The 449,733-nt window shown below is 20.0% G+C and overlaps 11 protein-coding genes across 42 annotated transcripts; 5 read left to right on the top strand and 6 right to left on the bottom strand.

Annotated features, from left to right (window-relative positions):
• Positions 1–2,939: 2,939 nt before the first annotated feature.
• Positions 2,940–48,820, bottom strand: LOC550941 (ABC transporter G family member 20). The gene is made up of 15 exons (XM_026445674.1): positions 48,092–48,820; positions 13,678–13,810; positions 12,378–12,622; positions 10,587–10,764; positions 10,419–10,509; positions 9,712–9,915; positions 8,535–8,620; positions 8,194–8,425; positions 7,068–7,245; positions 6,592–6,707; positions 6,449–6,519; positions 6,281–6,369; positions 5,070–5,246; positions 3,622–3,708; positions 2,940–3,190 (listed from the first exon to the last, which is right to left on the bottom strand). Exons 2-15 carry the CDS (start codon positions 13,776–13,778, stop codon positions 2,979–2,981), a joined length of 2,067 nt encoding a protein of 688 aa, XP_026301459.1. The 5' UTR covers positions 13,779–13,810; positions 48,092–48,820; the 3' UTR covers positions 2,940–2,978.
• LOC724865 (ABC transporter G family member 20) lies at positions 21,617–107,319 on the top strand. Of its 2 annotated transcripts, none has more exons than XM_026445673.1 (12): positions 21,617–21,731; positions 97,920–98,130; positions 101,208–101,478; positions 103,097–103,519; positions 103,787–103,876; positions 103,985–104,097; positions 105,335–105,720; positions 106,020–106,135; positions 106,205–106,275; positions 106,391–106,479; positions 106,545–106,721; positions 106,786–107,319. In XM_026445673.1, exons 2-12 carry the CDS (start codon positions 97,922–97,924, stop codon positions 107,085–107,087), a joined length of 2,247 nt encoding a protein of 748 aa, XP_026301458.1. In that variant the 5' UTR covers positions 21,617–21,731; positions 97,920–97,921; the 3' UTR covers positions 107,088–107,319. The 2 variants fall into 2 exon arrangements, with proteins under 2 accessions (XP_026301458.1, XP_026301457.1); XM_026445672.1 differs by lacking the exon at positions 21,617–21,731 and adding an exon at positions 84,110–84,584.
• Positions 107,320–107,624: 305 nt separating this feature from the next.
• LOC551316 (DNA excision repair protein ERCC-1) lies at positions 107,625–108,840 on the bottom strand. Its single transcript, XM_623714.6, has 5 exons — positions 108,716–108,840; positions 108,517–108,626; positions 108,252–108,446; positions 107,985–108,170; positions 107,625–107,885 (listed from the first exon to the last, which is right to left on the bottom strand). The coding sequence occupies exons 1-5, from the start codon at positions 108,786–108,788 to the stop codon at positions 107,682–107,684; spliced, it is 768 nt and encodes a 255-aa protein (XP_623717.4). The 5' UTR covers positions 108,789–108,840; the 3' UTR covers positions 107,625–107,681.
• Positions 108,841–109,409: 569 nt separating this feature from the next.
• LOC724789 (STAM-binding protein) lies at positions 109,410–112,526 on the top strand. Of its 4 annotated transcripts, XM_006557937.3 has the most exons (9): positions 109,410–109,454; positions 109,657–109,790; positions 109,899–109,997; positions 110,198–110,419; positions 110,529–110,702; positions 110,782–111,079; positions 111,187–111,299; positions 111,386–111,488; positions 111,555–111,620. In XM_006557937.3, the coding sequence occupies exons 2-9, from the start codon at positions 109,765–109,767 to the stop codon at positions 111,618–111,620; spliced, it is 1,101 nt and encodes a 366-aa protein (XP_006558000.1). In that variant the 5' UTR covers positions 109,410–109,454; positions 109,657–109,764. The 4 variants fall into 4 exon arrangements, with proteins under 4 accessions (XP_006558000.1, XP_016772063.1, XP_006557999.1 ...); XM_016916574.1 differs by lacking the exon at positions 109,899–109,997 and having other exon boundaries at positions 110,242–110,419; XM_006557936.2 differs by lacking the exon at positions 109,410–109,454 and having other exon boundaries at positions 109,599–109,790; positions 111,391–111,488; positions 111,555–112,526.
• Positions 112,527–116,551: 4,025 nt separating this feature from the next.
• On the top strand, positions 116,552–121,802 carry LOC100576614 (probable ATP-dependent RNA helicase ddx42). 4 transcript variants are annotated; one of them, XM_026445531.1, is made up of 10 exons: positions 116,552–116,762; positions 117,113–117,324; positions 118,746–118,786; positions 119,888–120,043; positions 120,375–120,506; positions 120,649–120,852; positions 120,939–121,013; positions 121,129–121,378; positions 121,460–121,532; positions 121,593–121,802. In XM_026445531.1, the coding sequence occupies exons 4-10, from the start codon at positions 120,001–120,003 to the stop codon at positions 121,596–121,598; spliced, it is 783 nt and encodes a 260-aa protein (XP_026301316.1). In that variant the 5' UTR covers positions 116,552–116,762; positions 117,113–117,324; positions 118,746–118,786; positions 119,888–120,000; the 3' UTR covers positions 121,599–121,802. The 4 variants fall into 4 exon arrangements, with proteins under 4 accessions (XP_026301316.1, XP_026301319.1, XP_026301318.1 ...); XM_026445532.1 differs by lacking the exon at positions 116,552–116,762 and adding an exon at positions 116,993–117,017; XM_026445534.1 differs by lacking the exon at positions 118,746–118,786 and having other exon boundaries at positions 119,905–120,043.
• A 765-nt stretch (positions 121,803–122,567) lies between these two features.
• Positions 122,568–123,897, bottom strand: LOC410636 (CDGSH iron-sulfur domain-containing protein 2 homolog). 2 transcript variants are annotated; one of them, XM_394113.7, is made up of 4 exons: positions 123,757–123,897; positions 123,494–123,585; positions 123,115–123,231; positions 122,568–122,885 (listed from the first exon to the last, which is right to left on the bottom strand). In XM_394113.7, the coding sequence occupies exons 1-4, from the start codon at positions 123,851–123,853 to the stop codon at positions 122,796–122,798; spliced, it is 396 nt and encodes a 131-aa protein (XP_394113.3). In that variant the 5' UTR covers positions 123,854–123,897; the 3' UTR covers positions 122,568–122,795. The 2 variants fall into 2 exon arrangements, with proteins under 2 accessions (XP_394113.3, XP_006557994.1); XM_006557931.3 differs by having other exon boundaries at positions 123,745–123,879.
• Positions 123,898–124,491: 594 nt separating this feature from the next.
• Positions 124,492–264,490, top strand: LOC411463 (PH and SEC7 domain-containing protein 2). Of its 6 annotated transcripts, none has more exons than XR_003306153.1 (14): positions 124,492–125,163; positions 211,110–211,176; positions 223,395–223,448; positions 246,010–246,379; positions 248,720–249,935; positions 252,086–252,315; positions 254,819–255,012; positions 255,638–255,830; positions 256,786–256,955; positions 257,670–257,886; positions 258,598–258,742; positions 259,069–259,212; positions 259,346–259,506; positions 260,185–260,540. XR_003306153.1 is itself a non-coding variant. In XM_026445494.1 (14 exons), exons 1-14 carry the CDS (start codon positions 125,029–125,031, stop codon positions 264,390–264,392), a joined length of 3,333 nt encoding a protein of 1,110 aa, XP_026301279.1. In that variant the 5' UTR covers positions 124,492–125,028; the 3' UTR covers positions 264,393–264,490. The 6 variants fall into 6 exon arrangements, 5 of the variants coding, with proteins under 5 accessions (XP_026301279.1, XP_026301280.1, XP_026301277.1 ...); XM_026445494.1 differs by lacking the exon at positions 259,346–259,506 and adding an exon at positions 264,371–264,490 and having other exon boundaries at positions 260,185–260,360; XM_026445495.1 differs by lacking the exon at positions 259,346–259,506 and having other exon boundaries at positions 260,185–260,360; positions 260,456–261,349.
• LOC413973 (probable tubulin polyglutamylase TTLL9) lies at positions 164,427–169,912 on the bottom strand. Its single transcript, XM_026445498.1, has 4 exons — positions 169,338–169,912; positions 166,862–166,996; positions 166,297–166,587; positions 164,427–165,033 (listed from the first exon to the last, which is right to left on the bottom strand). The coding sequence occupies exons 1-4, from the start codon at positions 169,741–169,743 to the stop codon at positions 164,585–164,587; spliced, it is 1,281 nt and encodes a 426-aa protein (XP_026301283.1). The 5' UTR covers positions 169,744–169,912; the 3' UTR covers positions 164,427–164,584.
• A 1,992-nt stretch (positions 264,491–266,482) lies between the features above and the next one.
• On the bottom strand, positions 266,483–297,793 carry LOC411466 (histone-lysine N-methyltransferase 2C). Of its 17 annotated transcripts, none has more exons than XM_026445479.1 (36): positions 297,192–297,792; positions 295,788–295,975; positions 295,461–295,668; positions 295,151–295,321; positions 294,834–295,058; positions 294,518–294,761; positions 293,919–294,036; positions 292,864–293,789; positions 291,032–292,769; positions 290,806–290,967; positions 290,600–290,726; positions 290,298–290,512; positions 290,082–290,206; positions 288,646–289,401; positions 287,112–287,247; positions 286,929–287,032; positions 286,145–286,829; positions 285,893–286,063; positions 283,443–283,652; positions 283,097–283,378; positions 281,439–281,984; positions 281,168–281,337; positions 280,397–280,549; positions 279,064–279,463; positions 278,777–278,964; positions 272,216–278,681; positions 271,434–271,874; positions 270,686–270,962; positions 270,337–270,596; positions 270,047–270,264; positions 269,335–269,712; positions 268,881–269,231; positions 267,792–268,757; positions 267,295–267,477; positions 267,078–267,208; positions 266,483–266,991 (listed from the first exon to the last, which is right to left on the bottom strand). In XM_026445479.1, the coding sequence occupies exons 2-35, from the start codon at positions 295,939–295,941 to the stop codon at positions 267,116–267,118; spliced, it is 17,847 nt and encodes a 5,948-aa protein (XP_026301264.1). In that variant the 5' UTR covers positions 295,942–295,975; positions 297,192–297,792; the 3' UTR covers positions 266,483–266,991; positions 267,078–267,115. The 17 variants fall into 17 exon arrangements, with proteins under 17 accessions (XP_026301264.1, XP_026301261.1, XP_026301270.1 ...); XM_026445476.1 differs by having other exon boundaries at positions 266,483–267,208; positions 297,192–297,293; positions 297,545–297,792; XM_026445485.1 differs by having other exon boundaries at positions 266,483–267,208; positions 279,064–279,225; positions 279,289–279,463; positions 297,192–297,791.
• Positions 297,794–298,050: 257 nt separating this feature from the next.
• Positions 298,051–301,291, bottom strand: LOC411467 (RNA polymerase II-associated protein 3). Of its 2 annotated transcripts, none has more exons than XM_026445566.1 (9): positions 300,990–301,290; positions 300,535–300,808; positions 300,207–300,417; positions 299,922–300,083; positions 299,729–299,856; positions 299,423–299,526; positions 298,600–299,360; positions 298,374–298,544; positions 298,051–298,306 (listed from the first exon to the last, which is right to left on the bottom strand). In XM_026445566.1, exons 1-9 carry the CDS (start codon positions 301,142–301,144, stop codon positions 298,227–298,229), a joined length of 2,046 nt encoding a protein of 681 aa, XP_026301351.1. In that variant the 5' UTR covers positions 301,145–301,290; the 3' UTR covers positions 298,051–298,226. The 2 variants fall into 2 exon arrangements, with proteins under 2 accessions (XP_026301351.1, XP_026301352.1); XM_026445567.1 differs by having other exon boundaries at positions 298,165–298,306; positions 298,374–298,538; positions 300,990–301,291.
• Positions 301,292–304,256: 2,965 nt separating this feature from the next.
• Positions 304,257–444,418, top strand: LOC102653951 (ras-related and estrogen-regulated growth inhibitor-like). Of its 2 annotated transcripts, XR_003306152.1 has the most exons (6): positions 304,257–304,503; positions 327,692–327,748; positions 355,308–355,384; positions 413,263–413,444; positions 441,534–442,039; positions 443,775–444,418. XR_003306152.1 is itself a non-coding variant. In XM_026445473.1 (5 exons), the coding sequence occupies exons 1-5, from the start codon at positions 304,443–304,445 to the stop codon at positions 441,790–441,792; spliced, it is 636 nt and encodes a 211-aa protein (XP_026301258.1). In that variant the 5' UTR covers positions 304,257–304,442; the 3' UTR covers positions 441,793–442,462. The 2 variants fall into 2 exon arrangements, 1 of the variants encoding a protein (XP_026301258.1); XM_026445473.1 differs by lacking the exon at positions 443,775–444,418 and having other exon boundaries at positions 441,534–442,462.
• The last annotated feature ends 5,315 nt before the right edge of the window (positions 444,419–449,733 follow it).

Raw genomic sequence — 449,733 nt, 5'->3', positions numbered from 1 at the left:
CAACTTTATCGGAAAAATTTTACTATTGTATTTTATTACTACTTTAAAATATATGTGATTTTTGCGGGCAGCAAAAGATTTAGCGTCCCTTGGATATAAGAATGGATTTATAAAGAAAAATTAAAATAATTAATACATATTTTATATACGTTGGCAAGAACGAAAGAATGAAAGAATGAATGAAAAAGAAAGAATGTTAGAAATTGAATAAACGCAAAAGAAATTGAATCATCAATTATATTTTTAAAAAAAAAATTTTCTTTTCTAATTACAGTCGATAAGATTGTTTGTAAAAATTATGAGTATCTAGATATTCTAGATAGTTCAATTTCAATTTTTTCTTCTGTTGTTTAATACATTGTTTAATATATTAACGTTTAATATATTATTAATTATAATTAATGATAAATAATATATGATATTTTATTCACAGTTGATTTACATTTCTATTTTTATTTCAATTAGAAAATCTTATGAATTTTTCATTATCGGTCGCTAATATGTTAACTTATTAATTTACAATATACTGAACTTTACACTCTAATGGATTTATATATGTTATCTTATTTTTAAATTTAACATCAATATGAAATTTATGTAAAAGAAAAAAATATGTAGAATATTTGAAATTTAAAATTTAAAAAAAAATCTATCTATATGCAATAAGAGATTATAGCATCTTGGAAAACATTAATGAGCTTATTAGAAGTTCACAAAATGTAATTAAAAGTTAAAAAACTTCATCTTTTATAAAAAAATATCTAATTAGTTCTTAAAGAATAATTAAAATTTATTAGTTTATTGACTGCAAATTTAACAAAGTTGTTTGACGCAACTTCCTAGAAAGAATTTTATTAATATATATCGTGAGTCATATTAATTTTTATATTTCGGAAATAACTAAATATCCAATGATTTTAGAGATCTCGATTTCAAAACAAATAAAAGTTGGTATATAAAAATGTTTATTGAAACTTACTTATTGAACTAATGAAGTTTAAATTTGAGAAAACGAGACATAGATAGAAATCTATCATCTATAATTCTATCATCACTTCATTCTGTTTTCATTTAAAAAATAAACTTAATAAATAATATAGTATTATAATAAACTTAATAAATAAGTTTCATTTTTGTATATTAATTTTTGTGTTCATATTGATCTCTAGAATCAATCTTCCAAAGAAATGCCAATATATTAATATTCCATAAAACAAAACAAAAATATTTATTTCGTTTTCTCATTTATCAATAGAAATATTGATTTGTATTGATCTAATTTATCAATAAAAAATATATCTCTTAATGTACATATATATCATATATTACATATAAATATAAATAATTAAAATTAAATAATAGTTCTTAAATATAGAATTCCATATTTTCAATCTTTTTTTATTTGTTTTATTCAATCATTTTTTCATGGTTGATAGCTTAACAATAATTTTCAATAATAATAAATCAACATAGAACATTTTATATGAGCAGTTTTATTATAATAATTTTTAGAATTAATTTCATTAAAAATATTTATATTTTTTCAAAAACAAAAAATATCAGAAGTTCATTTTCAAAAATTTAGTAATTCTAATATTAAAAAGATTCTGCGGATTTAAATATTTATATTTTATGTATTTATATAGTTTATTGTTTGTTGATTATCCAAAGCAAGATAAATCTATTGGAGTGCAAAAATCAAATGTTATAATTCTTTAATAATAATATAATAATAAAATGATAAGTAATCGCCAAAAAAATCTTCCATCAAGTGAATAACACTATTTTTCTTAAGTTTAATTAGTAAGTATATTTAGTTGTGATTCAAAATAAAAAAAAATTAAAATAGAATTTGAGATTTGATATTAAATTTTATTATAATTGCGTGATTGCATGATTTATTTGGCGATTTCTCTAATCTAAATACCAGGCAATTCTAAATCATGTTTAATAATATATTATTAAGTTTATTTTAAAAGATTATTGAATCGATTACATAACAAATTTTATTGATAAAATTATCATCAATATTAAAACAAAAACAATATTTGCTTCTTCAAATGGATATTTTTTTTAAATGAATATTATACCATTTTAATTTTTTATTTTGAGAAATTTTATTTTATTTTAAGAATTTTTATTTTAAGAAACATTCCATTATCGGTGGTCGATGTGACGTATCCCAATAATATTATCAATAAATATATTCCAGCCTAAGAGCGACTTAAAAAAAATAAATAAATAAAAATAAAAAAATATAAAAAATTAACACGCATAGTTCGCACATTGTATATGTTTGTATACTATGTTAATCTCTGATAATAGTGACTGTTGTAACATATATATCTGTGAAAGATAAATAAGTATGTAAAAGGAGATCAATAAATCAAAAACAAAAAATTATATTTTATTGATGCCAAAATTGCTTCATCTTTATCCTATTTATTTACAATTTATTATTTTACAATTAATTCTCTCTAATCTAATCAATATCTTTTTAGATTAAACCTTGATATGGATTATTTTGACGTGATTCCAGAACTATAGAAACAAGAAATTTTAACAAAGAATAAAATTAAGGTAAATTTTCTAATATATAGTATTTGAAATATTTCTTTTATTAAATTATCAATAATTCGTATAGTTTTTATTTGACTATCTTATTTTATCATAGAACGGTAATATCTGAACATATTCTCTTTTCTTATAAATTTAAATTTAAATTAATTCTGATGTTAATGTTTGTTTAAATTACATCATATTTTCTTATTATATGAATCATTATCAAAATTTAAAAAAAAAAAATTTTAAATATTATATACAATTTTTCTTACAATGAATTAATCTAAGCAAATGGATTTAGATTAAATTAATTGTGTAATGATTGTAAAAAAGATACTTTTACATTATTACACAAATAAAATTATTTTATATGTTAAATGTTTTTTTTTTACATAAATCGTTTTATATTTATTATTTTACATCTTCTTCTTTAATAAAAATAAGGAAAACATTAAAAGACCCAAAATCCATCCAATAATCACAAAAAATCCTGTGAATATTTCTGGTTTATCGATAGAAATTCCTTTTTGCATGACTTTCCTTAATGATATTCCTGGCATTGACACAGGCATACTTAATGCAAACCACCGAAGACCCATTGGCATTGCTTCAATCGGCCATATTAGTCCTAGAAAATATCAAGAATTTCTGAATAAGTATTATATATATATTTTTTTTCATTCAAATCTAATTTTTCTTATTCTTTCTTTTTTCATATATTCTAAGTTTTTTGTTTTATAAAAATTAATTTAATAAGAATTTAATAAGATGTAAACATATTCAAAGTAAATATTAAAAATTATACAGAATAATACAGAAATACAAATTATAATTAAAAATTAAATTATTTAAATAAATATATATATATATGTTTTATTTTAATATATATAATTCTCTATATATAATTTTCTAAATTATATATAATTATATATAAATAATTTTAAATAATTTTTAATAAATAATTATTAATATATAAATATATGTAATATAATATACATTACATATAATTATATAAATATAAATATAATAAATATAATTAAATTATATTTAATGACTCACCACTAAGGAGTGTTAATGGATAAGTGGTCCCTACTGACATGTAGCAAGCCAAAGATTGATTATTAGTTACTACTGATATAAAGAAACCTAAAAACAATTTTTTTTATTATGAGATAACATTATAATTGAGAATTAACGAAAAAATATTATTAACATATAAAAATTTAACATATAAAAATTTATAATTATATGTATAAGGATATTCTTGAATACTTAAATAAAACATAAAAAATATAAATAATCAATAAATTTAAATGAAAATTCTCTTTCAAAAAAAATATATAAGAATTTTCTAATTCATTCTAAATGAAAAAGATGCATTTGTTAAAATATAATTTAAACAAAAACAATTAATAAATTAACACTTCTATTTTTACAGAATCAAAAAAATACTAGATAAAAATAGTAGAATATAATTTTTAATTATCTTTTAGATGTTCAGATCTTTTAGATGTTTCTTTTAGATATATAATATTCTTTTAAATATGTATTTTTATATCATAATAATATAAATTTACATTATATCATTACTTAATATTCATTATTTATTATTATATGTAATTGAAAAATTTTTATTTGTAATTGAAAGATTTTTTTTTAAAGATGTATCATATCTCTTGATATTCGTTTTAATTAAAAAGATATTTGTTTTATTTTGTCTTTTTTAAATTATATTTTTTTTCAAAGAATTCATTTTTAATTGGAAAAAATTTTAAAATTTCATTATTTATACTTTTTATGAAAAAAATATGAAATATTAAATAACATAAATTTTTAGAAACATCAAGCAAAGATGATAATTATATTTCATTGTTCATTAAAGTTATTGATTTAAAAAGAGATTAAAACAAATTATCATTTGTAGAATATTGATTAATAAAACTCTTGAATTATTATTATAATTATTATTATTATTATAGATTGAATTAATTATGAAAGCAGATAAAGAATTAATCGAAATATGTTATGATTGAAAGGATAAATTCTAAATACCAAAATTCGTTTTGTATTATTTCAAATCTAGTTAATTTATAAATATTTAATTTTATATTTTATGAGATTTGAAGTCCTTAAAAGCATAGTTTCTCAATTATTTCATCTTAAAATATATTGAATTGTTAATTATTAAAATTAATAAAATATTTAATAAACAATATCAATAAATAAATATCAATAATACAATATCAATAAAATTTAATGATCTGAATAATATCACTTTCAACAAAAAGAAAATTATAATTCGTAAACTATTGATAACTTCTAATTCTAAACATAATTCTAATTTCTAAACAATTATGTTATTATATACTATATATATTATATACTATTTATATTTTTATATAAAGATATTAAAAACTTCTTCTAATTTTGATTATGATATTTATTTCTTAAAAATATATTTATCTTTTATAATAATTTTAATTAATATAATAATTTTAAGTACTTACCAGCTGCCATTCCAGCAATTCCTGCGAATAGAGTCATGAAAATAACGACAATTATTGATCCTTCGCAATGTGTATCGTATTTTAAAAAAGTGAGTAACAACATGAATGTGACTTGAAGTATAATTATGAAACATTGCCATATCATATGAGTAAAGAGAACTTCTGCCGTTTTAACACCTGTTAAATATTAATATACAGATTAATTATTTAAAATATAAGTTATATAGAATATATAAATATATATTTTACATTTATATATAAATTCTAGATATAATATTATCAATATTATAAGTTAATATATATAATAAGTTAATATAATATAATAATATATATAAATAATAATTGACTTGAAATGATTATTTTTCAAGTCAAAAAAAACAAAAAAATTATATTTTTTTTTTTATAAGGAAAGATCTTCAAATTTAAAAAATTATAAAATTGAAAATATGTAGATATTATACAATTTTTTTTTTGTCAAAATTATTTTAAGATCAAATCAACTTTTGAAAATTCGATTTCGATTTTTCGTATAATTCACAAACTATACGAAATACAAAAAACGTTTTTTCAGATAAAAATTGTTTATTTTCATAAAGATTATCATCTGTAAAATATTTATTAATTGTTTATATAATTAAAAATAGTTATAAACAAAAAAATTAAAAATTTTTTCTTAAATTTATCTTTAAAATATAAAATTTTAATCAGTTCTATATTTCAAGATTATTAATGAAAAAATATAAATAAAAAAAAATTATACTATTTTATTTAAGAATCGTTTTAAGCAAATTCGTTTTTTTAAATTGCTTATACGAATAATTATTTAACATCTGTACGTGTTAAATTAAATTATCATATTAAAACTATGCTTATTTATAAATTATAAATCATATAATGAACAGAAAATAAGTATAACATATAATCGTTAAAATATTGTTATTTTAAATATATAATAAAAAAAAGATAATAATTTAAACTAATAATAATTATCATTTAAAATGATAATTCATTATGAGATACTATAATATATATAAAGTGTTGCTCGAAATTATACTTATTAATTGTACATATAATTAATATGTTCAGATGAAAAATTATATAAGAACGTTGATTAAAATAATGTATTTATAAAACTTAGTATTTAAATTGATCTTAAATAATTTATTGTTATGAATATTTTTTTTCCAAGTATCATTATAATAAAAATTTACCTTGTACTAAGATTCTATTCCAAACGCCAGAATGACGATCACTTATAATTATAGTTGAAGAATAGGCTGTTGCCACAATGTGTAACATTCTAAAAAAATAAAATTCGTTTATATGAATAAAGAAATGTTAATTAATAAAAAAATTCTGATTTTTATAATGGAACTCACATTAGTATATAAGTTGGAAAAACAAAAAGTTCATAATGTGGTTCCAATGTACCATAAACAGGATTTTCAAACTATAAAATATAATATAGATTAATATTACACATTTGAAATTTTTTAAAAAGAATTTCATTAAATATACATGCCTTAATAGGTACTTTGCCATATTTCTCTTCAATTCCACACTCTTTTAATATATTCTGATATTCCGTGAAAAAATCATCGTATAGTTTTCGTTGTGCAAATAAATTAATTTGTCTATCTAAAAAATTAAAAAAAAATATTCAATTAATATTTAAATTATGTATAATATCCTTAATTTTTCATAATTATTTCCAAAGAATATGAATCTTTTATTGGTAATAAATTCAATCAATTTTTAAATGATTAAAATTGTTTATTTAATTTATGAATTATTATCAATGAATAAACAATTTTAAATCGTTAAAAGTAATAATAAATCTCTGATTTTACTTATTTTTACAAATTTTCTTCGAAAATAAAATCAAATGTGTGAAATATAAAATATGTTAAAAAAAATTAAAAATATTTATTAAATAATTATTTAAAATAATTACTCGATTCTGAAAGAAATAAAACTGAATAATTTTTGTTAGCATACTTGGATTATATAAGCCAACATGAATTTGAGAGATGGAAATCAAATTATCAGGCATGTTTAAAGGATCTTTTATCCTTTCTTCCAAAGCAAGAGAAAAATTCTTTTCAAAATGCATTATTCCAACGCTTGAAAAATCTGGAATTTCTAATTCCGCCTGTGTATAGTTTTCGTAGAACATCTAGCAATGAAATATAATTAACCATTATTATAATACAATTAATCGTTATTATACAAAATTATTATTTCAAAATGTTAATAGTATTATTTTCTCTCGCATGCACGAATTATAAATTCTGTATCGAAATAGATATTTATCAATTACTTAAAATAAGAATAACACAATTTTAATTATATTGTTAATTAATTGTAATATATTCCATTATATTATTCTTAATATATCGATATTGCTATATTAATATTTTAAATATTATATATATAATATATAATAATACATATTATATAAATTATTAGTATTAATTTTTTGCATTCGAAAAATGATTACTTGATACAATCAGTTCTGTATAAAAATTAGAAAAAAGTTCAGTGACAAAATTAAAAAATATTCTTAATTACTTAATCCTAAGTGAAATGCATAAATTTTACATTTTATAGAAAAATTATAAGAATTTTTTCAATTGTTGAAAATTTTAATAATGCTTTATATATTCCAAAATATATGTTTCTTATAGAATTGCAATACTTGTTTTTTTTCTTATTATATTTATAAAAGTTTCATAAAACTTGTCATAGGTATATAACGTGATTTTAATTAAATAAAATAGTAATATTTGCATTTCTACATAATATAAAATTCATTTCTATTTTTATATTTTAAAAGATATTCATCATATTTGTTGAAAATATAAATTTTTTTCAAAAATTTTTCGAATGTAAAGATTAATTATCTAATTATCTAAATCGTTATATAAAAATATCTATATCATTATATAAAAATATAAAATTTTAAAAAAGATTAAAATTTGCAATTTTATTTTATAATTTGCTATTATATGTATTAAAAGAGGAAGTACAAAAAATTTATATTAAGCAAAGGAAATTTGTATTATGAAAATATTAATATTGATTATTAATCGATTTCTTAAACTACAAAATAATATTTGCATACCTTCTCTAAAATAGTATTATTTATTCCTTTTATAAATCTACAGCTAATATCAGTAAAATAGCAATTTTGTTCATAATCATCGTACGTAATATTTCCTAGAATTCTTCCATCATCACAATTTCCTGCTTCTTTATTTACGATAAATATCTTTAAATCTTTCGGATCTCCACCAATTCCATTGAAAAATGTTATTATTTGTATCATTGGTAATAGTAACGCAAATAAGATTCCTCTAAAAATAAAAAAAAAATAAAGAAAAAAAGAAATCAAATTAATATTTTTCTAATTCAATTTAATATTTTTCAAATATTTCTTTATAATTAATATATCACAATAATTACCCTGGATTACGTATAAATTGAAATATATTCTTAAGTAGTAAAGCATACATCCTTGATTGCCAACTGCTTTTTAAAATTCGTTTAAACTGAAATAATAATAAATTTTATTATTATTATTATTATTATCAAAAATGATTTGTAAGTCGATATTTATTAGATCTTAACATACTGAACATACTTGACACTGAATTAATAAACATTGAACTTGCTATACGCAAAGCACAGAAATCATTTGACATTCAATATTTTAAGGAATTCTTTTGTTGTTATATATATATTAACTTTCCTAATTTATTATTTATTAATTTACATTTACTAATTTTTTATATTTTTTTCTTATTTATCACTTTTTTTATCATTTATAATTTTTTTACATAATAAATTATGTATTATGTATGTTTTGTTATATAAATAAATATATATATATATATATATATATATATATATATATATATATATATGCTTTATTTTATAAGCAAGACTTTAAAAAAAGTAATATATATATTTATAAATTTTATTCTGATTGGTTTTTTTAATGATCAAACTTATCTAATAAATAAATGAATCAATTATTACTTAACATTAATATTTTTAATATCATTAAAAGAAAAAATATGAAAATAATTAACTTGACTTATATTTTTAAAGCAATATGATGCTAATACTGCATTGAATAAAAAATCATCTGATATGTTACGAAAATATCGATATATGTTTAATATTTTACGAAGATTTTAATACTTTAACTTTCATTTCTAAATGTTACAAGTATTAATTCTAACATAGCTTGGCAAAGTAAACGAATAGACATAACTAGAGAAGGCAAGATGCAATACAATCACCTGATTATAACATTCAAAAATGAAAGTATTGAATAAATATCGAAATCTTTGTAAAGTATCAAATAGTTATCGAAGTATTCATAAAATATCAAATAAATATTGTTATCTTTATGAGATATTAATTTTTTATTCGATATTGTATTGATTTGATATTAAAAAATGATAATCACCTTAAGAGGCATTGAAAAACATCTAAAATTTCCATGCATGTCGATACTGGTTCGAAATTTGCTATTGATATCGATACAACCATTTTCCAATCTATCATCTATCAATATTATGTACTAATTTCCAGATTTTTTATTTTTGAATAAAACTGAAGATTCGTTTTTCACCTCAGGATCTCTCGAAAGGGTCATCACTTCATGCATCTCTTCTGCAGACTGTATCGTAGGCTGCTCGAAACATGAGTGTGGATTTTGCGATTGCTGTTGGCTTAAGATCAAGAAAGCTTCCTCCAATGAATCGGTTTGAAATCGCGTCAATAACTCAGTCGGTGATGATTGAGCTAACAATTGTCCACCTCTTAGTAATCCAATCTAAAATTTACAATAGATAATAATATAGTTTGTTTTTTTTTTATAATAATTCGATTTATGTTTTTTATGACATTATGAATCCTTTAATATACTGAATAAGTCATATAATATAATCGTGAAAAAATTAACTAAACTATCTATTATTATATAAATAATAATTTTTTATGAAAAATAAATCTATATTGATTAATACATTAAAAAATTTATGATTGAAATATAAAAAAACAAATGACTTTTATTCATATTCTTTTACATCATATAATTTTTTCATACGACAAATAATTTATTCATTATTCAAATAATTATATTACATGATTATATTACATATCCCAGTCATAATATTACTTTTAAAACAAATTTATGATCTATAAGATTGAAATATGCAACTGTTTTTTTTTTCGAAAAAAATTGAAAATAATTTAATTGTAATTAATAACAAATTTAAAATAAGAAAATAAAAGAATAAATAAAAAGATTATTATTAAAAAAAAATTATAATTTACCTTGTTTGATTGTTTTGTTTCTTCGATGTAATGCGTAGTTATTATCACAGTAGTACCCATTTTCGTGATTTTCACCAAATGATTCCAGATACTATGCAAAGAATCTTTATTTACATCAATTGCAATTAACATTATGTACAAAGTATAAAGAAACAAAAATATACTTGCTTTTCACATAAAAGTGGATCTAAACCTACAGTAGGCTCATCAAGTATTAATAATTCTGGTTTGTGAAGCAGAGCTACCCCAAGCGATACTCTTCTTTGTTGGCCACCGCTCATCTGTTTTATTAAACGATCCCTTGATGGTAACTGAAGTAAATCCTTCAATTCCAAAAATCTATTTTCTGAAAATAAATAATTTTTCTATGAACAAATTTGATAAACAAATTAAATTAAAAAATTTTTTTTTTAGAAGTTTTATGTAATTTTATAAAGATTAAATTTAGAATCATTTTTAATTATTGTCTTAAAAACATTAAAAATTATTTTTTTTTCTATTGAAGATTTTATTAAAATATTATTCATTGTTATTTTTCTATTGTTTTTTTTTTTTTAATCAATTCTAATAGGAAAATATAAATATAAAAATATATGATTTTTTCAAATATAATTTATAATTTATAAATTATTAAAATAAATTATATTACTTATTACTTATTATCACAAATATTCAATATTTATTGCTCTTTTTTATTTTAATTATTTTATGATGCGAATGTTTTATATTGATTTGAACATATCATATTTCGAAAATTATTTTTTTTTACTGTTATTATTTTAACTATTAATATTATTTTATATACAAAACGATTATTTAAATATTATAATTTAAACATCATTATTAAATATATTATATATTATATATTATTATATTATATTATATATTATATATTATTTAATATAATATATTATTTAAATGAAAATATATTATTATTATATTATATATTATTATATTATAATTCAAAAATAAATATTATTTTTAAAACATGTTTAAACAAATAAAATATTATATTTTTATATATTATATTATTATTACATTATTATTCAAATACTTCATGGAAAAGAAAAAATATTATATAAAATTTATAGAAAAATATTTATTTTTTTATAACATATTTTTTTAATTTAACTTTTTTTTATTTTTTTATTTATTTTAAGATTTTATCATATTAAAAATTACTTTTTCTTTCAAATCTTGTTTCTAAATCAATATTAATACCAATAATATTCGTATAAACAAATAATTTTAAAAATTATAATAAATAATTTATTATGTAATTATAAAGCAATATGATAATTAAACAATTTTTTTATGTAAAATACAGGATATCCATAACTATTAGTGAAGCTACAATGCGAAAATTATTACAGAGAGAAAGAAATTAAAGAACAAAATTCGTCGAAAGAAATCTATTTGAAAAATTATTATTGTTCTAATTTAAAAAACAAAATGTAATAATATTCTTACGAATTAGTTGAAGATTAAGTATAGTTGAGATATCTAAAAGAAAACTTTTTTTAAGTAACTAAAATAAACCTTTCTTATCGATAATTTTTATTATCAAATTACAATTGTTCATAAAAAAAAATTTCTTTCATTTTTAATCATTTACAATATTATTTTATAATCAATATATTTACAAATAGATATTTTTTTAATCATATGATTTTCAAAAAATTTTCTTTATATTTTCTTTATATTATTCTCAATTTAAATAACAAAATAAAAAAATATTCGTTTATGATTTCTTTCATAATTCATTTTTTGGAATAATTATATATTTCATGAATGCTTTTTACAATCCAGGTCAAATCTGGGATGCTTTATATGATAAATTTTGTAAACGAAGTAAAACAACATTCGAATATTAATGCGAATAATTGTATTTCTATATATTTGCTAAATTTAATTTTTATCAAAACTTTAAAAAAAAATTACTTAAAATTCTTAAATTACCAATTTCTTCACTTCCTAGGCCATTGATTCTCCCAAAAAAATGAAAGGAATTTATTGCAGAAAATTCATCGACCAATGCAATATCCTGAGGCATATAACCAACACGAGGTCCTGGGATTCCGGAACTTTTACTTCCAGGTTCACCACCAAGTACCGTAATTTGACCACTGTCTAATTTTTTGACGCCAACTATGCAAGAAAGTAAAGTACTTTTGCCACAACCACTGGCACCTAGTAAACCATATCTAATAACATAATAATAATTAATAAAATAATTAAAATTAATTCGATTGGGGTATGATTGGGTAACATTTTTTGTTAGAGAAAAGTAAAGATAAAAAAATGAGATGTGATTTTTTCTCAGAAATTAAAACTATAGCTTTTGGATTTTTTTATAGAATTAAATGAATATGTATTATTAAATGAATTAAATGAATATGTACAATTTGTAATATTATATATCTTATAAGTTTCAAATTCAAATTTGATAAAATAAATGAAATATCTAATTATCTATTAGATACATATGTGTATGTAAAATTATAAAAATAGAAATTAATTGATTCATATTATTAATAAATAAATAATTTTATAAGATATGATGTAAAATTATCATGTAAAAATTTATAAAATAGTAAAGATTTCAAATTCAAATTTGATAATAAAATAAACAAAATTTTACAAATATATTATATAATATATTTAATTATCTTATATAATGTAAAATTATAAAAATAGAAATTAATTGATTAATATTAATTAGTAAATTATTCTATAAAGAGAATTTTCATTATTAAATTGAGATTGAAAACTTATATAATTACAATTTTAACAATAATCATAAATGAATAATTATTCAATTTAATGCAATTTATTATATATAATAATTATATTTAATAATTAAGTTTTTTACAGCATAAGTCATTTTATTTTTAACAAATCATGAATAATTACAAATAATTAATAGTAATAAATTATTTTATATAACAATGACAAGTTTGATAATAATCAAATAAATCATTTTAAATAAATTTTACAAATGACAATACGATTTATAAATATAATATTCTATTTATAAAATTGTAAAGAAAAAAATAAAAAGATACTAACAAGTTATAATAATTTTATTTATATAAACTTATTCGAGACAAGTTATTTCATTAACTGAATTAAAATTTATTAATAATAATAAATTATTGATAAATAAAATTTCATTTTATTAGTTTTTAACTTTTTATTTTAATTTTAATTTTATATTTATATTTTATATAACTTTTATATTTATTATATTTTTACTTACATTGTATTCGAAGGAACAGAAAGATTCAAGTTGTTTAAAATAACTGCCTTCTCTCCATATGCTTTCCTAGCATTTTTTACAATTATCGCATATTGCACCATTTTGTTTTTCACTATATAAAATTGAACACAATCTGCAAAAAAAATTATATAACATGAGAACCATAAAAATCAAATTCATTAACTTCATTGTAGTCAATGATTAAATTGATCCCTCATATTTTGACGGCAAAATTAGAAATTGATCAATTTGATTCCTAAATAAATCGTTTCATGAATTATTTTAATCTCGTCGTTATTAAATATTTATAAAAATATATATATATTTAAATTTTATTTGTTGTAAATCTAATAATTAACGAAAAATATTTACAAAAACATTGTTGATAAAAATTTTTCTTTATTTGAAATATTCGAAAAGAAAATAAATTTTTAGATAATATAAGTTTGTAATAAATTAAACTATTTCAAAATTTAAAAATAATTAAAAAATAATTAACCTTTCTGGTATCTTTGGATTTATTTGAATCATTTTATATTTGATTTTTATTAAATAGTATTATTATAATATATATTATATTATTGATATTTTAGGAACTTTCAATTTGCAATCTATTATTTCCATATATTTTATTGATATAATAACAAAAATTCATCTTTCATTTTTTGTTTTTGTTTCTTTTATTATTTTTCCATGGATATTTAATTTTAATTTGAGAATTTCAGTAAATTTTCATAGATAAAATATTTCATTTAATTTTTGTTGTGAGAATTGAGTTATTAGAGAAACTAGAATGAGATGACATTGTCGTGAAATGACATTTTTTTATATTTTAGATATAATAAATATAATACGACAATAAATAATTTGAATTATAAAAAAATATTTTTGCATAATTTTTTTTAACAAAAAATTACCAAGGTTAAAAACAATTTAAAGTTTCTAAAAATTATATTTACTCATTATCTATTCATTAAATATAATTCACAAAAAATCTATTGGATGATATATCTTTCTTTTTTATAATATATTTTTCATTATAATGACTTTTTTTCGGATTTTCATTAGCAATATTCTTTTTTATTTTTAATTAGTATTTAGTATTTTAATAATTAGTATTTAGTATTTAGTATTATAATTTTTACATAATATTATTACTATAAAAAAAACTAAAGTATTATATAAAAATATAAAGTATTATTAATATTAATAATATATTAATAATATTAATATTTTATTAATATTATAAAGTATTATATTATAATATTATAATGTATTATATAAAATATTATTATATATGCACAAAAGTATTAATTAAAAAATTGATAAAATTATTTATTAAATTTATACTGATTAAAAAAAATTAATTATTAAATAATTAATTCATATTATATAATTTCAAAATTATTATTTTTGATGAATAAAATTTAAAAATGCAAGAAAAATAATTGTATTATAGAATTATTATTCAGTTGTATATATATTTTGAATGATGATTTAATAATATATAAGCATACAGAACTTCTAACAAAATACTTTATTTATATATATATATATATATATATATATATATATTATTTATATATACTTTATTTATATATTATAAATATATGCATTTAAAAAAAATATATAAAAATATTTATACTTAGAATTTTATTTCATAATTATTTTTATAAGCAAGCTAATTATTTTTATAGATACTGAATCTATTTTGTCAATATGTATATTTATGTACATCATATTTTAATTTTTCCTTATCTTTTTTTTACTTTTTTTAAATATTATAGAATGAAGAAAAGATTGAAAACAGCAATACAAACAAACAACAAGCTTAACAAGCTAACAAGGACAATTTTCCTAATAAATTAAAAGATTAAAAGATTATTAATTGATAATTAATAATGCAATAATTAAAAATTTTCAATTTTATCATTCTTTCAAAAATAGATATATTATTATATAAATATATCATTATATAACATATAATAATTAATATATAAAGATACATATAATAATATATTATTATATACTATTAATAATGAAATATTATTAAATCTGTTATGTGGATAAATATATTATTATAGACATTAAATGTACTTAGAGGATATATAATATAATATTCCATTTAAATTAAACATATAAATTACTTTCATTATTGCAAATAAAATAATAGAAATAAATGTACATAGTTTCAACACATTTAATAATAATAAAAAAAATTCATTTTAAGATTTCATTGTTTTTCATTTCAGGATCATCATTTTTTTTATATATAAACATATATTTTTTAATATGCATTTTAACCACGATGAATTCAATAATGAATTATGATTTTGAGATGATTTTAAAGTTTATTATATAATATTTAATATCTATAATAATATATTTTAGGTAAAAAAATATGTTAACAAACATATTATTATCATAAATATTAAATATATAGATTGTTAATCGTAAAACATCTTTAGAGGATTAATTTTAGAAACGAAAACAAATATAAAATTTAATATAGAAATGTCAATTGAGATTTATTTATTAAATTATAAAATTAAATTTATATTATAAGCGGAAATAGAATTACTTATTAACATAATAAATTTTATATTTCATAATATAATATTATAATAAATAAATAAATAAATATTATAATAAATAAATAAAGATATATATTATTAAATAAATTAATCTATTATTTTAATAAAAATACGTATTCAAAATGACATTTTTTATGAGAAAAATAATTCATTTTGATATATAAAGAGCCAAAAAATCCAAATTATTAATTTTTCCCATTTTTATTAATTTTTCCAATTTTTACTAATTTGATTTTAGTAAATTATTTGATTAATGTTTTAAAATTTAAAATATAAAATGATTTACATATTTTAATAAATTGATTATTAATTGTACTTCTGTATGATTTATTTTTCTTTCATCACAAAAAAGATTGTTTTTATAAATTTAAGATTGATGAATTCCTTTACGCAAAAATCTTGCAACTAAACATCTCACTTATTTTCTTAATTTAAATTGGACTTATGATAAAAATTATATAAGGTTTTGTTTCAATAATTTTTTTTAATATAATTTAATTTAGAGAGTTTCAAGCAGTAAATATAAAAAAATATCTTATTTTTATTATACAATATATATGAGATAGTAGATGAATAGAAATCATAATCTTACACACAATATGTTAATGACATCAAACTTTCATTAAATCTTTTCACTTTCAGTATAAAATTTTCTTAAGTAAAAAATATCTAATATTGAAACTATCGGTTCTGTTTCGTTTTTCAAAGTTAAGATATTTTAAAATTATTTCTATTTTTAGTGAATTTTTAATTTTTTATATAATATAAAATAATGATAAATATTTTCAAAAATAAAACAGAATAAAAAAAATTTCCAATTCATTATCATCAATTGTTCATAGTTTTAAAACAAATTAAAAAATTGAAAAAATTATTATTCTAAAAATTAAAAGAATATTATAAAATTATTATTCTAAAATTAAAAGAATATTAAAAATGTTTTAACTGATTTCAATAATATATATATATTTATTAACAATTCATATTATATTCATATACAATTCATATAAAAATTAATAATTTATAATATTGGAAAAAATAAAAAAATATTACAATAAAAATGCACAAAAAATTTTTTTGTGTAAGATCTTATTTTCGAAAAAATTAATTTTGAATATTTGTTGCATATGTATATATATTATTAGCTTGTTTTTTTTTTTTTTTTGTTTGATCAATATTTCCAATATCACGAATCGGTTAGCATTCAAAAGAGATTTTTTAAATAAAAAATATCAAATTTTGATCATGGAAAATAATTTGCTCATCTCACTCTCTAGACTTCATATCATTCAATTTTTATTCATGAAATCATATTAAATTGTTTATTCGAGAAATTACAAGTTTCCAAAAGAAAAGAATTAATTTCATATTTAATCAATTTCATATTTAAGCAAAAGACGTAAGAAACATTTACAGAAATTTATTTCGTAAAAGGACATGATTAATATGATTAATATTTCCAACAACTCTTTAATAATTAATATTCTATTTTATTTTGTATTTTTTTATTATTTAATATAATGAATACAAATCTAAATCGAAAGAATAAGATCGAGATACATTAGATCAAGATATAATCAAACATTTGGCAATTATTTAAAGTCAATTTTTTCGAAAATAAAACTTTATATAAAAAAATTGTATTTACATTTTTAATTTATTTTTTTATATAAAATTCCGATTGTACTATTAATTATTAAATATTTTATATATAATTTAAAATATGTCAAGGTTATCATTCTAATCAACTTTTTTCGTAAATGTTACTATCGCGCCATTCGATTTTAATTTTCGAGATATTTAAAAAAAATTTTTATTAAACTTATTGTTAAATTAATAGTAATATATATTTCACAGATTTTAATGCTTGTATTTTGATATTTGATATTTGTAAAATTTATTATATTTTTTCGAATAATACCTTAATAAATTTCATTTTGATTTGTTGATTTATTTCTAAAGATATGGATATATTTATAAATAACTTGCGATATTTCTTGCGAAAACAATTTACAGAAATATATAAATTTTTCAAATATTATTGCAATTTATTCTTTGCAATAATTTGTGAAAATGGTTTCTAAATTTTTTGCTCAATAAATGTCAAAGATGCCTACATTATTCATAGTAAAAAGTATTGCAAGTGAGAATCATAAACTAGTAAAAGGTGACTGGCTCGAAATAACTAGACAAGTTCTGTTTAAAATGTCAACTCATCAAGTTAGATGTGCTGTATATATATATTAAAAAAAAAAAAAAAGAAAAACAGAAAAGTCTAAATAAAAAACTGGATTATAAGAAAAAGATATAAAAAATTTGATATTTATAATATTTTATTTTCTAAACTGAAAATGAAGTACATAATTCAATAATTTTTTACGTATGAATTTAAATGATTTTGAATATTTTTTGAAATTTATAAAACAATAAAAAAATTCGTTTTAATATTAACAGAATATATTGAGGTTGTCTCCTAGAGAAGATTCTTCATTCTCTCGGACTCATTTTTTGCAAATTCGAAGAGAGAGAAAAAAATCTGATAGTTTCGTTTTAATTGAACATAATCATTATAACATAAATATAATATATATTTTAAAAGTTAAAATTAATAGATTCTCATAATTATCTTAGACACATTTTAGAAACATCTAGTATAGAAAAATATCTATTTATTTTTCTATATATATTAAACACATTACATAACTAAAATCTTATAGTAATAACTAATAATATTTTATTAAATAAACTTGTTTAGTAAATTTCTTTTCGTTTTTATTTTTCCAATTTAAAATGGTTTTTCGAACTAATTTGAAAAATCTAGTTGGCATTTCATGTGCTAAGTCAAGCAACTCCGAAAAATTTTTGGGATCATAGAGGCATTAATAATATAAAAAATTTAAAAATTAAATAAAAAAATATATTTTTAAAAAATATAATTATATATTTTTGATATTATTTTTTCAAAATATTTTTTTATAAAATGAAATAAAATTATGTAAATAAAATAAAATGTAAAAAATATTGCAAATTAATTATTAATATATTTTACAAAATATTTTGCAATGGTATCAATGTTGCTGATATTTAAACAAAAATTTAAATTTATTTTAATTTTTGCTAATAAATAATTTTTCAAATATTTAATATTATTATTTTATATTATTGCAATTGCAAAATATTGAATTCAAAGTATTTTATTCTCTACAAATTAAAATTATTATTTATTTCTATAACTTTTCAATAATTATTCAATAAAAATTTTTCAATAATTATGTTACAATTTGATAATAATGCGCAAATAATTCGCATTGTATTAATCTTTTTCAATTCTCTTTTTTATCTTCTACTATCAATAAAAGTGTTATCATATATTGAAAATCTAAAATTTTATCTGACAAGATCTTTTTATAAAAATTAATTATTTTACTACAACGATCACCAATCTTAGTATTGCAATTTATTTTTTTTTTTAATTGATCAATTAAAAAATGGAGAAAATATGTTTCAGATAGAGTTAAGATGATAAGAAGAAATTATATGTATCTATTATTGCTGATTATATGTATATAATCTAGTCTAGAACAATTTTCATGCTCTTATAGGCGTAAATTAATTCCAATTTTCTATAATTTATACATACTATTATACTCAATAGAAATTCAATAAAATCATAAAAACTATCTTCGTGCTGTGAAAGTTTTAAAGTCATACCTAATGTTATTTGATTCTTTTCCGGGTTTGTATTTATTCAGAAATTCTAAATGCGAAAAATCTATAAATTATAAATTTAATTAAAACTTTGAATATTCTTAGATTTTATCATTCTCAAAACAACAAACAAAATTATATATACAAAATATTTCATTATAAAATAAATATTTACGAGTAAATTTTAATATAGATTTTTAATTTTTTTAATTTTATTAAAAAATCATTATAATAGATATAGTATTAAAAAAACTCAAATTAAAAAAACAAATTATTACATTATCGTTATGTCAAAATTTCTATATATCATATTTTTACGTTCTGCTATATATAAGAAAAGATGAAAACATGATCAATCATAAAATGTTTTAATAACTATCTAGATTTATACCATATGATATCTTTTCATTCGTTTATCAATAAGACTTCAATTGACTTCAATTGATTCAATTTCACGATTATTCAAATCTCAATCATTCAAGATCTCGATTATCAAATCTCGATAATTCTACGTTTTCTTTTTATTAACAAATTTATATTTTCGAATTTCTACGTTTTTATTTCTACGTTTAATTTTTTTTCTATCAATTTATTAGATTCTTCTTTGTTAGTTATCTTTTTCAAACTGATAATTATTAATCATTATAACTAATTAAATTTAAATATTTTTTAAATGTAAAATTAAGTTATAAAAGAAATTTATATGAAAAATATACTTCTAATTATTTTTTTATAGACTTTGATTATACAATAAATTTCGATTTATTTCCAATTTATATTCTTCGGTTAAGTTGCTTAATAGAAATCTTACAATATCTTAAATTTTATCTTAATAATAATTTTATTTTAATTTTCAATCTAATATATATAAAAATATATATTTTTTTTCGTACATAATTTGAAAATTAAAGCTGAAGATCTTATATGTAAGAAAAAATTATTAATGAAACTTTGATAACTTTGATATTTTAAAGTCATACTTTTTTAATAAATTTAATAAATTAAAATATCAAACTTCTATCTTTATTTTTCTTAATTTTAGTAAATCCAATAATTAATAAAAAATATATACTTTTGCATATAATTTGAAAACTGAGATCGAATATTTTATATATGTATAAGAAAAAAAATTACTTAATAATAATTTTGATAATATATTTCTTTATTTACTTTCATTTTTACTTTTTTCAATTTTATTCAATAATTTTAAAAATCGAAGATTAACAGAATATTAATAACATTAAAATAATTAAATTTCTTTAAATTATTAAAAATCCGTAAAAAATGTTTTTTTCATGGTTGAAGCAATCATAAAAATTTAATTATAAGGCAATTGAGAATGTTCACCTTGGTCAAGGAGCATTGACCCAAGGTTATACTTTTTCTCATGGTCACTTACAGGCAGAGCAAGTTGGTGCATCATAGCTTGAATGCGCAGAGGAGTTAGAAGGTTCTTTTGTAACGGTTAAACATCCGTATATAGTGTGTCTCAGCAAGAGTAACAAATTTATATAAAATCGTATATAGAATGAATATATCATATTCATTTCCATAACTTCATTTCCATAATTAATTTCAAAATACTACCATTAATTATTTTTTGTCGTATTATTATTGAAGTGTTCATCAATCATTTGTAACAAAATATATACGGTCCAGTGAATTATCAAGTTTATTGTGTTTTTATATATTTTATAATTTTATTTTTATTTTTGAGATTATACTAGACATACTTGTGATAATAATCAATAGGTAAGTATATTAAAATATTTATCTTTTTATTTTTTTTTTTTAATTAAATTATTTTATTTATTATTATTTATCTTTATTTTTAATTGAATTAAAGATATTTAAGTTTTTAAACTAATAAATTAAAATATAATAATAAATATAATAATAAATTAAAATATATAACATCTTCAATTTCATTTATATCTTTGTAAAGAAAATTTAAATATAAGATCGAAAATGTATAAATTAATGTAAATTAATGTATATCAATTTAATAAAATTCATTCAATTAATCAATTTATATAAAATATAATTTCAAATAATCATTATTAAAATTTAATTTATAAGTTCCCTAATAAAATTAGAAAAAATAGATTTTATAATAAATCAAAAGAAATAAATATTTTTATTCCTTTGAATAATAAGATTTTGTAAATAAACTTAATTTTGAAATTTATAATATTTATATATATATAAAAATAGAAAATAATACATTTCAATATCAATTTATATAAATACTATTTTGATTCATTAAAATATAAAAAAATATTTCAAATATATTTCGAATAATTACAAATAATTTTTAAATTTAAAATTTAACATGATATAATGTATTGAAATCATATTATATACAATAAAACATATAAAAAGCGCAAATTTTACATACATAGATACAAAATAAATATATAATTTTTAATTTTTATTTTAAAATTATATTTTTTATTTTTAATTCATTTTTTTAATTTTAAATACAAATATAAATAATAAATAAAATTTCCTCTTGATTTAAATATTAAGAAATAGTAATAAAAATAATACTAAGAAATATTAAGAATATTTTGAAATAATATTTACTTACAAATATTTTTCAATTCCTATTATTTTTATATCTTATTTTTATAATATAATATTTCTCAAGATTTCTTCTCTCTTGATTTTATTTTATTGATTTAATAAATTTGTAATTTATTAAATTATTTATTTTATTTGTAATTTATATTATTTCACTTTCCATTGAGAGAATGAATTAACACCATGATACCAACACAACAACATTCTTTGCTCAGAATAATTTCTCAAATATTAAAAAAATTTGTTGATTTCAATATAAAAACATCATAATATGATTACTATTATTTTATGTATTAATAATATGTATTAAATAAATAATATTTTCGTGTATTATTGACTATTAATATTATATTTATGAGATTAGAATATCGATTTTAAAAACAAAAATAAAAAAATTTAAAATAATATAATAAAAATATTGATTGAGATATTTATTAAATTATAATCAATTGAAATTTGCGATAAAATTAAATGAAGCAAGATAAAACAATTTTAGATAAAATAAGACAGCTCTATTTTAATCATTGTTATTTCACTCTCTTTCCATCTATTGTAATTTTTAAATACATCTATTTAAACGCAAATTTCGATTTATTAAATAGTTGCTTAAATTGCTATAAATTGAATAAATAAGCTTCAACTAACATTTTTATACATCAATTTTTTTTGTTTTTAAAATCAATTTTCTAAATCACATAAATATATTGACATTTCGTATATATTCTGTAGTTATCCAAGATCAAACCATGATTTATGTATAAATAAAATTATACATGAGCATTATAGCATGTAATCATGCTACCTACCTACTTTTTATTTTATATAAATAAAAATATTCTTTGCAGATGAAAATATATAAGTTAAAAAATCATCGAGACTGATGATACTTATAAAAAATTATCTAAATTTACTTACTAAATTATTATTTTATTATTATTATTATTATTATTATTATCATTATTATTATTATCATTATTCTCATTATCATTATCATTATCATTATCATTATCATTATTATTATTATTATTATTATTTTAATAATACTTATAATACTATATATTTTAATATTATAATATATTATTTTAATATTATAATATAATAATTATAAAAAGTATTTAATAAAATTTTAAATGATATGTATATATCATTGATATGTATATATCACATATCATCAAATGATATGTATATATATATTCTTTTCTTTATTTATAAATGTGTATATTGATAAAATTTGATTTAAAAAACTTAGAACACCCTATATATTATTTTTATCGCTCAAATGTATGTATGCATGGAACTGGTTTTGCTTATGTGATATCGATATAATTCTTATGACCTTTGCTTTCATTCTGGATTTTATTTGTTTAAATTTATTTCTTTAAAAAAATTTATAATTTCTTATTTTATTTATTGATGATAAATTCGCGTGATATAAAGTGATTCATATAAATGATTCACATATCTGAAATCTCGAATATAAAATCTTAAAAATGCAATACATATTTTAAGTTTAAAAATACTTTTATGAACATATCAAAAATCAAGGTAATCCTTTAAAATAAAATTATTCATTGATCTTGATCTCTATAAATATCTATGTAAATATCTATGTAAATAATTACTAAATGTATATAATTCGAAATATAAAAAATAAAAAATATAAATGAAAATAATCATATTATTGTTTAATTGAAAGAAAATTATAATTTTTTTAATAATATTCATTTAATAAATTATAATATAATAATATTATATATATATAAGAAATATATATATCTTGTGTTATCTGTTATAACTTATTAACTTTTCGTTAATATTAATAATATTAATAAAATTAACTTCTTTTAATTTACAAAAGATAATTACAATAATATTCTACTATTCCTAATACTCCTAAAAAATATTGTAAATAAACGCAACAATATATAAAATTCATTAAAAATAATTATCAATAACATTTTTCAGATATGTGTTTATTTTATAAACATTATTAAATTGTGTTTTATAAACATTATTAATAACAATATTAAAAATTTGTTGAATCTGTCAAATTTGTCGATTTCTGAACAATTATTCAATTTACTAAATTTTTATAATTTTACTAATTTTTTTCGAGATCGATGAATGATATAATTAATTTCAATTAATGGAATTAATTATCAAATTTGAATTGAAATAGATAAACAATCTTTGCATAAATGAAGATAAATTGTTATTCAAATTGTGAAGTATATGTAGAGAAATTATTTGCTAAAAACTCAAGAGAGATCAATTTCTTTCATATAATTTTGCCACTATATGGTAGGTTTTGAAGAATCTTATAAATATTTTCTAGATTTGCAATGTGATAGTTTTCTTTGGATCCAAAATTAGTGTTATTGATACTTGATCTAATTATAAATATTTTCAATTATTTTCAATCAAAGATAGAATAATATAAAATCTATATTATATTAAACGGAAATATTGAATTAATTTATATAAAATAAATGCAAAAAAATAATTTAAAAATAATTTTTTATTTAAAAAAAAAACAATGAAAGAAGAAATTTTAGTTAGAAATAGAGTTAATACTACAGTTAATACTATTTTCAATATTTTAATGCATAAAAGTTATAAGAGATATAAAATTATACAAAATATTAGTTTATTTAAAAATATAAATATAATTTAAAAAAAAAAATTATTTCTTTGTAAACTTAAAATGATAATTACTTTTTCTTGAATTTTTGTTGATCAAATACTTTTTTTCAACTATCATTTTTTAATTTTTAATTGTATTTTTCTATATTTAAAAATTATAAGTGATCACAATTTTTAACATTATTGAAAATTCAAAACAAATATTTATATGAAATATATTATTTATTATTATTATAATAATAAAGTAAAGCTATGAATATAATATATATAATATAATATAATATAATAATAATATAATATATATATATATATATATCAAATATATCAAATATATATCAAAACATATTTCATATATTTTATATATCATGACATTTTATATTTGAGAAATTAAAATTTTTTTTAATTATGCTTGCCGAAAGTATTAAATATTTTATAAATTATAAAATTAATATTAATAATTATACAAGATTATTTTTATTTATAAGAATCATATTGTAAGAATAATACTTGTTATATTACTAAAAAATATTTAAAAAATTCAAAGTAAATATATATAACATTATATATATATATATATATAAAACACAATAATAATTATATGTAGAAATTATTCTTAATACATTAATTATTGATAATGTGAATATAACGATATTTTGTAAAAGACAAAATTTAAAAGAATATGACAACAAAAATATTTTGTGCGGAAATATGTTAAAAATGTTTAAGATAAATGATATCCTATAAATAGAAAAAATATCATAGCAATTTAGTCCATCAAGAATTTACCCAACGTGTTAATGACAAACTTAGAACAAATTTATGCAAATTGTGATAATATCATATAATTTGCATGTTATTTTTGTCCTCTTTCCCAATGAATTATATTTTAGAATCTGTATTTAAATAAATTAGCATTTACATATTATATTTAATTACATTTTCGTTTATCAATTATTTCAGAAATAGAAAAAACAGAATACAAAATCAAAATTATTTTAAATTTATTTTATTTTAATACGAAATAATAAAACTTGCTTCTTATGTTAATTATAAGGTAACGTATATATAAGGTAAGATATATTAATATAATCCCTATAACGCATATAAATATTAATCCCTATGCAATGATTAATCTTTTACATAAAAAAATAGGAAACAGATAATAATATTTTTCTTATATAATTTTAATAAAATTTATATAATAAATTTTATTAAATTAATATTAATAAATTTATATATATTTCAAATATATTTTTTTTAAATATATATATAAATTTTATTATATAGAATTTTTTCTAATTTTTTCATTTTTTCTGTATTATTACTAGTGGAAAAAATGTTTCAAATGAAAATTAAATCATATTGAAAGAAACATATTATGACATTATTAATTCATACAAAAAATAATAGCTTTTCAAACTTTTTTATAATTTTCTTTGTCTTTTATGTAATAAATTTCATAAAATTTTATTTTTCATAAATTGTAAATTTATTAAACTAATAATCCTTAAATTAATATATAGATTAATATTTTTTTATATTGTCAAGGTGTATGAATTGATATATTATAAAAAATATATAATTACAATTAAAAAGTTAATTTTCACATAATATTTTGTATTCACTCACGAAACAATATGCCTTCTATCATACAACTTTTATTTGAAACATTCTTTTTATTTATATTCATTTGTTAGTTTTTTTTTTTATGTAAAGAATTACTATCTGTATAATAATATTAATAATATACATATACATTCAATTATAATTAATTTTCATTCCCTCTTAGGTAATAAAGCTTATTTATTACAACAAATGAATAAAATTCTGATTAATATACTTCAAAATATCATTTATTTCATTATTTTCAATGTTCTGAGACGTTTATATAATAGTATAATAATATTAATAATTTATTTATGAATATGATATGATACATTGGTCCATGATATAAATGATTTTTATAATATTTTTATTATATTTATGTTTACATTTTATGTTTAGATTTTATTTTTTATAATTAAATATTATTTTATTATATTTATTATATTTATTAATAATACATTTATAAATACATATAGAATATTAAGTAAATATTTACACTTATGTAAATGATTTTGATTCAATATATATACTGTATTGTATTTTTGATTGTCTATGTGGAAGCTCATTGCGAATTATTTCGTATCTAAGAATATACTGTTCGTCATCTTCTTATAGCAAAACAAAAGAATATGTTAGACCTCGGTAAAAGATTTATATGATGATGTATTGACATTAATTTTTTTTCTATATATGAGAATGAAAAACTATTATGAAAATATTATTATATGAGAAATTGAATTAAGAATTTATTCAGTTAAGAATAAAATTTAGCATAGACAATATATAACAAAACAATAAAAAACAAAAAAAAAGAATTAAAGAAATTAAAATGTTATGAATATTAATTAAAATTTATTTAAAAAAAGTAAATATAAATGACTTGGAATTTTTAATCAAATTCATTAAATCCATAATCGTTAATTCAGTATTAAAAAATAAATTATTTGAGATATTTTAATTTTATATTTTGTTTTATTTATGGAATATTCCCTAACATCGACTTACTTTCCTAACTATTATGACTAAATGATTCTAATCATTTAGATAAAGAATCGAGTAAAAGATAAAATACAAAAGTATAAATGTGTATGTAAAAATTACAAAATCTAATGCAAAATCTTAACATTATAAATTATTTAAATTCAAATTTACAAAAATAGTTAAAATATAAATACAATATAGTAGAAAACAAGTGCTATTTATCTATCCTTATACTTGTTAATATTCAATATATTTTTTTAACAAAAAAATACTTCAATATCTATTGCTAAAAGTTGATTAAATGATTCCCTTTCTAGCATTTTAATTTAAATTTTAAAAATTAAAAAATTGATTTTATATTAAAAATTGATATATCTGTTTCTTGAGAAGGGATTAATGACGAATGTAGAAAATTTACATTATTTTTAAACTATATCATTAAATTTCAATTTTGAAAATTTATTTAATACTATTAATTAAAAAATAACAACTCTATAATTAATCAAGAATTATTGTAAAATTGTTCATTTTCACTTCGATATATAACGAATTTTTAAAAATAATATTGATCTGATTTGAATAATTAATAAAATGAAAAAAATAGTAGAAAATTATAAAAAAAATATAAAAAATGTAAAATATAAAAAAAAGAGAATAAAAAGATCTCATCAAAAATAATGGATAATAGTTAGAAGAAATTTATTATAATATTTAAAATAATACGTCGTAATTAAAAAAAAATTGTAAAAAATATTATTTAAAAAAGCTACAATATAATAAGAAATTTATAATTTTTTTTAATTCATTTTTTTACGTAAAATCTTTTAATAATTATGAAACAGCATAAAAATTGGATTTTTTTTTATTTCAAATACAAGTTTTTGTAATTTATTTTGCAACATAATATGAAAGAACTTCGCATTGTATGTATAATATATGTAAGATGTTATAGATAATGTATATTATATATTAAAAGAAATAAAATGGAAATAAAATGAAGAGAATTTAAAATATTTTATCTTCATTAGAATTTTAATTTTTTATAATATAATTATCCAATTTTTTTTTTTTTTTTTTATGAAATAAGTAAAGATTTAGCTATTCGAATATAGTTGGATAATTTTTAAAAATGATATATGTACATATATTTCATTATTTTTCATGATGAAATTTTTCAAAGAAATGTTTATAATGTAATATAAAAATTTATTACATTTCATATAATGACATGATTATGGATTAATAAATAACATATGTAACGAGACAAATATATGAAATTTTCAGATATAAATGAAAAAATAATTGGATTTTCAAAATTATTTAATATATCCATTTTTATATATATAAACAAATACATCACAACATTTTAATAATGAAAATTGATTATGAATAAAAAACATATTATAATTTAATGATATTTTGTGTATAAATATATAAAGCTTTTTAATGATATAAAAATATACATAATTTTTGCACATGAATTTATATATATTAAATAATTATATCAGTTTTTTCGGAATTATGATTATTTTAACATATTAATGAATTTGGCATATGAATTTGTTATCATTCATTAAATATTTCTTTATTTTTTTTAATTTTTTATATTTGAAAATATGATTATATAAATAATGATCAGAATAAATATGATTGTATACCTGAACTAGAATTTTTAATCTGTACAAAGAGATTCAAAAATTCTTTTTTCACATTATGGAGAAGCAAAATATAATATAGTAATACAACGAAGCTTGTATTTGAAATAAAAAAAATTTTTTTATATCTTTTTATAATTATTGAAACTATTGATTAAGATTTTACTTAAAAAATGGAATTCAAAAAAATTGTAAATTCTTTATTTTTAATTTTTTTATAAGCATTTGATAAATCTGTTACTCAAATCTGTTACTAAACAATAATTCTTATTAAAAGAATTTTTGAAAACTTTTTTCTATTTCTTACATATAATTCACGAATTTTAACAAAATCGAAAAACTGAATTTTCATAGTTAAATTTTGCCGAGAGTTTGAATACTAACAAAAATTATAATTAATATATATATATATATACGTTCAAGATCTTGTTAATTAAGCAATACAATATCTTGGAAAAATTTGGAATTAAAATTTCAAGGATAACATTTTTTCATTACATAATTAATATTAAAATCTAATTAATATTCTAATATTTTAATATATATTATTATTACTCATTTCATATAATTTATGTATAAAAATTATATCTTTATGTGTAAAAATATCATTAATTTTTTTGTTTTTGCATATCTACTTTTCTCTCTTGCCTATTTGTTGATCTCTCAAAATTAATTCTATTTTCAACAATATATTTTTATTTTATATATCTTAGTAATATACTATTATAATAATAGTATAATAGCAAAAAAATAATAAGATTATAAATATAAAGTATTAATATATTAAAACTAAACATTTTTTATTTTTTTCTTCAAAGTATTAATAAATTTTCAAAGAATTCAAAGCTCAAAACAATAATGATTTTTAATTTAAAAAGGAATTTATTTTCTCAATTTATCACTAATATTTTTTTTTAATCCAATAAAATTAAAATTGCAAAATTCCAATCCATATTCAACAAATTATGGTATTCAATTAAACACGATAAGAACGATTTTTGAGCTCTTTTAACAATTAAATAACCGATGTAAATATTCTATTAAATTCTTCATAATAGTTTAAATAAGTATTTCTTATCAACATGTTAACTTTTATAAAGAAAAACAAAATTATTTGATATGAATTAGATGGAATAGAAACAAGAAATATTCTTTTAGTTAAAAAAGTTGTAAAAAATTTATTGCTGAAAGAAAAATGAAAAATAAAATCTCTTAATGAATATTATCTCAATTCTGTTGAAATTTGAATGTTAAACATGAAGTTATGTATTATGAATGTTAGAAGTCAAATAGGAATACAAAAAAGTCTAATTTTAAAAATAGTATTATTTTAGTCATAAATTTGTTTAACGGCAAACTTAAACAATTACAATTGAATAGCTAAAGATGTAAAATATGATTATATGATCAATAGAGATAAAAAAAAGTGGAAAAAATTCTTGGAAAAAATAAATTTTAAATGTTGAAATTTGACTTTATAATAAGTTTAAAAATTAATAAATTCAAAGTTTAAACTTATAAATATATATTTAGAAATTTCTAAAACTAGGACAGCTTATTAGAATTGTTTTAAATTAAAACTGGAAATTTAACATAAAATTGAATAAAATATTATTTATTATATTTATTTTTATATACCTATTATATATTTATTTTTTTTATTATATTTAAACGATTGAAAAATATCTTATTCTCTTTTTTTCTATATATATATACTATATGAAATCTATAATTGTTTATCTTTTTTTTATATATATAATCTAGTGATAATATAAAGTGATAATATATCTAAAATATATTCCACTAAATTATATAACAAGTAATTATTATTATATTAAATAATTTATATCATTACAATTTTTTAATATTTATCTCATAAAATATTCAAATTTAATCCTATTTCATTTTTATTTTAAATTTAAAAATTTTTTACTTTTATCTATATTTGATTAATACATTACACATCTCTACTATATTTATATATCTATATCAATCTATTTTTTTGTTATTTTTCTAAATAAATCTTAGTAATTCGAATCTTTATAACCGGAAAACTTTAACAATATTAAATTAATATATAATTAAATTATAATTAATATTAATATTCATTTGTTTCTATTTTAATTTTTATCAATATATAAATTTCATATAAATCGAACTATTTGTGAATATAAATCAAACTTTTATCAAACTTTTAGTATATTAATGTTTTTATAATTTGAACTAATTATACCTTAAACATTTAATATTATTTTTTTTCTTTCAATTATTATAATCATTTCAATTATTAAAATGCCAGAAAAAAAACCAACAAACACATAATATTTTTTTTTATTGGAATTTAAATAATTGAAAAAATATTAACAATATATATAACGTATTTGAATACGTCATTTTATTTATTAAATCTTTTTTATTTGAAAACTTTATCTGAAAATATTTATGCATATAATTTATTATGCATATAATATTTAAATAATTTATTTAAAAATTAACCATTGAAATCATAGATTACCTTATTTATAATTTAAAATAATGATGTTATGTTAATTAATTTGAATATATACAAATAATATATATATATACAAATAATATATATATATACATATATATATATATATATATATATATATATATATTGATTGGAATTTATTTAAAATACTTTTTATTTAATCAAATAACTTTTTCAAATAAAATTTCAAATATTTTCAAATTCTATGTTGAATATTGCCAATTATATCTATATAAATTTTCATATATTTCATAAAATATTTTATAAAATATCTCACGCATATAAATTGAAGATACGTATTATTAAAAAATAAGTATAAAAACTATGACTACAAATTAGAATTACATCAAACTTTTTTGAGAATAAATATGATAAAACTATAAATATTAGTAGTATTAACTAAAAATAAAAAATTTATAGTTTTACCATATTTTCTATAAAAAAAATGATTGATTAATTAATTAATTCAATTCAATATTTTATATTAAATTATTTATTATTTTATTTAAATCAAATATTTGAAATTTATTTTAAAATAATTTTGTTTGAATGAAGCATAAAATAAAATTACATTTCATATGTCCAATATTTAAAATAAAAATTAGAAAGTATTGAAAATAATTCATTACTTTAATTATATGAAATAAAATATAAACAATTTTGGAATGTGAAATCTCAATTATTCAAAAATGTTAGATGTATTATTAATAATTATCTAAAATTTGAATTATGGAGATTTGATTATACAAATATTTGATTATACATTAAATAATTTACATATCATCATTTTATAACTTTTTATATTTTATTCCTATTTATCTCATAAAAAATCATATTTAATTCAATTATATTATATTATATTATATTATATTATATTACTAAATTATAAATTATAAATTATCTACTTCATAAATTAGCACATTATATTATATATTTATTCATTTATATAAATATTAAGTTCTTTTTTCTTTATGAATTATTTATAAAAATTTAAAATATTTTACAATTATAAAATAAACATTCACATATAAACATTCACATATATAATACGTATATAATAAGATTTTTAATTAAATAATTTTTTAAAGAAAATAATTGAAAACTTAAATTTATTCACTGAAAATAAATAAATTTTGATTTTTATAATATCAATTACATATTATCATTACATATTTACTCATGAGATTGGACAAAAGTCTATTCGATTAAATGGATAAAAATTAAAAATAAATTTTATTTATCGCGAAATAAATCTGTGTTTATAAGAAAAAATATTGCACATTATAATTTATAAAAAAAATCGAATATATATAATCGAGTTTACGTAAACATTATTTAAATTATAACAAAAATTTAATTATTAACAAAAACAATTTAAGATTAAAATTAAATTAAGTGGTTCATTAAAAATCAAATTTAAATCATGAAATCATGAAATTATTAAATAAATTTTTATTTAACATTAATTGATATATATTAATAATTGATATTCTAAATTTAATTTTATCACATTTCAAAATTAAATAGTATAATTTTTTTTCATTATTTTTTAATTATTAATATAATAATTATAGTTTTAAATAAAACAAAATTTCAAATTATTGAAAAATCAAATTATTATTCATAATATTTATATTTATTTTCTTATATGATAATATCATAATATTATTTTATTTATTATATAATTTATTTTTTTTAATTGTAATAATATATATATATATATATATATATATATATATATATATTATATTTTATTATATTTAATTATATTATATATATATTAATTATATAATTATAAATTGTATATAATTTATTTAATATATAATATAAAATAAATATTTAGAGTTATATAAATGATTTTGATTTAATATGTATAATATGTATAATATTGTATTGTATTTTATTATATGATTGTTTACATGTGGAAGCTTGCGAATTATTTCGTATCTAAGAATATATTGTTCGTCATCTTTTTATAGCGAAACAAAAGAATGTTTTAAACCTCGGTAAAAGATTTATATGATAATGTATTGACATTAATTTTTTGTCAATATATGAAAATGAGAAACTATTATGAAAATATTATTATTTTAGAAACTAAATTACGAATTTTTTTCAGTATGAGAATAAAATTTAGCATAAACATATAAAATAAAAAAAAAAGAATTAAAAATACTAAAATGTTATGAATATTAATTAAAATTTATTTCAAAAATAATTTAAATGATTTGGGATTTTTAATCAAATTCATTGAATTCATAATCGTTAATTCATTAAAAACATAAAATAATTAAAAAATAAAATAATAAAATAAATAAAATTACTTGAGATATTTTAATTTTATATTTTGTTTTATTTATTGAATATTTTCTAGATCTAGTTACTTTTCTAATTAGTTATGACTAGCGATCATTTAGATAAAGAATCGAGTAAAAGAAAAAATATATAATGATAAAAGATAAAATTATAAATGTATATATGAAAATCCAATGTTTACTATGGATTAACATTATAAATTGTTTAAATTCAAATTTACAAAAATAGTCAAAATAAATACAATATAGTAGAAAACAAATTCTATATTTGTCTATCCTTATATTTGTTAATACAGATACATATACAATTATACTTTTTCTGATGATGAAATTTTTGAAAAAAAATATTTGTAATGTAATATAGGAATGATACATTTTATATAATTGCATGATTATAGAACAATATACATATGAAACAACGAGATCTATAAAATCTTGAATTTTTTTAGAGATATTAGAAAAATTAGTAGCGTAAAAAATAGTAGCGTAGTTTATTACATAATATATATATATATTATTACATTACAGAATGTATGTATTATATTATTATATATTATATATTATATATTATTATTATATATTATTATATATTTATATATTACATAATATATAAAATAAATTTTCTAGATTTTAATTAATCAGAATCATAAAAAAGAAAAATACAAGAAAATTGCCATTTATAACTTTTTCATTTATAATTCTAATGAAAATAAAAATATACATTTTATACAAAGAATTCTATTAATATTATATATATATATATATATATTATGTTATATCTATTGTATTGTAAAATAAAACAAATATAAATTATAATAAGTAATGAATTGTAATAAATAATATAAATTATATTAATATATATAAATTATATTATATATATTTATATAATAATATAAATAAAAATTATAAATTAAAATAGATTTTTAAATTGTTAAATGTTTATTAAATAAATGTTTATTAAAGTTAAAAAAAATTTGTAAAATAATATTATTCTATAGAATGTATTTATAATCATCAATTGTATTTTATAATTATATTAAATTTTATCTCAAAAAATTCTTTCTTCTCATATTTTTAACAATTTACTTATAAATGAATTTAAAAACGCAAAAATGTTAAAAATAAATATGATAATATAAAAATGAAAAAATTATTTTATAATCTGAATGAATTAATTTTTTTAAATAAGTATAAGTTTTAATTTATATTTTTCAAATAATGAATTTATTTATTATTAAACATTATGAATTTATTTGTGTAAATCTTACAAATTTGCTTTTTATTCAAACTATGTATGTAATGTGTTTTTTAATTTCATTATCCATTATTTTATTCGAAGATAATGATAAATGTAATTTGAAAACGATTCATTTATTGAAAAGTAAAATATTGCAACAAGTTTTTTAAATACATCATAAAAATATAATTATTATTTTATACAAATTTACATTTGAAAAAGAATTCAAAAATAAATTTCTGAATAGATTTAAATTTTTTTACATCAAAATGTTTTTACTGCAAAATAAACTTATGAAAAGACATGAATATTTTTCAAGGTGAATTTTAATGTCTTCATATGGAAAACATTTTTTTCATTTAAATTTCAACTAACTTTGAAATGATAGATTATAGATGTAAATTTTAACACTAAATGAAAAAGTTGCGTGGGTAGAAGTATAGTAAATAAGTAAAATAAAATAATTATATTTTATATAATTACATAAAAATAAAATAAAGTAGAATAGAGACAATAATCTTATAAAATAAAATCCTGTTTGAAAAATATGAATATAATTACATGAATAGAATATGATTCAAAATCAATTTTTTAAAATAGAAATTATAATTTACATACAAGAAATATTGATAGATAATATTAAATAATTGATTATAATTCGTTATAATACATTTCATCAAATTTAAATTTTTTTTCAAATTTGATTGACATATTAATATTAATAATCAAATCGTTCATATCTTCACAAATAATTGTTTTATTTTATAATCATTACTACATAATTGTTTTCATAGTAATAGAAAAAAATTTTATTATTTTTTTAAATTTGTAATGTTATCATAAATTTTACTATTTATTCTAATTATTAATAATTAATAATAATTATAATTAATAATCGAAATATTGCAATTAATAATAAAAATTAAAAATATTGCAATTGCAACAATGAAAAAATCATAATAATAGTATAAGTTACATACAAATTATTTTGAAAAAGTTATATAAATATAAATTGATTTTTCTGAGGAAAGAAATAATTTTTGATCATATATATTTATATTTATTTTTAATATTATATTGGCTTGAAATTATTATTAATATGTTAAAATAATTTATATTATATCTTAAAATAATGTAAAATTATAATTCCATCAATTATATAACATTATTATGATTATATATCTCTTATAATCGTTAATCAAATATTAACCATCAATCAAATACCAACCAATTGCCGTTCCTAGAAGAATAATAATAGATACTTTTGTACGAGCCAAAGGATAGCTACAGATCTTTTATTATATATGTATATGAATATATTTTATACATATATAAAATTTTTATTATTATGTAATGATATAAATGATATATTATAATAAGTATATTGTGACTATCAATTTTTTAGACAAACAGATTTCAATTATTAATTTTATACATTATATTTATATGATCTCTAATATTACTCGTATATAAAAATAAAGTATTTTTATATACAGGATAACATATGTAACATATTTAATCATAATTTGGATTTATATATAGAATATTCGACATTATAAGTATCGTATTTTGTTTGGTCAGTTGTATCGAAAAACGAAATGAAAACATGGAGTAAAAGCTTTTATATTTTTTTTCGCATTTATATTTGTATTTTTTATATTTTTTTATTAATTATAATATTTATATAATTTTTTAATAATATCGTCATATTTTTTTTTAAATTTCACAATATATATTATAACATAAATGTATACAAAATATTAATTAAAAATTTTTAATTAGTATTTATCAATAAACATTTTATTGTTAAATAAATTTAATATTTAAATACTCTATTTTTTTAAATCTTAAATATATATGGATTTGAACTGATACTATACTTGATATTAAAAAATATGACTTTATACAAATGAATTATTATTAATTGAATTGAACAAAAAATAAATATATATAAAAATAAAAACTTTTCTTTAATAATTAATATATTACAAAGATTTACTTAACATATTTAATTGCAACATATGTAATTTATACGTCATGAGAATTTTCTATTCTATGACAGTTAATCCATATATTATGAACTTTTGCAACAAAAACGAAAAATAGTTTTTCGGTTTTCCTTTTGTATATATGTTCAGTACAATTATTTAAATTAAATTAAATATAAACATCAATATGCACAATCATTTTAAATTTCATTGGATTTTTTGCCGTTTTATGATTTTTTTTTTTTTATACTTATCGAAAATTAATATCTAAGAATCCCCGATTTTTTATGATAGATATAGCATTAAATATATTATTTATCTTATTAATTAATAAATTAAACTTTAATTTTATAAAACATAATATAAAATATTTATAAAGCAATAACAAACGGAGTTAACATAAGGATGTAAGTATAGAAAAAGAGAATTTTAAATGTTAATCTCATAGTAACATTTATATTATATGCATAGTTTAAATATTACTTTGATAACGAAATCATTAGATGTTCTTCAAAAATGATTTAATTTTTTTTTCTGTTTTTTCATATATGATTTATATTAAAAAAGAATATTAAAAATTTAATTTTGAAATATTTAGATTAACATAGTCAAATTTTATCAATATTATAAGATTTTCATAGCAAAATATTAAATAAATTTATAGTACTTTATTTATTTTAAGTAATCTAATTTAAATATGATATCATATCATATAATTTATCATATGAAACATAATAAATTTCTTATCTAAAATTAAAATTAAAATTAAAATTTTATGTTCATTAATCAATCAGCAAATATAATTTAAAAAATGGACATTAGCAAAATTTTAGAATTAATTAATGTTAAAAATAGATATTATTAGCAAAGTATCAGAATATATTAAAGCATTATATGAATAATTTAAAAAAAATTTTAAATGAGAAAATTATATTAATTTTAATAAATATTATATAGTAAAACTATAAGGAACTTACTATTAAAGAATAAAAAAAAACTTATATAAGAAAAATATATTGTTATTTTTTTATAAATCAAATGATATCTGATAAATTTAAAAATTAATTTTTATTTTTTCATTATAGAGAGAATAAAAATTTCTGTAGAAAAAAGATTTACTTTATTAGATATATGTATAAAATATTTAATTTAAAAAATATTAAATATTCTTTTTATAAGATAGATTTAGATATTTTAAAAATATTTTGTTGCGTGAATTTGGAAATTTTTTTATAAATAAATATAGATAACATTATAAAAAAAACTTGAACTATTTAATAAAATATCAAATTTCAGAAAAATATTTCTTCAAAGAAATCTTTAATTATTTTAGATTATATCAGTAATAATAAATTTATATCTTCATTTCCTAATTTTTGTATAATTTTAAAAAATTCCTTTTTTATCTTACGATATAGAATTAAAAGAAAGAAATTTTTTTAAATTAAAATTGATTAAAAATTATTTTAGATCGTCAATATTGCAGAAAAAATTAACTAATTTTGTATTATTATCTGTAGAAAAAAATAGTTGGAAATTTATTGAAAATAATTGATGAATTTATATTATGAAAAACAACAAAAATAAATTTATAATAAAATTAATTTATTTTATTTTTATTATACTGATATTAAATGAATGTTAACTTTGTTTTATTAATATTTTTATTATATATTAATGAAATAAAATGTTAAAAAATCTTAAAGATTTTTTTTTAAATCTTTATTTTATTTTATAGAAATAAAAATTAAAGAATATTTTTTTGATATTATATATTATAACAGTTATTATATTATAACAGTTTTATAATGTAAACATTGCATATCAAATCTTTATAATAATAATATTAAATATTAAAAAATCTAAATAATATTAAATACTATTTACAATATTATTATTTTTAAATATTATTTTTACAATAATTCAAAAATAGATTTATACTGTATATGTAATATAATAAATGTTAATTTTAATTTTTTTTTTCTATTCTTAAGATCATATATATTAATATATGTAAATCATCTATTATTGCGAGTATTTTTGATCTTATATATAAAAAAATATAATTTATATTGTTTAATAATCTACATCGACTATTATTCTTATTATTCTTATTATTTTCTTATTTTCAGGAAATAAAACACCACGAACTTACATGGATAACAGGGAACAAAAATAGGCGAGTGTAGAAAGTAAATATTCGCCGTGGAGAAATTCACTTTGAAAGGATGACATCTCTCTTTTTACATACAGATTGGTCATGTATTATTTTTTTTCGATTATTTTCTATCATGTTTTGGTTGATTTTTACGTAACTTTCATCATATAATGAAAGTAAATATCTTGTGCGATAGCATAGATAAATTGATCGTTGATATACGAAGTTGATTGTACATACGTGCTATTACAATGTTGTATCATTAATATGTATAACATAAAGTTAGGTCATTGCCTCGTATCAGAATTGATGTTTTTATTTTTAGTTATGCTTTCGTCTTTATGTGATATTGATGAAATATCATTATTAATATGATGTTGATAATAATTTATTTATCACTTAATATAATATAATATAATATTAATTTTTCTATGAATAGATTTATTATTAATTTATAAATAAAGTATTATAATTATTTGATATTAAATACCTATTAATTTGATATTTTTAATTTTTATCTTTGAAAGTGTTAATATATCAATAATTGATGTACATAATGTAATTTTATATTATAAAATTTATATTAAATAATAAAATTTTGATAGAAATAGGTATTTTGTAAACTTATCTATCATATTTATACATTCAAATTTCAAAAAATTTTATTTTTATTATTTTAATATTTTAAAAGCTTTTAATGTTTTATTTCTACTTACTTTATTTTTTATTAATAAAATATTTTTGACATTTTATACACATTTATTAATAAGTTTAATATAATTTAAAATTATTATAATAATATTATATAATAATATTATAATAATTTATTTATTATATTAAATATTTTTATATTTAATATATATATATATAATATATAATATATATATAATATATATATATAATATATATATATATTAATATCTGTATTTTCACTATATTTATGTTTGCTATATTTATTTAATATAATATATATATTATTATTATATGATGTTACTATTACTATTTTTATATAATGTTGTTTATATTATTTATATATTATATGATTATTTATATTAATTATTATTTATAAATTAAAGTTTTATTTCTAAAATTTTCAAAGAAAAAAAATGGAAAATTATTTTGAAAAATTGTTTAAAAAATGATTTCTGTTCCTATAAATTTAAAAACATTGATTATATCAAGACATTGAACAAAGCCATATTATGAGGACAATTCCATTTTTAAGAAGAATTTAGAAGATCTTTAATTATATATATAAATTATATATATTGTTAAAAACATTTAGATATGGTCTTAGGATTTGAGACATTTTCCAATAAATCTCAACGACAAAAAAAAATTGCAAACACTTGTGGATTAATTTCCTACGAACAACGGACCCTGTAGGTAGCATAGCCTCTCAATCTATAAATTTTGCTTAGGTTGGGGGGTGTCGCTCAATCAACTGTGATAACACGATCCATGTTATTGGTTGCTTGTGTGTCCCACCGAAAACCTAATATCGTGAGATGAACATGGAAAGAGTTTTAGAGGATACGATCATTTTGATAAAACCTTTTTAAAATCTTTCAAAGAACTTTTGTAACATCAGAACTTCTTAAATCTCCAAAGTTTACATCTTAGAATATCCCAAACTTATGAACTTTGTAACTTCGAACAAACATAATTTTGTAAATTCAATAATAAACATAAATCTTCATTAGTATATAAACTTTGATCTTGATCGTTTTAGAATAGAACTTTGTTAAAAGCGAAACTTATTTTTACAATAAATTAATTTTTTTAGTATATATCATAGCTCCAGGAATGAGTTTGAGCTAACATTTTGATCCTTCGATCCAAATTCGAATATTACCGAAAATTTAAAAGATGTAAAATATAAAATCCGTGAAATCTGTCTGAAATGAAATCTCTTAGTGCAACACAAAAGTTTAAAAATATCATAACAGACTAGTAGTAGTCAAATATCATTCTGTTCGAAACCAGGCAATTAATATTCAAGGATGTTTGCCTTTTGTTGAATTCCAGATCAACGAATATCTTCACGCATTTAAGGGATAAATGAATAACATTATTTTGATCATTTCAACTTATTTTTCCGTAAGTTCTCTTTACTAAGACAATATGAATGCGGCATTGAAATCTCTCATTAGAGAATACAAATCTACATTGATTCGCTTCAATTCGCTTCTTATTTCAAAATATATGATTAAACTTTGGATGCATCTGCGCTTCGATTAAATAAAATAATTCCAATCTTCAGAGCCTTTAATAAGATTCAAAAGGCCATAGAAGAACAGAGAGAAAGTACGGAATTGGAAGAAATTTATCCCGCAGTACGAAATGAAAACTCATGTTGCGAGATACTGCTAAGAATTTATAGTTCAATGATAATGATTTGATTAACAACCTATTCAGATTGTACCTGCCAGATTATATTTTAATTTATTGCGGCATTAAATAGTAATATTGATACATTTATTTAATATTAAATAGTATTAAATAGTAATACTTACATATTTTAAAAAATTATTAATTTTACAAATTATTAATAACAGAATTACCGATATTTGACAGAAATCATTAAGTTAAGTATAGAAACACATTCGAGTTATTAGTACACAAGAATAATACAGTGACAAACATTGAAAAATTTCATTACTTGATTGAATTCTTTTGTCAAAGATACTGCAATGAAAATCATACAATTTCTCGGTGTTAAAAATAATTACGCGGTTGTATGGACGAACTTAAAAACAAATTCAAGGACAAAAAATTATTAAAAATTATATGCGAATACTTTGAGACTTAACTACTGCATAAAGAATCGTTTTATGGATAGAAATGGTTACTAAACTATCATGATGGGCTCAATCAAGTATTACTAAAGACGTTAAATTATTGGATTTAACAAAATTTTTAAACTCGGCGTAAATATTTAGAAACGATAATTGTAGAAAAATCATTTCCAAATCCATAAACGCAGATACTCGAACACAAATAAAACAGATAATCACATATATTGCAATTCCACAAATTTTCTGTGCGTTTTATGTAATAAATCGCACAGTTTTTCAAAATGTGCTGGTTTTAAACTTCTAAATGAGAGTTTTAATTGCCTAAATACTGAGCATCAAAATAAAGAATATATATGTGATTTTTGTAGAAATTGTGTCAAGAAATTTGTATACTTTTATACAATATACTTTTATATAACAACAAATGAATTGAATCCGTAACAATCATTGTATTTTTATCTTTGACAATAATAAACAAGGGAATAACGATATGTAATAGAAAAAATCTGCGGCTTTATTATATTTTTCAATTCATTTCAATTATTTATGTCAAGTGGAACTATAATTTTACAATAATAATCATAAGGAATCAATACGAATTCAAACAGGAGTGCGGAGTATCGTTAGATAAAACACTGAAATAATTGTCAAGTAAGTAAATTTCAAATATCAAAGTAAATTTAAAAAATTAAATTCCACTATGCAAGCAAAATACATTCATATTTATATTAATGACAAACGGATGATCTCATAGACAAACAAGATATTTTTGAAACAGTAATTTGAATAATCGAAGATTTAGAGATTGAATAAATTAGATTTAAAAAACACTTTGTAAAATATTCGTAACAAACATGAATATTTTATCGAAAGAATTTTATTTAATAAATCAATAAATAATTCAAGGGATTTAAACAAAAGAGTATCACTATCACGAAATTATGGAAAAATGAATAAAAAGCAATAAAAAAAAATCACTTTTTCTATCGAAATCCAAATAATGTAATTCCTCGAAGTCTGAAAATGAAAATTGGACCAATGGCAACCTTGTGATGGAACGACTATTGCAAAATTTTACAACGAATAAGAAATATTTCTCTTCTGAGAAAAGATAATATAATCACAACTTTCAATATTAGAATTGATAATAAAATGAAATTATTATTAAATTTTATGGATATTTTATGGATTATCGTACTTTATCTCTATCTATGCACAGATTTATGACATACAATGAAATATTAAATATATTGCACTCAATATATTTATTTTCGTACATATCTAGATTTTTCAAGATGGATATATTCAGAACTTAAATTACACGGATTTCAAGTGATAATTTTCTCCATAAATTTTATCTAAAGATTTCTTTCAGAAGAGCTTTCGAATAAGGCCTAAAACGGTACACAATAGACTATCGTTTTTATAATTGTCTGCTACAAGCGTATATTCAGGTATAAATTACCTGAAGAGTAACTACGTGAGGAATAATTTACGAATATACTTTGACCTTGACATTTATTGCAGGAGGACAATGCCACACTTGTACCCTAAGTAACGGAACTTACTTTAGCAAAAAATAATTTACAAATTAAATTATTGAAAAAAAAAACTAATATTTCGTATAAAAAATGAAATTCAAAGACAATACAAATTTCACGCATAAAAAAATACATATGATCTTTCTTGGTGTAGTTCGGAAAACCTCTTACGGGGTTTGTGGAAAAGCGATATGAAATTATATTCGAAGCGAATTATCGAAGATATGATATTAATATATGAGAAATTATATATTATTTTAATATAAATAGAAGCAATCATTAATTCCTGCCATTTAATAATTAATTCCTTATTATGACTATAATAACCTAATCTCTTGATTACTTTCTGATCAGTGATTCTCTATGCCCTTGTAAAATTATCTGTAATGAAGAACAAACTGAACAGATCTTAGATAATTTAGGAAAGTGTACAACATTAGAGGCAGAATGAGATAGGTGCAATAAAAACGACAACCGTAAATTTGATAAAACGATAAAATTTAACAATGATCCTTATTTGGGATCTTCTCTTTTTATAACGATTACTTGGAACTCTTGGAAATAGAATTACCAAAATAATAAATAACTATACAATATAATAAATAATAAATAAATAACATAATAAATAATAAATATTTAAATTTATAATATTATAATAAATAAATAAATAATAATAAATAATAAATAACGATTTAAAATAATGGTTAATGAGATAATTAAAAGATCGATGATCAAGGTCTTCTACCTCAAACGAACAGAATTTTAGAATCTTGTAAATTCAATAATAAACATAAAACTTCATATAATAACTTTATTTTTACTATATAACATATACTAAATAGTATTTTCAAAATAGATTGGACTTAATAGATTAATTCTTAATTATAATATACAATTGTAATTACATAATTACAATTATATACAATTAATAATTAACCAATAAAATAAAAATACATAATTGTGATTAATTATTATATTACAGTATATAATAAATAATAAAATAATTGTTATAATTGTTATTGTTATAATAAAATTTTTAGTAAAAATATACTGCTATTATCATCTAAAACTCATTAATTTTAATAAGTTAAATAAAATTGAATAAGAATCTAAAAAATATTGGTTCAAATATAAAATTTCACAAAACGTATATAAAATTCAGAGTCATTTTATTAATCTGTTATATTATATTAAATTATATTAAAAAGAAAAAAATTATTATTTATAAATATTGATTACGAATATTAATTTAATTTATTAATTTAAAATATTAAAAAATTAAAAATTAACGAGGAAATTCTATTTTTGCTTTTAGTTTTCTTCAACTTTTAATAATAATTCTGAACAAAATAATTTTAAAAAAAATATATAAAATTTTAATTATAAGATATTAACTATAAGAAAGTTCAACTTAATATAACTAATAATTATTTCTATTTTTAATATTTCGATAAAGCGATTCTGCAGAAATAAAAAAATATGGTTTCTCTTTCTCGTGATTTTTTTTTTTTTTAATCAAATCATCAATTTCTCTTTATATTTCACGGTAGTTACAATGATATTTTCTTCTTATCTTTGTCAATTATAAAATAAGTAAATCAACTATTTTCTTCGTTATTTCTTTTAATATTTTTAAAGATTCTTTTTTTCTTTTTGCTAATAATAAATTACTAATTATTATATTATAATATTAAAAGATTGAAATTAATTAAAAAATTAAACTTCTTTTGATATAAATTTTGCTCCTCTTGTTAATTAATAAAAACTTAAGCTATTACAAAAAAAACAAAATAAAATTAAAATAATCAAATATGATATATTTAAAAAATAAGATTTTATATATTTTTATATATTTTTTATTTTATAAATAAATTTATATTTTGATATTATTATAATATTTTGATAATTGAATAATTTTTTTAATTTTAATTTTAATGCATATGTTTCTTATTTCTTGATTTCAATTAATCAACTTCAATTAATCAAATTCATTAAATCACATTTTTTATTTTATAAATCTTTTTTCTCAAAAAAGATAATCATTTTTATTCTTAGATTAAACTATTAGAAAAATAAAATTAATTCAATTATTGTCTATAATTTTATGAATTTTTAAAAAAATTATTATATCACTATATTTTATTTTGATTTTGCTCTCTTCTGCTCTATTGAAACTATTACGAATTCTTTATAGAAAGAGACACATGGAATATGAGATATTAAAAAAATAATATTTTAAAAAAATTATCAGGAAATCGAAAAAAAATTTATTTATTTATTAATAAAAATATTAAATATAATGAATTATAGATTTTTATTTGATATCTTGCAAAAAAAAAGATATATAAAATTTATTAATCTAATTAAAAATTGAACTAATTGAAAGATTTAAATGAAAACTGATAATATTTTAAAAATATGTTAAAAATATATATATAATATGTAATAATCTGTTTATTTTAATATAATGAAAGGTGTTAAACTTGATGACAAAACTGCGGCTTTCTAACAAAGATTATTATGAATTGCGACTTAAGTGTAAATTAACTAGTATACAAAATGTTCTCTTCCTCTTTTCCTTATATAATATATATCATATAAGATTATTTCAGAAATATTGCAATCTATTAGGATATACTATAATAAACTAATCTCGTATTTTCTATTTTCGTTATTCAATTTTCATCTTTATTGGAATTTATGATTTTTTTCTTTAAGAATAAGATAAATTAATTATTGAATTAATGATTATGAATTAGTAATTATGGTGCAATTAAACTGTTCCTTCCTTGTTTCCTCTCTCTTTTGTAACACTTCCGCGCATTCTTTCAAAGATTACGAGTTTCATTATTAACGAAATTTAATATTATATTATTAAAGAAATATAAAATTGTAAAACAAAATTATAATAAATATTATAAAAATGTTATTTTATTATAAGTTAATCGTCAAAATGAATTACAATAATAAAAATTTCATACTAATCTATTATAAGAAAAATTTTTACAAATGATTTAAATTATTTACAAATAATAAACTATATATATTTTATTTTATAAGAATATTTTAAAACGATTAATCAATTAATAAAATTATTTTTTATATCAATAAAAAAAATCCTGAGATCATTTTTAGATGTCTATATAAAAATTTATTTATTTTTATATAAAAAACATAATTCTTAAAATTAAATAAATTTTATTTTTAGAATTATAATTATTAATTTAAATATTAATAGAACAATACTGTTTTGATTAATATAAATTCCTTTTTTTCTTTTTTATTTTTTTTTTTTCTTTTTCATTTGAAATCAAACACTACTTATCAGTTCCACTTATATCATTTGTTTTGAATTGATTGCATTTCATTTCACTTTTTTTTTTAAAGATAAAATCATAATATTCGAATATAAATTAATTATAATTAATTTATATCTTATGAACATTAATTAAAATCGCAAAATTATTAAGATTCATGTTGAATTCGTGAAAGTTGGATACATTCCAGAAATTATTCCATTAGAATAATTTTATGAAAATATGAAAATTTCATTATTATTAATACTTACTATTATTAGATCCAATTAATATCTTATAATCGAATTTTGAGATCAGAATTAATTTATTCTTAAGTATTTTATATCCATGATATGAATTTATGATATTCACAATAACTTAAAATAAAAGTGAACATGTATTCAAATTATCAATATCTACATTAAATATCTATTCTTGATTCTTTCTTAATTCAAAATGATTCTCGAAAATAAATTATATAATGATATTTATTTTTATGATAATTATTTTTTAATAATATGTACGTAATATATAATGTAATTTAAAATGATGGTAATGATATGCATAATATATTTAATTAATGTTCCCACAATAATTATTTCACTTTTTAACCACATTTTTCATGAAAGTATTTTACTGAAACATTGCGAAAAATTAAAATGATAATAAGAATCGAAAGAATAAAAAACTTGAAAAAAAATTATGGTAAAATTTTTGCTATTCATTCTCCACATATTATTAAAAAAAAAAAACAATTTTATTGATATTCCAAAAACAAGCTGAATTTTCAATTTACTTACCTCACTAAAGATGATTAATTCTCGAACGTAAACAATCGAATTCTCTATTTTAGATACACTAAAGTTTTATCATTTGTTATCAAAAATCAAAAATGATTAATTATTTTGGTATATTTTTGTATTATGTATTATATTATATCAAATATTTATGTATTATGTATTATGTTATGAACACAAAAATAACGGATAAAATTACATTAAAAAAATATTTAATATCTAATCAACAATAGAGATCATAAGATTCACTAGATTCGCAACTAATTTTTCTTTGCTTCTTATTTTTCGAATATTTCTCTTTGTACATCCAACTTTCTCGAATTTCTTCACCGAACACTTTTCTCTTTACTTCGCGAATCTAATCTTTTCTCTCAAATAACTTTTTGCGCGCGAATTGCATTAAAATATATATATATATAGTTCATGAAACATAGTTGATGACTTGATAGTGATAGTTTAAAATGAACAAAATTATTGATGATTATCAAATTTTTAAAGAATCAGAAAATATTAACATATTAAAACACATTTCCACGAAAGTAAAATTTCCCTAACGTCCGATCGTCGCACTGTCGAACACCTGACTGCCTCGAATGCTTTAAGAAAAGAGATCAAATCCAAGTTACCGAGAAGAGTGGGGGAGACTATGAATTGGTAACCCGCCTGCAAGTACAGAACTGGAAAGTTAATACTCGAATTAGCACAGGTATAACAGGAAATTTGTTTGTGTCACTTTTTTTCAGTCTAAATATATATATTCTTATTTAGGTGAATATATAAATGAAGATATTTTGTATATATTTATCAAAAAATAATCGATCAAGATTCACATATTACATTATGAAAATCTTTCTTTCAATTTTTATTTATTTCAAATATAAGTATTTTAAGAAAAAGGAAAAGTATTTTATTTTTTATTCTTAAAGTTTATGAAAAATTTGATAATCTTTATTCCAAATCTTTATTATAGAAAAAATATATCTTTATTATAAAGTCTTTATTATATAAAAAAAGTTTCTATAAAATAAAAATAAGCAAAAAATGAAAAATATATTTGAAAATTAATTTGAAAATCGAATTTGAAAATTTGTTTATTATATGGATTCTCGAATGTATATTATATCGAATATATTATGTTCAATCTCGATTTTCTTTTCAAAAACAAGAATTTAAATGATAAAATTTTATTTTATACTTCTTACATATTTTCATAAAATAATTTTGTATCGATACGAATTCAATCGTATTCATTATTCAAAATCAATTAATTCCATTTATACTTTTATACTTTTTCTGAAAAATAAGATTGTAACATATAGTTAGAATTGAAATTATATTTTAATAAAACTACAATTATGAAATTACGAATAAGATATTGACAAAATATTTTATAAATATAAGCGAAGTATAGAATTCTATTTTCTATAAAATGATTTTATAAAATTTATACATAAATTAATATGAACTTCATTCAAAATTAATTTCGAAACAATAATTTTGAAGAAAACTTATGCTATGAAACTAATTAAAATTTTTTTCAGCATATCAAATATATCAAATATAAAATTTTTTTAAATTATGACATGCGATATTCTTAATGATATAATAATTTATATATATATAAATGAATAATCAGTTTTTATTTTCATATAAAACTTTATATTTAAAATCTAAGAAAATTTTATTTTGTAATTTATTTAATAAATTAAATTAATCAAAATGTTATCGATAATTCAATAATCTATATCATTAAAATGTTATTAAAGCTCAGAATACATATAAACGACGAAAGCGAACATTACTAATGCGCAGAAACATCGATTTTGATGTTTCTTGAAAATTGAAAAAATCTAAACTTCGATCGACATGAAATTTGAAAAAATGGTGAAAAAGAATAAAAATTTAGTTTTAGATATTTATTAATTTCTGAGATATTAATAAAAAACTTTCAATACAATATATTGAAAATTACGAATACAAATATTAGTAATATATTGAATATTGCTTATCTAAATGTTATTAATGCAATAATTTTTATTAGTAGTAATAATAGTTATCATATTCGAGCATTAATAATGATATAGTATCTTTGTTACTAGTATCTTTACTTACTTCATATTTATAGAATATCCCATTATTTTAATATATATTTTTAATATATATTGTTTTAATATTTAATATATATTTTATTTAAATATATATATATTTTAATATTTAATATATATTTTATTTAAATATATATATATATATATATATATATTTAATTTATCACATATTACGATATCAAATAATAAGTAGTAAGTAGAAGTGGAAAAAAATTAGAATAAAATCATTTGATATAAAGATATAGCAATTATTATAATTTTGAATTTATTTCCAATAAAAGCAATCATGTAATATTAAATTAAAATTTAAAAACGATCCTTATAAAGAGAAACAATATCTTTTATAGAAATGTTTTATAGAAATATTATTATTTCTATAAAATATCTATAAATTTGTAAGTTATTTAACATTTAAAATATATAACGAATAAACCAGTTAAAAATCCATTTCCTCGTCGATTTGAATCAATGAGAATTAGTTTCAATCTTAATTCTCATAGCTTAAGCCAAAAAATCTGCGAAATGCAAAAATAAAATATAAATTACTTCTGGAACAAAATTAGAATAATTGAATATCAAATAATTTTTTATTATGTATGGTTTACATTGAAAATTCTTTATTTAAATATTAGTTAGATTGTATAGATAAGAATAAGATTATTTAAGAATGAAATTAAAAATAACAATATGAATTAACAATATGACCATGACATAGAATAATATAAGGTTATCGATAAATATCATTAAGATATAAATAACTTATCGATAATTATAATAAATTGTAAATAAATGTTATAATTAATACGTTTATTTTTAGTCTTTTCTATTAATATATGTACATCAATATGTTATTACAATTTTCGATAACTTTGTTACATGTAAGAATAAATGCATTAAAGCGAAAATAAGAAAGAATGAAAAAACTTATTTATTTTATATATATATAAATATACCATATATAGACAATATATTTATATATACTTATTATAATTTTGTTTTATTTATATCTCTATAATTGAACTCCAATAAATTTAAATCAAAATCAATATTTTTTATTGTCACTTAAAAAATAAAAGTTAATATCTCAACGGCTTATGAAAAAAAAATATATATATATAGTATTTTGAATATAACTCATTAGTTACAAAAAAAAATGCAATAAAAAGTATAAGCTTCTAAAAATATAATCTAAAAATATAATTCATAGAATATGATTTTCATAGAATCATAGATTATTTCAAAGTCAAATAACAAGATCACTATGTAAATCACGTTTCTCGATACTAATTTCAATCATATAACTTTCATTTGCATTCAAATTTGAAACATTTTAATATTTATCGAAATAATTATCTGTAGATAATTAAAATAGAAATATTTTATACATTTTATATAAGTTTAGATAACAATTTGTAATTCAAATTATATAATAAATTGTAAAAATTAGTAATAATGTTTTATATAAAATTTCTTATATAAAACATTGAATATGTTAAAATATAATATATGTATAGCAATCTTTTATTAACAAAATATCACAGAAGATAAAATTATTAAATTAAATCATTAAATATTTTTTCTTTTTTTTAATATAAATTTGTAAGTTACAAATTACAATACAAGATAAAAAAAAGTTTCATAAAATATTCATATTTTAATATCTTATTACTATTGTTAAAGTTTTATTGTCCTATAATCGTAAAAAGTATTAGATGAAATAATATTTAAAAAATTAAAAAATAAAGACAATTTAAAAATCGAAAGATTTTTCTTTGAAAAAGAAATTGTTATATATATTATTTATAATGATCTATTTGTATACGTACAAATTTTCAATAAAATCAAGATTTTCGAATTAAGTTATTTTCATTATAAAACAAGACACGAAAACTGTTTATAAATGAGTATAGTATATCTTTAAAAAAAACAAAGAAAAATTACTAAAAAAATTTATTCTGAGTATAAATTCGTTTAAACTGCAATATTTTTTATTATCATAAATATATATTAAATATAATACATATTTATATGTATTAAATATAAATTGTAATTTATATTATATATTGTAAATTAAACCATTAAGTGAAAAAGAAGAATCGCTCAGTTTTAAAACTGTGCATATTGTGAACAAATAAATGCACTTTAAATCTTGTACTATAAAAGTTATTTAATATTTTTCTTACAGTTTTTAACAAAAACTATATAAATCAGTAATTTAGTATTTTTAATAAATACTATATTAAATCTTTATCGTATCTTGCTTAATAATATTTGTGACATAAATACGACGAGTAACAATAATAAAAATAAACATAAAATGCTTAGATTATAGCGTATAATTTCAGAAGGGATATGAAACAATAGCAACGGATGGACGTATGTTGTATGCCTTGACTGAGATTTAAAATGTTTATAATAATATATTATACTTATATATAAGGAATTACCTATTTGCAAATATAAAATAAATATAATTATATAAAATAATAAATATAAAAATAAAATAAATATAAAAAAATATTTATATTTATATAAAGTACGTGTTTCATGTATATTTCAGTAAATCATGCATCATGTATTAGTGCATTTTTTTGTGTAATTTTTAAAACATAGTTGTTAATTTAAAGATTATATCGATTTAAACTTCGAAGTTGTTTATAAGAATTTTAAAATATTATGTAAATATTATATAAATAATAAATTCAAAAATAATCTATATTATTATATTATGTTATTATATTATGATGTATATTTAAAATAATAATTAATTAATCAAAATTATTGAAGTACGTGAAATATGTATATATATGTATATATGTACTTTCAACGCACATTCAAAATCATTCATCTTTACATTATATTCATACGACACTTTTTGAAACTCTATTCTGAAATTAAAATAAATATAAATATAAAAAGTTTCATTTAGTAAATTATAAGCAGTTTAAATTTGCATTAGAGCGAGCTATAAAAAAAATAGAATACAATCTCAATATAACAGAGACAGAATAATCTCATTTCTGTCTTAATATAAACTTCAATTTCTTATAATATAATTGTATATTAACTTTTTATATACACATTTTATATATATATTTGTATATTAATTTTTTAGCTTTAGTTGCTAGAATTAATCCTTCAAAGAAACTAAAACTAACTTTGATCATTATTGCACTATAATATATTAAATATTCTAATAATACAAAATTTTTATATATATTGAAAGTTATATATAAAGATGTTATAACTTTTATGTTAATATATTAAATGCTGCTTTTAATATTTAAATATTACTAATGTAACTTTTCATTATAATAATTGAATATCGAATAATCAATGGCTTCATATCAATAAGATATTCTATCTATAATTCACCAAAAATCTGATCGATTTTAAGGAATAAAATACATTAAATATATCAAACATTAAATAATATTAAATATCATAAACAATAGAAAAGAACCAATTTAAATAAAAATATTTGACATACAAGTATAACCGTACAATTAGTTATGAATGTTATTTATGTTATGGACATGTTTCAATAAAAACGATTCTGTAATGAGTATTGAATTAAATTAGAAATTTCTATGAAGTAGCTGTTAATATTTGATTTTTCATAAAAGTAATTAAAAGTTTCACATACTTAAATGAGACTTTTAGAGCGAAAACATTTATATAAGATAAAATACACCATATAATACTGAAAATTTTTCATTAATATCTCGAAAACTATATAAATATATATATAAACTATAAATATCCAAAATTTTATATTTGAAGTTTTTTCCATATTGATCAATTATCTTTGTTAATCTTGTTATCTTATGGAACTTCATTCAGAAATAATTATTTAGAATTGATTTAGAAAATTTGTTTTGGTTTCTAGACTAAATTTTCCAATAATATTTTACAAATATATGAATATCCTATTATTACAATTGTTGTACGCAATTATAATAATAACAATTATAATAATATATAATATAATACAAAATAAAAAAATTAAATAATTAAATTAAATAATTAAATAGATAATTAATAGAAAAATTAAATTAAACAATAATATAATTTTTTGAATTTTATAATACGAAAATTTATATATATATATATATATATATATAATTATAATAATGTATTTCATAATATTAATGTTATAATACATATTACTTATACTCTAATAATTTGAAATTTGTTTATAATTTATGTTTTAATATTTTTATCTATATTAAAACTTAAATAATTAAATTTATATTAATTATATATTAATATATATATATTAGTAAGTACATTAATAATATGTGCATTATATATAAATTAGATAGATAAATTATTGTAGATTTTTATTGATTGGCAAATTATATAATCACATTATATTGTTTCCATTTAATAAATTTTAAATCAAATAAAATAAACTTCATTAGATGCACTTTAGCAGAATACTTAGAAAGTAATAAAAGTATTTTAGAAAATAAAAAATTTTTTGAAAAAATAAAAATAATAGATAAATCAATTAAAGATTATAATTGAATATACAATCTGGAATATACAATGGAATATTTAATCTGGATAAAATTTTTATAAAATTTGATATAGAAGAATATATACAATTTTTGTTAATTATATTGAATTGTTAATTATATTATACATGAAAATGACAAAGTCCAAAATTTTAATTAATAAGAGAACAAAATTTTGAACAATAAATTTTTTCCTACGCATTTTCTCGTTCTATTTCTATCTCACTTTATTTAATGCAAATTTAAATTGTTTATAAATAATAATAATAATATTTAATAAATAAGTCTCAATTAATATTTTTACATACCAATTTTTGTGTTTATTTTCATTTCTAAAATTGACCAAAGGTATTCTATATATATATATTAATAGTATATAAAATATATTTTATACATAAAATAGATATGTATAAGATCCTATCTGATTCAATCATCTTGAATATCTTGTTTTTGATAATATTAAAAAATATTTCAAAAATAATTTGAATACTTTCAAAAGAGAACAATTTAATGATTATTTCTTTATCATTATAATTCGAGTTTTAAAAAAAAATTTTACAAAATACATATTTTTCTACAAATTATTTTGCCTTGTTCATTTTCTTAATTCTAAAAAGATTTATTGAATAATATTGAATATATATATATATTTATTGATGCTTTTTTGAAATATTAAAATTTTGTTCATCTTCTAAAATTAAAATTAAAATTAAAATAAAATTATTATTTTATTCATTATTAAAATAAAGAAATATTACATAATTTGATTAATAATATATTTCAAAATATTCACCGTTAATTTGGACAGATTTCAAAAAATCGCTTAATCATCAAATTTATAACATCGCAGAATATATATACGCACTGCAATAATTTCTTTTTTTACATTTTGCATTATCGTTTTGATTTGTAAGACTTTACATCTCAAAATATGACATTGTACACAATTGCACAATTGTGACAAGCTGCAATAATTTATTTTTTCATATTTTGCATTTTCATTATTATGCATTATTATGCATTGCATTTTAGTTCTTAATATCAATACTTTTTTGTTTCTATCATTTGTTGTGATTTAAAAATAAATATCAATAATAAAAATATAAAATAAAAAATTATATGAATTCCAAAATTATGATCAAAATATAATTATGTAATATTATAAAAAAAAAGATTGATATTATAAAATATAATACTGAATATCATAAAAATGCAATAAAAAGAAACATATATATGTATATTATTCTGAAAGATTTTCAAATAAAAATTAATCATTTTAATTGAAATTTAAAAAAGCAGAAAGTTTTAAATCGAAAAAATTATTTGAATTTGATTTAGTGTTAATTTAAGATCAATAATCAACTAATTATAACATAATTCAAAAAATTTTTTTAATCATAAATAAAATGAACAATTTTTTTTAATTTTTTATGATATTTAATTTATAATAAATTATCAAAATAAATTATCAATTATATTATATAATATCTTTTAAACTTTTCGGCTAAAATAATATTCTTTTATTCTAATAATATTCTTAATAGGAAATGTTCAATTGAATCAAATAATAATAATTAAAAAATAAAAGATATAATTTCATTTAAAAAAACATCAATGATCTTCTTATGTTTTTTATACATTACGAAAGTATCAATCGTATCAAATTATATCTCTTATCATTCCTAGCATATTTTTAAGTAATTTTTTATCAAGCGAAATATTCCAGTGATTAAATTAAAATAAAACATTTTATATAAATTACGAGATGATTATTATAATTGATCGATAGAATTTCTTAAGATTCCTAATTAATAGATTAAGCAAAAAAGATAATAAAATTATTCAGAAGTTAATCGATGTCTTTTCCTCTAATTGATGAGAAAAAATACATAAATATATGAGTAAATAAGAAAAGCAAAATATTATAAGGACAGAGATAAAAATTTAGAATCAACACCATTTCTAAAGTATCTATTTTTTTATCAGAAGATATGAAACATAGATAAGGAGAAGAATAGAAGATTAAAATAGGATTAGAATTGATCACCAACGCCATCTCTCGTATACCATATATATTTTTTTAAAATGTAAGATAGAATAAGAATTGAAGATCGATATTATCTCTTGAATATTTAAATATCAAAAATATCTTTAATATTTAAGAGATAATGTTAAGAGAATCGATTCTTATGAAAAATTTCATTACGAATATAAATTAGATGTAGATCAATATATTTTTGTGTTTCCAATTTTTTAAGACTCTAGATTCCCATTACCATTTTCACTCGTATCATTACCAACAGTATGTAGAATTTGATTCTAAGCATTTAATCTGGCAAGAATTATACCATATTTCCAATTGAACAAATAAATGATACTTAAAATAATAAAAATAACATAATTAATTGTTTAAGACTATTTTGTATAATAGCAATGAAAAAGACAAATCCAGATTAATAAAATTTCTTGAATTTTTTTAATTATAATAATAATAATTTTATTTTTAATAACTATTTTTAATATTTTTAATATTAATATTAATATAATAATTATTTTTGATTAACATTTTTATAATAAATAATTATTTTATAATATTTTATAATAATATGAATAAATATGTCACATATATAGAATATGAATTAAAGTAATATTTAGGAAAGAAAGGAGAGAATTCTAAATATAAAATTTTAATTTTAGAAATTTAATTCCAAGATATTAATGAAAAATTTTTAATAATATATTTTTAATTAATATATTGAAAGCTGTATTGAGAAATGTTATTAATACATTAAATGTTGCTTATTCAGATTTTAAACACAATTATAATATATAATACAACTTTTTTCGCTAATTATCATCTAAAATTGAGTTAATAATTAATAAACATAATTTTAATTCCCTTTTAGTTTGCATGACAAAAATCATTTGTCTGTATAGAATTGTAATAATGTTTAGTGAATAGTACTTATGGTTCACTTGGCTCTTACTAATATTTTAATAATTATTTTATATTAATAATGAAATATTATTTCATTCATGAGCAGAAGAAATTGAATTAATATCAAATTTCAATTGAAATTAATATTAAATTTCTAAGTCGATATGGCAATCATTTGATTCTTGAAAATATAAATATAAATATTACATTTTATATCTTGAAAGTCTATAAGCTAATTAGTTTATTATTACATCTAATCTGATTTTATCTATCAGAAATATATTTTTCAATAAAATAGTTGAGAGAATAAAAAGATAGTTATATTTTTATACTTTTCTATCTTTTTATTTATTTATTTATATGTTTCATTTAAACTTCTAAAGATGGCACTAATTGTCTAATTCTTGTCCTATCTCTATCCTTTTCTTATTACTTATTTGCTTTTCTTGTTAGTATTATAGTAGTATAATTCTTGACATGTGACTAGAGACAAGGCATTAAATGGCTGTCGTTTGAATATACTTTTATCATTTCTTTTATCATTTTTAAAATTAATGATGTGTCTTGTTTTTTTAATGTAAAAAATATAAATATTTTATATCTCTAAAACAATTATAAGAACAATAATAATATATTCTAATATACGATGCAAATTTTTTGATACAAAATATTATTCGATAACGATAAAATTTAAATAAGTAAAAGTTTAATTTAGTAACAAAAGAAGTAAGAAGTAATTTTGAAATATCAATAATCATTTACCATCAATAATTATTTTTTTTCTTATCTTATCTATTGTAATTTTGTATCTGTCTTTTATTTTGTATTGTAATCTATTTAATTTTGTATAACATTCTTAAAATATACAGTTAATTATCTAAACATTATTTAATACTATCTATCGAATACATATATCATATAATAAGGATTTAATATTATATTTATATAGCATTTCATATATTTAATATTATATAACGATATTGTATCAAAATATGAAAATATATTGAAACTTCAAAGTTTTCATCCTTTCAAAGAGATTTTCCATTGTTAAAAAAATTATACTATGTATGTATATTATCTAAACTATTATATATGTTTTATATATATATATACTTTATATAGTTATTTAATTTAATGATTACATTTATACATTTATGATTACATGAATACATTTGAATATTTCAAAACAAATAAATTAAAATTGTTATAAAAATAAAGAATTTTAAGAAAAGTTGCTTGGTTCAAATGAAGACTCTATATTATTAAGATTAATATCATTTCTTTATAAATAATATTATAAAAGTAATAATAATAAAGTAGTAAAATTAATTATATATATATTTTTATATATAAATATATATATATTTTTATATTTATATATATCATATATTTTATAAATAGTTTTTAATAAATATATTCATTTTCTAAAACTTGTTAAGAAATAAGTTATTTAAAATTATTATAAAAAAATAATTTATTTTAAAAAATCATTGATTTTTTAGCTTAAAATATATTTACATATAACTATAAATATATATATATATATATATATATATATAAAAGATATTTTATTTAGCTTAAAATATAAAAAATCTTTAAAACTTATTACTATAAAAAACAAAGATATTATGAATAATATTGCATGTTTTTATTTCTTTCATTATAATTCATAATTTTTTTTTCCATTAATATTTTATTAATTAAATTATCCAATTTAATAAGTATAAATTTTAAGGATATTAATCTTTATACCATAAACATCAAAATTAAATGGAAATTCATATATAATATATTCAGAAAACAAAAATACTTAAGAATAATTTTAAATTTATTTAGGTACAGAGTAGATACACAGTAAAAGTTTACAAAAACACATTACATATTTACTTATATATATATATATATATATATATATATATATATAATATGTTATAAAAAATATATATATATATATATATATATATAAGGAGTAACAAATATCTCATAATTATTGGTGATTTCATTCATTTCAATAAATTATGTTAAATTATATCATCATATTAATTTTATATTAATTTTTTAATTTTCATATTATATTAAGGTTATTATCCAAATTATTTTTTTCTAATTAAACATAATTAAAGTATATATAAATTTAATTTTGGTTAAGTTTCAACATAATATTAAATTAAATTCAATAAAATTTATTGCTATCGAAGAAATTGGATTAAAAAAAATAATACATAATATAAAATCTAATTCAAATTTAATTAATTCCAAACTTAAACACAATTTATACTTATTTAATTTAAATCTACTAAATAAAATATTTAAGAATATTTATAAAATAGAATATTTATAAAAGTATACAATATGTAAGTATTGTATTGAACATATTTTTGTTTTCATCTCTAAGAATAAAGTCATAATTTCAACGAATTTGAAAATCATTGAAATTGATTAATTGTTCAAATAATCATTGTAATCATATTTAATATATAATATACATTTATTTTGTATATTACATATATTGTGTGCACAATTTACATATCAAAATTATTATCAGATCAAGTTTTTAAAGTTCTTCTTTCTAAGAACTTAACAAATAACAAAATTAACTTCTAAGATTTTGCAAGTTAAAATTAATAATTATAGACAAGTAGATTAAAATAGATTACAGAATAGAATATATCTTATATTATGATATTCTTTTTTTTTCAAAATATTAGAAATATTACAAATATTATAAAAAATAAAAAATAAATAATATAAAAATTAATTTTTTTTCTAAATAATTTATAAAAGTATTACATCACTAAAGTATAGAAATAAAATTTATGTAATATTAAAAATAGTATTAATGTATGTTAAAAATAGTATTAATTATAAAATTATAAATAAAGTTAAAAAAAGAAAATACAAAAATGTTGAAAATAATAAATCATATGCATAATAGAAAATAATTAAAAATTAGGAAAATATTTGTAAAAAACTTGAAAATATCGTATGAACTATTTTTTCGAAATTAATATTTTCGAAAATATCTTATCAAAAAATTATAGATATTGTACATGCGTATCATAAATATATCTAGAAAATTTTTATAATATACAACATAATAGAATAGAATAGAATATATTAATATTAATTAAACTGTATTTAATTATAAAGGAGAATTAAAGAAAATTAATTATAAAGAAGAATAAAAGAATAATTCTGTTACAATGAAGATAGAAAAAAAATACAGAAAAATTTTTCTTGATACGATTTATCATAATGTACAATTTTTTTCAAAAATATACTGGTGCAGAAAATATAATATGTTTTTTTTTCACATAAATTGATTTTCAGCATGATTGTAAATAAGATCGATTATTAAAAACTTCATATTATAATTTATTAAATAATATATATTATCAAAGCTATTTCACGAATATATTAATAAATATATTAATTGTTACACTATTAATATTATAATGTTATATTCTATATAATATCCAATATAAATTTAATATTGTATTATTAATATCTTATATATATAATTCAATTCTATATAAATTTTCCTTAAAAATTTTCCTGAAAAAATTAAAAATCATAATCATAAACTTAGAATTATGTTCCCGACAATATATTTCAAAATCAATGTATTCTTTTAAATAATTATTCAGTTTTTATAAATATCTCAAAATATAAAACCGAGTTTTAATTGTATTGTTCTTTAATTATATACTATTTAATTGTAAATAATAATATGTGTTTTTATAAACACATTTCCTCATAAATTTTAATATGAAATATTTCAATATTAATTTATTGCGATTTTGAGAATGCATGGATTCTTCAGATTTGCAGAATGTGAAAATAAAATATAACACAATTTTTGCGCGATCAAAATTGCAACAATAGATATTAAGTATGATAGATATAGATGATGTCATTATATTATTTTTCAATTTTTGTAATTTTGATCATCTAAAAAATTTGTAGAATGTCTAAATTCTCTATATAATTCTCTATATATAATGAAATAACTTTATCTATTATATTCCTAGTTACTATGATATATTTGTAAAGATTAAATTAATGTGTATATTATATATTTTTACATATTGACAGAATATAATAATATAATATCAAGAAATTTTTGTAAATATTTTGAAAATTAAAGCCGATTATTAAAAATGTATAAATATATATGAAATATATATATATATATATATATATATATATATATATATATATATATACTGAAAATGTTATCTTTAATGATATACTTCAAATTTATTAAGATCAGTGAAAAAAAAACTAATTGGTAGATAATTTGATTTTGCAATTCATTAAAATTCTTTCAATGAAAATAAATTTGACAGTTAATGGCTAGTACATATATAAGTCTATAAATTTTTAGATTCTAAAAAATGTAAATTCAAAAATTTTTTTGAAATATAAAAACTAAAAATATTATAAGTTTCAGTTTATAATATTATTAACCAGTTTATAATATTAGTAGGTTTATAATATTATTAACCAGTTTATTCCAGCCTCTAACTAAATGACATCAGTATGATGCGCCGAAAAGAAATATACCTACATTTCTATTATACTTTACAATAGCGGAAAATGAGATTATCATTTTTATTCAGAATTTTAGCCAATTAAAGTCAGAAAAAAAGAATTATATATATATATATATATATATATATATATATATATATATATACACATACATGTATACATGTATGTTTTATATTTTTTCATAATATATCATAATTATTTTTTTCTGATAAATATAATAATAATTATTAAAATATATTTATTATTATTAAATATATATAAAAAAAAAAAGTTGATAAAAATTTTATAAAAATATTTTCGAATTTCTAGCTTCTAAGATAAGATAGAATGCGAGCATATCAATATAAGTGACATTAATCATAATGTTGGGAATGCAGATAACTTGACCATTTATAGTTTAATATGTTCTCTATTTAGATTGACGTGTATAAGAATTATATATATTTAGTTACCGATGAAGTTCATGATAGTTCAGTAATTATAAGTAATATCTTGTCTAAATCGAAAAAGAATATAAAAAGAAAATGCGTGTAGAGAAATTTAAAAAAAAAAAAGGAAAAAAGAAAAAAGATAGAGAAAATAATATAGGAAAAGGGAGAATAAGAAGAATTCGAAATAAGAAAAATTAATTCTGAAAAATCAATGATAACATATATGTATATATTATATTATTTAGCTTTTAATTTTGTATTAAAAAAAATTAAAAATGCAAAAAGGAATAAATATAAATATATATTTAATAAATTTTTAATTTAATTATATTTATATCTAATTTTTTATAATTCTTACATTTTATTATACAAAATTCAATAAAAATAATATAATATATCAGAAGAAATATATATGTACTATATATTATATACAATATATAATACAAAATAAATATAAATATTTAATTATAATAATATGTATAATTATAATATAATATAATAATTATTAAAATGTATAAAATTATATATAAAAAATGTTATATATCAATTTTTATCAATATAATATAAATAATGAAAAAAAACTTAATGTATTTTTCATATACATTTCAAAATAAATGATTATGTTCAAAGATTTCCATATATTTTTCCTTTTTTCTTAATAGAGCACATTGGATTGCCAATATTAAGTATAAATAATAACAATTTATTTGAATTATTAATAATAATGTATAATTTTATATTGAATTATACTTTGGAATTGTTACAAAAAAGGGCCATTAGATAAATATTTAAAAATAAGTATATACATTAAAATATATCTGATTCTTGTTATATAATAATCCTCAATCCTTTTATTATCTTTAATTAATAATATTAACAAATTAAAAAGTTAAAAATAATAATTAAATAATTAATAAATAATTAAAAATAACATGAATTTTTTATTATTTATATCAATATAATTTAATAAATTTTATTTACAATATTATATTTGTTTAAAATTTATTATTTTTCGAAAATTCATTAATAAATAACTTGAAAATTGTAATTATAAATAGACTGTGATCAAATTAAAAAAAATAAAAAATATATATAAATTTAAAAAATACACGTATATATTTACAATGCACGTATTTCATTAATTTCATGTACATTCTAATGATGATAAAATATATCTTTATTATAATGTGATTCATTTGATATTATTCAAAATGCGCAATTTCTATCCATTTAAACGTTGAATAAATTTAAATAATTTTTATTTATTCAGATTAAAAGAAAGTAGTATAGTTGAAAATATATTAACTAGTTATGTAAAAAACATCGTCATGAGATAAATAAAATTAATAAGAATAACTCGTTTTAAAGCAACTACGTTCTACTTCTATCAATATAGAATATATGAAACAATATTTTTAGATCATTTTTTTTTATAATCATTCTCTTACTCAATTTGCACCAAAAAAGATATCTTAATAAAATTTTTACTTTGATTAATAATTTTTGATTAATAAGTTAGATTAATAAATTTTCATTTTAAAAATGATTGTTAATTAACTGATTGTTAATGATTGTTAATCTAATTATTATTAGATACTTTTTAATAATTATTTATTAGCTTACTATTTTACTTTATATATATATATATATATATATATATATATATATATATATATATATATATATACATATTTAAGTCTAAATTTATTATAAAACATTATATATATATATAATCAAAAAAATTAAAAAGTAGTGCACTTTAAAAAATCTTTTATTTAAAAATGCTATAAATAAAATTAAATTTTAATAGAATTTTAATAGATTTAAATTTAAATTTAATAGATAATAAATTTTAATAAAAACATTTAAAAAACAAATATTTATTATATTATTAAATTATGGAATATTTTATAATTTTAAAATAATTGAAAATATTACAAACTTGAAATGAGAAAATCATATTTATATGATATTTAATTGAAAACTTATGAAGTTAATGTCCTTAATTTATTTATGTCAAAATTAATAATTTATGTCAAATTAAATAATAATGAAAATGCTATTATAAGAAACAAAAATGAACAAATGATATAAATTTGATTGAAATGAATTCTGAATAATATATCAGGATATTTTACTCATTGTTTTAATTATCATTAGAATATATATTTTTTTGTGGAAAATTTAGTTTCAAATTTTGTCAAAATTAGTCAAAATTTTCTTGAAATTTTTAAAATTTGATTGTAATAAGTGTAATATTTAAAAAAAAAAATATTGGATATTTTATTATATATATTTTATTATAAATATCTTTTATTGAAAATTTGTCAAAATTTAAAAAAATATATTATATACTTAAAGTAAATAAAATAAATATTATTTTTTTATAATATTATTTTAATAATAAAAGAAATAATAATAAAATATAATAATAGTAATATAATAATAAAATATTCTCAGATTTTAAAGTTTCAAAATTTTCAGATTTTAAATTTAATATAAATCTTATATGTTTATTATTTTAAAAGAAAAATATTTTGTATTTTATTATATTATATTTTTTTTTATAAATTTATCAAAAATTGAGAAATTTAGATTTAAATATAATATTATTATTTTCTTATATATTATAATAGTAAAGTAATAAATAAAAAAATATTCCTTTTATAAGGAAGTTTAGAAACATGTATTCTTTAATCAAATATTTCACAATGATACGTATTAATTTTTCAATAGAAAAAAATTATAGAAATATGTAGAAAAACTAAATAAAACATCTGACGTCATTTATGGCATTGATGCAATTTTTTATCTTTTTTCTCCACTTCATTTTAATTATTCATTCACTTCATTTTAATTATTCATCAATTTTTTTTAACTTTTTTAAAAAAAAGTATATATGTATATGAAAATTCAATATTGAAATAAATTATTTATTTCTTACTTATTGATGCTTATAAATGTTTATTATTTTAAATATATTATTTAATATTTAGAATTTATTAAATTAAATGAATATAATTTATTGTACACACTGAATTCATTTAGATAAACTTCTTAAAAATTTTAATTAAATTATTTATTAAGCAATAATGCTAAAAAATATTTAATATTATATAAAATATATATATATTTTTTTATTAAACTTGTTAAAAATTTAAAAATTTATATTTAGTTTTAATTATTATACAATTAACAGTATACATACGTATAACTAATCTAAAATTTTACATAAAATTATTTATACTATAAAATTTAACTTTCCTACATCCTTTAATTTATTTTTAATCTAATAATATTTTACTATAAAAATTTAACAAATTTTTAAAATTATTAATTTTCATAATTTTTCATTTCAATATAATTTTAAAATTTTTCTTAACACATTAAAGATTTTTCAAAATTTAAATGCAATATAAAAAATTTAAGTAACAAATACATTTATTTTCGAATTCTTTATAAAAAATTTAAATATATAAAAATATGGAAATATATCTTTATATAATATATAAAAATATTTAAAATATTTAAAGCAAAATATTCATTATAAAATTTAAAAGTTTAAATTTCATTTGTTTAATATTAATAACGTAGATATTGGATCAAAATACAATATTAAATATTAGAAATTATTTTGTAATTTTACATTATTATTAATATCGACATATCAATCAAGTCAATAATTTCGATGATTAAACTATTTGATGGAAAATAAGATATAAATATTTATAGGCTGATTGACTGAAAATGAAAACTGGTTTATCGTACTACTTGCTGACCTTGCAGTTCTTCGCGAAATATGTCAGTGCCATTGTTTCAAGATTTCTTATCTTTCATTTTAATTTCACTTACATGTGAAAAATTATCAAATTTGAAAATTATTTAAAAATAAAGATTTAAACAAAAAAATTATTCAAAATTAAATAATATAATAATTATAATAATTATTCAAAATTATAATTATTAAAAAATTATTCTTTTAGAGATATATAATATAAAAAATATTTAAAAAATATATATAATATAAAAAATATTTTTTAAAAAGTAAAAATAAAACTTAATATTTTAAAACTTGATATTAAAGATATGATGTTTTAAATAATATAAAAAATTAAAATTGATTTGAAACTTTTATTTTAAGTTTAATTTTTAATTTTAAATTTAATTTAAATTTAATAACGCGTTAAATTTATCAATATATATGTTGAATTAATATAATAAATAACAGAAATAAATACATAATCTATTAAGATTTTGTTTAAAATTTTTTTTGGAATTGAAGAATAAATATTAAAATAAAGTTAAATATTAAAGTAAACATTGATATTCTATTAATCTAATTATTTTAATTTTTATTTTTGAATCATCTTTTCATATAGAATTATTTACTTCTTTATTATATTTATTTAAATATATTTAATAATTTTGTATATAATCAATAATAATCAAGTGTTATTATACAAAATCTAAATGATTTTAATAATTTTTCATGTACTTAAATATTGTGTTAACTTACTGATTGTACTTTTTATTTTGTTTTTGTTCATTATTCATAAATGATGATAACTAGTAAAATGAAAAATATTTCTAATCCTATTTTGTGTTTTTAATCCTTATAAGAAAAGTAAAGTATAATTATATAATTATTGAAAAAAACCAATGTAGATCAAACAGCATTATAATTCCTAAATTCGATAAAAATCCATTACATCTTTCATAACTTTATTTTAACTTTTTTTTTTTTCTTAATGAATACAATATAATCGATTTAAAAAATATCATTATATTTTTCTTTCTTTATATTCAAAGAAGCGAAAAGTCATAAAATCGTAATTGATACTTAATTTTTAAAACATATTTTTTTATTTCTTTTAAAACAGGTAATTAAAACAAAGCAAATATTAATATTAATATTATTCTAATATATAAATTCATTTTATAAAATGAATTCATTATATAAAATTCAAATTTTTTTATCACATTATATAAATGCTATTTTGTTTTTTTTATTAAAAAAGATTAATTAGTAATCATTATACAATTTTGATATACTTTTAAAATTCAAAGTTTTTATATTATAATTATATTATTAATACTTTTAAAAAAATAATATTTTGAATTTTATAAAATTTAAAACATATTTTATTTCGAGTTTTCTTTTTTTAATCAATTATTGAAAATTAATATTTTATTATTTTACTTTTAAATAATTTTTATTTAAAAATATAAAATTTCTTATTTTTTAAATTTAGCATTTTGTGTTTTATTTTTTCCTTCATTTATTCATACCTATCGTGATATAGCAATAGATATTTTTCATAAGCAAACTTTGTAGATACTTTACTCCATGTCATCTCTTTAAATATTAATATCTTCTTCTGGTTACGTAAATGTACGTTTCCTTTCTTCTAGAAATTCATATAACAGAAATGTGTTATACAATAATGGCAAAAAGTAATTTTTATTTCTTTATTTCTAATTTAATTAATTTATTCCTAATAAGACAAATATATCCTGAATTTTCTATGAATTTTTTTCTTTTTTTGAGAAAGAATTTTATTTTTCAATATCATTCTATATAAATAGAATATGTAGATTTAAAAATTATTTATATAAATATATATAAATAATTATTTAAATTTTTGAAATATCTTTATTTTGAATTTAATAACATTATAAATTTAACTATATTTTAAACGTTATTATTTATATTAACAATTTATAATATAAATTTAATTTATAATTTTATAATTTATAGCTTATTTTTCAAATTACTTTCTTCTTTCACTGATTTAAAGAATTTTTATATTTTCATTTTATTATACTTATTTTATTAATTAATAAAATCATATTAAATTCTCATCTATTAAATGAATATCTCTCAAATATTTTATATTTTTATTGTGTAACTTGAGTAGAATACAAAGTTCATGTTATGATTGACACACAGACATATGATGACACAAAATATAAGAAATAACATTAGCTTAGTCTTTGTAAATTTCGATTTTTATGTGACTAAAATGAATAAGAACAGAAAGTATATTTTTCATGAACTTGTCTTTAAATGATTTATGTTATGTACACTTACGTGCACATATACATATATATTTACAGAATTCTTAACATTCTTCTTGATATTAAAAACTTATTTTGATTCATGATAAACATGTTGACTAATAAAATGATGGAAGATTCTGTTTTTATGTTTAGAAATATTGAAATATATAAAATACTATTAATTCTTTATTTTATTAAATCTTAAAAAATTAAATTTAAAAAATTAAAGAGTTAAAAGATAAATCTGTGAAATAAAATAAAAATATTTAAAAATAGATTTTAAAAATATATATTATATATCAGAATTTTCAATTTAGCTTAATAGATTAAATAAATTACATTAGATTTTATAAACTTTATGTCAATTATCTAAAAAGAAAAAATAAAATTTATAAGAAATTAAATTAAGTTTAAAGAAGTTAAGTTTTTATAAAAAAATTAAGTTAATAAAAAATAAATTATGCATTATACATTACACAACAGTATATTATGTTTAATATATATTTAAAATTTTTATTCAAACTAATTAATATAATTGTGTAATTTAATTCTCTTCCAAAATCAGATACTATATTAAGTTAAAAAAAAAAATTAAATAAAATATAAAATAGAAAAAGTTACAAGTTTAGGAATACATATAAAATTTCTAACTAATTTGATTTGTACAATTTTTTGATTTTATATTTAGACAAATAAATTCTATATTTTTTATGCTAAAAATCAAATAAAAAAATAAAAAATTTTCAAGTATAATATAAATGAATGTAATATTAAATGAAAATATATAATATTTTTACATAATTAATTTAATATGCATATGCATATATAATAAAATAAAATTTCATTATATAGATCGTAAAGATTTTAAAATTTATATCAAAACAACTTGACTCATCGTATATTTTCAAGCCAATTTCGGTATCTATTCTTTTTCGTTCAAGGCCACACATGCAGTTCATGTCGTTTAAAAGCATGCTAATAGTATTAGAGCCTTTAAATCGAATCATTTCCTTGACAAACCATATAAAGCACATTCTAGTAACAAAATACGCGTGTATCGATAATCATATTGCAAACCGGATATTCTCATTCGTCCAAAGATAAATTGGAATGGCATTAAAATAATGTATTCATGTCAACTATGATTAAATTTCAAATTCCTATGTAAATGCATATTTTTTTAGCAAAATTAGTGACAAAGTAAAATTTGAACAAAATTTGAACAAAAAATATTTTGTATTATTATTAATTTATTATTAAACCAAAAATGTAATATTTTAATTCTGAAATCTGCAATAATCATTTTAATATATTTATAAATATAAAATGTATTAAATATATATTGAAAAATATATTATGAAATTTCTGAGTTATTATATCCTTATTAATACTTAATACTTTAGATATAATAATTAAATATATCAATATTAAATAAATAGTTAAATAAATAAATAGTTAAATAATATCAATATTAATTCTTTTAAATACATATCATGCCTGTGTATATCTATATAAGAAAATTTATAAAGAATTCTTCAATTTTCTTTAAAAGATATTTTAATCAATTTAGTTTAGTTATTATAATAATTACACAGATATATCATAAGTAGATATATCAATCTTGAAATTTATAAAATAAATTAATAAGATATAATTTCGTAAAATCAATTTTTCTCTGCAATATTTTCCTTTTTTGAAAAATCTTTTTTCAAATATATTATATTGATATTCTATTATATTATATTATTATATTTTATATATATATATTTCTTAAAAAAAATTAATTTTGTTTTTAATTGAATTTTAAAGTTTTATAAACTGATTTGATTATTAATCTTTATTATTAAAAAAGTAATTTAAATATTGTACTAAGTAAATTTGATAAAGCATATTTTATAATTTTTATAATAAAATAGTTTTAGACTTATTGTCGAGTTATTTCTTTATAAATATATATATAATTGATTTTTGAAATTTTACAAGTTTGCTTTTTTTTGATTTTGAAATATTAATTTCCCATAATTTATCTCAAAAAAAAAACAAGATCAAACTTAAATTTGCATAACTTATATATTGCAATTATTAATATTTTTTTATTATAAAAAGTGAAAGTAGATATATTTATATTTATACTTATATTTTATACTTATATTTTTATATTTTATTGACACAAAAAGTTAATAAAAAATTTGATTAAAGTTTATTTATTAAATTACAATGAATTTTGCGTTAAAAACAAGATGGAAATAGAGTGAAAGTGCTTTATATCTTTCATATCACTGTTACGCTCTATTTCCAATTCATTTCATTTAATAAAAATTTAAATTATTTATAACTTATTAAAAAACTTTCAATCGATATTTTTTATATTTATTTTGATTTCTAAAATCAATTCTCCAAATATTCCAAATATTATATATAATATACTAATACTATGTATTACATATAATTAGAAGTTTAAGATAAATGAAAATTTTATCAATGTCTATTACATATTTTTATCAATATAATTTTTGATTCTCAAAAATCTCAGAATTTTTAATTCTTTATGAAATATATCTCAAGCTGGAAAAGCTTAACAATAACTCTATATTAAATATATATGTGATAAAAACTGTGAAAAATAAATTTTTCTCTTTGCAAAATCCATAATTCCTTGCAATTTTATTATATTATTAAAAGATTAAATCGTTTCTTTTTAGCTATATAACAAAAAAAGAAAATTAATTATCTATCTATTTATCTTGTGCAGTCGTTTAATTTTTTTTTTTTATATCATATGAATACTTCTGTATTTTTTTAATATTACTTTTTTTTCGTAGCTTGTTACAAAAGAAAATTACAAATTGATTATTCTTTACAACAATTGTTACATAGATAGATGTAAATGCATAATAACACAGTTTCGCAATTGATGCATCAAGCAACATTCATTAAGATTTTAGGAAATCAAATTAAATCAAATTACTATTCACTTATCAAGTGCTATTTATTTATTACACCGAATATTTCGATACAATCAGTAGTAACAAGTGTGCAGTAAAGTACATATGCAATCAAATTTTCACTTGGTGAACTGAATTCATTAACTGGCATTCAATTTACATCACGTTGCTGCTATTGCTTTATACAAATTATATTTTTGAAACAAATAGATTATTATAACGAAAAATAAATAACGATAGTCAATAAAAATGAAAAATGAAGTTTAGATTTGTAAGATTTAGTCCTTATTGAAAAAATAAAAATAAAGATTGAAATAATTTAAACTACAAAAGAAGAAACAAAACTAAAAATTGATAAAATGTTATGTAATAAAATTTATATTGATTGTTATTTGATATAATTAATTTTAGATCAATTGGTTCGTTATGATAAATTTTTTTTTATTTTCTTTATAAGAAAATAAAATGGAATTTTGTTATTCAAAATAAAATTTTAATTTAAATTTTAATTTTAATAAAGGTAATATATTATAGGTAATATATCAATTGAAATTAATATTTGATTATTATATAAATTATATAAATTAATATTATAGATTATTTTACATTAAAATACACAATTAATTCAAATGATTAATATTAATTGCTACTGAATAATATTCTTTCATTTTGTTTTTAATACAATTTTAAAAAAATAATATTAAAAAATTTTATTTTATTTCAATATTGATATGAAAAATATAAATCTTATAGTAAAATTTTATTTAAAATTCCATTTTATTTTTTTTAAAAGAAATTAAAAACTATTAATTAAAGAACACAATAAAATAGTGCATTTTTTTTAAATATGAAATAAATATAGAAAATAATACATTTAATTATAAATTTAAGTTTATTTGATAATACTTTATTTTAATAATAATATATAGTAATAGTTTTTAAAATTATAATAAGATTAAGTATTTAGAAATTTACAGATATTTTATTAAATACAACTTTATCTATAATTTCTTCAAGTAATATATATCTTATAATATACTCAATCAATATATTACTTATATTTGTACCATTTTTTTCTCTAATTCGTAATGTAATAAGGAATGAAAAAAAATGAAAAATAAAAAATGCTTGGAACAAGAATCATTCGTATTAATTAAAATTAAATAAAAATTACAAAGACAAATTTGCTTTCATTCATTCTTTATTTGACTTTATTATTCAGACTTCTTTTTCGTAAACATTAAAATAGTAATAAATAATTTTTATAATAGCTAAAAGGAAATGAACAGTACTATTCAAAATGAGAATCCATTGATGCTTTATTCTTTGGAAATTGAAAATAAAAGAAAGAATTCAAAGAAATAATAAATGGCAATTATGAAAAAAAGAATAATATTGATTAATATTATGAAAAATAATGTGATGTTGATTTGCAATTGTATTAATTAATAAATATATTCAATATATTTATTAATGATATTTATTAATTATTAAATATATTTATTAAAATATATTCATTATATTTGTAAAAAAATAATAATATTGAATTATTATAAACAATAATAAAAAAAATAATGATTTTAATAAAATTGTCTTCGATTTTTTAATCGAGAAATATTTTTAAAATAAATAAAAATAAAATGATGTTTATTTATTACAATTATAGTTATATATTATAATTTTAATTCATCCATAACTTAATGTAATGAATATTTTGAAAAATATCGAATATTTGATTTTATAATATAAATATAATGTGTACATATATATGTAATGTAGTTCAATTCAGAATTTTAATTAAATTTTTATCTATTGAAAATATTAATAAAAAAAAATAAAAATAATACTTAAAAATTTTTATTTTATTTTAATATTATATTATATTTATATTATTTTTATTAAATAACATAATATTATACATTTAATAATATTTGTATAATACAATTCATATTATCTTATCAGCAATATAAAATTGAATACTATTATAATACCATTATAATAAATAAATATTATTGTTACATATTGAATAATTTGATAATTAAAAAATAATTTCTAAAAATATTTATTTATTATTTAAATACAATTTAATCTAAAATTGATAAAAATGAATAATATGACCAATATAAATAAAGAATTTAAAATGTACATAAATATCTTTTGTAAAATAAGTGAGGAAAAAAGAGATCAATTCATTAAGATCAATACATTTCCATAAATGAAAAAATAGAATAAGTTGTTCATATCTAGTTAATCATTCATAAGAAACTATTTCAATGAATTGAAACAGTTTCATACAACTAAAAAAAAATTTATCTTTTTCTTTTGCAAATTTTATAAGTATTATGTCCTCGACTGGCGAAGGTTAACACTCTTGAAATTCATCTTATGCTTTCCATTTTATTTTTTTTATTTAGAATTACATGGAAATAAAAGATATGTCATATTCTTAAAACGAAATGAGAAACTTATGTAAAACGACGAATAATATACAAAAATAATATTATATTTAGAGATTAGATTATAGATAAAGAAGAAGAAAATTTTGAAATCTTGTAATTCTTTGAAATTTAAGAAATTTTTTTTTAATTTTTAAAACTTAAAACTCAATAAAAAATGTCATTATTAATAATTTATTTGAATTTAAATTTTTAATTGATACGATTTCATAAATTCAAAAAAATTTATATTAGATAAAAAATAAAACATTAAATAAATTTTTTACATCAAAAATTAGTTATAAATTTAAGTTTTATTTTAAGAATTTTAAAAATTAAAATTTCTTTAGATTTTATTTCTTTTTTGACAAAATAAATTTGATAAAATAAATAAATAAATAAATGAAAGAAAAAAAAAAAGAAAAAATAAGCATTTGAAATTGAAACTTTAAATAATTAAGACTTCATAAAATTTCAAACTCAAATTTCGTGAATCGAAAAATCAAATTTTTAGAGGATGCATTTACATTTTCTTAATAAAATCATAAACATAAATAATTGTCAACTCAAGTCTTTCATATGATTAAATAAAATTAAAATTTTATTCAAATATAAATTTTCAATATTTAATTTGATATTGAATTTAAACAAAAGATCCTCAACCTATTCTAATCAAGGTATTTATCAAGAATTATTATCTTTATCAAATGCTAGAACGATAACCTTAACTATTGACTATTAAGTTGTATGTAAAGAGAAAGGAATCTTATAACTCGACTTCTGCCTTCACAAATATGAATGTAAAATTTTGATTATTTTTGCAAAGATGAACGAAAGAAGTTCATTCTTATATATTTTTTTCAATCTAAGATTCATCAATTAAATATTTACAAAAATAATCATCTTTGTACATTTTATTAATAATTAAGTAAATAATTAATTAATAATTAAGTTAAAAAAATAAAAATTTATTATATTTTTTTTTTTATCATTTTTTTACCATAATATAACAATAATATAAATTATAATAAATTAAAAAAAATTGAATCTAATTTTTAGATTAGAATATGAAATTTGTAATATAATTCTGTTTTATATATCTATTCAAGGAGATTTTATAATTAACATAATTAATCAAAGAAATTAAAATAAAAATGAATGAAAACTATTAAATTAAATTATAAAACTTATTTTGAATGTTTAAACTTACAACGAAATTCAACATCTCAATTTTTTGATAAATAATAAAGTTTAGTAATTATTATTGTTTATAATCAGAATATTAATATGATATGACGGAAATACATCTAAATTACGTAATAATTTGTGATCACATTTGTAGTGTGATACATAGATGTTTATATAATTGCAGAGAATTATTTGAATATATAATATATTACAAAGAACATTTAATGTTTTTTTTCTATTTTATTTGATTTATAGTCAATATAAAATATAAACATTTCTAATGCAAAATTATTCATGTTTTCTTCTATGGAAATAAAAGAAAATGTTATATAATATACAATATTTTTAATTTTAAAAGATACTAGAATTTTATTTTATATTATTTTATTGCATACTTATGTTTTATATTACATATTTATAATTTTTGTTTGTTTTATTTAATATATTTTGTAATATACTATTATTTTGTCTCATAATGATTGATAAAATTTTATATTAATATTAGAAAAATAGAAAATTACTATTTATTTAATAAATTAAGATATTAAGTTTAAAATAATAATAATGATATAATATATAATAATGATATATATATATATATATATATATATATATATATATATATATATATATATATGATTTGTTATAATAATATATGATTATATATATAATTATTTAGTTTAATTATTTTTTAACTATTATAACTTATTAACTATTATAAATATTTAAATTAAAATTGTCCAATTTTAATCTATATTTAAATAATTTCTTATATAAGTATTTATATGTAAATATTAAATATATATTTTTTATTCAAAATAAATATTAAGAAAAATAAAAATGAATAAAAATAAGAAATAATAATTATTCTAAATAAAAAACAAATTATTAACTTTCATTACCTCGATTTTCTGATATCTGTTATATAATAATTATTCTAAATAAAAAACAAATTATTAACTTTCATTACCTCGATTTTCTGATATTTATTATTTGAATATTAGATTATTAGTGACAAAAGAAATTAAATACATATCTAATGTATTCTATATCAATTATACTAGATTGAACAAATTGTAAATAATATCATATAATGACTTAAAAATAATGTTAAATATGTTAAATAACAATGAACTTTTCATAAATAATTTTCATAAACAATATTTTTAAGCATTCATAAAAACTTAGATAAAAAATAAAATAAATGAACTACAAAATTATCAATGTAAAAAAGAATAACTTGGCATCTCAAAAAAATGGGAAGAAAATTAAATCGTTAAAAAAAATTAAAAAAATATTAAAACATTTGATTAATGTTAAAAAATTATTTAAACAAATATTAAAAAATATATAAATAATAATAATAATAAATTATTACTTCAAAACATAATCATAATTTCAATTATTTAAAATTATTTATTAAAGAAATCCGATTTTCCTAATAATAATTATTTTGATCAATTGATATTTTGTTTTAATATATAAATACAAAACTTGTATTTTCTTCCATTATTTATATAGAATATTATTTTTTTTTCAATAAAATGAATTGAAAACCAAAGATTATATAAATAGATAACATATAAATACATAAAATAATAAATAAAAATGTTAAAAAAAATTGTATTTTTATTAATAAACATAAATTTAATAGAATTTTTTCATTTATCTAATAATATAAAATAATATTATATGATTGAAAAAATATATTAAAATTATTTTTTAAATTTTAAATTAAATGAAATGATAATGATAAAAAATGAAAAATAAAAATTAATGGAAATGTTATATAATATTAGAAACGAAAATCTGATAATTAAAAAATAAAAGAAATTGGAAAAAAATATTTTATACATATAAAATTATTTAAAGTAAAAAAATAGTAGAACAAATATTAAGTGAAATATGAATTGTACTTAAATAATTATTTATAAATATCGTATTAATTACAAAGTAATGATCATGTCTTGATCACTGTAACAAAAATTCATAATTAATAAAATAATTATTCGAATTACATAAAGTGTAATTATTTTTACATTTACGTATCGTGTGAAAAATAAATTAATGTAATACATACATTAGGTTATACAATACATAAGGTTATACTGAATATTAAAATTCTTGATCTTATGATTCATATTTCTTGTTTCTGAAAAATTTAAATGAATTTTATATCATAAATTATTTAAAAGAAGAAAGAGATATAAAATAACAAAAAAAATGGAAAACTTAAGGAAATTTAATAAATAATTTGTAATTAATCATTATCAAATCATTAGCAAATCTTAAACTGAAATAAAATAACAAAGGAAAACAGAAAGTATTTTATAGTTTCCTAATAATCATTGGCAAATCCTGACCTGATTTCTATTCTAATTTCACTTCGAAACGCTTCTTTCTTGCAATTTGATATTAAAATTATGTTCTTATATTGCAAAATTATAAAAATAACATATTAATTAATACATATTAATATTTTATTAATTGTATTTATTATATCATAATAATTATGTAAATTATTAATTATTATTTAAATGTTTTCATTATCAGAAATAATTTTCAAAAAACATATATTTATTATATATATTTATTAATCTTATAAAGAATAAAAAAATTTTGTTTTTAAAATTTATTTATATGTATTTATATATATTTATATTTATATTAAATTATTATATTAATTTATATATATGTATAATCCAATAATGTTGGATTTGATTTGAAATTATTTTTTTAGTTTTTCAATATATAATTCAATATATCTCAATATTTTCAATATATCTTTTAAAATTTCTTAATATAAAAATTATGTTAATACATATTATAAAAATAATTTTTTTTAGCAATAGAAAAATAATGAATAATTAATATATAAAAATCAATATAATCTATAATCAACAATCAATAATCAATATATAAAATATGAAAATCCAATATATAAAAATAAGATCATCAAAACAGCAATAATTAAAAAATATTTTACATTTAAATTCTAAATTTTAATTGTCTCAATAATGATCATTATATATATATAATGAAATAAAAATAGAATAAAAATAGAATTGATCTGATAAAAATAGAATTCATTTGAAATAATATATTGATGAAGTTTTACATTTATTGTAAACTTATATAATTTATTGCTTATATACTATAGATTAAAATTCGGACTATCAATAAAGATAATACAAATAAAATAAAAATTTAAAATAAAAAAATTGTATTAAAAGATGTATTCATTTTTTCCAAAAATAAATTTAGAAAATGAAATAAATGTAGAATAATATCTTTATGTTTACAGCTTATTTTTTAAGAAGATCGAATTTAAAAATTTGTCGAATAATTAATTCAATTATTTATGTTCACTTATAAATATGAATATAAGTTTTGGCTATTTAATAGTTATCAATAAACATATTTCAATTTGATAAACTTCTATGATTATCATATCATTTAATTGATTATCATATCATTTAATCATAATTAACCAAATTTATAAATTTTCCAATCTAATTTATTCAGAAACGAAGTTTCTAAAGCAATTTTATTCTTCTTGATTTTCATTTTATTTTAAATCATACTATCTCTCTGATGTCATGACGTCATTATATTTGATTTATAATACATGTCAGCAATTCTTAACTTGGTAAATTCTTAAAACTCACGAAATCTTTATGCAAGTAAATAATTTAAAAACTTAATATTTATTGCTTCATTTGTTTAAAATAAATTTTTCTCTAAATTTGAAGATTATTAGTGATCAGTTTTAAATAAAAAAAAAATTGATATATTTATATTATAAGTTTTGATTTTGAGTTTAATCTTGAAGATTCTTTTATATGAAAATAAAAAAATTATTTAAAGAAAATTCATAATAATAAAAAGATTAAAAATTCATAAACAAAAGATTAAAAATCTTTTGTGTATATATTTATATTAGTAATATAGAAGAAGATGATCAAAGTTAGATCTAGAAATCTTCAATGGTTTTCCTTGTATAATTTTCTTAATTTTAATATTTAATATTTTATCTATATTTTATAATTATTTATTTAAAAATTTACTATATCAAAATTTATAAAAAATTACAATGAAAAGTATTTTAAAAATTACAAAAAAATACAAATATAATAAAAAATGCTTCAAAACAAGTCTCTTATTTCTTACATATTAAGATTATTTAATATAAATATTTTGTATACAGAAAATTAAAATATTTTGATCATATAATAAAATGACTTATTATTTAATATAAATCTCGAATAAATAAATCTTCTTTTTCCAACATTATTTGTAAAAATTGAAAATATAATTATAATAATATAATATAAATATAATAATTTTCTATTGCGATTTGTTTTATTGTTTATCATTATTTTTTAACTTAAAAAGAATCAGAAATAAATCAAAATATTCAATAAAAAACGTTACGATTTTATCTAAATCTAAAATTAGTATCCGATATAGGAAAAGATAATTTAAAAAATATCTTTTATTATTATTTTTAAAAAATTTAAAACACTATATAAATTATTATTTTTCTATTCATAAATTATAAATAGCAAATAAATGCTTATTAAATTCAAAATCAAATTATTCAAAAAAAAAAATAATGAAATAATTTCATAGTATAAAAATCAATACATCACTCTCAAATAAATAAAAAATAAATAAATAATTATAATTTATACATATTGTATATTTATAATATTATTAATATTTAATTATTATTTATTATATATAATATTATTATATAGATAAATTATGTATAATATATATATATATATTTAATTATAATTATTACATGAATTATTATTTTAATGTTTGTTTCACTTTTTATATGTTAGCGGCACTTTAATAATATCAAAATAAATCAAAAGTAAACATTCAATTTTGGTCATTTATTTTTTTAAGATTATTTTTTTAATTCAAAACATTATTTTCAATCTAATAATTTATTAGAAATGAAGAAAAAACTAAACTTATAAAATGTTTGTAACATTTATCAATATTTGCTATCATAAATTCGTATTCGAGCAGAAACTTATTTATATTGGCAACTTTTAATTATACAATTGAGTTCATCAGTTTTAAAGTATTTACAGTTGCTCGTATAAATATAAGATAAATCAATTTGAAATAATTTCTAATTATTCAATCAAAATCCATTCATTTATTTTTGATCGGGTAACTTAATCGTTCGAAAACGCGCCTTTATCTGCTTTATCGGCTATTCAGTGATTTCAACGCCTGCATAGAAAAGCTCGACGAACATGCTATTTACATAATCAACGTTCCAACGCATATATTTCTCATAGAAAAGTAAATAATTTAAAGAATTATGTATACATTTGACGTATAATCTTTTGCAATTACGCAAGCGATGTTACTTTTTAATACGTGAGCAGAAATTGTATGAACTATTTCGATTTAACCGAGTTTTCCAAGGTTTTATAGAAAGAGTCTATATTTTTATTCAAAACATGTTTTTTATGGAATTATTTTGAATTATTTTATAATACTTTCATAATTTCATATGAATTCTTCTATATGTAATAAGTTATATCATTATTTATACGGAAGTTAAGATATTTTCTTATTATCAGATAGATTAAACAATGAAATTACTTATCAAATTTTTCTTTTTATGCGAAGAAAATAAGCATATAAATTTTCTTTTTATATATATTTTTTCTAATTTTACATTATAATGATAAAACAACATTTTATAGTAAAAACTCCAAATTCAAAAATTAACATTAATATTTCAAAAAAGTTAATCTTAAAAATGAAAGTGCATAATTATAAACTTATCTATATCTTTTTCGAATAATGAAACATAGATTGAAAAAACTTTCCAGTGTCTGTAATTCACTTTCTCATAACACTGATATTATATTTTAAGTTAAATAGATTCTACAATTGTTCAATTGTTAAACATTATTAAACTTGTGATTAATTATGATATTATATTTATATTATATTATAATATTAATGGGAAATGAGAAAACTATTTTTTAAAGAAATAATGATTTTATTATCCTAGAATCCTCAACAAAAAAATACTTTAAAGAATTTAAAATGAATAGATTCATTGTCATATTTAATATTAAATCTTGACTCAATATTAAAATTGATATAGAGAAAAAATGTTTACAATCGATAAAAACTAAAAATTATTTTGCTAAAATTGAAGAACGAAAAAAAAATTTGCTTGAACAGATATAAAAAATTCTGAATGAATTATTAGTATTCTAATTGAATTTAAATTCTTTCTAAATGAAAACATATCAAAATTATTAATTATATATTAAATTTATATTTTTTCATCTAAAATGATTTTAATTTAATTAATTTCATTAATCTAAAATGAAATTTTAAGAGAATATTTATTTTTTCTTCTTATTTATAAAAAAAATAATATTTGTTTTTTATTCTTTTGTTTTTCTTGTATGTATATAGGAAAATAAAATGTATATATGAATGTATATATATATATATATATATATTATAGGAAAAATTTTTTTGATTTTTGTTTTTGTTTGATTTTTAATATTATAAAAATTATAAAAATAGATGAATTTATAATTATTCATTGTATTTACTGTATTATTACACATATTATTATATTTATTTTGTTTATTGTATTTCAATAAATTATCGAATTACATAATTATAACATAATAATTTTCAATGGTATATTAATGTATCATAAGAATTTTAAATTTGTACATCTTAAATTTTTGCATATAAATTAGAGAAAAGTATCATAATAAATATTATTACTTTCAAATTTTTCAATATTTTATTCCTGCTTTATTAGCTATTCAAAGCAAAATGAAAAGAAAAATATTATTTCTTTGGAAATTAATTACATAGGCTATATTACATTAGTTATATAGTTCCAAAAATATTGGAACATTTGTAATTTCGTGATCGATCATATAGCATATGCTACTGTCGCGACTCGCCAAGCTACGTACTGTAATTGATCAACATTTTTTTATTAATAATAATCGCTAAGTCATAACAAATGTAATATTTCTTTTTGGAAAAAAAATAAAATTGAAATTTTTCAAGAATCTTGTCTATTGAAATATTCATTCAAATATTTTGGGGACACCATGTATTAAATATATTCTTTCATGAAATAGAAAAATAATCTATGAAATTTTTTTTTAAAATTAAAATTTTTTTTCTAAATTCGTATATATTTTAAAATTAATTTGTACCTATCATATAATAAAAAAATTGGTTTTATGATATAACAAATAAATTTTAATAATTTTAGAAATTACAAATTGAAAACTTAATTTTTTATAAAATTTATAATTTGAAAAATTTTATAAAAATTTTTATAAGTATTTCTGATATTAAAATCTTATAAAAATGATATTACATTTTTTAAATTTTTATAATTTATTTATTTTTTTTTTAAATCTAATCTAATTTTTTAAATTTTTTTTTTAATTTATTTTATTTTTTAAATTAAATCTAATAAAAATTTTTATAAAAAAAATATATTGATAAAAAATTTCAAAAAATTCTTTTATCTCATTGATTTTATTTCTTAAAATTTTTTTACATTTATAAATAAATCAGAATATATCATAAACTTAAGAATGAATCTAATCTTAAATTCAATCAAAAAAACAAATTCCTTTTTTCCAATGATTCCACGAATTCCGACTTGCCAATAACCTGACTTGAAAACAACTAAAATATTTTCAAGGAATTCAAATTCATTTTTAAATTTTCAAAAGTATAAGGAAAATGTAAAATAAATTTTTCATTTTATCGAAAAAAAATTATGAAATTTAAATTCCAAAATTTAAAAAATAAATGATTTGAAATTTAATATTTATATTATGAATTGTTATATTTGTTTAAATTTTGAAATTTGAAATTCAAAATTTCGAATTCTAAACATTAAATTTTAAATTTCGAATTTCGAATTTGCAATTTAAAATTTACAATTTAAATTTTAAACTTTTAACTATAAGTTTTAAATCCTAAATTTTTTATTATATAATTTAAAATCTAACATTTAAAATTGGAAAACCTGAATTTTGAAATTTGGTATTTGTATTATAAATTTTTTCTAAATTCTGAATTTTTAAATTTGAAAGTTTTTGAGAATCGAATTTTAAAATCTAAAATTTTAAATTTGAATTCTGAAGTTTAAATTCTGAATTTTGAATTCTGATTTCTGAATTTTGAGAAATAACTTTTAATTTTAAATTTAGAATTTGAAGTTTGCAATCTATTTTGAATTATAAATTTTGAATTTTAAATTTTCTATTCTATAATTTAATAAAATATTTGTACGAAATAAATAAAAAATTTAATTATCAATTTTAGAATTTACAATAAATATATAAATAAATATTCATATTCTATTGAAATTTATTTTTTATGTTATAAACAATTTTATTTTATATTAAATAAAGAATATATAAAATATGATATAAATCTATTTATTCTACCAGTATTTTCGTTTTATCTTATAGTAAAGCGAAAAATTAAATTTCGAAAAAATAAATTGAATTCCTTAAAAAATAATATTTCAACATTTTTGCATATCAATATTTATATTTATTTTAATTTCAAAAAATCATCCCTTAAATTTTTCACTTAATTCCAATGATATTATAATTCAGAGCAGTGGTCAACTTTTTATTAATTGATACAGATGGTACATGTTCTTACAAAAAAAAAATCTCAATCCGTAAATACGCAGCAAACCAGTATTTTTAATAGCTATGGTTCGCAATATTCCCCACTGCGAACTGCCCGTTCCTTCGGCGGTGAACACGGTTGAAGGTATTGCACAAGCATTTGATTCTTTATTCTGTAGCTAGCCAAGTCAGTTCTCAGTGATACTTCGGCCAGGTCACTTCACCACCTGTTTTCTGATTCATATTTCTCGACCGGTGCATAATCTATGTCATTAATAACGGTTCCAATAATCTTAAACTAATTATAAAATTTCAGAAAAGTGAAATAATTAGAAATCATTTATTCTTTATTTCATATAAAGAAAAAGTAGATTAAGAAAAAGCTATCAGTTTCTGGGAATATTGTTTTGAATAAAACAATAGAATGTTATAATAAAAGAGGAATTTGTCAAGTTGATTTATTTTGATAAAGTGATTAAAGAAGAATGTCGGATTAATAGTGAAATTTGATCGATGATTATGGAATTAGTGGTGAACAATCGAACCGCGAAGTGTAACTAACTGAAAGAAATTTGATTTAATAATCATTGCTTGCTAAGAAAGAAGTTTATTTGACGTTACTGGAGTCCAGTGTTACAGGTTAGTGATTGCATGCTTGTATTTGTGAGATCAAAGAGTGAAAATGAGAGAAGATGACTTAATGATGACAAAGTGAAATAGGAGAAAAAATTGATGTTATTATGGTTATTGCAGACATCGAAGAATTATTATAAATAAATAGAATTATAATATTGGAATTACACTTTTAAAAATAATTTCAATTTTTGAAAAATTTTTATAATGATTTAATTGATGTATTTAAATTAAGAAAAATAAGAGAAATTTTTTAATAAGCATTCGAAATTAAATTAAATATTATAAGAATTTCAAAAATGGAAATAATACTTTTCAAAATTGATTAAAATTTTTGTAAATAATTTATAAATAATTATTTTTCTAATATAATATAATAATATATAATAAATAATAATATAATATTCATAATATATAATATTATAAATATAATTATACATTACTTAAATTATATGTATAATATATTGCTAAATTGATTATTAATATAAATAAAATGTGAATATTTGTATAAAATTTGAATAAAAATTTAAAGAATGCATATGCAAACATGATATGCAAAAAAAAACAATAAAATATCCAAAATAATATACGTATTATAATATTTAAGAAATAAAGCGGATTTCTATTTAAAACTTATTTAATTATATTCATTAAAATGTGATTTTTTATAAAAATCTATAATCTAATTATATGACTTACAACTTATGAAAAAATAATTTTTTTTACATGCTTTCTCTAAATCATATATAATGACAAATATAAAAATACAAATATAAAAGTAATGACAAATTGAAATATTTAATTATTTATTTTACCATTAATAATTGATAATTATAATAATAATTACATGGTTCACATTGTATTGTGTAAAAAAAAGATCACATAATATAAGTATTTTTTATGATTCGCTACGTTATTTTATGCAAAAAAGTGGAACTTTTATCCGAAATTTTATGTCTGAATTTGCATTTTTATTTCGATGAATCGCATGAAAAATTATGCAAATATGCCATTATTACTGTATAGTCTGTATGTATATAATATGATTAATCAATAAAAATTTATAATAATAATCATAAATTTGATTCAAATCTTTGAAATATAATTACATTGAAAATCTTATTAGTAATATAAGAAAAAAATCATAAGAACATTTAAAATTTCTTAAAAGAAATAATAAATATTTTAATTTTAAAAAAAAAATGAAAAATTAAAAGAAATAATTAAAAGAACAAATATCATAGAAATATATATTTGGAAAGAATTTTTAACAATTTTGTATTTCTTGATAAGTCTTCTTAAAATAATCTTTTCAAAAATTATTATAAGTACATATGTATAATATAGTTTTTATTTTATATTCATGGATGTGATATATAAATGATTTAATATAAATTATAAAATAAAATAAATAATTTAAATAATATAATTTATATATTGTTATTTATATATATATATATTTATATATAATATAAATATATATATTGTTATTTATATATATATGTATTATATATAATATAAATATTTGAACTTAATAAAAATTTTAAAATAATTAATATATCGAATTTGAATAAAAAAATTATTAATATACAAAAGAATAATTTGAATAAGAAAAATTTTAATAATCAACTGACAATTATTTTAAAAGAATTGTTCTTATTGAATTTCAATAATTCAAAATATAATATTAATAGAAAAAAATATTCAGTCGCGTATGTTATTTGCTTATGTATATATTTATGTAATAAAATATTAAATTGTTTTTGTCAATATTTAATTTTTTTTTCTTTCCTTTCTTTTTAATATCTTAATTAGAACTTTAGTTAGAATTAATAACTAATAAAAACTTTTCTGAATACTTAATATTTATTACAATTAATGCATCTCAAAAATATATATTAAAATGTTAAAATAAATATCAATCAATATTAATATCAATCAATACCATTATCATTTAATTTTATTATTATATTTTACCATTTTTTTATTTTTAATATTTATTATCAAAATTACGAAATTTTTAAAAGAAATTAACAAAAAAATACATATTTCGTTATATTAATTATTATATTTAAAAATTTTGTTATTAAAAATATTTCTAAGAATATAATATAATAAGAAATAATAAAGAATATGCAATTATACTGTAATATGTAACATATTAAAATATAAATTTTATAATATTATATAATTATATATTATATAATTTTATAAAATTTTATATAATATTATATAATGATATGATATTATAATATAATGATATTTTTAAATAATTTTTAAATATTAAATAAAATATATTTCACAACTGATTTTTATTCACAAGACTTCACAATTATCTTAGCAATTTAAATTATAATTGTAATGATTACAATAAATAATTGCGATTTAAATTGCTATAAAAAACAGAAATAAACAGAAGTAATTATTTAATAACAATATAATAATATAATATAAATAAAATTTATTTTAAGTGATGATTTTATAAAAAAAATAAGTATAAAGGACATATAAGTATATATGTATAAGGATATATAAGTATAATGCAGAAAAAAATATATTTAATGATTATTTCTTTCATATAAAATTTTAATAAATATTATAATCAATGATAAATTAAATAATAAATGATATAAATAAATAAATAATATGTATAATATTTATTGTATATAAATTACTATAATAATAATAATTAATATTGTATGTTAATATATAATTAATATAATATAATTAATATTGAATGTTAATTGCCGAAATTAAAATTCATTGTGATTCATTAACATAATCATAGTATCTCTTTTCAAAATTGGATTCAATATAATAATTAAAATAAAATTATATTATTGTCTAATGATTAATAATCATTGATTAATTAAAAAAATAATTATTATTGTCAAAAATCATAATTAATTTACTAATCATTAACCATGAGATGATTACATTTTTGATTATGATTGATTATATACAATAATTTTTTAATATATATTTATTAAAAAATACATATTATAATTTAAAATATTTATTATTCACAGAATATATATCAATATTTTAGAATATAAATTGTTTATAAATATTCATAATTTATCTTTCTATTCTAAATTATAATATTTCAACATTTTCAATAGAAATTTAAATAAAAAAATTCAATTAAAATTTTATATAAAAAATTTTAAAAATCGAATGAATTTAAATCCAGAAAATAAGATGATTACGCAATATAGATCATTAGATAGATTCAATTCAGACATTCAATTCATTTATTTATTTTCCAATTATTTAAAATTTTCTTATATCTTATAAACAAAGATAAATATTTACATATTTATATACATTTTTTTCATTTTATTTTAGATTCATGACTGATAAATCTAACAAATTAATCTAAAAATTATGGGATATTTTGTATAATTCTCAATTTAAATTGTAAAATTGTTAAATTGAATCTGATAATTTAGTTTATTATTTATTATTTTTATAATTTTTTGATATAATTAATAAATAATAAAAATAATAAAAATAAAAAATAAAAAATAAAATAAAATAAACAGTATTTATTATTATAATATAATATGAGAATAATCTCTCAAGAAAACAGTAATTGCACATTATACATACAAAAAAATATTTTCTGTGAATAAATATTCAAGAATGCTTAAATTTATTATTTACAAGTTAAATATATACAACATATACGTATATTTTTGCATCATCTCAAAATTTAATTAATAATAGGTAAATAATAAAAAAGAATGTCTTTTGCACAAAAAACTAGAAGATTAAAATCATATTTTTTTTTATTATTTTCTTTATTTTTAAAAAAAATTATATTTACACTATTAATAATTATATAATATATTATTAATAAATAATCAATTTTAATTTTTTTTCATCTTATTATACAAAGATTAATTTTAATAAAAAATTCTAAAAATTATAATAATGATATAAATATTACAATAAACTTTTTTCGTTAATATCATTTTTATATATACATAGTATGACGTATTCACATAATACGTGAATTGCATATTTAAATTTTTTATAAATTCATAAACATGCACAAATATGTAATCTGTAAATTACAGATAATATATTGCTTTTAAACAATTTTAATTATTTTCTTTATTTTCTATTATTGAAATTTTATTTCTTATTTATTTTATTTTTTTTGTCAATTATAATCTTTAGCTAACTTTAATTATTAAAAAATAATAAAATAACTACTGGTATAAAATAATAAAAATAAAGTTATAAATTATAAAAATAAAATAAAAGTTTTTTTCATATTTATAAAATCAAATTAAAATTATCAGAAGCAAAAATCATAAAATCATAAAATAATTAAATTAAAAAAAAAATAAACTTGCAACACATTATTCCAATATTTGTAATGCATAGTTTCTGTTTTATTATACATATATCATTATTACCAAATAAATTATAGATTAAATATGTAAATAATTCTTAAATATTCTGACTTGATGATTTTGATTGCGAATATGATTTTTAAATTTTTAAAAATTTTTTTATTTATAAGATACAATCATAAATTTCTTACTTGGAATAATTAAAATGATATTTCAAGAATAAAAATAAATAATATAATTAACTAAATTACTGATTTTTATATCGATATGTAAAAATATAAATTAATTATTATTAATTTATTATTTATAATTGGTTTATATCTGCTTTTTTATTATTGATTTCATAATCTTTGTAAAATATATTGCATTATGTATATATATATATATATATATATATATATATATATATATATATGTATAAATAAAGAATAAAATAAATATAATTAAACATATGATATATGCATATTACATATATACATATATATATATGTATAAATAAAGAATAAAATAAATATAATTAAACATATGATATATGAATATTATATATATACATATACAAAAAAATATTTCTATATATAGTATATATATATATACTATATATACAAAAATAGAAATTTTTTTTTTAATTATTATAATTCATGTATTTATTTACAAAAAATATTTTATTTAAAATGTTTAGTATATTTTTACTTATATTTTTATATATATTTATATAATTTTATAATTTTAACATTTACAACAATTACTACTAATAATAATTCATATTATTATACATATTACATATAATATTATATTATATTAATTATAATTCAATTATTATTTGTATCTTTAATTGAAAAGTAATATTAAATAAAAATATTAAAATATTTTCATAATATAAAATATTTAATATATAATAAAAAAATATATATAATATAAAATATAATATATTATTAAATATTATAAAATATTTAATATATAATATATGATAATTTATTAATTATTAATTAGTCTATATTTTTCTAATAAATATAATAAATATTTTATTTAAAAAAGAAATATAAATTTTGTAATGAATAAAAAATCATATATTGTTTATACTTTAATTAATTAAATATAAACACATTTTTATTTTATTCAAATTGCTTAAATATTCAAATAAAATCTAATCTGATTCATAAAGATTTCATCTAATTATTAGTTATAGAAATTCAATTATCTAAGCTTATATCTAATCACTTTCCTTTTGTTTGGACTTTCGTATAGACAATTCTTTTTCAATGAATTTGGATTTAAGAAAGATATTTCAAATTGCATAATAGACTCTTTAATTCTTTATATTTTTATTTTTGCAATATCAAAATTTTATTTTTTATATATTTTTTCTTTTAAAACTTTGTCTTTCATAAAAGAATTAGATTTAGAAAATTAATTCTAGATCAGAATCAACAAAAAATTAAAGGATATTAAACACATAAAATTTAGATTAATTAAAAATAAATATTTATCTTATATATTGCATATAATAAAACAATTAATTAAAGTTAACTTTTTTAGCAATAAATTTTGATTCTTTTGTTAAAAAATATGCAATTTAAAAATCATGTATAAAAATTATTGTGTACTTATAAAGATAATTATTAATAATTATTAATAATTATTAATAAAACTATTGCACAGATATATATAATTTCAAATATGAATATTTAATTGAAGGAAAAGATTTCGCAAAAAAAAACACAAATACAAGATATTGATTTTTATTATTTGAAATAGAAATTAGAATAACATAGTATTCTTAAAATATATATAGCATAGCATAAAATATAATAATAAGATATCTTTATTATTCAATATTACTTAATAAAAAGAAATAAATGTCAAAGTAAATGAGTTAAAATAATTATTATGAAATTTATTCTTGCTCAATTAAATAACATAAATTATCTTTTTAAAATAAAGAAATGAAAATTATAAAAGTATTATATTATAAAGCTAAATATTATGAAATTAATTTTAAATATGTTTGTATACATCAATATATATAAAAACAATTATATTTTTTATAATTTTAATTGCATTAATTATAGCTTTCCTTATATTGAAATATTTAAGCCTTAAAATTATAAATTACATATCATAATAATTAATTTTTAATGCAATTGCAAAATATCAAAAATCATAAATCAAAAAAATTTCAAATATGACAAATATGTTTATAACAAATTTTATTATAATTACTTTAATTTTTACATATTATTTAAATCATTTTTTTATTAGTAAAATATTTCTTAATACATATATATATTTCTATATATATAAATATTCGAATAATGATTCAATTCCGTATAAAAATTTTTTTAAAACCATTAAAGATCTTCTTGTAAATAAAATTCAAAGGAATTTAATATAAAGATTGCAATAATAAAAAATATTTCTTAACATGGAATATTTTTTTCTTTTACAATTTTTTTGAATTTCAAGTATGCTTTCTTCTAATTGATTTGCATTGACGAAACTTAAGTTAAAATGTTAAGATTGAATTATGGTCACATTTGTCAATACCACAGAGCTTAATGAGGTCAGTTTGAATGGATTTCACGATGGCTTTTTTTTTTTTGACAGTATGTGGTTCTGATTAAACACATCCGGTCAATCTTCGAAATGAAAATATAATGATATTGCAAAATCAGATTTCGTAAACTGTCTTGCACTATAATATAATCAGTATTTTAATTGTATAGAAACCAGAAGAAAGCTGATATAAAACATTATGATTTGCAAAATCTTTTATATAATTTTACTAAAAACTAAAATTTTGAAAATAATAAATTTTTAAATTTAAAAAATTTTTAAATTTGTTATATAATAATTAATGAAATATTGTGGAAAATAGAAATAGAAAAAAGAAATTCACATGACTTTTTATATTTATAAAATAACAAAAAGTTTAATTATTTAAAATAATAATTTATTTTAAAGAAAATGAAGTAAATATATATTTATAAAATATTATATAATGTTACATAATGTTATATAAAATTATTATAAATTTAAAATTAAAAATTATAATATAATATATATAATATTATTTGTATGTGTATATATATATATTTGATCTATGTACATCATATGTACATAGAATGTTCCAAAAATATAAAAATATAATTTAGTTTAATTTAATTTAGTAATTTAGTTTAGTTTAAGGTAATATCAAGCAGCATTTTTCTTTGTTAAAGAAAAACTTTGTTAACTTTTATTTTGACTTCATTAACAAGTTACTAATATATATAATATAAATAAAAATTATATAAATGTAATTATATAAATTATGTAAATGTAATACATATATAATTATATAATATAATATATATTATATAACATATATAATATAATATATTACATTTACATATATATATATATATATATATATATATATATATATATATATATATATTGTATATGTATATATATATATAAATATATATATGCATAAACATATCCAATATACATATATATATTCATAATATATATATACATATACAATATATATATATTTTCCTGATTTAATTGGAAACATTTAAATATATATTATACAAAATTAATAACTTTTCTATTATAAATTGATAAACAGAGGAATTTTATTTCTATAAATTAGTTAAGAATTATAAAATTTTTTTGCAATTGTTATTTGTTATTAATGCTATATATAAATAATATACTACATAATGTAAAAGTAATGAAATTTAATTCATTATATTTTATTTCATTAATGTACCTGTACATTATGCAAAAAGAAATTATAAATTATTAATATATCAATTTAAATTTAATTATTATTTTTAAAATTATTATTTTTCATAATAATCTACTCTTCAAAATATATTAAAAATTTATTATCTTTATCACTATTATATTATAATTATTATAACATAATATGTTATAATTATATATTATAATTATATATATATATATATATAATATATATGTATATATAATATATATGTTATAATTATATATATTATTGATTTACAATTAAAAATTTTGTTATAAAAGAAAATTCATTTTTAATAACTTTTAAATTATTATATGTAATATAATAAAAAAAATTATAAATCATTGTAAATTAAATACAAATGCAAACTAATATGTTAAAAACGATAAATGTCAGTAAATATCAATAAAAACAAACGATTATTCATATTTACTATATTTTGAATTGTTTCACATATTAAGAATTAAAATATAAATTGTTGTAATTTTATTAATAATATAACATGATATTATTTATCTCTACAAGAAAAAAGAATTTTTGAATAATAAAATTACAAAAATAAATTAATGAATGAATTATGTATTTTATTGTTTATATAATAAAAAATTATTTTTTGATATTTTGGGATAAATCCATGAACAATTCCAAAAATTAAAATTAAAATTTATCAAATCAATGATTATTAATAATTATGTAAAAAAATATATTTCTTCAATTAATTGACATAGCTTTTATTTTTTATTTTTTTATTAACAATTAACTATACCATTGATGTTTTATTAATCAAAAATTTTCTATTCAAAAAAAAATTCTATTAATTTTTATTATATCTTTTAATATTATTAGCAAAACAATAATGATTTGAATTCTTAATAAGCAAAACATCCAAAAAACTCATACATAAAAAACACAAAATCTATAATAAATCGACTTTTTTTTATTAATATCTGCATTTAGATTACCACATGTAATAACAAATATAATTCTTTCTAATTATGTTAAATTAAAGCAATAATTTTATATGTTTCTTTTTTCTAATTTCTCTAAAGTTGTTATAAATGAATCTAATTCTTTCTTATTACAAAATCTTCAATTTCTCTACTCCATCCTATTTTCACTTTTGGTATTTCTAAAACTACGTCTCGTCCTTGAAAACATCCATTCGAATGGACTGCGTCCACTTCTCAGAATCGAAATTACACAACGTAGTTGAAAAAGTAAAGAAAAAAAAAGAAATAAATAAAAAAAGCATAAAAAAAGTGGTAAAAGGTGTGAAAAAAAATAACTATTAGTAAAGGATCGATCCAATATTTAAATACTCGATAAATAGAAGAAAACATGTGAGAACGAAAGCGTTTCTTTGAACGCGCTCGAAACCACTTTCTTCGGTTGGCTGGTCCAGCCAACGAGATAGGTGAGAGTGAGTTTGTTACAAACGTTACATCACTCATGAATTACATACACATGATTGATCATTGATTACGTATGAGTGAGCTTCCATTGCTTTGGCCTTCATTACGATCTTTATACGTAAGATTTTTCAGAAAGTCTTTAAATTATAGATTGAGAATGAGTCATGGTGATAATGAGAGAAAAGTAGATTTTCGTTTTTACATGAATGTGGATACGTTAAGTTCAATTTTGGCAAAAAAATTATTATTTTTTGAAATGAAAAAAACTTCTTTCTGAAAATATAAATTTTTTGAAAATGAATATTTTTTGAAATTAAGATAATCTATTCGAGAAAGAGTTATGAAATGATTAAAAGATCGTTATTTTTATTTGTAACTATTTATTATTAAAATCTATTTAATTTAATATTTGATATTTAATAAAAATTTATTTTTTTATTATTTAAATTTTATATTTAAAATTTACAGTACTTATTATTTTAATGTGAGAATATATAAATAAAAGTATCTTATAGTTTATGAATATCTTAGCACATGAGTATTTTGGTAAATATTGAAAAAATATCAAATATTTATTATAAACATACATAATTATTATAATTATTTTATGTTTACTATAATAGATTTTTATATATTTTTATATATAACTAATATTTCATAAATTTCATTTTTATATATCATTAATATTTTACTAATATTTTGATTCCTAATTAAATATGTGATTCTTCACTGAAATTAAAATATTTATAGGTTATTTGAATATTATAAAAGATCATCTCAAAAAATCTTAAGAAACATTGACTTAAAGACAATTGATAATTTTATAGAGAAAGTAATTAGTTATTGATTGAAATTATAAATTCTTAATAAAAAAATATTTTTCAAGTTTTTATAATAATTTTTTAGAAAAAAAAATTAATCTATTTATAAAATAAATTATTTCTATTTAAAAAAAAATTTTTTTAATGATTTTTAAATTTGAAAAAACTGATGCAAAAAAGAATTTGCATGAAAATATTTTTATTAAATTTATTCTATAATTTCTTAATCTAATGAAATGTTTTTATTGATTTATAATTCATAAAAATTCATAATAATTTATAATTGATTTTTAAAATTAACGTTATTTTAAATTATTAATATTAAATTATTGATATATATGAAATAAAAAATATTTATTGAATGATTTTTAGATTTGAAAAAACTAATATCTTTAAAAATATTAATAATTTAAATATTTTTTTATAGCGAAATATATGAAACTTTTATGTTAAATAATTTTATTTTGTATCTAATAATTCACATGATATATATAGAAACAGTTGCATTCAAATATTACTACAATTAATCACTTTTACTTTGACTCAGCTATTATTTCAACTAAAAAGTAATATATATAAATCTTATTAAAGATTATAAAATTACATAATAATCATGTACAATTATATTTTAAATCGAAATTTTAAATCAATTTTTTAAAAAAAATATTGTTTATATTATTAAATATAAAATTTTTATTAAATAATAAAAATATTAAAATAAAAAATAAATATTTGTTATTTTATTTGATTTCAAATATCACTTCAAGTTCCAAATGTTAAGATTTCTTTAATTATTTTTTGAAACTTAAAATATATTTTAAATAGTTTATGAACTATAATATATAATAATATAATAATCTATGAACTATATCAAGTATTTTTTTTAAGTAATTATGATTATATAACTGAATAAATAAAATAACCTCATTTGATGTCATTTTAGATATTAAAAAATAATTTATATAAAGTAAATTGATATTTAAATATATATATTTATATACATAAGTTTAAAATTATAGATAGATTCAAAAGGAATTTGAAAAGATAAATATATGCTTTTAAAAAATTTATATTAAAAAAAATAAAAAAAATATTTGAATTAAAGATTATATAAATATAAAAAATAATAATTTAAATAAAATAAATGATTCACATAATTTTTTTGCCAAAATTGATCATCAAATGATGATTTATGAAAAGATTTAATTTTAATTATTCAGATTTAATTAATTTGATTAATTTGAACAAAATAAATAAAATAAACAAAAAGATTTAAATTATTTGTATTTAAAAAATATTATTAATTTTATATTAATAAAACTTATTAAAGATAAACATAGAAAAGATATTTACTAATTTCAATAATAAACTTATATTAATAAACAAATTCAAGTTATTTTAATTTAAATTTGAACTAAATTCAATAAAAAAGATTATACAAATTTATAAGTAATATTATACGTAATATATATATATATATATTATATGTATATATATATATATATATATATATATATATATACACACATGTATTTTAAATATATAATATACATAAATATATATAACTTAAAATGTAGATATTGAGACAAATTATAATTTTATATTACATTAAATGGGAAAAATTACAATTTTAAATTTATAAAAGAATTAAACTTTTTATTTGATGATATTAAATACAATTTTAAACGATAGAAAAATATAAAGAAATATATTTCAAATAAAATAAATTACAAAATTTAACACATTACAAATTATTTGAATTTAAATCAAACCAGCATTTTTCCATATTTAATCATATTATCTTTTAGTACATTTTTTTTTTAACGGTAGTGTATCATAGATAGTGTATTATAGATATAATATATTAAATATTTTTAATATATTTATAATTCAAATATTTGTAACATAAAATTTTTAAAAAATCTGATAAATTAAAGTATATTATTATACAAATAAATAATAAATAAAATTATGAATATTTATTTATATATATATATATATATATAGTTCGAATATTTAATTATTTTAAATATTTAATAAGAATTTAGAATATTTTAAATAATAAAAATAATAAAAATTTGAAAATTGTTTAATAATTAAAAGATATATAATAATTTTATTTTTTGCATTAATATTTATAACAAGTTGCTTTTTGTATATTTATTATTTTTGTTCTGAACATTATTAAAAAATTAAAAATATATAATCAAAATATTTATCATATTTTTATTATCAATTTTCCATAATGAATTATTATTTTATTTATTTATTCTAAATTTTTCATAATATAACATTTTAATAAAAATTTAACATTTTAATATGCGCAATTTTTTATCATAATTTTTTTATTATAATTAACGATTTTTTTATCATAATAAACTAAAACTTTATTAAGCTTTCCGATTAGTTGATCTATTTTATCATTTTCCAAGTTATGGAAAAAGTTATAGATATATAAGTGATATTATTTTAAAAATAATAATATTAATATATTAATTTAATAATATTTTTAATAAATATTTTCTATATTTAAAAAAAATATTATGATGATTTATACAGATAAAAAAATTATAATATAAATATAATGTATTTAATAATATATTAATGTAATATAAATATTTAAAATAATTTTATCATCTTGAATATTTATTTTCTAATTTTTAAAAAATTAATTGATTAATCACTAATTAAAATAATTAATTATTCTATATTGTATATATATATTAGGTTAACTATATTGTTTTATATAATATAATAATTATTATCATATACAATTAAAATTACATAAAATTAATAAAAATTAATAATTATAATTAATTCTATTAATCATTAAAAATTTAACGGCAATTGGATCACGAAAAAATGTAAAAATTAAGACCAATAAGTTGAGAAACACTGTTTTGACAGCGATCATAATAAGCGTCAAATGCTTCATCGATTATGAATCACTTTCACGGAAATACTAAGTAATTACTTCTTTTACCTTGTAGAAATGGAGACTACCAACGAGCCACCGGTCATACGGACTGCTTCCTTGGAATTGAAAACCCGAAGACCACAGATGCAAACACAGATCTCTTCCGTGGAATCGATGCAAAAACAGGCAGTCTGTGTGAGAAGAGCTTTCAAGAAATATGGCAACAAAAATAATCCGAATATTATTTTAGATGGGCTGAACATGACTGTGCCAAAAGGCACGATGTAAGTTTCGTAACTTGATAAAAACAGCTTTTTTCACGTGTAATTATGTGGTAAAAAAATTAAAATATATAGAAGAATCTAACACTAAAATGATGATATCTGATATCAAGCAAAATAATTTTGGTAATTAATTGATAAACAATATTTCAAAATAGCACTAATTGGTTATAAAATATTTAAAGACAAAAGAATTGAAATAAATAATAATATTGTAAAAAATATTTAAAAATATTATATATATATTTTAAATATTTTTTATGTATTTAATCCTATATATATATAATAGGTATACAATTTAGTATAATAATATGTATATAAGTATAATAGATATTTAAAAATACTTAAATATCTGGAAAAATACCGAATAATATGAAAAAATATTAAACAAAAAATTTGGTATAAAAAGATGTATTATAATTATTAATATTAATAGTTTTTCTAGATTGACGCATAGAAATCAATTTACTTTTTTTAAATGAAATTATATAATCTTTAATCAATTGATATAGTTTCATTTCTTATAAAAAAAAAATATTACATTATATTGTAAATTAAAAATTTTTGAAATTCATAAAAAAAAACTTATTACGTAAAAGAATAAGTACTCTTTTGTTCTTGTTTTTGTTTGTTTTTTATATCTATAAAAATAAAAAAATACTAAAAATTTCGTGATCGATTTTATCGTCTTAAAAAAATTTTTTATTGAAAAAAAAATGATATATAATTGCATCGTTACTGTACTAAGAACTTTCATTAAAATCATAATTTTTAAGTTAGATAAGATTTTCTTGTAAATATATAATGTGTAAATATTTTCTGAAGAATAAATATATGTGTAATGTTAGATAAATAATAGTATATAATATTAAATAATTAATTAAAAAATGATGGTAAAATTTTTATTTCATATACTAATGTACAAAAAATTTGAAATATTCTTTATAATATAACACTAAAGTTGAAAAATTTATAAATTTTTTTTTTATTTTTGTTGTTATAATTGCTAACTATAATTCTAAAATAAGAAATCGTTTATTATATAAATATTTATTTGTTTGAAATATTATGAAAAATAATAATAATAAATAATAAAATAAAAATAATAGTTAAAAGAAAAATGTTAATTCATGTTAAACTACATTTATTATATTTAGTAATATAGTCATATATAATCAATAAATCTAACAAATCAAAGATCGAATGATGATGCAGAAAAATATGTAAAATAGAAATTCTATATCATTTATGAATTCTTTTTCTTCGTTTTACTAGTTTAGTAGTTTAGTTAACTAGTTTAAAAAAGATTTTAATTATATAAAAATTAAATTATGTTATACATGTGCTTAATTTTTTTTATTTAAAAAATTATTCTTTTACTTTTTTTTAGTTTTTTTTTTTTCATTGAATATGTTACAATACATTCCAAATTTTAAATACATTATAAATAAATATTGATAATACATGATGACTAAAATTTTTTCTTTCAGAAAAAATAAACAATTTTCTACGTAATAATTTTATTGAAACTAAAAAAATTTCCATTGAAAAATAAATTTATCTTTGTTTTTTATTTATTAATTTATTATTTATTATTTATTTATATATTTTATATATTTATTATTTATAAATTTATGTTTGTTTTTTATTTTTGCTTCCCAAGTAATGAAGAAGATTTTGAATAAATAACGAAACTATTAGTTGCACTTTGCGTTATATGTATATAAAATATAATGTATTAAAAGTTTAAGCTAAATATTTAAAAGATTATAATTAATTATTGAATTAATGTGAAATTTGTTTTTTAAATTATAGATAAAAATTATAATGATATAATATCATACTAATGTAAAATGGTAATTATAATTTCTGATAACTAATTGTAAAAATAATTTTAATTTTTAAATCAATATTTTTATTTATTTAGAGAGATAAAATTAATTGCAGTATAAATTTATATTTTGATGCGTGTATAATATTTTCTAATATCAGAATCTTACAAATAAGTTTCAGTTCTGATTAAATTCAAATATAAATAACATATATATAATAAATATTTGGAAAAAAACAATAATAATATTAATATATTTAAACTTATGAAAAAAAATTTACTTTTTATGTATATTCAATTTTATAATTTTATTTCTATCTTTAAAAAATTTAAAAATAGAAATATTTACTAAAACAATGAATATAATATCATTAATAAAAAAAGAATATTTCATTGATAAAAAAAATAAAAATTAAATATTTCCAATATAATATTATTTTTAAATATTTACAAATTAAAAAAATAAAATGCAATTACAAGCATTATATTAAATATGTTATTTAAAATCTGTTATATAATTTTAATTTCTAAAATTTAAATACTACTGATGAACGATTTCATTTTTTCTTACATTAAAATATTTATAAATATCATTTTGAAATTTATGAACACTCATTCAAAAAATGCTAGCTTATATAAAATGAATACATTTCAAGTATAATTATTAAAATATTATTACTTTCAAATAGTATTTAAAATTCATGGAATCATGAAATTGATTCCTAATCGTTAAAATTCATATTCATACAAATACATATTGAATTTAATCCCATCTTTATATTATTTTCAATATATTAGGAATTAATCCTTGAGTCTATTTAAAGAATAAAATTTCACTTTAAATACTTTAATTGATATTTCAATTGTTTTTAAAGAAACATTTAATAATTAATTTAAAAATCAAATGATAAAATAAATGATAAAATATTATAAATATATATTATATATTAAATAATAAAAATAAATATTGATAAATAAATAAATATTAATAAATAATTTTTAATTTTTTTAAATTTTTATTAGAAAAATTTAAAGTAAAAATAAACTGAAAGACAGTGTAATAATGAAATTTTTTTCAGTCTTAATGTATATATAATAATAATAATTAATAAAATTAAATTTAATCTGATAATATATATAATCAATAGTATAGTATTATAATAGAATATAATATATGTTAGTATAATATAAAATAAATTATAATTATAATAAATTGTTACATTATTATAATTCATATATTCATCTACAGATATGGTTTACTTGGTGCAAGCGGTTGTGGAAAGACTACGTTGCTCTCTTGCATTGTGGGTCGAAAACGACTGAATTCCGGTGAGATCTGGGTGCTCGGTGGTCGACCAGGCTCCAAAGGATCAGGTGTTCCAGGCCCACGTGTGGGCTATATGCCACAAGAAATCGCATTGTATGGAGAATTCTCCATAAGGGAGACATTCATTTACTTCGGTTGGTGTGCTGGCATGAGTACAAAACAAGTAAATGAAAAATTAGATTTTCTTGTAAAGGTATGACTATTAAATCTTAATTTTAATATTACGTATGACTATATTTAAAAAAAATAAAAAAATAAATTAACTTTTAATAAATCAAGATAAGCAAGATAAAACAAGATCAAAAACAAGATAAACAAGAAAAATGAATTTAATATGTGACGTGTCTTAAAGAAAAAGAAAATAAATTAAATTGAATTAATAAAAAATTAAAATTGTCTGGTTTTAATATATAAAATGAGCAATGTATAATTTTAATATCATATATTTTAATATATTTTAATATTATATAAAAAGTATTTTTAATTTGCGTATATTAATATATAAATAATTAATTTCAATAAATAATGTTGACATAATCTTTTTTATTTAATCGAATGATAAATACAATGTTTCAACTAACGTATTCATAATGATGATGATTATATATATATATATAATATATATATATATATATATATATTATATATATATATATATAATTTTGTTAAATATTATGCAAAAGTATATCTATTTAATATGAATTAATCACAGAGAAAATACAATATTTTTTTATAATTAATGAATTGAAATAATTTAAATAAAATTAAAAGTTTGTATTATATAACAATTTTTTTATATAATGTATATAGATCTTTAAAAGTAGATCTTTAAAAAATATATGTATTATGATGAAATAATAATATAAATATAAATAATTACTTAAATATTTGTGAATTATAAATTATAAATATTTAGTTATTAATCAGTTTTTTTTAATTATTTTGTTTAATTATTATTTTTGAATGATAAAAATTATTTAAAAATATATTTAAAAAAAAGAAAACAGTATTTAAATAATAAAAACACATTTAAAAATATGTTAAATTAAAATTATGTAATTTAAGCATATTTTATTATTTACTAAATATAATATAATTTAATATATTTAATATAATATATTTAATATATTTAATATAATTTATATAATATAATTTAATATAATTATTAGCATGTAATTAGTAATAGTGAAGAAAACTTGCTTCTAATTTTAGATTTCTAATTCAGATTTAACATGAAAAAAATAGTTTTTATAAAATTAATTATTTTGAAATGTTACAAGAGCTTTCAAGTTTTAATTTTTTTTTTTAATTCAGAATATATTTATATTTTCTTTGTATTTTTTTTATTTTTATTATTATCATTTTTTATTTTTTTATTATAATTATAATGTTTTTTTCCTTAATTTTAATACAATAAATATTGATAAATATTGATTTAAAACATTATGAACATGTAATATTTAAAATATAAATAAAATTAAAAATACTTATAAAATGATATTATTTTTTGATTTATTCAATATCTAAAATTTTTTTATCTAAAGTTTTTATATAATAAGATATTATTTACTGAGAACAAGAATTATATTATTATAAATTTTTTAAAAAAATTATAAAATCCAGATTTTAATAATTTAAACATTACTATGAAAGAAAACTTTTATTTATTAGAAATTAATAATGAAAAAAAATAATAAATATACATATTTTTTTTTTTAAGAATATAATGTATGTGTATATATATATATATAATTATAAAAAAATTCTAATATTCAACTACAAAACAAAATAATTTAACATCGTTTCAACAGTTTTTACAGCTACCATCAGAAAATCGTTTCGTGAAGAATTTATCCGGTGGTCAACAGAGACGTGTATCTTTTGCCGCAACTCTTTTGGCTGATCCAGAATTGATGATTCTGGATGAACCTACAGTAGGTGTAGATCCTGTTTTACGACAAAATATCTGGGATCACTTACTTCACGTGACAAAGGACAAAAATAAAACCATTATAATCACCACTCATTACATCGAAGAAACAAGACAAGCTGGCATGATAGGTTTAATGAGAGGTGGTAAATTACTTGCTGAAGAATCGCCAACGAAGTTAATGGAAATTCACAATTTAGATACTCTAGAAGATGTATTTTTAAAACTAAGTAAGCGACAAAATATAGGTCTTCGAAGAAGAAGTAGCATCCTCAGCAGTGTTACTGGTGTTCCTCCTGAAAGTGTATGTTTTTCATTTTTTATATTATTGTGTTTTTTTTTAATTTTTTAATTAATTTTATAAGTTTATAAGTTTCTTTTATAACTTTTTATTTATTTAAATTTTATTTAAATTTGCTATAATATCCGCTTCGTCAATTTTTCAATATAAAAATTGATTTTTAAAATAATTTTTTACATAAGTATATTTTATTCTTTTTCAATAAAATTTTTTAAGAATATTTTTAATTTGACATTAAAAATTTATTTAATTTTATGTTTTTTTTTTCAGACAAACGTAGATGACGAAATGAGTGGTGAATTTGGTGACAATATTAGTGTTTCTAGTAAAAGAAAAAGCATTGTAATCGATGAAGGAAATGTACGTTCATTTCTTTGTTTTTTTTTTATTATGTTTTTTATTTTAATTCTCTTCTACTATTTATTTTTTTTTCTGTGGAATTTTAATTTAAATAAATGATTTGAACAGATTCCAAGTATGCCACCAGAAGAAAAAGGCACCACGAGTTTTAAGATGATCGATCCACAACATATGAAAGCTCTTATATGGAAGAACTTTTTATGGATGTGGCGAAACGTAGCGTAAGTATAAATAAAAATAAATAAAATTTTTACAATATTAGTATTTTTTTAATCAATTATTATATAAAGTATTATTTTTATTCGTAGAAACTTTTGATGAATTTTAAAGATTAAAATAAATACAAAAGATACATAAAAATTAAGAATTATTTATTAAAATAAAAACAATTTAAGTTCAAATGAAACAAGCTAAAAATAAAATATGATGTAACAGATAAAAAGATTTCACTCTTTTTCTAACGTTTTATTTAATGTAAACTTCAATTAATAACTAATTAATAAGTAATTCTGATATTTTTGTATATCAAATTTTATGTTTATTTACATTAATATTAAGAATTCATTTTTTTTAAAAATTAAAAAATAAAATTTGAAGAAATAAAAAAAATTTTGAAAAAATATATATGGAAAGCTATTGAAAATAAAATAGATATACATTTATCATGAAAAATATATTCATAAATTATATGTTTCATAAATTCCAAAAATATAATATTCCACTATTAAATTGAAAATGAAATTGAATAGATTAAATATTTAGTAGATAATGATTATTAGTATATAATTATTTTTAAATTATTCTTATTAATTACAAAATAATAAGTAATTTGCATTAGTTATAAAAGTAAATTAACAAAAAATAAATCCTGTAAGAAATGAAATTTTAAACACAAAATACTTAATATAAAAAAGACTTAATATAAAATTTAATAATAATATTAATATAAAATTTTGATAACTGCAATTGATTATGATTTTTTGAAGATTCAAATTTACACAACAAAATTTGTATTATACAAAAAATATAATTTAAAATTAGTTCTTAAAGAAATAACAATAAAATGTTACTGAAAATATTTGTCAATTTATTTTTCGTACAATATTAAATAACTTTTTACCATATACGCTTTAATTTTACTTTAATAACGAACTTTTAATTATTTGTGCCATTTCAAAAAATTATAGCAAAATATTCTAATAGATTAAATTTTATATCTGAAAATCTTAAATTTTATATTTTTATATATTTTTAATGAAAATTGAATAACATTCAGAAAAAAAGAAAGAAATGTATCAATATATTTCACATCAAATATTTATAATCTATTAATTTCATAACTATATTATATATTTATAAGCACAAATTATATTTTCTGATGAAATATATTCAAAAACAAAATAATTTAAATATAATATTTTAAAAATTATATTATATTTGATATTATTTTTTTTTCAGCATGATGTTATTCATTATCGGTCTGCCAGTTGTTCAAATTGTTTTATTTTGCATTTCAATTGGCAGAGATCCAAAAAATTTAGAATTAGCAATAGTAAATTATGAGTTGAATAATAGCATGGAACCTTGTATACCAGCAATAGATTGTAATTGGACTCATTTAAGTTGTCGATATTTACATCATTTAGAGGAAAGATCGATAAAATTTCTACCATATGATTACGAAAAAGATGCTAAAGAAGCTGTGAAACGAGGCAACGTATGGGGTGCTATAATTTTTCCCTGGAATTATACAGAATCTTTAGAAACAAGAATTACATATGGCAAAAATACTGATGAATGGAGTACAGAATACTCTAACATGAATATTTATATGGACATGTCTAGTGAGTTTATATATCAAAATTTAATCTAATAAATAATTTAATTTAATAAATAAATTTTAAATCTAATTAAAAATCTTTTTTTTCGAATTTTTTTATCAATTTTTCTAATCTATAACTAATAGCTAATAAATTATATAAAAATATATAAATTATAAAATAATAAAATTAAATAAATAATAATAAATATTATATAATCAGATAAATAATGATTAATAAATATTTATATAATCAGATAAATATCGATGAAATTTCAGTGAAAAAAAAGAATTTTTTTTCTTGATTCTTTTTTTTTTTTTTAGATCAACAAATTAGTCAACTTCTTCAAAGAAGTATTTACCTTTCATATGAAGCATTTGTTAAGGAATTATCAATTGCTTGCAATTATAGTGAGAAAATAGCAAAAATACCAATAGATGTAAGTGGGAAAATTTAAAAAGATATTATGATACAGTAAAAAAATTTATAAAAATATATATTTATACAGTTTAGAACACCAGTTTATGGTCCTCTGGATCCAAATTTTACCGACTTTGCGGCACCTGGTGTTATTTTAACGTAAGTGTTTATCAATAAATATTATATTATATATTTAAAATAATATATATTTTTCTTTAAACAATTTTTTATTTTTAAAAATTTTTTTTATTCTATAAAAGTTTTTATATTGTAGAATAATTTTCTTCTTGTCGGTTGCACTGGCTTCCGGTTCCTTATTGTTAGAAAGAAATGAAGGTCTTCTTGAAAGAAGTTTAGTTTCTGGTAAATAAATTTATTATGAATGAAAATGATTGAATATATCTTATAAACTATTTTTTTAAAAATAGGTCTTACTGGAACAGAAATTCTTTTCGGACAAGTTATAACTCAATTTACAGTTATGACAGGCCAATCTATTATGGTTCTTTTAGTTACATTTGTTGCTTTTGATATCACTAATGAAGGAAACATTGGTTGGATTGGTACATTGACTATTCTTACTGGATTATGTGGAATGTGTTTTGGTATGAATAATTTTAATAATAATAATTATCATTATTCATTAATTTAATTAAGTTTAATTTTTAGGATCTGTTATTGCTTGTTGTTGTGAAAGCGAAAGAACCGCTACATATCTTGCAATGGGTGCTTTTCTACCTATTGTAATGTTATGTGGAATAATATGGCCTATTGAAGGAATGGATCATGGATTACGATGGTTTAGTTTTATTTTACCTCTTACAAAGAGTACAGCTTCATTGAGAGCTATGTTAGCTAGAGGATGGTCAATTTCAGAGCCTACCGTTTATAATGGTTTCATTGCTACATTTGTTTGGATAATCATTTTTATGACTTTGTCTATATTATTACTTAAATTTAAAAAAGGATAAAAATTTTTAACTTGTTTAAAATATAAAATCAAATGATATATTAAATATCGTGAATGAAAATATTTTATAATACGAAATTTGTTAACATACAAAAATTTAAAATATATAATAAAATTATGCATATTGTGGGAAGAATATATAAAAATATCCTGCAGATATAATACATTTTTTTTGCTCAATATGATTGTTATTGAAAATGTGAAAATATATATTTGTATAATATAATTATAAGTAGGATTCAAAATAAATGTAAAATTAAATTAATAATATTTTTATAAAAATTGAATCATTGATATAAAATAATCATACCAATGATCTCTTTCTTTATAAATTATAATAAATTTTATTCATATTTTTTTATATTATATAATGAATAGTTATTTTTATATATTATTTTATTCTTATATAAATACATTTTATAATATATAATATAAAAAAATGTACATACAATTAAACATAGAAAATAAAAATATATAATAAAAAATTTACAAATTTTATTTTTATTGAAAAAATTTCACATAATTCATTAAATATTATAATCATTATATGTAATATTTTATGCAAATTCATATATTATTATTTTATTTATCTTCATTATTTTATGGATTTTGAAGGACGTAAAAATTGTTCATGCAATGTTTTATGGATTCTTTCTGCTTTTTGTAATCCAATACCAGGACAAAGAGCTAGTGTATTTGATTGTGTTTTTATTAATTCACTTAATGTTCCAAAAGTTGATAAAAGAGTTGTGGCATCTGTTTTATTAACTGATCGAATTGTTGTCAAAGCATTAACTAACTGGAAAAAAATATAATTATAATAAAATAAAATAAAAAAGTCTCAATATTGTTATTAGTATATTGTTATTAAATATTGTTATTAATATATTATACATACTTTTTGATATGGTGCTGTGTCACTTCGATCCATAATTGCATCAGGTGGTTTATTTTCATAAATTTTATATGTTTCAATAATTTTTCCTGCATCTTCTGGATTCCATGCTAACATTAATGTCAAATCTGCTAGAATACAAATCCTTGTTAAATGTTTTAAAGCATGATGAGGTTCTGGCACATCTACCTATAATATTTTATTAATGTATATAATATAATTATTTATTATTACATATAATAATAATAATTAAAGTGAATTAAAATGAACCTGTACTAAAAGTACTCTTAAATTATACATGTTTCCTAAGGTTTTCAAGCGTTCATGAATATAATCAGGATTAAGTTGATGATAACGTATTGACAAAAAAAGAGCACAAGTAGTTTTTCCCATAACATAATCTGGTATAATTTCAGAATATTCCCAAGGGACATTATTTATAAATTTCAATAATGGATTACCTTTCTATAAAATGAAATAATATCTATAAAAAAAATTATTAAATAACAAAAAAAAGTATATATATGTATCTTACTTGTTTTAAACTGACTAACAATGTACTAAATTTTAAAGAATCTTTGGCTTTAGAAGGACCAGGTATAGCTTCATTAAAAAATTCTGATTTTCTTAATTCATTAAATGCAGCTGTATATAAAATATTAATATTTAATATTTTCAATAAAACTTTATATATTAAATTTAAATTTAAAAAAATGATATATAAATTAACTCACATTGAAAAGTAGAATCAATTTTAATTTGTTTAGGTGAAGAGATTTTTTCTTCAATTTTATCTGTATTTTCCATACTTAGTACTTATTTATTTCTATTTCCAAATTATTTAAATTATTCTTATAACCTAAAAAATTATTAAAGATTATATTATATATATATATATATATATATATATATATATATATATATATATATATATATATATATAACAATGTTATTAAATTAACATTAATATATTAAATATAAAATAAATAACATTAGGATAATCTTTTATTTTATGAATTTTTATTTTTAGAATAATCTTTTATATATAATATTTTATACAAATTATGATAGAATTGAAATAATTAGAAAATAAGTTATTTACAAAATTAGCAAATAAAAACAAATATAACATATGTATAGGTTATTATTCTAATAAATAAAATAATGAAATAATAATAATAAATAACAAGTTATTAATAATCAAATTTTATCTTATAGAATAACATTTTGATAAATAAATTATATATGCCAATGAATTAAAATAATCATTATAAATAATTATGAATTTATTAAAATGTCATCGCTATTATAAATATTATAAATTATATATATTATTTATAAAATTTTCATAATGAATCTTCATTAAAAATGTATAATTATTACACCTTTAACTAAAAAAAAAAATTAATAATATATAGTATCTTTTATTTTTCTATTGGTAACACTGTCAATTGATAATATTTGATAACATATGTAGGTATTAATTTCACATATTTTTTTATCAACTGGATTATTATTTTGACTATATTTGACTATATTTTTGTTAGAAATAAAATGGGATAAATGTTCACGTATATTTTAGAATTGAGAAGACTCACTAATAACAAATCTTTGTAGATGTAATAAAATATTAATATATTCATTAAATCTAACCTAAAATTTTTAAATGAACAAGGAAACGTCAGAGATTAAAAATGCTAAACATCCTCCTTGGAAGGATGTTGGCATATCAGATCCACGAGCACGATTGAAGTCTCTTTCTGACTATGCTTCTACTGTGGAGATGGATCGTAACATTCCACCACAAAGGTAAAATTACATATCTTATATATTGTATATTAAAAAACAAATTTAAGTAAATCTAATGTTATTAATTTAAATAAATCTAATGTTATTAATTTATTTAAATTTTCTTAGATATTACCGTTCTGGTGTAGAAATGATTAGAATGGCAGATATGTGTATGAAAGATAATAATCTTGAATATGCATATTTTTTATATGTCAAATTTATAACGTAAGATATATACATATATAGTTTTAACATATAATATAATATAATTTATTATATTTTATTATATTTTAATTATTATATAATTATTTATAATTTATAATTTATTATATTTTAATTATTATATAATTATATATAATTATTATATTTTAAAATATCAAAAATATTTAAAATATATTAATATATTTAAAAATATATTATCACAGAATTTTTGTTGAAAAAATAAGAAATCATCCACAATTTGATACAGTACCATTAAAGGATAAGGAACATAATCAACAAACATTACGGAAAGTACTTCCCAAGGCTGAGGAGTTAAAGAAACAATTATTAGAACAATATCAAACAGAGTTAAATAAATATATGGAAGATGTAAAAGAAAGAGAAAAAATTGAAAAGGAACGACAAAAACGAGAAGAACTAGAAAAGTATTTCATAATATTTTAGAAATTGTATAATATTTAAATTCATAATATTTATGTACATAAATTTGTTTAGATTGTTTAGATTAATATTATGTACATAATATTTGTTTAGATTGAGGGAAGAAGAAGAAAGGAAGAACAAATTAGCTGCACTAGCAGCTGTTAAAGCAGCAAAAGCTGCTTTAACTGTGACCATTGAAGATGACAAATCTAAAAAAATATCCACTATATTATCAAAACCAATAACTCCATCTATTGATATAACTGCACAAACATCAAAAGAAAAGTAAGTGTAATATAAAAAAAATACTAAATTATAACAATTTATAAAAAATATTAAGTTAAAAATTTATATTTTTTACTAGACCTATTATAGATCGCTCAACAAAACCTTCTTTACTTTGTGACACTTTTACTTTAAGAGATATAATACTGCCAACTAAATTAATGCATAACTTTCTCATGTTGGCTTTTACTAATACCATGAATAATAAAGAAACTTGTGGTATACTAGCAGGAAAATTAGAAAAAAATAGATTACTAGTTACTCATTTATTAATTCCTGAACAAACTGGATCTCCAGATTCTTGTGTAACACATAATGAAGAAGATATATTTGATTATCAAGATCAACATAATTTGATTACTCTTGGTTGGATACATGTATGTATTTTTTGTATTATCTAAAATCATTATTTAAAGTAAAAACTAAATTATATGTCAATTGTATAAATTATATTCCAAATAGAAAAGATAATTATATTTCACAGACACATCCTACACAGACTGCATTTCTGTCTAGTGTAGATCTTCATACGCATTGTGCATATCAACTTATGATGGCTGAAGCAATTGCAATTGTTTGTGCTCCTAAATATGATGAGTAAGTAAAGATTCAAATAGATTTAAAACAATATAAAAAATAAAAGAATGAAGTTTTCTTAATTCAAAAATAATTTTTTATTTTAGAACAGGATTCTTCATTTTAACTCCAGAATATGGATTGGAATTTATTGCAAATTGCAGAGAAACTGGATTTCATCCACATCCAACTGATCCACCATTATACACAGTAATTATATATTATGCAATTTGTGTAAATATTATACATATTTAAAATTATTTTTTTTTTTTTCAGAAAGCAAAACATTGTAAATTGGACGTAACAGCAGTTATAGAAGTAGTGGATTTAAGAAGAAAATGACATCTTTTAGATATGTATACACATATTTTCACATGTGTATACTTTAAAATGTGCAATTAATGTATAACAAGTTATATGTATATTTAATTATCAAATACGTTATATCAAGTAAAAAAAGTGAAAAATTGCAAACACTAGCTTAAATAGCATAAAGATTTAGCAGTTGCAAAGCTTTCAATATTTTTATGATAAAGTATTTAAAGAAATCTTTAATATATTTAAAGTAAAATTATGCATTTAAAATCGGTAGAATGAAATTAGTTAATCGCAATTAATATAACGCAATATTTAAATGATAAATTATAGTAGATTAAAAAGAAGAATTTTTATATAATTTAAGAGATTTAAACAATTAATGACTAGAAATTATTTTGACTGAAACTAAACATTATCATTAAATAATAGTATTAAAATTTTCATTTCATGAGCATTGAAAATTTTCAACCTCTTGTAATGAAAATAAAAAATTTGTTTACATATATAATTTATATAAAAATAGAATATTTATAATAATGAGATATAAATGTGCTTCTATTACTTTTTACTCTATACTATTTATATTTATTTACTCAGGTAATATGTTACACTATGCGCCAGAAAATAAATGTACGACAAAAATTTTTATATTAGCGGTGCGCAAAATCTGTGTATAAGTTTACGTGCCTTTCATGGAAAAATAATGGTGTTCATAACCTCATGCTAATCATATGAAGTATGTTCCGCGTTTAATAATTGTAGATACTGTACGACATTGTCAAATAACATTAATTATGATCAAATGAATCAATGGAATCGTATCATTACGTAAGATCGTAATCGAAAAATCAATAAATGCATTAATATACTGTACTAGTCATAATTTAATACATGGGCTTATTATGAAATATATTGATACTTTGAAATCAATATACCAATTTTGTGTGATGCTTCTTTGTATGTATTTTATTAAAATACTGTATTTAAAAACTGTACAGTTCTAATAGATATTGTTTTAAATGATATTAATATAAAAGGTTTGTACTAGTAAGTACCTGAGACAATTTTTGTGTACTTAAAGGTTAAATTACATATTTACATATTGTTTATGAGACTGTACTATTCACTCTCATAAATATGCAATATTTTGTATATAAATAATTATTCATTCCTTACTAAATATAATTATTCAGTTTATAATGATAAATATTTAAATTGCCAAATCGTGATCAAACACGTAATACATTGAGGGACGTAAATGCTAATTAAAAGAATTAATTCTAATTATAGAAAATAATTTATAATACTGGCCTATGTTCGTACCAAAAAATATTTAAATATTATATTGACTACTACATACATATTCAAATATTATAATTATAATAAGTAATTGAATGTTAATAAAAAATGTATATATTTCGGAAGAAAAAAAATTATAAATTAATAATATAAATATAAATAAAATAATATAATAAATATATTATTTTTCATTCTTTATTATAATCAGAATTCTTAACAATAAAATAAATTTTTATCAAGCCTTATAATTCATCTGTACTTTTTACGTGCATTAAAAACATCTACTGAAAACAATTATTTGTTATTGAGAATATAACAAAATGAAATTATTTTTTAGAAAGAAAAAATAAAAAAAAATTATTCATAATCAGGATTCTAAAGAGAATCCATTTATAAGTATATATCAATACTTCCTGAGAATCCATTAGATATATACTAATACTTCTTTTCATTCACCTCTCCTCATGTATATCGAATTACTTACATTGAAGGGTTTCGCGCTTTACAGGTTTTATCGATGGCAGGGTCAATCTATTTTTATATAGCTTATATTCTTCATTTTAACGTTTACAGACTGGATATAAATCTATGCATAAATATTCTCTTTGTGCATATTTCTTTATTTATGATTTTGATTCTTTGTATTATTTCTTGATCATTTTTTAGCGTTTATTGATATATTAATATAATGTTAGAATATTTATTTAATAATAAAATTTATTTGGAATATTAATAATTTAATAACAATTATAAATTATTTTTGAAAATACTTATTAAAATAGATATGGATAAAATGTAAAATCTATATTTCGTTTGATATAGATAATAAATAAATATTAGATAATAATAAATAAGATAAGATAATAAATAATGTAACTTTCATTTTAAAATATTTTCTTGATCTTGATAGTTATTGAAATATTTATAATATTACTATTAATTATGCAGAAATATTAAATATGTATTTATTTTTGTATAATTTCTAAAAAATAAAATGAAAAATTATTAATATTAATTATAGCGGATTAACTTTTTCTAAATATAAAATTGTAAAAAACATTAATCACTGATATTTAATCTTTATAATTATATATTTAATTAAAAATGTATACATTAATATGATGATAAACTATTTTTACTTAATTATGCATATAAATATTAAGTATACAAAACTATGTATTGAAATTTAAGAATTAATATTTCTATAATTTTAGAATAATTATAAAATAAATAAAAATTTAAAAATAAGAGATAAAAAAACTCTCTCATTAATATGAAAAATGCAATTTCCTTTTGAGAAGTGAAATAAACCTTTATTTTTATTTTACATTCTCGATCTTATCCGTTACATGTTTAGAATAAAAAATCTCATAATTCAATTTATGAAATCATTTATAATTTTAGATAAAACATTCAAAAAAATGAACTAAAGTGCATTTAATTTCAATATATATATTCTAAATATTCTTTAAAAAAAATTGTAATACTGTAATATTTAATATTTAATATAAATAAAATAAATATAATATATTCTATATTAAAAATATTGATTATTAATTAATAATTATTTTTCTTATAAATTTTATTTTCTATAGATAGTCAAATTTCGAAAATAATTAAGAGATATAAAAAAATATTCAAATAAAAATGAAGAGGACTATTATATAAGTATAAATATCCTTTTTACCGATAAAAAAATATGAGAGATTTCAAGATGAAATGGAATATTATATATTTTTATATATAGCATAATAGTATTAAAATGAATCCAACTCATGACAAAACTATTTTATTTAATAATATAATATGAAATTGTTGGAAAGTTATATATATATATATATATATATATATATATATATATATATATATATATATATATATATTATTATTATACATATATTACACATATATCATGTATTATTTTTTAAAATTAATTTATTTATTGTTTGACATAATAACAATAATAAGTTTATTGATAGTAATATAAAAATAGTTTACAAATTTTCTATAAAATTTCAATTTAATATAAGTTTTTAAAAAATTAAAAAATTAGTTGAAATTATTTATGTTTAGATTTATATATAATTTGCTTTATGATAATTGCATACATCTTTCAAAATTGCTATTATAATTTTTTAATTATTTAAAAAATTAAGAAAATAAATTTTAAGATCTAAAGATTAATTTCTTCTAAAGATTAATTTAATTGATAATTTAATAAATGCATGATCACTTTGTTTTAAATCATTTGTTTTTCTTAAAAATCGCTTAATTGGAAAAATCTTTTAGCAAGGAAAGATTAATCAACGATGGATATGGATAAACAAGAAGAGAATATAAGCAAATATGTAATGGCCGCTTACCTTTCAAATTTGTTTAATGATGTATAAAATATCGTAAGATAAAATATTTACGATACCACTCTGTTTTTAATCTTTTTGTTATTGTCGGATATTGAATAATGGAAATTTCAATATAAAAAGTAAAACTATTTCAATATGAGAAATTAATGTATTTTAATTGTTATAAATTAATATATAATTATCTAATAATAACTAATATTCATTGAGAATTCAATTATTATATAATAAAAATTCTCAAACAATACAAAAAACTTAAGAATTAGAACAAAATGACATATATTTATAATAATGAGTGCAAGTTATATAAAGGAATACATAGATATAATAAATAATTGTCAACAACAATGTCTCTGAGATTTTCGAAATTCTTTTTACTATATTCTATACGTACAATTTAATATTTTATTTCAAATAATGTTTTAAAGTAGCATAATTAAGATAGTTAAGTTAAATAGTTGAAATTTTCAGCTTTACCAAAATTATATTATCAATGCATTAATAAGTTATTATATAATATATTAAAATTATTGATTATTTAGAATCAATTTGCAATTATAGATATCAATTAAAAATAGAGCAAAGGATCTAAATAAATAATCTAAATAATCTAAACCTAAATATTTATCATTAGAATATAATTCTTAAAAAAAAAATTTCTTCTTCAAAATAATCTAATTCTTCATGTTCTATTCATAAGATATACATATATATAAATTTATAAGTGAACTATTTATAAATAATTTGAATAATCAATTTGGCTTATCCGAATAGTTTGAGTAGATTTCAAATTTTAATGATTGGTAATATATATTTGCATCATCAATTTTATTAGGCAATTATATTATTTCTATATGATAAATTTATAAATAAAATAAAATATCGTAAATTGTCAAAATAAATTTTATGTTTTGTTTTTTTTATGTTTATATATTTGCTCTTTATCTTAACTCGATTAATGTTTAATTTAAACTCAACACAAACTCAAGATAGTTAAGTCGAAAATAAGCTAAAAAAAGAATTCAAAAAGATGTCACTATTGTCGATACAAAATTATAATTTTAATCCTAACCTACTTTAGTAAATAATTTCAAATAATTATATTAAAATTTTTTATCTTTTAAGACTACACTTATAATACACAAATAATTAATTTTTTAAATCAATTGATAATTAAATACTTGATACTTTATTTTCTTTTGTTTTTACATATTATTTTAGCCCTCTCTTTCGTTGCTATTATGCTGTCACTATTATACTTACTATACCTATCTCTCCAGTCGCATAGAACGTACAGTAGTATGCTGTTTCTTTCAAGGGAAAGAACAACTCTTAGTGTAGTGGAAGTTAATTTATGCAGAAATTTTAATTTAAAATTATTAATACGTTAAACAATATGGAATAAAATAATAATGTGTAATTCGATGAATTAAAATATTTCAAAATTTATTTATCATGTATTTTATTTTTATTTTATTATTAAAAATGTACTTCAAATACAATTAAGGTGATTATAGTATAAATATTTCTATTGTAAATATAACATAAATAATTTTAATGTAATAATAATATAAATTATAATGATATTTAAAATTTGTTTATTTTTTAAATTTATTTTTAAAAGTTTCAAGCATTTTAAGATTAGATATTTATCTATTATGATCATTTTTTTCTGATAATAAAATGATAATAATTATGATGTTCAATTAATCGATCAAAAAGTGTTAATTCTTTAAAAACTAATATGTATTAAAGAAATGTAGTATGTTAAGATTTTAACTGTTTATTAATAACATATATAATTCAAAAATGAATAACAAGTGAAATAATATGTATATATTTTTTTTTCTACCTTAGAAGAAATAACAATTGATTGTGGGATGTTGCAATTACATGGATTATCGGTGTAATCATTGAATTGTGAATCTATACAAATTATACGACGATTATTCTTCGAGTTTTATCGTTTGCCCTTGTTTCCCGGTTCTTTCTTAAATGCATAGCAATTCTTCACTAAACGACTACAAATAAAGAAAAAGTGGAACATTCTACTTTCACGTTTGACGAAGGTATGAACTTTTAAAGAGTATATTATATATTGAAAAATAAATTAATATATCGCTCTATATGGATTATTTTATTGATCAGAATTTTTCATGATTGTAATTTCTGTGCTTTATTTCATCAAAATTAATGAAATGATTATGATTATGAAATATAAATGTTATATATCATAAAATGATATATTCAAAATACGTGACCAACGATTACATTCTATTGCTTTTGGTTATTTAACATGTAATAATAAAAGTGACGTACTAATTAGACTGTAATACACTATAATTATCGACATCATTATCAAACAATTCTGCATGCAATTAAAATTATTTTTTTATTTTTTTTTTTTTCATTAGTATAAAATATGCTAATATAAATAATATAATATAAATAATATAAATAATAAAAAGAAATAAATATAGAACAAAAAATAGATCAAAGACTAAAGAAACAATAATAAAATTATTTTTGTTACTTTGAAATATTTTTTTTATTTTTTTTACTGAATATTTATCAAATATTTATAGTTAACAATTTTCCATTATATTTATATATGTTCAGAAATTATTAAAATTCATATTATTTTCGTGAATCATTTTGTGCATAAATATGCATATACTAATTATATAAGTTTCTTCATTTATAAATAATTTCTAAGAAAATATCATCATTTTAATTTATAAATAATAAATTAATTTTAATTTTATAAATAATCAAAAAATTGTAAATCATTTAAAAATATTTCTTATTTTCTGTTCAATATATTTCTTATATACTATGCGTAATAAGATAAGAATTTCAATAACTCGTAAAGCTAGAGAAGGAAATTTATTTCTGAGAAACAATCACTATTAAAAAAACTTTTACATTTTTGACATAATAATGCGTTATGGAGAGAATTTGAATCGACAGATTTCCTGCGCATACAATATATTAATTCTGCTACTACATTTTTATATTATAGCATCATATTTTTTGATTTTCATTTTTAATGACATATCAATCTTTTTAATATACATATATAAGATTTTTTTTATAATTTTTTATTCTTAAAAAAATACAATGGAATAATGTATGAACATAAAATAAAAGTGAATATTCATTGATATATTCACATTATATAAATAATATAGCGATTTTTTTTAACATTATAACATTTTTCATTTTTCTTATATGAAAAATAAAATATATAAATATAAATATGTATTATAAACATTATGATTAATTAATTATATAAGTCATATTAATCATATTAATCAATTGAAATAAAGTTTATTTTATTAATTTCATCAAATAAATTTTTCAAATGTTATTCAGTTTAAGATATAGACAATAAATATTGTAATATTATGAGAAGTATATATCATATTGTAAATTATTTATATACAAGTATAAATAATAATTGATTTTTTTTTTATTTATTCATGGATAGCAAATACTCTGAAGTTCAAGGAGAAAAAAAATTAATAGCAGGTAAGAAACTCAATTGGTATAGTAGTAATCTAAGAAACAGAAGCTGATCAGTCAAATATATTTTTGTTAAATTTTATTATTTAAATTTTTTCTTTTTTACATATCTTAAAAATATAATGTTTATAACATGTGCTATTTTGAAACAAAAATACTCATATAAGAGTATATTTATAGATGGCGTTACTTTAGATAATTAAAATTTGTTAAACATTCAGTCTAATAGAGATATATAAGAATAATAAAAAATAAAAGATAGATAGAAATAGAAATATAATAATAAATAAAAAATTTTTTTATAACACGATTTTTGGCTTATAAAAATATACAATTCATATAAAATTCATAGTTTTGTTTTAAATAATTATTATTAATAATTATATTATCATAAATCATTAATTTTATTTATTATTAAATCATATAAATATTTAATAAAAAATTTCTGATTACATTGAAAAATCACTCATTCTGAAGTAAGTAAATTAATGAATTTTAATTATATTTTTAAAAATTTACTTATTTCACTTATTATATTATATATACATATTTCGAATTCAAAATATTAAAATGAGATTTATATTATATAAAAAGAAATATATTTTGAAAGATTATTATTAAATTTAATATTTATTTTGATAAATTTATTATATTATATTTAAAAAAAAATCTTAAAAGAAAAATATAAATAAATATAAACACAAAAAAAATTATTTTGATATAAATATATTTAAATTTAAATTTTTTATTTTATTTTAAAATATGCTAAATACACACACACACGCACGCGCATGTGCGCACGCACGCACGCACACACACAATATTTAAAATTATAATTTACAATTATGTTAATTAATCTTTTTTATAATCGAAATTAAAGCATTTAATAAAAAATATTTAGAAATTGATATTAATTATTTATTGATCTTATTATTTATTTAATTAAATATATTTAAATAAAATATTGAAGACACTATTAATACTATTTTTAATGCTATCATACAATTAAAAATATATTTGTTTACCTAGTTTATCTAAGATAATAGATAAAACCAATAGTAGATGGTGGGGTTCTAAAATTGATAATTGTAATCAATTTGATTTCAGGTTCGATTCTGTCATAGGTGATTAAGACTTGGGAAGCAATAATAAAAAGTGTGTGCAAAAACGCAACAGTTTAGAATTCGAGAGATAAAAAATAGAAATAGCAGAAAAAAAAAATGTTTCAATTGTCGGTGACTTTTGTTTTGATGATTTTATTTGGTAAGACTGAAATGCTATCATATTTTTATTATATATCAATGATTAAATGAAACATTTGTTTAAATGTGATACTCTAGCTACAGATAATGATCTCCTCAATATTTAAACAATCGAATTAACAATAGATTTATCAAATAATATAAAAATAAAAATATACAAACTTCTTTTATTTTTAAAATCAGAAATAGTTTTACGTAAAGTGTGTGCCAATTGATGAATATTTATATGTTGTTAATTTTTATATATATTTATTTATATTATATTATTATTATACTTTGTATATATATTTTTATAATAGAAGAAGAATGATTATTTTATGATTCGTTATTAGTTAGTAAAGTGTCTCCACTTCTACAAGATGAACAAGAAAATAAAATGAATATTGACATAAACTTAAACAAAATGGCTAATATTTTGAATAATAATAAAACAATTAAATCTTCAATGAAGACTATAGAAAAGGGTAGGTAGAAATAACTTTCTTAATAATTTTTCTTAATTCGATTAAAATGTGATCAATATTCTTACATAATTTACACTTAATGATAGATAAATTATTGTTGTAAAATGTACTGAATATTTTACTATTTTTATTTTAAATATAGAAACAATAAACGAAAACAATAACTTTATATTAAAAAATTCAATCAATACAGTTGTAAGCACGAGTGAAATAAAAAAAAAAAGAAATGAAATACAAAATTGTAGTTCTACAAAAGAACAACTCGACATGCTTAATTGTAATGTGACACCACACGATGATGATGATGATGACAACACAGAACAAATTCAATCATTAAATTTTACAGGTTTTTATTATAATTATATGAAATTTAAATAATTACAAAATTTTTATATTATTTTATTATATATTATTTATATTTTTTTTTACAAGAATCTACGATAACAATTGCGGATATTACGAGTATTAATGTTGAAACAGATCACTCCATAAATAATAATAATTCAGGTATAAAAATATATTTTATCGCAATAAATTATTTTGTAAAAATAATGCAACCATTAAAAATTAATTGCATATTTTAAACATTATTTTAAATAAAATATATATTTTATTATAATAGATACAAGTACAAATTTAAAACATACTACTAATATTAATGAAGCATCGATTGATTTTATATCGCCATTGCTAGTAGATAAAGTTGTTGCAAATATAGGCTCTGAGGATATTGTTGAAGCTATGAAATCTATCAATCATACAAACAACAAACATATGTCTTCAGGAATTATAGCGTTAGTTACCGCAATCAGTTTTGCTGTAGCAATTGCATTGCTATATATTGGTATGATCGTTTGGAGGCGGTATATTGAGTGAGTATAAAATTTATCATTGTTTTTATTATACGATAATATAAATTATAAATTATTTTATTTAATATTTATATATTTTAGATATCGATATGGACACCGAGAATTACTTGTTAATGAATTAGAATTTGACACTAATGATTTGCGACATTTTGAGGTATGTTAAATAAATATTTAATAGATTATATATATAATAATTTCATTTTATATGTTATAGCTGTGATTTAACAAATGCAATAGTTTGTAGAGAAGAAAAAAAAATAATAATAATTCATAGCTAAGGCTGATAATATAACTATGAAGATTTATTGATCTGTGATATTAGGCATGCATTATCAAACAGTCAAGACACCAAATATATTTGGATAATATTGTATATTTCTTATAATATAAATGTTTTATATATATTATGAATCTATTTTTTCAACTTGTTGATCGTTTTTTCTTTGTCCTATAGAAATTAAAATAATATTCTGTTAAACAATATAATATTATAAGTATCAATTAAATGTTTCATAAAAAAATTAAAGATATTAAAATATCTACCAATTTTTTTTTTAAATTAGTCAACCAATAATCTTCATCTTTTTGCAATATTTAAAGTTGTTAAAAATGTAATAAATTAAATCTTTGTAATGTATTGTTATCATTTTTTCATTTGTTTTTATATTGTAAAATGAATATGTAAATATTTTAATCAATTAGTGAATTATTTTTTTAATAACATTTTTATTTTTAAACAATTTAATTAAAATAAAATAATATAATGTTTATCTATTATATAGAAAATTATTACATTTATTGGACATATTTTTTTAGAGAATGGTTCTAAAAATTAAAGTAAACACAAAAGTTGATATAAAAGAATATCATAAGTTATAAATAATTTAGATTTGAATTAAAGTGAAATGAAAGTGAAATGAGATATTTCTATCATCTGATGTGTCTTTCACTTCATTTAATGAATTTCAGTTTTTATTTATAAATTACATAATAAATAAATTTCTATTGACATTTTATATATTTTTATTATTTATTTATTTATTACTATATATTTATTTATTCATTTTATATATTATTATTATTTATTTTGATTTTTAAATCTTTCAAAATATTTCAAAAATATATTAATATATTCATAATTATATGATCATATGTAACTTAAGTTACATAATTACTGACAAAACAAATATTTATAAGAATAAATATTTATTTATAAACTAATAACAAGTAACAAATGCGTATTTTGCATTTTGTACTTAACATTATTCTTTTATTCATTTTGAAAATTTATCTACATTAATATTTAATGCATTTTTTTATGAGATACCTACATTTTTGTTTGCAGAAATAGTTTTTTTCTTGTTATTAATCAGATTGAAAGTACATACAATAACATTTGTGTATGGATTGGCACACATTAATCTTTCTTTCTTGTAATTACAAGAGGACCCACATTATCATTCATTTCTTCATTATGACGTCCATGAGCACCATCGCAATATGGCCACTGATATAATAAATATAATTGTAAATATTAATCATAATTTTTCTGTTAAATTTTATTAATATTAATATTTTTTATATGCATATAATTCATATATAAACAAGTCATATAATTACATAATATCTATTTATATGACTCACAAAATTATTTTTGAATATTTGAAATATAGTTGATTAGAATGAATCAAATACAAAAACTTAAATAAAAATTTTTAAAAAATATATAAACTTACATTTTTAGATCTCCAACAACGACAAAATGCAGCTTTTTCAGTAATATCTTCTATATCAACTGAATCTACTACTTTATTTACATCTTTTTTTACACTGAGATTTACAAGTCCACATGGCTGTATATAGATAAAAGATAGATGACGTAATTTATTAATTATTTAATACAAGGAATTCTTTGTAAATGATGTTTATTGTAAATATAAATTTATGGATTCATACAAAATATATAACATTTGTATATAAAGAAAATAGAAATGAAAATATAAATGTCTGAAGCAATATTGTTATATAATCAAAAGAAAATAAAATATAAGCTAATATTTAATTACGACGTCCTTGATATTTTATAATAATAATAGGCAAATATATTATACTTACTGGTCTAGCCAATGGACAAAATGCTTTATATGACATGTAACCAATACCTGCTACTAATGCGGTAGGTGGAATTAAAGCAATCCAATCTCGTACTAAATGAAAATGAAAAAAAAATTCATAAACTCATACTTATAAAATTGATATAGAGAAAGTGGTACAGTAGTAATTTGCAATGTCACGATTAAAATTTATTTCTAAAAAATATTCAATATGATTCTATTAAATTATTAAATATATTATAATTATATTACTTAATTTCTTACTTCCAAGTCGAAACCATCCTCCTATTGAATCTGGAATAGGTAATCCAGCTAAATAATTTGGAAGAGTTACTTTAACGAGATGTGCTATTGGCATCATGATTGTTACTACTATAGTCAATTTACAATTTTAAATACAACTTGTGCTTTGTATTTGAACTATGATTATTTTTTTCAAATTTACAAAGAGAAATATGTAAATTAAAAATATAAAATACTTTTATATGCATTTATATAATATATTTTAAATACAATATATAATACATTGCATTTTTAAACACTTTATCTATATAAAATTATTATAATATTAAATAAAATAACAAATTATTTAAAATTTGAAATATTTAAATATAATATTACATTTTTTTATATCTGATTCTTCTGTATCTATCACTTTTATTTCTATATTCAATTATTTTTAATTATAATATATACATTATATAATATATAATATATAAACATGCATCGCATTGTGTACATATTGTAGATTATAAATTTTTTAAATCCATAAAAATTTAAAAAAATTTTTTTAAATTTATCTAATTTTTAAAATCATTATAAAATATACTATTATAAAATAATACAATAAAAAGTATTCATATTATATGTATATTTTTTTAAATAAAAAATATATAAATACTTATATATATTTTTAATTCTATTATTGCCGGTAAATTTTGATTAACGTAGTAAGAAAGGTGAAGGACCGGTAGGGTTCGTGAGATGCCTTGTAAGTGGCGCCATCCAGTCGTGAGGCGTTCGCCGGGCAGAGTGGAGGTGGTTACGTTGTCCGCAAGGATATGTGGTCGGTTACCGCGACGCCGCCGCGGTTCGCGCAGGCACAGGTACGAAGTGCGCGCGTTTTCGAGGCGGTATCACGAAAAGCGCAGGAGTGGCGTTTCTACGTATCGTTCCGATATCACTGCTACAGTTCATCGTTGATGTACAGTGGGTAGTAGGAAGTTCGTAAATCGGCAAAAAAAGAGGAAAGACGAGAGGAAAAGAAGAAGAAAGAAAAGAGATAGAGCGCGGTTCTATCGCGCGGTGCAGTGTGAAAAGTGTTCGCGAAGGAGGCTTTTGCTTCCTCTTGTGTGTGCGTGTACGTGCGTGTGCCACAGCAAAAGCACGTAAGAACGTAACTAGTGACACACGGAAGAAGGAGAGAGAGAGAGAGAAAGACGAATAAACACGGGTCGTCGGATAATCCTTGTGTACGGTGTGCGGGTTTCGTGAATGTGCGTCAAATGACAGTGAGGTGATCAATGTGCTCGAAACATGGCTGAGGAGCTGGTGGTCACCCTGAACCGCGGCGACTCATCCGGATTTGGGTTTTCGCTCCTTGGTACCGCGGGTTTGCCGCACGTCATCTACGACATCGTTGAAAATTCGCCGGCAGCAAAGAGCGGCAAGGTGAGTATTTGCTTTGATCATATATTCTATACATTTGTGATTGTCTATTGCGTATCACAAATAGAGAGAGAAGTTTGAAAACATTTAAAAATAGGATTAGGGAAAGAATAACCCCAAGTTTTACTTATACACATATTACATGCTTATCGAGAATCCTGCGAAGAAGGCTCCTCAAAATAACGCCCGGTGTATATCGACCCGTGTTATTATCGCGAGCACCCTCTGTCGCCCTGTCTGTTTCTTGACCTTTGATTATTTTTTATTTTCACATTTTATAAGTCGTGTTGCTAATGTTTCTTATATTAGATTGTAACATATGAAACATCTAATTTAATATTTTATATTCTCTATCAGGAACAATCTTAAGATTGATATAATATCGTTCAGGATTGGAAAATTACAGTAAACTGAGGTAAAAGAAGTTGACATCATTTCTGAAAACAATATTTATATATGTCGCATAAGCTATATCCTATAAAATAGAATGAGATAAAGCAATAGAGCTTTGTTTTAGCGAAGCGAAATGGAGATGCAAATGTTATACTGATTTGGAAAATATCGTGTGTATGTATATATTATTTATCTGCAATATGATTTATATAAAATACTGAATGTCGATATATGCTTTTTTGTTTTGTGCATTTTAATTTTTTTTAATTGAAATATTATCAACAATCTCTTTATAATGATATAAATATACATGAAATTCAAATTGTTTTCTTTTATTTTATAATCAAAAATTGTGATATTATTAACATAAATTAAATAGGATGTTATTAAAAAATTATTATTACTTTGTATCGGTTTCTTAAAATTTTTTGTAGCGATATTAATTTTGAAAATAAAAAATAAAAATCTTGAAAGATTTTATGAAATTCATAAATAATTATCATCGATAATTTTAATCGAATTTAGTCGAAAAAAATAATATTATATTTCATATCTTAGTTAATATATGTATATTATATCTTAACGTCGACAGTGCAGGGATGCTGATTGGTTGGGTGGGATCGGTTTAACGGCCACATTCCAGCCTGTCGGTCGGTCTCTCTGTCCGTATGCTCTTTCTTCTTTCCTTTTTCCCTTCTCTTTATATCTATCTTTATTTTTCTTTTTCTCTTTCCTGTTTCCTGGGGAAGGTATTTCTTCTCAAAGATACGAATTGGAAAATTTGAATCAAGAAAAATGGATCTTTTATATATTCTTATGAGCTTTATTTGATATCATTTATTTGATATCGTTTTTTTTAAAATGGTTTCTCATATTTTCAAATCTGAAATATTTTCAGTTAGTATTACAGTCGCTATAACTAAAAAAACGAAATTAACTTATTTTATATAAATAATAAATCAATTTATAGCATCATATTTAATTTTCCAATATCTTTTATTTATATTTATTGCATATATTTTATTTTTTAAATTTTAAATATTCTAGTAATTTTTCATATTTTTATTATAAAAATATCAATATTAATGTTAAAGAAAATATATTATTATAATATACACACACACACACACACACACACATATATATATATATATATATATATATATATATATATATATAATCAAATTTTTTAATAAAAAATCAAAATCAAATGGTATTAGATTGATTTCAAATTATCGAGTAATTTGCACATTTCAAATATGTATATTTTTGTAAATTTATATATGCATATATTTTTTTACGATTAATAATTTTTTTCGTAGTATCTCATATTTTTTTATAAATCGAATGTATTCTTTCTCTCTTCTTTTTTTATTTTTCCCTTTTTTATTTTTTTATTTTAACGTAAAATAGATCGATTATTTGTTCGTTTGGTTTACTGACGTCAATAAAAGAATTTTGTATAGCAGATGCAAAAGAGATAGATTAACCGTCATTATGTGGACCAGTTTCACAACGAGTTCATAAACCACAATTGTGATTGTAATATCGTAAATAAAAAGAACCATAAAAAATAAGTTTAATGATTATTATAAATAATGTATTTTTTTTCTAATTATGAAACAAATCAATGTGAAACATTTTTTTGAAATTTTAACAAATTTTTTCAAAGATTGAATTATTTCTTTCTTTTTTAATTTTATGAGTAGACATTTATAGATTAGTTTTATATGAATGCAAATGTATATTTCTATGTATGGAATATAGAAGTGTAATACATTCAAGCAATCAAAGCGAATGTCTCAAAAAGAGCAGAGCGCGCATGCGTATAATTTTTTGTATTCCGCATAACTGTCATTCGCAAGAAGAATGCGTATAACAAAGGAGTAGTCATTACGCGTGATTGGAATGTTACTATGTGTATAATATAATTATCTCTTTTTCCTTCTTTTCATTTTTCTTTTTTTTTTGGAATTCTTAAAGTTCTATTAAGTAAAGTGATGTGATTAAAATATATATATCATATATATATTCATGTGATATTTTATGACAATAATTCTAGATTATTGTAATATATATTATAAATATGTGTAGTATACATTTCATAAGTATGATGGACTTTGGATATCTTTTTAAAAAAACTCTTTATATAAATATGGCAATGATGAATTGCAACTCAAAATAGATAACATTAGATAACATTACTTATTATGGAGATATGAAAATATTTTTTATTTTGATACGAAATATAAATACATGAAAGAATATAAATTCGCAAAAGTCAGAATTGAATAAAATCATTTAAAAAAAATAAGATATCATTCATCATTGTTATTGGATTGTTACTAATGCATATTTTCCATAGAAGATAAATATTTTTATATTAATATAAGAATATTAACAATATTGTTTGTACTAAACAAAATAAAAATTCGACATCATCGTTTTAATGATTTCTTAATTTACATTGATATTTTCCCCACAAAAAATTGGAAATATTTTATCGGATTTATTTCGTCGGGCATAATAATATAAAAACGAAACTGACGAATTGAATTATTTGTTTTATTTTAAAATATATAATATATAATATATATAATATATAATAAATATAAATATATAATATATAAATATATAATATATCATTATAAATACCATTGTAAATCTTGGAAGCAAATTAAATCATATTTAAAATTCATTGTTTAATTATTACAAAAAGCATATATATTTAATATTGTTTTCTCGAAACTATATGTTATAATATTTGTAAAATTGTTTTCTTGCATTGTTAAAAACAATATCAGAACGAGGTTAGGACAGTTGCCATTTAATGAATCATTGGCAAATTTCACGCTTATATATGTTATTATTATATATATTATGCTATTTGTACCGCTTACTTGGAGTTATTATTTTTATATAGGAATTAATAATTGCAATATTGAATTTGAAAAAAAAATGCAAATATAAAATGCAAATAAATAATGAAGTATTAAATATTTAAAAAATATTGAAATATATGAAATATTGAACATAAATATTTTTATTAGGAAAGAAAATGTGATATATTTAAAATATTAATAATAATTTTAATATTATTTAATTCGTAATATCGTAAATAATAGAATTAATTAATTACTAATTTTTAGATAATTTTAATATTTCCAACTCAATGTGTATAGAATAAAAAGGAATAAAAAGGAATAAAACTCAAATAAAAAGGAATTGAATTTTAATTTTTTAAAATTTTTCAGTAAGTATTCAATCGTTGCAATCATAATTAAAAATATTAAAAGAACATTAAAATAATTTATTTAATCAATTTACTTATATTAATTTTATAATTTTATGATTTCATATTAATTTTGTAATGATTTTAAGATTACGAAATGTTATATGAAATTTTAGATTTTAATAATATATTTAATATGTTAATTCGGTATATTGAAGATGAATGTAATTTGAAATATTCTATAAAACTTATTAAAAAGATTATTGTGTATCAATGTGAATTATTAATTAATTAATAAATAAAAATAGAAAAGTGCATACAGTGAGTACAAATTGTTTCATGTATCAAATGCAATATACAATTTAAAATTTCCAAAGTTATACTTCTGATTATTGTATATAAATTTTAAGATTTAAAATTGATATTTATCTAAAATGATTATTCTTATATTGATTTTTTATTTTATTTGATTAAGTTATAAAAAAAATAATTTTATTATTACTTTTTTAATATTATAAAATAAAAATTGAAATACTATTATTCTAAATTATTTATATTGTAATAAAATTATTATTTAATTTTTCAATTAGATCAAAATTTCAGATATTATTATTTGAAATATAAAATTTTATTATATTATATTATATTATATTATATTATATTATATTATAGTTTTTCTATATTATTCACTTTATTTCTTTCATTCTTTAGAAAGTTTTTATTTATTTTAAACAAACAGATATTTTAAATATGCTGCATTTCCTTCATTAATTTTGAATTTATTTTATTTATGTTAATTTTTTTTTAATATATTGAATTTTGAAAAGTTTAAAAAATTTCAATATTTAATTATTAAAATTTTAATTTCGTTATTTACATACTTTATTAATAAAAAATTTTAAATTAATTATTAAACTAATTATTAAAAAGTTTTTTATATTACAATCAATTTTAATTTTTGTTTATATAGATATTAATATTTATTGATATTTCTTGAAGAGAAGAATTTTTTTTTCTTTTTATTTCTTTCTAGAAATATATTTTTTATTTAATATTTCTTTTTTTTTTATTCAGAATTGAAAAAAATTATTTTTAAATATAACTAATGATTCAATCAATTCGATGGCTATTATTTGAAGGTACTCATAGCTATTTTTTATTGAAATAATGCATGCTTTTATATTAAATATAAATGATTTCTGTGTTAAGAATTTTAGATATTCAATTAATCAAATAAAATTATAATAAAATTATAAAATTATAACAATTTTATGTATATATATAATGTCTACAATTTTTCTTCATTAGAATCAAAGAAAATTTTTTTAAACTTATATTTTTATTTAATAAAAGAAAAATTTATTCAAAATCATAAAATAAATATAACTTTTTGTAATCAATATTATTTTTAAAATAAATTTATCGATAAAATAATTTTTAATTTTCAATAAAACAGAAAATTTATATTAGTTTCAACAATACAATTAATAATACAACAATGAAAAAATAAAAATTTTTTCACATTTTAATTAAAAAAAGAAGTAAATATCATTTATCTTTTAGATACATACGGATTTTACTTTTTATTCCTCCATTATTTTCAAATATAAACATAAATTCGAATAATTAATCTAGAGTCTTAAAATCCAAAATTGATCAATAAAAAATTTTCCATTTTTGCCGTAAACCACAGTTAAAATAGAAATTCCGAACAGCAATGTAATTCTTCAATGTAATTCTCTATACAATCATGTTTTCACGAAATATATTAACAAACTATATCATTTCAATGTGTATATTTATAATATAATGTGTATTATTTTATAATATAAAATATACAAATATGCATAAGCATATTTTTGTTATGCGATGTATACTTCTGATCAACTTTCTTCTTCCTTTTAGTTATGAAATTAATTTTGACCTATTTGTTTTTAGTAATTAAACAACGTATATATGTACCACGTGATAAGATACACGTAATCGCAAATGTGCTCGTTAAAATGAAAACGAACTTTGTTTATTCACAGAATTGAGTTCTTTTTAATCTTTTTTTTTTTTTTAATAATGATAATTTTTCGATTAGTTTAACTCTATTAGTAAATTAGCATTGGATAATAGAGCGTGATTGATATGATTGATACACTTGAGAAATAATTGATAATTTAAAAAAAATAATTGAAAATATAAATTGGATTTTGTATATTGTACACGTAGAAATGTATTATTATTAAATTTTATTAATATCACTTCCAAGCGTTCCAATATGGAAAATATTGTAATATCTGAAAAATATTTATATAAATCTTTGACTATTCAGCATTATTTCTCTACAAAAATACTTTTAAATCTCTGAAATATCATTTAAAAAAATTTTTTAAATTTATATAAAATATAAAAACTGTTTTTATAAGATAATTACTAAATGAAAAATTAAGATTTTTTTAGTTGATATATATATAATTTTTAGATTTTTCTTTATGATTTTTTAAAGGTAAAATATTGGAAATGCAGCTAATATTGGCGATTTGGCAATGTAAATTAGTGATTTGATAGCTCATTGAGGAAACAATTCTGGCAGCAAAAGTTTTCATTATGGTTTTATTTTTTTTTTTCATTTTCATGATGGATTGTATGTAAACTGCATGCAAAATATACTGACTTATAAAATTTTTCTTCTTATGCTTCTTTTTTTCATGAAAAAATCATCAAAGACACTTGTTTATCTATTATTTCTTATCACATTATTATTTTATATTTGTTCGATCATAAATAAATGTATATACGTATATGCATATACATATATGCAGTTATGTGAAAAATTATTTCGTTGTTTCAAATGATTATAAAAAAAATGTCATAAAATAAATACTTATATTTTATATTAGAAATCTCTTTTATTAGAATGTCAATAGTTGATTGATACCTTTGGAAAGATTATAATATCTGAAATGAAAATTTTTTTTTTGATTCATAAAATATGTGATATATATATATATATATATATATATATATATATATATATATATATATATTAATCTAGAATATATTATAATTTCGACAGAAACTATTTTCTATTTACCAGATTAGCAGTTTTTTTTTTTAAATAATTATACAATTTTAATTTTTTTTATTTTATTCATATTGTATAATTATATATATCCATATCGTATCATCATTATGTTTAAATATATATATATATATATATTTATATTATATATTTTAATATATATATATATATATATATTTCTTTGAATTTTTTTGTGACATAATTATAGTCAAATCACTGACGGATTTTACGATTTCACTATATCGCATCTCGTTTGAGGTATAATTCACTGTTAGAATAGTATTATGCAATGGTTGCGTGATAACATATACGACAAAAGAAGTTGAAGTTTCTTGATAGAACCTGCACGCGAACCTGAACAATTAGTCTGACGCGCGGTATACGTCGTCGAATTTCTCGAATTTATCGATTGATCGCCTTGATAGCTGGAAGACGAATGATCCTTCCTGGTTTATGTAATTAGGGTTCTTGAGCCTATTACCATGTCTCGGTAATCTTGTGGATCGGAATAGCGATTGATGATGTAGGATCATTCGAAGATTTGTTATATGTATATTTAGAAATTTAATGTAATATATTTAATTATTTATTTATAATTAGTAGCATAATTTTCTTTTATATATATCTACATTATATTTTTATGAAATATGAAATTATATTTTCTTATTATTTATATTTTCTTTCTTAAATAATAATAATTTAATCATTAAATATAATTTAATTTAATCATTAATATAATTAGATTTTAAATATATTATATATTTAAACGATCAGAAGTAAATTTTTAAATCTGTAAATTTTAAAATCTGATTTTTTAAATCTATAAAATATATAATTTAAATTTATTTTATTGATAATTGATTATTTGATTCATTTATTATTAAATTCTGAAAATTTAATTATTAAAAAAAAATATATCTAAATATTATCTAAACAAATATTTTCAAGTTCTCAAAATATTATTTCTTAAAAATATTTAAATGTTCAGTTTTTCAATTTCCATAAAAATATTTCTAAATCTGATTACTTAAGAAAATAACTAAATTTTTTACTAATCAATATTAATTTTTTATAAAAATATCTCTAAATTTCTTAAAATTAGATTTTAAAATCTGAATTTTTTAAATTATAATGTTTTTTAAAAATATTTCTAAAATCTGATTTTTTAAAAAAAGATATCTACTTCTATAATTATTTAATCTTAATCCTTCATAAAGATATTTTAATTTTTAAATAAAAACATTAAATCTCTAAATTTTTATATTTCTTAAAAATATATTTATAAAACACCGTAAGTCATTTGTAATAAAATCTTCATTTTTTTATTTACATCCTATGTGGAGCAATGATATTATTATTGACTTTATTATTATACCATGTTTATGTAAAGTAACAACACGTTGATTTGTAGAAATGAATATAGCGGGTTAAAGATCGAATTTAAACCTTTTCTATATATCTATAGATATTACTAGAGAACTGGTAAAATCGAATCTGAGAAGCCGTAGTTATTTATCCGCAGCTTCTGCAATATCGGATCGACGTTACGATTGATACTTATATCTTACATCGTGCACTTATCTGACGTATTAATTTCCGCTGAATTTCCAAGGGGTAATTCGATCTAAATCGATCACGATCGAAAGTGGGACATTGCGTGTAGACCCTCGTGTCAAGGTATATACTACCTCTACGACACTTTATTTTTTACGATAGTATTTCCCAATCTTGTTTGAGTGTCGAATTTTTTTTTATATTAATCTCCTGATATAGAATAGAATAATTAAATTTAACGAAATAAGAAAAATAAAAAATAAAGAATAAATTTGCATTTCAAAATGTAATTTTAATTTAATGAACTTAATTATTTTTTTTTACTTTAATACATATGTTCTTTTTATCAATCTGAATATTAGAGGATAAGTATGTTTATATAATAGAACTTCACGTTTATGTATAAAAATTCTACAAAACTTTTTTTTTTAAAATAGATATATAATAATTTATCAAATATTATAAATTTGGAAACAATTTTATAATAAATAAATATTTGTGCATTTACAAAATTTGAATGTTCAAAAATTCACCCAATGCATATGATATATAAAAAGATATAAAATATTCAAAATATAACATGTATTATTATTATTATTTTGAAAAATGAAGTGAATCTCTATTTAAATTATATTTAATTATGTTTATAAAAATTTAAATTTGCATAAAAATCTGCATTCTAATAATAATAATGAATTATTTTTTTATTTATTTTCTAGATACAAAATAAAAGATATAATTTATATTTCTAATTGTATTATATTATATTATAAAGACATTTATATCTACATATATCATTTAAAATGAATTATGTACTTATCTATTAAACTATTCATTATTGAAAGAAATGTTTCAAGTAAGAGTTTATTTTGTTTCTAGGAGGACATATTATAACAAATTTTACGTAATTGAACGTGTCTTAGATATTTTAAAATAATCTTTATTTTTTAAAATGGAATTATATATTTTCAATTATATACGTTCAGTATTGTATATGTTTAAATAAATTTATAATCTCTTTATAAATTTATGAATTCATGATGAATTCATAGATCTAAATATATTAATGTCCTAAAGTTATTCAAGGTCATTTGTTTTTTATTATGCTTCAAAATTTATCTTCATCTAGAAATTATTTTTCAATTGTATTCGAAATGATGATCCCAATCAATGCATTGATTTACTTTATCTCTAAAAGATATCTTCATCTTTAATATTGTAGAAATAATTTATTAGTAATTATTCTTTATGATTTTTCATATTATTATAGATAGAAATATTTCTCTTTCATAAATTTGATCTTTTATGAAATTTCTTCTATGAAATTCCATGCTCATAAAAAATACATATTATATCTACATGTTATATCAAATCAAAGATCTAATTATGATTATATCATTAGTGTAACTTAAAATTATATTCAAAATAAAATTTTGAATCATATTTACGATCAAATCAACGAAATATTTTAATGAATAAAATCTTGGAAATTCGAAAATAAGTTCTGAACGAAAGTAAATAACTCTGAATGATCTTGGAAGACCAATATATTTAAATCAATGAATTATTTATAGAATTATATATCTGTATGAATAAAAACATGTAATTTTATTAAAAAAAATAAAGATCATTATTGAAATTTTTTTTTAATAACAAGAAGTTTAAAAAATAATTGTATTCATTTCAAATGGGATATCTTGTATAAATGAAATGATGTAAATAAATGGAACTTGTAAATTAAACTCCAACTTTCAGTTATATATTTAATATATTTATTCATATACGTAATATATATATAATGTATTCAATAATAATATAGTGTTAAATAAAATTAATCATTAACGATTACAATTAAATTTTTAATCAGTTAATGATTAAATTAATCGAGAAAGATATTTGAGATCTAATTGAGATTAAAATAGGATTTAACCATTAATATCATAAATAATTTTATTAATTTAATCGCGATTTTTTTAACGATTAATGTTATTTTATGATAATAATTGTAATTTCATTACAATTTTTATTTTATCAATATCTAATTCTTGTCACAATTGATGATAATGACAACATTTTTGATACTTATCTCTCGCTCTTATTTATAATTATAATTTTTAATTATTTATAATATTAATAGTATATTATTAATAAAATAAAGTAATGTAATTAAAATGATTTAGAAAATATTTTGTGATCTCCATAATAATTTTATTATTCAAGTTTTTTAATATTATTCATATATCAATTCTAAAGTTGATGAAATATTAATAATTTAATTTGATTCATTTTTGACTTATTTCAATTTTCAATTTGATTCATTCTTTTACATTCAGGGATTTTTAGAATAAAATTAAGAATTAGTCATTGTTAAAAATCAATAAAAATATTTACATAAATTCAAGAAAAATTTTTTTTAAAATAATTTCTATATAATTCTTCGATTATTAAATGAAATAATATAAATTTCTCAATTGAATATTTTATATTAGTTTATTTTTATTAGAATTTTTTTTATATATTTGTTTAAATTATTTTAATATTGAAAAATATTTAATAAAATTAATTAAATTTGATGTGAAATATAGTTAAAATAAATTTTAGAAAAATCCATAAGAAAATGTAAAAATTTGATTTAAGATTTTAAGTAGATTTCCGAAATTTAAAATCCTAAGAAATTTAAATCTCTAAATGTTCAGAATTTAATTTTTTTTCTCTAAATATATCTTAAATCTTTAAATATTAAAATTCGATTTTTTCAAAATATCTAAATCCATAAAGAAAATCTTTCCATAAAGAAAATTTATCCTAATAATGAGGGAAACTATGAAATTATAATTAAATTTATTTAGTTATAAAATTCACATATATTTTTTTTTGAATTCTAAGAAATAAGAAATAAGAAATAAGAAATAGATATGATGAAATCATACGTATAATAATAAATATAGTATCAAATATACATATAAATATCTTTTCAACTATATTTATATATAATATATTATCAGAAATATATATAATAATATATAATCAGGAATTCATTATATTCCCAATATAAACACGAAAAAACTATTCCATGATTATTTTTCGAAAGCACAAAACCATTTATGTGCAGCTTGTAATATTTGTGTCTATTTAAATCAAATTAAAAGATAATGTGATTATTTTTTCGAAAAATTTTTATTAATAAAATATTTGAAATAAGTTTTTCAAAGTTAGTAGTTTTTTCATTAGTATTATTATTCTTATTATAAAAAATAAATGTTTTTTTTCAAAATTAATTTTAATTATTTTTAATAATGAATGATGATAAATAATAAAAAATGAATAATAATTTCTATTAGTTTCTTTAATTAATGCATTCAAAATCGAATTAAACAATTAATATTTGTTTGAATTCAGAATTACATATCGTTTAATAAATATTTGCTATATATTAATAAATTTTTTAATTATATCTCAATTTCGCTATATATTAATAAATTTTCAATTTTCTTTATAATATCTCAATAATGATTATATTAAAGAATTTGTTTCATTTTTTAATCACTATTTTAATTAACAATAAGTTTTAATAAGTTTTTATTTTAGTTTATATTTAAGTTTTATATATTATGTATTATATCTATTTTATTAAATTTTTTATAAATATATAATATATAAACGTATTAATATGTAATAATACGTCTCTATCAGAATATGTAGAGCATAAAAAATAAATTCAAATTTTTTAAGAAATTTTATTGTCTTTTTTTTTTCGTTTATTCAATAAAATAAAAGTGTAATACTAAATAATGATTTTTGTTGAGTTTAAAAAAATTGTAAATAAATTAAAATAAATATTTATTGTAAAAATGATTCCATACATAAATATTATGTAATTAGAAATATATAATATTTTATTTAATCTAAAAATTATAAGTATATTTTTATTATTTATATATACCAAAAATCAATATAAATAAAATATTTATTTTTTATTTCATTTAAATAAGCATCAAAGATAAGTATGTTTCATCTTTTTTATATTTTTACTTTAAATGATGAAAATAAATTGAATTTTTTTTATGTTATGTTATATAAAATTTGAAATAAATTAATATAATAAAAAAATAAATAATATATCTATGAATTCAATATATCGTAATATTGAAAATTTATTATAATAATAAAATTATAAAATTAATTTCTTTTCAAAATAATAATAATAATTTTTTAAAATATATAACATACTCTAGAGATATTATATTTATATATATATATATATATATATAAATTACTATTTTAAAGAAAAATTTAGTTTCAAAATTCTGTATTATTTGAAAAAATAAAAATATTCATTTTTATTTATCTATTTCAAAAATCTATTTTTTTAGCTTTATATCAAATATAGTTTTTAACGATCTATTGTTCTACAAAGTAGCGACACGGAAGAAAATAGCTTGGCATGAACTTTGCATAAAAATATATCTTTGAATCGGGTGTATAGTATACGTAACTTTGAAATATAGTTAAGCAAATTATTGTGTGATTTTCCTCATGTGTGATGCTATTTTATCGAAATATATCATTTTAATAAAATTGAATAATGAATGGTATTGAAAAATAAGCTATAAACTGTTTGTTATTGGACAGATATGTATTCATAAAATTGCCGATCTTTTTTTAAGATATTTCTATTGTTTTTTTCTATTACTTCATTAAAAAATGTGAAAATGAAAAAAGATAAATATATTTTTAAATTGTTATTATATAACGTTTACATCAAAACTGCATCAAAGCAAGTTGTAATTGGTTACATACTTTTATCAAATTTCAAATTTATTCATTTCTTTTAAATTCAAGAAAGCAACTAAAAATTACAAAAACTTTTTAAAGTTGAAACTATTAAAAATGTATATAATATATGTAATTTCTTAATTTCTGACTAAATTTTGTATATTTAAAAATTTTTTTTTTCTCTTCTGTCTTATTAGTCTATAAAAGATATAAATAAAAAATAAGATAAAAATATTTTAACTTAAAATTCAACTAAAAATTTTTAACTTTGAAACCGCAAGAAATAAATGATATATAATTTTTTAAATGCAGAAATTAAAAATAAATTATTTTATATCTTTTTTTTTTTATTTGAATTGATTATTTGAATTGAATTGATTTTATTTGGAAATCAAATGTAGAATCATATAGTTTTGAAATATTAGAATTTAATCATATTCCATATATAGATAAGGTAAAACTTCTTCTTTTCATCATTATTATATTTTTATTACATTTTTATTTCAGAAATATAAAAATATAGAAAATATAATTCTTTTTATGTTAAAAGAGAAAAATTAAATAAATCATATTTAAATAATTGATTCAAATAAAATATAATATAATATTTGTAGAAATAAAATAATATATTTATTTATATATATAAATTATATAATTGCTCAAATATTATATTTAAATAATATTTATTTCAAATTTAATACTATATTCTTATAATACAATATTATAAGATTGAATAATATTGTATATAATAATATATAATAATAATAAGATTCGATTGAAATTAAATATATCATAACAAGATATCAAAAAATGAATAAATAATTAATTTAAATTAATTATCGTTGTTATAGTAATAATAATAATAATAATAATAATAATAATAATAATAATAATAATAATAATATCTTATTCTATATTATTTATAACATATTTTTTTCTATGTAATAATATTTATACATAATTTATATATAAAAATCTTGGATACTATAATAATAAAAAATTGAAGGAAATTTAAATATTAATTAGAAATTTTTCTCTAAAGAAGAATTAGTTTCTCAGAAATTAATTTTACAGAAGCTATGTGTCTAATGGAAAATTAGAAACAAATTTTTTAGATATTATTAGAAAATATTATTAAAAAAAAATCATAAAATTTTGATTTTTTTTTCATCCTATTAAATATAATTTTATGAATTTCTCATAATATAAGTTAAAGATTGTTGAATTAATGAAATAATTATTTTTTTATTAATTCGTATCGTACTATATATATTGTATATAATAATTTTATAAATTATCCACTACGATTCTTTATTTTTTATATTTAAACACATTGATTCTCTAATGTGCGCCAATGTCATTGTCATTGTATTTTTAAATGTGCAATCATGCATTGTATGATTAATTATTATGCCTAACAAGACGCACGATTATCGGGGAATTAAGAAATTACTGGATTTCATCAGTACGCGAAAGTCGTCTACAGACATGAGTCGAATGTGAAAATCTTGCTTCTTTTAACGGTGAAAATCGTTAGTTTAAAGGGAAAGTTTCATTCCATTAATAATTGATTTTATGCATATTATTAGTGAAATTGCATTTGAATAAAATTATAAACTATCTAAAAGTTTCTATTGTAATATAAAATATTACATATGTATATATACACACACATATATATATATGTATATATGTATATATGTATATATGTTTACATATATATATATATATATATATATATATATATATATATGTATATGTATATATGTAAATATACATATAAAAATTTTTGGAATTTTGTATAGAAATTTTTGATTTACAAAATTTAATTTTAATTAAGAATTTTTTTATAATTAATTAATTGATTAATCATAAATTATAATGTGATAATGAAATATATTATATTTATTTTATGTTTTAAAAATCACATAAAAAAAAATAAATAAATAAAAAATACTTAAAAAAATATTGAAATATTATATAAAATATTTTATATAGAATTTTTAAATATTTTATTATAATTTTTTATATTTATTTAATATTTAATATTTTTGAGTGATTTATAAATTTTATTCAATAAATTGAGAATAGGACACTTAAAAATAGAATATATATATATATATATTATCAGTCGAGTATATAACTTTTTATAAAATATCGTATAATTATCATAGCTTCATAAGATTTTTCACTGTTATTATACACATGGAGATAATGTAATATTTGATTTTGTGATTTCATAATATACATTAATGAATTTATAAAAGATTTCTATTTAATAAAATTTTCAATATTAAAAAAACTGATTTTATATTTTATTCAATAAATTTATGATTGGATATAGAAACTCAGTAAAACATTTTTTTTGTTATTTTTTTTTATTTCTATAAAAATCATTTAGATTTATTTAGAACATTGTATATTTTATTCGTGATAAAATATTTCCAAGATGTAAGTTAAATGAAAAAAAAGAAAGTTTAATAGAGATTTTTGAAGAAAATTTGAAATAATATTCATATTAACTAAAAAACAAAACTAAATATTTATATCTAATATAATATTATATTATAATATCTAATATAATTAATTATGTTGTAATTATGTTTATATTTATATTTATATTTGTTTTTACAAAAGCAAATAAATTCAATAATTTTTTTTTTCAAATTATTTATAAATTTATAAAATATAATTATAAATTATTATTATATTATATTTTCAGATTTTTTTTATTTTAAGATATTTGATATTCTTAATATAATAATATAATAATATAATAATTTTATTGAGTATATCATGTATTTTTAGTAGTAAATGCTCCTGGTCAAGAGTTCATTTGTTACAACAGAGTCTTATTTAACTGTCGTCAGCGATGATAATCAAAGCAATCAGGGCAGTAAAACAGATCACCTTGATTAATAACATATGTTAATTTGTACTTTGAATTTAAATTTAGATTAAGTTTTCAAAAAATTTTTCAAAATTATTAATACACTATTTCTTAATATTCAATATTACATCATTGTAAATATTCTAAAATGACTCGTACAAAAATAAAAGTTAACAAAATTTTTTTAGTTAGAACCAAAAAAAATTTATAAAATTCTTATTTAATATTACAGTGTATGTTGTTATGATTTTTCAAGCATTTTTAAGTAATATGAAAAAAAAATTATATAAAAATCTAATTAAACTAATCTATTCTAAATTGCAATATTAATAAATCATAAATTTAAATTTAAAAAAAATTTATATAATGAAAAAAAATTTATATAATATATTTGGAATAATTTTGAATTCAAATATAAGATTTAAATTATAATTTTTTTAATTATGATAATATTTTGATAATACTTTACATGTTTTATATTATATTTGCAAGAATAATTAAAATCTTTATATTAAGTATTTAATGAAGTTGTACGAATATTTTCAAATTTTAAAAAAATTTATTTCCTTATTTAAATGATCCACATTTATTGATAAAAGAATTAAGATATAATATAAAAGAATATTTCACATATTAAAATTGAAAGAAGTTGATTAAATAAATGAATAAAATATCAAATAAAGAGAAATCAATATCGAAAAAAGCATTCACTAATAATGTTTTCTAAAAAGGAGAAAAAAATATAAATATTTGAATAATTGAAATTTAAAAAATAATAGACGCAATATTTTACATGTATATTCTAATATTCATAAGAATTCAGAAATACTAAAAATGGATTGTTTTCGTTAGAAAAAATAATATAATTTTAGCGAACATTTCCAAAGATATATTTTGCGCAGTCGCTTTCGATTGCGCGCCTGCGCGTGCGCATGCACGTGTGAGAATTCAAAGATTCGTCTTGGTTTTAATTGGTTCTCGTAAGTTGCGTTTCACTGGCACAAATGCCCGGCATGCCATGCGCTCGTTTCTTCTTTTCTTTTCGTTTTTTTTTTGTTTTTCTCTATTCGTGACTAAGTTCCGTTTGCTGCCACTGTTTCTCGATTTCTGTACTTCTACTCTCATGTGTCCGCTTTACGAAAAAAAGAGGTCAACGACCTTACGCTAGAGGTAAAATATTCTTATCTCGCGTTGTCACAAAATAAACTATGATAGATAAAAAAAAATAGATTTTCGAAATCGTTATTGCTATATGCTATAGATAATCTATAGAATTATTCTATAGGATGGTTTTTAAGAATTTGATTAAATTTTGTTAATATGATGTGTTAATTTTTTAAAGATAAATAGCACATCCGAAAAAAAGAATACTTAAAAGGACAATAGAATTTTTACCATTTTTTTTATATTATAAATAAGAGAGATATGAAGAATTTATAATTAGAATATAAAATTCCATTAGAAACGAAATTATATATCCAATTTCAAAAATTGATTCAGCATATTTTTTTTTTTTATTTACTATATCTTTATGATTTTGTATTTACTATTAAAAAAAATTTTGAAAAAATAAGAATATTGTATTATAGAATTATAAATATCTTTATTTTGAAAGATAAAATCTAATAAACAAAAAGTTACGCTAATTTTAATTTTTTTTAATATAAATTAGATATTGCTTATACAAAAATTATTTCTTTTCATGAAAAATGGTTGATTATACTTTTGAAAATTATTGATTTATATTTTTTTTTTAAAGAATTTTAAAAAATTTTAAAGAATTTTAATTTTATAAAAATGCATTTTTTATGAAGAAAATCTATTAAAATTTTATTTATTTTTTCTAAAATAAAGAATAATTTAAAATTGAATAAATCTAAAATTTTCTTATATCTCATATATTAAATGAAGAGAATTAATATTTGAATATTGTCAAGTATCATAAATGAAACTTATTGCTCAAGTAGGATAGGCAAGTAAGTAAATGTAATTGTAATTTGATCTTATTGTTAGTGTTAAAGTATGAAATATAAGATGTTTCTCATGTATCTGGTTAAATTTCAATGATATAATGTATTACTTTTAATAACATATTTGTGTATCTTTTAATACAATAAAAAAATGTTTTAATCAAATGTTAATAAATAATTAATTTAATCAATAATTTAATAATAGTTTAATAGTTAAATAATTTAAATAATTTAAATAATTACAAATAATTAATACTATTACAAATATTCTATTTTTGAATTGAACTTCAAATTTAATGATTATGAAATTAAATTACATAATTAGTTTTTGTGAATTATTTAATTTAAATAAGAGTATGTCAATTTTTTATAATTTGAAAATTTGAAAAAACAGTTTGTAATGCTTTGTTTTTTATTCTATCTTTATATCTTTTTATTATATTTTTATTCTATATCTTATTATAAATATAAATTATCTTTAATAATTATTTTAATTATTCTATTAATATAATGTTATAAAATTATAATATTTTATTTTTACAATATAAACGGAATTAATGTTACTATCAAAGTTACTGAGATCTTTATTATTTTACGATGCAATTATTTATGTGTATTTGTTATTCAATCTAAATACAATATTCATTATATTTCGAATTTCAATGTATCTCAATAATTGTAGATATATAAGTATTTTATATGTATATAAATATGGTTCAAAAATTTTAAATGTCATTAAAGGATCTTATTTGGAAAGATCTAATGTATTCGAATATTATTATGAATAGATATTATTCATTGATAAATAATCCTGGAATCTATTTTATTTATACATTGTACTATAATAGTAATAATAAAATAGTAATAAATAGGATATAAAATATTTATAGAAAATATTTTGAAAGTATTTGATTAGTAATAATAATAATAGTAATAATAATAGTAATAATAAAATAAATAATAAATATAAAACATTTATAATAAATATTTTGAAAATATTTGATTAAATAATACTAAATATGATAAAATACTAAATACTGATTAAATAATAAATTTAATATTAATTTAATAAATAATATATTCTATTAACTATGATAATAGATTTAATTAGATTTTATATTGAAAATAGAAAGAAATATAAAGTACAATTAAAGTTTAATTTTTTATTTTTAAAAAAGTTTAAAATTTCAAATAATTAAATGTAGTTAAATATTTTTTTGTTCTTTTAATTATTTATAATTAAATTAAATATTTTCGAGGCACTGTATGAATAATGAAATTAATATATTTTTCATATCATTTGATGAAAATTTATAATATTAAATATGAAAAAATATTTTTCTGTTAAAAATAACACATTTAATCGTAAAAAAAGAAATAGTAAAGTATTTTGACATATCTTGCATGCAATTATTTATTTATGATCTTATAAAATATTTGAAATTAAACTAAATATATTATTATTATCGAAACATATTAATATATTTAATTTCATTAAGCAAAAATAAAATTAATTAAATAATTAAATTATTAATATATAATTGTTTATTATGATAATTGTAAACATCTAATAAATTAATTGTTTAGCATATAAAAAATTTAAGAAAAAATTAAATTTTATTTAATTAAATAAAAATAACAATTATCAAAATAATTGTAATTATATTATTGAAAAATTAATTATTTTATTATCTAATTTACTATAATTTACTATTCTAAACAATATAATATTATTTATTTTATATGTTTCATTATTTTTTTTTAATAAATTTTTTATTATATTATTTAATTGTGTTCAAGTGAAAAACAAACTTGAAATTACATTTCCTTTATTGTAATAAATTATTGTCGAAAGTAGTGCCATCGTAGAAAACAAAAGAAGAGAACTTTTGGAAACTTGTCTCGAATTGGAATGATCTAAACGTGCACATTGCCTTCAACCTGCGCTTGCACTGTCTGTAAACTGTTTTTTTTACCTCGAAGGCACGGCACGAATCTCGAGGAACGTCGTAGTAGAACGAAGAAAGAGGTAGAAAGAGAAGTTAATGCGCCAAAAAGAGAGAAAACAAAACATAGAACGTTCTGTTTCTTGCGCCCGTCTCTCTTTTCTGTGGCCCGTTTGGCACGAGACTGAAGTGAATAGCGAGCAAACGATATCTGAAAAACGGAATGGGATGCAACATCATGCATTGTGAACGGTGACGAACGGTAGAACGAGTCGATATATCTTTTTCTCGAGGTGAAGTATCACCGAAGTAAATATCGTCTTATCTGCACTGCGAATAGAAACGTGCCGCCGGCAAAAACAAAAGACCTTCCATTCTAAATCTCACGAAGTTCGATAGCATACCATCGTGTGTGAAATTATCGTGTGGAGATGCTTTTCAACGATATCATGATTTTATTTTTCACTGCGAAATCATTAATTTTAGAATGCTTAATTTATTTTAGTCTGTTAGTCTTTTAGGACAAATGTTTGAATTAAGAAAATATATGTATTATAACAGGATTTAATTATCAAAATATTATATAATTATCAATGCAATTTGAAATGATTAATCTAAGATTAATGTTTAATAATTAATGTTTCTTAAGAAATTTATAGTATGAATCGAAATTTTTTTAAAATAATATATAATTGTATATGTATTATATGTATACTATATCAAAATCGAATGATAAAAAGCTAATATATAAATTTGCGATTTTAATATTATTGATTTGAAAAGTATTATATTTAATAAATATAAATTATTTATTTCTTGTTTATCTTTTTCTATTTAAAGAGTAAATAAATAAAAATTAAATAGAAAAATAAATTTTTTTTACTAAGAAAAATTATTTTAGAATATTTTTTATTTGTTTTTCAATAATAAAATTTATATAATTTGTATAAGATATTAAATGAGATCATATACAATACATTAAAATATTGAAACATTAATAAGTTTTCAATAATGTTTTGTTTAACAATATTCCATATTTATATGGAAATTGTTGTTTTTAATATAAACATAAAAAATAAATAATTCAAATTTATTATCTCGATCAGAAATGGATCTATTGATATTTATGAATAAATAACTTTTTTTCGTAATTATTATATAATAATATATTAATAGCTATTGAAAAAAAATATTTTCGAACGATGTTATTATATATTCTAGTTATAAACATGACCAAGGATAAAATATATATATTGCATTTTCTTTATTAAGTCTTTATTGTTAAAAGACAAAATTCTCTATATTTTTTAATTGCCTAATATCATTATTTATATTCATTTAAATTTTTTATTTTAAAAGTTTCTTATACAATAAAATAAAAATAATTTGATATAACAAATAATACAGTTTTTTTTAAATATTAAATCATAAGTCATTTGATTTTAAGAAGACAAGTATTTATTTGAATACGTTAATTTTGTCGAGAGTTTATGTTTCCTTAGGACAAACACTATGAACGAACTTACTACGGAAATGGGTGCGGCAATTCTACAAGTATATTATACGAAGTCCAGGGCCGTGTTTTTCGCTAAACATTGGAGGGGCTGTACTTATACTTTTCGAAAAGAAAATAGAAAAGTTGAAAAGCTGAGTGCAGCTTCATATTAAATGAAGTCTAATGTACCATAGAAGTCATGTTGAAAATTAATTTTAAAATAACTTTATTTATTTTTAAAAAATATTTCTTAGAAATTGGAAAAAAAGATTGATAAATATATTTTTTTAAAAATTTAATTTAAAATTTTATTTAAAAATTTACTTAATTTATATTATTATCATTTTATAATAGTAATTTTAAATTTTAGAGTATAATTTTTAAAAAAGCTTGAAATATTTTGATTTTTTATTAAAAAATTTATGAAATTTTTTTTATATAAAATTTCTTAAATTTATGTAATATACTCATTTAAATATTTTCAAATTTAAAAGTTTTAATTTTTAATATTATAGTGATAATACTTAAAATATCTATAATACAATTTTCATTTTTGTAATATTTTCATATTATGAAAAAATAATAAAAATATTGAACAGAATTAATGCCATAATAAATTTCATATGAGCAGAGGTCTGAGTAAATTAAGACACAGCAGTGATATCGTTTGACCGATTGTGTTTACTGACGCGAATGAACTAGCTATTATACTGTGTATTAGACAAACATTTAGATAAATGATATATCTAATAAGTATGTTTGCAATGTTTCATAATATCAGGTGCAGAATCGTAAAATGCTTTTAGGGTAATAAGAGAGTTGAGAGAGTAATAAAGAATGTAATTTCGATTCAAAAGATTTTTGTTATTTTTTGATTTATTAAAAATAGTAAATAATAAATTCTAAATTGATAATGCTAATTACTAAACATTAAAAAACATACATGGCAAGAAAGCAAAAAAAAATGTTTTAATGAAAACAAACTTTAATGTAAATAATTTAATAATAATTTTTAATATTGGAGAAAATATATAGCATAATATAAGAATAAAATATGAACTGAATATGTAAGATAATGTTCATAATATTACTTATAATGAATGATATGAATGATAGAAATGAATAATTATTAATTCAACTAAACTAGAACGCTAATATAATTTAATATTCTCATTTAGCAAATAATCTTATCTAAATGCGGACTATAAAAATTTTATAAATAGATATATCAGAATTGAAAACATATCCATTATTTGCTTAAGTAAATAAACCAATATAAATTTATTTATAATAAATAGAATAAATTCTGAAACAAAAAGAATATATAAAATATTTTATAGTGAACTGTTTGAATCTATATCAATTATATTTGAATTTATATATTTTTTGTGAACCGAATATTAACAATATTTTGACAATATTTATCAAGTTGAAATTTTTTTAATATTTCAAATTATTTTCAATAAAAAAATTTATTTAAAAGAAAAATTAAACAAAATATATTTTTTGTTATATTTTTTTAAAAAAATATATTTTTTGTTTAGAAATGTATATGTAAAAAATATATTTATAATTAATAAAAATAAAAATCTTAAGTATGTATATATATAGTATTAAAATTTTGTTCTACGATAATAAAATATTGTTCAAATTGTAACATTGGACTAATAAATATAGTCTATATAAATTATGCATAATCAATCAAAGAAGTTTTTGTATATTTTATACAAATTCAATAACAAGTTGTAATATTAAAATAATAAATTAATTTTATATAAAATTTTGTAACTATATAAAGTATAAATCAATTTTTAAAAATTTCAATATATTTTCTATTTTGGTTTTGTAAATATAATAGTATGATAAATAAATAAATTTATAGAGAAATCTTTTTAATCTAATATTTAATAATAATTTAATATCTTAGTAATCTAATTATAAAATATTTAATTTTAATACTTTATTACTACTTAAAAAAAATATTCTTAAGTGAAATTATACAAAAGAAAAAAATGAAAAAAATTTGAGATTTAATTTTAATCTTTCTAAATAATATTTCATGTGATAAATTTAGATACAAATTTTGCTTAATTTTTGCTATTTGGTAGTCATTTTTATCATATTTAATTTATTGATAACGTTAATTAAATATTTGATAAAAAGTTAAATAACTTTTAGCAAGTTTAAAGTTAAGTTTATTAATATAGATTATTTTTGATTTAATAATTACAATATTCCATATTTCGAGAATTAAATGTAATTATAGTTTCAAATTTTTAATCTTTAAAATATTTTTATAAATCTTTATAAATCTTTCATTGTAAGAAGATATATTTCATGATTCTTTGAGGATTAAATATGATTATGATTTTAAATTTTTTTTATATTTAAGTTTTTGAAATTTTTGAATTATGAAAAATTATGAAATTATAAGAATTGAATCACATTTAATCAATTCAGATTATTTTATATATTTTGAGAATTAAATATAATATTATGATTGAGGCATTTTCGAATCGCTTATTGTTTTAAAATTATAGGTATTATCAAGATTCTGATATTTTCGAATTCTCGTACATTTTTGAGAATATAAAGAAAGTTCAGGATGGAAACTTTTCACCTTTGCACTTTTATCCATCGTCTTTGAGCCGTTGCTTTATTTTCTTATCCGAAGTAGAGCATCGATTCCGGCTATCGAAACTGATTTATACTTATATTCGGAAAAGGGCCCGGAAGATGAAGAGTGCTTTGCTAACTGAGGAACATCATGTGATGATAACCGTCTCCTTGGTGCCGTCTGACATCTTACTAGACTTGAGCCTTCTCGATACTTATCGAAAAGAATCGACTGCTCCATAGGGTGTAGCTAATTTCCGTTGATTCACTTCGTCTGATGCTTCACTTGCAATTTTCTCGAATCAAAAGAATGGTCTTTGGTTTCGTATCTTTGTAGGTGAAATTGGATTTGACTTAATTGCAGACACAAGAGTTTTGATAATCAAATTGTTTGATTATTAAAGATTTGATCAAGGAAAAAAGATTTTTATTAGTTTTGATAGTTTAGAAAATTTTGATTAAACATTGAGATAAAAATAATTTGAATATTTCAAATTATTTTTCAATAATGTCACGTGAATATGCTAAATTAGAAACATGAAATTTATTTTAAATAAAAATTAAAAAAAAAATTATTTTAAATAACATTAATTATAATTTGATGAATAATTTCAAATGATGTTATTTTGTCATTTTATTTGATGATTAATTAAAATTTGAACAATATTTGGAAAAATAATAAATTGGAAAATTAATTATTTGAAGAACTATCTTATATTTCATGATTGAAAAATTCCTGAAATAACATTTAAAAGAAGTAGATATATTAGATATAATATCATAAATATAATAATTTTCGAATACTGTTATAATAATAATAAAAAACAATATGTTTCATACATATTAAAAAATGGTTATTTTTATCAAATAAACTTTTAATTGCAAGTACATTAATTTATTTGTTATATATAAAATACTTCATAAAATATGTTATTTTAAAATAATTAAAACAAATAATAATGATAATCAAAAATAGTAATAATATATTTTGATATATTATGATATATTAAAAAGTAATTATTTTCATCAAATAAAAGTATTAATTTATCTTTCATATAAAATACTTCATAAAATATTTGTTAAATTTTTGAATTTGAAAATTGTGTTTCAACAAAGTTTTAAATCTTTTACTTTTCCAATAATAGCGTTATTCTAAACAAATTTTATGTAGAATTATAAATGCTTGTAATTTAATTTTTTGTAATTAATTTTTTTGTAATTTAAAGAATGAAAATATCTACATTTTTTCGATTTTTATTATCTTATAAAATTAACCAATATGTTCCTTTTACTAGATAATTGAATTGTTATTTTTAAGATTAATGCTATTATTAAAGAATTTAACAGCAAACATATTTTTAAAGTGATAAAAACTTTTAATATGAAATAGTAAATAATGAAATATTCACATAAATATTTGATATTTTATTATTTATATTAAAAAAATTTTTTTTGGAAAAAATTTATATTCTAAAAATATTATTCTTAGTATTATGACAAAGAAAACTTCTTTTTATAATGATTAGATTAAAGAAATGATAAACAATATTTTTTATTATCAGTTATATGATTGCAAATAAATCACAAAAGTACATGGAATGTAGAAATTCAGAAAAATTTTTTTAAATCTATTATAATTCAAGATTTGATTTATATTACTTGTATAAAACATCCTCTTACAAAAAATTGAAAATCATTTGATCTATAAAAAAACTTATAAAATAATTATTTTATTCATAAAATTATTATATTAATGTTATATTAATCTCAAAATTTATTGATAAAAAATTTAGATTCGAATTTACATTACAGATTTTCTTTTTTAAAATATTTATAAATTAATATCATAATATCATTCTAAAATATTCACAATTAATTAGATTTAAATTCTTTGTAAATTATTTAAAAAAATTTGAAATAATTTAAAACAAATATTAAAAAAATAAAATATTTTTATAAATAAATAAATACTATTTGAAAATATATTAATCATCAAGTATATAAAAAATACAATTTATATTCGGATTCGATAAATAAATATTATATATTATAATATTTAATTAAAATAAAATAAAAATATCAAAATAACAATGTTTCTTTCTTATTTTTTAAGATATTGAAAATGAATTAAGTTTTTTTATGTTATGTTATATACATAATGTTATATTTATATTTATCGCGTTTTATAATATGTTATATTTGTCGTAAATTTATTACAATCTATTCTATTCAACATTCTTCTATTATTAATTATTCATCAACAATCTTTTGATTACTATTTGAAATCGTCCACTCCCCTACGAAACAAACTAACCACTTTTGTCCACGAACCACTTGTCGGCACTTTAAGAAATGCATTAACTCTTCTGATGACAAATGGTTTGATCGATTTGCTACTCTTAAGCCATTCGATCGAACATGATAATGAGGTTGTGAGAAAAAGTATTAATTAAAGATCATCAAGCTGCTGAAGGTGATGCTCTTTATCAAAGAAAGAGGATATCGTTAATGTTCCGCTGCAGTTTAACGAACGATGTTGAAGAGCAGCTTCTGGGGATAGAAGATCATGGAGACAGTTAGAAAGAAAAAACAGAATTAGAAAAGAAAAAATAATATAGAGAAGAGATAGAAAATATATAGAAAAACTAAGAAAAAAAAATAAAGAAAATATAGAAACATAAAGAAAAATAGAAAAAGTAGAAATATAGAAAATATAGAAAATATAGAAAAAAAGGAAAAAATAAAAAGAAGGATAAAAAATAAAAGATAAGTAATAGAAAAATGAAATAACAAATAATTAATAGAAAAAAATGATGATAAAATATAAAAAACGATAAATAAAAGAGAGTAAATAAAAAAAAATGAAAAAAAATAGCAGAAAAATATGAAGATAAATGAAAGGAATAACAAAGATAAAGGATAACAAAAAAAAAGAGAAATTAAGGAAAAATTGACGAAAAAAAAATGAGAGATATAAAAGAGATGAAAATAAATTAAAAAAATAAAGTGAATCAGTAAAAAAAAAAAATAAATAGATTGATAAAAATAAAAAAGGAAAAGAGATAGAGAAAATAAAAAAAAATTTAAAAAAAAATGAAGAAAATAAAAAGATAAGAATAGAGATAGGGATGAAAAGAATAAAATAAAAAAATGGAGGAAGACAAAGAAATAACGAGAACAAATAAATAAAGAACGAAAATATAAAAAGAAAAAAAGGGAAAGAAGAATATAGGGATAAAATATAGAGAATATAGAAAATATAGAATATAGAGAAGAATATAGGGATAAAATAATAAAAAAAAACTATACCAACTAAAAAAAAAACGGAGATTTAAAAAATAAAATAGAAAAAAAAGATTAATTGGAAATAATGAAAGATAAAAAAAAAGAAAAATAAAAAAAGTTATAGATAAGATATATAGATAAAAAGGGGGGGGGAGAGAGAGAGAGAGAGAGAGAGAGAGAGAGAGAGAGAGAGAGAGAGAGAGAGAGAGAGAATGGGACAAAAAGCTAAAGCATTATGTTGCGTTAACGTAACATTACTGCGAAATGGGTTAAGGACGTTAAAGCCAACCCTCGTCATCAATCGAGGAAAAAGTGGGAGCAAGCGGAAGAGGATATACCCTATGGCGATGCTCCACCGAAGAGAGGAAATTCTGTGAACCAAGCTTTATCTACAATTATTCGAGGTTAGACAATCTCTACGAAAAATTCGCAATCGATTCTTATTTCTAACTTATATACGTCCATATTTATATATATATTTTTCAATAATATATATATTTTTTTGTTATCCATCGAAAATATTCTTATAATCTATTTATAAGCTAATTTTTTTTAATTTAAAAAGATATTCTTTGCATTCTTCATATTTTTTTTATTATGATTTTTCTCTAGATTATTTATCTATAAGTTATGACGTGTAAATATAAAATTCATCAATAGTGTAGTGATTATGAGGAGTTTTAGAAACGAAATATGCAAATATTTCTAATGCAAATGGAAATATATAGATTAATTTTTTTTTTCTTTTGATTTATTTAATGCATCTTTGTTAGTTTGATTAATTTGATATCATCATATGTAATATGAATATTATATATAATTTACGATAATTTGTATCTATAAATATAATTATATTTTTTAATTTCATGACGTTACTTATCGAATTAATATTACACTCGATTTATTATTGCTAATAACGTGCATCAAATTTGCGATAATAAAAGTATTATTTTCATTATTTATATTAAAGATATAAAATTTTTAACATAATTTTTTTATTACAAATATTAAACATTAAAAAGTAATCAATTATTTTTTTGTATTCACAGAACATAGAAATTTGTATTTTAAATATACATAATACATAATTTTAAAGAATTAATAATATTAGATCTACCGGAAAGTTCTGTCCGAATTTATGACATCATTTTCGCCATGTAAGCACATGTTTATTTATTGCATGTTCGGCTCTATATTTTTATCGCTTAATGTATACATACTGACGTAGCAAATAAACTATAATAAAGTTGATTCACATTAGTCTTAAGTGTGAAACGATAGTATACCCATGGCGACTGATAAAGTTCATTTACGCCACTGTATTTTATACAAATTCAGCATTTCAACAAGGAAGAAATGCTACAGAAGCATGTAGAAATTTATTGAAAGTTTGGTGAAGGTACAGTTTCTGATAGGACATGCAGAAGATGATACGAAAAATTTGAAACAGGTGATTTCGACCTTTCTGATAAGCCACGTTCTGGGCGACCATCTTTGATCGACGACGATGTTGTTAAGGCAATGTTGGAACAAGATTCTTTTCTGACAACATCGGAGATCAGAAAGGCTTAATTCAGCTCAACAAACCATTTCTGACCATATTCGGAAGATAGGATTAGTGTAGAAGTATTCAAGATGGGTGCCACATGAATTAAGTCAGAAAAATTTGGATGATCGAGTTGTCATATGCACATCTCTGCTTACTCGGAACAAAATCGAGCCCTTTTTGAACTGGATGATAACTGGGAATGAAAAGTGGATTACATACAACAACATTGTAAGGAAAAGGGCATATTGTGAACCCGGAAAATCTCTAGCCCTTCCACCTCTAAACCAAATTTGACTCTGAATAAGAGAATGTTGTGTATATGGTGGGACATTCGAGGACCAATACATTATGAGCTTTTAAAACCGAACGAAAAGCTCAATTCGGAGAAGTATTGTCAGCAACTGGATAATTTAAAGACAGCGGTCCAAAAAAAGAGGCCGGCAATGTTCAATAGGAAGGACATCATACTGCACCACGATAACGCCAGACCACATGCTGCTTTAGGGACTCGTCAAAAAATTGCAGAAGTAGGGTGGGAAATTCTGTTGCACCCACCATATTCCCCGGACATAGCATCCTCTGATTATCACTTGTTTTTATCCTTATAAAATTTTTTGACGGGCAAAAAATTCAAAAATGAAGAAGATGTCAAACAAGCACTGGTTCAATTTTTCGCATCAAAAGATGAAACATTTTTCAAAAATGGGATATATAAATTGCCCTCACGCTGGCAAGAGATCATTAATAATAATGGCAATTATATTATTCAATAAAGTTAATTGGCGGTAAGAAAAAATTTGTATTTTGTTTTATTCCAAAAACGGACAGAACTTTCCGGTAGATTTAATATTTGTTAAGAGAAATAAAATAATAATTTTTATTTTTTAAATTTAAAATTGTATTCTTTTAATAAAATGTTAAGTTTGTAATAAAAATTTTTTATGGAACTTTTATAGGACTTATAATTAGATATCAAATAAATTTAGTATTCACTTGCAAGTGAATTTACATTTATCTTAAATATATATCTATTTATTTTTAAGAATATCTATATTTTTTGAGTATAATAGATTATTTTTGAGAGATTTCTTTTTATATATCTATTATTATTAAATTTTAATAAAAATTAAATAAGAAAATATAATAATTGGATCTTTTTATTTATAATTGGATTTTATCTATTAAATAAGATCACATGATATTATTATATTTAATTTTATTATTTGATTTTGTTAAGTACTCTTCAATATACGATATACGAATCTTCATTGTATATGCAGTTCTCAATTATTTCATGAATGATAAATCTATAATATCAAGAACACCTGTGTCTCTTGATGCACAATTGCTTAATGAATATATAAGACCAAATTTCACTTGAACAATTTATAATTAATATTATAAAAAACATTCATTCTATCGAGCAACTTCTATAATATAAAAATTATTATATCGAATCTATAAAAATAGCTACCGATTACGTAGAAACTCGTTTAGCTAAAAAAAAAATTAGAAACTGACCTGTTATTCTGATCCAAAGTGAAAGTGTATTTAATACCAAGTCTCGTATCATTTACGTCAATGGTTTCCTTTTGATATATGTATGCAGATAAAAGTTATACATATATTTGAGAACTATAATATGTAGATTATATGGATAAAAATTTTATGAAAACAATCTTTTTATTTATATAATAATTAAAATTTATTTATTAAAAAAATATATAAGAATTTAATTTTCATATTATATCACTTTCTATTAATCTAAAGTAACTGAAGGAATTTAAATAGAAATTTATTTCATTTTCATTCCTAAATATTGCAATGAGTATTTTATAATAATTATTTTGGATATCTTATATTTTTTCTATATTATTCTATACATTAAAATTTCCTATGAATATATATAAACATTTACAATTAAATATTTAAAATGAATAGATTAAATTTACATTATAAAAAATATAAATATATACATAATATATACATAATATATAATATTTTATATTTTTAGTATATATATAGTTGCAATACAACAAATCAACTATCACTTTTTAGAAGAGATAATTGAATAATTTTGGATTTCTGTTATTCAATTTTAATTAAATTTTCAAAGTATTTTAATAGATATTTTATTGAATTATTTTAATTGAATTTAAATTGTTCAAATATTTTGTGTAGTTACATATATTTACATACTTATTTTATATATATATATATATATATATATATATATATATATATATATATATATTGTCTATCTTTTAATTATATATTTTCAAATACTTTTTTCTATCTTTTAATTATATTTTCGTTTAAATATATATTTTAATATGTTAATAATATTTCTCTCTCCCCCCCCGCGCGCGCGCGTGTGTGTGTGTGTGTTATACCATTAAACTATACACACGTATAGAATTGGAAAAAAGATAAAGAGAAACGTTTAGTAGTAGCAGTAAATGATTTCATTTCATTTCATAAAATTACATATGTATATTTAATCTGACAGAATCTGGCATCGCGAAGGTTAAATATAAAATTAGCTGTATCTGATTCACATTTTCAGTATAAACATAGCTATACTTATACTATTAATTTATGTTATAATTGAAAATTAACATAACGATTTTAATATATATTATTTATATCACATTGGATAAATACGAAATTGGCGCGAAATAACTATTGATCTCGTATAAAAATGATTTTGTTAGGAATATCCAAGAATGCGTAGCTTTATTTATATAAATTTTATACGAAAGTTTGAGAATCTTATTATTTAGAGAATCTTATTTATTTTATATAAAATATTAAATAATAATAAATAAGGATCTCAGACTTTGAGAGTTTCACAAATTAGTATAATTATATTTGAAAAGTTATATTAATATATAAATTAAAAAATAAAGTAAATTAAATATTAAAATTAGTATCATGTATATATTTTTCTTTATTTTTTGAAATTAAGATCATTAATATATTCTTAATCTAAATATTTATTCAAATAGAAATTTCAGTTACTTTTTTTATTCTTTAATAGATATCTTATTGCTTTCTCGTTATTGCTCGCTTTTAATTTTTGCTTCAATATTTCAAATTATTATGATCTGAACATGAATCTTTAAAAAATATTTATTTATAAATCAATTATAAAATCAGTTTCATTTTCCGACTTTCCTTACTATAACATGTACATTATAATGAATCAACTAATACTTTTCACAAATAGTATTTAAATTCTCTGTTATTCAATATTGTCAAATTTTAAATGTTCTATATATGTACTATCTTTATAATCTTTATAATATTATGTTTGTGCATAGATTCTGATAGATTCGTTTCCAGTAACCAAAATCGGTGTATCATATCACACATTTTTATTTATTATTAATAAGAATTAAAGATAGCTAAAAAAAAAAATATGAAAAAAATCTAAAGTAACAGATTATGATAATATTTGTAATGCCATTTACAGTTGTGGAGAAATAGGATATCGTCTGAGAATTGGGTCATCTCTGAATGGAATTTTGATCCACATATCTGAATACATACATGTGAATATTAGGATGATTCATTCAAATATTTGGTAATGCTATCCAAGATATTAAATTATTATTATTTCAAGATATTTCAAGATATTGATATTTCTTATTTTTGAAATAAAGTTCAGATTGCAATGAATATAATTTCAATATTTAGATATCTATGTTTCTCTAATTGTTTCTCTAACTCAGTATGAAGTAATTTGAGAAAAGATATCGAAATTATTTAAATTTGCAAGCATAAATATATATACATATATGTGTAGATCTTATTACGAAATCTGAATTATCAAATAAAAAATCAATATTACCAGATTCATTTAAATGAATGAAATTTCTAATATGCAATAAATCAACAGCAATAATTTTTGCAGCTATTGAAAAATGATTAGGCGTATTTCTAAAAATTGTTATTTTCAATGGCTTTGACACATGTAAAAATGAATGCTCATAAATGGATAAATGTTACATTAATGGATATAAATTATTTATCTATATTTTCAATAATGACAAAATTTTGAGAACTTCAATATTTTTTTATGATTTTGTTGCTAATATATATATAGTTTATACAAAATAGCAACATTAGCAACAAAATCATAAAAAAATATTGAAGTTCTCAAAATTCTGTCATTATTGAAAATATGGATAAATGATATATATATATATATATATATATATATATATATATATATATATATATAATAAGGATTTTTATATATTTTTATATCGACGAATTTGAAATCGATAAGTGCGGGAAATTTATTTTACAATTCATTGGAATCAGATTATTGAAATAAATTATTATTTAAATAAATATTCAAATAAAATTTGTATTTTATATTTTATATTATTATATTATATTTATATTATATATTACATATATAAATTTCTTTAATATTTGTTAATTTATTTGATATTTATATATTATTATTTGATTTCATTGGAAAATATATAAAAATATATATATATATATATTATAATATACTATAAATAATATTAAATATAAGCAGCATTCAATAATAATAAAAAAATAGTTTATTTTTTTGTTCAATGACAGAATAATTTTTCTATGTAAAATATTTATTTTTCAAAAATATTTTTTATTTAAAACTAATAAATATATACATTTTTTCTATTTTTTAATTTGAAATAAAATTTTTATTTTTTATATAAGAAGATTTTTATTATCTTTTATTTTTTATTATTATTTGAATCAAATTATATAAATTTTTTCTGAAATAAATTATTTTCAAATAATTTATATTTCTTATATAAGATTTTAAAATTCATATCTTTATTCCAAATAAATTTATTTTTATTATTTAATTATTTTGTTTTTTATTTGTTATTTTTTAAAATAAATATTATTAAATTTTGAATAAAATATAATTTTTTCTATTATTTTTTTTTAATCTCTAGAATTTTTATTGCAATTTTCTTATATATATATATATATATATATATATATATATATATATATATACATACATATTTTTATATCTTTTTTACATATATTTTGTATTATATTATTTTATTATTTTACACATTACATTACATTGATTTTTATATATACTTTTTATATATACCTTATTGTTTTGTAGAAGAAACATAAATATAAAATTATTTAAATTTATTATCTTATAATAAATATTTTTTTATGTGTATAATTGTTACATAATATAACAGTTTATTGGAAGTAATTACATTAGAAAACTTTTCTTCTGTATTTAAATTCATGTTATGTTTCTTTTTTATATTAAAGGAATTTTTAAAAATTTGTGAATTAGTTTATTTATGAAATATAAATAATATATTTTTCTAATATATATTTCATTATATTTTTTGACAATTTTTATTTTTAATAAATTATTTATTATGTTCTTTTAATAATATTGGTCATTATTATCATTGTTTAATGCATAAAAAATTAAAATTGTTTATAACATTATATAATTTATATATAATATTATTTAATATTATATAATATAAAATATTAAAAAATATAAAATTTTAATATATAATATTAAATAATATTATATATATTATATAATATTATATATTATATAATATATAATATTATATTTTATATATATAGTATAATAATATTATATTTTATATATATAGTATAATAATATTATATTTTATATATATAGTATAATAATATTATATTTTATATATATAGTATAATATTATATATTATATAATATATAATATTACATAATATATATAATATTATTTAATATTATATATAAGATTATTATTAAAATTATATTCTTCATTACAAAATGATTAATAAGTATCAATATAATATTATTATATAATCATTTTATTTATTTGTAATAACGCAAAATAAATATATTGTAATTGTATATAATATATATTATTATATATATATTTATATATTTAATATATATATATTATTATATATATATTTATATATTTAATATATATATATTATTATATATATATATTATATATGTTATATATATATATATATATATTATTATATATATATAATATCTAGTGATTTATATAGTATCTAGTAATTTTTTTCCAGACATAAATATATTTTATTCTTATTCATTTATATAAATTAATAAAATATAGTTGAATAATAAAACTATTTTTATGAAATAATATATATATATATATATATATGTATATATAATATAATAATATAATAATATTATAATAATATTATTATATATAATAATATATATAATAATAAAAAGATTTTTGAGTGATTAATTTAATATTGCTATAATTTATAATAATATAATTTTCAAATTCGTTCAATATAATTTTATCTTTCATAAAATGATCCCATGTTAATTTGTACAAGAAAATATTAATATTTCGTGGCATTTTAACAGATGTTTCAGTTTTTTATGTTATATGTAGATATTTAAATTTTAACTCATAAAATGAAGATGAGAACAAAGAAAAATAAATGGAGAAAAATTGAGAGGCTTTGGGAGAAAAGAGGGATGCAACAGCAATCGTAAAATAACATTTAAATGAGTTTACTCTCTTTTCTCTGCTACAGAATCAGGATAATACGAGTGCACTCACGGGGTTATACGACTTTTTCGCTAAATTTAGTTCCTGGTAGAAAGAGTGGAGAAAACAACGATGAGAAAAGCTCTGTCACGTAAAAGCCGAACTACCACTTTTTTCAGCATTTTTTTGTGTTCATATATACAAATTCTCCGTCAAATGAAAATTTTGATAAAGAATATATTATAATCATTTATAAAGAAATATTTTAAACCATGGTAAATAGTTTTGAAATATTAATATAATATAAATCAAACGAAATTATTATTTTCTTGTTAAAATCTTGTTATATTAATTTTGCTATTTTTATTATTATTCTTTAAATGCAATAAATATATAGTAATAATAAAAAAATTAAATTTAATCTCATAAATATTTAAATTTTATGGATTTTTAACAATTATGTTAATTTGCATGGAATAATTTATTAGATAAAATGAATTAAATTTTTTATAGAAAATTCAATCATTTTATATATGAATTCATATTATCTATTATGTTTTAAATAAATCGAAATCATATATAAAAACTAAAAAAATTATTATTGCTTTCATAAATAAATTACTTTGTTTTTGTTTGTTTCATATTATTGAATAAAACTTGAATAATAAATCTTTTTCTTATATTATTTTTTCTTTCTTATTTTTATTAAAATTAATCAGTTTTTGATTTGATTAATTTTTGAAATTAATCTTTTTAATATGAAGTAATTTAATATTTTTTTCAAAATATTTTTATAAAAAAATAATTTTTTATTCTAAATACGCGAATCAATATTAATATTATAAATAATTTTTTACGATATTGATATTAATATATCATATATGTATTTATTTTGTTTGTTGGATATATATGTTATTTCTAAATAAAATATTCATTTTTTTTAGCAAAATGTTTTTACTGGAATCGAAAATTTTATTTGTACGTAATTTAAAACGTTGAAAAATAAATAGTACGGAGTATATTAATTCTAATTTGAAATGAATATCGTGATTGGACTGTTGTCATAATTTGTCGTGAATATTTGGGTTCATTTGCTCTCATCGTTTTATTCGTATATCGTTTCTGAAAAATATTGCATTGGTGAAGTTTTAAATCAATGAAATTGCATGGATAAAATAACAGAAATCTACATGACCTCAATTATTTGTTTCTATTTCTGGTGATTTCCTCATTTATTTTTTTTCTCTTGTTTATTTATTTTTATTTTTTTCTTCTTTATTTTGTAAAATTTCATTATATTTTTTCCATATATAATTAGATAGTTTCATAATAAATATCATTTTAAAGTAAATGATTTCAATGATGATGTATAATTTCTTTTAGTGGAAATTTTTAAAATTCTATTATATTTGGATCGATATATTTTTAAAATTGTAAGTTGAACATATTAAAAATTTGCAAAAATAGACATGTAATAATATTGTTGACGAATAAAATGAATCCTGAGCATTTTTTTAACGATTTGGAAACTAAAATATATAAAATATATGTATATAAAATACAATATTTATATGATTTTTTTTATTTTAATAATTTTATTTTATTAGTGTGTAAATTTATTTCTCTTTCAAATATTGACATGCATTTCTGAAACATTTTGTATCGGAAAATTATAAAATTTCGAGGATCAAGATCTCATTTCTATCCAAATTTTTTCGATTCATCTCGAAATATTTGGATTTTCGAAATTTAAATAAAATGGCACATTTCTCACGATTATTATTGCAAATAAAAATGAAGTGAAGCTCGATTTTTTTACGGATATTTTTAAGTTATAACCAGTTATAAATAGTAGTATATATGTATACTTGTGGAGAAATAATCTTATTTGCAACGATTTCTATCAAACTTTTACGTCATACATATTGAAAAAATTGGGTTCATGGAAATGGAATAAACTATAAACGATTATAATGCTCATGCGAATGTGTACATGCTATGTGCATATGTGTACAATCTGCTATGAATATGCATACATTTATGCTCATAGCGCAGGCAAATTTGCGCTTGTAGTTTTAACGAACTGGTACACTGCCGTTGTTGCTACCTAGTTACAATGAATCAGGCAAGAAAAACGAAACCTCGATGACTGCGGATGTGATGGATGCGACATTATATTCGACAACTATGCTGCGTTTAATTGAAAATATTATTTTTTTTTCCCATCACTCGAATAATACTTCATGTGGACAATGACTTATTATCTTTTTGATTATTGTTTTAACTATGTAACTACGTGATTCATTGATTTGTTGTATGTTTTGCGTTACATATTTATTAATTCTTTGAATAAATTTGAGTCATGTATTTTTTGAGTCATAGTGTATAATAACAAATCGAAGTGAATTGAGACAATATTTAGACAAATTAATTTAAATGCATCATTAAAGTTCAAGAAATATAGCAGAAGATATATATTGCAAACATAAAATTAACAGGAATATTGTCTGGTAGTATACTTACACATATGTCTATTTTGAAAAATATTACATTTTTTAAAATTATTTGTAAATAACTTATTATTATCTTGAATTTGAATTTATATAATATTATTATATATATAATATTTATTTTTTGTAGCATATAAAAAATTTTAATAATTTAAAATTATTTTAATATTTACTTTATAAAAATAAATTAATTTTTACATGAAATTTATTGATTTATTCTTATTCACGGTTTATTAGCATGTATACAAAAAAATTAAATTTAATTCATATAAAATATTTCCTAATATTAAATTCATACTTAAGACGTTAATGATGTTTATATTGTTTAAAAATTTTTAAAAGAATTTAAAGAAGATGTTGGCATTGATTATAATAATATGAGTTCTAATGTGAAATTCGAGATATTTTAAATATTTCAAACGATTTTAGAATATTTTTTAAAATTTTTGAATTTTGAGATTTTTATAATATTTCAATATACATAATAATGTTTGAGATTTTTTTAAAAATTTTTTATAAAATCTTAAATGAAATATATGGTGCTTAATATTTTAAATTTGAAATAAATTTATTATTTTTTTTTAAATTTTAAAAATTTTGAAATTAAATATAATATTTTCCTTAAATATTTTATACGTTAAAATATTATATTTCATACGTTTAAATATTAATAAAACATTTCAAACGAAATAGCATACAAAGTAAAATATGGAACAAATTTTTATTAATTTGAATAAGAATATTATTAACAAGCATGCGAGTACTTATAATATATTCGTTTTTTAAGATTTTTTTAAGATTAACTTTGTAACATTTGAATTCTTTTCAAAATAGAGAAGAAATAACTCGATTGAAAGTATTGACCTCGATAAGCTTGCACGAAGTAGAATTGCATGAATTACTGTTGTCATTTATAATATTAACAAAACAACGAAATTTATATTTTATTATAAATGACAATAATAAGAAGCCAATAATGATATTTCTTTATATTTATTTATCTTTAATTTTTTATATTTAAAAAAAAAATAAATAAAAAGTTATAAAAAAATTTAAATTGCTATTTTTTGCATTGATTTGAAAATTAAGAATTAAAATATAATAAATGATATAATAATAAAATATAATAATATACAGTATTTGAACTATTAATTAAAATAAAGTTCAGAAAAAATATAAGTATGTACAAAATATTAATATATTTTGATAGGTAGATATTTTTAGAGGGTTAATTTCAAAATTCAAAAGTTGGTATACAAAAATCGATTAAAAGTATTTTGATCATTTTTATTAGAGAGTCTATTGACTCTCTAAAAAAAAGTATCTTACGAATATATTAACATAATAATATATACTATATAAAAGTATGTTACTTTTATATATTACAAATAAATAATATAATTTTATATCTTACAAAAAAATAGATAATATAATTTCCTTTTACATGCTGAACTAATCTCACGTGTAATCTTACATAAACAAACTGTTGAATCTCATCATGTCACACTCAAACAAATTATTAAATCAACAAAAAAAACTTTTAATTACAGTCTCATACCAATCAAAATATTAAAATTCTATAATATATATAATTCATCCCCGTATTCCTCGATCTTGTTTCTTATTCCATTTTTCCTCCAAATAATCCCTCAGTTGATTCAGTTGTTCAATCCTATCGTTTCGTGCTCCGAGGAAAATGTTAAGTTTTTTCAAATCTCCAAGCGGTTCGCCGCAAACAGACGAATTTGGACAAATGGTCCATACTGGGCCATCGTTCCACAATAGATCGAATCCACCGATCCTTGTTTCCCTGCCGCAGAAACGTCCCTCAAAGTCGAGAATGTTCAACGTATCGTCGAGGAGATCGAACTTGAGCCGATAATCTTCGCTGTCGGTGCCGGTCAAAGCTGGCGAGGCGTTCACTTCGAGCAACCAAGGCTTCAGATTCTCATCGAGCAGTATATCGTAGCCGTATAACTCGAACGAGTTTCTGCCTTGCATGATCACTGACTGCACGGAGAGCAAGCTGGCCATTATTACTCCTATGGGATCGATAAACGGTTTTATAAAAAAAGATTAATAAATCGAAAAGAGGAGTGATGTTTCATCTCATCCTGGATGAGATATTGGGATTGGTTGAGATTGTATGAGGATTTTCTTTCTTTTTTCTTTTTTTTAATATTACTTGAAAAAATTGAGGATTATTTATGGATGAATGATTGGATACGCTGTTTCATTTTATGTAGATTTTCGTTTTTTTAAATCAAGATATTTATTTCATGCAATATTTTTATAGGTTTATCTTTAAATATTAATGGATAAAATTTATATTAGATATGATTTTAAAAAATTCTTGTTTTTGTTGTTAATTAAAATTTTTTATCTACTTTTTTTTATTTTTCAAAATGTGTTAAAGTATTTGAAATATTTCCATATGTCATTTAATTTTTATATTAAGTTAAGAAGCTTATATTATTACAATAATTTATATTATTATATTATTATGATAATTTTAAATTTATCTATTCTAACAAAAATAATGAAGATGAAATAATAAAATTTTATATGTCTTGAAATAATAGTTAGAATTTTAATTAAAAAAGATATAGTATTTTTAGATATTTTTTTAAATCGATACAAAAACATCCATTTAATATTTCTTTACATTTATAGAATTTATTTTTTGAATTAAAAAAATTGTAGAAGTTAATTGAAGATTGAGTTTAAAGTAAAAAATAATTAAATTATTAAGTTTGAAATATTAATTATCTATGTCGAGTTGATTTTTCTAATTATTAAATTAATAAGAAATTGAAAGTAAATTATGAATTTTATTTGAATATTTTTATAATCTTCATATCTTTAATCTTATATTTTCTTTTATAGATCTATGAGCTTAAAAAAGTATAGAAAAATAATCAAATATTCTGATAATAAAATATTATATTATTTATTATTCGAGGTTTCCAATATTTAATAAAAATAGATCAGATCAAATAAAAATATTTTCTTAACTCTTTAATAGCTAATTCATTCAGCAGTCAAAACATACATAATATAAGAAATAATAATATTGAAAAATAGATAATATAATATTATAAATTTCATAAATATGAAAATTAATATTCGCTGATATTGAATAAGATGATCGAATAATATAAATGATTATGATTTTATTATTCTAAAGAAATTTTGCTTTATTTACAATGTATATTTAATATTAAAAATCATAAAACAAATCATAAAACGAGAAATCCAATTTTATTTTTTTTTTTCTAATAATTGTTCGAAGTTTTAATACTAACCAGCGATTCGTTGAAATAAAATTTCCACCTGCTTTGGCCCGTGTCTCGCAGTCAAATATTCTCTGACCTTGATCAGCGCCCACTTATACCCTTTCTTTGAATGATTCTTCTTTTCATCACCATGGATCTTGAGTTGTATAGCCATATTGGTCAAATGCACTCTGCTATCGTCGATATTATCGAGGTCGAATAATTCGCTCGATAATCGTGCGAAACCCTCTCTGGCCAGCCATGCTTTCAAGGGATGAAACGAGGTCACCAGAGTGTAAATACGTAGATCGAATTTCCTTCCTAAAATATAGAAATGTTTACAAACGCTCGGTCCTATTCGACATTGGAAAAACGACTTCTGCTCTCTATGACTTGTAAGGCCATCGAAGAAAGTGCTTTTGAACGATTCTACATTCAAGCATTCTCCTTTCGGCGACGCCATTTGGCACAATGATTTCAGCTTCCGGCTATCCATCTCTTTTGAAGATACCAAGGCATCCTCGACAACACAGCCATTCTTCGATGGCGATAAGCGAAATGAAAGGCGAGGAGAGTTGATGTGTGAGGCACGAACCTGCCAGGAGGTAAGGATTCTCCACGTATTTTTGCACGATGAAAGTCTCAATTGGGGATAATTCGATCTGCGAACCACCGAATTCCTTGCTGCGCCATTCGGATAAATCCTTTAGCTTCCTGAATAGGAAGATACCTGTTAACGTGGGGATGTATGTATATTTTGAAGTTTTTTGTTTATTTTAGTGATATTTTTGTTGTTCGATTGTGAATTGCTTACTCGAAGTTATTAATAGATTGTGGATGATAGCTAGATCGATCATATCATTAATTAGTGAATTCATTAGAGAGTATATATTTAATATATATATATATATATATATATATATATACGTATATATATAATACGTATATTATTGATTGTAGAGACAGATGAAGTGCATTGAATTAAATGCATTCACATGATAAGCAACTTTATTGTAAACTATGCTGTTTCTTATACGAATAATAATCACACTTTAATATATTTAAAAGCTTGTTAAATGATTAAACTGACATTCTTGAAATTGAAGAATTTATTTTCATATTTTCTAATATTTTCGAAAAATTTTGTGAGACGTTTTTAATAAGACATTCGATTTTTTTTTTTTTTTTAATAACTTCATAATTATAATAGTTTCTTTGATATTCATTTTGTTTGAGAATTCGATAACTTGACAACTTTCAAATTTTTGATTCGTATTTTATTAATATAATTTTTTATTATCGAACGACCTAGTCGTCGATAGTATCATTATATAATAGTATTATATTATAATCATAATCAACAATACATAACAATGTGCGAATTAAAAATTAAGATTATGGTTATTATTGAAAATGCACATTATTAAAGAAAGATATTATTATGTTATTATTATAATATTATATTATTATATAATATTATTATAATAGGTTATAACATAAGTTCTATCCTAAAATATATCTTTTAATACATATGTATATACTTTAAATAACAAATTCTTAAATTTAAAAATTGTGAAAATGTTAATCTACAAAGTGTTTTGTGAACTGTGGACATTCAATTAAAGATAATTCCACATATAATAATAAGCCGAAAAAAAAATTTTTTTTGTTTGAGATTTCATTTTCGAATATGTAAAATTGGCTAATTTCTTAGATATAAATGAACTTAAAAGAAATTATTCTAGATGTGAAAATAAATAAAAAATGTAGAATAAAATTTTATTGTATAATTTAATTGTATAATAAATTTGATTTTCATAAATATATAGAATTACCTTCTATTTATGGATCATTTATATCCAATTAAGAATTAGCCAATTTTGAACTTATTTACTGAGAATGAAACTTTAAATAAAAAACTTTATCTTTATTTTTTTATTGATTTATTGTTACATATAGAATCAATCTTCAATTCATATTAATCACACTGAATTTTCTATCATCTTCATTATGTTGATGCTAAAGTTATTCATATTAAACTAATTTATAAATTATCGTTTTAATATATATTATTTAAATGTAATATTGTTAAGAAAACTGTATTTACAAAACATTAATATGTTTGTATAATATTTTTAGAAGATTAATTCTAGGGGTCAAAATAAATGTTAATTATAAAAATTATAAATATATAAAGATCGATCGACTCTTATTTATTAAGTTATAATATATTATTTATAAGTTATATATACATATAAAGTTTGTATTAGATGAATCAAAACAAAGATCATTGTCATTTTATATTTTTAAAAATTATTCGTATAAACTAAATTTTAATCGAGTAAAAAATTTAAATGACTGGAATTAATTTGATTTAAAATTATCTTATATAAATAAACAAATGATATTTGTTAAGTTATTTTATAATAAAAATTGTATCAAATTTAAAGAACGTAGCAAATAAGCTGTTCTATAAGCAATATTCCTATTTTAGTTTCAACATTGTGTGATTTCACATATGCAAATAACATTCTTTTGATTTATTCAAAATAATTTTTTTATTTGTATTTCTTGCTACATTTTTTTTAGCAATATATATTAGTAACTGTTGTAAATCATAGAAAACTTTTTATGTGTGAAACTAATCTCTTTTGTTTTATTATTTTTATTTAGCAAAACTTCTATAAGATAAAACCATCTATCAATCAACTATTAGTTTTATTTAACAATATAATATTATATTAATAAAATTTGTATAGAATAAAAAATATGATAGATATTATTTAATATTCTAATACTATTATATATGCTTGTAATATATATTTAATATTTGTTATTATTATGAAGAAATTTTTAATATATTTATACATAACATATTTATATTTTGTTCATCAATATTAAAAAATTAATCTGTTCCTGCAATAGAAAAGTTATTTTTATTTTTATATATAGTTTATAAATTATATTTAAATTAAAATCTTTATTTTCTAAAACTTATAAAATGTAAGAATATTTTTTTAAAAAATTTCATATCATAAATAGAATATTTTTCACAAAAATATAAAAAATACCTCTGCCCTGTGATCTTCCTGCAGGTTTCACGATCCATGTAGAACCAGGTTGCTTATGATATTCTTCCGTGAATAGTCTATAATCGTTCGGCAATTCAAAAGTCAATGGCATACTGTCGCACATTTGAGCCTCGTCGATCTTCTTCGATTTTATTAACAGTTTCTTGTATCTCTTCATGTTTCTGTAGAGATAATTCTTCCGCGTCAATTCATAATGATTGCGGAAATGAGGTATCTTTTGATGGGTAGCCAACTTCATGTCCAAAGCTTGGCGAACATCATTGATCTCACACCACCAGAGATGCCAGTTCTGGTCGATGGGGTCTGTTACCTTGAAAAGAGGTTTTGAGGATTCGCGTGGGAGAACTTGTCGACGTATTAGTATCAGGAAATGTAATTTATTCATGGATATGATTAGGACAATTATGGTGAATAATAAATTATTTCCTGCTTCTGGAAGTAGTAACGTGATGAGGAACTTTTTGAATAACTTTTGGAATATTTTATACCGATCTGTGTAATTTGAATGAATCAAAAACTTTCTCTTACTCTGTAATTAATCGAATATATTCACGAGTGACTTGTATTATTATAGTTAATTAATTTATTTATTTTTGATTTTCATTTATAATTGTTGAATGTTTATTCAAATATATTTTTCAATTTATTTTATTTATTTGATGCTAAATTAGCAATTTGGTTATTGATTTATATTTATATAATTATATTTAATTTATTTAAATTAAATTTAAATTTAAATTAAACTTTTCTATAAAATAATGATACGTTATAAAATATAAAAATAGTAATAATTAAAAAATACATTTGATAAATATGCGTAATAAACATAAACATATTATAATAAACATAAATATTTTTATAAATATTTTTCGTTGTTATCTATTCTATTTTTTAACCAAAAACTAATTATCTTTATTTAAATTATCTTTCTTACTTCTGTAAAATTTCATAAAGTAAGTTGTAAAATTCATTTTATTACAAAATTATTCTTTTTTGTGGATTTCCAATATAAATAATAAAAAAAAGAAAAATGAGATAATTCTTCTCTTTTATCTTAGTATGTGTATTATAATCAATTTTATACAAAGATACATTTTTTTTATCATAAGATTTTTTAATTATTACTTTAATTATTATATATTAAACTTTTATTATTAAAATTATATATTTTTTATATAACTTATATATATAAAACTTCTTAATTTATTACTAAAAATTTAAATTTCCAAAATTAATATTTTAATTATTATATAAAGAACAGAAACCTGTTAAAAAAAACTACAAGCTAATTATATTGCAAAAATCCTAAACATAATATCAAAGGATTAAATTCGTATACAACAAGCTTCACATTAGACAGTCTAAATTCAAGGGTAATATGCGGTCATCCTGTAGAACAATGTGGATTTTCGCATAATCACGAGTTTCCTTCACATCCTTTTTTAAAGCGGTTTCGTTTAAGGCATGAAAGATCAGGGGATATACGCGGCCATGATCCGTTCCCACCCCCCGCTCGTTAAGGCCGAAGCGTGAACAGGGGACATTCCATTACCTGGATCCATCCTCTAGCCAACATCACTCTAACCTGCGTCGAGGGGAAGTCGCACCGGAACTTGATGACCTTGTCGTCCCCGTTCAACCTCTTCTTCGTGGTGGTCGTGGCTGTTGTGGCCGAATGCCTTGCGGATACGGGTTCTCTTCGGCCTCTTTCTTGCGGAAACGAGTTTTCTTCGGTCTCATGGATCAGTTCTGTGTTCTTGGACATTTCTCAATGGAAAGTTCATGAAGCGAAAGTTTTGTTTAATTAATAGAAATTAATAGTTAAAGTCAATTTGATTATTGGTTAAGATGAATAGACTGATATTGTTGCGTAATTTTATTTAATCAAGTTCAGAGTTTAGATTTTTGGGTATAATGAAGATTGTTTGATAATTTTTTTCATGGATTTTCAATTGAGTTATAATATTGAGAGTCTTTGCTAATATTATATAATAATATTAAGTTCAAGTTAAAGTAATGAAATTCTTGTTTGTAAATTTATATTTTATTATTTTTGGAAATTAAAATTTAATTTGAAAACATTAATAATAAAATAAATTAATAAAATAAATAATAAAAATTAATTTAAAATTAACGCAACATATAATGCTATGTTATAAAATTATATTATATAATTAACTTAATAATATTATATAAAATTAATTATAATTTTAAATAATTTAATAATCTTTTTAACAATTTGATAAAATGTTTACTTGCTTTGAGATTCAAATTTGATAAGGTGGAAGCAAAAGATTATTATAATAATAATTGATATAAAAAAATATTTAACAATTAACTATAATTAAAGTGAAATTAGATAATAATAATCTGTATCTGTACTATAGTATAGAATGTAAATAATTTACATTTGTAATTACTGCCATAATTTAATTTAAAATATTCAAAATTAAATAAAATATATGTTCAGCATTGAATACATAATAATGAAATATTATTTATTTTATAGTTTTATTGCTAATTATAATTAGTTTATTATAGTTATATATATAATAGTTACTTATAATAACTATGAAATTATTTTATTAATCTATTATTTATTAATTATCTACTATAAATTTATTTTACATATTAGTAGACAAATTTAATTTAATTAATATTGTAATTTGATTCGAAAAATAATATTTGATTTATTAATTGTATTAATTGTATATATTTCAAATTAATTATATCAAATTTTTTTAATCAATGTTAATTATTTAAATAAAAGAATTAATAATAGAATAAAAATCTACTATAGTTATCATATATCGATGTATATCTCATATATATAAAATATATTTTAATTAATATTATTATTTATAATAAATATTTAAATACATATAATTTGATTTCTTTTATTATTGAAATAATTATTAATTATCAATTTTATTTTAAATTGTTATATATGAAATTATATAATTATTTGATGTAAAATGACCAATTTGCGTTTGAAATTTGATTAATAATTGTTTTACATTAATTTAAAATTTCAAAGTAGTTAAATTGAATAATATTTTATGAATTATTATATTACAAAAGATATTATGTATTATAATAAACTTTATGTACAAAATTTTACATACAATTTTTTTTTCAAAGATTAATAAATAAAATTAATTAAAAGAATAAATAATTTGTTATTTCTTTGAACAATTTAAATTAGAAAATATAATTATAAAAAACAAGTATAAATAAATATTTTAGAAGTTAAGTTATACTTAATCTTTTTCAATAAAGAAAATGTATTAAATTTATTGGATCAATAATATTGTTAATTAATATTATTTCCAATGATGTTATTAAATATTTTACTAAAAAAGATTTTATTAAGAATATGATTATTTTATAATTTATATATATAATTTAATATAGTTAATTTTATTTTAAACATACTAAATATCTTGAGACTTGTAATGATAATGTATATCAAAAAAATGTGTATTATTTGTATTAAACTGAATTAATATATATATATATACATTTAAATAAACCACATAAATATATTTAATATTTTTTTGTGTAAATTAAATATTTCTAATTGTCAAAATATGTTCAAATGTCTTTGAACATGAATGTGACTGAATAATATTAATGAATAATATAATATTATGATCATTGTTTCATACTATGTAAAATATTGAAGATAATATGTATTGCTAACTAAATAATTAAAGATTAAAAACTTAAAACTTTTTTATTTTCATTTTGTAAAATAATTATAACAATATAATATTAAAAAATATTAGTAATTAATAGTTTATAAATAATTTTTTAATATTTTTAGAAAATTTCCAGAATTAATTTCCAGAAATAAAAGAATTTTTCTAAAAAATTTACTTTCATTTCTGTCAGTTTCTTACCAAATTCATAATATAAATTTCAATTATATATATATACATATATGCAATTTAATTTGTCTTTTAATATAAGATTAAGATTTTTATCATTCTAAAGATATTTAAAAGATTCTAAAAGAAATTCTAAAAATTTATTTTATTATAAATAAAAATATTACGAATAAAACAAGAAAATATTGGATAAAAAATTAATAATTAAAATATAATATAACTCAATGATAAAATATAAAAATTTATAAGTTTTTGGATGAAATATATATATATATATATTTAAAATTTGAAAGAATATTTTTGTGAAAATTTTTTGCAAATATTATAAATTACTTAATTTTATAATTATTTTAGAAACATTAAACATATATTGAATGTCAATTTATATTTAAAAAAAATAAAAAAAAAAGATAATGATTTTAATGAATCTGATTTTAATTTATATTTTAATTTATTAATATTTTATGATCGTTTTTATTTCAGTATATATTATTTTGTTAAATGGGCAAATATATTGAAAATTAAATGTATTTTATAATTAAATTATATTATATATATATATATTCTAATTAATAACTTTTATTTACTTTTAGTCTTATTTTAATTTATAATCTTTTTGTTCTCAAGTTATATGCAAGTATGTGCGTTACAATATATTTTATATAATAATTTTATTTAAATATCATTGCAAAAAATATTTTACATTAGATATATATTATAAGTATAGCATCACAGTCTTTTACAAATTAATCCGTGAATTAATTTTATTGGAATCGCATATTACAGAATACGAAAGAAATTTACTAACGTTTTATATTGTTTTATCTTCACTTTGCTATCCTGGTACCGGCATGGTGCAATATCGCTGGTAATATTGGAGAGGAAGAAAGCTAGATAAATGGCTGTTCATTAAACAAAATTTTGTGAATTTCCTGTATATTTAATAATAACATGATTATGAAGAAATAAAATAATAATGACTCAAATGGGGATACGAAATGATAGATAATATAGTCGATATGCCTTCTTCTATTTTTCATTTGAAAAAGATTAAAAAATCAGATGAATAAGATTGAATAATTAATCTTTTTGAATATATATATATATACTTAATATTTTAAAACTAACAATTATAATATGTATAGAAATATAGATAAATAATTAAAATAATAAAATTGAATGTCCTTAATTATTAAAATATGATTATAAGAATAATTATTAATTTTATCATATAAAAAAAAAGAGATAATATATATATATATTGTATTATATTTGTGGAACACTTCTGGTGATCAGTTCTAAAAATATATAAAAATATATATTATTAAGGCTTCTTTATTAAGTTTCTTTATTAAATAGGTAATTTTAGTATATGTTAAATATATATATATATTTCTCTCTGAATAAAAATGAAATAATTTTGGAAATTGCATATTCTTTTTAAATTATATAAAAAAATGCAAAGTAAAAAATTTGAAATCAATCAATGTTATTTGATAATTTTTTTAATAATTTTAATGTTAATAATGAAATGAATTATTATTATATTAATAATTCAATTTTTTAATAATAATAGTATAATTTTATTTAAAAGTTGATAGAAAAATTAAGAATTTGAATTTTTTTAATTTTAAAATAATTATATTTATATATACTAGATAATTCAATGAATTATTAGTAAGTATATGATTTAAAAATATTAGGATTACATATTTTAAATTCACAAAAAAACAGAAAAAATATTATATCTTTATTAGAAATATTAAAAATTATTATATATATTATTATATATAAAATTATTATAATATTATAGATTATAGATTATATTATAGATATTATAAATATTATAGATTATAATATTATACAATTAATTAAGTTTATACAATAAATATTAGAAAAATGAAAATTCAACGCATTTTTTTTCTTTCAAAGTTTGTATTGTGAAATATTTTTATAAGAATTTAAAATTTTATTGAAATATTTATTTTTCTTCTTAAGCATCAAGTTAATCTGTTTGGAAATCGGAGATATCATAAATATTTCAAACACGGTGCAATGCTTTCATGATAATTTCCATTCACTTCAAGGAGTGAAATGTTCTTCATTCTTTATATTATTTTTTACATAAGTATTAAATTATGAAAGTGAATCAGATATAAAAAATTTCTATTATAAAAAAATAATGTTTTATATTACATTTTTATCAAAATTATTTATTTCCATATATCAAATGGAAGATATCTTATTAAATTATACTAATTTATTTGAAATTTATTAGCTATTCATCATGCATTTATTTTCTTCGCTTTTTATGCGAAATAATTTTTTTTATTTATAATATAATATGCAATTGTATCATATAATAATTTTAAATTTACAAATTAATTTTTTTTCTTTTCTATCCAAAACATTTAGTATTCAAATAGAATGAAGAATTTATTGCGATATTATTTATAAAATGGAAATATCTATTTCTTTCAATCTTTCTTTCATCTTGATAATTATTTTTTCATATTTTTTTAAAATATAAAGAAAATTATATCCATTAAATAATTAAATATCTATAAAAAATATTTATAAAATATATTATTAAATTAAATTAAAAATATATATTTAAGTAATTATATTATGAATAAAACTTTGTTATTCTTTTTTTTCATATTTTACAAAAATAAAAATAAAAACATTAAATGTTAATATTGAGAATAATCTATATAATATAATAAGAATTAGATAATTGTATAGAACAATCTATGGGCGTATATGCATAATAATCATTTTTATCGATTATGAGAAAAATTTTCCTAATACATGACGAATATCATTGATATATTTATTTTAATTTTCTAATTTTTATTATATATTATATATATATTTTATTATATACTAAAACTTATGTACTAATAAATAATTAACTATATAAATAACTAATAAATATTTTTTATATATTTTTAATATATTTTCTTCTAATTTTTTTTTCAAAATGAAGAAAAATAAGAAATGCTAAATACTATAATAATAATATCCTGTGTAACATATAATATTTTGTTAGTTATTTAATATTTTATTTTAAAAAAATCAAAAATGCCAAATTAAAACAAATTTTAATTTTATGTTAATTATTTTTTTCTTTATAAATGTTAATATTTAACTCAATTATATTTTTCAATTCGATTATACATAAAAAGTAGAAATATTATTTTCTTGTTATAAAAGAACAAGAAAATATAAGAATTAAATAAAAAATCAAGAGGTTATAAAAAAAATATAATTTAACATTTATTATAAAAATATATAAAAATTCATATTTTAGAAAAATTAAAAAAGTTACATTAAAATAAAAAAATAAAAATACTCCGAAGAGAATAAATAAAATGAAAAAAAAATTAAATTTATTTTTTATGAATATTAAATTTAAAAAGTTGATAACTTCTACTGATATATTAAAATAAATTTACTTCCTGAAATTTAAATACTTTTGACACATATATTATGCTACGAATTAGAAAGATATCATATTCTTAAATTTGATTTATTTTGAATACATCCATACTTTTATATTACATCATTGCATATAAAATGATTTTACAAATCTAAAATTATTTAAAAATAAATAAATATATCATAGAATATTTATTATGCGCTAGTTAAAATTTAAAACTAAAAAATATAATATTGAATATTATTATTATTATAATATTGTATAATATTGTATAATATAATATTATTATATATATAATATTGTTATAAAAAAGTAAAATGTATATAATAAATTATATTTTATTATATATAAATGATTTCTTATACTTAATTTAAAATTGAATATTATATATAAAAGATATATAATATAATATAAAAAAATTAGAATTCACAAATATAATTATGATTATATAATTATGAATATATAATTATGATAATAAAATTAATCAAATCAATAATTTTAAAAAAAGTTAAAATAGTCAAAACTTGTGTATTAAAAATTCAATCATTTCATGTGCAACAATCTAATATCAAAAAACATCTTCCTAATCAATTTTTTTCATATCAACAAAATATTCATTTTCACTTAATTTATATTCTTTACATATATATATATGTATATACAAAAGAATTAAATCCAAGTATGAGTATTCAAGGAAGCTATATATACAAAAATATCTCTACATTTTTCCATTTTTTTTTCCTCTAATCCCCAAATACATTCCGTATACATTATACACATTCTCATGTGAAGAGAAACTGGTTTCTTCCTTTCTGAATAAATTTTGTGTCACGGTACTCAAGATTAGCAATGTTTGTTCAGCAACCAGTAAAAAAGAAAAAAATGTACAAGCTCAAGGATGGCCGGGTGCGATCATATTGTAATGTGTTTCCTGGTAAAGTTTCGTTGTATCAGTTGTAACGGTAGTGCATGTGCGATGTGCCGGATACATGTTGTCGCAGCTTGCATACGCGATATACAGAAACGGTAATCGGTATATCATCTAGCCGCATTGTACTTACCTGTTCTTTCAGATGTTAAGATCCTCTTCTCAGAACTCGAGACGTTGATCGGGTTGAGGATTGTTCAAGAAACTTATGTCGAAATGATGATGAATGGAAATACTTAGATAAGAGGGTATATCAAGTAAAATAATACAGGATAAAAGTGTATTAAATTTTTAAAATATTTACAAAATATATTAATATAAATTTTGAATATCACGAAAAATAAATATACATGTTTTAGTATATATTAGAGCGAGATAAAAAAAATAAAATTATTTGATTATTTTTTAATAAAAATTTTTCATTTCATCTTTTAAATTCAATACACAAAAAATAATGAGAATTAATAAAAATAATAATAATTTTTAAATAGTTTGTAATATTTTGAAAAAATTTAATTAAATTAAATATTAATTTAAATATATAATTATAAAAGATAATTATATTATATTATACTTATTATATTTATTATTAGAAAACAATCATTCGATCATCAGTCGATTTACAATATTTCAATAAAAGATACTTTTATTAAGTATTTAATGAGATTTCCATTAATGCTAAATAGTTTTGATAAGATCAGTTTTCAACAATATGATTAATGATATATTTTGTAAGTATAAAATATTATAAAATAAAAAGTATAATATAAAATGTAATATAATGATGTAATTATTTAAAATTTTAAAAACAACAGAATATACTTATTGAAATAAAACATAAATATAATAAATAAAGCTTATGAATCATTTTAAAATATATTATAAAATGCATATTTCATTGTTATTATTCATTTTTTTTTATTTCTAAAATAAATAATAACATATTATGACTAAAAATCATATTAATATCATTGTTAATATGCTATTTGTCATGCATTCTCTCTTAATAATAAAATATTAATAAAAATATATAACTTATATACTTAATTATTAATAAAAATATTTTCTAATTACTTTCATATTTTTTTTAAACTATAAGTTTAAACTATAACTTTACTTAACTAAACTATAACTATATATATATATATATATATATATATATATATACATATTTGCTTTCTTAGATAAAAAATAATCCAAATAAACCAATAAAATTTCTAAACATGTCCTATCATTCTAATCCTTTAAATAGATAATAGTTAAATCTTTTTCTTTTTCTTTTGTAACATCATAAAATTTTCTATTCAATTTTGTTCTATTATTTCAATTTGCCGATAAAACATTACTGGCGAAAACGCGTGTTTCGGTTTGGCGAGTCTCTCGGCCGATAATTGATACCGATTGTATTCACGTGAGAATTGGCCGTACGCACGTAAGCCGATCGACGCGTGATCCATGATCCATCGAATGCTATTCTCGAACGCGCCGACAATGTTGATCGTCACGGTAAGCAGAGCCACGTGGCTGGAAAATAATAGCTATTTATATGATGCCGTTATCGGACGAGCTGCGTTTCCGCTTGACGCTTGCTGCGTTGATGATGGCTCTCCTTGATGAACGTGCACCGCTCTTCCGCTTTGAGTTTTTATAAGTTTCTTTATGATATTTTTAATCTACTGGTGTTGATTGGTTGCATGCATACGATGTGTAATATTTTTTTTGATTCTTTATTTAGAATATATTAGAGTATTTCATAACTAATTTAAATAATAATTAACATTTATATTATTTTTTATATTTATAGTAATTAATATCAATATAATTAATATTTATTGTTTGAGAAGGTTATTTAACATTTTAATCTCACTTTTAGAAAAATGTTTTTTAATATTATTTTTTTAAATTTTAAACAATATTTAATGAAATGGAAATATTTGAAATTATTTTATAAGTTAAAAGTGATTGTCATAATTTGAGATAAATAATTAAATAATTTGAGATAAATAATTAAATAAAAAAATAATTAAATAAATAATAATAATACACAAATTATATATTATAAGAATAATTCATTAAAAGTTTAATTTTATTTAAATATATTATAAATTAATAAATTAATGATAAAATAAATAATAAATTATAAATTATATAAACAGTAGAAAATGAAAATAGAAAAAAAATAAATAATAATTTAAAATATAATAAAATATAAATATTAATTTAACAATTATTTAACATTTAAAATTCAGATTAACTATCAAAATTATATACATATATATATATATAAAATTTGTAATTTGCTCAAAAATACGAGATGAAAGCGATCAATCAAGCGATTTTATTATGTTATAAATTTTTGGTGATGAAAGTAGTATAGTGATTGTGGAATCAAGGATTCCCTAAGATGAATAATAGATATAATAGGAATAATTGGAAGTGTTCACATCTGATTTTGATGGGTTTGTTGGATAGGCAGTAATATATGGATTATTAGACATAACCATGTGAAAAAGATTAATAGTAAGCATTTAATAATAAAGAGATCTAAATTGTTAATAGAGTGTAGTATTTCAAATATACATTTCTATTACTATCTATAAATCACTTCTTAATTTCATCAATTCTTATATATAGTATATATAAGATAGAATAGTACAGAAGTATAATTACAAAAATATAGTATAGTATAATTACAAAAATAATAATTAAAAAATAAGATAAATCATTTTTATTAACTGTTTTATCAGTATTTTAAATTTTTAATCAGTATATTTAAAATTTTATTATAAATTTATTAATCATAAGAATAATAGAATCTTATGCAAATTTTGATATCAATATTTTATTTAACTGATAAATAGATTAATAGAAAAACTATATATTTAATTTTTATAAAATTATATATAAAATTTATATTCAATTAATATTTAATTTATAATAAATTTCTTATAATTTTATACAAAATAAACTAGTATATAGTATTTATAAAATTAATTATATTTTTTTAAATTAATTCTTTTTAAGTCATTCTTGATTGAATTAAAAAAAAATATTTTTTATAGTTATATTTCCTATTACTATTATTATTACTATTATTTTATTTGTTAATAATTACATGTTAAGAATTAATATGTTTACTTAATTGGAATACTAATTATTATTATATAATATAATATAATTTGTATTATATTATATTTATATTATTTTTTTTTTTGTGATAGAATGATTGATGATTTTTAGAAATTATTTAGAAATTATTTTAATTTTTAGAATTTAATTAATAGAATAATTTTATTAATAGAATCTTCATTGCCTCAGAATAAAAATGAAAAAAAGAAATGAAAAAGAAAAAAAATATGTAACGAAAGATTTTTATTAATATTAAGTGAAGAGAATTTAATAAGCAATCAGAAAAAAAGAAGATATAACATAAAATTAATAATTCGTAATGACATCTATAAACATTCAAAACATATATAAATATATAACAGCGAGAAAATATAATCATTTTTTATTTTTGCAATTCTAAAAATTTTTACATAATTTCAATTAAATTCTTTTCTTATATGATATGATTTTAACTCTAATTGTACAAAATATTAAAAAGAAAGTCCGAAATTTTAAATGCTTATAATATTCATGAAGAAAAGAAAAAATATTCAATCAATATAGATCGAACAATCTTTTCTAAATAATTTTTTTCTAAATAATAAACATTCGATATCGATATTAATAAGTTTGAATGATAAATATAAATATAAATGTAAATCCTTAAAATTTTTTTGTTTAACATAGTATATTTTCTTAAAATTATAATATAAATTTTTATAATATTAACTTTTTCTTTACCTTTAATAATAAATAATGCTCTTCACATAAATAATAAACAAAACTTTATCTATTAATTTCTTCTTGCATTCTTCTAATGCAAGATGTTGCTTCATTCGCGGTTCTATTTGCATCTGCGGTTCAGCGGTCGAAACGGATAATATTATGTATAATTGTTTCATTTGCGGTTCCAGATTAAAGTACAGTTTGTCTCCGCAATGATTTGTTTTATTCTCTTTTTTTTTTCTTTTTTATCTTTTTTGACTATAATATAAGTACACATGCAACTCGAGAACAGACAAATAACATTCTGCTACTTTATTTATCACAATCTTCTCGCAAACAAACTTCTTTAGAAACGCAGGAATCTGAACAGTTATATATTAATTTTTTAATAATGCGTATTTGAATAGTGTGATTTTTTTTCTCTAACACTAAATTTACGGAACTCGTTAATTTGACGGGTTTTTGATTTTATGTTTAAAAATTTTGAATATGCAAATATTATTCTTTAAACATTATTATATGTTGGTTTTTAATAATATATTGCAGTAAATATTTCCTTTCGTTTTCTCTGGAACAATTATATTTTATTATTTCTAAATGTTATGTATCTATTTTTTTCATGTGTTTTATAATTGTTTTTAGATTTGGTAGTCATCAATGCTTGGATTTACAAAAAGACCAAAATTGTAATAAATTGGAGTAAATAAAATTTGAAAGAATTTTCTCTTTCAATTAGCTGAAGGATGGACAGTGAATATTACGACAAAATACTTCAATTCAGTGTCTAACTATATTTGCATTAAATCTAACAAGTATATATGCGAAAGTATACATCCAAAATAAAGTTTACATATAAAAAATGTATTGAAAACAATAGTAAATAAAAATTTAGTAAATAGATTTAAAATAAATAATTTACAAAAAATTGCATTTTAATATATCTGTCAAAAAAACGGATTTTAGTAAAAAAAGATATATAGTCAATGTTCGTAAATCTAGTGTTAAATATCTAGTCAATTATATGCTTATTTAATAATTATTCTATTCAGATTCTTTTTACTTGTGATTTATACTTAATATAATTATAAATAATAATATAATATGATTTTATTAAGTTATAATTTTTCTTTTTTAACATGATTTAAAATAATTGCCAATAGATAAAACATAATAGATTTAATTATATATAGATTTAACTAAAGTGATCTTAAATTTGAATGAAGTTCTTCTTTTTTTATCTTTTTTATATTTTATTTTTATTTTAAAATATTATAAATAATTATGTCTATTATTAATATTTATTATTAATAGTTAATAAAAAGATTTTCCCAACAATTTAATTAAAAATAAGAAATAATTAAATTATTTTATGCTATCAAGATAAAACTTTATTTATTTATTTATTATATAAATTATAATATAAAATGATTAAAAAATGTTTTTAAATTATTCAAAATTTTTTAAATCATTAAATTCTCATTAAACATAGACAGAATAAAGCAGTGAAAGTGTTAAATTTTTAGTATTAAATTTGAATATTATAAAATAAAATAAATTATAAACATTTGGAAAAAATATATTTATGATTTATTTGCAAATAAAAAAAATGTAAATTCCAATTACATTAAATAAGATTGACTATTAAATAGACCTTACTTCCTATTAAAAATTATGAAAAATCCTAATATGTAATATGTATAATTTCGATAAAAATATATAATAAATGGCAATATTATATTTTTGCAAAAATAAATTGTAATCGTTATTAAGGTTGCATATATAAAAAAAACTTCAATTCTTTTTTTTTTATATTAGATAGAAAATTTGAAATAGTAGAAATTTTTCTATCGGAAAATATGAATGAGTGAATATGAGTGAATATAAGTTTTATAATATATTTGTAAATATTTATATCTCAAGTTCATAAATACTGATATTGATATTTCTTGCATCAAGTCATAAATATATAATCAATATCTTCAATTCTCAAAATGCTCGTGGATCAATGATATATTCTTCGACACTTGTCCAAGGAAAAGATAATTCTTGTCATGTGAACCATGCGTAAGCAAAACGAATCATGAATTCCAATCGTCATCCCGACTACTTTTCGTCTACCGACAATGAGTCAGAGCCATCTCTTGATTCGTCATCGTCGAAGTGTACGTATGTCCTCCTCCTCCGAGTTGAAGACTCGTCTGCACGCGAAATTAATTCCAGTCCCTTCCCCCTCTTACCTCTCCTCTTCGGTTGCGCCTAGCCGGCGTCGAATTTACATTTATTTCTTGCCGCATCGGCCGCTCTTTGGTCTGCCCAAATTTCCATATTTCCAGCCTCAACGTCTCGATATCGATCGTGTTCGTCGTATAAACCTATTCGACGAAGCGAGCAAAGTGCTCGGCTAGACGACGAGAAATGCTTTGAACGTGGTGAAACGACGAACAGAGAAAAAGAAGCCCCTATTGCCTTCGTAAAAATGGATCTCCACCGTGAATCGTAATAAGGGGGATGGAGGCACTCAGTTATTCTCAGTTGCTTTCTTACTCTTTTCTTCGAAGGTGCTTCATTCTTCTTTGTCATTGTTACTCTTGTCAACCTTTCTCTCGCGCTTAAGGATTGAGAACGATGTTGAAGCGAGAAAGAAGATTGCTCACGAAGATGATGGAGATGGATATTAAGTAGAGCTTTGATGATTTTCAAAACTATTTTCCCATTATCGAAGTTGCATTTCTAAATGTTTGATTTTTGTCTTTGAAGTTGTGGTTTTGATTGTTTTTGGAATATTTATAAAATAAAATTGTTGAAAAATATTGGAGAATACTCCTTTAAAATTCCGCGAGAGTTGATAAAGTTATTGATAAAGTATGATGATGTCATGGAATTATTAAATATATCTAATTTTCTATATCTATATATCTTTTTAATTTTAATTATCTGTATATTTAATTTTATTAAAACATAGATTTTAGAAATAATATATTTTAATAGATTTGAAATCAGATAATGTATTTTATAAAAATATTTTATTTCTTTGTATTTGTCTGCCTTTATGTCTAAAATTATTTAGAAAAAGACTTTCATATATAAACAGAAAAATTATTTGTTTTGATATAATTTATTTATTTATCTAAATATAAAATAAAAAAAAGAATTTTATATATATGTATTCTCATAAATAATTTTAATATAAAAGTATTAAAAACTGGAAAAATATAAGAAAATAAAAATACATATAAGCAAAGAAAAATAAATATGAACAAATTCTATATAAATAATTTTTAATTATTAATATCATGATAAATGTAAAATTATAAAATTATTTTAAAAATTATTTAAAATTTTTTTAAAATAAAAATATTAAAATTTAATAATATATTAATAATAGTAAAATTTAAATATATCATATAAATAATTATATATTTTGTATACATGTGATTATTAAAATTATATATTATGAGACAACATTATCTATTAAAATTATATATTACAAAAGAAATAATTTCTCAAAAAATATCTATATATTTCAATAATAAATCCTTCATTTGAAAAATTTATCTTGTCTTGAAATTTTAAATGTTTGCTTTTTTTCTTTGAAGTTGACTTTTCGGTTGTTTTTAGCTTACACAAGGTGTGCTATTAAAGATAAACTGTTTGTTGTGACATTGCAAAAAAATTTATTGCTTTTGAATTTTATTTATTTTGTTTTATGGAAGTGATTTCGATGATGAATATTTTATCCAATAATAAAATATTATTATTGTCAAAATAATTACTTTCTTTCATTCGATTTATTATATTGCTAATTTAAATTTGTAATTATAATCTTTCCTTTATTGATCAATCAATATTTCCTTTTACTCTATTTCGTCGAAATATAGTAATTATAAATAACATAAATAATATATTCACATTATACTATTGTATGTTATTTGATTTTTTGCTTTAATCATTGATTTATAATTAATTTAATTTATTTTATTTAATTATAAATATATATGTTTAAAGTAATTAATCAATTATTTTATTTTATTTTATTTTATTATAAAATAAAAGAAAAATAAATCAGAATAAAATAAAGAAATAAGATAATAAATTAAATATTATATTTAGCTAAATTTCAAAGATCATAAATTCAAGAAAAAAATAAGTTATCAGGATTTTACTTGTGTATATTGAAAAGATAAAATTATCCAACTCAACAAGGATATCAGTCATGACGTTAACGGGAATACCGTATTTTATTGGTTTGTATTCTTAAGAGCTCTGCCAACTTTGTGTTGTGTAAGACGATAATGTCGGATAAATTTAGATTTGCAAATGTTTAATTGAAAAGGTATAATTTATGTTTTTGTTCAATATGGAAATACCGATAATGGTTTTTTCTTTAAGTAAAATCTAAGACAAAAATAGATATACATATAATTTTTATTTTTTGTATTAATTTATTGAATTAAATATATTATATACGTATATTACATATTGTATTATATATATCAATTCATTAAATAAAATTAATGAAAAATTAAAATAATTTTATACATTAATAATTTTCAGATTTGTAAAATTTAAATTCAAAATATTCGAATTTTCTAAAATTCAAAATGCTTATTATTTTTTTCTGGATAGAATAAGGATAAGAATTAAAATTTTAATAAATATCGATTTTTGAAAATTTTCAAATTTAGCTTAATTATAAATAATGCTTTTTGTAATATTTTTATAACTAGTATCTTTTGATTTTGTAAAAAATTAATTTTTTTTTTTATGTTTTATTTCTTTTATATAAAATACTGAGTGGAAGAAATTAAAATGAATTTAAATGAATCTAAGAATCTAAACACAAATAATTAATTTATCATTGATTAAATAAATAGTAATTCCTTATATGATAAATAAGCTTTAAATTCCAAAAATAGAAAAATATTCTGAATTGAAATTGAAGAATTTGATTTTCTTTTGTTTCAAAATATAATATTCTGAATTGTAAACAAATAAATTGTTTGAATTTAGCAAAGATTGTTAAAATAATAAATCTAATAAAATTTTTATTTTTCTAATAATTACTTATACTAATATTAAAAGAAAAATCGTTTTGAAACAATTCAATTATGTAATTTGAGTCGGAAAAAATATTTTCTGGGATTCTTCGTGGGAAAAAGTCGAATGTCGCAAGGATTGGAATGCAGGGAATGACCCATTTTGCGATATAAATGGATTTTACGATCGGAAGTTGCGTTGAATCGTAAAAATCGAATACGGGAAAGTCTGGTGTAAAGAGGTTCAAGAGACTCGTTAGAATTTCGGGGAAAGAAATTGACTGACAGATTTACTGATGAGTCTTCGAAGTCGTTTAACATTTTTTAATGCTTAATTGTCTGTTAAACTTGTTTAAGATTGATAAGACAAAAAGATAACGAAAAATCTTTTGAAAAAAATTTAAAGATAAAATATTTTATTGTTATGAAATAAATCAAATGTTTATAACAAAAATGATCTATATTGAATTTTAATTATAAAGTTTCTATTATAACTTCCTAATTTAATATATACTTCTTTGATATTATAATTAATAATAGATAATATTTATGTAACGATGTATTAAATGTGTGTGCAATGAATATTTTATTAAAGAAAATTTTAATTTCTTTTCAAGAAAAATTAAAGATTTTGAATTATTTTTATATTTTTCTGTAAAAAAAAACGAAAATTTATTTTTTATATGAATTTTTAAATTGCGTGATTGCATAAAATTTAAATATTTTGTTATTAAATAAATATTTTGATATTTGATTTCACTTTCCTTAAAAAATATTATTGAAAAAATAAATTATCTAAAATAAGTATTAGAGGAGAAAATATCTTAGCCTAAAATGAAAAATTTAATCTTTAGAATTATTCAAAACGATTTGTCTAGAGATTACTTATCTTATAATGAGAGATTTTATCTTTTAATGTGGATCTTATCTTTTAAATAATTGTTTCATTTCTATATACACAGACATAAATCTATCTTATATTTATCTTTATATGTAATAAAATAATTGTGATGAAATAATTATAGCTTAAATTAAATTAATTTATTCTTATTAATAATATTATACATAATAATAATAATAATAATAATAATAATAATAATAATAATAATAATAATAATAATAATAATAATAATTCTATGATCGAAAGTGTAGTCTGATTAAAAGATAAAATTATTCACTCATTATATTATTCGTACAGAATCATTAATTCTGGAATTAATGACTATTATAATAACTATTATATAACTAATATAACTATATAATACTATATAATACTATATAACTAATTAATAACTAATTAAATTTTAATCAAAATAAAACATCTTTTGTTATTTAATATATAAATATAAAATTTATGAAATTGTATAAAAGACTACTTTTATATTTATAATAAAAAATGAAATACATTACATCTACATCTTCTTAATGGTTGCATAATTTTATGCAGGAAGAATTTTAAATTAGTACATAACGAACGTAATTATATGTAGTTAAAGTTATGAATTTTGATAGATGAAAACTATAGATATAAAACTATAGATATATATTTAAATTTAATTTAATAATTTTTATCGATATTTTATTAATTTTTTTTAATTAATTTAAAATTTTAATTTCTTGTTACATTCTTCTTTGATAAGAATTTTTCGATGAAATCTATTTTTATTAAAATGGGTCGTGTTGCCTTTCGTTAGCACTGACATGATATAAGGTATGTCATTTCGATTTAAATTTCAGGGTCCTCAGCGAAAATGAAAGTGAATATCTGTTTAAAACCTTGAGAGCATATACTCTTTATTGCATCACGTTTTATTTCGGTTCCTTTATCGTTCATTTTACATGTCACAAAAACATGTGGGAATTTGAATTTCTTTGTAAATTTTTTTTTAAATGTTATAATTAAAGCATATTTTAAATATTTATAAATAATAAAATAACAACAAAATAAGACAAATATAATTTTAAAAGATATCGTTGCTGTTTTCGTATTATTTTTTGACAAAATTTTGAGTATCTATTGTAGGGATTTTTTTTTTATTATATTAATAGTTATATTAAAAACGAAGTCAATGACTCTAAATATTTTTTATCATTTTTTTACTTTTTTTTTTAATAATAACTGACGCTATATTATTTTTCATATTATATTTATTGTAAATTCTATTTTGCTAATTAAAATAATTTAAATTCTTATTTAGAATTTTTCATATTTTTACTAAAAAATTTTTGTTTATAATGATTTATAATGATTTAATGACAATATGAAATATAATGATTTATATTGTCACTTTCAAATACATATTTAAGAATTTAAATTTATTAATTAAAAAATTTCTATTTATAATTTTAACATAATTTTTTATCATTAATTTTTAAAAATTTTTTCTTTAAAATTTTTATTTAACAAATCTAAATTATTAAAAGTTTTAATAAAATTTCTGCTCTCTTTTTCTTTCATAAAATAAGATAAAATAATTATCATTTTTTAAATTGAAATCATCATCAAAAAGAAATAAAAAAAGAAAAATTAGAAAACTCCAAATTTAATTTTAAAATCAATATATACACATTATTTATGATATTACAAAAAATATGACAATTTTATTCATTAGAAAATCGTAAAATTCGCAAATTATACAATATTATTATTTAATCCTTTCGATCAGAATCGAGATTGTAATTTAAATTCACTGCGCCGAGAGATCTCCCTCTCTTGGGAGAGGATGATAGATGACCTTGAACAGTCAACAGGAGATGGCACGGTTATTCAATGATCGGAAATGGTTCGTCAATGGCGGTTAACCTAACGGCTCTTATTACGCAAAACAGTCGACGTTTTACGTTTACGATTGCTGTGTTACGCACGAAAATATGTGCTGCTTCTTTCAATAACTATTTATAAACTGGGTGTCGCCGATTATGAACAGCGTTACGACAGTCAATTATGGTTCATTGTAATGATATTATAGATGCATTCCTAATGAAATTTAAACGGTTCCATTATATTTTTCTGATAACGAATGAACTTTTCGATCCATTTATTTTTTTAATATTTTAATCACATATGTATAGTTATATAAATATATGGGAATTGAATACATTTATTACAAAAGTAACTACTTAAGAATATTTGTATTTTGTACACTTTGTATATGCAAATACTGAATCTTTTTATACAATAATTAATAATATTAATAATACATTGATAAGTTTTAATTTATATATTAATAATGATTTATATATTATAGATTAATTATTTTTAATATAATTTAAATAAAAATCTCAGAATAAATATATATTTATTATATATAAAAATCAAATAAATAAGAGATTTGAAATAAAAAAAATATTAAGAAATGTTGTAAAAAATGTTAAAAAATATTGCTTTTTCTAAACTAATATAAGCAATATAATTTTTTAAGAAAAAATGCAAATAAGTTATGAAATTGTGTTGAAATATTAATAAAGTTTTAATGAAATAAAAATCTCAATACAATCTCAATACAAATCTCAAATATAATAATACAATTATAATTTATTATTTTTTTTAATGTGATAAATAATTATACATATAAATTTCATTCACAATTGTTTATAATAAGCATTGATTTTTAGAAGATTATTTTAATTCTAATTTTATTTAATTTTTAATCATCATTAAAAATATTATTATAAATTATAATTATATATATTATATTATTAAAATTATAGATTATATATAGATTATATAAAATAATTATAGATTATATTATATATATTATTATAGATATTATTATAGATTAATATCTCATATTTGTATCTTCTTTTCTAATGAACATAAAATTATAAATTATTGTTAATAATTTAATTAATTTATTTATATCATCAAGTTAAAATAAAATTTCTTTTATTTTTTTTCTTTTTTTATTATATTAAAAATATCAAAGATTATTATTTTATCAAATATTATACAAAAATTTCGATCTATTTTTGAAAAAATAATTTTTCAAAGTGTATAATTGTAAATACAAATTATGTATCTTTTATAATTTTATAATAATAATAAAAATAAAAAAAGTTTTTTTAATTTTTTAACTAATATATATAGATAACAACTAAAAAAATGATAAACAATTTTTATTTTCTGATAATAATTATTCACAATTAATCACAATTTAAAAAGTGATATTAATTTTATCATAGTATGATTGTAATAGATTTCTTGTACAAAATTATGCAAGAGAAATGAATAATGAAAATGAAATTGATATCAATGTATTGATATATCATATTTTTCAATATTTCTCTTTCTTTTTTTTTTTTTTTTCTTTTTTTCCCATTCGATAAAATGCCGCAGAAATTTGGCGCAGCGTATCGATATCCAATTGATCGATGAAAACGGTATTCGGCAATGTCTGTGTAGAAAAGTAATTCAGGGCATTAATGTCTTTGGGCAGTTACAATAGCGATGTTAATTGGCGCTTGGCAATCAGCTTTAATTAAAATCGTTTTTTGCCATCGTCATAAGTAAAAACAATATCGATGACCATGCTACTGTGATCAGTTATTAAATGATTTGGATAGTAAAATATTTCAGAATCAGAAGCAATTTCTTCGTCAATAATATTATATAGCTACTTTTTTATAGGAATGCTCATTACAAAATTATAATTATTAGTTATTATTTATAATTATTATTTATTTATTTTCATTGTACAGAATGTTTATCCAGAATATTAATTAATTTGTGGATCATTTGTAGAATGTTTATTTTAGAAATCAATTTTAGAAATAAAAAAATACGCAAAAGTAAATATATAAAAATATCGATGAAGACTTATTTATTCAGTTATAAATAGTTTAAATTTGTACTAAATGAAATAAGATGGAAATAGAGTGAGACAATAGAGATGAAATAAGAGAAGAAATAGAATTATTTATTTTATCTTATTTCATCTTACAATTAGTTTTTTTTCACACAGATTATATATATTAAATTATTTATAATTTAATAAATAAATCTTAATCAATATTTTTATATATCATTTTTATATATTTTTGTGTTTGATTTGATCTCTAAATTTTTTAAAAATATCTTTAAGTTTAAGACTCGCTTAAATTTCCGATTCATATTATAGCTTTTTGTAAAAGTTACTGTTGTAACTGCTATTTATGTTATTTTTGAAGGAATTTTATTTATATCTTTTATTATAATTACATTATCATATTTTATTATTGTATTCTATAAGTGTATCAAGGTCATTCTCTTTAGTCAAAAACGGTGGCGTTAGTTGTTTCATGACGATAAAACTAGTGCTAGTTTTTTTTACATTTTTCCTACCTTACATGGAGGAAAGAGGTCGAGAGTAATTTACATATTACGAAAGAAGGTCACATTTCAAAGAAAATAGAAAAAAATTATTTTATGTCTTTTATAATATAAATATTAAAAATAATTTTTTAATTTTGTATTATATTTGTATATATATTGTATTTATTGAAAAATAAAAAATATATTTTTGAAATCTGATTTTTAAATGATTAAATATATTTTTTACAATATATTTTTTAATATATATCCAAAGAGATATAAAATCATGCAAGAGATTGAACATACTTATATTTTTTTTGTATATGTATGTTTTATATATAAAGAATTATTAGAATTATTTCAATATATCAAATATAATTTAAAATCAATTAAAATATTCAAAATATAAAAATACAAAATACAAAAAATATATTTATTTAAATTAATTAATTTGTTTTAATATATTATATAATAATTATAAATATGAGTTTTTTTTAATTTTTCTGTATTAGTTCACATTACATTATTATTTTCTCAATCTATTATATTTAATATAAAATTACTACTATCAAAAAATACTACTATCAAAAAATATTGATAATATCATTTAGACATCATTTACTAAATACTATATTACTATATATTATATTTCAGCAAATATAATTCATCTCATTAAAATTTATTCTGATATTTAAAGAAGCGATTTCATTGAAACAACAATTGAAATATTTTATTGCTTGTTATTGTAGCATATTATATGAAATGTTCAAATTATTAAAAAGAAATTTATATTAATTTATTAAATTATTAATATTAAAAATATTATTAATATTAAAAATACTGAAATAGTATATTCAAAAAAACATTTGGATTTCATTCTAAAATTATATTTATTCCTATATTATATGTTTATAACATATTGAAGAAACAGGTATTTCGATTACAATTACAAAGTATTATAATTACATATTTCTTATTCTTCTTTCATTTACCAAACAGAAACAGACAATAACAACTTTTGTTACTGATAAAAAGAATTTCAAAGATACATGGAAAAACATTCATATATTTTTCATTCACTATTTTTTTTCTATTATTTTTTTTCAATAAGTATACTAATGGAAGCAAAAAATTATGAATAAAAAATAATTTCTATAATATTAATTATTAGAAAATTAAAAATTTTAATTTGTTGTTTTTTAAAATATTTTTTAAAATATATTTTTAAATATATTTAAATCTCGTTTAAATTATTACTTTTTAAATCTTATTTTTATTATATTTTAAATGCGAATTAAAAATTCTTAGAAGAATAATTATCTTTATTGAGAAAATCTCTATACATTTTAGATTTAGTCTATTCTAGATGTTAAATTTCTTTACTTAAAAAAATGTTATATAATAAAAAATATTTAATAAAAGCAAAAGTAAATATTGTAAAATACCGAACAAGAATTTATAAAATGATAATTTGATTAATGAAAATGATAATTTGAATGATTTGCGATACTTACTATGAAATTTATTTAGATTTTAAGCTTATAAATACAGCTTATACAAATACAAAATGATAAACGTCTCAAATCATAATAGTCATTAATATTTTTGTAATTTGTGATTGTATCGATTAATTCAAAAATGAGTGATATACTGATACTTGTGATTTCTGCTAATTATTTATTTAAAAAAAAAAAAGAAATATGATGTGAAGATATATTTGTGAATGTGTCATCGAAAAATTTCTTTTCAAAAAAAGTAATACATAATTTGTTTAATAATATTTATATAATAGTAATTTACATATTACTATATTTTTTTATAATTTCTCTTTGCTATTAAAAGTTACAAATAGCAAAGTTACAAAAGAATCAATTGATATAATTTTATATTGATATTAAGTTAAGTTTTCAAGTAAATTCTGAGAATTATAATTTTAATTTTTTTATACTATTTTTTATATTATATTTTCTTGGATGGAATTTACTCAAATTACTGCAATTATTCATATATTAAAATATAGATAATGTCTAGATAAATTTCAAATTATGTTATATTTATATTATGTTTAGATTAAATTGTGATTTGAGACTTATAGACTAATAATATGAAAAATATATAAAAAGTTTGAATTTTTATAGATGTTATTTTTTTGAGATTATTAGAATTTTTAAGGTCATTGTGCACGATATATTGAGATACTTAACAGAGAATATAAAGTGATGTTACGTGAGTGTCATTTTCGTTTAGATCTTTGGAATTCTATTTTTTTAGAAACATTTCAGTATAACTGGAGTGTAAATATGATTTGAGACGATATTTCCTAGTTATATTAATCTCAAATGATAATTAACATCATTTTACACTCTAGAAAATTTATTACAAACAGTCATGGATTAGTTTTCTAGGAATAATAAACTCTATAATCATAATCCTCAGTCTAATTCTAGGAATTTTCCTTAGATTGGAGGTGTTACATAATCAAGAGGCTGGTCTGTGGTCATTGGCCGCTAACCCATGGAAGATCCGCAATTCTTCAAAATAAATATGGAAGAAACCTCAGAGGATATGAGTATTTTATAAAATTCAAAGAAAAATTAAAACGAAATTATTCGAATTATTGAATAATCCAATCTAAAAAAATATTGAACTATCAAACTATTAGAATGTTTACTCTCGAATTTACAGAATTTTTAGAATCTCTTAAATTCACACATTCATTCCATAACGAACTTTCATTGGATTTTGTTCTTTGTTCATTTAAAAATTTTAAATAAAATTTTATTAACAACAGAATTACATAATAAATCAATTTTATTACTATATATCATAGTTCTATGAACAGGCTGTTAATATTGGCAAATTAATAATGTGCAATAATTTAATATTAATATTAATATTGGTATTTCATTTTTTCAAAATCTAATTATATTTTTTAAGATCTAATTATATAATATTACTTCTTTGATCTTAAATCAAAATAAAGATTATAATTATATATTATTATAAATATTATAATTATATTATAATTAATCTTTTAGAATTAATAATTAGGAATAATATTATAAGTTAATAAATTTGTTTCAATAATTGTTATATATACATATTATCAAATATATATATATATGATATTTTGTATACATTTTTACACATTATATTTAGTATATACAATGAATATTATATACATATATTTCTATATAGTCTTATATTTTTTGTTAAGATTCGAACTCGAGTTCTCTTTCTAGATTAAGAAAAGTTACGTGCAAATCCATTTCAATGAAGAATAAATCAATACATGGACATATTCACTAAATATATTTTTATGTATAATTCGAAAAGATAAATACGTTTCGTTCTATCTTTGTCTCATTTTTAAATTTAAATTTAATTTAAACTTAATAAATAAATCTATTTATTGTATTTTTGTATTGTATATCAATTTTGATTTTTGGCTTTAAGCAACATATTTCAAAATTATTAAAATCGATAGTATTGTTAAAATATTATCTCATCAACAAATTCATTAAAAAAAAAAATTTGTTGCTATTGTTTCATTCTTAAAGAATATTATTAATAGAAATTCCTATCAAAATTGAAATTGATCAGTATATCATAAAATGAAACTAAAATCGCGATAGTTTAATAAGTAAAATACAAAATAACATTAAGCATAATTAATAATTTCAAAATTTCTTTGAAGAATTTTATTTCATTTAAATATCATAATTCAATATTGTTTTTTCAATCATAATTAATCATTTATGTACGCAGTTGCCCATATTCGTTATGCGTATTCTACTGCTATCTAGTTGGACAGCAGCCCGAGGAAAGTCAATGTCACGGCATACAAAAATACTACTATTCGGCTGGCATCGGGACGCCGTCTGAATTCTGATCCGTGACCGAGATTCTCGATCAGTCGGGATTTCGCGGGCCACGTAGTTGCGGTGTTGTTGTTGTTCTTCCTTGGCTGCATCGCATAACATTGAGACGTGCTTTCCGCCAAATGCCCAATTTCACGTATTGCCTGTGGTGCTGCTGCCGGCCCTTTGATCGATACTTATCGAAGCGCGGAGATAAGTTCGATTACGTCGAGTATATACCTTTGTATCAGGTGAACACGCTTTATTGAATGGTATATTACACACTCTATTGCAGTATAATATATGTAATTGGTAGATGGACCATTGATGATATTTTTCTCGATAATTTTTTTTTTGTATTTTATTTAACCCTTTGAGTAGTGTAGGATAGTATGTACTATCCTTATTATGATTAACTTTGGTAAAGTTGGTAATAGAATAAGTAAAGTGTAAATGATAGAAATTCTGGATAAAATATATTTAATGAATCATTTAGTTATAATATTTAATTCAATAGTTGAAATTTAACGAACTCCATGAAAAGTATTATAATTTGCATATTGTTTGTACAATTAAATCAGAATTTAATCAATTAAGTTTTAAATTGTTCAATAGAGATATATTAATTAAATATTTTTTATCTTTTTCTTGATAAAAAAAAAGTCATAAATTGTATAAAAACGTCAAAATTTTTGCTTTAAATATTAGTTAAATTTAATTTCATCAGTATAAAAATATAATTAATAATAAAGTATTAAAGTAAAAAAAAAAAAAGAATATTTCATCTTTTATAAATATGTAACTTTTAATATATAATAATGTTATAATTCAAAGAAATATATAATTTATAACCAAAATTGCAACTTAACTATTTGGAACTCAAAGGGTTAATTTATTTTAATCAAAAAATTTTTAAAATATTACCACGAAGTCGATAAGTATATGTTTTGCACAGTTTTGTTTCTGTTATTGTTGAATGATTTTTCTTCTTTGTATATTATGTTTTTTAATGTATTTTATATATTTTGATTTGATCAGTTGTTTGAACTTGTTTGAACACGTGTGATAAAATTTGCTTGTATTTTGATGGAATATATACGAATTCTCATATTAAAATGGGAAGTTGTTATAACGAATGAATATTTTAGGAGTAAAAGCTGGGACATTTCGAGTATCTGACTTTCCTTTGGCCGCTGTCCAATTAGTTAAAAATATGTAAGAATATAAAATCTAATGGACTTTAATGTTTTTATGAGTTGACGAGATGTTTATACATTATCATATAATAAATTATATTATGAGAAAAATAATGTTAATTATTATGAATATTATAATGTAACCAATAATATTAATCTGACATATAATTTTCATAAAAAATAAAATTTAATTTATTTATTGATTTCCTTGTATGTAAAATAAAGAATTAAATAGATAATAGATAATAGATTAATTGTAAATTCTGATAAATTTAATTGTTTTAATAATTTTTTAAATGAGTAGTATGAATGAAAAAAAATAATTTTTACTTTTTATATACTTTTTATATATGAAATAATTTCAACATATAATTAATTTTTTTATTTTATATTTTTGAATGAAATGTTCCTAATATTCACGAAGAAAAATTGAAATAATTATATTTTAAAATTAATTATTCTTGTATTATACTTTAATTCTTAGTTTCTGATTAAAATAACATATCTTATTTTCATAATATTTAATTACATATTAATCATATAAAATAAATACATCTATATTGTATAATATCATATTGTAAAATATTCCATTCTTTAAAAATTCTATGAAAAATTTTTAATAAAGTATGCAAAATATAAAGAAGTTTATGAAAGCGACTGTATTGAAAATGATTTCATATTGGTACTAAACTCGGTTTTCTCTAGTTTATGACGCAAGATGATTTCTTTTATATTGTTTATAGTAAAAGAATTTTTATTATTTTTATTATTTATATTTATATTATTATTTTATTTTATTAAGAATTTTATTTCATTATTACTGGAAAATTCTAAATATATATTCAAAATTTATAGGTTTGTATTAAATAAATATAAATAAAATAATGAATAAAAAAATATTATAAAATTATTTTAATTATTAGATATTAAAAATTATAATTTCTTAAGCTTTTCTTTTATTTATTTTTAAATCAAACATTTAAATTAAACATTTTACATTCAAATTAAACATTTAATATGTAATTTTCTTCATTTACGTAATATGAAAATGAGAAAATAAAACTATTAATAAAATTTTCATGTTCTTGATAATTTAAAACATTTTAATTATATAGAGTCATTTAATTAATTATATGTTTAATTTATTTATAAAATATTATTGTATATAAAAATGAATTAAAAAATATAATTTTTTATTCAATAATCAATATTCATTATTTAATTATTTAATATTCAATATTTTTTCAAATTGTACAATCAAATAATATATATTGTTATTGAAAAAACTCAATCTTCATCTTCAAATTAAATGAAAAAACGAAATATTAAAAAATTAATTATTCTATTTTATGCTCTTCCTGTTTACTAAACATTTTTCGTTTGAAACATTTTTTTGTATAAATAGTTTACAAATTATAAATTCAAAAATTAAAAAAAAAAATTGAATGATTTATCCTGTGACTTATATAATGATTTATATAAGAAACATAGTTAAATGTTAACAGACAAAACAATCTAAACGATATATTATAGCTAAAAAAATATTCCATTATGAATTTTATAAATTTCTATGATTAGAATAAAATCATATTTTCCTAACTTTGCATTAATAATTTAAAATTCATTCAATTTTAAAAATTCATAATCTTTATTAAACATATATATGTATGTATATCTTTTATTTTATTTTTTAAACTAAAAATTATAAATATATGTTTTTATACATTTTTCGTTTAAAATTTCGTTTAAAAAACAGAAAGACATTTTAATTTTAAAAATATATTAGATTTTACTATTTGACTACTATAAAAATACTAATTACAAAATACATATACATAATTAAGTAGAAAACAAATATGATATATTAACTAAAATATTTTTTCATTGCAAATTTCTCATATAAGATTCTTATATAAACCTATAAATATGGCGAGACCCACAATTATATAGTATACAATCGCCCACGCGTAAAATCAGCATGCATAAAACTGTAAGAAATCAGTACTCGATACTAGATAGTTGGTTGAGGGCGAACTTCTCTCACGAAATTGTTTCGCAACACTAAACTCAACTTGAGAACTTTCACGGGACATGGATGAACTTTCTACGCCTTATGCCGACGATGTTATCAAGGCTTGGATTTATCAGAAGGAACGGGTATTAGAGCGTCACTTAATGAGGTCGAGATGAATTAAGCTGATGATGTGAGCTTTTTTGGAACAATGGAGCAATAACTCTAGTACTTTAGGTAATAAGCCTCTCTTAGATTGGAAGACGTCTGAAGAATCTGTTTCAGATTCCATTGGGATATTCTGATTTTTATTCTATTTTTTTTTTTGTTGAATTTTCGTTTATTGAAGGAAAAATATGATTTAAAGAAATTAATAAAAATATGATTTAAACAAGAAAAGGAAAAATATGATTTAAACAAGAAATTAATAAAAATATGATTTAAACAACAAATTAATAAAAGTATTATTTTATTTTTCCGATAATAATGAATTGATATGAATTAAAAGATGAAAATGTTTACGATTCACGAATATTTATTTTAAATTCTCTTTTTTTAATAAACAAAAAAATTTTAAATGTTTTTAAAAAAATTTTAATATAAATTTAAGATGAAATACATTAATAATTATTCTTTGATATTTATTTTGCACATAAAAGATATTTTTAATAATAAAAAAATATTAAAAGAATCCTATCAAAAATAATTTAAAATAATAAGTACAATAAAAAAAAAAAAATTTCCAAAAGAGAAAAAAATTTCTTTCTTATAAGAAATTTTACTTGATTTTTAAATACAGATATGATGGCTAAAGCATTTATATAATTTTTTATTTTAAAATTTTTAAGTGTTTTTATTATCAAATTTTACACTTTTTTCTAATTGTATGAATATATCATTAAATGACTCAAAATTTAATATTCGTGGATTTAATTAAATATGCGATATTTTTATTTCTTTTTTAAGATGATTTTAGGTAAAAAAATATAAAAGTTGGTATACAAGAATACAATATTGATTAAGACTTTTATTAAGTTATAAATAATTTAAATTCGCATTAGAAATAGAGATAGATATAGAAAATGAACTACATTCATCTAATGTGAATTTAAATTATTTATAATTTAATAAATAAGTTTGAATTAACATTTTTATATATGATTTTTTTGTGTGTGTACAATATTTTGGTTTTTAGAATTGATTTTCCAAAGATATTTTATAAATAAAAATTAAAGTAGATATTTTATGAACTCATTGTATGATAATAGAAATAGAAATGGAGAAACAATGTTTCATTAAATATATAGTACAGGTATATATATTTTCATAAATAGGAAAAAATAAAAATAAAAGGAATATAATAAAAAGAATTTAATGTTATATTTTATTCTAAAATATTCTTCATTTTTTAGTTGATAACTTTTTTTAACCATTAACCTTTTATAACGAAATTATATTTGAGAATTATAATGAGGTATCCGATTGCAAATAATAGACATAAAGTATATATAGTAACTTGATCATCTGATATTATCATCTTCGCTTACATCAATATTATTTTAATATCAGTATTATTTGTAGCAAATAAGGATGAAATAAAAATGTTTTTGAAAAAAGTATATTTTGATATTATTAGATTTTTTGAACGAAATATTTAAATATTTAAATATTATATTATTCCTTCAAATTTGACAAAAGTCGAATTAAAATATTTAAAATTTTTATATATATAAACTTTTTTATAAGGAATGTGAAGCTGAATATGAATATGTAGTGTAAATTAAGAAATATATATATATATATATATATATATATAAGTCAATTAAAAAATAATATTTAATTTTCATTTTATTTTCTATATACAGAAAATTTAACAATCCTCTTTTCTTATCAAAATCATTTAATCTTTATTTGAAATTTTTATCTATAGATAATATTATTGATATAAATCGAAATAATCTTATATTATTATTTTGTATAATAAAAAAATAAATACTTATACATAAGATATATATTAATAAAATTGCATATCATTTGCAAATATATATATGTATACACACATATAAAATATATATTAAAAATTGTAGCACAAATAATAAAATAATTTATTATTTTATTATTTTATTCAATTGATCTTAAATAACAAAGTATATAAAATAAAGCATACAATAAAAATAAAATATATGAAATGAATATATAGTGAATAATAAAAAATTGCACATAGTGTAATAATATAATAATAAATAACAATAAAATTAATATATAATTAATAAAGTAACACAAATAAAATATATAAAATACTTAAAAAATATATAAAATATTAAAAATACGAAAAAAAACAAATAAAGCAAAATACACAATTAAAACAAAATGTCATTAATATCATGAAAATAAAAGTACATATGATAGGAAAACGTATGTATGTATATATATATATATTCTAACACTGTTACAACGCGATTTCACACATCGATCAGTGGCATGAGGACACGAAGGTCGAGTCAGCCGACAAGCCTCGTAAATCAATTTCAAGGGTGCACTCGTGTAAGCGTCAATGCATTCCGCAATAGATTTCGACTAAACGGGTCAGAGAAAGATCTGACGGTTCTGAAATTCGGTGTAAATACGCCAGATCTGGTCAGCGTACAAAGCGTTTTGGAGAGATGTAACATCCATTTATAAATGCGGGCCCAGTAATTGGCCCAGTAATGCTCCTTCAAGAAGAGAATTCTGACGATTTTTGTAATGAAAACTCGTCGTATGCTTGAAACTCGTATTATAGCAAATTTGTGATTTAGATTCCTAACAGAACGATTATTTTTTGTTGTTTTTTTTTTTTTTTTAACTGAATTTTAATGGATTTTTTAATTCATGAATATTTAATTTTATTTAATAATTAGATTTTATTTTATTTAAAAGTTTATAAATTTGTAACAGTAATATCATTGGATATAAGAGAAATATAACTTTTTTAATCTTTTAAATATATCTTTTGACAATTAATTTAAAAATCCTGGAATTTTTCAATATCTTTGAAAAATTAGATTACTGAGAGAAATAGATAATGAAGTTAAATAATTTATCATATATAAATCATATATAAATTAAATGATTTTTTTCGTTTAATTAATTTTATTTTCTTTTTTTATGTATATTTATGTATACTTTCTTTACGTATATAAGAGATTTTTACGATTTATACTATATATTATATATTATATATTATGATAAATTATATTATGATAAATTATATATGAAGTTATTTTCAATTTTATTATTTACTATAAAATTACTATAACATTAATAACATTAATAAAACATTAAATATTAATAAAACATTAACAAAATAAGAATAATATATGAAAAAGATTCGAAATTCGCTTCTGATATTTATCGAAAATAGAAAAGGCATTGTTTCTCATTAAAAATATTAAATATATTTATATATAATCTTACATATAATCTACCTATATTATTCGCTTACTTTTTTATTTTTTCTTAATTCTTATTCATTTTTTATCATAAATATATAATTTTGTTTTACATTTGTTAAGAAAAAAAAACAAGTATTTGATATCTCTTCTCTTTCATTTAGATTGGTAGATAAAAATTTATATTAATTATATAAACATTTTTAGAATATATATTAACTGTTACATAATTCTAGTAATAAATTGTAATAAATCTTAAATTCTGTAATAAATAATATCAATTATTATTATATTATTTGTATAGTTATAATAAAGTTTTATAAATATTAATTTAATAGCTAAATTATAGAATATAGAAGAGATTGAAAAGAATTGATATATTTTTGAAAAAAAAGATCATAAAAAATATTAATAATATTTAATGATGAAATTAAATAATACTTTAATGATGTTTTTACATTTTATTTTACAAAAACAAATATAAATTTTTTAAATTTAGAAAAAAATTTATTATAAAAATATTTTTTTGTAAATGATATGATAAAATATCTCAAATATCTTCTCTAGATATAGAAGAATTATTATAATATGTTGTTGATATATCATAATTGTAGAAAGCATAAAAACAAAATAGTTTATTTCATATAAATTTTACAATAAAACATTTTCGTTCGAATATTAGTATGCGTGTGACGCCATTTGAAACATATGGTATTGAATTTAATAATTCAATTAATAATTCAATTTATTTAATTTCAAACATATATATAAAGAATTGTAATAAAAATCTTCATTTTTGTGTACATTTTTAATGAGTGTTTCATTCTCAAAATAAGATTAATATCATATAATTATTATTATATAATGTACTAAAGACCATAATTAAGATTTGCTAAAGAATTTGCTTAATAAATATTTTGTAAATAATTTTTCTTCTTTGTTAAATTTAATAATAATAATTTGTTATGAAATTTGTATGTATATATAATAATAATAATAATAAATATTAATTTTTAATAGAATTTTAAGATACAGAAAAAATAAAAATTTTGTATTAAAATATAATTGTGAGTCTTAATTTCAAAATTATTTATGTTAATTAAAAGTAAAAATTATGAAATGATCTTATAATAAAAATTAAAAATTAATTTTTAATTCTTTGTCATTTATTATGGATATTAATATTTTGTGATAGAGATATATTGAATCTATTCTATATTTATATTATATTTTATAACATATTTTGATAAGAAAATATGAAAGAGCATAAAATATATTACACAATAATATAAAGTATGAATATAAAATAATCTACGTTGTTTTATGATGCGTTTCTTAAGTTTCTAAAGGCAATTTCTAAGCAATTTTTAATTCAAAAACTGGAGTTTCAGACTGAAAATTAAGATAACTGCATAATTAAATGAGCAGAAAATACAATGAACATTATTATGAAAATTAAAATAAATATAAATACTTAAAAAAAACCTACAGAGCTTAATATATTTGCTTTCATGATAATTAAAATGAATGTTTATAAAAAATTTAAATTCACAAAAATATAAAAAGTATATAATATTCAAAAAAAACAAAATAAAATATATGTTTAAATCATGAAACAGATTTTTATTCCATATATAATTGTGTTTGTAAAAATTTATATTTGCATAAATATTTGCAGTCTAATGATAATAAATTTTGTTAATTTGTTAATTATAATAATTGTGTTATTAATTGTTATAATTATTATTAATTATAATCTTTTCCTATGAAGTAAAGTGTAAAATTGCTTTTCAATGAAATTTATCAATCTATACGACGTTTATTCATTTCTAGTTATGATACCTCTGAAATAGTAATATCGGCTTCCATCCATGATCCGAGTTTAGGAAAACGCGTAACGCGTGTAAGCGATAAATATACCATGAACGTTGAAATATAGCAAATGTCACAGGCAATTGCAATTAAATTAGTCTGCGTTGTCGATAATATATTCGTGAACATTGTTGCGCTACTTAGTCTTCACTATATATGGGGTGTTTCTTATTATCAACATATATTTCGTTATTTTTTAATAATTAAAAACGACACATGAATTAATTTTTTTAAATAACATTGCATTTTTGATTTTACTTTGCTCAACATAAATTTTTATATTATAAATTAAAAATATTTTTTTTATAAAATTAATTGTTTATAAAATTTTATATTTTATTAACTATGTAATATTTTTAAATTAATTTTATCTTTTATCTCTCTTTTCAAAAATTTTATAAAATCATTTTTTATTAACATAATAATAATAATAATAATAATAATAATAATAATAATAATAATATATGATAATAATTTTAATTTTGCATTTAAAATTTCTAAATTTTTAACACGTTGACTACTATGCGTGTTTCCGAAATCTCTTTTAGGCCACGCGCGTCGCTGTACCAAGCATAGTCTAGGTACTCTCACTGATATTTTAGTAATGCGAATCGTTGGTGATCACAAGAATCATCTCTCGCATCATTTCCATCATTACATTCCTGAGGTCTTCACTTGTTATTTCTATATGAACAATTCGAATTTTTGTCGAGTAATAAATGATATAACTTTTAAAATTTCTGCCCTAATTCGTTTCAAATAAAAAAATAGAAGAATTATGTCTTAGTGAATCATAGTAGCAAACAACAATTTTTTGTCCAAATTGTCCTTACCAAGCTTTGTATAGAATGCTTTAAAGTTTTATATTCTAAATAATTTTTTTAATAAACCATTTTTGTATTATTTTTATAACAATTCAATAGTTTTATTACATCCTGTTAAATATTTTTCTAAATATCTACAAAGATTACTTATGTAAGTAGTTAAATAAGTGTTATCCGAATGTGGATGACGTGGCCCGATGAGAACTTTTACTATCATTAGAATATGGATTACGCGGCGGTCAATGTGTTAAAAAACTTTTAAATTAATTTTAATTTTTTGTAGAATTTTATTTTTTATCAACTTCTATTTTTCTTTATATTCTATTTTTTAATTATTAATTATAATATTTTTGAGTCTGTCATTTTTTTATAGATTTTTCCAAAAGAACATTATAATCTTTCTTATTATTAAAAAAAAAGTTTTCATATTTATTTTTAAATTAGAACTTTTTCATTTAGAAAAAAGAAATAAAAGAAGAAATGAAAAAAAAAACAAATTTTTAAGATTCAAAAAAAAACCTTTTTAGTTTCAAAAAAAAAAAAAAAGAAAAAGAGATGGGGGAGGTGGGGGATGGAAAAAAAAATCATTGCAGATGGAAAAAATATATTGCAACTTTCCGTCCTTCCATGAAATTTTTTATCCGGTCGAACAGCAATAAAAACCACCTTCGACATAATTCGCATGGAATACACAGTATATTTGAAAAATTTACATTTTCCGTCCAACTGAGGATAATGTTTCACGGGAAAATATGATGGGACTAAGCGACTGTACATCGAAACAATAGCGCGAGACGGTCGCATTTGTGCTGGGGACACACATATCGGTGGTACACTTCTACGTATTGTTAACGCAAAGTATGATGCATAAATGCATGCGACATTCAAGCTATGAGCAAATCCAAGTTAGGTGCATCTTCCATGATAAACCGAGATTGCATTTTTCGTTATCTTTCTTAAACTGTGATTAAAATTATTCGTTATCGTAACAATTAAAATCATTCGTTATTAAACGCAAATGATTTATACTTAGATTTTGCTATAATTTTTTTTCTAAGAGGATTTTTAATTTTTTTAGTATTCAACCATATTAGATATATTTCGCAGAATTTATCTTGAGAGAAATATCTTGAGTCGATATTTTAAATATACATTACATTACATTATATTTGTATATATTTCATTGAATTTCAAATAATATTATAATGTAAATGTATATATTTGTATGCATGCGATCACTTTATTGGATAAATAAAAGATGCTTTCGTTTTGATTAAATGCAATAGTAACAATATCAAGATTAGAAGATAAAATTTTATTATAGCTTTTTATTTATATTATTTTATTGAAAAATAAATACTCTTTTGTATTTCATAAAATATATTTGATTTAAAAATAGTAAAATATTTCCAGAGAAGAAAAATTTGTTTTTTCATTATAAACTTTAATGTATGAAAAGTAATTTTAATCCAATTTAAATCTAATATTCGTAAAGCGGCCAGAACTTGTAATCAATATAGGATTATTCTATTCAAGGTAAATGAAATAATTATCAATTGTTTTCTCAGAAATTATTATTAAATATCGACATAATTTATTTTTGTTTTATTATTTAAATTAAATGATATATAATTAAAAATAGTATATAGTACAGAATCAAAAATTAATAAGAAAAGTTATAAAAGTAAATCTCAAAGGATAGAAAAGATATAGCTCCTTTCTTTTTAATGGAATATTATATTAATTTTTTGTTATTTAAATGCATCAAATTTGATAATATTTCCTTGAAACATTTTGTTTTATTTCACATAATTAAAAAATTATGATATTTTATATATAATGGAATATAAAAAAGAAAACTTACTAATGATTACTAATGATGTAAAATTCTTTTTATTATTTATAAAATTTATAAAAAAATCATGTAAATATCTACAATAGTTTTAAATAAAAAATTATATTTTATAATATTCTATTATATAGTATATTTATTATTAGAATTTTTTAATATAATATTCCATATTATATTTACAATAAGTAATTTTATTCCATTCTAATTCTATTTTTAATTATTATTTATATTATAAAATTTTTTTAATAATTCTAATTAATAAATCGAAGACAAATTTGTGAATTAAGAGATTTAATTCTCGCTTAAAATGTGATCATATCATATTTTGTCATAAATTGATTGCCTCTGTTAATTTCGATTATTTCATACGCATCAGTTGCTCCTTTATTTGTTAAAGAAGAAGGAAGGAAGCATTTGTCCGTGTTAATAGAGCTTCCATCTAGTTGCGTCTTATCTATCTTTCTATTCATGACGGATAGCTTTTTGTAAACAATTTCGTTTCCTTCTTCTCACCGGGAACGACCATTTTCTCGGAGGCCGTAGGAAATCGAAGAGACGATAACGGAAGAAATAGGAGAACGATTTTTCAGAGAAGTTTAAACCGTGAAGTAATGACATTAAACTATATGGAAAGTTGTATTTCAGATGTATTTCAGATGTTCAATGATTAAAATACATTTCGTAATTCTCCATGTATCTAACTTTTCGTTTGCAGAACTACTCGCAAAATTAAATATTTTAATCAAGAAAGAAAGTAATATTGAGTATAATAAAGAATTATAGTTTTCTTGTTTTGAATTATTTTCAATCATGATTTATATTTATATTGCATTTTGTATTATCAAAATAAAATATTTTATATTAATGATAATAAAAAATATTCAGAATTTTTTATTTTTTAATAAATTTAAGTAATATGTATATTTTTGAGTTTTTATTATAATTAGTATTGAAATGTTTACTATTTCTTCTTATGAACGAGGAATTATCATTAATGTTAATGAGTTCATTAATATGAAATAACTTTATTTATGAAATATTCAAAAATATTTAAAATTAAAATTAGTTATTAATTATTAAATATTTATGATTATATTAATTATATAATACAATAATCTTGTAAATTAAATATATGATATTTATTTTATATGTTCATTATAAAGTAATAAAATAATAATAATAATATATATAATAATATTATATAACTTAATTATTTTATATCATATAACTTAATTACTTTATATCATATATAATATAATATAATATAATATAATATAATATAGTATAGTATAGTATAGTATAATATAGTATAATAATATATTACATTAACTATTATAATATAATTATATTAACTACTAATACGCAGATAAATAATTATTATATTATGTAATATAGGTTTTATTATATATAAAATATTGATACATTCTTTTATGATACTATTCTTTCATAAATATTTAATATGTAAAATTAAATTAAATTCATCTTTAAATTCATCTTTTTTTATTAAATTTATTAAATTCTGATTTCTATTTAAAATGATTTTAAATTAATCTTTCTAATTTTCAATTGTATCTCAATGACATCATCGAATAAAAGTTATTGTAAAATATGACAATATAATTTGGTATCATTACGTATCCGAACAATAGAACTATAATAATATATATTCTTGTAACTGAAATAAATCATATCAGTTTTCTGATTATTTCTGATTACAATTAAAAAGAAATGTTAGAGAAAAAAGATGAATGGTTTAAAGAGAATGATATTATTAATATAATGTTTTCTTTTCAAGTATAATGATGCATATTCATTCTAAATTAAATAAATTAAATAAATGCAAAAGAAAGTTTATTTATAAATTTTTATTTTAATTCATTGAATCAAATTAATTTATTTTAAAATGCAAGAATTTGAAACAAAACTTTCGATTTTTAATAAATTAAATATTTTTTAAAATATTTCCATATTTCCATAATATGTTTTCATAATGTCACAATTTCAAAGAAGATAATAAAAATTTCTTATATAACAAAATATAAATGAATTATTATTTAAAAAATATTAATATTAATTATATATTAAAAATATTTAAGAAATAATTATTTGATAAAACTAAAATAAATTATTAAATTATTATTAAATTATTATTAAATTATTAATTAAAATTAGTGTTTTCTTATTTTATTATTTAATAAAATTATTATTTTTATAAAATTGATCTTTTTATAAAATGTACAAAGATTTTTATAGATTATTGTAATGTAATTAAAAAGAAGATGATTTCTTATAAAAAATTAAATCGAAAATACATAATAAAATTATATATATATAAATCTTTGTTTTAAAAAGAAACAACTATTTGAATATCCTATGTAATGTCTGGTTAAGTAAAAAAATTAATAGTAATAAAAAATCAAAGCAATTGCTTCGATTAATTAATTCGATTAAAATATTTAAATTTTGGAAATTATTAAATTTCAATATAATAATCGATAAGTAAGAAATAATAAATTAATTCCAATTATTATACAACAATATCATCTAATATTAACAATATCATTTTTATTTATATTTCTGTAAAATAAATTAGAAAACAATATTGATTTCGTATTATTGATTTTATATTATAATATTAGATCAAATTTGCAAATTACGAATGTATAAGTTATATATTTTCCACAACTATTCCATTCAGCTGATGATACAAAGATTACATAGTGTTACGCAAGGCGTGGGAATAGCATAGCAAGCCAAGTTTTAGCAATAATGGGACTACTACGATTGTTTGATTTACTTGTTCCAGTAAATCGCTGCTATTGTTAAATAACCAGCGAAATATCGTTGAAAACTCTGTTTTGTTACTATGTTAACCACATTGATTTGTTTTCATATTTTCTCGATGAATGGTAAGATAAATTTTAATACTATTTTTAATATTTTTAGAAATGTTTAAAAATTTTTGTAATGATATAAAAAAGTATATTAAATGTTTAATTTTAATTTCAAAAATGTTATTATCATATAAAATAATTTTTAAAATATTTTTATCAAATTTAACTTTGTTCAATACGTGTTATAATTCGACTAATTTTTATAACTTTCAATAAGCATTTTTTCAATTTTATTATGTTGAATACGAATTTAAGAAACTGTTTCTTCTTAAAACACAAAGTTTTTGAAAATTTAATTTAAAAAAAATTTCAATTTTCCAAATTTGAAAATAAAATTGAAGTTTTGTGTTTTTATAGTTACTTTTGACATAAAATAATTCTCTAAACTATTTCAAAATAATATAAACAATTATTAGATTATAAACACTTAAATATATTTAAATAATGATCAAATTTAAAAGGATGAAAAAAATCCATTTTTCCTCCTTTTCATCCATTTTGTTGATATTTTTTAATTTATTTCAAAAATTAAAATATAGAAGAAATCTAATCATATATACAATAAAATAGATTTTTTTGCTAAGGAAAACATCAAGAAAAATTATCAAAAATCATTTTCGTTTTTATATAACGATACTATAATATAAGTATATAAACTAATATAAACTATAAAAGCAAAATAATTTAGTGATTATCGCTTTTTTTTTTATTTATTTTTTTTTATTTATTTTTATCTATCTATATTGAAATTATAAAAGCATTAAAATATTAATAAAAATTAAAAATATTTAACTTTTGAAAGATGAAAAGAAAAATTTTTAAGTATATATATATATGAGTTATTTTTAATCTGCGATAAAATTTTTCTTGTTTGAATTATAAAACAAATTCAAAAAATCAAAAAATCATTTTTAATTCACAACAGAATTTTTCTTTTATGAATTTTACTAAATTATGAAATAAATTGACGAATCATTTTTCCGTAACAGAAACTTTTTTATTTTTAGATTGAAAAACAAATTAATGGATTGAGTTGAGTTTTGATAATAAAATTTTCATAATAGAATTTTTTATTTGAATTATTGAGTTATTTTTCTTGACAATATTATTTATTTTCGAAATGAAAAATACTTAATAATAAACGTTTGATTCAATAAAATAGCAATATACAATTCTATATATTTAGTACAAAAATCCTTCGTATTTCTTTTTAAAAGAAATGCATATCATAGTAGCGAGATATTTGCATAATAGCGATTCCGCTAATCTATGAACGAGAATTGCCGAAAGTCATAGAGCAAATAGGTTCCTTCGGTACACGGCAATTTGTCATTCCTGACCAATTGATCCTTCAGCAGAATGCGTTTTCATAGAAACGGTTGGTTTTGCAGGTCGAGGCCGGCGACGTCATACTCAGGGTGAACGAAGTCGATGTCAACCGATTTAGTACTAAAGAAGGTAAGAAAGACTTGCTTCAGCTTCTGCTTCGCGATATAATGCACTTTCCTTTTTTTCTCTCTTTTTTTTTCTTTTTTTTTTTTTTTTTTATAATCTCTCCACTTTTGCCCTTGTTAAAATGTATCGCCTTTTTATCCACGATATGTTATATCGACCGAAAGTATGTTTTTGTATGTTTGATAATTCGGTTTGATAATTCGATCGATAATCAAATTAAGATTATTTTTACATTTAAAAAATGTATGTTCTGAATTTTTAGGAACTGTTTCGAATTTTTTGATAGCTTTTTTTAATTTTATTTTTTAAATTTTAATTTCCCTTTTTATATTATAATGATGAAAAATATTTTTCTATGAATTATTTATTTATTCCTATATTTTACTAAATTAATTTTTCTATGAATTATAATTAATTTTATAGAATGAAATTAATTAGTGAAACATTTTTGTATAATTTAGTAAAAAATTTATTAATATTAATATTTATATAATTTTATAATTGATATATTTTACAATTATTTTTTAGAGTTTTATACTTGTTTACTTAATTTATTTTTAATTTTCAAGGTATTTTTTTTTTACTTAAAATTATAAATTGAATTTCAATTATATCAAATAAATATTAAATTTAATTTAAATATAAAATATCAAATTTAAATTAAATTTCAAATATAAATAAAAATTTAATAAAAAATAATTTAAATATAAATTCAAATTTAAAATAAAATCAATATAATTTATGTCATTATAAAAATAATAAAAATTTATTAAAACTCAAAATTTTTGACAATATATTTTTTTTTAAATTTTTATTCATAAATTCAATTTTTGTTCAATAATTCAATTAGAATATAAATTTAATTTAAATTGTATCAAATATATAATTATATTTAAATCAAAACATTATATTTAAATGAAACATAAATGAGAATTGAATTAAACTTTAAATAAATGAACTCAAATACTAATATATACTAAAAATCATTAATAACAAATATCTTTTCATTATTGTCCATAAATTTACTATTTATTCAATATTTAATATTTTCAATATTTAAATTCAATTGAAATACAAATTCAAATTTAAATAAATTTATTATAAATTATATTTATGAATTCAAATAAATTTAAATAAATGCTAACTAATATGATAATATGAAAAACTTCATTTTTATAATCATATACTCAAAATCTTTATTAAATTAAAATATAATACAATTAGAATTTTTATCAAAATAAAATTTCTCAGTATAGGAACCAAATCTTTGAATGTCAATGAGATTAACTTACTCGTAATTACTATATTCGGGATTGAACAAAGAATTATGATTAAATAAGAGAAAAAAAATGATCGATCGAGTGAAAATCAACTCATGGGTTATCCCTTAATTGTTCTTGTTTTGAAGGTCAATGAAACCCAATTTTTCACATTCGAGTGAAAAATTCCCAAGAGTTTTGCTGATCATAAAGCAATCAGAAAATGCTGCATAGCAAAAGGCAAAGATTTACGATTCGCGTTTCGCAACGCGTTTCATATTAAGATGGCAAATAATTCGCGAAGATTGACTGGTTTATCGAGATTTATTGATAAATCATTGTTCGATTGAATTTTCATATACGCAAAAATTCCTCCCAAAAAGAAATAAAATTTATACAGTGATTTTTGACAAAAGTTGATCTTTAGAATATATATTGAGAAAGAAATCAAATGTTTATAAAGAATAAGAATGATAAGTAATTTTAAGTATTTTTATAACTGAAATTTTGTTTTATGAAATTTAAATGTATTTATTTTAATAATATTTTTATAAATATTTCATTAATATTTTAATAAATTTATCACAGTAATATAATTACTAAAATAATAAATGATATATCTTGATAATATAATTAAAATAATACATAATATAAATATTTTTTTTATTTTTAATATTGAAAGATTTTATTTTAAATTAAACAATTATAGATTATTATATTATTTTTTAAATTTAAAAATTATTTATATAAATCATATAATGGAATTATATAAAATTTCTTTATTTTATGACTTCATTTTATAACTATTTTATGACTTTATTTTATGAATTATTATCAATATATTTCTTATAAAAATGTATTTTAATTTTGATTTTAAAAAAATTTATTTAATTATATAATGTTTTAATATAATATTAAATTATATAAAAATATTTCTTTTTAAATTTTTAAATTTTAATTCATATTTGATTAATCGAAGATATTGATTGACTTTACTTATACTAAATATGAACTTTTATTAAAATAAAATAATATCTAATATATAATATAATTAATTAAGATTTCTATAATTAATTTAATTTAAAAATATATTTAAATTATTAAATAAATAGATAATAATTATTTAAATAAATAGAAAAAATAAATGTATACTAATTTAAAAGTAAATTTTGTACAAAAAAATCAAAATTAAAATTTATTTTTTTTATAGCATATCTATTCACCTTTTTTTTTAATTGCAAAACTAGTATCTTCAGATAATTATTAATTCAAATGGAATAGATATATTAATTTATTCAATCAACAAAATAATTAAATCTTCTATTATAAAAAATTTATAAGATTTAAAAATTATATAAATACATAAAATAACGTAATAAAATATTTATTATTAATTCATTATAAACATAATTTCATAAAACTATTTCAAATTTAAAAGAATAAAAATATTCCTTCGCTCCTTAAAGAAAATATTTTCTAAGATTTATGAATATCAATTTAAATTCAACATTACCAATGAATATCACACACACACACACACACACACACACACACACACACACACACACACACACACACACACACACACACACACACACACACACACACACACACACCAAATCACATATTTTATACAAATAATATTATTAACATATGCAAATATTTTAAAATTTAGAGAATTTCTCGAAGAATTTCATCTGAATTCTTTGACCAGAGTCATCTCGATCTTCGTTTCATTCTGGTCGCGTTTTGTCCGATCGGTATGGATCCGAATTTTTTTCTTTAATTTATTGTGATTTTTGAAGAAAATTTGTGGAACATCTAAAAGTAAGATGGCCATTGAAATTGAACTAGATAACACCAAGGAAAATCGTATATGTAAGCAAATAGTTTATTTCTTTAAGATTCGATCAAACGAGAGGTTAAATTCACTGCGTGTAGCTTAACCTTATGATTTGTCAAGTGTGTTCCATTCGTCATGCAAAAAATATTTATTCGTAGAACTTCTCGATATTCGAATAATAAATATCGATTAGACGTAGAGATTATAAGAATTGGAGTTGGATTAAATTTTACATTTCATTAATATATCGTTGTCCTTGAATTATGTATGGTTGTTTTTCTATACAAGATTATGACTGCTTTATTAAAAAAATTATTTGTAGAAAATGATTGATTTATGATTGCTTTATAAAAGATAATTTACAGAAAATGAGTTTTATAACTGTTTTATAAAAAAATGATTTATAGAAAATGATATAAGAATTTTATATTTTTGTCATTGATTTATTGTTCTCATATATATTTCATATTTTTTTTTTTTTCTGGATTTTGTCTTATGTATTTTTATGATTTGATTTATTTGATTATTATTTTATGCTTTCAAATATTATTCTTTTTTCTACATAATTTTTATTTAAGTAATTCTTCTTATAATTTTATGTATGTACTTATTATTTTTTATTTTATATTATTTCTTTTATCTATATATAAATCATATTATTTAATACATTTTATTATATTTATATATTTAAATCATGTTATTAAGATATATTTAAGAAATTAATTAAGAAAGAAAGAAAAGTATAAGTGATACTATATTCAACTCGAAAAATTGTATATATTTTTGAAAAATGTAATAAATTTTACTATTATTAAAATATACTAAATTTTTATGAATTTTTAAACACGTAAAACAAAACGAAAAAAAAATATTAATAATTATATTTATTTTAATTTTTGATTTTTAATATATTATTTTCTTAATATATTATTTGATTAAATATAAATCAGTTTTATATTGACAAAATCAATAATGATAATATTGAAAATTATATTGACATAGAATTTTCTTAAATAATTATAATATAAATAAAATTTTTAATATAGATTAAAATAGAAAAATTTGTTTTTTTATTGTTATAAAAAAAGAAAAAAAATTTTTAATTGATCATTTATCAATATTTTTTGATAAAAAAAAGAAAATTTTTAAAAAAATTTAATTTTACAAGAAAAATTTTCTAAATATTAATAAACGATTTTTATTAAAATTTAAACATAATTTTCAAAAAAAATATTTGATTTTTTAATATTTTTTTTTATCGGTAATTATTAAAAAAAGAATCTAAATCATTTTGAACAAACATAACGAGCAAAAAGAAAAGAATGTTTACATGTACAGAATTTATCAGAATTCTTTGTTTTCTAGACGATCTTGCAACAAAAAGAAAATAAATCCAATTTTTATGTAATATACTTGTGTAATATAAAAAAATTTTAAATATATTATCTAATATAAACTATGATTTTGAATTTTTTTTACATATCATTTTATGCTATAAGATTATTTTATGTTATAAGAATACAAAATAATCTGTTCATTTTCTGAATTTGAAGAAAAAATGACATTTTTGATCAATGAAACAATAACATATAAATTCATATACTTAAATTTCAATAAGAAATTAGACAGTAATATTAATAATTTACAAAATTTGTATTAATAAATAAGTAATAAATGAAATATATCATATTTAATCTATAATCATAATGGATAGCAAAGCTCTTTCCTCTTTCACACGTTTTGATTTAAACACGTTTTTTGAAAACAATATTTACATACAAGCAAAAATATATTTTTTTTATTATATATAATATAAATAATATATTTTTATTTAATTTTAATAAGATAAATTTTTTAATAACTTTTCAAAATTTTCTTTAAAAATGACAAAAAGTATATTACGTTTTCAATTTTTCTTGATTAACTTTTATCTCTAGCTAGATATCGCTCAAATATTATCATATTATCAATATTATCATTAATAAAAATAAAAATTTATCGGCTCAATAATTATTTTTTCAATTTTCTTTTTTTTTGTTTTTACATTAAGTCAAAATAATAATTTTAAAATAATTTCAAAGTAAGATTTTTTGTAATTATCTTAAAGTAGTTTCATTAAAAATGAATTCATTCTTCTTGCTACGAAGTTCTCGATTTTTTATCATCAGAGTCATATCGAGAATTTCATACATCTGGGTGAAACGTCAACGAACCAGCCCATTAGCGAGAATTTTACGATGACACGATGCTGAATTCGCATACGCGAAATAGGACATTTGATTGACTATATTATAGAATTATAGAATTATAATTTGCGAGTTCGGTGCATCAAACGAAATAGCCTTTGATTAATTTTATTGACAATATAGTTATCTTTTAGCAGACTTATCCTTCATTTTGGGATGTAGTTACAACGTGATGAAAATTTAAAAAAAAAAAGATATTTATTATATTTTTTTTTTCTTGTTTTTTAAAATGATTAATGATTGAATTTAAGGATGAAATATTATGTAAATTTTCAATTCAGTTATTTTAAATTTATTATTGTGAATGTAATTGAAACAAAATTGATTATGTTTTTTGATCTTACAATTTTTACTTTATTTTGTTAGTTATTAATTTTTTTTTCTTTTTTTATTCAACTTTATTTTTTTATCAATTATATCGTTTATTTATCATTGTTTATATTTTTTTATTTATTATAGTTTTTTATTCCTATATATTATTATTCAAAATATATTATCAATGTTATAAAATCTAATTCTCTATGTTAAATGAAAAAGAAAATTTGATAAAAATGAATTATCTATTTACGTAAGGAAATTATCTATGCAATAAATCAATCAACATACAATGTGTAACAATGTTTCAATGTCAAATCAAACGATGTTTAATAATAAGATGATTGTATAACAAGATCATTCACATTTATTATATATTCTTTATAAGAATATATAATACAGATATCTTATATATAATTCTATTAATCTAATCAATTATATTCAATGATTTTGTTTTAAGATTTTTTGCCACTTAATCTAACCTTGATAGATCAACAAAGTAATAAGATAATGAAAATAAAAAAACTGTTCAAAATTTTAATTATTTTTAATAGAAATTATCTTTTGTAGAGATTTTGTAGAGATTATCTTTATTAATATGTATATAAAAATAAATTATAATAAATAAATGATTATAAATTAATAATAGATGATACAATAGTATCTTCATCCTGATTTCATTTTAAAAAATTGGGAATCGTTATTTCTATCACTTCTTAAAAATGCTTTTGTGAATAGAATTATCAAACATTCTTATTTAAAAAAAAATGTATTTAAAAATAATGTAAATAACATTATCTCATTTTTTTTTATATTCATCTAATATTGAGATGGAATTCTTGATATATAATCTTGTTTTGCAAATTAGCCAATTTCAGATTTAGTGTGTAATTACGCAAAATTTATTTTAATAAATCGTTTATTTTAATAATGACAATAAATAAAAATGATGAAATCATAATCAAGTATAATAATCCATATACATATGATAATTTTATTGATAATAAAAATTGATTGAAAGTAATAATTATTTTCACAATAATTGCATTGAGCTTTTGTTTGCATTGAGCAAATAATATTTCTTTCATATCTTAATCAATGAGATAGCTTAGATATTCATGACTTGGCACGTCTTAAAAAAGAATGCAACTAATGTTTCGAAAATAATACTGTGTCTTTCAATTGCGTAATTAATATTAAGCTAAACATATCTACTTAATAACATTCTGGTATCTATTATTGATTGTAATATTGTCGTATTAATTATCATAATTATAATTTTTCTAATTATCATCTATTATAAATTTGTTCTGATTTATTTTTATATAAAAATTAGGTAATTTTGAATAAGCCCTTTTTTCATTTTTTTTCTTTTGTATTTTCTTTCTAAATTTTAAATTAATTTCTACTGTAAATCTTTCAGATCAATTTTGAACATTTTTAATTTGTATTTTTACAATCTTTGTGACATACATAGTTAAAGAATATAAATTCATGCATCTAGTTTTTTCATAATTTTATATAAACATATGATATGTAAATAAAGCTAAAAGTATTTCGATTAAAAATATATTGTTTATAGATATAACATGTAAATCAAAAATTAGTAATATATTATCATTTGATAATATGACAATATCACTTAGTAATATGATAAAGAATACAAGAAAGAGCAATAACATTTTTATGTTATTTTTATGTTATCTGTAACTTAGTAGCAAGAAATATCGATATCAATATTTATAAAATTAAAATATTAATTTATTTTATTTTTACATTTAACAACATAAGATCTTATAAAACATTGATAATTTATCATAAATAATTTTTTTTAAATGTTATTTACTCATCATAAAGAATTGTAAAAATAAATTACTTGCTAAAAAAAAATATTTTTATATATATATATTTTTTAAAAATATATATTTTTATAAAGATAATTATCATTTATCATAAAATAATCTTATATATAATTATAAAATATTTCAAACTACATATTATCCAGATGATATTGATAAAAAAATGATAAAATATTGTCTAGAAAATATTAGATGTCATGTTCATACAAACATGATAAAGACACACTCAAATCACATATACTAATTCTCGCAGATAATCGTAATAAATCATATATGTATGATATGTTGATTGAAAGTTAATTAGAACAAAAAAACATAAAAAAAAATTTTAAATTCAATAAAAATTTTTTCAGATAGAAAAAAATTAAAATTTTTTGCAAATTCTTATGATTTTTTTTAAATAAAATTGATTAAATAATGTTTAGTATTATAATTTTAAATTTAAATTTCATAAGTTTTTATTCGTGACTAAAACATTTCTTTAAAAATTTGAAAACTAAAAAAATATTCCTACTTATGATTACTAAAAAAAATTATTTGTAAATATTTGAATATTATTTATTAAATCATGTTAAAAGAAAAGATCAGGAATTAAACTCTCAAATTATATATTACTGTATTATTAAAATATCTCAATATCAAAATTAAAGATTATTAAATTTTAAATGAAAAATTATCTTTCAGTTATAATTTCAAAAAATAACATTATATATCTTCATTTTAAAGAGTAAAGTTTTTATATTTTTATTTTCCTATTCTTGATATATTTTTCTTAAAATTACATGATACATTATGATGCTTAGTTTTGGCGGAAACTTAATTATCTAATCTATCTTTAATATAGTAGTGAAAATAATGTTGTAATGATGTTATATATTCTCTGAGGAAATTCGAACATATAGAAGAATTGAATTTTAATAAACTTTTAATAAAAAAGTATTATCATTATTCTAAATGAAGAATTGTTAAGTCTTGTCTTGTCTTTTAAGATAAAAATGATAAGAAAAGAATAACAGAAATAAAAATATATTATAAATGGTAGAAATCATAATGGTAAAAAAATGAAAATGAAAAATGTTGATAACTTATAATAAGAAAAAAAGGATATTGCATTAAAGCTCTATAATGATCGAAATAAACTTTGGCATATTTTGAAATTATTATGATAAATAAACTATTGAGCAATAGAAATTTGGAAATATTAAAAAAAAAAAAGCTACGAAAATGAAAGATATGATATTTCAAGAATAGATAAATTAAGAATTTTCATCTTAGAAAATAAAATTTTTTTTTGTTTCGAACAATTTTATATGGTTATACTTTCACGTTATAATTTTAGATGTTAATGATATTTGAATTATATATTAATTACTCTATACGTAATATTAAAAAATAAGAAATAAGATAATTAAAAAAGAAGAAAAATAATAATTTTATGCACTTTTATTCTTTTAATTAACAAAATGTAATGTCAATGATATTTAAAGCAAATATAAAAAATTTTATTTTTATACTATATAATAAATTATATTACAAAACCTTCTTCCAGCTTATGATATGTTCAAAATATTAATATATTCGGGAACATTTTTGATATTTGAGACACTTTTGAAAGATAGATTTTAAAAATCAAAATAAAAATTTATATATAAAAAAATTAATTTAAGTTTAATTATTAAATTATAAATAGTTTAAATTCGCGTTAGATGAATTGAGAAAGAGATAGAAATAATCATATCATTTCTCTTTCCATCTTGCAAGTTTAAATTATTTATTGTATAATTAAATAAATATAATATTGTTTAATGTTACAATATAATAAATATTATATAATTAAAAAATTTTAACCATTTGATATATCAATTTTTATTTTATAGTTTTCTTCTACAATCGATTTTCCAAAAATCTTTTATGAATATAATATTATATTAACATTTTATTTATAAAAAAACATTCGTATTATTTTATTATTAATTGAACAGCATTTCTTATAAATCGATACACTTAAATTCACATGATTAGATTTACATAAGAAGAACAATAAAAGACCAGTCGAAACAAGGAAACAAATAAAATTCCGGAAACGGCAATACTTGTTTCGCGATGGTTAGTAGAAGGAAGAACGTTTACATTTAGCCGAGCGTAAAGCGGCCGAGGCAGCGCAATATCGGGCACCAGTCTCGTATTTCCTCCTGGTTCCCGTTTAATTTGACAAGCTGACATCATGTACAGGGGCACGAGGTGATATTTCAGTCCCATGAACCGTGAATTGTTCAGCGTCTCCTCGATTCGCCGCGTTTGTGTTTCGAGGAATATAATTGGTAAACTTGGCCGAACTATTGTCCGGAAACGGAGGACGCCTCGGATATCTATTCCTTCGAGACATGCGCTACTTGAAGATGGTAGAGTGAAAGTTTGACGAAAGTCGAATTTGGGAAAATTTGTTCTTTGGGATTTCGAGATTTTTTTCAAAATGTTGGGTTTTTTTGGGGTTTTATAAAAGATCCTTTTTGTAGAACGATAATTTTGAGGTTTTATAAAAGATCTTCTTTGAGAGAAGATAAGATTGATACTTATTAATATGCTTCATATTTTCTAAGCTTATAATAGCAACTTTTACTTATTTTTATTTTGAAGAATTGTTTGAGGAAAAAATAATTTAAATTTTTATTATTTTTTTCACATTATATAATTGCGTATATATAATTTTAATTAATTATATATTTTGTGCTTCAAATTTATTCTTTTGCAAATCAAATTTTTCTATAAATTTGTTTTCTTTTTTTTAGAGTAAAAATAAATTATTAAAAATAAAAATAAATATAAAAATTAAATTTATTGTTTCAAAATTTAAAATTTTATTATATATATATATATATATATATATATATATATATGTATGTAGCAATGAACAAAAAGTATTTATTTAAATAAACATAACTTTATTTATAATTTATAATATATATTATAATTTTATTTATATTTATTTATTTATAATTTATAACATATATTATGTTTATATAAGCTATGTTTATTTAAATAAGTATTTTATGTTCATTGCTATTATATAATATATATATAAAATTTTGTAAAATCAAATTAGTACAATTGTAATTTATTGTAAAGAATAAAACAAATAACTTTAATAAACGGATAATCGATAAAGTTTACCATTGATACTTGATTGCAACGAGGAAAAGAGTAAACAATTTAATTAATGTGAAATATATTGCATCTATTTTTTTGTTATTAATTAATTATCATTTAAGTATTTTGTTCAATATAAAGTATTTTATAGTTATAGTAATATAAATTTAAAAAAAATTTTTTTAATTAAAAAGATAAAAAAAGATTAAAAATCTTGTTAAAAATGAAAAATATAAATTAAAAGCATAAATATTATCTTTTTATTAAATCAAATTTCTGAAACATTTATTTTTAAATATTTATAAATAATTATTTATTTTTAATTATATTAAAATATTATTTATGGTATTATTTATAGAATGATCTAATAAATTAAAATCGCACATTGTATATTTATTAATCGAATATTATTTTTTATTTCGTTCCTTAAACAATTTTTATATAATAAAAAAATAAGCTACATAAAAATTTTCACATGTTATCTCACAAGAAGATATACTTATCTTGAAAAATTTTAATGAAAATTGATATACAAATTATAATGAATATATATAATGAATTATATATAAAATAAAATTTATTTTTCGATAGAAAATATCTTTGAAGAATATGAAATTAAAATTTTTTTAAAAATCTCTCAAATCTTTTTTTTGTTTGAATACAATTTCTACTAGAAATATTTTTTATAATAATAGAGCATTAAAATTTAAGTATTTTTTACTTATTTTTTACTTATTTATTATAGCTTACAATTTTAGTTTTTTTCTACTTTTGTATACAAAATTATATTTAAATAATAATAATAATACTGAGATTTTAATAAATGATTTCATTTTCTTTAAATATAATAAAAGAATTAATTCATATAATCTATTATGATTTACATTCATACATAAAACAGAATTTTTGATTTTAATAAAATACAGTTAAAGAAAAATAAACAAAATTAAATAAGTAAAACAAAATAATTAAAAAACAATATTATTTATTAATTGAATTTATATAAAATATGAATATTTTTGCATATTATATATTTGCAATATCCTCATAAAAATCTCTAACATTTTAACAATTTTTAGTAATCAAATATATTTCTAAGGAAAGGTTCCAGACAAACAGAATGTTTAATTAAATCACCCCGTCTAGCATCTTAATCTCACTAAACACACATTCCTTCCATTTCTCTCAAATTCATCCCTCCTCCCAAATTCATCTCCTCATAGCGTTCTATTAACGCGTCAAGTTAAATTTTCCATTTTGCTCGGCTTAAAACCGAGTTTCGCACGAAATGATTTAACCTTATCCTGAAATTGCGACTCATCTTTTTCACCAGAAAGCGCTTCATTCTTCTCTCATTAATCCAAGCATGAAAGTAAACCAGCTTTTCCAAAAACGGAGAACTTAAATTCCGTTTGCAAACACACGAGGAACGACAGTTCGATCTAACTGAGTTTTTCATCTTACTTTCTCTTTTTTTTTTTTTTCATTTTTTATTTTTTCAATCTTTTGCTTGATATCTTTTCTAATGGGATTCTTTCATTTTATGTTTCAGTGTTGAAATGTCTACGGCTCTCGTCGGATCCTGTCACCCTGAAATTGAGAAGGGGTAAGTGAAGTGTGTCTATAAATTCTTTTTATTCGCGCGAAGACTTATGTCGAGTCAGCTATAATTTGGATTATTGAGTTGTTGAAAAATAAAAGAATTTATACTTAATTGTTTTTTCTTTTGTTTGAAAAATTGGTGTTGATAAATTTTCAAATATTAACGATAATTGTTGAATCGAATAATTATTAATAATAATAGTATATGGATTGTTTATAACCTATGTGATTTATTATGTATATTAAAACTAAACTTGATTATTTATACTATTTAAAAATTGATATTTTTTAATTATAAAAAAAGATTGAAATTATTAAAAATTTAAATATTTTTATAAAAGTTGATGTAAAAAGCACATTATAAAAATATAAATAATTTTAATATAGATAAAATAACGAAGAAAATTTGAAAATAATTTTTTTAAATAACATTTTATATTCTTTTATTTTTACTGTTGAAACAAATTCAATTTATTCAATTTATTTACTATCATTTCTTATAATAAAACTATAAATTATAATTTCGATTTCAAAGTTATTTGAAGTCACATCTTTATCATACAAGATTTAATCATTCGATAGCTTAAAATGACATTATTGTAGAGATTTTCAATTAAATGTAACACTTTCTATGTTGAAGTAATCGACTTTACATAATGCTTAAATTAACTCATTACGTAATTATTTATGTTCATTATTATTAGTATAACGATGTAATTGTGTAACATTTATAATTTTGTTTCTATAATTTTCTATAAATTCTATAATTTTATAATATATATCGATATGTTATCCATAACAATTGATAACATTATTATATTGTTGATAATTCAATATTGATAATTCAATTGATAATATGTTAAGATATTGATAAAATCAAAATAACTATAATTCTTATTTTTTTTATTCAAAAGTTATTGTTAAAAATATTATATATAATAACAATTTTCTATAAACATTTTTACTGATTTTTGATATATTTAAAATATCGTTAAGATATATTTAAATAATAAGATACATTTCAATAATAAGAAAGTGATTTAAATTATAATATAATTTTTTTATTTTTTCTATTTTTATTGTACCATTACAAATAATGTTTTTATGTATTTTAATAATAACTTTCAATAATAATAAAAAAAAATTATTTCATCTATTAACAATATTTTAACGATATTTAAAAACTAAGATAGTTTAAATTAATAAAATTAATAAAATATGAATAATCAATAATTATAATTCTACTTTATATTCTCATTTCGATCAAGATTAATTTTTGAATCTTAATATATTTAAACATATATAATTTTAAATAATATTTTGCAGGTTAGAATTATGAAACAATATTTATCCTTTTTAATCTATGATCTTATATATATATATCTAATAAACACCAATATTTCTCCATTATTTTCTTTAATCTATTTTATTTATTATTTTATCAATAAAAATTCCGATAAAATTATAGATATCAATAAATTAGAAGAAAAATTTTTGCAACATTTATAATAATTTTTATATAAGGATTTTTTAGAGATTAGAGAAGAATCTAGCGATAACATTGTTAAAAGTTATTAGCACTATCGTTACATTAATGTTATTATCGTGTTAAAAATTTGAAGTAGAAATTGCATCATTAATAGGACATTGGAGCTTTAGGAAAATAATTAATTGGATTAGTTTGAAAAATTTATTTCATTAGAGTAAAGTTCATGTTATTTTATGATAAAAATAATGCGTGTATAATTATGAAGTATTAAATAATTCTCTATAATTCTCGATAATTTAAAGCTGGAATTTTTTTATAATATGTTTTAGATCAATTTTTTCATTGAAATTTTTTTTTTTCATACAGTATATGACAAATATATCAGAATTTTTTATTTTTATAATTTATAATTCTTATAAAATTTATTTTTTTTTATCAAAAGTTATAATAAAATTTTTATTTAGATTCCATATCTAATCAATGAATTATGAAATTACATATTTATTTTTTATCATAGAGCGAAATAAAAAAATCAAAATATTTTAAACATATATTTTATTTTTTAATTCTTTATTTTTATCATATTTTTTATTATTTATTCTAATATTTTTCGTTTTCTTTGTTTTTTTCAGACTTGCATTAAATTTATTAATATTTTGTAATGAATATTATATGTATATAATAATGATCATGATATAAATGAATAAATTAGGATATCTTATGAATTAATTAAAAAATAGTAGTTTTCTTCAATCTTTTCTAAATTTAATTTAAATCTTTTTATTTAAAATTATTTTTGAATATTAATTCCATTGCTTAAAAAAATATTATTTGTTAAAAAAAATTAAATTACTTATTATTAATAAAAATTTATAAAATCAATAAATTTTTTATTGAAAATTATTTCTACATAGAAAAAAACATTATTTGTTAAAAATAAAAATTACTTAATGTAAGTTTTTAAATAAAAATTTATAAAATTCACAAAAATAATAAATTCTATATCCAAAATTATTCAAAATTACATAGAAAGAAACATTATTTATTGAAAACAAAAATTAAATTATTATATTAAAAAAAAAATTACTGAAAAATTATCAAAAAATTTTGCAATCAAATTTCCAAAAATAATTTTTAAAATGCTTCGCGACTATAAAAAAAATTTATTAATCAAATTTATATTTCAACAATTTATGCATTATATAGAAAACAATTTTATAATTGAAATTCATGAAAAAAATTTTATTTCTCGTTTCGTTCCACTCTAATGCATACGCATAAATATTTATAATCTATTAACTCTTTCTTTTAATTTTACTTCCTTCATTTATAAAATTCACTTTTTTCTTTAAATTTTTAATTTCTTCTAATTTCAACTTATAATTCTTAATTTCAACTTATAATAATTATATTATATTATTTGTTAAAATGTGCATTAATGCCTAATAGTGTAATTGGTTTATGATCATTTCATTTAATCTTGTATTCATATTATATCATTAGTTTCTGAAAGTTGGTGAGAAAGATCTCATCGGTGAAAGTATTTGTATAGTGGAGATAAATTGAAAGAAATATCAGTGGACCATGTTCTGCAATACACACATGCTCTGTCGATAAGCGTAATTGATATTGCGTGAGTGGTAAACTTAGCCTTTTTCTAATCCTCCGGAATTCATGAAGCGTATCGTGCCACGCGCGAGTTCGCCTCGTGCATTCCTGTCAGATGGATCCATGCAGTTGAAAGTGCGCCAGGAATGCAGAGGAAGTTGATGTGTTTGGCCTGTTGAGGAAGTTCCGGTTTCTAGTGAATGTAAGAGGGAATTTTGTAGTTGAACTTATTTCTAGAGGATGGAATCGGCTGTTTGTAAGTGGATGTATTTTTCATTATAAAGAAGAATAATTGGTAATTGATCAGGATTTCTTATTTTAATGAAAGTTTTAAAATGTAGTAGATTATTTTGGGTAAATCTAATATGAAAATTTTGTAATTGTTTATTATATATCCCAACCTTATATCCAATAATCACTTTTATTGAAAATATTTATATCCCATAAACATTTCAATATTGCTGAAAATATTTACATTTTAATGTTCCACCTTATTATGTATTTATATTTATATATTTTTAAAAATTATTTTTAAATTTAATTTTATCACAAATTTCATAAGATATAAATGCTTTTATTATTTATTATTTTTATTAGAATAAATATGATGACAATCAATAGATTAAATATGTTATTTATCTTAGAGATATTGCTTTAATATAATATTAATAAATTTGTTTTTTTAATATTTAATTTAATGTATTTTATGTTAAATTAATTATAAAAATATTATGGTATTAATAATGTAATATTGGCGAATAATACTTATAATGGTTATAATTGCTCTATATAAGAACTATCTTGCCAATTACTTATAAATAAAGCATATTACTTAAAAAATAAAATTATGTATAATATTTTCCGTATCGATTCGTTTCTTTGTTCAATATAAATTTTTTTTATATTTATATTTTTTTCTTTAATTCGTAAAATATAATTAAAATAAAAAATGATTTTTTATTATACATATATATATATATATATATATATATATATATATATATAATAAATAAAATATTATAATTAATATTATTAAATAAAAATTATAAAACATTGTGAGATACATATTATTCAAATTGTAACAAAAAAAGAAACAACATTTATATATTTTTTAATTCTATTTTACATTATAGTAATCATTAAAAAAACATATTTGTAAAATATGTAAAATATTTGTAAAATAGGAAAATCGATTTTTTGTAACTTAATGTATCATTTGTCATGAAGAAGAATTATTTTTAATTGATTCTTATAATTTTTATAATTTCTTATTTTAATAAGAATTTTAAAGAATAATAGATTGCATTGGGTAAATGTAGAATAAAAAATTTTATAATTAAATTTATTCTTCTGGAGAATCGACTTTTTATAAGTGGATATACTTTTTATTATGAAAAAAAAATTTGTTTATTAAATTAAGAATTTTTATTTTAGTGAAAATATCAAAAAGATAAGATAAATAAATATGAAATGGAAATATATATAATTAAAATTGTTTTTTAGCAAAAATCAAAATCAATCTTTTATAGCTTTCATTATAAAAAAGAATAATTTTTGATTGATTATAGTAATTTTTTTCATGAAAATTTTAAAAAATGATAGATTATATTAAATGAATGTAATTGAAGATAAAAATTGTAATTTAAAAAATTGCTTTTAAAAAAACTTTTTATAATTAAAATGATAGATTAGATATATTTTTCATTATAAAAAAGAATTATTTTTGATTGATAATATAAATTTTTATTTTAATAAAAGTTTTGTAAGTAATAAATTGCATTAGATGAGAACTTTCATAAAAAAATTCTATAAGTAAATGTATAAACGAGATAAAATTTTTAAGAGAAAGAGAAAATTATTTTTTTATAACTATTTTATTTACATTATTCTTTTTGAGTATCGAAAAAATTAAAAAAAATAATTATTTTGATTATAATTTTTTATCTAAAGTAAAAATAAAAAGTAATGAAATATATGTAAACGGATCATGTAATTTTATTATTAAACATGTTACTTGGAGAATAGAATCATCATTGTAATTACATATTTGCTCATGAAAGAAAACAATTATATTTGATTGATTATAATTTCTAATAAATAATTATATATATGTATATGTTATATATATATAATTATATATATGTATAAATTAATATTTATGTATCTTTTGATTAAATATTTTTAATAAATAATTTTAAATAAAATTTTTAAATTCTTGTTAATTAGTACTCAATAATGTTTTAGTAATTTTATTTTTTAGGATTTATTATTATTTATTATTAAAGAAATTTAAAAACTTAAAATATTTATTTTAATATTTTTTATTCTTTAAATCTGTTTTCTCTTCGATATTATTTCTGTTGAATCTATTCTATTTCTATCGAATCATTACATTTTTCAAGTGTTATTTTATTATTATATCCCTATCAAAATGATCAAATCAGTTACTTTCATAAAATTAAATCGATTTCGATTTTATTTCGATTTTAAAATTCTATTATATTAATATTAATATTGATTATAAATTATAATTCTCGCTTTCATAAAATTAATATTTAATATAAATTAATAAATTATATTTAAAATTATAAATATACGTATAATCATAAGATATACATTTTTATAAAAAATAATTTATATATTATATATTTTTATATTATGTAAATAATAATATAATAATATTCTATTAATCCTTTTTTAAATAAAATATCTATATAGATAGGTCATCAATTATTTAAATTGGAAAACTTAATCAGTTAAAAAAAACTAAATTCATCATGAATTTAATATGAATATATAATATATAATATAAAATGGAATAGGATATAAATGTATTGTTTTTTTTTTATTAATATACTAAATTTTTATGCAAAAGTATATTTTAATATATGATTATTATTTCGTATACTTTGTATGTATGCAAATTAAAAGTATTTATAAATATTAATGTTAAAAATTTATAAATATTGCTAATCACAATAAGGAGATTAGAAATTATCAATCCATTATCTTTAATAGATTCTATAAATTATATTCATGAATTATATTATTTATTTAAAGAATGTATCCCGTGGCAAATAAATTCGAAAGAAAATAAAAATAGAATGCAATTTTTGAAAAACAATCCGGATATATTTAAAATTGTAAACATATTAAGCGATGATAATTTATTTCTATCTCAATAATTAGTAGGGAAGAAATTTCAGATAAGGAAATTTTCAATAATGGAGTAAACTTTTTTTTTAAGTAAATTATTTTAAATTTGAGAAAAATAACAATCTTGTTTACAACTGGAATAATAATAAAAATTGATTTTTATTTATTTTATGAAAATTAAAGATCTCTTTTTTTTAATTGTTAAATTATACAAGTTTCTTAATTTATAAAGATGAATAAAATTGCATTTCAAATCATAAAATTGAATTTCAAATTCTTTTTTCTAATTTTTCGAATGCTTCAAAATGAAAAAAAATTCAGATTTTGTTTCTATAGTTAATATTATAATAGTTTCTATAGTTATATGTTTACATTTTTGTCATTGTATGTATTATATGTCAATTCAAAACAATTTCATTTTCAAAATTTCATTTTCATTGTTGTATTAAAAAAAAATATCTTATGTTTGTATTATGAAAAGAAATAAAGTATAGTAGTCAATAATAAAATCGAATAAATATTAAAGTATTGAATCTTTAAATATTAATGTATTCGGATAATGAATATTGTTGGATAATGTATTATAAAATTAAAAAATTGATGCAAAAACTATAAATATAAATATATATCCATTACATTTTATGATGTAAAATATTTATTGTATATAAATTATATTAACCGATTATAATTATATACATGAGCAATTAAATTCTATAAATATTAAAAAATTATTAATAATTTTTATAATATTAATTATTATTAAAACAAAATTTTTACGTTACAAAGTTTTTATTTTAAAAAAAATATGTTACAAATAAATCGTCTAATTAATATAATAATTTATTTTTCATAATTAATAATTTATTTATTTTTTATATAATATATATATATATATATATATATATATATATATATATATATATATATATATAAAACAAAATAGTTGTATTATTTCAAAATTATTTTTTAAATAACTTTAAAAAATAACTTTAAAAATAACAATATAAAAGTAATAATTTAAAAATTTCTTGATATATATAATATATATTATTATAATATATATAATGAATTTAATTTTTACAATATTTTCCTTTAATCAACATAATTCATAAAATAAATTACTATTCATTAGTTAAATTGTATTAAAATTCTATTCACCGCATTTTTTTTTTTATGAAAGTTCTTATTCGATTTAAAATGCTGCAAATACATAGAGCTGATGATATAAGCGGACAGCTGGCCATGGTTGCATGAGTGGAATCATTGTGTAAACTCGCCAAGGGACCAGATATGATGTTACCTCAAAGCAACCGTCATGTTTAGCCGATTTACACCGGATTATCGTTATCAGTGCACGCGCACCTTGAATTCATTCGATGTTAGAGGTTAGGCTCTATCCTCCCAATGCTGTCCGTACTAATGAAGTCTGCGTTGAACAACCTGATGGCCCTGTTGAACGATTGCTACGTCCATTCACTGGATGATAAGAAAAGCTTCTTTGATAAGGTAATCTAGATATACGGAGAAACAAGAGGATGGGATAGAATTGAATTTAAAGAATTCGTTTGAAATAAATGAATTCATTTCGTTATTTTTGTAAATGGTGAATTGTGATTTCCAAAATTCAATTATTAAGAGATTAATATAGAAATGTAATTATTTTAGAAATCTAATTATTTAGAAATATAATTAATTTACAAAGTAATTTAATATTCAATTGTTTGCGTTATGATATGATTTTATATTTAATTAGAAATTAATTTTTATTATTATTAGTTTTAATATTAAAATTTATTTAATTATAGAATTTTTTTAAATTAAGTATAATTTTAAAATCATGTGCAATTTTATTATTATTTAAATAAATTTTGTACTTCATACTTCAGAGAGTTAATATTGAAGCAATTTATAACAGATATTTGTTTCTGAAATTGAAAAGTTTTTTTGAGAAGTTTTGCAACTTTAATTTATTTTTCTATAATATTTGAAGAATAAAAATATAATTTATAAGCTTCTCTGTGAAATATAAATTTTTATTTCATAATAAAAATTATTATTTCAAATGCCATTAAGAATTTAAAAAATATTTTTAAAAAATCATAAAATAAATAATTTAAAAAATTACATATATATATTTTATTTTAAAAATTGGCATTGCAAAATCTTATATCTGTTTTTCAAAATATTAAGAAATTAATCTTAATTTCAAACAAATTTATATACTTTCTATATATTATTTTACTTTTTGTATATTTTATGTTTAATAAAAATAAAAAATAAAAAAAAAACAATTATTTTATACAAGATAAAATATAAATTAATTTAAAATAAAGATTTATGCAAACAAATTGCAAAATTTATTCAAGAAATAATTTATTTTCACATGACGTATTTATCAAATATTTAGTTATTTCAAATAATGATAGAAAATAAAAGACAACAAACAATAAAACAATACCAATTTTTTTTAATATTATAGAAATTTTATCTAGAATTAGTTTAAGAAATACGAATACCAATAAGTATTTTAAAAAAAGAAATAATTTAAATAATATAAATATAATTAAATAAATATAAATATAATTATCAATCTTTAAATAATAGAAATTCCGTATAGAAAAACATTTTTATATGTTGTAATAAAGTCTAAAAACAAATATCTAAATAGAAAATTAAAATATCAAATAATAAAAAATAATATAAAAAGAAATATAAAATATAAAATAATCTTTCTTTCAAATTAATATTCAAATAACATTATTTAAAAAAAACTTAAAAAAAAACTTAAGTTAAACTTAGCGTTAAATTTACACAGCGTTTTGAGAAATTCAAAATTACACTATTTTATTTTTTAAAATTATTTGAATATTAATAATTTATTTTTCAAATAATATAAACAAGTACTTACATATTTATGAACATATGTAAAGTAAATTGACATATTTGCAATTAATTATTTTATTTATTATTTCAAAGAAATAAATTATTTATTATTTGCTAATAATGCAAATTTCTGTTATTATTATTTTTTCTTAATATTGTTATTTCTTATTATTATTACTTAATATAAAAATTGTATATGTTATATATTTTGAATGTTATTTTAGAAACGAATTTTTTACGCAAAAATAAATGTTATTCCTTAAATAATTGATTCGTTAATTTATTATTTTGCCAAATATTTATCTATCTTATTTCTTTGAATTGATTAAATAAAAAAATATAATCTCAATTGAAATATGATAATAAATAAGTTTTTATTTAATCTTAATTTGAACTAAAATTAAACTTAGAATTAACATAAATTAATTGATATCAAACAAAAATTGTTTTCATTATTGATTTCATAATTTATAATTTTTAATTTGAATTTGGATTAAGACAGATTAGATTAATAACTTATAATAAATAACTGCACAGTAAAACTTTCATATATTATTTAGTATAATAACAATCTTGATTCTCAATATAAAAAATCATTAAAATTGGAGAATGGTATTTTTTTCTAATAAATTTACCTATATTTATCAAATAATAAATAATTTTTGAAATAATTTTTGAATTATTTGAAATAAATTTTATTTAAATTTACAAATAATCCGTACAAAAAAACAACATAATTCAAAAAATAAATGTCCGACTCTTGTAATAATATTCAGTAATATAATTAACATATTATTGATTGTCGGTTTGCTAATCGGCCTCTAGCAACGTTCAGTGACCGAACATCAGTTAATTGGTTTTTCTCACTTGTGTATACAAAAGGGATTGCAGGATGCCGGGGAAAGCAGCATATTGATTTAAGAGGTGCATTAAATGCAAAGGAACCCGTATCTGCTAATTTAACCGAGAGTAAAAATGAGCGGAAGAGATAAAGAGATGATAGAAATATAATTCAACGATTTCCGCGGAAAATGCATATGATCGAGATGGTGAAGGTGAATAATTAGTGCGCGATAAATCAACCGAAGTTTAATAGAAAATTTTCGTTGAATATTATCAGGTAATTGGATTGAGAATTATAATAATAGAAAAAATTGCTTAATAACTTTCATAATGAGCGATGAATCTGGTTGAAATTAAAATTGCTTGATGTAGGTGGAATACAAAGATAAAAAGAGTTGATAAATCATTTTCTTCTGAAATTATTAAAAAAGAAACGGATAATATACTATAATTTCTGTGACAAGATATTTTCAAATAAAAAAAATATATGAATTGTTTATTTTTAAATACGTGTTTACAATTCGCAAATTTGTTACAATTTCTAAAACTATAATTTATTAATTTTTCTATTATTTAATAATAAATAATAGATATTTTTCTTTTCTTTTAGATTTAGATTTTGATTAGTATTAATATGATAAATTGATTTTTTTAATTAATAATTAATCATCCTCTATACATCATAGATTCATTCTTTTTATTTTATTTATTCATCAAACTATATTATTCTAATATTTTAATAAATATTATATATAAATATAAAATTCTGAAATAGCATGTTTCGAAAAATTTTATAATTTAAAATCAATTTCCATTTAAAAAAAAGAAACTTAATATATTATTGTGCAAAACTAGAAAAATGACTATTAAAAAATATATCTAGTTATAGAAACTAAATAATACATGAAGAAACGATGCGATAATCTATATGATGTAAAGAGGTCGACGACATGTAAAGAAAGCGCAATCTATATGACATATGAAGGATGTCTAGTAATTCTAAGCAAAAAAAAAACTGAAATAGTTTCATTTTGTATAAAATCATTTCATCCATATAAACTTGAATGACTCCGTCATTATTTTGTATAAAATGTTACAATATATATATTTGATATATTAATAGATATATATTTTATATATGTTATATATTACTAAGTTATTATTATTTATTATTTATTTAACAAATTTTACATGAATTTTAACAATTTATGATATCATCTTAATACTTTAATAAATATTATATTAAAATGTTTAAATTAAATGCTACAATGCTATTATATTACATTATTAAATACTATTATATTAGATGTAAAATATAATATTTTACATGCAAAAATATAATATTTTTATATATTTTTTATGAAATATTTTATATATTATTTAATATATGATTAATATATTTACATTAAAAATATTTCAATTAATATAATATAAATATAACATTAATATAACTATTATTAAAATTTATATTATATATATATATATATATATAATATATATATATATGTATGTAATTAAATTATACAATTGCAACTTAATACGATATAAATAATTATTTAATTATAATTTAATTATAATATTTTAATATTGTAAATATAAATTTGATATAATAATTTTTAAAAACTATAATTACAAATTTTATCAAATAAAAAATATATTTAATAATAAAATATTGAAATATTTTCATAATTTTAATAATTAAAATAATTTTAATATTAAAAATCATTATCATAAATTTTCACCAAAATTTTTTAAAAAGAAATATATTTTGCCCTATTCAATATTAGTTATTTTAAAATTTAAACAAATCTAATATTAATCTCTTTTCTCATTAATTTTCTTCATTGGATAAATTTAAGAATTTACAAAGCGAAAGAAATCCAATATATTTTTAATCGATAAACTATTCCGTGCTTTTAAAAGGCAAATTTTTACATCCGTGTCGTAATGTTGATTAATGAACCAGCATATCCCGGTAATCTAATGACAATATGCTAGATTCGACTTGGCTTTTTTCTCCTTTTTCTTCTCTTTCTCTCTTTAGGCCACGAGCCTAAGAGCCTATCTTTGTCATAAAGTATGCGTTCGCAGCACATGATAATCGCGCGAGTTATCTCGTGACAGTTTAATCCTCCCCGAGGAAATTGAACGATGCTGCAAAGCACAAAGAAAAATTCTAAAGCTGTGGGACTAACATCCTATCTTAGTAAATGATTATAATCTTATTGCAAATGGAAATGCATTTGATTAGTTTTGCATCAGTATTCAAAATTTTCGACATTACATTTTTGATTATTATAATTTTCTGGTATCTGTTTTAATTAAAATATATTTTTTTTGTTTATCTATTAAAAATTTGGAATTAGTTTTTTTTTATAATTTCTAATTTTATTATTGATTGGAAATTAATATTATTTTATTAATAGTATTAATATTAACAAGTCATTTCATTTGCTTAAATAAAATGATAGAATTTTCTAATTTAACTTAATTTAATCTATTTTTTAAATATTTAAATTTTATTTCTCATAGAAATTTTTAACTTTTTTTTCATATTAGTTTCTAATTTTATTAATTAAAAATCTTATTATAGGTGTTAATAATAGGTTACATTTAGTTAAATAAATTCTCTAATCTAACCTAATTTATTAAATACTTAAATTTTATAGAAAATGAAATATCAAAATTTCTAATTTTTTTTCTTTTTTATTAATTTCTAATTTTATTATTAATGTTACATATATTAATGTATTAATTTACTTAATGTATTAATTTACTTAAATAAAATGATAGAATTTTCTAATAGTCTAATAATAATAAGTCTAATAGTTCTAATAATCTAATCTAACTATTTTTTATAAATAATAAATATTTATATATTTGATACTATGTATAATTTAAAAATTTCATTTATATCACAATATTTAAAATTTAAAAAAAAAATTTCATTATCTTTAATTTAATTTTTCCAATTAATGTTTTTCAAACTTTTAAATAGTATTTCGGAATCTCAGAAAATTGATTCTTCTGATCTTTAATTCTTCTTGAACTTTTTTTCTCAAAAGTCGTTCAAATTCTAAAAAAATTTAATATCTTTCCATATATATTCTTGATCTATTGGTCTACATTATATTAAATGTTCAACAAATTTTTTTTATATAAAATGAAAATAATAATAAAAATAAATATCTTGCAAAGAAAAATTGAAAAATTTCTATGTATTATTAATTAATATAATAAATAGAATTAATTTAATGAAATACGAACTACAAATTGTAACATAAAATACAAATTATAATATAAACTACAAATTACTATTGATACAAAAAAATTATAAATATCTTTTGTATATTTAATAATAAAATATTAAAATAAAATAATAATTAATAATAATTTATTATTAAATTTTTAAACAATAAAAATTTAACAATAAATTTTTATATATAAATGAATTAATAATTTCAATAATAAATTTTTATATCATTTACTTTTATTTTCATTTTATTAAATATCATAAATAATAAATTATGTTTTTTATTTATTAAATTAAATTGTATATTCATTATTAAATTTTGTAAATCATTTATTACGTAATAAAAATTGATATATTAAATTTTTATTGCGCATATTCTTTTTTTTATTTTTATTAGTATTTGATTACTAACTCATTAATTAGCTCAAATCTTAATGCTTATGTAAACAATATATTTCTAATATAAAGATTTATATAATAATAAATAAAATAATAATGTATATAATAATAATAATATAAAATCCATATTTTATATAGTTATGTAAATAACAATATATTTCCAATATATTATTTATTATGAAGAATATACATCTTATTCGAGAAAATATAATTGATTTAGGATACATTTGTATCATCAGAACAAACTGGAACTTGCTCAATAAGATAAATTGTTCTAATATAAATCTTGGTTGACATAAATCTATTAAGATTACAATTTCAAATATCGAATTATATAGATAAGATTTATATTATAATTTAATGCTAATATTTGATATTTACAAGCAAATATATATATTTTACAAATTCTGTATAATTATTGTATCAAAAAAAAATTAACATAAATATATATGAATAATTTTAATTTTGTCAAAATTATCTTTCATTTATTTCTTAAAATAATCAAATGTTTGATAAATAAATTATTTTAAAATAATTTATTCTTTAAATAAAATTCTAGAATTTATTTATATGTATTTTTATTTTAGATAAATTTATTTATTTTACTTAATAATTCTTTGTTTCTTTTATTCATTATTTTTATTCCAGAAATAAAAAATATCTTTTATATAAGATAAATATCATTAAAGAGCATTTCAAGTGCTATTATAAATCAATCGAAAACAGTTTTAAATAATCACCATGTCCATGAACCGTAGACTGGTTATACGTCAGCTGGTGACTGAACTCTGACGATCTAATGATAGAACTCGTTGCATGCGCATATAATCGCTCTTGAACCTGATCATAATAATAGAATTACACGATAATAACCGATAGGAAATGCGATCGTGCATTTGCTCATAGCTCCTTAAAGCGTCGATTATCGTTTTTATCATTTAGTATCTACCAGCTGTTCGCTGATTACGTGTATTCCATGCAAGAATATGAAACAATATAGTGAAAAAGAAAAGAGGGAGAAAAAAAGGGAGAGTGTCGAGGGCAGTTAATTAAGCGCACGAGCCAACGATCAAACGATGCGTTCGGATAACAAACGATTTTCTATCAGAGTGAATCATTGATTACTCATGGTCTGCAGAAAGACGATATACAGAAAACTCGGTGAAAAATGAAGAAAATAATTGAGATTTATAAAATTTTTAGGTAAAATTTACGAAAAATTTTATGAGCAATGTGTATTTTTATAAAACTGTTATTTTATTAAAATTAGAATTTTATTAAAATAATTTTAATTGAAGAATTATTGATTTATTAGAATATATATAATATAATTATTATTGTATTATTAATAGATTGAAAATGTATGAAATGTGAAAATATTCATACATTTATGTATATTTTTATAAAGAATTGGAAACAATTTGAATTAGAAGAATTTATTCAGAAAAAATAGATAAAAATGCAAATTAAAAATTTATATATTTGATATTAATTTAAATTATTAACATTTTTAATAGTTTGTAATTTAAGGAATAATAATTTATAATATTCTTTTTATTCGTATCCAAAGTTAATAAATATTTTTAAGTTAGTAAATATTTTTTTAAAGAAATTATTAATACTATTTTATTAATACTTTGTATTAAAGTAAAATAAAAATTTAAATAAAGTAAATATTTAGGAACAGAAAAACATGTTATATAAAATCTTCATTAATAATATTAAGAAATATAATATATAATAATAATATATAATAATAATATTAAGAAATATAATATATAATAATAATATATAATAATAATATTAAGAAATATAATAATAATATATAATAATAATATTAAGAAATATAAAAATAAAATTATACATATTTATAATCAATCAAAGATTGCTAAATCACTCTCAAATATACACGATGTATCTAAAAATACGAAAAAATTTATTATATATTTATTTTCTATATATTATACTTTCTTTTATAAATGGACAATAGAAGTTTTTGCATAGGAAGAAATTGAATTGAACTTGAAAATTATTAATAGAATTCTAGAAAATTGTAATTGTAATTGAATTGTAATTTATTTCTTATGAATAAAATATTTTATCTAAAAAAAGAAAGATGGATAGTTAAATTGTATAGCATAATTTTTTGTTATTATTTAAACTAATTCAAAATTTATCCAATTATCCTTTTTATTTGATATAAATTTAAAATAAATATGAAATCTTATAAAAGATGAAAAATATAATTCTGATTTTTATATTCTATAAACATATTATATAATATATATCTTTTAAAATCTACATTATATATTTTTAACATCTGAAATATTTATAATTAATTTATCATCTTTTTTTATTAATAATAATTTATTTTTATAATTGTTTTACTAATAATAGAATTAAATAAATTAATTAAAATCAGATCTCCGACTTATTTTGTTAAGTAGATATCGTTAACAAATGAAATAAATATTTAAAAATACTGAGATAATAAAGTAACATTAATTTTTCATTTATCATTGTAATCATTAATTTTTTATTTAATGAGTTATGTGCATAATTTCTTTTTTAAACTAATAAATATTCAGTTTTTATTTCTAATTATGAACTTCTGTAATTGAAAAAGAATAAATATTTGTATTATATTTGTATAATAAATATATTTAACTATTTCTTAATAATAAAAGATGATGTGTTTTTATATTTCAAATTCGAGTTCCATGTATTCCGAAGTTAAATCAATTTTCATCGAATTTTGATACAATTAATTTTTTTATTTTTATTAATTTCTAGCTTATAAACAATAAGAAAAGTTTTTAAATTAAATTTATTTAAATTTCATTTATTATACAAATTATATTATGTAAATCATTTTAAAAACATTCATTTTAAATCATTATTTGATATTTCTTTGTCATTATATATTCTCAAATATTTTTTAATATAATTTTTTATATACGTTTTAATAAGACATGTTTTTAACTAAAAAAATTTTTGCCTTTATATTGAAAAATTAACTTCAATATAAAAAATAAGGAATTTCAAGCGTCTTCAAACTGTGTTTTCTGTCTTCTCTCTATTTTCCATTTAATCCACTTCTATTCCAAAAATGATTCAATAATATCCTTCTCCGCTAAACACAAGTTAACAAATACATAACATTCATTAAATTTCACTTACAAAGGAAAATATACTCTTTGTACTTTTGGAAGTAGTCAGACACTAAGCATAAATTAGATATTGCATTTCTTGACGACGGATCATAAACCCGTTGAATGGTTGCTCTCGTTATAAGGCAAAGAAAACGTGAAACAGTGTGGCAGGTGCAGCCACCGTTGGTCGAATAATGGCGACGAGACGTAGAACTACATTATTTAAATTCTGCGAGTTCTGTCTGCTCGCAAATCGCATCCTCGGCCGAGTCAACCCCGCGGGAATCGAAGTTCCTCCGCCGTATTTCCACCGGATAGCGAGTTTTCTTTGGTGACGGCTTTGGGACCGGTGGTCGGCCGCTTTGAAGTTCTCCACGCACTGGCAATAAATTTCCGTGAAAAGAAGCTCTGTTTTCTTGTCTGTTCCGTGTTGCCACGGTGATTTTTTTTTTAACCTTACTGGCACAAAATCGTGCGAAAAATTGCAAGTATACTGAAGACGCGATGAATATTGTTCAAATGAAAATAATTAAAATAAATTTGAAGATGAAGAAACAGAAGGAAAAAACGGATATCCATTTTAATTAATAAATGTGAATTATTTGTAAATTATTGTGTAAAAAAAATGAATAAGAATTGATTAAGAATGGTTTCGAAAGTGATACATAAGTAATGATGAAATTTGAGATACTTCGAATCGTTTCAAATTTATTTATTTTTATATTATATGAAAAATTCAAATCATTTTGAATATGATTCAAAGATCAAAACTTTTAATAAATTTTTTTGAAATTTTTAAGTTACAATAATGTTTTGAAATTCTTACAATTAAAGTAATAAAAATAATAAGATATTGAATATTCATTGCGCTATCACAATTCTTAAGATTTTCAAGACATTCAAAACAGTTAAGACTTTCAAAACTTTTTAAAATTTTTGAAATGATTTAAATTTAATAATTTAATAATTTGATATACAATTCAAAGTATTTGAAATCATATCATGAAGATACTATTAAAGTCTCATTAAAGACTATTAAACAGTTTGAAGCAATTTAAATTATAGTTGCTGATAATATAATAGACACTTTTACGAATAGTGCAATTGGCTAACAAATATTTTCGTGAATTGTTCACTGCTAAAAACGCGCTGTAAAATAATTAGTGTTTCTATAAATAAATATATAGAAATCATATTATGATGACATATATTTTTTTAAATGAAATTTGAATTTTTAAATAATTTTTAATTATAATTTTTGCATGATCGATGTAATTTCTCATTGTTTTCTACAAAATTATTAAGTTATTTATTAATTGCATATAAAATAATAAAGTAACTAAATATTAATTATTCGTTGCAATAATTTAAATTAAATGAATATTTAGATATATTCACATATATTTAATTCTTAATTAAATTTGAATATATTCTATTTTAATATTATTGCAATTTAAATAACTGTTTCAATATTGATATTTATAATTAATATTTATATAATGGAAAATTATTATTTAAATATTTGGATCTAAATTGACTAAACATCTGAGTAGCTAGATATTAACTAATTGAATATTCAATTTAAATCAAGTGGATCAAGAATATTTACTCACCACAGATACGAGTTGCATTAAAGATTCTATTACAATTTACAATTAGCCTGTTGAAGAGATATCAATAAGAAAAAAACGAAGAAAGAAAAAAAAAGTATTTATTTATTTCATTTTTGGATAATTAAATATGCATATATTATTCCCAACAAAATAGATCCAAATATTAAAAATATTAAAAATAGATATATTATTGATATTTGAATAATAATATTTAACAATATTCAAATTAAAATATTAAAATATTCAGATATTCAGTTGGATCTACTTTTAATGAATATATAGAATGAATCAATAACTATTATTTAAAATTTCTATTGATCATATCATGTTTTAAATGAATTATGTATTTTAAGAAATACATCAAATGAATGCAATCTAATTTTTTTATATCTTATTTTTTATAGCGATATTGGATCATCTTGAAATACATTGATATTGAAAAAGATAAATTCATTTGAGATATAAAAAAAATCAAATTGCATCGATTCAATATATCCCTTAAAAATTATATGACACATTAAAAAATAATTTGATATACTCAGTAAATATAAATTTCTATATATTAATAATTCTTATTAATTCATCTCATTATTTAAATATAATGTATATTTAAGATTAGAATATCAATTCATCCAAATAATAATAAGAGAATAGTAAATTGTTCTCAAAAGGTTTACTCTCAATTTATTTTTATACATTAAATATTTAATCCTGAGCTTGTGTTAGCGAATTCATTAATAAATAAAACCATCTAGTAAATCTTGAACTGTTTCATTAAAGTATTTTATTCCATATTCCAATTTCTTAAAAAAATTACTTGCTTTTTTATATTTTTGATAATAAAAATTGCTAATAGGAATCGCTTTTAATTTAAAAATATTTTTACAATTTAGTATATTTAAAAGTTTATTATTATATTATATTATTTATTTAATATATTAAAAATATATTGAAATTTGTAATGCTAATAAAAGACTAAGAAGAAATGCTAAGAAGATTTTTTATAATGAGGAAATAATTAGTGTAATTATAATTAGTTACTATATAAGATTAAAAGATACATTTATAGAAGAGAATATAAATATTATGCGAGCATCAATAAAAATTATTATTTTCTGTAAATCTTTTTTATGGCGATTATAAGAATCTATCATAAAAATTTTGGATAGAAAACAATGTAATTATAAATGAAATATGATTTTTTATTTATCTTTATATGCATATACAATGTTTTTTAAGCTTTTCTGAAATATGAATACGATTTTACAATAATCAAATAATTTGTTATCTCTTTATTTTTCATAATAAAAACATATTGTTAATAAGGTAAAGTATATAACTATAACTACATAAGAATTTTATTTTTATACTATTCAAAATTCTTCAAATAAGCTCCAGTAAAAATTAAAAAAATTTATAAGATTAAGATCATAAAGATTATTAAAAATTATAACTATAAAACTAAACTAACTTACAATTAAAATATTCAATATGATTAAATATGAATCTTGCTGAAAATTTTTACTTTATAATATATTTAAATATAATAAATATTTTTTATGTATATATTAATAATATATGTAATATATAATAATGTCCGAATAACTATCACAAAACTGGCGCATAGTCATTCAACGAGTTAAATATTCTGAGAATTATTATTGAGAGTTGAATATATTCTTTCTTGATTTCGTTTGCTTTTATTATGAGAAACAAGCGAGAAAAATATTGCATATGAATGAAATAGAAAAAGAATGTTTGTGTTTTTTTACGATATTTTAAGTTTCCAAATACATATATATGTGTTAAAAACTAAAGTTTCAATTCCAAGTACTATTAGTAAAAATAATTCTATGATAGTTAATCGAATGAAAAGAGTGAAGATTAACCAAGCATTATTATTATTAATTACAAATATTACAAATATTTTTATTTTATAAACACTTGTGACCTCTTTTAAAATTGTTTAGAAATTCATGATGCATAAAGTATTTTCAAAATGTTTCATCCATATATCATTAATTTTTGAACTATAAATATTGTTACAAAAATTAGTATTTTTATTTATTTATTTTTATTTTTAAAAATTTCAGTTTCTATTCCAGTTTCTATAGTCCAGAATTAACAAATTTTTGTATTTATTAATTTTACTCGCAAACAGCAAATCGGAATCGAAAACAATTTTCAAAAGAATTATATAAAATGATTCGTGATTGATAGATTCAGATAGATTTTCTAAAGTAGAAATTTCTAAAGCTTTAGAAGTTTTTTAAGAAAAAACGTACTTAAAGAATGGTTTGCAAGAACTTCGAAATTAACATGATTTCGAAGTTTGAAATTTCGTCAGAGTCTATATGAGATTGCACATTTTCTTATTATTAAAGATAATAGTTCTTATGAGAAAAGAAAAAAAAAATATACAACAAAAAAATAGAGGAAAAAAGATTTATATTTATTTAAGTTTTACTTCTTTATCTTTTGTAAATTTTTTTAAATTTGAAATAAATATTTTTGATATTCTAATTTCTTATTTTTAATTTTTAAATTTTTAATATATATATATAATATATTGAAAACTATATATTAATAATTAATATATGAGAATTAATTAAGATAATATAATATAAATATATTATTATATAAATATTATATAAATTATAAATATTTATTAAAATTTATCAATAATATTTATTAATAATATATAAATAAAAATTCAAAAATTAACACTAATAGATATTAAATAAGTATTATTATGGATTTATTACAAAGCATTTACTTTTTAAATTTATAATTATAATAAAAAATACAATCAATTATAATTATAATTCTTGTTTCATAAGCAAATAAAATTTAAGCAAATTCTGATTAAATACAAAATTGATAAATAATTTTAAATATATAAAATATTAGAAAAAATAATATACATCAATATAATACAAGTAATATACATAAACAAATAAAAACATTTTAATGTTATGGACAAAATATAAAATTTAAAATATATACAATTTACGAGAACATTATTTTGATCATTATTTTAACAGCCATAATTAACTTTACAATCTAAAATTTTTATCTTTTATTTATTTCAAATTAGTTTATATATTTATCAAAACATCAAGGTTATAATTAATTAAAAAAATTTAGAATATACTTTATCTTTTTTTAGTGATATTTTAATTACAATATTATAATAACAATTATTATATAATTCACAATAGCAACATCTATTTATATTAATAAAATTTGAAAATAAAAATGTAATATTATTAAATATTTTTTTTTAGTTATTTTTTTTTAATCAAATAATTTGAAGTTTAATTATATATATGATGACTTTTTAATATATGATTAAATTAAAAATTAAAATAAATTAAAATAAATATTAAAATATATGCAAAAAAAGTACCATTTCTTGATTTCAATGATTTTTTAATATATTATCATGATTATCATATTGAATAGTGTTGTGAAGTCGCTGATAGTTGTTTATTAAAAAATTACTAACCTAACTCAAATCCAATATAAATCATGAAATTAGAAATTAAATAAATTTTTATTTGACATTAATTAATTTGTTAATTTTAAATTTAATTTCACTTACAATTAAAATTAAATAAAAATTCATTTAAGTGCCGATTTAATGATTTGCATTGGATTTGGACTAATTTTTTTATTTCTGTAAGATGATCGGCCATCAATTGTAATAATAAAACCAACCTGACTTTTCGAAAAAAAAAAGTAAATTTTTTCGAAGAAAAGTTTTTATTAATAACTTTTTAATAACTGCTAAATAAAATCTTCATAATACTATTCAAGGTAATGATCTTAATAATATATTAAAAAGTCATCATCGGATGATATTTATTTGTAAATAATTATCGAAAGTTTTAGCTTTCTAAATATAATCTTTTCGGAAATGTTATTTTTCATTATTTTACATTTAATTCATTTCAATCAACATATCTATTATCTATTATATATCCAATTATCATTCTAACTCAAAAGAAAAAAAATAATCTATTTTCTCACAATACTTTAATCTTCTATTTTAATCCAAAAAGAAGGAAATACTTTATTTGAGATAATAAATAATTTATTATTCCAAAATACAATCTTTAAATACGAAAAATTACATTTTAAATAAGATATTGATATCATTTCTTTAGATCCTGCAATAAAAGCTCATGTTCGTCGGTTATTGTCACCTGGACAACCGGTATGTGACGAAACGGATTCATCGAAGATATCTCTCGAGGCAACAACACCTGCGAATAACCCTAGAACAGTGTCGTCTGGCAACGGAGAGGGCACGGAACTAAGGAAACCTGGAACGCCAGAACTTCCGGGAGGTTCGCCACAGGAACCAACTGGAGCGACACAATATGCGACCAGAAGCAATGGATCCTATAGTGATGCCTCTGGCTCCTCCGAGTTAGAAGCACTACTTCCACCAATGGATAGTTTCAAAGAAGAGGAACGCGCACAATGGGAGCCGCTTTCCGGTGACAAGTTTTCCAGACAGAAGAACACGCCTAGGTATGTGACAATGAAATTTTTTTTTTTTTATTAAGAAAAAATGTTTAACTGATATTATTGATTTTTTTAAATAAATCTTTTTTTTGTTCTTAAGATTATATTTGTTCAAAGAGATTACAGAAATATGAGATAAAATATATATAAAAAAAGCATGAAAGTTTTGATTATTTGATTTGATATATTGAAAGAAACAAAATAGAAATTACAATGATTTTTTATTATAGGCATTATTTAATATTAATTTTTATTTAATATGTTTTTTTTTTCATTATAATAGGAAATTTATATATATATATATATATGCTTAAATAGAATTTTTTCTGGCTTATTTTTTAATTTTCAAAAAATTAATGAATGTAAATTATTGGTATAATAATAATTTTAGAATATAGATACAAAAATAGATATTTGAAATATATTTTTGATTGTTATAATAACGAAAGCAAAATGCAATCATTTGCAAATTTATAAACTTAAAAAAAAATTATAATAAAAAAATTTTATATATATATAAAAAAAAATTTTTTTTTAAAAAAATCAAAATTTGCTATTATGGATTTAATATTTACAAATTCATACGTGATTATGCAAAATAAAATTTATATAGATAATTAATATAAAACAAGATAAATTATGATTTTGTTATTTGATTTGATATTTATACATCATTAAAAACTTATTTATTAATATTTTAACATTGTTTTAATTTATTTTTATTAATTTTTATTGTATTGTATTACTATTATATTGTATTACTATTGTATTATTTTACAATACACTTATTTGATTTTAATTTAGAAAAAACAAATAATTTTTAATAATAACTTTTTTAAGGTATCTATATATTATATTTATGTTTATGTCATTTTTTTCATATGAAAATTATTAAAATTATTTACTTGATTTCATTATTTATCTAAAATTTTCTATATAATATATAGCAAAATACAAAATAGAAAGAATATCTCATATTTTCTTATTATAATTTTTAAGAAATTTTAGAAAGAGATTAGATTCTCTATTAAATAAAAATTTTATTTTTATGACACATATGAGAATATTGATGTTATTTTAATTTATTGTTATTTTTTAAAAAATATGAACATAATATTGAATTTATTTAAAATATTCAATATTATTATTATGTGATTAATGATTGATTATAATATCACACATATACAATTGTAATATTATTATTTTATGATTAATGATTAATTCTAAAAGTTCTAAATAAGTTCTCTAAATAATATTCTCTGAAGAATTAAATTTTTTTATTGTTATATATTTATATATTTATATATATATTTAAACTTTTTTTTTTCAAATGTTTCTATTTTTTGTGTGAAAAAAAATATTGTATATAACGTATAAAAGATAACGTATTGTATAAAAGATAACAAATTATTTATCATTATATTCAATGTAGAAGCTAAAAAAAAAAACATTTAAAACATAATAGATTATCAAAAGCAAAGCAAAATTGTCATAAAAAATTATATTTACAAAAACATTTAATTATTGTATTATGTCATTAAAAAATTGTAACAATAAAGTTCAGTATTATTTATAAATATAAATAAATTAATACAAATTAAAAAAATATATATATCTTGATTAAAAGATCTTGATTAAAAAGCATACTTATGATATATTTTCTAAAAAATATTTTTCAAAATAAATATAAACAAAAGAATGATTTTCAAAAAATCATTTGTTTAGAATTTCATGTCATAAATGATTCATGGATCATAAATTTATGATTTTATATTATACAATTAGGATTTTTTGAATGTAAAACTTTTATTGAGTAAAATATAGAATTCAAAATGAAATTATATTTTCTAAAATTAAGTAATTTGAATTTATATATTATTTATCTATCTTAATATTATATTTTTCAATATTTGTTAAAATATAATTCTCTTATATGTATAATAGCTATATAAATATATGATTTTTCCTTTCTTTTCATAATAAAAATGCATTTTTAATAGGATAAAATAAATATAATATTTTATTTTTAGGAATGTAAATTGTGCATACACTGCCTAATAAAAATATTAATGAAATATTAAAAATTTTAAAAATATCCTTACTTGGAAATAAATGGCGAATATTTCATAAATAATTAAAAATGAATAATTTTTCAAAAAATATTATATTTTGGGAATCGCTAATCCATTGATTCAAAAAATGCAATATTTCTATGATTTCAATTTTTTAAATTTTTATAACTTTTCTAAGAAAACAAATGAAATTTCTAGTATTTTTTATATTTGAATACGCGTAAAAAAAAAACAAGTAAAATCAACTAACCGAAGTTCGACCAAATGGGCCCAGGTTTGAAGCGTATATGATGACCGGTGACCTAATGTTGAACCTGTCGCGCACCCAGCAAAGCAGCAGCCTGCTCCCGAAGCACCAGAAGAAGGTCGATTCCCTGAGGTACAACAATCATCACACCCACCATCACCATAATCACCACAATCACCATCATCATAACTCGGTACCCACCAGTCCTAACGAGATGCTGGGCCATCACCGTGCTTACAAGTGTACCGGTTCGAATTCGGCCAGCACCTCACCGGTCGGGATCAGCAAACGTGAAAGCGGCCAGTGTCCGGGCCAGAGCGATAATAGCAAACAAAATACCGCGAGTTTTGGTTATTCGAGCGGTTTCGTCCGCACCTCGCGCTCCGAGGACCACTTGCAATTCCAAAAGGATCCGTCGATGAGCGCGGTGGACATTGACATTGACGATGACGTCACGTCCAGCCTAAACACCCTGTTGGACACGAGGCCTGACAGCGGCCAAGGTTTGTCCAGCGAGAGGATCGTCTGGACGTACAACGCGCCGGTCAGCTCGCCATCAGCCTCGGAGCGCACCTCCTGCTGCCAGAATGGCAGCTCTTCGCAATCCTCGTCGAGTAGCTCCTCGACCGAGGGAACTAGTCCCCAAAGATCCTTATCGCCAACTTCCCCTACCTCGGTCTCGTCCTCCGTCATGTCCTCCAATTCTGGATCCCGTAGGTTCCCACCGCCGGTACCCACGGGCACCACACCGTCAGCCCTGGGACCCTCCGGCGACGGAACCGCATCCTCGGCCTCCGGCCTTCATCCCACCAACGGTGACCTCAGCCAGTCCGAGGCGATCAGCAACATGTCCAGTCCCGACTACAACGACGAAGAGACTATGGACATACTGAGTGCACGCGATATCATGATGGTCAGTGATCCGAGTGACAGTGACTCGACGATACTCGCCAGCGAACCACCTCAGAGGAGGTTGAAGGCAGCTGCTGCGGCCACCGTGCAACAAACGTCGAACGTTTATGCATCAGCACAGGAAAATACCGAGCATAGGATAGTGATACAGGTGAAGGGGCCGGACAAGGACATTGCGGTGGCGAGGAATACGAGTCCAAGGCAGAACAGGAGACGGGGAAATCTCGGTAATCCGGAACTCGTAGCCACGTCCACCGCACAGAACATCGTGCAACGTCCGCCCAGCAATAACACCGCTGGGAACGTTACGCCTGAATTCGTTGGGTATCAGGTACGAAATTTAACTTTCATTTGAATCTTTAGATTTTTCTTAAGAATTAGTCACAGACGGAATATTGAAAATTTTAGAACTCCTTCAGAAAATTTGATCTTTTGAAAAAATTAATAATTATAATTAATAATTATAATTAATTAAATTAATAATTAATAATTTTTCATGAAATAAATATTCTTTGCAAGATAATTTTATTCGAAATTAATAATTAAAAAAAATATTTCATTTAAATTTTTGGATTTTTTTTAAAAATTAATAAAAATAGAATACTGGAAAATTTAAAATGTTTTGTGAAGAAATTTAATTCGTTATAAAATAAATATTTTTTACGAGAAAAGTTACTTAAAGAAAGAAAATGAATTAAAAATCAAGATTTCGAAGTTTTCATGATTGATATAGTCATTACAATTTAAAACTTGTGAATAAATTATATTCAAAAAGAATATTTTTCAATATTTCACTAATATTTTTTTTTTATATGACCAATACTTGAAAACATCAATTTGTAAATTGCAAATTATCAATTTGTAAATTGCAAATATTCTAAAAAAAATGATTGTTAGAAATTAAAGTATTCTATATTATAAATTCATTTTATAAAATAAATGTCATTAACTCAAAAAATTTGAATATTGGTTAAAAAAATATCAAAATTTGCTATAAATGATTGAAATGAATATAAATGTTTTATGATTTTTTTTTAAATTTTAAGATACTTCTTAAAATATATCATAATAAAATAATTGATGATCACGAAAAAAAATTGAATAATAGATAAACATGTTTTTTGTATTTATTTCAAAGTTCAGATGTTGATATATTTATAAACAAGATTAATTTTTTTATTTTTATCAAATTTTTTTATATATGTATATTTAAAAAACATAAAAAATAAAAAAATTACAAAAATAGTCAGAAAGTTATCTATTCATTTATATTATGACTTTAGTGACCATTTTTCTAGCACATTCAATGAAAATTAATTATTAATTTGTAATTTTATCTTCTTATCTTCATTTATTAATATATATTAATATAATTAATAAAATAAATTCGTTCATGAAAAATAACAATGGCCCGAAAATTTTGATTTTAATGAATGATTATATGTATATAGAGTATAATAAGTTAAATTAATTTTTTTTGTTGATGAAAAACCTTTTCAACAAAATGAAATCAATCTTCAAAGTTTCATTATATTTTCATTTGAATACATTTTTTTTTATAAAAAAAATTTTTTTATAAAAAATGATAGAATTAAATTCTAAACATTTTATTGTACCATATAAAATTATATTTAAAAAAACAAAAATGCATTCCAATTTTGATTTCATCTCCATTGTGTTCTATATATTTATGAACTTTCATTAAAAATAAAAATTGTTCATTAATATATCATTAAAAAATATTTAAATATTTATAAATATTTTCGTGAATTGTATATAACAATAAATATGCTCGAATCATTAAATTTTTCAAACTAATGATATTCATTTCAGTTATAAATAGATAAAATATTGTGATTCCTTTCCAATGCATAGTTATTTTTTCAAAATTAATTAGTTATCTTAATTAGTTATCTTAGTATCTTTTCTTATTTTTAAGAATTAATAAGAATAGGATATGAGAAATTTCAAAATTCTTTAAAGTTTCAAAAATTTCAAATCAATAATTTAGTTTACTGGAAAAACAAAATTATTAAAATTATCAAAATTATTAAAATTTTTTCTCAATAAAATAGATAATTCTTAGAAAAAGAAAGGAAAAAATTAATAAATTTCCAAATTTCGAGAATTTTGAAATCTCATAATCTCAAATTATTTTGAATTTAACATTCATTTCTAATTTTTGATAAATTTATTTAATTTAAATATTGAAATATATAATGAATTTGAACTAATAAAATTTTTTTCGTTAATTAATTTAATTTTTTCGTTAAAATTTCATTCGTTATAGAAATCTTGAACAATTTCCAAGGAAATTTTCATTGAAATTTTCATAAATAAATTACTTTTGGGAAATTTCAGAATTTAATCATGATATCAAAAATTTGATAGCTAAATCAATGTTATAATATATTTAAAAAAAAAATAGAATATTCTTCTTCCTCTATATTTTATATATATTGTATGTATTTTAAATTCTAGGAATTGAAAGAGAGTGAAGATGAGAATGAAGCTCTAAATATTGGAAATTACGAAGATAAGCACGCGTCGCCACCACAATCTGCAGATGAGGAAAGCGATATTGAAAGTTTACACAGCTTTCATTATAGTCCAAAAGCAGTGGACTTGCCATCAGCCGTTCGATTAGCCAAAAGACTATATTCCTTAGACGGTTTCAAAAAGTCTGACGTCTCTAGACATCTTAGCAAAAAGTACGTAATATTTATTTAATTAAAATCAATTTTTATCAGTTTAGATAATTAGTTAAATCAGATTAGAATCGATTCGATGGATTTGTCAGTTGTTTAACTAGCCAACTATATTATTTCTTGGATAACTTCAAAAAGTCTAACATTTTTAAATAGCAAATCTTAGTAAAAAAAAAAAATATATATATAATAGTATTTGCTTAATTGTGATATTTACTACTTTAAATAGATTAGAGATAGAGAGATTAGATTAGATTCGTTCAAAGGATTTATCCCAGTCGTTTAATTGGTCAAAAGATTATATCTTAAACAGCTTCAAAAAGTCTGATGTCTTTCGATATCTTAATGTATAACAGTATTTGTTTAATTATGATTATCTTTGTTAAGTAAGAATATATTTCTTATGGCTTCAAAAAATCTGACGTTTCTAAATATCTTATAATAATATTTATTTAATTGTACATATTTTTATCAGTTTAAATGATTCTATATTTATATCAATTATTTAAATATTACATGTAGAGTAAATTTTTTGATTTTCATTTTTTTGATGAAGATTTAATGATTTGAAAATTTTTGAATAATTTGAAGATATTTTGTAACTTTTCTTTTTGTATTATTTTGTATTGTAAGATTTATAAAATGATTCCTATTATTCTTTTATGTTCATTTTTTTAAAATAAATTATTAAAAAATAAAAATTATTAATTAAATAAATTTTTTTATTATTTTACTTATCTATTCTTAATTTTTTATAATATAGAAATTAATATTTTAGCATAAAAAGAAAATCTTTTATTAACTTTATTAACTTTTAATTAATTATTCTTTTTTAATACTTTATATATCTCTATTTATTATATTTATATTTTATTTTATATTTTTTGCTTAATTTTAAAAAAGAAATTTATAACTAGAACGTTTATTAATTTCTTCTTTTATAATAAAATATTTCTGTATCTTTTCAATGTTTCATGTATCTTTTCATTTATTAAAAATCAGCATTGCAAAACTGAAAAGTTATGTAATACTTTCTCTGCATAAAAGTAATTGCAAATACTGCGGTAACTCTATAATTTATAGAATCTATAACTTAACTGACAAAAGTAAAACTTTCTCTGAGTTAGATTGAAAAAAAAAGATAGAGGAAGTTATAAAATAATTGCAATTTTAAATAACCGTGACGATCTCTTAATCTATGGAACTTTTAGTTTGATTGAACAAAAGTGAAATTTCTCCGGAAAATTAAGATCAAGAAATGAAATAAATGATAGAAAAAGTTGTAAAATATTTCTAATTTTCAATCAATTAATATAGAATATAATATAAAACTTTTATAATTAAGTTAATTAAATTTGTATGAGAAAAAGTAAGTAAAATATATTTTACAATTAATTAAAAATATTATATGATATTAGAAAACAATGAAAACTAATGTACCATCATTTATATGCTTAGTCAAGCATATTAAAGATTTCGTTTTTAATTGATCAACTTATATTTATATTTTTACTTTTGTTCAAAAGTTTAAAAATATTTTCTAATAAAACTTCACTATCAAGAAATGCATTTTAATTGTACACAATTTTAAATAAAATTATAATACATTAATCTCTTTATGGTAAGATATATTACATTTATATATAATAATGATTTTTTTAATTTTTATTAATTTTTCAGAAAATATAGAAAATTTTTATAAATTTTTCATAAAAATATAAATATTCAAAGATTTTTATCTAGATATATATACAAAATATATTTCTATATATTAAAATATCTTTAGAAATTCAATTTTAAAGATCAAAACAAATACAAAAGTTAATATATTAAAATTTTAGTTAAGGTTTATTTATATAAGTTATAAGCAATAAATTCACGTTAGATAAAATAAAATAGAAATAGAATAAGATTACTTTGAAATAGAAATAGAAATTTAGAAATAAAATAGAATAGAATAGAATAACTTTATCTCCATTATACTATTGCTTTATTCTATTTCTTCATATAATCTAATTAAATAAGCATTAATAACTTATTATTAATAAATTATTAATAAATAAATAATAATTAATAAAAATCAATATTTTTATATATCAGCTTTTGCGTTTGTTTTGATCTGAAGAACTGATCCACGAATACATTTCTCGCATAATGTAAATAGTAGTGAAACATTATTTCATTATTTCCAAGTACTTTATATTATATTATTTATATTATGATGTCAAAACTTGATATAAAAATATTTATTTTTTATTAATTATTAACTAAAATCATGCTTTTATCATATTAATTTAAATTTTTTTACTATAATATATTCGTAAAGAATCTTTTTATGATCATATATCAATTTCATATGATGCATCCTTCTCAAATTTCATAAAACTATTATGATGCAATAAAAGAGATTCTTAGATTCCAAAGTTTACTTCATCATGTTTGAAATTGTTCGCATCTCACTAGTTGAGACACGTCTAACATGATGAATATTCCATTTGGGTTTCAGCAACGATTTTAGTAGAGCGGTAGCCGAAGAATATTTGAGATATTTCAACTTCGACCGAGACACGCTGGACGTGGCTCTTAGAAAGTTCCTTGCCCAGTTCTCTTTGACCGGGGAGACCCAGGAAAGGGAGAGGGTTCTTGTACATTTCTCCAAGAGATTTCTCGATTGTAATCCGGGCGCTTTCAATTCTCAGGGTAAATATATTCCTTATGAATATGTATATGATATCTGATAATAAAATTAGCAAACTTGTTAAATAATCATATATAAGAAATGCATTAGCATTACTATGGTTGCTTTCCTTTGAGAAGCTATATATATGTACCATACATATGTATGCAATGCCAAGCATTTCGGTTACTGCAATTTTACAATTTTAAAAATAGTTTTATATAATGGTCTTCAAAATCATTATTTTGTTATTCTTATTATCATTAAAATATCTTTTTTTTAAAGAATTATAATTTTTAGCTAGTAAAAGAAAGAATTGGAATGATTTTTTTATTTACAAGATATAACACATAATGTTTTTTTTTTGTTTAGAAAAATAATACATTTTGATATTAACTTAACATATTAAAAATAACGTAAATAAAGATTACTATAAAAATTATTCCATAAAACCATTTTTAAAATTGTTTTCAAGATTAAATATTAACATCGATACATGATTTTGAAGAAAACTACTTTAAAAGTTATCAATACGTAAATATATTTTATTAAATATACTAATTTTACCACAATGAATTCATTATTATCATACATTACATATTTCTAATGATCTAGTATTATACTTATTATTTATTGTATTTATTTCAGATGCTGTTCATACTTTAACTTGTGCTATAATGCTGCTCAATACCGATCTCCATGGTCAGAATATTGGTAGAAAGATGTCATGTAATGAATTTATCGAAAACCTTTCGGAACTGAACGATGGCGATAACTTCCCTAGAGAAGTGCTAAAGCAGTTATATAATGCCATTAAATCGTTCCCCTTGGAATGGGCCTTGTGAGTTTGATTGAGTTTTTTAAATTTTTTCAGCATTTTTTTGCAAATTTCTGTATAATACTTTTTAACAAAACATTTATAACATGTTCACTAATATGTTCTAGAATCAAAAATTTAAAACAAAAAAAATTAGAATTTTGCTAATTTACGAAATTCATGTAAAAATAAATAAAATTGTTCGTAATATTTATGGCATTCATTTCAAATTAATAAAAAAATTTGATATTATAATTATAATTGAAAAAATGATTTCAAACTTTTAATCCATAATATATTTTGAAAAATTGAAAAATTTATAAAAAAAACTATTTTTATTAATTTTTGAAGATGGTGAAAAAAAATTTTAAAATCTATTTTTATTTAATAGATTGAAATTTTATTCATTACAATATTTATTATGTATTATGTATTATGTATTATGTATTATGTATTATGTATTATGTATTATGCAATTGAGTATCTCTAATTATTATATATTGCAGAAAAATTACTTACATTTAATACAATTAATTAAATTATGAAATATTGTTACAATTATTTTTATTGTGATTTATTTGTTGATATTTGTTTCGCGCGTGCGCGCGTATGTATGTAGTGCGTGCATTTTATACATCTTTGTAACCTTTATTTTTAATTTTAAATATGATAATTTATAATTTATATAATTTTAATTTTTATTTTTACTATTTTTAAATTTATATTTAAATAAAATTCTAAATTTAAACAATATATAAACACAGATTATATTTTCACAATTTTAGCTAATAAAACTGATAATACTTTAAAACTGAAGAATGAAAAAACAAAAAAATTGTATATTTTTAATTAAACGTATGAATCATAATTATAATGAAAGTATTATAATTAAAATAAAAAAGTAAATAATTGAATTACGAAATAATTGAAAATTATATTCGTAAATTGTTTATGGACATGAAATTTTTTTATTGTTTAGAGATGAAGAAGGAGATGAAACTGCGAATCAGGCAATCCAACAGGGTGACGGTCCAGCAATATCGGGTACCGGAAATCCATTTCTTGATGTGCCAAATGTTACAGGTGCTACGGAGTTCAAGAAGGGATATGTTATGCGGAAATGTTGTTTCGACTCCAACGGAAAGAAAAGTATATTTTATGATTTTGTTGATATTTAATTTACTACATATAGATTTGATTACAATTATTTATAATTGTTACTTATATTATTACAATTATTTAAACTATAATTAATTCAGTGTTTTTAGATTTATTTGTTTCCAATAAGTAATTTTAAATTCAAATATTTTTCTATTTTATGATAATTTTACCAATAGTTATTAATTTTATGTGGAAATTATAATAAAAAAAAGCACTAGATTATTTTGAAAAAAGTAAATATTTATATATAAATAGATTTATTATATATTTTTATATATTTTATATATTTATTAAATAAGTATAAAAAATAAATATTAATTAAATTGATTAAAACTATAATTAAATAATTAGAAGTAAATTCCATATAAAATAATAAATATATAATCAATTCAAAATTAATTTTAATTATAACATTGAATTCAATTTTATTAGTATTTTTGATTACTACTTTTTTTTTTATTAGTACTTTTTTCTCGATTATTAATTGATTATAAATTTTATTTTACAATTTTTTTAGATAAATTATAAAATTTTATTTTCAAATTTAAAATTTCAAAATTAAAATTAATAATTATAATATATTTCTAAATATAAACTTGTTTAGAAATACTTTATCAATAATAATTCTAAATACTTTATCAATAATTAACAATATGTGTAATATATTATAATAAAATAAAATATATTTTTAAATCTTTTCAGCACCATTCGGGAAACGTGGTTGGAAGATGTATTATTGTACATTGAGGGAACTTGTATTATACTTGCACAAAGATGAACATGGCTTCCGTAATGATAGTTTGCATAACGCGATACGCATTCATCATGCGTTAGCTACTAAAGCATCTGACTATACGAAAAAAGAACACGTGTTTAGGTTACAGACTGCTGATCAAGCAGAGTATCTCTTCCAAACAAGGTAATTATAATAAAAATATTTTTTCTTAATCATTGATTTTTTCTTAAAATTATGTAAAATATAATATTATAGTAGTTACAATTATTATATTATTATTACATTATTCTTATATTATATTATTAATTATAATATAATTAAATGTAATATTATATAATATTATAATATATAATATTATATAATATTATATTAAATGAAAGAAAAAAGAATATAGCAAGAATTTAAACAGTTTAAACTAATAGTGGCATTAATGAATATGATATTCAATTGTGTGTGTATATATACATATATAATGACTTGCATTTTTTATTATTATTAAAACAAAGTTTCGTGTCACTTTCGATATTAAATACAATTACATATAAAATTAAATTAATAATAAATTAATTAATATAAAATTATAATAATAATATAAAATTAATATAAAATATTGTTTATAAAACATAAATATAAGAAGAAATTAAAATATCAGAAATTCAATGCAATTCAATTTTTTTCTATTTAAATATTTTAAATATTTATAATTTTTTCTTTTAAAATGTATTAAAGTTATATTTGATAACTTAAAGATAATAAGTTAGATTGATGAATTTAAATATATCGTATATATATCTTATAATGTTATTATATTTTTAATATATCATTCATTTATTTTTTATTAATTATATGATTTTATTCATTATAAGTCATTAAAATTATAAAGTGAATTTTCAGTGATTCCAAAGAATTGCAGTCGTGGATTGACACGATCAATTTCGTGTGTGCCAGTTTTTCTTGTCAACCATTAGCAGGCGCGGTTGGTTCACAGCGAAAGTTTCAACGACCTCTGCTTCCGTGCAGCCACACGAAATTATCTCCTGTAAGTAATGTTCACAAGATAAAAGAGATTAAGAAAAGTGGTTTCTTCTGCTCGGTCACGCAAACGAATATAATCTGTCTTCATTGTTTCTTTATTTGCAAGCCTTCCTCCACTATTCCCGAAGCGAACTCCGTTCTCTAAGTTCTCGTACTCGAGATACGGACACCAGAATTAGAACCGTCGGAGTGTAGTGTACAAACGTATTAAAATATATCAATTTAAATGAACAAAGTAGAAAGATAGATTTTGTTTCGTTGATTTTTTTTTCTTCTCAAGAAGATTGCGCAAAAATGACAGTTTGTTGGATTTTTTTGACGTGTTATCAGAGAGAACAATTACGGGACCATGAGGAGAGAGTGAGCAAATTAGAAGCTGAATTGGAAGAGCACAGACGACATCCGCCTGAGAGAGGAGCTAAAGCTCTTACTGTACAGAATTATAAGGAAAAAGATGCTTATTTACATCATGAGGTAATATATAATAATAAATAATAAATATTATTTTATATGTATGTTTAAAAGAAAAGAAAAAAAAGAAAATTGGAATTTATAATATTATTTAAAAGAAATCTGTGATTATAGTTTAATTAATTTGATGTTTCAGTAAATGAGATGTAGAAGTAAATTCTTATTATGCAATAAAATTGTTTTGCATTTCCTATACTCTATGGATCTCATGTTTTATCGAATCGGAGCAAGTTACTTAACATTCAATGAGAAAAACAAAATTTGCAAAGAGTAGAAGAACGTGATACTTTCACCATGGTATATTTTATGGTTTTCAATTCATAACCATTTATATAAGTTTAATATCAAAGTGCAGTTTTTATATTTTTTTCTCATATTGTCTTTTTATTTCCAGTAAACATCTATTCGCTATTGATTGAAAAACAAATCTATTTATATTGTTCTTAAATTAAAATATAGTTAATTTTCTTTTATATTGTCCACATTATTTAATTATTCCAGTAATATAATTCTTTAATGCAGTAAATAATATTATTTCTATTTGAAATAGTTCAATAAAAAATGTTTAGAATTCTTTGTTTCTAAAACTTAATCATAATATCATAAATTTAAATAAAATATTTAGATTTTCTTTATCTAAATTCAATAAGAAAAATAATAATTTATATAATTTCATTAATTCATTATAATAATAATTTATTCATTTAATTTCAATAATAATTTAAATATTTCAAATTTTATAAAATTGTAAAATCTATTGTATATGAAAATAAAAAACATTGGAATAAAAATAAATTCTTGGAATTTCTTTTTATAATTATTAAATTATTGAATTAATCTATTATTTAAAATTTTATTCTTATAAATAGAATTCAAATAAATTGAGTTCTATTGTAACGAAATTTTTTTAATTTTTATAATCTATTTAATCTAATTCAAAATTAATAAATAAATTTTGTCACTTTATCATTTCAGCTTAAGAGGTATAAAACATACGCATACCTGTTACGATCCAGGTTGGCTTTTACGGAAGTGGAACCATCGTTAGTTGAGAGCAGTATTGGAGAGGTGGATGAAGGAAGCGGAACCTTGTTGAATTCGGATGTTGCACTGGTACCACCACCTGTTCCTGATCGACCGGCCATAAATAGGTACAGTTACAGGGCTGCCATTTACAACCGTAATCTGCTAAATGGTCAGGACTACGGCGGGGATATTGGTTGACGTGTGATGGGTGTCTTTTCAGCATGTGTGGTCTAATCTGACCTGTATATGCAGGCAATAGGAACAGCTGAAATTTAGAAGAGAATATTAATGAAAAAATAACGATGTATCCGACGCATCACTTGTTAAGTACTGTACTTTATCGTATCATGTACTCACCATTCTCTTTTACTATATTTAATCGTAAATTTATCAGCGGCCATTAAAAAAAATACCGATACTGCTAGCATTCGTAAGGTACTAATTACAGCAGCGATTTTAATTTTTTTTGTTAAATCACTTTTTTATTATTTAATTCTTAATATTATTAATATTATTTTACTTTTTTAAATAAAATATTCAAATTAATTTATCATTGCTCAAGTGCCATATTTATCAATTAATTTGCACATAATTGAACATAAAGCTGCTGTTTTAAGTGCTCATTCGATACCGTTAAATTGGTGATTGGGTCAGGGTTCGCACCTAACTCAATAATATAATGTAAATGATTCACTAATTATACCCGAATAGATTGTTAATGCGTTGACAAAAATTTGGCAAGGCCCGATTCAAAATTCGTGCCTTGACTGAAGATAAGACCAGTTATGTATAGAACAATATTTCAACGAATTTAAAGGATAGAAACAAATATATGGTGTTCGAATGTTGAATGATATTATTTACTATATCGTAAAGAAAAAAATAGACATATTGTGATCATTAATTTCAAATTAATCTATTGTATAAAAGATAATGAGCAAATAACAATTTTTAAATGTATTGTAAAATTTGATCAAATTTTTCTGTATTAATAATATATTGTATAGAAATAACTTTAAAACGAAATTGTAAAATCATCTCACCGAAATAAACAAATTATACGATACTTTGTTGCTATACTAAACTGTGTCTGTCTTCGTAAAAAAAAAAAAAAGAAAAATATCTTACATGAGCATCTTCTCATGCTTTCCGCTTTCAGTTCGCTGCTAACAATTTTATAACAAATATTTAACTATTTAGTTATATCGGGTATTTAATGGTAATTGGTAATGCGAAGTAATATGTCTGCTTTTTTTGCAGTATTAAGAAAGTTTTCATCAAAACTGTTATTTGAATGCATTTCCTTTTTTTTCTCTCTTATATATATATATATATATTTTTTTTTTTTTGATTTTGTGTGGTGCTTATTTTAGAATAGAATGTAACAACAGACTGTTATCGATATATTTCCATGATCAATCACTTCCATTGTTTTTTATTTACCATATCGATCTTCTTATTATTAATCGAAGAAATATGTGAAAACAGAATTTTTATAGATTATTAATATATATTAGAAAAAGATTGATATTTCGTGAAATTCTAAGATATTTTGCATATTGTTGATTATTTATTTAAAATTTGAATAGATATATTTATTTTCTAATTGAAATAAATGGAGAACGAAAAAAAAAAAATAAAAATAAATAAAAGTTAAAGAAAAATTATATTAAAATGGCGTTTTTTTGCCATAATATCAGTTTTTACTTTGTTGATTATAATGAAGATGATTATACATTAGAAAAGAGTTTAAAATATGATAATGTATTATAAAATTTAAGACTGGATAAAAAAAATCAATTAGGCGCGCAATTCCAACTTAAAAACTTATGTTCAGTATAATGAAATTGTATATCAATCATTTTACACTCGTAAATGTATGATATTTTTATATTTGATATATTTATCACGAATAATTCGTGTCTTTGTATTATTCCATTTCATCCGCATATCCAAATTTTTTTATGTTTTGTACGATTGATTTGTGCAGGTGATCGATATGTTTTTTCTGTGATCGCATTGTTGTTTTTGACGAATTTTACTAAATTGGTTGATACGAAAAAAATTATATCATTCCGATAGTTTAATGAACAATGATGATGATTAAAATGAAAAAAAAAAGAAGAAAAAAAAAATCATAAGAGAAATCGAATCTTTCGTTTCTCGATATTAATTGAAAATAACGCAGATAAAGATCGTAAGGCCTCATCTTATTCTAATCTATTCCGATTTTACGTTTAGATGCATAACAAGTAGCAAATTATCGAAATTATTCTAGCCTTTTTAAGTGCAAACTATCCAGTAACATATATATATATACATGTATTATATGCATATATATGTATACTATATTCTCGCATAGAATGTATTACGTAACAGATTGGATGTTTTTTCGAACGTAATATTTTTTAAGAAATAACATGTTTTTATTTAAATGTACAAAATAAAAATTTGTATGTTCTGTTAACAAATCTTTGATCTTTGATATACCAATATATTTGAAGAATTAAAATTGTTTTGAACTGTTTATATATTGTAAATATGTTGTAATAATAATTATTAAATATAATAATATAAAAGAAAACTTCATTATCGATTAAAAAGCATTAAAAAGCACATACAAGTGTTACGTAATTATTTTATGCTAATAGTCTGAATTTAATCAAGCGATATTCTATATTCTTGAAAAGCAGTATTAGAACCTATTAATTTCATATTTTTCAATTAGAAAAAAAAATCAAAATACGTGATTTTGAATTATGATATTGAATGAAGTTTAGCTTTTTAGTATAATATTTATATTATAAATTGCAAACATTCCAGTAAAATTTTTTTTAGAAGATATCAAAATAAATCTGTTGATTGACTAGTCGAATTAGCATTTTTAAATATGGTTCCTGTAAATCATGTTGCTGCTCAGTATTTATGAATACATTAATTTTTAAGTATAAATGAGTAAATTTTATTTCGTTACTTTTGTATTTTGATTGTAGATAGTCGCTTTGATTATTCGTTTACTATTTATTAAACATACTTCATTTATATTGTTCTCAAAAAGTTGTTCACTACATCTAATCATAGTGTACACTAGATCCCTTGTAAATAAAATTGTATTATATGTGGATAATATAATGATTATTATAAACTATATAAAGCTAATGGCAATAAAGATAAACAGTCTTCAAATTATGTAACAGTCTCCAAATTATGTTTGCAAATTTTATATATAAATCCCTGAATTTCAAGTACTAGCAGGTACTTCATTAATATAATATATGTACTCACATTTTAGAATGCATCTTATTAATATTGTACAATGCCTATTTTTATTATGCATGCGTAGTATTTCCAATATACATTACATATAATATTAATTGTATTTTTAAGAATTAATATTATATTATATTTATATTATAATTTATTTTTTATAATATTTGTAAAAAAATAACTGCATGTATTATTAATATTATCATAATGTATAGTTATGGCATTATTGTGAACAATATTATATACAAAAATTAATATTGTTCTCAATAATAGTTATTGTATGATCTATAAATCTTATACAATTAATTTACTTTATTTTTTTTATTTATTTAAAATTATATTATTAGCATTAATCAAATTTAATATATGCGAACATTATAAAATATATATTGATAAAAATAATTTCATTAAAAATAATTTAATTCTCTATATATGATATTTTCAAAAGTTCAAAATTTAATATTAAATATATAAGATAAAAATGGATTAACTTCAAAATTTTTTAAGGAAACATTCTGAACTTAAAAATTTGCCAATAATTATTATTAATAAAATAAGAATTTTATATATTATGATTCTTTTATTAATTTAACAAAAATTAATTATAATAAGTGATTAACTTAAATTTTGTAAAACAAACCTAAAAATGAATCTTTATGGATCATATTAAGTATAGATTTTAGATTTAGTTATAGATATTAATATGCAAAAATGAATTCTCAATAATAATTATTTTTTCTTTACTCTTATTATTAACTTTATTATACTCTTATCATTAATTTAAATATATTTGCTAAAATTTTACTTTTATTGTACATATTAATTGATATTCATTTAATGATTTTATTTAATTTATTGCATGCAACAGGATTGAGCCAGTATCATCATGAATGAAGAATGCAGACCATCATCAAAACTGTTTCAACATGCACAGAAGTAACGTATTTATTCTTTTTTTTAAATAAAAACTTATCAAAGATAGAACAAATTTATTCTTATCTATTACCTTAATAAATATTTTCTTTTTTTAAGAGAAAAACTATTAAAAGAATTGTTAAAATGTCAGATGTGAATTAACATAATATTGAAAAATATTGTAAGAATTAAAGGATTAAAAAATTTTGCAATATTATTTTCTATTATTATAGAACTTATTAAAAAAAAATTTCATAATAGAATATTTTTATTTTAATTAAGTTGAATAAAACATTTAATTTGAATTAAGTTTTTTAAAGAAATAAAGTCATATTATCAGATTATCAGCAAACAAGTTTATTACAACTTAATTTTTAAAATTAAGACATGCCTCAAGATTTAATTACAAACTGGTACTAATGTCACCGATTAAATCTTACCTAACGAAGATTTTCTAATTGATCTCTGAAAAAGATAAAATTTAAGAAGAAAAGATATGAAAAAAATATTTAAATGATAAATTATTGTTGAAAATCATTTGTTATATCTATTAAAGAAACTCAAGCATTACGTTGAGGAATTATTGAATAAAATATTTTTACATAAATACATTATCAGCTATAAAATTTAATAATACATGAAGTTGAGAACAAGTTGCATGGTTTGCCATTATAATTTATATATTAAAAACAAAAAATATCGCTCAACGTATTAAAGCTTTTTCTTTTTTTTTCTCATTATTTCTTTTTTTGTTACATAAAATATTTAAAAAATCCTCGCTAGATGAATCATCACATCAGAAAGAATATACAATATACAATAAGAATATATGTTTAACCGCGCAGTATATACCAATTGAATATGAATTTACAAAATCCGCGGGAAGCCGGTTTTTATATATAGCAAATTTTACAAACGCAATATTGCTATTTGAATGGTCGATAAAAGTATACACAAATTTTTTGTAAGCGTCATATCTTGTCTTCATATTTACTTTTACGTTTAAAGTGATAGTTTTTTAAATTGTACATAGATCACACTGTGTATTGTAACGTTTAGACCGCCTTATAATTGTATTATGCATAAATGCCAAAGAATTGCATTTAAAAAATACATTTTTTTACAATGTATTTTTTTTTCGCATTTACTTTCTTGTATTTTCATCGATTACATCTTCTTTATTCGCTTTTTTGTATATTATTGCATATTTTTGCATACTGCGTTTATCGTATTGCTTTTTTTTTTATCTGATTTATTTCAAATCATTATAAATGCTTGCGTATTTCACTTACAAATACAAAAAGCTTATTGAAATTTTTACCAGTTTTTTACTCTTTTGCTTCCTTTTTTCTTATTTGATTACATAATTAATAAGTATTTGAAAGATTTCATCAGACGTATTTGTTCTGTAATCGTGATACATTCTTATAGTTAAATACTCATTGTACATATTATTTTAGTTTTGTTGTATTTCTTTCTTATACACTAATCGAAACTTGAAAAACGACTATGTACTTTGTGTACATGAAATATATATTGCTTTGTAAATATTATTTTACAATTATGAAAATAAAATTGTAAACATGATTTGTTCTCATTTTGTGTTCTTTTTTTGACCTTAAATTATATTCTCCTTATACCTCTTTCTGTTACAAATTAAACAAACTAAATGCAATGTACAATTTCTTAAATATTTCTTTTGTTACGTGATAAATAAAATATTAAAGTCGATATCAGAAATATTACAGTACAAAATTGTATCTTAAAAATTTGATTTATAGATACATATATGAATATGTAATGTAAAGAATAAATTTATCTATTTTACATTATATGATTGCATTATATTAATGTTAAGTATTTTGAAATCTTTATAGTTTTAATAAAAATATAATATATACATTATTTGTATACATAAATTTGTAATTTATGTATAAATTATACAAAACAAATTATTTGACGATGGAAGAATATTTTTTCTTTGAAATTTTTACTGAATTTAAAAGCATAAATAATTTGAGAATTTAAAGTTGATATTTATCACGATAAAAGATTCGAAATTGAATAATGAATACAATTTATCTATTAAACACTAATAAATCGAAATTCACAAAAAAAGGTATTTACAAAAACGAAATAGATCAGTAGATTTTGTACGGATTTATTATCATATAATGAAATAGTTATAATTGTATATAATTCTAAATTAGATACTGTTACTTTACATAATTCATCTGGTGATTCAAAATAACATGGATCTCTACTTATGTACAGATACAGTGCAATGTATATGCAATAATAATTAATAAACGATTTATATTACAATATTGGTCAACTAAATGTTGACTCTATTCAACATACAAAGATACAAATTTCCTGTATACATACACACGACTCATAAAATTTTTTTTTTCGCAATGTGTGTCGTGTTTTTAAAGAATGTCCGTAATATACAAGCGATCAATGTTTTTCTATGTTTTGTAAAGTAAAACTAATATTGTACAACTTTGGAGGAATGTTGTGATGGCATAGCACCAACTTCACTATGAATCAATTAGTCAAACTGCAATGGCACTTTACAAATTAAATAATGTGTCTATTATATATATATATATTTTTATATGTATATATATATAATTTTTTCTTCATGTAAAACCTACCCAATAACGTAGTAACAATAACAACGGTGGATCGAGCTTTAGTTCATCCACTTGCGGCAGTTAGGCGCGCCACATGCGCATGCTATCTTGTGCTGGTCATCTTCAATATCGAATTTGTAATCATATGCCAGCTGTATGTAGAAAAAACAATAATATAAATTCTTTGTTTAACACCAATTATATACAAATAACTTGTTAAATAAAAAAAAAGATCTACCTCCTCGCCACGTGAGATTCTTCGTTTTGCAAAGATTATGATTCTAAGATCACGTTCGACCTCAACAATTTCAGCGACACAATTTGGGTTACAAGAGTGATTGATATATCTTGCGAGACCTCCACACAATGTTGCATCGACCACTCTTTCTTCATCCAAACGAAACATATAAATACCACGATTCTGTAATAAATATATTTCTAAAACTTATTTCTATTATTAAGATTAAATTACGATTATAATATCATAAACAAATAAATTATTATTATTTATTTTAATATTACGTATAACACATATGAAAAAAACAATTAAATTAGTAAAAATATCTTAAACTATAAATTATATAATAAACTATAAATTACTACTTTATTACATACTTAATTATACTAATTACATACTAAATATTATTTATAATATTGTTTTTTAACTTAATATAAATTTATATATAAGATAATGTACAGTAAAATAATATAATAATAAATCAAATGAAAACATACCCTTGCTTCATACTGCTTTTCTCTCGTCTCGGCCAATTCAGTACGAATAATTTCTCCAATGTATTCAATGACCATTGTATGTTTTTCCAAATCGCGTGCAGCATACAATCCCAAACCTTGGATCTTAGAGCGTGCTAAATAGACGTTATTCCGCCATTCTTGCTTCATTTTTTTGTACTGAGAACTTTTAGAATGAACAAATTGTTTCGAATAAGGACATGCCACTTCTCCAGCAACAGTTGCAGTTGGAACGAAGGCTGCTCGAGCTGAAGAACCTGTGCGCTGTGTGTGTGGTCTTTTCCAAGGAAGTTGATTTCGTAAACGAGCTTCCGTTCTCGCGCTGCCAGTAGGATTGATCGCTAACGGTAATTCTAATAAGGGATTTCGGCCGTATTTAAATCTGTAATCAGTTAAAGTTTCAATGCCTGGAAGACTTTCGAGAACACGAACGACCGCTGGTTCAGTAAGTCCGAATAAATCTTCGCCAGAAACATAACGCGGAAATAGCTGGACACTGTGCGTCGATCTTCGTAACTCGGCAAGAGGTTCAAGGATTCTGCTCCAGACAGCGCGAGGAGTGGCGTCACGCAATTCAACGTCTTCTTGTAAAGGTTCTTGTACTAGAACACGAAATTCGGGTCGACCAGAAACATCATGGATAGAACACACATATCGGCAGCGTTTATTTGGCCGTCTCATACTCCAATAAAATCTGACAATTTTGTATCCAACTGGATATATATAATTTGGTGTGTGGAAATTGGCGAGCTGATGTGGAAGCAATTGTCCGACACTTAAAAATATCAAACTTCCGACTCTAAGCAAATGATTATGTTCCGAATGATGCATCACAGCTGCAACTTGTCTATTCTCGTCACGATTGACATACACTCTTCTGTAGACGGAAAGTGTAGTCAGTTCATTATCTTTTTCGTTTTTTTGTACATGTTGAGAGCAATAGGTACTCTAAAATAAAATAATACATTTATTATAATAAATGTTAAATTCTAAATATTAAATTCTAAATATTAATGAATATTAAATTCTTTGAATTTGGTATTTAATATATATTCTTATAATGATCTTTACCTTATTTTTATAAAAAACACAGCCATCTTTAACAGCGCAGCCAAGGTGGTACACATTGGTACAACGCATTTTAAAACATTTTACAGTAGCTCCTGGTTTCTCGCAAAGAATACAATTTAATACAAGACTATGTTGCAAAGCAGTATCGAGATTCATCAAGGCACCATTTACAGTTTCATATACATTTTCCGACCAAAGAGCACAGTTTAAATGTACCCATTTGTCGACGTCAAAATTGAGTAATCTAGCAGGACCATCGGCTGTACCATCACCTTGACTGTGACAAAACATGCATCGTCGACTATCTTCCGCCTTAGCAGGTACTACGGTTACTCCCATACGGAAAAGCATCTATAAAAAAATTTTATAAATATATTTTTTATTTTATATTATAAATCTTATTTAAATGTTATATATATTTAAATCTTAATTTTAAAAGTATTTTTATTCATACTTCCGTGATTTCTTTGTCTGTTGGTTTTTTATATTTTGTTGTAGGTTGCATTAAGCCAACAGACCACGTCTTATACCGTAAACCTCTCCATACTTTCGTAGGTGGTTGGGGTTCAGTCGATTCAGTTAGAGATTCTTCTGTGACTGAATGTTTTTTTGCCCGTTTTTCTTCTGTGATTTCTTCTTTTGCTTCAAAAATATCATGTTCTTCTTTCTCTGTTTTTATCTTAATTTCTATTTCCTTTTCAGTTTGATCGACTTCCATACTTTCAATATGATCAATCGGTTGTTTGATCACATATTTTTTCCCTTTTTTGAAATCGTCATCCAATACCTTAGTATCTATCTTATTACATAGATGGTCTACTATTGTTGCAGCCTAATAAAAAAAATATGTTAAATTGTTTATACGAAATTTTATATATATATATATATAAAATATTACATATTATAAACTTCATTTAAGATTTATTTATTTAAACAATTTAAGTTTGAATTAAATAAAATAAAAGGAAAATAAAATAAAGTAGAACATAATTATCTCCAAACATGTTATCTGTTTCGCTTTCATTTTAACTAACATTAACTTAAATTATTCATAACATATATATAATAAATATATTAAATATATATATAATATATTTTTTATATTAAATATTTTATAATATATAATATTATTACATATATATATAATATATATATAATATGATTACCTTATCTTGTGTATTCAAAGGTGTTCTATGCATGAGAGCAAATTGCATGTAACAGGCTGCTGAACAGAAACATAATTCATCGCCGGGTTCAGCCTCTTCTTTGCTTAAAAATGGTAAATCAGATACTTTCTTTCTTATCAAGCTATTCAATATCACAACATCGCAATGACGACAGAATTTCGCGGCGCCATTTAAAATACTTTGTATATCAATTGGAGCTGAAAATTTAGACGTATATTATAATATCTTTCACTCGTTTGTAATAAAAAAGTAAATAAATAAATAAAAACCTTTCTTAGTTATTTTTATGGGATAAAAATACACACCTCCCTCTTTACCATCTTTTCCCTTGATTCTATAAAGACCTAATTTTTGACTAGGGGGAGTAGTAGTACGTTCTACTATCTGGTAACCAGTGGGAGGAGCAATATTTAAAATATTAGCCAAATCTTTAAGTACTCCCATTATGTCATCTGCAGCCTGACTATTCAATGTTAATGTAACTGTTACGTTGCCATCTCTTAAAGGTATTGGAGGTGATTTTCCAAGTCTATTTTTAAATTATTAATATTATTAAAAATATTTTCAGTTTACATAAAATATATATATGAATATGAAAAAAAAAATTTTGTTTCATACCGTGGTATTCCTAAATTCTCTTTATCCTGTTTGGCGATATCTTTACCGATATAAGTTGGTTTTAATCTAATTGGTATCGGTGATATTAAAGGTATTACAGGTGATACTCTTTTTAACCAATCTGATTCCTCATCCGATTCTTCTTCAATCAATCTTAAACCAGGAAATCGATGTATAAATTCTGGAATAACGCATTCTGGTGAAGATGAACTGACTATTGTATCAGGGGAATCCACATCGCGATTCATTGATAAGGAATTTTCTTTTTTATCGTCGGCTAAAAATGTAATATTTATATTATTATTAGATTTCTATTTACAAGAAATAAGAAATTATTAAATTATAATAGAAAAAATGAACTCAGATCACTTGTTTGTTTTCGTTTGTTTTAAATATACTAAAAATCATTGTATTAAATATTAATAATTTTTGTATTAAAATTTACTAATTATGAATTACAATAACTTTTTTGTATTAAACAATCGGCATATGAAATATTATATGAAATTGCAAAAAATTTTTTCTTTATATTTTATTCATTATTATTTGTATAAAAATATTTTATTTATTTCATTAAAGTCTGTAATATTTAAAATTAATTTTATATATCAATTTTATATGATCATAAAGGAAATATTATTATTATTAATAATAATAATAGCTTTTAAATAAAGTTTATTTCAATATTTAAGATATTAAAGTATTTTCCAAATCCATTTCTTTCTTTCATTTTAATAGATATACTTACAATCGTCCAATTTAAGAGGTGGAAATTCTTGATCATAAAATCCTCTTTGAGTAGAAGCGGGTTGTTGAGGTGGTAAAGGTTCCAATTCACCAAACGGTTGTGTATTATAATGATCAGATACACCAGGTAATGTAGCAGATCCATATGAACCGATTAAATCACCTGTCCTAGTATTATAATCCTTCTGACTGCTGATTTTCGATAGGTCTCCCGAGCCAAAGATAGGACAAACGCCATAATTTCTACCTAGAAGTGGTTCTAATACTGCCATTGGTTGAAGCTGTCGTAATTGTGCCATTAAATTGTCAATGAACGTGTCATAATCCTCGTCTAAACGGGATACTTTCCTAGCACGCTTTTTTTGAGTTGCTGCTGTCGCGTCCTTTCCCTGGCTTTGCTTCCGTTTCTGTTGATATTGTCGCCTTTTCATTTTCTTGAGATCTATAAAGATAAAATTATGTATGCATTTAAACAAAATATATATTTATTTTTATACAAGTAATAATATGATATATTTATTATTCTAACATTAATTAAATAAATTTTTATTTTTAAATATATCTTATATAGAAAATTATAAAATTATATAATTATAAAATAATATTATCAGAAATAAAGAATTAAATTTATGAAACTTATAAAGATAAGCATATATTAATAATAATCAATCATGTATATTTACATATAATATAAATATTGTATAAGTTTTAATTTTTTAATTTACATTTGAATTATTTTATTTATGTATTTACATAATATTTATATATTTATATATTACATACCAGTTTTATCATCAATCGATCCATCAATAAGCTCCTCTTTGGCAGTAACAAAGTCTTTGGTATCGGTTAATTGGGTAGGTGTACCACTAGATAGAACTTCATCGAGTACTTCCTTTTTGACTTCCACTAAAGGCACTGTGTGTTGTGCATTTGCACCCTGTGACGCCTGGGCTTGGTGACTCACTGTGTGAGACACCGTATGAGGCACTGATGGCGGTATTGTGTTTACATGAGGGGGTTGTTGCTGAGTCGAGATAATGGATTTTGGGGTAACTGGTATTTGAGGTTGAGTCTGTGCTTGCGTTTGTTGTGATGATGGTGGCTGCACGGTTGTAATAGTCGTTAATGATTGTTGTGTCACTTGAATAGTACTAGATACTTGTGTCGTGGATTGAATATTTTTACTTGTCACAGTTGTAATTACAGGTTTTGTTTGTGATACTGCTCGTGACACAGTTATGGGAGTTGATATACATTGTTTCTGGATTGGAACAGTATTACTAATAACGGCATCACTCACAGACTTCGCAGGTGACTGGCTAATAGTAGTTGATTCTTGCTTTATAGAAGTTGTAGTTTCTAAAGTTTTTGTCGTAAGCGGAACTTGCTTGGTCATTGTTATTGTTGGCTGTTGATTTGTTTGAGTTAAAACAGGAGTAGTTTTCGTAGATTGTGTAGTTATTTGTTGTTTTGGAAATGAATCCGCCATAAGTTGCTGAGATAAAACTGGTGCAGAAGTTGTTAATGGCGGTGGTGGTTTCGGTGGTTCTTCTTTGGTTGGTGGACTTTGCACTTTCAAAGGTATTACTGATTGAGATAAGAATGATGTCTCTCTGTTTAAAACTTGCTTATTACTAGTAGTCTTAGGTGCTGGTACTTCATTTAATAAAGGTGGTAAAACAGAGAAAGGAGTGGGAGGTACTGGTCTTGCTAACTGTGCTTCTAAGGATGGTACTAATGGTAAACTAGGACCTTGTGAAGAACTGGAGCACAATGTAGTTGTTGCACATGCAGTATTTTGGAGCAATTGTTTTAACAATACGTTTTGTGATTCCTCCATTCTATGAGTAGAATTTTTATTCATTTCCAACTCAGATCTAGTTGTTGATGGTTTTTCTAGCACCGACTGAGATTTGCAGTTAGATTCTTCTGACTCCTTTTTAGATGGTGTGCTCTGCGCCAGTCTCTCAAGATCAACATTTTTATTGTCTAGCGGCAAATGACTGGTTGATTTATATTGATTTTGACCAGAAGTAAGCTGAGAATGCAAAAGAGTTGGTGTTTGAGACAAAGTAGACTGAAGTATGCTAGTAGTAACACTAATGCTGTTGGTGCTTGTAGTTACTATTGGAGGTACAATAGTTCTGACACATTGCATGGATGTAGTGGCTGTTGTCGATGTAGAGTTTACAACTACGCGAGAAGGTGCCGAAGAACAGCTTGAACTTACTTGTAGAATAGCTTGTAAACTTTGTGTACGTTGTACAGAAGTCGCTACTACTGAGCTCAATAAATTACCAGCTTGTGTAGGAGCAGTATTCGTTCGAAGACCAGCAATTGAAGATTTTGCCGAATTCGTACCAGACAACATTGCATTTAGCATTGCATTTGACGTAATCGAGATACCTGAATTTGTTGGTGGCCTGGGAGTGATCACAGATGATGTTTGTAGGGACAGACTACTACTAGCTTGCGACTGTACTCCGCTAGAAGTGACTCGTAAAAATGATTCCGAAGGTGTAACCTTAGTTAAAGTAGAAACAACGCTTACTGTAGAATTTGTACTTTCTTTTGTATGTGGGATATAACTGGTTGTCGTATTTTCTAATTCAGATTTACTTGTAATTGTAGAATGAGATGTGGTGATAGAGGTCTGTAGTCGTACGTTTGTACTATTATGAATATTATTTACAGAGTTTGGTGAGGATGTACTGGTTGTAGACAGTATGTTCCCTACTTTTGATCCTGAGATCGCTGAGGACACCATAGTGACGATGGCGGTTTGATTTATAGTTGTACAGTTTGAATGATTTGTTTGTAAAGAAGAGAGTAATGTTCTCAACTGATGTGATACATTTGCAACATTGGACGTTAATTCTGTCGGTTTTGATAGAGGAGAGAGATGAGGCACTGTAGTCGTGCATTTCTGCAACTGTGCTATAGTACTCACTACTAAAGGAGTACTTTGATGTGGGATTGGTGAACTTTTCTTAGGGACAGATTCTATAGGAGGTGAATTGGCTGATCTTATTTTTTGTTCTTTTTCATTTGATAAAAGATGTTCATTATCTGAATGTTCTTGATCTAGATCCATTAAAGAATCTTGAAGAATATTTAGAGGCAAAGTATCTAAAGGTGTTGGTAATTCATATATCATACTTGATTTTCTGGATCTGTCTTCTTGAAGCATTTCACTATTAGCCATTTCTGGCTTAGAGGATATGATATTATGTAACATATCTAATATGTCATCAGATGATTCTTCCATTATACTCTTTTCTTCATTGAGACAATGCTGTATATAAGATTTACTACTTTCAATTTCTGTACATAATTCATTGTGTTTTTTTTCTTTTTGAGAAGTATTTAAATTGGTATTTTCTATAATGTTAGTTTCAATTTCTTTTGATTTAATATTCATTCTTTGAGGTTCAGAAGTTACATTTTCTTCTTTATTTTCATTTTCAATTGATTCCGAATCATTTTCTAAAATATTTACCAATGATAAATCATCTGTAACTGGAAATATTCTTTTCAATGAAGAAGCAGTATCTGTCTTGTTTTCTGAATGAGAATTCTCTCTATTTATAGTGTTTTCAGCAGGGTTGTGGATTGCTTCAAGCATACTTTCTAATTCATCAGTAGTATTCAAAGGATCATTTTTCTTATCATCAGATGAAGTCAATTCTTGATTCACAGCTATACTTGTAGTTACACTGACATTTAAAGTATTTGATTCCTCTGAATTTTTTGCAGAATGATCAGGTTCATCTTTTTCGTTTTTAATTTTCACATTTTTATCTAAAATTTCTAATTGATTTTCTTTTGTTATTGTAACAGAATTATTTTCATTTTCTTTTTTAGGAAGATCAAGTATGGACATTTTGGGTGTTGATAACGTGACAGATGTTGGTTGCACACTTAATACTAATTTTGTAGGATTATTTAAAATTTCCATTGTACTTGTAGCGGTACTTTGTACAAAACTAGTGAATTCATTCTGTAAATTAGATACTGATGTTATGATTTTTTCTGAAATTGTAACTTGAGGTCTAGAAATTTCTGTATTTGATGAAGTAATTTTGGATAATGATTCTATCTTTGTAATACTTTGCTGTGAACTAACTATAATGTTCTCCAAAGCTGTTTGACTGAGTTTAGCAGCAATTTTGGCATCGGCCACTATACTTGCCATTGTTGATGGTAGTTGTTTTTGATTATTAAAAGAAGAAGATACTGTTTCTTTCGTTATGCTTAAAGTTGTAAAAATTGGAGTTGATTTAATAGTTGTATCAGTCACTATCAATACACTGGTAGAAGTAGTAATGGCATTTGTATTATTAGTATTAACAGTTGTATTTGCACAGGATGACAAAGAAACTGTAGACCTACATGTAGATGATACATTAATATTAGCATGATGAATATTTGATGGTGAAATTTGATTATAAAGAACTTTATCTGAGAACAAAAATGATGTAGGACTTCTATTTGACTTTAATTCTTTTTGTGATTTTGATTGATCTTCAGTAGCATTTTCCGTCACAGTATTTTCTTTTGATGATTCGGAAACATTAATTGTATCTGTTTTTTCTATTTCTTCTGTGCATGATTCTTTGGATAAATTATCTTCAGGTGATTTTGTACTAGGATCAATAATTACTACTTCAGATGCACTAACAAAAGATACCATGAGATCTTGCTCAGGTGATTGATCTATATAAGATCCAGGCGATGGATTTACGCGAAGTTCTTCTTGATCAGGCGATTCCGGAGTATCTGTGACAGCTACGAGTCTTTTTCCTGATTGTAATGTCCTTACTATGTCTAATCTTAAACCCTTTTTATTTCTTGTATGGGAGGGTACCAAATCTTCATCGCTTAACATTGGTTCATCTGTCTGAGATTCAGGATTTTCTATTTGTAATATTTGTACTAAGTCGTGTCCTTGACTACTTTCATTAACTAATGCATGACAAAGCGAATCATTACTATCTGCTGATAAGTCTACGACCATTCCAGGCTCGAAAAGCACATATTCTTCTTGCATGTCACCTTCCAATGTTCCTGATATCACATCAACCAATTCAGAATCTCCAAATTGGTCTATAACAGTAATATCATCACTATCTCGTTGAGCTGTGGAACTTAAAGTCACTTCTGTATTTACAATAGTTTTGTCATCATCATAATCAGTAGTGTCAGGTATAGGTTCCATTTTATTACTAGGACTACCCAATGTTAAAGGTCCATTATCAGATAATGAAGTGGTTTGTTTGATTTCTAAACTTGTTGGTGGAGTTTGAGGTGGTGTATGTGAGTCATCATCAAAATCATTATAATCTGCACAAACTAAAGAATTAATTTTTGACTGTGGTATGCCAGTTTTCCTATGAACAACTACAGATGTGTTTGGTTTTTCATCTATATTTAAAAGATGCGATTCAGAAGTTTTTCCTTTGCTGGTTTCTGCTTTTGTAGACCACATAGGAGAACCGCCTCTTAATCCAAGTTTAATATATCCAAATCGCCCGAAGGGCAACGGATTTAGTGGATTATGAGGATTTCCTCCACCTCTATTTGTGTGATCTGTTGCAGTTGGCTGTTCCTGTGTAATAGACTGTTGTTGATGTGATTGTTGCAATTGTTGCTGTTGATCATTTGATACTGCATGATTATTTGAAGTTTGAGTTGTATAAGAACCATGTGACGTATGTGGCGTATGAGGGGTATGTGGTGTTCTTGGTGTTCCTGGATTTTCTACACTTTGTGGTCGATCTGGCATTGCTGGACTATTTCCAGTAGATTGTCTTCTTTGCATTTGCATAGGCGAACCTCCAACCATTGGGCTACGTGGCATAGGAGAGCTAGGTGGTTGCGATGTTGGAGGATGATGTGCATTGTTTAATTGATGTTGAAGCATAGGAGATGTCGAAGGATGATTACGTGACATCGGACTTGGTGGTTGATATTGTGATATCATTGGTGAATTTGGTGGATGAGGATGAATTCTGCTATTCATAGGACTGGGAGGTTGCGAAGTTTGATTTAATTGTTGTTGCAACATAGGTGATCCCATGGTTTGTTGAACCATAGGACTACGAGGCATAGGAGAACTTGGAGGTTGTCCATAATTCTGTTGCATTTGTTGATGAAGTTGCGGACTTGGAGAATTAGCAGGTTGAGCTACCATTGGAGAACTTGGAGGTTTTTGCATATGTTGTTGTTGCTGTTGCTGCTGTTGTTGCTGCATTTGCAAAAATTGTTGTCTCTGTTGTTGAACTATTTGTTGTTGTTGTTGTTGTTGTTGTAGCAACTGTTGTCTTTGTTGAGCCATTTGTAACGTACGTTGAGTCATTGCATTTTGTCCATCTTGAAGAATTGTAGTATCGTGCTGTTGTTGAATTTGATGTGAGATCTGTTGTCTCTGAAGCATCTGTTGATGCTGTTGATTCATTAATGACTGTTGATTAGGTTGTGGACTTCCAAGTGGGGAACGTTGTCCGTATACGATCCCTCCTTGCAATTGCATTTTGGGTCTTTGTCCAGGTTCTACTACGGCAGGTGGACGGACAAAACGTTGAGTGAGACTATGGACTCTAACTCCTTGATCTCCGATAATTTGTTGTGTATTTCGCGTATCCGGAGTAAAAGCACCTGGACTAGTTGCAAGTCTTCCACTAATAATTGCACGATGCTGTGGAGACGTCATTCGAGCCGCTGAAGGACCACATATTCCTGGTGAAGGCATAGCACCAGGGCTAAAAGGACTTTCTTCATTCTGTGAATGTGGAGTGCCAATTCTGGGTGACTGTTGCATGTTATGAGGTGATATCGTTCCTGGATTTCCTGATTGTGGATTACCAGGACTATGTTGTAATAAAGGTGTATTAGGACTATGTTGAATGATAGGAGTTGCTGGTGAATGTTGTATTATATTTGTTGGAACATTTCCAGGGCCTGGACTTTGTGAAACAAGTGCAGCAGGACTATGCATCGGTGAATGTTGAGAAGGCGACATCAGCGGTGAACATGGTTCGCTGCTTTGTTGTTGAGGTTGTCTTTGTTGCTGTTTACTCTGATATTCCTGTATTAGCATGCCATGTTGACGAGTTTGTTTGCGACTTGCATCTAGCTGTTTTTGTAATATTGCTTGCTCACTGGAAATACGTTGTAATTCAGCCGCATCATTTTCTGCCAATTCGTTGCCGGATTTTCGTAACTGTCGTTGTTTGCTATTGAGAGACTGTAAAATCAGAATAATTTAACTGTAACATGTCTGTATGATTTAAAATGCTAGAAAAACGAAAACGCCGCAACATAAAAACATTCTATCCTTACTTTTCGTATTTTACGCAGCTTTTGTACCTCAGTTTCGTAATACTTCAACTGTTGTGTCAACACTTGATGCTGATGATTTAGCCATTGCTCGTACTGCAGTTGTATTTGACGATCCTGTTCATTCACAATATTCTCTGGAGGTGTAGGCGGAGCAGGAATCTGGGAGATATTAAATGTGGCAACCCTTGCTATAAAAAATTTTTATTTTTATTTTATATTATTAAATCATTATCACATTATGTGTATAATATATTTCATATAAAATACTAATATTTCACAATACTAACGTTCTGGAGGAGTCTGAGTTGCAATTGGTTGTCTAGGCACCTGAGCTGTTAGTTTCGTCGCATCCGGTACTGCTTGCTGCCAATTGGTACCTGGAGCGGATGGTGGGCTTGATGTACAAGATGGCCTAATTACAGGAACTCCTCCAGGTACTGATGTAATTCCTTGTGGAGGAGAAGCAAGGGGTGCAGAACCCAAAACATCTGCATTAAATTGTTCAAACTCACTGTCACTTAGAAGGGATCCTCCGGGAGTTGTAGTATCACTTTGTTGTTGTTGTTGTTGCTGCTGTTGCTGTTGCTGCTGCTGTTGTTGCTGCTGCTGCTGCTGCTGTTTTTCTTGTTCTCGTTTTTCTTGCTCCAATAATTCTTCCAACAATAATGGTTGTTCCTGTAAATACCACTACTGACAGTTTATCGAATCTCCAACTAATTTATGAAATATTATGTGTTCCAATGAAAGGATTAAAAAGTGATATATAATTATATATATACTAAATTTCTATATCATAATATTTTATATAATCATTAATTACATATTGAAACAAGACACACTAATTATCCCAACAAATGAAAAAAATAAAAATAAATACAAACATGCAAATATTTTATTCCTAGCAATTAACATAAATATTATTTAGATAAAATGATGTTTATATAAAATATGAACATAAATTTGTAACTATAATGAAGCAAATTAATTACACAATCTTTGAAGCCTAATATTTTCTATTTAAAACATACATGCACACATAAAAATGCAACATTTTTTATTAATAATAATTATATAATAATTATAAAAAATCTATTATAATTTTTATTTTGAAAACAAAAATTATGCATTTTTTATTTTTTAAGTTCATTTTATTTTTATATTATTATTATTATTAATGCAATATATAAAGAACAAAATATTATTAATAAATTATGTAATAATAAAAATTAAATAATAAGTATAATTATATTATAATTTTATTAAAAGTAATATAGAAAGAAATATTTTTAATGAATATGTAGATTATAAAAGATATATATTTTTAAAATATTAATATCTACATCAAAAAATAAAATAGAAAAATAAAATAGAAAATAACATTAATAATAAAAAAATTTCCATTTTAACTTTTTAATATTATATATAATATATTTATTTTAGATGTTAATATGATCTGATGTTTATTCTTTGAGAAATAATATTATTTTTATCAACAACAAAATGGGAAATAAAAATGGTGCAAAAATATTAAAAATAATTTATATAATAAAATTTTTGAATTTTAATATCATTGCAGGTGATATTATGCTGAATGCTGAAAAGTCCCCAAGTCTTGCTCACCTGCAGAAGCAAGGGTCTTCGGTGAGGGTGAGGTGTCATTGCGGGCGTACCAGTATGTACCATAGGGGCCATTGGTGGACCCGCCACCGGTACTGGGTGCCCTATATGGATTGGGGGCCGCGTCATACCCCGCCCACCTGGACACAGCCCCATCTAGACATGCACCAACACCAATGCATTGCAAACACCCAGGCGAAAACATCATTTTACCAGCCAATACTTTTATATACTTTTATATTAAATTACTTGCCTACATCTTACATTCATAACAAATTTGAAATTTCCTATTCTTATTTGTTATTATACTTAACAAAATTTGATATTTTATATTATACATTTATGATAAAATTCAAAATACTATAAAATTATAAAATTAAAAATAATTTTTTGACATTAAAAATACAATATCCGCGTATATCAATTTGTATTGAATTATATATTAATAAATGTATCAAAGAATATATATATATATATATATATACACACATATAAAAAATATATATTGTATAAAAATCATAAAAATAATTGTAAGTAATAAATTAATCTAATATATACTAAATTAAGATTATGATATTTAATTTTTTTATAAAATCAAAGATTGATTTTGTAATTTGTGTTATGTTTTTTGAAAAGCGATCATTATTGACTGCAAGATATTTAGTATTTGTGGTTAGAAGAAAGTGTTATTAGATATAATTGCATAAAAAATACTCAAGATTAAAGCGATGCAAAAACATCAGAACATCAAGAATATGTCTAACATATACAAACCTGTATAGGTCCGGGATAAGGAGGTGGTGGTCCAGGATATGGAGGCGGTGGTGGTGGTGGTGGTGGTGCAAGAGGCATTCGAGGACCAATCATATGATTTACAGCAACCACTCTACCAGCAACATTTGGTACACCTGTTACTCTCATACCAAGACGTTGTTGCTGTGATACTGTAATAATAAATTTGAATTAGAAACAATATTTAAGATAAGTTACTTAGAATGTTGTTACTTAGAATTATGCGATTATGAGCATATTTTAATATACATACCTTGGATATGTGTTTGTGGTATTCTCTGAGGATGTCCAGGAAATGTAGATGGATAACTGACTGTAACAGTGTTAGTTGATGTAACAACACCAACTGCTCCATCAGGCGAAAGCAAGCGAGTTCCTGGAGGCATTGGCCTACCCATTGCTGCAGCTTGTTGTACATGTTGGTGCATTTGTTGTTGAACAACAACTGCTTGAGCATGTGATTGAGGCATAATCGTAGATGATTGTTGTGATGTTTGTGATGTTGCAGTAATAGGTGTTACTGTTTGTGCTTGTGTTGGAGTATTAGATGTTTCTGTTGGTGTTTGTACTGTAGTTGTCGTACATGTGTCATTTATGTCAGTGTGCACCGCATTCGTTACATTTAATTCTGTCGATTTTCGCTCATCATCCTTAACCTCCTTCTTTTGTTTTTCGTCCTTTGTCTCTACTTCAACTTGTTCTAAATCTAAATCAAGTATATTTGTTTTTTCACCACCAGTAATGTTGTCTAATTCGGGATCTGCATATTCCAAAATATTAAAATCTGCTCCCATTTCAGCTGTAACAAAATAAAAAATTAAAATTTAGGTTCAATTTTGGTATATAAAGAATATTTATTGTAATTATTTTCCCGTTAATCTAGTGAAGAAATATTTTAAACAAAAATTTAGTTTGCAACAAGTTACAAAAATAAAATTTTTTAAAAACTTTTTCGATTCAAATTAAAGTCATCTTAATGATTTTGAAACACTATACATTTCAGCATTATACTTAATGTCAAGATTTTTTACATTATGATTTTGAAATTACTTTGAATTTAGAAATCTGAAATAATTATGTAAAAATATTAACTTGTAAAAATAAAATTTTAAAACTATTAAATTATTATTGATTTATAATTTGTATACAATATAATAACAATAATTATAATATACAAAAATTTGAATCTACTCATTATTTAAATTTGAATATATTCATTATTTACATTAGAATAAAAACATTAATAAATTGTTCATATTATCATAAATAAATTATTTGATTTATGTATTAATAAAATAATAAATAATTTTCCAAGTTAATTTTATTAATAAAATATAAAAGAAAAAATTGATTATGAATGTAATATTAGATTTTTGTTTCTAGACATTAAATATCAAATAAAAAATTTTTATTGAAAAATTCTATTTTTAATTCATTAATGGCACATGTATTATAAATTAAACATGAAACCATATCAAACTTTTTATATATTAATATTTCCAATAAAATCAATATGTTAATATCAATAAATTAATAATATTCCAAATAAAATCAATTCAGATTTATGAATTAATTGTCATAGTGTACAGATCATTTCATTTATTTTGATATCAAATACAATTCAAGTTAAAGTTATATATAATAAATAAAAGTTAAAATGAATATCAAAAATTATATAATATTATTTAAAAAGATTAAGGTGATTTTTTATTGAAAAAAGAAAGTTTTTTAAAAATATTAATATTTATTATTGTAATTTATTGGAATTAATTGAAATTAATGAATTTTTGTTTAACGAAAGTGATTAACTTTGAAATAAATAAAAAACTTGAAAAATCGTGATTACTATTACTATAAATATTCTATATATTTAAAAATAAAACAAATTGCAAATTATTATATATTACTTACCAAGCAGTTCATCATCATCATCTCCTAAGTCTCCCAATATTGCACTTACGCCCTCGACCTCAACCATTGGTGCTCCTTCTTGCTCTAATTTTTCAAGTTCTGCAGTAACATTATCAGGAATTTCTGATGATTCAGAAGGACTAACTGTAGCTTCATTAACCGTTGTTGGTATCAAAGGAGCTCTTATACCAACTCCTTGATTTAACATTCTAATTCCCTGATTTAAGTTATCTTGAGGTGTTCGTACTATACGTTGAGTTATATTTTGTCCTTGATTGGGATCTATAAATAAAATATTTGTTAAAATATATAAGAACAATATCATATAATTTTAAATTTCATATACCTGGAAATCTTTGTTGTTGTAAGACATCATAAGGTTCTGTAATAGAATTTCTTACAGCTGGCATACGTGTTTGCAAAGTCTGATTTCCTTGAAAATGTTGAGGTATAGTTGCAGTTACTTGTGGTCTTTGCAAAAGCATTCTAGTTCGTGGATCTATATTCTGTATTCTGGCATCTATATTTCCTGCCACAGGATGTCTTGAATTTATTCCTAAACATATGTTAAGTAAAATTAATGAAACATCAAGTATTTTGTAATATTGTGATTGTGAAAATCATTTTCCATCATATTAACCACTTTTTTTCATTGATGTCTTGAATTATATTCAAATTGAAATATAATATAATTCATATAAGATTAAAAAGATATAAATCATCATTTTTCTTATTTTATATTTATTTAAAATGTGAGGTTCATAGTATATATATATATATATATTCATATTTTTATATTAAAAACTTCATTAGATTTTTTCATTTTTTTTTAAATTATATTTTAAAATATATATTTATTATTTTTTAAATATATATTTTCGGAATAAAATATTATTTTCTTAAATATTAAATTATAATATTTAGTTTATAATATTAAAAATTATAAATAAATTTTTATTTTTAAGTTGAGTTTTTTAAAAAAATAGTTATATTTCTCAAAATGTTTTCTATAAAATAGGTAAGTCTCGTTTTGTTATATTATTTCAATTAATAAAATAATGAACTGACAGCAATATATTTCTAGATTTTAGGTAAATAAATCATATATAATAAATAATATATATAACAAATATATAAAAACATATATATATGTTTTTATATATTATTATATTATTATATTATTATATATTATTATATATTTTTATATATTATTAAAAATTAATTTAATTATAATCTTCTATCAAGAGAAAAATATGGAAATATAAAAAAAAAATGGCATGGATAAAATAATTTTAAATAATGTAGGATTAAAAATCATATATGTAAGAAAAAATTAAACTATATCTTATGTATTTTTTTTGTCAAAAATAATATTATTATTAGATAAACAAATTTTTCATAAAGTTTTGTGATATCGCATAAAATTATAGAATTTCTATTAATGTAATAATAAGTAATGCTACAACAAAGAAAACATAAATTGATAATATATTTTATTTACTTTTTTTTGTTTGTATCAAAAGTAATATTTGAAAATGATATTTTTATCAAATAATTCTCCAAGAAAAATTTGATTATTTAACGATTTATATATATTACATTTGAAAGTTTTTCACAGAATTTGTGATTTCAACATGATCTTTTATTGTAAAAAAAAAAGCAGCATCAAAATCATGACATATAATATATATTATATTATAATATTATATACATAATTTATAATATGATATATATAATATATGATAAATGATATATAAATTTATAAAATTTTTTTCTATTTTTATATTATATTTATATAATATAATATAATTATATATATTTATATAATATAATAATATATATATATATATATAATTTACCACAGTTCTATTGAGAAAGTATTATATAAATATCTTAAATATATATCTTGTATGTAAACTTAAATTTACATCTACATTTCATTTTAGAAAAAAGAATAGTTTTAAATATTTATAATGGTACAACAAATTTTGAATATAACATTTTTCTAAATTTATATAAGATAGATTGAAAATTTTTTATAAATTTTTACAAATTATTAATGAGATAATAATTATGAGACAGTAATAGTAAAAAAATAAATGGATATTACTGAGATGGTAATAAAACCATTTGATTTCATAATCATCATTTCACTAAAAGAGTAGACATAAGATAGTAATGATATGATTAATTGACCGTCGTGAAGTATTTACCTAAAATGGAGTAACTATTTTTCAATTTATTTGAAATTAATTATCAATTAATTTTTGTTTATTAATTGATTCAAATCAAAATAAGATTCAACTAATTCATAGAAAATACTTTGAAGAATAGTATCTTTTACAATTTTTTAAAAATCTCAAATTGAAAATTGTAAAATTTGTAATTTTTAATATTAAAAAAAAAAAAATTTTTTGATCTAAAAAAGATAAATTTAAAAAATTTTTCCATTTTTTCTAAAATGAAAAAAAAAAGGATGAAAAAATCTGATAAATATTTCCAAAATAAATATTCAAATCTATGCAAAATTCAAAGATCTATAATTTAAACAAATATAAAACCAGTGATGACTCATATTCCTCTAATTTTATTACATTTATATATATATATATATATATATATATATATTATAATATAAATATTACATTTTATATTATATCTTTATATATCATATCATATTATATCATATTATATTATATCTCAATTTGAAAATCCAAAATAGCGAGAAAAAAAAATGATTAATTTGAACATGATATGATCCAATAATAAGAAAAAATAAAAAGTATAGAATATTACCAATTTGATTTCTTATTAAAACATTTGGTTGAATAGGCATCCTAGCTCTAACAATACTAGGAGGTAAAGGATGCCTGAAAGTACCTTCACCAGTACTACTTGCCGCTTGTTGTGGAAGTTGTACATGACCTGTATCAAATTGTTGATTGCTTTCCGTATTATTTTGACTATCTAGAAATTGATACAAACTTATTTGAAATATATGATTTAATAATAAAATAAAAAAATAACATAATCTGCTATATAATATACCTTGATTCCATGTAGTGCTCACAGGTTCCATTTTTTTATTAAATTGTTGTCTTTGCAAAAGATCACGTAATTGTCTATTATTAATCACTTCTGATTGTTGATTGAACACTTCAGGTTGTTGTGAATCTTGTCGAGATTCTGGCCTTGGTGAGGAATAATTTGGAGCAGGAGAAGGTGTGGGAGGCTGGCTACTATATGGATCAGGTGTACGAGATGGTGCATATACATGAGTAGAAGGACGAGTAGTAGGAGCATTAAACATAGGCCGTGGTGTACCTGGTGGTTGAGAAAAGACATCGCTTCTTGGAGAAGTAGAGTATGATGATGTACCACTAATTTGTGACCTAGGAGTTTGAGAAGCTTGAGAATAAGCTTCAGTATTATCAAAACGTTGAAAATGATCTTGAGGTTGTGATGAAGCTGGAGATTGTGGAAAATCATGAGGAGATTGTGGCGCTTGCGGAGAAAACGGGGAAGGTGGTTGTGTAAAATTATTTGGCATTCCTGGTCTAACAACATTTCCAACTGGACGTGTCATTGTTGTACAAGGTTGAGTGGGTAAACGTGGTATATTCTGATGAGGACTTTGAGGTGCTAAACCTCGTGTAACTTTTATGGAAGGAGCGGCAAATGTATTGCGTGATCCTGGAGATGGTGAAGCTAATGGTCCCATATGATTTCCATCCTATAAAATAAATATATTTAAAAATATATAAAAATATTTATAAAAATATATTTCGATCATTGCAAAAATATATTATAATAATATTAACTAAAATTTTACCTGTGATGTGGAAACTTGTAGTTGTGTTGTTAATCCTGTAGTATTGTCGGCATTTACTTGAGTTGTATTATCTTCACTTATTTGTCTATGAACTCTAGTAATAGCTATCAAAAAACATTCATTCACATATAAATCCAAAATCTAAATAGCGTTATAATGTGTATATATTTTAGAATTACATACCATGTACACGTTGTTCGTGAATAACTTGTTGTTGCATTTGTGCTTGTTGTTGACGCAATGCTTGTAATTGTTTCCATTGACGTTCTTGTTCAGCTTCTCTACTGGAACGATCTCTATTGGAAAGTCTCTCTTGTTCCTGTTAAAAACAAATTTTATTAGATCTAAAAATTAATTATAAAAGAAGATCATTATATTCTTACAATGTGTGTCAATAAAATATTTAATAATATATTTAAAATATTTTATTTCGAAATTTTTAATATTTTTTAATATTATTTAATTATTTAATTAATGAAATAATTTAAGAATATAGTGATCCATTTTTTCTCGAAGCAATATAAAATATACAATAGCAAATTGACAATCAGCCAAGTGTACTTTAAATTCAACATTCAAATAATATTACTAAATTAATATAATTAGCAAAATCTTAATATTTATATATGCAACACAGTTATAATAACCAGCCACCATCTAGAATAATTATTTAATCAAAAGTTTATATAAGTTTATATAAAGAAATTTTTTTTATCACACAAAACATCCATAAACATTTATTTCAGATTAATTTATAATATTTCCATGCACTGTATCATTGAATAGAAAAAAATATATTTTATCTTGTACCAAAGATACAAGATCTATAGATATTCTTCTTGTGCATATTAAATAAAATAAAAAAAAATTGTTATATTTATATTAATAAAAATCATATACAACTGAAATCACAAATAGTTTAAAATACTTTAAAATTAATTTTAAATATATTGTTAGCAATTAAAAATTTAAATTATATTATTAAATATGATTAAATAATAATAATTAAATATATATATATATAATCATAATATGTATAAAAATAATAACACCAAATCTAAAATACTGTTGTGTGTTTGTACTACTAAAAACATAAGCATCTGAAAATGTAAAAAGCGACAAACGTTAGTAAAATTAATTATAATTGTTGTAGGATATAACATATTACATTCAACAAATATCTACCAATAATTTATAATACAATTTAAAAAAAGCAATATCATATGGATAGATAGGAAGTTAAATATATTTATTTTTATATGAAATATAATTATATTTATATGAAATATTTTTGGAATGAAGGAATAGGAAAAAAGAAAAATATGTGCTACCAGTTGTCTTTAACATGCCATTACAATATAATGAAATATGCAAAATAAAATATTTGCAATAGTACAGTCCAACAAATTATCTAATATAAAATTTATATAATAAAAAGTGTCTGATCTGAATTAAACTAAATATTATTAAATAAAAATAATATATATCTTAACATGAGATGATTCATTACGTGAGACTATTTTTTATATCAATAATGCATTAAAGATTGGAATATTCTATATCTTTGATAAAAATAACTAAATTTCACTATCATTGAAATTAATGCATACACAACAATAATTCTATATTCTTTGTTCTAAAAACGGAAAGGACACTAAATGCCGATCAGACACGTGGCACAAAGCAAGACACTAGAGGCACAGAATAGGTGGCTCACCATAGCCGGGGACTGTACAGGTACAGTGTGAATAATTGCAGTGGGTGGCGGATCGTAGTGCTCCTGGCTGAGGGAAGGAAGGGTGCGCATGATTTCAGATGGGGTGAGCACTCTAATCTGGTGGTCTACCGAGGATAATTGGCGAACAGGACCTACTCCCACCATAACGTTGGTAGTGGGGGATGCCTGAGAAATGCTCAGACTGTTAGCGATAGTACTGGTACTGATCGTAATGTGAGCAGGTGTAGGACGTTGCTGGGATGGTGACGTTTGATGCTGCCCTTCACCGGCGCCCATGTTGCAGTAAGAAGCAGTTGCTGATGTGCAAGGCGTGGCTGACGACTGAGCTACTCTAGCCTGGCTACCGGATATCTCTTGGTGCGCCAGGCTGTTAATGGAATTAATAGAATTCACAGAACTGGGCCTGGGTGAAGAAGAAGGGGTCGTGGATGTTGGAGAAGGACTTGGGGAAGTAGATGTTAGCTGCTTCGGCGGTCCCTGCACCGCACACACCTCCGCATGATGATTACTGCTAACTGTTGATATTGTCAGTCCTGCTGTCGACACAGACATTCCATTCTTTTCCTGTGTCTTTTCACTGCCCACTGAGGTCAAAAGTCCAATCTGCCTTTGGTTGGAAGCCATAGCTACTACTGGAGAAACTTGAGCTGATGTCATAGTTGTGACAGGTTTGGTGATGATGGTAGGTGCACTTGTTGCAGTGACTGGGGTCGTGCTTGGTATATCCTTGGATATCTGTCGGTTCAAGGGGTGCCTCGTTCACACACTTACATTATAGTATTCATGGCTTACATATTTCGAAAATACATCATACAAAGGTAATAGTGTAAAATTCAATTCTTCAGAGGATTCTAAGGAAAATGAAGGATCACTATTGGGAAAAAGCTAGATTTAAATCAGTATTCCTAAAATATCAAATTAGCATCTACATTTCTAATGAAACATGATCTGACTGAAGATACGATTAAATACTGTTAGAAAAATGGTGATTTATATTTAGAATGTAAGTAAAGAATATGTTTCGATGTAATTAAATAATGTAATAACATTCATTATGACGATTAACATAAAGATAAAGCAATTGCATATTATGTCCAATATAAAAGAATAAATATATTTCAATGTATAATCTCAAAAGAATAATTATAAATTAACATAATTATAAATTTTTTATATTGCAGTTAATTATCTATATTTTTATATTATATTATCAAGTTTCTTCTTTAAACAGATCATGTAAATGAAATTTCAATAATTATAAGTACAGGTATTGGACACAAAGGACAAGCTGTTAGTTTGACCTGTGTGTTAGCACAAGACATCTTTAAAGATGACAATGGATACGATTCACATAAAGATTCACGCTTTTCTAGCACTTATATTCTTTTTAAAAGTATTCTAAAAACTATTCCTACCTGCTGAGTCTTTTTCATTCGAATTGCAGCTCTATTATCTCGTGCCAATGTTAGATATGGAGCTTTTTTATCATTGGGCAATGCACGCCATTTTTTCAATATTTGTTTACATCTTTCTGACCAAGCTTAAATAATATATATAAATACAAATTAATACAATCATTTAAGTTTATATTTAAGATCTATATTCAAAATAAAAAAATAACATAAATATACCTGGATATTCTGTTTTCCATTCTGGATGGTTAATATTTGCATAAAGTACAGAAGATATAGTAGCTCCTGGACCTAAAGCTTCATCAGCTTCCATTTTAAGATTACTTCTTTGGTTATATGAAATTGTAGTATTACTTGTTGATGAAGTACCCTCATCATCAGGATTGACCCATGGACTTCGTGGTTCAGAGAAAGCAGGACTGAATTGTGGACTACTATAAAATATAGAATAAAAAAAGAAAAAGAAAAAAAATTATTTAAAATATTTTACTTTTCAATTTTATTATATATAATGAACATACTTGCTGTATTCTGAATGATATGGAGATGGTGGTGGAAAACTCATTGGAGAATTTAAATTAGATTGACCAACAGAAGGTAGTGTACCAGGTACTTGAGGTCTTGCTATAGGCATTGTTGTTTGTATACCTATTATATTTTTTATAGAAATTATTTATTTTAAATAATAATATAATTTTTATCAAAAATAATTATTAAATTAGTTTACCAGGATGTGGTAATGGAGATACAAGAGATGTTGTAGAAGATGTAGGATGTGGTGGTTGAGCTTGAACAGGAAAGACTGATGATTCTTGAGATTCTTGAGATTCATCAGTTAAAACCCCTTTAAATATTTCTTCAATATCTTTACTATCCATGTTAGGTAAACCTAATAAAAATGTAACTAATAATTAATATTATTATTATTATAAATAATAAATTGATAATAGTACCTGTATCTCTGACCATTGATTCTATATTGAAATGTGGACTGAGAATATCTGTTAATTCATCTTTAGTTGTTCCTGGTGCATCATCCAATTCATCTAACGCTTCACTAGCTTTTGCTAAATCTTCATCTGGTTCATTCATTATAGTATTAACAAGATCATTGTCAAGTAAGTCACCCGAAATAGGCAATATATCACCAAGGGCTTCAGTATCACTACCTTCGTCATCTACAATTTCTTCACGTTTTATAGGTGCTTCTGGAGGTACTTTCTCTTCTTCCTTTTCTTGTTTAGCTTTAACTTGTTCCATTGCTTTTAATTCATCTTGAGATAATTGAATAGTATCTGCATTTCCAGATACATTTCGCTCACTATCTGATTCACTACTACTTTCCAATTCTTTATCTTTGGTTGTATCCATAAGATCTTTACCAAAGAACGCCTCTTGCATGTAGAGAGGAAAACATTCGGAAAGTTTTGTCTTTGGTTTTCTTCTCTGTGGTTTTCTACGTGGTTTATCATCATTTACAACTGTTGAATCCGATGGTTTTTCTGTATCGCCATCTTCTTCTTTATCTTTGCGAGTGCCTCTTAATCTAACAATAAAACCACCGATGCCTAACTTTTGTAAGTTACGTTGTCGTTTACGTCTTAAAATTGGTATGCCATTTTCAGTTGTATAAATACTAAAACCTTCTGGTGGTGGTTGATCACCACGTGGCGTCCATACCATACCTTCTTTGAGTACTTCTGTTGGTTCATCTTTAACATCTGCTAAATCTATTTTTCCTCCATTTTCTTCTAAAGAATTATCTAAACTTCCACCAGCAACTACAGATTCTATAGTTGCCATTATGTCTGCTTCTTTATCAATTAAAGGATGTATTTTTCTTCTTTTCTTTCTTGTTTGTTGATGTTCTGAAGTCAATGATTTTATGTGATTCATACCAGCTTCAGATAAATAAACGCCATCAATTAAATATTGTTGAGGAGAAGGTTTATAAAGTTCAGGACTGCGTGATGTTGGTGGTGGAGAGCGAGGATATTTGTTTGGTTGTGGTTTCGGTTGACTACATAAAAGATGGGGTGGTGGAATATCTCTTGGACGACAAAGTATACAAATATAGCCTTCTTCTGCACATTTTTCAGCTTCTACTTCACTTTTAATCGAATCACATGCACAATGCAACCATCTTTCACATTGAATGCATTGTATTATTAAATCACCTTCATTATATGCTTCTTGACAAGATATGCAGGCAGTGTGAGATGCACAAGGACCACACTGTGTATAATTTTTTTGCCAACTACTATTAAATCCTGGATCATTTGAACCACATGTTTGACAATGGGCACACCATTTGCACTTCCATGTTCCATGTGGCACATAATCTAATGGTGGATCCATGCAATAAATATGATAACTGATATCACAATCATCACATAAAATCAAACGACCCTCGTCATTTCTTTCACCACAACCTTCACATACTGTACAATCAAGGCACCGCCAACCTTTTTGTAATATTACTTTAGTAACTTTGACATTAGCGCAATAAGGATGATAACATTGACCACATTGTGCACAAGCAATTAAACATCCTTCTTGATCAGTGCCAATCGCACCACACATTACGCAAATATCTTGAGTCAATACAAATTTATCTTTTGCAGAACATAATACAAGTCTATTTTCAATACCTGGTTCATCTTCTTTTGAAAATGAGTCTGACATTGGTCTCTGTAATAATTGATATATACAATTAAAATATATTTATTTTTATAAAAGAAAAGACATTAAGATATTAAGAACTAATATAAATAATAAATTTTACCTGTAATCCTACACCAGGTACACCAAAAATACCTCTCATTTTTGCTTTGGGTCCTCTTTTTCTTCCAAACTCAGTCATTTTTTGTCGTTTTTGATATCCAAGTTTACCAATTCCTTTTGGTCGGCCAATGATTCCACCTCCAAGTCCTAGTCGCTTCTTTGCAATTTTAGATGCACAAAATGGCTTTCCTTTTCCAAGACCTATAGAATACAGTGCCTCCTCTGATCCTCCTTGATAATCAAATTCTGACGAATCTCCATCACCGTACAGACTTTCTTGTGATGCACTTAAACTCAAATCTCCACCATAATCATCAATATTATCTTTTCTTTTTACAAGTGCCATATTTTTGCAATGTAGACAAACATATTCATAATCAGGTTTAACTTCTTTACGATGTTGATAAGTTAATGGATCAGCCTCAGGGTCACAGGTACCATGAACAAATTTTTTACATGCACTACATTGAACCATTTCTCTATACGCGGCAGCTCGATATGCCTTTCTACAAAGAGGACACGAAAAACCTTTGTTTCTTTGTTGGTAACACGAATCACATACAGTGTAATGGGAATGCCACCGTGATGAAAGACCAGCGCCTGGTGTACGCGAACCACAGTCTGTGCATACACGGCAGCACTTACACTTCCAACCATATTTAGGTATAGATGTAACAATTGGTCGTAAACAACTAGGATGATACGCTTTTTCACAACGTTCACATAACATTACTTTTGAAACATCTTCTGGTTGACGGCACACTTGACATACTCTGCAAGATGCACACTGCCAGCCAGCTCGTACACCAGGTAATAATGCCAAACCAACACAACTACCATGATAATGTTGGCCGCAAATAGAACACATTACTAAGTTGGAAACATCTCCCATTCCACAGCACTGCATACATGTAACATCACCGTTCACTAAAATAAAAGAGAATATATAAATATGTACATTTAATGTACATAAATATTCTACACAAATAGTATACATATCATAATACACAAATATTCTATATAAAGTTTTTAAATAAATGATTACATAGCACTTACATAGAAGTGGAACCTGTCCCAAATGTTGACTACAAAAGAGGGATAAACTTTTTGTATCTTGGAAACAACTTGAAGCTGCAGCACATGGTAAATGAAAATAACGATTGCACGATGCCACCTATTAAAAAATAAAATATATATATTGTATTTTTTATTATAATTGACTGTACTCTGTATTATATATATCTGTACTATGTATTAAAACAGATCAAATAAACAAAACATTTAGCATATAAATCAGATGTTGAAACTTTAGTTATTAGTTAATGAATCAATCAACTGTTGATATTAGGACCAAATTTATATTGAGCAAATTATGATATTATCAATTGAATATTTTTTATAGACTATTTATAAATTTTTATCTCATTTTTTATTAATTTTATTTTTCTTTATTTATTTTTTTTTAATTTAAAAAAATCTAATCTATTTTAATAATAAATTAATATTTCAAAAAATTATGTGTATATAATATATATTTTAAAATCATTTTTAATTATTTGTTGCCTAAATTATGATTTTTTTAATAATTCTTATATTAACTCGTAAATAGAATATTTATAAAAAAAATTTAAAAAAGGAAAGTAAAAAATACTGACTTTGCAAGGAATTCCAGCTCCATAATGAGAACAAAAAGCGCAACGTCTTGATGAAGCTTGAACTATTGCTGGACTTAACGATTCCGTTGTTAACTCTTGAGTATTGCTTGACCATACTGCACAAGATTGGTGAACATAATAGTGCCCAGTTGATTCAAATAATGTTCCTATTTCTGGTTCTTCCGAATATCCTACTATAGTTAATTCTTCCACTGGTTCCGAAAAATTTGTTAGACTAGTATTTCTATAAATAATAATTTGATTATAATTAACATTAAAATAATTATATATATGAAAATTTATTGTACCTAAATACCTGCACTTAGCTAGACTTTTTTGTCTACGACAAGTGACAGCACCAGGACCTGCTGCACGTGGACTTTTATCTCCAGTAGATATATCAATAAGATGATCAGTTATTTCGTCGCGATTAGTTGATTTTTCAGGAGTGAAACCTTCAGGGCAAGTAAATCTTAATAATTCACCCTGACCTAATTGACTTCTTTCACCCAAATTACATAAAGCACATACTTTCCCTGGCCTAAAAAATGATATTTTCTTAATAAATATTTTCTTTGTTACTTATAATGCAATTAATATAAAAATATAAAGAAAAATATTTAATATTTTTACCATTGTTCTAGAAAATATGGTGGTTCTTCTGGTGCTGGCATACATCTCTCAGTGTTAGATGTCTCTCCATCAGGAGTATCTTCACCAAGACGAAGAGGACTTGGGGATTCTGAATGTGTATCATCATCTTTACTTTTAGTACGGCGTGGTACACCTCTTGCATATCCAAGACTAAAAAATAAAAATGAAAAAAAAAAAAAAAAAAAAAAAAAAAAAAATCAAATAATTGCATATAATATATATATATATATTAATTTAATATCAAGAATTATATTTATGCATTTCATTTTTACAAAACATTTTTACTAACCCTTTACCCCTAGTGGTCCCTCTTCCAAAAGGTCTACGAGTACCTCCACCACGTGTAATACCAAGTGGACGTTCTTTTCTAGGTCTACCTGGACCTCGCCTAATATTTAAAGGTTTACCTCCAGGAAGTGGAAATTTCTGGTACCGTAAAGGATCATGAAAAGCTTCATCTGGGGTTACTGCAAGAGAAACAAATTTTTGTGCTTCCTCTGAAATGATATATAATTTTTATAATAACATTTTATATTAAAAATATTAAAAATGCAATATAAATTATTCATACCATAAATTTATTAATATATATATATATATATATTCATATACTCACTATTACCAGGAGTGGTTGGTACAGAACCAAGCAATTGATCTGAATTGGCTGGTGATACAGGAATTCCTGTTGTTTCTTCATCTTCATCTTCACCATCAGAGGCTTCATCTAGTTCCATTTCTTCCTCACCCTCAAGACGCTCTTCATCATCCATGGCACCTCTACTAGACCTCTATTGCTATGTAGTCCTATGTAAATAAAAAATTTGTATTATAAATGTGAATTTAAAAATCAATTTTTTATAAATTTATGTTTATATTAAAAAATTGAAGAATTACAATGAAATTTTTAAATATATCTCTTAAATTTAATACTTTTTTTCCTAAATTTTTTTTATTTATTGAACATTAAAATATATACGTTAAATAAATTGACAAAATATTTTATATTTAATATTCTTTGAATTATTCATAATTTTATAAGTTATTAACTATAATAAATTATTGTAAAATTATCATAAATTATATTTTTCAATTATATATATTAATTATATTTAATTATAAGTTTCTTAATCTATAATTTTTTAAAAGCATTATAATTTTTATAAAATAAATTATATTATTTATCTTTATTTAATAACATTTAAAAGATAAAAATATAATATATATGAATTATATGTAAAAACTGTCATAAAAAAATCATAAAAAAATTAATGACAGTTATAATAGAATTCATTATAAAAAAAATACAAACAAATTTTATAACATATATAATATTATATGTATTAATTTCAATCTTGATCTTAATCTCAACTTCATATTTTATATTTTTATATTTTTTTAAATAAAACATCATATTTTTCTTTTTTTCTTTTTTTAAACATAAATGTTTTAAAATAATTTAAAATATATAGTTCCATAATTAAAAACTTATTTAAACTAATTAAAATTTTTTTAAAAGTAAATAAATATCTTTCTGAACATAAGACAAACAAACCTTGAAGATATATTAATACATAATTCTAAATAAAAATTCTCCTTTAAAATAATAAATTTTTAATTAATAATTATTCATATATTAAATTATTCTTAAAATGTTCTTATTGTTCTATTTTTAAATAAAAGAATATTATATTTTACATAAATACATCTTAAATATATATAATTACAATATTTATAAAATTTTATTTTATATTTATTCTTTCATTTATTTTTCATCTTTTAAAATCTTAAAATAATATTTATAATTCAAAATTTTTAAAATTTATTTAAATTGTTACTAATAATTCGTGTATAAGTGATGTACAAAACACATCAATCATTTTCTTACGTGTCAATGCTTATTCCTTAGTCTTATCATAAATTCCTATACTAATATTATTTTTCATAGGAAAAATTTGGTTTCACTTAAAAATTATTTTCACTGTTAATAAAAGACACAACCTCGTTTTTGGTTCGAACTCACATAGTTTTTAATCTCTTTATAGTATAGTCCTCAGTCAGCTACAGCAGGATGGCGTGCCGCTCGACAATCGGCGGTCATTCCACAGTGGGGAAAACCGAGGCACTATAATCACCGAAAAACGCCACTTTTCATCACCAAAACTCACAAACTGTACTTGTCACTATGAACCATATCATCACATACGAAACATTGTTTTGTGATTAAATTCTCGCGTGCACAATTAATTTAGATTAAATAAGGCAAAGGACAATTTTGTTGGCACGGCCTTTACGGCGACAGTACGCCATTGCTATGTCAGAGTTTGCAGGCTATAAACATACCCGGGCCGCTCGTAATCACGCCGGATCACGTACCTTCCAGTTACTGTTGTCTCCGTAGCAGTTTCATGGCGGCTTTGCACGCGGAATTATTGGGATCCTCGTCGAAATTCGCAGGACTCATCCAAGTAAACATCTTGTAGTAACAGAAAAAAATGTCATAAGCTGCATGAACGGAAGAGTACGCAACTGACGAAGCGCTAAAGTCACGGAGTCCGGATGTCGGAACAAAGCCAGAGTGCGCACTCGCTTAGAACTGTACATGTGCTGCCATCATTGAATGATATATGAAAATGCAAAGAAAATATTGAAGTAGGGAATCGGCGAAAAAATTCATTACTAAAACTTATCAGATACAATACGCATATTAATAATTGCATGTGATTTTAATTTTATAAAAAATATGGTAAAAAATAAGTTTTTTTCAACAGAAATCTTTAGAATTTTTTATTTTCACGATTTAATTAATGATTTTTCTAAGAAAAATATTATATATTTCTATACTTTTGTGTAAATACTTTATAAATATTTTTATATTTAAATAATGTTTTATTCAAATAAAAATAATTTGCATTAACTATATATATACTTATTAATTAAAAAAAATAATATCATTAGTATAATTTCTTATGTATTATTACTAGAAGATATAAAGTTGGTACTTGAAATGTCACTACAAAATTCGAAACATTTTAAAATGTGTACATGCGTAGTATTCTTAAATGCAATAAATTTGTCGCAATGATGAAACTTCTGATGTTCCATGTTCTTCTAAGAAATTGAATATGTTTTTGACAACTATAAAGCAAAAGTATTGTAATAATTATATAAATATTATTTGAAATAATTTTCATTGCGAATATACCTTGTTTATCTTCGCTACTCATAAACATATTGATAATTGAAAAACGCTTCATTTGACTGATTGATTTCAAGCAATTATTCAAAAGTTCTATATTGTCAGATGTACAAAAATACTGTTCTAAACAATGCAATATGGTACTGAACTTGCTTCCATCTAATTCATTTCCTAAAACTAAAATATTTTTATAACAATAAATTTTATATAATTATTATATTAAAATACAAACCTAAATTTAAATCTACTGATCTTAATAATTGAGCATATACTTCCAGATCAAAGTCATTTTTCGATGAATTATTTGTAATCTTTGTAATAGATTTCTCTTCTTTACTAGTTTTATTTTTATATTTATCTGCCATTTCTATTTTTCTAGGTTTCTCATTTAAATAATATTTTTCGCAATTTTTAGTTAGATTTTTAAGTTTTATTTGTTTATCGGATGTTCTATTTTTGTTCTTAATTTTTATGTTGGATATATTTTTATTCGTTGTTTCCTTCGATTTGATTTCAACATTTATATAATTCTTGTTACTAGATTCATTAGGTAATTCTTCAATAATAACTGAATTAGTTTCTATGGGAGATTTTGTACGAGAAAAAGTTGATTTATGTTTCGCTGTTAAGGGATCAGGATCATTTTTTTCTTGGTATAATTTAGATACATTTGAAGAATAATTGTTAGAAGAAGAAACTGGACTTTTGAACAATTCAGTGCTCACATTAATTATTTTTTGAATATTTTCAGATTTCTTTTGAGAAAGAGTATTTTTAATTATCGCTGTTCCTCTATTATTGTTTTCAAGACAATATTCAGCCTTAATATGTGGACTTGGATTTAAATTTCGTGATGGACCTGGCGCTTTATCGCAATAACATATACTATTCGAGTTAAACTGTGAAACATAATTCTTTTTTTCTTCAAGTTCATTTAACTTCGATATTAATTTTTTATTTGTATCTTCAGTTTGTTCTTCTGTGATAGTCATTCTGAAAATGCAAAATTAAACAATTTAAATATACGTTACTGAATAATTCTCTTTTTATTATACCTTATTTTTCTAGATTCACAAGGTTTTCTTAATTTCTTCACACCCGCAATCGCTACAGCATTAGTAGGTTCTAATATCAAAGCAGCTTCACAATCTGCCAATGCCTAATAATTATATATGTATAATTATATATATAATATAATTAATAAAAAAATATATAATTATATAATATATATATATATATATATATAATATATATATATATATAATTACATCGTTGTTTTTCAAATTCATGCAATCAAAGAAAAAAATGAATAAAAAAATTTTTTATTTGAAAAAATTTTTTATTTGAAAAAATTTTTATACCTGAGATGATTCTCCAAGATGATCTAAACATAAAGCTCGACGAAGAAGAGCTTTAATATTCATACATTCTACATTAAGTACTGTGTTACAGTCTTTAAGAGCATCTTGATAGCGTTGAAGTTTAATATCTGAAAAAATATAATTTAATCTGTAGATTTTTTTTAATAACGTAAGTAAAACTAATTTTATTTACACGTCATTGCTCGGTTATTATGTGTAATTATATTTGAATTCATTTTTATGCTAATATTATAATGTTCCAAAGCTTCCTCGTAATCTCCAGCTCTATAAGCTTCGTTTCCTTTTTCTCTTTCTTGATCTGCCATCACGTCTAATTCTGTTCCTGTTAATGCCGCTAATAAAAAAATTATTTTCTTTTTATATATTTTTGTAAATAATTAGAAGCTTATTCAAATAATTATTACAATTTTTTTATTTTTTTATTTTATTCTATTTTAATTTAAAGATTGCAACACACATGTATTGATAATCGTATGTTTTTCCAACTTCTTTTTTTCTATAATTTCTTTTTGTTTCTGTTGTAATTTCTTTGCTTCAAGTTTTTGCTGATCTTCTCGTATATCTATTTTATTTAATTCAACATCAACGTCATATTTATCCCAAGCAGAATAATCGCAAGAAGCAATTCGTTTATTTTTAGTATTTTTTAAGTTTGTTGCAAAATTTTTCTAATTAAATTAAACAAATAAAACATAAATATTTTTAAATAATTATGTATCATATTTAATATGAATAATTTATATAATTAAATAATATGTAACAAAATTTAAATAATGATTAAATACTTTTAGAGATTCTTCTTTAAATTCCCGGATGTCTGGTGAAGGTAAAGGATTTAATAAAGTTGTTTTTCCTTCTTCTAAATCTTTTTCTCGAATCTGCATTTCAGACATCCAATCATTAATATCTTTATCAATTTCTTTACATTCATTTGGTTCTAACATATCACGTTTAAGAATGGGTTCGGATTTTCTTAAAATTATACTTGATGGCTTAATAACATTTAAACATTTTTCTGCATGTTTTGTTAAATCTGGATAAAATCCTTCTTCACCAGAACTGCGAACAAAACATATATCAATATATAAAAATTTAAAATAATATTATAATAAAATATAAATTATTAAAATATATAAATTATTATTAAAATATATAAAAAATATTAAAAAAATATTCAAAATAAATATATATTCAAAAATTTCTTAGAATTTAATTTTTAAAAACTTCAATTTCGACTTACCGCAATATAGTTACTATACGCTCCAATTTTTTTGCATTTGTACATTCTGAAATATATTCATATGAAAGATGCTCGACCGGTATATCATATCTTTCGAGCAATGATTTTTGTCCACATTTTGTATTATAAATAATATTTGTATCTGTTTCGACCATGATGTCAAATAAAATATCTACTCTTTGTAAAGAATATTTTTCTGTTACAACAAAAAAGAGAATATGTTTCTGTTACAATCTTCTGTTTAATTAGTTACTATGGATACACACATACCAAATTATCAGCTTTATCCACAATATGCTTGTATCAAACTCAATCGATAATATAGGGAGTATTCTTTATGATGCATTTCCAACGAAAGATCAATAATAAATGCATATGTATATTTAATCATATTTTCAAGATCTAATTTAGTTTAAAATCTATATAATGATTTAAAAAGTAATTTATTCTATATTATTTAATATTAGAATGTTTATTCACATAAATATATTTATTTAAACCAAGCAATATATAAAAAAATTTAATAGTTAACTATATAGATTATAAAGAGATATTTTCAATTAATGACAAATTTAATGTAGATTTATATAAATATTTATATTTTTATATAGAAATATCAATATTATTAATTATAAGTAAATATAGAAAATATATATTATATATACATATAAATTATATATATATAAAATAATAAAAATAATATATATACATATATAATTTATATATATATATATATATATATATATATATATATATATATACTCTATTTTAAATCACTTTTAATAAAAAATATTCTTCAAATAAATGTCAATATAATAATTCCAAGCAATAGATTTTATCTTATAAAAGCGCTTGCGTAGTTACTTGCATTAATGGACATGCGCTTGCATACTAGTACTCGTGTGTCGGTCTACGCTTACCTGTTAACACAGCAGTCACCTTGTACTGTGAAGCGGTACGCCATGCCGTGATCGAGACATGCTCGAGTGGGTATGCTGGAGAGTGCATATTAGACTGTGCGAAGCGCTCAGACTCGAGCATTCGCCGGCGAACGCTCGGTGAGTTTAGTTATAGAGATGTTTTTTGTGTCGTACATTTGCTCGTTCTCGTTCGTATACTTTCATCCGTGATTTTTGTTTCATCTTTTCACATATCATTAACATTATTGTAAACAGTATAAAATTTATACAATCAATAATTAATTAAATAATGAGCAACAAACTCAGGAAATTTTTCATCGAGTGAATTTATTATCACAAGTGGAATACAGGTATTTATTTATGCGAATTTTTCTACGTTTCATATTTTTTTACGTCGAATCAGTTGGTATCATCGAAAAGAGACAATCAACTTTCTTGAATAAATATAAGTAGCATCTGTTCATTGTTTAATATTTACATGATCGACCTTCTAAAGATCGTGTCGATTTATAAAAATTTTATTTATTCTGTTATACTTAAATAATATTCAAAATAGTATTCGTTTATATATTGAATTTAATCTCTTCTCGCTTGGTTCGCTCATATTATGTAAAATTTTAAACATCTATTATATTCCTATCAATAATGAAATATTTAAGCTGCAAACGAACGCACAAGTTTTTGTGAGTACGGAAAATACATAAAGGAAATATCAAAAAATGATGTGCACGATTTATCGGACATTAATATATCATTAATAAAGATAAAAATATGTTATTTCTGCGGATATATAATATAATGTATGATGATACTAAAATGTGTTATCTAATCTACGTGACTTAAAGAACAGTAAAGAAATAAAACATAAAACAAATTGATTCATGATACCATTTATGGGAACGATATAAAATCTCATAAGTCTGGTAAAAATAATTCGATGATTATATGATGTCTCATCTAATCTGAAAATACATGGATATCCGCGTACGATTCTTATGTATGTCATTCTTATGTATGTTTTATAAAATTTTAATATGATTTTTATTAGTGTTTGCGCGTGAAACGGTGATTTGTCAACAATTTCATTTGACAAAAAGAACGTATCTTGGAAAAATCCAGTAAAAGGAAAAAATTCGAACGGCGCGCCGCAAGAATTACAGGAGAGCACGTGGGCGGTGCTTGAAGTCTAGTTCTCCGCGCCTCTCGCTTCCAGTATTCGTCTGCCTGTCCAAGGGAGTGAGTGTTGTTCTGCTATAGCATTGGCGATCGCGCGCGCGCGCCTTCTAGCCTTTTTTCGTAATCCGGACGAGCCCGACGTTGGCGGCGCCAAGCGAGAAGAGAAGATGAGGTGGGAGGCCGTCGACCCGTTATAAATGGAACTAGCAAGACAGCATTTCTTGAATCGTTTCTTGTGTTATTATTCGCAGCGTGTCGGCGTACTAGCCCGCATGTTTGCTCGCGGCGTGACCGGAACGTCATCCACCGATATTATTATCTCCATGGTCCAGAGGATGCAATCGAATCGTGGCGACCGTGGAAAGTGAAGTTTTCGAAAGGAAAAAAGAGAAATCGAAGAAGCGAGAAATCGAGAGACAGAAAGTGGCATTTTTGACGACGCGAGGAACGACGATCGTTGCCAAGTGTGAAACTCTCGACTCGTATTATAGTGCTGCGATTTCAATAAGCGTGAACGAAAATTCGCGAATATACACAAGGGAAGTGACAATATAGAAGTGGTGGAATTTTTAAAGTTTGAAAACGTGAAAAGTGATCAAAATTTAAAAATTGTGTTTCATTGTTTGAGCAATACACGATAAATTCTCAGTTTCATGATTTCACGCTCGTTTAAATTGGCTGTCACAATTTGAAATACTCGGTACCGATTTCTTTGCGAGAAGATTGCAACCGTCGAGCCAGTGAATCACATACGAGAGTGATATTTCGAAAGATCGATGTGTTGTTGAACTTAAAAAAGTGGCTCTTACTCAATGCCGTTTATCGCGTTATTGGAGAGTATGCTTGGAATGAACGTCGCATATTCAACTGTTATGTGAAGTTGTTTTACAGTTTGAATGTGATTAGTGGATGCGCTGCAAGCGACCGAGTGTCACTGGTTGCTTTGCAATGCGAGTGTATAGAAACTTCGTGCAGAGACAAAACAATTGAGAAACAAATTAAACAAGTCAGTTTATAGCTTTTCATTTTAAAATCTTTAATTCAGTATATATGCATTCAAAGGAAATATTTATAATCAATTTATAAAAACAACATTGATAACAATTTTTTTCATATATAAATGTCAATATAAACTATAGTTTCTAAAAAATTATTTTTTTAAAAATCAGTATTGTGTTTATATTTATAAACATTTATTAGAATTATTTTTTTGTGTCACATATGCGATGTGATGATTAGATTTTAATATAGTCAAAACAAAATAAACTGCAGATATAGTGGAAAATAATGCATAAAGTGTTATTCGGAACGTATGATGTGCAAGCGTGATTCGAATGACACCTAAGATCCACGTCTGATGACAAACGTGAACAGGATCAGGGTGGTCGTCCTCGGCGGCCCCAGAGTTGGAAAGTCAGGTAACCTAAAAATTCTTTATTTAAATTTTTTTTAATAATACATATGATTCTCAATCTTTATATAGCAAATCATGAGTGAATTAATATAGTTAATATTAGAATTGAATTAATAAGAGATGATTATTTTTTTTTTTATATTATTTATGGTTTTTTAAAGCGTGTGTCTATAATTTAAAATGTAAATATTCAATAGATAAAAATATAAATATACATAAAATAAATAGTGACGTGCTTTAAACTCAAAATCTTAATATTTTAAACAAAAAGAATAACTCTTGCCATTAAATATTTTTTATGTTTATATAAAATCGGAAATTGATAATTAAAAAAAAATATAACAAAATGCATTGTATTATGGTAAAGTCATTATCAACATTTTTTATTTTAAATATCTAAAATAAAATCTATTGCTTTATCATTGCGATTTTTGATTTAATCATTCAATTTATCTGAATATAAAAAACATGTATAATGTAGAATGTTATGTGGACTATATAATTATGGAAAAATATATTGAATGTAATGTCATTAATAATTAAATGAATTTTTATTTATTTATTAATTAATTATTTGATTAGGATATTTTATTTTTGAATATGTTTGATTTAAACTTTTTTTTAATTCATTATTCAAAATGAACATTTATTTATTTGTTATTTCTATATTCGAAATTATTATATATTTTTTATTTTTATTTTTGAAATTATTGTTATTTTTGTTATCGAAATTATTATTTTTATATTTGAAATAACTTTTGTCTAGATTTCATGTTTACTATTAAGAATATTTATATCTATTTCAACTATGATATCAAACTAGAAAATACATATTTTTCGGTTTGTATAGATAAACATATCAGAAATATTAATTAATAGTGGATTAATATTGTATATAATACTAATATTATGTTGTGTAAAGCATGTAATTTCTGCATGTGTAATATCGCAACGACAGATTGAATGAAAGTGCCGTTAAAATGAATATATAATCTTCGGTATAATACAATGCATTAGTTAGCTGGACAGTCGTATGATGCGTATAAAGTAACCAAATAAATATAATAAGGGTAGTTCATCGACTCTGAAATTAATCTTATTAATAAATCATAGAACCGATATCATAATAGAAGTATAATTCAAGTAACATTGAATTAGATATTAAATGATTAATATTTTTCGAGATATAACTATATGAAGAAAAATTAAATGATAAACAATTTTCTGAGAAGAGAACAAATTAATTTAATATTTTCTTAATTAGATGATTGATAGTATAAAATTTTTAATAAAAAAAAATTTTTTAATAAAATCATAATTAATTGTGATATTTAATTAAGCTATAAAATATCATAAGATATAAACATCAAATGTTTTCCATTGTTTAGAATGATTAGAAAGAGAAGATGAGACTTATATAGATGAGCCTATTGGATTATTTAACGAAAATAATGAATTGGCAATGAAGTGTAAAAATAAACTGTGTGATTATCGCTTTTAAATTAATAAAACTATTAAATAACGATAGATTTTCAAGAATTAATTGAATTATTTATTAAATAATTTAATTGTGAAGTTTCGATCTATTAAAATTAAAAAACTTGAATTATAATTCATTAGAATGCTAGAATTCAAAGAAACAAGAAGAGATTTTATTTTTGCAATAATCAAAAACATATAGTATTTTTGATAAAATTAATATTCATTATTATTGAAATCATGAAATAGGTACTTATTCTCATCATATTTAATCTTGGATTGTTTAGTAGTAGTGTTAACGGATTATTTTTGACTCATATTAAAATTATTTTTTTTGTAAAAATTGTATTTTATTAAACCCACTGAATGAAGGAATAATAATATAAATAATAATGTTGATTATTTGACTATATATTTTTTGATATATTATAATTTTTTTTAATTAAAAAATTTAATAAATAAATTAAACATGGTTTTCTTATGGAAGTCTTACATTAATGTGAAATTTGATATATCTTCTGATATTAAATCGATAATATAAGTTTAAATATTATTAGATTTTGAAATTAATCTTAAGATTATCTTGATTTTAAGATTTCTCTAATGATATCGAAATCTTTTATAAATAGTATTACATTTTTTTATATATTTATTTTTTTAGCAATTAATCAATTTTCAACATTTCTCAAGTGTTAATTGTTTGTTTTTGATGAATGAATCACAATTGTATTTTGAAAAAGAATTTAATAATAATATCATAAATCAATCTAATAATGAATCATAATTTCAGTTTTGATACAATAATAAATCATTTTCATAATAATTATTCTCCTAGTATGAATTTTGATATATTATAATCTTATCATTTGTTATGTAATATTTTATAAGTATCTATATTGATATTTTTTTAAATAAAGGTTTATGAAATAAACAACTATATTCTATTTAAATTAGATTCGATGGGATTAATTTTTCATTTTCAATAATATAGAATAAAATTATTCTTAATATTGTTCAAGAAATTCTAAGAAATTTTATTGTGATTTTCCTTATAAATACATTCTTGTATTTACATTTATAACAAAACAAATAGATACATCTTATTATTTTTTTATATTTTCTTTATTATTTTTTATGAAATATAAATTTTACAATATTGTATTGATATTTTAATTCCTTTCGTTAAATAGTTTTGCTATAACGTATTTTATTTTATTTTTTATTTTTGTTATAATTTTTTGTTTCTTCTAATTTAAACTGACAGAAGAATGTTTGGTGGAAAAAAATCTATAGCAATTTTATTATTCATGAAAAATCATTTTCGGTAATTATTTACAATAGATAAAATATTTTATTGATTTTTTATTAGTTATTCAGAATGTTAATCTTAATAATTTATTTTAGGCTCGCTAAAATCAATAATATTTTTTAAGCTCATATAAAATCATTTATATGATATAAATATTATCAATTTTAATATCATTTATATATTTAATAATTTCAACATAGATAATATATATATATATATATATATAATAAAAAAATATAATAATCTCAATAAAATCATATTTGACTTAATAAATATTTATATGAGAATATTTAATAATTTATTTAAATTAAAAAATATAAATTTTTTTCCTTAATTTTTATTCACAAAAATTTAAAAAAAAAAAATCATTTTTCTATAACTATAACAAATCTATAACAATCTATAACAATCAATTCTATTCCAAAATTCTTTCTTTTCTTTTATAATTTTTCTGTATTTTCATATCATAATATAAATATCTCAATATATAATTATAAATGAAATTAAAACAAATAAAACAAATGATATTTTATTTATATTACTTGTTAAAAATATAATAAAATATATAATAATATATAAAAAATGATGAATGAAAAAATTATATAATTAAATTAATTTTACTGATTTACATAATATTGAATTATATTAATTATCTAATATTAAATTCAGAAATATAGACATTTATTAGTATTTAAATATTATTGTTAAAAAAATGATATAATTTAAATTTTTTTATAGAATTTTTTTTTTTGCATAAATATTTTTCTATTATAAAAAAGATTTAAGCAATATTTTATTTCTTAAAATGAGATTTTTTTATTAAATAATTATTAATATAATAAATATATTATTATTAATATAGTTAAAACTATTATATAGTTAAAATTTATTTCATAAGTTTGAACTAATGTTTATTGAAAAAAATTTATTTATATTCTGTAAATTAGGAATATTAATCAAAATGATCACATTCCATATTTATTAATAAATTATAATTCGAAAATTGTGTCTTTTTGTAAGTTCTCTTGTTCTTCTTCATCATTCTATTGTCCAAACGATTGTTTGATCAAGAAAAGGATATTTCTTGGATCCGTGGAATCCATAAAAATCATGAGGAGAGATTGTGTGTAATAAGGATCTCCGTTATCGGATATCAAGTGAAGAGACTGGTCAACGGGTCGTTGGTGAGTCATAAAAAATTCTGTACGGCGGCAGGTTGAGAGATCTGAACATCCGATACATTCGAGCTTCATTCGTTCGACCCTGAATGTCAAGTTTACGCATTTAACGTGCTTTTTCTTCGTTTATTACTTCTAGCGAGTTCATGATTTTCATGCATTTATATGAATATTAAGTAGCAATCAATTTTTCTTTTTCTTTTTAGATAACTGAATAAAGTTTTATTTAATTATATTTGAAATAAAAAGAATAGAATGTGATTTATTGAAGCATATATGAGAAACTATCCCATATTCCTATGTATTTAATGATAAATAGTTAATATGCAAAATAAATTAATTTATTCGTGATATTGAAATTTTTAAAATTTCTGAAACTAAGTTATACGTACATATTAAATTATATATGTACTATTCGAAGCAATTTATTTAGTAAAATTCTTATATCATTTATTCTATTATTTATATTTATATCATTCTTTTAATTATTTTTGTTTAATAAAATTTTCTTATATTTTTAATCGTTTTAAATATTTGATCAATTTCTAAATAGAAAAAAATATAGATGAATTGATATTTTTCTCTTTTTTTTAATAATCTTATATCCTATTTTTTTGTAGTTTTAATTTAATTCTATTTTTTTATTATATTTTAATTTAATGGAATTGAATATATTAATAAATAAATATTATTAGTTTAATTATGTATTATTATAATTAAAAAATAAATTGTTAAGTATGATTGTGATAAATGATTGCTGCTTGATGTCAAAAAAATTAATTTTTTTAGCGATTAAAGTTGCTATATGTATATATATAAATATGTATATATATGTTATATATTATAAAAAGAAAGATTTTCTTAAAATATTATAATATTTTTTATATATGTTTGATTATATATTAAATATTTTTGTTTATTGAAAGTTGTAACTTAGATAACCATTAATATATACCATTAATATATACCATAAATATATATATTAATCTATTTTTATAGATTTATTTGTTTTATTGGATTAGAAAAATCTGGATAAGATAATAGATATATATATATATATATATATATATATATATATATATATATATATATATGTATTGAAAGTTGTAACTTAGATAACTATTATAAATATATATATTAATCTATTTTTATAGATTTATTTATTTTATTGGATTAGAAAAATCTGGATAAGATAGTAGAATATGAAAGTGGATACAATAGTACTTTCATTTTATAAAAATAATACTAATTGATCTTGAAAAAAAAGTATAATAATAATATAATTTTTAATGAAATTAACATTAAGTGAACAGTTAGTGAAATAAATTTTATTTGATACAGAAATATTAAACTTATTAAATTAATTATTTTAATTAAACATAATTAAAAATAGTTAAAATAAAATATTTCTTTTTATAAAAAAAAATTTGAATGTACATTTTTTGTAACAGAAATAATAATAATAAAAATAAAGTAAATAACAATAAAAAAAATAATAAAATTTATTCAGTAAAAGATTTTATTTTTATGACAATAATCGGATTTTTAACACAGATGCATTTATTGATTTTAATTAATCTAGAATTAAATAACAAATAAGTAAATATATAAATATTATTCATAAAATAAAATTTATAATTTTATGAATAACTGTTATTGTTGTTATATTTGTTATTTTTGTTATTTATATATATATATTTTTGATAAGACAAAATACAATATATATAGTTATTGCATATAACATTTTAATATTATTATAATAAAAGAATATTTTAATAAAAAGAAAAATGAATAATAAGTTATTTTGCTATTGCTATTAAAACAGAATCTCAAAAGTTGAAAAATATTATGTTATATGAAAGAATTAATTCGATCTCAAGGCTATACTTATATTTTAAATTAAAATCTTTTTCTATTATATTTTAATTAGTCTTGCGAGAATTATTCTGTTTTATTAGGAATTTTACATTTATACCTTGATAAAAATTAAAAAAATTTTTTAATAATTTTAAATATTAGTAATAAATACCTATTTATTTAAAATTATGGAGTTGTTATTATTGTTTTATATGTATATTAGAGATGAATTAAGATTCATCGTAGTAGATAAGGTATCAATCTTAAGATTCAAGTTATCAAAAAATGTATTAAAAATTTATTATAAGAAATATCATAAAAATATTTAATATATATGACAATTTGATCATGTGACAATTTAATATTTTTTCTGTACATCCATTACAATAGATTATAAATAATTTCTAAATGATATAAATAAAAATTATTGTTAATTCTCATTATAGAATTTTCTATATAAGTAATCACAAATATAAATAATTGTGACGAACGCACAAAAACCTATTTTTCGATTTTCTTGAAGATCGCAATCCATAATTTGAAAATCCATGGTATAGTATTTATAGAAACGGTAAATTTTAAAAGAATAAATTTCACAATATTTAACTCATTAATGATATGATTTTGAAAAATATATTAATAGAAAAGCTCATGATAATAACAAGAATATCGATGATTATGGTTAAGGACCATTTATCTGCGTTAACGTTTATTGAAGCAGCAATTGGGAGCCGGTGCGCATTTACATGTCGTGTGAAGTATACATAAATTCATTTTGGTCTAATGGCTCACTTTATTATCAACTCATTAAAAAGCATGATTCAAACAAATATGGAAAAAAAATTTTTTTTGTTTTTTAAGTTTTCTTAATTTTAATTTTATTTTGATCTTCTTTCTACGTTGTAATTTATTAAATTTAATAGTTTTTTAATCTTTTGATTTATAGCGTTTATAATATTTATAGAGTTAATAATTATCATTTCCGCAATGGATATTTTTTAACTTTATTGAAGAGTTTAATGCTTATTCTTTTGTATAAAACAAATGAATAAAAAAAATAAAAAAATTATATTATGTACAATATAAAATCAGATACTAAAATTTTCTTACATATATATATAACTTATGTATGAAAAAATATTGAATTTTTTTATATAAATTTAAAAAATATTACAGAAACGATAAAATATTGAATAATACAATATTTAAAGAAAATAAATATCATAATATTGAAAGAAAGAACAAATAAGATTTAACTGTCTATTTTGTATTCTATTAATTATATTATTTTGAAAGAAATTTTTTTCACGAAAAAAAATAATAATATAAAAAATAAAAATAATAATATTATAATCATAATAATTATTAATTATCTTATAATTATTATTTTATTCTCTTTTTATTAGAAAATTTAATATTGTGTATTGTAAGGTTTAATATTATTTTATGTTTAAATAAAGTATATAATAAAGTATTCAATATTTCTTGATTTTATATTAAAAGTTTAATATTTTTCATGTCAAATATATTTTTCTTTTAATATCTTCTAATCTGATATTATAGCATTCGATATTTTTTCTCGGAATAAATTTTCTGTATTTATGGTTTAATATTTAATAGTTTTAAATTTTAATACTTTTCAATTTTATATGAAAAAAATACATGAATATTAAATTAGTAGTGTTTTTTATTTTTATATAAACATTAATTTTTTTATAAATTTTTTTATATAAAAAATATTATGATATTTAATTATTTTTATTTAAATATTTTCGAGCGTTATTTGAATGTTTAAAATTGTTTGACTTATATTAATATTCTATATTTATTATTACATTTAAATATTAAATAATTTATAAATATTAATTAATTTTTTTATCTCATTGAATATTAAATATTTTTTTATCATAAAATTCAATATTTTAAAATTCTATATAAGAAAATTAATAGTGATTTTATCTTTAAATATTTGATAATCTTATATTTAAATATATCTTAAAATATTCGATAATTTTATGTTTAATTTTTTTCGTTTTAGTTATTTTTTTTTATTTAAAATATTTAATGTTTCGTATTTCTATAATGTGAAAATATTAATATTTTTTATTTTTATATTAGAATCTTTGAGATATTTTTCTTATATGTATTTTATTATTTTTTGAAGTTTTTTACTTACTATTATATTTCATATAATATTTAAATATATAAATAGAAAACTCAACTTTATATTATATTTATATATATAATATACATATGCACAGAGAGAGAGAGAGAGAGAGAGAGAGAGAAAGGGGAAGAGGGGGAGGAGAGAGAGATTTTATATTATATTAAAATATTTGAAATCTATTTTTTATATTTTCAAATATTTAAAATTTTCCATTTCTTTTCGCTAAAGTATTCAATAAGTGTTTTAATCTCTACATATAGTATTTTGCAATTTCTAATGCAAAAATGAAATTCTCAAATGGTTTCTTTTATTTTATGTTCGAATTTAAAATTTTCTATTTCTTCTTTAGAGTATTTAATATTTTTTATTTATAATATTTATATTTTATATGATATTATATAATTTATTTAATATTTAGTAATATTTAAATTACTAAATTAAAAAATTTCCAAATATTAAAATGCACAAAATTGAAAGAATAAAAGAAAATAGAATTTATTAATAAATTATATAATATAAATTTAATAAGTTGAAGTAAGGTTTTTACATAATTTATATAATGTAAAACTGAAAAATTAAAATTATGTTATTAATTTTAAAATGTTTATTAATTTTTAAAATGTTAAAATTAAAATTATGTTATTAATTGAATATTAAATGAATTATTTATTTTTATTTCATTTCAATTAGTTTCCTAAAAGACAAGATTTATTTTTTATTTAATTTATTAATCAATTCTAATACAAAAAATTTTCGATTTATTTTTTCTTTCACTATCTTTAAATTTAAATGAATGATTTATGCTCATCTAGTTGTTTCAATATTTCATAAATATATAAATTTAGCAGCTTTATGAATTTTTATTGATTGCGGCGAGAAATTTCTTCACGCGCCTGCGCATCTATTTGAGGAAAATGTTCCAATGAAGGCACGCACGTTCATAAATGAGCATATAAAGAGTGAATCAGCGATTCGCGACGATTTATTATCGTAGATGAATTCACAGCCTGAAGCATCTTGATTCATATGACTGGGTCGAACCCTCAAGTTACAAATATGAATAACCAAACAGGATGATAGAGCGCGCGAATAAAACGTGAACCGACCATATTGTATATGTAGGTTTTATAATGCTAGAAAAGAAAAAGATTTTGTACTTCATGTGAGTTGTGTTAATGAGTTTCGTTAAGAAATAATTGTTTTTTCATTCTCTTATGAGTTTATTGAATTATTATGTGTTTATTGAATTGAATGGAATATTTTTGTTAGTATAAATGATAATTTAATATGAAACTGAGATATCTTTTATTAGAAAGAATTTAAATTATTGAAAAATCTTAATGTGATAAATTTAAAAATAGAATTGAAAGATTAATTAATAATATTAATACATTATATATATAATATATATGTAATTATATATAATATATTATATATATAATATATATTATATATATGTATTATATGTATAATATATAATATATATATATAATATATAATATATTATTAATATATATATTAATAAAGTTACTAAAAAACATAAGAAAATTAATTAATTAATTAATTAAGAAAATATCTATACTTTGGTTCATATATTTTTAAACAATATTTTATAATTCTTTTATAATAACTTTTATTATTAGAGAAATATCGCAATTTCTTTTTTCGTATCACAATTAAAATAAAATATAGTAACAAATACTGATATGTATTATGAAAATATTTTCAAGATTAGAAATTTCATAAATTCATTCTATTATTTATATATAAATTCATATAAATTATAGAAAATATACTAATAATAATAAAAAACAATATCTAATATAAAATAAAATCTGATAATATCTAATATCTAATATAAAATAAAATTATATTTCAATTCACTTAATATCATTTACTTCAAAAATTTCAAAAATTTCACACTTCATCAAAAGTGTTGATGATCGATCGAAATCATAAATCAAACATTATGAAAGAAAAATATAAAAGCGATTAAGTCACTCTTCAATAAACCACGTTTTCCAGTTGCAAAAATGGATTGATGATAGCATCCGCTTGTCGTGCGAATGCATATACTGGTCTATAGATAGATTTATGGTAGATAAAACCTAGTATATATAAGAAAATAATAATTATGGCGTGATTACTATGGATAAAAGGGGCAAAATAAAAAAAATTTGATTCACAACATAGTAAGTGTACCGGAGCGTATCCTTTTGCTTATATCTCGGTTCAACTGACCGCGTTTTACCGCGAACCTTCGTCATTACTCCAATAAAGATGCATGTAATGCTCTCAAGTTTATTTGTGAAATAATTATTCATTTGGAGAAAAAAGATGCGATTTTTAAAAATGAAAAAGTGAAGATGAAGATTTTTAAAGATTTCAAATATATTGGTTCGAATCGTTTTGATAATATTTATTTGAACTTCTCAATATTTATAACAATTTTTTTTCACTTTTAAAAAATAATTTATAAAATGTATTAATCTATAATTTGCAAAATATCCTAATGTATAGTAAAATATTTTAATAAAATAATATTCTACCTAATATGTTAGGATGAAAGGAAAAAATCGAAATTATAATTATTTTTTAAAAGTGAAAAAAAATTCTTAATTTTCCAATTGTTTTAGCAAAACATAATTTTTGTAAAATTAATTTTTAAAATGTTGCAAAGACTTTCAATTTTAATTTTTTGTACTTTTCAAGCATTTTTATACATATTCTTGGCTTTTTATTTTAATTCATTTATAATTAATTTATTTTAATTCATTTATTACTAATTATATATTTTATTATCAATTATATTATCTTTTTTTTTATCTTATATTATAAATTTATTGATATTTTAAAATGAATATGTAAAATGATATTCACGATATAAATATATGAATAAATTAATATATGTAATATATACATACAATAAATATATAAATATATAAATTAAGAATACTTGAAAAATAATTTTTTTCAATTTATATTCGTAGTTTTTCATTTATAGTTATTTTTGTATAATAAGAAACATTATTGTTAAAAAAACTAAATCATTATAAATTATTAAACAAAAATTCATAAAATCAATGAAAATTTTTATTTTAAATTTATCAAATTTATATTTTAAAATTGAATATTATAAATAATTTTTATCTATTATATTCCTTTGAAGTAATGAATTTTAATAAGTTTCACGGATATATAATGTGAAAATTATTTTAATTTATAGTAACATTTGCATTAAATTTTTTTTTATATTGTTTATTATATATATAACAATTAATTTTAATTTTTTTAATTTATTAAGTTCAACTTTTTAAAGTACTTTTTTTTTTTATGATTAAATAAATTGTTTATTACAATTTAATTATCATCTTGATATTCACATTGAACATTTATAAAAAATTACTTTTATTCCATGATTTACAAAATTTACACAAAAAGATCTATTAATATAAAAAAAACATTTAAAAAAATACTTTATTTAAATTTATTATTCAAATTATTTCATTTATAATCCTAATATTTTTTATAAGAGTTTTTAGCAATGATTTAATTTACAATATTTAACATATTGAAAAAATGATTTTTCAAAATTTTATAATATTTTCATTATTTTTCCGCAATCGATAATTATACATAAAAATACGTGCCATCTTGAAATGCAAAAACATATATGAACGTGTTCAACTTAACGATTACAATTGTCCGCCCCGTGAATTTGTTTAACGATATGTATTATCATGTATCTTTGAACACATAACGCCATATTTACGAGCACGTCCGCGATTCAGCCACGATAAAAGATCTCGTTGACGCGTTCAATTCACTCTGTGTGCACGCGAACGGGTCATATTCACGAGGTCTTAAGAATGCGACTTTCTTAAACCATGTCCTTACGAGAAAAATAATGAATTTTTTGTTGCTACTTATTCCAAAAAATGTTCAACAAATTTCGAATTGTAAAAATTTTAATCACATCAAAATAACATAATGAGACAAATATTTAAATTTTATCTTAATTTAATTTATCATTAATTAAGTCAATTATGTCAATTAAATTTTGTATGTAATTATTAGTTGAAATATACTATTATTACAAAACACATATTTTTCTTTGATTTTCTTTCATTTTTTCATTAGAATAAAAATAAGCAGTAACTTTTGCAATAATAATAAAAATATGAAATTCAATATTTATTGAAATTGAAAAAATTATTAATCATTAATGTACGAATCTCTTGACATCAAAAATTTTTCATTGTTGCTTCAATAAGAGCTTTTAATCTTTTCAAATTCAAATTGAGTGACATTGTCTATGTATAAATAATCTGCATACAATGTTACAGTATTATTGTTCGATTACTATGTTTACTGTTTAGGCAATATTATGTGTCCACATTTAATAGTATCTTTAAATATATTTCTAAATATGATTATCACGATTTATAGAATATATCTGTCTTTCAATTTAAAACAATAAATTATTAAACAATTATTAGAACAATTATTAAATTCTTAATCGAGGTTTATCGATATAGAAATAATCTTTTTAAAAAACTAAATTAAATTAAAACTGAATTTTGAATTCAGAAATTTTGTGAGGATAAAAATGGTTTTGAAATTTTATTAAAAAGTTAGTTTAAAAATAGAAAAATATATTAACTTTTATGCAAATTCTTGTTGAAATTAAATTAGCTGTAACAATAAGATATTTAGTATTATAGTGAGATTACAGGAAATTCATTTACTAGATGCATGTTTCTTGCTGCGGATATTATCTCTTGTTTTCTATTCCAACAAAAGACTATATAATTGTAGATTGTTCATAAATTTTCTTAGATTTGTATTTTGTTTAAATAGTCTTGAAGATTATGTATACGGATTATTTGCAAACATATTCTTAAATAATTTAAAATAAAAGTTATGCCACAAAATATTGAAAAATTTTCAATATTGAAAGATTTTCATTAATTTTATATCTTTTAGTTGTTATTATTTTTGATTTATAACTATGTATAAAAAAATTAATTAATTAATTAAAATTTCTGTTTATATTATAATTATATTAAATGATTATATATTATTATATTATAACTATATTAAATGATTATTTTTTTTATATATTTTTTTATGTAAAATTCTATGTAAAAAACAGTTATCCTGTATTATTATTATATAATTTTGTATTTTTACATATAGACATGACATTGTAAAGAATGACAAAAAGAAAGATATTTAAAAGATATTTATATAATATCATTTATTTTATTTACATATCATATTTATAAAAAATACAGATCCAGATTAGGAAAATCAATGATAAAATAGAAAATAAGATTAAAATTGTGCTATTTCTAATTAGTTTATAAAACTATTAAACAGAAAATTATTTAAAATTTCTATTTAAATAAACATTTTAATACTTACAATTAATAATAAAATATAAATCATTTTTTATCTATTAAAATAACACTAAATAAAATATTTTAAAAATAAGAAATAATTTGATTTAATTTTAAGATTTTTTAAGATTTAAATATATAAAAAATAAAATAAAAAATGAAAGAATTTTCCAAACTTGCACTATTTAAATATAATCAAACAATATAATTAAAAAATTGCAATTTTTGTAATTTATTTGCAATCACATAATTTTTATTGAAACATTAACTTTCATAAAAGTCTTAATACTACTATTGTAGTATAATTCTTTTTTGCACTTGCCTTTTCAATTGTCAAGACAAGGTTTTAGCGACACGTTCTCGCACAACGAACACGATAGAGGAGAGTGCATAGCACTCTCGCGTGTATATATGGGATTCTGAGATGCGCGAGACGCCATAAATTTCCACGAGTCGTCGCAGCGAACTTCTACTACGTATCTTGATACCGTGTGTCTCGGATTTCCTTCGACTCTGAACTTTCGTTTGCGCCGCAGCTAGAGAGTTAAACGCGTATTTTCGTTCGATACGAAAGTACAAATTGCGAATAACTAGAAATGTCAGCTACTAGGATTTCGTGGCGAATGTGCACTGTGTGCTATTTTAACGTTCGAAAGGAGTTTTATGGTAGGAACAATTGAGCGGTCGATTTAACGCGATTCGTGACAAGAGAAAAGCGAATTTTTTTTTTCAAGGAAGATCGAATCTGAGAATGAAAAATAAAATATAGAAATAGTTAGGAATATTTTATTAAGAGATAATTGATGTTTTGAATTTTGATTTTATTTTATACTTTTTCTTTGCTTTTTCTTTGAAAAACTGAATTTAAAATAGAAAATTATATTCGAATATTTTATCGAATAGTAAGTATCGAATTTTGATACAGATGATTTTCCTTTTATTTTGATTCCTTTTTTCCTTTTGATTTTTTTTAGCGAAAGATTAAATTTATGAAAGATTATATGTTATATAGATTGGAATATTCTATTGAAAAGAATTTTTAAAAAGTTTTAAACTTAATATTTTAATTTTCTTTTTAATTGCAAATTTTTCTTGTTTTTTTTTTTTTTTTTTTTTTTTTGTAAAAAATATGTAAGAAATAAGAAAAAAATCTATACACTTTTTTGTATCTTTTTATTTTTTTGCTGTTATTTGTTTTTATTTAATTGAGCATTTCTGATCCTAGATTAAATTTGAATCGAAAAATTTTATTTTGAAATATTTTATTCAGAAAGAATAAGAAAACATGTTCTGAATTTTTGATTTTTTGATTTCATTTGATATTAGATTTTTTTTTATTCTTTTTAAAAAAAGATTAATTTTGGAAGAAAAAAATTCCCTTTGATTTTTCTAAATGAAAAATTGAATCAAATGAATTTAAGCTATTTTATTGAAAAGTAGATATCTTTTTGAATTTTTTTTTTTTGATATTTGATTCTTTTTTATTTTTTTTTATTGAAGAAAATGATTGAATCTGGATGAAAAAATTATATTCCTTCTGAACATATAAAAATAATAGATATTTTAAATTTTCAACATTTTATTGATATTCTCTCATTTTTTTTTACCATATTTAAGAAATAAATAGATTTAATTATACTATATCTGTATTTAAAAATATTCAAATCAGTTTTAATAATAATTAAAAATCAATATAAAGATACTGCGAGAAATAATTAACAATGATAATTTAATAATTCAAACATAAGTTTTACAATTTTGAAATTATTTTTTTAAAAGGAAAAAAAAATAATTCACTACGCCTAGAACGAGTTTTACAAACTTGTAAGACTAAGCAAGGAAGTTCATTTTGTGTTTCCTGCAAACCTAACTGTTTGATGAAACTATAAAAATTGCGTCAAATACATAATAATGATAATTAATGGCCAGTTGTACAGGAAATGTCATTAAAAGATATGTTCGTAGATCAGCGATCGTACATATGCGGTCCTCGAGGACACATCGCTTCATAAATTTCTTCGTTACTTCGCGAAACATACGAGAACTTTAACATGTCGCCAACATGGCTGTCCTCTCTCTCTGCCGAGGTTCGACCCCTCGAAAACTTATTGAGTACATAGATCGGTGCTGGTCCCGTGCTCTCGTCGAGCTCTCATATATACACCGTTTATAAATCTGTCGTCCATGGTCGATGCTGGGATTCAAGGAGAAAGAGAGACCTCGAGCTCTAGCAACCTGGACCACTGTGAACATCGTGTTGATTCACCAAGTTAAGAGCTAACTGGTTCCTCTTTTACGTCTGTTTCGTTCGTTGGTTCGAAGCAAAATCGAAAGGATTTTTAATAATAGCTGATGTTTATAAAACAAAACGTTTTCTTTTAGTGAAATAGAAAATCTTCAATGAAAAAGGAAAAAATTTAATGTCGAAATTTTTGAATTTAATACTTTATTTAATATGTTATTTATAACAGAATAAATAAGAGTCAAAAATAATTTTGTTTGTAATTATATTCTAATTTAAATTTGAGATTTTATTATATACAAGGTAAATAATATCTATATCTCGTTAGAGCTTAGAGAACAAATTTTCTTTATGATATTTTATTTATATATTATATTCTTTGATGAATTATAATAATCGTCCAAATGCATAATTTAATTCATTGATATCTTTTAAATTATTGAAGAAATCTATTCTTATAAATGGTGCATTTCTAAATTTTTGTTTAGCATCTTTCAGCAAATCTTAATTGTCTGAATATCAATTTCGAATTTATCAAATTATAGCTAATTATAGCTATTATTTAACAATTAAATGAATACAATCTGAGTTCGATATGTCTTTATTCTTCGAATATTTCTTTCATTTATCACCCAACTCAATCCAAATCATCAAAATTGTTTAAACCCAAAATTTCCGTATAAAAATATTTATATCATTGGATTTCGCTTTTCATACTGAATATATATTAAATAAAAACAATTCATTACAGAATTTATCATTTTGCATAAAATAAGACGAACCTGATTTTAGAAATATCTTTTTATCTTTTTAACATTAGTATTGCATAATATCGCAAAAATTTCGGTATATATGAGAAAGAAATGTTACAATCTCTAAAAAAATATTTTTTATTTACAAGTAATGTAATTTTATTTTTATAATTTTATTTTAATGTAATTTAATTTTATTTACAAGTAAGACATTGTTGATATTTTAAAACAGAGATTTTTAATATCGAAAATTTATGATTTAGTATCTATATTTTACTATACTATATTTTACTATAATAAAATATAAATATAAACATAATGTAATTGCTGAATACATGCATTATATTTAAATAAATTTAAATATTATGAGACAGTATAAATGTATATAAAATTGTAGAAAATTTATTCTTTATATATTGATAAAGAATAAGCAGAAAGTTAAGATAATTTTATTAAAAAATAATAAATTTCGTTTCATATTCCAGAGAAATTTTAAAAACAAAATTAGAATTTTCATAGCTATTGAAAATTTAAAAATGAATATTTTAAATTAAATTGTATGTTGTTATTAATAATAATAATCGTTGAAATTACATTTAATATATTTATATTTAATACTAAGTATTAGTTACAAAGTAATGAATATTGAAAAGTGTACTGTTTTTAATATTATTGAAAATTATTTATAATAGCCGTTAAATATTTTAATTATTAAATTTTAATATAATATATTAATTTTCTATAACAATGATAAATTAACATTTATTATTCAGAAATATGTTATTATTAATAATATTAAATAATTTTTTAAATAATTTTTGAATTTGATATTTTTTATATTTTATGTATGTTGTACTTTTAAATCAAGAAGGACTATATTAAATATATAATAGATATATATAGTTATATATAAGTTTTTTAGTTCAAGAATAATATTTAGAACAAAAATAAAATAGTTAATGTAGAATTTTAAATTTTTATATGGTAATATACATATAATGTACATAATGTACATATGGCTATTTACATAACTGATAATTCTCTATAACCTGATAACTAAGATTTTAAGATTAATTGAGAACATGCTTTGAATATATATGCATAGATTTGAATATCGATAAATTATCAGAAATAATTTATAATTATTCAATAAAATATAATTACACAATAAAATAATTACTTCTAATTTAATTAAAATCATTCTATAAATCATTCAAACATTTCAAAAATTAATAAAAATCAATATAAATTCTTTTTATTTTTTCAATTTTAATTAATATTATATAATTAATAACTTTCATGAATTTAAAATAAAAGAAAAAATATATTTATATGTATTTATTGATAATAATTTACTATATATATGTAAAATATCTAAATTTATGTATATATTTAAATAGTTATTAAAATTAACTATTCAAATAGGAAAAAATATAAATTAAAAACAATAATATTAAAAAAATTAAATAATGATAATTTTAAAATATTGCAGTTTTGTATTTATTAAAATTGGAAAAAATTAATAAATATAATCATTAATAAATATTCAGAAAATATAAAATAAAATATTAAAAAATATACATATAATTACAATATTTGATCTTAGAATTAAATTATTAAACATTTTTAATATTTTTTATTTTTTTAAAAAAATTAAAATTAAAGATATTAAAATTTTAATAATAAAATTGATTAACAGAATATTATAAACAAATATATTAATAATGTTTTATTTTTTAATCTTATTTGTAATTTACTTTAATTGCATCTTATTTGTAAGATGCAAGTAAAGTACAAATATGCATAATCATGACTTTATCTTAATTACTAATGAAAAAAACTTTACTTTTGTTAAACTCTATAACGAAATAATTTTAAATACTATTTTTGTTTTATAATTTTTGAAAACTATAGATAGTGATTAAAAGATATGCATATTTATGACATACTAGTGTAACTAATAATTAATAAAAGTTAAACAATTCAAAGAGAGATAGTAATAATTAATTATTATGAAATTTAAAATAATTAAAATAAAGTGAAATATTTATTCTATTTTAATAATTAAAGATTGTAAAATTCATGATATTTATGAAAAATAGTAAATTTATTAAAAATAATGTTATAAGATAATTTCTAATTTAATTAAATATATTCCAAAACTATAATATGTAATATGTTTTATTCGAATTCCACATATATTCCTTTCCATAAATCACTAGATACTTAACAATAGAATAAATAAGAAAATAAATAAACATTATGTATATAATACAATATTATTAATTAACTTTACTTCATTAAATATCAAATATAAATGATAATACGTAAAATTATTGAAAAAAGGAATAAATAAAATAAATACTAATATTAATAAAATATTAATAAAATAAAAAAATTAATTATTAATAAAATATTAATATTAATATTATATAATATATAATATTATATATAAAATAAAAAATATTAATAAAATAAAAAATAGATTAAAATAATAGCTTACTTAAAAAATAATAGCTTACTTAAATAGCTTACTTATTATAAGTTTTTTAATATAATTTATTATAAAGTTATAAATATCGATTTTAATTTTTTCAAATTTTATAAAATTCTTCGATTTATAATTAAGTCAAACAAATCATTATGAAAAAACAAATCATTATGAAAAAAATATTAAACAAATATTTAGAATTTTATAATAGCAATATTAAACAAAAAAAATTCACAAAATTCACAATGTTAATCATTAATAAATTAATGAACATATGTATATTTAAAATTAGCAAGTATACTATTTGCATATATTTAAATTTCTTTCATATGACATAAGTTTCGTTCATATTTGTATGATAAATATCGAATTATTGAAAAAATTGAATTGTTTAAAGCCAACCTTTTTCTTTTCCTTTCATTTCATTTCGATCATTCATGAGTTTATTTTTCAAGGTGCTAGGTCGTTATAGCCGTGTAATTACGGATCAATAGGATAGCGAAGTTGGTCCTTCGCGAACCTGCGTGAAATTGCAGGGTTGAAACGGAAAGCAAGACGAGAGAACGTATTTCTTCTCATATCGGTGAGCTGTCAACAGGAGGTGTGGTTAAGAGAAGGTTAGTTTAAGAGAATATTTTAATACGCGATTAATGACGTACGATTTTCATTCTATCGTTGGATGTTCTCTTCTCTGCACACCTTCGAACATTCGCAGATATCGAGCAAAAATTCAATTAATCTGCCATGCGCGAATACCAATAAACCTTTCCCGTGTCTTTTTAATTAATTTCCCCACCTCAAAAATGTGCGAAAAACGAAGGAAATTAGTAACAAGAGAATTATTTATTACCTCTATCGGATTATGCATAAACTAAGGCTAAATGAATCGTTTATTTTGTGTAATGAGATGAGAGATGAGTCTATAGATGGGAAGAAGATTTAAAATAGTGATAATGGAAGAAATACATGATAGAAGAGTAGGAAAGATATAAAGAAAATATAATATAATATATATAAATATAATATAAATGATAAAAGAATAGGATTATATGAATTTTTTAAAGAATCATGATTTATAAAATTATTTTGAATAAAAAAATAAATATTTAAATATATTAACATTTAAGTGAGTAAAATTGAACATTTTTTATTTGAAATGAAGTAACTATGAAAGTAATTACTTCAAATAAAAAATAAATTTTTTTGAAATTTGCAAAAAAAAAAATAACAATAAGAAAATAAAGAAACTAAAATTGATTGGATTTTTGAGGAAATTATAATGAATTATAATTTGAATGAAATTTAATTAAATTTTTATGAAAATTCTATTTATGTTTAAATCAGGATTAAGCATTCTTTATTTTAAATAAAAAAAGTAAATAATTAATAGAAAAATACAATAAGAAATAAATTTATTTTTATATAAAAATGTAAATGTAAAAATATAAATAAAAAATTTTTAAATTTAAAAAATAATTATTTTTAAAAATTTTATTTATAAATTATCAACTTGATTAATTGAAAATAATAACGAATAATAAAAATTGAAAAGATAACAAATAAAATATATAAGAAATATAGATTTTAACTTAGATCAAGAAATACTATGAAAAAAAAATATAGATCTAAATAAAGGAAAATTCCACAGATTATTTCCTATAAAAGAAAAATATCTTTATTTTGGAACAAAATTAATATTAAATAATAAATACTTAATATTAAATTAAATATTAAATAAAATGATAATTAATTAAAATATAAAATATAAATAATAATTAATTAAATGATAATTTATTAGAATAATTTTAAACATATTATTTAAATAAAATTATTTAAAATAAAATAGTTAATCGGTAAAAATAAAAAATAAAATAACAAAAATTTTATTTGAATAACAATTGAATAAGATAATTATTTAATGTTCAAACTTAATTTTAACTTCTTATTTTATTCGTAAATTAAGAATTTTCGTAAACTAAAGAGTATCTTAATCATGCTTAGCTTTTAATATAAGTAAATAGTAATAGTAAACATAGTAAATCTTTACTTTTAAAACAAAAATCAATATTGATATGAATTTAAAATTTTGAGAAATGAAAAATTATTATTGAAATTATTGAAAAGTTTATATTTTATAAAATCTAAAATATTTAGAAAATAAAAATTTAAAATACAATAATACGAACTGGAAAAAAGAAAAATGTTTTCTATTAAAATTTTTTTTTTAGAAAACTGAATGTGAAAATTTTAAGAATATACATAAAATTAAATAGAACTTCTAAAATTTTCCATTAATGTGATTGATAAATAATGTAATATAAAAGAGCATGCAAAGAAATATATATAGCTTTCTAATAATTGAGATATATACTTGTCAAATTTATCGATGTCAATTAACCAGTTTAGACAGGAAAAGTATGTTAAATATTGATATAAGTGTATGTGACAGACATTTTTTAAATTACACTCTAATAAAGTATATTGATTTTGACGTTTATAGTAAATTTCTTATAAATTTATTTTATTAATTTGATAAAATAATTATATTATATTATAATGAATTAATAAATAGCTACTTATACACTACTATTTTTATTCAATAATAATAAAATTCAATAATATAATTTTACTTTTTTAATAATATTTTTAATATACTTATTTATTTTTTAAATGTTGACTTTTTGGAAATATTAATATAATTTTAAACAGTAACATGAATTCTTTCTTTTAATGATATTACATAATTAAAGAAATTAAATAAATAACATATTATATAATTCAAATACACTAATTTTAAAGATATCAGATTGAAAGTTTTATAATATTCAGCGGTTTAAAAATTATCATGAAGTTTCATTCTTATAAAGTCGAAAAGCTTTTTCAAAAAAAAAAGCTTGCAAAGATATGATATGATTAAACAGAGAAATTGCGCGATGATTAATTGCTTTTCACTTATATAAACCTGTTTTCGTTAAAATTAAGAAACGAGCAGAACTTTCATTCAGCCTGATAACGACAAGAACTCTAACTAAAATATATTTAAATTACTCTGAAATTGTGTCACCTCCGATTTTATTAAGCCAAAAGAAAAGAAAGAAAAAGAAAATAAAAATGAAGAGAAAATAAATTCAGAATATTTTAATTTATTAAAAAATAAGGAATTTATTTGAATTAATGCTTCTACAAATGAATAATCTATTAATTTTTTTAAATAATATAAATTTATATATAAAATGCAAGCTAATATTTTATTAATATTATATATTATTAACTAATATTTTTGTATGAATACTTTAAATTAGATATGAATTAGATTTCTTAGTTTTAGATCATTTTTTTTCATAATTTATATAATTTGAGTTAAATTCGAGCTAAGTTTATTTTTATTTTAATTTCCATTTTAAAAATATCAAGAATTCTGATGCGTAAAAACATTTATAAGTATTTGCACATTATTTAATTACAATTATAGTATTCTAGAATTATTTGTATTGGGAAAATTAAAAAAAAATGTATTATATACAAATTTATACAAATTTTATAAATTTTTAGAAAAAAATATTATATAAACAAAAGAACAATTTGTTATGATAAGAAGAGAAATATAAAATAGCAAAATTAGAATAGATATAAGAATAGATAATAAGTATTTATATTTTGTTAATTATAATTATAGCAATAAAGTAAAATTTACAAATTTTATATTATTTAAACATAATAAAAAGCAAAATTTAAGCTACAAAAAATATTTATTTAAGTTATTAAAATAAAAGAGATCAATAATAATAGATAAATTATAAAAATCTAAATAATACATAATATCTACATAATATCTAAATAATGCAAAATAATAAATATAAATTAATATATATTAATATAAAGTAAATATAATAAAATATAATAATAAAAAATTAATAATAGTAATTTTATTATTTTTCTTAATTAATTCTTAATTAAGAACAAATAAAAAAAAATTATCAAAAAATTTAATAAAGTTTAATAAAAAATAATATATAATTGTATTGTATTATATAACTAATTATAATAAAATATATATTATAATTATAACTAATTATAATTATAATATATATTTTTCGATTATTTTTCAATAATTGTACAATATTTTAATTGTAATTAATTAATTAAAAGATTAATTAATTATCATGAATAATAATAAATTATTGTAATATATAATGTTCAACTTTCACTTAGAAAAAAATCATATCATTATCTGCGATCAGCTTATAATTTTAATTGCTTCAATACTTATCTTTTTAAAAATATTTCACACGTTTAACTCTTGTTTTCCTTTCAGCCGTGGTAGTACGCTATTTGACGAGGCGATACATTGGCGAATACAGCTCAACCAGTGGTAAGTCGTTTTTTTTTCTGTTTTTTTTATACTTTTTATTTCTTTCATAACTGTCTATACCATTCTTGCTACGTGTTACTTGAAAAACTTTTTCTCTTATTACTTTCATTTTGGCCATAGTTTTCAATATTTGCCATCATAGTACAAGTATAAACGAATTTAATAATTTGTTCGATAAACTTTTTACTCTTTCTACGATCGATCGATTATTTTATTACATTAAGCCACTTTGTATTTTTAAGTGCTATATTTCATAGTCGAACAAAGATTTCATTTTTATCTTAGTAATACAAAATTATATTTTAATAGAATAGAATAGATTATTTCTTTCTTAATGAAAAAATGGTTGAAGATTTAAATATTAATTGATTAAATTTTATGTTAGAATAATTATTTATAAAAAAATCCTAATTTTGTTAAATTTTGAATATATTATAGAGGGAAATATCTGATTTTAAATTATACTTATACATTCTATCTACAAATATCGGTAGATACTCAAAATATATCAAATATATATTAATTGTAAATTTCGGTAATTGTAATTTCGATCATTATTATTTTAATTGTTTAACGATTATTTTATATATTATTTTTGGATTTCATGACTTCTTTGGATAATCCCAGATCAGATTTGTCAGATGATAGCCAATATATTATTTTCTTTACTATTAAAAATAATTCAATTTCCTTATAACGAATTTCCACATGACTATAATAGACTATAACTACTAGATAGACCAGTTTTTAGATCAAAGCTAAATATTACATTATGTTACGTGACGTAATTTTGTTTAATCTAGCAATAGTAATGGAAATAATGTGACATCATATATTGTTTTCATACAGAAATTCGAAATATCAAAGGAAAATTGAACCGCATTTAATAATAGAGGAAATACGATTCATGTCTAATAATTTTGTTCTTTACAGATTAAGAATGTAATATTAATTCATCGATTATGTATTTTGGATATCGATATGTATTTATAAATAATAGATAGTATATTTACAATTAAATATGCAATGGTTTCATATTGACACATTATGAATGTATAACAAGTAGAGAACATATATAATAATATATCAATATATAATAATAAAAGATTTTTATTAATATTTCGAAAATCAATATTCGCAACTAAAATTTTATATTTAATCTTTTTCTCATGCTCTTAAAATTTTAATTTAATAATAGTGGTTGGATCATATTTTTTTTTTAACAATTTTTAATACTATAGTTTTAAATATATGTGACATGTAATGAGTTATTTTAAAACTATTAATTGAGAAATATTAAATTATTCTAAACTCATTATCATAATTAATTTTATAAAGAAAACATATATTTTTAAATTATTTTTAATATTTGATACAAAAAAAAATTTAATATTTTTTAATTTTTAAAATTGCTTAATTGATTTAATTAAAAATTCTTAATATGCTTAAAAAATTTTTGAATATTATTGATTATTTATTATTGAATTTTAAATTCAATAATAAATAATCAATTACTACAGTTATCTGTAATAGATTTGTACAATGAATTATCTTTGACTTCTTAGAACTTCTTATATCTTCAAGTTATTTTGATTCATAATATTCAATGGATCGTTTTTCATTCAATAGATAACAATCAAAAATATATATTTTAAAACAATTTAAATAATTTTCAAATCATATATGAAAAGAAAAACAGACTATACATGAGAAAAAAAACATTATATTTATATTAATTTTTGATATATTGAAACAAAATTTCAGAAAAATATTTTTATACAATTTTATTCAATGATAATTAATTAAAAACGATTTATCGTAAAAAGTTTGTGGATTTATAAATTCTTTTTTTATTTAATTAACTTAATTTTAAGAAATTACAAATTAAACAAAATTAAAAAAATATTGTTATATCATTAATTATTGTTATTATCATTAACTATAAGGCTTATAATGTATTATCTTCCAAGAATTCTCGAGGAATTACAAGAGAATATACGTTGAATTATAATAATATGATTAAAAGAGATTACATATAATTTCTTTTCACGGCTCTGAGGACGATCATTGGCCGACCGCGAGTACAAATTGAACGATCGTGAAAACGGGCCCTGAGAGCATGCAATAACTTCTTCCCCGTAAAGTATCGAATTCTCGGAATGCGGATCATCGTATAAACGTGATTATCTAGACTCCTTTTACTGCGAGTTCCAGTTCCTCTTTAAGCTATGCATACCAAGAGTCGTGGCGAGCAACGACAAGATTTTCAACAAGATTTGCCTTCTCGCATTTTTACTCTCGTATTTCTCTTCGTTTTTGCTTGGTTTGTTCTTCTTTAGTATATCTCTAGGATGAATTTTATGAGTATGCGAAAGGTGAAGGTTATAAGTTAATAGAATGTGAATTTTACAATTTTAATATTTTGGAATAATTATAATATTATAATATTATTTGTAGTAAAATAAAAATATTAAGTTTTGTTACTGTTTTTTTTTAAGATAAATGATAATAAAAGTGAATTTCGATTATAAAATATATATAAGTATATTATAGAAGTATATTAAGTATATTATATTATAGAATATATATAAATATATAAAATATGTATTATATAGTATTTACTTTAGAGTATTTACCTTATTAGAATGAATTATAATATATCATAAATATATCAAAAAAACTTTATTAATTTTGTTTTTGAAGATAAATGACATATGTGTATATATATTCAATGAATAGATTCTAATTATAAGATATGACATCATAATGATAATAGAATTAATATTTCCAGGATTTATTGGTACTAAAGATCTTTGTAAGTTAATTATGAAATATTTAATTATTTAATTATGAAATTATGAAATTATAAATATTAATATTATGAAATATTTTTTACAATTTGTTTTTTTTATATTTTATAATAAATTATAATAAATTAAAAATATCGAAAAATTTTTATTTTCTTTGAAGATGAATGATTTTCAATAAAATGAATTTTCGTCATATATATAAATGTTATATGATATTATAATGTTAACAAAAAACTAATAATATTTTCAGACTAAAAAATATAAAATATCTGTAAAATCAAATGAAATGTGTTTTAATTCTTTGATAAATATTACTGAATGCATTGATGGATTCCGTATATAAAGTTCGATTATAGGATTAATGATTATTTTATAATGATAGTTACAGAAAAATAATTTCATTGCAATTATATATATAATGTAAAATATATATAAATTAGTCAATAAGAAATTTATAAAAAAAGATAAAAAAAAATATGAAAATATATTGATATGAATCGTTTATAAATTTATGAATCTTTTTTATGAAAATTGAGAATCTCAAACATATAATTACAAATTGAAATAATTATTCATAATTAGATACTTTACGAAATTATATGTATATTGTTAAAAAATATTCTCAAGAGATTAAATTTTCTAGCAGAAAATTAAAAGAATATTGATTGTAGCCTTCGATATCTTCAATAAGATTCTATATCAAATTTAAATTTTAAACAACTTCAAAGAAATAAAAAAAAAAATTATAAGAAAATTTTAAAATATTAAAATGTTTTCTAATTTAATCTTTTTACTTCTTCATAAAAAAATTTAATTTAAAAAAAGATATTAGATTAAGTATTGTTTTAAAATAATATTTAGATAATTTAAAAATTTAAATTTAAAAAATACTATATATATTAAATGAAATATTCAAACTAAATTATCTTGCATAATAAACACAAAATCAAAATTTTTCACTTATCATCTTTCAAATAATACTTAAGAAATTTATAACAAACCGCTCATAGGCAAGAACATTATCCGCATCGCGCATTATTTCAGCGCGAATCTCGCCAATGCGATAAAGAATTTAATTTCTCCATGACGGCGCGCTGCCTGTGTCATTCACATTTCGAGACAGCACAATGGTCCATTTAATAGATCGCTTTTGTTAATCGCGCTACTAGAGGCGTGCCGCCATTATGGTACCGCGAAAACAACGCGTATGGGACCAGTGCTTTGTGAGAACTTGTATTGCGCTTATTATCAAGCGTTTGTACATATTGAACGACCTATAATTGATCTTTGAGCACAATACGATTTTAATTAAAGATATTTTTAAAAATAATCGATCACTAGTACAATTTACGATACAGTAAATTGAAGAAAAATATATTTTGAATATTCAAGCATGTTATAAATTTGTTATCTAATTAAAATAAATATTTTTTATAGTATGAATATTTCAATAAACTGAAATAAAATAAATATAATATAAATAAAATTGGTAAAAAACTTTAATGCAGAAAAATGAAATAAATAGAGGAATAAAAAAACTTATTCATTAATAAAAAATAATTTTTAATATTTAGAACTATTTAAAATATATTTATTAAAAAAAAAATGTTAAATCAAATGACTTTTTTTTTTAAAAAAAGATTGCCATTAGTAGTTTTTTATTTTGGATTTATAAAGATAAAACGAATCATATAAAAAGATAAACGATAATGACATTTTTTAAAAATTTTCTATTATTGATCATTTATTTGAGAATATGCAGAAAAAGACATTATTTAAAATATATTTAAATTTGTTTCAATATCGTATTATTTATTTTATTTTCTAAATTTATTAATATATTATTGCATATTTTTATGTAATATATATTTTATGTTAAATAAGACATAACTCTTTATTATAAAAAATCTGTTTATTATATACTTATATTTATATACAAGATATATTTACATATATATCTCGTTAGATATATAATCATTTATATGAAATATGCAATATACATATAATTAAAAATATAAATATAAAAAATACATATTTGCAGAAAATAATCTTATTGTTGTTATGTATTTGCAAAAATATATAAAAATTCGCAATTTAGCAATAATATATAGCATATATATAGCATATAAAAAAAATATATTTTTTATAATAATTAATACTATATAATAATTAATTTTACAATAATAATAATAATAATAATTAAAATAAATATATCTAATTATATAAAGTATGATTTCGAAATTCGTTATTTAATAGTTGTATTATTTAATGATCAACAAAATCAGAAGCAGACCATGAGAATGGAGAAAAGGAAAATTGCTACGAGGCTTCGTAATCTCTTAAGATCCAGTTGTGTCCACGTTCGAATTCATATTACCCGCCAATGACCGATGCATACTGTCGCGCGTATAGGCCATGATTTATAATCTCTGGAGAGAGAGAGAGGGGAAAGGGAGGGAGGGGAGAGAGAGAGAGAGGGGGGGGAAGGGAGGGAGAGAGAGAGAGAGAGAGAGAGAGAGAGAGAGAGAGAGAGAGAGAGAGAGAGAGATAAACTCAGGTCTCTGACTTAGTCTCTCAGTTTTCACTTGGCTAAATAATAGAGATCGCTCGATTTCACCTTCTTGCTTTCTGACGAATGTATTACGTTAAGTCTTGCCTACCTGTTCCGCTGGCACAATCAATTTATGATTCTCCTACCGCTCGGCAGATCTTGTACTCAGAAGAAGTCTCTTGTACTGCTTTTCAGGGAAGTTGTTTAAACTAATTTTCTCGATTCTTGTGACCGCTTTTGACTCACCATTTTCTGTTTGTGTTTTCGATTCTTAACCATTCTGAGAGTGTTGTTAATAATGATGTCTGGTTTTGTTTTAATTGAATTTTATTAGATTTATTTCCATTTATTTGTGGATTTCGCAGGAAGGATTTTTTTATCGTTTCAAATTAGAAAAATTCTGAAATTTTGTTTGTATAGATCAATGATTCGGATTTGTCTGTGCATAGAGATTAAGATCTTAAGAGTTTTGTTATAATATATAATATATTTATATACATAATATATATTTTATAATATAATATATATTTTATAATGTATATATAATATATAATATTATATAAAATATATTTTTTACATAAATTATTGAATTGGATTTTAAGCACGAAAAAATGAAACTATTTATGATAGACTTTATTTTCGATTAAATAAAAGAAATTACTTAAAATTGTACAGTGAATTTATATTAATTTAATAAATTTTTTTATATTTGTGAATTATTATATTTAAATTTTTCTCAATAATTTTTTGCATTATTATTATTATTTAAGAATGAATATTATAATTCTTTATAATAATGTTTAATTATTGCCAATATTATATTATAAATATAATATTCATTTATTATTTATTATTATAATATTCATCATTATTTATCATCATTTATTTATTATTTATTAATATTATCTATTTATTTTAAAATATACTTAATCTTCCCTTAATTTATTTATCTAAACTTTTTTGTTCCAATAATTCAAATTTTTTTTAATAATGATGTTATGTATCGTATGAATATACGAGAAATTGAAGTTTATTATTAATTTAACAAAGTTTATTAATATTGAACTTTTTAATTAATTAATAATTAATCGATATAGAATTTTGAATTTTTCATTTTGTTATATTTATATATATAATTGATAATAATTTATGTAAGATTTTAAAATTTGCTATCTTTATTTTTGCATTGTTGATTATTAATATTTTTTCTTCCATTTTTAGTATTTTTGATATTTTTTTAAGCCTTTCTTAATTCTTTTTTTATGTTTTTCATTTGGAAAATTGAATAATAATTATTTTAGAATTTTTCATTTTTTAAGTTTTCTTTTTTTACTATTCGATGCATGCTATCGAGAAAATATTATTTTTTTTTAATATTTTTGTAAAATAAATATTATATTGATAGAAAAATTATTTATGGTAAAAATGATCCAAATTGCAAATATTAATTTTTTAACCTCTATTATTTATCTCTTATCCTCTTTTTTTCATTATCTTCCGTTTACTTATTCTAGTTAGTCTGTTTAATTTCCTTTTACAAATTGTTTCTTCCTCTTATACAATGTTTTTCTAATATCAATAAAATAGTATAAAAATTAAAGAATTCTCTATAATAAGTCTCTAATTAGAAGTCAAATTATATTTCCATTAATTCATTTTCACATATTAATAGTCACTCTTTTAAAAGCAATAACCTCGTCATAGATCATTTATTTTTGTAATACTTCTAATAGTTACGGTTATTACTCGAAGTAGCTTCAATTTAAAAAATTCTATACTGTTTTATGAATATTGAAATTAATCTAAATAACTAACCAGATAAACATATTAATTGATCATTTCAGAACTAATTTTTGAAAAAAATATTGTTAAAAGATCATATTTTTATTATTAATTTAATGTCCTTCAGTATATATTATTAATAAATAATAATATATTTCTAAATTTTAAAATTTTTCTTCTTTCTCAAATTTATTTTATAATTTTTATTATTATTTATTGTAATAATTATATAATTTATTGTAATAATATAATATATGTATTATAATCTCTTTATTATAATGCATAATTTTAATATAATGATATTGTGATATATATTTTGTTAAACAATAATACAGAGTATTTTGAAAACTTTTAAATTGTTTTTTGTAACATTTTTATTTTCTATTATTCTATTTTTATATATTAAAATTTTATTGATTTTATTTTAGAGTAGTACTACAATAAATAAGTAAAGAACAATAAGAGGTGAATTTGAAAATATACTATCATATATTAGATATACTATCTAATGATAAATATTATCATTAGACTTATCTCTAGAGTGCGAATATTTATATATATTTATATTATATATATGTATAAATATATACATAAATAAATTATACATTTATATAAAATTCAAAATGTATCTATAGAATGTAATTTATAGAATACTAATATAAAGAAAATGAATGATACAAAATAAATGATGAATGAAAAGATACAAAATTCAATATAGTTCGCATTATGATATTTGAATAATATTTTAATAAAATATTTATTAAGTGCTATTTTTTAATTATATTCATGAAAATTTAATTTTGCATAAAAATTCGTAGATTTATAACACAAATAAAAAGAATTTTGAAACATAAAATGAAAATTTTTAAACATAAATTTATAAATGTAACTGTAAATTAATATTACAATTCTTTATTTTATTACTTTTGCATTTTATTAAAAATGAAATTAAAAAAATTATTTTATTTTATTAAATATCTATCTTTTTAAGGTAAAGTTTGATAAAAAAATTTTAAATACAAATATTTTATTTTTTTTTTTCATAGAATAAAAAAATGAGTCGTTCTTGAGATAATTTAGATTGCAAGATTTTAAATGAACAATATATGAAACAAAAAATAGAGCTAGAACATTGAGAAATTGAAAGGATTCCTTTGATTTATAAAATTTTTCTAAATTATTCCAATTTCTCATTGCAAACTTGAATTATATGAATTCTAATTTTTCTCTATTTTCTAATTTTTCTAATCTTCTAATTTTTCTCTTTCTTTCTTCCAACAAACAAAAAGAAATTTAAATATGAGTCGTAATCATAAATAAATAAATAAAGTTCAGTTTTTTTTATATATCTCAGGCATTGAGAAAAACTATCGCGATGATAGGACATACTTGTCCAGATTTTTCTGGACAGCGGATATCCATAATGTCTCTCTTTCATACATGCACGGCAATTATTATAGCAAAGTAACCTGCATGAATTATAGGAGAGATCTACATTCTCTATCCGGTCCTCTCCATAGATTCTTTATTTCATATCGAAAGTTTAAATCTCCGCCCTCTATTTCTAAACGCATATCTTGTTTTCCTTCTTCCTGCGCATATTTCTGTAATCAATGGTAAAATATACCGTCGAAAAAAATTGATTTGATATCATGATTAAACGTCAATCTCTTTAGAATTGAATTTATAACAAATCGTGTGACAAATATATTTTAAATACATACATATATATATAGAAATGAATGAATAAAGAATCATCTATTATTAGGTATATTATTTCAAATAAAATTAGATATATTTAATAAAGATAATATATAATAATATGATATGTAACAATGGTATATATAATAAAATTATAGAATATATCATTTTATTGCAATTATTTGAATATTAATTGATTTTTTTTCGGTTGATTTTCTTTTTCCCTTCGTCTTCCAAAATTCATATTCAAATTTGAAATAAAGGATAATGCCAGTTTATATATATATATATTTATAAATAAATTATAGATTTTTTAAAAGAATTTTATTTTAAATTAATTAATAAAAAATTTATAAAAAATAAATAATACAATAAAATTTAATGTTTGAAAAATACAAATAAAAATATAGATTTGTGAAAATTATACAAATTGAAATATAATTTTAATTTAAAACAATTCTTAATAAATTTCTAACGCAGTTCTTAAATTTCGTGGAACATCTAACATTTTAATATTTCAAATATAACATCTTCTAAACGATTCTAAAATTTTTCCTTGAAATTCTTGAATTAGAAATTAAATCTTGAATTAGAAGTACTTTTATTATATCTTTCCTCCATATTTGCTTTTGCTTTTTATTCTTTGCCTCTTTCGCTAGAATCATTAAAAATAGTGTTACGAAGAAAACTGTCAAATGGATCATTCCTCTTTCCAAGGAGAAAATCTTTTCAACTATTTCGTGCAAATTTTGGTAGTATTTTGTTCGAATACGTGGGCGGTAAATGTTATTCGTGTATAACAATGTTTGGAAGGAAGAGTTCATTCCATATCGTTTCTGTTGGGGAAACACTGTGTTCTGGTGAATGGAGAGTACGTGCTTCAAGGAGGATATGCTGGGCCTTGGATTTGTTTTCATTCGTTTTTCTTTTCGCGCACGGGTGGTAGAAAATCGAGAAATGTTTATGTTGACGGTGAATAATTTATGGAATAGTAATAAAGATCATGTTCTCTCTGCCGATGATTTAAGAGCAACGAACGTGTAGTTATGCAACGTGGTTATCTAACTTATAGAGTTCGAGCAATGATTTTTTTATGCAGTATATAGTATTATCACGTGAAATATAATTAATATAGTATTTCTAAGCAATAGATATGTTTCTTAATGTATTTTTTAGATAAGATTTTATTTTATAATATATTTATGTTTTAATATATTTTATTAATATATTTAAAATATATATTTAATATATTCATGAGATATCTTTGGAATGTTAATTTTAATAAAAATTGTAATAAATACAAAAATTGTATACAAAAATACTAATAATAACAAAGAGAAATAAAATGAAATAATTGTATTTCTATCATACTATCGTATCTAATGCAAATTTAAATTATTTATAATTTAATAAATAAGCCTCGATATGTTTATATAGCAATTTTTGTGTTTGTTTTTGTAGAATCCAAAATATGCATCATATACACACACACACATATTATAGAAAGATTATTTTCAAATAAAAACAAACGTTATCTTTTTCATTGTTACTTAAAGATAAGTTTTTGATAAGATAAAATATATATAATGTTTTATTTTTAAAAATATGAATCACAAATAAAAATATAAGTAAGAATTAATTAGTGAATAATAGCAAAGTGTTAAAAACATTATCACAATATATAAATTAAATATATATAAATATTTAATATATATTGAATTATAATGAATTTTTAATATTTTTTCAATTTCCATTAATAAATACAATAGTTTGTAAATTTTATCACATAATTATCTTAAGTTTCATTTATTATATTGTTATCTATATAATTTATTGAAATAAATAAATGCTGAATTTTGTATATTATTTAAATTTATATTATTATAATATAATTTTACATATTTTATTTTATTACACATTATATTTGATAATTGATGATTAAATATATTATTCTTAACAAATGAAAAAAGAATTTTTTTAAATATAAAAATAAAAAATATTCTATTATTACTAAAAAAATTATATTTATAAGATACTTTTCAACATAATTAAAATATTTTTATCTACTTTATGTATATTCTATTATAGCATACAAAAAATAAAATAATTCCTAATTGTTAAAATTCCTTCTAAAATATAATACTATTTTAATTCTTATCTTTTAAGTAAGAATAATCCATAAAATTTTACTATTTTTTTTTTAAATTTCATTTAAAACTTTCACTAAAAACCTTCACTAGATATCCTATGCTCTTTTCATAAATCCTCATCAGAAAAAGTAAATACGAAACTATCTTTCTTTACTATCGATTACTATCGATCGAAACGTTCAATTTTACGAATTTTTAATCATGAAGAAAATCTCTGAGCAAAATTCTTAGACAATTGAGATATAACAACCTCTCGTATTTAATTAACCATATCGTCTGATTTCTCTTCTCGTTTTATATACTTATATCTATCTTCAACAATACGAAACGTTGCAGAGGGAGTTTCGTTTTCTCGAAACAATGTTATAATCGTCAGGTTCTTTGTCGTTTTTCATAGAACAAGAGGCCATAAACAAGCATGGATGGTATTTTAACGCCATCGGTCTCGGTCAATGTTCAAGAACTGTAATTAGAAAACTTGATCGATGGAGCTAGACAAGAAAGTGGATGAAAGTCTTGTCCCGTGTCTACAATCTATGCCTTCTTGAATATCTGGTTATCTCCGAATCTAATTTCGAAAACAATATTCGATAAATCTTGCACTTATTTCGAAAAAAAGAAGGAAAGTGCTTTAATAGTTTACTGATTTTTTTATCTTTTGATAAATTTTTATTTTTTGATAGTTTTTAAGGTTTTTATAGATAAGGCATTCTAAAAATGATAGTACAATCGTAAAAGAAGTGATTCTAAATAAAAGAATAAATCGAAAATATAAAATACAATTTTTTTGAGATATTATTTTGAGTAAATCAAAGTTTAAAAAATTTTTAAACAAAATTGGTTATTTTCTGATTAGATATGAATATATTGAAAATAATTCTAATAATATAAAATAATCTTAATAAAATAAACAAAAAAATATAGAAAAAAATTTTTTTATATAAAAATTAATTTGCAAAATATTGAATTTAAAAATTTATAAATTTATAATTTATATAATTTACATAATTTTTTGACTGTATATATTTAATTTCGATTTTCACAAAAATCAAAATAAAACAAAATTTTATTTATATTTTTTATTTATTTTTATATGTATTTAATTGAAATAATTTAGTTAGAAATAAACTATTTAGAATAATTTTATTTATATTTGAAAAATTCTTTATTTTTAAATTTGATTTAATTGAAAATAAATTTTTAAATGAAAAAATTTTATTCTACATTTTAATTTTTTTATGTTGTCTTTTTTATAATTGTATCATCTATGAGATATTCTGTATAAATAATTTAGGAAAAAAATTTTCTTTCTTAATAATATTTTTCCTTATTAATATTATAGCATTCTTATAATATTATCTTACAGTATTAATATTGTAGAAATGAAGTTAAGCAAAAAATCAATGGTTATATAGAAATTAATTATTAAATTATTTACTTATTTATTTACTTACTTATCTATTATATTAAGATCATATGCTTACGAGAAATGGATTAATTATTCGACTTCAACGTTTGATTTTCTTAATAATATATACAATCATTAGAAGAAATATTTTTCATTTTATTATATCTAATATATTTCTTATATTTATCATCCTCTCGTTATCATTATCCAAATATTTTATCATTTAAACCATATGTTAAAAAAAGATATTTTTAAATTATAGAAGATTTTATTGATGTTTTTATAATTTTTATTATAAAATTATAAATATATTTTAATAATTATAAATATATTTTTATATCATATTTTTATATCATATCTCACTTCTACTTCTTGACTTCATGAAATTTATGAAATTTTATTATGCTAATTTGCATTTTTCAAGCAATTATAAACAAATAGTTTATAGTTATTTTCAAAATATATATTTTCTAAATCTACTCATATAAATATATAATTTTAGTTTATAAAATAGAAATAATTATTATTAAAAAATAATATTGATAAAAAATATTTTTCAATAAGAAATTTAAATTTATTGTAATAAATTTGAAATAATAAATAATAAATTATGAAATAATAAATAATCAAAGGGCGTAAAGGCGACAATATCATTTGGAATAATAAATTGAAATCTAAATAAGGTAATATTTAATTTTCATTCTTAACATAATATAATTTCTATCACAAAAAAAAAAGACATTATCCATTCGATCATCCACAATACATCATCAGATGATAAATCTGTTAAATTCTTTCACGATCTAACCATAATTCACTCGTCGACATAACCGCAGATTATATACCGTAAGGATCTCAGGAAGAGATCAAACGAATCTTGTGGATCCGATCTAAAAGCGCCAACAGTTTATGAAAACGAGAATTTACGATTCCGCGTTACCCGTTAATCGGAACGGAATTATTCCGTCCAGCTGGAAGATACATCGATGGAAAAACATCGAGTTCTCGATCGATTAACTATATACATCATGGAATTACTCTTCTGGAACTGATTGATCTACCGGATTAGAGAAACTCTTGTGTGTCGCCGTAGGCCTCTATGTCGCGTGTCCCATGACCCCGTTTCGATCGTTCAAGAAAAGATTGATCATCTATTTTATAGGTAAAAGGATCATTTTTCGCACTCTTTCTTACGATACGATCAGCGAAGATCATTGAATTGGCTCAATGAACCGATTTCTTCATGCACGTAAAGTTGATTGCAAGCATCAAAACGTGATCAAGTTACAATGATAATTATTTAAAACTTTGTAAATGCCTTACATTTTATACAATCTTAACATTTTGTAATCTATATAAATTATCTTGATAAAATATTTTTAAAATTTAATAGAATTTAATATAATTAATGTAATTTAAAATTTAATAAATTTTAATTATATATTTTCTGGTTTTTAATAAAATCATTTTAGTAGAATTATAAATATTTAACTATAAATATTAAATTTTTTAGTAGAAGTATAATTATTTTAAAAAATTTTTTTCTTATTCTTATAAGTGTAATAAAGTTTTCTAAAACTTCGAAGAAAGTCTATAAATATTATAATTGTGCATTCTTTTAAATTTTTTGGAATAATTTTTTTTTAAACAAAGAATCTATAAAAAATGTATCTTTAATCAAATTTTTTTATAGATATAATATATATATATATATGTATAATATATATAATATATACATATATACATATATATATATATATATTAGAAATTTAATTATTAAAAAAACTCACATACATACACACAACATAAAATATACAAACGTAAAAAAAAATATATTTAAAATTTATTATATAAAAATTTATTAGTTGTTTATTTTAAATTTTGATGTTATTTTGTTATATGTTTAATGTTTGTATTACAACTGGTATTATTATTATTACAATTTTGTTAATTATAATTATGGAATATTTGTTAATTATAATTACAATTATAAGTCATAAATATTAAGTATTAATTATAACCAGTTAAAAATATAAATATAAAAATATAGCTACAAATATGAATTTGAATATTGTATTAATGCTAATATAATTATTGATATTTTTCTATTAATAGAATATTTACAATAATATATATTTTGGAATAATTTATATTATACGAGCAGTAATATTCTGAAATAATAAAATTTCTATTGATGAATCTTCTTCAATTTATTAAATATATTAAGTGTTCTTCTTTTTTATGATTTGTAATATCTGCAGTCAAATATCTTTATGTTTTTCTAATTTAATTTGGTTAATTATATTTTTTTTCTTAATTATGTCTTTGTAAATAATATTTATATATTGTAAATAATATTTATTATATTTTTAAGTCATTATTTAAATTTATTATTTTTATTATTTAATTTTAAATCATATCAATTATCATGCATAAAATTTTAACTATTTTATATGTATTCCTATTAAATTTACTGGAGTATTTCCATAATTTTATAATGATATCTATATTTATATTTATATTTATATTTATCTATATTTATATCTATATTTATATCTATGAACTTTATAATTGATTTAACTTTATTTTATTTACATTATATTGTTACAATTATGTACATTATAACTTTATTTTTTAAATATATGCTAATTTTTCCCGTTAGATATCAATATACATATATCTTTTATTTTGAGATCCATTTCTTCAAAGAAAAATGTCATTTTCTACAAACTTAATTAATTTCTCGAGAAAATTGCAAATAATGTGAATGTAATTAGAAAGCATATAATCTTGCTATATATTATATTTAAAGAGGATAATCGCTTGATCTTTAAAATCGATTACAGATCAACATTCAATATACCAATGTTCTATGCATGATAAAAAACTGAAATAAAATCAGAAAAGGCATACTGCACAATTATTATACTCTAGATAAAGCGCAAGAAGATCGAAACTATAAATCTGACAGGAAATTTATGATTAAGATGATTGTAATTCTGAGATCAAATAAAAATTAAATAATATTGTTTATTTCTTTAAAAAAAATTTTTTTTTTGATTTATTACGTAATATAATTTTGTGAATATGAAATTGAACGGAAAAAATGATAATGATTTACATAGTTTATTACAATTATTGATTTTCTTATTTTATTATTTTTTTTATATATTTGAACATTTTATAGTATTTCAAAAAATTTAGAAAAATAATATTTTCAAATAAGAAACAGATTAAAATATTTAAAATATTTGATTAAAATTAAATTGAAAAAAGATATAATGATGTTTGGTGATTATATATAATAATTATAATTTATTATATATAATAGTATATTTAATGATGTTTTAGTGATATTTTGTAAATTATGAAAATATTGAAACATCTTTATCATAATGTAAAGTTTTGCACTTGTTTATATGATATAATAATTTTTTTAATTATTCATTAATATTTTTTCTAAAATTCTTTTTATTTTTAATTTTAATATATTTATCAATTGAATATATTTTATGATAAGTACATAAAATAATTCATTTATGTGTTTAGTAAAACTAAAATTAATATTTTTTTATTGCTTTTCTTTCCTCCTTGTCTTTCTTCTTATTTTTATATTATTATTCATTATTGTTCTTTCTATCATTGTTCCTAACTTCACTTTTTTCTCATTTTATCTTTTATCCTTTCTCTTATTTCTTTTTTCTTTTTCTTCTTTCTCTCTTATACTTGTTTCTTTATCACTACTTTCCACTGTTCCACTTTCTTTCTCTTTTATAACCATATTTTTATCTTTCCATTTTATTACGCTACTTTCTTTCTAAATTTTTTACTTTTATTTCTCTTATTTCTTATTTCTTCCATCTTTATACTGAGTTTGCTATTCCGTTTTTTTAATCTTCTTTGTTTTTTCAAAATTATAATTTTAAAAAATTATTCAAAATCATTTTTTTTTTAAATCCATATTTATTCTCTTATATATCATTTTTAAATCGAAAGTGTAATTTAAAATTAATAAATTACTAAACTGAATTTTATAAATCTTTTATTTATTTTATTCTTTTCTTTTTTTTTTCAGAAATAACTAGAAAGTCTCTGAAAGAAAAGAATTGTAATAAATAGAATAGAGTTAAAATTACAATAAAATTTTTAATTTCACTTTATCAATTCTCCAAATTTTCATTAGATTAGATTAAGTTAGATAAAAATAATTAATTTATTTTTTGTAATGCATTTCTATTTTAATAATTAGTAACTAAATTATTTAATTTTAATTTTTCATGTATTCATAAATTTGCTAGTCGTTTTCTAACTGATTATTAAAAAAACTGTTTTTCCAAATAAGTTTATTTTTCAATTTTTCAACTAGTTGAGATAATCGATTTTCTCTGTAACTCTGGTCTAATAAAGATGTCTAAAATACTTATTGATCGCACCATATGTCAGAAACACTAGACCGAGTAAAATTCACTTATATCAACAACTAATCAAATAGAAAGCAGAGTTTTCTCTATTTTACAGAGAGTTTATCGATTTTCAATCAATTCTATATAATCAAGCTTTATTTTAATCAGTTTCATATATTCTCCATATATTCTCCTCACTATTCATTATCTTTTTTCAGGAGAACAATTCGCATGAATAAAAAGTAATAATTAATTGAATATAAAAGCACGAATTAAATTCTATTCCTTTTCAAAGTATTGAAACAAGAACTTCGATCCTTATTGATAAATAATATACAAAAGCTATCATTTCTTATCAAATAATCATAAGAAATAATCGATATTTTTCATGTATTTACATGATCATTTCAATTTTCGATTAACAATATAAATTAGTTTTACTATATGCGTTCATTGCATGGAATAATTCTGGATGATGATTAGAAAGTAATGCACAAATGGATCCGTGTCTCGTCTATAAATTTCATGGTCTATGAGAACGTGGTCCAACTGGAAAGAGATTAGGTCGTGCATTATGGACGATCAATAGATCATTCATATTCGATTGATAGATCATGTATATCAGTTGCTAGTTGCTTAGTATATAAGTACATATGTAAAGGGAATAAAATTAGATTAGTTATTAGAAACGATTCTTTTCAGCAATTGCTTGAGAAAACCGAAAGTACTGGAAGTTCTGTAAATGTTAAATATTGATTAATCAAAATTGAATATTTTATTTCAAATAAGATTATTAATAATTAATAAAAATAATTATTTAAAAATAATGAAATAATGAAATAGTGAAATAATGAATTATATATGAAAAATAATTTTTTATGTTTCAAATATTGTTTATTTGATTCAAATAAAATAATAAATAATTTGACTAGTAGTTAAATAATAAGATATTTTATCTGAATTAATTGATTAATTAAAAATATGGGAATATTTATAATTTTAATTTCTTTTCAAAAATCCAATTGATGTAATTTACGAATCTGTTTTTGCAGTTTTTATGTATTTATTCTTCAATATTATGTCTAAACTTATATATAAGCCATTATATGAAATTTTGTATTTCAGACATAAATGATATAATTAAAAAGATTTTTTTTATTTGAGATTTTATTTGAATAATAATATTTGATTAAGTAAAAAATAAAATTTAAATTAAAATATTTCAAATAAATTTTAAATAATGAAATAATCTAAAGAAAAATTTTTATGTGAAAAATTTTTGTATGTTCAAATAAATTAATATAATTATTATAAATAATATAATATAATCATATAAAATAATAATATAAATAATTTTATTTATTGGTTTTATTTTAACAAAAATTTTCCAATAATTTATTTGAATAATGTTAAAATTTGCGATCAATTCGATATTATTAAAATATCGATTAACTATAATAATTTGATTTAGACTATTTAATTTTTAAATATCTATTTATAATTGAGAATAAAAAAATTTTATCGATTATAATTGCTAATATGATTATATTGGGTTGGCAACTAAGTAATTGCGGATTTTTTTTAGAAAATCAAAGACAATTTTTTCATGGAACTAAATAACTTTATTCTGTAATGTGTTGCCCATTTTGATCAATGACCTTTTGCCATCTTTCAGGCAGCATCATAATCCCACGTTCATAAAACTTCTGGTTTTTATTAGCAAAAAACTGAATCAGGTACGATTTGATATCATCATCATTATTGAAATTTTTATCATTCAAGGAGTTTTATAAAGATCGAAACAAAAAGTAATCAGATGGTGCAAGGTCAGGACTATATGGTGGATATGGCAAAACATCCCAACCAAGCTCCAATAATTTTTGCCGAATGACTAGAGATGTGTGTGGCCTTGCATTGTCATGATGGAATACAACACTTTTTCGATTTGTCAATTCGGGCCACTTTTCTTCAACTGCATTGTTTAATTTCGTTAGTTGTTCAATGTAGACAACAGAATTGATCGTTCGGTTGGGTGGTAAGAGTTCAAAATAGACAATTCCTTTGTAATCCCACCAAACTGATAACAAAACCTTCTTTTGATGAATACCAGCTTTTGATGTTGTTTGAGCTGGTTCACGTGGCCTGCTCCACGATGTTTTCCGCTTGATATTGTTGAAAACAACCCATTTTTCATCGCCAGTTATCAGTCGTTTTAAAAATGGATCATTTTCATTACGTTTCTTTAGCAAATCGCAGCTGTTAATGCGTTGCGTTAAATGCTTTTCTTTCAGTTCGTGAGGAACCCATGTATCGAGTTTTTGAACATAGCCAAGTTATTTTAAGTGGTTTTCAATGCATGTATGTGATACATGAAGCTTCTCTGCAATCTCACGAGTTGTACTGTGACGATCCGAATCGATTATTGCTTTGATTAGGTCGTCATCAACTTTAACTAAAATCCGCAATTACTTAGTTGCCAACCCAATATTATAAATCATTAATGATCATGATTTAATTTCAACTAAATTAATTTGTACTATTTATTATTGAAATTGCATAAAATATAAATAAAAGTAAAGATTTTTTAAAATGATGTAATTTTTATATCTTTTACAAATAATAATAATCTTCTAATAATAGAAATTAGAGATTTATTAATAATAGAAATAATAGAAATTAGAAATTAGAAAGTCCATCATAGATAGTTATTATAATACGAATAATTATATTAATAGTTATATTATAGTTATATTAATACGAAGTATTTTGAAATAATAATTATTTTGTTTGAAAAAAATTTGATTTTGGGATATTAAGAAATAAATATTTTAACGATGAAATAGATTTGAAATATTGATTAATTTGTAAAATTGAATTTTACTTTTTATCTTTTGTTTATTTTTTTTTTATTATAATAGATAGATAATTTAACTTGAATATTTTTTTTGTGTAACATTTCGACATTTATTTTTTATTTTTATTTTTTATATTTTTTATATATATCAAGTGAGTAAAGAGAAATAATAATAAATAAATATTTTTTATTTTTTATTTATATTTTTTTTTATTATATTTGTAGATTATATAAATTTTGAATATTTTCTAAAAATACAATATTTCGAAATATATTATAGAATGACTTTCTAAAATAATTTATTACTTATGCAGTACATGTAAGTAGATATATACTATCTATTTGAAATTCATTATTCATTATGTATTATTCATACATAATTCATTATTCCATTATTGAATATTCATTACAATCAAAATCAAACAAATACATAACTGAGGTATTCATATATAACTAGAATATGAAAATATCTAATAACATTCAATCTCATATATATTTATTAACAATTAATTTATTGTTTATTATAGAAATGAAAATATTAAAATATAAAATTGATATAGATTATCTGTTTCATTTAAATACAATGGAATATTTTTAAAAGAAAGAATGTGATAAAAAATATGCTATATACGAAATATAATCTTCAATGTAGAATATTAATTTTTAAATAAAAAATTAAATTTTTGCCTTCTATTTTCTTTATTAATTTTTACGTTTTTTCCCTTTCTTTATTTATGTTTAAGATATATTTAATTTTTTTTATACAATAAATTTTATAACATGCTTTATTTACTTTCATAAAATTTTTTTTTCGCACACAAATGGTTTTTTTTCAAACACAAAACACAAAAATATCATATATCATGTATATATTATGAAAATCTTGTTATGAAAATCTTTATTTTGTATTTTAAATCTACTTTTTTTTATTCTACATATATAACATTTTTCAATCTATATTGCTCAAAATGCAACTTATTTTAATAAATACAAGTATTTGAGACAAACAATCAATATAAATACTTACAGCATAACATAAAAGAAATTAAATTCTCTATTAAGTTATCTAAAATATAAAATGTTTATATTATCTCTATAAGCTATTTATTAATATAATTATTGAATGCTTTTGGAGGATCGTTTTTAAAAATTAAAATAAATATTATACAAAAGTTAAAAATTGTATGATTTTTATTAAATTATGTATTATTTTATTTTAATTATATGGATATATTGATATATTATTTTTTGATGTATTTTTCATATACTTAGAATTGTATTTAATACATTATATCAATTTTTCATTTGATAATAAAGATAAAAAAAACAATATTTTTTATCAAATATTTTTTGTCAGTTTTAATATTATAATCGATCTATTAATATTATAATTATTCTTAACTATGTTTTTGAATTTATATTGTAAATTTTAATTAATAAGGTGCGATTACAATCAATATCAATAACGATCAATATCGTATCCAAAAAAATTTAAAAATTAAAAGAAAAAAAAATACTTGCATATATAATATAATTTCAAAATTTTAAGAGAAAATTATTATTAAGATATCAAAAATCACTTTTTTTTTATTATTTATGTTTAATATTAATTAATATATTCATATTATTAAGATATTGATCATATATTTAAAATTTGCTATAATGATTATATTATGTTTCAAATTACTTACAATATTATTTTGACCTCGATTTTCTACGAAATAAAAAATATTTCTTTTTCGAATCTTTTAAATAACAAATCTCATGTAACAAATTATTTAAATCCATCTCTTTATTCTTTATTTCTTTAGAACATTTGCACGAAGTTCATATAAAAAAAAAGCTCTCAAATTTCTCTCTTCGTACCTATCAAGCGCGCAATTTAACTACACAGACTCACATGACGTCGCGTCATCTCGAATAACAATAATGAAACGTTTGAAGAATATATACTTCGAGATAAACCACCAGATTTGATAAACATCCGACTCCAGTGAAACTGATAATGCATACCATCTCGAAGTGTTTCACGGATAGAAGCGGAAGACGATAGGCAAGCCGGGAATTAAATTTCTATTAAAGCTCCTCCAGTCTTTTTTTTTTCCTCAAGTCATCACCCACATATGCGGCTCCTTCGAGGAAATGATCGAGGAAATAATCAAGAGGGGACTACGCGCACAGCTTTCACCGTTCGAGGGCGTTTCTTCGGAAAAGTGATCCTCGAACATGAACGAAAGTGCAATGTGTCGGGATCGCGGAGATCACTGGTGTATTTCCGATTCGTTTCACGCGTGATGCGCGGATAAGCTAAGAGAAAATACACGCTCGAAAATGTACGACTACCGGCTGATTTGATCGTAGGATGTAAATTATCAGGAGATTTCGTATGTAATGTATATGCTATCGATAACTTTTTATAAGAAAGATGACGATAAAAAAGAACAAGGATTGTTAGAAGAAATAGAGAATAAATAGATCAAGAATTATGTTTATGGTTTGAATTGATGAATTGATTAACTCAATTGATAACAGTAAAAAAGAAATCCGTATAAATGGGTTGGAAGACTTTTCTTGAAGAAAGATATAATGTGAAAAAGAGAATTTATTAAGAATTTGATGAATGGTAATATATTAATATTTAATTGTAAATTTTTGAAATAGAATTAAATGAGTTTTTTTAAATAAGATGTGATAAAATATTGAACGGAAAATTTATAAGATGTTTCATAAATTTTTGGAATGTATACAATAATATATATATAATTGTACAATAATTGTATATATATTATAATTATATATATATTAATATAAATTTGTTACATAAATATTAATAATTATTAATATAGATATTGTACAAAAAAAGAATTATCATATTATTATTGATATTGTATTATTGTTCATTTTTACAAAATCTGTAAGAATTGAAATCTAGAAAAAAAAAATGGGAGATATCTGGCGAGAAATAAGTATGTAACTAAACTTTATTAACTTATTTTTATCTCAAGAAATCATATTCAATCTTTAGGCGAAATTAAAATAATTAAAATTAATTTTTTTTTTATACATATACATATATAATTTTACACAAGATATATTTCTTGAAGTAAAATGAATGGACTGTCTCATAAAAGATTAAAATTCTTTTTTAAAAAAAAGAAAGATATTATATACTCTAAATTAATTTCTTGTAAATCAAATAGTGAAAAATATTTTAAGATTAATTTTATTTTTTTAAATATATATATAAACAAATAGATGAATACAGAATATCCAAATAAATTAATTATTATATTTAAAATTTTATGTATATATATATTTTGTATTCATCTATTTGTTTATTTACATCATACATTATAAATAAAGTCTTAAAAAAAATGGGCATTTAAATTTATGAAAAAGTAGATTTTCAATAAATTTATGTGTTATATGTGTTTATGTTGTCAGCTGTCCTTAAATTATATCATAATGATACATTTTGATTACTATTAAGTATTACAAAATTATATATATAGATGTCATTTCAAAAATTCATTTCACTTATTTTTTTATTCTATGAATATTTTTCTATTACATTGCAATAAATTTTCTGTCTTTACGCTCGATTAAATCACTTCCCTATCGGTATTGTCCGGTAATAAAACTTTCTCGAATGTAATAACCGCTAATGCAACGAGCATCCTTATTTGCTTTCTGCACGTTTGACGCTCCGACATCGTTGACTAAGAGGTGTTTATGAGTTTATTTATCGTTTATTTATCGTATTCGCCTTACAAGGGCTACTATTCCAAGTGATTTCCGCAGTCACATGTTTTTTTTTTTAGGAGGAAACGTTCTCTTCTTTTCTAACGAATATTAATTTTGTTTCATCGAGAGAAATGAAATTGACTTGAGGATTCTCTTTAGAAACGCAGAAAGTTTGTTTATATAATTCATTTTATAATCTATAGCAAATTCTTAAGATGTAAATCATTGAATTCAATAAAAAAAATAGTTCTTGAGTTTTGTTATTCTTATTTTTATTTGCAATTATTACTTGCAATTATATGAAAAATTTTATGAATTTTTTTAACTTATTTATTTTATAATATAAATACAAAATATAATGAATAGAAATAATTTATGACATTAGACATTATAAAATAATTTCTAATTTTATCCGATATTTTATATTTTTTTTATTTTCTGCTGAATATAATTTATTTTCAAAAATAAAATAATTCATTTAATTTGTCTTATCAAAAATGCATTTTTGTATAATTATAAAGAAAAAAGAAAAGTCACAGGTTATTTATCTAAAAGAAATAGTATTTCAAAAAAAGATTGAGTATCATTAATTCATATGAGATATTTTTATTAAATTATTTAAGAGATAAAAATTTTGTATAATATTTAGTAATAATATCATAATTTACATTTTAAATTTAGTCATTTGTTAATCATTTACTTTATTCCATAATTATTTATTAATCATTTAATATTTACGTAATTCTTATAATGAACAATGAAGACTATTTTTTGATGTTTAATTTAATATTAGTATTATTTATAAAAAAATTTTTGATTTTTCGTATAATTTTTTTAATTCATCTCATTATTAAAATATACAATTAGAGACGATAGACAAATAGACAATATTTAAAAGAACTGCTTATAAAAAAGTCTTCCTCTTCGAACTATTTTTAAAAATAATGTATTGAAATAAATATTCCATAAGGTATATATAAAAATTAAAATGATATTATAAAAATATATTTCTATTTCAATAAAAGACAATCATAATTACTAAAAAAGAAATCTAAAATCCATCATTTTAATTTATGTAATAATTTTTTTAGAATATTGAATCATATAAATTAATTAAAATATACATGTTTGAACGTAACTTAAATGTTTCGAATAGATTAAGTTAGGCAGCTCTTATTATTCAATCTTATTAAAAATTTAATGAGATAATATTGAGATCCATGATCTATAAATTAAAAAACTATTAATAAACATATTAATTTTCTTTATAAATTCATATTAAATCTTATCTTAAAAAAAATCTTATAAAAATTTTACAAAAATACTTATCTTCTCTTCAATAAGTGTGAATGAATATGAACAGTTTAACTTCATTTCATTTTATGCAAGATAATAGATCTTTTAAGTATATTTATGTATTCGATGTGAAAAGTGAATGATATATGTATTTTTGTGTAAAAATTTAGGTTAAATTAACTTAGATTAAAATAAATAAAAGAAATTCAAAAATTAAAGACATATTGAACTCAAATTATGTTCACTATATTTACATTGCGATGTGAATTTTGTTAAATTGTATTGATGCAAATACTCAGAAAGTTGAAGAGAAAAGAATTGAGATTGAAAAGAATAAATAGAAATTTAAAAATGTAAAGAATATATAAGGATAATTTTATCCGTAAAAATAAATTTCTTCAACAATTGAAAAAGTCATCAATGGATTGGATGCAATTGCAATGAAATAGTGATTTAAGCGACTATTAAAAATCATTAAAGAATAATATCTATATAATATAAAAATCTAAATAAATATAATGAAAAAAATTTGTTTTCAAATTTTCTTGCTGTTTCTTGCACAAAATCTAACATATTTAGCTTATTTATATTTCTTTATTAATATTCTAATGATAATTGATGTTTTAATGAATAATATTTTGTTTATAAAGATCACTCATCTTGCATATAATGAAATCTAATCAACGATTTAAAAAACTAAAATAAGATAAAAATTTTTCGAAAAATTCAAAGACCTTTATCACGACTCCAGGGCGAAAGCAAACGCGTCATTGTCAGTGGTCGTAATGACAGAGCGGCGTCAGCGCATCAAATCGAAATTATCGTTAAGAAACTGGTCCAGTACTTTCGCGCATTAGCTGCATTTTCTATTTGCGGGAAAATCTCTATTCGTTATTTGTAGTTCCTGTATGAGAGAACTGTCGTCGTTCTATTAACTAATGCACGCTATTTTTCTACCTGGGACCGAGTTTCTTATCTTACTTAATTAATCATCAATTGTGATGTCTTCTATTTGCATTTATAGTAGAGATAGGATATAGAAACTTCGTATATATAGATGATTTTTAATCCTTTTACGACTGCAAATGCATATGTTATTTTAAATGAAATATTTATGTAAATAGTTAAGATAATTAAGAACTTATGTATATTCGAATATTTAAATAAATTTAATCAAAATGTATAAAAAATTATTTAATAATTAGAATCAGCGAACTGTAAATTGAAATTATTTGTTACAATTTAACTATTATATAATTCCTTGATTTTTCGTGTATCATTAGATTATTGTGAATTAAATTATTAGAATTATATATTACAGAATAACATAATGATTAAAATTATATAATTTTATAAAATGAGCTTATATTTCGAATTAATATAGAAGTCTATATAAGATTGGAGTAACAATAAAAATCATATTTAATGAAAAAAAAAGAGAGAAAGAGAAAGAAAGCCATAGCTAATGCTCTCGATTAAGATTTCCGAAATATACATAATATTACCCATTCGTCAAAGTTCGACGTTCTTCTTTGATCATAACAAATTTTTATTCCATATAACAATAGGATGTTCTTATTTATACTAGTCATACGTATATTAATTTTTTCTTCTTAAATAAATACTTAATTGTGAAATATAAGTAAATACCAATTAGTCAAACTCTACTGTATCCAACGAGTATTAATAATTTCAAAAAAATAAAAATCTCAATAGTAAACAACAATACAATATTTCCAATCTTTTTAAGTTATGACTTTCTTTTATAATATTCAATTAACTTGCAATTCTTTTCTAACATAAATAAAGAAAATAATAAAAATTAACATTGTTTTATCACCACAAAATAATTGCTTTTGAATAAATAAACGCGGAAAGTTATTAATTAAAAATAACAATAGCTATACCTATAAAAGAATTCACAATTCTTATAGTCGCAATGCAGAAATAAGATTGTAATAGGATTGACTACAAAACGTATATTATTGTTTTATTACATTATTCCGAAATAATTATTTCTTTCATAACTGATTTAATCCTTTCTTTAAAAATAAATCAAGATCTAACTTTAATACTTCCATACCTACTTTCTTTTTACATTAAATTAGATTAGTATAATAGAAATGCTCATTATATATATAGTATATTCATTCAGATATTCTAAAATATTTATTTATCGTTAGTTTATAATAGTTTTTTGAAAAAATAAATTAAAACTTTAATTATAATTATTCTTATATTTCCTCTATATTAGAGTGCAATGACTTAAAAACAAACAAACAAAAAAATGAACACGATTTAGTTGTAATAATTTTCATCATAATAATTCTTTCAAAATCGAACATTCTTCATCTGAAGTATTATCTATCTCCAATTAATCTCGATTTTCAATACCCTTTATTTATCTATTTATCTTTTTATTTATTTACTACAAATCTCTTTTCTATAATAATCTCTATATAAATGGCGTACGTAAATCATACGGAACTAATAAGACTATGTCGAGAAAAATAAGAAACGATAACGATTTCAAGAATTAATAGGGATTTAGCTCGAGCAATCGTTTCTCGATTCTCACCATGCTAGATCGATCTCTCTTTCTTTCAGTTTCAGTTATCGTTTCATAGATCAATCAAGCAAAGACGAAGGATAGATCCAACGATTCACTAATCAGTCTCAGATCTCTCCCGATCCTCGAAGAGGACTGACGAATCGATTTCATTATCGTTGGAAAGCGAGATCGTACATCTTCTCTTGATACCTTTTTCGCAAGGCTCTGTAGACCGAGACTAGTGATAGGGATATTCAGGAATATCATTCATCAAGTCGAGTAATCTCGTTTCTGTCCTGTTTGTTACAGATTTCCTATATCGGCATAGTGTTACCATCGATAATGTTAGTACCGAAGTCGAGATATTGGATACTTCCAGGTGCGAGGTAAGTTCTTTAAATGATCGAGAAGAAAACTTTGGAAAAAAGTTTGATGTTTTTATATTTATTGAAAAATTTAATGATGAACAGTATGAAAAGTGACATAGAAATTGATTTTTAAATTATGAGATCGAAGAGAATTTTATAAAAAGTAATAAAAGTATAAAAAGCAATTAATTTCTTATATTATGAGATCGCACATTATAAAACAGTGAAGTTAAATTACATATTGTGATTAAAAAGAATATAATAAATTATGAAGTTAATTTTTTAAATTACCAGCTTTGAGAAAATATTACGATAGATAATTTTTAAATTCAATATTTTTTAAAATATTTTTATTTATTTTAAGAGTTTAACGTAAAGAAAAATATTGTAAGAAATATTAGTTCATTTTTAGATTATAAAAATTGGAATATATATGACGAAAAAAAATGAAATTGATTTTTGATTACTTAATTAAGACTTTTAGAGAAATAATAAATTGAAATGAAATTTATACGAAATAACTTATTATGTCTTCTTCAATTTAGTTTTTTCAGTTTAAAAATCAATATTATTTTTTAACATCTTATTGTATATTCTTCAAATAAATAAAATTTAAAAAAAGGAGTTATAAGTTTGGAAAGAATATTAAAAATAATAATATCAATTTTAGTTAAGATTTTTTTAAAATTACAAAATTTTTAAACAGTTGATTATAAAAAAATATTAAATTTAAAATATTATACAATATATTTTATTATATATTATATTTCCTAGTGGTCACAAATCTTCAATTAAAATTCCCATCATCCATTGCCACTTTTGCCAATGGAAAAAGGCAGAAAATTAATATATATTTATATGGCTATCCATGCGTAATCTTTCTTTGACACAAAAGCAAAAAAAGTAAAACAAAAGCAATAATATAATATCTCCATATTTCTATAGTATATTTTCTAACTTTAGATTTATATCATAAAAAATATTCATTTAACGAATGAAATTCTTCGTAACATCAATGGCAAATTATTACTCAAAATTTTTTCTCTCTATGTTCATTAAGGAAAAGGAGTGCCTAATGATTCCAAAGGATTATTGATGGATATATGACATAGATTGGCGTTAAAATCTCACTTGGACAAGAGCGGTGAAAATGTACATTTACAGGTGTATGTTTATTTGACAGACTGATTTGAGTTATGCCTAGTCTCATGATTAGTTGTAAATTATTATACGGTTACAACAAGATTGTCGGTCTTTAATTTCCATTTTACTCTACTTTCCATCAGGAATTGACAGATTTTACGATTGGTTCATAAAATCAGCTATATTTTTATGATTTTATATTTTATATTATTTATATATATAATATTTATATATATTACTAAATCTTTTATCAGTGTCGGTATTATATTTCTCATTGATAATTATTATGATCGAAATAAAATTCCTAATAGATTACGAATTTTTAATATTTTGTCCTTTTCATATTTCATATATTTTACATAAAGGATATAAATGAATGTGTTATGAGTATATTTTTTTTCGATCAAAAAAAATAAGAAAATATCTATATATTTTATATATATATCTATATATATATAAAATTATATAATAACAAATTATTATTACAAAAAATAATTATTTGGTTATATATAAAATTTTATGTATTTATATTAAATAGATATGTAGTGTATAATATATAAAACAGTTTTTTATTAGTGGATTATTTTTGAAAGGATATAATCAATTTTTAAATCTTTTTTTTGGAATTTATAATTTTTCTTTTATTTTTTAAAAAAATTTTATAATAATATGACAAATTTTATAATAATATACAAATCAATTAAATAATAAAATCTTCAAGCATTTGTACTTTATTATTATACTTTATTATTCAAATACTTTATTATTTTATTATAATATTTACAGACGAAATTAAAAAAATACTTTTATACGTATAATCTATTACGCTTTATATATAAATTTTTATTAAAATTATGATTTTTGTCTTATAAAATTTGTTAGATTAATTAATTTAGATTTAATAATTAATTAATAAGATTCTTTTATTTTTTATTTTTGTCTAACAAATGTCTTCATACTAACTAAATGTTTAAATCTAAATTGAATTTCTTAAAATTTAACTTAATGCATTTATAACAAATAATTTTTATTAGATTTTATGTTCTTTTAATGACCATTTAAAGTCAATATAACAAAATCTTTTTCCATTTAAATTTTAAATTCAGAATTAGAAAAAATGAATTGAGTAAATTATTTTTTACTTTACTTACATTACAACAATTAAATATTGTTTCTTCAAATTTATAAATAAAATTATATAAGTTTTATATTTATAATTTCACGATACAGTAACGTAAATGAATATTTCACTTTTGAAATAAAAGATTCTTATGTGCTATTGAAGATAATTGGTTAATAGATAAAATTGCTATTAATAGAAAATTGCTAAAAATAGATTAATAGATAAAAATTTCCATAATACTTATAATAAACTTATAATAACTTATAATAAAAATACATTTTATATATGAAATTTAATTATAAATAATTTATTAAAAAAGATTTAATTAATAATTTACTGAGAAAGAATGTTCCATAAAAAGATAGATCTCTTTTTTTTTTGAAACCTTCTTGTTTAATTTCAGTGAATAATTTTTTACTTTTAACTTTTCCCATTTTACATCTTGATCCTTAAATAATATACAAAAAGCAAGATTATTCATTTCTCAATTTAATTTTTTAATTTTTTAAAGAAAAGCTAATATAAGAATGAATAGCACATCGATTTTCTTTTAAAGTCGGTCACGGCATCGACAGTTGATGACGAATCGTTATCGATCAAACTTTGACGAAAAACAAGATTAGTAAAAATATAATTAAATTAAATAATACATTCTTTGCTCAAAAATTTGTTTCGTCTTAGTCTGAAATACCAGTACAGGATAATCGTGTTTTTTTTCGCGCTTAAATTTTCTTTTACATTTTTTCCCGATATTGTATGGCATCGGCGCCTTTTATATTATATCTTCCGTTGACGTTTGTAAACATGATTATTTTACTCCAAATGGTATTCGCAGATCAAACGATGAAAAACATAGTTTTTCCTTCTTCATTGACTATCTTTCTCTTCTTCTTTCTTTCTGTCAGAAGATCGTTAGATCCTAGGTCGTCATATTCATTGTGAAAGTCACGATAAATGATTTGTTCGCTGGACAAACTCGAAGAAGTTTTTTATTTAGTAGTAGATTTTTGTTCCTTCTGAAATTTACTGGAAGAAACAGAGCACTTCTCTTTTTGATAAAATCGTTGGTAATCGTATCTCTTACATTTTTGTTCGGAAAAAATTGATTTTATTGAAGTTTAAAGGAGTTGACGATTGATTACTATAGTTTTCAGATGATTAAAAATTGTAGTAAATATTGGATCGGAGATTGAAAGAGTTATTGATTAATTGCAATAGTTCTTACTTGTGAAAAAAAAAAAATTGAATTTTTTTCTATTTACTGTTTGAAATTTCTGGCATTAAATTTATTCAAAAAATTATTTAATTCTGATTTAATGTTATTATTAATCACTAAAAAACTTTTATTTGTTTTAAATGATAGTGATAATAATTTTAAGTAATATCTTGGATTTTAAATTTTAAATTCTCAAAAGCTCATTATATGACTCTTTCAATTGATTCATTATATAAAATAATTTTCAAAATAATAATAATAATAATAATAATATTAAATTAATATTAAAACAGAAACAAAATTAATAAATATAATATTATTTATGTTATTTCTTTTTATTTAATTTTATAATTTTAATTTATATTAAAATTAATATTATAAAAAAATAATGGCTAAAATAATAATATTAAGAAATATTCATTATTTTATTTATTTTTATTTTAATTATATAATTAATAAATTAATAACTGAAAATAAAAAAACTATTATCATTTTTAAGAAAATAATTTCTTTTTACTAAAATTATTAATTAATGTCAATAATATCATCATCATTTTTGGTTATCATACAGATTTAATACTTATCTATAAAGATTAAAACTTCACAAAAATTTTTGAACTTTTATAATTTCATTCATGAAATTACCGAAAATATATGTATACATAAATAAAATATTTAATATACAAAGTTCCTATTTTAATTATACTGAAGAATCTTCAGTTATTGCATTGGACATTTATTTTATTTTATTTTATAATGCTATCTTTACTTTATCTTTATATATGTAATTATCTTTATATATGTAATTTATCTTTATATTATATAACTTATGATAATTTTTCATTTTTTAAAATGTTTGAATTATTCTTCATATTAGGAAAAAAATAAATTTATATTAATTTATGAAAATCAAACGTTTTTCCATATATTCTTATTATGTAATGTCATTCTCGAGTCTAAAATTCCATTAAATATTTTTATAAAATATCTTGTTTCAATTATATCGAACAATTCCTATTTGCTTCAGATATAACATTATCTATAATAGAATCACCAAACAACACTCAGTCTTTATATGATTTTTTAATAGCTTATGATAATATAAAGATTCATGCACAGTTTTTAAACCGGGTTCGATTTGCGATCTGCGATGACAATAATTTACAATCTTCAGAACAATGGCCCCTGTCTTAAATCTTCTCTAACAGAAAAAAATCCGTGGAATCTCAATAAGGATTCCGCTCTACCTGCGACAGGTGAACACACCATTCCATGGTCGGACTTATTCGACTTCTCCATTGGTATATATGTTAACCATACATATGGCCTATGTATTCTCGCGCGCGCCAACTTGTATAAACGGAATCGCCTAGATTCGAATTTAAAGGCGATCGTTATTCAATTCAAATACTAAAGCTAACGGGCCTTGTCGTAAGATTTCCGCTTCGATGTGTTTCGCGTGCGGATTTGTTACTGTATTCTAGAAGAAGAATCGGGTTAAGGAAGGTCAGGTCTGGGATTCAATCGACCTGAAACTGTGGCCGATTCGTCGAGATTTGGGTTAAGTAAGGTCAGGTCGATTCAAAGAAACAGACGAATCTGATCAAAAGGATTGCGTTATCGCTCAATATTTGGGATATCTTTCTTTTGAATCCTGTCAGCATTTTGATATGTCAATTCGGATGTTTCAAAAATGTTGGAGATGATTTTTTTTTTTTTAGATGATTAAAGTGATAATATAATAAAGTTTATTTTTTCTTTATATATATATTTTGTCCCAATTAATCATTGAATTTTTTACTAGTTTCTAAATAATAGATTTGATGAAATTTAAAGATAATGTAATCTTTTTTTGTATTTTTTAATTTTTTATTTGAAAATTATTGATATAATATGATTTTTTTCTAGCATTTATTTATTTTCGATCGTTGAACTTTTTTCTTTATGTTTTATGAAAAACTTGGTTTTAGGCAGATTAATGATTAAATGAAATTTATAATTTATTTTTTTGGTGATTTTCTTTTTTTTTTAATCAAAATTGAAATTTTTATTATATCTTTTATATTTTTTAGGAAATTAATTTTAGGGAATTTAATTTAGGAAATTTGTAGTTTATTATTTTAATGATATAACAAATTTTTTTATATCTTTATACGTTTATAATTGATTTTATTTTATAAAAGTTTTTTAGTATTGAGATGATGGATATTTTGAAATTTTTTACAAGTTTTTTTTGACGTAATAATGAAAAGATTTTATTATTTTTTCAAATTATTGGTATGAGAAAAATTATATTTTATTTTGAAATTTCAAGTTAATAATATTTATAGTTTATATTTGCTAAAATTATAGAAAATATTTATTCTAAAAAAATTTTTGCTTTTTCATTATAATAAAGTTTATTTCTCATAATGTAGGAAGCAAATAATATAATTAACATTATTTTTGATAGTTTAATAAATATTATAAATGTTTTTGTGCTTATTTTTCATTTTTCGATATAATTTATTAAATTGATACGATTGCAACATTATATCTGAAAAAATATTTCTATAAAAAAAATAAATTATATTTTTATAATTATTACAGAAAAAAATTTCCAAGATTAATGAAATAATTAAAACTTCTAATTTTCCATTTTCATGTCATTATATTTCCAATAATATAATAACCTTTGACAAGATTAAATATTTCTTTTTATTTCAATAAAAAAAAAAAATAATAAAATCAAGCGCTGGTTCATCCACCGTTCGAAACGAACGAAAAAAATTGGAAAGAAATAAGGAAAGGGAAAAAAAAGAAAAGGAAAAAAGAAAAAAAGAAAGAAAAAGAAATGAATCAACGTTCAGGAGCATGCGTATATACTTTCTGGTCTGCAAAAGGAATCCAACATATTCCTTATATGTTGCTCGTACGCACGGTACACTGACTCGTCCCGGCTTATTCGGTAGCCCCGCAACAAGACACGATCGAGAGGCCAGGTTGTTTTTAGCAAACTGGTTTTTCTACCCGGGGCTTACAATTACTGGCTTCCTTTTTTGCGATGCCCCCCAAATGTTTGCACCTGTCGCTTAAAAGGCTGCGAACCATGGGCCAAGATGGCATACCTGACCGTTTCGGATTAGTCCTTGGGATTCGTAGCTAAGAATATTTAAAGTACCATGCCAGAGATTCGATTACGTTGATATCCACGGATAAAGAGCGATTCATGGAATTTTAATCATTCATTCATGGAATCTCTCTTTATATGGAGTTTTTATTGAATTCGTTATTATCAATGATTATTTGATTGTTTATAAAATATGTAATTTGTAAATTAAGATTTTTTTTTTATGTGAATTAGTTTCTGATCATTGAATAAGAATTAATAGAATAGTAATGAAAAGTCGTTAAATTTTAAAATATCATAATTTTGTTAAAATTCAGTTAAAAAATGAATGTAAAAAATATGTAAAATATGTAAAAAATAAATTTTTTTAGAATTTTTTTTAAACAATTTTCGATGTAATTATAATACAATTAAATAACGATTTCGAAATTTGATAATTTTTTAATTACTATGCTAATTCTAGTTGGATAATTAGAAATTATAATAAACACAAATAAATAATTAAATTTACGTCATATATATTTTTATACCCATATAGAATTTGAATGTTTATTTATTTAAATATTTCATCTAATTTAAATATTTTTTTATAAAAAATACGAAAAAAATAATATTTGTTTTGTTTATTTATTATTTTTGAAGATTTTAAGATTATTGATATTTGAAATTATATATTTATTATCTAATAATGATATAATTTTAAATGCGAAACTTTTTCTTGAAATGTTTCTTAGATAATAATATGAAATCAAATACAGATTATTCATTAATAGTTGAATGACCAAAGTCATTAAAATAATGAATTGATTTTTAATTTTTGCACTTATTAAAATAAACTTAGAACTTCTGACAAAATTAATGTTGACTTTTATTGAGATAAGATATAAGTATTATTTAATTATTTCTATTATACCATTATAATAATAAACAGTTATACATACTATATTGAGAAGTTAGTAGGTCTAGTGTTAATAATAGTCACTATTGTTTATCTGTTCTTCATTTTCTATTTTCTTCTATCTTAATGTCTGAGTAGGATTCCTATCCATTCTTACAATGTAAAATCTTCTATTAACCTAGTGATTTAACGTTCTTTCTAAAAGTGAGCCTCTTTCTTTTTAACCTAACCTTTTCTTTCTACCTAACCTTTTTTTCTTTTTTTAATTAAAATCATGTCTAGAAGTTTGGATTTTTTCCCATTATGATGAATGTTATCTGGGATTATTATTACGAAAGAGAATTTAATTAATAAATGAGTGTGCATTTAAGAAGTTAAAAAAAAAATTTAAAGCTAAGATTAATTTTTAATCTATTTACCTATCTCCTGGCTATCTTTTTATATTGGAAAATTGGTTTTAAGAAGATAAATGATAGAATTGAACATTCTTGTCGAATCAGAAATTACTTTTCTTAGGAAACAATTTTTTTTAACTTTTTTGAATTTTTTTTTAAATTTTTCATAAAAGTAACTGAAGATATTATATAACATATATATAAATCAAAATTGATTATTATTAAATTCTTAATGATGGCAACTTCTATAGTAAAAATGATTAATCATGTCTATAAGCGAAATGCAATGTACAATATTGAAATTTTTCATTAATATCTCAAATTATAAAAAAAATAATAAATAACTAAAATTAAAATTTTATATTGTCTTTCCTTTTCATTCCTTTAAATTTCATCGAATCGAATCAATTATCTAAAATTTTCGGAATTTTATTTAAAATATATATTAAAATCAGAAAAAATATTAAAACTATATTTAAAAAAATACAAAATTAAAACTTTAAACATTTTAAAAATTAATTTTCTATCTTTTTGATACTAAATCTGAAATATTAAAGATAATAATTCTCTATTAAAAAGTAATTAAACAATTTTTATTTTTTCATTCCTATTACACATTCATATTCGTAACGCGAGAAGAATAATAATCAAAAATTAATTACAAGTTAACAATAGAAACGCAATCACATTATTTTTGCTTACAAACAATACTGGCGCGCTATCCCTTGTTTTGTAACGGATTCTATTTGCGTTGAACATTCATAGGACGCCTTTTCTAATCCAGTCCAGCTGATGCAATGGCAAAATGCGGTGTAAACAATGGCGGAGTGTTACTCGAAGGGAACGCGCGAGGACGCATGCACCGTTATTACATAGATTCGATAAATAATACGATACAGGAAGCCATGCCACCGATTTGTATGTACGCGTTTACTAACTGGTCTCGTGCGGCCTCCGATCGATATGTTCGACTCGCCACTCTATCGTGGGCTCGATCTTGACGATCATTATCAATCGGACCGGAGCGATTTATTGGCGACGATGCGTCTTCAGCTCGTCGTTGTGAAAATTTGATCATTTTCTACGATAGCGCACGCTGATCGATTCGATCGTGGATTTCGTTTGTGTAAGTACGATTGGGAGACTCGTGAGATTTTGGATTAGAATGGATCTGAGATGTGAAGCGAAGCTTCGTTGATAAATGTTTAACTTTATAGAAATGTGATTTTAGTTGGTTTGGATATTTATTATTGTTATTTAAAAAATTTTATTGTAAATTTTATTATGTAATATAAGTAATGAATTATAATATTATAATTGAGAAATTTTTTTGGAAAAGAGGATATAAAATAAAATATTATAATATTCTTTTTTATTTTTGTAATTTTATTGTAATTTTAAAATATAATTAATTTTTAAACTTCGAATGGTTTTTTAATAATATTATAATAATATTTGAATAAATTGAAAAAATTTTAGCAAAATCTAATTTTAAAATTAGAACAAAAATTTGAAAATCGAACAATCACATGTAACATTTTCACTATAGAGATATTATTGAAATTAATACTAATCTATGGATTAGTTGTTGGATTATAGATTTAAAATATAAAGTAGAGACATCCATTCAAATATCAGTTATGAATAAAAAATATCAATATATTTAATGATATCTATTTAATGGAATATTTTAGAAAAATTTTCAAAATAGAAAATCTTTCCAAAAATAAAATCAAATAATAAAAATGTTAATGAATTCGAACTTTTATTTAATAGATTGCAAATAAAAATGATTAATAACTATTAATAACTATATAATATATATAATAATTATTATTAATTGATTAAGATATTATTATCAATAAAAATTTAATTATTGAATTTTTATCATTATTACTATTATAATTTTTTAAAAATAAATATTTAGAATATTTTTATATATATTGTGTAAGTGAGACGAATTAATTCAATTTCAGTATTTCAAATCAAGAAATTTAAATCAAAATACAAATAACTTAAATAAATAAATTTAAATAAAAATACAAATAACTTAATTATCTTTAAAATAGATTCTGTCAAACTTCAATCTATATAATACAATTTAATATATATATATATATATATATATATATATATATATATATATATATATATATATATATTAAAGATATATCAAAAAGAAAATAAATTTTTTTATTTAATATTTCATTTTCGAAAAAATTAAATTTGAAATCTTGTTTTGAATATAAAAATACATCGATAGTTATCAAATTACGAGTGGATTATTAGCAGAAAATCGTTTTATAAAATATATACAATATGCAAAAATTGAAAATATACAATATGCAAAAATTGAAAATATACAATATACAATAAAATTTTTTCATTTAAAAATTAATCTTCAAAAAAACCAAATTTGAAAATTTCTATTTTTTTGCAATATAAATTCTCAAAAATTACAAAATAATATTTAAAAGATTAATACGTGTTTATTTACAATTATTTATAAGTTTTTAATGAAAATTTTTAGAATTAGTATTTATTACACTATAATTATAATAAATGGATTTATATTAATTTAATCACGAGATTTAATAATTCGTTTATTACGAGAGAAATTAAAAAAATATTAAAGAATCTTTTTAATTTTTATTAAATCCTAATACATTCTTAAAAATAAAATATATATTTTATCTTATATCGATTATTTATATTATATTTAAATATATTGATTATTTATATTTTAATTATTTTATTCTATATTTTAAAATTATTTTATATTTTATCTTTAATCTTCTTATTAAAAATGCAATTTTAAAATTAAAAATTAAAATAAGAAAGGGGAATTGTAGATTACTTATCTACAATTATTTATATTATAAAATTGATGTTTTATGTAATAAAAAAATTACTGTAGAAAATATTTTTAGATATTTCTAAATATTAATATATAGAAATCATTATTTGCTTACTGTATTATTCTATGTTTTAATTTCAAAAATTTCCAAGTTAAATACTTCCAATTGCTTTATAAATATTTTCATGATCAACAACATTTAATATTTTCTTCATGCATAACATTGTATAACATTTTTTTTTTAAATTTCACAAAAATGTCAGTATATTTTGATGCTTATCAAACTTATATAATATGTTTTATAATTTTTATTTTACAATTACAGAAAATATTGTAAAAATATTTCATTAAGATAGAAATATAAATAAATATACATATTTATATCGTATCATATTAATTATTATAATAGTTTGTATGTATATGTATATATATAATATTTAATATCTATTATAGATCGATATTGCTAATTTTAATCAAAAACTCAGTTGCATTATTAATCATTACTATAATACAAAACTCACTAACGAGAATCATCATACACGCAATTTTATTTATTATCTCCCCAATAAATTTTTCCTTATCCTCTTACGAAATTTTCTTTGCAATATATATACACTAAGCTTCAAGTTTTCTTCTACCAACTAACGAAGAAAATTTATTCGACGTGGCTAACGCGGAAAAAGAATCACCTGACAAAATCCCCCCAACTTGGTTCGGTTTAATGAGCCTCTATACAAAAGGAAAATACGAGCCACGAACAAGATTAGACTGTGCTGCGTACAATGGGATTTTCTAACGGGCGCGATATATCGGCGCGAACGAACTAAAGTATCGCTGTCGGGTAGCGGATTTAACGATCTGTCCTAAGTGTGTACAGTCGGTGAGCTGATCGCGCACCACTGCCACACTGATCCACATCGATATCGATCTCTGTAGATCCTGTTCTTACCGATGCTGGTCGTTGCACTGTGAATGGAAATCGGATTTGCCCACGATGATCGTTTTATGCGAGATTTAATCGATGATTGGGAATTTTCTGGGATGTTTATGAATGATTATTTGTTTAATATTGTTATTTTTTTATGATATATTTATTAAGATAATATACGTGATCTCAAATATATCTTTTATGTAAAGTAAGAAAATAATATTATTTATAAATTGCAGATTTTATATAAATATATACTTTTTATTTTATATGTTTTGCATTTCATATAAGTGAAATATAAATATAAATATAAATATAAATATAAATATAAATATAAATATAAATATTATATTTTGATATTAAGTATTGAATAAAATATTAAGTATTAACTATTAACCGTGTAATAAATAAATCTTTTGTAATAAAAAGTTATAATTAATTCAATAACATAAGTACTATAGATTATGAGATATATATAATGTAATAATTCATGTGAATGACACATTAATATGATATGATACGGGAGCAAATTTAAATCTATGTCTGAATATATAATTTTTTTTGGTTTACAAATTGATTTTTTTATATAAAAATATTTGTATATATCTTAATTATAAAAATGTAACTAAAATAATATAAATAAATAAATTTGTTTATGAAGTTTTATATTTCATTTTCAAATTATCAAATTTTTATAACTAATATATTAAAAATATTATTGAATGTACTTAATTAATTATATAGACTGTTAATATATTCATGGAATATTTTTAGAAAATCGATTTAAAAGATCAAAACAAACATAAAACTTAGTATACAAAAATTTCAATTAGGGGCTTATTTATTAAATTACAAGCAATTGAAGTTTGTTCAATTGGTAGATAGACAAAGCAAGTATGATTATTTAAATACAATAGCTGTTTAAGAGTTTGAAAACTAATTATTTATAATTAAAAAATATACTCAATATCTAATATTTATTGTAGTTTGTAATATACAATTAAATAATAAATATAAGTGTGATAAATACAAATAAATGAATAAATGATATTTTATTGATTCTGTCATTATTATATATTTATTGCAAAATAGTAAAAAAAATATTAAAATCTTTTAAAAATTTCCTAATGTATGTTTACAAAAAAAAATGAAAATTATAATTAAGAGATTAGAATAATTTATATTTTAGAATAATTAGAATTTAAGAAATTAAAATAATATCAATAGAAATTCTTTTTTTCTTATTCCATTTAATTTTTATTTATTCTTTTATATATTATCTTTTTTACTTTAAACTTCCTATTTCTTATCGGATATTATTTATTATTATTATTACTTTAACAATTTGTCCTGATATTTATATCGGTACAATTAAATCGGTATAATTAAAAAATCACATAAGTACAAAAATTTCTTTGAAATACTGTTATTTTTTTATTTTCAAAGCATTATTTTTAATTATCTCTATCTTCACTATAAATATAACGGATAACGAATGCTTAATTTTTAGATCGAAATAATTTGTTATTTTTTATTCGAATATCAAGTGTTTTCATTACATGAATAGTATATATTCCTTTTCTAGAGCTTAGACAATAAATGTACGACTAGCACCAACAGCACTTAATAGAAATGTCAAAAACACAGCGAGCGTGGTCAATTATTTTCATATCGAATAACGTTATGTTAAAAAATTAAGTCGCATCGTGTATTCACTTTTTCCAATGGAATCTTGAAGTAAGAAAAAAAATTTACGATTGCGCCATACTTTGTATAATGTTTCGGTAGGTCTATTTCAGTTGCTTTTTAACTGTGACCTATAGAGATAGGGACTCGAGATCTAATAAAGTTCTTAAGCATACTTAATAATTGAATAAGCTTGCAAATAGAAAATGTAGATCTATTTTTACTAATTTTAGAGAAATTAAAAAAGATTCTTATAAAATTATTATTTCGAATTAATAACGAAAGCTAATTATAAAAATATATATAAATATATTATTTATAAAATTATATTATATTATAAATATTTTATATATAAAAATATAAAAAAAAAATTTTTTTTTATATAAATACTCTTTTATATAATAAGTAATTCAATTAAATAAATAATTAATTATTCAATTGATAAATTATTTTTTGAATTTTTTTAAATGTAAAACATGTTGCTTAAAAGTTTAATGAAAATAAGCTCATAATTTACAATAAATTATTAATTTTTTATGAAATGTATATCAAATTTACTCTGTTTTGAGAGATAAAAAATAATTTGATTATCATAATGTACTCATACATTTAATTTTTAATTCATTTGAATTAATAATTTGAATATATATTAAAACTATTGCTTTGTTTATTTTTAAATACTTTTTTGTATTTTTTGAGGTGTTTTTTAAGAATTTATAAATAATACGATCATAATTTAGAATTTAATTTTTGTAAATTATTTATACGTAAATACATTTATTTATAAAATTTATTTCAAAATTTATTATAAATATCATAATTATATATATTATAATTTCAAGAATAATTGCATTTATTAATTTTTTTTTATATATTATATGACCAAATATTATATATATAATGACCAAAATTTGTTTTGTTTTATATTTAATTATATATAGCTAATCTATCGATTTCAAATTTGATATTGATATCGATTCATTGATTTCAAAATTTAAACAAGAATAGAATATTTTATGAACATAAAATTTTTATAAAAACTTATTGTAAACAATCTTGAAATTTTTTATTTTATTTTTATTTGAATTGAAAATTAATATAACTCTCTTACATATTAATACATGATTTAATATATATTGATCAATATGATTTGATTTTGATTTGTTCATTCTTATTAAAATATATTAAATTTTATATAAATATTAAAGAAAGAGAATTCATTAAAAAGTACTTAAAAAGTACTAAATTTTTGTTAAAAATTTATATTATAATGATAAATTTTATATTAATGTAGACTTTTCAATAAAAGTTTTAAATCTTTTCAATGAAACAATAACAAAAAATTGTACATCAAGTTTTGAAAAAAACCGATCTAAAAGTGAAATTCTTAAAATTTATCATGATTTTAGTTTTCGAAATAATTTTTCAATATTTTTAGAATCATTTGAATTGAAAAAATTTTCGAAAAATAAGAAGTATCTTCGTTTTTTCATGTGATATAAAAATTGGAGAAAATAATAAAGAATTTTATTATGAAAGAACTTTATTTTTTAAAATGAATTCAAAATAATAATATGATTTTTTTTATCATAAATTTATAACAGTTTAAATATCAGTTTAAATATCAATTTTGATTAAAATTCATCACTTCTTCAATTTTCCAATATATTTAAAGATTGCAGCCATTTTATGACTTTAAATGATCTTTTCAATGTTACTTTGAAAAAAAAATTTCAAAATTTTAATGACTAGTCTATTTCTGCATAATGATTAGATGTGTCGATCAAGTATGAATCAGGCTTAAAAGATCCTAGTGGCGCGGTAAAATGCATCGCAACAAGCCACAGTATAATCTTTCCAATTATCCAACAGCAATGTAACGCATCCATTTATTGTCCAACTGTAGATACAACGGAGAATATGCGCATTCTCTAACTTCTTTCTCTAGCGCATAAAATCCTATATCGACGTTTCTATTGTGAACATTACAGGAAAAATTACTAGGATGTGATCGTTTGAAATTTGCCATAAGTCTGCCCACCAAACTTGTTCTAATCTCCCAAATTATCTATTTTCTAATCATAAATAATTGATTCGTGAATATCGATTCTATTGAATATCTATGTAAAATCGAGGGAAGAGAGTATTTACCTGATATCGCATGGTCAAAGAAGAAATAAGTTCTCATGAAATTTATTCAAATGGATCTTAGTCAATAACCTCCATGGGTTTCTATGTTATGAAAAGAATAATTGAATATTTCATGGTCTTTGCGACAAAACAAAGATATGCTTTAAATAGGTTTGATCGGATTAGATTTAAGAAGTGAATGGAACGCCTAGTTGAAATTATGATTTAGGATACAATATTTTTGTGGATTGAATGAATTTGAATATTATATAATCTAAAAATTTTAATTTTGATAATAGAAATTTTGCATTATAATTATATTAAATATGATCTAATTATGAAGATAATTAAAAAAAAACTTTTATTTAAAATTTTGTTTTTAAATAATTTGAAACTTAAATATAAGTATATATATAATTTATTATCAATAATTTACTCATATTCAATCAAGAATATATAAGTATATATATATACACACATATGTCTGTGTGTGTGTGTATACGTGAAAATCAGTGAAAATTAATTTAAAAAAAAAAATTAAATTAAACTTAAAAAAATTAAAAATATATTTAATCATGGTTTTCTCAAAAACAATAATTTAAGAAAAAAATTTATTTTATGTTTTTTAATATTTTTATGTTCTTTTCACATAAAATAATCAATAATCTAATCTATCAATACTTCGTTCATATTTAATCAAGAATTAGTCAATTTTTTTTATTTGTATTTGAAAAGTTTTTAAATTTGATTTATTTAAAATCAGTAATGATTCCAAACTAAAAATGTTTTTTTTTTTATATTTATTTCTATATATAAAATCATTTGGATTGTATTTTCAATGTATTCTTCTATTATAATTTTCTATTATATTCAGTTATTTTTAATATTTTTAATATTTTTTTTTTTACTATTAAATTTATTGATATTTTAAAGTATTATGTATATGAAATATATAAATTATGTATATAAAATAATATTCACAATATAACCAGCAAAATGATAATTTTATTAATCTATTCCAAGTCTAATCCAAATTTCTTTAAAATTATTCATGTACTTAAAAAGAATTTCTTTTTCATTCGTATTTCTTAAGAACAGAGATTAAATTACAGTAAATTATTAAACAGAAATCTATAAAATTAATGAATAATAATAATTTTTAAATCGCTTGCGGTACTTTAAGTATTACTAGGTATATAGTAGAAAGTAATTTTTGTTCGCTATTAGAAGTTACGAATAATAAAAAAGAATTTTGCCCGTATATTTCGTTTCATTCTAAGTATACATATAATCACGACGCTACAGCAATACTTAATACTTACTCAAGTAGCTATATACCTATATTGTAAAGAAATCATAAAACAAGAAGTTAACGACGAGGTTTCCGCGTTTGATTACCTTTGACCGTCTTGCCCGTTTAACGACGAATACCGTTCTAACATGGTAGTCAGTTTCGATTTATCATGCCCTCTTTTGCGGTTCAATTACGGCCATTTTGAAACCACGACCCTGTTCTCCCTCCGAGAGTTGATCAGAACTTAACCGCGATGAGGTTGCCGCGGTTTCTTGTCTATGACTTCTGCATCGACTGTAATAACAAAATTTAATCTGTTTTTGCGTCGCACTTTTTTCTGGGACAGTTTCAGCGAAAATAGATGTTAAAATCTAAAAATATTCAATCGGAAAGCGAGTTTCGCATGGAAGATTTCTTTATAGATAATCTAGAACATTTCATGTTTTTTTTTTTTATCTAATAATTATATAAGTTGAAATTTCTAATTTGTTAAATATAATATTTTATATTTATTATAATTATAATTTGCTATAAGAAATATTATGTCAAAATGAAAATGATTAATATATGCTTAGAAATCATGATATTCAATGATAATGATTTTTAAATATAATAAATATGGTTTGAAATTTTTTAAATTACATTAAAAATTACAATACATTTTTTAAAAAATTATGATATTATAACATAATATAATATTGAAATTATATTATATTATTCGAGAACAAAAATAATAATAATTTTTAAATGTAATATTTTATAAAATGTTGATATATTTAAAAATAAAAATGCTTGAACAACATTATTGTAATAAAAAGAATTAAGAAATTTTTATTTACATATTGTTTATAAATTTTTTATCATTTAAAACTGGAAAAAATATGACAATAAAAAATAAATATATGAATCTATAAAAAACATATTTTATTCATAATCTTATCTATTATTATAATATAGTGATAAAAGTTATATGTTTTTCATGATATTATTATATTTTAATTAATTATTAAATAATTAGATAATAGATATATTTTATTTTGATAAAATTTTAGTAATTTGATAAATTATATCTTTTTTACAAGAAAATCGCAGAAATATATATTCCTATCATAAATAATAAAAAACTGTAAACATTTACAAAAATATTTGAAACAATCTAAACATTAAAGTAAAATCGAAAAAAATAGAATCGAAATGATATTCATAGTTTTTTAAATAATAATTATTCGACCAATATCGATTTTCCTTCTTAAGCATACTAACTAATGTGACATAATATCTTAATGTTTTTCTCATCTTAATCAAAACTTAACTCATATCTAATCATTTGAAATAGACTATTAAAAACTTTTTTTTTTTTTGACTTTAATATCCGAATCGGTATTTTAATATTGATATGTTAATTTCAAATTGTTGATGAATTTTTATTTTTTAAATTTAATATTGATATTTCAATACTTTAATTCATATTTATATTAGATTTAATTTGCTCTAATTTATTGGGGAATTTTCTTTATTTTAATCATATATTTTATTTTTAAGATATTTGTAAAATCTTTTTCTTTTTTTTTTTTAAATAAAATTTGAAATCATTATGAATAGAAAATTAATTGTCAATAAAAATTGTAATTTTAGCATAAAATTTTGTCATCAATTTATAACTTCTTTCAGCAAAAATTTATAATTATATTTTTAATGCATTAAATTGAAAAATGCAAAACTTCAAAATTATAATATTTTGTATCATTATTTTATGTTGTTACATTTATATCACGTAAATAAATTATTATAAAATAGCGGTATTATTTTTGTGTTAAAATTTTTATTATAATATTTAGTTGAAAATTAAATCAAACGTATAAAAATGTTATAAAGTTTAATTTTTGCGAATTCTGAACTATTCATTCATTATCTTAAGAAATCGAAGTTATATAAACTAATTGCATTATATTTGTTATAAGTAACATTAATTATTATTGTTTCACTTATATTTAAATGTCATGTAATTAAATGATTGAAATATTAACATCTTTCCATAAGATTATACAAGTTTTATACTATCTATATAAATTATATATAAAAAGTTAAACTATTTTGTATATTAAATGAAAAATTCTCTTAAAATAAAAAGATAAATAATAATCAATATTAAAAACTTCGATCATAGATTATATATATATATATATATATATATATATATATATGTACATATGTATATATGTACATATGTATATATGTAATAATTTTAAATATTTATTTCTCTTCTAGTTTATAAATTATTCCTATTATAAACTGTTATTATCATTCTGAAAGCACAAAGTCAAATTCCAAATAAGTTCAAATACAATTCTTATTCACAATAATTATTCTTCACATCATATATATACAATACTTTAAATATCCCTTATTTTTCCAACATCTACTAAACATTTCCAAACCGACATCCATCATCGCGAAATAAATCTTATCAAAGATTCCGCTATCTTCTTTTTATATCCTCCTCGTACTTCGATCACGGTCCTGCAAAAAAGCACGCGCAGAATACGCGTGGAGGAAAGCTGTCGGCCCGTTCGGCACGCGCTGCTGCCGTGCTTCGAGTCACCTAAGAATGAAAGGAGAACGACGACGAACCACGACAGAGACGCATCTCTTTTTGCAACCATCCGCAGGCTGGTCTGTGATGCGAGCAGCACAGAGAGCGAGCAACAAGGGAGCGCACCGCGATCGTGATGTCAATCACCAATGAAGACAGTTACCGTGCCGACTGTCACCACGACGATCTCCATCGGTGACAGCAGCACGCGCCTTAAGGCTTATTCACAAGACACGAAAGATCCAGCACAGTTGAAGTAATAAATTTTCTCTCTTTCTCTTTCCCTTATAGATGCTTGTTGCATGTTTCTTGTAAGTGAGGCTAACTGATGTAAATGCCTGCTTTATTCATGCTGGAACTTAATTAATCTTCTTCCCATATCTTTTCCCGCCCTTACGCTATTCATTTCAATCGCGATCGATTGTCGGATCATTAATCATTGATTGTTCTCTGAATAATTGTGGACATGATGGCAATGGTGATAGACTGGTTTTCGTCCTCGATTAAGTATTTAGATTCGAATTTTCATCGCTTTTGTTTTTTTTTTTTTTTTTTTTTTTTGAGAATGAGTGAATTTTATTTTTGAATAATTTAGTTCATTGAAGAAAACTTTCAACGATAGAATTAGGAATTTATTCTGATAATTTTATAAGAATTTTTGGAAAATTAGATATAAAGATATAAGATTAAATAAAGATATAATTCGAATTGTGGAAAATAGATTTAAATATCTATAATTATTTAAAAAATTGTATTAATATTGGAAATTGAGTTTATTTAGGTATGAATAAAATTTTTTATTTTTGGATGTTTTAATTTGTTAAAGATACACTTTCGACAATTAAGAAAAGATTAAGAAATCTCTTACTTATAATAAAAAAGCAGATTAATATTAGAATGTATATTCGAATTTTTGAAAGATTAATTATGAAAAAATTTTGAACTGAAATGAAACTAAGAATTATATAACTTGATGAAAAGATATTAGATTAAAGAATATTATAGAATTAAGAATTAAAAAATTATAGAATTAAGAATTAAAAAATTTTTTTTAATAGAAATGACTTTTCTATTAATAAACATAGATATAATTAATAGATAAACAGTGTAAATTTAATTAATATTGTGAATAGATTTTGTTAATATCTTTTAGCCTCTTTTCTAAATTTTCTTCTAAATATTCTTTTACGATGAAAGAAATTAAGAATGTATTTCTAAATTAATTAATAAATTTCATTAATATTGATTAAAATAAAAATCAAAATAATTAAAAATAAAATTTCACTTTTGTTCAAATAAAAAAAAAATCTAAAAAAATATGAAAATTAAGTTTAAAAATATTAAAATCTAATCATTATACATATTATATAATGAAGAATATTTAAAAAAAAAAAAAAAAAAAAAAGAAAAAAAAAGAAATAAAATGAATACAAATATCCCAACTCTCATAATTGTTCTAATCGGTATAATTTTCATGCCAAAAAATAGATCTTCTTTTCAATTTCTTTTTATCCATCAACAGCCCATTGTATTTTAATCGTCGCCGATTTTGCAAGTGAATTCTCCGCATCCCGGTATCATAATGCGATCACGTAGCACGGCGACACGGCATTTACTTGATAAGCCATACGTGCCATTATTAGGCACACACGATAATTTTATTTACCGGTCACTCTCGGCTCTCCTTCCCTATATGTATACGGTACTTGGCGGGTGTTTGACCATGCGCCGGGACGTCGAGATAAATGATGTGAACGCACTCTTAGCGCTCATTTGCATTCCAACAGAGAGAAGCGAACCAAGCACCACCATCAGCCATCGAGTACCACTAACATATAACAACAACAACTATGCGGCTGTCGCGACTCGGGAATGATTTATTCCGACTTTAATCCGCGACGACGTTGAAACCTCGATGCTCTCCGCGCGATACACGATGACAGCTGGCCTCCGCTAATGATATTTATGAAAGTCAACTCAATTTTCAAAGTAATGTCTGATGTAACGCGGAAGCGAAAGTCTCTCTGGGACTGTGTCGTTAAGAGGAAGGTTTTCTCTTGGAACATTTCGCCTGGTTCGAAAGAAATCATTGTCTCGCTGTTTGTCAATACCCTGTAACGATTGCGGGTATATTTTGCATGTATAAGGTGTAGCGATCGTAATAGATTAGTTATTCGAGAATCGAAAATTACTTGAGAAGATTGATAGAGAATTGAAAAGAAATCGAGTTTTTTATTTAAAATTTATTGTGAAAAATGGAAATTAATCATAACTTTGAGTTTTTGGAATGAACTTAAAAATAAGGAATAATGATAGTTTGAATGATTACAATAGACATAAGATAGGATGATTTAAGTTGTCATGACTAAAAATATTTCGATATATATATATTTACATCATAGGGATATATACATTCTTATTAATAAATACTTTATTTCTTCTTAATGTTCTTATTATAATTTTAATACTTTTTATTATCGATTGTCATTTATATACTTTGACATATTAAGAAAAAATTATTCAGAATGAATTGAAATGTCTATTCACATATTAATTTTATTATAAAATATAAAACATGCTCATAAAATATCATAGTATACGAAGAAATTTAAATTATTATAGATGGAATCATTTTGAACTTTTCTCATATCAAGAAAAAAATTACACAGAATGAATTTTCTTAATACAATTGCACAAAAACATCATGATATTCCGAAAATTTAAAGAGAATACTTTAATCATTTTTAAGATAATCTGAAATTATCTCTAAGGAATGATATTCAGAAATAAAATCGTAATATTTTATATATTTTTTACAAGAAAAAGATTACATTTTATATATGCATATTTTGCATATATAATATTTATATTTTGCATATTTAGATTTATTATAGAATGGAAACCTTAAGCTTTAAAATGTAATATCCAGGAAGAAGATCACATTGTGAATACTTTTACATATTTAGATATCTCACCCAGTATAGAAAGCAGAATATTGGAGGAATGAGAGAGAAATACAGTTCTCTTTGGAATTTTTCTCTTTCTCTCACTTGTGTATATTGTTTCTATGCTACGCCCAGCTTCCAGAGGTTCCACCAGAGTTTGGTTCACAGTCTCCTGGTGCACGATTGATCACGAGGATCGCGGTAGGTGTTCCAACGGGTATAATAATAACCGACTAACAAGGGCAGCCAGAGTTCAGGTAGGCACACTTGGAGAAGCACACACAGTACACGTAGGAAGTCGAGCAACAAATGGCTAGATGACTGCTGCATAGGTCCCGACCCCGTCTCGCCACGATTAATATTTCCATCGTGCATTGTTTCTCGTCACGTAAATCTTTGTTCGAAAAGATAAGCACTTTGGAAATCGTTTATAAGATCGATTTGTATCATATATACGCGGTCTATCGTGACAAGGGAAACAGATTCGCAGAATGTCTTCTCTTATCTTGGTTATCTTTGTGAGAAACTTCAATATTTTATACCTCTTTTTTAGAAATTATAATTAGAGAAATTGATGAAAATTATTTGTTATTTGAATTAGTTTCAAATTAAATTCTCTCTAATCTTTATGTTTTGTTTTTTTCTTAATCTTTAATTCCTTAATTCCTATATATATTTACATATTTATATAACTTATATATACTATATTTTAGATATTTCTTCTTATTGTGTTCAATTTTATATAATATATTATATAATATTATATGGATAAATATTGTTTATGATCGAATGTCAATTGATAAAACATTATATATAATGTATTATATATAGTATATTTGGATTCGCATCTTCAAATTTCAACATATTTATCTGTAAAATTCAGAATATCATAAATAAACTGCAAAATTTTTTATACGATTTTTTTTTGTATATTTTTGCGTGTCAGACAGTATAGATTTTTTTAAGTTCAATTTTTGCATAAAAACAAATCTGAATTTATTAGTTACGAGTTATCACGAAGATCTCAAAAATCTGAAAAGTAAATTCGAAAAATGTCATTTTAATAAAATTTTTTAATAATTATAATTTTAAAATAAGTTTTTAATTTAATAATAAAGTTATGAATATAAGAAATTTATTCATTATAGAAAACTTTGAAGAGAAAAGAAAAAATAATACAGTAAAAATAAAATTTGTATTAAAAATAATATTATTATTATAAATATTATTATAAATATAATTAATATTATAATTTTTGAGCTCTTTAAAATTTTTCTTAAAAAAGAGTATATTCTTCAAAAATGCAAATTAGTAAATTTTTTAAATATACATTAATATAATAATATAATTTTCAATAAATTAATGATTACATATTAGTATAACAAAATTAATATAATAATTAATCAAATGGTTTAATTAATAATAGTTTAATCAATTAATAAAAAATGATAAAAAATATATTGTTGCATTTAAAAATAATTTTAATCTGGAACAAATATGTATTAAATTTTAATATAAATACAAAATCCAAATAAATTTGAATGATTTCAGAGATTGGCATTACATCTTTCATTAACTTCTATTTTTGACAAGTATTCTCTTATTTTAATTTGTATATACGAATTTTAAATTATATTTAAATAATTATAAATCATCATATTTCACTGCATTTCTGATACAGATATTATTTATAATATTTATTTATATTAATAATAAATGTAAAAATATGTTTTACAATACGATTATTTAAGGAAAAACTTAATATATAGTGTAACAATATTTTTAAATGAAAGAAAAATATTTCTTATTATTTATTTATTTTTTTTATTTTTCTGATATAATAAACTTTTTTGATCTCATTAAAATTGAAATTGGAAAATAATTAATTCAAATTTAATATTTAAGAAAGCATATAAAGCACTTAAATATAAATTCAGGCAAAACGATTGTAAATTTTTTTAAACAATCAAAGTGATCAATTTAAATGGTATATTGAATTTGTCAAAGATTAATTTGAATTATATTTTATTTATAATTACTTTGTATATTTTTTTGTTATAACTCTTATTCTTTCATATATATATGAATATATATTCATATTTTATATATATATATATATTGTATCTTTTTTTTATTCTTCATGAGTCTTCTTCATGAGTATTAAGAAGTCAATATGTCTAATGAATTATGATCATGACAATATATATTCTAAGCATTCATTTTACATGAATTTTGAAATTTGCACTCAAAATCACATCAATTCGATGATACACTATACGATCGTCCGGAAGACATAAATCAATCATTGATGAACGACATTTCCCCTTTTGTCGAAGCCCAAAAAATTCATCGCGTTTCGTGTTGACCATCGCGAAACTTGATTCCTATTGATGCGTCATGCTGAGCGCGAATCAAGTGCGCGTTCTTTGGACAGGAACGCGATGGATGTGAAGAGTATGTCTCTCGTGGCACACTTCCCTAATTCTCTCTTCTCATTGTTCTGGTGCGTTCTTATTCGAAATACGATTCCCTTGGACACGAAGGGAAGGTAGAACGAATGGATGGATCGCGATTGTTCGAAAAGCGTGGGAGGGCCATGGTTAATTGATAATTAAGCGCGACCGGTCTACTGGCCGCTGGCGCGGTTAGTGCCGAATTTAACGACGCCATTTCTATGCGGCATTAATCATTCGATAAATCATCGTAACAGATTTGTGGCTCGTATCCTCGCCTCTTGGAAATCGTTCGTTGGTTGGTTCAGCCGCGTTTTGTATTTAAGCGACTTTAATTGCATATTAAAAAAATTATATTGTCAAGATTTTATTTCTATATTGAAAACATTGCAAGTTTCTTGATTTTATAATATTAGAAGGGAATACAAAAGAGATATAGGATTTTGATTTGTACATAATAATGATAATTATTATATATATTATTATGTATATGATATATATATATATATATATTTGTTCATATGTTTGTAATATATTAATATTGAATAAATTTTAATATTTAATGATATAAAAATCAATAAAATTTAATAATAAATAATATAAAATCTGTGAATTTTCTAAAATCATTTATTATTTGAAATAAAAAGTTCAGTACAATTATTTACTGGAAAATAACTGTGAAAAACAATTGCGTCAAAATATCAATTTTATTTTTAAAAAAACTCCTCATCGTTGTTTCTTCGAAAATAACCATGGATTGGCAAATAAAAAAAATATCGTTAGTAGAGCCATTTTCATCGGAGCAACCCAATGTTACATTCTTGAGCCAGCATTAATTATTTCCTTCAGCAAATACTTGTAACGGCCTTGTGATAGTTAGTAATTAAAGTCAAGCGAAACGAAAAAAACTCTCCATAAGATTTTATATGTGTTGTCCATCCCGTGCAACACTTTTTAGGGGTGGATATGCTCTATTTGGTATTCATTTGTCCGCCTTAATGAACAATAAATAATAGATATTGAACATTCATGATAATGTATGTTTTTGCAAAAGATAGATAAAAAATCGTGCTATATTTATTATTAAAAGATTTTAATAATGTGTCTTTTATTTGTATAATTATCTTTTTTTTATTATTATAAATATATGATATATGCATATAATAATATATGCATATTATATATTTTTTATATTAATTTATGTTAATTATAGAAAAATATATATATACAGAAGATAATATTACTATTAAATATTTTTTTATATGATTTAAATTAATATACAATTTAAATTAATATACAAATAATAATAATAATATTTTATAGATAAAATATATATTTTCTACATTTTGTACAGAAAATTTAATAAATTCTAAATATTTAAATATAATATTTAAATTATTTTTATATAAATTATTTTGATTATTTAATATTTATTATTGAATTTTATTAGTAAAAACAAAAATTTTAAAATACATTAAGAAATTTTATAATTAAAAATTTTTTTTTCATAATTCTATTTTATATAATAAAATTTTCAGATATAAAAAATATATACGATACATATTATTATGTAACAAAAAAATAATGAAAGAATTTAGAATTTGCTTATTATTTAATACGATACAATGAATAAATTATTTTTTAATAATAAAAAAACTTGTCTTTAACAATTCTAAATTTTGTATATGAAGTATATCTTGTATATATTTATAATATATCTGTAATATATCTAGAATTTAAAATTTTGAAATTTTAATTTTAATTTCTAAATTTTTTAAAATATATTTACAAATATATGTATATTTTTCTTAATTTTTCTTTTTATTATATTATTAATTATAATATTTTTTCAATTTCAGTTTTTATATCATATATTCATTAAATATTTAATATTTCAAAATGAATATGTAAAATAATGTTCATATTTTAAATAAATAAATTAAGAACTTTTTTAATTTAATTTAAAAATTTTTTTTTAATTAAATTATTTTGATTATTTATTCTAAATTAATTCTAAATTTAATCATCTAAAATTGTTTTCAAATAAAAAATATTATTTGCGAATACAAAATTACATTACTATAAATCATTATAAAAATTTATAAAATCAGTGAAAATAATTTTTAAATATTTTGCGACATCTTAAAAGATTACTAATCAATTCAAATTTATTATTTAAAAATTTCAGATAAACTACAAAGTAACTTTTGTTCCACCCTATTACTTAATTTTCTATGATATGACGTTTGCTGACAAGCATTCTATCCGGTTACACAGGCTGTCTTTACCCGCTAAATGTACTGTTATTCTTTATATAGACGTCCACCTAGTCGTATCAGCTGTAAGATAGAATATCGGGTCGTGCGTGGGTTGTTGGCGCGAGTTTAAGACAGTTTCGGTCGCGTACTACCTGACGATGTCGAATGAAAGCGGTGTGTAACGCGATACATAAGGGAAAGGTGGAATATCTCGATTCCATTGAACTCGCGTCACGAGCCAACGAAACTGGTCAATGGATCTGCATGCTCAAATCGAATTTCTTTCGATGTTCGGAATATAACTTAAATGATCTTTTTATTTTATATTGTAAGAAGCGATTTTGAAATTACTAACGTTGATATTGACACAAAAAAATTGATATTCTGGAAATCTTTCAATTTATTTATTTATAGATACTAAAATCTCTATTAATATAGAGAGAAAAGCTATGAATAAAAAAAATTTTGATGAATGGAATATAGATTTTTTTTTTAATGAATTATTATTTTGTTTTCAAGAAAAAAATGCTTATTTATAACAAAATTGAGATAAAACGATTTTTATTATAAAATTAAATTTTTTAATATATAGAAAGTATATTAAGAAATTTACATATTATAAATAATTTTTTAATTTCCTTCTGATTTTTAATATTAATGATTATGAATTTCTCATATTATACATATTTTTGTCACTACTATAACATTCATATATTATTAACATTCTTTATAATTTTTAAAATTTTATTTTAATATTAAACAAATGTTAATACTAAATATGTTTATAAATATATGAACATATTCTATGTTAATTTAAAATTTTTTATTTTTAATGCTATAATGATAATAGTATACAATTCGAATAATAAAACGTTTCGGGTATAAGATAATTAGATATGAGATAATAAATATTTTATTATTTAAAAATTGATTATTAAATTGATATATTAAATTTATATTTTATAACATTGTTTTTCTTTTTTAAATTGCTATTCTCTTTAAAAAAAATTTATAATCTAAAACTTTAAATTTTTTCGCTGTTGATATTATTTTTTAAGTTTTACTTAATTATTTATGTAACAAGATTATCTTGATACTTTCGTAGAATATGGTAATATAATTATAACTTTAATCTATTGTTTATTGTACTGTGATTCAATTTTTTTTTGTATAATTATAATATTAAAATAAGTAAGTACAAAATGTCATGAATTAAAAGTGGCATTATGATTTATAATCTAATTGTAAAATATCGTTTTAAAAGTTATAATAAACAATACAAAATTGCTAAATTGATCTTGATATTGAAAAAATTGTTCTGGAAGTATTATATATAATATATAATATATAATATTATATATATGTATATATATACATATTTATAATATATTATAAAAATAAATTATATTATATAATATTGTATGAAATTTTATAAAATTAAAAAATTTTTTAAATATAAATATTTATATTTTTATATTTAATATTTAATATTTAATATATATATATAAATATTATAATAATATTTTTATTCATATATATATATATATATATATATATGTGTATATATATATATATATATATATATATATATAATAATATAATTTATTCATTGAAATAATAATTTTTTTTTATGATAAGTTTTATAATAGTTTCTTTAATGGAATAAGTTTATTGTCATATAAACTCAATTTCATATAATTAATAGATTATTAAGAAATTTATTGTCCGTGATTTCATTCTATATATTTTTTAAAAATTATGTATTCATCTGGGAATTTTTAAAAAAGACATTTATTGCTTTATATTATCATCTTTGTTTTGTATTATATGTATATTTCCCACCTACGATAATATATATATATATATATATATATATATATATATATATATACACATATAATTCTTACATAACTCTTTATAATTTTTTTTATGACAAATAAATATGATTATGATATATGATATGATTTATGATAAATAAATATGATTGTATATATCAAACATTCAATATCATATAATAAATCTTTTAAATTAATGATTTTTCGATATAAATAATTCAATATTTTTTGGAAAATAACAACTATATTGATTAATATATTAAAAATTATTCTATTGCAAAAATCAAATTTTCATGTACCTATTTAAGATAAACTTATTGCATAAATATATCTTATATCAAGCAATATTTATAAAAACATTTTTTTTTATAACATTCTCTCTTTAAAAATATTTTTACTTGAATAAAATATCTTATATTTAGATATTTAGATATAGGTATATAATATATATACTAATATAAGTATATTATATGATATTGAATGCTTGATATATATTTATAATATATATAATATTTATAATATAATATTTAAGAGGTTAAATCTCAACAGATATTTACAATTGTCTAGAAAATAGCATGATACAAATTAAATAATAATAATATTTATTTTATATTCATATATTTTCCTATTATCAACTAACAACACAATTTTTTCGAATACTTGATTTAATTAAGACAATTGAAAGAAATCAAATATGAAATAAATGTCACATAGTATGGGGATGATTTTCGAAAATTTGATTTTAGTATCTCGGAGGTTCGAGTTGTTATCGATTTTATGAAGAGTCATTTAGCTTTCCCCATCCATGATAATAATAAAGTTTCCTCCACAGAGAATATTAACCTACCATAAACGTCATAATATCGCGTATCCCTTGTACACTCATTTAAAAAATCCATTTGTGAAAGATCGATGAATTCTTAGTTTTCGTTGTTCAAAAAGAATGAATTGAATCGATGAATGAAATTATGACGAAGTATTCTTCACTGCTTCAATTTTTCAATCATTTTCTTTTTTTATAAATTAAAGTTCTTTTTATTATATATAAATATATCTATTAGATAGAATTTATAAGAATTTTAAATAAATCAAAATAAATATAACCATGCTCCCAATTATATCCTAATTGACTAAATCAGTTAGTTATAATATATTTTTAAAAAGAATATTTTTTCCCTTTATTGACGAATGCAATATAGATGCTTAATATTGGATTGGCAACTAAATAATTACGGATTATTTTTAGAAAATCAAAGACAATTTTTTCATGGAACTAAATAACTTTATTCTGTAATGTGTTGCCCATTTTGATCAATGACCTTTTGCCATCTTTCAGGCAGCATCATAATCCCACGTTCATAAAACTTTTGGTTTTTATTAGCAAAAAACTGAATCAGGTACGATTTGATATCATCATCATTATTGAAATTTTTACCATTCAAGGAGTTTTGTAAAGATCGAAACAAAAAGTAATCAGATGGTGCAAGGTCAGGACTATATGATGGATGTGGCAAAACATCCCAACCAAGCTCCAATAATTTTTGCCGAATGACCAAAGATGTGTGTGGCCTTGCATTGTCATGATGGAATATAACACTTTTTCGATTTGTCAATTCGGGCCACTTTTCTTCAACTGCATTGTTTAATTTCGTTAGTTGTTCAATGTAGACAACAGAATTGATCATTCGGTTGGGTAGTAAGAGTTCAAAATAGACAATTCCTTTGTAATCCCACCAAACTGATAACAAAACCTTCTTTTGATGAATACCAGCTTTTGATGTTGTTTGAGCTGGTTCACGTGGCCTGCTCCACGATGTTTTCCGCTTGATATTGTTGTAAACAACCCATTTTTTTCATCGCCAGTTATTAGTTGTTTTAAAAATGGATCATTTTCATTACGTTTCTTTAGCAAATCGCAGCTGTTAATGCGTTGCGTTAAATGCTTTTCTTTCAGTTCGTGAGGAACCCATGTATCGAGTTTTTGAACATAGCCAAGTTGTTTTAAGTGATTTTCAATGCATGTATATGATACATGAAGCTTCTCTGCAATCTCACGAGTTGTACTATGACGATCCGAATCGATTATTGCTTTGATTAGGTCGTCATCAACTTCAACTGGACGACCAGAGCGTTTTTCGTCTTTGAGTGAAAAATCACCAGAACGAAATTTGTCAAACCAATTTTGACACTGCCGTTCTTTTAAGGCTTCGTCGCCATAAACAGCACTTAACTTTTTGTGAGCTTGCGATGCGTTTTTCCCTTTGCGAAAATAAAAAAGCAAAATATGACGATAATGTTCCTTTTGATTTTCCATTTTTCAACGAACGCCAAACGAAAACTACGCAATCGATCAAAAAACTTTTTTACTGATTGACAGCTGAATTGCCAACTATCAAATAACAAAATGTGTTTTACATTTGGATTACGCTAGCAAACCTAAAAATTCAACTGAAGTCATCTATGAGTGAAATCCGCAATTACTTAGTTGCCAACCCAATATAATTCTAGTGATGAAACGAGTTATTGAAACGAATGTTTCTATTTGATATTTAAACAAGAATTGATAAACAAATTAAAAAGAAGAGAAGATGAGAGATAATTAAGAAAATATTATAGGAAGTTTTTTATAATTCAAAACATAATTCAAAATTTTTTTGTAATATAAATCAATATTGGATAATCGAGCATTGCTTTTCTCAATTTAATAAAAATAATGATGATAAATAATAATTAGAATAACTTCCCTCTATTTAATTTTGATATCCATAATTGAGATTGTATTGCAAAAATTAATTGCAGTTTGTTCACGCATTGTATTATATATATTATAAATATTGATAATAAATATTGTATCACATAGTTTTTTGTGCCTTGTTTTTCATAGTAACATAATGGTGTTGCATCTTAAAGCAATGAATATTGTGTCATATAAATGTTAAGTTATATTATAAAATTAGTTCGAGAACTAATGTAAATAAAGATAACCAGAAGCAAAATTCTAATTTTTTATGAAATTAATTTTTTGATAATTATCGAATTTTAACCACTTAATAAAGTCAAATTTTAATTAATTTCTGAAACAATATATTAGTTAAAAAATCTAATTTTTAGCAATTAAATTTTGATCAATTTTCTCAAAAAAACCCTAATTAATTAATAAATTTAATTTTGAGCAATTAATGAATCCTGAATTAATGATATAAAATCGTATCTTAAAATTAAGAAAACATTTTAATTATTTTTCATTAGAATAATAATAATTGTTTAATAATAATTTTAACGTTTTAATATATTTTCTCTTTCATACTCAAAGATGATTTCTCTAGCCAATAATTTCAAGACGTAATTATAATCATTCAATTCGTCACCTCGATTCTGTCATGGAGATCTCAACATAGCTATCGTTGTATCAGTTGTAGAGCATATTGTTAACCGAGAGTTAATCAGGATCGTGGCGAGCCCGGCAGGAAACAGTGTCGTTATAAAACTACGAATAATAACACTGTAATTCATTATCAGTCGTCGAGTAATAACAGTGACTTCCTGTGGAGGCGGTTGTACATTGATTTCATGAAATGTTCACTAGGAAAAAAAAATAAGATAAGTGTGTTGTTATAGACATATGTCTTTTCGAAATTAATATTTTGATAACAAAAAATGAGAATAATTAAATCGATATTTCTTTCCTTCTTTTCTTATGTATTGATTTTTACATTTTGCATACAAGCTTCTTCTAATTTCATTATATACATGAAATTTTCAGAATTGATTTTTTTTTTAAATAAGGAAAACATTTATTAATTAATTTATTATAATAGAATAGAATATTATTATAATAGAATATATTATTATAATAGAAGTATATTTTTTGCGTATGTTTTTGTAAAAAAGTTATAATATACTAAAATTTGAGATCTATTTCACTGAAAATAAATATATCGATTATTATTTATTTAGTAATTAGTATTATGAAGCATTATGAAATAATATATCGAGCATAAAAGGATTAAAATGCATTGAAAACTTATATCATAAGATTTAAGAGTCAATTATACATTGCAATTATACATTGCAAAATGTTTATCCTTATTAGAGAGATATAATATTGAAAAAACAATATCTTTTTTGACAATGTTTGTTATCCATTATCCATTTTCTAAAAGAATTCAAAAAGCTCTATAAGAGCTTATATAATTTTATTTATTTCCTTCTGTTTTGCTAAAATAAAACAAAAAAACAATAAAATTTACTTTAATTCGAATTATTTGTTGCATCCATTATTTTATTTCTATAACCATATTTAAAAGAACTAAATTTTTATAAGTCGAACTTTTATTATCATTTCTTTTGCAATTTAAATTCATAATTACATTATAAAATATCAAAAGCTAATTATTCGATATGTTGTATTTTTCAACTATTAGAATTATCTCAATCAATATAAGATAAAAATTATCAACATAAATTGTACATCTATTTCTTCATTTTTTATATGTAGATAAATTCATAGAAAGTTATTTTTCGTTAATTATATAATTACATTTATATATTTATATAACAAAAATTGTATATTATTTATATTGTCATATTATATAATATTTGATAAATAATTTAATTTAATTCTATCATAATTGAAAAATTATTAACTTTCGCATAAAATTTCTGTTTATTACTTTTGTTTATTGCCACGCCTAATTTTAAGATGTCTTTCCTTATGCCATCATGCCATTATGCCACCATATCATATTATTCTTTGGAATTTCAAAAACTTATTTCATGGTATGTTATTAGATAACTATGCTGTTTACATACTTTTAATCTTTAACGTGCCACTTAGGTCAAAAGAAGCTAAAGTATTTTGACAAATTGATATAAAATAATGATAAAATAACATGGCGTATCAAATAGCAATCAATGTGTTAAATCTCCTTCATTAGAAAATTTCAATTAGTCAAAACTTCTATAATTCGAAGATTTTTAGCTCTTCTCTTAAGATTTGAATTATATATGTAATATCAAAAATAAAAATAATATTTTGAATGATAAATTTAGATGGATCTTGTATAGATAATTATATTATCAAATTTTACTTTATAAAATTTTTTTAAATCTCTTTTATATTTTAATTTGATTCAATTTTTATATTGAATTGAAATATTATATCATGATAATATTATATCAACATTTAAAAGTGATCGATTCATGTATTCTAATGGAATCGCGAGTTAAACCATTGAAATTCTATGCAGTATTGAACAGTTCGCAAAATACATATTTTTTTTCATTTGACGCCTATGCTTTTGTATGAAAGTGCATGCATTGGTAATTACATTGCATATGAAATCAGTTGCATAAGAGAAGAGTGGAAAGTTCACGACACGATATAACATGACGTGGCCTGACAATATCTTTTCTGTTTCTATCGTCTTTGAACACTTCTTCCGCAATGAAACAATGCCCCTTTTCAAGGGCACGTTTAGAAATAACAATCATATGGATATTTACTTCAAGGGAATGTAATTAGAAGAAAAAGAGAAAGACACAAAATAACTATGAACGAAAGAAAGAAATTTTTGTCTCATTGAATGGTTCATCGGTCGTTGAAGTTAAGAACACAGGTATACGATGACAATGATGATTATTCAAATAGGAAAATGATAACTACGAAAATATGATTAACAGTAACTATGGCCTGTTAGAAAGGAAGATTTCAGATTTCAGATTTTTCCGAAATACTAGAAATATATAAATATATATAAAATATATAATGTATATATTATAAATAAAATATATAAAATAAATATATAAATAAAGAAATATATAAATTACTATATAAAGAAATATAGAAAATATAGAAATATAGAAATATAGAAATATATAATATTATAATCAACGTTGATATTTTAAGTGAAATCATAAAATATGTATAAAATGTTTTATCTAATTTGAACATCATAAATCTTTCCTAAATTTTTTATTGTATGATTTCCATTTAAATAAATTAGAATTCTTTTTTCCTTTTTAATTACTTTATTTAATTAAATATTTATAATAATATAATAAATATTATTTATTAACAAATTTGTATTTATTAATTATATAGATATATATTTTTAATAAAATAAAATAAATATAACATTTATATTTAAAATGAATTACACACATATATATATAAAATACACATATATACAATGAAATATTAAAAATCTATTGTATTTATGAAATATTTAATATATAATATATAATATATAATAAAAATAGGATTCATTAATGTCTTCGATTTTATTTTTTTAATAATATGTTTAAATAATTAAATTAAAATAAATAATATTTAAATATTTAAATATTGTATAATAATATTTAGCTATCCTATAAGATGTTAATATATTCATCAATTATTTTTGTCGATTTTAAAAATCAAAATAAAAATGTCAATTGAATCTTCTTTATTAAATTGTAAACAATTTAAGTTCGTTAAATAAAAAACAGAAATAATGCTACTCTCTTTCTTGTTTCATCTAATATAAATTTCAAATAAATTTCAATAAATAATATAAATTTGCTTTAAATTTTTTTTTTAAATTTGCTTATAATTTAATAATTATATTTATTAATATTTATTAAATAAATATATTTATTAAGTTATATTTAATATTAATAAATTTGAAGAAAATCTTATTAATTTAAAAAATGCATTAATTTTATTATAAATATAGATTAATAAATTAAATAAGCCAAAGAAATATAGCTTTTCAAATAGAAAAAGATTTTTTGTTACCATAAGATATTTTTATAAATTAATTTTATAATATCACATTATTTCATTATAGATAGATATAATAATCATAGAAAATAAAATTATTATATATGCAATTATATGATCAAAAAATATTTTATTAAAAAATATTATATATTCAGAGTGATAGTGTATCTATACAAAAGAAGTATAAATAAAAATACCGATTATTAATTTGTAATAAAAAATTAAATAATAACAAAAAATATTAAAATTTTTTATAAACATTAAAAAAATTAAAAAGTAATTATTAATAAAAAATAAAAAACTCTAAAAAATAGATATGAATAGAAATGAAAGATTTTTTTTTTGAATAAGTGCAAGTGAGATATGTAGTTAGTAAGTTCATATATATCATTTAAAAAATTTTATAAAAATTATTCTGACGTTTAAAGAGGCTTTTGTGAAGAGGCATTTGTACGTAGCAGGTATAATCATCGCCTCTGTCATACTAGTATATCATTATTGCTGGCAAAATATGCACGTTATTCCCTCCAAGCCATGACAAACAGAAGTAACGCGAAACGATCGTTAGATAGTGAAGTAGACTTAAATTTTATGATAGTCTTTTAAAAACATCTGTTTGATTGTACTTGATGGTGTATTATTTCAAAACCCGCAAAATATTTGTAACTGAAGATTTGACAAAAAAGAACGGAATAGATGAAATTTAAAGCAATTACTTATATATAAAAAAATTTTATTTCTTCTTCAAATAATTTTCTGTTTCTTAAAATAATTGTTTGCTTGTTTGTAGAGAAATTTAAAACAATTAAACAATTAATAATATTCCTATAATAAACAATATAATAATATTCTTATTTTTATTAGATATTTTATTAATTTTTCATAAGTATTTGTTTTTATTTCACTTCTTGTATATAAATGTACATAAGATTAATATATTTATAGAATAACTTTGAAAAATCGATTTTAGAATTCAAAACAAATGTAATTCAAAATTGCTATATAAAAATAATTAAAACTTCTTTATTAAATTATAAATAATTTGAATTTCATGTTGATGAAACAAAATGGATTAAAGTATAAAAGCAATAAAACTGAGCTATTTTCGTGTAACACAAATTATCTATAATTTAACTTTAAATAAATAAATAATACAATTGATATTTTTGTATATTAACTTTTATATTTATTTTGATAAAAAAAATCGACTTTTTGGAGATGCTTCTCAAATATATTAATATTCTATATTTAATTAATTAATTCAATACATTTAATAATATTTTTAATATATAATTATAAAAATTTAATAGCATAAAAATTAAATATAAATCTATCTAATCTGATAAAAAAAGATTAAAATACATAAAAATACTTTTATCTGAAAAAAAAAATAATATAAACTGAAAAAGAAAAATTTGTAGATTATTCTATTATGAAACATATGTACATTTAAAATAAATTTACTATTATATCATATTAATTTGTCACTGAACATGAATTATATCACTGTATATATCTCTTGTAGTATTCTATTCTATAATATTTATGCGTTGAATTAGTGACTTTTTATTGCAAAAGATTTGCTTATTATATATTTAATATTTAATAATATTTATTATATATAACAATTTATTTAATAATATTTAACATATTGTATAATATTTATATTTATATGAAATATACAAAATATATTATGTTAATGGAGATGAAGAAATCTTACGCTTGTTTCGTAACATGAATTTCAATTATTTATAATTTAAGAAAAAATTAATCAACTTTTTTGTATATTTAACTTATAATTTTGTTTCGATCTTTAAAATCAATCTAAAATTCAAAATATCTTAATACTCTCAAATATATAATATAGGATCGACTCAAAAATAATGAATTTTTTTTTGTATAATTTAATCGAAAACGAATATAATTATCAAATTAAAACAAAAGGGAAATGAAAATATAATTTTTTAACTACTATATTTATTTTTTAATATACATTTGACTGAACCTTTTTTTTAATGCATGATAAATAATTTTTCTCTACAAAAAATTCTTTTTCTTTACGAAGTCATATTTTAAATTCACTGTCCAACTAAAAATAAATAGTCTTGAATATTCTTTTCAATTATGGAAGGAAATGAAAATCTAAAGACGCCAAATCTGAACTATAAGATATGAATTGAATGCAAAATGAATTTTAAACTCAGACATTTAGCATATTCCATTCAGTATTTTCATTGACATCGCATATATTCGAACTTTATTCGAAATAGTACTGAAGTATTGTTCGAAGTTATGTGGAGCAAAGTTATTTGTATTCGATATGTTTATTTAAAAAGAAAATGCAAATATAAAATGTTCATACAAAATTGTTATTTCATCTATAGATAAAAATTTATTATTTTTCAATTCTCATATTAACACTCGTATGCGATATAATCTCTTAAAGAGAAAAAGAAGAAAACAATTCAAAATGCAAAAATTCAACACTATTCAAATTAAAGCAACCTCATATTCCAACAATTCAACATTAAAGAGCCACAAATCACAGCATGACACAATATCTAGGAACAAACTCAAGCGCCACAGGATACCGGAATTCAAACGTGTTTATGGAACTGCGAGAAGAAGAACCCAACAGAGAGGTCGCGACGCGAAGTCCTGTAATCGAGGTCCGCATTATTAGCAGACAATATCGGTATCTGGTCGCGCGAATACCAGCGGATCGTTATCTCAGTGACGTTACAAACAGCGGAGATATAACTTGTCCCGTACGATCGTCTTATCCTGTGAAATCGCGTGGGTGTTAAAGCGCGCGGTTCACTCGCCCACTTGAATCGATTTCAAATGGACAAGCGCACATGTCGTTGTTGCCTCGTTTCGACCTATTCGCATGTCCTGTTAACGCCGTTAAAAACCGACACCGATTTGCTAACGATTCTCTCTTACGACTTTTTATGTTTCAGAGCTTAGATTTGCTGTGAATTACCTCGTTTGGGTAATTGTTCGGTAGATTGAAGAAGGTTAAGAATAATCATCGAATTTCAGGAAGATAATGATGTCTCATCGAAATGAATTCTATCTTTTTTGAAAAAATTAAGAATATTGAAGTTTAAAGAAATGTGGTAGATCGAGTAATCAATTTGTTCATATTTTATTAATGTTATAAGAATTTATTATTATTTTTATTAATGTATAAAAATTTACTAATTGGGTATTGATTTAACAAAGAAATTTTTTACATGAACCTGATTTTGTTGTATTAAAATAAAATAATCATAGTTAATATTCACAGCCCTAATAAATGCATTATTCGTGAATATCTGCAAAGTATATATACGAGTGTATTAGGTAATTCTTCTTTACCAAATAGCAAAATTAAATTATCATTAATTTGCGAAATTTTTTAAATTAATATTTAAAAATACTAACAGAAAATTGTAAAATAAAAAAAAAATATAACATAATTGTTATGTCAAACAATTCTCAAATTACGCATTTCATTACACAATAAAAGATATAATGTCTGCCAGATTAAAAAAAAAATAAGATACATTGATTTCATAATTAATTATACGAAATAGATTTTTTTTAATTTTTTTATTTTTACTATAATAAATAATAATATTAACTATAAACCATAATTAAACAGTAAAAACATTATATTTTAATAATCATTATATTTTAAACTTATATTTTAATTAAAATATAAGATAAAATATTTTAAGAAATAAAAAAAAAAAATAAAAAATAAGATATAAAAGATTCTATTTTCATATTATATTATATATATTTAATAATAATAACTTAATAATTTAATACAATGAATATAAAAACAATTTCTGTAATAAAAAATGAATGACTCAATTATATTTTGTTTTACCTATATATTTATAAGTAAATATATAATTATATAATGCATCATTATCCCATTTTTAGTTATTCATCTAATCCAAACTTTGCACATCTCCAGACACACCCTACGAAATTCCTTCGAAATTCCCCGGAGACCAACTTCTAAACTATCCTTGTCATTCAATTTCCGGCATTGTCCTTTCAATCCTCAGCTGCTCGTCGCGGTTATATCTTCAACGAGTCGAGGACCCCAAGCATCTATATCCGCCACTATCACATACATACTAACTTCTTCAAGATTTTAATCGCTCTAATACTGACAAGGATTGTCACGCTTCTCTTCTCGCATACAATTTTTATTAATATTAATAATATTATAATTAATATTAATATAATATATATAATATATATTAATAATATTAATAATATTATTAATAATATTATTAATAATATTATTAATAATATTATATGTTATAGGGTATGTTAGGGTTAATATATTCATGAATAAAATACTCATTTGTGAAATAATATTTTAAATTGTAAAGGCCAAAATAAGCAAAAGTCAAAATATACAAAAATGTTGATTAAAATTTATACAAGTCATAAGCAATTGAAATGAAGCGAAAATAGTAGTAAATTTTAATTGCTTAATAAATAAGCCTAATATTTTTATATATTTTGTTTATTTAGTCTTAAAATCAACTCCAAAGATATTCTATAAATATATATATATAATTGAAATATGAATATATAATGAAATAATAAAATACAGAAATATTTCCATTTGTAAATACTATATATTGGAAAATATTAATTTCATTTTAATCATTTCATTTTAATCATTTTTAGGCAAATATCATTAAAAATATTAAATATATGAGATAATTTCTTATATTTATTATATTATTAATGAAAGTATTATATTATATTATTAATAAAAATGAATTTAAAAATGTAAATAAATTGATATAAAAATGTAAATATATTTGAAATATTATTTTTTTATATAACTAATATTTTCAAATTTATTTGCAAAATTCTATATCATTCAAAGTACAAATATATTTATTTATTTCTCATAATATTAGAATTTTATAGAATATTTTTTTATATGTTATCTATTATGAATTCAGCATGAAAAAAAGAAATGAAATGTATATATATATAATCAAAATTCAAGTAATTGAAATTAATAAAAATCGATTTCAATATAATTTTATATCATTTTGATTGTAAAAATACTCATATAACAATAATTGAAAAATAATAAAAAAATAGGTATATTTAAAATAATAAGTATATTAAAATAATAAGAAAAGGAGGTATATTTTAGTAGTAAGAATGTAGAAAGTAAAAATAGTGTAAGAAATATAAAATAGCAAAGAATAGAAATAAAAGAAATTGAACATATAGTATATAATAAAATATTAATAAACATAATATAATATAATAAAATATTATATTAATAAAATATTAATATTGTAATTTTATTTTTAGTTATAATTAAAATGTCTTGACAAAACTTAAAAAATATTTTTACAAAATTTGATATAAATAATTTATCAGTAAATAAAGTAATAAAAAAAATTTCAAAATCAAGTTAATTTTTCTTAATTATACGCTTATATATTTTTTTATGTATAATATTTAATAGTTTAAAATTTTGTTTTACTATTTTGTTCTTGTAATATTACAAAGTTATCTAAAAAAAAAAAAAAAAAAAAAAAAATTGTACTAATATTTTAAGAATTAATTTTATTCCTTTGAAGTGATTCAACTATATATATATATATAATTTACATACTTAAAATTAATTTTGTATAAAATAAAATTATTGTTAATTTTGATGATATTTATATGCGACTGATTGTATATGTGTAATGTATATGTTTGATGTAACCACTACATATAAATACATATATTTAACGATTGAAGTGGACAAATCGAATTGCGAAATGCATTCACGCATCATGCATTTTACGAAATCGTTCATGCGACAATGCGAATCATTGCACTCGATAAATATTGGAACAATTCACAACGATTCCTGGAACGATCATGCAATTTGTTATTGAACTGACATGATTTATCGAAAATTGGTGGGTTAGTTGGTTAATATTTTGAAAATATAGAATGTGTTGCAAGTGTTTCAAGGAAATTAACGGAAATGTTTTCGTTCGTATTGTTTATGAAATATTACAGAATATTACGACGAAGATTATGGAAAGATTTATAATATTTTGGAATTCCACCAAAGAGTGTTGTGTGTGAATTAAATATGCATGTTTTGTAATTATTGTAATATAAATTTTGTTTTAAAATTGAAATTTATTTTAATATTATTTATTATTAAAATTGAAATTATTATTTTATTTGAATTATTATTAAATGTGTTCAATTAATACTCATATAACAATAATATACATATAACATAGTAAAATATTCATATTTACATTTCATATTTTTTTTTAATTTATATTTTTCTTAAATTATCTTTAAATTAAATTAAATTAAATTATCTAGAATTTTCTGAAAATTATATTATTTTTTATTCACATTACATCACATCATTGTATATTGCAATATTCAATTAGTTCATTTTTTTTTAATCATTTTATGAAACTCTTAATCAGAATCTTCATTTTTTTGACGTTTTACAGCAATCAATCAATCAATTGCTTGTCCTATTCAATATTTTTTCCTATTAGATTATAATAATCGTTATGCTCAAGTTAACAATATAACGATATGACGATGGCTGAGAAATTGAAATATTTATTTAGTCATGTATATAGAAAGAGCTGCGAATTTTGTTTTTGCGTGTCTCAATCATTTGCGACTTTTATTTACGGCCATACATTAAGTGTTAATTCAATGAATTTGATCATAAATAATTATATATAAATATTATATACTACTATATATAAATACTTGACGAGTTTAAATATAAAATAGCTATAAAATTCGTGTTGAATATACAGTGATTCATAAGATAGTCAAGATTAGGAAGATAAACGTATATTTCATCAGACTCTTTTTTCAATACGAAATATCAAATTAGTTCATGAACCATAGTTATTAGTTAATCTAATAATAGTCATTATGTTAATCTTTTAAGTTTCAATTTTTTTAACTTGAATGTTATAAAACTGATTTTTGTATCGGGAAAAAATTATTTTTTTTTGTTTCGTTTTTAACTAAAAAAAATTATATATATACACTTTGGAATTTATTTGTATTAAATAAAAAATCGTTTTATGGACTGAGACAGTTATTAAACGACAATGAACAATAATCTATTGGAATTACAAATCTAAGAAGAATTTGTAAACTATTGAAACACTATTATTATTTATTTAATGACAACTAAACTAAACGCAGTGAAAAGAGAATGGAAACGGACTCAATCGATGTAATTGGAGACGTTAAATTAGATTAATAAAATTTTTAGAAACCCAATGTAGATATTTTAGAAAGGATAACTGTAACTTTCACCTTCCAAGCTATACTCATAAACGCATATTCAAACTCGGATGGAATAGGTAGTCGCATGTAATGTAATAACTGTAATCCCAAATTTTATGCAATAAATCATATTTTTCTGCAATAACAAAAATTAATTCTGTATGGATCGGGCAAAAAATAGAACACATGTTTTAATTAGCATCAAATAAATAATAATGTATAATAATATAATATGATTCTTGCAGAATTTACGACAAGAAACATAATACATTACTGCATATGAATATAACAAGTACAATAGAATATGAATTGATCTGATAATAATATATTTCTGACAATAAAAGGGACAATGAAAGAAATATAATAGACAAAATCTACGGCTCTATCATATTTTTCACAATTATCTAATAGGAATTTTGTTTACAGCAGTAGTGATCATAAGGGATCAATATGAGCTCAAACATATACGGGGCATTGTTGAATTGAGCTCTCAATTACATTTTGTAATTGCAATAGTAAAAAAACTTGATTTATCTTGCATGCGATTTGAACATATGAGTTATGATAATTAGAGATTTCGCGCGCAGGATATAACATAGCACGTATATAGAGATAGCATCGAAGTTTTCGTCACACTACACATTTCTCATTTTGCCTAAAATTATTGGATATATATCAAAAACTACCATATATGCCAATTTCGATTAAAGGAGAAATCTGGATTGGCAGATCCGCACTTCAATAAATCTGGTGGAATAAATAAACATAGATAATCGACACATTATTATGGGATTTCCAATGTATTAATAGACACTTATTAGATTCTAATAATCCTATTCTACAAAAATTGGGATGGATTATTGCAACAAGAGTCATAGTTATTTTGCAATTCATTATTAGTGATAAATGAACAATTTCATAAGCAGATCGAATAATTTTGGGATGTGGAAAATAGCATATCCAACAATCCAAATTCATTTCTGAATGACCCAGTTGAAGAATACTATTCGTGACAGATATTTTGTTGTAAAAATTTTGTTTAAAAAAACAGTAAATAAATTAGAGGACTCTCAGGAATAGGCATAGAAAAAGTTTTTATCGCTTGAATAGAAATTAAATAAACATCCGAAACTAAAATATACTAATATACAGAATTCATGGAATAAAACATTAAAACATTATGAAATTAGAAGTTCTAAATTCAATAATTTTTACGAATTGAACATGACTTGCATCGGTACCTTTTTTAATGATTCGAGCGTTGCGATAGTTGGTTGAAAATTACAGCAATAGTTTCTCTAGGAGCAATCAAATCATTATTCGAAATTTTTATGTCGAAATTTTTATGATTAATAGGAACAGATAATCTAATACGTACACTAACTCTAAAGACGAATTGACTACAATTTTATTTATTGTTGTGTGTTATTTATTGTGTTATTTATTGTGTTATTTATTGCAAGTTTTACACTTTGAAAATGAGCTACCAATAATACTAGAATATTAATCCTTCGCGCTCTCCTTTTTCGATGGGTCGAATTAACAATTCCAAACGATTTCGCGCGTCCGTTTGGTAAATTTTTTAGAGTTAAAATGATTTGACACAAAAATTAATGTATAAAACTTTTATATTTTAATATTTTATGTATTTTTACATATAAAGAAAGAAAATTTGTTGAATATTAAAGTTTATATTATTTATTTGTGTGATATTTTAATAATAATAAAGCATTTATCAAAATCTATCTTCGGTTTGTCAAGGTAAGTATCACAATAAAATGTTACTTAATGTCTTTTATCTTTCTTATTTCGTTAAGAACTAACCTCATACCAATAACATATTCTCACATTCACTGTCTTATTCTTATTTTTTATCTTCTCTTATTACATCTCTATTTTCATCACTATTTTCTTTCTGTCTATCATCAATTTTGTTAATTTCGTTATTCAATAACGAAAAATCAAATTCATTTGAATTAATTTCATTACCGTATTCCACGCTTACAAAACTTAAAAACTTTGAAAATAATATTTCTATTATCACGACTGTCAAACTCGGATTAACGCCAAAGATATAGTCCAATCCGCAATCACATTTAATTTGAAATAAAAAAAATCTAGCCATTTGACAATATATTATTTTACATTTTATAAGATTATACATAAAAAGCTTAAAAATTTATTCATGAAACGATATTCTAAAAAAAATCAAACTGATAAAATCGAAATTATGAACGACTTTAGATATTACAAATGGAGTGCCTAAAGTGATGCTAGAGTAGTATATTCATTTGAATTATGAGCTTTAAATGAATGAATAATGATACTTTTTTGCAGCTAATTGTAATGATTCTAACTGTATCCTGATGTACACTGTATTGTCGCTAAATTCTATTTGTTTAATTTTCTATTTCTATTCTAATTCAACTGCAAGACTATCTTGGTTTTTCCTTCAATTCTTATTTTTCAGGAAAAATTTGAGAGATCAATAGCGCTGAAGGGCGGTTTTAAAGAATGGGCGGAGTCGAGTTGCACTGGTCAGGATTTTTGTGTTTGCTTCCATCGTATGGCATATAAATGTGACTTGTGAAATGGCCGTTGCTGTGGTTTATCTTTATTTAAATTAAAGATCTGGAAAATGTTAGGAAAACCATGCCCTCTCATAAATTATTGTCAGGCTATTGGAAATACTAGAACTGTTGAAAATAAAAGCCAGGTTACCTGACCTCTCAAGTGGTGCCGGAAAGTTATCATTGGAGTACAAAGGGTTAAACTATGGAGAAAGATCAGAAGTAGGCGTTGAAATCAAATCGGAAAAAGAAGCAAAAACATTGGAAATATTTCGTGGAATGCGTATCGAGATAAATTATATTATTTTGTAAGACCTTTCAATGGACTTCGCGTAACGAAATGCATTATCTTCTCCGATATATCACGGACCTATTAGATTTATTAAGACCAATTATTTTGAACGAATTTCTTTCTCAGAATATTCATACTTCATAGATAAATTTCTGGACTGAACTAAACTTAGTTAATAGCATTGCAGTCTCCAGAGCCATTGATAATTGATCAATGAATTATATGAATTTTGTGATGTCTCAAAAAGATCACATAGTGTGCATCTATTTATATTCATAAGATAATAATGGACAATGAAATATATATTTCTTATGTGCCAAATTAAGAATGACACTATTAAAGAAAACCAATCTACTTTACGAGCTTGAAGTTCAGCGATATTTTACTGCTTGCACAATTTATGAAAAAGATATATACAGTAGATTATAATTTGGATTATAATTTGAGTCAAGAATTCTGTTCGATCGACTTTATGATTGTGGATTAAAGTAGCACCATTATGAAAGATTATTATAAGAAATAAAACTACAAAAATATAATGATTAGGATATATCATCTGTTTCAATGAATCAAAACCAATATGATTTTCTGAAATCTTCTTTCATCAGAATTACATACAGCAATGCTATGATGGAATGGACTAATATGGTTGCTGTAAGATTACATTCGATGGCCACAGACAGATTTCTATATCGGAGAGCTATATAACGGAAGAATATACAAATATGACAATATACAAATATACAAATGTGACAATATAGTCACATTTTTCTAATAATTGAAGATAAAGAGATAAAAATTTTTCCTATAGTCTATCCTATAGACTATTTTGTATTACTATTATTTTCGATTTATTGAAAATTTACGAAAAAGATTATGTAAGAAAAATCTATTCAGAAATGATTCGATACATTTACTTCATTTACTTTCTCATACATACGAACTCATACATGCATGGAAAGCGCTGATAAAAATATCACAACAAATGCACTTCAAATTAGAAATTCAAAATCTAAATAACAATTTAAAAATTTTTAAGGGTAATGCACTGCATTACACATTAATTCCATTCTTAGATATCTCTGGATCTCTTAGGGTGGATGCTAGATAAAGAAATGCCCCAATTAAATTTGAACAAAAACAATTATCATTTATCCATAACATAAATTAACTACTTATTGTTCACGAACATAATTGTTGCATGCGAATTATCAAAGTTTTTTATTGCACAAAAAATTTTGGATACTATCTGCTAGAAGAATATTATAATAATAGTGAAAAGAATTTCATTCAGAAATGTTTAAGATGCTTTCGAGTGAAATTCAAAGTAATAATGAAAATGGATAATTCAATGTCTGGCTTATTCCCGCATATCCTTTTGCTATTCTCGTAGTGGACTACATAAATTCATATCTAATTAAGGAAATTAGAATATGCACTAAACTCAATAATAAGGAGTACATCTGCTTTATTAAGTTTTACAACGAAAGCGGTTCATATTGATGCATTTCTAAATTCTGTTTAAAAATATTCTACTTAAAAAGATTATCGAGAAAATTGCCGAGAATTGTACTATGATATTTATTTTTTACAATAAAACTAATTTTGTTGAGACATAAAATGAGTTAATTGAATTTAAAAAAAAGGCTCATCTCGAACAAAGAAAAAAATCACACAATTTCTTATAAATAAAGAGATATATAAATGGTATCTGATTTCTCCTTTTGGAGATTTGTGGGAAAGGACTATAAAATCAGTGAAATCATATTTGAAACAAGTCATTGGGGATACTAACATATGGGAGGAATTATATATTTCTAAATTTAGGTAAAAGCAGTTCTTAATTTTGATTTCCTAAGTCCCTTATTATTTGACCCTGATGACCTAATTCCTTTGGCTCTTCTTGCCAATCTGACCTGCAAAATCTAACAATGAATGGACTGAACAGATTCCAGGATATATGATCCAAGAGAATGTACAACAATTTTTGGAGACGATGGTAGAATGAATTCAAATGAATGCATTAACTATAATAATAAAAAAAAAAAAAATTAACGCAATAAATAGCATGTGATGTCGACTAGCAAATTTGGATTTGATATGATGGTGATTATCAGAGACGATAACTTTCCCCCACTACGACTAGCACGAATTCTAGAATTATATCCTGGAAAGGATAAAATGAAGGTAGTAACAATTAGAATAGTCGATGAGACAATTAAAAGATAGATAACTAAAGTATTTGTATTCTATCTCTGAACGAAGGTATCACTCAACTCCATCATTTCAGGACACATAAACCGAAAAAACATCAAGAGATTAACTCAATATTAGGCTCATAATATTTTAACATATTTTTTAATATAATGAATGTAATTGTAAATTTTATTTTATATATTCTATTTATAATTTTAGAATTATTATCTGCAATTTGTAATATATTGTATGAATGGATTTTGTTATTGGACTATTCAATTTGTATTATATGATTATATTGTATGATTGAATGAAATGCGTTCAAAGTAGGCAGCAGTATTCAGAACAGATAGTACAGGATAATATTACGACAATGCTCTTTGTGAGAGAAGAATTTAGATGATTCTTCGCTTTGTATATTTATTAGAAATAATTCGATGTGGTTGGAGTGTCAATGTGATCTTTGGATGACATTTTCCAGCCATCTCAATAGTAATCAATATCATTCTTAGAAAAAAATTATTACAAATTATTATTCAGTTTTTTGGGAACAGTAAACTTTGTAGGCATAGCTTCTCATTCTAAGAATTTTTCTTAGATTGAGAATGTCGCTCAATTAAAATCCACAATGCTAGTTCATAATGTTATCGCTTATATACTTTAAAGAAAACCCATGATCTCGCAAGATAAGCATGGAGAAGCTTTAGAGGATACGACCGTTTTGAGAGAATTTTTTGAACTTCAGAACTTTTATAATCTTTTTAATTTTCAGAAATTTTTAAACTTTTTAACATCAGAATCCTTTCAAAAAATTCTTGTAAGCTTAGAACTTTTTACATTTTAAAATCTTCCGAACTTATAATTTTGAATCTTAGAAATCGTGAATTTAGTGATAAACACAAACCTTAGCATGTGAACTTTGCTTCTGATCGTTTTACAATAAAACTTGTTAAAAGCGAACGTTGTAATAAATTACTACAACTCTAGGAACTAACGGGCTGGAACTAACAGTCTGTTAGATAAAATATAGTTAGATAATCTGAAATTGAATTTAACCTTTGGGCTTCAACGATGACTCTCAGACATGTAAATTAATTCGAACATTTGATTCGGCGATTCGAAGGGCGACAATATTTATTTATGTTTGATATTATGTTTGATGTTTGGAATATCGCTTCATAAATAGGTTTCTAAGGATCTTTACTTATAATTTTATGAGATGTAGAATAATATATTGTTAAATGGCTAAATTTTTTTATCTCAAATTAAATTGTGATCGCGAGTTGGATGACATCTTCGGTATTATCTAAATTTGACAGTCATAGCAATAGAAATATTATTTTCAAAGTTTTTGAGTTTTGAAAGTATGAGATGCGGTAATGAAATTAGTTCAAGTGAAAATGAGTTTGATTTTTTGTTATTAAATGACAAAATTATTTCTATTCATAAAGAAATTAAATAGATATTAATTAAATAGATAAAGAAAACAATGATGAACATAGAGATAAAAGAGAAGGCGAAAAATAAGAATAATAGATGGTGAATGTGAAAGCAATAATTTAAGTGAAGATATCATAGAAGGCATAGAAAATTTCAAATACTTAATATGTACAGAATCGGAAATTATATTTTATTAATTATATATACTGCAAAGAATACAATTTGTACCCAGTGAAAAATGCAGGAACGCAAGTATCTTATAAGAATATAAATGAACCATTAGATTTTTTTTTTAAATTATTTCTTACTAATGAACTTATTAATGAAATAGTGCGCAAAATAAATAATTATGCAATAAAAAAGTTAGAAGGAAAAGTATTATTACTCTATTTGCCCTAACAAATCGAGGATGCGTCTTACTTCATAAAGTATCACACAAAACAACAATATAAACTTTAATATTCAATAAATTTTGTTTCTTTACATGTAAAGAAACAATGTAAAGATATATAAAATATTAAAATATAAAAGTTTTAATTTGTATGTGAAATCATAAGTTGATGTTTGGAATAGCTATAAGAAATTCCACCGAACGCATCGAACACCGAATATGCGAGTTCAAATCGTCTGGAGTTGTTAGTTCGACGAAGCGAAAAAAGCTTGGAGTGCAAAGGATTTTTCGAAGCTTGGAGTGCAAACATTTTCGAAATAATAACTACAATATTAAACTTAAAGCATTATAATAATGAATATTATATCAAATGAATATGAATATCAAATCATAATAATGATATGAATTAAATATAATGATATAATGTATATTAAATTGAAAAAAAAATTTTAATTTCGTTACATTTTAATAAAATTTAATTTTATTTTAAAATTGTAAAATTATAATTTACTGAAATTCTTATTGCTTCGAATTTATAAATTAGATTTGTATTGTACTAAATCGAAAGTAAAATTTATACAAAATCATATAGTAATGAATGGATGTTATTTTTTTTTAATAGTGAATAGAAAAATTGGATTTTTTTTTATATTATTTTGTACTTGATTTAATTATTGTAGATAAAATAATTATTATATTATAAAACATATTAATTATATTTATTTATATTATAATGTATTATAGATTCATAGTTTTAAATTTTGTAAAAGAATTATTATTTACAATTATAAAAATATCATATAAATGAAATAACATAAAATAATATATTTTGCAATAATATAAAAATTAAAATGATAATAATATATATATAATATAACATAATATTTATTAATATTATTAAATTATATTAGAATATTAAATATAATTATATTGAAATATTAATTATAGAAAAATATATTATATTTATATTAGAATATTATTATTTATGTATAATATTATATATGTAATTATTATAGAATTATATATATTATATTAACTATAAAATATAAAACTATAAAATTATTTGAAGATATTGAAGATATTTAAGATATACAATAGCTATGTAAGTAATGAAGTGTTATAAAGAATGGATATGAATAATAAATCATAAAATAGCCTGTCAAACAGTTCTTCAATATATTATTATAAGAATGAGTATTTATGGAAATATTGCACGTATGAGAAATTTCTTTGAATATTTACTATGATTGATATTACTATGAGATATATGAAAAACAAGGATTCGAAGATTGACTACATGTAAAAGTCATTTTTTCAATAGTTATAAGATTATTTATAGATATCTTATTTGGTCTTACAAAATTTATATCTAAAAAATTTTCATATTTATTAAAATTCTTATATTGCTATAGATTTGAAATATAAGTTATATAAAAACAATGTTAACAATATGTAAGAATCTTATATTTTCTTAAAAATTTTTTTATTCATCAGGCTATAATATTTAAATTATATTAGTCATAAGAAATTTGCAAATAGTTCTCATCCTCTTTATTTATTTCCGGACTTTTAATTTTTTAATTATTATATATTTTCGTTGTATATTTTTTAATTTTATATTATATATTTATATAATATATTTATATTATATATAATTTATATTATATATATAATATATAATATATAATATAATTTATATTATATATTTATTTATATATTTTATTTATATATTTACTTTATTATATATTTATTTTACATTATATATTTATATATTTATTATATCTAAAATTATTTCTTAAAAATACTTTTCTTCATTTTTCTACTTCTTCATCCCATTATCCAAAAAATTCTAAAAAAATTCAAATAAATCATTATCTTTCAAATCTTCATTTTTAATCAATTAAAGTTTCTATAAAAAATTGTTAAATTTTCAGAATTATTAGATTAATAACTGAAAATTTTCCAAATTGACATTAATAATATCTATAACTTAATTACATAAAAAATTTTTATTTATTATATTTATTATTATATATTATTTATTATTATTTATATTATATTCAAATCTTCATTCTATTACCCAAATACTCTCTCTAAATAAATCTAAAAAGAATCATTTTTATTTGTTTCATTTATTTGATTCAATTAAAAGTTTAATAAAAAATATTAAGTTTCCAAAATTATTAGATTGAAGATTCTTCAAATTTATATTATTAATTTATTAACATTTACAATAATTTTTCAATTATTCAAAATTACTATATTACTTTTTCTACAATTCTATCCTATCATTTCAGTTAATTTTAAAAAATTATATATTCTCTTCATTATCCAATTTCTATTATCTAGAATTCTTGTGTATCAATCTTCAAAAGAGTATCAATCAAAAGAGTCTTCTTATTTTTTGTATTTTCAGTATTTACTGCCACCTGTTTCCTGTTTTATCTGCCAAAATATTTTTTTTTCTGACAAACGTCCTCGAATTGTGCCAATTATAGAAACCAAATGCCAATTCTGGTGGTAGTTTAGCGAATTGAGAAAAGTTCACGGTCAAGCTTACTTTAATCGATCTCGTGAGATTAATATGCTTAGGTACTTCCTTTCTATAGATACTGATCGCCGATGATCACGATCCCGTCAATCCTGTTCTCAGATAATAATTACTGCCTAGCTGTCAGTGTCAGGTCAATGGAAAAGTATTGGAACAGCCACGAGAATCGACAGCTTTCGTGGGTCATTAAACCTAAAATAGTTCCTCGCTACCATCAGAATACGTGGTTCCTCGATCTTTTCATGATCTTTTCGTGATTGATGCATTAGTAATTAGAATCAGGCAATAGATCAATTTCTTCAAATAATTTTGTGTCCTCTTAAACTTTACATTTTTTTATTAAATTTTAAATTTTTTATTAAATTATTGAATTGATCAATTCGTTAAGTCGTTCATAGTTACCTATATAAATTAATCCAGTTGAAATGATTTTTAATTGTATATTAGAAGTAACTTGTTTAATTTTGATTAATAGATTTGATTGTTCGAAAAAAAAGTTGTCTAATGTGAATATGACTTTATAAATTGAAAATCAATATATAAGATTGATTTTGATTTTTGAGTTTTAGATTCTTTATATTTAATTTTAGTTAATTTTACATTGGCAGAAATTAGACTTAAAAAACTTATATTTCTTTTTTATATTTATATCTTTAAATTATTATATTATTTTTGGAATATTTATATTGAATTATATTAAAAATTGTCAATTTAATTTATTAAGTACTATTATTTTTATTTTCATTCTATTAGCATTTATGTATAATAGATTGATAAAAAAATATATTTAAAAAGATAGAAGAAAATAAAAATTATATCAATGTACTTATATCAATTCTTGACAAAAATTTTTATTGTGATGTAATATGTTTTTAAGAATTATTGAACAAAAAAAAAAAGAATTGATATACAAAAACATAATATCATACAAATATGGTTTTTAATTTTTTTCGCAAATATTAAAACTGAATTTTGTTTTTACTTGTTCTTGTGTATTGGAATTAATAATAAGACACATTATAATAAGACATAATAAAACAAGAAAATATTAATGTTGATATAATGTATAATATTGATTCATATTATTAATAAATAATATTCAGATCGAATATTATTTTTCTCTATATAAGAATAGAAAATATTGAATGCAAGTAAAATAAAGATAAAGATTTGTCATTGATTTGATTGGATGTTAATAATCTAAAATTCGATTCAAGTATCATTAATACTTAGGATTTTCTTGTTCATATGAAAATAATTAAACAAGCATCGTGTATATAAAAACACATGTAACCTTTCTAATTCGAAATATTATAAAAATATTTGATTTGCTTCTATAGATTTCGATAAGATAAATTGAGTGAAATACAATGATTCGTTTATTTTTAAATAAAATATTATGTAATCATCCTATAAAACTTCAAATTGTGAAATTTAGTATGATTTGTCCGAGATAAGTTTCTGTTAAATAACAAATCACATAGATTTCAATTTCCATAATTAAATTTTTTAACGATACAAAAATGTTGTATAATTATATTACACGATATTTATATACATTGTATATTACCTTACACTGAAGTTCATTTGAAATAAGCAATTATTTAATATATAAAAATAATATCAGTATATTTATTTTTATTGAAAGTTTCTGCAAGTGACATTGTAACACGGTACTATCGCGCACCTCTTTTCGCTCTTCATTTCACTCTATTTAATACAAATTTAAAATGCTTATAACTCGTTAGTAAAGTTTTATCAGACATATATGTATGAACTTTTTTCATTGTATAGAATTCATTTTCCAAAAATGTCCATTTTTACGAATACTCTCTTAATATATTATAGATTATATTATATATAGTAATTATATTATATATAGTGATAATATTATATTATATAATATTGATATAGATTCCTGAAATGAATATTTTAATCAATTTATTTTAAAAATTTAATAAAAATAAAACATCAATTATATTGTTAAATATAATTTTAAAAAATTATAATATATATTATTTATTTAATTATATTGATATATAATAATTTCTAAAGTTTGATAAAATAAATAAAATTTAATAAATAAGATTTAAGCTATAGTAAATGCTGGGACTTGGATACTTAGATTAGATTATGTTCTTTTAAATTGTTTAAGTTTTAAATTATAAATATAAATATTTATAATTGGGAGAACCAAATGATAATCTAAATTTAATTTATTGAATATTTTTTTAAATAAAAATTTATTATATTCATTATATATTATAATATATTATAATATATAATAAATATAATAAATATATAATATATAATATATAATATATAATATATATATTTTATATATTATAAAAAATCAAGTATGAAATATATTTTACTTCTTTTGAGAAAATAAAATATTATTTTGAAAAAGTATTTTGTTGAATATTTAAAATATATTTATATTTTTTCCTTTAATTATTTTCATTAATTATTATTTATTCATATTAATTAATTAATTATTTTTAATTTCTTTTAATAATTTCCTTTAACTTATTTTTAGTTTTATTTCAATCTGTATATATATAATTATATTTCGTATTCAAAGTAGCTAAAATTAGAAATCTATATTAATAGCGAAATACAGTTAGTTTTTTCTACTATAATATATTTGATTAAGAAAGTAACATAATGTTCTATTTTGTAACTCGAACAACATTATTTTATTTTAATTTTCTATCAATGTTCAATAAACATGAATTAAACAGCTACATTAGTTTACGAACAATCACAATCTTAATATAAATAGATTTGCAATAATGATATATATAAATTATTTCTTCAAAAATTTTAAAATATACTTAGTATCATATTTAATATTTATATTTTTTTAATATATTTTAAACAAATATATTTAAAAAGCATTTTTCATTATATAGTAACAGCCTTACTTTTGAAATATATGCAAAAATGTTTGTGATATATATAATTACCGAAAAATTATCTAAAGTTTGGAATAGATGAATTTAATAAGTTTAAATTTAAGTATAAATTTAATAAGTTTAAGTTTAAATATTGAAATATATTTAAATTAAATTCCTAATAAATTTCTAAATTGATTAGATTTAAATTAAATCAAATTATATAATTATTATTCTATATAATTATCTTTATTTTGATTCTGTGTTATTCTTTTTTGTATTGAAGAATTTAATGATAAACATTATTATTGTCACTAACCAGAAGCGAAAGTTTGTTTTGATTGAATAGACACGATTCTCGAAACAAATTGAAAAAAATCGAGAACGAAGTGGCTACACAATTTTCTTTTTCTCCCGAATCATCGGATCGGAAGTGTTTCGAACATCGAGGATCGGTTGGAAGGTCATAGGTCAGTCTTCGAACGTGTCTTGAAAATAGAACGTAGTCATGTGATTAGTACCGGTTTAGACTGTTTCTATTTCAATTATCGTCGCGACCAAGCAATTTGCTGATGTTTAATCGATGCCGAATCACCGCTGTTTGCTTCGGACCCAGATTATAATTCTTCCGCGTGTATACATATATGTAACGTATGTATGTACATGTGAGGGATAAAACGAAGTAAAACGAAGCGCGTGCGCGATCATTGAAGATCTAGATCGGAACTTTCCAGTCGCTTGTTCAGGAATGTTGATTAACGTGTTAATTAAGCAACGCCCTGGATGGAAAAATAATGACTAGTAGAAACGAGATGAAAATTTATTTTTTAACATGAGTTTCGTTCTCTTGTATTACTTTTTCGATCGACTAGATAATTAAAAATAATTAGAAATTAACGAATTTTTTTTGTATTATCTATTTTATGTAATGTTTTACTTTTTAAATTTTTTAGTAGGAAATTGAATTTTTATATTTTTATAAAATTATGATTTTTAGAAAATGATATATTTCTTAGTTCCTTAATATCCTTTATATATATATATTTAAAAATAATTCTTTTATGGATAATCAAAAATATCGATAAATGAAAATAATAAATAAAAAATAATAATAATAAAATGAATGAAATTAAATACGAATTTTTATAGAAGAAAAAAACAGAAAATATTTTTTAAAATGAAAGTCTTTGAAATCAAAAATATAATAAAGTAATAACAAAATTGACAATAAAAAAAAATAAAGCTTATATATTAAATTATATAATATATATATTATATTACAATAATAATAAGAATTATATTTATATTAATATTTTTTATAATAATATATTTTTTAAATAGTATAAAATATAATAAAAAGTAATAATAATAAATAAAAAATAATATATAATAAAATTAAATATAACTTTTTACGAAAGGAAAAGATATTCTTTGAAATAAAAATAAAACATAAAATATTTTTTTATAAATAGAAATATTTTTTTGTATGAAAAATTTTTTTGCTATTAGAGAAATATTTTTCTATATTAAGAAAAATTTAAATCATAAATAAATTTTAATCAAATCAATCATGTTTATAATTTAGTCTGTAATTTATAAATTGCGATATTATAAAAAATCAATTATATAACTTTTTTTTTTTTCAAATTTTTTAAACCTAGAATTTTAATCGATGATCAGAAGTATTTGATAAATTTTCGATTAATGAAACTTAGAAAATCGATTATATTTTAAGACATGTAATTAAAACATAAAATCTATCTTTTTTATTTGATTTTTTAGCTTTAAAAATGATTCATAAGAGATATAGATGAAATTTATTTTAAATAATTTGAAAATAATTATTTCAAAAAACATTAATTATATATTATTTAAAAATATATTTTAATTGTTATCATATTTCTTATTTTGTTAAATAAAAGAATTTAAAGGAAAATATATTAAAAATAATAAAGTGAAAAATTATTTATATTAATGTTGTATATTCTTTAATTGAAAATTTATTTCTGAATATTTAAAATAAATAATAATATTCGTAAAAAAAAAATAATAATATAAACATTTGATGCATATTAAAAATCTATTTTTATCAAAATCAAATAATAAAATAATAATAACAAAATAGAAAACAAATAATTTATTTTATAAAATAATAAAAAATCATTTAACTTGTAATATTAATTCATTTTTTCTAAATTAAATATTTTATAAAATATTAATATATAATTATAAATATTAATTTTAAAGTTTTTTTAAAAAGTTTGTTTTTAATGATATAAGATATAATAATAAAATAAATATAATAAAATAAAGTTAAACAATTAAAATAATAACAATTAAAAAATTGAGATTGATAACTTAGTCTATTTTATTAAATAATATCAATTTAATATCATCAATATTAATTATATTATTATTATTAATTATATATAATTATATTATATATATATACAATTATTTTTAATATTTTTAATTATTATTAAAAATATTTCTTTTAATTACCAATAAAAATTCATATAGATTTCAATTCAAAATAAATAAAAAAATTTCATTGATTTATATAGAGTCATAAAAAGTCAAATAGTCTTAAATAATTGGATTTTATTTCTGTTTCAGGAAAATGGTTGTCTATATTCCCATATAAGATGGGGCGAGGCTTTCGTAATCGTTTACAGCGTAACGTGCAAACGAAGTTTTCAGGAAGCTCGTGGATTGCTGAAGCAACTGGCTGATTTACGTCTGCCATCCTACTTCACTGCTCTGTTGCTCGGCAATAAGAGAGATCTGGATCATGCTCGGTGAGTGTGTAATACAGACTATATGTTGTAGAGATTAACAACCAACTAAACAACAACCGAGGAGAATTATAATTTAATATGAATCGATAAATAATGTGTCTTAAATCCTATTAAAAATATTGTGAAAAGAAAATATGTTATTAAAGTTGAAAAAAATTATAAAGATATTGCAAGATAAATATCATTGATAGACTTTGTCACATTCATAAATGAAATAATGTAAACTTAAATATGATAAAATGATCTGACTGAGAGGATTATAATTCAACTATGATATTAAGTGACAAACTGATATAAGAATAATCTTAATACCAATTGATTTATTGTTATTTTTATATAATATTTGGTATATTTTTTAAAGTCATTGTATAAAATGAAAATTATATTTTTAAGAATTGGAAAAGTTTTCAATTATAACTTTTAATTAACTTCATTAAAGATTAGATCTTTGTTATTCTTACAATAATAGTACCACAGTTTTAACATTATTGTTTTACTATTTTTTTTTTATATTTAATTTAGACTTTGGAAATTAAATTTAATTTAAACTTATTATTGAAAAAATAAGAAAAATGGATTCTAATTTAATACTCAATTAACTGACTTAATAAAAATATAAATTACTTTGTATAAAGTATTTTGAAGATTAGCTTTGTTTTATATTATTATTAAAACAGTAAGAAAGGTTTTAATTTAATTCTTGTAAAGGTTTTAATTTAATTCATTACTAACATGTAATGAATATGAGTTATATTATATTGTTATATTATATCATATTATATTATATTATAATAATATTATATTTATATTATATTACATTATATTATATTATATTATATTATATTATATTATATTATATTATATTATAATTATATTATATTATATTATATTATATTTATATTATATTATATTTTATTATATTATATTATATTAATGCAAATTTTATATAATTAAAATGAATATTAATAATTAATAATTAAATTTTATTATTTCAGAGAAAATCTTATCATTATTTCTATTCTATTTTTGTCATATTACCTTATTTTATTTTCATCTGGATTTAATACAAATTTAAATTTATAACTTAGTAAATAAATAAATTTTATCATTTGTCTTATCTATCATTTGTTTTATCTTTTATCTGTTAAATTAATAATTATTCTATAAATATATTGAAATTCTATGTATATAATATACAATTAAATCTAAATGAATCTAATTATATATATTTTTATATTATAGATTATATTATAGATTTTTTTATTTATATTATAGATTTTTATATTATATTATAGTATAGTATATATTATATTATATAATATATATTATATTATATTATAGTAATTATTCATTATGTATATATAATATTATGAATATATTTATAATATTTGTATAAATTTATGAATCCATATATTCAGTTTCAATATATCTATAAATAATATTTGTAATTATATAAATCTATATATATAACAAATTTTATTAACAAATAATGATTTCATCGATATCTACATAAAACGCTGTTCTTAAGTCTAAAGTATATGATCATTTAAATTTTTCAAAGCATCAATCTCTCGTGATAGAATCGATCAAAATTATCCCTTCAATTAATCGAATTGTCGATATGCAATTTGAGCTTGAATTTCATTAAGAAATTGTTAAACATACAGTACATAAATACTAAATATAGTACTAAATACAGTAGACAATGTACTGAATTGACATTTCTCGTGTGCGGCTCGTCGTTCCGAATCGTTGACACACTTTTTCTTGTCTTCTTCTTGGTTTGATTGTTGGTTTTTATCCACACTAACGAAAGTATCGCATTATCATTGGTCGTTTACTATTTGCTTTGAATTCGAATACTCATTAATTTCACGCTTGTCGTTTGTATTATATGTAATTAAAATTGTGAAAAAATGTCAAATGAAGTATTTAATGACTATTACAGATTATTAATGATAATTTGAAAATTTTTGAATAATTTTTTCTTTGCGTTATGATTTGTGAAGAATTAATTAATTTTTATTTTTCTACATTTTTTTCATTATTTTTCTCTTTTTTAAGACAAAAAATGATATATTATAGATATAAAAGATATATTATATTATATTAATAAAAACATAGGAAAAAATTGTCATATTTATCGAATGATATGAATTTCGATAGAAATAGGATACTTTACATTCATAATATTTTATATATATGTCATAATATAGTGTAAGTAATGTAATTATTTAATTAATTTTTTATTTTTATAAAATGAATTATTTCATATAATAATATTTTCAACGATATTTTTCATAATTTAAAAAGAAACTATTAAAATAATTTATATGGATAAATATGGATAAAAATGGATTTATATTTTATTTTAAAACATTTATTGATTTTTCAATAACTGGTATAAACAATGATTGTATCGTTTACCATATTTATTAAAAATTAGTTTAATTAATTGTACTATCACTTTTTGATGTTATTTAATTTATGTTTAATTTCTATTTCAGTCTATTTTCAAACAATTTAATTAATTTTAAATTGAATTTTATATTAATTGAATTTTAAAATATTCAAATAGATTTTTAAATATTTATATTAATGGTGCTATATTAATTATTAATATTTATATTTAATAGTTCTATATTTTATATGTATATTAACATGTGATATATAATTGCATATATTTAGTCATATTGAATCAATTAGATTAATATAATTTAAGTATATATTAAAAATGAAAATATTTTTTAATTTTCAATAATAAAAAAAGGAATTTAAATGAATATTTTTTTTTAATTTTTTTATTTTATTATTTAAACTGTATTAAGTTTAAAATTATTCGAGATTATTTTCAGAAATTTAACGTAATCTATTTTTTTATTATTAATCATTCTATAATAATTTCCTTTGTAATTAACTATTTTTATAAATTAAATTTTTATAATTAAATAATTTTTTGATTCAACTTCATAAAATATTTATGATAATTAATTATCTATTTCTATTAATTGTTTATTATTATTACATTATGATAAAAATTGAGATTTATTTCTATTGAATTATATTAGATATTTATATTAGATAGAGATATAAATAATTGGAACATTTATCCGTTAGTGAAAGTCTCGAATTGATTTTTCTTTTGAATTCATTGATCACAAACAATATTACTCGAAATATCTAATGGTTTCTATTGTATAATAGTACATACATTCTATAATAATATATCTACTAATCAAGTATTCGATACTTCTAGTTCATAATGTAGAATGATAATTGTGCGAATATTTTAATTTTTTTTTACTAAATTTGAAAAGCAAAATTAATAAAAATTACAGAAATTTTTAATTTTCATTGTACAATGCTTTGATTTCTATATTTCTATATTTATTTGAAAATCTTTTGAATGATTAAAATTCAAAAATTTTGAAAAAAAGATAATATTTCTATTGTTTAATATAGTGTAGATTTTTAAGTTAATTGCTAAAAGAGTTTTTTTAAAAATAAAAATTTTTACAAACAAGCAAAATTCATTCAAATAAATTTTTATTTCATTTTTTATGGGATGAAATGGAATACTCTTAAAGAAATCGAAATATAATGAAGAGTACTATAAAGGGTTAATTTGATGCTTTTTGTTCCTGTCATCCATAGATATTGAAATGAAATACTTAACGATATAGATGCTCAAGAATCCTAGTTTGCAATTCAGGTGACAAATTATAGTCAGAAGTTTTTAAGAAATGACTATCACATTGATCTTTTTTTTTATTTATATTAAAGAACAATTTTATATTTTTATGATATATAAATAATAATCTAATTTTTTATATGCAAATATTAATATAATGATATATATAAAACTAATATACATTATTTTTTTGAAATATATAATTTATCAAAAATTTATCAGAATTTCTTATACATATATCATTTATAATATATATATTTTAGTCATATTATAATAATAAATATATATATATATATATATATATATATATATATATATATATATATATATGTATCATGAAAATTCCTTTATATTATTTTATTTAACATATCAAAAAAATATATAATATAATAAATACGAAATTTATATATAACAAAAAATTCATTTCACTATGAAACACTTGAAATATTAAATTATTTATACAAAATAATAAATTAAATCTCTATTAATCCATTAATTTTTTATTATTTTTATTTAAAATTAAATTTTTTATCTCTTTCTCAAACCATATTTAATTTTAACCGTTAATCATTATCACTTATCAATTTTCCATATTTCATATTCCAATATTCCATACTTAAGATTTTAAAGAAAAACATTATATATATAAATTTAATATTATAAAATTATCGAAATAAATCAAAAATATATAAATAATATAAAAAATTTTGAATATTGATAAAAATATTATATGAACAGCGATTTTTTCAATGATATTCTTTATTTAAATTAATCTAAATAACAATTGTTTTTGGTTTTTAATGAAAAATTTTTCGAAAACTTTTATATTTAACTATTTTATTTATTTACATTCAATACATTATTTACATAGAATATCTATCGATATCTGCTAAACAGATATATTCCTTACTATATTATTCTATGATATTCTACAAATTTCTTCAGAAAAAATAACAATTGCTTTTGATATTTTAACAAAAGTAAAAATATTTTTAGAAACTTTTGCATTTGACTATTTTATCTATTTAAATATTTATCTATGGCTTGCATATATTATTCTTCACCACATCTTATCACCATCTAATTCTTCTCTTTTCCTTTTCAATCATATAAAATTCATGCCATAATATCACAACTTTCTTCGATGTTCGGCCTATTAATCTAACAGTTTACTTTCCCGATATATATATATATATATATATTAACTTTATTGCACGCATGTAGACGTGCTCTCGCGCGTATACTTCTCGCGTGTGTCCGGTAACAGGATCTTCGCGAAACGTTTCCTAGACGAAACAAGATTTCGCGTGCGCCATGCAATTCACAGTCTACTGTCCTTGTTTTTTTTTTCCTATCACCTGCTCTCTCATCATATCTCCTCTCACGTGATCCACACACACGCATTGTCTATCCACAGTGACTTGGATTCGTGCCTGGTGGCGTGAAATGCGAAACGAGGCGCCACACCGACCGCACTCTCCGACATCAGAGACCATTTCGAGCACGACACCCGGTAGTGGTCGCGATTGCTCGCTCATCTAGAAACTGTTCACGCGATCTTCGCCCGGACATCGATCTGTTTACGCGCGCAAATCGTCCAACGATCGGTTGGCCGACTTGGACGAGCGAGTTAGACATGTTCCAATCAGTGGTCTAGCGGACCGATTTAGACCCCGGATTCTTCACTTGTGGGTCGAGATCTCCGAGTAGTTGAATGGCTGTCGACTCTTTTTGTTGCTGCATCTTTGATTAAGATTATTTTTGTAAGAAAGAGGTTTTTGTAAAATTTCTTGCATTTTCTTTACTAATTTTGCTTGCATTCCTCTAAGATATAAAGTTTAACGTTGTATTTGAAATATTTTTAGACGTATTATATTTATTAAATAAGCATGAAATATCATGAAAGTTCGAATAATAATCATTATAAACATAAGTGGAAATTTAGATTCTTTGTTTATAGCTAAAAACTTGAATTTAAATACTGATGATCAAATTATTATCATAGATATTTTTAATTAATCTTCATAACAACGAGAGGTATAGTATATATAATTTTTTCGCTTTATTATTTATTATATATTCATTTTTTAATTTAGGATGTAAAAGAATTTAAGTGTTAATTATTTTTCTTTTGATTTAAATAAAAGAATCTGAATCAAATCTGAATAAAAAAGAAAAATAGAAAATTATGAGATTTGCATATAATTACTATATAGTATATACAAAATATTCTAAAAATATAATTCTTTTAAATTTATAGTTATTTAATTTTTTTTCTATTTATTTTACTTACATATATATTTAGTAATAATTATAATAAAAAGAACATTAAATACAGAATATAATTGTATTCTATTTAATATGAGATTATTAAGTTTAAGATTATTTTTAAATAGAAGATTTTATTAAAAGAACTCAATTTGGAATTTAAATATGCATCAGTAATTCTTAATTCTATTATTATTATGTTCCACATTATTTTGCTTCTGTATTATATAAGCATATAATATTAAACAAAATTTATAAAATTTAATTAATGAGAAAAAGAATAAGAATTATTAATACAAAGAATTAATAATAGCTACATATAAATTTCCATTCTTTACCAGATTCTTAGTAATTCATTTTAAGTTAAATAAATATAAGAATAATAATAAAATATGAAATTAATTAACTGTTTATGTTATAAAGAAATATTATATTTTTAACATAATATGATTTTAATATAAATTTATTTTATTTCGTTACCAAGTTAATAATAACAATATTATTAACAAATATAAGTAGAATAATTCATATATTATTATATTATTAATAATTCATATATTATTATATTAAGATAAAAAAAATATATTAAAAAATATATTAGATTAGATAGTTATAATAAATAGTGGATTACAGAAAATTTTCTTATTTAAAAAAAATATATAATGCTTCAAATATTTTTATTTTTGTTAAATTTTATATTATAAAATTTACAGAATGGAAGTAATTATTTCAAGAAAATAGCAAATATTTTTTTCAAAAATAATTGTATTTAACTTTTCTTAGATCTACATAATACAAATGAAAACTAAATTGTCTTGTTTTATGTGTCTATTTATGATTGAAACAATTGTTTAATTTCCAAGCTCAAATAAAAATAAAATATTTTATGAATATAGAAAATCATTTTCTATAATAAATTTATCGTATAAATAACAATATATATTTAAAGTTATTATATTTAAATGAATTAATAATATTAATAGATGATATAAATATAATTATTTTATATAGTGCTATGCTAAGTAATAACAAAAATAAGAAAATAGATATCTCTACTTTAAATGATCCAAAAATATTAAAATAAAATCAAATAATATTAGTACAATTTATAATATCATTATAATTTTTACGTGAATTATAAAGAATTAAATGTCTGAAAAATTATCTTATTTTCCTTTTACCAATCTTCTTATCAATTTTTTTTACAAATTTCATTTTTGATCTGATATCGTTAATTTCAATAATACTTAATTTTAAGATTCAATTCCAATTCAGATAATTAAAATTAACATTTTGTTGAAATGATATTTTCTTCTCCATGCTACGATAAATAAAAAATGATATAAAAATGGATTTAATTTTAATTATGCATTTTACATAATCCCTGTTTAAGGCTTAACTAAAATGCATCATCTAACGTTGCATGAGTCGAATGGGAGAAAGCTAGGAAATCGAACCAGTTGCTATTTTTTTTTTATATCTTGAACATTTATAATAAAAATTGATCTATGAACAGCCATTTATTAACCTTGTCAAATCCAGCTTCTGGATAATAACAGCAATATTGATAATTAATAGCAATAGATTTCGATTGGATAAAGAGAGCTATATAATAAATGGAAAATTCATGTAATTATTGAAAAAGATTATGTATTGGTTAAGTTTGTTTCTCATTTTTATTTTTATGATGGAGATTATTATATTTAATTTATTTCGAAGAAAAATATTGAATTATGATAATTTATTATTATTTATGATATATTTATATGCTACTATTTATGTATGTGTTTTATCATATTATACTTTATTATATTGTATTAAATAGTTTATTTATTTAATATATAAATATAAGATATCTAGATATTCTATATATCTATAAAAATAATCTAATATAAAAAAATATAAATAAACTTTTATATAAATATAAAAAATCCAAAGAAATAATTTTAATAAAATTATAAAATATATTAATTTTAATATAAACTTATACAAATAATAAAAACAATAATAATAACATAATATAGAATTCTATTTTAATTTATTTTAATAAATTTCAGAAGAGATCAGAAATTTTCTTTTCAATCTTTCAAATTTTTTCTCCATAAAAAAAAAAAATTGGAATCTAAAGTTTTAGAAAATATTTTTCTATCCAAGATATATTTTTCATTTGATAAACGTTTTCAATCATTGAATGGAGTAACGAGTTGCAAAAATCTTAAAGATTGTATCATACGTGGCAAATGAGTGCAGCTTTTAACAAGCTTATCAAAATCATAATTTTCAATCTCTTGAAAAGATTTCTTAACTTGAAATCAATTAAAAATTGATGATGGAAAGATATAAAGATTTCGCTTTCATGGCATACAAGATTCGCACAAAGGAGGGAAATTCAATTGCATTTTGTCTCGGCTCATTCGTCATTCGAATGTACCGAATGAATACTACGCATAGTAGAAACTTTTTGAACAGTCCCAGACTCCTTTCGAGCTCGCTTCATATGCAAATCTCACTATATTTTCGCATCTTTTGAACAGTCTGAAGATTACTCAAGAGTGAATCACACGGTTCGCGTGTTTTGTGTCGAATGAAGAGAAAGCTGGCAAACAGTAGTCTTTATCGTATATACCTTCCGATAACCTTCCATTTTTAGTAACAGATAGTTCCCTTAAAAATCCATCGTTTCTGATTGATAGACTGTTGAACGATGTTTAATTGCTCTTGAATGGAAAATCACGCGATGAGAATCTCGTATTGGGAATCATACATTTCCAAAACGATTATATTATAAAGTATTAGGAGAAATTTTGATGGTTAAGTGATGCGATGAGAATGAAGAAATTAAAGTCAATAATAAAAAATAATGGAAAATTTAATTTTAATTTTTCATATTTAATTATTATTATTATTATACTATTATATATACTATTATATTATTACTATTATATTATACTATTATATTATATACTATTATATTATTATTATTATATTATACTTTTATATTATTATTATTATTTAATTATTATTACTATGTTATATTAAATATAAGGAATAATTTTTGTAAAATTAATTTTTGAGATGGTATAAAAACTTTGAAATTTTTATTTTTTATTCTTTTTTTTGAGCATATTAATTTTTTAATTTTTAATTTTACTATATTATTAATTATGATATTACTATAAATATTCAATTCTACAAATTATACAATTTATTTTCAAATTTTATATACATATTCTTTCTCATAGTATTTTTATCTTATTGTAATTGTAACATTATCTTGATAATCCAAATGTAACACATTTTATTATTAAAAATTTAATAATAAATGTTGAAATATTTTTGTGAGCCATTGTATATTTCTTCAATTAAAACATTAATAATTTTCATACAAATTTGAATATTGAACAAAATATCATTTTCTTATCAATTTAAATTAATTCATTATATTCATTATATTATATTTTATTATATTTTTTATATATAAATATATTTATACTTTTAATTTTATTGTCTTTTATTATTATTTTATATCGAAATAGATAATGTTTTCGTATAAGATAAAAAATAATTATAAATACTAAGATAAAAAAAAATAAATTGCATTTTTTTTTTTTATTAATAGTTCAATAAAAACATCAAAATAATTTTTATTATTCTTATATCATTTGTTAATCGTTGATGATACTTATATAAAAAAATATAAAAACTTTATATTATCTATAAATTTATAATTTTCTCCCATTTTATAATTTCATATCTAAATAAAAAAAATTCTCTCTATATGTAAAGAATTAAAATCATCTAGTTTCCATTACGATAAACAACAAAGATGTAATTTCTTATGAAATAGAATTTGACACGAATGAATGCTTTTGCTTATCCTTGGTTAGAAAAGACAGTGACACGTAGGTGAACCGGATATCGATATCCCTTATAGGCTGCAGCCCTGGAACAGGAATTTCCTGGGCAATCCCCATAGGAATGCGGATCGTCGTTAGCGAAGACACGTTTTCCACTTTTTTATTCGTCGCTCGTGTTCTTGTATTCATTTACTAACTTCTCTGCATACTCAGCTAGAATCCGATAGATGATCTAACAGCCATAATGATACCGTCATTCTGATCCTTCTGTATTTTTTTTTCAGTATTATCTAGGTTACTTTCTGATTTTAATTGGAAAATTCTTAAATTTCTTTCATTTCAAATTTCTTATTTTTTAAATTCTTCCAGTTTTTTAAAATTCGCAAATTTGTTTTCTTTAATTTATATAAAAAAATTTATATAATTATATTTTATACAAAGAAGTTTATTAATGGACAATTTAAAAATTTATTAAATATTTTTTAATTTGATATACAATTTTTCTTATTTTCTTATATGTTATATTATAATTTTAACTGAAAAATTTTCAATTTTTTTTAATTTTAAATCTCTTATTTTTTTAAATCCTTCAGATTTTTTTAAATCCTTAGATACTTTACAAAATATTTTCGAAAATTTTTTTAATAAAAATTATTATCTTTTAACAAGAAATTAAAGAATTTAAAAAAATTTGAGAAACTAATAATTGAAAAAAATAAAAAATTTTTAAATTAAGATAAGAAGATAATGAAAAAATTTGTTATTTATTAAATAATATATATAATCATCTAATCTAATCTATTACAATTTAAATTATTTTCTGATTAGATAAAATTGAGAAATTTTCAGTTTTTAATATAAAAATTTTTATTTTTAAAATTTTTCAAATTTATTTAAAGTTTCAAGTTTTTTCTTTAATTATTAAAAATATTTTTAGAAAATATTTTATGAAGGAAATTTATTAACAAAGAATTTTAAAATTTATCAATTATGATCATTACGTACACTTATCTTTATACATAATTTCTTATTTTTTAAATCTCGTTTTCTATTGTTTTCATTCTAATAAAAATGATATCGAGAGAATTTCTTAATCATTATTATTTAGGTCAATATAAAAAATAAAAAATAAATTCTGAGTTGACAGATAATAGGTAGAAAAATAGAAATCAACTGCTTTTTAATTCATTTGACACAATAACTAATACGTCATAATAACAAAAGATTTTTATTTCTTTATTTTAAATAATAATATTTATAGTTATTTTTTATAAATACAACGTATCGTGTAATTAAGTATTTTCTTTCCATTGTTGTTTATTTTTACGTTTTTATAAAGATCAAATTTTTATACATGAAAATTACGAGAGAAGAACTTAAATAAGTAACAATCTTTAATTTTAGGAAAATAATTGAATATTTATATTAAAAATTACCAATTTTTTTTCAAATTGTCAAACATCTTTAATTTTTGTTATTATGTTATTTTTCTTTAGCTGTCTCAATAACATAAAAAAATTAATAAATATCAATTTATCATGCTTTTCTTCTAATTTTTCAAGAATCAAAATTGATCAAAAATTGAGAAATTATTCTTTATTAATGAGAAATGATTAATAATTAAAGGAATACTAGTATTTATTTATTAAAAAAAAATCTAAATTCATTATAATACTGAAGATAACAATGTTCAACATTTCAAGAAATGATTACTTTATTTTTTGTTTTTTTATTAATGAAATTTTGTCTTTTTTTATTATTATTATCTCATAAAATATTATAAGATTATAAAAAAATTCATATATTTAAATAATAGTATATATTTAAATATATTTAAATAATAGTAATTATTATAGCAATTATTAATTTTATATTCATATTAAATATAATATTCTAGCTATGAGATTGTGACGAAAATTTTATTAAAAAAATGAGAATTGCTTGACATATATGAATTTGATCTCCGAATGACTATTTTAAAATTTGTTTAAGAAAAGTATCAATAATATTAATACTTATTTATTGTGAATTCAAACTATAATCTATATGTAATACTAAATTTAAATCTTAATATATAAACCTAGTTTTATTGAATATAAATCTATGTTTATTTAAATTTAATGATATAAGTTAACTATAATATTATATCTAAAGTTTGTTTATTATAAATATATAAATAAATTCCTTAAAATCCAGATTAGATTCGTTACTAAACTATTCGATACGCATCGTGAGAAACAGTTTCAGGAAGGTGGCAGTTTTAACAACGTTCTACCTTTCAGAGACTCGCGGGGAGTCATCAATCATTACGGATTATCTTTTATCATTGTGTAACCTTTTGTCTGCAATTAATCTGCTAGGTAGATTAATGTTGGAATCACGAATATCATTTCATATTCATTGACTGCGTTTTTATAGCATCAAATATCATTTATGTGCAAATTTGTTTCTGATTACGAAAGTTATCTATAGGTTATCTATGACTCCCTTTCTTTGAATTTCTTCTTCCAAATGTTTGTTTCAAAATATAAAATAAAAATATCTAATAATTGAAACACAACAACAACAGCAGCAGCAGCAACAACAACAATAACAACAGCAGCAGCAACAGCAACAGCAACAACAACAAGTGAAGTAATCATTGAAATAATAATTGAAGTTATAACTGAAGTTAGTTATATTTGAAGTTAAAATTGAAGTTGTAATTGAAGTTATATTTGAATTTAGTTATAATTGAAGTTAGATATAATTGAATTTATAATTGAAGTTATAATTGAATTTGTAATTGAAGTTGTAATTGAAGTTCTAATTGAAGTTATATTTCAAATTGTAATTAAAGTTATAATCGAAGTTGTAATTCAAGTTCTAATTGAAATTCAAATTGAAGTTGTAATTTGAAGTTCAAACTGAAGTTGTGATTGAAGTTCAAAATGAAGTTGTAATTGAATTTTGATATAATGGAAGTTATAATTTAGTATAATTAAGAATGTAGTTATATGTTATATAGTTATATATAGTTATATTCGAAGTTCTAATTTTAGTTATAATTGAAATTCAAATTTTAGTTATATTTGAAAATTTTAAAATTTTTGTTTTATTTGTAGTTATAATTTCAATTATATTTGAAGTTAAAATTTTAGTTATATTTGAAGTTAAAATTTTAGTTATATTTGAAGTTAAAATTGAAGTTATATTTGAAGTTAAAATTGAAGTTCTATTTGAAGTTAAAATTTTAGTTATATTTGAAATTAAAATTTTAGTTATATTTGAAGTTAAAATTGTAGTTATATTTTAAGTTAAAATTTATATTTGAAGTTCTGATTAAAATTCAAATTAAAGTTATATTTGAATTTCATATTTCATTTGTATTTGTAGTTAAAATTTTAGTTATATTAGAAGTTAAAATTTTAGTTATATTTGAAGTTAAAATTGAATTTCTATTTGAAGTTAAAATTTAAGCTATATTTGAAGTTCTGATTGAAATTCAAATTGAAGTTATATTTGAATTTCATATTTCATTTGTATTTGTAGTTAAAATTTTAGTTATATTTGTAGTTAAAATTTTAGTTATACTTGAAGTTAAAATTGAATTTCTATTTGAAGTTAAAATTTAAGCTATATTTGAAGTTCTGATTGAAATTCAAATTGAAGTTATATTTGAATTTCATATTTCATTTGTATTTGAAGTTCAAATGGAAGTTATAGTTGAATTTAGTTAAAATTGTAGTTACCATTGAAATTATAATTGAACTGATTAATTTTTATAATTTAAATTATAATTCAAATTAAAATTGAAGTTATATTTGATGTTCAAATTGAAGTTGTAATTGAAACTTAATTTGAAGCTATATTTGAAGTTTTAAGTTATTGAATTTTTATTTGAAGTTCAAATTTTAGTTATTTTTGAATTTCAAATTTATGCTCTATTTGAAGTTCTAATTGAAATTCAAATTAAAGTTATATTTGAATTTCAAATTTTATTTATATTTGTTGTTCAAGTTTTAGTTTCATTTGTATTTCAAATTTTAGTTTTATTTGAATTTCAAATTTTAGTTATATTTGAAATTAAAATTTTAGTTATATTTGAAGTTAAAATTTTAGTTATATTTGAATTTCAAATTTTTGCTATATTTGAAGTTCTGATTGAAATTCAAATTGAAGTTATATTTGAATTTCATATTTCATTTGTATTTGAAGTTGAAATTTTAGTTATATTTGAAGTTAAAATTTATGCTATATTTGAAGTTCTGATTGAAATTCAAATTAAAGTTATATTTGAATTTCATATTTCATTTGTATTTGTAGTTAAAATTTTAGTTATATTAGAAGTTAAAATTTTAGTTATATTTGAAGTTAAAATTGAATTTCTATTTGAAGTTAAAATTTAAGCTATATTTGAAGTTCTAATTGAAATTCAAATTGAAGTTATATTTGAATTTCATATTTCATTTGTATTTGAAGTTCAATGGAAGTTATAGTTGAATTTAGTTAAAATTGAAGTTACCATTGAAATTATAATTGAACTGATTAATTTTTGTAATTTAAATTATAATTCAAATTAAAATTGAAGTTATATTTGATGTTCAAATTGAAGTTGTAATTGAAGCTTAATTTGAAGCTATATTTGAAGTTTTAAGTTATTGAAGTTTTATTTGAAGTTCAAATTTTAGTTATATTTGAATTTCAAATTTATGCTATATTTGAAGTTCTAATTGAAATTCAAATTGAAGTTATATTTGAATTTCAAATTTTATTTATATTTGTTGTTCAAGTTTTAGTTTCATTTGTATTTCAAATTTTAGTTTTATTTGAATTTCAAATTTTAGTTATATTTGAAGTTAAAATTTTAGTTATATTTGAAGTTAAAGTTTTAGTTATATTTGAAGTTAGAATTAAAGTTCTATTTGAAATTAAGTTTGAAGTTGTAATTGAAATTGTAATTGTAGTTATAATTTATGTTAGTTATATTTGAAGTCCGTTATAATTGAAGTTTAAATTGAAATTATATTTGAAATTGTAATTGAAATAATGATTGATGTTGTAAGTGTTGGTTTATTGAAGTTATAATTGAAGTAATAATAATAATAATAATAATAATAATTGAAGTATTTATTTAAAGTGATATTATCTATATTATTTAGTTTAAAAAATTATTATATATAGTAATATATTATAAGCATATATAATATTAATACATGACTGATATATTTAAATATATAATAAGATATATAATAACATAAAATAAAATGTTAAGGAATATATAAGTGACAGAATATTGTGTTGTAAATATGGAATAAGGAAAAAAGAGTTAAAAAGAATATAGAAGAATTAAAAAGAGTTAAAAAGAATGAAGATGAATGATGATAGAAGACAAAGAAGTAATTGGCATTAATGATGAAATTTAATAATGGGAATCCAAGGAATTTATCATTTAATCCATTATACTTAAATAATTTAAAAATTAAATAATTTTACAACTATTTTAATGATTTCGTATAGAATATAATTTTAAATTATTTCAAATAATTTTATATATTTAAAATCAATTTAAAAAAAACAGATTTTATTTATTATTATTTAATTTTATTAATTATGATTGATTAGGTATAACTGTAATTAAAATTATATTTTATATATTCTTTATTTATTTATTTTTATATTATTTTTTATTTTTTAAGCGATTTTGCTATTTTAAACGATTTCGAAAGATTTCATTTTATCAATATAATTTCATCTATTTTATTGATTTTATTGAAATCGGTTTCATTATTGAGAATTTATATAATTTTACAAATAGATAATTCTGGTATTTTTATTAATAATAAAATTTAATTTTAATAGGAAAGAAAAGAAATATCTTCAGATCCACAAATAAAATATTTTTAAATTAGAATTATTTTCTTTGTTTAGAAAATTCTCAAAAAATTATATGCTTACTCATAATCGTATTTTTAATACAAAAATTTTATAATAATAAACTGTATTAATTCTCTTTTTATTTGTTATTGATTTTAATATTAATCTAATGAATATTTTTTAATTATAATAATTTAAAATTAGAATCTATTCAAAAAATAAATAGATATTATTATTTAAAAAACATATCTCTTTATTTCATATTCTCTTCATTTTATTTATTTAAATAATTTTTGTATTTTATAATAAAAATATATATTTTTTATGAAATTAATAATAAATAATCAATAATAAAATATTCTATATATAATACTATACCTAAATAATAGGTATAAATATACAATGATAATAAAAGCATTTTATTTTATTACTTTATCTAATATTTTCTTTAATTATTTTCTAAACTTTTTGAAAAATTAAGTACACATTTATAACTCATGTGTATAAGAAGTTAAAATTAAATTTAAAAAAAATAATATTTATCATTAAAAATATAATTAAATGAAAAATTAATAAAATAAAAACAAGTCATATAAAAGTAAAAACTTTATAAAAACTAATATGTAATTTATAAATTGAATTATTAGAATTCTATTGTATATTTAATAAATTAAAAAATTTCACAAATTTATTTTATAAATAAATAAATAAAAATTAACAAAGTTTATATACTACGGAAAGATAAAAAAATATAATTATAAGTGTAAGAAACTTAAAATAATAATATTTTTATGAATAATATTCATAATATATTGTCATATTGAATAAATTATTATATAATTATTGATACATTTATTTTACACGAATAACACAAAATTTCTAAAGAAACGACATGATTCAGAAGTAAAAAAAAAAAATCATTTTTTATGATATTAAATAAAAATATTTTTTCATCCATATTTTTTATTTATTACAATTTTATAATATAATAATAGAAAACTTAAAATGATTAAAAAATTTTGTATAAATATTTTTAACTTGTAAAAAAATTATAATATTTATTGAAATCAGTGAATCGAATTTGTGTATAATTTCGAGTTAAAATTATATATATTTGATTTACAATATGTAGAAAAAAAAATGTTTTCATAATTTCATTATATATATATATTATTCATTATATATATATTAAAAAAGAACATTATATGTTTTAAATTAATGATACTATTACATTCAATAGATTTAAAATATATTTCTTTTTTTTCTTTTTTAAAAATTTAAAATTCAATAAGATATTAATTTTTTTGCGACAACAAAATAAAAATTGTTAAAATAAAATTTTATTATTAATAATATATTAAACTACTTTGAATAATAAAATAAAATTTAATTATATAAATAATCTATAAATATCTGCTTATGAAAAAAAAAGATTTATAATAAAATTTATATTTCAAAATATATTTTTGAAATACATATGAAATATATTTTTTATAAAAAAAATTACTTACATTATTTTTATAATGAATTAGTTATAAATAATTATTAACAATAAAATAGTTATAAAAATAAAAATTGTTTTTCCATTAATTAATCATCAAAAATATATATATAATAATATAAAAAATATATGTAAATAATAATCTGAGCTTATTATTATGATATCTTAAAAATTTTATAAAACTGCAATTATTTCCACTTTTATTTCTATAGAATCTAAACCATTACATATTCAGTTAGTTCAAAAATTTGCATTCGAGTTGCAGAATACCGTAACAAAAACTTGAAGTATCTCCTTCTCCTTCTCCTCCTCCTTTTTCTTTTCCCAATTCTGACCAACATCTGCCAAAAATATCCTTGATCCATTACCATATCCACAACCTTCCTTTTCTTTCACACACTTACATATATCCAACGTTCATCCAATGGAACGAGGAAAAGACTTGTCATTCTTTTTGCGATCCGCTCAAAACACGGCTTTCCAACCTCTCCTCTTGGTCGCGATTTTCAACTGGCGAACCAGTTTGTCAGCCAACGAGAGCCTTGCTCCGAGGGGATTCGCCAGCTGATATTTTGCGATAAGTTTATCGATGGACGATATTCGCGGCCGCCTCGAATGTATCTAAAGCGGCGATAACTCGTTTCTCGGGAGAGTGGTTTCACCGGACCCTCCAGCCAACCCAGCCTTCCTTCTAATCTTTATGAACTCCATTAAGACGGCAGTACCGGCTACCGGTCGCGACTGCTTACTAACGTCCAACTACCGAAGACACCATGATCCTTTGCGAATCTTGATGAAAAATCGTTTAAAACTTGAATAAATTTAATTGGTTCACTATGAGATGGCAGCCGTTGCTGTTGTTAAAGAACTTTGTATTATTTGATATATTTGATCTTATTTAATATTAATATATAATAAATTTAATATATAAATGTTAAAAAATAATGTAAAAATTAAAAAATTAAATATATATATATTATATATTATATTATTTTATTAAATATCATAATTAAAATATATATTATAATTATAATTAAAAATATTATAATATTATATATTATATATATATATATATATATATATATATATATATATATATATATATATTAGAGAAAATATATATATATATATTAGAGAAAATATTAAATTTAAAGTTGATTTTTTTTGAAACATACATTTATTTATGAAATGCGTATATAAAGAATTTATTAAAAAGAAAAGAATTTATTAAAATTTTAAAAAAAAGTTATTCTATCTTACGATGCATTTTTGTTTCCTTTATATTTATTTTTATTTAATATTTATTGACTTTGATTCTATATTATTATCAAAAGAATTTGTCTAAACGATATTTGTTTTCAATATAATTTCGTTTATGATAGTGGAATTGATCTTTTCCGTTCAAAAAAACAAAAATTATTGAAAAATATGAAAAATATATTTTTTTTAATTATATAAAAAAATTGATTTATTCTGAAGATACATAAAATATCATAATATTTTCCAGATTTCGTATAATGAATATAAGAACATTAAATAATATATTAAATAATATAATTATGAAGAAGTCAAGAAAATGAGAAAATTTTAGGATTCAAATCCTGATGAGAATCTGAAAAAATTTTGGTTTTTTAATATTGATTTTTATTTTATATGATAATTTGAATTTTACAATAAAAATTGAAAAATAAAATATGATAAAGCAGTATTATAACACAAGTTAAAATATTATAAAATTAATTATAAATTTTATATGAATATTATAAATTAAATTATTGATATATAATACTAATTATTGATAATATCAAAACTTAGGTTTTTATTAAGAATCTATTTATTAGAATTATACATTACATTCTGTGATTAAAAACTTATAATCTTGATATTTCGTTTAGAAAAAATAAAAAGAAAATTCTAAATGTTAACATTTTTGATGTCAATTTAAATTTAAATTTTATGTGGATCTGATTTAATTTCTTATACACATAATGTATCAAAAATAAATTATCGATTTCATGTAAAATTTATTTGTTTCTACAAAATAAATAATGTAATATTAAAATTCTAAAGTATAAAATATAAAAAATATAAAAGTATAAAAGTACAAAATATAAAAAATATAAAATATAAAATATATTATATATTGAAAAAATAAATAAATAAATTCATTGAATAAAAAAATATTTATTAATATTTCTAAAGAATATGATATTTTTTAGCAATTTTTGAGAAAATACAAATACTTGATATTGTTTAGTAATAATGTTTAGTAACATTGTTTAATAATAATAATGCTAAAATGAATAAACACAATTAAATTTAAATTTGCTAAATATTGTCAATCATTCTATACACATATGTGTGTATAGAATTATATATATATGTATGTATATAATTATTTTGCATTTTATAGTAGAAATGTACAATCAATTTATAATCTTTTTAAATGATATAAGTTATACAGCTCTTTTCGAAATTGCTATTTTTCGCGTATATATCTTTTAAAATATTTCGACCGTGTTTTGGAACGACTTTGGTTGGGTTCAGAAATATAGTACTTTGACGCGATTGGCGCCAAGTAGAAAGCACATGTCTCGCGTAAATGGAGGAACAAGTTGAGCTGCGAGATACTATGTAAATGAATAATGTTTTGATACTAGCCTCTGAGGGTTCCACATCGTTGTTATAATTTCTGAAGCCTTATGAATGAGTAGATGATATAGTTGAATATTTAAAAAAATATATTTAAATGATTATATTAAATTTTTTATAATAGTATAGAAAAATAATTATATAATATATATAAAATATAACATTAAATATAAATAATATTAAATATAATAATTTATAAAAAAAATGGAATTTTTAATTTTTCAATTATTATTTAAATTTTTTACTAGTTTTACTATTTTTTTTAACTTTACTTTTAATTTTCTTGATTAATTTTATATAAGTATTTTTTTAACAAGCAATGTATATTAATGTTTGTTAATGTTTTATTAATGTTTAATTTTATTAATTTTATTGTTTTATTTTAGTAGTAATTTTGTAATCAATTAATTATTTTTTATAAATTGTTAGTTTTAATCTGTTTCTAAAGCTACTGGTATGTAGTAATAATAATAATAAAGATAATTTATTACAAAGTTCGCTTTAACAAGCTCTATTATAAGACGATCAGTAAGTTCTATTATAAGAACAAAGTTCATATAATAATAAAAATTTACATTTATTACTAAAATCACAATCTAAAGTTCTAAAGTTCAAGATTACAAGTTCGAAAGATTTTAAGATGTAAGAAGTTCTAAGAGTACTTTGAAAGAATTCTGAGATTCAAATAGTTCTGAAGTTGAAAAAGTTCTGATGTTGAAAAAATTCCAAAAGTTCTACCAAAACGCTCGTATTTTTTAATACCTCTTTCATGCTTATCTTGCGAGATCGCGAATCTTAAATGGAATTCATAAACGATCAATAGCATCGTGAACCAGCTCCAGTGAATGAGTGATACCACCAATCTAAATTCCTAGAATAATACTGAGAGGTTATGCTATCCACAGAGTTTACTATTGCTAGGAAATTAAAGGAGTATTTATAATAATTCTTCTCAAGTAGGATAATGCTGATTGGCATTAAGACTGGCATGACTGGAAAATGTCATCTCAAAATCATTAATATTCTAATCACGCTAAATTGTTTTTAACAAATATGCAAAGCGAATATCGTTCAAATTCTTCTTTCACAAACAGCATTGTTCTCCCAGCATATTATATACTCTGTACATCAATGTCTGAACAGCTATCTTTTAGCTAAAAAATAAATTTTTTTTTATAAAACTGATCTGAAATTTCAATGCATTATGTTTTTTTTTTTACAAAAAATTAATATATATTTCTATTATTAATAATGTTATAAAAATAATATTTATTTCTGTTATTATAATATCGTTCTATTATTAAAAAGTTATTCTATTATTAAAGTTTCAATTTATTATATAATTCTTTAATTTTGAAATTTATTTTTCAAATTTTTTAAAATTTTTATTTCGAATTAAATATAATTTTTATATATTAAATTTGTATGATCATAGTAGAAAGTATGGAAAAAAAATTTTTTATTTCCTGGAATGGTTTTTATAAAATTAATATTCTTTATTAAAAATTATTTCAATATATAATTATTATATATATATATATATATATATATATATATATATATATATATATATATATATATATATATATATATATAAATTAGTCTTTGTTTTATTTTTTATCTTTTTTTTTTACCAATCTTTATCGTTCTCTCCCTTTTCCATTCAATATTCTAATCATTTATTCCACACTATATATGTCATCATAAAGATCACTTCATATTTTTCTTTTCTAACGTAGAGAATTAAGTGCTACGGAAAATCCTCTTAGTATGTTTTGGAACACTGATTAATCTTTAGATCATGCAAGTTTCCAGTCGTCGAGAATAAGGAATCTCTGACGATTTGTTCAATGTAATCCGGTCATTGTGCTATGGCTCTTGTTCATCGTGGTTGTTTAAAGGTCGCATCGTTATTTCACCAGCTAGTGAAATGTCGAGCCTCTCCCTTGGCCCAGTCATCATTCCTATAGTACAGTGTTTCCCAACTGTTTTTTGATATACCTTAATCCTATCACACAATCTCTAAGTTGTAATAACTAAACAATTTGAGATTTTTTTTTAATCTTTTCATAATTACAGTAAGGAACAAAGTCTTATAAAAAAATTTACGTGATTCATGTCTATGTAAAGTATAACAGATGATTAGAATATTAAATTCTAAATATTTTGTAATTTAAAATTTTGGTTTATCCTACATTATTATAGAATATTTTTTATTAAAATGAAAAAAACAATTCTTTTAAATGTTATTCTAATAAAATGTTTTATGTACAAGATATTAATATATTCTTGAAACTTTGCAAAGTCGAGTCTATAAATCAAAATAAACATAAAAGTTCATATATAAAAATGTCAATTGAAATTAAATTATAAGCAGTTTGAGTTTACATTGAATAAAACAAGATAAAGATAGAACGAAATAACAGTATGACAGAGATATCTCATTCTATCGCTATCTCGCTTTATTTAATTTAAATTTCAATTACTTACAATATAACAGATAAATCTCAATTATAACTCTTTTATATCAATTTTTGTTTTAGTTTCTAGAATCGAGTTTCTAAAGTATTTCTTGAATATATAAATAGTCTATATACTCATCTCTCTACATATCATTATTAAATTAGAAATTAAAAATAGGAAAAATTTTTTATTTTTGATAAAACTTTGTGATTATATAGACTAAAGACTAAAGACTAAAGACTATATTTAAAAATTATTCAATATTTCATAACATAAAACATTGAGGATGGAGTTTATTTTATTAAAAAGATTTTCTATTAATAAGAAAATTGCTCCATATATAATTCATTATGTTCTACACATACATAAATTTTTATTAAAAATTATAATTTTTAAATTATAAAAGAAATTTTCTTATAAAAGTGTATGAAAATTCATGTTCTTCACTATATATAAAAGTATAGATTAATAGTATAAAATATATAAATATATTTTATTTTTAATGTTTTTTCTCATTTTCTCTTTGAATTTAAATTAAAAAAAATTAAAAAAAAAAATATTGTCATAATAAATAAAATATTAGATATATGTGATATGACTCTCAAAGAATTTAAATTCTTTGTTAATAAATATTTCACGATAATAAAAATAATTTATTTTTGAATATTTTTTCATATTAAGTTGTATAAATATTGATTAAATTATTTTAATATTATAAAATATTTAAAATCATTCAATATTGATCTTATTCTATTTAAATATAAAAATGATAAATAGTACATTATCATATATATTATCATAGATATATCCCTATAGGTCAAAATCAATAATATGACATTAAAAAATTTTTTATAAGTAATTCAAAAATTGTATTAAAGAAAATATATATAAATATAAAAAAAAATTTACCTATATATTTCAAAATTATTAAAATTATTATTCCATGAAGATAATATTAATTAACAGATTCACATTGTCTCTTACACATTCAAAAGCAACGATCTTTAATAACTCTTTCTTCATCAAAATTATTCAATTTCCCATATAATTTTTTCTTGTTTCTTTCTCAAAAGAAAACGAAATCGTAGATAGATAAAGAAAAAAAAATTTGCTTGCGAGAGAGCGCGGGAAATAACACAGACAAGCTCTCGAATCTAATGCCGTTCCTCGTAAAGCAACGGATCGCCTCATATAAAATAAAAGGGGACAGATTAACGACCGTGAAACGTGGGGCTCCTGCTCTTTTCCTTGTGCATGCTTAGATACGTGCATGATCCTCCCACGCGCCACCATCTCTGTCTTCTTTTCTTTTACTCACAATTTTTCATCTTTCTCGTTTCCCGTTCGACGCTTCGAGAATATCATGTTCCCGCGAATTTAATTGCCTCCATAAATATCGCGGCGCTTCCATGGCCGAATAACGTTGAAATATGATGGAGGTCCTAATTCTCCTTCTCCTTTGAAGATCTTCATGATGGGGGGATTCATGATGGAAGAGAAAAAAGTAGATTGTTGTAAACGATAAATAATAGTGATCTTGAGAATGCTAAATTTTGATTGGGAATATTTTGTGAGGATTTCAGAGTTATGAAGTAAGATCATAGATGAATTTTGGTGAATACATAATATAGCAACGGGGTTTATTATATCTATATATATTTTTTTAAAAGAATTTATGAGAAAATATTTTGTATAATATCAAGTTTGGAATTTTTATTTTAAGTATTTTTATTTAAATATAGAAATTTTATCTTTGAAATTATTATTTTAATTTGTAATTTGTGATAAAAAAATTTTATATATGTTTTGTAAAAATAAAAATTAAATAATAAATTAATTAATTAAAAAATAAGAGAAAATTTTTTTAAATATATTTTTATGCATATATCTATATATTAAGTAAATAAAATTGAAATTAAAATTATTTTGTAAATTGTAAATTATTTTTGGAGAAAAAATGAACTCGGAAGAAATCTTTAAAATAATAAAACAGTTATCAATTATTTAATTAATAATGGATATTAAGATATAATATTAATGGAGTATATAAATAGAATATTGAAAAATATTTAAATATATATTTTTTTTAATCTATCTATATCATATGCATGATATAATATTGCATTATATAATGTTCGAAACATGAATAAAACATCTATTTTATATTAAGAAATTAAAGAATATACAAAGGAACTTTAAATTGAAAAGTTGTTTATTTTTTTAAAAAAGAGAAAAATTCTTGTCAAATTATAATCCGTATATTAATATCTGTACAAATTAATTAATTAAAATTTAGAACTTTGTAGCAAAAACGGAATAGTTTCATTTTAGGAGAAAACAATTTTAGGAGAATTAAAAACAAAAATTTACAAATTTTTGCTAAAATTATTGTTTTCATTTAATATTAAAAAAAGAAATTGAAAAAAAAATATTTTTTACAATAATTAGTAATCTTAATCTTTTACAAATTTTTCAAGTTTTTGAAATTACTTCCGATTTATAGTAAAATATCGAAAACAATGATAATAATGACAATAATGATTATTTTTGTAAACAATAAATAATAAAATATACAAATTATTATTTATTAATAAGAATTCATTTTATTAATAAAAAAAGAATTTCTTTATAGAAATAAGAAAGTATTTTTATTTTATAAAATAATAAAAAATTTAATAAATCATTTATTATTTATTACATTGTTAATTACATTATAATAATATAGAAATTTTTAATATATTTTTATTACAAATTTTTTATAATGATTTTATCTATGTCACCAGGAAAATTTCTAAAGTAAACTTTAAGATAATTAAAATTAGGATTTTAATGGGTATTAAGATAAGATTTAATTGGGATATTAAGGATAAGTAAATGTAAATAAATTATAATTATAAAAAAATATATAAATTTACATCAATCATATGTGTGAAAATACTTTATTGACTATGAAAATTTTTTTATCATTTTCGAATAATAAATTAAAATCGTTTCTGAATGAAAACCGTGTACGAAACTCTAAAAAATAATGAATACATTAATATATTATTTCTTTAAAGATAAATATTTATGATTCAAACTGTATTTAATTATATTTTATTTTAAAGTGTTCGAAAGTAAATTTGTAATGATTATAAATAAAACAAGTCTGGCGAAATTCCAACGATTCACATTCTTTTTGTAAGTTTTATGATCATTTCCTTTGCTTCCATTTGTTTGGAACACGTTATTTGCCAAGAAATCGTGACTACTCTATTCGTTTCGATTTCCGTTTCGCGAACCTTGACAACTTCCGTTCATCCGCGACAGCCAGAATTTACGGACTTCGCGATTTTCCAAGAAATCGTTACTCCGTCGAAAATTCATTTCCTTCTTATTTTTCCATATATAATGATTTATATCACGTTCCGAAATTAAAATTATTTTAATTCTTTAAAAGTTTCACGAAAAATGTAATAAATGATTTCATTAAAATTTATCGATGATTATTGAATAACATTTAGAATTATTGAATAACATTTTGAAATGTAGAAAAATATTTATTCGAAATTTCATTTTTATTCAAGTAACTAATTATAGAATATAATATTTTTATTCTGAAATACGTATTCAGATAATACGAATTCATTATATCTAAAAACAATTAATTTATTTTTTGTAATGTTGGTTTCTTTTATATAATGCTTATTTTTTATAAAATAATTATGTAACAATAAATATCTATATATAATAATAAAAAACATCTTGAAAATAATTTATATTCCATTTCTGGAGCTATGGTATGTAATAATAAAATTAATTTATTAGAAAGTGTTCGCTTAACAAATTTTATTATAAGATGATCAAAAACAAAGTTTATATACTAATAAAGGTTTATGTCTATTACGTTCATTAAATTCACAATATTACAAGAGTTACTTTGAAAAGATTCTGAGGTTCAAACAATTTAATATCAAAATAGAAGTTGAAAGAGTTCTAAAAGTTAAAAAGATTCAAAAAGTTTTGAAATTGAAAGAGTTTTAAAAAGTTAAAAAAGCTAAAAAAGTTTTTTTTCCAAAGTACTGAAATTCAAAAAATTCTTCTAAAATATTCATATCCTCTAAAGTCTTTCATACTTACTTCGCGAGATTGCGGGTCTTCGATGAGATACACAAGCGACTGATAACATTAGACCAGTTCCTTGATTTAGCGACATTCCCAATCTAAGAAAAATTCCTAGAATGAGACTGAGAGGCTACGCCACCTACAGAATTCGCTGTTTGCTGAGGAAATTGAGAAATATTTGCAATAATTCTTCTCAAAGATGATATTGGTTGCCGTTTAAAACTAGTATGGCTGGAGGAAAATATCAAGTCTTAAGAGATTGAAACTCCAGTTACGCCAAATTGTTTTTAATAAATATACAAAACGAAGGATCGTTTAAATTCTTTTCTCACAAACGACATTGTCGCTCGCAACATTACCATGTACCATCTTTTCAATGTCTGAATAGTAATCTTTAATAAGTTCATATTGGCAAGAGAAATATTGACAAATTTGATTTTTTTGGATGATCATTTAAAGAACCGTTAATTTGAATTTATTCGGATTTATTTTTTTAATTATTTTGAGTAATTAACGTTTGAATATACCATATTTTGAAGATTTTTTTTAATTATATATTTATATATTATATATTTTTACAATATTATAATTAAATAAACATTTAATAAATTTTATTGTTATATATATTGTTATATATAAGAATAAAGATTAAAATTAATAATGAAACAATATAATATAAAATATATATAATATAATATAAAATAGAAATAATATAAAAATTAACTAATAGAAATTTTTTTGAGGAATATTTATGAATATTATTAATTTTATATTTGTTATTAATTTTTATTAATTTTTAATATTTATGAATATTATTAGTTTTTAAATCAGTTTGATATATTGTATTTATAAATATTTGTATAATTATTTAAATTGATTTTTGTTTCATTTATCAAAAAAAAATTTTATATATTTTAAAAATATATTTTAAAAAAGATATTGAAATATAAACTCTTAAACAATTCATTTCTTAATATTTTTAAATTGTAAAATTAAAATATTAGATGAAAAAATAGAAAAAAAGCAAGATAGTAAAATAATATATACTTTATAAAATCATATATATAACAGTTATATAATTGAAAAATTGCGAAGAATTTTTAAGAAAAATGATTTTTAGGAAAATTTAATGATTTAAATTGCATAAGAATCTTATCAGAAAATTAAATTGAAAGTTCAAGATTGAGAACTCATTTACAGCTACTAATAAATTTTACTAATAAATTCTACTAATAAAAAATGTAAGTAATAAGTTTTTTTTATATTAATAATTTAAAAACTATAAATTAAAGTTATACTATTTCTTAATTATACTATTTCCTATTCAGTAAGTTATACTGATATTTCTATAATAAATTCCTATTAAGAAAGACAAAATTATACTTTAAAAGTAAATTAATTGAATTTTAAAAAATTCAATAACATATAATATATGTATATACTATTATCTTTTTAATTTATTTTTTTTATTTTTTTTTATATATTTCTATGATTTTTTTTATATAATTTAAATAATTGAAAATATATTTATATTAAATGAAAATAATTCTTCACTATATAAATTTTACATTTTTTACTCTATTGATGGCGAAAAAAAAGACTTGATAAATACTGATAAATACAGAAATAAAAAATAATAAAATTCTAAAATTCATCAATAGAATTGATCAAAAAATGCATCGATTATTCTGTTTTAGAGAGGTGTGCGTAGACGAAGGCCAACAATTGTCCTTGGCTCATGGATGTCAATTTTACGAGGTTAGTGCGGCGGAAAGTCCTGCGGGAGCAGCACTGGCATTTCAAGCGCTGCTCCGTGAGGCAAGATCGGTTCAATTGCTCCGAGCACTTCCTATTCGCCGGAAATTGGGCGTCCACTCGGTCTCGAGGGTGCTCGGCACGATCTTTGGCAAGAATACGACGAAGGACCGCAAAAAGAGGCCCTCGTTAAGCATATGACGCCTCCTCTGCGCCCTCCTTCTCGGAGGTCGTGACGAACCTGACAGAAGGACCGATGTGATTGTTCTTACCAGCAACGTCTATTCGAATCGTTGACGAGAACATGGAAAACGATTATCTGACCAACGTGGATCAACAGTCGCCGATCTTTCGCCTTTTGATGTCTTCTGAAAAAAAAAGTTCCTGGCGTTTTGATTCGGTATCAAGACTGATATAGAGAAACATTCGGACGTTGTCTGGCGGACAGGTAAATAGACGGATCTATATCATAATTGAAAAAAAGCTTCGTATATAGAGGATAAAAAATATCCTCTTGCTGCGAACGAATGCCATTATTATAATAAAGAAGTAAGATTTGATGAATATATGTACTTATTATAGTCAATGTATGAATACATGCATGCATATACATTTAAATAAGATTTTAAATCTTAAAATTTTATTTAATTATATTGCTCATATAAGAAGTATGTATTATAAATGTATTATAAATATTTTTTATAATACATTAGTATAGTATGTATTATATTTTAATTTAAATGGTCAGGGTTAATGTCTGACTTTATTGTCTTTATTTAGAAAGAGTATATTAATAGGACCAAACAATATATGCATTTTAATTATATTAAAGAACTCGATTTTTATTTTTAATTAAACATATCAAATTAAATTGCATTATTTAATGAAAAAAGGATATCTTGTAATCCAATTCAAATAATTAATAATTATCATAATAACTCTGATCATTTTGATTAAATTTCATTATTTGAAAATTTATAGTAAAACTATGTTTATACAAACAAATTGAACATAATATCTTAAGTCCTATATAATCTGAAAAAAGTCCTCTGAAACGAATAAAAATTTGATTGATTAATTTTGATACAATCATATATATATATATTTTTGTTAAAAGTTTTATATCTGTAAATAAGATTATATAGCTATGTGATAATGAATAAAAAAAAATACTATTTGTTTTATCTCTATATTTTCTTAGAAGTTTAATTTTTAGATCCAGAAAGAATATAGAATTTAATTTAAACCAAATATATAAATCTATTTAACTTCATTTTTGAACATCAATTTCCATTGAAACTAATAAAAATAAATGAAGAAAAGTTAATGAATTTATATTTTAAATTATGAATATATATAGTTAAATAAAAATGAAAACGTTCGAAAAATTTTTACTTAATCGTTAAAGCTGTTCTTAAATGAATTGATGAAATTTGGATGAGATTTCATTTTTGTTGAGTTATTTTATAGAGCAAAATAAAAAAAATCAAAATTGTATAATTATTTTTTAAGAATGAAACAACTATATATTTTAATATCTACCAGATTAGAAATAATTTCTGTAAAATTAATTTTTTGAGATTATTGATTACAAACGCTATTTTTTTTAAACATTGTTTTTATATATATTTTTTTTATTTTCTAATATTATTATAATGATATTATTATATTTTTTTCTTTAATTTTATATTACAATACTTTGAAAAGAAATATATAAAATGATATATAAATAAATAAATTAGAAATATTTGTGATAATTTTTTTTTATTTATTCCAAATCTTCAAATATTCAATAATTCAAATATTTTTATTCAAAATTATTTTTACATGATATATTTTACATGATAAAAATGATAAACATGATAAAAAAAAATAATATATTACAAAAATTATGTTACTGAACTAAAATTTATAAAATCAGTGAAAATAATAATATGTAACCGATTTTTAATATTTTAAAAAAGTTGTTATTTAAGTTGAGATTAATTTTTAATAACTTAAAAATTTCTATGAAAGACAATTTTTATTCATATTAAAAATTATGAAAACCTGAAAAAGCAATTTTATTCCTATATTATCTCAAATTAACTCAAATTGTTTCAAAAATAAACAAAGTTTTACTACATCTACCAAATGAATACATACATTGACTATTAAATATACATGTATATTTAAACGAATAGATCTACATCATAATTTGTTGACTGTTCGTCATTGAAGAGAGGGAGAGGGTGCAGGAGACGCGTATCTAGTGAACATCAGCTTCGTTTTACGCGGCTTGTAAGAATATTTCGGGAGTTCGATCGGAAAACGAGAGAATTATCTGCTGGAGAGTATTTGTCTAGTGTTTCACCCGAAATTCTCAGGACATTTTTATTTGATATCTGTGAAGGAAAAATATCCATGAGAAAGTCGTATGAAAGACTCTGGGAAAGTAAACATGGAAAAAACGACAAATGACTTTATAAAATCGGGCCAAGAACCAAATTATTTTGCCTCTGTCATATTTCTTATTCTTTCTTTTTCTTTTTTTTCTATTTTTTTCATTCTTTTACATTTTCTATATCTTTTTGGTTCTTAAAGTGATTAAATCAAGCGTCTTCTTCGAGAAATAAAATCTCGAAGTATCAGTTTTACTGGATTTCAACAGTTCGAGGATACCGTACTACATATGTGACTGCTGTTCCTGAACATAGCTTTAACCCGAAATCGAAATATGACTCTCATCAGGTGTTTTTTAAAATCAAGTTCTTGAAATTTTTTTATTAATTTTATTAAGTATTTGGAAAAATATTTTGTATTGGAATTGCTTTGATGTATTTATTCTTATTTTGATGATTAATTTATCATCCATTCATGTATTGTTGAGAAAATAATTGTATTTAATTTTTTAATAAGAAGTTACATATATTAAATATAACTTTTATAAATATTTTATTCGAAAGAAAAAAAGTTTTTTTTTCATGGAAACTAAATTTATATTTTTATATTCTTAAATTAAAATTTTATTTATTGTTTTTTTATTTTTGTTTTACAGAATTTCATCACAAATATGTATTACTTTTTTGTTATTTTTAAATTTAATTTTGTTTTTTCATTTATATGTACTTTAAAATAAAGTATATATATATATATATATATATATATATATATATATATATATATATATATATATGTATAATTTTTATAAATTTATAAATATTTTTTATTTTAAATTTTTTATTTTTTCTCAAATTATTTAATATTTATATTAATTTTCTTTTATATGTATTTAATATAAATTTATATTATAAAATTTATAAAAAATATGAAATTCAAATCATTATATTATATATAATATTAAATAATTTAAAAAAAAATAATTTTAAAAAATTTAAAATAAAAAATATTTATAAATTTATATTTTATAAAATAAATTAAAATTATATTTTATAAAATATGCATAAAAATAGTCATATCTTGTGCAGGCATTGTAATCATCAATTTCTTTCGCGCTCGTTTCTTAAATAAAGATGCTTGAAATTTCGCTTAATCTTTCACTAATTCTGTTTAATCAAAATGAAAAATTATATTTCATATATTAATTTAATATAACATAAACGACATTAATATAACATATAATCGATAATTATTAAAGATAAATTGTATATAATTTATTTTATTTTCCACCTATCAAATGAAGAACATAATCATTAATGAAAATCGTAAAATGATGGATTAATGTCTTCAACCGTAAAATGATGTTTGCTTTAAATTATGATCGTCAATTTCCATTTCAATTATATAAAAGAAATTATGAAATTCTAACTTATTCATCATTTCTGAATATTTAATTTCGGTAGATGCAGATGGAAATATTATATAACAAAAAATTTAATATTATTCAATATAATTTAATATAATTTAATTTTATATTATTACTATATTATTATTATTTTATTAGGTATATAAAAATAAACATATTGAAGATTTCCATAATTGTCTTAAATAAATTATGGAAAATATATGAATAAATTTATTATTGAATATATGAAGAATATTTTAATTTAAATATTTAAAATGGAATTTTAAAAATTTTTCGAAAATTTATATTTTTTATGTTATATTTTTTAAACAAAATTTTAAACGGAAATTTTTTTAATATTAATTTTTCGACGAAGGAAAATATCTCATTAAAATCAATTTCTGATTGTTCTGGCTCATTTTTTTTCAACAATCTTCGTTTTCATATTCAATCTTTGTCATTAAATATCTCGTCCAATGTAAATTTATTTCGTACAATTAATTAATAAGTCATTTAACAATTTTTCAAATATTATATCCGATAATTTTTTTTTTCGTTGTCATGATTTCATTTGTGTCTACGAGGAATGTCATCAATTTCGATATATTATAATTATCTTGAATTGATATAATTATAGTCTTTTCAAATAATTTTTTTTTCTGGTCCAAATTTTATAAAATTCCCTGAAAAATTCCCTTTTCGTAAAACTTCTTTATATTATCAGTAATCGTTGTTAGCAGATTGATTATTGGTCATTTCGTTTGATTCTGACATTCTGATAGAAAGACTATAATTCGATTTTGATTTTAATATTATTGCCATATTGCAAAAATTCCCATGAATTTGATGTTCCAATTGATTTCGATTTTCTTTTCATTGAAATATTCATTGTTAGTAATTCTTTTGAACAATCAAATAAAAAAAATTTTTTTTTATTTGTTTTTAAACTTTTCTTTAAAATTTTTTTACAATTAATGCAATAAAAACATTTTGTATTCGAATTCGAAGATAAATCAGTGTATTCTCTTATATAAACGAATAAATAGAAAATCTATATCTAAAATATTAATCTTATGATAGTATCGATGTTATATTGATTGTTGACAGTTTTATTTCAATTTTTATATCGTTCGAATTGAAAAGAGAAAATAGATTATATGGATTTTTTCTTATGTCAGTTTTATATTTTAATTCTTTTTGAATAAATTCAATCTATTTTAACTAATGATTTATTGCAACCTTGAATCAAAGTCTTATTACATTTTTTTGTATTTTCGTATTTTAAATCTCGACGCATAAGCATGTGTAAATCATTATATTATTTGTTCAATATATTTCGATATTTCGATTTCAATATATTTTTCTGCAGTATTTATACTATCAATTTAGTTTAGCAATAATAAAAAGTAAACAATAAGTAGAAAATATCTTATAAATGTAAAATGTTAAAATAGGATTGTCATTTGAAAACGTTACTGATATACTATGAGATATTAAATATAAAAAAATATAAGATTTCTTTTAAATATATTTCTTTTTTTCAAACATGACTTGAGACACATATCGCTTCAATCAAAATATTCTTCATATTTTCATTGTCAATTGCTTAAATTTAAAGTATCTGAATTAATATAAAGTTTATACAAAATGCTAATAAAATTCGAAATATCTTTGGTGGATTGATTCAAAATAAACATTGATTTAAAATAAAATTGATTAAAAAAAAATGTCTGTTGATGTTTATTTATTAAGTTATAAATATTGAAATTTATATTGAAAAAGATAAGATAATGTAACAAAGATAAATATTTTATTTTTTTCTATATATATTTTATTTAATTATTTAATTATATATTATAATCTTATACTATTTATCATTTATAATTTAATAAATCAATCTTAATTGGTATTTTTGTGTTTATTATAATCTTTATTTAATTTTGTCTAATAAAATATTATATAATGTTCTATATATATCAACATATCTGCATTCAATAATATAAGAATATTTTATTTGAAACAAATTGAAACTGTGTTTAAACAGTTATATAAATTGATCTTTATTGATATTAACTTTTTTGAATTTTTCCATAAAAATTTTTCTAAATCTATTTATCTTAACTTTTAAAAATATTCAAATATTTTTTGATATTCAATCAAAAAATTACCAAAATCAAAATTCTTTTAAATATTGAGATTACAATTTTTCTTAATTTTTTTAAATTAAATTTCCTAATATTTTCTAAAATTTTTAAAATATTTCAATATCTACATTTAATTTTTTTTAAATATTTTGAGCGTCATTCTGTTTTCATCAAACAATTTTTACTTATTTAAAACCAATTTTATAAAGAATCTGGAATTAATAAATAAATTGATATTCCTAACTTTTGAAACTTGATACACTCCTGATGAGAATATTTCACATTTCATGCGTGAATATCGTTCGCATTCGAATCATCATTAAGATCGCGAGAAGCTTTAATTTTGAACCTCATTTTACCGCCATAGAATCGGAAACAATTCATAAATGAAACCCAATAGTCTTTCAAATAATCTTTCAAATTTCACAATCCGTCCGTCGAGTGAAGCATATTCACTCGCGCGGATAGCGCTGCAATATACTCAGTTCTATCGTGCTCCGTCTTCTATCGAATAGAAGAATGTGTCATATTTTAGACGATTGAGACACGTGAATTTTTGTAAAATAAAACAATCGAGAAATGAGAAAAAATAAATTTAAAAAGAACAAATTATTATTTTATGAGCATTTATAAATTTAAATTGTAGATGATTATAAAATGTTTGAATCATATCTCTGACAATGATTGATTTTATTATATAAGCAATGAAAAATTTTCCAACATCGAAAACTTTTTGCTATTTTTTTTAATTTGAAAATCTTAAAATTAAGATAAATAATAACTATTATAAATAATTGAATTTATATAAAGATTTTAGATTAAACTTTATATGGAGAAAAAATAAAACATAAAAATTTAATTTTTTCTATCAAAAAAAAAATGATTATTTATTATTAGATTATTATAAAGTTTGGAGAATTTCAGAGATTAAAATTTATTAAAATTTTTTATTAAAATTCTTGACAAAGAAAAAAAGAAAATATACATTTTTGATTTTGAGATTTTCAAAATCTCGGAAAGCTTCGGATTTAAATTTCGGTCAATCTCTAATTTTAAGTCCATTATTGCAAAGTCCATTATTGGAATAAAACAATAAGTAATTAGTATATTAAATATAAAATGATCAAAATATCAAAATTCATTAAACACGTATATTCTCATTAAATAATGAATAATTATCATTATTATATACTTTAAAAAAAGAAAAATAAATAAATGAAAATAATAAAAATTTTAATTATTTACTTTCATGATTCTTCTTGTTTTTGATTGTTCCAAAGACAAGAATATAATATTAAATCGAAACGAGATACGAATCTCCGTTCTCGAGATCGAACTTCCGGCTTCCGAATAATCTTAATGTTCCTACTGAAAGTAGCCTAAGTGTATATAGCACATATATTCGCCGAGTATAAAATTCTCAAGAATATTCGATCAATTCATGAATTCGCAAAGTAGAATATAATATAGAAATATATATAATATAAAAACTGTTACGAATTTCTTATGTCTAGCCACATATCAAACTCATAAGAAAACATATCAATAAACTAACCGATTTTATATGGATGAAAAATATAGTTTGTAATTATTATGCCTCTTAACATTATTTTCAAAATTTTTTAATTAAAATAAATATTTTTTCTATTTCATTTTATTTTTCAATGTATTCAAAGTATAATTAAAATTTTTTTATTAATAATTATATTTTTACAAGTAAATATTAAAATAAGGTCAAATCAATTCATTTAAAAATAATGAAAATAAAAATAAAATGTTTAGAGGCCACATATTATTGCGTGTTTTAGAAAATGAGAAATCAGTGCATTGATTATTATATTTTCGTACCGAATATTGTACCAAATATTGTGTTTTATATATTGATTGCTTTCAGTTAGTTATATTTTATTAAATGATTTTTCGCAATGAGCAAGAATGTTAATTATTTATTATATGACATAATTAAGAACAAATTTAAAATTTGTTTTAGCTATTCAAATTTTTTTTTAAAGCACATAATCGATACAAATATTCTAAATCTCAAAATGATAATCAAATCAATAATAATGATGTTCAAATAACTGTTTCTTAACCATCGGTTTCCTGAGAAAATAGTAGATATTCTGAGAATTATTAACGATTTTTTTTTTTTTAATTTCATTTGCTTCACTGAAAAATAAGAAAAACATTTTTTATGATAAGATAGAAAGATAT

The sequence above is a fragment of the Apis mellifera genome, linkage group LG15 (genome assembly GCF_003254395.2).
Source record: "Apis mellifera strain DH4 linkage group LG15, Amel_HAv3.1, whole genome shotgun sequence".
NCBI classification, from domain to species: Eukaryota; Metazoa; Arthropoda; class Insecta; order Hymenoptera; family Apidae; genus Apis; species Apis mellifera.
The sequence above is the reverse complement of the archived record's forward strand: the minus strand, read 5'-3'. Positions and strand labels throughout refer to the sequence as shown.

Bases quoted from the DNA above. Each gene is read 5' to 3' on its own strand.
- LOC550941 (XM_026445674.1), bottom strand. From the start codon at position 13,778: ATGGTGCAATATGCGATAATTGTAAAAAATGCTAGGAAAGCATATGGA. The intron at 6,708-7,067 runs GTATGCTAACAA...TTAATTTTTTAG, and splicing joins TGTTGGCTTATATAATCCAA to ATAGACAAATTAATTTATTT. The intron at 6,370-6,448 runs GTGAGTTCCATT...TTATTTTTTTAG, and splicing joins TTTCCAACTTATATACTAAT to AATGTTACACATTGTGGCAA.
- LOC724865 (XM_026445673.1), top strand. From the start codon at position 97,922: ATGGAGACTACCAACGAGCCACCGGTCATACGGACTGCTTCCTTGGAA. The intron at 105,721-106,019 runs GTGAGTTTATAT...TTTTTTTTTTAG, and splicing joins TATTTATATGGACATGTCTA to ATCAACAAATTAGTCAACTT. The intron at 106,722-106,785 runs GTATGAATAATT...TTTAATTTTTAG, and splicing joins ATTATGTGGAATGTGTTTTG to GATCTGTTATTGCTTGTTGT.
- LOC551316 (XM_623714.6), bottom strand. From the start codon at position 108,788: ATGGAAAATACAGATAAAATTGAAGAAAAAATCTCTTCACCTAAACAA. The intron at 108,171-108,251 runs GTTCATTTTAAT...AAAATATTATAG, and splicing joins TAAGAGTACTTTTAGTACAG to GTAGATGTGCCAGAACCTCA. The intron at 107,886-107,984 runs GTATGTATAATA...ATTTTTTTCCAG, and splicing joins ACACAGCACCATATCAAAAA to TTAGTTAATGCTTTGACAAC.
- LOC724789 (XM_001120689.5), top strand. From the start codon at position 109,648: ATGAACAAGGAAACGTCAGAGATTAAAAATGCTAAACATCCTCCTTGG. The intron at 110,420-110,528 runs GTATTTCATAAT...ATATTTGTTTAG, and splicing joins AAACGAGAAGAACTAGAAAA to ATTGAGGGAAGAAGAAGAAA. The intron at 111,489-111,554 runs GTAATTATATAT...TTTTTTTTTCAG, and splicing joins CTGATCCACCATTATACACA to AAAGCAAAACATTGTAAATT.
- LOC100576614 (XM_026445534.1), top strand. From the start codon at position 120,001: ATGTTTCAATTGTCGGTGACTTTTGTTTTGATGATTTTATTTG. The intron at 120,507-120,648 runs GTAGGTAGAAAT...TTTTAAATATAG, and splicing joins AATGAAGACTATAGAAAAGG to AAACAATAAACGAAAACAAT. The intron at 120,853-120,938 runs GTTTTTATTATA...TTTTTTTACAAG, and splicing joins TCAATCATTAAATTTTACAG to AATCTACGATAACAATTGCG.
- LOC410636 (XM_006557931.3), bottom strand. From the start codon at position 123,853: ATGATGCCAATAGCACATCTCGTTAAAGTAACTCTTCCAAATTATTTA. The intron at 123,586-123,744 runs GTAATATAATTA...ATTTTCATTTAG, and splicing joins ACTTGGAAGTAAGAAATTAA to TACGAGATTGGATTGCTTTA. The intron at 122,886-123,114 runs GTAAGTTTATAT...TTATTATATCAG, and splicing joins GTTGTTGGAGATCTAAAAAT to TGGCCATATTGCGATGGTGC.
- LOC411463 (XM_026445492.1), top strand. From the start codon at position 125,029: ATGGCTGAGGAGCTGGTGGTCACCCTGAACCGCGGCGACTCATCCGGA. The intron at 252,316-254,818 runs GTACGTAATATT...TTTGGGTTTCAG, and splicing joins TCTAGACATCTTAGCAAAAA to CAACGATTTTAGTAGAGCGG. The intron at 257,887-258,597 runs GTAATTATAATA...GTGAATTTTCAG, and splicing joins GAGTATCTCTTCCAAACAAG to TGATTCCAAAGAATTGCAGT.
- LOC413973 (XM_026445498.1), bottom strand. From the start codon at position 169,743: ATGAATAAATTACATTTCCTGATACTAATACGTCGACAAGTTCTCCCA. The intron at 166,997-169,337 runs GTATTTTTTATA...CCACGTTAACAG, and splicing joins AGGAAGATCACAGGGCAGAG to GTATCTTCCTATTCAGGAAG. The intron at 166,588-166,861 runs GTTCGTGCCTCA...TCTATATTTTAG, and splicing joins GAATCCTTACCTCCTGGCAG to GAAGGAAATTCGATCTACGT.
- LOC411466 (XM_026445474.1), bottom strand. From the start codon at position 295,941: ATGGATGATGAAGAGCGTCTTGAGGGTGAGGAAGAAATGGAACTAGAT. The intron at 292,770-292,863 runs GTAAAATTTATT...CAATTATTACAG, and splicing joins TACCTGGTGTAGGATTACAG to AGACCAATGTCAGACTCATT. The intron at 270,265-270,336 runs GTTTTTATTTAT...CTAAATTTTCAG, and splicing joins CATAAAAATAACTAAGAAAG to CTCCAATTGATATACAAAGT.
- LOC411467 (XM_026445566.1), bottom strand. From the start codon at position 301,144: ATGGTCGAAACAGATACAAATATTATTTATAATACAAAATGTGGACAA. The intron at 299,527-299,728 runs GTATAAAAATTT...TATAATTATTAG, and splicing joins ATCTTGGAGAATCATCTCAG to GCATTGGCAGATTGTGAAGC. The intron at 298,307-298,373 runs GTATATTCGCAA...TTTGCTTTATAG, and splicing joins GAGTAGCGAAGATAAACAAG to TTGTCAAAAACATATTCAAT.
- LOC102653951 (XM_026445473.1), top strand. From the start codon at position 304,443: ATGACAAACGTGAACAGGATCAGGGTGGTCGTCCTCGGCGGCCCCAGA. The intron at 355,385-413,262 runs GTAAGTTCTTTA...TTTCTGTTTCAG, and splicing joins TGGATACTTCCAGGTGCGAG to GAAAATGGTTGTCTATATTC. The intron at 413,445-441,533 runs GTGAGTGTGTAA...ATTCTGTTTTAG, and splicing joins AGAGATCTGGATCATGCTCG to AGAGGTGTGCGTAGACGAAG.